The sequence below is a fragment of the Perissodus microlepis genome, chromosome 3, assembly GCF_051167445.1.
Source record: "Perissodus microlepis isolate ML-2025 ecotype Zambia chromosome 3, ASM5116744v1, whole genome shotgun sequence".
Classification (NCBI taxonomy): Eukaryota; Metazoa; Chordata; class Actinopteri; order Cichliformes; family Cichlidae; genus Perissodus; species Perissodus microlepis.
Genome location: NC_140463.1, coordinates 48,446,258 through 49,022,973, shown reverse-complemented (window position 1 = coordinate 49,022,973; position 576,716 = coordinate 48,446,258). Strand labels below are relative to the sequence as shown.

The window sequence follows — 576,716 nt, the reverse complement described above, 5'->3', positions numbered from 1 at the left end:
GTTACACGGGCAGGAGCAGCAAACAGGCGTTATCTTACACGGGCAGGCGCGACAAACAGACGTTATATTACACGGGCAGGCGCTGGAAACAGGCGTTATCTTACACGGGCAGGCGCGGCAAACAGGCGTTATCTTACACGGGCAGGCGCGACAAACAGGCGTTATCTTACACGGGCAGGCGCGACAAACAGGCGTTATCTTACACGGGCAGGCGCGGGAAACAGGCGTTATCTTACACAGGCAGGCGCGACAAACAGGCGTTATCTTACACGGGCAGGCGCTGGAAACAGGCGTTATCTTACACGGGCAGGCGCGGCAAACAGGCGTTATCTTACACGGGCAGGCGCGACAAACAGGCGTTATCTTACACGGGCAGGCGCGACAAACAGCCGTTATCTTACATGGGCAGGTGCGACAAACAGGCGTTATCTTACACGGGCAGGCGCGGGAAACAGGCTTTATGTTACACGGGCAGGAGCAGCAAACAGGCGTTATCTTACACGGGCAGGCGCGTGAAACAGCCGTTATCTTACACGGGCAGGTGCGACAAACAGGCGTTATCTTACACGGGCAGGCGCGGGAAACAGGCTTTATGTTACACGGGCAGGAGCAGCAAACAGGAGTTATCTTACACGGGCAGGCGCGACAAAAAGGCGTTATCTTACACGGGCAGGCGCGTGAAACAGGCGTTATCTTACACGGGCAGGCGCGACAAACTGGCCTTATCTTACACGGGCAGGCGTGGGAAACAGGCGTTGTCTTACACGGGCAGGCGCGGGAAACAGGCGTTATGTTCCACGGGCAAGAGCGGGAAACAGGCGTTGTCTTACACGGGCAGGCGCGGGAAACAGGCGTTATCTTAGACGGAAACAGGCGTTATCTTACACGGGCAGGCGCGGGAAACAGGCGTTGTCTTACACGGGCAGGCGCGGGAAACAGGCGTTATGTTACACGGGCAGGAGCTGGAAACAGGCGTTATCTTACACGGGCAGGTGCGGCAAACAGGCGTTATCTTACACGGGCAGGCGCGTGAAACAGCCGTTATCTTACACGGGCAGGCGCGACAAACAGGCGTTATCTTAGACGGAAACAGGCGTTGTCTTACACGGGCAGGCGCGGGAAACAGGCGTTATGTTACACGGGCAGGCGCGACAAACAGGCGTTATCTTACACGGGCAGGCGCGTGAAACAGGCGTTGTCTTACACGGGCAGGCGCGGGAAACAGGCGTTATCTTAGACGGAAACAGGCGTTATCTTACACTGGCAGGCGCGGGAAACAGGCGTTGTCTTACACGGGCAGGCGCGGGAAACAGGCGTTATGTTACACGGGCAGGAGCGGGAAACAGGCGTTATCTTACACGGGCAGGCGCGGCAAACAGGCGTTATCTTACACGGGCAGGTGCGGCGAACAAGCGTTATCTTACACGGGAAGGCGCGACAAACAGGCATTATCTTACACGGGCAGGCGCTGGAAACAGGCGTTATCTTAGACGGGCAGGCGCGACAAACAGGCGTTATCTTACACGGGCAGGCGCGGGAAACAGGCGTTATCTTACACGGGCAGGCGCGGGAAACAGGCTTTATGTTACACGGGCAGGAGCAGCAAACAAGCGTTATCTTACACGGGCAGGCGCGTGAAACAGGCGTTATCTTACACGGGCAGGCGTGGGAAACAGGCGTTATTTTACACGGGCAGGCGCGGGAAACAGGCGTTGTCTTACACGGGCTGGCGCGGGAAACAGTCGCTATCTTAGACGGGCAGGCGCGTGAAACAGCCGTTATCTTACACGGGCAGGTGCGACAAACAGGCGTTATCTTACACGGGCAGGCGCGACAAACAGGCGTTATCTTACGCGGGCAGGCGCGTGAAACAGGCGTTGTCTTACACGGGCAGGCGCGGGAAACAGGCGTTATGTTACACGGGCAGGCGCGACAAACAGGCGTTATCTTACACGGGCAGGCGCGTGAAACAGGCGTTGTCTTACACGGGCAGGCGCGGGAAACAGGCGTTATCTTAGACGGAAACAGGCGTTATCTTACACTGGCAGGCGCGGGAAACAGGCGTTGTCTTACACGGGCAGGCGCGGGAAACAGGCGTTATGTTACACGGGCAGGAGCGGGAAACAGGCGTTATCTTACACGGGCAGGCGCTGGGAACAGGCGTTATCTTAGACGGGCAGGCGCGACAAACAGGCGTTATCTTACACGGGAAGGCGCGGGAAACAGGCGTTATCTTACACGGGCAGGCGCTGGAAACAGGCGTTATCTTACACGGGCAGGAGCGGGAAACAGGCGTTATCTTACACGGGCAGGCGCTGGAAACAGGCGTTATCTTACACGGGCAGGAGCGGGAAACAGGCGTTATCTTACACGGGCAGGCGCGAGAAACAGGCGTTATCTTACACGGGCAGGCGCGGCGAACAGGCGTTATCTTACACGGGCAGGCGCGGCGAACAAGCGTTATCTTACACGGGCAGGCGCGACAAACAGGCCTTATCTTACACGGGCAGGCGCTGGAAACATGCGTTATCTTAGACGGGCAGGCGCGACAAACAGGCGTTATCTTACACGGGCAGGCGCAACAAACAGGCGTTGTCTTACACGGGCAGGCGTGGGAAACAGGCGTTGTCTTACATGGGCAGGCGCGGGAAACAGGCGTTGTCTTACACGGACAGGCGCTGGAAACAGGCGTTATCCTAGACGGGCCGGCGCGGGAAACAGGCGTTATGTTACACGGGCAGGAGCGGGAAACAGGCGTTGTCTTACACGGGCAGGCGCGGCGAACAGGCGTTATCTTACACGGGCAGGCGCGGCGAACAAGCGTTATCTTACACGGGCAGGCGCGACAAACAGGCGTTGTCTTACACGGGCAGGCGTGGGAAACAGGCGTTATTTTAAACGGGCAGGCGCGGGAAACAGGCGTTGTCTTACACGGGCAGGCGCGGGAAACAGGCGTTGTCTTACACGGGCAGGCGCTGGAAACAGGCGTTATCTTAGATGGGCCGGCGCGGGAAACAGGCGTTATCTTACACAGGCAGGCGCGACAAACAGGCGTTATCTTACACGGGCAGGCGCTGGAAACAGGCGTTATCTTACACGGGCAGGCGCGGCAAACAGGCGTTATCTTACACGGGCAGGCGCGACAAACAGGCGTTATCTTACACGGGCAGGCGCGGGAAACAGGCTTTATGTTACACGGGCAGGAGCAGCAAACAGGCGTTATCTTACACGGGCAGGCGCGACAAACAGACGTTATATTACACGGGCAGGCGCTGGAAACAGGCGTTATCTTACACGGGCAGGCGCGGCAAACAGGCGTTATCTTACACGGGCAGGCGCGACAAACAGGCGTTATCTTACACGGGCAGGCGCGACAAACAGGCGTTATCTTACACGGGCAGGCGCGGGAAACAGGCGTTATCTTACACAGGCAGGCGCGACAAACAGGCGTTATCTTACACGGGCAGGCGCTGGAAACAGGCGTTATCTTACACGGGCAGGCGCGGCAAACAGGCGTTATCTTACACGGGCAGGCGCGACAAACAGGCGTTATCTTACACGGGCAGGCGCGACAAACAGCCGTTATCTTACACGGGCAGGCGCGGGAAACAGGCGTTATCTTAGACGGAAACAGGCGTTATCTTACACTGGCAGGCGCGGGAAACAGGCGTTGTCTTACACGGGCAGGCGCGGGAAACAGGCGTTATGTTACACGGGCAGGCGTGGGAAACAGGCGTTATTTTACACGGGCAGGCGCGGGAAACAGGCATTATCTTACACGGGCAGGAGCGACAAACTGGCGTTATCTTACACGGGCAGGTGCGACAAACAGGCGTTATCTTACACGGGCAGGCGCGTGAAACAGGCGTTATCTTACACGGGCAGGCGCGACAAACAGGCGTTATCTTACACGGGCAGGCGCGACAAACAGCCGTTATCTTACACGGGCAGGCGCGTGAAACAGGCGTTATCTTACACGGGCAGGCGCGGCAAACAAGCGTTATCTTACACGGGTAGGCGCGGGAAACAGGCGTTATCTTAGACGGGCCGGCGCGGGAAACAGGCGTTATCTTACACGGGCAGGTGCGGGAAACAGGCGTTATGTTACACGGGCAGGAGCGGGAAACAGGCGTTGTCTTACACGGGCAGGCGCGGCGAACAGGCGTTATGTTACACGGGCAGGCGCGGCGAACAAGCGTTATCTTACACGGGCAGGCGCGACAAACAGGCGTTATCTTACACGGGCAGGCGCTGGAAACAGGCGTTATCTTAGACGGGCAGGCGCGACAAACAGGCGTTATTTTACACGGGCAGGCGCGGGAAACAGGCGTTGTCTTACACGGGCTGGCGCGGGAAACAGTCGTTATCTTAGACGGGCAGGCGCGTGAAACAGGCATTATCTTACACGGGCAGGCGCGACAAACAGGCGTTGTCTTACACGGGCAGGCGTGGGAAACAGGCGTTATTTTACACGGGCAGGCGCGGGAAAAGGCGTTGTCTTACACGGGCTGGCGCGGGAAACAGTCGTTATCTTAGACGGGCAGGCGCGGGAAACAGGCGTTGTCTTACACGGGCTGGCGCGGGAAACAGTCGTTATCTTAGACGGACAGGCGCGGGAAACAGGCGTTATCTTACACGGGCAGGCGCGGCAAACAGGCGTTATCTTACACGGGCAGGCGCTGGAAACAGGCGTTATGTTACACGGGCAGGCGCTGGAAACAGGCGTTATCTTACACGGGCATGCGTGACAAAGAGGCGTTATCTTACACGGGCAGACGCTGGAAACAGGCGTTATCTTACACGGGTACGCGCGGGAAACAGGCGTTATCTTACACGGGCAGGCGCGGGAAACAGGCGTTATCTTACACGGGCAGGCGCGACAAACAGGCGTTATCTTACACGGGCAGGCGCGTGAAAGAACCGTTATCTTACACGGGCAGGTGCGACAAACAGGCGTTATCTTACACGGGCAGGCGCAGGAAACAGGCTTTATGTTACACGGGCAGGAGCAGCAAACAGGCGTTATCTTACACGGGCAGGCGCGACAAACAGGCGTTGTCTTACACGGGCAGGCGTGGGAAACAGGCGTTATTTTACACGGGCAGGCGCGGGAAACAGGCGTTATCTTACACGGGCAGGAGCGACAAACTGGCGTTATCTTACACGGGCAGGCGCGTGAAACAGGCGTTATCTTACACGGGCAGGCGTGGGAAACAGGCGTTGTCTTACACGGGCAGGCGCGGGAAACAGGCGTTATCTTACACGGGCAGGAGCGGCGAACAGCCGTTATCTTACACTGGCAGGCGCGGCGAACAAGCGTTATCTTACACGGGCAGGCGCGACAAACAGGCGTTATCTTACACGGGCAGGCGCTGGAAACATGCGTTATCTTACACGGGCAGGAGCAGGAAACAAGCGTTATCTTACACGGGCAGGAGCGGCGAACAGCCGTTATCTTACACTGGCAGGCGCGGCGAACAAGCGTTATCTTACACGGGCAGGCGCGACAAACAGGCGTTATCTTACACGGGCAGGCGCGGGAAAAAGGCGTTATCTTACACGGGCAGGAGCGGGAAACAGGCGTTATCTTACACGGGCAGGCGCAGGAAACAGGCGTTATCTTACACAGAATCAGGCGTTATCTTACACGGGCAGGCGCGGGAAACAGGCGTTGTCTTACACGGGCAGGCGCGGGAAACAGGCGTTATGTTACACGGGCAGGAGCGGGAAACAGGCGTTATGTTACACGGGCAGGCGCGACAAACAGGCGTTATCTTACACGGGCAGGCGCGACAAACAGGCGTTATCTTACACGGGCAGGTGCGACAAAAAGGCGTTATTTTACACGGGCAGGCGCGGGAAACAGGCGTTGTCTTACACGGACAGGCGCTGGAAACAGGCGTTATCTTAGACGGGCCGGCGCGGGAAACAGGCGTTATGTTACACGCGCAGGAGCAGGAAACAGGCGTTGTCTTACACGGGCATGCGCGGCGAACAGGCGTTATCTTACACGGGCAGGCGCGGCGAACAAGCGTCATCTTACACGGGCAGGCGCGACAAACAGGCGTTATCTTACACGGGCAGGCGCTGGAAACATGCGTTATCTTAGACGGGCAGGCGCGACAAACAGGCGTTATCTTACACGGGCAGGCGCGACAAACAGGCGTTATCTTACACGGACAGGCGCTGGAAACAGGCGTTATCTTAGACGGGCCGGCGCGGGAAACAGGCGTTATGTTACACGGGCAGGAGCGGGAAACAGCCGTTGTCTTACACGGGCAGGCGCGGCGAACAGGCGTTATCTTACACGGGCAGGCGCGACAAACAGGCGTTGTCTTACACGGGCAGGCGTGGGAAAAGGGCGTTATTTTACACGGGCAGGCGCGGGAAACAGGCGTTGTCTTACACGGGCTGGCGCGGGAAACAGGCGTTGTCTTACACGGGCAGGCGCTGGAAACAGGCGTTATCTTAGATGGGCCGGCGCGGGAAACAGGCGTTATCTTACACGGGCAGGCGCGGGAAACAGGCGTTATGTTACACGGGCAGGAGCGGGAAACAGGCGTTGTCTTACACGGGCATGCGCGGCGAACAGGCGTTATCTTACACGGGCAGGCGCGGCGAACAAGCGTTATCTTACACGGGCAGGCGCGACAAACAGGCGTTATCTTACACGGGCAGGCGCTGGAAACATGCGTTATCTTAGACGGGCAGGCGCGACAAACAGGCGTTATCTTACACGGGCAGGCGCGGCAAACAGGCGTTATCTTACACGGGCAGGCGCGACAAACAGGCGTTGTCTTACACGGGCTGGCGCGGGAAACAGGCGTTATCTTAGACGGGCAGGCGCGGGAAACAGGCGTTATCTTACACGGGCAGGCGCGACAAACAGGCGTTGTCTTACACGGGCAGGCGTGGGAAACAAGCGTTATTTTACACGGGCAGGCGCGACAAACAGGCGTTGTCTTACACGGACAGGCGCTGGAAACAGGCGTTATCTTAGACAGGCCGGCGCGGGAAACAGGCGTTATCTTACACGGGCAGGCGCGGGAAACAGGCTTTATGTTACACGGGCAGGAGCAGCAAACAGGCGTTATCTTACACGGGCAGGCGCGACAAACAGGCGTTATATTACACGGGCAGGCGCTGGAAACAGGCGTTATCTTACACGGGCAGGCGCGTGAAACAGGCGTTATCTTACACGGGCAGGCGCGACAAACTGGCGTTATCTTTCACGGGCAGGCGTGGGAAACAGGCGTTGTCTTACACGGGCAGGCGCGGGAAACAGGCGTTATGTTCCACGGGTAGGAGCGGGAAACAGGCGTTGTCTTACACGGGCAGGCGCGGCAAACAGGCGTTATCTTAGACGGAAACAGGCGTTATCTTACACGGGCAGGCGCGGGAAACAGGCGTTGTCTTACACGGGCAGGCGCGGGAAACAGGCGTTATGTTACACGGGCAGGTGCGACAAACAGGCGTTATCTTACACGGGCAGGCGCGTGAAACAGCCGTTATCTTACACGGGCAGGCGCGACAAACAGGCGTTATCTTACACGGGCAGGCGCGACAAACAGGCGTTATCTTACACGGGCAGGCGCGGGAAACAGGCGTTATCTTACACAGGCAGGCGCGACAAACAGGCGTTATCTTACACGGGCAGGCGCTGGAAACAGGCGTTATCTTACACGGGCAGGCGCGGCAAACAGGCGTTATCTTACACGGACAGGCGCGACAAACAGGCGTTATCTTACACGGGCAGGCGCGACAAACAGCCGTTATCTTACATGGGCAGGTGCGACAAACAGGCGTTATCTTACACGGGCAGGCGCGTGAAACTGCCGTTATCTTACACGGGCAGGTGCGACAAACAGGCGTTATCTTACACGGGCAGGCGCAGGAAACAGGCTTTATGTTACACGGGCAGGAGCGGCAAACAGGCGTTGTCTTCCACGGGCAGGCGCAGGAAACAGGCGTTATCTTACACGGGCATGCGCGACAAACAGGCGTTATCTTACACGGGCAGGCGCGTGAAACAGGCGTTATCTTACACGGGCAGGCGTGGGAAACAGGCGTTGTCTTACACGGGCAGGGGCGGGAAACAGCCGTTTGGTTACACGGGCAGGAGCGGGAAACAGGCGTTGTCTTACACGGGCAGGCACGACAAACAGGCGTTATCTTACACGGGCAGGCGTGGGAAACAGGCGTTATTTTACACGGGCAGGCGCGGGAAACAGGCGTTGTCTTACACGGGCCGGCGCGGGAAACAGGCGTTGTCTTACACGGGCAGGCGCTGGAAACAGGCGTTATCTTAGACGGGCCGGCGCGACAAACAGGCGTTATCTTACACGGGCAGGCGCGACAAACAGGCGTTATCTCACACGGGCCGGCGCGACAAACAGGCGTTATCTTACACGGGCAGGTGCGACAAACAGGCGTTATCTTACACGGGCAGGCGCGGGAAACAGGCGTTATCTTACACGGGCAGGCGCGACAAACAGGCGTTATTTTACACGGGCAGGCGCGACAAACAGGCGTTATCTTACACGGGCAGGCGTGGGAAACAGGCGTTATTTTACACGGGCAGGCGCGGGAAACAGGCGTTGTCTTACACGGGGCGGCGCGGGAAACAGGCGTTGTCTTACACGGGCAGGCGCTGGAAACAGGCGTTATCTTAGACTGGCCGGCGCGGGAAACAGGCGTTATCTTACACGGGCAGGCGCGGGAAACAGGCGTTATGTTACACGGGCAGGAGCGGGAAACAGGCGTTGTCTTACACGGGCAGGCGCGGCGAACGGGCGTTATGTTACACGGGCAGGAGCGGGAAACAAGCGTTATCTTACACGGGTAGGCGCGACAAACAGGCGTTATCTTAGACGGGCAGGCACGACAAACAGGCGTTATCTTACACGGGAAGGCGCGGGAAACAGGCGTTATCTTACACGGGCAGGCGCGACAAACAGGCGTTATCTTACACGGGCAGGCGCGGGAAACAGGCGTTATCTTTCACAGGCAGGCGCGACAAACAGGCGTTATCTTACACGGGCAGGCGCGGGAAACAGGCGTTATCTTACACGGGCAGGCGCGGCAAACAGGCGTTATCTTACACGGGCAGGCGCGACAAACAGGCGTTATCTTACACGGGCAGGTGCGACAAACAGCCGTTATCTTACATGGGCAGGTGCGACAAACAGGCGTTATCTTACACGGGCAGGCGCGGGAAACAGGCTTTATGTTACACGGGCAGGAGCAGCAAACAGGCGTTATCTTACACGGGCAGGCGCGACAAACAGGCGTTATCTTACACGGGCAGGCGCGGGAAACAGGCGTTATCTTACACAGGCAGGCGCGACAAACAGGCGTTATCTTACACGGGCAGGCGCGACAAACAGGCGTTATCTTACACGGGCAGGCGCGGGAAACAGGCGTTATCTTACACAGGCAGGCGCGACAAACAGGCGTTATCTTACACGGGCAGGCGCTGGAAACAGGCGTTATCTTACACGGGCAGGCGCGGCAAACCGGCGTTATCTTACACGGGCAGGCGCGACAAACAGGCGTTATCTTACACGGGCAGGCGCGACAAACAGCCGTTATCTTACATGGGCAGGTGCGACAAACAGGCGTTATCTTACACGGGCAGGCGCGGGAAACAGGCTTTATGTTACACGGGCAGGAGCAGCAAACAGGCGTTATCTTACACGGGCAGGCGCGTGAAACAGCCGTTATCTTACACGGGCAGGTGCGACAAACAGGCGTTATCTTACACGGGCAGGCGCGGGAAACAGGCTTTATGTTACACGGGCAGGAGCAGCAAACAGGCGTTATCTTACACGGGCAGGCGCGACAAACAGGCGTTATCTTACACGGGCAGGCGCGTGAAACAGGCGTTATCTTACACGGGCAGGCGCGACAAACTGGCGTTATCTTACACGGGCAGGCGTGGGAAACAGGCGTTGTCTTACACGGGCAGGCGCGGGAAACAGGCGTTATGTTCCACGGGCAGGAGCGGGAAACAGGCGTTGTCTTACACGGGCAGGCGCGGGAAACAGGCGTTATCTTAGACGGAAACAGGCGTTATCTTACACGGGCAGGCGCGGGAAACGGGCGTTGTCTTACACGGGCAGGCGCGGGAAACAGGCATTATGTTACACGGGCAGGAGCTGGAAACAGGCGTTATCTTACACGGGCAGGTGCGGCAAACAGGCGTTATCTTACACGGGCAGGCGCGTGAAACAGCCGTTATCTTACACGGGCAGGCGCGACAAACAGGCGTTATCTTACACGGGCAGGCGCGTGAAACAGGCGTTGTCTTACACGGGCAGGCGCGGGAAACAGGCGTTATCTTAGACGGAAACAGGCGTTATCTTACACTGGCAGGCGCGGGAAACAGGCGTTGTCTTACACGGGCAGGCGCGGGAAACAGGCGTTATGTTACGCGGGCAGGAGCGGGAAACAGGCGTTATCTTACACGGGCAGGCGCTGGGAACAGGCGTTATCTTAGACGGGCAGGCGCAACAAACAGGCGTTATCTTACACGGGAAGGCGCGGGAAACAGGCGTTATCTTACACGGGCAGGCGCTGGAAACAGGCGTTATCTTACACGGGCAGGAGCGGGAAACAGGCGTTATCTTACACGGGCAGGCGCGAGAAACAGGCGTTATCTTACACGGGCAGGCGCGGCGAACAGGCGTTATCTTACACGGGCAGGCGCGGCGAACAAGCGTTATCTTACACGGGCAGGCGCGACAAACAGGCCTTATCTTACACGGGCAGGCGCTGGAAACATGCGTTATCTTAGACGGGCAGGCGCGACAAACAGGCGTTATCTTACACGGGCAGGCGCGGGAAACAGGCGTTGTCTTACACGGGCAGGCGTGGGAAAAAGGCGTTGTCTTACATGGGTAGGCGCGGGAAACAGGCGTTGTCTTACACGGACAGGCGCTGGAAACAGGCGTTATCCTAGACGGGCCGGCGCGGGAAACAGGCGTTATGTTACACGGGCAGTAGCGGGAAACAGGCGTTGTCTTACACGGGCAGGCGCGGCGAACAGGCGTTATCTTACACGGGCAGGCGCGGCGAACAAGCGTTATCTTACACGGGCAGGCGCGACAAACAGGCGTTGTCTTACACGGGCAGGCGTGGGAAACAGGCGTTATTTTAAACGGGCAGGCGCGGGAAACAGGCGTTGTCTTACACGGGCAGGCGCGGGAAACAGGCGTTGTCTTACACGGGCAGGCGCTGGAAACAGGCGTTATCTTAGATGGGCCGGCGCGGGAAACAGGCGTTATCTTACACAGGCAGGCGCGACAAACAGGCGTTATCTTACACGGGCAGGCGCTGGAAACAGGCGTTATCTTACACGGGCAGGCGCGGCAAACAGGCGTTATCTTACACGGGCAGGCGCGACAAACAGGCGTTATCTTACACGGGCAGGCGCGGGAAACAGGCTTTATGTTACACGGGCAGGAGCAGCAAACAGGCGTTATCTTACACGGGCAGGCGCGACAAACAGACGTTATATTACACGGGCAGGCGCTGGAAACAGGCGTTATCTTACACGGGCAGGCGCGGCAAACAGGCGTTATCTTACACGGTCAGGCGCGACAAACAGGCGTTATCTTACACGGGCAGGCGCGACAAACAGGCGTTATCTTACACGGGCAGGCGCGACAAACAGCCGTTATCTTACATGGGCAGGTGCGACAAACAGGCGTTATCTTACACGGGCAGGCGCGGGAAACAGGCTTTATGTTACACGGGCAGGAGCAGCAAACAGGCGTTATCTTACACGGGCAGGCGCGTGAAACAGCCGTTATCTTACACGGGCAGGTGCGACAAACAGGCGTTATCTTACACGGGCAGGCGCGGGAAACAGGCTTTATGTTACACGGGCAGGAGCAGCAAACAGGAGTTATCTTACACGGGCAGGCGCGACAAAAAGGCGTTATCTTACACGGGCAGGCGCGTGAAACAGGCGTTATCTTACACGGGCAGGCGCGACAAACTGGCCTTATCTTACACGGGCAGGCGTGGGAAACAGGCGTTGTCTTACACGGGCAGGCGCGGGAAACAGGCGTTATGTTCCACGGGCAGGAGCGGGAAACAGGCGTTGTCTTACACGGGCAGGCGCGGGAAACAGGCGTTATCTTAGACGGAAACAGGCGTTATCTTACACGGGCAGGCGCGGGAAACAGGCGTTGTCTTACACGGGCAGGCGCGGGAAACAGGCGTTATGTTACACGGGCAGGAGCTGGAAACAGGCGTTATCTTACACGGGCAGGTGCGGCAAACAGGCGTTATCTTACACGGGCAGGCGCGTGAAACAGCCGTTATCTTACACGGGCAGGCGCGACAAACAGGCGTTATCTTAGACGGAAACAGGCGTTGTCTTACACGGGCAGGCGCGGGAAACAGGCGTTATGTTACACGGGCAGGCGCGACAAACAGGCGTTATCTTACACGGGCAGGCGCGTGAAACAGGCGTTGTCTTACACGGGCAGGCGCGGGAAACAGGCGTTATCTTAGACGGAAACAGGCGTTATCTTACACTGGCAGGCGCGGGAAACAGGCGTTGTCTTACACGGGCAGGCGCGGGAAACAGGCGTTATGTTACACGGGCAGGAGCGGGAAACAGGCGTTATCTTACACGGGCAGGCGCGGCAAACAGGCGTTATCTTACACGGGCAGGTGCGGCGAACAAGCGTTATCTTACACGGGAAGGCGCGACAAACAGGCATTATCTTACACGGGCAGGCGCTGGAAACAGGCGTTATCTTAGACGGGCAGGCGCGACAAACAGGCGTTATCTTACACGGGCAGGCGCGGGAAACAGGCGTTATCTTACACGGGCAGGCGCGGGAAACAGGCTTTATGTTACACGGGCAGGAGCAGCAAACAAGCGTTATCTTACACGGGCAGGCGCGTGAAACAGGCGTTATCTTACACGGGCAGGCGTGGGAAACAGGCGTTATTTTACACGGGCAGGCGCGGGAAACAGGCGTTGTCTTACACGGACAGGCGCGACAAACAGGCGTTGTCTTACACGGGCAGGCGTGGGAAACAGGCGTTATTTTACACGGGCAGGCGCGGGAAACAGGCGTTGTCTTACACGGGCTGGCGCGGGAAACAGTCGCTATCTTAGACGGGCAGGCGCGTGAAACAGCCGTTATCTTACACGGGCAGGTGCGACAAACAGGCGTTATCTTACACGGGCAGGCGCGACAAACAGGCGTTATCTTACGCGGGCAGGCGCGTGAAACAGGCGTTGTCTTACACGGGCAGGCGCGGGAAACAGGCGTTATGTTACACGGGCAGGCGCGACAAACAGGCGTTATCTTACACGGGCAGGCGCGTGAAACAGGCGTTGTCTTACACGGGCAGGCGCGGGAAACAGGCGTTATCTTAGACGGAAACAGGCGTTATCTTACACTGGCAGGCGCGGGAAACAGGCGTTGTCTTACACGGGCAGGCGCGGGAAACAGGCGTTATGTTACACGGGCAGGAGCGGGAAACAGGCGTTATCTTACACGGGCAGGCGCTGGGAACAGGCGTTATCTTAGACGGGCAGGCGCGACAAACAGGCGTTATCTTACACGGGAAGGCGCGGGAAACAGGCGTTATCTTACACGGGCAGGCGCTGGAAACAGGCGTTATCTTACACGGGCAGGAGCGGGAAACAGGCGTTATCTTACACGGGCAGGCGCTGGAAACAGGCGTTATCTTACACGGGCAGGAGCGGGAAACAGGCGTTATCTTACACGGGCAGGCGCGAGAAACAGGCGTTATCTTACACGGGCAGGCGCGGCGAACAGGCGTTATCTTACACGGGCAGGCGCGGCGAACAAGCGTTATCTTACACGGGCAGGCGCGACAAACAGGCCTTATCTTACACGGGCAGGCGCTGGAAACATGCGTTATCTTAGACGGGCAGGCGCGACAAACAGGCGTTATCTTACACGGGCAGGCGCAACAAACAGGCGTTGTCTTACACGGGCAGGCGTGGGAAACAGGCGTTGTCTTACATGGGCAGGCGCGGGAAACAGGCGTTGTCTTACACGGACAGGCGCTGGAAACAGGCGTTATCCTAGACGGGCCGGCGCGGGAAACAGGCGTTATGTTACACGGGCAGGAGCGGGAAACAGGCGTTGTCTTACACGGGCAGGCGCGGCGAACAGGCGTTATCTTACACGGGCAGGCGCGGCGAACAAGCGTTATCTTACACGGGCAGGCGCGACAAACAGGCGTTGTCTTACACGGGCAGGCGTGGGAAACAGGCGTTATTTTAAACGGGCAGGCGCGGGAAACAGGCGTTGTCTTACACGGGCAGGCGCGGGAAACAGGCGTTGTCTTACACGGGCAGGCGCTGGAAACAGGCGTTATCTTAGATGGGCCGGCGCGGGAAACAGGCGTTATCTTACACAGGCAGGCGCGACAAACAGGCGTTATCTTACACGGGCAGGCGCTGGAAACAGGCGTTATCTTACACGGGCAGGCGCGGCAAACAGGCGTTATCTTACACGGGCAGGCGCGACAAACAGGCGTTATCTTACACGGGCAGGCGCGGGAAACAGGCTTTATGTTACACGGGCAGGAGCAGCAAACAGGCGTTATCTTACACGGGCAGGCGCGACAAACAGACGTTATATTACACGGGCAGGCGCTGGAAACAGGCGTTATCTTACACGGGCAGGCGCGGCAAACAGGCGTTATCTTACACGGGCAGGCGCGACAAACAGGCGTTATCTTACACGGGCAGGCGCGACAAACAGGCGTTATCTTACACGGGCAGGCGCGGGAAACAGGCGTTATCTTACACAGGCAGGCGCGACAAACAGGCGTTATCTTACACGGGCAGGCGCTGGAAACAGGCGTTATCTTACACGGGCAGGCGCGGCAAACAGGCGTTATCTTACACGGGCAGGCGCGACAAACAGGCGTTATCTTACACGGGCAGGCGCGACAAACAGCCGTTATCTTACACGGGCAGGCGCGGGAAACAGGCGTTATCTTAGACGGAAACAGGCGTTATCTTACACTGGCAGGCGCGGGAAACAGGCGTTGTCTTACACGGGCAGGCGCGGGAAACAGGCGTTATGTTACACGGGCAGGAGCGGGAAACAGGCGTTATCTTACACGGGCAGGCGCTGGGAACAGGCGTTATCTTAGACGGGCAGGCGCGACAAACAGGCGTTATCTTACACGGGAAGGCGCGGGAAACAGGCGTTATCTTACACGGGCAGGCGCTGGAAACAGGCGTTATCTTACACGGGCAGGAGCGGGAAACAGGCGTTATCTTACACGGGCAGGCGCTGGAAACAGGCGTTATCTTACACGGGCAGGAGCGGGAAACAGGCGTTATCTTACACGGGCAGGCGCGAGAAACAGGCGTTATCTTACACGGGCAGGCGCGGCGAACAGGCGTTATCTTACACGGGCAGGCGCGGCGAACAAGCGTTATCTTACACGGGCAGGCGCGACAAACAGGCGTTATCTTACACGGGCAGGCGCTGGAAACATGCGTTATCTTAGACGGGCAGGCGCGACAAACAGGCGTTATCTTACACGGGCAGGCGCAACAAACAGGCGTTGTCTTACACGGGCAGGCGTGGGAAACAGGCGTTGTCTTACATGGGCAGGCGCGGGAAACAGGCGTTGTCTTACACGGACAGGCGCTGGAAACAGGCGTTATCCTAGACGGGCCGGCGCGGGAAACAGGCGTTATGTTACACGGGCAGGAGCGGGAAACAGGCGTTGTCTTACACGGGCAGGCGCGGCGAACAGGCGTTATCTTACACGGGCAGGCGCGGCGAACAAGCGTTATCTTACACGGGCAGGCGCGACAAACAGGCGTTGTCTTACACGGGCAGGCGTGGGAAACAGGCGTTATTTTAAACGGGCAGGCGCGGGAAACAGGCGTTGTCTTACACGGGCAGGCGCGGGAAACAGGCGTTGTCTTACACGGGCAGGCGCTGGAAACAGGCGTTATCTTAGATGGGCCGGCGCGGGAAACAGGCGTTATCTTACACAGGCAGGCGCGACAAACAGGCGTTATCTTACACGGGCAGGCGCTGGAAACAGGCGTTATCTTACACGGGCAGGCGCGGCAAACAGGCGTTATCTTACACGGGCAGGCGCGACAAACAGGCGTTATCTTACACGGGCAGGCGCGGGAAACAGGCTTTATGTTACACGGGCAGGAGCAGCAAACAGGCGTTATCTTACACGGGCAGGCGCGACAAACAGACGTTATATTACACGGGCAGGCGCTGGAAACAGGCGTTATCTTACACGGGCAGGCGCGGCAAACAGGCGTTATCTTACACGGGCAGGCGCGACAAACAGGCGTTATCTTACACGGGCAGGCGCGACAAACAGGCGTTATCTTACACGGGCAGGCGCGGGAAACAGGCGTTATCTTACACAGGCAGGCGCGACAAACAGGCGTTATCTTACACGGGCAGGCGCTGGAAACAGGCGTTATCTTACACGGGCAGGCGCGGCAAACAGGCGTTATCTTACACGGGCAGGCGCGACAAACAGGCGTTATCTTACACGGGCAGGCGCGACAAACAGCCGTTATCTTACATGGGCAGGTGCGACAAACAGGCGTTATCTTACACGGGCAGGCGCGGGAAACAGGCTTTATCTTACACGGGCAGGAGCAGCAAACAGGCGTTATCTTACACGGGCAGGCGCGTGAAACAGCCGTTATCTTACACGGGCAGGTGCGACAAACAGGCGTTATCTTACACGGGCAGGCGCGGGAAACAGGCTTTATGTTACACGGGCAGGAGCAGCAAACAGGCGTTATCTTACACGGGCAGGCGCGACAAACAGGCGTTATCTTACACGGGCAGGCGCGTGAAACAGGCGTTATCTTACACGGGCAGGCGCGACAAACTGGCGTTATCTTACACGGGCAGGCGTGGGAAACAGGCGTTGTCTTACACGGGCAGGCGCGGGAAACAGGCGTTATGTTCCACGGGCAGGAGCGGGAAACAGGCGTTGTCTTACACGGGCAGGCGCGGGAAACAGGCGTTATCTTAGACGGAAACATGCGTTATCTTACACGGGCAGGCGCGGGAAACAGGCGTTGTCTTACACGGGCAGGCGCGGGAAACAGGCGTTATGTTACACGGGCAGGAGCTGGAAACAGGCGTTATCTTACACGGGCAGGTGCGGCAAACAGGCGTTATCTTACACGGGCAGGCGCGTGAAACAACCGTTATCTTACACGGGCAGGCGCGACAAACAGGCGTTATCTTAGACGGAAACAGGCGTTATCTTACACGGGCAGGCGCGGGAAACAGGCGTTGTCTTACACGGGCAGGCGCGGGAAACAGGCGTTATGTTACACGGGCAGGCGCGACAAACAGGCGTTATCTTACACGGGCAGGCGCGTGAAACAGGCATTGTCTTACACGGGCAGGCGCGGGAAACAGGCGTTATCTTAGACGGAAACAGGCGTTATCTTACACTGGCAGGCGCGGGAAACAGGCGTTGTCTTACACGGGCAGGCGCGGGAAACAGGCGTTATGTTACACGGGCAGGAGCGGGAAACAGGCGTTATCTTACACGGGCAGGCGCGGCAAACAGGCGTTATCTTACACGGGCAGGCGCGGCGAACAAGCGTTATCTTACACGGGAAGGCGCGACAAACAGGCATTATCTTACACGGGCAGGCGCTGGAAACAGGCGTTATCTTAGACGGGCAGGCGCGACAAACAGGCGTTATCTTACACGGGCAGGCGCGGGAAACAGGCGTTATCTTACACGGGCAGGCGCGGGAAACAGGCTTTATGTTACACGGGCAGGAGCAGCAAACAAGCGTTATCTTACACGGGCAGGCGCGTGAAACAGGCGTTATCTTACACGGGCAGGCGTGGGAAACAGGCGTTATTTTACACGGGCAGGCGCGGGAAACAGGCGTTGTCTTACACGGACAGGCGCGACAAACAGGCGTTGTCTTACACGGGCAGGCGTGGGAAACAGGCGTTATTTTACACGGGCAGGCGCGGGAAACAGGCGTTGTCTTACACGGGCTGGCGCGGGAAACAGTCGTTATCTTAGACGGGCAGGCGCGTGAAACAGCCGTTATCTTACACGGGCAGGTGCGACAAACAGGCGTTATCTTACACGGGCAGGCGCGGGAAACAGGCTTTATGTTACACGGGCAGGAGCAGCAAACAGGCGTTATCTTACACGGGCAGGCGCGACAAACAGGCGTTGTCTTACACGGGCAGGCGTGGGAAACAGGCGTTATTTTACACGGGCAGGCGCGGGAAACAGGCGTTATCTTACACGGGCAGGCGCGACAAACTGCCGTTATCTTACACGGGCAGGCGCGGGAAACAGGCGTTATCTTACACGGGCAGGCGCGGGAAACAGGCTTTATGTTACACGGGCAGGAGCAGCAAACAAGCGTTATCTTACACGGGCAGGCGCGTGAAACAGGCGTTATCTTACACGGGCAGGCGTGGGAAACAGGCGTTATTTTACACGGGCAGGCGCGGGAAACAGGCGTTGTCTTACACGGACAGGCGCGACAAACAGGCGTTGTCTTACACGGGCAGGCGTGGGAAACAGGCGTTATTTTACACGGGCAGGCGCGGGAAACAGGCGTTGTCTTACACGGGCTGGCGCGGGAAACAGTCGTTATCTTAGACGGGCAGGCGCGTGAAACAGCCGTTATCTTACACGGGCAGGTGCGACAAACAGGCGTTATCTTACACGGGCAGGCGCGGGAAACAGGCTTTATGTTACACGGGCAGGAGCAGCAAACAGGCGTTATCTTACACGGGCAGGCGCGACAAACAGGCGTTGTCTTACACGGGCAGGCGTGGGAAACAGGCGTTATTTTACACGGGCAGGCGCGGGAAACAGGCGTTATCTTACACGGGCAGGCGCGACAAACTGGCGTTATCTTACACGGGCAGGCGCGGGAAACAGGCGTTATCTTACACGGGCAGGCGCGACAAACTGGCGTTATCTTACACGGGCAGGCGCGTGAAACAGGCGTTATCTTACACGGGCAGGCGTGGGAAACAGGCGTTGTCTTACACGGGCAGGCGCGGGAAACAGGCGTTATCTTACACGGGCAGGAGCGGCGAACAGCCGTTATCTTACACTGGCAGGCGCGGCGAACAAGCGTTATCTTACACGGGCAGGCGCGACAAACAGGCGTTATCTTACACGGGCAGGCGCTGGAAACATGCGTTATCTTACACGGGCAGGAGCAGGAAACAAGCGTTATCTTACACGGGCAGGAGCGGCGAACAGCCGTTATCTTACACTGGCAGGCGCGGCGAACAAGCGTTATCTTACACGGGCAGGCGCGACAAACAGGCGTTATCTTACACGGGCAGGCGCGGGAAACAGGCGTTATCTTACACGGGCAGGAGCGGGAAACAGGCGTTATCTTACACGGGCAGGCGCAGGAAACAGGCGTTATCTTACACAGAATCAGGCGTTTTCTTACACGGGCAGGCGCGGGAAACAGGCGTTGTCTTACACGGGCAGGCGCGGGAAACAGGCGTTATGTTACACGGGCAGGAGCGGGAAACAGGCGTTATGTTACACGGGCAGGCGCGACAAACAGAAGTTATCTTACACGGGCAGGCGCGACAGAATCAGGCGTTATCTTACACGGGCAGGCGCGGGAAACAGGCGTTGTCTTACACGGGCAGGCGCGGGAAACAGGCGTTATGTTACACGGGCAGGAGCGGGAAACAGGCGTTATGTTACACGGGCAGGCGCGACAAACAGGCGTTATCTTACACGGGCAGGCGCGACAAACAGGCGTTATCTTACACGGGCAGGTGCGACAAACAGGCGTTGTCTTACACGGGCAGGCGCGGGAAACAGGCGTTATGTTACACGGGCAGGAGCGGGAAACAGGCGTTATGTTACACGGGCAGGCGCGACAAACAGGCGTTATCTTACACGGGCAGGCGCGACAAACAGGCGTTATCTTACACGGGCAGGTGCGACAAACAGGCGTTATCTTACACGGGCAGGCGCGTGAAACAGGCGTTATCTTACACGGGCAGGCGCGACAAACAGGCGTTATCTTACACGGGCAGGCGCGACAAACAGCCGTTATCTTACACGGGCAGGCGCGTGAAACAGGCGTTATCTTACACGGGCAGGCGCGGCAAACAAGCGTTATCTTACACGGGTAGGCGCGGGAAACAGGCGTTATCTTAGACGGGCCGGCGCGGGAAACAGGCGTTATCTTACACGGGCAGGTGCGGGAAACAGGCGTTATGTTACACGGGCAGGAGCGGGAAACAGGCGTTGTCTTACACGGGCAGGCGCGGCGAACAGGCGTTATGTTACACGGGCAGGCGCGGCGAACAAGCGTTATCTTACACGGGCAGGCGCGACAAACAGGCGTTATCTTACACGGGCAGGCGCTGGAAACAGGCGTTATCTTAGACGGGCAGGCGCGACAAACAGGCGTTATTTTACACGGGCAGGCGCGGGAAACAGGCGTTGTCTTACACGGGCTGGCGCGGGAAACAGTCGTTATCTTAGACGGGCAGGCGCGTGAAACAGGCATTATCTTACACGGGCAGGCGCGACAAACAGGCGTTGTCTTACACGGGCAGGAGCGGGAAACAGGCGTTATCTTACACGGGCAGGCGCTGGAAACAGGCGTTATCTTACACGGGCAGGAGCGGGAAACAGGCGTTATCTTACACGGGCAGGCGCGAGAAACAGGCGTTATCTTACACGGGCAGGCGCGGCGAACAGGCGTTATCTTACACGGGCAGGCGCGGCGAACAAGCGTTATCTTACACGGGCAGGCGCGACAAACAGGCGTTATCTTACACGGGCAGGCGCTGGAAACATGCGTTATCTTAGACGGGCAGGCGCGACAAACAGGCGTTATCTTACACGGGCAGGCGCAACAAACAGGCGTTGTCTTACACGGGCAGGCGTGGGAAACAGGCGTTGTCTTACATGGGCAGGCGCGGGAAACAGGCGTTGTCTTACACGGACAGGCGCTGGAAACAGGCGTTATCCTAGACGGGCCGGCGCGGGAAACAGGCGTTATGTTACACGGGCAGGAGCGGGAAACAGGCGTTGTCTTACACGGGCAGGCGCGGCGAACAGGCGTTATCTTACACGGGCAGGCGCGGCGAACAAGCGTTATCTTACACGGGCAGGCGCGACAAACAGGCGTTGTCTTACACGGGCAGGCGTGGGAAACAGGCGTTATTTTAAACGGGCAGGCGCGGGAAACAGGCGTTGTCTTACACGGGCAGGCGCGGGAAACAGGCGTTGTCTTACACGGGCAGGCGCTGGAAACAGGCGTTATCTTAGATGGGCCGGCGCGGGAAACAGGCGTTATCTTACACAGGCAGGCGCGACAAACAGGCGTTATCTTACACGGGCAGGCGCTGGAAACAGGCGTTATCTTACACGGGCAGGCGCGGCAAACAGGCGTTATCTTACACGGGCAGGCGCGACAAACAGGCGTTATCTTACACGGGCAGGCGCGGGAAACAGGCTTTATGTTACACGGGCAGGAGCAGCAAACAGGCGTTATCTTACACGGGCAGGCGCGACAAACAGACGTTATATTACACGGGCAGGCGCTGGAAACAGGCGTTATCTTACACGGGCAGGCGCGGCAAACAGGCGTTATCTTACACGGGCAGGCGCGACAAACAGGCGTTATCTTACACGGGCAGGCGCGACAAACAGGCGTTATCTTACACGGGCAGGCGCGGGAAACAGGCGTTATCTTACACAGGCAGGCGCGACAAACAGGCGTTATCTTACACGGGCAGGCGCTGGAAACAGGCGTTATCTTACACGGGCAGGCGCGGCAAACAGGCGTTATCTTACACGGGCAGGCGCGACAAACAGGCGTTATCTTACACGGGCAGGCGCGACAAACAGCCGTTATCTTACATGGGCAGGTGCGACAAACAGGCGTTATCTTACACGGGCAGGCGCGGGAAACAGGCTTTATGTTACACGGGCAGGAGCAGCAAACAGGCGTTATCTTACACGGGCAGGCGCGTGAAACAGCCGTTATCTTACACGGGCAGGTGCGACAAACAGGCGTTATCTTACACGGGCAGGCGCGGGAAACAGGCTTTATGTTACACGGGCAGGAGCAGCAAACAGGCGTTATCTTACACGGGCAGGCGCGACAAACAGGCGTTATCTTACACGGGCAGGCGCGTGAAACAGGCGTTATCTTACACGGGCAGGCGCGACAAACTGGCGTTATCTTACACGGGCAGGCGTGGGAAACAGGCGTTGTCTTACACGGGCAGGCGCGGGAAACAGGCGTTATGTTCCACGGGCAGGAGCGACAAACAGGCGTTGTCTTACACGGGCAGGCGCGGGAAACAGGCGTTATCTTAGACGGAAACAGGCGTTATCTTACACGGGCAGGCGCGGGAAACAGGCGTTGTCTTACACGGGCAGGCGCGGGAAACAGGCGTTATGTTACACGGGCAGGAGCTGGAAACAGGCGTTATCTTACACGGGCAGGTGCGGCAAACAGGCGTTATCTTACACGGGCAGGCGCGTGAAACAACCGTTATCTTACACGGGCAGGCGCGACAAACAGGCGTTATCTTAGACGGAAACAGGCGTTATCTTACACGGGCAGGCGCGGGAAACAGGCGTTGTCTTACACGGGCAGGCGCGGGAAACAGGCGTTATGTTACACGGGCAGGCGCGACAAACAGGCGTTATCTTACACGGGCAGGCGCGTGAAACAGGCATTGTCTTACACGGGCAGGCGCGGGAAACAGGCGTTATCTTAGACGGAAACAGGCGTTATCTTACACTGGCAGGCGCGGGAAACAGGCGTTGTCTTACACGGGCAGGCGCGGGAAACAGGCGTTATGTTACACGGGCAGGAGCGGGAAACAGGCGTTATCTTACACGGGCAGGCGCGGCAAACAGGCGTTATCTTACACGGGCAGGCGCGGCGAACAAGCGTTATCTTACACGGGAAGGCGCGACAAACAGGCATTATCTTACACGGGCAGGCGCTGGAAACAGGCGTTATCTTAGACGGGCAGGCGCGACAAACAGGCGTTATCTTACACGGGCAGGCGCGGGAAACAGGCGTTATCTTACACGGGCAGGCGCGGGAAACAGGCTTTATGTTACACGGGCAGGAGCAGCAAACAAGCGTTATCTTACACGGGCAGGCGCGTGAAACAGGCGTTATCTTACACGGGCAGGCGTGGGAAACAGGCGTTATTTTACACGGGCAGGCGCGGGAAACAGGCGTTGTCTTACACGGACAGGCGCGACAAACAGGCGTTGTCTTACACGGGCAGGCGTGGGAAACAGGCGTTATTTTACACGGGCAGGCGCGGGAAACAGGCGTTGTCTTACACGGGCTGGCGCGGGAAACAGTCGTTATCTTAGACGGGCAGGCGCGTGAAACAGCCGTTATCTTACACGGGCAGGTGCGACAAACAGGCGTTATCTTACACGGGCAGGCGCGGGAAACAGGCTTTATGTTACACGGGCAGGAGCAGCAAACAGGCGTTATCTTACACGGGCAGGCGCGACAAACAGGCGTTGTCTTACACGGGCAGGCGTGGGAAACAGGCGTTATTTTACACGGGCAGGCGCGGGAAACAGGCGTTATCTTACACGGGCAGGCGCGACAAACTGGCGTTATCTTACACGGGCAGGCGCGGGAAACAGGCGTTATCTTACACGGGCAGGCGCGGGAAACAGGCTTTATGTTACACGGGCAGGAGCAGCAAACAAGCGTTATCTTACACGGGCAGGCGCGTGAAACAGGCGTTATCTTACACGGGCAGGCGTGGGAAACAGGCGTTATTTTACACGGGCAGGCGCGGGAAACAGGCGTTGTCTTACACGGACAGGCGCGACAAACAGGCGTTGTCTTACACGGGCAGGCGTGGGAAACAGGCGTTATTTTACACGGGCAGGCGCGGGAAACAGGCGTTGTCTTACACGGGCTGGCGCGGGAAACAGTCGTTATCTTAGACGGGCAGGCGCGTGAAACAGCCGTTATCTTACACGGGCAGGTGCGACAAACAGGCGTTATCTTACACGGGCAGGCGCGGGAAACAGGCTTTATGTTACACGGGCAGGAGCAGCAAACAGGCGTTATCTTACACGGGCAGGCGCGACAAACAGGCGTTGTCTTACACGGGCAGGCGTGGGAAACAGGCGTTATTTTACACGGGCAGGCGCGGGAAACAGGCGTTATCTTACACGGGCAGGCGCGACAAACTGGCGTTATCTTACACGGGCAGGCGCGGGAAACAGGCGTTATCTTACACGGGCAGGCGCGACAAACTGGCGTTATCTTACACGGGCAGGCGCGTGAAACAGGCGTTATCTTACACGGGCAGGCGTGGGAAACAGGCGTTGTCTTACACGGGCAGGCGCGGGAAACAGGCGTTATCTTACACGGGCAGGAGCGGCGAACAGCCGTTATCTTACACTGGCAGGCGCGGCGAACAAGCGTTATCTTACACGGGCAGGCGCGACAAACAGGCGTTATCTTACACGGGCAGGCGCTGGAAACATGCGTTATCTTACACGGGCAGGAGCAGGAAACAAGCGTTATCTTACACGGGCAGGAGCGGCGAACAGCCGTTATCTTACACTGGCAGGCGCGGCGAACAAGCGTTATCTTACACGGGCAGGCGCGACAAACAGGCGTTATCTTACACGGGCAGGCGCGGGAAACAGGCGTTATCTTACACGGGCAGGAGCGGGAAACAGGCGTTATCTTACACGGGCAGGCGCAGGAAACAGGCGTTATCTTACACAGAATCAGGCGTTTTCTTACACGGGCAGGCGCGGGAAACAGGCGTTGTCTTACACGGGCAGGCGCGGGAAACAGGCGTTATGTTACACGGGCAGGAGCGGGAAACAGGCGTTATGTTACACGGGCAGGCGCGACAAACAGAAGTTATCTTACACGGGCAGGCGCGACAGAATCAGGCGTTATCTTACACGGGCAGGCGCGGGAAACAGGCGTTGTCTTACACGGGCAGGCGCGGGAAACAGGCGTTATGTTACACGGGCAGGAGCGGGAAACAGGCGTTATGTTACACGGGCAGGCGCGACAAACAGGCGTTATCTTACACGGGCAGGCGCGACAAACAGGCGTTATCTTACACGGGCAGGTGCGACAAACAGGCGTTGTCTTACACGGGCAGGCGCGGGAAACAGGCGTTATGTTACACGGGCAGGAGCGGGAAACAGGCGTTATGTTACACGGGCAGGCGCGACAAACAGGCGTTATCTTACACGGGCAGGCGCGACAAACAGGCGTTATCTTACACGGGCAGGTGCGACAAACAGGCGTTATCTTACACGGGCAGGCGCGTGAAACAGGCGTTATCTTACACGGGCAGGCGCGACAAACAGGCGTTATCTTACACGGGCAGGCGCGACAAACAGCCGTTATCTTACACGGGCAGGCGCGTGAAACAGGCGTTATCTTACACGGGCAGGCGCGGCAAACAAGCGTTATCTTACACGGGTAGGCGCGGGAAACAGGCGTTATCTTAGACGGGCCGGCGCGGGAAACAGGCGTTATCTTACACGGGCAGGTGCGGGAAACAGGCGTTATGTTACACGGGCAGGAGCGGGAAACAGGCGTTGTCTTACACGGGCAGGCGCGGCGAACAGGCGTTATGTTACACGGGCAGGCGCGGCGAACAAGCGTTATCTTACACGGGCAGGCGCGACAAACAGGCGTTATCTTACACGGGCAGGCGCTGGAAACAGGCGTTATCTTAGACGGGCAGGCGCGACAAACAGGCGTTATTTTACACGGGCAGGCGCGGGAAACAGGCGTTGTCTTACACGGGCTGGCGCGGGAAACAGTCGTTATCTTAGACGGGCAGGCGCGTGAAACAGGCATTATCTTACACGGGCAGGCGCGACAAACAGGCGTTGTCTTACACGGGCAGGCGTGGGAAACAGGCGTTATTTTACACGGGCAGGCGCGGGAAACAGGCGTTGTCTTACACGGGCTGGCGCGGGAAACAGTCGTTATCTTAGACGGGCAGGCGCGGGAAACAGGCGTTGTCTTACACGGGCTGGCGCGGGAAACAGTCGTTATCTTAGACGGGCAGGCGCGGGAAACAGGCGTTATCTTACACGGGCAGGCGCGGCAAACAGGCGTTATCTTACACGGGCAGGCGCTGGAAACAGGCGTTATGTTACACGGGCAGGCGCTGGAAACAGGCGTTATCTTACACGGGCATGCGTGACAAAGAGGCGTTATCTTACACGGGCAGACGCTGGAAACAGGCGTTATCTTACACGGGTACGCGCGGGAAACAGGCGTTATCTTACACGGGCAGGCGCGGGAAACAGGCGTTATCTTACACGGGCAGGCGCGACAAACAGGCGTTATCTTACACGGGCAGGCGCGTGAAAGAACCGTTATCTTACACGGGCAGGTGCGACAAACAGGCGTTATCTTACACGGGCAGGCGCAGGAAACAGGCTTTATGTTACACGGGCAGGAGCAGCAAACAGGCGTTATCTTACACGGGCAGGCGCGACAAACAGGCGTTGTCTTACACGGGCAGGCGTGGGAAACAGGCGTTATTTTACACGGGCAGGCGCGGGAAACAGGCATTATCTTACACGGGCAGGAGCGACAAACTGGCGTTATCTTACACGGGCAGGTGCGACAAACAGGCGTTATCTTACACGGGCAGGCGCGTGAAACAGGCGTTATCTTACACGGGCAGGCGCGACAAACAGGCGTTATCTTACACGGGCAGGCGCGACAAACAGCCGTTATCTTACACGGGCAGGCGCGTGAAACAGGCGTTATCTTACACGGGCAGGCGCGGCAAACAAGCGTTATCTTACACGGGTAGGCGCGGGAAACAGGCGTTATCTTAGACGGGCCGGCGCGGGAAACAGGCGTTATCTTACACGGGCAGGTGCGGGAAACAGGCGTTATGTTACACGGGCAGGAGCGGGAAACAGGCGTTGTCTTACACGGGCAGGCGCGGCGAACAGGCGTTATGTTACACGGGCAGGCGCGGCGAACAAGCGTTATCTTACACGGGCAGGCGCGACAAACAGGCGTTATCTTACACGGGCAGGCGCTGGAAACAGGCGTTATCTTAGACGGGCAGGCGCGACAAACAGGCGTTATTTTACACGGGCAGGCGCGGGAAACAGGCGTTGTCTTACACGGGCTGGCGCGGGAAACAGTCGTTATCTTAGACGGGCAGGCGCGTGAAACAGGCATTATCTTACACGGGCAGGCGCGACAAACAGGCGTTGTCTTACACGGGCAGGCGTGGGAAACAGGCGTTATTTTACACGGGCAGGCGCGGGAAAAGGCGTTGTCTTACACGGGCTGGCGCGGGAAACAGTCGTTATCTTAGACGGGCAGGCGCGGGAAACAGGCGTTGTCTTACACGGGCTGGCGCGGGAAACAGTCGTTATCTTAGACGGACAGGCGCGGGAAACAGGCGTTATCTTACACGGGCAGGCGCGGCAAACAGGCGTTATCTTACACGGGCAGGCGCTGGAAACAGGCGTTATGTTACACGGGCAGGCGCTGGAAACAGGCGTTATCTTACACGGGCATGCGTGACAAAGAGGCGTTATCTTACACGGGCAGACGCTGGAAACAGGCGTTATCTTACACGGGTACGCGCGGGAAACAGGCGTTATCTTACACGGGCAGGCGCGGGAAACAGGCGTTATCTTACACGGGCAGGCGCGACAAACAGGCGTTATCTTACACGGGCAGGCGCGTGAAAGAACCGTTATCTTACACGGGCAGGTGCGACAAACAGGCGTTATCTTACACGGGCAGGCGCAGGAAACAGGCTTTATGTTACACGGGCAGGAGCAGCAAACAGGCGTTATCTTACACGGGCAGGCGCGACAAACAGGCGTTGTCTTACACGGGCAGGCGTGGGAAACAGGCGTTATTTTACACGGGCAGGCGCGGGAAACAGGCGTTATCTTACACGGGCAGGAGCGACAAACTGGCGTTATCTTACACGGGCAGGCGCGTGAAACAGGCGTTATCTTACACGGGCAGGCGTGGGAAACAGGCGTTGTCTTACACGGGCAGGCGCGGGAAACAGGCGTTATCTTACACGGGCAGGAGCGGCGAACAGCCGTTATCTTACACTGGCAGGCGCGGCGAACAAGCGTTATCTTACACGGGCAGGCGCGACAAACAGGCGTTATCTTACACGGGCAGGCGCTGGAAACATGCGTTATCTTACACGGGCAGGAGCAGGAAACAAGCGTTATCTTACACGGGCAGGAGCGGCGAACAGCCGTTATCTTACACTGGCAGGCGCGGCGAACAAGCGTTATCTTACACGGGCAGGCGCGACAAACAGGCGTTATCTTACACGGGCAGGCGCGGGAAAAAGGCGTTATCTTACACGGGCAGGAGCGGGAAACAGGCGTTATCTTACACGGGCAGGCGCAGGAAACAGGCGTTATCTTACACAGAATCAGGCGTTATCTTACACGGGCAGGCGCGGGAAACAGGCGTTGTCTTACACGGGCAGGCGCGGGAAACAGGCGTTATGTTACACGGGCAGGAGCGGGAAACAGGCGTTATGTTACACGGGCAGGCGCGACAAACAGGCGTTATCTTACACGGGCAGGCGCGACAAACAGGCGTTATCTTACACGGGCAGGTGCGACAAAAAGGCGTTATTTTACACGGGCAGGCGCGGGAAACAGGCGTTGTCTTACACGGACAGGCGCTGGAAACAGGCGTTATCTTAGACGGGCCGGCGCGGGAAACAGGCGTTATGTTACACGCGCAGGAGCAGGAAACAGGCGTTGTCTTACACGGGCATGCGCGGCGAACAGGCGTTATCTTACACGGGCAGGCGCGGCGAACAAGCGTCATCTTACACGGGCAGGCGCGACAAACAGGCGTTATCTTACACGGGCAGGCGCTGGAAACATGCGTTATCTTAGACGGGCAGGCGCGACAAACAGGCGTTATCTTACACGGGCAGGCGCGGGAAAAAGGCGTTGTCTTACACGGACAGGCGCTGGAAACAGGCGTTATCTTAGACGGGCCGGCGCGGGAAACAGGCGTTATGTTACACGGGCAGGAGCGGGAAACAGCCGTTGTCTTACACGGGCAGGCGCGGCGAACAGGCGTTATCTTACACGGGCAGGCGCGACAAACAGGCGTTGTCTTACACGGGCAGGCGTGGGAAAAGGGCGTTATTTTACACGGGCAGGCGCGGGAAACAGGCGTTGTCTTACACGGGCTGGCGCGGGAAACAGGCGTTGTCTTACACGGGCAGGCGCTGGAAACAGGCGTTATCTTAGATGGGCCGGCGCGGGAAACAGGCGTTATCTTACACGGGCAGGCGCGGGAAACAGGCGTTATGTTACACGGGCAGGAGCGGGAAACAGGCGTTGTCTTACACGGGCATGCGCGGCGAACAGGCGTTATCTTACAAGGGCAGGCGCGGCGAACAAGCGTTATCTTACACGGGCAGGCGCGACAAACAGGCGTTATCTTACACGGGCAGGCGCTGGAAACATGCGTTATCTTAGACGGGCAGGCGCGACAAACAGGCGTTATCTTACACGGGCAGGCGCGGCAAACAGGCGTTATCTTACACGGGCAGGCGCGACAAACAGGCGTTGTCTTACACGGGCTGGCGCGGGAAACAGGCGTTATCTTAGACGGGCAGGCGCGGGAAACAGGCGTTATCTTACACGGGCAGGCGCGACAAACAGGCGTTGTCTTACACGGGCAGGCGTGGGAAACAAGCGTTATTTTACACGGGCAGGCGCGACAAACAGGCGTTGTCTTACACGGACAGGCGCTGGAAACAGGCGTTATCTTAGACAGGCCGGCGCGGGAAACAGGCGTTATCTTACACGGGCAGGCGCGGGAAACAGGCGTTATCTTACACGGGCAGGCGCGGGAAACAGGCGTTATCTTACACGGGCAGGCGCGGGAAACAGGCGTTATCTTACACGGGCTGGCGCGGGAAACAGGCGTTGTCTTACACGGGCAGGCGCTGGAAACAGGCGTTATCTTAGACGGGCCGGCGCGGGAAACAAGCGTTATCTTACACGGGCAGGCGCGGGAAACAGGCGTTATGTTACACGGGCAGGAGCGGGAAACAGGCGTTGTCTTACACGGGCAGGCGCGGCGAACAGGCGTTGTCTTACACGGGCAGGCGTGGGAAACAGGCGTTATTTTACACGGGCAGGCGCGGGAAACAGGCGTTGTCTTACACGGGCTGGCGCGGGAAAAAGGCGTTATCTTAGACGGGCAGGCGCGTGAAACAGCCGTTATCTTACACGGGCAGGCGCGACAAACAGGCGTTATCTTACACGGGCAGGCGCGTGAAACAGGCGTTATCTTACACGGGCAGGCGCGGCAAACAGGCGTTATCTTACACGGGCAGGCGCGGGAAACAGGCGTTATGTTACACGGGCAGGAGCGGGAAACAGGCGTTGTCTTACACGGGCATGCGCGGCGAACAGGCGTTATCTTACACGGGCAGGCGCGGCGAACAAGCGTTATCTTACACGGGCAGGCGCGACAAACAGGCGTTATCTTACACGGGCAGGCGCTGGAAACATGCGTTATCTTAGACGGGCAGGCGCGACAAACAGGCGTTATCTTACACGGGCAGGCGCGGCAAACAGGCGTTATCTTACACGGGCAGGCGCGACAAACAGGCGTTGTCTTACACGGGCTGGCGCGGGAAACAGGCGTTATCTTAGACGGGCAGGCGCGGGAAACAGGCGTTATCTTACACGGGCAGGCGCGACAAACAGGCGTTGTCTTACACGGGCAGGCGTGGGAAACAGGCGTTATTTTACACGGGCAGGCGCGACAAACAGGCGTTGTCTTACACGGACAGGCGCTGGAAACAGGCGTTATCTTAGACAGGCCGGCGCGGGAAACAGGCGTTATCTTACACGGGCAGGCGCGGGAAACAGGCGTTATCTTACACGGGCAGGCGCGGGAAACAGGCGTTATCTTACACGGGCAGGCGCGGGAAACAGGCGTTATCTTACACGGGCTGGCGCGGGAAACAGGCGTTGTCTTACACGGGCAGGCGCTGGAAACAGGCGTTATCTTAGACGGGCCGGCGCGGGAAACAAGCGTTATCTTACACGGGCAGGCGCGGGAAACAGGCGTTATGTTACACGGGCAGGAGCGGGAAACAGGCGTTGTCTTACACGGGCAGGCGCGGCGAACAGGCGTTGTCTTACACGGGCAGGCGTGGGAAACAGGCGTTATTTTACACGGGCAGGCGCGGGAAACAGGCGTTGTCTTACACGGGCTGGCGCGGGAAAAAGGCGTTATCTTAGACGGGCAGGCGCGTGAAACAGCCGTTATCTTACACGGGCAGGCGCGACAAACAGGCGTTATCTTACACGGGCAGGCGCGTGAAACAGGCGTTATCTTACACGGGCAGGCGCGGCAAACAGGCGTTATCTTACACGGGCAGGCGCGTGAAACAGGCGTTATCTTACACGGGCAGGCGCGACAAACAGGCGTTGTCTTACACGGGCAGGCGTGGGAAACAGGCGTTATTTTACACGGGCAGGCGCGGGAAACAGGCGTTATCTTACACGGGCAGGCGCAGCGAACAGGCGTTATCTTACACGGGCAGGCGCGTGAACCAGGCGTTATCTTACACGGGCTGGCGCGGGAAACAGGCGTCATCTTAGACGGGCAGGCGCGGCAAACAGGCGTTATCTTACACGGGCAGGCGCAACAAACAGGCGTTATCTTACACGGGCAGGCGCGGGAAATAGGCGTTATTTTACACGGGCAGGCGCGGGAAACAGGCGTTATCTTACACGGGCCGGCGCGGGAAACAGGCGTTATCTTACACGGACAGGCGCTGGAAACAGGCGTTATCTTAGACGGGCCGGCGCGGGAGACAGGCGTTATGTTACACGGGCAGGAGCGGGAAAAAGGCGTTGTCTTACACGGGCAGGCGCGGGAAACAGGCGTTATCTTACACGGGCAGGCGCGACAAACAGGCGTTGTCTTACACGGACAGGCGCTGGAAACAGGCGTTATCTTAGACAGGCCGGCGCGGGAAACAGGCGTTATCTTACACGGGCAGGCGCGGGAAACAGGCGTTATCTTACACGGGCAGGCGCGGGAAACAGGCGTTATCTTACACGGGCAGGCGCGGGAAACAGGCGTTATCTTACACGGGCTGGCGCGGGAAACAGGCGTTGTCTTACACGGGCAGGCGCTGGAAACAGGCGTTATCTTAGACGGGCCGGCGCGGGAAACAAGCGTTATCTTACACGGGCAGGCGCGGGAAACAGGCGTTATGTTACACGGGCAGGAGCGGGAAACAGGCGTTGTCTTACACGGGCAGGCGCGGCGAACAGGCGTTGTCTTACACGGGCAGGCGTGGGAAACAGGCGTTATTTTACACGGGCAGGCGCGGGAAACAGGCGTTGTCTTACACGGGCTGGCGCGGGAAAAAGGCGTTATCTTAGACGGGCAGGCGCGTGAAACAGCCGTTATCTTACACGGGCAGGCGCGACAAACAGGCGTTATCTTACACGGGCAGGCGCGTGAAACAGGCGTTATCTTACACGGGCAGGCGCGGCAAACAGGCGTCATCTTACACGGGCAGGCGCGGGAAACAGGCGTTATGTTACACGGGCAGGAGCGGGAAACAGGCTTTATGTTACACGGGCATGCGCGGCGAACAGGCGTTATCTTACACGGGCAGGCGCGGCGAACAAGCGTTATCTTACACGGGCAGGCGCGACAAACAGGCGTTATCTTACACGGGCAGGCGCTGGAAACATGCGTTATCTTAGACGGGCAGGCGCGACAAACAGGCGTTATCTTACACGGGCAGGCGCGGCAAACAGGCGTTATCTTACACGGGCAGGCGCGACAAACAGGCGTTGTCTTACACGGGCTGGCGCGGGAAACAGGCGTTATCTTAGACGGGCAGGCGCGGGAAACAGGCGTTATCTTACACGGGCAGGCGCGACAAACAGGCGTTGTCTTACACGGGCAGGCGTGGGAAACAGGCGTTATTTTACACGGGCAGGCGCGACAAACAGGCGTTGTCTTACACGGACAGGCGCTGGAAACAGGCGTTATCTTAGACAGGCCGGCGCGGGAAACAGGCGTTATCTTACACGGGCAGGCGCGGGAAACAGGCGTTATCTTACACGGGCAGGCGCGGGAAACAGGCGTTATCTTACACGGGCAGGCGCGGGAAACAGGCGTTATCTTACACGGGCTGGCGCGGGAAACAGGCGTTGTCTTACACGGGCAGGCGCTGGAAACAGGCGTTATCTTAGACGGGCCGGCGCGGGAAACAAGCGTTATCTTACACGGGCAGGCGCGGGAAACAGGCGTTATGTTACACGGGCAGGAGCGGGAAACAGGCGTTGTCTTACACGGGCAGGCGCGGCGAACAGGCGTTGTCTTACACGGGCAGGCGTGGGAAACAGGCGTTATTTTACACGGGCAGGCGCGGGAAACAGGCGTTGTCTTACACGGGCTGGCGCGGGAAAAAGGCGTTATCTTAGACGGGCAGGCGCGTGAAACAGCCGTTATCTTACACGGGCAGGCGCGACAAACAGGCGTTATCTTACACGGGCAGGCGCGTGAAACAGGCGTTATCTTACACGGGCAGGCGCGGCAAACAGGCGTTATCTTACACGGGCAGGCGCGACAAACAGGCGTTATCTTACACGGGCAGGCGCTGGAAACAGGCGTTATCTTACAGGGGCAGGCGCGGGAAAAAGGCGTTATCTTACACGGGCAGGCGCGACAAACAGGCGTTATCTTACACGGGCAGGCGCGTGAAACAGCCGTTATCTTACACGGGCAGGCGCGACAAACAGGCGTTATCTTACACGGGCAGGCGCGTGAAACAGGCGTTATCTTACACGGGCAGGCGCGACAAACAGGCGTTGTCTTACACGGGCAGGCGTGGGAAACAGGCGTTATTTTACACGGGCAGGCGCGGGAAACAGGCGTTATCTTACACGGGCAGGCGCAGCGAACAGGCGTTATCTTACACGGGCAGGCGCGTGAACCAGGCGTTATCTTACACGGGCTGGCGCGGGAAACAGGCGTCATCTTAGACGGGCAGGCGCGGCAAACAGGCGTTATCTTACACGGGCAGGCGCGTTAAACAGGCGTTATCTTACACGGGCAGGCGCAACAAACAGGCGTTATCTTACACGGGCAGGCGCGGGAAATAGGCGTTATTTTACACGGGCAGGCGCGGGAAACAGGCGTTATCTTACACGGGCCGGCGCGGGAAACAGGCGTTATCTTACACGGACAGGCGCTGGAAACAGGCGTTATCTTAGACGGGCCGGCGCGGGAGACAGGCGTTATGTTACACGGGCAGGATCGGGAAAAAGGCGTTGTCTTACACGGGCAGGCGCGGGAAACAGGCGTTATCTTACACGGGCAGGCGCGACAAACAGGCGTTGTCTTACACGGGCAGGCGTGGGAAACAGGCGTTATTTTACACGGGCAGGCGCGACAAACAGGCGTTGTCTTACACGGACAGGCGCTGGAAACAGGCGTTATCTTAGACGGGCCGGTGCGGGAAACAGGCGTTATCTTACATGGACAGGCGCTGGAAACAGGCGTTGTCTTACACGGGCAGGCGCGGGAAACAGGCGTTATCTTACACGGGCAGGCGCGACAAACACGCGTTGTCTTACACGGACAGGCGCTGGAAACAGGCGTTGTCTGACACGGGCAGGCGCGGGAAACAGGCGTTATCTTAAACGGGCAGGCGTGGGAAACAGGCGTTATGTTACACGGGCAGGAGCGGGAAACATGCGTTGTCTTACACGGGCAGGCGCTCGAAACAGGCGTTATCTTAGACGGGCCGGCGCGGGAAACAGGCGTTATCTTACACGGGCAGGTGCGGGAAACAGGCGTTATGTTACACGGGCAGGAGCGGGAAACAGGCGTTGTCTTACACGGGCAGGCGCGGCGAACAGGCGTTATCTTACACGGGCAGGCGCGGCGAACAAGTGTTATCTTACACGGGCAGGCGCGACAAACAGGCGTTATCTTACACGGGCAGGCGCTGGAAACAGGCGTTATCTTAGACGGGCAGGCACGACAAACAGGCGTTATCTTACACGGGCAGGCGCGTGAAACAGGCGTTATCTTACACGGGCAGGCGCAACAAACAGGCGTTATCTTACACGGGCAGGCGCGGGAAACAGGCGTTATTTTACACGGGCAGGCGCTGGAAACAGGCGTTATTTTACACGGGCAGGCGCGTGAAACAGGCGTTATCTTACACGGGCAGGCGCAACAAACAGGCGTTATCTTACACGGGCAGGCGCGGGAAACAGGCGTTATCTTACACGGGCAGGCGCGGGAAACAGACGTTATGTTACACGGGCAGGCGCGACAAACAGGCGTTATCTTACACGGGCAGGCGCGGGAAACAGGCTTTATGTTACACGGGCAGGAGCAGCAAACAGGCGTTATCTTACACGGGCAGGCGCGACAAACAGGCGTTGTCTTACACGGGCAGGCGTGGGAAACAGCCGTTATCTTACACGGGCAGGCGCGTGAAACAGGCGTTATCTTACACGGGCAGGCGCGGCAAACAGGCGTTATCTTACACGTGCAGGTGCGGGAAACAGGCGTTATCTTACACGGGCAGGCGCGACAAACAGGCGTTATCTTACACGGGCAGGCGCTGGAAACAGGCGTTATCTTACACGGGTAGGCGCGGGAAACAGGCGTTATCTTAGACGGGCCGGCGCGGGAAACAGGCGTTATCTTACACGGGCAGGTGCGGGAAACAGGCGTTATGTTACACGGGCAGGAGCGGGAAACAGGCGTTGTCTTACACGGGCAGGCGCGGCGAACAGGCGTTATCTTACACGGGCAGGCGCGGCGAACAAGCGTTATCTTACACGGGCAGGCGCGACAAACAGCCGTTATCTTACACGGGCAGGCGCGTGAAACAGCCGTTATCTTACACGGGCAGGCGCTGGAAACAGCCGTTATCTTACACGGGCAGGCGCTGGAAACAGCCGTTATCTTACACGGGCAGGCGCTGGAAACAGGCGTTATCTTAGACGGGCCGGCGCGGGAAACAGGCGTTATCTTACACGGGCAGGTGCGGGAAACAGGCGTTATGTTACACGGGCAGGAGCGGGAAACAGGCGTTGTCTTACATGGGCAGGCGCGGCGAACAGGCGTTATCTTACACGGGCAGGCGCGGGAAACAGGTGTTATCTTACACGGGTAGGCGCGGGAAACAGGCGTTATCTTAGACGGGCCGGCGCGGGAAACAGGCGTTATCTTACACGGGCAGGTGCGGGAAACAGGCGTTATGTTACACGGGCAGGCGCGACAAACAGGCGTTGTCTTACACGGGCTGGCGCGGGAAACAGGCGTTATCTTAGACGGGCAGGCGCGGGAAACAGGCGTTATCTTACACGGGCAGGCGCGACAAACAGGCGTTGTCTTACACGGGCAGGCGTGGGAAACAGGCGTTATTTTACACGGGCAGGCGCGACAAACAGGCGTTGTCTTACACGGACAGGCGCTGGAAACAGGCGTTATCTTAGACAGGCCGGCGCGGGAAACAGGCGTTATCTTACACGGGCAGGCGCGGGAAACAGGCGTTATCTTACACGGGCAGGCGCGGGAAACAGGCGTTATCTTACACGGGCAGGCGCGGGAAACAGGCGTTATCTTACACGGGCTGGCGCGGGAAACAGGCGTTGTCTTACACGGGCAGGCGCTGGAAACAGGCGTTATCTTAGACGGGCCGGCGCGGGAAACAAGCGTTATCTTACACGGGCAGGCGCGGGAAACAGGCGTTATGTTACACGGGCAGGAGCGGGAAACAGGCGTTGTCTTACACGGGCAGGCGCGGCGAACAGGCGTTGTCTTACACGGGCAGGCGTGGGAAACAGGCGTTATTTTACACGGGCAGGCGCGGGAAACAGGCGTTGTCTTACACGGGCTGGCGCGGGAAAAAGGCGTTATCTTAGACGGGCAGGCGCGTGAAACAGCCGTTATCTTACACGGGCAGGCGCGACAAACAGGCGTTATCTTACACGGGCAGGCGCGTGAAACAGGCGTTATCTTACACGGGCAGGCGCGGCAAACAGGCGTTATCTTACACGGGCAGGCGCGTGAAACAGGCGTTATCTTACACGGGCAGGCGCGACAAACAGGCGTTGTCTTACACGGGCAGGCGTGGGAAACAGGCGTTATTTTACACGGGCAGGCGCGGGAAACAGGCGTTATCTTACACGGGCAGGCGCAGCGAACAGGCGTTATCTTACACGGGCAGGCGCGTGAACCAGGCGTTATCTTACACGGGCTGGCGCGGGAAACAGGCGTCATCTTAGACGGGCAGGCGCGGCAAACAGGCGTTATCTTACACGGGCAGGCGCGTTAAACAGGCGTTATCTTACACGGGCAGGCGCAACAAACAGGCGTTATCTTACACGGGCAGGCGCTGGAAACATGCGTTATCTTAGACGGGCAGGCGCGACAAACAGGCGTTATCTTACACGGGCAGGCGCGGGAAACAGGCGTTATCTTACACGGGCTGGCGCGGGAAACAGGCGTTGTCTTACACGGGCAGGCGCTGGAAACAGGCGTTATCTTAGACGGGCCGGCGCGGGAAACAAGCGTTATCTTACACGGGCAGGCGCGGGAAACAGGCGTTATGTTACACGGGCAGGAGCGGGAAACAGGCGTTGTCTTACACGGGGAGGCGCGGCGAACAGGCGTTGTCTTACACGGGCAGGCGTGGGAAACAGGCGTTATTTTACACGGGCAGGCGCGGGAAACAGGCGTTGTCTTACACGGGCTGGCGCGGGAAAAAGGCGTTATCTTAGACGGGCAGGCGCGTGAAACAGCCGTTATCTTACACGGGCAGGCGCGACAAACAGGCGTTATCTTACACGGGCAGGCGCGTGAAACAGGCGTTATCTTACACGGGCAGGCGCGGCAAACAGGCGTTATCTTACACGGGCAGGCGCGACAAACAGGCGTTATCTTACACGGGCAGGCGCTGGAAACAGGCGTTATCTTACACGGGCAGGCGCAACAAACAGGCGTTATCTTACACGGGCAGGCGCGGGAAACAGGCGTTATTTTACACGGGCAGGCGCTGGAAACAGGCGTTATTTTACACGGGCAGGCGCGTGAAACAGGCGTTATCTTACACGGGCAGGCGCAACAAACAGGCGTTATCTTACACGGGCAGGCGCGGGAAACAGCCGTTATCTTACACGGGCAGGTGCGACAAACAGCCGTTATCTTACACGGGCAGGCGTGGGAAACAGGCGTTATTTTACACGGGCAGGCGCGGGAAACAGGCGTTATCTTACACGGGCAGGGGCGGGAAACAGGCGTTATGTTACACGGGCAGGCGCGGCGAACAGGCGTTATCTTACACGGGCAGGGGCGGGAAACAGGCGTTATGTTACACGGGCAGGAGCGGCAAACAGGCGTTAGTTTACACGGGCAGGGGCGGGAAACAGGCGTCATCTTAGACGGGCCGGCGCGGGAAACAGGCGTTATGTTACACGGGCAGGCGCGGCGAACAGGCGTTAGTTTACACGGGCAGGGGCGGGAAACAGGCGTTATCTTACACGGGCAGGAGCAGGAAACAGGCGTTGTCTTACACGGACAGGCGCGGCGAACAGGCGTTATCTTAGACGGGCCGGCGCGGGAAACAGGCGTTATCTTACACGGGCAGGTGCGGGAAACAGGCGTTATGTTACACGGGCAGGAGCGGGAAACAGGCGTTGTCTTACACGGGCAGGCGCGGCGAACAGGCGTTATCTTACACGGGCAGGCGCGGCGAACAAGCGTTATCTTACACGGGCAGGCGCGACGAACAGCCGTTATCTTACACGGGCAGGCGCGTGAAACAGCCGTTATCTTACACGGGCAGGCGCGTGAAACAGGCGTTAGTTTACACGGGCAGGCGCTGGAAACAGCCGTTATCTTACACGGGCAGGCGCGTGAAACAGCCGTTATCTTACACGGGCAGGCGCGACAAACAGGCGTTATCTTACACGGGCAGGCGCGACAAACAGCCGTTATCTTACACGGGCAGGCGCGTGAAACAGGCGTTATCTTACACGGGCAGGTGCGGGAAACAGGCGTTATGTTACACGGGCAGGTGCGGGAAACAGGCGTTATGTTACACGGGCAGGAGCGGGAAACAGGCGTTGTCTTACACGGGCAGGCGCGGCGAACAGGCGTTATCTTACACGGGCAGGCGCGGCGAACAAGCGTTATCTTACACGGGCAGGCGCGACGAACAGCCGTTATCTTACACGGGCAGGCGCGTGAAACAGCCGTTATCTTACACGGGCAGGCGCGTGAAACAGCCGTTATCTTACACGGGCAGGCGCTGGAAACAGCCGTTATCTTACACGGGCAGGCGCGTGAAACAGCCGTTATCTTACACGGGCAGGCGCGACAAACAGGCGTTATCTTACACGGGTAGGCGCGGGAAACAGGCTTTATGTTACACGGGCAGGCGCGGGAAACAGGCGTTATCTTACACGGGCAGGCGCAGCAAACAGGCGTTATCTTACACGGGCAGGCGCGTGAAACAGGCGTTATCTTACACGGGCAGGCGCAGCAAACAGGCGTTATCTTACACGGGCAGGCGCTGGAAACAGGCGTTATCTTACACGGGCATGCGTGACAAACAGGCGTAATCTTACACGGGCAGGCGCTGGAAACAGGCGTTATCTTACACGGGCATGCGTGACAAACAGGCGTTATCTTACACGGGTAGGCGCGGGAAACAGGCTTTATGTTACACGGGCAGGAGCAGCAAACAGGCGTTATCTTACACGGGCAGGCGCGTGAAACAGCCGTTATCTTACACGGGTAGGCGCGGGAAACAGGCGTTATCTTACACGGGCAGGCGCGTGAAACAGCCGTTATCTTACACGGGCAGGTGCGACAAACAGCCGTTATCTTACACGGGCAGGCGTGGGAAACAGGCGTTATTTTACACGGGCAGGCGCGGGAAACAGGCGTTATCTTACACGGGCAGGGGCGGGAAACAGGCGTTATGTTACACGGGCAGGCGCGGCAAACAGGCGTTATCTTACACGGGCAGGGGCGGGAAACAGGCGTTATGTTACACGGGCAGGAGCGGCAAACAGGCGTTAGTTTACACGGGCAGGGGCGGGAAACAGGCGTCATCTTAGACGGGCCGGCGCGGGAAACAGGCGTTATGTTACACGGGCAGGCGCGGCGAACAGGCGTTAGTTTACACGGGCAGGGGCGGGAAACAGGCGTTATCTTACACGGGCAGGAGCAGGAAACAGGCGTTGTCTTACACGGACAGGCGCGGCGAACAGGCGTTATCTTAGACGGGCCGGCGCGGGAAACAGGCGTTATCTTACACGGGCAGGTGCGGGAAACAGGCGTTATGTTACACGGGCAGGAGCGGGAAACAGGCGTTGTCTTACACGGGCAGGCGCGGCGAACAGGCGTTATCTTACACGGGCAGGCGCGGCGAACAAGCGTTATCTTACACGGGCAGGCGCGACGAACAGCCGTTATCTTACACGGGCAGGCGCGTGAAACAGCCGTTATCTTACACGGGCAGGCGCGTGAAACAGGCGTTAGTTTACACGGGCAGGCGCTGGAAACAGCCGTTATCTTACACGGGCAGGCGCGTGAAACAGCCGTTATCTTACACGGGCAGGCGCGACAAACAGGCGTTATCTTACACGGGCAGGCGCGACAAACAGCCGTTATCTTACATGGGCAGGCGCGTGAAACAGGCGTTATCTTACACGGGCAGGCGCAGCAAACAGGCGTTATCTTACACGGGCAGGCGCTGGAAACAGGCGTTATCTTACACGGGCATGCGTGACAAACAGGCGTTATCTTACACGGGTAGGCGCGGGAAACAGGCTTTATGTTACACGGGCAGGCGCGGGAAACAGGCGTTATCTTACACGGGCAGGCGCAGCAAACAGGCGTTATCTTACACGGGCAGGCGCGTGAAACAGGCGTTATCTTACACGGGCAGGCGCAGCAAACAGGCGTTATCTTACACGGGCAGGCGCTGGAAACAGGCGTTATCTTACACGGGCATGCGTGACAAACAGGCGTAATCTTACACGGGCAGGCGCTGGAAACAGGCGTTATCTTACACGGGCATGCGTGACAAACAGGCGTTATCTTACACGGGTAGGCGCGGGAAACAGGCTTTATGTTACACGGGCAGGAGCAGCAAACAGGCGTTATCTTACACGGGCAGGCGCGTGAAACAGCCGTTATCTTACACGGGTAGGCGCGGGAAACAGGCGTTATCTTACACGGGCAGGCGCGTGAAACAGCCGTTATCTTACACGGGCAGGTGCGACAAACAGCCGTTATCTTACACGGGCAGGCGTGGGAAACAGGCGTTATTTTACACGGGCAGGCGCGGGAAACAGGCGTTATCTTACACGGGCAGGGGCGGGAAACAGGCGTTATGTTACACGGGCAGGCGCGGCGAACAGGCGTTATCTTACACGGGCAGGGGCGGGAAACAGGCGTTATGTTACACGGGCAGGAGCGGCAAACAGGCGTTAGTTTACACGGGCAGGGGCGGGAAACAGGCGTCATCTTAGACGGGCCGGCGCGGGAAACAGGCGTTATGTTACACGGGCAGGCGCGGCGAACAGGCGTTAGTTTACACGGGCAGGGGCGGGAAACAGGCGTTATCTTACACGGGCAGGAGCAGGAAACAGGCGTTGTCTTACACGGACAGGCGCGGCGAACAGGCGTTATCTTACACGGGCAGGCGCAGCAAACAGGCGTTATCTTACACAAAGACGTGTTACAAAGTCTTTGTTCTGCCTGCGTGTCACAGAGTCTTTTTCCCGCGCTGTTGTGTAGTGATATTTGACATCACAACAGACATGGGAGAAGATACCGTCGCAGAAATTATACAATCTCAATACATGTAGGATGAACATCAAAACTGTGGTCCAATCAAGTTTTTTTTAGATAACATATGTTGTTGTTGTTTTGTGTGTGTTTGTTATCAATGTTGTGGAAAAAAGTTAAGCTTAGTAAGCCATCAAGCACTGATTACTCGTAGAAGAGCACCAATAGGAGACAGAACTAATTAGAAGGTGTTATTATTCAGTCTGTACATCGAATAGAAGGCACTAACCACAAGGTGATCTTCAATTCATCTCTGTGTGAATGTGAACGGGGTGAGAAGACCCCCACTAACTGCATGTCTTTAGACTGTGGGAGGAAGCTGGAGAGAACATGCAGACTCCACACAAAGACCCCGGCCTGATGAGGTTAGGGTCCTGAGTTCGATACCCTAAACTGAACGCAGGACAGAGGAAGGGATGGGTGATGTTCATGTGTGCCCAGGTGTATGATGTGGCTCTTTGTCTGTGACTGGTTGGCTGTTGACTCCAAATCTCACTGACTTTAACTAATAATAACTGTTTGCTGAGTGTTATGTCTAAAAAGTATTGCACAATCGCCCGGCATGTCCGGCTACAGCTCACGCCAGCTCACACTGCACTACAAGCCCTCAAATCACCTCTTTAGATGAAATGGATGGAGAACACACAGATTTTTCTGTGTGGTCAAAATCTTGGCCGACCTTTACCACACCACGTGCTGTGGGTGTGCGTAAATATCTAGGTGAGTAAAGTCCTTTACCTGTTAAATTCATCCTAATTTGGGGCTTTTACTTCAGGTGTTTTGATTCAGTAGTAACCAAGTGATCTTTGTACAAACTGCAGACCGCCACACCGATCCCTGGTTCCTCAGGATAGAGGACAGGACGTCAGATGGGCGAATCAAGAGCTCCAAACGGAAAGATTGTGCCACAGAAAGACTGGAAAAAGCTTCCCAAAGAAGCAAGGACAGCAAAAGTCCAGTTGGCCTCAGCCATCTTGTCTTGGAGAAGTGTAAGTGAGACATTCAGAGATTTTTTGTTTCATAGTTATTGATCATCTGTAGGCCTGTGTGGAGTTCAGAGGTCTAATTGGTTTTGGTTTTTGCAGCTGCTTTCAGAAAGAAGAGCAGCAAGGAAAGTCAAGCAGTGATGGAACAAAACAACCACGCAGTAAAAAGAGCAAGACATCAAGCTCACAAAAGGAGGCCAGCTGCTCCGTCTATGAGTCAGATACACACAGCACATACAAAAGTCACAAGGTCTCAGAGTTTAGCTCTCTGTAGAGGACTTTGAAGAAAAATACGAAGAGCAGGATAAGCTGGGTGAAGGAGGCTTTGGGACTGTCTTCTTTGGAAAATGTCTTTGGAAGGCCAAAAAAACATAGACTTGGAAGCCTACCTGGCAAACAGAAGAACCTTTGTGCACGAGAGGGAGGTTAAGGTCAGCGAGTGGCAAGATAACATATATGGCAAACTTTAATTGATAATGTAAATCTGATTATTTGAACGTATTTTTCATTTATCTGGCAACATTTTTGATGTAGAAACATATTCGGATAAAGGATCAGAAATTAGCCAATAATCAATACGAGACTGTAATGAGCCAGATGGCCTGTTTCAAACATGAAAGGCAAGAGAATCGGGCCATGATGTCAGAAATTCTGACAGACTGTTCTTTGTGGGCGTTACCTATTTTCAATCAGCCAATAGGCAGCGTTGCTGTGGGCGGGGTTATTTTCAAAGATGAAAGGCAAGAGAATCAGGCCGTGACATCACAGTCAACTCAAATCCTTAATAGCAGGTGAAACCGCACACTGGACAAGCACGTTTCTTACTTACAGTCGCGAGCGACTCACTGGATGAACTTTTGTTCTGCTTCCCTCAGTCTTATCTCAATATCTGTTTTTAGCTTTGTTAGCTTTGTTTCTAATGTTAGAAATGAGCAACCAAAAAGCAAAAGCAGAATTTGTGTGCACTCTGACAAAAAGTGCACTGGACAACCTTATTCAGGTTAGGAAAGCCTTCCAAAACACGCTCTCTGAAAATCAACTTTTAAGAGAGGATACAAAGACAGCCAGACAGCAAATCAAACAGCTGATGGCCAAAATTTTACTGATGCATGCCAAGCTGGACCAGTATGAGATCCAAGCCGGAGAACTCACTGATGAATCAGTGTCATGCAAAGTGAAAATGAGCAGCACCACCAACGAAAAAGGGGATCAGACTTGTTGTGTTTTCATCTCAGGTCAGGAAAATACCATCACCTTTGACCTTGAGATGAACCGTCTGAAACAGCAGCTTCAGCAGAGGGACAGCGAAATCCTGATCCTCAAACAGGAGAAGGACAGTCTGTCTGCCGAACTTGCAAAGCTTCAGACACACGACAAACCAACATTTGTGTGCACTCTGCCAAGGAGTACACTGGACGTGTCACGACCTGCGGGATCGGCAAGGCACTGATCAGCATCTCTTCACTCCTAGCCCCCCTTCTCTTCTCTTTTTCCTCTCTCTCTCCCTCTCCCCTGTTTTGCCGGGGCGGAACTCATGGCGGGTTCACGCCCTCGGTCCACGCCTTCCCGGATCGTGCACACCTGGGCCTCATCAGACCAGCTGGTATATTAGAAGGAGGAGATCAGCTGTTCAACGCTGGATTGTTGTGAAGGCTCTTGTCAGTACACACCTAGCTCAAGTTTCCCGTGCCTCTGTCTCAGAGACTTAACGTGTTCCTTTGTTCCTAGATTCCCCGGACCCGTCCCCGTGTTTCCCCGTGTGGAGTGTGGAAGGAGTGACAGGTCGCTAGCGGAGTGGAGAGAGGCTGTTCTGAGCGCGTGTGTGATTTCCCCGTTTTCCCTGGAGCCCTGGACCCCTACCCCTCACGTCTTGTATATAGCACTAACCTCGCACTGTCTGTACACACATTTGGTGAAGATCTGTAATAAACAATCTCTGTTTGAACGCTACCCAGGAGTCCTGCGAGTGGATCCTCTAAGCAACCCGTGACAGTACGACCTTATTCAGGTTAGAAAAGCCTTCCTAAAAGCTCTGTCTGAAAATCAACCTTTAAAAGAGGATTCAAAGACAGCCAGGGAACAAATCAAACACATGATGGCCCAAATTTCAATGATGTGTGCCAAGCTGGAACAATATAAGATCCAAGCTGGAGAAGAAAAAGAGGAACTGGCTTGTTCAGATCAGGAAGAGATCATCACCTTTGACCCTGAGATGAACTGTCTGAAACAGCAGCTTCAGCAGAGGGACAGCGAAATCCTGATCCTCAAACAGGAGAAGGAAAGTCTGTCTGCTGAACTCGCACAGCTTCAGAAACATGAGGCCTCTCTGGAAGAAACTCTGTGGCATGAGAAAACACACAGAGAGAATCTGGAGCAGGAGAAGAAAGTCCTGGAGGAAGAAAATAAGAAAGTCCTGGAAGAGCAGAAAGTGGTGACGGACACAAAAGAAATGCAGAAAAAAACGGACGAGCAGACAAAAGAGTTAGCGGAGGCAAAGACAGAGACAGTAGAAACGGTAACCCCAGAGAGATACATCCTCCAGATGTATCTGAGCGCAGATGAGCTCAACCAAATACAGGAGACAAAGGCTGAAATATCACCATGGGAGAAAGCACTGCAAATGGAGGATAAGTTGTGTGTGAACAGACTGATCCAGTTGGTGGTTTCACAGGCCATAGAAAAAGTCTCCTCTAAATACAAGCTCTTCACAGAGCGCCTCACTCCTGACTGCATCAGTGATCGCCTGATTCAGAAAATCTGGCCTGAAATTGAAACAATGAAACATTTGGATCTGTCCCCAAAACGGCTGAAAAATCTTGACAAGGCCATTCTCAAGGATCTTTGCATAGCACACAACTGCAAGGAAAAGTATTTGATTTTTAATCTGAGGGAACAGTTCGATAACTTTACTGTCCCAACCTTCACCAAACACCTGTTTGCATTACCAAGAAGAGTACTCAGTGTCTCTAAAAACAGGCAAGAGTACAAGGAAGTGGTGAAAAATGTCATTGAAGATGTGGTAATGCACACTATGAACCAAAGAAATAAGTCAGCAGATCCAGATATAGTTGAGTTTACTATACAGAGGCTTAACGGTAAGATGTGGAACAAAATTGTGTCCAAAAACTACAAAATGTCCTTGGAGAACATTGAACAACTCAGCCTGACAATATACACTGAACTCCAAGAAACGTGGCCTCCTTCAATACTGAGGTCAAGCAACTCATTGGTTGAAAAACTAATCATGGCAACCTTCAAAAAACATGCCAAACTGAGGAGACCAAACATCATCTTTAGGGTTTTCTCGTGTGCACGCTAAAATTGAACTGACACGTGCATGTAATTATGTGACAAAACTCTTAAATTGGCTTAAAATATTCATTTAGATTGGGCATCTAAATGAACTTTTCAAACCAGAGTGGTTAAAAAGAAACACTCTTCTCCCAACTTCCTTCCCTCATCACCAACTGGCCGAGGCAGATGGCCACCCCATCCCAGAGCCTTGGTCTGCCGGAGGTTTCTCTCTTTTAAAAGTGAGTTTTTCCTTCCCACTGTCGCCAAAGTGCTTGCTCTAGGGTGTTGGAGTTTTTCTGCATTATTGTAGGGTCTCGACCTTACAATTGTTACGACCCGTCTAGGGCCAGGCAATAACATGAGTGAGGCACTCGCTTCCCCCCCAAGACCCAAGCAGCCACAGGAAACAAATCCGTTCGTTACAATGTGATTTATTTACAATGTGATTTATTTACAATGTGGGGGAAAAAAGGAACAACAAAACGGGAGTGTCAACACTTCAGGGTGAGCCAAGGCCAAAATAATAAACAAAACTAATCTACACAAATCCCGCACCCCTGACCTTACCAAAACAAAGTCAAAAATAAAGACAGAGTCTGACATCCTTAACTAATTCAAAACAGGAGAAAACGGGTGATCAAAAGAAACGGCAGCTCACCCCTACCCACTCCACTTCCACAACTTTTAAAAAGCTTGAGAAACAGAACATCAAGGTCAGTGTTCAAACATTAGGCTGTTTGAGGTACACGTTGACTGACTAAAAACTGAGCAACATGCTTAATCACCACCTGCATTACAGAGAAAATGTGTTTTAGAAAAAGAGAACAGGGGGAACTAGGAGAATTGTAAAGTGCACACATAAGAAGCCATACTGGGAAATTGTCTTCTCTGCGTTTTCCAAAGAAGACAGTCCCAAAGCCTCCTTCACCCAGCTTATCCTGCTCTTCGTATTTTTCTTCAAAGTCCTCTACAGAGAGACAAAACAAATTGAATTTAACAGGTAAAGGACTTTACTCACCTAGATATTTACGCACACCCACCGCACGTGGTGTGGTAAAGGTCGGCCAAGATTTTGACCACATGTCAGAAACTGGATCAAAATTGGACTAAACTCCCTTGAACTCTGACTTTGTCTGCACTTAGAACTATCACAAGACATTAAAACAAAACATCGGGCATTGATGACATCATAGGAATCTAACATTCTAATCTATGCAAACTGTCTCCAAGGCTACATAATATCAAATTAAATCATAGCAAAGGAGTAAAAAGCAGGATCAGTCTTAGGGTGTATGTTAAATGTTTGCCAGTTTGGATGAGTGAGTGCAGTACTTCATCGGCCTGTGTTGTAGCAACCTGTTGAACCTGCTGAGAAACTGTTCTTTGTCCACTCTGCCCCAAACTTCACATGCTCCATAAAAGTCGAGGCCTAGAGACCTCTGCATAGTTATTAGCATTAGGTTATCAGTATCATCTGATATATATGACATTTACAGTACAGTACTCACACATGACATAGGAGAGAATAAATATGAACTTTTTGACATAAATTTGATCATATGAAATTGGATTTTTTTTTTAAATATGAAAAAACGTAACTTTTCCCTTCCATCATACTTCAGAAATATAATATATTAAGTTTTGAACATTTTAAAACATTTAAGTTTGCTCGTTGTATTTATAAGATCCTACATGGACGTGCTCCACAATCTTTGGTCAGTCATGTTAAAATCCATTATCAGTGGAAAACAAACCTGATCCTCTACTAGAGGCGATTGTGCAATACCTTTTAGACATAACACTCAGCAAACAGTTATTATCAGTTAAAGTCAGTGAGATTTGGAGTGATACATGACACATGACGGAATAAGACAGACTTAGCATGACGAACCGACGAGGAACACGTACACTGTGAATACATACAGAGGGAAAAGAGGACTAGAGATGAGACATGGACATAACTAAGCACAAACAGAACATGATTGCTGGGGGGGAAAACACACGTGACAGAAGGAATGGGTCACAAGGGCAAAACATGTAAACGAGAGGAGGAGACGGGAGAAAAAGACATTACTGAAATACATGAAGGGCCAGGGCTGGGGCAGCCAACCAGTCACAGACAAAGAGCCACATTTTTTACTGTGTCACCGCAAAGAGCCACATCATACACCTGGGCACACATGAACATCACCCATCCCTTCCTCTGTCCTGCGTTCAGTTTAGGGTATCGAACTCAGGACCCTAACCTCATCAGGCCGGGGTCTTTGTGTGGAGTCTGCATGTTCTCTCCAGCTTCCTCCCACAGTCTAAAGACATGCAGTTAGTGGGGATCGGTGTGAATGGTTGTGTTAGAAATAATCTTTTATCAAACACTCAGATATAATGAAATAACACTCAGACACTTCAGCAGTTTAACGTGCACGGGTGAGAACTCAACGGAGACTCACACCCTGCAGCAGCTCTCTGCCTTTATTTATACACAGCATGAAACAAAAAGAAAGGAAATACTATGCTTATCTAGTCAAGCATGCAGGTGTGACTTCTCAAAACGTTGTGTTCTCTACAAGGTCGTTTCTTACTCTTGGGTGGCGGTTTCCTGTTGCTGACAGATAATATGACGGCACACAGTTTCCGTTATAGAGCAGAGAGCCAGCGGTTAACTATGCAGCTGGTTGAGTACAAACAGAAATATAAACACTCTTAGCTGATTATTATATGAATAATAAAACCTTTAAAAGCAAAAATCCTTTGACAGGTTGTCTGTGTGTTAGCCCTGCCACGGGCTGGCGACCTGTCCAGGGTTGACCCCGCCTCTCGCCCTATCACAGCTGTGATAGGCTCCAGCCCCCCACGACCCTGATAAGTGGAAGAAGGTGGACGGACTTTGATGACCTCAGTGGACGCCAGGCAACTTCTGAATGGATTGTTAACACTGGGCCACTCTACATGCCTGTTTCCAGTTATCGTGTTTACAGACACAGTGACACCAACGCTACCAAACACAGAAGCTGCTTGGCAGAAGTTATGTCACATTATTGTAACTGAGAAATGTCACAGCATTGCTCACAATGTGAGGGCGGGGCTGCAATAACCCTGCTGTGCTTTCTAATGTTTCATATTAAGACTAATCTGTGTTGACCTTTCTCTGATTATTGTTTCATAATGAAGAAAGGTCAGATATTACCAAACACATATGAAAAACTCATCCAAACAACATGTAGTGTAAAAATAAATGTCTTGGAGACAGCAGCTAATCAGATATTTTAATTGTCGGGTTTGGATTCAGCACATTAAAATAATAAGAAACAGCACTCTATATGTGAAACAGACGACTTCTGAAAAGTCCAGCAGAGTAAGACAAGCAGGTGAACAGCAGCAGTATATCATGAAGCCTTTTATGGGCATGTTGGATGACAACAGCCATTTTTATGTTTCCTGTTCTTGTATAATTTACCAAGAAACAGTTGCACAAATGCTCACAGAGACTCGGAGATGTGATTGAAAGCAGCTGAAGGATGGTTTTGGTTTATTTTTTTACAAATGAGATGTTTTTCTTTTTTCTAATTCTCAATGTAACTTTGCACTGTCCACCGTTGTAACAAAACAAATTTCCCACGTGTGGGACTAATAAAGGTTATCTTATCTTATCTTATGTAATTTGACATATTTTGTTGTTTTGTGTGTGTGTTTGTCTGTGTGAAGTTTTGATGTGTATCTGAAAAACACAATTTTGAAAACACTGGAAAACCTCAGGACATTTTTTCCTTGACTTTCTATGCAAACAAAAATTCCCACCAAGGCTTTTCAGTGTGAAATTTAGTGTGTATAGAAAATACCTGTGCCAGGTTGTCACCATCTAGTGGTGAACATGGCCTTACCACTACATCAGGTGAGTTTTTCACTGTGCACAGTGACACAAAACTCATTTAACAACACAAACTATTTAAAAAATGCATTTTAAAATGATGTAGGCAGATCAAGGCAATGTTATAGATTCAGTAAGAACTGAAGTTTATCGTAATCCTTCAATTATGCAGGGCGTCACACTAACACAGTTGTTTATGTTCAGTATAGATAAGAGATAAGATAAGATAAGATAAAACTTTATTAATCCCTCGGGTGGGTTCCTCTGGGAAATTCGGTTTCCAAAAGCACAGCACCGACAGAAGTTACAGAGCGTGAGCAGAATATTATATATATACACACACATATATAAATACAGAGACATATATAAATAAAATATACGAAGGGGATAACCATAACCATAGCCTTAAGAAGTATTCCAGATGGGTGAGAGAAAAAGAAGTTAATGTGGGTTTGGTGTTGTGCGCATGCACTGCGTCTGCGCAGAAACATTGGAGAAGGGTCTGGCTGCAGCCACTGGGGAGCGCCATATTGGGACCTCCACAGTAACCGGAAACACGTGACCTCCACAGTAGGCGGAAATACGTGACCTCCACAGTAGGTGGAAACACGTGACCTCCACAGTAACCGGAAACACGTGACCTCCACAGTAGGCGGAAATACGTGACCTCCACAGTAGGCGGAAACACGTGACCTCCACAGTAGGCGGAAGCAGGTGACCTCCACAGTAGGCGGAAATACGTGACCTCCACAGTAGCCGGAAGCACGTGATCTCCACAGTAGCTGGAAACACGTGACCTCCACAGTAGGCGGAAACACGTGACCTCCACAGTAGGTGGAAATACGTGACCTCCACAGTAGCCGGAAGCACGTGACCTCCACAGTAGGTGGAAACACGTGACCTCCACAGTAGGCGGAATTACGTGACCTCCACAGTAGCCGGAAACACGTGACCTCCACAGTAGGTGGAAACACGTGACCTCCACAGTAGGTGGAAACACGTGACCTCCACAGTAGGCGGAATTACGTGACCTCCACTGTAGCCGGAAACACGTGACCTCCACAGTAGGTGGAAACACGTGACCTCCACAGTAGCCGGAATTACGTGACCTCCACAGTAGCCGGAAGCACGTGATCTCCACAGTAGCCGGAAATACGTGACCTCCACAGTAGGCGGAAATACGTGACCTCCACAGTAGGCGGAATTACGTGACCTCCACAGTAGGCGGAAATACGTGACCTCCACAGTAGGTGGAAACACGTGACCTCCACAGTAGCCGGAAATACGTGACCTCCACAGTAGGCGGAAATATGTGACCTCCACAGTAGCCGGAAATACATGACCTCCACAGTAGGCGGAAATACGTGACCTCCACAGTAGGCGGAAAAAGGTGACCTCCACAGTAGCCGGAAGCACGTGACCTCCACAGTAGCCGGAAATACATGACCTCCACAGTAGGCGGAAGCAGGTGACCTCCACAGTAGCCGGAAGCACGTGACCTCCACAGTAGCCGGAAATACATGACCTCCACAGTAGCCGGAAAGACATGACCTCCACAGTAGCCGGAAGCATGTGACCTCCACAGTAGGCAGAAACACGTGACCTCCACAGTAGCCGGAAATACATGACCTCCACAGTAGGCAGAAACACGTGACCTCCACAGTAACTGGAAACACATGACCTCCACAGTAGGCGGAAATACGTGACCTCCACAGTAGCCGGAAAGACATGACCTCCACAGTAGCCGGAAGCATGTGACCTCCACAGTAGCCGGAAGCACGTGACCTCCACAGTAGCCGGAAATACATGACCTCCACAGTAGGCAGAAACACGTGACCTCCACAGTAACTGGAAACACATGACCTCCACAGTAGGCGTAAATACGTGACCTCCACAGTAGCCGGAAGCAGGTGACCTCCACAGTAGCCGGAAATACGTGACCTACACAGTAGGCGGAAATACGTGACCTCCACAGTAGCCGGAAGCACGTGACCTCCACAGTAGCCGGAAATACATGACCTCCACAGTAGGCAGAAACACGTGACCTCCACTGTAGCCGGAAACACGTGACCTCCACAGTAACTGGAAACACATGACCTCCACAGTAGGCGGAAATACGTGACCTCCACAGTAGGCGGAAATACGTGACCTCCACAGTAGGTGGAAACACGTGACCTCCACAGTAACCGGAAACACGTGACCTCCACAGTAGGCGGAAATACGTGACCTCCACAGTAGGCGGAAACACGTGACCTCCACAGTAGGCGGAAGCAGGTGACCTCCACAGTAGGCGGAAATACGTGACCTCCACAGTAGCCGGAAGCACGTGATCTCCACAGTAGCTGGAAACACGTGACCTCCACAGTAGGCGGAAACACGTGACCTCCACAGTAGGTGGAAATACGTGACCTCCACAGTAGCCGGAAGCACGTGACCTCCACAGTAGGTGGAAACACGTGACCTCCACAGTAGGCGGAATTACGTGACCTCCACAGTAGCCGGAAACACGTGACCTCCACAGTAGGTGGAAACACGTGACCTCCACAGTAGGTGGAAACACGTGACCTCCACAGTAGGCGGAATTACGTGACCTCCACTGTAGCCGGAAACACGTGACCTCCACAGTAGGTGGAAACACGTGACCTCCACAGTAGCCGGAAACACGTGACCTCCACAGTAGGTGGAAACACGTGACCTCCACAGTAGGCAGAAACACGTGACCTCCACAGTAGCCGGAAATACGTGACCTCCACAGTAGGCGGAAATACGTGACCTCCACAGTAGCCGGAAAGACATGACCTCCACAGTAGGCAGAAACACGTGACCTCCACAGTAGCCGGAAACACGTGACCTCCACAGTAACTGGAAACACATGACCTCCACAGTAGGCGTAAATACGTGACCTCCACAGTAGCCGGAAGCAGGTGACCTCCACAGTAGCCGGAAATACGTGACCTCCACAGTAGGCGGAAATACGTGACCTCCACAGTAGCCGGAAGCACGTGACCTCCACAGTAGCCGGAAATACATGACCTCCACAGTAGGCAGAAACACGTGACCTCCACTGTAGCCGGAAACACGTGACCTCCACAGTAACTGGAAACACATGACCTCCACAGTAGGCGGAAATACGTGACCTCCACAGTAGGCGGAAATACGTGACCTCCACAGTAGGTGGAAACACGTGACCTCCACAGTAACCGGAAACACGTGACCTCCACAGTAAGCGGAAATACGTGACCTCCACAGTAGGCGGAAACACGTGACCTCCACAGTAGGCGGAAGCAGGTGACCTCCACAGTAGGCGGAAATACGTGACCTCCACAGTAGTCGGAAGCACGTGATCTCCACAGTAGCTGGAAACACGTGACCTCCACAGTAGGCGGAAACACGTGACCTCCACAGTAGGTGGAAATACGTGACCTCCACAGTAGCCGGAAGCACGTGACCTCCACAGTAGGTGGAAACACGTGACCTCCACAGTAGGCGGAATTACGTGACCTCCACAGTAGCCGGAAACACGTGACCTCCACAGTAGGTGGAAACACGTGACCTCCACAGTAGGCGGAATTACGTGACCTCCACTGTAGCCGGAAACACGTGACCTCCACAGTAGGTGGAAACACGTGACCTCCACAGTAGGCGGAATTACGTGACCTCCACAGTAGCCGGAAATACGTGACCTCCACAGTAGGCGGAAATACGTGACCTCCACAGTAGGCGGAATTACGTGACCTCCACAGTAGGCGGAAATACGTGACCTCCACAGTAGGTGGAAACACGTGACCTCCACAGTAGCCGGAAATACGTGACCTCCACAGTAGGCGGAAATATGTGACCTCCACAGTAGCCGGAAATACATGACCTCCACAGTAGGCGGAAATACGTGACCTCCACAGTAGGCGGAAAAAGGTGACCTCCACAGTAGCCGGAAGCACGTGACCTCCACAGTAGGCGGAAAAAGGTGACCTCCACAGTAGGCGGAAAAAGGTGACCTCCACAGTAGGCGGAAAAAGGTGACCTCCACAGTAGGCGGAAATACGTGACCTCCACAGTAGCCGGAAAGACATGACCTCCACAGTAGCCGGAAGCATGTGACCTCCACAGTAGGCAGAAACACGTGACCTCCACAGTAGCCGGAAATACATGACCTCCACAGTAGGCAGAAACACGTGACCTCCACAGTAACTGGAAACACATGACCTCCACAGTAGGCGTAAATACGTGACCTCCACAGTAGCCGGAAAGACATGACCTCCACAGTAGCCGGAAGCATGTGACCTCCACAGTAGCCGGAAGCACGTGACCTCCACAGTAGCCGGAAATACATGACCTCCACAGTAGGCAGAAACACGTGACCTCCACAGTAACTGGAAACACATGACCTCCACAGTAGGCGTAAATACGTGACCTCCACAGTAGCCGGAAGCAGGTGACCTCCACAGTAGCCGGAAATACGTGACCTCCACAGTAGGCGGAAATACGTGACCTCCACAGTAGCCGGAAAGACATGACCTCCACAGTAGGCAGAAACACGTGACCTCCACAGTAGCCGGAAACACGTGACCTCCACAGTAACTGGAAACACATGACCTCCACAGTAGGCGTAAATACGTGACCTCCACAGTAGCCGGAAGCAGGTGACCTCCACAGTAGCCGGAAATACGTGACCTCCACAGTAGGCGGAAATACGTGACCTCCACAGTAGCCGGAAGCACGTGACCTCCACAGTAGCCGGAAATACATGACCTCCACAGTAGGCAGAAACACGTGACCTCCACTGTAGCCGGAAACACGTGACCTCCACAGTAACTGGAAACACATGACCTCCACAGTAGGCGGAAATACGTGACCTCCACAGTAGCCGGAAGCAGGTGACCTCCACAGTAGCCGGAAATACGTGACCTCCACAGTAGGCGGAAACACGTGATCTCCACAGTAGGGGGAAATACGTGACTTCCACAGTAGGCGGAAACACATGACCTCCACAGTAGGCGGAAATACGTGACCTCCACAGTAGCCGGAAAGACATGACCTCCACAGTAGGCAGAAACACGTGACCTCCACAGTAGCCGGAAACACGTGACCTCCACAGTAACTGGAAACACATGACCTCCACAGTAGGCGTAAATACGTGACCTCCACAGTAGCCGGAAGCAGGTGACCTCCACAGTAGCCGGAAATACGTGACCTCCACAGTAGGCGGAAATACGTGACCTCCACAGTAGCCGGAAGCACGTGACCTCCACAGTAGCCGGAAATACGTGACCTCCACAGTAGGCAGAAACACGTGACCTCCACTGTAGCCGGAAACACGTGACCTCCACAGTAACTGGAAACACATGACCTCCACAGTAGGCGGAAATACGTGACCTCCACAGTAGCCGGAAGCAGGTGACCTCCACAGTAGCCGGAAATACGTGACCTCCACAGTAGGCGGAAACACGTGATCTCCACAGTAGGGGGAAATACGTGACTTCCACAGTAGGCGGAAACACGTGACCTCCACAGTAGCCGGAAATACGTTCCTGCATGGATCATCGACTGTGGAAACCTTGCAAGTGGATCATAAAGGTTGGCACAGAGTCTTTCATGTATAAATTTGCCGTTAATAATTATATAATTTTAGAAATCATCTAGTTTGCTTACACTGATTATGTTGGCACTTTGTTAGCGTTACAACAACAGTCAGACCCCCGAGGTATCTAAACTTTAGTAAGGAATGTGTGCACTTTTGACACCTCCGGTTAGCATTTAGTGGTCAGTTTCAAACGTATTTGATTTTTGCTTGTTATTGAACTACTTTTCACTATCTGTAACATCAATGCACATTGTTCCATTTACTGCATATTGCACTTTATTCGTGTCTTTCATTCTACCTGCAAAAACATAGTAAAGTTCGTCACAAAGAAGTTTATATATTTATAAATACTTATATTCTCTACTCCATTCTGTTCTGCTTTTTTATTGCCCAGATTTTAGTTAGCACTTGTTAAATTGTCTGTTATATGTCAATAGATACGTATGTCACAAATAAATTGTAAATTATGTTTTTGTAAAGAATTTTCTCCCCAAATTTCTTACATGCTAACTGTAACGTGTTATTTCTGCTAAAACCTGAACTTAAATTTGTATAGAATAGAATAGAATAGAATGCCTTTATTGTCACTATACAGTTGTACAATGAGATACAGAGCATCTCCTACTCAGTGTAAACATGCTGGGGGGGGGGGGGGGTACAGTTCTGCAGCGCTATGTACATATGGACAGTATTAACATAGGGAAAAACATATATATATATAAAATGTACAATATACAAGCCGTAAGTAATATGTAATAAATAGTGTTATGTATATACAGTTGAGTTATTGCACATGGAATTGGTATAAATAGTGTTATGTATATACAGTTGAGTTGTTGCACATAGAATTGGTATTGCACAGTGGTGGTCCATAGAGGAAGTGGGAAGTGGGGGGGCTGTGTTATCTGTGCATGTGTGAGTTCAGGGTGGTTATCGCTTTGGGGAAGAAACTGTTTTTTAGTCTGTGGGTTTTTGTGTTGATGCACCTGTAGCGCTTCCCTGAGGGAAGCAGGCTGAACATGTTGAAGCCAGGGTGGGAGCTGTCCTTGATAATGTTTGCTGCTCTGGTGAGGCAGCGGGAGGAATAAATGTCCATCAGGGAGGGGAGAGGGCAGCCGATGATCTTTTGTGCTGTCTTGACCACACTCTGAAGCCTCACTCTATCTGCTTTGGTGCAGCTGCCGTACCATACCGTGATGCAGTAGGTTAGCAGGCTCTCAATGGACGAGCGGTAGAAGGTCAGCAGCAGGTTGGAGTTCAGCTTGTATTTCCTGAGGACTCTCAGGAAGTGCAGCCGCTGTTGGGCCTTCTTGATGACCGCTGAGATGTTTCCTGTCCAGGAGATGTCAGCAGAGATGAGGACACCAAGGAACCGGAAAGTGTGGACCCTCTCCACACACTCCCCGTTGATGTAGAGGGGGGCCAAGTCGGTGCTGTGTCTCCTGAAGTCAACAATGAGCTCTTTGGTTTTCTTGGTGTTCAGTGCCAGGTTGTTTTCTGAACACCATGCTGCCAGCTTCAGGACTTCCTCTCTGTACTCTGCCTCGTCTCCCTTCGAGATGAGTCCGAGACTGTGTATATGGTGTTTATCTGTTTTTCTCTCTGTTTTAAATGCACATATCAATTTGGAATTCTGCCTCCAAGCCAGAATTGCAGGAATGCACCACGTGTTGGCTGTTTCACTGCCCTCTGTGCCCCACTCTCAGCCCTACTGTCAGATTGAAGAGCATATAAATGGACACATTAAAAATGCTTTGCCCTCAAAGGTATGTTGGTATTAAATATACCTCATAGTGAATGTTATGAGTTATGCACTTCTGCAGTCTCGTTGTTGACTTAAAAGTTTCTTTTCACACTGTACAGTTCAGTGCATTCATCAGCGAGAGAAAAAAGTGTGTTTTCATTAAATACTTTTTTTCTTGTTCACCACATTTCTTGACAGCTCTTGTGATCCACAGCATTTTGCTTTCATTATTGAGGATGGCTTGGATGTTTTTGTTAATATGTACAATCTGATTGTTAGATAAACTGATTGCATTCTATACATTTAAATTACAAGTTGTTTTTTCTTTTTTTTCTGAATCTTCAGTAGAACATTCATGTGCTCTACCCTCTGTGCTAAATGAAACTGTGGCTTGTGGAAAGTCCATGAAAATGAAATGGCCTCACTGTGGTCTTACTCTTCTTACAAAAAAAAACTTCAAGGCTCACATGATGAGGAGGCATTCAAACAGGTCAATAGATGTTTGCCTGGCCTGTCATCTGCAGTGTTTTTGTGTAGAGGGACATCTTCCTCTTTGTTTTTCAGTTTGCAGAGGACATGGAGCTCTTTTTAAAAGCATGTGGTGACGAGCAGGGACTACGGGTCAGTGCGATGTTTGACATTTAATGGACAGATGAAGGCACTGGCTGCTTGTTTGTGTTTTTTATGTTTGTTTTCTTTTTTCTTTTTTTTTTTGGGGGGGGGGGGGGGGGGGGGGGGTCAGTGTGCAGACTTCCGGACTTCCAGTTAAACTTATTATAAAATGTTGTTCACTTGTTTCCATGTCCATACTTATAGTAAAAAATTTAAGTGTAAATGTAACAGCATTGTCTATACTTGTAACTTCAAAGTAAAAAGCTTACAGTTGCTATTAACATTAATGTATTACCCAGTAATCAATAATATTTTACGCATTTTATGCATTAACCCTCTGGGCTCTATCCTGGCCATTTGTGGCCACTTCACTGCTTTTTTTCTTTTTCTTTTTTATGACTGCTACACTGCAGTGGACCAAAAGAATGACACAGGTTTGATCTTAAGGATCTAATAGTTGTGTGTGTTTGTGCATGACATTGCAACGCAAATATGTATTTGCAAGATAGACTGGGATAAATTATGATGCATCAAATATTACACAGGCTGCAGTGAAATTTTGGTGATACAGACTATTGAGCTTTGAGTTTCCCAGTCAAACTTATCTTTGAAGCACATGCTAAAAACACTTTTACTCTTGTAGATTTCATAACAAGACACTGTAGTGGTGTTGGGTGCCATCTCCAACAACGATGAGGCGGCCTACATGGATGAAGTGAAGAATCTGGCATCATGGTGCCAGGACAACCACCTCCAGCTGAACGTCGGCAAGACCAAGGAGCTGGTGGTGGACTTCAGAAGGGGTCAGCACAGAGACTACAAGCCCATTATAATCAATGGAGCTCCAGTGGAGAGGGTGCAGTCCTTCAAGTATCTTGGTGTCCACATCTCCTCAGACCTGACATGGTCTGCCCACATTCAGGTCCAGACCAAAAAGGCTAGGCAGCGCCTGTATCACCTACGACAACTGAGGAAGTTCAGGGTCTCTCCAAAGATCCTCAGGATTTTCTATACAGGTGCTGTGGAGAGCATCCTCACACAGAACATGACATCGTGGTTTGGGAACAGCTGTGTGAAGGACCAAAAAGCTCTCCAGAGAGTGATCCGTACAGCAGAACGCTGCTGCAGGATTGCTCTCCCCCCGCTTCAGGACACCTACACCAGGAGATGCCGGACTAGAGCAGCGCAGATACTGAAGGACCCGTCCCATCCTGGCAACAAACTGTTCCAACTTCTGCAATCTGGTAGAAGGTTCCGCATCATCCGGGCAAGGACAGAGAGACTCAAGAGGAGCTTCTATCCCCAAGCCATCCGGGCCCTAAACACACACACCCGCCCTCTCACATCATCTATAATTGACTGAGACAGGACTCTCTTCCAGACACTCTAAACCCAGGCACAATGTACATTCCAAATTCCTTTAATTTTAAATATGTTTATATTGTCTATCCTGTAAAATAGTCAGATGTCTATTCATATTAATGTACAGAATTCACCTGCTTGCTGCTACTACTGCACATTCACCCAATGTATATACTATATATATATATATATATATAATGTTCTTCCTCTACCCCCCCCCCCCCCCCCATTTTTGCACATGTCGAGGAGCGTGTCAGGCTACATTTCACTGTGTGTTATACTTGTATAACTATGCATGTGACAAATAAAGAACCTTGAACCATAGCCAAAATATTAACTCTCAAAAATGTTCAAAGCTGCAGCACATACAGCAACAAACACAGTTAGTAAATGTGTCCTAGAGTTTATGCAGGTGCAGAAAGTGCTGCTGCTGTAAGTAAGCCGAACAGCTTCCAGATGACTTATATTTCTGGAAAGATGGTAGGAAGGGTATCACTGCTCATTTCTACAATCTCCCAGATCTTGGAATATAATGCCTTTGTCCCATGAAAACCTGCATGCTTATATGAAAAAACATAGGAAGATTTATGAAACCATTAGGACTTTATCACCGTTTTATCTGGAAAGTTACTGGTAATATATAGCCTAACTGGCATTTAAAGTGTAAAAAAAAAGAATGTAGATAAAATGTTGGGTTTTTTGTTGAAAAGGACTGGTGCTAATTTAAAGAGTCAAGTCGGTAAAAGTATTTAAATGTTTTAATAAATATACATTTTACAGCATTTTGTGAACATACACAAAAGTGGCCATTTTTGGTAACGAACAAGCTGAGAGAGAGTTTTATATTTTTTGCTCTCCTTGAACAAAAATAATAGTGCATGATAATCAGTGTTGATGTTAATCAATTAAATGTCCCAGACTCTACTATTAATAATATTGTGGTCCCTCGTTTATCGCGGTAGGTGAAATCCGCGAAGTAGCCAACTTTATTTTTTACAATTATTATAGATGTTTTAAGACTGTAAAACCCCTCACTACATGCTTTATACACTTTTCTCAGACAGGCATGAACATTTTCTCACTTTTCTCTTTTGTTTATACACTCTTAAAGTTCAACCAATCATAGAAACATAAGTCCATTAAAAAATGAAACCGTGCAAAACGTTTAGTCGGCATTGTTGTGTTTGTTGAGGAGAAAACTTACAAACATACAGTACAGCACTTCAGAGTCACACAGCTAGCGATCGAAGATTTATATGAATTCGACAAGCTAAACGCATTGTGTACTGTACAGCAGCGGTCTCCAACATTTTTTGCACCACGGACCAGTTTAATGTCAGACAATATTTTCATGGACCGGCCTTTAAGGTGTTGTGGATAAATACAAGAAAATAAAATGATACAGACAAAGACAAAAACTGTGGTATTTTGTAAATATAATAATAAACGCAAATTCAGCTGTGTAATTGTGTAACTTTATTAGCAGCGTACTCCTGAAATGCGCCAACAACATTGAGAGTAACATCCTCCTCTCTGCTTCTTGATGCTCTCTGGTCGCTATGGTAACGCATAAATAGTTCTTTCAAAATAAAACACACGACTACAACACGGGAAAAGACCCAGGGAAACCGACTTAACAATTAAAAACCTTGAAAACCATACATTTCACACCCGAGCCTCAACTCTTGCGGCCCGGTACCAAACGACTCACGGACCAGTAACATGTGTCACATTAGTATATGTGAGGGGGCAAACTCCTCAAGATGGGTGGTGACCATGGTGGCCATTTAGAAGTCGGCCATCTTGGATACAACTTTTGTTTTTTTCAATAGGAAGAGGGCCATGTGACAGATCAAACTTATTGGTAATGTCACAAGAAAAACAATGGTGTGCTGGGTTTAAACGTAACTTTATTCTTTCATGAGTTATTTACAAGTTTCTCTTTGTTCACAGCCATTGACATGTCGAAGAGGTTAACACGTGAGGAGCGGATCGAAACTGTGTTGATATCTGGTGAATGCAGAAACCGGGTCATTGCAGCAGATTTCAATGCAAGACACCCTACGAGACCACCCATCTCCCATGCTACAGTTAGCAAACTGCTTGCTAAGTTTCGTGAAACTGGTTCAGCGTTGGATTTGCCAAAATGTGGACGCAATAAAACTGTCACTATTGGAAAAAACATCAGTGGCTGTCCTAGCTTCATTCAGCAAGAGCCCACAGCGTTGCACTCGCCGCATGTCACTGGAGAGTGGCATTAGTCGAATATCCCTTAACATAAGGGATGTTGGAATATGTTGGGATTCCGGAATGTTGGGATATATTGGGATATGTTGGGATTCCGGAATGTTGGGATATGTTGGGATACGTTGGGATATGTTGGCATTCTGGAATGTTGTGATATGTTTGCGGAATGTTGGGATATGTTGGGACATGTTGGGATTCCGGAATGTTGGGATACGTTGGGATATGTTGGGATTCCGGAATGTTGGGATATGTTGGGATTCCGGAATGTTGGGATATGTTGGGATACGTTGGAATCCCAACATATGTTGGGATATGTTGGGATTCCGGAATGTTGGGATATGTTGGGATATGTTGGGATACGTTGGGATTCCGGAATGTTGGGATATGTTGGGATACGTTGGGATTCCGGAATGTTGGGATATGTTGGGATACGTTGGGATTCCGGAATGTTGGGATATGTTGGGATATGTTGGGATTCCGGAATGTTGGGATATGTTGGGATACTTGGAATCCCAACATATGTTGGGATATGTTGGGATTCCGGAATGTTGGGATATGTTGGGATACGTTGGAATCCCAACATATGTTGGGATATATTGGGATTCTGGAATGTTGGGATATGTTGGGATATGTTGGGATTCCGGAATGTTGCGATATGTTGGGATTCCGGAATGTTGGGGTATGTTGGGATATGTTGGCATTCCGGAATGTTGGGATATGTTGGGATATGTTTGCGGAATGTTTGGATTCCGGAATGTTGGGACACGTTGGGATATGTTGGGATTCTGGAATGTTGGGATATGTTGGGATATGTTTGCGGAATGTTGGGATTCCGGAATGTTGGGATATGTTGTGATATGTTGGGATATATTTGCGGAATGTTGGGACATGTTGGGATTCCGGAATGTTGAACATGTTGGGATTCCGGAATGTTGGGATATGTTGGGATATGTTGGGACATGTTGGGTTTCCGGAATGTTGGGATATGTTGGGACATGTTGGGATTCCGGAATGTTGGGATATGTTGGGATATGTTGGGATATGTTTGCGGAATGTTGAGATATGTTGGGATATGTTGGGATTCTGGAATGTTGGGATATGTTGGGATATGTTGGTATATGTTTGCGGAATGTTGGGATATGTTGGGACATTTTGGGATTTCGGAATGTTGGGATATGTTGGGATATGTTGGGATTCTGGAATGTTGGGATATGTTGGGATATGTTGGGACATGTTGGGATTCCGGAATTTAGGGATATGTTGGGATTCCGGAATGTTGGGATATGTTGGGACATGTTGGGTTTGCGGAATGTTGGGATATTTTGGGATATGGTGGGATACCGGAATGTTGGGATATGTTGGGATATGTTTGCGGAATGTTGGGACATGTTGGGATATGTTGGGATTCCGGAATGTTGGGATATGTTTGGATATGTTGGGACATGTTGGGATTCCGGAATGTTGGGATATGTTGGGATATGTTTGCAGAATGTTGGGATTCCGGAATGTTACGGTTCCGGAATGTTCGGAATTCTGGAATGCGCCATAGTTCCGGAATGTTCGGACTTCCAGAATGCACCATGGTTCCGGAATGTTCGGAATGAGACTTCAATAAGGTTATAGCCCCTATGACTCAAATCAAGTTAAAACGAGAAATAAGAAATTCATAAGTTGAACTATCTCATATGGAAGAAAATGTTGAGTAATGAATGATGAATTTAAGCTATTTGAATTTGTACAGCTGTTTTTCAAATATGAAGTCTGTATGACTTGGGCGTGGCTGGTGCATTGCTTTCATGATTTATATTAATAAATAGCAGGGACTTTATACTTGGTTGAATTTAGAACTGTTAAAAATAATTAAATATAAGCAATTAACATTTAAACTTCTCACAAGAGCATTTTCAGCATCGTATCAAAGAAAAACAACACCTGGAGAACAAGCTAAAAGAAAGGCAAGATATTTATAAAGATTGTTTTTGTTTTGCCCATACTCATCGTTGATGATTTCAAATAGAACATATGAACCCTTCCGTGGTCTTAGCGTTTCTCTGCTGCACGCAGAAGTCGTTCTGACCCACTGCCACCCTGTGTTGTCTTGTGTGTGTGTGATTGTGTGTGTTTTCCACTCTTTCCATGTCAAACAGAATGGACTCAGGCGCAGACTCAGGCTCTTGAGGATAAGAGTGCACTTTTTGGTATTTTGTGCTTCTGGCGCACTGTAATTATGTTCTTATGCAATGGGGGAGTTGGATAAGCCAGGATAAGACAGTTTTTTGACAGTCTTGCCGTAACTTAAATTTTCATTACACATCTTTTTTGAAAGAAAAGTACCTGGTCTTGCTCGTGTTTACCTGTTGTTGGCTCCTAAAGGTGATACAGAAGAGTAAAACAGAGCCAGAATGCCGCCAATACAAAAGTAAAAAAAACTAGCTTCACTGGTGACGGAAAAGGTAAGTGACTCATGCTGCAGGTGAGATCAGACGCAGGAGATGTAGCAGAAAGAAAGCAAATGGTAGCTTAAAATTTAACAAAAGGTTTTTTTCAAGGTCCCATTGTTCCAAATATACCAATCAACTGTCAGATAATTAACCATATCTTATCATAATCAGTGTTGGGTAAGTTACTTTAAATTAGTAACTTAGTTACATTACTAGTTACTTCTATCAAAAGTAACTCAGTTACTTTAAGTTACTCGTTACTTTCAAAGTAACTAGTTACTAGGGAAAGTAACTTTGGTCTTACTCAGAATTCTCTTGTTAAGTAAGTAAGTAAGTAAACTTTATTTATTAAGCGCTTTTCACAGACAGACAATCACAAAGCGCTGTACACAAATATTAAAATATTAAAATAAACAATAAAATCAATAGACATTATATACAATGTAAAAGATCAAATGTAAATAATGTAAAAAATATAAAATATGTAGATCAACAAAAGGCTTGTTTGAACAGAAGAGTTTTTAACTGTTTTTTTAAAAGAATCCACAGAGTCAAGCAAACGTAAATGTAGTGGTAAACTGTTCCACAGCCTTGGTGCAACAGACTGAAAGGCTCTGTCCCCTTTTGTCTTCAGTCGTGTACGGGGAACAACTAAGAGACTCTGAGTCTGTGAGCGGAGATGACGAGCAGCAGTGTATTTTATAAGAAGCTTGGATAAGTAATCTGGAGCCTGCCCATTTAGTGCTCTGTATGTTAAAACAAGAATTTTAAAGCGAATTCTAAACTCTATTGGGAGCCAATGTAAAGAATATAAGATGGGAGTGATGTGAACACGCTTGGTAGAGCGAGTTAGTAGTCTGGCTGCTGCGTTTTGTATTGTCTGGAGGCGAGAGAGAGATGATTTATCCAAGCTAGTAAAAAGGGAATTACAGTAATCTAAGCGTGATGACACAAATGCACGAATGAGTTTTTCCAGTTCAGCTGAGGAAACCATATGTCGCAGTTTAGATATGTTTCTTAAATGATAGAAACAGGAACGAGACAAAGATTTTACATGAGAGTCAAGGCCCAGAGAAGAGTCAAATATTACTCCAAGATTTCGAATATTTGACTTGACAGATGGACAGAAAGAGGCAAGAACCTGACTGATTTTAGAATGTAGCTCAGGAGGAGCTATGATCATGGTCTCGGTCTTGTTAGTATTTAGAACAAGGTAGTTGCTTGAAAGCCAATCAGAAACCTGGGTTAAGCACTGGACTAGGGTGGACAGCCTATCCAGCTGATGAGGCTTAAAGGATATATGGAGCTGAATGTCATCAGCATAAAAATGATAAGACAGGTTGCTAAAAGATTGAATGATACCAGCTAAAGGAAGCATATAAAAAGAAAATAGTAATGGACCTAAAACTGAACCCTGTGGGACCCCACAGGTCAGGGCAGCAATGTCAGAGGTGAACCTGTCAGTCCTAACAGAAAAGGTCCTATCTGATAAGTAGGAAGAAAACCAGTCTAGGGCAGAGCCAGATATACCAGCCAAAACCTTGAGCCTGTTAAGTAGGATTTTGTGGTTGATGGTGTCAAAGGCTGCACTAAGATCAACCAAAATGATCACAGAACAGTTCCCTGCGTCAGATGCCATTAATAGATCATTATAGACTCTTAAGAGAGCGGTCTCTGTAGAGTGCTGCTTTTGAAAGCCAGACTGAAAAGGGTCAAGAATGTGTAATTTACATAATAGAGACCTGAACTGATTTTCAACAATTTTTTCAAGTAATTTACTTACAAATGGCAATTTTGAAATAGGTCGGTAATTACTAGCAGAGCTAGGATCAAGATTCTGTTTTTTTAACAGAGGAGTTACCTCAGCATGCTTGCCTAATACCCTAACCCAAATACTCAGTTTAGCATTTATCCAGCAGCACAGGCTCTGGATTTTTGAAGATGGCCTCAGGAACCAGCACAGGCCCTGGTGTGGTATAGTTAGCCTCAGCCAGCAGCACTGGCCCTGGTGTGTTGTAGGTGGCCTCAGCTAGCAGCACAGGGCCTGGTTTGGTGAAGATGGCCTCGGCCAGAAGCACAGACCCTGGTGTGGTGTAAGTGGCCTCAGCCAGAGCCACAGGCCCTGGTGTGGTGTAAGTGGCCTGAGCAAGAGCCACAGGCCCTGGTGTGGTGTAGATGGCCTCAGCCAGAGCCACAGGCCCTGGTGTGGTGTAGGTGGCCCCAGCCGGCAACTAAGGCCCTGGTGTGGTGTAAGTGGCCTCAGCTAGCAGCACAAGACATTGGTAAAGAGCCAAAAGCAATGTCATTAATGTGCCCTCATTAATGGGCAGCTGCTTTGGGTCTTTTAATACACCCCTTCTCTGGATCAAAAGCAGTTCAATGACATGAAAGTGAAAGGCTTACAGCACCAGGTATTCCCAGACGGTCTCCCATCCAAGTACTAACCATGCCCGGCCGTGCTTAGCTTCGGAGATCAGGCCTGCTCACAGTGGTATGGCTGTAAGCTGCTGGACCCAGCACAATGTGTCAATTTATGGAATCGAGTGATGAGGTGGCAAGTACCTGAAGTTATGAACACAATCCTATAACCCTGCCTGCATGCTTGCCTAATACCCTAACCCAAATACTCAGTTTAGCATTTATCCAGCAGCACAGGCCCTGGATTTTTGAAGATGGCCTCAGGAACCAGCACAGGGCCTGGTGTGGTGTAGTTAGCCTCGGCCAGCAGCACTGGCCCTGGTGTGGTGTAACTTGCCTCACCCAACAACTAAGGCCCTGGTGTGTTGTAGGTGGCCTCAGCTAGCAGCACAGGGCCTGGTTTGGTGAAGATGGCCTCGGCCAGAAGCACAGGCCCTGGTGTGGTGTAAGTGGCCTCAACCAGAGCCACAGGCCCTGGTGTGGTGTAAGTGGCCTGAGCAAGAGCCACAGGCCCTGGTGTGGTGTAAGTGGCCTCACCAGCAACTAAGGCCCTGGTGTGGTGTAAGTGGCCTCACCAGCAACAAAGGCCCTGGTGTGGTGTAAGTGGCCTCAACCAGAGCCACAGGCCCTGGTGTGGTGTAAGTGGCCTGAGCAAGAGCCACAGGCCCTGGTGTGGTGTAAGTGGCCTCACCAGCAACTAAGGCCCTGGTGTGGTGTAGATGGCCTAAGCCAGAGCCACAGGCCCTGGTGTGGTGTAGGTGGCCCCAGCCGGCAACTCAGGCCCTGGTGTGGTGTAGATTGCCTTAGCCAGAGTCACAGGCCCTGGTGTGGTGTAGGTGGCCTCAGCTAGCAGCACAAGACATTGGTAAAGAGCCAAAAGCAATGTCATTACTGTGCCCTCATTAATGGGCAGCTGCTTCGGGTCTTTTAATACACCCCTTCTCTGGATCAAAAGCAGTTCAATGACATGAAAATGAAAGGCTTACAGCACAAGGTATTCCCAGGGAGACTCCCATCCAAATACTAACCAAGCCCAGCCCTGCTTAGCTTCCGAGATCAGACGAGGTCGGGCGTGCTCAGGGTGGTATGGCCGTAAGCTCCTGGGCCCCGCACAATGTCTCAATTTATGGAATCAAGTGATGAGGTGGCAAGTACCTGAAGTTACGAACACAATCCTATAACCCTGCCTGCATGCTTGCCTAATACCCTAACCCAAAGACTCAGTTTAGCATTTATCCAGCAGCACAGGCTCTGGATTTTTGAAGATGGCCTCAGGAACCAGCACAGGGCCTGGTGTGGTGTAGTTAGCCTCGGCCAGCAGCACTGGCCCTGGTGTGTTGTAGGTGGCCTCAGCTAGCAGCACAGGGCATGGTTTGGTGAAGATGGCCTCGGCCAGAAGCACAGGCCCTGGTGTGGTGTAAGTGGCCTCAGCCAGAGCCACAGGCCCTGGTGTGGTGTAAGTGGCCTGAGCAAGAGCCACAGGCCGTGGTGTGGTGTAAGTGGCCTCACCAGCAACTAAGGCCCTGGTGTGGTGTAGATGGCCTAAGCCAGAGCCACAGGCCCTGGTGTGGTGTAGGTGGCCCCAGCCGGCAACTCAGGCCCTGGTGTGGTGTAGATTGCCTTAGCCAGAGTCACAGGCCCTGGTGTGCTGTAGGTGGCCTCAGCTAGCAGCACAAGACATTGGTAAAGAGCCAAAAGCAATGTCGTTAATGTATTATATAAATATATTCATATAAATATTATTGATATTGACATCTCCACCAACCCTAAAAAATGAGTCTCACTTTGCTCATATAATGCCAGGAGTGTCTCCATATTTCACAAAAGTCTATGCAAACATGTAACAGTATCCCATATTCACATAAATATTATTGATATTATAACAAAAGCTGTCACCAACACAATTGTCCCAAGTGCTTTTTTTATTAGTTATTGCAAATGCTTGATTGCAGTTCTTGCTAGATGACAAAACCACTTATTAGGTTTAGAAGGAAATTACTTTTTCTACATGAGGTAAAGTTGGAGAGCTGTTTCCCCAAACTAAACGAAATCATCATTTAAAAAACTACAATCTGTATTTACTCTGAACATCTGTGTTAACATTTGAAATTGGAAACATGTAAGTGTAAGAAACATGTTAAAACATAAGAAATCAGGAAGGGGCATGTATAGGAATTTCTTTTACTTATGTATTAATCACATTATTTTATTGTATGATACCTTGGTGCCACTGGATTTTAACATGTCTCACACTCATACAGTAAGACAAATGCTGGGGGTCTAGTAAGGAAGTTGGGGGAAGCAGACAACTCCACAGGAAGAGTCTTTTGTCTCTTTGAGGACTCTGGTAGGTAGCAAGGCAGTGTGAACCTTAAGGTGTGAAACAGCTGTGTACTGCCTTTTGTTCCTGGAGAAGGTATTTAACTGAGAGCCATGCTAGGCTCAGGGAGACTCTGCTGACCGTCTGTCCCGCGGTCATGCAGGGACTTCATCAAGCTTGCTCGTCTGTTCTTTGTGTGTTTTGATTAAAGAATGTTAGCTACCGCTCACCGCTCGTCTGCAGGCTTTATTTAAATGGAAAACTTCCACAACAGGCAAAAAAAAAATCTTTTTGCTAAAAAAAAAAAAGATTTAGAGCAGAAGTTTTTTGCACTGCATTTTAAAATGAAAACATATTGCATTTATTTACAATTAAAGACACAGAGCAGAAAGTGTGTTACTGTTTTACATCCACAGACACACAAGAAAAGAAGCAGGCAACATGAGGTCAAGTTATGGCAATTTTATTTGTGTATTTCAGTACATGTATTTAGATTAGAGTTTTTAAAAAAACAAACAAACGTCCCAAGAAGAAGGATGGGGTGAAAGAAAGGTGGAGAGAGGGGGAAGGAGGAAGAAACTATTGATCTCCTCAAACTTGATGCTGCTGGATCAGTTCTTTCTCAGCAGTCTGCTCCAGAATCCCCTCCTGTCCTCGGCTTTCTTTTCTTTTGCCTTCAGTTCTTTTAAGGTTTTGTTGAGCTGCTCCTCGGCATCTTTAAATTTTTCTTTCAGCTGCTGTTTGCCCAGTTTCACTTTCTGTTTGAGGAGCTCTTTAGCTTCCTTTTTGTGCTTTCGTATTTCTTTAAGTGCGTCTTTGCAGTCTTTCTTGGTCACCGCAGAGCCGCTCATTTCTTTCTTGAATGCCTTCACCTCAATTTTCTCTTCTGCAAGTTCTTCTTGCACTTTCATCAGTTCCTTCTTCATGTTTTGAGTGTAACTCTTTGTATCTTCCATTTCTTTCTTTGCTTCCTGTATTTTAATTTTCTCTTCCTCCAACACTTTTTGAGCTTCCAACAATTCTTTCTTCATATTTTCAATCTCATTTTCTGCCTCATGTTTACGTTTTTTCTCCTCTTGAAGTTGTTGCTTTACATGCAGTAATTCCTTCCTTAGTGTTTCAGCTTCAGCCATTACATTTGCAGCTTCTTGTGTTGCCAACTGCATTTTCCTTTTTTCCTCTTCAAAAGCTTCCTGCACCTCCTGTAATTCCTGCATCACATTTCCTGCCTCCTTCTTTGCAGTTTGATATTTATTTTTGGCTTCTTGTGCTGTGCTTTTCTCTTCCTCCAATGCTTTTTGAGCTTCCAACAGTTCTTTCTTCATGTTTTCATTCTCGTTTTCTGCGTGCTGTTTTCCCATTTTCTCTCCTTTAAGTTTGAGACCCACATGCAGTAATTCCTGCAATACTACTTCAGTTTCAAACTTTGAATTTTTAGCTTCTCCTCTTGATTTTTCTGCCTCTTCTTTTAATTTGACATTTTCAGCCTGTATCATTTGAAATTCTTCTTGCAGGTTAATCAGCTGTACTGTATTGTGAGGTGAAGCACTCGCCGATCCTCTTCTCGTTCTCCCTTCATTCATTTTGGCCTTTTAAACAAAGGAACCAACGTATTGTAGAGGAGTGAAGTTTTTGATGTTTTCTTCGTCAACTGTCGTTTGTCCTGCACAGAGATGCTGCTGTAGATGTGTCTCTAGCTGTGTCTGGATACAATGAAACATGCTGTAACTAAGTGCTTGTGTTGCACAGTTCTACTAAACATTCCATTTCATGCATGCTCCGCCCACATGGTCAGGAATGTCAGGTGCTGCATCTCCAAATGCTGCTCCCGTTGCCTAGCAATGACAGCTGTTTACTTTTTGGGGTCTGGTTCATTGTTTAATAAAGAAAACATGTCCAAGTATTGGGTGCTGAGGCTCAGCGCATATTCTAGCCTGCTGTGTGGGTGGGCAGCTAGAAATCACTGGTGGGCAACATGAGTGAGGAGAAAACTGGAGCAGCCAAGCAGGGAGCTGCAGGTTGCTGGTTTGAGTCTCTGTTCAGATGCTGGTGTCTCCTCTCTCTGAGATGTCTGCAAACAGTCCCAGATAAAACAATAAGGATAATAAACAAACACGTGACTAAAATAACAATTATGACTCTGATGTGTTTCATGTGTAGCAGGATGGCCTCTATACAGCAGTCGCTGCAAGCATCCACATCGCCACACTTACGTTTCTTTAAGCAGGCGTGCTGGGCTCCTCCTAAGGAAAGTTTGAAACTTCATTTCCTTCATGCTGGTGAACTTTTTACCAAATATTTTCATCAAAGCTTCTCCATCACTGACAGGGATTGTTTGGATCTTCACACTCATCTCCACCAACCCTAAAAAATGAGTCTCACTTTGCTCATATAATGCCAGGAGTGTCTCCATATTCCACAAAAGTCTATGCAAACATGTAACAGTATCCCATATTCATAGAAATATTATTGATATTATAACAAAAGCTGTCACCAACACAATTGTCCCAAGTGCTTTTTTAAACAGGATTTTCAACCAGAGGATTTCCCTATAGCTTAATTTTTTTTAATATTTTGTACACAACAACAGAATCATTTCAGAAAAACACAAAATGACTGGTGTCAATATTATTTGCCCCACAAAAAAGGTCAAATATAAAAGAATATTGCAAATATTGCACAGTTGAAAAAAAAAAGCACTACAGCTCAGTTGTTCCTGCCCTCCTTTGTCCTCCTGTCTCCCCTCCCTCTCCCCTCCAACGAGGAGTTAAACAGTTTGATGGTGTGTGAGACAAAGGAGTTTTTAAGCCTGTTGGTTCTTGTCTTTGGGAGAAGCAACCTGTCGCTGAATAGGCTCCTCTGATTATTTACCACCGTGTGCAGAGGATGCCCAGCATTGTCCATAATGTCCAGCAGTTTCTTTAATGTCCTTTTCTCTGCCACTGTCACCAAAGTGTCCAGCTTCATGCCGACCACAGAGCCAGCCTTCCTGATTCGTTTTTCCAGCCTGGATGAGTCCTTCTGTGCTGTGCTGCTCCTGAGGAAGTACAGTCTGCTTTGGCCTTTTTTATACAGGTGCTGCATGTTGCATGACCAAACAGACAGAGACAGTGGGATTACACAGGACAAAGCTGAAGACAAATGACTGCAATGGACTGCTGCAAGGGGGGGAGACGAGACTACAGTGGAAGGAGGGGGAGGAGACATGGAAGAACGCTGTTGTTTAGTGTGGGAGATCAAATTGGGCTAAGGAACCTGGGGAGGAAAAGCGACTGCCTTTGAGTGGAGAATTGAAAAGTGTCTGAAACACTGCAAGGAGGAGAGGCACACAAAAATCACACACACAAACAAAAAATGCATTAATCCTACTAACACATATACACATTGTTGTGGAAATGTTAACAATAACCTGCAACACACCCAGTGATCTTGATTTGAAGTGGGTTTAATAAACACATTGCAATGTGGAGAGAGCATCCCAGTGAAACACCAGGACCATCCCTGAATTGTGGCCACCGCCCTTACATCTTATGTACAGAGTTTGTCTGTGTCGATATGTCAGGTCGGGTCTTACACTCCACCTCTCTGGGAACTCCCAGGCCCTCCAAAGGCCTATCTCCCCTCACCACACTCCCTGCCGGGAACTGATGCCCTCAGGGGTCGGTGGGTTGGTGGTTCTTGGTGTCCGGGGCTGGGCGCTCAGGTATGTACCAGCTCACTCCCGGTGACTACTTGGCAGGGCCTGGTGCCTGTTGCCCGGTCAGGCCTCTTCCGGGGCAAAGGGGACCCTCGGGCCTCCGGCCTCTGGGCCTGCGGCTCAGTTCACTCTGGCACAACTGGCTGCCGGCAGAGCCGGCGAGCACGCCACTTCAGCCCCCTCTGGCTTCTGCTCCGTGGCTACTGGGTGACCCCTCATCTGGGGCTCTCCTCAGCTCTTCCCAGGAGGGTGGCACGGATGCCCCTCCGGTGGTCCTCCTTGGGCTCTCGCACTCTGGGGCCTCTGGATGTCTGGAGCCTGGATCTCCTCCATGCCTGCTTCATGCCCTGGGGGACGGGGCTATGGCTCTCTACATCCTCTAGCAGATCATTACATGGGGAAACCTTTTGAATACAAGCGCGCTGATCCACACAGGTGTGCACACAGGTGTTCACTGTTCATAGACATAAACTACACCTTTATTGGTGCTTGTCAATGGAAAATTGTACTTAGTAGTCAGTATAGTCTTTTAATGATATAAGTTTGCATATGGTAGAATACTGCATGTAATCATTTGTGTTTAGAAGTATATAGTTGGTGGCATATTGAAAGAATGTCTCATCCTAGGAGGTCTGTAACATTCCAGGGTGTTCTGGCGTTCACCCCCACATCCCAGGAGCATGGGAAAGGTTGTACCTTGTTTTATTGTTTTACGGTAGGATTAACGTAGCTATATCTGTCTTAGTCTAAGTGCCTTTTGGTTTGATGAACTGCTGGACTTCCGAGACCAGCAGGTGTAGGGAAGTCATTTATGGGGTCACACTCTGAGACACACACACACACACGTACACCTCCACATTTCAATGTATGGAACAAACGCTCACTGAAGCATATAAATAAAGACCAGGGCAGTACTCAGGGCTTAGTCTCTGAGCCTCACTCTTGGAGTGTGAGTTCTGGAGGCTGCCCTTGCTAGCAAGAAATTCTGTGTGTTTCTCCTCTCTGATCCTCTGCTGAAGAAGTGTTTTAGAATATATCTCTTAACAGACCACATGCCTTTAAAAGGCCAAATCTGTGCAGATATGTGGATTCATTGTCATTTTATGCTGACTGCAGCCCCATAACCATCAGACGGCGTCTGAGACAGAAGGGCTGCAAAAACAAAAAAAGTCTTCGTCTCCTTGAACGCCACAGAAAGGTGGAAGAAATTTAACCAAAATTACCCCAAGAGCACAGCAACAACTCATCCAAGCCAAAAACCTACTCCTGAGCAAAAGGAACATCTTGATGATCCAAGACTTTTGGGAAAATACTCTGTGGACTGACAGGACAAACGTTTTTGGAAGGCGTGTCTCCCATTACGTCTGACGTAAAATTAACAGTATTTTACATCAAACCAACAGTAAAATATGGGGGTGGATGTGTGATGGTCTGGGGCCGTTTTGCTGACTCAGGACCTTGAAGACTTGCTGTGGTCAATGGAACCATAAATTCAGCCGTCTACCAAAAACATCCTGAGAGAGAACGTCCAGCCATCTGTTCGTGACCTCAAACTGAAGCACACTTGGGTTCTGCAGCAGAACATTGATCTAAAACACACCAGCGGGTCCACTTCTGAATGGCATAAGAAAAACAAATGAAGACTTGTGAGTGGCCTGGTCTGACCTGAATCCGATTGAGATGCTGTGGCGTGACGTTAAAAAGGCGGCTCATGCTGAAACCCTCAAGATCCTCAAGGAGTCATACTCACTTCTGACATGCCATTTAAAAATAAAGAAACAATTCAGATGTCCAGTCTTTTCCTTGTTCTTTTGAAAAAGCTTTTAATGGTTAATAATTTTAACAATAGCTGTAACAAACTGCAAGAAAGCTACAGAAGAATAAGTGAGAAAGCAGTTTACTATTACACTTCAAGCTGTGTGCAACATTCAACTGTCAAAAGACAGCGCAACACTCGAAAGTCACAAGTAAAACACTGTGTAGAGAAAAGCATGCATCAAAGTTTGTATGTGTGTTAGTGTGGTAAGATGACGAAGTGCGTCCTGTATGTGGCAGTCAGGGTAAAAAACCCTCACGCAGCAGATCAGCTGTAGCTTTGCTGGCTTCTGTAACAGAAACCAGATATCTCGCCTTGTTCTCCTGAATAAAAATGTAAGGCTGCAGGATTTTGGTTGGCGTTGCGTGACACAATCATCAGCTGCAAGGACAGACGGCAGGTTGAGTGACAGCATCACAGGTGCTGGCTAAAGATGAAGCTCTTTTCTAGACAGTGCAGATCTTATACAGTGGAAACTCATCTACTACCAACCAACATCACTGATGTTCAACAGGCCACGAGGGCTGATCGCCACATCTTCTGCTTATTGATGACAAACATTCTACTGGTTTTATTCCATCTACGCTGGAATCGTTACACAGTCACATTTAATCAAACATTGTACTGTTTGCTGCTGGGCTGTAGCAGGTCTACTGGTACTGGTGGTCATCACATGGGGCCCATATCCAAACTGCAGCGTGCCATAAATTCCACACTAAAGCCCAAAGCAAAACAGTGCCAATAATAATGCACCGTGGCTGAATGCAAGCATTGCACAGGTTAGCACACATTATTTTAAAACAGATGTATCTTCTTCTTTTCATTGATATAAAACAGTCATGTTCTCATACACACTCAGACTAATTCAAATGCTTCACATTAGGCGAGGACATCTGTGTTACATTCAGATTCAAGCATATAATCAACAGTTTATTATTTTCTAATAACAGATTATCCAGTAACTCTGCACAGAGGCCATGGCAGGCTCAATCAGCACTTTGTCTTTGGTAAATACATATTTTTGCTACAGACCAAATATTTTTGCATTCAAACATGAATATTTAAATACATTCAGCCAACTGAAAGGTTTGTTATTTTGTTTGATTTGAGTGAAGCTTCCAGCAGCCCGAGCCTGATGAAACAGCCCCCACCTGTCGCCAACAGGGGGCGACTGTGGTGTCGCTCGGGTGCAGCTGTGCTGTGTTACATGAATGTTGCAGTGCGCTCCTGTGGGACTTTGCAGGATATAAGGCTAAAAGAGAAGTGTCATTTGGATTACAGCATACAGGTATGCACAGTCTTAAACAGCACCGCCAACTACACAGAGACCACACCTGCAAACACAACACACGGCCTAAAAAACACAACCCAGCACAGGAATCACTCGGATTAGAAAATAAGACAAAGCTAAGGATGCTAATGGCTACTGTGGCCACAAACTGGGTTATTTTTCTCTTTTTAGCATTAACCGTTCATCTCTCACACACGCACAAAGATTTATCTAGCCATAGAATATTGGTTATACACATACATCCTACTTTAATGACCAACCTCAAAGACATGTACACAAAGTGAAATCATCACGAAACTCTCAAATATACAAAAAAAGACCCTTTCCAGACATGAACCTGTTAATCTGATCCCACCTTCCAGTTGCAGCATTTTTCCTACCTGCCATTCCAGTCGAACCGTTTTCAAAGTGAAACACGCAGTGAACACAGTAAAGCTGTGAGAAGCAGCTGATAGATGTGTTGTCTCTTGTTACCAGAGTAACACCAGGGAACAGGCTGCTGTCTGTGCTGCATCCTGACTGTAACACTTCCTTTCTTTAGGCTGCTAGCACAGCTGGATGACTGTACTGTCACTCCATTACAGCTCACAGGACACACAGTGGTGGTTCTTACTGCATGTCCATGTCTGGTATGGTTACTTGTGCATCTTCTGTACTTGATTCTTCGCTCACACATTCTAACCTCCCAACAACAACAACAAAAGATGGCAATCACCAAAGTGACAAACTGAAGACAGCAAAACAATCATACGATATATACAATGTAACTAATTGACTTTCTTATTACAAGACTTTGTTCCACACATGAATGAACATGAGCTTATTTACTAGATCTATGCTGTGTGTGGAATAAATCAGATCCCCTCATTACAGGTTTGTGCTACAAAAAGGTTAATATATCAGACATTAAAGGAAACTGTTTCAGACACAGCGCAGGAACGTTAATGAGAGCTTTCTTGTTTTGGAACAGCCAAGACTCAACGGAAAGCTGGAAAAACTTTCACTCACCAGGAAGCATCAACTATCCTCAAAAGTTAAGTTATTAGGAAAAGTCCAGTCAAGTACAAAGTATAAAAAAGCAAGCTAACAGTGCAAACACACACAAGTCTAAAGTCTAAATGCAGCAGGAATATATGCTACCATACTAGTACAAACAGAACTGCTCAGTTTCAGAAAGCATTCCTCAGGGCACTATCTAAACCCTTCAACTAACTACGGCTGCTAACATCGTCGACACGGCTAAACCTTTTCAAACACAGACCAACCCAACCAAGGTTCTGTGCAGCGGTGCCAGCTCCAAACTCCTTCCACTCGGTCCCTAATTTTCCTATCGCACCCATTTTAGTCTAGCACAAACTGAAATGTCTTTTTTAATAGAGTAATGAGGGAGTCGGCCAGTGGTTTGTCTTCGTTATTCCTGGATCAACAGTTAAACTAGTTTGTAGTGAGATTTGGAATATCAGTAAAACCCCAAATCAGCCTAAATGGCAGCGGCCAGGTCTGAGACAGATGCTGTCAGAGACGATGTCCTCTGGACTGATTATGGCCTCGGGAATCTGTCTACTCCGATGCTGAAGGTTATTTATTTATACACAATCTTCTTGTCTTCACGTCTAAGTTCTGTTACTGATATAAAGTAAACATTTACTGGTTTCACTGGTTGCTTAGATGTGCAACAGATAATTAGTTATTCTTCAAAGAGGGACGCTGAATTTCATTTCCACATCCATCAGAATGATATGATCTTTGCTCAGTAACTCTGCAGAGAAATAGGTTTCATAGAGTTTTTCTGAATCGTTAAAACACTAAATCCCATTGTAAAAACTAAACTGTCAACTACCAACACCAAAACACATCAAATCAATCTCACAGTTGTCAAAATCTTAAACACTGTTCATCTGGTTAGGACATCATTTGCAAATCTGAATCTCCTATTTACCAAAACTCTAAACACTTTCTCAAACACAAAATTCATTTAGCAGTGTGGTGCACACAGGCTACAGAAGTTAAACACAGCTAACACAGTTGTCATCATTTACACCATGCCACTTAAAACTGAAAACACGTGTCCAATCAGTGAACCCGATTACTAAACAGTATATAAGCCTCATGAAATGCAAATGGTATGAGTGGATCCAACAGTGGAGCAATACAATAGAAGAGGAAGAGGAGTCCGTCTCAGAGGTGTTGGGCAAGGACGAAGACCAAGAAGAAGATCATGTTCTGGTGCATGACAATGAGGGAGGCAGGGCAACGTGTGCAACCAAACCTACGCAGGTCCTCAGTGGCTACTATAATCCGGACCTTCAGAGAAGCAAACAGGTAAAAAGTTTACTGTCTCAGTAAGAAGACAATGAAAAATAATTTCTCCATGTTACTGTGTGTGAAAACCTGAAAACACTTATATCCAAATGGTATTTTGTTTAGAATTGAAAGACGGCCACATGAGGGTGGAAGAACACGCATGTTCTCACAACGCCAGGAGACACTTATTGTGGATATGGTCCGTCAGAATAATGCAATTCGACTGCGAGAAATACAGCAGCAGATTATGGAAGACAACACACTTTTTGAGGGAATAAATCGTGTGAGTCTGTCAACGACTGACCGTGTCCTGCAACGCAACAGGATAAGAATGAAACAAGTTTATTGGGACCATTTGAGCGAAACTGTGAGAGAGTGAAAGAGCAACGATGTCAATATGTGCAAGTAAGTAAACTTTTACAGTAAACTCAATACTAGAACGTATAATGTGTTGTCTGGGATGCAGCACATGCAGACATCATACTGTGTCATTTACAAATCTAAATATAATTTGTTCTCACTGTGTAGAGAATCTTTGAGCTTGACTCAGTGGTCAGGCCTCATGGATACATCTTTGTGGATGAAGCTGGATTCAATCTAGCAAAAAGGAGAAGAGGTCGCATCACAGGTCAACATGCCATTATTGAACTGCCTGGTCAGCGTGGTGGAAACGTAACTATCTGCGCTGCCATCAGCAGCTATGGGGTTCTCCACCATCATGTTACTGTTGGGCCCTACAACAACAAACTTCTAGCAACATTCCTGGATGATCTACAGGATGCTTTGCTTGAGCAAAGAATATGCAACTGGTTTCACAATGAGCAGCATTTTATGAATGTGTTTCTTCCTCCATACTGTCCCTTTGTGCACCCTACTGAGGAGTTTTTCTCAGCATGGAGATGGAAAGTCTACAACCGAAACCCTTACACAGGAAAATCTACTTCTAATTTTTGTCTGTAGGGTGTAATCGTTGCTAAGGTGTGTTTGCACATTGGCTGGTTTTGAGTGGTTTTTGATAGTGGTGCTTGATTTTGAGTAAAGTTAAAATAGTTTTGGATCAAATGTTTGGTTTTGCAAGACAGGTTGAAGGTTTTGTGAGTGTAGCTAGAATTTTGCAGTTTTAGGAAATGTGTTTTAGCAATTCAGAAAAACTAATGTGTTTTATTAGGATACCATGAATGAAGGTTACACGTCTACTAAAAGTTCCACCGTCCTGTAGCTGAAAAATCTGGAAAGTAGGCAAACCCCTCGTGTAGCATACAGCTGGGCTGTGGAACTAAATGCAAATAAATATTACACTGAATCTTTGTGAGTACGAGAGCAGAGCTACACCACGAGACACAAGAAGGAACCGTAAGCTGGACCTGACATGGATTAGCCTCCAAGCTAATGGCTAAACAGCCCTGTTTAAATATTTATGTTTGTTATGGGATAACTGTTTGACAAATGTTAACAATCTTAACTAATATAACTACTCACTTTACAGTTGTTTTCAATGAATTCACCTTTTTCATGTGACGTTATTTCTTCTAGAAAAATTCACAAACTTAAAGTCAAAGTCACCTCAGAGCTCCACAAACCCAACACAAGAACTCAGTCACCAGTATTACCAACTACTCATGTTAGACTTGTTAACATTTCTGTGACAGTCAGCTTTTTTTTTCCTGGGAACAAAGTTTCATCCGTTTCCACTGAAGAAAGTCCCGTTAGGAGTCAGAGGGAAGCAGCAGCTCACGGGACGCAGTTTTAAGCTGAAACTGATGTGGAACAGACTTCATCATCCTCACTCACATCAAGTGCATTTACTGCTTATCTGACTTTTCATATTTGGCACAATACTCAGTCCTCTTACTCTCACAAGCTTTACACGTGGGAAACAACTTCCAGTCCTTCATATTGTGAGGTAAAGACCCTCCAATCAATAATCCCCTTTCCCCCTTAAAGAATACAATATGGCAGAGTGGGCGCAGAGTGGGCGCAGAGTGGGCGCAGAGTGGGCACTGTTTCCCATCTGAGGAGTTCCCATTCTAGGCTTGAACTTGTCATTGACCATAAGGTGTTTTATTAACCGCTCAGATGTTTCAGCATCATTTACATTAATGGTTGAAACAAACTAGAAATGAGTTTTTCTATAAGGCCATTTACACTCTAATACTTACAGGTGTTGGATGCCTTAGTCATTCACTAATGTACTTGGTTAAGAAAGATTAAAGCCAAAGCTGTGTTAATAGTAACATGGTTAGAGTAGTAATAGTGCAACGAGCTGAATGTCCTCCACAGGCGTGTGGAGAGCAGAGACCAAATAAATATTTCAGGACAGATTTGTGCATCAACAAAAACAATAGCTTTGATTTACAAGACATGATTAGTTAGGCTTCAACGAGGGACACTGAATGATCTGTTATCCCTAAATACAACTCACAGTAAAAAGAATAAAAACAAAATATAAACAATATAAAAGTCAGTTTGAGTTTCACAGCAATCTGGTTAACTTTGGAGTTCAGCTTCCTCAAATGCTCTTTTAGGCTGCTTTAAAAACATGCAGCAGGTTACTGACTCATCAGTTTGCCAAAATATCATCAATAAATTCAAATGTGCCCAAAACCAGCTCAGTGGATACTGACTGAGTCTGTGAGCTAGCTTCTCATCTCAGGTATTCTTCAATCTGTGCCAGCAAAGCACTACAGAGTACATGCTGGCAAATAAATAACAGTAAAAAACATTGTGAGTGGTTAGTGGGGTAAAACCCACACGGTGTGAGCTGTGTGGGTTACAGAGAATTAAAAACATGAGATTTGCCAAACCAGGATTACAGATCCAGGTTCTGCAGCAATAATGCTACACAGAGACAACCTGTGACCTCTGCCTGTTCAGAGTGTGTGAGTGTGTGTGTGTGTGTGTAGGGGGGGGGTTATGTGAAGGGTTTGTTGGGGAGTCCGGTGATTGGCTCTTTTTTACACAGCGTTCTCTTCAGTCTGAGGGTCAGCGTTGGGCGGCTCCAGCAGAGTCTGCTGCACTGCAGAGATACAACAACATTGCTGTCAGACATTATTCTAACAGATCTGTGACAACTTGTTCTGAAAACAATGAAACAACTTCAGTGGTCCCTCGTTTATCGCGGGAGTTATGTTCTAAAAATAACCCACGATAGGTGAAATCCGCGAAGTAGCCAACTTTATTTTTTAAAGTTATTATAGATGTTTTTAAGTAAAACTCGTCACTACACACTTTATACACTTTTCTCATACAGGCTCAAAGTTCTGTACTGGACAGGAGACGCGGCACGAGATTGATTGACAATGGTCTACAGCCAATCAGGACGCAGAACACAATGCGCTGTAAAAAAGCAAAATTGCCACAAAAAATCAGTGAAACAGCGAAGCTCTGAAAGGTGAACCGCGTTATAGCGAGGGACCACTGTACATTTATATGCATTTATATAACAGACGGAGGGGGGGGTACCTTGTGGTTCTGTGGCCACCACCGCTTCAGGGTTCTCGGCTTTAAGCATGTCAGTGTTCAGACTCTCTGCCAACACATAACAAACAGTTCACTATAAATACTTCGTTACTGTACTTCAGTACAATCTTCAGGTATTTGTATCTTTCTGACCACTTTTTGATTTTTACTTCCTACATTTTTAAACAAATATTTGTCCTTTCTACTCTTTACAGTTTCTAAACAGGCTTGTTATTAAAGCATCAGCTGTATCATCTACAGCGTTTATACTCAGGGGCTGAAGTGTCCGTCTGTTTAGTCAGCATGTAGCCAGCGCAACGAGCATTAAGGGAAAAATGTTTCTACAAGGCTTCGATCAGCTCAACAAACATCCGCAAACACACAAACTGTTTGTCACACAGTGTGTTGCTGGATTTCACAGGAAGAGACGACACAGAGCTAAAGAAATAGTATTTTTTAACACCAGTATTTGTACTTTTACTTAAGTACAGAAAGTCTGTACTGTTGCCACCTCTATTCATGACCAGCCAATTAGACTAGAAATGTAACTACAAGGAGGATGATCTGTTAGAGGTGATGTGTTAGAGGTGATCTGTTAGAGGTGATCTGTTAGAGGTGATCTGTTAGAGGTGATGTGTTAGAGGTGATCTGTTAGAGGTGATCTGTTAGAGGTGATGTGTTAGAGGTGATCTGTTAGAGGTGATCTGTTATCTCCTGGAGTTAATTCAGTCAACTCTGAGTGCGTTCACAACATGTGGTAGAAAAGCATCATCACTGGAGCTTCAACATTAGCATTTGCATTTCATACTTGGTGTGATGGAGCTGAATAATTGATTATTCCATCAAGAAAAATAAATAAATAAACAGTGACTGTTTTGATGATCAATTATTGATTTTTCAAAGGAAATGGAAATGACTCCATCGTATGTCCTGTTTTTGCTGAAAACTCTTGAAATATTGTAAAAGTAACGACAGCTCTATGAAGTTTAAATGGGAATTTTTAACATTTCCAACCAAGTCATCAGTGAATTAAAAATAGTGAGTATATTAATCCAGATGTGATGATAATAAAATATATTCATAGTTAGAGACATAAGGAGTGGCTGCTTATATCTCTTAAGTCCTGCAATAATCCAGAAAAAGCACATTTAAATAAATCTACCATAAGAATTACAAACTGTTTATTTCTGTATAAGTTAGCAAACCCACAAATTCAACAAGGATCAAATACTTGAAGCTAACAGCAGCTCGCTTTTCATTTTATAGCAGTGTAGCAGTGAAGGCCCGCCCCCTTTGAACCACCTGTGCAGTGTAGCTTACGCTGAATACTGAAGCACAGCTTCTTCTTCTGGTAGGAAATGTAGCTGCTGACCGCACCCACCAGCGCCATGGCAACTACACTTGCAAACCCTGCGATGGTGCCCACTTCTGCTGTGTTCTCTGGAAACACACACACACACACACACACACACACACACACACACACACACACACACAGCTCAGTTATAGGAGCACAGCAGACACAGAAACCTGCCACCACATTCCCTCATGTGGAAAGAGTGTTTACATCTTTGGTGTAATGAAATGTTAAATATGTACCATGAAGTCTAACCTTTGCTTTTGCTGTTGTCAGGCTTGTAGGTCTCATCTGTGCTCAAATTGAACAAATCGTCGTCAGAGAACATACCTGGGAGGAAACACAGTGAAGACGCAGCTGGATGTGAACTGAAACATGAAACATGAGTGCATTTGATCTGTCAAACTCTATTTTGGTGTTCAGCATTTAAACACTGAAGCAGAGAGCAGTGTGTCAGTGGAAGGAGGAGACGTGGGAGCAGAGGAGGACAACAATGAGCGCTCTGTGTCAGAGAGTGGCTATCAGTGGCTTGGAGGAGTCCATTAATTCAGTTCAAACACATAAGAACTGAATGAATCACAAACACAGGGTAATGAGATCGTCAGGTTTTAATGATGGCTTTGAAAGCTTCTATAGAAACTTTACAGACACTAACAAATTCTTGAAATGCATTTTCGACTCGTTTCCTCTGTTCTCTCATTCAAAAACAAAATAATTTCATTTGACCAATGATCCAGTGTCATTATGCAGCTGGGACATTAGTCAGGGTGTAACTAAATCCTGCAGCTTGTAAGAGTTTTCAATTCAGTGACAAAAACACCAAACAAGAGGCTGATTAGCATTAAATCATTACATGCAATAAATTCAAAGTTGCCCCTCTTTGTCTATGTTTGGAACTGATGCAATGGAGACACAGCTAAGCAGTAAAAATTAAGAAATGAGATGGCAGAAAGAAAAAGAAGTGAGATGGCGGATGATTTAGGAGTCATGTTGATCTTATGCAGGACACCATCACCCACCTCCCTTCCCCACGTTCTTATCCTTGCCATTAATGTCATTGCTGGGGTCTAAGGCATCAGCCAGGTTAAAGTCATCACTGGCTGCAGGGGTAAAAAGATCAAATGTCTGTGTTAGAGCAAAAAAAAGGAAGCAGAGATCAAATACACAATACTGTTAAAAGAAAGAAAAAACAACTAATTACACTCTAATTAAACCAAGTAACTACATTTCCCTTATGCTTTGGTTACTGTGTGTCGTTGGCTTGTCTACTGCACTGGACTGTGGATGCGTGTGTCCACATCATGGATCTTTATGTTGTATAAAGCGATCTGAATGCTCAAGTAGAGCAGTATAAGAACCAGCCCATTCACCATCACGGTGCATCAACAGCTGAGCACAAGTACGATGTTGAACAGGAAAGTGCTGCAACATTTTTACCTGTTGCAGCAGGTAAAAGGCGATTATGGAGACATTCTATATGTGAATGCTTCATGCTGTGTATCGTGCTTCTCTGAGGTTCATCACTCACTGCAAACCTCACACTCACCACTGTGAGTTATACTCCAAGGTAGAATGGGCTGCTTTGGCCAGTCGCAGGAACTCTCATTTATACAGTTTTAAGGCAATAGTTGGATTCCTGCATATGTTGCCTGGTTGCAGTGAAACATGCTGGTCATTATTCTCTTCGTCTGCAAGGTTACTTGTTGCTTTCTGTTCCATTTGCCCAAAATGAACCTTTCCAAAAGAGCTTTCGTCCATTTAGCCCCGTCGGCTTGGAACGAACTGCAGAACGACTGGAAAACGACTTCATTTCATTAAGTGCTTTGAAATCTAAACTATGAATCCTAAAAGGCCAAGTCCATAACATGTAACTGTGTCAATTCAGTGATTGTCATTTTAACTGAACTTTGAAATTTCTATTTGCATTTTATTGAATTTTATCTTTATTTTATTTTTATTTTATTTTTGCATGTGTGTTGTTGCTGCCTGTGTTTGAGGAATTTCTTTAACTGTGAGACACTTTCTGCTTCTTGGTCAGGTCTCTTTTGAAAAAGAGTTTTTTAATCTCAATTGGATCTTCCTGGTTAAATAAAGGGCAAATAAAATAAATAATAAGTGAAATATTCAGCATTAAACTGAGAGCTTCTCTTAGACAGGCAGCCTGGATTCTTTGCCCGCTGCCTCGGGGGGAGCTGTTGTAACCCCGGACAGGTCACCAGTGTCGCAGAGCTGATGCAGAGAGACAGGAGTCATTTTTGTGAATCTGGTGGAGACAGTCAGTGTAAAAAGGCTCTGATGTTTTTAAAAGACACTGACTGCCAAGATAAATTATTTCCATTACCATATAACCTCTTCAAAACCAATATTATTCACCATTTCCATATCACAGTTTCCAAACCTCAGTCCCGGGACACCTAACTTTTCCCTTGATTAATTTAAAAGCCTCTAAGCCCAGGTCCAACCTTGCTGGTCAATCAACCCGCTTCGGGATTGCCCTCACCGATAGCGGTCAAATTTCTAGGCCCTATGTTAATTTAAAAGTGGTCCCCGTGAGTTGACCGGAAACCCCACTCGTGGGCGCTTTCGAATCCCGTCTGCGCCATTAGCTTTACCTGTCAATCACGTTCAAACGGGACCACCCAGGTCCAACCCTGTCGGTCAAACGGTGCAAGAAAAGTGGTACTTGACCACTGATTATTAACGACTGTCCCTATCTGTCACGGGTATCACCCGGATGACCCTGTCGTCGCAGGAAATTGCAGCGCATCCGCCGCAAGATGGAGCCATCACAGTCAGAACATTTTGCACCCCTAGAAGTCCAACGTCCGTCCTAAAATTTATTTAAATACGTTTAAAAGCACCACTGTGGAGATTCCACAGCTGAATTATCTGGTGCCCGAGTCCAACTCTGCTAATCAATACAGGAATATATCCCTTAACCAAATATCCTAAACTCATATCTCTTTTCTTGGCTGACGTAACACACACACACACACACACACACAACACACCAACTTCAAACATACGTCACAACAATTAAAAATCCACCCCAGTATTAACAACAATGAGCTTTCATCAAATATCCCCAAACTTTACTTTTATTTATCCCAAATTATCATGGACATGTCACCTAAAATCTACTTAACAGATTTTATAATTTAGTTTAATTTCCACTAGTGAGCCACTTTAATGGTAACAATCATCAATTCAGTGGACAACTAATTTAGAATTCATCCAATGTGCACAATTTTCAACAGGCTTGCACTTACATATACTCTTTTAGACCGGTCTGTTGTCCAACTCATATCAGATCGTACCTTAAGGTCCAAATTAGTCCCCTCAGCCGCACAAGAATCCGGGTCACGGCACCAAGTGTTAGAAACTGTTCTTTTGATTCTTGGGGCCAAAAAGACACGGCTCAAAAGTGGTCTTTTACTTTAAAAAAAAAAAAAAAGATCTTTATTTACATATCCCGGGATATGGAGACTGAGCACACACAGAAACGCCTGCTCACAAGCAGAAAACAGGAAGCTAGGTTATTTATGTACCTCTCGACGTCACATACGTCACACACAGTTTCATTACACACAAAACTTCTTCTATTCAGTTCCTCTTTTCTGTGTCTGATTTATTAATATGCCTGTGCACTAAAACTTCCTGTGCAGCTTGCAATAACTTCCCCTTTCTAAGGTCTGTTGCCAGGGCAACCTGTCTAGACTTAGTCTCACTCTGTCGGTTCCTCATATTCTACAAAAAACATGCAGTTTCTGGTCAGCCTGTAACCTAGTTTTACACTGAAGTCTGGGCCTCTCTTATATAAACCAATAATAATCAGCATATAAGCATTTAAGATTAGATATTTATTACCTAACAAATGTAAAGCGCAGTGAGGGGAGCCTGAGAGCTACATAAACTGCATTGAGCTGAATTCACTCTGCCATCAGACACTGTTATGTTTTCTAGAATTAATACTTTTATTTCCTAAATGTTGCTCCTGGCACCCTCCCCATTATAATATCTACAGCAGCAATGAACTAATAGAAACTAAAAACTAAATGAACGTACTAACTGCAGTACGTTCTCTGGTAAATAAATCAGTCTGCATGTTACAACCAGCTACTACCAAGAGGAAACTGACAGTCAGCACACAGACTCCACCAGGCGTTCCTAACTAAGGAAGCCAGGTTTCATGGTCAGTCTAGGAATGTTTTCAAAGAAGTAACAGCCTCAGCTGCTGGATACATGTGCCGAGACAATCTAGATAAAAATATTCTTCTTTTACCTCCTAATATGTGTTGCAAATTCAAAATAAGTCAATATTTGAGCGTGAGAAAATTCTCATGTTTTCTCTACACCAAAACCTCGACGTGCCGAATGGTTTAAAAGCTCTGATTAATCAGAAGTGGGCGTGGCTGCTGTTCACTGATTTATTCAGAGATGTAAAAATTGAACTCTTGAGATTTCAGGTAACAAAGCCCGTTCGCTCTGCAGGTAACCCACAGGCCTCAGGAGGGGAGTTGGGCTGCTTTCTTTCACCTGGCTTGGGTTTGGGCTTCGCTGGGGCCTTGGTGGCTGCAGGGACCCTGGGGAAAACCTTGGGTGGGGCTTTGGCGGTGGTGGTGGTGGTGACATCGTTAAAGAAATCCTCCAGTTTAAAGTCTGAAGAGAAAAAAAACAACACACAGTTACAATCAGATTTGTTGTAGCGCACAGATTTTCTTGTCCCACATTTATTCAGACCTAAAATGACTCTGTGCAAAGATGCTGTAAAGTTCTCACCTCCGCCTGCTCCTCCTGATGGTGCTGTTTGCTTTTTTGTAGGTGCTGGTGTCACTGTTATACAAGTCAGAATAACATATAATGGTCAATATGTTTACTGCCATCACTCATGAGATGACAGCAGATAATCACAGTTTATTTATTCAGTCACACTAGATACCTTTCTGACTGGCTGCGTGTTTCAAATCATGAACAAATAAGTAAAATCTTACAGTTTTCATTTGTGAAAAATGCAAACATCTCTAAGTGATGGAGCTGAAATAGTCTGAAGCTGGGTTTCATCCAGCAGTACAGGACTGACACCGACTCTGCCCAGTATGGAGCCAGTCCAGGTTACTGGGCTGTAGGTGGATGGGACCAGTTCCTTTAGGGGATCAGGACTGTTCAGGCCTCACGGAGCCATTACCAGCAGGTTCACTGGTGCTGCTGGGTGCTCACAGAGTGCTCCTCTCTGTCTGGCATCCAAAATGGTGAAACAAGCTCCATATAGAGGAAAACAAAGGCACTGAATACGCTCTGCTGCTGGATAGACACAGCTTTGCAGACTACATCTCCACAGTCTCAATCAAAGCTGTAGACATTTAAAACATTTGTATGGTAAGATTTTAGTCATTTGTTTGTGAACCCAAGAGAAAAGAGCACACTCAAATGTAATGGTGGCATTTGTACACACAGGAAGTTTTCTGAAAGAGGAAATGATACGATCTGTGACGCTGAACTTTAAACTTGTGCATATATGATCGGTTTTTATTCAGATTCCCTTTCAGGTGTGTTGGCATCAGTTTGTGTTTGGATTGGAGCTCTTAAAGCTTACACACATATCTTACTTTATGCTTGTGGATCATATATGCAGTAATATCACTGACACTGAGAGGCAGCCTCAAATTTGCATCTATATAACTAAAAAAACAAACTGCAGGTTTGACACAAATCTTATGACAGATACAGCATATTTCATTCCAATGAAACTTTGTAAAATCCATTGCTAAGTTCATACAATAACCAGAAATGGAAATGTGCTTTTATTACATCATGTGATGGACTCTGTATCCTTGTGTACTCAGTTTCTCCATCACAGTAGCTGTTGGTTCAGGTGCAGCTCTGTCTGCTAATCTTGCATCCACTGATCCACTGATGTCTTTAAACTGGGGCCATGTTGGACGAGGGAAACGCCCACACACAGAAGAACAGCTGGTCACCCGGACTTGTGTCAAACGTGCACCTCGTTAGGTTATGGTGAGAGTTTTAAACCAGAAACAGCTGAGTGGTGTTTCACTGTGCTTACGTGGTTTATTGTCTTCAAAATCCAGAGCATCCTCCAGGTTTAAGTCCTGAGGCAGAACTGCAGGGCAGGTGAGAGAGAGGAATGCATCAGTGCATTTAGGAAAACACAATCACGTTGTTACTAAGTTTGTGCATAAACAAGGAATTTCTCTTGGTGTCATGGTGCAAGAACAAGGGATTCTGCAGCAGGACCCCAAACAGCCAAAGTTCAGCGTAAAGAAGAACAAGAAGTACTGAGGTGATGGTCCCTGATGTCAGCATCATCAAGTGTGTCTGGGATTACAGGCAGAAGCATGTGAAGAAGCCCACATCCACAGAAGATCTGTGCTTAGTTCTTAGCTCACCGGCGGTGTCTTTGAGGATCATAAAAACCTGCCACAACAAGCAGCACAGACTTGCACAGAGACCCTCTTTATGGACCCAACTGGCCATACAGTGACAGCTCCTCGACTAAAGTTTATTTTTAATAGAAGGAGGTGCATTTGAGATGGTAACCTCTTTAACAGGGCTAACCGACGGGAGAACGGGGGTGAAAATGACACCTCCCTCCACCAAATCATCAACTTTAGTTACCTTATGAAGAACGAACAATCACAACATATGAGAAGCAGATTTCAGGCTGTCATAACCCACCACCTCTCCTACAGCGAACGGCTCACTGTTGGCATGACAGCGTGTCAGCCTCTCAGCCTCTGCAGCCCCTCAACAGCAGGCACAGAGCCAAAGCAGCCGGCAACAAACAAACAAACAAACAAACAAACAAACAAACAAAAACCGTGTGGAAAAAACTATTACACTGAGAGTAAAGAGTGAAGAAGGGACTCGAAAACAGAAAACCACTCAGTCAGAGAGAGAGAGAGACTCAGAGCGAGAGAGACACTCACTCAGAGAGAGAGAGAGACACTCACTCATAGAGGGAGAGAGACACTCACTCAGAGAGAGAGACTCACTCATAGAGGGAGAGAGACACTCACTCAGAGAGAGAGAGAGAGACACTCACTCAGAGAGGGAGAGAGACACTCACTCAGAGAGGGAGAGAGACACTCACTCAGAGAGGGAGAGAGACACTCACTCAGAGAGAGAGAGAGACACTCACTCAGAGAGGGAGAGAGACACTCACTCAGAGAGAGAGAGAGACACTCACTCAGAGAGAGAGAGAGACACTCACTCAGAGAGGGAGAGAGACACTCACTCAGAGAGGGAGAGAGACACTCACTCAGAGAGAGAGAGAGACACTCACTCAGAGAGGGAGAGAGACACTCACTCAGAGAGGGAGAGAGACACTCACTCAGAGAGGGAGAGAGACACTCACTCAGAGAGGGAGAGAGACACTCACTCAGAGAGGGAGAGAGACACTCACTCAGAGAGGGAGAGAGACACTCACTCAGAGAGAGAGAGAGACACTCACTCAGAGAGGGAGAGAGACACTCACTCAGAGAGAGAGAGAGACACTCACTCAGAGAGGGAGAGAGACACTCACTCAGAGAGGGAGAGAGACACTCACTCAGAGAGGGAGAGAGACACTCACTCAGAGAGGGAGAGAGACACTCACTCAGAGAGGGAGAGAGACACTCACTCAGAGAGAGAGAGAGACACTCACTCAGAGAGGGAGAGAGACACTCACTCAGAGAGGGAGAGAGACACTCACTCAGAGAGGGAGAGAGACACTCACTCAGAGAGAGAGACTCACTCATAGAGGGAGAGAGACACTCACTCAGAGAGAGAGAGAGACACTCACTCAGAGAGGGAGAGAGACACTCACTCAGAGAGAGAGAGAGACACTCACTCAGAGAGAGAGAGAGACACTCACTCAGAGAGGGAGAGAGACACTCACTCAGAGAGAGAGACTCACTCATAGAGGGAGAGAGACACTCACTCAGAGAGGGAGAGAGACACTCACTCATAGAGGGAGAGAGACACTCACTCAGAGAGGGAGAGAGACACTCACTCAGAGAGAGAGACTCACTCATAGAGGGAGAGAGACACTCACTCAGAGAGAGAGAGAGACACTCACTCAGAGAGAGAGAGAGACACTCACTCAGAGAGGGAGAGAGACACTCACTCAGAGAGGGAGAGAGACACTCACTCAGAGAGGGAGAGAGACACTCACTCAGAGAGAGAGACTCACTCATAGAGGGAGAGAGACACTCACTCAGAGAGAGAGAGAGACACTCACTCAGAGAGGGAGAGAGACACTCACTCAGAGAGAGAGAGAGACACTCACTCAGAGAGGGAGAGAGACACTCACTCAGAGAGGGAGAGAGACACTCACTCAGAGAGGGAGAGAGACACTCACTCAGAGAGAGAGACTCACTCATAGAGGGAGAGAGACACTCACTCAGAGAGGGAGAGAGACACTCACTCAGAGAGAGAGACTCACTCATAGAGGGAGAGAGACACTCACTTAGAGAGAGAGAGAGACACTCACTCAGAGAGAGAGACTCACTCATAGAGGGAGAGAGACACTCACTTAGAGAGAGAGAGAGACACTCACTCAGAGAGAGAGACTCACTCATAGAGGGAGAGAGACACTCACTTAGAGAGAGAGAGAGAGACTCACTCATAGAGGGAGAGAGACACTCACTTAGAGAGAGAGAGAGACACTCACTCAGAGAGAGAGACTCACTCATAGAGGGAGAGAGACACTCACTTAGAGAGAGAGAGAGACACTCACTCAGAGAGAGAGACTCACTCATAGAGGGAGAGAGACACTCACTTAGAGAGAGAGAGAGAGACTCACTCATAGAGGGAGAGAGACACTCACTTAGAGAGAGAGAGAGACACTCACTCAGAGAGAGAGACTCACTCATAGAGGGAGAGAGACACTCACTTAGAGAGAGAGAGAGACACTCACTCAGAGAGAGAGACAGACACTCACTCAGAGAGAGAGAGAGAGACTCACTCATAGAGGGAGAGAGACACTCACTTAGAGAGAGAGAGAGACACTCACTCAGAGAGAGAGACTCACTCATAGAGGGAGAGAGACACTCACTTAGAGAGAGAGAGAGACACTCACTTAGAGAGAGAGAGAGACACTCACTCAGAGAGAGAGACTCACTCATAGAGGGAGAGAGACACTCACTTAGAGAGAGAGAGAGACACTCACTCAGAGAGAGAGAGAGAGACTCACTCATAGAGGGAGAGAGACACTCACTTAGAGAGAGAGAGAGACACTCACTCAGAGAGAGAGAGAGACACTCACTCAGAGAGAGAGACTCACTCATAGAGGGAGAGAGACACTCACTTAGAGAGAGAGAGAGACACTCACTTAGAGAGAGAGACACTCACTCAGAGAGAGAGACTCACTCATAGAGGGAGAGAGAGACTCACTCAGAGAGAGAGAGAGACACTCACTCAGAGAGAGAGAGAGACACTCACTCAGAGAGAGAGACTCACTCATAGAGGGAGAGAGACACTCACTCAGAGAGAGAGACTCACTCATAGAGGGAGAGAGACACTCACTCAGAGAGAGAGACTCACTCATAGAGGGAGAGAGACACTCACTTAGAGAGAGAGACAGACACTCACTCAGAGAGAGAGAGAGAGACTCACTCATAGAGGGAGAGAGACACTCACTCAGAGAGAGAGAGAGAGACTCACTCATAGAGGGAGAGAGACACTCACTCAGAGAGAGAGACTCACTCATAGAGGGAGAGAGACACTCACTCAGAGAGAGAGACAGACACTCACTCAGAGAGAGAGAGAGAGACTCACTCATAGAGGGAGAGAGACACTCACTTAGAGAGAGAGAGAGACACTCACTTAGAGAGAGAGAGAGACACTCACTCAGAGAGAGAGACAGACACTCACTCAGAGAGAGAGAGAGAGACTCACTCATAGAGAGAGAGAGACACTCACTTAGAGAGAGAGAGAGACACTCACTCAGAGAGAGAGAGAGACACTCACTCAGAGAGAGAGACTCACTCATAGAGGGAGAGAGACACTCACTTAGAGAGAGAGAGACACTCACTTAGAGAGAGAGAGAGACACTCACTCAGAGAGAGAGACAGACACTCACTCATAGAGGGAGAGAGACACTCACTCAGAGAGAGAGAGAGAGACTCACTCATAGAGGGAGAGAGACACTCACTTAGAGAGAGAGAGAGACACTCACTCAGAGAGAGAGAGACACTCATAGAGGGAGAGAGACACTCACTCAGAGAGAGAGAGACACTCATAGAGGGAGAGAGACACTCACTCATAGAGGGAGAGAGACACTCACTCAGAGAGAGAGAGACACTCATAGAGGGAGAGAGACACTCACTCAGAGAGAGAGACTCACTCATAGAGGGAGAGAGACACTCACTCAGAGAGAGAGACTCACTCATAGAGGGAGAGAGACACTCACTCAGAGAGAGAGACTCACTCATAGAGGGAGAGAGACACTCACTCAGAGAGAGAGACTCACTCATAGAGGGAGAGAGACACTCACTTAGAGAGAGAGAGAGACACTCACTCAGAGAGAGAGAGAGAGACTCACTCATAGAGGGAGAGAGACGCTCACTCAGAGAGAGAGAGAGACACTCACTTAGAGAGAGAGAGAGACACTCACTCAGAGAGAGAGACTCACTCAGAGAGAGAGAGAGAGAGACTCACTTAGAGAGAGAGAGAGACACTCACTCAGAGAGAGAGACTCACTCATAGAGGGAGAGAGACGCTCACTCAGAGAGAGAGAGAGAGAGAGAGACACTCACTCAGAGAGAGAGACTCACTCAGAGAGAGAGAGAGAGAGACTCACTTAGAGAGAGAGAGAGACACTCACTCAGAGAGAGAGACTCACTCATAGAGGGAGAGAGACGCTCACTCAGAGAGAGAGAGAGAGAGACGCTCACTCAGAGAGAGAGAGAGACACTCACTCAGAGAGAGAGAGAGACACTCACTCAGAGAGAGAGAGAGACTCACTCAGAGAGGGAGAGAGACACTCACTCAGAGAGAGAGACTCACTCATAGAGGGAGAGAGACGCTCACTCAGAGAGAGAGAGAGAGAGACGCTCACTCAGAGAGAGAGAGAGACACTCACTCAGAGAGAGAGAGAGACACTCACTCAGAGAGAGAGAGAGACACTCACTCAGAGAGAGAGAGAGACACTCACTCAGAGAGAGAGAGACGCTCACTCAGAGAGAGAGAGAGACACTCACTCAGAGAGAGAGAGAGACACTCACTCATAGAGGGAGAGAGACACTCACTCAGAGAGAGAGAGAGACACTCACTCAGAGAGAGAGAGAGACTCACTCAGAGAGGGAGAGAGACGCTCACTCAGAGAGAGAGAGAGACGCTCACTCAGAGAGAGAGAGAGACACTCACTCAGAGAGAGAGAGAGACACTCACTCAGAGAGAGAGAGAGACTCACTCAGAGAGGGAGAGAGACGCTCACTCAGAGAGAGAGAGAGACACTCACTCAGAGAGAGAGAGAGACACTCACTCAGAGAGAGAGAGAGACACTCACTCAGAGAGAGAGAGAGACACTCACTCAGAGAGAGAGAGAGACGCTCACTCAGAGAGAGAGAGAGACGCTCACTCAGAGAGAGAGAGAGACACTCACTCAGAGAGAGAGAGAGACACTCACTCAGAGAGAGAGAGACACTCACTCAGAGAGAGAGAGAGACGCTCACTCAGAGAGAGAGAGAGACACTCACTCAGAGAGAGAGAGAGACGCTCACTCAGAGAGAGAGAGAGACACTCACTCAGAGAGAGAGAGAGACACTCACTCAGAGAGAGAGAGACGCTCACTCAGAGAGAGAGACAGACACTCACTCAGAGAGAGAGAGAGACACTCACTCAGAGAGAGAGAGACACTCACTCAGAGAGAGAGAGAGACACTCACTCAGAGAGAGAGACTCACTCAGAGAGGGAGAGAGACACTCACTCAGAGAGAGAGAGACGCTCACTCAGAGAGAGAGAGAGACACTCACTCAGAGAGAGAGACTCACTCAGAGAGAGAGAGAGACACTCACTCAGAGAGAGAGACTCACTCATAGAGGGAGAGAGACACTCACTCAGAGAGAGAGACTCACTCATAGAGGGAGAGAGACACTCACTCAGAGAGAGAGAGAGACACTCACTCAGAGAGAGAGACTCACTCATAGAGGGAGAGAGACACTCACTTAGAGAGAGAGAGAGACTCACTCATAGAGGGAGAGAGACGCTCACTCAGAGAGAGAGAGAGACACTCACTCAGAGAGGGAGAGAGACACTCACTTAGAGAGAGAGAGAGACACTCACTCAGAGAGAGAGACTCACTCATAGAGGGAGAGAGACACTCACTCAGAGAGAGAGAGAGACACTCACTCAGAGAGGGAGAGAGACACTCACTTAGAGAGAGAGAGAGACACTCACTCATAGAGGGAGAGAGACACTCACTTAGAGAGAGAGAGAGACACTCACTCATAGAGGGAGAGAGACGCTCACTCAGAGAGAGAGAGAGACACTCACTCAGAGAGAGAGAGAGACACTCACTCATAGAGGGAGAGAGACACTCACTTAGAGAGAGAGAGAGACACTCACTCAGAGAGAGAGAGAGACACTCACTTAGAGAGAGAGAGAGACACTCACTCAGAGAGAGAGAGAGACACTCACTCAGAGAGGGAGAGAGACACTCACTCAGAGAGAGAGAGAGACACTCACTTAGAGAGAGAGAGAGAGACTCACTCATAGAGGGAGAGAGACACTCACTCAGAGAGAGAGAGAGAGACACTCACTCAGAGAGAGAGACTCACTCATAGAGGGAGAGAGACGCTCACTCAGAGAGAGAGAGAGACACTCACTCAGAGAGAGAGAGACACTCACTCAGAGAGAGAGAGAGACTCACTCAGAGAGGGAGACAGACGCTCACTCAGAGAGAGAGAGAGACACTCACTCAGAGAGAGAGAGACACTCACTCAGAGAGAGAGAGACACTCACTCAGAGAGAGAGAGAGACACTCACTCAGAGAGAGAGACTCACTCATAGAGGGAGAGAGACACTCACTTAGAGAGAGAGAGAGACACTCACTCAGAGAGAGAGACTCACTCATAGAGGGAGAGAGACGCTCACTCAGAGAGAGAGAGAGAGACTCACTCATAGAGGGAGAGAGACGCTCACTCAGAGAGAGAGAGAGACACTCACTTAGAGAGAGAGAGAGACACTCACTCAGAGAGAGAGAGAGACACTCACTCAGAGAGAGAGACTCACTCATAGAGGGAGAGAGACACTCACTCAGAGAGAGAGAGAGACTCACTCATAGAGGGAGAGAGACGCTCACTCAGAGAGAGAGAGAGAGAGACACTCACTCAGAGAGGGAGAGAGACACTCACTCATAGAGAGAGAGAGACACTCACTCAGAGAGGGAGAGAGACACTCACTCATAGAGGGAGAGAGACACTCACTCAGAGAGAGAGAGAGACACTCACTTAGAGAGAGAGAGAGACACTCACTCAGAGAGAGAGACTCACTCATAGAGGGAGAGAGACACTCACTCAGAGAGAGAGAGAGAGACTCACTCATAGAGGGAGAGAGACGCTCACTCAGAGAGAGAGAGAGACACTCACTTAGAGAGAGAGAGAGACACTCACTCAGAGAGAGAGACTCACTCATAGAGGGAGAGAGACACTCACTCAGAGAGAGAGAGAGACACTCACTCAGAGAGAGAGACTCACTCATAGAGGGAGAGAGAGACTCACTCAGAGAGAGAGAGAGACACTCACTCAGAGAGAGAGAGAGACACTCACTCAGAGAGAGAGACTCACTCATAGAGGGAGAGAGACACTCACTCAGAGAGAGAGAGAGAGACTCACTCATAGAGGGAGAGAGACGCTCACTCAGAGAGAGAGAGAGACACTCACTCAGAGAGAGAGACTCACTCATAGAGGGAGAGAGACACTCACTCAGAGAGAGAGAGAGACACTCACTCAGAGAGAGAGAGAGACACTCACTCAGAGAGAGAGACTCACTCATAGAGGGAGAGAGAGACTCACTCAGAGAGAGAGAGAGACACTCACTCAGAGAGAGAGAGAGACACTCACTCAGAGAGAGAGACTCACTCATAGAGGGAGAGAGACACTCACTCAGAGAGAGAGAGAGACACTCACTCAGAGAGAGAGACTCACTCATAGAGGGAGAGAGACACTCACTCAGAGAGAGAGACTCACTCATAGAGGGAGAGAGACACTCACTCAGAGAGAGAGACTCACTCATAGAGGGAGAGAGACACTCACTTAGAGAGAGAGAGAGACACTCACTCAGAGAGAGAGACTCACTCATAGAGGGAGAGAGAGACACTCACTCAGAGAGGGAGAGAGAGACTCACTCAGAGAGAGAGACTCACTCATAGAGGGAGAGAGACACTCACTTAGAGAGAGAGAGAGACACTCACTCAGAGAGAGAGACTCACTCATAGAGGGAGAGAGAGACACTCACTCAGAGAGGGAGAGAGAGAGGTAAATAAACACAGAGAGGGGACAGTGAGGGTGTCAGAGTTATACTGTTGGATTGTCATTTATGCTCATAGGTATATAATTGATTGTGTAATGATAGAATGTCTGATCCTTAGTACCTGCAAAGGCTCTGTGTGCGTTCACTCCTCTTTTCCTGAGTGTTCTGGCACACCACACATCCTAAGGTCACGAGAGAGGTCGTAGCTTCTCTTCCTGATAAACACATCTGTATCTGTTTAGGTAAAAGTGCCTTTTGTTTAGGGGAACTGCTGGACTCATAGGCACCAGCAGATCTAGGAGTCATTCACAGGGTCACATCTTCACACGCACGCACGGTACTCTTTGTTCACATACATGCCTGTTTGAGACGTCATATGTTAATGAACCTATGAATATTCATGTAACCTCAATAAAGAGCAGTGCTACGGGGGAGCTGGGGTTCGAGCGGCAGGAACGGCGTTCGTCTCATTCATGTCCCTCGTGCACGAGATCACAAAGAGTTCTGCCTGCTGTCCCATGTTTGCTAGCTGCAGTAGAACAGTCTCAGCTGTTCCAGCAACAGGTTTGTGCCTGGACAGAGCTATCAGAGGGGAATGCCTAAAGGAAACTACATGACCTAGAGTCCTCTACATCCCCCAGAGACATAAACAGGAAACTCAGAAGCACATCAAACTGAGACTAGGAACCATAGATCACCACAACAGCAAGTCAGCAGTCTAAAACACAGAGATTGGAGTCTCTGTGTAGAAACACAAAGACACCGGGGTCAAAGACCCAGAATCACAACACTGCTGTGTTCCTGAGGGAAGACACACACACACCCCTGCACGTTGGAGGATCTGCAGTCGAAGTAGTACCCAGCTAGAAGTACTTGGGTACGTACCTGGATGGCAACCTCACCTGGAAAAACAACACTTCCAGCCTGATCAGGAAGGCTCACCAGAGGCTCTACTTCCTGAGGAGGTTGAGGCGTGCAGGAATGAGAGCTCAGTCCTCATCTCCTTCTACAGATGTGCAGTGGAGAGTGTTCTGTGCTCTGGCATCAACGTGTGGCACAGAAACTGCACTGTGGCAGAGAGGAAAGCTCTACAGAGGGCGGTGAAGGCTGCTCAGAGAGTGGTCGGAGGCAGCCTCCCAACCGTCACAGACATATACAGCTCCAGATGCAGGAAGAGGCCCACCTGTACCATGAAGGACCCCACTCACCCAGCACACACACTCTTTGTCCCCTCAGGCAGGAGGCTGAGCATCAAATGCAAAACCAGCAGACTGAGAAACAGCTTCACTCCAGAAGCTCTGAGACTTCTCAGTGCATAAATGGACAAGAACTGTTATTGCAGCACCTTCATCACTGCTGACACTTACTGACAGGTCACTTTATCAAAGCTGGCCATCATGCCCTTTGCTGCTAAAGTATTTATTTATACCCACACTCCATACTGGTACTCAGGTTGTTGCACTCTACTTATAGTATTATTTATTGTATTGTCTTATTACTTGTCATTTCTGTTTGTTAAAAAACAAAAAAACCCCAACTATTTATTTATTACTTAAAAAAAAATCTGTTTCTTCATTATTTTTGTTTCTTTTCACTCTGGGACCGTGTGAACATAATTTCGTTCCACCTCATGCTAACATGTGATGTGAATGACACATAAAGCTCCTTGAATCCTTGAAGCTGATGTGTTGCTCCCACTCATCATAGAATTAGAATATCATCAAAAAGATGATTTATTTCACTAATTCCATTCAAAAAGTGAAAGATGTATAAAGACTGTTTATTTCTTTTAATTTTGGTGATTGTAACTGACAACTATGAAAAGCCCAAATTAGATATCTCAGAAAATTTGAATATTGTGAAAAAGTTCAATATTGAATCAGCTAATTAACTCACAGCACCTGCAAAGGCCTTTAAATGGTCTCTCAGTGTAGTTCTGGAGGCTACACAATCATGGGGAAGACTGCTGACCTGCAGCTGTCCGAAAGACGACCACTGACACCTGCACAAGGACGGCAAGACACAGAAGGTCTTTGCAAAAGAGGCTGAGCATGTTAATAGAGAGGCGAAGGGAAGGAAAAGATGTGGTCGAAAAAAGTGATAATAGGAATAACCACACGAGAGGATTGTGAAACAAAATCCATTCAAAAATGTGGGGAAATCCACAAAGACTGCAGCTGGAGTCAGTGCTTCAAGAACCACGACACACAGCTGTCGCACTGCTTGTGTCAGGCCACTCTCGGACAACAGACGGCATCAGAAGCGTCTCCCTGGGCTAAAGACAGAAAGGACTGGACGCTGCTGAGCGGTCCAAAGTGATGATCTGTGATCAAAGTAAATTCTGCATTTCCTTTGGAGATCAGGCTCCCAGAGTCAGGAGAAAGACAGGAGCAATGTTCCCTCTAATTTTTCACGTGTCTGAGCGAACACACAAACTCCCTGAGCGGTTCCTTGGACCACTGTGAGCGACATCAGACGTGTGCACTGTGGTCACGCCGGCATCGAATCCATCCAAGTTTCATGGTTTATTAAAATAATCAAATTACAGCGTTTACATTTATGTTAGACTACTTTTAATTAACTGCTTCAGCCCATTTACAATGAAAATTTAAAAACATCTTGTTCCTGACCTGTGTAGCATGTTAACACTATTGGAAGGAAAAATAACTTGAACTCCAATTTCGAAAACACAACTTTCTTTCTTTTTTTCTTTTTTTTTTTTATAAAGCTCTGACTTGTATTATGAGTCTGTGGTCTGGGAGAGAGTCTGTAACTCTGTCTGCAAAATACAGTAAATAATGACCAATGCTGGGCAGTTAATTATATAGTTACTTCTTCAAAAAAGTTACTCAGTTTGGCAAACAACAAAGTTTTTTGCAGCTTTTTTTTTAAATGCAGCCGAGGCATTTTTAAATCAACATTTCAAACTATTTACAGAACAATCAGCTGTTCTGCATCAAATCTGATGCCACACAAATTATTTGTGTCACTCCAAAAATTTATTTCTGTCCACTATGAGATGAAGGAGAACAACAGCCTGATACCTGCAGGCCTGACAACAGGAGATGTATCACTGCTGTAACACCTGTAGCATTCAGCAGTCGCCTCATTGTTCTGACACACACAACAAAACTATTGACTACACTACACACTAACTACACAAGATTTGCGCTAAACGTCGCAAATCTCTCACATCTCAAAGCACCGCCGTCACTCCTAAAACTTCCCCCGTTTCTTAACAACTAGATGCCACGTTGCCATATCATTTTTTGATTGGTCGACATGGTACTTTTTTGGACGAATAGGGAAGGCAGAGGGGGGAGGGGTTTGTTTTTGCTCACAGGTGGAGAGCGCTTTCGAGACTTTTTTCTTATAAAACGCCGATTTAACCGTTTCTTCCTGCAGTAAATATAAACAACGACAGTATTCAGCAAGGAAACCAAACAGTGCAGATATTTTTTATCATAACTCTGGTTTTACGTGGCCGATCAACACAATTTAAAAACTGGTATAAAGCCCACACATTTTCCGTCAGTTGTTCCGTCTGTCCTGCTCACATCTCCAATGGTTGTACACGTTGTCATTAACGTGGCTTCACTCCACATCAGCCGCTTTGCTGGCTAAAACACCGGTGTCGGCACATAAGGACGCTGTCATAGCCTGTCGACGACCTTGATTGGCTGCGTATATACGAATGTGAATCGCATCATTGGCTGGACTATGGGATAAGGTGGCATCGTTCTAATCCCACACTGGAGCAGCCAGTCACTTACTGACTAACACTGCAAAACAGAATTGTTACAGTTTTAATTTTAATTTAAATTCAGGTTCGATTTTCTGTGCGCAGAGACCGTGCCAGCAGTGCGCAATTGCGCACGTGCGCAGCTTAGAGGGGACATTGGACAGGAGTGTAAAGTTTCCACAGTCAGTGATGGTGCCAGGTCATCTGCTGATGTTGCTCCACTGTGTTTTCTGAGGTCCGAGGTCAACACAGCCATAAACCAGGAAGTCAGCAGCAGGAAGAACTTGCTTCCTGCTGCTGACTTACTTTATGAAACTGCAGATTTCACTTTCCAACAGGACTTGGCACCTACACACAGTGCCAAAGCTACCAGAACCTGGTTTAACCTCCTAAGACCCGAACTCTTCCACAGCATGCATTTTTAATTTCTCTTTGATATTTGGGCTGATTGGGGCCCGATGAATGTAAAAACAAAGAATTACCAGATTTATTTATTTTTTACTTTATTTTTGTTTTTAAGAAAAATAAGAGCCACATATGAGGACATTTGTTTAAAATTTTGATAGAACAGTAGCAGTTTAATGTCCTCGTCAGTGGACATCAGGCCCTTGTAGAGCACAATTGAGTATTTTGGTCTAAATAACCCAAAATGTGATGTTCACATATGTGGACGCCAGGTCCTAGGAGGTTAAGGACCTTGATCTTAATTGGCCACTAAACTCGCCTGACCTTAAGCCCATAGTGAAGAGGAAGATGTAATATGCCAGATCTAACAATGAAGAAGAGCTGAAGGCCACTATCAGAGCATCCTGGGCTCTCATCACACCGGAGCAGTGCCACAGACTGATCGAATCCATGCCACGCTGCAGTAATTCAGGCCAAAGGAGCCCAACTACGTATAGAGAGCTGCACATGTTTCCATGTGCCATCTTGAACAGGCATGTATGTGAACAAAGACTACCAGTCTGTGTGTAGTGCAGGTGTGTGTGTGTGTGTGTGTGTGTGTGTGTGTGTGTGAAAATATGACCCTGTGAACAACTCCCAAAGCTGGTGCCAAAGAGTTCACCTAAACAAAAGGCACTTATACTTAAACAGACACAGAGTAGGTGTCCTCCCGTACTATATATCAGAAACAGAAGGTACGACCTCTCTCATGACCTGAGGACATGTGTGGTGTGCCAGAAAACTCAGGAACGCACACAGAGTCTTTGCAGACTACTAAGGATCAGACATCCTATCATGATTATATACCTCTAAGCGTTATATGATTATATGTTTCTAAGCATAAATGACAATCCAAAGCTAGAACATCTAATTTGGGGTTTTCATTAGTTGTCAGTTACAATCATCAGAATCAAAAGAAATATACAGTCTGTATGGATTGAATGTAAACATTATACAACTTTCCCTTTTTGAATGGAATTGGTGACATACATCAACTTTCTGATGATATTCTAATTCTATGACCAGCACCTGTGTTTGGCAGCAATAAGCTGCACGTTGTTTTCACTGCACCAGGCCGTCTGCCTCCTATAAGCACCAGTTGATGTACTGGTTTAAAGTTTATTAGCGTAAATGCATTGATCAAAAACATTAAAGGAAACTGGGCTGCGGTTAAGGCTTCCTGTGCCCATCATCCATCCAAGCCCTGGTAGTTTTCAGGATAGTGTCATCCCTCCATTCTCTCCCATTGTCTGCCATTTTGCTTTGTGCCCCACTGTACACGCTGTGAAATTCCTGCCACAGAAAAGAGTCCGACAACAAATACTGAAGAATGACAAGAATTTTATCACAGGTATTGCCAGGTCATCTGTGAGCTCACTGTGGTGCGGTCATCTTTGTCTGATTGTCTGCCAATCCAAATAAATTAGCACGAGTCGAGAAACGTTTTATATTTCTCTACTGTGCAATATGTGTGTATATACACACACACACACGTAAAGGGTATATTAGTTGATGAGGATGATGGAAGCTGCAGCTGCAGATAAGAAGCTCCAAAAAATCTGCTGTAAAACTTCATCTTTCCTACATGTCCTATAAGAGAAGCTAACATGTGACATTAGTCTAAAGTTATTGACCTTGTTCAGCTTCATGCAACTAATCCGAAATACAGTAACTCAAATTTCAGCTGGTTCCAGTAAGCTCCACATACAAACACTGGTGTGCATGGATTTAAAATGTAGGTTTGGGGTATACAGCATTTCCATTATCCAGACCTCACTTACACTACAACGTTTACCAACCACAGCTAACTATTGACCTTAAGTTACCCGTTGTTAAACAACATCATGATTAAAGCGTGTGCCATACATACTTCACTCTACCATTCAGTCACATTTTGCTCATTTAAATCTTCCGGTTTTCATAAAACAAATCAACTCATGACTAAATTAAATCGTCGGGTTTTCAGTGATTTGCCTTCACCTGAAAACCGGTCACATCATCCTCCATCACCGAGCACGAGAACCATTTCCAGTAGTGCACGTGCAGCTGCGACGCACAGAGGTGATGGGGTGTTTCTCTTTGATCTTTTCCGTGGATCTGCACCCAGAACTACAGGGACCAAAGCAAGTCACTCCAGCTGCTGAACTATAAGCAGTAAAGGTTTGTAGTAGAGGCTGAAAACCGTACGACACGTTTCAGGCCGATGGACCGTTATTCGGCCTTAAACCGAAGTGTAGCACAAAGGGAGAGCCGACGGGGTGAGGTGTGCGGGACAAAGCTTACCTTGGAGCGGCAGCAGCAGCGGCAGCAGCACACACAGAGCGCACAGAGAGCGGTGAGCCATGGCTACGAGTCCACACGAGCCGAGACGAGGTGAAGAAACAACGAGCGATCAGCGGGCGTGTTGGCACTCAGCGTGTCCGAAAGCCGCATCCAGGGCGTTCCCCACGGCTAGCTGAGACACACCCACTCTGCGCCACTTCCGGTTCCTTTTAAAACAAAAGTCCTCTCGTCATTAGAGAGATGTTGCATTAGTGTATCTCGTCATTAGCGCAAGTACACTAAACAAGGGTTATGAATATGTTTTACTATTATTTTATCTAAAAACTCCACGATCACATACACGGTTCCAACAGAGCACATCAGGTCGTTTAGTCGGTGTGCTTACTATTCATGTTATTTTTTTATTTTGTGCTAAGTGAGGTAGGGTTTATTGCTGTCAAGTTCTGGCCCGTGTTGGTTACTTTGATAGGTCCAGATAGGGACAGACAACTCGCCCAGGAGACACCCAGGAGGTATCCTTGCGAAATGCCTGAACTAACTCCACTGGCTCTCCACTACTCCTCCACTCTACAGTCGAGTCTCTACTTCGAGCCCCTCCCGAATGGGTGAACTCCTCACCCTACTTCTAAGGGAGAGGCCAGCCACCCTTCGAAGAAGGCCCATTTCTGCCGATTGTACCTGCAGTGTTGTTCTTTTAGTCACAAACTCTGGGTAGTGATCGTAGGTGAGAGTAAGGACATAGAGTGACTGGTAAATCCAGAGCTTCGCTTTTACGTTCAGTTCTCTCTTCAATACGACAGCATCTACATCACTGCAGCCAATTCATCTATCAAACGCTTGCTCCCCTCTCCCTTCAATTGAAGCCCAGAGATACCTAAACTCCTCCACTTGGGGCAGTAACTCAACTCGTCTTTACCTTCTGATATAAAGCACCTTGAGGCAACTGTTGTTGTGGAGCTAAATTAAATTAAATTATGTAATCTCAAAAAACTCAAAATCACTGAGTTTGTTGGACAAAAAGGCAATGAAAGCAAAAGCTAAACAAAAACAGAGTAAAATAAGAACTATGCACAGAGCACATTACTGACCACACTCATGGGGACACTGTTTGGCATCTTTCTCAAAGACTGGAGGAGCCACAGATTAATGTATGAGGTTCTCTATCACAACCACAACAAAGGTTTTTCCCCCAAAGATGATTCGTTGTTTTATTAAAAGTATCGACAGTTTCTACATATGACCTGCTCCTTAAACTGATTACAAAATCAGAAACACAACATACACAGGCCCCAGTACAAAAACACTTTTTTCTTTCCTTGAGTTTTTGTTTACATTTGTTGAGACACGTCAGCATTTTAATAAAAGTGAGAAGGGCTGTGAAAACGCGAGTGGTGGTGACACACGTGGGGAATACAGAGAAGTGCCGTTGCATTAGGTATCTGAAAGTGCTGTGCCAGTCCAAGCACAATGATCTCAATCCCAGCAACCGGCTGACTCTCATGTCTGCTGCTGCTGCTGCTGCTCCAGCATGACTTCACAGGTGCGTCCCAGTTCTCCCAGTTTGACCTTGGCATACTCGGCTCGGTTCAGTGCCATCTGACAGTCCTTCCTGGCTGAATAGGTAGAACCTTCATGTGGCTGACCAGTCGCTACCTGGAGAAAGAAAAAGGAGAAACAAACTCGAATCTGTTGCTCACAATATTTCTATCATGGAGGTAAGTTCTTCATTTATAAAAATAAATATTAATAATTAAAAGAAAAACTGCATCAGTTTGTATTTGTGAACCTCATCTATCTATTAGATTTATGATTTTAAAAATTTCCTACATAACTCTTAATTAAAAACATTTTCTCTTCAGTTTTACAGTAGTACAGAGAAAACCCCCAACAATCAGACGTCCCCAAGCACTTTAACCTTAACATACTGTAGACTTTTTACCTTTAAACAGAAAGCACACGACTGTTGTTGTGATTTGGTGCTATATAAATAAATTGAACTGAATTCAGGGTCACATGATGCAGCCCCATCTATAAACTGAAACTTATTAAAAAGAAAAGTGTTAAGCCTGATCTTAAAAGTAGAGTGGGTCTCTGTCTTCTGAACCCAAACTGGGAGCTGGAGCAGACAGCTAAGGGCTCTGCCTCCCATTCTACTATCAGAGCTCCAGGAACCACAAGTAAGCCTGCAGTCTCAGGTTATTATCCTAATTCATATTATCCTAACTCTGTTAGGATAATATCAAATCTTGAAGATATGATGAAGCCTGATATTTTGAGACCTTGTAAATGAAGACTTTAAATTAAATTCTGGATTTAACAGGTGGGAGAAATTTGCCATGGAGAAAAGAATTAGCAAAATGTAAGCAGATGTTTCATAAGCTATAAACCTAAATAGATACTATAAAGCTAGTATACAATTTGGAGATTGAATCTCAACAGCATCATCGTCCTAAATGTAAACTGGTATCTGGTACCCTTGATGAAACCTTACGCTGACTGAGAACACCACAGCCTGCAGCAGTCAACCATACTGTGTAACTGTAAACTCTGTTTTCTAGTGGAGGTGAAACCGTTTCTGAAACAGGTCTGCAGCTGTGGATTTAACCTGTGTAAGGTAGCGGATCTGGCCACTCAGTTCGTTCTCCACTCGGCTGACTGAGTTCTGGAACTGGATGAGCTGTCTGTCCATGAAGCTGGCATTGTGTTTATCTTTGGAGAGTTCAAGAACAATGTTACCTGCAAGGTCAAGCATAAACATAGAAACGTGACTTAAAAAGACTTGATTAGACACAAAGGCAGAGAGTAAATTTAAAACGTGATTCTTTGTTTTAGTAAAGGACTGTGCTATGCTGACGATTGGTCGTTGTTGTAGAGTCAGCCAAACAAATGGAAACAAATTGTGTTGTTTGTTTTGTGTCTAAGGATACTGAAAATTGGTTCTTTGCTAGGTTTCCTGTTATGTGTATGGCTTATTAAGCCAAAACCATTTTAAATGTAACAGGTCTGAGGAGTAATTTGAAACTGAGTGAAAAATCCTCAAATGTCGAAGGAAAATCTTTCAGAAAGCCTGGAAACTGCGAGCGAAACGAGGTGCTGAGTCGAGACTTTTGCTGAGGAATACATTTTCCCCTCTGTGATAAAAACCAAATCTTTACAGCGGCTGATATGTACAGAGAATAATGATCAGCCAACGATCTGTTGGAAACAGCTAAGTGGAATTTACAGGATCTCTCAGGTACTTGTCCTACTGTCGGATGAAGAGCATCAGAAAATCAGTCAAAAGTAATCAACGATGCACGGTTTGATGTAACAGCCGCAAGAAGACACTCTCTCACCGGCACACTGCAGCACCATCGCTATCTCCTTCTCCACATCCTCCAGCGCTCTGAGCCTGTCATTAGCCATCAGCAGGCGGGAAGCAGCCGCTCTCCGAGGACCAGCTCAGCACAGTGATCCAAGGTGTGACCCAAAGCCACTTAATCGAGTTTAAACGGAAGAAAACTTACAACTACTGCAGTCCCTGCAACTTTACTAACGCGTTATGGTTGAGAGCAGGGTAACAACAAAGAGCTAAAAACTGACGTCACTGAAATATGACGGCATCAGAGTCGCACAGTAGTGACGTTCGCTTGGCGGAGAGGAAAGATGGCTACATCGGCTTGGCTGCATGGCCCATCTGCTATGCGACTAACTGAGGGTTTGGTGTCTGTTCTGAAAGAGCAGCGTCCGGAGCATCTACCCGCTCTGCTAGCAGGCTACAGGGAGCACGGCGTGTTCCAGACACAGGTAGGGCCCGGCCCGAGCCAGCTCCGCGGCTGGAAGCTGCTTCAGCGTTAGCCTGCTCTCGCTGTGCGGCAGCCGCGAGAGGCTTTGTTGTACAGTGGCTGACATCTGGAAGTATGGCAGGACCATGTGCAGCAGGAGCTGAGCTGGTTCCGTGTTTCTTAAACGTTTTGATCTCACTGTTCTTTAAAACCGTCTTGTCTTTGCAGAGCGCGTGCGCCGTTGGGGGTCTCGTGGGTTTTAGCAATGCCAAACTGGGCTCGAGCAAGACCAGGTGAGAAAGGAGTACCTCAATCAGCTGTTGTCATAGGCTGATCATACTACAGTTTTTAATGTTAAGTCTTTATTTTTAAGATGTATACCAGCACCTGAGCACTGTCCTGGACCAGGGGAGGTGTTTAGCCGCATCTTGTCCTTAAATTTGCTGACTGTCTGAGTGGTGTCCAAAAGTCATGTGGACTTTATGGATAAGGGGAAACGTTCAGGGGAAAACCTGGACTTGTTAGGAGAACACGGTGTCCATCCCACTTTGAATGGAGCAGCTCTCATTTCTAGAAATCTTCCAAATTTATTAAACCCCCCAAAATATAACTATCCAGAGTTGGGACCAGGAAGAAGGCTTGCAGTCTTACACGCCTCTCTGCAGCTCCTCTCCTCCTGTTATCCCCCAAACCCCATCCCCATCCTCTGTGTCTCCTAAAACAACAAACAATCAGCAAAAAATGATTTAAAGAAAAAAAAAAGAAAAGTATCCACAACTGTGCCGTAAAGTGAAACAGTGAAGTGTGGATTATTAAACATTTGCCCTCTGTCTTCTTAGTCCCTGTTATTACATGACAAACAAATCGATTTACTCTGCCTTACAGAAACCTGGTTACAGCAGGATGATTGTGTTAGTTTAAATGAATCAACATCCCTGAGTCATTCTAACTACCAGAATCCTCGAAGTACAGGCCGAGGAGGGGGTGTGGCAGCTCCTACTTCAGCTTATCAATCAACCAAAGACTCAGAAACACTAATCCTCGTCCACCCCAGCTGTGAAACTCAGAAACCAGTCTTACTTGTTATCATCTATCGTCCACCTGGGCCTTACACACAGTTTCTGATTTCTCAGACTTTGTATCTGATTTAGTGCTCAGCTCAGATAAAATAATTATTGTGGGTGATTTTAACATCCATGTAGATGCTAAAAATGACAGCCTCAACATGGCATTTAGTCTGTTATTAGACTCAATTGGCTTCTCTCAAAATGTAAAAGAACCCACCCACCACTTTAATCACACTCTAGATCTTGTTTTAACATTTGGCATAGAAACTGAACATTTAACAGTGTTTCCTGAAAACCCTCTGCTGTCTGATCATTTCCTGATAACATTTACATTTACAATAATTGATTACACAGCGGTGGAGAGTAGATTTTATCAAAGTAGATGTCTTTCTGAGAATATAATCCACCCACTGTTATCATCTTCAATGCCCTGTACCAACACATTTCTGTACTCCCATAGAGGTTGATTGTCTTTATAATATTTTTACTTCTTCACTGCGTATTCCTGACTCCCTGGTATAACGCTCAAATGCGCGCCTTAAAGCAGATAATTCATAAGCCAGAAAGGAAGTGCTGTCTCACTAATTTAGAAGATCTGCATTTAGCCTGAAAAGCCAGTTTGCTGCTCTCTTAAACAAAAACATCCATAAAGCTAGAACGTCTTACTGTTGATCACTTATTAACGGAGTAAGAACAACCCCAGGTTTTCATCACAGCACAGAAACAGCTTTAGTGAAGGTTACAAATGATCTTATGGCCTCTGACAGTGGACTCATCTCTGTGCTTGTCCTCCTCGATACTAGCGACCATCAGAGTCATGCTTAAAGACACTGCGCTGCAGGGATTTGAATCATGATTGTCTAATAGACTTCTGTTTTTTGTGAATGGAGAGTCCTCTTCACACACTGAGGTTAATTATGGAGTTCCCCAGGGTTCAGTGCTAGGACCAATTCTGTTTACGCTGCGTACGAAAAACTAGTTCATGCATTTATTACTTCCAGGCTGGACGACTGCAATTCATTATTATCAGTATGTCCAAAAAACTCGCTGAAAAGCCTTCAGCTAATCCAAAATGCTGCAGCAAGAGTCCTGACAGGGACTAGAAAGAGAGAGCAGATTTCTCCTGTATTGGCTTCATTGGCTCCCTGTTAAATCCAGAATTCAAAATCCTGCTCCTCACATACAAGGTCTTAAATAATCAGACCCCATCTTATCTTAATGAGCTATGATTGTTGGGTCTTTACCTCCCAATATAAAGAACCTTGAGGCAACTATTGTTGTAATTCACACTTTATAAATAACACTGAATTGAAGTGAGCATTAATGACGATGCTCTTTTGGTTTTTCCTATTTTTAACACGTGAAAACAACATCCACTTTGTGCTTTTACAAATGATCAGCTATACTACAGGATATGACGTGTGTTTTATTAACCTCGGTTCATTCTAACACATTGATGAGTCTCCATGCGAATGTCCAGTTTCAGTAGCATTTTGTTTTTAAACCCTCATCTACTCACCTTTAGATCAACATCTCCTGTTGATACAATGTTATGAATGTGAATGTAATCTCACACAGTCGAAACAGATTCACTCTGATACTGTGTGTTTCTAACATGATTCTGTGTGAGCAGGTTCGAGGGGCTCTGCCTGCTCTCCATGCTGGTTAAAGACAGTTCCAGCGATCTATTCCAGCAACACTGCCTGTCGTGGCTGCGCTCCCTGCAGCAGGTCATACAGGTAAGATAAAGTCACATGTCGGCTGTTATCATTACAATATTGCTATTTTTCTCCATTTTATCTTAAGGTCTAAAAATTAATGGTTAGCGTTTCATTTTTAAAATTAAAAATACTTTCTGTGTTTTTGTTCTTTACTAGTCTCAGGCTCCAGTTGAGACTGTGCAGCTAGCAGTGAACATTCTGAAGGACTTGCTGCAATACTCATCTCAGCTAGCAGAGCTGGCCAGAGAGGTTGGCCTCAACTCCATCCTGGGCATCCTCACATCCCTGCTGGGTCTCAAGTCAGAGGTGAGGTGACAAGGCGGTGAGTGGAAGGGCCCACCAGGAGGGCTCCGGAGCCCCTCTGGTGGAGTGTGTATCCAGGTACTTTGACACGCAGTTAGTGCCACAGAATGTGAGTGTTAGCCCTGCCACAGACTGGCGACCCTGCCTCTGACACCGCCCCACAACCCTGATGAGGATGGGTGAATTGAATGCCCTAAGTTCTGTTTAGTTACAATGTAACACTTTATGTATAATTGCATCTGTTCTGTTACATCTGTTATTATTCAGTTAGCTTCAGCTCAGATATCGATCCTCTAACTAGCCTTAAAACGGTTTATGTTCCCGTTTGATGTTAGTGTGAGCTGGCAGCCATGGAGGGAATGACGGCCTGCATGACCCACTATCCGAGAGCTTGTGGATCCTTGAGGGTGAGACACTCCTTCCTGAGACTGTTTGGACTGTTATCGTGGTGCTATTAAATATCTCTTCTTCTTCTTCCTCTTACTATATAACATCAATAATAATAATAATATCTATTATTTATTAGTCATTGCTGTCACACAATTCTGACAGATTGTCAGCAAAATAAATAAAAACATTCAATTTATACTTGGAATTTTTTAAACCAGTATATAGGTTAATGTTACTACAGTATTACTTTAGCAGTATTCTGTGCTGTACTCTGTATTCTACTTAAGTAAAGCTGTACTTTGTTACTTGCTGCCTCTGTTTAGAACCCAGCTGTGTCAAACCTGCACCTGTTTGTTGTTGTTTTTAAGGACAAGCTGGCAGCGTATTTCCTTTCCAAGATGGACAGCACAGACAGGAAAACACAAGAGGTTTGACAAAACAAGCACCAAGTCTTTTTTAAAAATTATTATCATTATTTGGAGATTTGTTTGAACGTTTGTTTTGCTGTTACTCTGTCAGATGGCCTGTCAGTGCTACGGTCGTCTGCCCTGCCTGGGCGGCGTGCTGGACAGAGGGGTCGGGGCTGGCAGAGCTGAGGGCTGGACCAATCAGATTCACTGCCTACTGGCCTCAGCCAATGGCCTGCTGGCTCAGCTCTACCAAGGTTCAGAAACAGGTGTGTTGTTTTCTTTGTGAGCAGTGGTGACATTTGGCTTCTGTGTGTGTTTGTCTCCGTCCATGTACGCTTGGAGTTTTTAAATTTTTTAGTGAAAAGAAGCAAAAACACGTCAGTTAACAAACAATGAAAACAAGAAATTCTTCAAATCTGTGTCCTTCCATCCAACTAATATGAAACATTGTGTTAATTAAAATGAATCACTATTTAAAACTGTAAAAATAAAAGCTTTTTCATAAGCCAGTAAAGTGTATGTGGGCCAGTGGAACTCTGGACCCTGAATTATGATTAATATTAATTATAACATGTTTTTTTATCGCCATCAAAGCACAGACACACTCAGTCGTTTCATGTAGAAACACAATCCGATGGTTCAGTTTTGGTTTTTTGACAGATTCAAACAATCAGCAGTTTATTCTGAAAGAACTTTGTTGTTTCTCTTTGAATTCTTTATCATTTCTTATTAATAAGACAAAAGTATTTCTTATTCGAGCTGCAGACCTACATGTGATATTAAAGCCTAAAACTAAAACGTAACAAAAACAGAAGTTTTGATTGAATCTTGGGTTAAAGTCCTGTTTTCGTCGTCCACAGTCCTCGACGTCGTTGTCGTGTCGATGCACCTTGATTAACTCGATAATGTCAAAGCAAACTTCTCCTGCTGGCCACACATTTTGTTTAAAATGGTGCAGTTACGTTCTTTTGTCTTACAGCGCGTCACTGTGGCCCCAAACACTGTGTATCACTCCTCACTTTTCTAGATAAAATGCATTTCTACCAAGTAAATCAGTCAGTGAACCGTGCAGTGAACAGCTGTCAGTGTTGGAGGTGCTGTGACGTGATGGTGTGACTGTATCCGTTTACTGTTACCGAGGTTACTCACACTCGATTGCTTCTTGCGGTCACAGATGGAGCGATGCAGTATCAAGGTCCCGGGATGGAGCTGGCCTTTCCTCACCTGGACCAAACAGACCCCCTGCTGCTCCTGCAGCTCCAGCACAGATACACTGCTGTGTGCCTCGCACTCAAACACACACTTAGGTACAACACATGCAGACAAGCACACACCTTTCAAGTTCACTTGAATTGCAAAAGCAAAGGTTTGTGTTCTGCATAGTTTGGCTCTCGAGCCATTTGGATCGTTTTCATTCACTGACTTCTCAGGAATTTGCATATTAGGACCAAAAGGATTCAGGACAGCCTGAGATGGTTTTCAGTACCAGTCATGTCACTGGTTGCCATGTTCTGTGTTCGTATTTGGAATGGTAGTACCATCGTGCGCTTTAGTTTGAATAAAAGCGCTACTTCTAGAGCGTTCCAGGTGAAGTCAGTCTGAATTTCTTGTTTCCCACTCAGAAGTTTCATCTGGAATGACTCTCAACTTGGATTTGACCCTCCTGCACAACCTTTAATCTGTGCTGCCACTGTCGTGTATCTGTGACCCTATTAAACCAATCTGCGGTCAGGCTGTCTGCATGAACATGCTGCAGCTGTGGGTGGAGTATTTTCTGTATCGATAGTGATGCACAGATTGCTTTGCATTACTAAGAAGCAAAGCAATCTTTAGACTTTACTACTGCGACGTGCTCAGTTTAGGAGTGAAGTCGTGTCAGAGCTCTGACATCAGACTTCTGAACTAACTGGAATGCAGCTTTATTGACCAAGCTAGATAAAAATAAAGTACTGGTATTAGGATAACTGGGATACAGAAAACATCTGGAAAACACCAAATTGAATCAGTTGTACCTCTTATTTCTTTACCTCAGCTTTTTAGCATAGTTGTAACATTTACACAAATACACTCAAAGGCCCCTTTGTTTAATAAAAACTGTGTTAAAAACCTGTACGAGCAGTAAAGGCTTTCATTGTTTCTGGTACTCGTTGCATTCCTTTGTCGTTTCCTTCCATCAGAGTAGATCCCGCCTCAGCTGTGCGTTTGCCCGTCAGGCCAATGCTCAACTTGGTGTGCCGAGCCCTTGCTGTCAGCTCCAAGAGCATAGTGAGCACACACACAATAACATTTATTGAACAGAGACTGTGTCAAAAGCAGTACTGATCTTAATGCACGTTTGACTTTGTGTGTCAGAATTTAACAGGAGATGGAAGTGTGAGGCTGCTGGTCCTCCCCATCATACACAGCAACACCCTGGAAGTCCTGTCAAGTGTGATCACTGTGTGAGTACTCGCACACACACACAGGAGGCCACATTTTGATTTCCTGCAAGCCTGACTCTTGGATTTGTGCTGTGTTACAGAGTACGGGTCGGCATGGTTCAGTACGCTGCAGTAATACAGAGGCTGTTTTCTCAAACACTCTCTGCTTGGACCCCCCTCCCTGAGACCAGTGTGGGACAGCAGAGGGCCTACAGGTGACTCACAGCCTCGCACAGCTCCTGTTTGGATTATTCCTGACTGAAGCCGCGAGTTCAGCCTGCAGTTGGAAACCTCGTACACACCTAATATCAGCTAGTGCATCATATTTCATTATGTGTGTGCAGCGTGTGTGTAGCTACAACCTACAGTTGCAATGAGAGCCTGTGGAGCAGAGTCAGTGGTTACCAAGACAACCACCAAGTACTGTAACAACTGGAAGTATAGTAACAAAATCTTTACAAAGGTTTCCTCAGAGAGGCTGATGTAAGATCACTGTTCTCATCGCTGCCCTGAAGTGTCCTTAGCACGCTGTGTGTGCTCGCAGACGTCTACAGGAGTGAATGATGACCATTTAGAGGTTTTTAGTCCCGAGAAAAGAAAGAAAGTCTTAACTGATCTGTTGCAACACAAAGAAGATGAAATGAAAACACTGTGTGGGGATCGAGGAGCTTATTTTAGTAACATTATGGGAAACTGGGGACAGTCTGAGCTGCTGCACTGGGGAAGATTTAATAATGTGTTATCAAGTGTATTCATCTCTTGTTTCTCCTCCTTCCCACAGTGCAGTGCGGGTGTCAGTGTACAGAACCTTGGAGCTGTGGGTCCAGGTTGCCGGAGCGTCTTCTAGCATCCTTCAGGGAAGCCCGGGGCACTCGGAGCTCCTCTTTAACCACCTACTCGGGGACATCACACCAGGAGCAGAGTCTATCAAGGTAGGGGAAAGATGCATTTGGACTAATCGTCGTTACTAGTCTGTATCATTGCACTGCCACCAGATGGCGCATCAGTGTTGAGAAACGCCATAAATCTGATCATCTAGGCCTCATATTTTGTTAACACTGTTAGAAAAACATCGCAGAGAGGCTTCACCTTTACTGATAAGGTGAGGAGTTGAGTCATTCAGCAGGGGCTCAGAGTAGAGCCGCTACTCCTCCACATCTAAAGGAGACTGCTAAGGCTGTCGACAGATCTATCAGCTGGCCTTGGAAATGTTCAGCCTTTCAACAGATGAGCTGGAGGAGGTGATAAGAGGGAGGCTGCTGCCCCAAAGCCTGACTCCAGATAAGCAGAAGAAAAACGCTGCATGATTCACTGTTTTGTTGTTTTAGTTTGAAGTCGTGGTCATGAAGTTTCAAACAGAGAACCTATTAGTTTTGGAGGTTTTCCACTAAAGGGTTATCAAATCTAACTTAATATCTGAGACTCGTCCATTTTTTCCCACGGTCAGTCGACTGCGAGATTAGTCATGAGCACTAAAATTTACTTTAAGCTCTGACCTTTATGAAACTAAAGGGAACCAGTGGTTTGTTGGGATGTGCTGAGCTCTCTTCTGTTCCTGCTCCTGTGCGTGGGGTGTCCTGTTTCCAGCTCCGGGCAGGACTATCGGCTGATGTTGTTCCTGGAGGAAAGCCCGGCCCTCGTAGGACGAAGCATTTGGTGATGGCAGATACAGTCGGGCCATCGCTGCAGAGGAAAGGAGACCATCTAGCCAATCAGGATACCTGCCTTGCAGCTGTCAGGGGTGAGATGCAAACCAAGTTTAATGTTACTGGGAGTTTACTGGTATACTACATATGATATTCTGATACCAGACTGATCTTTGTCATCCTTGTAGCACTGAGACAGATCATACAGACCAGTGGGACGCTACTGAAGGACGACATTCACAAGGTAAATGTGATTTAAAGTAACATAAGCGCTACAAAAGAGTAGCAGAGGGAGACACTTTCTACAGGCGTCTCCAACCATCCACAGATCAGCCTCTGCTGCAGCGAGTGGCACCGAGCCGCCCGCTTTGGAAGAAGATCCGTGTTTAAGCAGACGTGATGTTTGCAGTTCTGTAAGCAACGATTTCCTCCACCCACAGTGCATTTCTAATGATCCACATGAAATATCCCAACGTGTTCTAATATGTTCTTGTAGCCAGAAAAGAAATTATGTAACTTTATGCACAAATTACAGTGATGCATGTGTACTTTTTTTAAATAGAGAACACCCATATCTATGAAATTGTTGCTCAAAGTGCTGCCGAACATCATCTCTGTTTAAACCTTGTTCTTCTTTTAAAACTGAATTTTTCAGTGTACAGTCTGATGGAGTCATGTGTGTTATTGTTTTAAACTTAATTATTAACATTATGCATGAGTGTTTCCTGTTGCTCATTTTACTTGACTAGCAGATTGTTTTAAAAGATTAACATGGTTATTAATGTGTTATTAAATAGAAACAGGCCGTTTTCCTGCTTATTACACAGAACCTACCAAAGGTAATAGAGTAGTAATAACATAGAAATTAGCACATTATTGCATTCTTGTTCCTGGCTTGTTACCCTGCAGTTCCCACATCATTAGCTTCAGTTTTTGGACCATTATTATCCAATTGCATCAATTTCAGTGCAATATTACTCGACTGTAACTGTAAGTGGTGTGGTTAGCGTCGACGTGTAGTTACATGTCTCAGCAGGTCCACGTCAGGTTGTGGCGTAGGGTTAAAATGGGATACTGATTATAAGTTATGATGTAGTAAGACACGTTTCCCATCTTGTGATGATCTGCAGCTGTATTGTAAAGTAAAATACTTTCGCTTGTTTTTTCCATCATTTAGCATTTTTGGTGTATTGCAGGAGAGACTCTTCATTTTATTGTTTTTAATAACGAACGATTACACTGTTGTGTCCTGTCGATTCCTTCAAGCGGCTCCATGAGGTGGTTCTGCCACTGTGTGTGCGCCTGCAGCAGCAGCAGTCTTGCAGCAGCAATGCATGTGAATCTGCAGGGAGTGCGAGTGGGCAGTACAGCAGTGCTCTGACTCGACGAGAACTGTACAGGTACGATCTTCATGTTAACGATGAGCCACACATTAGTGTTTCAATAGTGTTACGGTGCTCCTCCTGCTTTTTGTTCAGGTTGAGTTAAAATTTTCCGACCACTGTTGACTGAAGGAATATCCACACAGTGCTTTATTCAGACTGGACCCAGTCTGACACCACCCTAGCACCAGCACCACTGTGGGCCCCGAACTGGTCTATGTTCTGTAGATGCAAAAGTCCACTTTAGCTTCGTGTTGGACTGAAGGAGCTGTTTCACTTGTATGAATTTGAAGGTTATTGCTGGCCCTGGTCCTGGTCCCCTCACCCTGTTGGCCCCCACCTCTGACCTGTGCTGTGTCAATCCTCAGTAACGGGCGCACCGACAGGAATGTTAAGGTAAGCCCTAAGGACCTGAAACGCTGCAAAAAGGTTTTTAAAAATGTAGGACCGTGTAGTGAGTGGAAGGATCAACATTTCTCTGTGAAGTTGAAATAAAATAATTATGGAGACAATGATGTACAATCTGCCTCAAGTCTTCTGTTAAAGGTCAGATTGACTTAACAGTTTCAGACTTGGCAAAAACATGAAGTGTTTGTCTGTTCACTGTTTCCAGCTTTTAATCAAACCCATCGTCCACTTTCTCAGGTGTCTTCGTTCTGCGCGGAGGCCTTGACCATCTGTAACTTGATCCTTCATCCCCGCTTTCCCTCCATCGCCCTTCCTTTGCCACCTCTCACCATGAAACCTTCCTCCACCACTCCGGTCCTCCCCTCTTCCCAGGGACCTGCCCCTGGATTAACCTTGCCAACCCTGCTTGGAGGTCCTGCCCCTGGCCCTCCTTTTCCTGCTCGTCACTCTCTCAACCTGGGCCCTGCTTCCCTTCTGAGCTCTTTTGAGAACCATCTGTCTCTAGTTCCGGGACTTCCAGGCCAGGGTCCGACTGCAGGAGACATGATTCTGTCCCCACATACGCACCACCAGCCTGATCCCGCAGGCCTGGGCCCTCCGGAGGGACAGAGACCTGTGTTTGTGCGTTTTGACAAAGAGGAAGCCGAAGACGTCGAGATCTCTCTGGCAAGTGACTCGGACGACAGCGTGGTCATTGTTCCTCCGGGTATGCTTAACATGGAGACTCAGCAGGACGACACAGCAGCAAACTCACAGAGCATGCCCTCCTCTGCACCGGGTGGCACTGGTGTGACACTCGCAGGTGCAGAATCTGTCACCATGGTCCCAACTACGGCAGCCACAATAGACGGGGTCTCTCTGCCCAATGACCTGGCTGCCTCTTCCCCCCTCCTCACTGCTTCCACCACCTCCATCAACTCCTTTCCTCCTTCCAGTGCCTCCGTGGTCTCCCTGGTTCCACCTTTGAACTCCAGCACCTTTACAGCTCCACCTGTTGGTCTGGGGGAGTCATTGCCTGGCAGACCGCAGCTCCAGCAGATGCTTATGCAGCCCTCCACGGCAAGCCAGGCTGGTCCCATGGGGTTACCGCTCCAGATGCACCTGCAGAATCAATTAAGTCAGCAGGGACGGCACCTCCACCAGCAACCAGCTGCTCCTGCCAGCAGCGAAGATTCTGCTGTCATCAATATTAACAGTACTGATGATGAAGAGGAAGATGATGAGGACATAGATGAAGATGAAGAGCTGGAGGAGGATGAGGAGGAGGAGGGGATAGATGAGGAGGACGAAGAGGAGGATGTAAGTGAGTTAGCTGATGAGTTTTTTGATGGGGAGGAATATGAGGAGCTGGATGAAGAAGACGGTGAAGATTTGGAGGAGGAAGAAGAGGAGGAAGAAGAGGAAGAGGATGGCGACATACCGCCTCTGGAGGGAGTCGAAGACAAAGACGGAGGGTCGGGGATACAGGAGGGGAAGCTGGATGAGGGACGGATTTCTGCATTTAATGTGGAGGAACGCACAGAAGGAGGGATAGAGGAGATCCAAACTAACAGGGCGCTCTTCGGAGAGGACAAGATGAAGGTGCAGGAGGTGGAGAGCATCGGAGTCCTCGAAGCGGCTCGGGAGGGCGAAGTAGAAGAGGAGGACAACGAAAGGATGGATGACCCCACCATGCCGCAGATCCTGTGTGTCACCGGAGGAGCGTTGGAGGAGCGGGAGGAGGTCGAGGAGGAGAGGGAGCAAGCCGGAGCAGAGCTGCAGAAAGAGGAGGAGTGTTCGTGGGAGCAGGGAGCCAAGGAGGACGAGCCGCAAGCAGCTGAGTCCGAACAACCGGCCAGTCAGAGTCAACAGGTAGATCCTGCAGCTTTGTGAATCATACTGTTGAATGACAGCGTTACACGGCTCAGCGTGCTGAATACATTAGACAATGTAATGAGGCTTTACAGTACAAGTAACTCAGAGTGCAAGTGGGCCTTTCACAGGACCAGCAGATTTAAGGAAAGAGGGGGAAATGGAGACAGGAAAGAACAACAGCAGGTGGTGCAGCATGAAGAATAAAAAGGTTTATCAGTGTAATCAAGGCCACTGATATCCATGACACGCTTCATGGAAACAAAGTTGTTGCTTTCAGCAGTGTGCTGTGGAGAAAGTAGTTCAGAGTAGAAAGACAGACGCCCTCTACTGGTAAGATCAGGCTTCAAACTTTCCCTTCATAAAGTAAACAGCTGGGGCTGGATCAGGTGACCCGATTATGCTGCAGTGGCCTTATATGCAAAATATACATGAATTTCTCACAAAAAGCCTGATTTTCTAATGTGATTGTCACAGTCTGAGCTCCAGATTATCTCAGCAGCTCAGTCATATATTTGTACAAATGCACATGAAGTATTACTACACAGTCTCTGTTAGAAATGTGTTTTTCTCCTATATATGATAAATAAAGAGAGTATTGCAAGGAAACTGAAGTTAACCACCTAAAGCTTTCTGTCTGTATCAGCAGGAATCAGCAGCTGAGCCTGCAGAGGACGCCAGCGTGAGCGATAACCAGCTGCCCAGCTGTGAGGACGAACAGCTCGAAGCTGTTCAAGCAGGAGACTCGACAGCAGTGGCAGAGTCTGAAAACACAACAGAACCAAATGTGACAGAGAAACAGGAAGAAGACACTGAGAAGAGCTCTGAAAAGGAAGCAGAGCAGCCGGAGACGGGAGCAGGAGGAGGGCAGGAGAGTAATGGAGAGGAGGGAAAAGGAGTGAAGAGGAAGAGGGAGGAAGGACATGGAAAAGAAGAGGTGGGGCAAAGCCCAGAGAAGAAAAAGGTATTGCTTTTAATCCCTCGTTAAGATGCAGATGGTAGCTGCTGTTTGTCCACTGACTGAAAGCTTCTTCAGTCAGGGTGATGACCTGACTGTATGAACTTGTGCTTTACACTGTGTGACGTCGCTCTCTTTCAGATGGACGATGAAGCCATGGCGTCAATGTTGGCTGATTTTGTGGCGTGTCCACCTGATGATGAAGACGGTGCTTCTGGATCAAAAGCCTCATAAATATTTGCCAACCTGAACTGAAATTAACACTGATCTCCGGCTTCTGTGAGCAGAATCTGGCAAAACATGTATCGTTAGTCACATTCCCAAGGTTTAGTTACCTCAAACATCATGCTTTACATCGCGTGTCACAGCAGTTTAATATGGCGTTCAGTCTTTTAACCATCGGGACCATTTCTGGCTGGTCCGACTTTCATCCCCGGGTTATAATTGGCTGTCAGGTGTAAGAGAACTCTTTTCTACGGCGCACCCAGTGTCCTCCCAGCAAGGAGGCAAAGCTCCGTGAAATGTGTTAACCTGATGACTTGTTGTTCTTTACAGCACAAGTATCTTCCAGCTAGTTTGCAGTTTTACTTTTGTTTGTATGCATCTTTTTTGCTGTCATGGTTTGGCATCAACGTCATGCTTTGTTAAAAAAATAAAATAATGTACTTCCATTACATGTTTTTCTTTTGTTTGGGTTCTTTTTGGGGTTTTTGTCTGACGTCTACTTGCATTAATCATTGTTATGGGACTGATTTGCTGTACATGTTAGAGGTGCTGCTCCTCCACGTTGAAAGGATTTGGGGTGAAGGAGAGGGAGGTGTGGGCATCTCTGCCAGCCGCTTTGTTAGCCTTGGAGGTGCGCAAGGCTAACGGATCCCCGTCTGACCCATCTGCTGTCATTTTAAGAACTGGCTGAGCCAATAAACTGCATTCAGCAACCCGCAGGACTCCAGCACATGCTGCAGGTTGATCTACAGCAGCGGCCCCCGGGCCAGAGCCGTTTGGTACCGGGCCGCCAGAGTTCAGGCTCGGATGTGAAATTTATGGTTTTCAGTGTTTTTATCGTTAACTCGGTTTCCCGGGGTCTTTTCCCGCGTTATAGTTTGGTGTCTTATTTTGAAAGAACTATTTACGCGTTGCCATAGCGACCAGAGAGCATTAGGATGCTAGTCTGTTGTTTGCGCTTTTCCGGAGGATGCTGCTAATAAAGTTAGCTACACAGTGAATTCGCGTATTTAATACTGTATTTACAAAATACCACAGTTGTTCTCTTGGTCGTATCATTTTATTTTGTTTTATTTATCCGCGACAACTCCGTGGAAATATTCCGTGGCGCAAAAAAGGTTGTAGAGCACTTCAACAATGAGCAAGCTTTTTAAATGAGGAAGACACGAGGCGCAGCTGCTGCAGGGTCAATGACTAAAGTGGGAGTGGGCTCGGCTGCAGTGTGAAGATAAAGCTCTCACTGATATTGCTGTCAGAGCTGCCAGTCATACTTCCCACGCTGTCTACATGCATGTTCTCACGCAACTGAAAAACAAATTTCAAACTGAACCTAAGCCAGTGCACAAGAGTGTCACACGGTCACAGGGGAACGCCCCCTCCTTTTTAAATAAAAACTCATGACTTTAAGTAAACAATCTCAGATGTACGTACCTCAGTGGAAACCTGGTAATATAACATACTACATATGTAGATGGTCCCAAACATAAAGAGCATTACTATAAATGAACGTTCACTGTTTCTGCTTCACTGTGGCTCAGTGCAATCTAGTGAACATTTAAGACACCACACACAACAGTTTGTGTCAAATAAATCAAATGCAGTAAAATGGCAGAAACAAGAATCAAAGGACAGTCGATGTAACATTTTTTTCCTCAAAGATATTTTTATTGAAGCAACAACAAAAAACAGATACACAGAATTGTTAAACAACAGACAAGTAAGTTTCACAATGATTGAACTGAAATAATAGAATGCAGATTAATGACACACTCACATATCTTGTAATTGCTTTTATCAGTTTACCCCCACTTAGCCCCATCCCTCAGTCCAGGTAGAAAAGACCCGTCGCAAATACAACAGGACAAAGCAGATATATAAGATGAAATAATTGAATCCAAGGAATTAGTCGACATTTAAAGGAAAAAATAAAGAACAAAACTAAAGAGGACGTGACAGATGTCCAATAGGAATAAAGAGAAAGCTTGATGTAAATATTAGCCTGTAGAAGGCAAACCAGTAGTGACCCTTGATGACTGCTTAGATATTGTTATTACAATAATAATTTGTTTCTTTTTTTAATGCAGTTTGATGAAAAGTTCAAATACAGTGTAAAAGTAGTGAGCCTCCCCTCGTTTCTTTCCATTTTCCAAGGAGTCAAACTTTTCTTTTTAAAATCTTTTTCCTTTGGCTGCTTTTTCTCTCACTCTTCAGTTTAGACCTTCTACCCGACAATTTCCTGAGGAATCTGGTTTGTTTACTTGGCCACATAACATTGACTAAGAATTCATTCAAGCCTCAAAAAGCTCCGTACTCCAGGGATGAACCAGTTATTGAAACCGTAGCCTCCTTTGACGCGGTCTCACTTGTGTACCTACAGCTGCAGCAGTGGAGACTGTCAGGAAACTGAACCAGCTCCAGTGATACTTGCACACTGATAGGCCGCTGCCTCAACGCCACATGTTTTAAATACAACGAGGGTTTCTACAGAGCCATGGAGGGAGTGGAAGTAGGGCTCTTGGCTCCTTCATAGTGAGAGCACTAAGCCACAGACACAGATATGTGGATAACACCTGGGTCAAAATCAACATGCAAGACGTAAAAGTTCACATCAACTTTGTTCTTCTGCCGTTTTAAAAAAAGTAACAAAGTCGAAAAACTCCAGTTTTTACTGATTTCTTTGTCTTTTTTCATTTTCAGTATGTTTCTTATTCTTATTATTCCAACACATCTGCCTTCAACCTTTAGGAAGCACACAGTGTCTGATGTTTTATTTTAATTTCACTAAAACATTCTAATAAATAATTTCTAAAAATTGCTGTAACTGAAAGTGTGAAAGACTTCAGGGCTGGGCTAATGCTTCAAGATCCTAACGACGTCCCTGATGTGTGATCAGGCTGCTGCTGTTACCTCAGTGACCTGTTGTCTTCTTAGGAAATTACAAACTGACACAACTACAACTTCACAATGCTGAACTTAGCAAAGTGTGAGGAAAAACCCCAGAACAAGACAGACGGATGTTTTCCTCGTAGCTGTTTGGAGATGATTAAAATATTCTGCAGCAGCTCCTTTTTCAGCGTCTGCCAACAGCTTCAAATATTTAGCAGCATGATATCAACTATTTAGATTGTCTGCAGTAGATACTACACCCTCAATACCCAAGAATCACCTTCAGCAACTGGAAACAGCTGTGAAAGCTTTGTCGACAGCTTACACTGTTACTAAAACTGGAAGATTTAATGGAAAGTTACCATATTGTGTTCATTTCAGCAAGTGTGTACAAGTGGTGAAAAAAATAGAAGACCCTGAAATCTGAGGTTGTCCAGTTACTTTGAAATCTGAGGTTGTCCAGTTACTTTGAAATCTGAGGTTGTCCAGTTACTTTGATTGCTTCATTGCACATTTTGCTGTCAGTGTTTGTGTCCAGTTGTTCCCTGAAGGATCAGTGCACATCAGGATCTTTTTGATTGGAGATTATGTATCGGAATTTCAGGACCAGACCACGCCTCCAAACACGCTCCTTCCGGCTGTCATCTATATAGGTTCCCCCCAGTTCTGCAAACTGTTCATTGTTGTTCACGTGCCCCACCCTCCCTCCTTGTTCTCAGTTCTTTAACGTCTTCACTCCTATTTAGTACATGGGGATCTGCCAGGCCCAGGAGCCGTCGCCAGTCCCCTTCGAGGTCTTCCCCAAACCGCAGCTCAATTCATGTCCAAGCATCACCTTTACCCACAAAAACGCTGTCAAACCTAAAATGAGGACGTGGGCCCAGCTAGTGAAATTACTGAACAAGAACGCTGATGATGGACTACTACACAGGAAACCACTAAGATCTCACAAAAAGAAAAAGAAGTACAACACATCTTCTGTTTGCAACAATAACCACAGAGGTTCCTCAACACTTCTTAGTCAATGTTCTGTGCATATGTAACACAAACATAAGTCTTAACTGCACATCACTGTGTCAAAGTCAGCGTTATTTTCAAAACCCATATGTACAGATCACATTTAACATTGCAGGAATCCCCAGCAGCCTACGTCTATTGCAGCATAACTAAGGCAGGATTCAGGGTCACCTGGTCCAGCCCTAACTATATGCTTTAGCAAAAAGGAAAGTTTGAAGCCTAATCTTGAAAGTAGAGATAGTTTCTGTCTCCTGAATCCAAACTGGAAGCTGGTTCCACAGAAGAGGGGCCTGAAAACTGAAGGCTCTGCCTCCCATTCTACTTTTAAATACTCGAGGAGGAACAAGTAGGCCTGCAGAGCGAGAGCGAAGTGCTCTAATAGGGTGATATGGTACTACAAGGTCATTAAGATAAGATGGGGCCTGATTATTTAAGACCTTGTATGTGAAGAGCAGGATTTTGAATTCTGGATTTAACAGGAAGCCAATGAAGGGAAGCCAATACAGGAGAAATCTGCTCTCTTTCTAGTCCCTGTCAGGACTCTTGCTGCAGCATTTTGGATTAACTGAAGGCTTTTCAGGGAGTTTTTTGGACATCCTGATAATAATGAATTACAGTCGTCCAGCCTGGAAATAATGAATGCATGAACTAGAATATTTCTAATTTTAGAGATGTTGCACAAATGGAAGAAAGCAGTCCTAGATATTAGTTTAATATGTGCGTTGAAGGACATATCTTGCAAAAATGACTCCTCACAGCTTTACTGGAGGCCAAGGTAATGCCATCCAGAGTAAGAATCTGGTTAGATACCATATTTCTATGATTTTTGCTTCTCTGTGTTGGTACAGGGCATTGAAGATGATAACAGTGGGTGGATTATATTCTCAGAAAGACATCTACTGTGATAAAGTCTACTCTCCACTGCTGTGTAATCAATTATTGTAAATGTAAATGTTATCAGGAAATGATCAGACAGCAGAGGGTTTTCAGGAAACACTGTTAAATGTTCAGTTTCTATGCCAAATGTTAAAACAAGATCTAGAGTGTGATTAAAGTGGTGGGTGGGTTCTTTTACATTTTGAGAGAAGCCAATTGAGTCTAATAACAGACTAAATGCCATGTTGAGGCTGTCATTTTTAGCATCTACATGGATGTTAAAATCACCCACAATAATTATTTTATCTGAGCTGAGCACTAAATCAGATACAAAGTCTGAGAAATCAGAAACTGTGTGTAAGGCCCAGGTGGACGATAGATGATAACAAGTAAGACTGGTTTCTGAGTTTCACAGCTGGGGTGGACGAGGATTAGTGTTTCTGAGTCTTTGGTTGATTGATAATTAAATATACTGACCACAGGAGCAGAGAAGTGCTCGTCTCATACAGAAAGGCTGAGAGAAAAAATGAGTGTAGCAAAAGTGTAGAGAGAGAGAGGGAGAGAGAGAGAGAGAGAGAGAGAGAGAGCAAATAAAAGGACGTGCCAGAACAGCCGACAGCCACCGGACACTCCACTCCACCAAAGCGACAGTCCACTGTGAACACGGCGCGCGACTAAGGTGGGTCTTTTTCTGTTGTCTTCTCCAAACTCCAGATTATCACCATCACAGCTGGCTGTCAGAGTCTCCGCTGCCCAGCCCGTGATAGCGGTGTCGTGCAGACACGCTGCCACTGACAAAAGCAACATTAGAAACAACAGAAGCTTGTTTTTCAGCTTTCATATAAACCACCGCAGTAAATGCTCAACATCACACGCGCCCGTTGTCTCGTTAAATATGTGAAAAATAATATTATTGCTGAAGTACCCGAATGTCGTGACTGAGTCACGGCGACGGCTCAGTAGGGAGACCGGGGATAGTTGTAACGTGGGTCAGTTGTAACACTTCCAATTTCTCCAATCAGGGCTAAGTTTCAAATGATGTGACTCATCCTGTGCATGTCCAACTCAGTTCTGCTATCACATGTGAAAAATCAGCACATTTTGTCAAACACAGACAATTTAACACGAAAAAAAGTAATTTGTATGCCAAAAAGTAAGTTTTTCTACTTTATTTCAATTTGTAATAGCATTATCTGCTTTGCAGTTAAACTCATCAAACTTAAATTATGTTATTTGTATGTCTATGGGGATGTATTCTGTGTAGGTCTTTAGTGCTAATGTTTTAGCCGTTGGCTGTAATGTTAGCTGGTTTATGGCTATAGGAGTCTGGGTCAGTTGTAACAGCAACAGTCTGGGTTAGTTGTAACAATAATGCAGATGTTACAACTTACCACACTATTACTTTAACTTATATTAAACAAGTTGGGGCAACGACATCAGCAGAGAAAGGTTCACTGGTCGCTTTTGTATATGCGGTTAATGCCATTGGCAACACAATTCCTCCACTGTTTGTGTTCCCACACATACATTATGCAGACCACTGTGTCAGAGATGGACCAGTAGGAAGTCCTGGTAGTGGAAATAAATCCGGATGGGTGCAAGAAACAGATTTCCTCATCTTTCTGAAGCACTTTGCAAACCACACCAAGGTAAGCCATGATAAAAAGTAATGGAATTGCGATGCTGGTGCACAACTACATTTTTTCAGCTTCATTGTTATGTTCAAAATTGGTGCAAGAGTTGTAGGTTATAATGCCCGCTGAGCCAATGAGGCCAAACTCAAGGAAGACCAACCAAAATTAATGAAATATTCAGTTGCAGAAAATTCCATAATTTGTCTTTTTTGGGGGGTTGGAATATGTTCAAAAGCTAGATTTCTGCATTCTGTCATACAAACACACACACACACACACAGCTACATAAATGGATGTAAGTGCATTCATGTGTTGAATAAAAAAGATTACATGTTAATGTTTTGTTAGTACCCTTATTTCATTGTGTTACATTTCACCCCAGGATATGTTACAACTAACCCAGACTATGGGGTTAATTGTAACATTTCACTCTTTGTGTTTGAGACCATACCATGCAATGGGTAATTGTGCTGCAGAGAAAATAGCTGCACTATTTAATAGCCGAGACATGTAAATACTTTGCATTACATTTTGAATCCACTACCTTAAAAGTGCTCCAATTTACAGACAGAAATGTGAAAAATGTTACAACTATCCCCGGTCTCCCCTACAGCTGAAATTGTTTCGGTCAAGACAACTAACGCAAGTGTTTTACGCAAGAGTGTGTGCGAGATTGTATCATTTTAACATGCAGCAGCAACGGTAGTTCATTCTGAATCACGCCATACGTAGTCTGGAAGGGTTATGTAATAGGAAAAGTTACAGAATACAAAGTGCGGCATTCAATACCGAGGACAAAGAAAGCTTTAATTTTTCTGCTTGCACTCTTAGAGAATCTATGAATGTTATCGCCTCACCTCAGCCTGGTCAGGTGGGAGGATGTCCTCGTTTTAAAATCAGACACTGGATCTGTGTGTCAAAACATGTAAGTTGTGTTTTTCATCCAAAACCAAGAGAGTTGTGTTTGTGTTTTTCAAATACAAGATAGCTCAATGCAAGATAAACAGGTCAGGATGCTACAGAGTGGTGAAGTATGGCTGTGGTGTTCATGGTCAGTCGGGTTTGTATTCAAGTTAATGATGCTAAGATTAATTTACAGAATTTAACCTTTATAGTGACTGTATACTGTTTAGTGTATGAACAGTATTCTGTCTGTACAGGGAATCAACCAAGATTTAATTGTGTATATGCACAGAAAGCAGTAAACCTACACTAATCATACTCGGTTTTCTGTGCAGATGTGGAGGCAAAGTAAAAAAGAAACAAACAAAGAGGTTCTCATTTAAAAAACGTTTATATTGACACAGCAAAGGTTTGGTTAGTTTGCACAAAGATAGCTGATACAAACACTTTGTATACTTTTACTGCTGATTTATCACAGTATACTGCTGTCAGTGTTAGGAGCTGATTATAATATTAGCAAATATTTCAAAAGCAGAGACGAGCGCAGCACCTCGGTGTCAGAGATTTGAGTAGCTGGAGCTGGGGGGCGTTGTTACCTGACAGTGACACAGAAAAGCTGCGGTGAGGAAATGCTTGTGTCTGGATTCTAAATGAAGCTGTAGCGTGTTGTTGAATGCATTATCTGTAGATGCATATTGATAGTCAGAGGTGTAACACACACAGTTTGTTTGAAGTTGAGATGTTCAAACTTTTCCTTAAGGAAAAATAAATCACTCATCTTACAGGAGGCTCTTTACCAGTAACGTCTTTTTATTATTGTAGGGTCTGTATGCAGCAACAGACTGAAGTGACTGTTGTTGGGATTTGATAAGATCTAAAAAAAATTTTAACTGAGTTGAAATATATACGACCAAAGGAAATGGTTACTTAATGCCTGTGTCTGTGTGCGCGTTCAGCTATCTTAATGAGGATCTTAGTGAGGGAATTTGTGAGGACCAGTTTGTGTCCTCACAAGTGCCAGTTGGTTCTCACAAGTATAGTAGAATGCAGATTTCGGTCCTCACAAAGATAGCTAGACAGGAACACACGCGTGCATGAGTGTGTGAAGATGAAATGTGCTACATTTGCATCATTGTGGTTTGAACATTTGGTTAGGGTTAATATTTAAATAATTAGAAAACATGTTCACTCAGTTTGAGCTGTAGAGTGCGTGATCTTTTTAAGAGTTTGGTTCCTCTTATGTATTAATGCACCTGATGACCAATACCTGATTTCCTGGAGAAACTTGTGGACTTTGTATAAGATGCAAATGTGATCATATATAACTTCAAATACATCCGAGAACACTGCTTATTAAAAAACCCACACAAATCTACTCCAGCTCTACGATTACATCCACAGCTTGGAGAATAAAAACATAGTCAGTCACCATGGTGACTCAATGCTTAGTATTGTTGCCTCTCAGCAAGTGTGAACCCAGGACACTCTTGCAAAAGAGTTTTGGTTTGGGTAATGCTACTTATTGCAAATGGTAAATGGACTGATTCTTACATAGCGCTTTTCTACTCTCCCGGAGTACTCGAAGCACTCTATACAACACGCCACATTCACCCAGTCCACAGGCACTACCTCTATACCGAGTGCTTTCTAACTACACTCACACACATTCACACTTCGATGGATGCATCGGAGAGCAACTTGGGGTGAGTATCTTGCCCAAGAATACTTGGCATGCAGACTGGAGGAGCCTGGGATCGAACCTCCAACCTTCCAGCTCTACCTCCTCCTGAGCTACAGCCACCCCACAAATGACACATGCTAATGTTGGGTGATGAGGTCCCAACAGGAGCTGTCACAGAAATGGCAGCTGGGCTAAAGGATAAACTAAAAATGACAAATACAAATAGCTGAAACATGCATGAAGCTTCTGTTTGTCTGCAGGCAGATTTAAAGCAAAGAATCAGAGACTCAGCTCTGCAGCTCCGACTTTCCAATTATGACAAGCAAGCCTAAAACTTGAAGAGTCGAAAAAAGGGCTAAAAAAACAAAAGCCTTGTGACTTTGAACTTAGACCTCTTCCTATTGCTACACCCTTTATTTTCCCTCTGAAGCACGGTGCTGTGACATCTTCCACTAACCATGGTGACGTCACTGAGCCAAGACAGCTGCAAGTTTATGTTTGTTTTTCCTGTGTATTCAGGTGCACACATGTTGCTAGCTGAACACTTATGTATGACTCGTGTCTTCTTAGATGGAAGTCTACACTGTTACAGTAGCAACTGGTACTTCAGAGTATTCAGGCACCAACAACTACATTTATCTGACGCTTGTGGGGGAGAAAGGGGAGAGCGAGCGCACTCAACTCGACAACCCTGGACTGGATTTCTGTCGAGGAGCAGTAAGTGTAGTTTGGGCTTTTCTTGTGTTGTCCAGATTTGGATAGCTTTATTTTGCACAATAAATACAGTATGTGAGACTTTAAATTCAATTCTGGGTTTAACAGGGAGCCAGTAAAGAGCTCACTTTCTAGTCTTGGTCTCTTGCTGCAGCATTTTAGATCAGCTCAGGACATTTTAAGTAGTTTTTAGGACAACTTGACAGAATAACACGAACTAGCTTTTCAGCGTCACTCTGAGATAGAAAGTACCTAATTTTTTTGTATTTCTCTTCCTCTATTCTTCCATCAGGTTGACCAGTACAAGGTGACGAGTCCTTCACCTTTAGGCTCGGTGCTACTGGTCCGACTAGAGAAACAAAGATACTGGGTGGAAGATAACTGGTTTTGTCAGTATGTCACTGTAGAGCCTCCAGATGGAGGTAAAGTGCTGACTTTCCCTTGTTACCGATGGTTTGTAGGCGATGTCAAGATGGAGATACGAGAAGGAACCGGTAGGAAAGAGTCTCATTCCTTCATTGCCCTACAATGTCTACATGTGTAAAAGTCCTGAGGTCATTTTGAGCAAAGATGCAAATTTCCCTTTAAAGCCATGCAGGTTCTATTTTAGTACAAGACTGATTCCTATGTGGCATTTTATAAACCATGCATCAATCGCCCATTGACACACATGCATACGCCGATGGATGCATCTGAGAGTAACTTGGTTCAGTATCTTGTCCAAGGATAGTTTGGGCTGGAGCAGACAGGAGGAGCTGCAGAACAAACCAGCAGCAGATTAGTAGATGATACCGAACCCCAAGTTGCACCTGATAAATCCATCAGTGTGTGAATGTTAGGTTAAAAGTCCCAGTCAGTTTACCACATTAAGCAGTTGGTGGTGAGATTGAAAGGCTATCTAAGGCTACTCGTCCACCCATGCATGAGCACACTGGGGATGTGTAGCTGTTGCTGTACTACCTTCGAGTCCAGGGGTGGGCAACTCCAGGCGTCGAGGGCCGGTGTCCTGCAGCTTTTAGATCTCACCCTGGGTCGACACACCTGAATCACATGATTGGTTCATTATCAGGCCTCTGGAGAACTTCAAGACATGTTGAGGAGGTCATTTAGCCATTTAAATCAGCTGTGTTGGATCAAGGACAGATCTAAAACCTGCAGGACACCGGCCCTCGAGGCCTGGAGTCCGACACCTGTGCTCTAAACCCAAGCTAGAACCTGCCCCTATGCTCAGCAAAAACTACAGAGCAGCAGCTGGCTGCTGTAATAATGATGATCAGTGATTTAGATTTTTAGCTGGAGCGCATCATCTTTGTTGACAAGTTGCCATCACCACCTAAGAAATGTGCAGCTGAGACATAAATATAGACACAGTATCAGATAATATAATCAAGATAAGACCACAAGGTGTAAATGAGGCCCGTGTCTTTCATGCAAAAACGGTGAAGCGCTGGGCTGCTGTGCCTGCTTTCCATTTGCATCATATTTGTTTACAGGTTCCTCTTAGACTTTCGTTATGTAAGCGTCAGACCATACAAGAAGATATATTTCCGGTGTTACATATAAGCAGAACTCCTTCAGTTATCTCATGTGTGACCCTTTCCAAGTGTCTGCTGTTATACTTCCCTGTCTCTCCTGTAGCAAAGACGCTGACAGGTGACTCCGCACTGCAGCTGCTGGAACACAGGAGAACAGAGCTGCAGGAGCGACAGAAGACTTACAGGTAGGGACTCACACTTATGGTATATGAAACCCTTCAAACTGTACAAAGTACAAGCCACATTTGACCAAATACATTCTGTAACAACACATAGATTTGAAGCATTGGATATTTTTGTGTTAGATGGGTAACGTGGGCTCCAGGGATTCCCAGATGTATTGATGCTGAAACAGAAGCAGACTTACCCCAAGACGCCCGCTTTGACAACGAGAAGAGGAGTGACTTTGAACATTCATTACATTACGCGTAGGTGGTACACACACACAGTTCATGATTCAACACATTTGTAACAAATTTGATTTTAAAACAACAAACGCCTCATTTCCTCTCCTCAGTTTGCTGGAGTTATCTCTGAAGAAGCTGACCATCTGGTTTGGGAAGTCCTGGGATGACCTTGAAGATTTCAAACGTATCTTCTGGAAGTTGAAAAGTCCCATAGCGGGTGAGTAAAAAAGCATACCATACAACAGCTTTAATAGTAGTTTCATGCAAATTCAAAATGCTACCTAAAAAAGGATCTTTGAAAATAACAATGATTGGATCTTTTAAAAGTGGTAATCACCATGGTGGCATCAGTAGGCAGCTGGATCAGATCTCCTGAGGGATCACGCTGATGTTCCTTGGCCGCAGATCCAAAAGAGTCTCTCAGTCCTTTAAACTGATTTAAACGTTCCCATCGTTGACATGGAGACTCCAGCGACACTTCAAGTATCAGGGAACGATTTGAATAAGTGACCGACGTGTTTGTGGCCTTCATCAGGGTCATTGCAAAATGTCAAACAGTTTGTGTTTAAATAAAAAACAGGAAAGAGAAAAAAATCCAAGTGGACCAATCACACCTTCACAGATAAACCAGCTGACCAATTTACTTTAACGAGGTGGTTTGTCTGATTGGTTAACTGGTTAAGCCTCATATTCTGACCTTTTAATCTGTAGTGGTTCAGTCCAGAATCTATTTGGACCAATTAGCCATTACCACCTTGTTAAATGTGAAATGGTCAGCTGGTTTATCTGTGAAGGTGTGATTGGTTTCCTGTTGCCCACTTTTATTTAAACACAAACTGTTTGCCGTTACCTTACCTGATGAAGGCCACAAGCCGTCACTTGATAAAGCTGTTCCCTGATACTTAAAGTGTTGCTGGAGTCTCCACGTCATCAGATCTTTGTCTTCTCCATGCACCTTGGGAGTGGGTGAAGTTGTGCCAGAGAAGTTTGTTGCTATCAGCTTTCCCATCGTTACCAGTTCTGACACTTTCACCTCCTTCTTTAGATTATTGCAGACAGTGAGGGCAGCCTATTTAAAAGCCTTTTCTCCTTGTTCTATTCTGACTTTCTAATTGTTGTAAAATTTGAAGATGATCCATAAAAGCATGTGGGTAATATTCACTTCAGTTCAAGCACATTATTTCTCTCTCTCCCTTCCACTGTAATCAGTGGCAGGGCTGAACTTGTTCTCTGCGGCAGTTTCTGTTCCAAAGGCCTTTGAACAATGACAGAAACCTGATGCTCTGTGTGTCTGTGTGTATACAACAGAGTATTGTATGAAGCACTGGAAGGAGGACTGGTTCTTTGGCTACCAGTGTCTAAATGGTTCGAACCCCAGGATGATCCAGAGGTGCAAAAAGCTGCCGGAGAACCTCCCTGTTACCGCAGATATGGTGCAGCGCTCTATGGCTGACAGGACCAACTTGGACAAAGAACTGAAGGTTGAGAAAAAGCACTACTTTGGTTTTTACAATAAAATAAAAGGAACGCCACAAATGTAGACGCTGTTATTGTCTCACTGCTGGTGTTTATTTCATGGTCTCTGTTGCATGCTTGCCATCATATCTTAAATTTCCTTTACACTCTTGTCCAGGCAGGAAACATATACTTGTTAGACTATGCCATCATGGATGGGATTCCCAGTAACACAATCAAGGGACACCCTCAGTACATCGCTGCTCCAATCTGTCTCCTGTACCAACACCCAGATGAAGGACTTATACCTATTGCTATACAGGTATGCTGTTTACATGCGTACACAGAAGCACAGGGACAGTGGGGTGATTAGCACTGCTGACCCACCACAAAAAGGTCCTGAGCTTGACTTTGTACTTGACTTCCTGTTATAACTCTCAAGCACCTTACAGCAGATAATGAGTAAGCTCACTAAATTAGCCTATCCCAGCTGTCTTAGGGCGAGAGGCGGGGTACACCCTGACAGGTCTGTGTGATATCAGGCTGTTGTGGTGCTTTGAACATGTATTTTTGGGGGTAAAATAATGTTGTGTCTGTTTGTTCTCCCCATGCTTGTGGCCTTGTGATAAAAATAATAAGACACACTATATATAATAATATACAGCAGAGTCTTATTATAAGCTGGGAGCATGCTTGTGCTCTAAGGTGTCTGGTTGTGTAGTGAACCAGTGGATATGTACTTTTATATATAATATACTATAACATATATATTTATAACGATATGTACAGTCTATTTGTTATGTGCGTTTGAGACCTGGGGGTAGAACTGGTTATGACCTGCTTATATTTAGGAGCAGGTAGAAAGTCCTCGCCGGCTCCATGTCTGTCATTACGTCACACACCGGTTTGCTCTGTCGCACAAAATCACCGCCAATGATTCAGTTCTTTCTAAACGACAGAATCAGGTGTTGAAGCAGCGACGGTGAAGCTTCGGTCATGTGACTCTGTTCAGACAAACCAAGCCTTGACACGGTGCTTCTGAAGCCATGTGTTGGCTATACAAGCTAAGTGACAGCCCGTTCTACCTCTTGGGCCACAGCTCAATAGTCGCTCTTTCACCTTCTCAGCTTGAACAGACTCAAGGCCGGGACACGCCCATATTCCTGCCCAGCGATCCCCCTCTGGCCTGGCTGCTGGCTAAGATGTGGGTGCGTCACTCTGAGTTCCAGGTATTCCAGCTCCTGTCTCACCTACTTAGGACTCACCTGGTGGTGGAAGTGTTTTGTGTGGCCACTTTGAGACAGCTGCCTGCTGTACACCCCATTTACAAGGTAAATATTAATATAAGTCGTATTATTCAGCACTTTCACTGTTGGTCATAGTTGTTATCTGATATGAATTGGTTTAAAAGCAAAGAGATGAAGCCTTCATTTGTAATTTCCTTTCTGCAACATAAATCCAGTAGAATCTAAATTTCCAACAATAATCAAAATGTTCTCTTTCTTCCTGCAGCTCCTGGCCCCTCATCTACGCTACACTCTAGAGATCAACTGTAGGGGGCGCACTCAGCTCATCTCTGCAAATGGCATCTTCAAACGAGTATGCCACAGCACGCTTGGCTTTAGTATTACTGAGCTCTTCAATATTCCGATCTAATATTCCTGAAATGTTGTGTAGGTTGTGTCTACAGGTGGTGATGGCCTGTTAATTTTGGCCCAGAGGGAGTACAAGGTGTTGACCTACCGCTCCATTCAGCCGCTGTATGATTTCTGTGACAGAGGAGTGTCTCAGCTCCCCAACTATTTCTACAAAGACCATAGTCTGATGCTGTGGGAGGCCATACACAGGTACAATAGCAAGCTTGGGGTGTGCTAGCTTGCTGCAACCACTGGGTGTGATTTATTCGGCGGTGCAGTGGGTAGAACTGGTGGCTTAAAGAGTACGCATGTTGTCCTTGTTCCTGTGTAGCTCTACAAGGTACCGATGATCTGTACAAGAAGTGTGGATCAACTCTGTGTTTAAAAAGTCCACTCTCTGATCCTATGAGGATTACCCAGGAGGCAGTGCAGAGCTCGGATAGAGCTGATGCCCAGTTCTAACTGCCTCTATTCTCCAGATGTCTACACTGCTTACTCTGATTCAAAACTGGCCCAGCCTTGCAGGCCTGCGGTGGCAGCTCTAGATCAATGCTCTTGGATTACGACTGGGTTTAATTCAGTGGTTTGGAAAACTCTGTTACTTTAAAAGGCTGACGTAACCTGTACGAGCTGTTTCTACTCTATTAGTACTCAGCTTTTTACCTTTACTGCTTCACTGGAAAACAGTGGAATTCCTTGGAAGTCCGAATTCTCTTAAATTTATAATCTAACATGGCAAAAATGAGCAGAGAAAAAACCAAATTGTAAGTCCATAGTTCAGGCAGCGGTTGATTCCTCTGGCACCTTTGCTGGAATATCCAACTGGGAATTCTTAGATCCAATCTTCTGAACTGCTTATCTCACAGAAGACAAAGGGAAGAGCCTATCATCTCTTCTGCATAAAACGTACATGACACCAGGTCCTCATCTCTCCCCTCTTTTTGTCTGGATGTCAAATTCAATCAAGTTCAATTCAGTTTTATTTATATAGAGTCAAATCACAACAACAGTTTTAACAATGGCTTTATATTGTAAGTATAAGAAAACAGAGAAAACACCAAACAATCATATGACCTCCTATGAGGACACAGTTTGGTGACAGTGGGGAAAACTCCCTTTCAACAGGAAGAAACCTCCATGATGACATTTGATCACCTGATGTCCAGCTACGCCTTCTCATCCTGTAAACTTCAACACGATTTAAAATAATAGTTTAAACCTTAAAATCACTTCATTACAATTTTGTCTTTTCTATGTTGTACTTTAACATGATTTACCAATAATTTCATCACACATGAGTAAACTTTCCTTCATGTTTCATTGAGCTAATGCTGTTTTATATTGACAGTCATTTTTGAACAAATAACTAATAATTTTTGAACTAATAACATTTTTGAACTAATAACTATATATATATATGTTTTGAGTATCATTCTGAATGTCCATACTATTTATTTTAAACAGTGTATTCTTAGAAATAATAAGTTTTTACCTTTGCTCCAGTTTTGTCTCCAGTATGGTAAACCTGTACTACCAGTCAGACCATGATGTACAAGAAGACCTGGAGCTTCAGGCCTGGATCAGAGACATCACGGAGGAAGGCTTCACAGAGCTCCCCAACTTTGGTCAGTTATTAATGTAATCACCTGTACTTGTATAGTAAGTTATTGATTGCTTAAAATGTTAATAGGTCTGAAGGTAAGTTTTTCTCGAGATACTAGGCTCTCACTGCTGGTTTAAAAGATTTGTGACATTTTTCATAAATTGTTAAAATGTTTAAAGCCAAAAGTAGATTTAAACAATAAAAACGTAATCTTAAGTTCTCCAAAGAGCATATTCAATTCAATTCAATTCAATTCAATTTTATTTATATAGCGCCAAATCGCAACAAAAGTCGCCTCAAGGCGCTTCATAGATACAGAGGAAAAACCCAACAATCATATGACCCCCTATGAGCAGTACTTTGGCGACAGCAGGAAGGAAAAACTCCCTTTTAACAGGAAGAAACCTCCGGCAGAACCAGGCTCAGGGAGGGGCGGGGCCATCTGCTGCGACCGGTTGGGGTGAGAGAAGGAAGACAGGATAAAGACATGCTGTGGAAGAGAGACAGAGGTTAATAACAGATATGATTCAATGCAGAGAGGTCTATTAATACATAGTGAGTGAGAAAGGTGACTGGAAAGGAAAAACTCAATGCATCATGGGAATCCCCCGGCAGCCTACGTCTATTGCAGCATAACTAAGGGAGGATTCAGGGTCACCTGGTCCAGCCCTAACTATATGCTTTAGCAAAAAGGAAAGTTTGAAGCCTAATCTTGAAAGTAGAGATAGTTTCTGTCTCCTGAATCCAAACTGGAAGCTGGTTCCACAGAAGAGGGGCCTGAAAACTGAAGGCTCTGCCTCCCATTCTACTTTTAAATACTCTAGGAACAACAAGTAGGCCTGCAGAGCGAGAGCGAAGTGCTCTAATAGGGTGATATGGTACTACAAGGTCATTAAGATAAGATGGGGCCTGATTATTTAAGACCTTGTATGTGAGGAGCAGGATTTTGAATTCAATTCTGGACTTAACAGGAAGCCAATGAAGGGAAGCCAAAACAGGAGAAATCTGCTCTCTCTTTCTAGTCCCTGTCAGGACTCTTGGGAGCAGGATGCAACCCATAACAGCAAAGCTCAGTGGTTAGAGGATCTGAGGGCAGACCACAGCAACCTCTCTGAACAGGATCCAGTAACCATCAGTGGAAGACATCCAAGAGTCTCCAGTATGAAGAGCTGGGCTGCACCCACCCCCACATAAGTTCACGCCTACTGGCTGAAGAAGCTGACTGCACTCCATGAGGGCCTGGCAGCACAAATGAACCAGCTGTTGATGAGAGACATCTGGAGTGTCTAACCGAAGGCCTGACAGCCCTGATATATCTACATAGATATCTATCTTGATATCTAATATATATCTATATCATATAGAAATATATTATATATAGATATTATCTTTATCTATATAATATATATAGAGAGAGATAAAGATAGTATCCATATATGTTATATATAGATAATATGACGACGTGACACAAGACCTGAGAGATGCATCTGGCCCTTCAGTTGATCCATCTACTGCTCTAAACTGGTCTCAGTGGAAGGGTGGCTGTCAAGACTCCATGCAATATATGTTTGCACATGACAGTAAACCATTGGACCTGTTAGGTGCACAGCTCTGCTAAACCAGACAGACTATCATGAGAAAATGTTGCCACTACTCAGTGACGAAAATACTTATGAGCCCCTGAAACGAGACCCAGGAAGTGGCTACAGGAAGAGGCTGATAGACTGTCAGAAGCAGTTAGAACAGGACAAGGCTATTGAGCGGACCTCGTACCACAGGTTATACCCAGGGGAGTCTACACCAAGTCTGTATGGTTTACTGACGATACATAAACAGGGTGCACCTTTAAGACCGATTGTCTGCATGATCAACTCGGTCAGCCCGAGTTTCTGGCTTCGATCTTCAACCCGCTGGTGGGCAGCTCTGAACACCACGTCCAGAACACCCTGGATTGTGTTGAGAAGGTGAGAGATGTCATTATGGAGGCAGATGAAACCATGGTCTCGTACGATGTTACATCTCTGTTCACTTGCATCCCAGTCATTGAAGTGTTGGAGGTAGTTCATAAGAGATTACAGGATGACCCCAACCTCAGCAACAGGACCACTCTCAGCATCGACCAAGTGTGTTTGAACTGCGTCTTCATTCCAGGTGTTTCACTGTGAGATTTCCATCAGTAATGGGGGACATCTAAAAACTGACGTGTACCGTAAACCTACACATATGGATCAGCATTTAAGGTTTGACTCTCATCATCCACTGAAGCATAAACTGGGTGTCATCAGGACGCTACAACACAGAGCGAACACCATCCCCACTGAAACAGCGGCCAGGGAGGCAGAAGAACATCAAGAAGGCCCTGAGTAAATGTGGTTATCCCAGCTGGACTTTTGTCAAAGCTGGAAAGGCGCCTAAAGAAAGCTCCAGCCGATCCAGGAGAGAAGGACAACCGCTGCCCAAGCGAAAACCTGTAGTGATCCCATATGTGTCAGGAGTATCGGAGCAGCTGAGATGCATTTTTTCTAAACACCGGGTCTCTGTGGCTTTTAAACCCCAAAACACGCTGCGCCAAAAACTGGTCCACCCCAAGGATCGGGTCCCCCGACACAAACAGAGTAACACTGTACGCTGCTAAGTGCAGGAGGATTGTCAGGATTTATACATCGGGGAAACCAAACAATCTCTGTCACAACACAGCAGAGCCACCTCGTCAGGCCAGGACTCTGCAGTCTATTTACACCTACAGGCCAGTGACACTCTTTCAATGATGAGGATGTAACATCCTGGACAGGGAGGAACGCTGGTTGGAGGGCGGAGTCAAGGAGGCCATTTACGTGAAAAGGGAAAGACCATCTCTGAATCGAGGAGGGGGCCTAAGGGTACATCTGTCACCATCTTACAATGCTGTGGTTGCAGCCATTCCCCAGCTCTCTGTGAATGGGACTCATGGTTGTTGATCAATGGTCATGAGAATTTGCATAATTATGATGAAGGAACTGACCTCACAGCCCTTTGTTCCTTCAGTGGGCTGGTTTCAGTCATTATGCAAATGTCCTGTTTATAAGACTGAAAGCTGCAGTCAGCTGAGACTGAAGGAGTCACCTGGTGATGACGAAACGTTTCTCCCTCTGAAAACGTCCAGATGAACAGAATCAACTTTTGGACATTGGACCTGTTCCCCATTCTCCTACCAAAATATAAGTAAATGAGGGGTGTTCAAGACTTTGCACAGCACCATCTGTATTAACTGTTGTTGCTGAGTGTTGATGGCTAACAATCAGTCTGGATCTGGTCTCAAACTCTCTTTTACTTGATCATTTATCTGTAACTATATGCAGTTAAGTTCAAAACACGAATGTACTGCAATGTAGAATTCACAAGTTGGTTTGTTAATTGAATTTAAAAACAAATGACCAGGTGAAATTTAACTCACATATATTTGTACAAGATTATAAAAACAAAGCGATTGCCAGCATGAGGCAACAATTGTGTCACATCCTTCCTTTCATAGTTTCAGACTACAGACACATCACCTCCAGTTAGCAGAAGTTCTCGGCAGGATATCCTGTGTATGTGTGTATCCTGTGTATCCACTTAATGTTTCATGTGTTCCAGGTTTGCCCAGTAACCTCAGCAGCAGAGAGGAACTCTGCACACTGCTGGCAGTGGCTATCTTCACAAGCACAGCCCAGCATGCTGCAACTAACAACGGACAGGTGCTGAACACACACACAAGACAGTGGACACTGTTACACAAGATGCACTGAGGTGCAGAAACTGACACTGTTGGTTTGTTGGGGCGACTTATTTAAGAAAAGATGATACCACGGAGGTACAGCAAACGTTTCTCTACTCCGATTCCTTTTAGTTTGACTGGTGTGCCTGGGTTCCCAACACCCCCTGCACCATGAGACAACCGCCACCAACAGACAAAGATGCTGTTACCATGGATATGATTATGGCCACGCTTCCTGATGTCAGCCAGTCCTGTGTACAGATGGCCATCACATGGCATCTGGGACGAGCACAGCCAGATGCAGTGAGTCCAAGTTCCTCACCATACTGTGTCCCATACAGTTTATAAGTGATATATACACGTATACACATGTAATGCAGCGATAGATCGGTTAAAAATATGAATATTCAAAAGTTCAACACAGAAATAAAAATGTCAGCAATATTTATGTTAAATAACTAATATAAACAGATGCAATAACACTAATGTCACTGTATCTACTGATACGTGTATATCATGGTTACTCAAGCCATCTGTTCTTTGCTAATGGTTTATGTTTATAAACATAATGCAAATATTTGACACTCATATACGTTTTCTTTAACTGCAGGAATTTCAAAGACAACATGTCACCTCAGTTCGTCTTAAATAAAGAAAATGGCATTTCTATAGCATGGGTCGATTTTATTTTTTTTACCTTGCAGCACGACAGAATATTTATTTTTACTTATTCTTTGGTGATTTTCTTGCCTTTTATTAAGATGGAGGAGACAGCAAGACATGCAGGGAAGCATTAAGTCTTGCAACACGTATAAATCATATTTTGTAATGAAAAATGGAATTGATCCTTTTTTCTCAGCTACTTGCGGTTCACATTGTTTCTGTCTTTTCTGCTCAGATTCCTTTGGGCCGATACACAGAGGACCACTTCACCGAGGCCAAAGCCCTGGAGGTGATCGACAGGTTCAGGATGGAGTTGAAGGAGATAGAGAAACACATTCTGACTGAGAATGAAGGACTGGAGCTGCAGTACCTTTTTCTCCTGCCCAGTCGCATAGAAAACAGCATCACCATATAGAAATACTCCCAGACTGCTGAGTGAATCTTTGCAGTGCAGGGACTCCAGCGACACTCAAAGAAGAGGAACAACTTTATTGACTGACCAGCGTGTTTCGGCGTGTGGCCTTCATCAGGGTCATAGTAACACATAGTAGAAGTGTGCTTAAATAAAAGGCAGGAAATTAACCAATCACATCTTCATAGATAAACCAGCTGACATATAACAGGTTGGTATTGGTTAATTGGTTAAGTCACGTACAAGTAAATACTGGACTAGATCATTATCTTAAATCTTAAACTTTGGAAATTTGTCTTTGTGTTATATGAGGTTGTTTTCTGTTCTTTAAATATGAATCAAAACAAACAAACAACAGATGATCAGGAGGGAAAAACGTTTCTTTACACAGACTATAAAAATATTTTGTAAATGGAGCAGTTCTATTGTAGCACTTTTCTACTCTCCCAGAGCAGCCAGTGCTTTATACAGCACACGCGTTCAAATAAGCACTTTTTTATGCTTAAGTGTTTTCTATCTAATATTGACTCACTCATACTCTGATGGATGCATCTTGGGTTCGTATCTTGCCCAAGCATATTTCAAACCACCGACCCTCCGATCAGCCGATGCCTCGCTCCACCTCCAGAGCTCCAGCCGCAGGATTTCCTGGAAGCTCTTTATTTGCATCTCAACCACGAACAGTTGGAATTGATGTGTCATGTCCAGAGTGGGCGAGCAAGTGAAATGAAGTGTCTGACATGTCAATTCCCAGCTGCTTGAGATCTGGCGACTGGTCAGATTAGAGATAAACCTGCATGTGCCATGTTTGGAGAGTTGAGTCATTGTTTGTGTTCGCATTAATTATATGAATTTATTACTGTGGCACAGATATTTCCTTCTGTAGTAGGGTAAGTTAAGTTTGCCCAGCCTGGATTAAATGGAGGTAATCAGTAAGTAGTACTTTTGACAGAATAACTTCAATGTTTTAACTTTTTTACTTAAAACATATAAATGTATTATGAAGCTTAAAGCAAGACATCCTGATATATCCATGTGCTTACAATGTTGAGAAATAAACAAATGAAGCTACAGCCGTTGGCTGTGTACTTTGTGGCTTCAGTACAACTGTAAGATTACTGCATGACTCATCAGGTAACAGTAAAGAGTGGGTTACTGTGACGCTCACCATAGGAAGAACACACTGGATACAGTAAGTCTGCTTACAGCAGACAGCTGGACGTCCTCCAGGGAACAGAAAAGGTAAACGTAGGATTTAAAAGGCGCTATTCAGACAAACTACGCTGAGAGAAATGATTTAATTTCATTATCAACATTCCCAACATAGTCACATGGTCACTGACAAGGATTACAAACATACTCTCTGATTTAAGAAGTACACCAAAGTATTTTACAGCTTTTATTTCAATCTGACTAGTGTAATCAAACAGTTATAACACAGTAATCAGAGGTAGAACTAGTTTAATCTTAGAAGTAACACGTCAAATTACTTTTTGTTCTCAAAGTGTCCGACCTCGTCCCCTTTGACAAGGTCCCTGAAATCCTGAGACAAATGAAAGAAGACAGAATCAACACAGCCGTCCCTGCTGTCAGTGGGCTGCTGGGAGGTTATCCTTCCACCAGGTGGCACTACTGCACGAGATACTCCTGAAGAACAACACAGAGGAGCAGAAATGAGAAACTGTAGCAAATACAATAAACCATCAGTTCATAAATTAAACAAGAAAACAAACTATAGTTAATCCTCCTCTTTGACCTTAAATAAAAGTCCTATTTGTTTAATTGACATAATGCATTCAATAACGTTTAAAACCAGAGAAAGACCATAAACTCATCATGACTCATGTCTCTGTGATCAAGGTTGTTTTACTTCTTCAAATGAATTTTGAACTAGTTGTCTTCCATCATCTCCATAAAATCAAAGGACGTACAGCTGGTTACAGATGGTTGAGCTGTTTGGACACAAAAGTAGAAAAGAAAGGTGCAGAAGAAGAATAACTGATAAAGTGAACCTCATGACTGTTGCAAAGAGGACATGCAGGGCTGCAGGAGAAAAAAAGACAAACTCGCCCTCCATACTCGTCTGCTTATCCAGAGCCAGGTCACGAACGTAGCATCCTAAGCAGAGAAGCTTTGACCTCCCTCTCCCCAGCCACCTCCTCCAGCTTACCCAGGGGAATAACGATGACTGTGATCCCCAATATTTGGAGCACACCCTCCGGACCCCTTTCTTAAAGATGGGAACCAACACCTCAGTCTCTTAATCGACAAGTACCACCCCTGATCTCCATGCAGCATTGCAAAGGTGCACCAACCAAGACAGGCCTACAACATTCAGAGGCTTCATGAACTCGGGCCGACCTCATCCTTTGAAGCCGTTTAACTTGCCTGAGTGATGTCACCCCCAGTGATGTCACACTCGTCCAAAGACTCTGCTTCCTCTATGGAAGGCGTGTCAGCGGGATAAAGAGGTTCTTTAAGTATTTCTCAACTGAAGTCAGCAATGCCCCCTCTGCAGTGTATACTGTGTGGGTAGATCAATGCTTCCCCGTCCTGAGTCAGCTGACAGTTTACCAGAATCACGTCAAGGATGCCCAAAAGTCCTTTTCCATGGCCTTTTTTTAAAGCTGATGTCTGGGACAGTTACATGGGAAGCATTTATGGATTTTTCATGGACTGACCCATCTCAATCTCCAGTACTACCTCAAAAGAAACTAACTGGATCAAATTGTTCAACTGAACAACACTGTTTGGCTAAGAGCAAACAGCTTGACAAGATGGAGTCTCTTGTAATCGAGATCCTGTGATTCTCCCAAAATAAATTCAAGTGCCTTGCAAGGTAAAAAGTCAGAAGCATTAACTCACCTTCTTCTTATTGAGCTTCATCTGGCAGCAGGAGAACAGTCCACACACTACATACATAGCAGCTGCGATGAAGCAGTTGTAGCCCACCTTCTGGTACACGTCATAGGCCCTGTGAGGCGGATTTAAACTGAGAAAATAGAAACATTGCAAAAGAAAAGTTACATATCTCATGAATGATTCATTCACTGCAGATACACAGCACAATGAACAAGTATTGAACACATCACGCATGTTCTAAGTAAATATATTTCTAAAGGTGCTATTGACATGAAACTCTGACCAGATCTGAACTACAACACATCCCATTCATACATGCAAAGAAATCAAACCACAGATGTCTTTAAATTATGTGTTATAATGAGAAATGACAAAGAGAAAAGCACTGAAATATATTTAATACTTTGTACAAGGACAGTTTCTAGATGCCTCTTGTATGGAGAAACTAGTCACGTGCATTACTCGGGTGTGATTTTGGTCCATTTTTTCACACAAACAGTCTTCAAATCCTGAAGGTTCCCCTTCTATGAACTCTGACCTTTAGTTATTTCCATACGTTTTCAGTAGGATTCAGGTCAGGTGACTGACTGAGCTAATCTAGCAGCTTTATTTTCTTTCTCTGAAATCGAATGAGACTTTCCTTGGCTGTTTGTTTGGGATTTAATGTCTGGCAGATGGCAACAAAGTTTCTGAGTGTTTCTTCTTCGTTGAGGGCAGGGATAGCTCAGTAGGTAGAGTGGTCGCCCCATGATCGGAAGGTCGGGGGTTTGAATCCACTGAACGGCTACCCTGAGGTACCCCTGAGCAAGGTACCGTCCCTACACACTCCCCCGGGCGCCTGGTTGGTGGCTGCCCACTGCTTCACTAAGTGAATGGGTCAAATGCAGAGAAAAACAAGTAATGTCCCCACGGGGATCAATAAAGTGTACATCATTATTCAATATTTTGTCTCTGTGCGTTGTTCGTTCCCTCAGTTTATGAAGGGCTCTAGTGTGTATGTGGGAGCACTTCGTGGCCGGTTTATGGTGGAATGATTTTCTTTCCACATTATTTACTCCAGTGCTCACTGGAATTTACAGTAGTTTAGAAATTCTGTAACTAAGGGCATCATCTGGAAGAAGCAACAAGAGACTGAAGAGGTACAACACAAACACTATGGCAAAGGGGAGCCAGGACATCAAGTTGGGGGAGGGGGGGAGATATCGTTGTCATTCCCACCTGCCAAGCCCCAAGAACAACTTGTGCAGTAAAGGCGTTGAGGGCAAGTACAGCTGAAAGAGAGGATCATGGCTCAGTGGGGAACCCGGACTCTCCAAGACTCTGTGAAGGTTCTCAGTCATCCAGTCCACTACAGGAAGACAACGCCTGCCTGTGAGGGTGACGCCTCTGTACCAGATGTGCTGAACAACTGAACAACTGCACGGTTTGACTCTCAGGACGTGATGATGAGGAAGACTACTCCCCTCACAACGACCAGGCTCTGTGTCTGACTCTGATGTGATGTGAAGTACTGATGTGCACCGTTGTGTCTGCATCGTTCTGTTCTGTCTGGTGTTGCACAATTTGGTGGTTTTTTGCCAGTTTTGCACACTTGCACTTTATGTAGTTCTGTGTTGATTGTTGTCAAAGTGAGTTGAGGCAACTGTTTTTGTGATTTAGCGCTATCGAATAAAAACTGAGCTCAACTGAGCTGTGCCTGTAAGGGCTTATTAAACACAGGACATGAAAACACAGGACAGTCGTTTAGCCCAAGATTTGCCACCCCTCCCCCAAAAGGTTGATTCTGTTCATCTGGATGTTTTCTCTTAAAACGAGCGTTTATAAGGTTGGAAACCTGCAGTCAGCTGATAATGAGGAAGTCACTCTGCTACTCTTTGAGTCCAAACTTCCTGTTTTTCATTCTGGACCAGATTGAACCATTTTACTCTTTATATTCCTTTTAAAATGTCCATGTTTAGCTCATTAGTAGCTAAGTGGAGGCCAAACGCTGCATCATGTTCAAAAACAGGATTCCTTTTCTGTCTGCTGGACAGATTTGGTGACCTGTGGTTTATTGCTGAGGCAGATTTCAACTTTCAAGGAAGAATCGTGTTTCTACAAAAGACACAGCAAAATCAAACAACATCATTAACCTTTTCTTCATTTACATCTTACGAGGGAAAGAGCGTTTTTCTGCTGTCTGTTTTCATTCCTTCTATTTAAGGCAGAAAATTGAAGCATAATTGTGACCGTCTCTGCAGGAGCAGGATACCTGCAGCTGACAGGATACCAACCCTAAACAGAATGACCAACATGCAGTGCATCAGTCCAGCTCAAACAGACCAGTATTGAGCCAGAGTGCAGCTGCATAGGCAGAGATCTGGAGTGATGTGTTATAGCACAAGACTTACTCTTTAAATGTGTCTTCCTCTGTCAAAGGCACATCTTCAATCAGTACTGCTGAATGTGTTGTAAAGAAGATGCCCAGCAAGGCCTGAGACAGAGAGGGGTATATTAGTCAAGCAGTGGCTCAGAGTAACTTGTAACGTGGTCCCAAATGTAATGAACATAACAGCATGGTACAGTTCTTTATGATCCAGATATGTTTTTGACACAAATGCAATGCTTCCTAAACATTCACACAAAACAGGACTATTTAATACGCTATTGGATTAAACTGATTTAAAGAAGTCTTTCTTTACTCTTTAACTGGAGCTTCCTAAGCTGCCCTCTACTAACACTGGGAGGGAGATTCAGAAAAGTCAAACAACAGATCTGCTGTTATAGTTGCTGGTATAACAGGGTGTTTGCCTGACACTGTCTCTGCACCTTCACAGAAACAGCATATATGTCATGCACATCACGTTTTAAAAGTTTAAAAGGGTCAGTCGGCCTTTTCATTCTGGACTCAAAATCTAACTTTATTTCAACCCACGTGGCTCATACACAAGTATATGTAAGAGTTAAGGCTCCGTTTTCAGATACATTTAAATATATAATGTTAAGAAACTGGAATCACGTGACTGAGTGAACAGTAAATTCCTAACAAGAATCTAAGTGGCGCATAACGACGCAGCAAAGCAAAATCTCCACACTTACCAACATGACAACTCCCCACATGCTCAACACGATCCCACATGCGGCGAGTTTAGGTCCACAGATGAGGCCACGCATGGTTCCACTCTGGTGCTCTTACTAGTCCACACAGAGAGCGTCAAACTAATCTCAGACTACTGTAGCTTCTTCAGACACGTGACTATGACCGAACAGGTTCCGGGATGTTGAAAGTTAGAAATAGTAAACAAGCCGATCGAGTGAAGTGTTTTATATTAGTGCGCGGTACGATACATTTGGTCCTAACTTACTGTAATAAAAGCCTGACACGTCCGTCACGTACAAACCAACACAAACCGTCTAATTACAAGTTTCCTGTAACAATCCGGTAAACGAAATCACGTGACCGCAATGTTCTCAGTCATGTGCTTTTCCCTCTCCGCGCGCAGATACCTTTGGAAATACAGTAATTTCCTGATTTCACAACAACATGAACGCACGCCTGTCTCTTTTATTCTCTTATTTTGTGTGATAGACTTTGAAACGCTCTGCTTTGCCGTAAACGCGTCATGTATCACTAGAAAGTAAGCACTCATTTAACGTGATGTCTTCTTGTGCACATGACAGGCAAGTGATTTGAATGATAATATATATTTAGAAAAAACCCACTGTAATGTATCTATGTGTGCCTTTGTAGTGGTACGGTATGATTATGTATAGGTTTCCACCAGCCTGCACTGTGCAGTGTGTGTGTGAGGTAGATACACCACAACAGTACCTGATGATAAACTGAATTTAGACCAAATTTATTATAGTACAATTAAAAGCTAAAACTATTAGCCCAACACAGCAAGTAAGTGGGAAATTGACATCCACGTTTAAATAAAAATGGAGTGACTTAGGAGTGACACCCTGGATGGTTAATCTGGTTTCTGGTAATACACTGGGGGGGGGGAGACACAACAAACTGATGATTAAAACAACCTACAGCATATAAATGGAGATGCAGTGTTTAAGGAAAAAGATTTGCAGTATGAAACATTAATCTGGATCAGAACTAAGTAAACTATGCAGCAACCCGACATTTCTTTACTCTTGTGGCTCTTTTTAAAAGAGTCATGCATAAATAAGCATGTTTCTGTTTTTCAATCTTCCCTTCATCGTGTGAACATATATTTTTGGTAAACAGACTTATGTACCGCTTTTCTAACTCCATCTGCTTTTTTCTATTTCTGTTTTACAAGGTTCATTCACCCATTCACAGACAAGCACTTTCTTCTATACACTGGCACACACACTCTCACGGATGTATCATGACAACCCGAAAGACACTTGGACATGCAGACTGAAGCAGCCAGAGATCAAATGATCAACCTTCCACCTGGTAGATCACCCACTCTACCTTCTGAGCCACAGCCATCCGTCATGCTGTACCTCATACTATCCCCTCTGGACTTGTACGTTGTTGTTTCTACACTAGCGTCACCAGTGCGTAGTCAGATCTCATTTCTGTAAACAATTAAGTTGTTTTATGGTAAAATACAACAATATAAAAGATAAATACAATATAAATTGTTAATAGACTGCCTAAATGTTAACAATGTAAATGTAAACCACCATGTCATGCACATCACATCACTGTTAAAAGAGCAGGGGATCTGGTTGTGGCGTGGGTGTGGTCTCTGGCCAGCTGGCGCAGGGGCGGGGTGAACAGGTGTGCTGGGATCTGACAGTGATTGTGTCTCTTTATATGTTGGCAGTGACAGTCGGAGGAGGAGGGCGGACGTGACAGCAGAGAGAGAGCTGGAGTGTCTGTGTCCCAGTAAACCACAGTGTTAAATAAAAGTTCTGCTGTCGTCAAATTCGCTCCGGCTTATGTTTCTTGGGTCCAACGTTACACTGGTCTTTTTGGGGCTTCTTTGAGTGACATACTCAAAGAAGCCCCAAAAAGACCAGATCCCCTGCTCTTTTAACAGTCTTTAACTACAGTAACTGATCATGATAAGCACGAATGCGATTATCGGTGTGCTTAGCTTTGGTCTGCACCCATCAAGAAGTTATTGTGAAAGATGTTCTGAGGACATTGTTATTCAGTATTTTTTCTTTCTTTAAAGCCAAGGTAAGAGTATCAGTTTCAACCAGGAACCGTCCTGCTGTGAGGTGACAGTTCTAACCACTGCACCACCACGAAGCACTTTCCTGAGTGTCAAACTGCTGAAGCGTTTTCCCCGGGACTATACAAAATAGATTCTCAGTGTAGACATCACAGTGTGTATGATTTTAGTTTAAGGATGGACAGACTTATATGGCCATATTTTAAAAGAACGTTGTGCCAGCACTTTAACATTATGAAAAGGTTTTTGAACATTCTGTTGAAACGTTTCTTCTTGGTAACCTTTTTTAGTTGTTTTTTTTTTCAGTTTTTATTCTCAATATCATCTACTAATCTGATTCCAATTATATATTTTTCTTGTAAGTATCAACGTCCTCAAGTTTACCCCGTTTCGAGATTGACCCGGTCACAGTGAGTTCTTAAAAACTGAGATTTACGAGTGCACCCTGAAGCCAGCGCGAGCCATCTGCTGAGCGAGCGCACATCCGTCTGTCGTCAGTGACATGATAGGAAAGAAGTTTGAAGGCAGATAAAACACCTTTTGCAGCAGTATGCAGCACGGTATGAAAAAGACTGCCTTTTCCAAGCAGCGATACTAAAGACGGCGGGAGAGCTGCTTTCTAGCTGTGGAGCTACATTAGCAAGCGCACCAAATGCTACCTGGCTATGCTGTTAGCATCGTAGTAGCTGTAATTCAACTGGAGGACATCATTGAGTGTGTGCTATCACAGAGACCAGCGAAATGACCTCAGCTTCTACTAAAGTAAGTCAGTCTGACACGTGAACATCTAGCATGTATTACATGGTGTGCATACAGTGTCGTTATCCTTACACAAACGTACCAACCCCAGTTTGCACTGAGCTTCCCGCTGCTTCTACACAATGGCCAAAACACGGACTGAACTTTTCCAGGGGAACATCAAACAATATTGCAAAATCGCTATTTAATTTTTAGGACAAATTATCTAAAAAGCAACAGTGGAAAATCATGGATCATCTATGCCCACGTGCTGCTTTTGGTCCTTCTTTTCCAGTGAGGGGGGATCTGTATACCTCCAGGTGTATGTCACCGAGGCTTTGACGTCACCGAGGCTTTGACGTCACCTTGCTTGTATCACCCAGCACCAGTGTAACCTTGCTAGTACTGTTGTATTACTCTGTGCTGTGACTGCGTGCAGCAGGACACTGCACATAAACAACCTGGATCAGAATGATAAACGTCTATCTGAGCACTCAGCGTGCTCTATATAACTTGCCTCATTCACCCACACGCATTCATAATGTGGGGTTAGTATCTTGCCCAAAGATATTTGGCAAGCAGATTGGAGCAGAGAGGGGTTGAACCACCAACCTTCTCTCAGCTGACCTGCTCTACCACCTAAATGTTAATCACACATCCCTTTATTACAACGTTCACCCTCTGTGGAATGATACGTAGTCATTTTCCATTGATGCTACTTGTCCACTTAACCACTCTGTGTTGGCCAGGTGGGAGAGATCTTCTCTGCAGCAGGAGCGGCCTTCACCAAACTAGGAGAACTCACCATGCAGCTTCACCCAGTGGCAGAGTCCAGTCCTGCCGGGTAACACTAGTCTCACACACCTTGTATAATTATAATAGTTTATCTATAATGATATAAAAAGTAATGCTGTTGCATTTTGTATGGACTTTAGCTGTTTTTGTTGTTGGAGCCAAAAACTAAGATGTATTTTATATAAGTTTAATTTAATTATAAACCATTGAATTACGTAAATTAATTTTCTGTCTATAACAGCGGTTAATCTCAGTGTGCTTTTATGTAGTAAGGCAGGGTGTCCAACTCAAGGCCTTGAGTGTCCTGCAGGTTTAGACGTGTCCAGCTGATTTAAATGGCTAAATGACCTCCTCAACACATCTTGAAGTTCTCCAGAGGCCTGGAAATGACCTAATCATTTGATTCAGGTGTGCTGACCCAGGGTGAGATCTGAAACCTGCAGGACACCGGCCCTCGAGGCCTGGAGTTACCCACCCCTGTAGTAAGGTAAACGTTTTCACGAGGGGTCTCTAAGGCTACGTTCACACTGCAGCTCTTAATGCTCAATTCAGATTTTTTTTTATCAAATCCAATTTTTTATTTATTTATTTTTTTGTCTGCTTGTTCACACTACGAATAAAATGTGACAGCAAACGCGCTCTAGTGTGAACCCTCAAAGCGGCCCGCATGCGCAGAAGAAGACATCACACACAACACGCTCTGTTTAGACCCAGACCAACAATATTGTTTGACTGATGGCCTTAATATAAAGACTTGTTTCGGACTTTACGTTTCCCAATTTAGCTTTAAGTTATAAAGTTATTTTGTTATTTACATATGGTCTAATAATGATCCTTATTGCTGTTTTAGAGGAGCGGTGCTTCAAAGGATAGCTGCAGATTTCTGTCAGAATCTGCAGATTATAGAGTACAAATAAAATGTTCACGTTTCTCCAACGTTGTCTTCCCAACAGTTTCACTGGATGGCCAGGAAGCGTTCGCGATGTCTTCTCCGGCGCTGATAGTTGGCGTCTATCTTGTGTCAGTGACGTAGAAGACTGATTTAATGCGACCTGACCATTCACACAGCAGTCGCTTTCTAAAACATCGGATATGTATCGGGTTCAGTACCACATACGAAAGTGACCCAGGTCTGATTTGAAAATATTGGATTTGATGCACTGTCGCCTGCAGTGTGAACGTAGTCTAAGTGGATGGATATTTGATTAAGTAGATTTATTAGATGTCCTTTCTGATGCAAACTCCAAAGCATTTGAGTAGTGTAAACCACTACACTATGGAGTCACTGCTTTATATAAGGTAAAGGCCCAAATATTGAAGGAAAGACTCCAACAATCAGACCAGGTTCCCCTTAAGGAGAGGAAACCATCTGCTAGAACAGGATGAGCATTTACATGAGTCTACACTCCAAAATCTATACATCTGCATAGCATGCATGACACAATTTCATGTACTGTAAATAATCTATAAACTATACTATAAATAACCTAATTTAAGTTAGGTTTGTGAATGCATTAACTTGTGGGTCACCATAGCTGCATCTACTAAAACAAGTTCAGTCTCTGTGACCTCCATCTCAAGGTCAGGGGTTTAAGTTTGCACATTCATAAGATTTTCAGAAAATTCGAGAATAATTCAACGTAGAACTTTTAAGTTGAGACCATAGGTGTATCTACTAAAAATCTTGGACATGTCTTATTCATGAGAACAACCTCTGGGGCGTAAAACGTGTAACTTTGTGAGCCGGTTTTAATAATAAACATGAATCAGACACGGAGTGTTACAGTCAGAGTCAGATGAGTTACCAAATAAATGGTCACAGAACGTGTGGAGCTGATTCATCTGTGTCATCACATGTGCAGAGACACCAGTGTGGGCTGGAATAGCTTAATCCTTAATTTAGCTCCCATCTTTCCTCCAGCAGTTTGACAAAGAGCACAGTGAAGAGGAAACCATATGAAGATGGAGCTACGCCTGCAACTTCTGACAGTCCAAAGAAGGTCATCAAGAAATCCACTCTTGCTGTTGCCAGAGCATCACAGGGCCCTCCAGCTGTTATCTCTGTGTCCACAGCTCAGGTTGTCATGGCAGCAGGTCTCCAGGGTCCACCCTCCAGCCAGCCTCCTCTGAAGAAACAGAAGACTGCAGGTCTCCTTCCTCGAGTCCACCAAGTTTTATTCATTTCATTAAAAAAAAAACAACTTTCTTGTAGCTTGTAAATAATAACTTTTTGTAACTTTTAAATACACAAAAATGAACAAATAATACAGAGAAGTGAAGTGAGTGCTGTGTGTGTGCAGATGTGACCCTCAGCGCTCTGAATGATTCGGATGTGAACAGCGATCTTGTGGACATCGAGGGACTCGGTGAGCGATCCAACTCCAAAAAACTCAACAATTTTGATCAAGGTAAAGTTCATGAACAGAAATAAAACACAGATGGATTGTTTTACGCTGAATTACACAAACAAACAGAAGCTGTCAAATATTGAAAAGTTGGGATCAAGTCAAAAGATTAGATAGCTTCTGCTTTAACATCATCGGGTCTGACTTCTGTTGTTCAGCAGAAGAAATTAGGTAGAAAACCCCGTCCAGTAAGTCCTGCACCTCACTGGCCTTACCATCAGCAGTTTGGGCAAGTGGCTATCAGCTAAAGTTGAGTTTAAGCAGGGAAACTTTGGGTTTTCACATTAAAAAAAGTGACGTTGGGAGCATCTGCACTATCCAAAACATGTAAATGTGTACTAGCACAAAAGGAGGTTATGTAGTAAAGGCAGACGATCTATATAGGATCAGGCCACTGTAAGGTAAAGACCGTACAGTAATTCAATAAACTGTGGCAAAAACCCACAAGCCTGTATATTTATGGGCCCCATGTAAAGATTTGGACCATTTGATGATCTACAGTAACTATATGAGACTTTCTTTTCTGTCTCCACAGATACTCTGAACCTGGACTCAAGCCTCATTATGAACCCCAGCGACCTGCCTCTGCTGTCCCGCTGATCCTCCTGTAAATGTCATAGAAATGATGAAGAAACACTTGAAATAATTTGTAAAAATCAGGACTCGTGTTTGTAAGCAGTGGATGCTGAGCACTAGGATGAAAGCAAACAGCAGTCAGAATGTGTTGGTGATGAAGTTAGTTCTAGGCAAGTTGGCATAATGTGTGACCTTGTGTAATTTTCGTTTCCTTAAACTCTGGTTGGAGAAACATTTAGAATATCCCACTTTATTTATTTTATTTTTTCAATGGACAATGGCAAAGTTACATTTCAGCAGAAAAACCTTGGCTACACTGACAAAAGATAACCTTTGCAAAAGTTCTCCCGCTGCGGACGCAGGACATGTTTTTTTTTAACAAAGTTAAAGCATTTACAGAAACTCATTAAAAAGCTCCTCTATAATTTCCACTTCAGTGTCTCCAAATGCCTTTGTAAGATTAGATTTGTCATGTTGACAGCATAATTGCTGGCATGTGTTACTATTGTCTTTGACGAGCCAGTGTCCTGAGAAATCCACATCTTACTTTTGGCAGATATGTGTGGTTAAAACTTTGACTGTACAGACATGACAGTAACAAAATGATAAAAGGACATCTCAACTAACTTTACCAGGATTTCTTTGTAGAGCTCTGAAACACAACTGGTTTTCCACTAAACAAAACGACACCAGTGAGCTGAGACAATGTGGATGAATTCCAATTGAATATCAGAACCAGAAAGACTTTATTCATCCCAAAGGGACAATTAAGATACAACAGAGCAACATGACGTTGAAGACAAGGACAGGGCATAAACAGGCAATAAGAGTGAGATAATAAATACACGGAATATACAGTTTTAAAATTAAAGTGACTGAATAGCTGAATAAGTGACTAAAAGTGAGTAAAGTGTTGGGAATATAAAAAGAGATATTGCACCTCTCCAGCATCCATATCAAGCTCCTATTATTCCAGATTGGACTCTGGAAGTTGAAACAATGTAACAAATGATGATTTTAATTATCGTTATTATTTTTTTCTGTATGTAGAAACTGTCAGTTTTTGTCTATTTTAGCATTTGACAGCATCATGTATGTTTCATGCTGTTTAATCTTTTCTTTATATTCATGTGAGTGGAACATAAAGTTAAGGTGATAGAAGATTTATTTTATCTCGACTTCATGCCTTTCATTTATTTTATTGCTTTGGCAGGAGCGTCGCAGACGGGGAATTTTCATCAGTATCATTTTGCATGATAGTGCTTTAGCTTTTAAGTGCAGCAAAGCATAGCTGCGTAAACACGTTGGCTTAAAAGAAACAGATGTTTTGGGGATGATGCAATAGCTGCGAACTTGAATGTGCTTGTGCATCTTTTCCATTCTCCCGTTTAGTTCCCAAAGAAATGTTTTTGTCTAAATAGAAGAAAACATTATTTTAGTTTTCATCTGTCAGCCTCCAAGTGCACCCTAACACATTAAGACACTAAGAAATGTGATGCTAATTCTCTCCTGAAGAGTGAAAAGTAAATTGCAAAAGGATGATTTAAAGAAATATCCCTTGAACTAAAAGCTGTGAAGGTGCTGAGGGTGGATGTGATTGACGGCATCAAGGACATATTTATAGGAACACAGTGACCAACAGTGTGATATCCTTCATACACCATCTCTGTGTGCTCACGTAAGTGGAAATCATGACACACTCATTTGCGTTTTGTAAAGATTCATCAGTGCTGTAGACACTCAAACCTGACTCAGATTTTATTATTGTGCTTGGAACAAAGCCATCGCGACCTTAAAGAACTTTAGCATGCATGTAGTTTAAGGTGAGACAAGATTTGAACCTTTTCTTTGAGTCTAAAATAAGTTTCAGTAGACATTTTAGTTTTCAAATGCTGACCTTTTATTAATCTTTTATTAATGTGTAACAGTCATAATCGACCCACAGACCATTATGTTCGTCCACTGGGAATTTTTAGACACATTTATAAATAAGCAGCACTGCAGTTTATTTATAACAAAATAAATGATAATCACAGCAGTGTAGTGATGTGTGTCTGACAGAAGCAGCACATAACATACTGGTAATGCAGTGAAAAGAAATACCAGTAATGATGTGCTGCTACGGCCAGATGCACTGAATGTGACCAACACTCACACGTACTCACAAACATGCATTTCTGGAAAAACAAGTAAAGAATAAATCCAAGCACTACAGGTAACGCAGCATATTTTCAGCATGCAGTGATCTGCCTCCCACCTACTGATCTGAAATATAAAGAACAGAGATTTAAATGCAAACACCTCTCAGGTTGTTTGTGACAGCAGCTTTGGCTGGATCAGTGATCTCTGGAGGGACGAGAATATATTTGAAATGAGTGATTCCACAGACTGGCAGGCTTTGACACGAGTACCTATCGAAAACAAGAAAAACAGCAACAAAATATAAACAAATGCAACATGCAGGCACTCCTGGTCAGCTGTGTGTTTGTTCCAAAGTTTCTTAAACAATTATTCATAAACAGAAATTAGTTTTATATGATGTGGATAAAACACATTGTTCCCTTATTTTAATAAAAACCTTTAGAAAGAGAACTGTGGCTGGAGTCTAATCGCTGATTGTTCCACACAAACACTAACATAAAATCAACATAGTTATGAGTGAAAAACCTAAAAAAGTTTTTTTTTTTTTTTTAAATAGAACGTGTCTAAGCTGTCGACCCTAAATAAGGAAATTATCTAAATCATTCGTCCTAATTTTCTAACCTCATTATAAGTAGGAAATGCTGTTTTCAGCTCACTGGTGCAATTAGTATGTTGTCAGGAGACAAAAGGACTTCAGCTTGACTGACACAGAATTAAATGTGAGTTTGTGCTCACTACTGCTGCTCACTATTCATGTCAGTGCAATTCTTTTCTTTTCACAGATCTTGACAGAAAAATAAACCACATATTTCAGTGATACTCAGATAATGAGATGCATCCAGCTGCTAACAGACAACAGGAAAGCGACTCATGCATTCATTCACCCACATGTGGTTCATAGCTTTAAGACAAGTAACAGAAATTATTGCAATCAAAGTCTAAGCTGGAGGAAAATGGACTAGGAGCAGTGTGATGCTGAGGATCCCAGAGCTCACAGTGGCAGCACATGATGATTTGAAGCAATTCAGCACATCTGCAAAACATGATGTGCTGCTAGAGCGCACTCTGGACACACCGAGTCCATGACTCAGGCTGGTGCATGTCCACGGGGGCGGGAGGGCAAAGACAAAACTGAAATGTATGTGACCTTTCTCTGAAGAAGACGGCCATGTACAATTATGTTGAATTTTTGATTCCGTTCATCTGTATGGTTTTGTTTTAAAAACAGAGAAAATATGGAGGAAGTGGAGAAAAAGAGGAAGCGGTTGGGGTGGGGGGGGGGGGGGGGGGGCATATAGCTCAGATATTTTTGAAGAAAAATAACATTAAAAAAATGTTTCACCACAAAGTATTTAATGATAAAATAATCCACAAATTTTATTTTCTGATGATTTCCACCTGAAACATACTACAAAAAATCAAATCAACTGAAATAAAATAAAAAGTATGACTGTACTTACCCCGACTATATCCTTAAAGGCAAACCACAAACAGCACACAGCAGTGGGGAACGCTGAGTTGTAACAAGCTACCTACTCTAATGTAAACAAAGACAAAACGACATTTACATGCAGCTTTTAGAAGAAGTCTTTCACCAAAATGAAACAAAATATAAACATCCGCCAGATGTCTGAGTTTTCAAGATACATCAAGTTCAAAAAGCTGAAAGTAAAAAAGAAAGTGATTTATTAAAATACTTCCATCCCAATTTTAATGAATCTCCACTGAACCAAATGTGTATTTTTATACCAAGAGTGTAAAACAGCATCTTACCTGCAGCCCTGCAGAGGGTCACGCTTTAAACACTGCAATCAGAGCAGATCAGTTAGTGCAATTGTCTAAGAAGTCATGTCTTGTTGATGCAGCCCCTAGGAACTAATCCAGACTCATGCCACACAGTATTATTGAAGGTACAGCAGCTCTGGTCCAGCCCAGAGGTTCTCTTACAATTTTCCTGTCATCTAATTCGTGAATGTTGGCTGCAGTTCAGTATTTCATGTGTCAGAGGAAAGAAGAAAACAAGGGAGGGTTGCTTTTTAAGGATAAGTGAGACTGAAGTAGTCATCTTAACCTGCTTGGATTTTATTTATTTAAATGCATTTCCAACTACAGATATATCGACAGAAGATCAGTGATGAAAAATCAGTTTTTGTTTATGGTTTGGTTTATAAAATACCTGCAAATATCCTTCACATGTGATCAACAGTTGAAACCTTGTGACAGTTTGTACTCTGTGACTTAAAGGATTTTCTGTTGATTGATATATTTTAATTTGCATGTGGATCCTTACATTGGAGCCAGTATTCTGTCATTTTAATGTGCAACTGAGAGTTAGTTGACTGATTCGTCAGTATAAAGAAAAAACAGATTTGAACTGGACAGGGCGGGGCCAGCACTGAACCTGATGCACCACACTTGACAGGATACACTTAAGATTTATACTTCCATAAAACTCGGCTGTAAACAGGAAACATACGCATGCATATCTGTCTGCAAAAAAATCCTCTTAAAGGGCCAAGAAGTTTTTATTTAAAACAAACAGTTTTAAATGTAAAATGTTTGGTGCTGATGCTTAACCTCCAAGGCTGCTCAAATGAAGCCTTATAAAGGCATGTGGTCACAAAGGGTCAGAAAAGGTAACTACAGATAACTACGTCCCAAACATCCACTCTCACTCAAAGAAGAATCAAAGAGTGGAATTCAAATTGTGATGGAGGGAATAAAAGGCAAAGTGTTGGAAAGCTCCTGTCTATGGCCTGCTGCTCCTGCAGTCACAGCACCACAGGCCATTTTACATTCTTCAGAGAAAAAAAAAAGATTCACTTACCATTTGCTGCTGAGATGTTAACCTGATGATGGAGGAGCTAACTAGCTTAACTACTGACTAAGAACACTGAAAGTAAACTCACACCTTCTTCTGCCTGTTTGTGTGGATACATTGTGACAATCCACAGACCAACAGTCAGAACTAGTCCTCAAAAATAATATAAAACAGGAACAACAGAGGCACACACAGACACACAGGATGACTAGATTTGTCAAATAAAAGTAAAAACCAAGGAGAGTCCCAACAGCAGCTCTACACAAACACCCATCAGAGGGATAGAGCTAGCCTACTACAGTGACAGGGAGAGCTGAAAAAAGGCCTGTTTGGGGTTTCTGGTTGCTCCTGCTTCTGTTCGTAGTAAAAAGGGGGTGTCCGGGGAGGAAGGGGGTTGGTCAGGTTTTGGTCCCAGTCCCAAAAATACCCCCTCCCCCCAAAAAAACAGACAAACAAACAAACAGACACAGACAAACAAACAAAAAAACCAACAACTTCGTGTCCCCTCATCCTTCCTTGCTGGCCTTTCACCTTCTAGCTATGTGTATGTGTATGTCCCAGTCCTTCTCAGTGCTGCCTCGCTGAGCCCTAGCTACGCACACTGAGACAGTGAGAAGACTCAGTAGGCATAAAAACCTACAGGGCTGCAGCCTTTTTCCCTAGCAATCACTTTCTACAATACAAATCGACATTTTCGGGGGCGGCAAAAAATCTAAAGAAAATATCTGGACGCTCCCCAGTGTGTGTGTGAGACAGGTGTAAAGCGAGGGGTCTGTCGGAGCTCCCGTTTGCACGTAAAAAATTTATTTGTGCGAGGCAAAGGGGCTGCTCCGCAGCGCGGAGCATTGAGCCTGTACGCCTGGCAAGCTGCTCCACTGTCAGACTGAAAGAAAGAGCCCGAGAAGACAGGGAGGGAGGAGAGGGAGGAATATAAAATGAAGAATAGTGTGGCTCTGAGAGGAAGCTCTTTATGCATTCACACACAGTTTGAGGAGCCTACTTTATAGGCTAATGTTGCGAAATAAAAAACAGAAACCACAGCAAACACACGAGTGGGGTAAGTACAGTGAGCCACCAGCTTCTCTGTGCTGCGACACACAAAGGAAGCCGAGTACAGAAACACACACATGGACTAGTATTAATGCACAAATGTAATCGCACTGAGAGCTACACTCAGTGTTTGCCTGACTCTATTTTCTCATGTTCTCATATGGCCGTGACATGGCAGTCGACAGGAAGGAGGAAGACTCACACTGCTGAAAGTGCTGCTCTCAAACTACACTGTTTTACAAGGAGGTGGCCCTGCCTACCTCTCTTTCTGTTCTACGCACTTTTACACACACACAGAAAAATAAAACATGGGCACATTAAGAAAAAGGCCCGGCGCTAACTTGAAATAAATCCTTGACCAGGCTCTAATGGAGCAACTCCTCCAGCATTACTCGGTGTAACAGTGGGTATCACAGTTAAGCTCCAGGGATGCCCCAAAATACAAAGTATGCTCGTTTTCCATTCACATGAAGCAGTCTTACTCTAATCACTTACAGGTGATGATAATGGCTAACACCACACCATCAGTCCAGGAGAAGAATTCAAATTGGCAAGAGCCACACGAGGTTTCTTCACGTCTATGTCAATCGAATTTTAATAGAATAATCCCGAAATGATCTTAATCCATTTCTTAACATTTCTGCAGGCTGAGGCCCTCGATGTGTTTGTGGTAAAGACAAAAAAGAAGAGTTTAAAGATTTGTTTACTCAGCTCTACTGTGTAAGTCTGGATATGACGCATTGGAAAATATTTCCATATCAATTCGCATCTTCAAGTTTAAAGTTCTGTTGTTCCTGGAATTATCTTTTTTTTCTTTTACAATTTTTATATTGCATGTGTGAATATTTGACCTGCTGCATAACAGAACAGCTGAAGATCTTTATGGATCAGATAAAATATCTGATGCTATAAGGAATGGTGAAAAATATCCACAGCTGCAGTATTAAACTTTATTTAAATTTACCTTATGGATTTAAATCTGTGTAAATATAAAATAATACAGTAAAGAAATTTTAGCTTTTCAATTTGGGCCACTTCACTTTGTGATGGGTTCGGACTGAACATATTCAGTGAACACAGCTCTAATGAATATAATAAAAGAATTATAATTATTTCCAGAATTTCCCTAAATGTTGCTGATACATTTTTGAATGTGATGCATTGAATTAATTGTTTCAGTCGACAGGAAACAAAATTCTGTCATTACAGTCTTCTTAAACAAAATAGATTCAACTTTGGTTTTTAAAGGTGTCACTTTAATTTAATACTTTGTATTTTTGATGTTTTATGGATTAAAAGTACTGAGTTGTTAAAACAAAGTATTATTTAGAACAAAGTGATGCCAACTATACTGCAAAAAATATTCTCCTTTTTGTGAGCAGCAGTTTCTGTCAGAATAAGCAAACACTATCTTCTTGGTGAGGCACAGTCATCGTGACCTTTTCTTTATAAGTCACCAAACAAGATTTAATCTAAAAAAAAAAAGGTGAAGACATTAGAAATGTTACTTCACTCTCAGATTATGGTGTGCAGCACATACACAACCAGAGTCTTACCTAAAAACGTTGAACAGTAAGAGGGAGACTTTTTAATGTCAGGGTCCGTTTCTCGGTCATTCTGGGGGAGAGTCCAGCTGTCTGTATGGGAGCTCCGCTTTTTACCTCGTTTTTCTATCAGTTTGTAAACGACACGCTTAAAAAGAAAAAAAATTCCCTATAGTTTGCCTAGAAATCATCTATTTGTCATGTTGCCTAAAGCTTTATATTAACACATTTATGAAAATTAGTTTCATTATTCTAAAAACCGACTAATACATAATCAGAGTTGACTGATCTCTGAGTAAACTAAACGTTAAAGGCAGCCCGCACATATTTCGATATCTGCCCGTAATAAAGTGCGCAGTCCTCGCTGTGATGAGAGGATGACAGGCTGCGCAGGTGAGAAACTGCTGAGTCACTGCGTTTTCCGAGCCTGGACTTTCTCCGGGCTCACTGTTTCCTCTATTTAACGGGGCGTTTTGACTTAAGTATAGTTTATTTATTTGTTTGTTTATTGTGCTTGAAGGCGAGATTAGCGTCGTATTTAGACACAGTGCGCAGCCGAGTGGGCTGGCGTGGTTGCTGGGGAGGAGGCTGTGACTAGGGGAGTGTCCCCTTCCTCAACTTTTCCACTTATCACTTAAACTCTTTTGTAAAGAAATATAAGTTCTGCACTGTTAACAATAAGCTATATTTGAACATTTGCTAAGATACTATATTATGATTACTTTGTCTCCGTGCAGAAATGGACGCGCAGCAGTGTCTGACACAGTGCAGTCACGCAGCCTTTTGTTTCAAGCGGCACTTTATTTTGTCTGCTAAGCATCCCTCGCACAAAGCCTTTACTATACAGCACATCCACGCTTACAAAGCAGCTACCGGCCATAACACGTAAACACTTTTAAGTTACTTACCTACAAATTAAAATAAAAAGATAAAGACTAAATACTTTATTAATCAAAATTGGGGGGGAAAAAGAAACTCTTACCTTCGGAAGAAAAAGAATATCCAAAGGAGAAATAATGTTAAGATAATCCTGGTTTTACAGTATTTATGAAAAAGCGAAATAGTGCGTAAATGTATTTGAAGACGGGCTCTCATTCTGTGTCAGTGGAGGATTTGAAAGTGGCGCCAACGGCAGTGGTTCCTCTGCTACCCACGCAGCCGTCACACACACAAAAAATAAATAGAAATTTAAACGTGCAAGTAGCAATATTTCATTCATACCAAAATGTGCCTGCCGACCACCGCAACCCACTCGTGTCCATAGTTTTGAATAATATACATTCTGCGATTTTTATTTATTTTTTATGTTAAATTAAAATAACCGTCAGAGGCTTTTTGAGCCGCGGTGCAAGACGGGAGATTTCTGAAAGGCGGTTGTGTTTTGAATTTCGAACTGACCGGAGCAGCTAACGTGCTGGCTCAGTGGCTCCCCCTACAGCCACTGTGCGTGCACTCATTCGTCACGACTTATATGAAATTTATTCAGTTGCTCCGAGATTTTGCGGTGTCTTTTCTGTTTTGTTTTGTGATCTTTAACGATCAAAATGACTTTGATTTTTTTGTGGTATTTTCTAAACATGTATGAATACTTGTGTGGAGCCCCCCCCCCCCCCCCCGCCTGTATCAATGAGGTAGATGGCTTAGAAATGAAGTTTATTATATATTTTTATATATTTATATTGATATGGACATAAACTCTACAGTATAACATTCTTCAAAATTCTTTTGAAATAGCACTTCAAAAAAAGAAAGAAAACCTTCATTAGGCACCATAAAAGTAAAGCCATTGACTTATGTTTTCATCAGTTTGGGATTCAGTTCAGCTCATATTCCTTCTGCACCTCTTTCCACAACACATTTCAAATAACAGTGGTCCTTCTTAATCGATCTCAGTAGAAAAATGAAAGAAATAACTGAAAGAAATCATCTGCATTTGTTTACAGTGCATCTGAACAGAAACTCAACATTTCACTGTGTAGTTAAAACAGCAAACATACCTTCAAATAATAAGGTTACTAAAAATCTATGTGCTTTCACATTTCAGTTTCGTCAAGTGCACTGAAGTGACAGTACTCTCAAGTCGGCGATTATGGTCCAGGAAAACCAGAGCCGTCAAGTTCCTGCTTGATGTGCTGCTCATAAAAGCTGCTCAGCATCAGCAGAATTAGGATCTGCCTCCTTGCAGCACAAAGCTAGTTTGCTCATCACAGCAACCCACTCCTGTACACCATGCCCAAAGGCATCAAGGTCCACAGTCCCACTCACAGATGCTTGGAGTGCTGCTGGTCCTAGGCTGCTGAAGTAGCTGCTCATCTCCTGAAGGTACTGAAGAGAAGCCAGGGGTGGTGTTGGTGAAGCTTTCGGCCATTTATTATGTATCTGGTCAGCTTGACTTTAGATTTCTGCTCCTACTCAACACACTTCTTCACAAAGCTGTTTGTTGGCAGCCAGGTTTATCTGCAAATCATCAAGGTAATCAAGGACATTTATTGCCACAGGATATCTGCTCTGGAAAACGTCCAACATTTGCAACATCACTTTGCATTTGTCTGCAACAATGCTCAGCTGGATCCTCGAATATTCCATGAAGCTATTCCACTGAGTGTGGAGCAATACAGGCCATAGTAAATGGCCTGTATAGCGCTTTACTTAGTCCCTAAGGACCCCAAAAGTGCTTCACACTACATTCAGTCATTCACCCATTGGTGATGGCAAGCTTCATTGGGGTGCACTGACAGAGGCGAGGCTGCCAGTATCTTGCCCAAGGATATTTGGCATGCAGCCAGGAGGCAGTCTGGGATCAAACCACCGACCTTCTGCTCCGATGGATGCAGCTTTGCCTCAGTATCTGGAGTGTCATCAAAGTTTAATGTGTATTTATTCTGTTGTTCCTGCTTTCCTCACATCAGTCAAAGGAGCTTGCAGACATATTTCCTCACATCACTTCCACCAAATTTTTCAGTGACCTTGGCAAGCCAACTGAGATTCTGGTTGGAGGTGCAGCAGCACTCTATGGGATTTCCCAGAGGCACAAACGAGGCAGCGGTGACTGCTCACCCTGCTACTGATCATTTAAAATGAATGAATTGCTGCTCCTGTACTCTAAAAACTCTCAATTTCACAGTTCTGCCGCCCCATGCTTCACTGTAACCTGGCTCAGTTAACACATCCGGGGCTGCACTCTGAGGATGCTGGACAGTATTTTTCAAGCGGAAAGTGTGGGGTGTGGGGTGCAATTTTTCATAAACTGCAAACCTTTTTATTCACCTAGGGAGTTTTTTCACTTTATGAGTCATTCCACGACAAAAATTGGACTTGGATATTTTTACATTTTTACCAAAATGTACTATTTATATGTATATCCCACATCATTAAGGATATATTTAACTATCAGAAAAATGCAGTTTCCCATCTCAGGCATTAGTTTTCTTTTATTATTGATCATATTTTCAAGATGTGGTGACTGTAATTCTTCAACCCCGTTATAGACACTTTGGAGGCTCTCTGAATATTATCATGAAATGTGTTTCTAAAGAAATCAATATGTTTACATTAATCAGATGTCCCCCATACTAATTCAATAATTTTAAATAGAAAAATGACATAAAATCACACATTTTTACTCTCTTAAATCCTGAAATGCAACTGAGTGAAAGCAATCTTGTCATTTTTCATCAAAAACAGAAATCAGCAAACATTAAATTATTTTCTCAACATTTTAAGAAAATAATATATGAAAATGTAGGTGTGACGGGGTTGAGACTAGCATAACAGGGTTGAAGATGGTTACAGGGTTGAAGAGACAAATACAGCTTTACACATAAACAGTTGTTTACTCTCAAATTCAATGTACAGGACTTTCCATTAGCATTATATCTCACTTTGTAACCACGGGAAGGACACCAGATACAAACTGCAGTAGAATTAAGCTTTATTACAGTTTTTTCTGAATGCTTAAACCCTAACTGTGATTCTTATAGCACAATTTCTAAAACTATTAATACTTATAGCAAAACCACTCACTGAGTTTGCAAAACTAAAAGCACAAACACTGCTTTGCACTCAGTTTGCCATTTTGTAACACACACTTTGCAAACCTGTAGCTACAATCCACTGCACAGCACTCTTTTTGCAGAACTGTAAACACAACTCACTGCTTTACACTCAATTCCCAAATGATCAACGCACTCCTAGCAAAACTATACACATTTACGGCCATTATTTACACTATTTTGCCAACTGTCTGGCACACTGCCACATGTGAAAACTTTTTTAGATAATTAGTTCACTTTGCAATCAGCCTAAGCACTATAATACAGGTAAGCTCTGTGTGTGGAGTACAATGGAGGGAGCAGGAAGAGTGAGAAGTAGAGGAGGCCGAGCAAAAGGACGTGGAGGTGAAGTAGTAGGATGAAGAGGACGACAAGGACAAGGAGGAATAAGAGGAGGATGAGGAGGGGGGAGAGGACGAGGAGGGGGGGAGAGGAAGGGTAAGAAGAGTAAGAAATAGAATTGCTGATGACATCAGAGCTACAATAGTGGACCATGTAATCAACCATGGAATGACCCTGAGGGAAGCTGGCCAACGGGTTCAGCCTAACTCAAGCCGCTACACTGTAGCAAGCATCATAAGGACATTTTGAAATGAGAGTCGGTTAGTACAGTCACTTTGCACTAAGATCTGTAGCACTGCCGTATGCCAATGAGAAACACAACAATACCATAGATGTAAAAATACTGAAATTGTTACTTTACAGAAATGCTAGACGACCAGATGCTGGGGCAGAGGAAGCATGTTCACTGCAGACCAAGAAACCCATATAGTCAATATGGCGATTGCAAATAATCCTATACTTGGAAATAAACACTTGTGTTTGTTATGATGTGTGTAAATAAACACCAGTACTTGAAGTTTGGATCCCTCTATGCTTACGGATCTATGACAAAAGTATGAGCTCAAACTGACATGGCCTACCTTGTATGGGCTCAAATTGCGGTCATAAATATTTTGTACTTGTAAATCAGTTTTGTACTTGTAAATCAGGATTTGTATGTGTAAAAAGAATTTGTGTGTGTGTAAAAAAGATTTGTGTGTGTAAAAAGAATTTGTGTGTGTGTAAAAAAGATTTGTGTGTGGACTTAGCCAAAAAATCTGTGTGAGAAAGTCTGCACTCAAGTTTCAAGTTACAATGGCCAATGTCATGTCAATCACAAATTTAACTATCCAATCAGAGAACAGATGGGTTTGGCTGTCGGAGGGGCGCTTTTTTGAACTGCAGGTCCTTGAAGGGTAATACAGTTTGAAGCTGGAGGATCTCTATATAAATATCCAATAGAAGCTAAGGTCCCCTAACTTTCAGCAGATGTTGAAAGGATAAAGTTGTGGTATACCAGTGGTTAGAAATACCATTATTACTTTAGGATTAGTTTAACACAACGTCAGGGCTGTGAGTCACAGTACGCAGCATAAAGGTCCTTTCACATCAGACGCAGCATGTGCTGCTAATGCTAACTGCTAACTAAAAGCCAAGGATCCAGAATTTGTTGCGCTGGCTGCTGGGCTCTGTGGATTTTTGCAGCAGCTCTACCTGTACTAGATGCACCTGCTCCTTGTCGTTTCTATCTCCGACTTTATGTCCTCTACAAGAGTTTCTGGGTTTTTTGCTGGTTCTTCAAATGTTCAATAAAAACATGTATGCTAATTCATAACGAAGGAAAGCTTTGTAAGTATCCCCACTAGTGAAGACTGTCATTTCCACAACACTGCCCCCCCGCCGGAGGTTCGCAGCGCTGTTGAAAAGGTTCAGGAGGTCCCTGTATTAAGGATGTAAACCTGTGACACAAAACTCAGACCACCACAGACTGTTTTCCTTCGTGGTGATGAAGGAAAACGCTGGGCTGGCATGTAAAAGGGCATTTATTCCCTTCAAGGACCTGAAGTTCAAAAAAGCACCCCTCCGACAGCCAAACCCATCTGTTCTCTGATTGGATAGTTAAATTTGTGATTGACATGACATTGGCCAATCAGATGAAAGGAAGAAAAATAGGGTCAAAATTCATACTTGTAACTTGAAACTTGAGTGCAGACTTTCTCACACAAATCTTTTTTACGCACACACAAATTCTTTTTACACATACAAATCTTTTTTACACACACACAAATTCTTTTTACACATACAAAAAACTGATTTACAAGTACAAAATATTTATGACCACAGCTTGAGCCCATAACCTTGTGCACAGAGAAAGCAAAAGCCAGATGTGTTTTTTATTCATACCATCAGTGTTTAGTTGGTGCATTGTGTGCTTATTAATATGATGGCTTGTGTTAACTGTTGGATACGAAAATACCATTTTTACAAAGGTGTGGAGAGTTAAGCAAGGGTTATTCGCTTTTACAAGGAAACTACAATGTTTTGCTGATTGGGTGAAGAGTTTTCTTATTTGTGTGTAGAGTTTTGCAAAAAATAGCCAATAGTTACAAAAAATGTGCTTAAGCCATCAGAAAAAACTATAATCTAAAGTAAAAACAACCACAACAGCATATTTACAACTAACAAACACTGCAAAGTGAATTGCTCAAATGTAACATAATGTGTGTGTGTGTGTGCGCGTGCGTGTGAGGGTGGGTGTGTGTGTCTAGGCACAAGTGCTGATGAAGTGCTAAAAGTCACCTCATCCTTGCTCCGGTAACAATTAAACTTGTTGAACTGGTTGAACTAATAACAATAATAATCAGTTAACGATTTCAGTGTGTCTGTCTGTATCAGCGCCTGTGTCTGTGTCAGAGTGTTTTTGCATGTGTGTGCCTGCATCAGTGTGTGTGTCTGTATATATGCATGAATGTGCCGTTTGTTTCATGAATTCATCTTGTGAGTCAGTTCCACACCTCTTTCAAGACTTCCACATGGCGCCTTGTCACAGCCTGTGTGGGTGGAATGAGTTCAAGGAAATCATCAAACAGGTACCAGAGGATATCATCCTGATGCGGCCAGAAGAATCGATTTGACCCAACACGATGCATGCATTTGACCTGGACTTGTGTTGTTTGTATGTTTAGAATGATGCCTGGATACAAATCATCGTCATATCTGAGAATACACCATTTACCAATCAGCTCTGGACTTTCCCACTGGATTTCTTTTCCTGGATCCCCCCACTGCCTGTCTGTGATACAGCTGTTTCTATCTTCTGGGCAAAAATGAAACACTGGGTGTTGAAGCACTTGCAGTTAAACTGCTTCTGTGTTGCACAATTAGCACAGCATCGGTCTGTTGTGGCCATACCATTCACACATTTCATGTCGTGTTCACCCAATATGCAGTCAAGTGAACACATTTCCACAATGCTTACATTTTCTTAACAGACAAGCTATACCTCCCAACAAAATTATGGACTGTTTTTGTAGTATCTACGAATGTTAACACACAACATCCCACAATAGCAAAAACAATATTCCAAACCTTAGATACAGTATAAAAACCTCTGCGTCTGCAATGATATCAGTACAAAAACAATATCAATATCAAAAATATATCTCAGCTGATAATAAACAAACAATTGAATAATTGACACACAGCTGATTTATGTTGGGTAAATTGGGCCAACCACAGCTTCTTCCATTCTGGCTTAGACTCAGTGGGGTTTATAAGGCAAGACCTTGAGGAGTGATGTTTTTGGAAACAAAAAAAAGACAAACACTGTAATGTCTGGTCGAGGAAGAGTAAGAGCAAGGGGCCCAGGGAGAAGAGCAGGCCCAAGGAGAGGGCAAGGTAGAGGTGTAAGAATGCGTGGTGGTGGCATTCCAAGGGCTGCAAGAACAGTAGTCAGTGATGAAATTCGTGCCACTATCATTGACCATGTAATCAACCATGGTCTTTCACTAAGAGAGGCTGGTGAAAGAGTGCAGCCCAATTTGAGGCGGTCAACGGTTGCCTCCATTATATGCATCTTTCAACAAACCAACAGGTAAGTATTGCATTTTACATGGATTGTTTCTATTCTCACTTGACATGTCAATATGGTCATAGAGCAATGCATATGTTGAATTTTTTGTCTTTCTAAAGAATGCAACGTCTTCCACCCTCTGGGGGAAGAGGAAAGCTCCTCAGTAATGATCAGGAGCTTGCCATTGTAGAAATGGTCACTGCAAATAATGCAATAAAACTGCGTGAAATTCAAACTAGAATTGTGGCGGACCCATGAGATATTTGACAATATCGATAGAATCAGCCTCACAACCATTACGCGGACATTGTCCAAACACAGAGTGCGGATGAAGCAGCTCTACACTGTTCCCTTTGAGAGGAACAGTGAGAGGGTCAAGGAGCTACGACGACAATATGTCCAGGTATAGTGTATATTCAATCCAATGTCCAGTTCTATAAGCTTTGCACTTTGCAAGTAGGTAACCTACACAATGCTAGGTTACAGTACAGTATGGTATACAGTAATAACATGACTTACATAAACTTTGTTTCAGAGAGTTATGGAATTGGAGGCCAACCAGGCCCCTCATGAATTCATATACATCGATGAGGCAGGATTCAATCTGGCCAAAAGGCGTCGACGTGGACGAAATGTAATTGGAAAAAGGGCCACAGTTGATGTGCCAGGACAGAGAGGGGCAAACATTACCATGTGTGCAGCAATTGCAAATGCAGGATTACTCCTTCACAGATGTCAGGTTGGACCCTATAATACAGAGCGCTTGCTTGCCTTTCTCAATGATCTCCACCAGCGCCTGGTTCCAGAGCAGGGTCAGGAGGGTGAAAACATGAGGACCTTTGTAATTACCTGGGACAATGTGGCTTTCCATCACTCGCAAGCAATAACAACATGGTTTGAAGTCCACCCAAGACTGGTAAGTCTCTTCCTTCCACCCTATTCACCTTTCCTCAACCCCATAGAGGAGTTCTTTTCTGCATGGAGGTGGAAGGTTTATGACCATCAGCCACATGACCAGATGTCCCTCCTTGAAGCCATGGATGCTGGCTCCAGGGACATCACAGTTGACGATTGCCAAGGGTGGATCCGACATACCAGGCGGTTTTATCCCAGGTGCATCGACTTGGATAACATCAGATGTGATGTTGATGAAAACATGTGGCCTAACCCTGAAGATCGCAGAGATTAGATGCAACTTTTTTGCCTTTTTTTAGCCCCCCTCCCCCCCTTTTTATCTTGGCTTTTTGCTGTTGTTTTTTTGTTCAGAATGCTCTTGTGTGTTTCATGGATATTTTGTTCACTGTAAGCAATACTGTAAAACTTTCTCTGTCCTATCATACCGTGTTTCTACTGTACCTCCTGTAGTAAACAGTAAAGAAACAAAAACTTGTTTGCTTTTTACTGGAATGCTTTTGAATGTGAACATTACTGTACATGTGGACATACAGTTACCAACCAAGACATTTCTGGTGTCAAAATGGTGGATTGCATGTTTCGCATGCAAATACCTGTAAAACTGAAACATAAAAGTCTATGCAGTTTTTGTAATGTCAATAATAGCCAGTATTTTGAAACCTGGTGTACTTTGATTGACTGCATGTACCTTGTGAAGTGAAAACAAGTGTTATTCTTTGACAGACTAATTTCATTTTGAGTCAGATTTATAGTGTTTTTGTACAGTTAGTGTGTGCAGAGAAAGATGTGTTCTATTTTGAAATGAAGAGTTAGTATATATTTACCAAAATGTATTTTTGAGAAGAAAATTATCCATTTGGCCAATTGTGTTTTGTAGGTGTGAGTCTGTGTTAAGAGTTTAGAAAAAGTATCTGAAGTATGGGTAGGCGCTTGTTAGCGATTGCAAAAAACTGTAAGCACATTTTTTTGTAACTATTGGCTATTTTTGCAAAACTCTACACACAAATAAGAAAACCTGTCACCCAATTATCAAAACATTGTAGTTCTCTTGCAAAAGCGAACACAGCTAGATTAACTCTTCACACCTTCGTAAAAATGGTGTTTTCGTATCAAACAGTACACACAAGCCATCATCTACTAAGCACACAATGCACCAACTGCACACTGATGGTATGAATACAAAACACATCTGGCTTTTGCTTTCTCTGTGTACAGATGTCAATTTGAGGTCACACTTTTTTCATAGTGTCATGTAAACATACAAGGATCCAAACTTCAAGTATTGGTGTTTATTCACACTCATCAAAAGCAAGACAAAGTCAGAACACAAGATAGGAATTTCACAAAAAAAAAGGGAAAAAAAAGACAATCAGCCTACATCATGTCGTCTCTCTGGATCTGGCCACAAAATTTTGTCTACATCACATGCAATGTCCTCTAGTCGAAGGCACTGGGGAAATATCTTCTGGAATTTTACATCTATGGTGTTGTGCTTCTCATTAGAATATGGCAGTGCTACAGATCTTAGTGCAAAGTGACTGCACTAACCGATTCTCATTTCAAAATGTCCTTATGATGCTTGCTACAGTGTAGCGGCTCGAGTTAGGCTGAACCCGTTGGCCAGCTTCCCTCAGGGTCATTCCATGGTTGATTACATGGTCCACTATTGTAGCTCTGATGTCATCAGCAATTCTATTTCTTACTCTTCTTACCCTTCCTCTCCCCCCTCCTCGTCCTCCTCTCCCCCCCTCCTCGTCCTCGTCTTGCTCGTCCTTGTCCTTGTCATCCTCTTCGTCCTACTTCTTCACCTCCACGTCCTCTTCCTCGGCCTCCTCTGATTCTCACTCTTCTCACTCTTCCTGCTCCCTCCATTGTACTCCACATAGACAGCTTACCTGTGGCCTGTTTATAGTGCTTAGGCTGATTGCAAAGTGGACTAATTATCTAAAACAGTTTTCACATGTGAAAGTGTGCCAGACAGTTGGCAAAATAGTGTTAATGATAGCCATACATGTGTATAATTTTGCTAGGAGTGTGTTGGAAATTTGGTAATTGAGTGTAAAGCAGTGAGTTGTGTTTAAAGTTCTGCAAAAAGAGTGCTGTGCAGTGAATTGTGCCTACAGTTTTGCAAAGTGTGTGTTACAAAATGGCAAACTGAGTGCAAAGCAGTGTTTGTGCTTTTAGTTTTGCAAACTCAGTGAGTGGTTTTGCTATAAGTATTAATAGTTTTAGGAATTGTGCTATAAGAATCACAGTTAGGGTTAAAGCCATCAGAAAAAACTGTAACTACCCATTGCTCTAACCTAAGCTGCTCTCCACATTTGTCTTTTCTTACGCTGTTCTCTTTTACTCAGTTCATTAATTGCTTTCTTCTTCCCTGCCTCTTCATTCTTTCTCCATCTCTCAGCTCACTCTGCAGGTTTCCCTCCCTTCTTTCAGGATCAGCTTTAAGGCGTTCCCGATACTTCCTTTGCCTTTCTGCTGCCCTTTGTTGGTGCCATCTTACTCGCATTCTTAACATGGAACATAAATCACATTCAGCATGCATGCAGTATAAGAATGTTGATTGAATATAATAATAATTAATTTAAATAATTGGATAACTTAACAACCAAAGTATTAAAATCTCAACCCCGTTACAATCAAAAACATAACAGGGTTGAGATTTTTGCACAAACTGGCCACTGCTCAATGTAGTGAATAGCAGACAGAGAGCACATGGCATGCATGAAATTCAAAATCACCATATATTCATGAACTAAAAAAAACTTTTTCATAAGTAACAGTTTTCTATCTTTTTTCATGTTACGGTGTTGAGTCACTGAGTTTGACGACCACAATATCACAAGATAAATGACTAAAAGAAAAGAAAAGATGGGAGCAACTTGCCTGTCTCTGTGGTCCTGTTGTCCAAAAGACTTCAGTGATGTCACTTCCTGATGTACATGGAATTCTGGATCACACCATTGTAAGTGTGGCTCAATTTTAAATACAATTTGGTGCCATTTGCAATTAAGAAATACAGACATTTTCTCTCTTTACTCTTAAATTTAACAAATATGTTTTTTATATTTATCAAACTAAAAAAATAAACATGCTGTCATGGTCCTGGGTCGTTAGACCCAGCGTTTTGTGTTTCATTTTGGTGTCACCTTGTGTTTTGTGTTAATTCTTATGTAACCTGGTGTAATTTCTGTGTCGCTCTGCCCAACAGCGTCTTTCTGCTCTTCATCCCGTGTTTGTATGGTTCCAGGTTTGTTCTTTAGTTGTTCACAGTTTATGTTTTAGTTTTGTTCACAGTGTTGGGAAGGTTACTTTTAAAATGTATTCCACTACAGAATACAGAATACATGTCCCAAAATGTATTTTGTAACGTATCCCATTACAAAATGTATTTTGTAAAGTATTCCGTTACGTTACTCAATGAGAGTAACGTAACGGAATACTTTGGATTACTTAATATATTATCATGCTGTTTACAACTACATGAATGTGATTTATTACTATTACTGAAGGTCCGTGGCTCGTAGCCGAAAACTAGCTTTACTTTGTTGTCTGGGTCAAGTTTGCCAGCGAGAGACAGAGAAAGGCTGCTCCAACGGAACTTATTGTTTCAGAGGAAAACACGCATACAGTCGAGTCTTGATAGCTTACTTACAGCTGGGCTCGTCAGGCACTCTTCTTGGCTGCAGTGGTTATTATTATATTTACATGCTTCCAGCTCCCGTTTCTGCTCCGTGACAGCTCGTACTTTTCCTTTTTCTCCCTCCTCGCGCTCACAGATACATAACGAGTATGGCAGTCCATTCTCCCTGCAGCACGGACTACACTGCCCATGAGGCTACATTCTTTAGGGCTATGCCTGTAGCATCCTGCCTGTTAGCTTAGCACAACAACAACAACAAAAAGGCCTCTCTCACCCAGGAAACACACAGTCGCAGAGAGAGCGCGACACCCTGTAACCATGGCAATCGTAACGCTGCCGCCTGGAACAACAGAACGTAGCTGTCAAACAAAACCCAAACAGTCCTGACCCGCGACAATATGAAACAGGAAAAGACCGCCGTGTAATCCATTTATTTCAACAAAGTAACTGTATTCTAAATACCACCATTTTAAACGGTAACTGTAACGGAATACAGTTACTCATATTTTGTATTTTAAATACGTAACGGCGGTACATGTATTCCGTTACTCCCCAACACAGTTTGTTCATTATCGTTCACTGTGAATAAACTCACTCGCATCACTGCCGCTGTCTGCAACTTGGGTCCTTCTTTCTTTTTTTTTTTGCCTGTCCCGTCTTTTGCCATCAGAATTGTTGTCTGAAGGCCAAGAAAGATTTACTTTACCAAGTGGATCATCATGGCGTTGCCATATTGGTCCATTTGATTGACCTTTATTATAATTATGTATTTATTTTATTTTCAGTTGTTACAGGCGGAACAGACAGAGGGGAGAAGAGATAGTGAGATAGGGGGGAAGAAAAAACAACAAAAAACAAAAAAAAAACCAAAGCCCTGCATCTGGCAAGTTGATCATATTATTGTTTTGTAATATGTCTGGATTGTTCCAGATAGGTGAACGTTTGCATGGGATTAATGAAGACTCTGTTAATTTTAGAAACTCCCACCATGCTGTCAGAGAAGAGCTGATGTTGACGCTTTTGAAGCATTCATATCATTTGATGTTTGAGCTGATAAGTGTATATATGAAATTTCTAGATTATTACATAGTGCTGTTCTACATGTATCCAGGGTTCATCTAAGAAGGTGTGTTTTAACCATCTAGAGATGACCTGAAGCCTGTTGGCTAAAAAGTAGTGATTAAAGTTTGCCTTGGTCCTTTGTAATGTTTTTAAGCTGATACACGGGGGTTTATCTTTCCAAAGGAATTTAGAAATATACCAGTCTAGAGATCTGCACCAATCTTGTGATGGCTTACTTGGGATCACTGAAAATAAATAGTTTATTTTTGGCAAGACCATCATTTTTATAGCAGCAACCCTTCCCATGAGTGATATGGGAGAGATTTATAGCCAGATCGACTTCTACTGTCTTTAAAAGTGGGATGTGGTTTCATTTAGTTGATCTGCAAGCAAACCATCTGGACCTGGAGTAAAACCATCTGGACCTGGAGTAAAACCATCTGGACCTGGAGTAAAACCATCTGGCCCCAGAGTCCTCCTTCACCACAGGACTGCTGCCCCAGCCGTGACACATGACACAGTCTGATTTAATGTTTTACAATTTTAAAAGTGTTTGTCTTTTTATCTGAAGAGTATGTAAACATCTGGTTTCAACTGTATTTGATGATGTTGGTGTTTGGCTTGATTGTTAGCACAAAGAGGGAGAGAGAGGAGCAGTAAGGGAGATGGAGGAGCACCATCCATTGGATTCGATGCTGGCGTGATCACAGTGTACACGTCTAGTGTTGCTCACAGTGGTCCAAGGACCGCTCGGGCTTGTGTTTGCTCAGTCACATAAACAAGTAGAGGGAACATTGCAGTTTAGATAACTGTGCCCGGAAATGCCAAGGATTTGGAGCTGTAGGAGCAAAACACATCTGGACTGTGTTACATTATTGTAGCACATTTCATCTTAACACACGCATACACACCTACACACACAGACAGGGGAACATTAAGGCCTTTGGAATGCAAAAAACAGCCATTTCCTTTGGCCGTTTATATTTCAACACAATTTAATTTAATTTATATCTCATATAATCCCAACAACAGTCACTTCACTCTGTTGCTGCATACAGACCCTACAATAATAAAAAGACGTTACTGGTAAAGAGCCTCCTGTGAGATGAGTGATTTATGTTGGCCTTTACATAGGAAGTAAGGAAAAGTATGAACATCTCATCTTATTATTTACTTTTGTATTCTTCCTACTTTATTATTATAGCAGTAGGAATAAATAATAATAAGGGAAGGATTCTGGATCAGCACCATGATGGAAACGTCTGCTCACAGTATATACAGTATTCTGAAGAAGGTCTAAAATGTCACTGTTGTGCGTGTGTGTGTTTTATGTATATAGATTTTTAAAAATTACTGCTCATGCTATAACACAGTCCAGACATGCCTCGTAAAGATGCTTCTATAACATTTTCTGTCATCACTTTATTGTGGATTAGGTGCAAGAGTTTTTAAGTGTGGACAATTAAATATTAGATTAATGCAACAGCAAATTGCGCCTTGTTCTCAGATGGACAGCAAGTGGAGAGCTGTAGCTCAGATGAGGAGATGGAAGGAGGAAGAGAAGCAAAGACTGATTCACAGGCAGAGCCGAGTTTATTTCTCACACTTTTTTGTTGCCTTATGCTGTCACCAACCTACCATCTCTCCGCCTTAATGTCTGCAGTCTCAGATCAACATAGCCTGGCCCTCCTGCACTATCTGCAGCCTGCAGAGCTCCTTTTATTGGCTCTCTCTCTCTACACTCATTTATTCTCTCAGCCTTTCTGTATGAGACGAGCACTTTTCTGCTTCTGTGGTCAGTATATTTAAAAATAGTGAGACTCACTCCCTCATACCACAGGAAGGATGTTCAACATTATCACACTCTAGATCTTGTTTTAACATATGACATAGAAACTGAACATTTAACAGTGTTTCCTGAAAACCCTCTGCTGTCCATTTCCTGATAACATTTACATTTACAATAATTGATTACACAGCAGTGGAGAGTAGACTTTTTCACAGTAGATGCCTTTCTGAGAATATAATCCACCCACTGTTATCATCGTCAATGCCCTGTACCAACACAGAGCAGCCAAAATCTTAGAAATATGGTATCTAAGCAGATTCTTACTCTGGATGGCATTACCTTGGCCTCCAGTAACGCTGTGAGGAACCTTGGAGTCATTTTTGACCAGGACATGTCCTTCAATGCACATATTAAACAAATATGTAAGACTGCTTTCTTCCATTTGTGCAACATCTCTAAAATTAGAAATATCCTGTCTCAGAGTGACGCTGAAAAACTAGTTCATGCATTTATTACTTCCAGGCTGGACGACTGTAATTCATTATTATCAGGATGTCCAAAAAACTCGCTGAAAAGCCTTCAGCTAATCCAAAATGCTGCAGCAATTCATTGAACACAAACACTGACAGCAAAATGTGCAATGAAGCAATCAAAGTAACTGATAACTATTTTTTTCACCACTTGTACACACTTGCTGAAATGAACACAATATGGTAACTTTCCATTAAATCTTCCAGTTTTAGTAACAGTGTAAGCTGTCGACAAAGCTTTCACAGCTGTTTCCAGTTGCTGAAGGTGATTCTTGGGTATTGAGGGTGTAGTATCTACTGCAGACAATCTAAATAGTTGATATCATGCTGCTAAATATTTGAAGCTGTTGGCAGACGCTGAAAAAGGAGCTGCTGCAGAATATTTTAATCATCTCCAAACAGCTGCGAGGAAAACATCCGTCTGTCTTGTTCTGGGGTTTTTCATCACACTTTACTAAGTTCGGCATTGTGAAGTTGCAGTTGTGTCAGTGTTACGTTCCCCTGAAAGGGGTCTAGGCGGTGAAGGGGAAGTAACAAAAAGTGTCCGGGTCAGAAAAAGGAGCCAAGAAGGCAAAAGGGTTAAATTAAATAGTTTCATTAAAGTAGCTCAACTAAAAGAGACGGACAAGCCGCTATCACCATTTAAGGAAAACAAACAAAACTCAAGCGTTGGTCATAAAGTAAAAAGTAAGTCAAAAAGAGAGAGCAGCTCACTAACTGCAACCACACAAACACACAACTCACTAGCTGCAACCACACTAATGGCACACTGGCCCAGAGCTCACCTTTCCCTGGGCTTAATTACTGACGAGAGTCAGCTGCACAAAAGGGAAAGGTGGCACCTCAGGCAGAAGAGGTAGTGGGACACACCCACACAGGCACCTTCAGGAGGAGGCCCTGCTAGGGTCGTAACACCCCCTCCCATAAATACAAACCTGTGGTTTGTCACATGATTATGATAACCAAAACAACTAATCAAGTCCGTAACCGTCGCATCAACAAATTGCAGGCTTTCCACCTACCAAACCCCATAGCAACGGTTAGGCATTGCCTGCGGAAGCTGCCAACCCCATCTCAATGGGTTCAAAACACTTACTGAGGGTGGCCGCAGACCCTCAAAACAATGTCTCATGTGATAGCCAGGGATTTTTTGAGCCATCACATGTGGAGAACACAGCAGGCAGTCAGAAGACCTTACCGCAACAGTTTTCAGACGATTGCTCAGGTCACGGGTACAGGCATGTTTGTTAGTCAGGGGTGCAGGTCTGAGTGGTGGTGTTATACATGATCTGTCCACCTGCAGGTCATTTTGAGGAACTGTAACATTGTCAACCAGCAGCAGCTCAGGGCTAGTTGACCTCTTACACTGACTACAGGGTGCTACTGAGCAATTGTGCTCCAAGTTTAGCCTTTTAGTAGGCCTGGCAACCTTGTCGGTTTGAGAGCCGCGACTGACTTTTCTCAAAGCAGGACCTTTTTGCTTTGAGTGGGCTTTCTGTTTGCGTTTCAACTTCAAACAGTTAGCAACGAGGTGTCCAGGTTTGTGGCAGAAGAAACAAAGCTTCGTTTTGGGTCTCGAAACCACAACTTTTTCAGCCTGGTTAGTTGGTTTGTAATTTCCAAAGAAGACAACAGGTCACTGAGGTAACAGCAGCAGCCTGATCACACATCAGGGACGTCGTTAGGATCTTGAAGCATTAGCCCAGCCCTGAAGTCTTTCACACTTTCAGTTACAGCAATTTTTAGAAATTATTTATTAGAATGTTTTAGTGAAATTAAAATAAAACATCAGACACTGTGTGCTTCCTAAAGGTTGAAGGCAGATGTGTTGGAATAATAAGAATAAGAAACATACTGAAAATGAAAAAAGACAAAGAAATCAGTAAAAACTGGAGTTTTTCAACTTTGTTACTTTTTTTAAAACAGCAGAAGAACAAAGTTGATGTGAACTTTTACGTCTTGCATGTTGATTTTGACCCAGGTGTTATCCACATATCTGTGTCTGTGGCTTAGTGCTCTCACTATGAAGGAGCCAAGAGCCCTACTTCCACTCCCTCCATGGCTCTGTAGAAACCCTCGTTGTATTTAAAACATGTGGCGTTGAGGCAGCGGCCTATCAGTGTGCAAGTATCACTGGAGCTGGTTCAGTTTCCTGACAGTCTCCACTGCTGCAGCTGTAGGTACACAAGTGAGACCGCGTCAAAGGAGTCTACGGTTTCAATAACTGGTTCATCCCTGGAGTACGGAGCTTTTTGAGGCTTGAATGAATTCTTAGTCAATGTTATGTGGCCAAGTAAACAAACCAGATTCCTCAGGAAATTGTCGGGTAGAAGGTCTAAACTGAAGAGTGAGAGAAAAAGCAGCCAAAGGAAAAAGATTTTAAAAAGAAAAGTTTGACTCCTTGGAAAATGGAAAGAAACGAGGGGAGGCTCACTACTTTTACACTGTATTTGAACTTTTCATCAAACTGCATTAAAAAAAGAAACAAATTATTATTGTAATAACAATATCTAAGCAGTCATCAAGGGTCACTACTGGTTTGCCTTCTACAGGCTAATATTTACATCAAGCTTTCTCTTTATTCCTATTGGACATCTGTCACGTAGTTTTTAGTTCTTTATTTTTTCTGTTGTGTTTTCAGACTCTGCCACTGCTGTCGAGTCTCCTGCTTGAACAGCTTCGAGCTGTTCGTCCTCACAGCTGGGCAGCTGGTTATCGCTCACGCTGGCGTCCTCTGCAGGCTCAGCTGCTGATTCCTGCTGATACAGACAGAAAGCTTTAGGTGGTTAACTTCAGTTTCCTTGCAATACTCTCTTTATTTATCATATATAGGAGAAAAACACATTTCTAACAGAGACTGTGTAGTAATACTTCATGTGCATTTGTACAAATATATGACTGAGCTGCTGAGATAATCTGGAGCTCAGACTGTGACAATCACATTAGAAAATCAGGCTTTTTGTGAGAAATTCATGTATATTTTGCATATAAGGCCACTGCAGCATAATCGGGTCACCTGATCCAGCCCCAGCTGTTTACTTTATGAAGGGAAAGTTTGAAGCCTGATCTTACCAGTAGAGGGCGTCTGTCTTTCTACTCTGAACTACTTTCTCAACAGGACACTGCTGAAAGCAACAACTTTGTTTCCATGAAGCGTGTCATGGATATCAGTGGCCTTGATTACACTGATAAACCTTTTTATTCTTCATGCTGCACCACCTGCTGTTGCTCTTCATGACATCATTTCCTGTCTCCATTTTTCCCTCTTTCCTGCTCAGCAGACCATTTAACACTTTATTTCTCTTTCACATTACTTCTAGAAGGGAGATGCGTCCTGCATGACACACTGCCGCGGATCTCAAAATGTTGGTGTACCACTTTTATTACAGAAGCTCTCTCATTCTAGTCTAAACAACAGTGTCTCAGTAACTTTCCACTAGAGATGGTCCCCTCTTATCTACTTTTTCCCAGGCAAGTGTGAGCGAAATTGTTAAACACACAAATAAAGTCAGAAAAATGATCCCAGGAAAAATTGTGTCATGTTAAACATGAAATTCCCCCGTTTTTTGACACACTTCCATGTGTCAATTCATCGGAACTAGTAAATTAAAAGAAAACATTAGTAACATCATCTTTCACAAAACATCAGAAATTCTCCTCTCAAGTGTCGTTGCTCCAGCTCTGCTACCCTGTGTTAAATCAATTTAGTTATCATCCTAAACCTGTTGAACTCCTGGCTCCGCCCAGAGCCTGCATCCGCAGAACTGCCTGCAAACAAACCTGTGTGTTAACATGAACTTCACATTTGCAACTCCGTTTTCCCCCACTGTCCTTCCCTCCCTGACCACAGGAGGGGAATTATGTCCTGATTCAGCCATGAGTCCAGCTCAGCTGATTCATCACTGAGCCCAACCGTCACTGGCATCTGATAGTGCAGCACTGCATCTTCTTCCCTTAGTGTCACTGTTTTTCAATCTGTTAAATAGAGTCCTTTAACATGAAATAGACGACACCGAGGCGACTCACATCCTCAAGATTAACGCCGAGAAGACCAAAGTCCTGACCACCGACAGCTCACCAGCGATCGTCCACCTCGACGTGTGCAGATCAAACAAGTCCAACAATTTAAATATCTGGGGTCCCTCCTCGAGGAGAAGAAAGTGGCATCATCAGTGGAGATACGCTCCAGAAGTGGGCAGGCGGCGGCAGCGTTCGCTTCCCTGCGCTGGTGCGTTTGGAAGAAGAACAACATCTCATTGGCGACAAAGATCCGCTTTTACCGAACCCTGATCCTGCCCATTCTACTTTACGGCGCGGAGACGTGGACAATGCTCAAACACGACCTGAGCAACCTCGAAGTTCCAAATGCGTTGCCTTAGATGCGTTCTCTGCGTTTCCCTTCGCGACCGTCATTCGAATGACACCATCCCCACCAGCTGCGGCAGCCAACCGACGATCGGCGACCTAATCCAGCGCCGCCGACTCCGTTGGTTTGGCCACATTTGTCGAATGGACCAGAGCCGCTACCCCATGGCCTACTCTGGTTGACCCGCCCCACCGATTGGAGGATGCATCGAAATGCACCAAAAAAGACATGGATGAAACAAATCCAGGATGATTTGAAGGCCCTTCGACTTGACCTCGAGCAGGCAAGAACCATCGCCTTAGATCGAAAAGCGTGGAAGATAATGGTTGGTCAAGCAAGAGAACCTGCGGCACCTACAGCAGCGTACTGGTTGCGCGGCCGACCACCGCCGCTGGTCGCACGCTAAAGGACAAGAAGAAGAAGAAGAGAAGTGGATGTCCAACGCCATCCTAGTCTGGACTGTCAAATGTGCCATTTCATGACTGGGTTTGCGTCTTTTCTCTGCAGGGTGTCACAGGTGTTGCATTCCCTCACAGTTTTCCGCATCTCTTCCATGTGTGGGTGCAACGTACAGGCCTTCCATGTTCTTCTGAGTCTGTTTCTGCTCTCATGTGAAGGACCATGTGGTTGTTTTAATGATAGTTGACCAGGTTTTGTTGGGGCAACTTGATCTCTCACCACATACTTTCCAGCGTCCACTATTCTGTGTTGTTTATTTCTCCATCTCACTGATCTTGTAGGCTCCTGCCTTTTGTTTTAATGTCATCTTCTGTCAAATGATGGTAATGACTCCTCTGTTAGAGCATTCATTTGTCAGGTCTGCTGAGTCTGTATAGATGTGTTACTCCTTCCTCCTCCTGAAAGTTGTATTGCCTTTGGTGAGAGCCAAAATTTCTGCCGCCTGAGCTAAGGCAGATTGTGTGCTCTAATTCACCATCTGGATGTTTGTAGGCTCAGTTTGTAGATCTGATGTCAATCTGATGTCCGTAACTGCCCGATCATCCGTGTTGGTCCGTCACTGCCCTGCACAGTGTTAATGCAGAGTTATCAAGGTCAGCATTCTTTTGCTCGGCCTCACTTCTCATCCGGGTTTAATGGGCGTCTCGTCACTGGGAATTACCCCGTGTAGTGAAACTGGCCTTGGGTTTAGCACCCTTCGTCTCCGTCTGTGTGAGATCGCTTTCCTGCAGCACCGTTGACATTTTCAGGTTATTGTTGTGGGTCCAGCTGCTGCAGCGTTTGGTCAAAGATGGTAGAGGGGAGAGCAGGAGTCCAGGTCAGCCTCGGCTTCCAGGCCCTGCAAAGCAGCCTGTAATGGGGCATAAAAAGAAAAGAAAAAGGAAAAAGAAAACAGACAGGAGTGGACGAACAGGAAGATGATGCTTGCTGTGTTGCAAGGAGAGAGGCCGTGCCATGCCGGGCCCTGTGTCAGCCTTCTCTCCTCCCTTGTTATTTTTTTTAAAAGAATATAATCAACTCATACCTCATCAAGTTCACAGGACAACGGAAATGCATAATTCAAATATTACCAAAATAGAATTTTCTTCATACAGTAATCACTTGTGTTGCTCAATCAGCAGAAAACATCTCATAATCTTAACCACTAAATTTATTGTTTCATCACTGGTTGGTCATTCCAGTCTCTTGCTTTGTGAAAGTTAAGCTGTTGTCCTGCAGCCCGGAGAGGTTGTTTGTCAGTAGTGGATAAACTCAACATTTAGTGTGTGTTAAGTTTCCCTGCTTTAATATTGCTGAAAAGAATTGACGTGTTCATAAGCGTAAGCTGATTTTATTGCATGTGTGGGTTAGTAGGCAGTTCAAAGGATGCGTATGCCGTGGAGCTGTGGATTCAAATTTCTCTACAAAAAGCATTTCATGTCTCTCTGTTTGAGTGTGTGTGTGTGTTCTCTCATTTTATTGCGATAGTCTGGACACTTTCTCAACCTCCACAAGTCCATCAGCCGTACCTTTCAACTCAATTTTAATGCCCTTTTGTCTTCAGGGAGAGATTGACTGTCCTCGAAGCTTCTACATGGAGGTGGAGATGTGAAATTTTCAGCCAAACGTGGCCTAGTTGTGGTTCCAATTATGTTAATCTATCATTTTACTCTGGCCGATGTGCTTGTGGAGGACCAGGTCCGTGGTCACCTGTATTAAAAGATTTATTTAATATCATTTCATCCCTAATTATTTGACACTCTACTTCTCTAATTTTAAACACATTTCCCCTTGTTGCTAATTTAAATAATCCTGTGCCTTCTTTCCCAATTCCTCCTGTTCTGCTGTAGTTTTTATGCATAATCCATAACAGTTTTACCCCTGTTTTTTTGCTCATGACTCTCTGTTTTAGACACTTTCCCCTGCAGTCACACAGGCTGCCTCTCCTAGCTCCTCCACCTCACACTCAGCTGCTCCCCTCTGAGTCGGGCTGCCTGCCCCTCCTTCTTCTGTCAGTCTGCTTCACTCCGCTCTGGGAGACACTTCTCCCTCACACTCAACACACCATACAGAGCACGTGTCTCGCTCTGCAAAACCCAAACACACGGTTTTAGATGCAAATTCAGCTTTGTCAACCCCAAATTTAAACCCAAACAGTCTAGAGGGACTATAGCCTGCGATCTAGATTATCGAACAAACGTGGCCCCATTGCCATAAAGACTATCGAACGAATTATACACACAAGCTAAAAACACTGTAGCGGGAATCCCACTTGGGCCCACACGCATATCTGTCGGTGCGCCCGTTACTGAGGATTGACACAGCACAGGTCAGAGGTGGGGGCCAACAGGGTGAGGGGACCAGGACCAGGGCCAGCAATAACCTTCAGATTCATACAAGTGAAACAGCTCCTTCAGTCCAACACGAAGCTAAAGTGAACTTTTGCATCTACAGAACATAGACCAGTTCAGGGCCCACAGTGGTGCTGGTGCTAGGGTGGTGTCAGACTGGGTCCAGTCTGAATAAAGCACTGTGTGGATATTCCTTCAGTCAACAGTGGTCGGAAAATTTTAACTCAACCTGAACAAAAAGCAGGAGGAGCACCGTAACACTATTGAAACACTAATGTGTGGCTCATCGTTAACATGAAGATCGTACCTGTACAGTTCTCGTCGAGTCAGAGCACTGCTGTACTGCCCACTCGCACTCCCTGCAGATTCACATGCATTGCTGCTGCAAGACTGCTGCTGCTGCAGGCGCACACACAGTGGCAGAACCACCTCATGGAGCCGCTTGAAGGAATCGACAGGACACAACAGTGTAATCGTTCGTTATTAAAAACAATAAAATGAAGAGTCTCTCCTGCAATACACCAAAAATGCTAAATGATGGAAAAAACAAGCGAAAGTATTTTACTTTACAATACAGCTGCAGATCATCACAAGATGGGAAACGTGTCTTACTACATCATAACTTATAATCAGTATCCCATTTTAACCCTACGCCACAACCTGACATGGACCTGCTGAGACATGTAACTACACGTCGACGCTAACCACACCACTTACAGTTACAGTCGAGTAATATTGCACTGAAATTGATGCAATTGGATAATAATGGTCCAAAAACTGAAGCTAATGATGTGGGAACTGCAGGGTAACAAGCCAGGAACAAGAATGCAATAACGTGCTAATTTCTATGTTATTACTACTCTATTACCTGCAGTAGGTTCTGTGTAATAAGCAGGAAAACGGCCTGTTTCTATTTAATAACACATTAATAACCATGTTAATCTTTTAAAACAATCTGCTAGTCAAGTAAAATGAGCAACAGGAAACACTCATGCATAATGTTAATAATTAAGTTTAAAACAATAACACACATGACTCCATCAGACTGTACACTGAAAAATTCAGCTTTAAAAGAAGAACAAGGTTTAAACAGATGATGTTCGGCAGCACTTTGAGCAACAATTTCATAGATATGGGTGTTCTCTATTTAAAAAAAGCAAACATGCATCACTATAATTTGTGCATAAAGTTACATAATTTCTTTTCTGGCTACAAGAACATATTAGAACACGTTGGGATATTTCATGTGGATCATTAGAAATGCACTGTGGGTGGAGGAAATCGTTGCTTAAAGAACTGCAAACATCACGTCTGCTTAAACACGGATCTTCTTCCAAAGCGGGCGGCTCGGTGCCACTCGCTGCAGCAGAGGCTGATCTGTGGATGGTTGGAGACGCCTGTAGAAAGTGTCTCCCTCTGCTACTCTTTTGTAGCGCTTATGTTACTTTAAATCGCATTTACCTTGTGAATGTCGTCCTTCAGTAGCGTCCCACTGGTCTGTATGATCTGTCTCAGTGCTACAAGGATGACAAAGATCAGTCTGGTATCAGAATATCATATGTAGTATACCAGTAAACTCCCAATAACATTAAACTTGGTTTGCATCTCACCCCTGACAGCTGCAAGGCAGGTATCTTGATTGGCTAGATGGTCTCCTTTCCTCTGCAGCGATGGCCCGACTGTATCTGCCATCACCAAATGCTTCGACCTACGAGGGCCGGGCTTTCCTCCAGGAACAACATCAGCCGATAGTCCTGCCCGGAGCTGGAAACAGGACACCCCACGCACAGGAGCAGGAACAGAAGAGAGCTCAGCACATCCCAACAAACCACTGGTTCCCTTTAGTTTCATAAAGGTCAGAGCTTAAAGTAAATTTTTAAGATTTAGTGCTCATGACTAATCTCTTAGTTGAAGAAAAAAATTGACTCACACACGAGTCTCAGATATCAAGTTAGATTTGATGTAATCCAGAAGTGAATTCAAAATCCTGCTCCTCACATACAAGGTTTTAAATAATCAGGCCCCATCTTATCTTAATGACCTTGTAGTACCATATCACCCTATTAGAGCACTGCGCTCTCACACTGCAGGCTTACTTGTTGTTCCTAGAGTATTTAAAAGTAGAATGGGAGGCAGAGCCTTCAGTTTTCAGGCCAAAATCAAGTGAAGAAAGCTCCTTCCCACATGGATCCAACCTTTTATTCGGTCATTACATAATATTTGTGAGTCCAAGTTACAGTTCAGTCTCAGAACTTCAGTGGTTTCATCCATTTCTGCAGAAAATATCAACATAATATCCTTATTTTATTGACATAAAAACCTTTGCGATTGTTGGAGATAGATTGAGGTTCATGTCTGACCCACTTAATCAAAATACTTTTCTTGCCAGCATTTGTGTGAATGACTTCTTTGTGTTGTATTAAAGAGTCAGGAACATTTCAAAGCAAACAAAGTAGTGGATCTGCTGGCACTGTTTACTCATTATGAGAATCAGAAAGACTTTATTTATACCCAAGGGGCAATTAAGATACAACAGAGCAGCAGGACATTGAAGATAAGAACAGGGCATAAACAGGCAATGAGAGTGATTGTTTTACTGATGTTTGCACAAACTGTTCTTCAGAAAGTCGGAATGATTCCCACAAACAATGGAGCCTTCTTCCAACTGTAGTCTAACATTTAGGACAGTTTGGGGACACTCTGGTTTTATCCTTACTATAAATATATGGTGAAATATAAATATTATGCAGTATATTATATTGTAACTCTTTATATCTATTACGTATTGAGATTCTGAAGGGCAGCAGCAACATTTTGTCCCAAACATCATTCTGATTTTTACAAGTTTATCCAAGTTCAAACTACATATGTCAGAATAAAACTTTGTCACAAAGTGTTTGTGCTTTCTGTGGTTCAGAGAAAAACTTTTCCAGCAGACTGTTTCTGGTGGAAATGTTCTCACGAGCCAGCTTTCAGAAGAACATAATGTCTAATTTGTAGGTATTTATAGAAATCATTACTTGAAAGGTGATGTTGAGACTTCAGGGTGTTTTAAAGCTTCCGTTATCAAAAAGATTATATATTCTTTTTATGCCTGCTCTTTGCCAACTTGTAAAGTTTGATCCTACACTTTGCAATGACAGTTCTGGGTCATCTAATGTTACAAGAATATTAACTGAGCTACTTTCAGATATTGTCCTTAGTTTGCCCCATGCTCATAACACATTTTTATTCAGGAAACTGCCTTTAACAGGAGGTGGTGTTTCCCTATGAAATTTATTGAGGGAAAGGGTTTTCACAGCACTGCATCCATCACCCAGGAGGAGAGAGTTCAGGCCTGAATAACCAACATGTCTAAATTTGGTAGGCCCCACCCACTCTTAACCTTTGGCAGTTGTAGAGTCACTAGACTAAAAGGTTCATTGAGTAAAAGGAAGAGCAGTGTTCTTATTTTCATGGCTATTAGTGTAATGTTTGCACTAGCAGTTTTAATTCTTCCATGACTTGCAAGTCATTACATTGTGCTTTGGAAGCAACTTGGAAGCAAGTTGAGGAAGTAAAGATTTCCCTGACTGAAGTGCTGAAACAACGTTGTCCACTTATATGGGAGATTCTAAAATAGTAACTTGATTCTCTGGTATCTGTGGAAAAGTTTTTTTATTTCTTAAATAAATTAACTTTTCCATAGATATCATAGTGGATGACTATTCTCATCCACTATGGCTGGAATAAAGGATTTTACCAGAGCATTTCTTGATAGCTGTGCCTATAGGCAGTTGGGTTTATTTGTCAGATATATACAAATATATAATCAGTCTGGAACAATGTAATGTGTACTGCTGTTCAAGGGGATTATGTTGCCTCCATATGCCAAGAGACTCCTTTGTTGTATTTAAAAGAGCATTAACATGTTTGGACTGAGCTACCTGTGATGGATACCTATCCAATATAGGGCATAATAAACAGTTGAAATCACCCCTGAGAATTGTATTGGTACAGTCCATATCAGCAAGTTGACAAAATAAGGATGCATAAAATTCTTTATCTTGTACACTACCGGTTTTAGAACAATTCAATTATTCCAGTTATTTATTACAATTCAAGTCGTTCAAGTCCAATGAACAGTTGAAATGGTACAAATGTAAGTGGTGAACTGACAGAGGCTAAAAAAAAAGGTAAGGTTATCCAAAACTGAAAAATAATGTACATTTCAGAATTATATAAAAAGGCCGTTTTCAAGGATGTTACAGCCCCCTCTGCTAGGGGACAGGGTGTCATGATCCTGGAGGGCCTGAGGAGTCTGTTCAGCCCACACCTGCTCCACCACCAGCGGCTTCCACGCCGTCGCCTGGTCCTGCCTCACCTGGTCCTGCAGTTGCCACCCCACCACCTCATCCACGCCTGGTTTGGCATCTGTGGCCACCTTTTTCACCGGCGCAGACAATAGACAATTCACCGCGGCCGGCCTCCTGAGCCGTTTGGTCTTGGACTGTTGAGCCGTCGGCCTCCTGGTCAGCCCCCTGGTCTGCTCCCTGAACTGTATAGTTTCCTGTGCAGCCGTCCTCCGGCTCGAGCTCCTGAGTGGGGCTTTTGGACTTGTTGGTGCTTTAGTTCAGCTGGAGTCATGGTCGCCCCCCTAAAATGTTTATAAACAGTATCCTGTGCTCCAGTGCCTTTGGACTATTTCATGAGCTCCAGGTTTTCTTGTGGACCTTTTTTTTTTGGACTTAGTTTGTTGTTGTTTTTCTTGTTTGTTTTTCAGTTCACCAGTTTTTCATGGTTCCAGCTTTTAGATGTCCCCCGTTACTGATGGAAATCTCACAGTCTAAGAAGGCTAACCTGCCACTTTTCATATCCTCCCTGGTGAATTTGATGTGTCGAGTTAATGTGATCCGTGAATTGTGGAACTTCCTGAGATTTGATTTTCACCCAGGTGCCATCCACATACCTGAACCAATGACTTCCTGGTGTTCCAGGGTAGGATAGCAAGTAAGTAAGTAAAATAGATTTATTTCGCACTTTTCATAGATAAAAATCACAAAGTCCTTCACAATAAAACCAGAAATATAACTAAAATAATATACAATAATATAAACCAATGGAAAAAGTTAATTAAAAGCTCATTTGTCTTCAGCTGCTTTTTAAAGGAGTCAATGGAGTCGACACAGCGTAAAGACAACAGAAGAGAATTCCACAGCCTTGGTGCCTGAAAAGTCCGATCCCCACCAACTGTAACTTCTGTCCTAAAGACCTAAGTGCTGGGGAAGCAGCATGAGGTTTCAACTGGTCAAAGATATACTGGGGAGTTTCACCATGTAGACATCTAAAAGTTTAAACTCACATTTTAAAATTAAACTTAAAGTTTACTGGCAACCAATGAAGAGAAGCCAAAACTACTTTTACGCCCTCTTTTCCACTTCTTTCATGTACAAATTGGCCACGATGGGTGAAACTGGGGAGCCCATGGCACACCCATGTTTCTGCCTGTAGTACTGACCCTTGTATGTGAAGTAGGTGGAATGAAGACACACTTCAGTTACACACTCCTGTCAGAGCACTTAGATCTGCTACCCAATTTCTTCTGGAGCAACCTCGTTCTCGGCTGACGCGACCGTGCGTTTGCTGTAGCTGCTCCAGTCTTATGGAACAATCTTCCTTTTGCTATCCGGGCATCTGACTCTGTGCCATTGTGTAAATCACGGTTAAAGACTTGTTTATTTGATCTTGCTTTTCCACCTAGCTAATATCTGCTGTGTGCTGATACATTTTTATCCTTTATGCTTTGTTAACTACTTTTATGTATTATGATTGTCATGTCCAGAAGAACTGAATCAGCTTTTGGGATTTACTTACTTCGATGAGTGAGCATGCATCAAGACAGACAATGATGGAAATTATATTAAAGTGTTTAAGTAAAATACTTTTGCTAAATGTACCAGACTGTCTTAATTTTGTGAATGAAAAAAATTTATAATAAAAAACATCAAGTAGTTACAAAGGCTTCTTTTTACACTTAAAACAAACAAACTGAACTGTCAGCCAATCACCTTACTTGAGACTGGCTGTCTTCAGAATTGGCTTCCCTTTACTGTGTGATTCTGTGCTGGCTAGCATGTGTTGTGCAGACAACAATAAACAAATGTTTACTGGGAAATAAACTTTGCCAAAGGCCACATTTGTTATGGAAGCCTTGAGAATGAAACATGCGACCTTAGACAGATATCAAAGGAGTAGCTCCTCAGGCATCACCCATTAATTCTATCCACAGGCCACCAAATTTAAGTCAAATTTAATTTTTCAATTTTCAGTGGGATCATTTCCTTTGTAGACTTACATATACAAACACGTTTACAGACTGGTACAAATAGTTCAACAGCTAATTTCCCCTTAGTGACAATTGTGCATGAGGAAACATTTTTAAAGAACTCACCTGTATATATCATATTAGTATTACACATACTGGATCATTTATTTCATTCTCCATAAATTTAAAACACGCAGCTTCTTATTTCAGCTTGTTGGAATCGTGGACTGAAGCCTTAAACTGTGACATCCTGTTGCAAAATCGTTACGTGTAGGGATGCAAGTGGTTTGCTGGCTTTGTAACTAAAGGTGTAGCTTCATTCCCTGTACAGAGCAGCAACCTTATGTAATACTGATGTGACACACCATGGTTTAACAAACATTTAATGCTTGATTGTATCATGTGTCTGCAGGAAGAAACCATGAGACTAAGAATATCGTACATAATTATTTTATTTTACATGAAGAGATTAAAATATTATAAATGCAATGGCTATACATTTACATTTTTAACCTGCAGAATTAAAGTTTATAACTATTGTGTAAATGTTACATCGACAGTAGCAATAAATAAGCATTCTGACAGGATTCAGCCAACAGTAGTTGATGAAGTATTCCCTTGGGGGGAAGTTACATCACATCCTCTGCTTGCTTTCACAAATCTTGCCGTTGGTACTTTGATCTTTTATGTACAGTCTGTGATATTGGCTTTCGATTTCACTGAGTCTAAAAATGGTGACATTTGTTTGTTTCCCTTGTATATATGCGTGGATATTTATAGTTGTTAATTTCAGTCTTCTGTGTTCTCTGATTCCAGTTGTCAGGATATGGTGGACATCTGGTGTTTACTGGTGTCTGGTAGGAGGATGTTGCCAGTAGGTCTTCTGGAGTTGAAGGTTTGGCCCAGGGAATCAAGACTTCTCCCGGTATGTACTGCAGATGTTGAATTTGATTGGGATCTTGGGAGCTTAGCAGCTGGTGACAGTGTCTTTACTGGTTAAGCATGTTCCTTGAGTAAATTTCGTGGTATTGCAATGCATATTGTCCAGCTAGCTAAAACCAATGTCAGTGAGTCCCTACACCAAGATGTGGGTAGTGGATCTCAAAATAAGATTTACATAAATGATTAACATGAAGCAGGATTGATTCACTTGTTACTAATGTGTTGCTTATTGGTGTCTATAAATAACATCCAGCAGTGCATCTGAAGTTCATTCAGCTATATATTTAACTTTTGCTCTGTTCATATATGATGGACTTTGACATGCTTTATTCTCTTTTTTGTCAGTACGGTCTTCTGTTTCTTTGTCCACTTCACCCTCTCCTTTTCCCATCACTCTTAGTGGCAACCGTAGCATAGCATGCTGCTGGGTAGGGGTGTTTACTGCTTGGCAGCAGTGAGCTCCTCCTTTATCTTTAGTCAGAAAGTAAAGAAGGGCATTGAGCCATGCATTGAACGATGCTAAAGGTCTGGTAATCTTATAGCACATAGAGACTGCCGTCATGGTGTGACAGGGAACTCCCTTGGTCACTTTCAGCAAAAGAAAGATGGTTCTGGTAACATGAAAGGGGAAGAAACACAGAGCAAATAGCAGGGTGATAGTGATAATAGTTTTGATAGATTTACGCCTTCGACTGGCATATGGGGAGTGCGCACCAAGTGAAATGGAAATCCCTTCATCTCGTCCCGCCATCTTCTGCAATCCATTGCTTCGTCTTCTTCCCGTTCTAACAACTGCTGAGGCTTTCCCATCTCTTCTCTCCATGCATTCATCCATTGGATTTCTGCACAGTGAGGGCTGAGAATGCAGTGTCCTAAATATGGTCAGAACTACGTGAGAGTAACAGTAAGCGATTATGGAAAATGGCACAAAAAACCCCAGCAAATGGAGTGTGATGCCATAGGGTACATAATCAGGAAACTCCTTATCGATGGCATCATCCCAGCAGTTCTGGTACTCTTCAATTACCCCTTCCAATTTACCATAGCCCGCATTACCATTTTCTGATGATATGCCATTACTCGGGTTGTCAATACTTACATTGCTTCCAAACCCTGTTAATCTTGTTACATGACCAGTCTGAGCAAAACGGAAGATGGGGCAAGTCAAAGCAAATACTATTATCCAAACAAGGACACAAGTGCACTTGACGGCCTTCTTGGTCTCCAGTGTTATCACTTTCATTGGATGGCAAATACCAAGGTATCTGTGCACAGAGATACAAGTGAGGAAGAAGATGGAGCAATAGAGGTTAAAGTAGAAGAGAAAACGAACCACACGGCACATGAAGTCCCCAAAAACCCAGCGGTCACGCATTATGTAACTTCCTACAAGAAATGGCAGCGACAGGCCGTACATGAAGTCTGTAGAGGCCAGGTTAACCATGTATATTAAAGAAGCATTCCAGCGTTTGGTCCGACGGAAAGAACGGTAGAGGATGACAGAGTTAAGAGAGATGCTAAAGATGAATGTGAAGGAATAACAAATGGGAAGGAAGATGTACTTGTACGACTCGTCTATGCTGCAAGACTGAGTTGGTGAGGATGGGGAGGAAGAGTTGAGGATATTGTGGAACGTATCCACATTGATATCTGAAGGAACCTCATGTCTTGATGACATCGTGAGAGCAAAAGTTATTTTGATATGAGAGAGAAGGATTCAGCATGTATGTTTGGACTTCTGGCAGGCTTCTCCTCTACCATCCTTGGTCCTGTCCATGTATGAGTGTTTACCTAGAAATAAACAAAGACAGCAGTCATTTATCGGAATTTTATTTCATCAGATTTTCTCTTATCTTAGTATTGAAAGTTTTGATTAAGTAGTGTTCCTGGTTCTGTGGGCATCTGCAATGGTTTCAAAGGTACATTAAAACTTTTTCACAGTATTTTATGGAGTTCTGTTAAAAAACAAAGGGCATTCCATTATTCAGTAGCTTGTAAACCATGCCTTTGTCAGTTCTTCAGATGGTTTCACACAGTCTTCTTAACATTTGTGCTTCAGTTCATTGAGATTCATGGACAGCTTCTTGTCATACTTACATGTTTCAGATCATCAAATTTTAATATTACCGTATTTTCTGCACTATAAGGCGCACTTAAAATCCTTTAATTTTCTCAAAAATCAACAGTGCCTCTTATAATCCGGTGCGCCTTAAGTATGAATTCTGGTTGTGCTTACTGACCTCGAACTGATTTTTATTTGGTAGGCTCAAAAATCTGTCAAAAAATGTTTTAGTATGACTTTGGTAAGCTACAAAGCCGCACCGCTTGATGGATTGTCGTAGCATTACAGCTACCGTAGTCAGGAGCCTCGCGGAGCAAAACTCCGTCCGGTTCAGGTCCCAAAGTCAAACGAACACTGCAGCATCACTGAGAGTTAAAAACTGTCTAAATTCTTTCATCTTTAATAAAATGATCAGTGTTGCTGCTTTACCAGGTGTAACTATTAAGTTTAACATCCAGGAATCCATGAAAACAGAATTTATTACATGTAACAGAGTTAGAAGCTAGCAGGAAGTTAGCTCGCTAGTTTCCACCTAAACATGATATAGCATGTTCTGACTGAGAGATTTCTGAGAAAATTCAAACGTACAGCTCTGCTATCACTTCCAACATAAATGAAGACAGAAAACTAAACAGCAGTGATGTTTGTAGGGTTACTGAAGTTGGGCTAGCTGGTATATAATGATGTGCTACGTGATCGCTGGCGACACAGCTATGCTACCATAAGATAAACACAGTGAAGCTGGAGGATGAACGCTAACTTTTTTCCACTCGATAAAAGTTAACGTGAGGGTTCCCGATGGTTAGGGACAAATGTAATCGCATGGCAGGATGCTGTAAACGGACCAAACTTCAGTCAGGAGAACAACTGAGATTATTCATCCACAATACAAGGTAAGTCATTAATATACTGCAACAACATGGGAATAGAGCAGCTGCCAGAGAATTCAACATTAATGAATCAATGTTACGGAAGCAAGAAGAATGAGTTGAGTAAAGTCTAACTGTTTTGTTTTGCTTAGTCCACCTTAAAATCCTGTGCGCCTTATGGTCTGAAAAATATAGTAAATGCAACCTGTCTGACGAAATTTGGACCGGTACCTGTGACACCGTAAAGGCAGGTCCATGAAAATATTGTCTGACATTAAACTGGTCTGTGGTGCAAAAAAGGTTGGGGACCGCTGTCTTACAAGGTGATCAGCAACACCAGAGCACCACAAGAGACCACTCTCTCCCCTTTCCTGTTCACCCTTAACACCGTAGACTCCGTCCACTGCAGGGATCTGCCACCTTCCAAGGCTTTTTCTCTGCGGTGGTTGGATGTATTGCTAGGGGTAATGCGATGGAGTACCAGGTTGTGGTGGACTCCTTTGTCGTGTGGTGCAAGAAGAATCATCCGTAGATCAATGTGACAAAGACCAAGGAAACAATTGCAGACTTTAAGAGGACCAGGAAAACAATGACCACTGTGTCAATTCAGGGAGTCAATGTGGACATAGAATATGAAGCTAGAGACACTAGCAACTACAGTCAATTGTTACTAATCAATGTTACTGTCAATTGTCTTTCAGGGGCCAGAGTTAGCAACATTAAGGGAAATTTAAAACTGCTGGCTAAGGGTAAACATAGAATTAATAATAAACTGGTGTGTAACTTTGCCAAAACACTGTCGTTTTTGCTGGTCTGCTCGCCAATTGGACCAGGAGTGACATGTTTAGCTGCATGTTCTCCTTAAATTTCTGGCTGTCAGAGTGGTGTCCAAAAAATGATGTGGGCTTCAAGATTCAATCCTCCTGTTATTCCCCCAGAACCACATCCCCTTAGAGACTGTGTCAGCTCCCAGACAAAAAACAAACCAAAAATCACAAAAAAACAAATTTAACAAGAAAAAACTACAAAGAAAGAACAATATAGCACCCACATCTCCACAAAGAGTAAAGCAGTGAAATTAACTGAACATTAATTAATAGTTGATCAACAAATCGATCTATTCTGCCTGACAGAAACCTGGTAACAGCAGGATGTTAGTTTAAATGAATGAACACCCCCGAGTTATACTAACTGTCAGAATCCATGAAGGGGGGGTTGGGGGGGGGCACCAATCTTTCACACCAGCTTATTAATCAACCAAAGACCCAGACAGAGTTTTGAATCTTTTGAAAGCCTGATGCTTAGCCTCGTCCACTCTAACTGGAAAACTCAAAAACCAGTTTTATTTCTTGTTATCAAAGGAGCTTGCAAAGAAACTGACTGACTGAGAACCTTCACAGACATATTTCTTGTTATCACTGGTTAGCACAGATTAGAGAAAAATTATACAAATCCACACAATTTTTAATCTATAACATAGATTTGTTTTTTTCTGCTAATTAAACTTTTAGTAACTTTCGTCCCCTAAGGATGGAGACACTGTGTTTGTAAAAGGATCTGCTCCCATCAGAAACAGAAACGTTTTCTCATACGCTGTTTGCTCAGAACAACTTTGCATCAGCTTACAATGAAACCATGCCTGCAATCTAAATCTGCCACCTATCTATAGCTAAAAGCATAAAAGTCCTTTAAAAAATGTTCTCTTATCTTATCTTATTATTATATTGAGGGCAATATAATAAAGAGCTACTGCTTTTCAACCCCACCCCTCCCATTAACTGTTCACTGGGGCCTTTGCACAATCTGTTTGTCCCCCTGTTGTATGCTGCTCATTCGCAGTGCTTGTTTGCCTTCCTGTGTACAAGGGTATGTTGCTGATTCAGAGCCTTCTCACTCCATTAACTCAGCAATAAGTAACCACACTTTCCCTACGTGTCTTTATGCATCCCTCTGTACATTGGTCTCTCTCACTCCACTGATTACATATTACCCATTCCTGTCATCACAATCCCTGAGTAATTTCATGTCATGCAGTCAGCAACAGCATCAGCAAAGTCAACAGTTTCTAACTAAACAGGGTTCACTCAGGCAACATTGTAGTTTCTTCACTGAAAGAGTCACATCAGGTGTACCTCTGCATATTAGTTTATTATAGAGTTCCAGGAAACTAAAGGAATATGTTTGTTTTGAGTTTTTTTGTTTTGAGTTAAAATGACCATCTACATCTAAACTAATGTTCAGTAAGAACATGTTTTTGTATCAAACACCAAAAAGGGGAATAAATATATCTTGAAAGTGTGACGATAGGTTCAATATTTGAAGCATTAGTTTCAAGGCCATAAATGTGTCGTGGTGTCTCTGGTGGCGCCTTTCTTTTAATGTGTCTCAGATCTGTAGCTTTCTCAAATATATGACATTTTCAAAAATATAAAAGTGCACAAAGCCAGCCTAACAAAAGAAAATGTGTATCCACTGACAAATGAAAAACATTTTCATGAGTCTTACACAATTATACAATACAAAGATATGTGCCAGAAATACATGTTTCCTGCAAATCACAAAGATTGTATATTGCAGCTATTCCTTTTGCAAAGCATGTTGCAATCCCCCATAAACTTTTGGTGCTTCTTTATTTACTTTTCTGTTAGCTCCCTTACGTTTTTCAGAACTATGAAAAACAGTTTGCGGACACCTGAACTGTTCTGTCTAATCATAATAGCATGATAGAACACGATATGCTAACACATTTTCATGCTGTATGGGTATTGATTGAATCCAATCTTTACATTAAGTATCAGGAAAAAATTAAATATAAAAAGTAGCTTCTGGAAAAGCCTAAAACTCTCAAACCGTTTGCCTCTGAACTCATATTGAGTGTAGTTCCAGAGTGAGGCATGCAGTTACATAAGGCTAAGTAAGAAAATGTGTTTTTGAATGGATGTTTAAAAGGATATTACTGCTTTGGAAAATGTTCTGGAACAAAAATAACAATTCTCCCGTGTCTGGAGGTTCATTAGTTGTTGTGTAAATGCAACAGCATCGAACTCATAAATACCTGCATCACTACAATCTGCTGTAAGACAAAGAGCTTACCCCTGCCAGCGATGACTCTTACTCCATATGGCTTCTATTCTGTTGCCCATCAGAATAGCTGAGAAATTGCAGAAACATCCAAAAGGCTATGACTGCAGTGCAGCTGTGATTGACACCACAACTGCAACCTTTCCCTGTATTTCAACAATAAGTGAACATTAGCTGCAATCAGTCATCAGCAGAGCGGCTTGGTTGATCTGTGACCCTGACGATTGGACCAATACAGCTTTCACCTTTTTGCCTGCTTCTCTGAGCAGTCAGAGCAGTTTCTATGGTAATCCAGTCCCTCCCTCTGTCCCTCATTGTGTGTCATCCAATTCTTCTCCCCACTTCACCTCCGTGTGTGTGTGTGTGCGTGTGTGTGCATGTGTGTGTGTGTGTTCCTCACTACTTTTTAAACAACTACCCTGAAAACAAATCAAGTTACGACACGTCCATTTAAGTTTAAAGCTTTTTATGAATAACCTCTGTACACTTAAAGATTCCTGGGTTTGATTCCCAAACTCCCTTTCGTTTTACAGAAAACTCACCAATCATCTTAAGTTCATGAGTTGTCTTTATAAAAAGACAACTCATGAACGCTCTACGCTCAACCCCAAAACAAAAATGCCTCATTGAAAGAAAGGCAACAGTAACTCAAATAACAAAGTTCTACAGTGTAAAGGTTTACACATTCTCCTGACAGGAATCCCTATTTGATCCCTGGAAAAGAGGCAAATCCCTTTGGGCCCAGAAAAGTATCTGAACTACTTGATGTGTGAATGCAAAACACGTTCTCACTCCCAAAGCGTAATATTTTACGCTAGGTGACAAATCGTCAACATATTATGCTTCCGGGCACCCGACACGTCCCTGACGAGATCGGAAAAATAAGGAAACGTGAGAACCGTTTAGAATCAATCCACACGCGTTCGTTCATTTTCCTCAAAGTTACTTTGGAAAACACTATTTAACGTCATTAAAGTGCTGGTTAAGGTGAGACAGTGATTCCTGAGATTAGGGACAAAACAGGTTTTAATTTTCTAAAATATATTTTTTGATTTTTCAAAAACATATTTACTTATAATTGTTACACAAAGCTTTGGCTGTCTCACCATGTTTTGGTACAATCTCCCAGGTGTAACATTTTTTAATAATTTATGTTTTTGCTGGAGCAGTGCAAGGTTTTTGTCAACACCGTCAGACACAAAGAAATGCAGAAATATATATTTTAAATTAAGTTGTTTCAGCTATTTTGACTATTAGCAGCTTCTCTATTCTTCTCTATTCCACATTTATGCACATTAATTAGTTATTTATTTATATATATATATATATATATATATATATATATGTGTGTGTGTGTGTGTGTGTGTGTGTGTGTGTGTTATACACTGGTTCACCAAAATCATCACCAAAGTAACCACCAATGAGTCGTCTCCTTATGTCACTGCTTCAGGACCTGATTATAAAACACTGAATCAGGTCCTGAAGCAGTGACATACAGAATGAAGCTTTGGACGTCGTTAATCACGTGACTCTGGCCAGCCGACCTCAGCCTCGACACAGTGTTTCTGAAGCACTGTCTTTATGACACTTTAGCTCCACAGACCATCACTACAGTTAACATCAGATGTCCCACCAGTGGGCTACATTGTTTTATTTTGTGTTACATTTTAGTGGCCGTCAATGTTGGTGAATAAGCACGCGGCTGGTCTGCACCTCATCTCTGCCTCAATTCTCCTATTTTCAACACAATTTTATTGTATAAAGTGTTGTCAGGAGTAGGACCTTCATTACACTACACCCCCAAATTATCATAACTGGCCAGTAAAACCAGTTTTGATCATCATATGATGAATAGAAATCAGTAACTGTTTTAAAACAAGGTTTTATAACAGTTTCAGTTTGTTTTACGTTGCTTTTCTTGAGTATTTGTAATTGACAAGCAAAGAAGAACATTGTCTTCCACACCTACACCTATGTGAGACTTGGTTGTTGGCTGGTTATCCTCTGTCAGTGCAGGCACAAGCATGGGTAAAGGTATAATCAACACTTACATTCTAGGTTGGTCAATAGAGAAAGAGAGAGAAATAAACATGCTCAAAATGGGTTTAACTGTATTTTGTAGTTGTAAAGTTAATTCTGACCTTCTGCATAAATGTTTAGATGGAGCACCTCTCCATCTAAACAGCCCGATTCATCTCTGCTACCACCAAGACACATATAGGAAATCTTTTGTCCCATAATGTTTAATGCAAAAACACACTTATTCATACACAAATCTAGACTGTTCTACCACGGTGTAGATAGGACTCTTCCTTACTACACCGTGGTAGAAGAATGGATTATGTGAAGAGTTGTGTTGGTGTTGCTGAACGTTTTTAGAGCATGTGCCCCACAAATTGGATGTGAGGAGAGCAACCTGGTTACAGGGAGATGAACGTATTAGTTTAAACGAATCAACACTGCCAGTCATTGACAGTTAGTCACAATAACTGTCAGAGGTCTGAAAGCACAAACTGAGGAACAGGAGCAGTAATCTTTCACTCTAGCTTATTAACCAACCATCCTTTGAGTCATTTTAGTCCATGACTCAACCAAAGACCTACACAGAGCTTTTTTGCAGTTCATTTCCTGAGGACAAAGCTGTCAGTGTGTACACACATAAAATATTTGCACCTCGAAAATGTTTTATCTACTTGGTGTGTAAAGGGCTTTACTCTTGTCTTGTCCGTTTGAAGCAAAGGTCCGGCACAGACGGGTTTTTGAAAGAGAAAATTACCAGATTTGTGAAGCTGAACGTAATAAGTAGTGCGCAATCATCAGTATTTATTTAGGTTTGGATATATGCATTTGTGAAGTAGTTATACATGTGGTCAGCACATTCTTGCAAGTCCTCAAAGGTTATACACAAATCATTGTGCACATTTGTAAGTCTTTGTTTATGCTTGTGGATCATATCATATGCATTTGCAACACTTTTGAGGCAGATTTATCTCCATATTCAACTCCCCCGGTTTTTCTGCTCAGTCAGTGAATTCAGCTCTAGTTTGTCAAAAACCCACTAACTGTGACAAACTCTAAACATTGATTATGAAAGATTCTACAGTCATTGGTCACATCAGTCAGGATTTGGCCCAGAAGTTGATTGACAGCACACAAGGGTGAATTGCAGAGGTCTTGAAAAAGACGGCCAACAGATGTCAATAAAAACCTTAGAAACTTATGAAGTGCTTGTAATTATACTTCAATATATCACAGAAACAACAAAGATGTAAAAACACTGAAGCAGCAAATTTTGACTCCAATATTGTTTTTCACATTCTCAAAACTTTTGGCGATTGTCGACGTTTAGCTGCAAACTTAACACGGCCCTTTGTCACGTGGTGTGAGCAGAATCATCTGCAGCTCAACGTGGCAAAGACCAAGGGATTGATCGTGGACTTCAGGAAGACCAGGAAACACTTGACCCCTGTTTCAATCCAGGGGGTCAGTGTTGACATTGTGGAGGACTATAAATACCTTGGAGTTCACATTGACAATAAACTGGACTGGGCTAAAAACACCACAGCACTTTACAGGAAGGGTCAGAGTCGTCTCTATTTTTTGAGGCGACTGAGGTCCTGCCAGAAAATTCTCAGGATTTTCTACGAGTCTGTTGTGTCCAGTGCGATCCTCTATGCTGTTGCATGCTGGGGGAGCAGGCTGAGGGTCGCAGATGCCAACAGACTCGATAAACTGATTCGCAAGGCATGTAATGTTGTGGGGATGGAGCTGGACTCCCTCAAGGTGGTGTCGGAGAGGCGGATGCTGTCCAAGATAAAGACCCAGACCCAGGGCGGCTGATGGTCCTTTCGTATTTCTTGCAGGCCTCATCAGAGGAAGAGAGACAGTTTCCTTGTGCTGCTTTTCCCACTTCAGAGAGAAGTTGATCTTTGGGAGCTTCGTTCCTGGGCTCCTTTCGGTCAGACTTGTTGGGGCTGGATTGATCTCCATGCCCACTTGTGTTTACCACCTAGGCTGTCATCTGAAAGCGTGGAAACCCATTGTTCATTGCAGCAGGAACCCTGATTTGCCGTACAGCTTACACCATCATCCGTACTCTGTTCCAGGCTCCTCTACACCTGTGCTGGTGGGACGCAACGTTTAAATGATGATAATGATAAAAAGCAGTGCTCCACTGAGACCGCTCTCTTGAAGGTCTAATGATCTGGGCTTAATTTTTTGGCTAGTGCATCTGGCTCTGCCTTGGTTTTCTTCCTGTTTATAGGACCTCTCCTAGAACAGACAGGTTTTCCTCCAACATTGCCTTCATAAGTTGGAACGGGGTTCCGCACGGTTCAGTTTTAGGTCCACCACTATTTTCTTTCTACATGGCTCCTTTACCTGGCATTATTCAATCTTTCAGTGACATTTCTTATCATCTCTATGCCAGTGACATTCAGCTGCATGTCGTTTAAGCCTCATCAGCTGGATAGGTTGTCCACCCTAGTCCACTGCTTAACTCGTGCTACTGATTGTCTCTCTAGCATTTACCTTGTTTTAAACACCAAAAAGACTGAGACCGTGATCATAGCTCCTCCTGAACTCGATTCTAAAATCAGTCAGGTTTCTGCTTCTTTCTGTCCTTCTGCCAAGTCAAACATTTGAAATCTTGGTGTAATATCTGATTCTTCTTTGGGCCTCGACTTGCGTGTAAAATCTTTGTCTTGTTCCTGTTTCTTTTATTTAAGGAACATTTTCCGAACTGCGACATATGGTCTCCTTAGCTGAACTGGAAAAAAAATGTTCATACATTTGTGTCATCGCGTTTAGGTTATTGTAATGCCCTGTTTACCAGCTTGGGCAAATAGTCTTTTTCTCGCCAAGCTATACAAAATGCTGTGGCCAGACTATTAACAAGGTCTAGCAATCGAGCTCACATTACTCCTATTTTATATTCATTATATTGGCTCCCAATAGAGTTTGAAAGTTCTTGTCTTAACATACAGAGCACTAAATGGCCAGGCCCCAGATTATTTATCCAAGCTTCTTACAAAATATTCTGTTCACAGAGTCAGTTTGTCGGTTGTTCCCTGTACACGACTAAATCCTAAAATCCACAGAGTCAGTCTTTCAATCCACTTTCAGTCTGTGGGACAGCCTACCACCACAACTACGTTTGGTTGGCTCTGTGGATTCTTTTAAAAAGCGGTTAAAAACTTTTCTATTCAAACAGGCTTTGTGTTAAGAATTTGTTCATTTTAAAACTAAAACTGTTAATTTTTGTGTTTTATTTAATCATTCATGTTGTCCATTTTGGCACCTAATGTTCTCGATTATTTTAGCCTTTTGTGTAGAGCTCTTTGTGACTGCCTGTGAAAAGTGCTTCATAAACAACCTACAGTTGTCACCATTCCAGTGCCTGCAGGTCTACATTCCAGTTGTTGATCCTTCGTCTTTGGTCTTGTCCACAGCGGAGAGGTTGGAATGGAAGAAACGGATTCTGTGCACAGGTTTGGAAACTAAGGAGACCAACTGCAATAAACTTTATTATATAATTACTAATTTTATTTCTTGGCCATTATAAATGCCCACACTGATAGTACATAGCTATATAAAAATAGCTAATATTGGTCGATAACATCAACCAGAAGATTGAAACCAGATTCTGTGACTTCAAAAAAAGCTTCCCAAGTGTTAATGTCTTAAACACTACACTATCTGTCCTGCTGAGGAAACGACAGGCTTTAATCCACAGCTCATAATTTGCAAAACTCAGTACAAATGAGCAGAATGGATACTGACTGTGAAAAGCATCAAAGTGGACTGGAGGGGCAGCGGGGAGTGGACCTCCTTTTCCACTTAAAGCAATCTCAAAAACTCAGAATGAAACAAACTCATGTTGCTGACCATGGTAACAATTATTCTAATTAGTTTTCATTTTTTCAGGTTTTGATGTGCTTTGTTTAAACTTTAAATAAATAAATGATTTTTTTTTTTTTAAAGATGGCATTGCACTCCAAGAGAACATTTCAATAACAGTGATCTCCATTTCAACACTTGGTATATTGTAAAACACTGATGGTTTACAAATAAATGTGTACTGTTCATATTTACATTCAACTTTTAAAAAGTTTGCTGTTTTTAAACTTGATATCAACAGCTCATCAGGAATGAGATGAAATACTTTCACTGTGACCAAAAACAAACAAAAAATAGTAAATTACAATTTACAGGTTAGTCAATTCAACAAGTTAAAAGTGTCAAAATTCAGATTAATACTAAAGATATCATTTTGTTGTACAAAAGAGCACATTTCATTTATTTACCAACATCAATTAAAAAGTGTACACAGAAAAGCATGGAGAAAAATAACACTTTATGCCAGGATCATAAGACTATATCGAAACAGAGCAAATAACAGATGTTAATGAGCTTTTCAATATTGGTCCCTTTTACACTGCAGAGTTAAGAGTTTTGACGTCTCACTCGCCAGATGGATATTTTAGACAGGACTGCTGGTAGGCTTCTTACTACTGTGTTAAGGACAGTCTCACTATTATGCAGAAATGACTGTCTCTACTGTATCTGTGGGAGAAATGATGTAAAGTACAAGTAGGATTCTCAAGTTAATAAATGAACATAATGGAAACTTAATGCAATAGAATCTGGTGCTAAAACTATTGTTTTTAATAAAAACAACCCCTTTTTTGAAATGTGCATGACCCTCCTCATCATTTAGCCTGTACAGACACTGATCTGGGTTCAGTGCTTGCAGCTTGAAGGCGGATGATCTAAGAGCACTTTCCAGAGAGACGGGAATTCCAGTAACACTCATGAAACCTTTCACCTTTCCACGTGGATCACAATCATTTCTGCGCCACCACAAAGAGACAAAACCAAACCTGGATGTCATATTTCCCCCTCATGCTTCTACCTTTGAGGTTTTGACATGACCTTACACCCATCCTGTGATGTAGTGGGTGTAAGGCACAGGTTTTTACTGACATGCAGTTTTCTGCTGGTTTTCGTTTCATATGTAAATCATCAGCTGATGGACGTCTTTAGCGGGTCAAAGTTTCCCTTACACACCTAACAACACAGAACATTAAAAAAAGTCCCAGTATTTATAGAGACTAACACTTCACAGTGATTGACCAGTCCGACCAACAGCAGCAGGGAATGTCTCAGATGTTGTGGAGAACTTTGTGGAGTTACCCTAATAATGTTTAAGTCTCATAACCACTCCTCCCAGCTGCTCACATGTGGACGTGATGTCACAGTGACGTTAGGTCCTGTACCTCCAGCAGCATGGCGTCCTGCTCCGTCCTCAGCTGGTCTCGGACCTGGAGGCGACCCACCAGCTCTGAGCTCAGATCTAACACGGATGAAAAATGAACCATTAAAATTCACTCTTACAATGCATCAGAGAAAACGGCGCTTTTATTTTTGAACGACGTGACTAAGGTTATATAGTACCTTGTATAGCCTGGCTGAGAGACGCACAGAGAGCATTCAGCTCCTTGATAGTGAAGCCCTGCAGATCGCTGTGCTCCAAATGTCTCCTCTGGATTACAGGATCACTCCGCGCTGTGGTCTGAGGAGAGTTTGACCTTTTACACATCTTTTAATGAAACAATTCATGATTAACAGCTAAACAAAGAAAAACAAAAATATTACTGCACATATTCACGACCCCATCCCCCCCACAGACAAACAACATTTCAAAATCTGACAACAAGCAAATCAGTGTTGACTTCCCTAAACAGAGATGAAATGCCACACATCTGCCACAGCGTTATAACAGGTGCAAGCGGACACGCGACCCTTGATCATAAGTTTAACATCTGTATTTAATTATATTTTATTTATACGGTGCCAAATCACAATAACAGTTGCCTTAATGCACATTATATTGTAAGGTGAAGACCCTAAATTAGCACAGAGAAAACAGAAGTCGTCCTGTGAGCAAGCGCTTTGGTGACAGTGGGAGGGAAAAACCTCCGTCACACCCAGGCTCAGGGAGGGCGCCATCTACTGGGAGGAGGAAGACAGGGTAGTTCCTTTCATTTTATTCCTCCTGATTAACCAGATTCCCATTTTTACCCAACATATGGGAAAATTGACCGGGCAAATCCGATTGAAGTGCTGCACTGTACTTGGGGCCATAAAATGAAAACTGTCGTCCAAAAACTGTTGCAGTAACATAGAGGAACTAGCCTACCACATCCAACCCACAAATGTTGGAAGGTTTCCTTAGCAAAACACAGAGTGACCCTCTACTCTTTAGTCCATATGTGACAGAATTATTTCTTCCTCCTCCTCCTGTGGAAAATCAGTGCAAACTACTGGAACTACTGGCTGAGACTCTCCTACAGCTGATGCTCACTAACAGAAGCCAGGAAGAGTAGCCCCCACGTGCTCCACCAGAATGACACCCATCGACCTGAGGGTGGCAGCAGATCTCTACTGCCCTCCCAGTCACAACCCGGTCAGCTTTGTCAGCCCAGACGTTGCTAATACTGCTCAAGCTAGTAGAACCAACCAGTTTTAGTCCATAATTGTGCTTTGTGGTATGTGGAGCTCAACATCATCAGAAAAAGTTGTAAAATTAAAAAGAGAAGCAAACTCCATCAGTCATCAATAAAGCTCCTGCTCCTGATACAGACTTGGGGAAAAGACGCTGAGCTGCAACATACATTCAAAGAGACCGACTTATGGTCAATGAAAACAACTTCGATTGTGTCCAAATGGTGAAGGGAAACTCCGTAAGTGACGGCCAATTTAATAGCAGAAGCTATGAAGTTAAGATCCGAGGTGCACAGAGAAATGAACAGTCTGTGGGACTGTGAGACTGACGCTGCCATGTCTCAGAGATGAACATAATATCAGGCTTCTCTGCACAGAACAAGTCATTTAAGATATAAGACTTGTTGGCAATTGAGCGGCCATTCATTTTGTTTTAGTGTTGAGGCCCACGGGGACAGGTGTAGAGGGGCCTGGAACAGAGTCCCGACTTTGGGGTAAGCTGCACAGCAAATCCTACCATGATGAGCCGTGGCTTTCCACGCTTTCACATGACTGCCCAAGGTGGCAAACACAAGTGGGCACGGAGATCAATCCAGCCCCACAAGTCTCAGGCGAATCTGACCGGCGGCACACCAGGAGTGAAGCTCCCAAAGATCCACTTCCTCTCTCCGAGGCTGACGAAGCAGCGCAAGAAACCCGGCTCTCTTCCCGCACTTCCACCGATGAGGCCTCCGAATCAAAAACGAGATGACCGGCAAGAGGGGAAGTAGCACCCGGAAGTATACCGGGAGCTGCGCTGCACTCCAGCGCCGGTGGAAAAACAACTTCAATACGTTGACTGAAAATTATCCGTAGCAGATTTAATCACCAATAATGCACGGCGGTCAAACATCCGAAGGGAGATGATGCCGGACAAAACTGGAGCAAAAACACTTGCACAACACGGAAACACACAAACACGGGCACCATCATGCAAAAATCTACAAGGTGAGAGATAAAAGCGTCCCAGCCACAACCTCCATGCACTCACTCCTTAAAGCAGCTGTTGCTGTAATCTGGCATCATATCAACGTTTACACTCCCAGCATGCAGTGCAGGGAGCAGAGGACAGATTCCTATAACTGGAACTCAGTTATATGATAACATAGTTTGTTCCACCTTTGAATATTTGTCTCACCACAGACTTGTGGTCTGTCCTTAGTCGGTCTCGGAGGTTCTTCAGAGTGTTCCTGAAGCCTCTTGACTTTTGTTTCTCTGGTTTGCTTGAAGGCTGAGGATCCTTGTGAATCTGAACACTTCCTCTCTTCAGCGGAAAACAGATGGGAAATCTGAGCACACTTATGAAATGAGGCGATGTGACAGCGCTGCATCACATTTTGCAACTACATATTAACTCTGTAAGTAATTTGGAACAATCTGCTGTTGTACATGAAGTGGTTACCCATGAGCTGCTTTCTTTCTTTCTAACATCTCCTTTCTTCTTCTCCTCTTCCTCCTCCTCCTCTTCACTTTCACTGTTGTTGATGAAGCAGAGCTGGAGATTCATCCGTGTCTGCAGGCTGAGGGTTAGACAACAGTCAGTGGACCATCATGAACACATATCCAATCTGACATCACAGCTGAGGCGGTGCAGTGTCACCCGGCAGGTTTCCATCAAAGCAAAGTCAGAACATTATAAAATCAGGACATGCAAAGAAACGTTTCAATCCACCCTTGTTAGTTTCAGTTACTAAACTGAATCCTATTCATTTATTAATGACCAGAGGATGTCGCATAAAGACAGCTTAAAGAAGCACAATCGTGTGCTACAGTCAGGTTAACGTAAATGTGTTTTCTTTATTTTCCTGGCACAGCACCAAAGAATGGTTGCAGTACTTAGCATCTAGCTAGCACCACAAAAGAGGCGCGAACATAAAAGGAGTAAGATTTTTTTAAGTGTGGGCTGATTCCAAACGCAACATTTCTATCAGCTCAACAAAAATCATCAACACACAACCTGTGTGTGCAGTTTGTGTGTTGATGAGACAGAAAAGAAAAAGCTGACTTCACTCAGAGATGGAGAAAGATAAAGACAGGACAGGAACAGCTGACTGCTCAGTGGGATTTGATAAACTGGACATTTAAGGCTTGTCCTCATGTTTTCAAATAATAATTTCCATAATTTCATTGTACATGTACAGTGACAATAGAAGCTATTCTATTCCATTTTATTCTAAACCACATGTTGTGTTTGTGACATTATTTTTTTCATGCTGCAAATCAAACTGAGGCAGACTAACTGTGTCATTTAAAGACTGCATGAAATCCTCTGCAGGTTAGTTTGATGTAAAGTGATGGACGTGTGTGTGATTGGTGCACAGTGGCCATCTAGTACAAAGGCAGCATGAACAGTGCGCTGTCAGTGTGGAGGATGGAAGAGCAATTCATGAAACATCTGCTCACATCTGGCTGAATTCAGATGCATAAATCTGCAAAGAGCAGCAGGTCAGCTGATCAGAACCTGTACATTAAGAAAATCTGTTGGAGCTCACGTTAGAAATTACTGTGAGCGGTGCTTCGTTTCCCCACATGAGCCATCAAAGCTCATTTTAGGGAGTTCCCCACTTGCTGAATCCCACTTTAACCTGTCCTGTACTCACTTTCCTGTTTAGAGGTAAAGTCTCCCTCTCCAACGTGACCAAACGAAAACAAAGCTTAACTTTTGTTGTTAATAAATTCCTTCATGTTTGTCAGATCGGTCATGCCGTATAAAGCATGGTTGCAGCTCATACTGCATCAGAATCTCCACCCAAAAGATTTTGACTGTGTGTAAACTGGAACTTGCAACAGACGTGAGCAGACTGCAGCGACCACACACTGAGAGGAAGTTCTAGTGTTTGGCGAGTTGGGTTAAACACATGATCAACACAAATGACATAATGATGGACAAACACGGTGTGTTAACAGACATCCAGTAAGAAATAAGAGGCGCGCCTGTACCGAGAGGTCAGTGCCAGCACGTGACTATTGCAGGCGTCGTCTCCGTCCTCCCAGCTCTCCGTTCTCTTCCCTCGCTCCTCTTTCCAGCTGACTGGGGCTCCTCCTTGCTCCAGAGAAATGCCAGTCTGACAAGCACAGCAACCACATGTTAAAACCATTTAACAAACCGCGTTACATCGGTAAATATTACTCAACAGTTCTGATCAGCCTACGAGTGAAACTCTTGAGAGAAGTGCTTTCTATCTTACATTCACACTAACGTGGATTCATCAGAGATGGGCGTCCCATAAATAGATGGCGTCTCTATGTATCCCATCATCGCTCACACCTCTGCAATCGTCAAAGTCAATGTGTACACAAACACCATCTTTCAGCAAGACAGAACAACATCTCTGACCTTTAACCTCTTCTCCTTCTTCTCTTCTTCCTGCTTCTCGAGCTCGGCAATACGCAGGCTCAGGGCCTCCCAGTGCATGATGGGAAGGCCTAGATTGTCCTCGCCGTAGCGTTCCTGCCAGACCAGCGCTGCCCCCACCAAGTCTTCATCATCTTCCTCGACCTTGTCTTTGTCGTCGTCACACTTGCTGTAATCATCTGCTTCGTTGCTCTCCTTCTCATCCCGATGTTGTCTCAGTCGTTCCTTCTCTCCCTCCATCTGGACAGCAGGGAAGCACTGGGTTAAAATGCTCGCAGCTTTACATCAGACAGTCTGCCTCAATCACATCCTGATGAATGAAATATTCATCTTCACTGGGATAAAGATTGTTTTATCCCAGTGAAGAGTGCATGTAGTCACAATTATAAAACTCGGCCTCTACCATAGTTTGCCTTTTGTGGTGTCTCTTTCTGACCCAACCAGCCAATCACATGGCCAACCACAACCAGACGGCCCCTCCCCTTCCTGAGCCTCGTCCTGCCAGAGGTTTCTTCCTGTTAAAAGGCAGTTTTTCCTTCTTACTGTCACCAAGTGCTTGTTCATAGATCATCATCTGATTGTTAGATCATAGGCTGTACAATGAGGCACTTAGGAAGGCCTGTCATTAACACAGTCTGCAATCAACAGACAACTTCATGAAAGGAAGTACAGAAGCTTTATAACAAGGTGGAGCCCACTGGTTACACTGAAGGATGGGAAGCCTAGGGAACGCCAGAACGTGCCCAGTTCTGGAAAAAATTATTGTAACTGGACAGAGGAGGCGAAAATGACCATGCATCAGAATGTTGGGAAGAGCACACTGGTTTAGCTCACAGACTGAGCAGGCAAACACACGCTACAAGGCTCAATGCAGCAGCCTGAGGCCCTTTGCTGGGCGTCTTCTTCCAGTCGCTCTCTGCTTCCTGTCACCTCTTCACTGTATTAGCTAATAAACAGCAGGAAAATGCAGTGTGTGGTTCTATCTACGAGCTCTTTTCCTTAAGCAGTATTTGACTGCAGAGGACTAAAGAAAAACTAATATTAAAACCATGTTCATTTGTCCATTTACTTTGGCTCCTCTGCCGGGATTACAAAACAGTTATGATCCCTACATTATTAGTGAAATACTTTTTAAACCCTTTGAATTCAATCACACATTGATTGTTTGATTTCAGATCTACGGTGTTGTGAACAGAAACAAGTTTAAAATAAACATGAATCGAGCTAATTGTATAACAGGTATGAGCAGTTAAATATTCAAAAATCGGGACTTTTTAAAAAAGGAAAACGTAAGCAAACGAAACAGGACGTTTTCTGATGAGCACCGAAACACTCAGGGTGCAGCCGTGGTTTGTTCCGAAAAACAAGACTGGATTTAGTTTGGACAACATGTCACATGTGGGAAGAAGCTTGTTTAAATAAATAAATGAAATAGATTAAATAAATAGCAGTATTGTGAGGTAATGTACTGCTGAATTACAGAAACCTCCCGAAGCAGGGCCTGACTCTGAATGTCCTCAGGTTTAACTTACTGGAGGAACTTCCAGAGCCTAGCTTGAAGCTTCGGCCCTTCCTCTGAAACTTTTCCCCCGCGTGGATTCAAAGTTTGGAGGAAACATCAGACCAGTTCACCGTGTCAGGCCCACTGCGATTCTAACTCACCACTTTTTCGAAATAAAGGCGGCTCTGCTGCTTTCACGGACGCAGAAGTTCTTCGGAGATTTGCCACATAGCTCAGCTCCGTCCTCGGCTCCTCCTAGTCATCTTTCCCCTTCCCTCTCTTTCCATTAGGAACTTCGTCCCTCTGCCTTTTCACCGAGAACTCCTCGTTGTGTCCACAGAAGCTTCCGCCTCCTCGCTCTGCTCTCACTCAGCTGATGTTATTAACTTCTGGTTTATTTCATGCCATATATCCACTTTCTCCCGGTCCAAACCCACGAACAAAGGAATCCCTTGAGAAACTTTCCTGCAGAGGTCCACTTTGGAATTAGGGGTTTACTTCCTGTCGATGCCTTCAAAATAAGTGTGCGCACAGCCAAAGGTGGGAGAGGAGACAAGCTAAGGATTCCAACAAAGCTACAGCTGGCGCTGTGAGCGGGCGTTAAAACCACTCTGTTTCTTATTTCTCCTTCTAAAATATCTTTGTAGAATCAAAGGAGCTTGCAAAGAAAAGCGTCTGGACTTCTTTAAGTTGCTTGAAGACGTTTCACCTCTCATCCGAGAAGCTTCTTCAGTTCTAAGGTCAAATGGTGGAGAGTCCCAGATTTAAACCTAGTGGGAGTTTCCCCCCCAAAGAGGGACAAAGGACCCCCTGATGATCCTCTAATCGCCTGAGCCAAGGTGTGAAACTGGGTGTGGGTCCCAATCAGCCAGGGTTTCGGGTGAGCTCATTGTGAAACCTGGCCCCACCTTATCATGTGATTTCTGCGATTTTTAACTGCTTTAAACCCTGGCCGCCACCTTCTGTCTGGCAACTCCCAGGGCTCATCACAGGTAAAGGAGACGGAGATTAGACAAAACCAAGAATAAGAAATGAATTGGTATCAATACATAGATAAACTAAATGTGCGTGCTTACAAATAGAACAAATGTATCCAAACCAATCAATAAACTTACTGCAAACTAAAGTGTGTTATTTAAATCAAGAAATAACGAATACATAAGAGTTACTGACTTTTAGAGTGTGGCCATGGCTTTGGCCATCACAGTAACACAGAGACACACAAGTATTCACATCCACACCTAGGACCAATTTAGAACTGCCAGGTAACCTAATCTCCATTCATGTCTTTGGACTGTAGGAGGAAGCCAGAGTGCTCAAGAGGAAACCCTCGCAAGATGGGGGAGAACATGCAAACTCCATAGAAGGCCCCAGTCAGCTAATGGATTTGTACTCGGGACCCTCTTGATGCATGTTCAATCATCCAGGTAAGCAAATCCACAAAAGCTGATTCTGTTCATCTGGATGTTTTCAGTGGGAGAAACATCTCAGGACCTTCTTGCTGTGATGGGACAGTGCTAAGCACCACAATCAGTTACTGCTAACATTTCGGTAAGCCTTGATTAATTCCATTGAATCGTAAGAATAGCTTCTTCTGTGTGAAAACTAAACGTGGATCCTGTGTTTTGCAGGAAGGTAAATAATAGGCCATTTTATTATGGGCTCTGACAGTGGACTCATCTCTGTGCTAGTCCTCAGCACTGTTGACTTAGTATTTTATTACAGAGATTAGGCCATACCTACGAATTAAAGGTTGGTTGCTGCAGTGGTTTAAATCATATCTACCTGATGGAGACCAATTTGTTAATGGAAACACACTCAGGTTAATTATGGTGTTCCACAGCATAATTAACCTGTTTACAGTATACACATTTCCCTCAGGCAATATGAAGGCATAGCATACATGTTCATTAATGTGAAAGCTCCATACCACATAGCAGTTATTTAAACTGCATTAAGGTCTTAAAGACATGAAAACCTGGATGAGCTCTAATTTTGTGCTTCTAAATTCAGATCAAACTGAGGTTATTGTACTGGGCCCTAAAAATCTTGCAAATATATTATCTAACCAGATGTCTGTTTTCAGCTGTCATGGTGGTCTAAGGAGCTTGGAAATAAAAGCATCTGGACTTCTTTAAGGTCTTTGAAGACATTTCACCTCTCATCCAAGAAGCTTCTTCAGTTCTACGAGCAATTGGTGGAGAGTCCCAGATTTAAGCCCTATGGGAGTGTCCCTAAGAGGGTCATGGACCCCCTGTTGATCCTCTGTTTGTTTTTTGTCTTTTTCATTTGTTCCCCTCCCTCAGCCTGGTTCTGCCAGATGATTCTTCATGTTACAATCGAGTTTTGCTTTTCTCCAAGTGCTTGCTCAAAAGGGGTTGTTAGGTTGTTGGTGTTGTCTCTGGATCATTGTAATGGCCTCACAATATGAAGCACATTCGATGGACTGCTGTTGTTATTTGGTGCTGTAAAAATTAAATTGAATTGAATCTGAGGATTAGGACAGTAAGTGATTATCGTATCTCAATGGCTAATAAGCCCCTGTGTTTTCAGTGTGTGGCAGCACACAGTGGCACACTGACCAATCACGGTTGACGTTGTCACAGCTGAATGTTTTTAAGACGCTCTATGACATTACAGTAGAACTTTGGGATAAACTCACAGTGCATAGCCTCACCTGATGTGCTGCCTCGCGCCTTGGAAATGGTAAAATTGTTGTGAGAGGTACTCTTTGCTAATAATAGTAGATCATCTTTATTCTTAATCAAAGTATAAGTCTGATGAATATGTTAAACTGAGTAGTGTAAATGACTGTTCGAATGCATTTGTGTGTGTAGACATGATCCAGCTTTGACGTTGGCAGATTAGTGTCTGCAGGAATGTGGAAAATATAGTCACCAACTCATCACTATACATGATTTTGAATGAGAGTAACCATATTAAATGTTTTCATTGTTGAACACAGAGTCGTAATTTATATGTGATTTTGCTAATTTTCTAATTATGTTTAATCATCCATCCATCTTCTTTGGCTTATCCGGGGCCGGGTCACAGGGGCAGCAGCCCCAGCCTCCTCCTCCAGCTTGTCCAAGGGAACACCAAGGCGTTCCCTGGCCAGCCGAGATATAATCTCTCCAGCGTGTCCTGACAATGGGTGAGAGTAGGGATATACATCGACTGGTAAATATAGAGTTTCGCTTTTACGCTCAGCTCTTTGTTCACCACGATAGACTGGTAGAGCATCCATACTGCATCCGCATCACCAATCCGTCTGTCAATCTCCTGGTCCCTCCTCCCATTCCTCATGAATATGACCCTGAGATACTTGAACTGGGTTTTTGAGTTCTCGGAACAGTTTGATCACCCCTCTCAGAGTCTTTGTCTCTAAGGTGTAGCTCATTGTTCCTCACTTGTTGCCTCAATAAGTTACAGGAAACATCCATAAAATGGTTACTGATACTTAATTCTTACGGAGCAGTGTGAGCAATGCATCACCTGCTGCCTCTGTGCCAGAACTTGTATGGAGCACACTTTATGATATCAGCAGCGAACAGATGAGGAGCAATAACAACATATTTTTTTCCTCCTTTTGCTCCTCCTCCAGATGGTGGCTATCTGGCAGCTATTAATCAGATAGATTAACAGTAGTTTTAGTGTCTTATTGACAACTAAAACTGCTGTTAATCTATCTGAATATGACCTAAATTTACCATTTAGGTCATATTTGTAAATATTGTTTTTCTTATTCAGTCTTTTTTTTTTCCCTCCGTTACATATGAGCTGCTATTATACTGTCCTGCTATACTACAGCGTAGTATTTTATCACATGGAACCTTTAAAAATGGCAGAAGGTAAGTTTCCTCATATTTGAGGCTGATTTATGTGAATTATTTTGGTTTAAGAAAGTAAGACACCGGGTTTGCTGCCCTCTGCTGGTGCTGCCGACATCAAAGAACCGAAAGAAAATTACTGGATTATTTTCAGTGCTCTCTAAGATTTTGGCATCAGATTTCCCTGAACATTCCTGTTCGCTTTAAATCCGTGAGTGAATGAATAATTCAGGATGCATAGAAACATTCTGCTGTTCGTCACAAACTCAATCAAACAACACATTTGTTATTTTGGTCTTATTTGGATGAATGTACTTTATTATTTAGAAAAGTCGACTCCAGTGTTTTTGTCACAATTTCACAGCATCTCATGTTTACAAACTGTCATCATTAATATTAATCTACCAGACCCACCAAGGCAGTTAATCCACGTCCTGATTGTACACAGTGGAACTCCATCTTCCATATTTCCACTCCAGAAAGCTTTGACGTTTTTGTTAGTGTCATTATTTTGTGTGTGCCAGTTTTAAACTTTATTAGTTCTCATTTGGTTCAGTCCCACACGGTTTAAAGTGATAATTCAAAACTAATTTCTTGTTCAAAGGATTATTGTTTGAAAACAGCATCACAGAAATGTTTACCTTATCCTGTGCTGCTCTATGATAAACCTGGTGGCTCAACTACTCACAAGGTTCAGAGTGAGGCTGGTTTTCGTTAGGGAGACGCTGAGCGGTCAGTATTAAACTATATGTTCATATATTTCAGCAGATGACAGAGTAGCTGTGAAACGTTTGCACACACATCGTCAATCATTTGAAACAATGTATTTGCATTCACACATTCATTACTAACTTTGTGTGAATGACTTCAAGACTGTGATGTCTTTATTGTCACAATAACTGATGGATTTTATTCTCATTTCTAGGCGACAGTACTATTCAAATACTGTTGGAGCAGCAAGGCTGGCTCAGTGTTTTGCATCACCTAAACTATTAAAAGTTGAGAGATAATCAAACGACTGAAATGTTTGGTAGTTGTGTTCTGCACGGTCTTATTCTGAAGTGTGTCTGTTTCAGTGCTGCAGACTAAAAATCTTCACACGGGACACTTTTTATAGTCCAGACCGAGACTAAAACTTGTGCGTCTGTCGGTACGTGCTGAGATTCAATAAAAAACTTGAGATCGACAGCAGGCTCCCTTTATTTCTGTTGCTATAGCTTAATAAAGTCAGCGTTCGTCATACACAGAGACATACTGGGAAGCTACAGAAGCCTTCAACACTTACAGTACTAGTGACTGAAACAAACAACGATGAGGCAGAGGACTGAAAAGGAGTCAAACAAACAGTTTATACAAGAAAATAGTCATCGGCACTCATATTAAGTTCATACTTTGAATAAATATTGCTTTTAAAATGACTCTGTCCCTCATCGTTGCTGTTTTATCACGTTTTATTTTCACTGCGTTAAATATCAAATATATTCCTTTACTGATGCATTTCTGTTATTGCTAACATCAAACGTACCTTACATGAGATACTGGATAATAGGCTTGTTGAAAGTACAAATTTCACAGAATATAACAGTCAGAGTTTGGTAGGATATACTGCAGATGATGGGCTTCTGGACATGCACAAGGACTCGATAGAAGTGGCTTAAGCAGGATCTCTCTGTCCGAGAGGAGCTGGAGGGAGGAGGTGTCAGTCACATGGCCTTTCAAACATGCACTCTTTACTGGTATTTTACACATGTACAATACTTTTTTTTGTCATATTTAGTTCTTTTTAAAGCTAGACTACACGACTGAGCCACAAATAGGAGCTTTACATGCCAACGGGGACACTGTGCTGGGGCAGCCAGCAGCTAATCAGAGCGTCGCTTCAGCTCCCTCACAATACTCAAATGGAAATGTAAGAAAGGCTGACAGAAGTACAGTGATAACACACACATACATACACAGTGATATGGGTGGTAGTGGTAGTGACTCATAACTCAGGCAGAGTTGCCCCAAAGTCTTGTACGATTATACTTTTAATGTAGAATATAATAGATTTGAATGCAAATATTACTTTAATAGATATTCACAAGTTATTTAGTGTGCAGAAAATATGGATGAATAACAACCTGCCAGGTGAACGAGCTCGTATCACAGGTCTTGTGTAAACAAGACAACTGGATGTAAAGTGAATCATTTACTGCTAAACTAATGAGGCAACATATCTTAACAAAGATAAGGGGAACAAACGGTATCTGGATCCTACGCAAACAAGGTTGTAATCTGACTAAACTGTCTTGATTCTTCAGTATAACATGCTCACAACACAGGGAACAATGCAGGCTCCGACTTCTTTGTGCATAAGATATGCAAATATAAGATTATCGTCATTAAGTAAGAGTAAGAGGCGGCTTGGGTCACCTAAGCATCCAGAAACGGGAAAATTGTGAGCATCAAGTTAAAGGTTAAAAGTCTTTTTCTTGATTTTTTTCAAATGCAGGTGAATGCTGCTACACATGAGTGTTTGCAACCAAATCACAGGATCGAACATGCAAACGTCTTTTTATGGCCCTGGATGTAACCAAATGCACATCTGAGTTTTCAAATGATCAGTGCATATCTGGAGTGCATGTCTCTGTCTTGTCATTTTCCCATCACTTCTCCACCTCTGCATTCAGCAGGTCCTGTTGGCTAGCAGGCCAGAGGCTGAGCCAGTACTCTGTCACATTATCCTGCAGCTGAGTGAATTACTCTACCTCCATTAGACTAACAACAAAGCAGGAGCACCAAGAAAGGGGGATGGGAGAGGGAGCAGGGACAGAACACACGGGAGGATGGGGAGAGTGATGTAACAGAGCCGACAAGGAAGGAGGGACAGATACGGCAGATGATGAATAAGGAATAACTAAAAGGAGGGAGCAAAAGGAAACAAACGAGGAATGGAAAAGTGAAAAACAGAGGCCTAACATAAAAATGAGAAACAGGAAGGGAGAGGCGGGAATAATGGATAAAGGAAAAGAGTAAGAAAGAAATGAGGGTGGGTGGAGGTTTATTAGAGATGAAGATGACAACTAGAGTGGAGAGGACAATAAAAGGGAAGGAAGATGGAGAGGCAGAAAGCAGAGAGAGGGACTGGATGAAGGGTTGTTGTGCTGATAGAAAAAAGGAGGGGAAATGAAAGATGGAAGGAGGGAAAGAAAGATTGAGCTTACTGTCTCACATGAGAGTGGCACACGGGACCCCTGTGAAGGACACTGGGTGGCCACGCACACATGCACAATTCAGTACAGTTGTGCAGAAGAATTGACCCTCACAGGAAGGCTGAACATTTAGAAGAATTGAGCACCGACGAGCTTCAACAGACAGGCGATGCTCAAGAGGACCCATAAACATCAACGGGACTCGTTTCTGTTTCCATTCAACTGTGAAACTGAGTGAACTTGTAATATAATGCGCGTTAGGCACCAGTCAGTTGGTCTGGATGTAATATACGATCTACATCTCACATCAAACTAGAATACAGCAGTTTTAACATTGAGTAAAATGTGAGGAATCTGATATTTTCACACACAGCAACAGTTAGATAAATGCAAAATAGTATATGGCTTACCACAGGAGAAACACACAAACAAAGCAAGACCAGTACAGGTAATGGGAGTAGTGGTTGTAACAGTATTAATAAAAATAACTAAATAAATAAAAGAGAAACAAAACAGTGATGAGACCAAAAATACAACTGATATGTTGGAAAGAAGAAATCCCCAGAAAGCAAAAAAAGTGACGAGATGACCACAAAGACGAGTGAGGTTACAGTAAATCCGTAGTGGAGCAGTGTGACGGGTCAGTTAAGTTATCTGAGTCAAACTGGGCGGTTTCTGAGACGCACACATAGTTACGCACACACATTCGAGGTAATGACGCATCTTTACTCCTCCAATGACAAGTTTTACTCCACAGCCCTTAAGTTCCACAGACACACATACACAAATAAAAAAACAAAACAATAAATATTATAAATAATATAAATAAATGACAACAGTGCCTCTGCTTGTGTATGCTGTGAACCAAAAGAACCACAAAAAGATGTCAGCCTTCACTCAGGAACTATGGAGGAAAACAGCCACGGCTTGCTCGCCGCTCTTCTCTCCGTCGTCTCCTCGCTGAGACGCTCAGAGGTCAGTGCAGCGCTCCTGCTTGCTGTAGTGGTCAAACTGACTCTTCCAGTGCATCATGTAGGAAGACCAGCGGTGAAACTCCACCTTCCACTGACGTTCTGCCTCATCTATGTTGTCTGAGAGAAGAAACAGAGACAGAACAGCAAAAATGGTTAGCAGTTGAGCTTGAAGTAGGGCTGCCACGATTTGTCGACTAGTCACGATTCGTTGATAGTTTTAATAGTCGATCCGTGGTTTGAAGCTTTGTAAGATCCCAAAAGACGCAGGAATAAGTAGTAGGATTTAAGAGTGTAATAACGGACTGAAACAGAAGATGGCAGCACTGCATGTACAAGGATGCCAGCTGCCGTTAAACCCCGAAGAAGAAGAAGCAGCAGTGTCCGGTATCGGAGCTGTGTCCAAATTCAGGAACCGCATTTGTAGGCCAATTACGTTACAGTGACGCGAGGAAGGCTGTCCAAATTCAAAAACTCCTCCAAATGGGTCTGACAAATGTGTCCTTCATTTCCCCAGATTTGAAGGATGGGTTGGGTGAATCCTTCGTGGCCAACCTATCCCAGAATTCATAGCGCAGCCCAGCCAATTGCAGTTTCCAACAATGGTGGCAGCTACTTAGTTTTAATATTACTCTTATTATTCTTTCTGGGTCACAAAATAAACTTTTAAGATATTTTCAGGCGAGAATGTAGCTGTGTAAAGTTCAAATATCTGCTCGGTTTATCAAGACACCACATATTTGGAAAAGTTCTCCGATGTTTTCGGAGACGTTACCCACTAGCTCGATAACTAGAGGGTTCAAGGCTCACTAGAGCCGGTGAGAACACCGGACTCCCGGCACATCGTTTTCAGACCCCCGCGGTCTTTCGCCACTCAGGTTAAACATGATATACAAGTCACTTAGATAACTTATGTTATTGTTTGGCTTTTTTCAGTATTTTATTTGTTCCTGAGTAAATTGGTTTGGCTGAGATTAAAGTTATAGGGCCTGTCTCAATATCCGTACTTGTGCGTTCTCGTGTACTCGTGATACGTCATCAGTCGGAGACCAAGTGCTGTTCCAGTTCAAAGTACGCATCAAGCTGAGAATGCGAAAAATTCCCAGATGTGTTCTCGCTCCGCCCGTGCGTTCTCTGCACTCTCTCACTCTCCGTCTGTTTCAGTGCTTTTCCAGCAGAGATTCCCGCTATGTTTCAGTGTTCCACTATCTTGAATTCCTGTGCACTCAAAAGCTTGTAAAGACTTATCCCTGTCTCAATTATGTCTGCATTTGGGTCCAATTCCACGTACTGAATACAGATGGTCAGTTAGCTGTTTTACAGCTACTCTTGGATAATTAAGTCACCCAAACTCGATAACAACACTGTTTCATTTTAGATGTAAATCAAATACAATACAATACTATATTCCAAAAATTTGGGACACTGTGTAAAATCTAAATAAAAACAGAATGTAATGATTTCCAAATTTCATAAACCCATATTTTATTCACAACAGAATGCAGAAAACATATCAAATGCTTAAAATGAGAACATGAGTAACATTTTAGAAAGAAAAAATACGGTCATTTTAAATTTGATGACAGCAATGCATCTTGAAGTTGGGACAGGACCAAGTTTAAAGAGTTTATTTGCTCTAAAAGCTGTACATACCTTTTAGCATTGATAAAAGGTCTGTGTAACATACCAAATCCATGCTAAACAAACCAGATACCTCCTTGCCTCCTTAGGTCAAGAGATGCAGGGTCCATGTTTTCCTAAACAAATTTGAAATTTTGATTCATCTGACCACAGTTCTCCATGTTCTCCCAGACCATATTGGATTAGTTTTAGCACAGACAGCAGGTTTTCTTGATCGTGGTCACATATGGCTTGGTTTTTCTATGGCAGAGATTTAACCTGCATTTGTGGATGGTATGGTAAACTCTTTTTACATACTGTGATTTCTGGATAAATATCAGAATCATGTCTGTTTTTTTAATGCAGTGCCGCCTGATCAGTATCCAAGATTAATTTTCACGTTGTCCCTCGTGCACAGAGATTTCTCCCATGATTTTTTAAGGACATTATATACTAGAGATGGACCGATCCGATATTACGTATCGGTATCGGTCCGATACTGACCCAAATTACTGGATCGGATATCGGCGAGAAATAAAAAATGTAATCCGATCCATTAAATATCAAAAAAGCACCTCACAAAACTTGCTACACGGCGTAACTCGGCTCATAACCGTAGCACGCTGCAGCAGTATGCATCACGTGATAGAGCAGCTGTGTGTATTTGTAGCTTCGCTACCAAACCAGCATTTCATCTCCGAGGAAGTTTTCCCAGAGAGAAGTAAAGCAAGTGTGTAAGTTCATCTCTGAATGTTTGTAAAGCATTTTAGCGTTAAGCTTAACAACAGATATATGGAGGGACTGCCCCTCTCTCTCTCTCTCTCTCCTGCTGCTACTTCAATCGTGAAACTGCTTAATGATCAGCTGATCGGCTTTTCTGTCGCGAGTCCGTCTCTCTTCTTTGTTTTCGGCCCACTTCTCACCAGAAAGAGGAAACCAGCGGCTGAACAACAGCAGCACTAATAAGCTTGATAAGCTGTTGTTAGAATTTATTTAATATTACTTTCTACACCAGGATCTTTTTCTACGCAGCTGACGGCTGGTAACTGTGCAGGGGCGGATCTAGCAAAGTTTAGCCAGGGGGGCCGATAGGGCATGAACAGGGAAAAGGGGGCACAAAGACATACTTTTCTTTCTTATTCTCATTTAAAATGTCGAGCTTTTAATAAATAATTATCTGACTCTTACACCCAAAGTTTTAATCTGATGTAAAATATATAGTAGTCCATTACTGTATATAGTAACTGTTAAGTCTAATATACCCTAGTAAGCTATAGTACTTTTTCCTTTGGGAAGATACCATCTGTGCAGTCTGCAATTCTGTTGAAGAAAGATGTTGAATCTATTTAATTATTCTTGAAAAATAATTTATTTCTGTGCATTTTTCCCCCTGCATCAAATTAAATTTGATTACATCGATTAAGCATCATGAGGTGGAGGGTGGTTCCCTATTTTTTTTTTATTTTTTGCTGGGAGTTTGCAACCCTATTAGTTAGGTTGCTTAATATTTCTGCTAAGTACTCTTTAAAATACCAGAATAGGGAGGATGGAGCAGGTTTAAGTTTATTAGATTGATTGGTTTTGCTGAACTATGAAATATTTTGGGCGCAGTGTATTTTTTACATACAGGTATAACAGAATAGCTTTAGTGTTGTTATTTACTTAAACTTGAGTGTAAACTTATACAAAATGCAGCAAGATATTAAAAAAACATTTTATTGATTAAAAAACACACTATATCGGATTCATATCGGTATCGGCAGATATCCAAATTTATGATATCGGTATCGGACATAAAAAAGTGGTATCGTGCCATCTCTATTATATACTGTAAGTAATAAGACACCAAGTCTTTGCAATTTTACGTTGAGGACTATTAAGTCGACACTCTTCCACAATCTGTAGATGCAGCTTTCTGCAGACTGGCGAAGCTCCATTTCACTGTCACGTGACAGAAAAAGCTTGGAGAACACTGCCCGTCTTTACTTCTGAGAAATTCCGTCTGCCTTTTAATATCCAGCCATGTTACTGTCCTGGTGCCAGTTAACCTAATTAGTTGCAAAATGATCTTCAAGCTGTTCTATTTTTAGAAGCTCTTGCTTTCTAAGCCTTTAGAGTTAGTGTTTCCAACTTTTGATATGTATTGCTGCAATCAAATTCAAACAGAGCTAATGTTTTTCACAAAATAGTAAAATGTCTCTTTTTACTGTTTAGCAGCTAGAACCTGTACCAGACATCAATGGGAGAGCTTTCCCCTCCCAAAAGTCCAGCAACTGCTCTCCTCAGAGTGTCGTTCAATACAGAGGGAATGGTCTGGTCCATAAATAGCACTTTTTACTCTACTTGAGCCGTCAAAGTGCTTTAAACCACCAACTTTACTACCTTCTCAGCCACAGCCACCCCAATAGTTGATGCTACACAATGGTAAATGTGGTCGTCTCCCACTTTGTTATGATGTGTTGCTATCATGAATTTGAAAACTGCTTTATTGTCTTCTCTTCAGTTTGATAGAGTTTATGTTTTCTATTGTGAATGACTAGGGGTTAAGATATTTTCATGTCGCTCCATTCTTCTCTTAAATTTACATTTTACACAATGTCCCAAATTTTCAAAAATTGGGGTTACATATAAAGATATGATGAAATAATTTCATGGTCTGAAATCAACACCACAAACAGTTTCCACGGGCGGAGTCAACCATCTGATACCAATCAGGAGGAGCTGCATTTATTTAAGAAAAACAAAACAACGAACTGACACAAGCTGCTACATCCCACATAGCAAAACTGGTATTTCCCGGATCTCGCCCACATACTGCAAAGAATGATACAGGTACACATTAGGCTGACCACCAGTGTGTCTGCAACTGGCCCATGGCTGCACACAACTTACACATGACCCACATACTGCAAAGAATGACGGCCCTTTGGTGGCCGGGATCTGGTTTGCCAGAGGTGGCCCACACATGGGCCAGCACAAGGCCAGTTGCAGACACACTGGTCCTGTGCTGGCCCAGAACAGTTTCAGCTCTGGCCCCAGATGTCAGCCTAATGTGTACCTTAATCAAGACATGTAATAACAACATGTGCCGGAACATAATAGTGCAAAAGTAACATGATGAAACGAAATATAGCGCTTTTTTACTCTCCCAGATTACTCAAAGTTCTCTATACAACATGCCACATTCACCCAATCACACACTTTCTCTGAACCGAGCGCTTCCTAACTACATTCATTCACATTCACACTCTTGACTCCTGAGCTACAGCCACCAAGTAGTAACCATGAGTAAACCATCACTAGGTTTTGGATAAAGTGTAAACTAACAAACCTGTCAAACCTGCATTTGAAACGTTGGCTACTATAGCAGTATAGTATTGCAACATGGCATCTGGATCCTCTAACTAAAATAGGAAAATAGGAACATGAATAGTGCATCATTGCCAGACCTGGCCCACATCTGTTGACATACACCCTGCCATGACACCAGTCAGTCAGAAGTCCCAGCTTGATGCCGGATCCGGGCCAGACCTGTTTTCTGTTTTCTATGAGCCTGGGCCACATAAACCAAATCACAATCGGGCCAAACGTGGCATGCCATCACATAAACAGTGCCATCTATGCCAGGCCTGGCCCATATCTGGATGACATACAACTTACCAAGCCAGAAGTCAGCCAGCAGTGCTGGCTTGACACTAGATCCGGGCCAGACCTGCCTGCTATGTGGGAAAGCTCCACTTTAGTTTAAAATAATTCTTGTATCATGCATCCAGTGAGAAGTGTCATAATTTTAAGTGGAACATAAGTGAAGACCTGCATTCAATACAGATTTCAAGTGTAGAGATGAAGTAATATTTAATAGTATTTACCAGTAATATTGAGAAGGCGTGGCAGGAAGCGATTCCAGAATGCGCACATCTGGTTTCGCAAACCTTTGTGAATCTTGAGTGATTCGGTGTTGAGGCCAACGTGCTTTTGCTCGCTGACGGTAAACACAGGCCAGCGTTTCCCTCTATCTCCCTGCACGTCATTGGGATTTCTGATACAGACAGAACAAGAAAGGATATTACAATTACAACTAAATCAAATGAAAAAGCAGTAAAATGATCTCCAAACTAACTGTTAGATTCACAACAATTCTTCTTGCAGTCGATGTCGGTACTCGTAGTACATCACTACTTCATGTTCCATTCTTGCAGCATGGCGCAGAACAAAGCCATTTTGCTCAATGAGAAACAACTCAGATAATCATATCTGAGTTGTTTCAAGCTCAAACATGTACGTGCTCACTAAGGATCACTAAATGAAAATGGACAGCACCACACAGAATAGTTGTTAGATAATTACAGTTGATTGTTGGGTTTTTTTATGTATTATTGTAGGGTCTACCTTACAATATAAAGCGCCTTGAGGCGACTGTTGTTGTGATTTGGCGCTGTATAAATAAAACTGAATTGAATTGAATACAAGAAATGTCTGACAGTGTTTCTTGCTGCAGTCATTCCACCAAGTACTGAATTGTCTTCCAAGCTGATTAAATACTGATCACTCACTAAAATGCACATGAATTTGTAACTGTTACAGAATGTTTTGTTTTTGCTGACAGTTTATGCTACTATTAAAACAAATTGTAGCTTTTTCAATTCTTTGTAACTGGATACAATTTCAAAAGGAGATCAAATAATTTAATTTCCCCCACTGTGTACCTCACAGCATTAACATTTACTTATTAAAGCCTTTCCTTTAAGCCAAGTAGCATGAGGTTTAACTGTCAGGAGAAGCGCTCTGTGCCTCCAAATTCATGTCAAGACTCATTAACCTGCAGTCTCACAGGAATTAAAGGGCTGCTTACTCATACAGCTTTTCCTGCATTATTTATTTTGACTGAAAAACATGGCTGCTGAGGTGCATTTGCATAAAAAAGACTGGACATGGACATAGACCCTAATTCCATAGGTAGTTTTTTTTTGTGGCCTCACCCAGTCCGAGCAAAGTTGGCCCAATATTTCATCATACGTCGGCTTAGCTTCTCCTCATCTCGGGTGTAGTTGAGTCTCTTCACCAGTGGCAGCCCGAAAACAAATTCAATCTCATAGCCATGGATCACCCCCATCCATTCTGGCCAGGCCAGATTGGATGCCCGGTGATCGAAAAGGTAAAGATACATCCCTCCTTAAGAAATAAATGGTGGAAGAAAATGCATGAAAATTACAATTATAAATAATTAATCATCATTATTATTTCATTTTTACTCTTAAACTACAGATATGTTTTTATCTTTTACAAGGACAGTTAAAAATTAAATCATTTTTCCAACTAGAATATTTTACTGATCTATCATCAGAGTATCAACAGTTTCGCTTACATGACAAATGCAGATTAAATAGTTGTAAAGTTGTCCAGCACACTATAGCATATTTTAAATAGCTATCATCTGCATTAAAAAGTGAAAACATGAAATTTAACGCACAATTTAATTTAAGTATCGTACCAAATTGTTCTATCAACAGAAAGCAGGTCATTCAAACAGTAGCGTGTCTGGGTATGGGATATATATACTTCTAGATCTGTCAGACCACACTGGTACTCGGGTATCCTACCTTGTGAGTTTCCACTGTTCACCCCACCAAAGTTGATGCCACCCACGTTAGCCTTGAGGGCATTGTGTTGTGCATAGGAGCGAGCGAAGTGGGCCAGCGGGCAGATGACGTTGTGGTCACCGACAATGTCATCCATGGCATCACGGTTTTTTATCTCATTATTCTCATCCATCCAGTCGGTGTACTGCAGCACCACTGCTTCCAGGCCGATATCATTAGCATGAGGTACGCTCAACCTAACACCTGGAAGAGTGACACTGAAGTTTTTAACAAGATAGAAGTAAAACTGTGCCGTAATAACCTGAAGTAGAATTAACTTGAATGTTTTGGATGGATTTATACAATTCTCTCTGCTCAGTTACATATATCCATACAAAAAATAAACATGATTTTGGAGAACTTACTTTCCAGGAAGTCCTCTCTGGAGATCAGACTGTCGTTGTCCTTGCTGAAGCCTGGTGCTCCATACAGCAGGAAGTAGGAGCCTTCATTCTGATTAACGCCGAGGAGAATCTGCGTGTCTTTAAAGTTCCCTGAGTTGAGCATGGCTTCAGGAGTGTCGGGCAGAAACTCACCATCCACAACAGGCACAAATGAAAATCGGAACAGAGCGGACCATGGCAGAACCTGCATGGATGACAAACCCACATGGGACTGTGAAATAATGCAACATTGAACACCAAGAAGTGCTACTTCCTACTCCAGAACCAAGCTACTCCTTTTGTGTGACTTTTACATACTGGTACTGGGGCTGCAACGATTCGTCAACATGACGTCGATTATAAAGATTTGGCGACGGGGAGATTTAAAAAAATCTCCCCGTTTTTGTATCGCATTTGATACATTGGGCATTTTTGGCAACAATGTTAATTTTAGACAAAAAAGAGTTTTGTCCATAACATTTTGAAATTATGGGAAGTATTGATCATGTTGATGAGACAGAGGTCTCAGAAACTTATAGCATTATAGGGTTAACTTGTTATTTTGGACTAGAAAGAAAATTAGTTTCCTATTTGCACATTATTTTGTATTTAAATACTAATAGCACTTTAATTTGTACAACTAATATTTTTATTTATATGATTTTTATTCTGACAGTCCTATTGAGTCCTTTTAAAAATACATTTGATTATTTTCAAATTCATGTGTTTCATTATTTTAATTTTCTGTGGAACGAGACAGCAGAGTGGGCAGATTTGAGCAGGTGAGGACTGAAGACTAGAACAGGTTTGCCCACAGCACTGTGAGAGTTGTTGAAATACTTGCTGGCTAACCGACCAATGGAAGGAAAATTGGCAGATTGTTCAACTACCAACATAATCTTTAGTTGCAGCCCTGACTGATACAGGTACATACTGGCATGGTCCCTCTGTCCTCGTTAGTCTGACCTCCCATTTCGGTCTTCAGTTACTGAAACACGGCTCCTTATATCCGTGTTTGTGCAACTTGGCTTTGAATGAGAAAAACTTGCTAACTACATCCCTTTGGTTGGAGAAGCCCGTGCTGGAGAGCAGTGAGCTGTTTTGTGTTCTTGGGAGCACTCTCCTGAACTGTTTGAGAGAGTCTTACGTTTGAGTCCGGTCTGATTTTGATCCTTAACAACATATTGTGCACTTAGTAGGAACCACAGGTAATAAACCGTGTCATTGCATCAAAGAGCCAGTGGTTTGAAATTAAAAAACATCAAACTGAAAATAAGTCTCTCGTCCACGTTGCAAACAACACGATGAGTCAAGCAGAATTTGTGTAAATTACCTGCCACTCATGATCGATAAGTTGCTGTGGACTTTTACTGCGCAGACAGTCTATTATCTCGGTGTCATTGCCTCCGTTGCAACCGACGAACTTTGCTAGCTGTGTGGCACGTCTGCGGGCTTCAGCGGGACTCACTGAGGCCCAGGGGCAGTTGGGGACCCCACTCTGGAGGATGGCTCTAGTGAAAGTGGGTCGGCTGTCTGGAGACAACAGGTGGAATCCTACTGAAGCTCCACCAGCACTCTCGCCAAAGATCGTAACCTGTTTCACAGAGAGAACAAATAGAAAACTAAATCAAAACAGGCTCATAATAATTCTAGCATAAAAGAGGCTAGACACATAAAGCAATGAGAAACACACCTGTTTAGGGTTTCCCCCGAAGAAATGGATGTTGTCTTGTACCCACTGCAGCGCCATCCTCTGGTCAAGGAGGCCGACATTGCCAGGAGCCTCGGAGGAGCCATGCAGAGCCAGGAAGCCGAAAGCACCGATCCGGTAGTTCATCGAAACCACAATGACTGTCTCGCTGTGAGCTAGGTAACGACCATCATACACATCCAGAGAAGAAGATCCACTGTAGAAGCCTGGAAACGTGGAATATCACAACACAGCATTAACCTACAACATTAGCGCGTACTACAACAATTCATCACTGTTATTCAAGAAGTTTAATGATCAGAATTCCCAGCGTAATATCCTCAATCCTTCTACATAAAAAATAATCTGACAGACGATGAATTTTCTAATGTAATATATCAGGAACGGCTAACCCAGTGCTCCAATGACAATTGGAGTGATATTCCCAGTGTGGTTTGTGAATTCTTAAGTACCTCCACCATAGATCCACACCATGACAGTGAGGTTGTGAGGTCTGGGCGAGGAGGGCACCCAGACATTGAGGTAGAGGCAGTCCTCATTCATGTCTCTGTTAGGATTCCACATCTCACTGCCCTGGAAGCCTGGGAATGCTGTGTCCACATACTGATAGCACGCGTTGGGGTATTCCTTGGCCTCGATCACTCCAGTCCACGGACGTTTGGGCTCCGGAGGACGGAAACGGCGGTTCCCCAGTGGGGGCTCAGCAAAGGGGATGCCCAGAAAAGCAGTTATGTAGCTCTGATCCGGCACCAGCTGGCGGATGCCTCGAACTCGACCGGTACGTGTCTGAACAACCAGGTCTCCCTCGTTCTGGGAGAGGCAGAATGGGATGATGAAAGCCAGGAGGAAGATCGAGGAGAAGAGAAGAACCACAGTGGGCTGCATCTTTGTATGCGAATATGGTCTGTGTATCTGAAGCAGATGTCGTGACTCTTTCATCAGACAAGGATGGCAGGGTATGCTCTGTGTCCGCTCAGATCTACAGAGAAGACAGAGAGAGAGTAATGTGATTACAGTACAGGAGAGGACGGAGAACAGGCAGAATCAGGGAGGGAGGAATGAGACGAGAAAAGACAGAAGTATGAAAGTTTCACCAGTGTGGATTTAAGATTGGATAGGACAGACAGACAACCCCGAACAGCCAATAGAATCATATGCAATAAAATAAATAATCATCTCAAGGGTGGATTGAATGCTCTATCTTTAGCAACTAGTTAATCTATGTGAGACTTTCTCAGTGCGTGTGCACGTCCTGGTGTAGTTTATCAGTGTGCAGCATGGCCAGCGTCGATGTGTCCTGCTGCGGCTTCTGAGAAAAGACTTATTAAATATTCAACACAACACCGAGACAACAGCAGTCTGACAGAGTCCGAGCTTCACCAGCATAAACAGCTTTTTGTTCTGTTACTGCAGATTAAAAAGCTAATAATTCAAATCTGCTTATGTTTAATAGAGACTAACATTTGCAGGATAAATATGTCTAGGTGGTGAATATCAATTTACTAAGAAGAGTATATCATGTTTTTGGTGAAGGACTGAATGTAATTACACTTAGTTGGTAGCAAACATTAAAATATTTCACAGCTCTAGGATAAGAAGACCTGTAACTGTAATGATGCTGGTTGGGTTTGGTGGGTTTCTGTGCTAATAGGTCGACTAACAGACACAGTTTATTTCAATAAAGAGTAGTCCACATTAGTATGTGAAAAACAAGATACAGTCATTCAAATCAGGTGTCAGCTAAGTGAGGAGTGACTCGTGTTTGACATGAGGGGGAACTCTTTCACCTCCCCGGATACAACTGACACACAACAGAATCATAATAAGAATGCAATAAAATACAATATTTAGGCTACGTCCACACGTACACGGGTAGTTTTGAAAACTGCGATTTTCCGTTTTTGTTTGTTTTTTAAATCCCGTCCACACGTGCATTTCAAATGTTAATAACTAAAGACAGAAGCTTGGCTGTTGTGTAGACTCACAACTTAATAATGAACAAAATGCATACAGCATACATACAATTAATTTTTTACAAATTACATTTATTCAAAATCGACATTGGGATTTGGGTTGTGAGAGCGTCTGTGTTGAATGTAGAAGCCACGTCCGCCTTTGCCTTTCTAAATGGAGGGACAGTAACTCTGTGTGTATGTCAGTGTTTAAAAACTGCAGACAGATTAACAGCAACAGTATTTTGTCTCCGTCCACCATTGTAGAAATTAATCTCATGTAAACAATAACGTGAGCACAGCGTGAGGTCAAAAACGGCGCACGCCTTTGACATCGCGTGACTAAATCTCCGTTTTCCTCGTCCACACGTAAACGCAAAAACTGGGTTTTCAAAAATCTCCACCCTGGCAGAGTTTTAAAAACGCCGTTTACGTGTGGACGAAAAGCTCAAACATATAAAAATCTGTGTTTTCAAAAATACCCGTGTACGTGTGGACGTAGCCTTAGAAACAGCTGTTTTATTACAAACTATTCCACCACCTCTCACTATATGATCTCAGCGTATATGTGAATATAAGGCGATGTTGGAACAAAACTTCATTTTCATGTGTCACATTCAACATGTGTCACTTGTACGTGACTTAATGGTCACCAAAATCTGGATTACCAGTAAACGTTGAATGAAAATTTTGAAAAAGCACTACAGGTCTGGCAGAATCCAGAGATTTCAACCATATGAACTTATTTTGGATTTTTCTTTTTAACAAGTTTTTATTTATATAGCACTAAATCACAACAAAGGTTTACTCAAGGTGCTAAATGGAACAAAATAAAATATTTAATAATGATAAGTTTATTTGTATACTTAATAAAACATATTGGACCTGCAAGGAGTGTCATAATAAAGTTAAACATTCACACTCCAATGGGTGTGTCAGAGAGCAACATGAGGTTACTATCATCTCCCAGGATATTTGGCATGCAGACTGGATTGAAACACCAACCTTTCGGGTAGTCGGTGGCCTGCTCTACCACCTGAGGTACAGCCACTTAATAGCTGGGTTAAGCACAGGCATATAAGTGAGTCTATCCTGAAAGGAGGCTCATGCACCTCAAATTGCTCAAGTCATGACAGAGAGAATCTTTAGCACTGTTATCAGGAACTGGGAACATCATCTCAAAGATAAGAGCAAGCCTCACTCCAGAGCATGTCCAGTGCAATCGTGAGTTCATGACCTGCGAACTCCAGGAAGTCTGCCCAATACTAAGGTCCAGATGGATTTCCAACATAATTCTACAAAGAATTCTGGACAATTGTGGCACCAGTACTCCACAGACCGTTGCAGGAAATCAAGGAAAACAGCAGACTACCATCAAATATGAATTCTGCCAACATTAGTCTCCTGCTAAAACCAGCAAACACCCTGTGTTTCCCACGAATGTTGACCATAAAATAATCTGCAAAGCTCTCTCAGAGAGATTAGAGAAGATAACCCCCTTCTTAATTCATCCTGACCAACTGGTTTCATTAAAGGCAGGCACTCATCAACAAATACACGTAGATTAATTTAATAGACTACTCATCCAGTAAAAACCACAATATTGTCTCTAAATGCAGAAAAAACATTTGACAGAGTTAACTGGAAATTTTTATTTGCAACTTTACACAAACTTGGTTTCGGAAACTCTTTGATAAACTGGTTAAAAATATTAAATAATTCCCCAACAGCTTGTGTCAGAACAAATGACCAAACATCCTCCAGCTTCAGTCTCCAGAGGGCACCAGGCAGGGATGCCCGCTCTCCCCTTCACTGTTCGCAGCTTTCATCAAACCAGTAGCAGATGGTCTTGCCAAGAATCAATTATTTATTTTCAATGATGTAAACCATCACCAGACTGGTTAGATCTCTGGAAAGATCTAAACATTCCAGGGTCCACTCGTCTTGTATGTTCAAGACACTCCTAAATACAATTCAAAGTGTTACACAGGTTACATTTCTCAAAAGCTAAACTAGCAACAATATTTCCAAACATAGACCCATCGTGTGATAGACGTAAACAGACTCCAGCTACGTCCCTTCATATGTTTTGGTCCTGTCTGAAAATTGCTTCTTTCTGGTCATCATGTTTTGAAGTCATCTCTAAAGCCTGTGCCTATAACATCTCGCCTTCCCCCTTGGTGGCAATTTTTGGTTGTTTCTCTGGTATAGCGACTTCTGTTCCCCCTGCCCGTTTACAGAAGGTCATTGCCTTTTTGTCATTATTAGCAAGACGACTGATTTTATTTAAAAGGAAGTCTACTACTGCTCCATCACATCACCACTGGATAAGGGATGTTATGCAACATGTCAAGCTGAAAAAATCAGATGTACTCTCAACGGATCCATCAGCAAATTCCACACAACATGGGAGCCTCTGTTAACATACGTCAACAATCCACCTGGTCTGGAACGGGAACCTTGAATGTTTTTGTCTGTCCTAGAACAGGCCTGTAAAAACTGAGTGGTGCACCCCTGTTTTCTTTTTTCTCTCTTCTTGTCTTGGTGTTATCTGTCTTTATGATTTGTGGGGATTGTTGTTTTGTGGCTATCTGTAAAATAATACGAATGTTCTGTATGATAATTGGAAAACTACAAGTGTTTAAAAGATGTTAAAATTTATTGTTATATGCTGTATTAATAAATCACAGGAAAAACTGAAGAGATTATTTGCTGTGAAACCCAAAGATACATTTAACCAATCAGTTTCATCATTTGAAATGCAAATATAAATTGGAAATTTCAAGCATTTAAATACAAATTTAGCAAACAATGACTACATGACACAATAACTATGCACTCTAAACACAATAATCTAAAGACTCACTATTAAAATCACCGTTATTGATTTTGAAGCCACTCCCACAACGGCCCCTTTTTTTCCAGAGCCACCAAATGCCACATGTTCCCATATAATCTTGTGATTGGCTATTGAGGTGCTTTTTTCCACTGATACGAGAGGAGAAGTCATAGTTTCTTCTACTCTGTCCTTAAAAAATATTTTTATTTTTGCTGCTGTAGGACAGTAAGTCCTCCTGCAGGATCACGGCTAGGGTCTGTGTTTTCAAACTTACACGTGTTCCTCGTGTCTTTCCAGCTCAGTCACACCAAGTTTCCACTGTGATGGAGGGAAAGTTATTTTCTATCTCCACACAGACATTTGAAGACCCTCATAGCTAAGCCACAAAGGCTGAGACAGGTGTTTGGTCACACGGCCACTATAAAAAGGCATCAAAGTAAAACCCTAGTAAATGCCACACCGTCTCATGGATTAATGGGGCTCTGGGTTTATACTAGAAATGCACGTCCTCACAGCTAGAAACTTTAACCATTTGTGAAAATAACATACAGGAAATTGTGGAATTAGAATGGAAAGAGGATTTGGGTTTCTAAAGGTCAGAGAACATTAAGTTTAATAAACTCAAAGACTTTTTATTTTGCTTCATATTGCAAAAATGGAAACCTGGCAACCCGCCCTGGTTGTACTCTACCGCTCACCCAGGTCAGTTCACCTGGTGCCAAATGACTTGAGCTAACCTAGAGCTTGACATTTAGCTAGTTTGTCATATTAATGTTTAATTATTATATAATTGTGTCAACACATCATGTACTGTAACAGTTTCAACAAATGCTTTCATTTAAAGTGCTAACAGTGATACAATGGTAGCATTTTGAGCCCAGGCCTCATTTTTTGATGGTTTCTGTGTAACTGATGCAGTCCTGCACCTTTTACTGCAGGTGACAAGTGAAAGGTGACAATGCAAAAATACATTCTTTATACTGAGGAAGAGTGCTCAGAAATAGTATTTGTGCACTTAAGTATCGCCCCACTACTCCTCCTGTGTGACAGTTATCCTCTATTCCTTACAGTCTAAGTTTCTGTCTCCAGCCTGACTGGTGTGTGTCAACTGTGTCCAGCCACTGAAGCACAATTATTCATTTCAATTTTATACATAAAACACCAAAATCACAACAACAGTCACCTCAGGGCACTTTATACTGCAAGGTAAAGGCCCAATAATAATGCAGAGAGAACCCCAACAATCAGTCGATCCCCTCTGAGCAAGAACTTAGTGAGGAGGAAGAAAAGCTCTGAGAAAACCAGACTCGGGGAGGGGCGGCCATCTGCCGTGACCGGTCTGGGGTGAAGGGAGGAAGACAGAACAAAAGACGCAGCGTGGAAGACAGAAAGAGATTAATAATAACTAATGAATAAATGCAGAATGGTGTATAAACACATAGTGAGTGAATAAGAAACACTCAGTGCACAGTCCTCTGCAGCCTGGACCTATTGCAGCATCGCTAAGGGAGGATTCAGGGTCACCTGATCCAACCCAACTATATGCTTTAGCAAAAAGGGAAGTGTTAAGTATGAAAGTAGAGAGGATGGATGTCTCTCGAATCCCGACTGGCAGCTGGTTTCTGCAGAAGAGACTCTGAAAGCTCTGCCTCCCGTTTTACTTTTTAAAACCCAGGAGCCACAAGTAAGACAAGTCTGACAGCGAAGTGCTCTAATGGGGTTATGCGATACTGTGAGTTTTACTAAAGTAAACATAAAACCTGTCAGGGTCACAAGGTTGCGTGTGTTAAGTTAAATTTATTCATATAGCACATTGACCAAGGTGCTGTACATTTAAGATAATCAAAAGAGACAAAAACATAGGAAGACATGGCAAAAGTTAGGAAACAAGAATCATAAAATTAGAAGATTTGAGTGAGAAATAAGACCAATAAAAGCAGTACCAACTGATTCTGATTTAAAAGCCAAAGAATAAAAGTGGGTTTGCAGACAGGTTTGAAAGTGTTGGGGAGGTCCTGATGTGAAGGAGCAGTCACAGCAAAGGCTCGGTCTCCTCGGTGCTGTAATCTGGACCTCGGGACAGCTTTGGTCCGCAGACCTCAGTGATCTTGCAGGAGCGTACCAATTTAACAGATCAGAAAGGTATGAGGGTGCTAACCCGTGCAACGCCTCAAAAACAAATAATAAAATCTTAAAATTAATTCAAAAACTAACTGGCAGCCGGTGTAAGGATGCCAGTATGGGAGATCCCGTGCTGCAGCGTTTTGGACCAGCTACAGTTGGCTAACTGATGACAGGCTAACACCAGAATAAAGACTATTACAGAGAGTCGAGGAGAGATGAAATGAAGGCATGAACAGCTCTGTCAAAATCTCTGAAACAGAGAAATGGCTTCACTTTAGCAAGAAGATGAAAGAAACTGGACTTGATTACAGCATTGATCTGTTTATCAAACATTAGATTAGAGTCAAAAATCACTCCTGGGTTCCTCTTAACATCCTCCAAACAATCTAGCAAACCCTTCAGACGACTCACAGATCTACAAATATTTCAGGTGTAAAAAAATCACCTAACATGAGAGGCTGAATGTTGTGTTTAAAGATAGCAGAAAACTGCAAAAAATCACATTTAAACAGTGTTGGGCAAGTTACTTTGGAAAACGAATTAATTATAGTTACTAGTTACTTCTCAAAAAAAAGTAACTGAGTTAGTAACTGAGTTACAAGATTCTAAGAGTAATTAATTACTTAAAAAGTAACTATTGCGTTACTTTTAAAAAATGTTTAACCCTCTGGGGTCCAGAGTATAATTGGCCATTTTTAACTACTTTTGATGTTTCCTCCACATTTCACCTTTAAAAACTATTTATTTGCCTTGTTTGGTATCTTCCTTTTCAGCACAACCTCACGCGTCTGAATTTACAGTCATGTTTTCAATTTGACATACTGTATTAACACAATTGATCTAAAATCAGACAAAGTTTAAAAGTTTAAAACCACATGCACAAGTTTTGCAAACAACAAAGTTACCTGCAGCCATTTACCTTTTACCTTTTTTTAAATAACCATTTCAAACTATTTACAGAACAATCAGCTGTTCTTCAATAATATGCAACACAAATTATTTGTGCCACTCCAAAAAAGTAATTTCTGTCCACTATAAAGGAAACATCACAGCCTGATACCTGCAGGTCTGACAGCAGCAGGTGTGTCACTCCTGTTTCTACCTGGAGACAGCAGTCGCCTCATTGTTCTGACACACAACACAAAACTATCCACAACTCTACACACTAACTACACAAGACAACACATTAACTACACACTCCAAACACGCTAAACGTCACAAATCTCTCACGTCTCAAAACTCGCTCGCGCTCTCTCTCTCTCTCTCTCGCGTCACTCCTAAAACTTCCCCCTCTTCCTAAACAAACAAATATCATGTTGCCATATCATTTTTGATTGGTCAACATGGTGCATTTCTCCACCAACACGAAAGGGCTGGGGGGTTTTTGTTGTTGTTTTTTTGCTCATAAGCAGAGAGTGCTCGCTGCGCTGTCCTTAGACAGTAAACGTGACGAAACGATTGAGGAAAAACGCCGCGTATATATTGATTATCATGACTCTGGTTTCACGTGGCCTATCAACACAATTTATAAACTGGTATATATCACCTTGTTGCTTTGTCTTTAAGTGGTCATGTGATCGGCTTACCACGACTACTTTATTCTTCCTCAGTCAAACAGCAGCACTCTTGCGATTGTTTTGCCCCCTGAGCTCCAGGCGTTGTGCCAAAAAGTGATCGTCGGCACGCAGAGCTGCTTAAAGCTGTAGCGTCCAGATTACTTACAGCTACTTAGGTGCAACTGATATAAGATGCGGTAACCTGAACACAGCTTCAACCGTCTGTTTGTTGAAAATCTGTAACGCGACCGGACCGCATTTTATTGTTAGTAACTGTAACGGCGTTGTAACGATAGAAATAGTAATTAGTTAGATTACTCGTTACTGAAAAAAGTAACGCCGTTAGTAACACCGTTACCTGTAACGCCGTTATTCCCATCACTGCGTTTAAATTGTATTTTAGGCACCCCGCTACAAGCAGACGGTTACAAAAAGAATGTCATTTGTTTCCATTTCTTTAATTGTATCTATGAAAATGATTGATGATAACAGTTCAACAGGCATACAATATTAAAATTAACACAAAATTTGTGGTTTTCAGAGAACTATTAGCTGGAAACATCTCAGCATGCTGTGCAGTATAGAAATTCATGTCCTGACTCCAGCTCTATACCCAGTATGTCGGCTTCAGTGTTCATTACTTCCTGTAGTTTAACACAGATACAATTTAACTAGTAATCGCTGTTTTGTGTCGTTCATATCAGGTACAGAACTCTGGAGTTGTAAGAATCGCTCTCTTTTCTTCATCCATTTTCTTAATTATTCGTTCTACTCAGGTTTGTGCAGCTGTCACTGGACAAAACATGGGGCACACCTTGGACTGGTTGCCAGTCCACCACAGGGTAACACATACAGAATGACCAGTTTAGAATCAGAAGATCAAATTAATGTCTTTGAATTGTGGTGGGACGATGGAGTACTAACCCAATCAAGTAACAACTGCGACACAGTACACACCGTGGACCATCTACCTCCACAACCACATCTGGTTTGTCTACAAATCACAAGGTCTGTAGTACAATTCCTAGCTCCTCCATTCTACATCCTGAAGCCCAAGTTTTGTCCTACACACCCATCCCACTGTGAGTGTGCATGTGTCAATATTAGATACAAAAAATGAATATGTGCGTGGTCATGTGACTATGATGTGTAGTGCAAAGTGCTTTGAGCGCAGCTCAGTTACTTCCTTTTGTTCCACTGTGGAATTTCAGGAGGACTGAACAATATAGTGAGCTGGGATGATTTTACACTGAAACAGATCAAATATCAATTCTGCAATTATACTCTCTGAAATATCGCTCCACCACATCAGCACTACTTCACCTTGAAATTATTTGTGAAGACCAGAGACGGAAAAAACAAAGATAAAAATGTGATAGTGGAAAGACTGGTTCCAGTGGGGTGAAGAAGGGTAGAGAAACACACTGAGAGTGGGGCCAGGCCATGGGCGGGGAGAACGTGTGTCACCTCTCAAATTAGACCGAGGAATTTGTGCATAAGGTTGACAGAAGGATTGGTTTCACTGGGGGTGGGTTCAAGTTATGGCTCATGACTCTCAGGATAAAACACTGGAGAAGGAGGAACCTAATATCAATTAAAATCAATAAATAAATCAGTCCTGATATGATTGAGGAATGCTGAGAATAATTCAATCAATTTATGAAAAAACTATAATCAGACTGAAGAGACTCCAGTGCACAGATGGAGGACAATGAGAAAAGATGATAAAAATTAGAAAACAAGCGATTACTCAACCAATACACTTAGTTATGCAGCTCGTGGTGATTGTGCATTTTCATCCTTAGTGTGGTCAGACCAGCGACCTGTCCAGGGTGCAACATCTGTGCTCGACTTATTTTATTTAAAAAGTGACACAAGTATGTCACCAGTGCATCGAGCCAACTACACCAAGTCAGCTGAGAGGAGTTGCAGGGCACTGATTTTTAATGAGTATTTCAACAGTAAATATCAAATGCCTGTTCCTAGTGTGTACGTCCATCATTTGGTGTTATTTAAGCCACACTTACATGATTGTTGTTCCCACATCTCGACCACCACAGAAACAGGTGCACTGACTTTCCACTTACAATAGTGCATGTATAGAAATGCTCCTATGTGCAACTGTTAGTCATGGCTGTGGCTATTCATAGTGAGTGCACCACTATTTAAACGCGTAAACACAATCTCATAAGTGTCTTTGCTGTATGAAATCTGACACTTTACTAGTTAGTCAAAGATAATATTCATTTTGCTCTATCGAAGCATATTTAGCAACTGTAAACAGGACCTAGATGTTCTGTGGTACATGTGTGGCACTGTAGGGGTGTCACAATACCAGAAATCCACACTCAGTACAAATACCCAGTGGCGGTCCTAGCCTGTTTGGCGCCCCGGGCGAACACTCCCTCTGCCCCCCCCCCCCCCACACACACACACACACACACACACACACACACACACACACACAAAACATATCAAGGATTATACATTAACATAAAACTGTTGTCGGAACCATACTGAATTTTGCCAGAGACACACACACACACACACATGAAGAGAGAGAGAGTATGCATTGTATGCAGACGGCTACCAAGCAGCCATCATAATTCGTCACACAATGAGAACAGGACAAATCAACAATTGACAATGACTAATTAATATTAAAATCTGTAACATAATGTATTGTTTGGAGTTTAGTCTGTTACTGTTGCTATTTTTACCATTTCTTCTTGGAGCATCTGTAATTCACATTATTTCCTTAGGGATTAATAAAGTATTCTGACTCTGATTGTTTCAGGATGACCTGCCATTATCCAATCACACATCTGCTTACCTGCATCTTTTGCTCGTTTCTCCTCCTCTTCTTTTCTCTTTTTTCTAAACTGAGCACCTGATGGCTTTGAACTTTTCTTGTCCATCTTGGTTTTAAGTTTGCACTCCAGTATGAGCACCCATTCCCCAACTCGAGGATCACCACAACACCTTAGTTCACAGATTCACTTTGTCTTTATTTCTGAGATTTCACACAACCCAGGATTCAAATCATGAATACATAATGGGCTTGGATTTACATCATTATAAATGAAATGTGCTCTATCTGGAAGCAGCCGGCCCCCTCCCCTTTCGACGGGTTGTGTGTGAGACTTTACATCATCAAACTGTAAATTATAAAATTTAAATTGTTATTGATCCTTTACCCTGAGTCCTAAAGTGTATATTTATTTTCTTACTCTTCTTATATTTATTGTTTGTTTACTTGCACTGCTGTAACTGGAGCCTCGTCGTCTCGTCTCTCTATATACTGGGCTGTAGCGGAGATGACAATAAAGTTTACTTTGACTTCAGCAGCGAGCACTGAGGGCTCTCGCGCTCACTTTTCTCGTATAGAATTATAAGTCTGTATTATAATGTCTGGTGTTTTCGTGTTTGTTGTTTTGTTTTTATTTTGTTTTATTTTGCGAGTTGGTTATTAGATGCCACTCCAGCCGGTCAGAGAATCCCCCGCCGCCCCGCCCTCTCCTCCCAGTGCCGCAAGCAGCAGGCGCACCTCGCAAACGGAGGGCGCCCTTACTCCCAGCAAATGGGCGATAGAAAACCGATCGGTGCCTGTGCCAATCCCACTATGCGCTGGCTGATGTCGGGGCAGCATGAGTATGAGCAAATTTTTTTTTTTGTGCCAATGCCCGTGATGCCGCCCCGCACCACGATGCCGCCCCGGGCAACCGCCCGTGTCACCCGTATCAAAAACCGCTACTGCAAATACCCAGGAAAACACTCAATGGTTGATACCATTTTCAGCAGCACAGGGGGAAAATTTGACCCCCATCCCACAACAACAGAAGTAACGGCAAAGAAGTGACACCTCGGAAAATATATCAATACGTTATTGTAAAAACAGAAAAGTTCAAGTTGCCTCAACCTGCCCCCCCCTCCAGTTCACTCTGCTCCACCTCAAACTGCAGCTCTTCAGCCTACAACTGTCGCCTGCTCCAGATTTCACTCTGTATTTGCTCTGATTAGCTCTCCACACTCTGTTCAGCTCAGCTACAGCCTCCCCTCTGCTCTGCACAGCCAGCAACCCGCCTGCTAATCCACGTGTCCATAATTATTCGTCTGTTATCTAATTGCAGTTCGCTGGCCACGATGTTAATGATAACAGATGGCTAATGTGGCTATTCCTCATGCTAAACAGCTAATGTTCATATGCATGGCAGCTAGGTTAACATTTTTGATAATTGTTTAATATTTCAGTTGAAATGAGAGTTTTACTGAGCTCTGAGTTTAAGTGTTAAGCATGTTAACTACATCAGCTGTCGGGGGGAGGAGCTGTGGGCCTCTCTGTCTGCGGCAGTTGTGTGTGAAGTTGTGTGTCAGCTGCAGGAGGCAATGATGAGGCTGTTGGTACTGACACTGTCGCAGGGCTGAACTGAGAGAAGCATCCAAAAATGAAATGACTGTGCAACATCTGTAAGGTCCATGTGTCACATGATGCTACCAGTAGTGACACCAACCCTAGCCAACCCCCTCTGCTACTTAACTGACCAGATCAATAACCCAGCAGTCTGATTGACCCGATGCTACAGTATGATAACAAATAGTTGTTTTTTTTACACATACAGCAGTTATTAAGATTTATATTACAAATCTTTATACTTTTGCATATATCATAACCATTTAATCATTTGTGTTTCTCTTCCGTGTCATCTTAAACGTTCACTGCCTGCATGTAACGTAAGGGTCGCCAAAATCTGTATCGTGACACAATTTTGTTCACATGACCACAAAATACAGAGAGAAGGTTCTGAAAAAGCCCTGCAGGCCTGGCAGAAATCACCTGCTAGTTACATACAAAAATATGACTCTTTATGTCCTAATGTTGTGGTTTTTATGATTAAAAGACATCCCTGCTCCCCATAATGGCTGCACAGTATCTATCACAGCGTCGTCCCCTCCCACAGGAAACTGCATCTTTCTGTCTCCACACTCGGCACACACACGCAGGCTGTACAGGTTACTGGCAAACCCGGTTTTTAATATGTTAACAATAAACAGTAGAGCTTCAAGATAAATGCTACAATGAGAATATAACCCTTCTGCTTAAAAAATAAATATGATATCAAAATACTTCACCAGATGAATATTTATTAAGTGACAGCTTTAGGCCTTTTTTGTTCCACAGATAAATGACTTCAAAGAGATTTAAGAAAACAAAGCAAGTCACAATGTGCAAAAAATACACAGTCCAAACAAGCTCTGATAATAAGTCTAATAAGGGGTAAAATCATAGAAGTATTATTTTTATTAAATTAAATTACACAAAAGACAAGAATTAGTATTTAACATAGTGCACAAGCATCGTCTGTGTTGAATACAAAAACTGGAACAACTAGAAATAACGTACTAATAATTATATATTAATAGTTTTATAATAATTCATACATTCAAAATTTAATGATGAGCAAACAAAAGAAAACTAGCAACACGGCTGCACAGCCTGATGCTCCACGAACAAAAGCATTGTTTCTATCCCAAAAGTCCCCCACAGCGGGGATAGTGACACTCCACTCAAGTCACCCACTCAAATGAAATATAAATCCACTTGCATTAAATAACTGTCTTTCACAGCAGTGTTTATCTTTCTCACAGGTACCAGAGATAAAGAAATCTTCAGTTTGGTTTAAGCAAGAGTGCAGCCTGAGTACAGTGTAGGTGCTGGGACACAAGCTGAAAACTCACCTGTAAAGATTTCTAACTTGAGTGCAAAATAACACGTTGGAATAATAGGAACAAATTAAAGTGAAAATAATCGTCTTGAATCCTCTATGCTCGCCAAAGGAGCAAAGCAGCAGAGCAACCAAGCCAGAGTTTGGATCCAGAAATGTGCAGAGCCAGAATCACTTACAGATATTAACTTGTGTGATAAAACTGCACGCACATGCAAGTTTTATTAAATGAACACATTCAGTAAAACCTGCAGCGCTGATTAAACTTTGGCAATCACCCCACTGACATTGTATAAGGACTGAGTGCTGTCTGCTGCCAAAATAGCTTTTACTGTTATGACTTGGAAAAGAAATACATTCAAGCTACAGAGACCTGCAGATACAGAGAGGCAGGAGAAAATGGTTGCTTTGTTTTTAACTGCAGATATCATTCATTAAGGCAGGACTGGCTTGGTTTCAGGCTTTAGTGCTCTCGCTTCTCTTCCACTTTGAATGTGGTGCCGGCACATGTTACCAATCTGAATTATGGATCTATAGATTTTTGCTTAAAGCTGAAAGAAATTCAACTTGTGGAAGCTTCAGTGCATTAGTGCAGGATCAGCCTATCACATCATGTTTATCCAAATCCTCCAGCACGGCCGTTAGCCAAGCAAATCACATTATGCAGATATCCTGAAAAAGTCATGTAGCCTCTTATAATTTAGCATCAAATTGTAAGGAGAAAATGATAACAGGGGGTGTAAATAATCAGCTTGTTATATGAACACAATTTCTAGCAGGCAGCTAGCTTGACTAATTTTACCTCCTAATCAAAACTCGGCTAACTCGCCTTCTCATGACTGACTATGGCAATAATATGACAGTCTGTCTGGGCCTCTGTTGGTCACAAGATCAACATCTGTCCCTGCCATCATACCACAACCAGTTTTGAATGGGGAGAAACAGCCTTGAAATCTGATGAAAAACACGAATTTGTTACTGTCAGCATGACTTAGTAGGAGGAATATAACATTTCTGCAACAGATACATTGTATAAACTCTTTGGATGTGCATGAAACACTCTCGAAAGAAACTTTAAAGCAGTGTATGATTTTTAAACTTAGCCAAGTATTTGAATGCTTAAACCTAAATGAGAATTTACTGTACTTAAATCTAAACAAGTTATTTTTAGTGTGTATTAATAATAATTCATTTAAAAACTTACTAATAGTGTATTACAGAATAATATATGTGAAATGTAAACATCTGTCACATGTATGACCGGAACTGTGGTCTCTGTAGTTGTTCATCAGATAACCGATTAATCTGTGCCCATAAATGCAAATCAACAGATCAGAAGTCGTGACTATTTTATGAAGCGCACTGAGCCTGTGTTTGACCAGTGCTGCTGTTTCACCCACTGCTTTGACCACATACGAATCTACATGCTGTCAAATACATTTGGTAAAAGGGAAATAATATCATCAAGCAACAACACTGCCACTGGTTACAATGTTGTACTGTTAGAGTGGTGTACATTTAATGCAAAGAAAAAGAAGCATTTTGTATCAGCAATGTTCTAAAAACACCATCATACCTGAACAGACGCACCTTTACAGAAACGGTTCTGCAAACCAAACAAAGTTACAGTAGAATTTTACTAAAATCTCTTACATATCTGCCACAATATGAGCCCGGATGATATCCTGCCATGTTTCCCGAGCTCTGTAGTTCTGCTTACAGACAAGGGAGCCTTAAATTGCCAGTATGTAACACTGAGTTTGGCCTGGCGCTCTACCCGTGCTGGAGAACCGCATATACAGCACACAGTCTCACCGGTGCTGTGGAGCAAAAAAGAAAAAAGAAAAGGCCTGTAACCATGACCACCTTTGATGTAGCAACGATTAAACGGAATAACGTCAGTCGTGCAACACAAATACTGGTGACTTATTGCTCGAGTTTGAGAGCAGCTTCCTCGGTGTCAGAAATCAAAGACGCACACAGACCGCAGAAATGCTTCATTGTTATGGTTTTAATATAGCGCTGCCTCTTCGTGTCAGCTGTCAAGTGGCTCACTGAATAATAATAGCTTCAGTTTTTCGGTCTTACCCGCCTATTCCTTCGAAGAAAAGCCGAGGCGACGACTTGGTGCCTTCTTTCTTTCTTTCCTTGCTCTGCCCGGACAGCGATAATTACCCCGAAGAAAAGCAGAGGCTGTGAAAATGTCGATAGTAACGCATTAAAGCAGCGGCCAGTTTACGGACACACTCGGTCGGTTAGACCGTAAAGCACTGACAGTAGGGGGAGACTGCTCCTAATAAATACCGCTTGTAAACATGGAGCTGACACTTACTCTCGCGAGAGCACCTGTGGTGCTTTAAACTACTCCCCGATGGAAAAAAAAAAAACCACATATGGTGCCAAATTAGACACGTCTAAAATAAAGTGTCTGTGCAGAGACCAAAGAACTCATGGCTACATATTGTACACTATGCATCAAGCTGGAAGTGTAGCTGCAGATTAATGTAAATATTATTTCCTTTTATTTTCATTAGGTTTTGTTACTCTTTCTGCTTTCACACCACTAAAAACTCAGCAAGGTCCTCAGTTGGCTGCTTGTTTTAGGAAGGACCACCCAGCTTCTGTTTCCATGGCAAATGATAAAAGCAGAAAATTATATATACCGTGAATTGAATTTTGTAAATATACACTCAGTTATGCATACCTGTGAAATGAAATCCAGTATGAGAGCTCTACCACATATTCTACTGTCACCAACCACATGTTTTTGCCACGTTATAGAAGAAAGATTGAGACGCCTACTGTAGCAGACACGAGGCTACTGAAAAAGCCAGTCTGAGTCATAGTTTGTGTTTTCTTTGTCTCTCTATCTACATTCCTGCTTACTGTCCCCAAATACTTCCTGATATTGATGATCCTTGGCAGTCTGATTGTCTAACATCCGTCAACTATCGATCGATTGCATTGATCCCTTTTCTGCCACTGATCCATATTGTGAGGGCAGCAGCCTACGTCGAGACCTAGAGGCCTTCCTTTCTGGGGACGCCACCCTAAAGCTGATTCTATGGTCGAGCACAGAGAGCACGTTCGTCTGCCTGCAGTGAGCGCTGTTCTCAGAGGGAGGCAGTGTACAAAGTATGTGTTACAACCGGTCTGTGGCCACTCTTGCTTGTGCTGTTGTCGCTCTGTCAGCCGGCCACAAAGGAGAGCAAAACTATAGCACTTGAATTTGAATTTAACCTTATTGTGATCATAAATACATGAAATGTAACGAGAGTAGGTGCCTTCCTTATGGTGATAGTCATTCACACAATACACCATTGCATGTGGCATATAACACTATTGCATGAAAACACACATGTGTGGCATTATTGTACATCATAACAACTATTATATATGGTGCTAGGTGGTGAGTAATGCCCTGATGGCTATCAGATGGAAACTGTTCTCCAGCCTGGAAAAAACTATGATGGGATATGAGGAATCTTTTAAAATGTGGAGTTCACCAGCTGATGGTCTCCTGGGTAGTCTTTATTGTAGATGCTCCTCAGTCCTCTTCTTGTAGTCCCTCTTAGCCTTTTAATGCCTCTCTTTAGGTTGGTCCATGCCATGCTGTAGAAGGCCTTGTCACCAGACTTGAAGGCGATGTTCCTCTCTTGAAGCAGCTGCTGGACCTTCCTAGTCTTGGTTGGGAAAGACCCGGATGTGTTTCATCACAGTAACAGTCAGTGCAGGTCTTGAAAGCGTTCAAGTGAAACCAGTGGTAAAAAGTGAAAAAGTGACCGTGCAACCACTCTTTGTCAAAGGAGCTTGCAAAGAAAAGCGTCTGGACTTCTTTAAGTTGCTTGAAGACGTTTCACCTCTCATCCGAGAAGCTTCTTCAGTTCTAAGGTCAAATGGTGGAGAGTCCCAGATATAAACCTAGTGGGAGTATCCCCCCACAGAGGGACAAAAGGACCCCCTGATGATCCTCTAATCGCCTGAGCCAAGGTGTGAAACTGGGTGTGGGTCCCAATCAGCCAGAGTTTCGGGTGTGTTCATTGTGAAACCTGGCCCCACCTTATCATGCGAATTCCTGAGGTCAGATGGCCCAGGATGTGAGTGGGCGTTAAGGCGTCTGGGAAGGGATCTCAAAACTGGATTATAGATGGCAGAGAGTTGGTGTCGTAAACCACCGCCTCTGTTCAAAGATGGTCGCTCACAGTGGACATAGATGCTTCTTTCACTCCTCTTTCAAACCATCTGTCCTCTCTGTCCAAAATGTGAACATTGGCATCCTCGAAAGAGTGTCCTTTGACCTTAAGATGCAGATGGACTGCTGAGTCTTGTCCTGTGGAGGTGGCTCTTCTGTGTTGTGCCATGCGCTTGTGAAGTGGCTGTTTGGTCTCTCCAATGTAGAGGTCTGGGCATTCCTCGCTGCACTGTACAGCATACACCACATTGTTAAGTCTGTGTTTTGGCGTTTTGTCTTTCGGGTGAACCAGTTTTTGTCTGAGCGTGTTGCTGGGTCTGAAATGCACCGGGATGTCATGCTTGAAGAAAACTCTCCTAAGTTTTTCTGATACACCGGCTACATAGGGGATGACAATGTTGTTGCGTCTGTCCTTCTTATCCTCCCTCGCTGGTGTCTGGTCTTCTTTTCTGTGCCTCTTTGCTGACTTTAAGAACGCCCATTTAGGATAGCCGCACGTTTTGAGTGCTTCCTTTACATGCGTGTGTTCCTTCTTTTTTCCTTCAGGCTTAGAGGGAACATGTTCTGCCCGGTGGTGTAGGGTCCTAATTACTCCAAGTTTGTGTTCCAGAGGGTGATGGGAGTCAAAGAGGAGGTACTGGTCCGTGTGTGTGGGCTTCCGGTAAACTTCGATGTTGAGTTTGCCGTTCTCTTCAATGTGCACAGCGCAGTCCAGGAAAGGCAAACAGTTGTCCTTTGTGTCTTCCTGGTGAACTTGATGTTTTTATCCACAGCGTTAATGTGCGCAGTGAAGGATTCCACTTCTTGTGTCTTGATTTTGACCCAGGTGTCGTCCACATATCTGTACCAGTGGCTGGGTAGACTACGATGACCTGGATGACTGAGAACCTTCACAGACATACAACCACTCTTTGTGATTTTCATACTGTAATTTTTTTATCATTGAAGTTTTTTTTCACGGTTCTCCTGTTCCCAGTGAACATTATATTGGAGGACTGCATGGAAGAACATTTTGGATGGGTGAAAACCTCTCTCCGCCTCGGTCCAACCAAAAAGTCTACACAGACGGACACATTTGTGGGACCATAAAATTAACCTCATTCCCGATAGGCAGTCTTGGCAGGATGGGACTGGATTGTTTGCCAGTCTACACAACACTACACTCTCTCTACCCTGGAGATGGTAGAGATACACTACATGAGGGCCTATATCTTACAATAGCAGCTTGAAGCAACCGTTGTTGTGAAGTGGTGCGCTATAATTAACATGTGAGGAGTTTATACTGTCAGACTATGTCTGTCCCCAAAACTTAAAAGCATGTAGTAGAGTTTAAAATGTAACAAAAGTGGTATAAATAGTATATAATAGTAATGTCATTTTAAATTCTATGTTTATTAATGAGGTCAGAGTAGGTGGTTCACATTTCACAAACCGAGAGGCCGTCTGTCTCGTTGTAAGTTCATGTTTACATTTAAGCCTATAATACTTGGATATTGGATATATGTTTTACAACCAGACACTCGTCCCAGACGGCATTAACTCTGACTTTAGCTCTCCTGTCACAGATGTTCTGTAACTTGCACACAAAGTTGAGGAATATATTGTCTGGTATGTGTTTCCGTGTGTATTTGTTCAACTCAGCATCAGACACATTTCCACTTTTCCACAAATTTGCAAAAAAATTAACAAACACATAACAATTAATTGAGCATTAGGATACTTGTAGGTTTTCCTTTAATTTACATAGGAAATATTTAAAGACAGTAGTAATTACATCTGAATGGTCTTTGTACATTAAACATTAGTTGCATTGTTTATGATAAAATGAAAAAAAACCTTTTCTCCTCCTGATTTCAGACCTCCAGCCAACATACAAAGAAGCCCAGTGTGTGCTTTGCCTCCCACAGTCCCCAGACATGCATCTTAGCTTTAATTATTCTGGTAGGTTGTGGTCTGAAGCACTTTGAGTGAGACTAGAAAAAAGTTATATAAATACAAGTAAAAATGCATGAATGCAAGTACATTGTATTGTTCACAACTTGCCAGTTTAAATTAGTTCTAATGACGTGGTTGGATAGTTTTTTAAAATCTTGTTCAGTGCTTGTAATAAAACACAACCAGCTGTTCTATTTTTACATTAAGTACATATTCACATCACAGTGAAGATCCTTTGCAAAGCCAGCCATCCAGTGCATGCACACTGTTATAATAATAACATTGTTAACGCCATAAAACTACCTTGTCTTCTAAATATGTATCAATACTTCAAAAGGTAGCTCACAGAACCATAATGTCAGTCAATGTTCATTGTTTGCACACAGTCAATGGCAGACCAACATTCCTCTAATTCTAAGCGTGACTTCTGCTGCCGCTGTGGGATGTTTGCCAGGAAAGTTGTCTTCTATAAAAGTCAGCTGTTGCCTCATTACAGCTTGTCTATTCGTGCAACAAACCCCCAGATAATATCAGGAGGTTGAAAGTTTCTGTGGACGTATATTTACCATGAAAAAAGTGGTTGTTTGCTCTGTCAAACAGATCTAAGCAGCCCTGTGGCTTTGCATTAACATCAAGGAGTATAATACTAATATCTATGCAGCTGTATTAACGTAATTCAATACTAAACAGTTTACGGATGCAGTGGCTTGTTCGCAGGCAGAGTATACAACTAATAACAGTTGGCTGTTAGAGGCCCTGCTGCTCTGGGTTGGATCTTATTTATGGTTTTGTTGCTATACTGTCAACAAACACCTTCACATGAGCCCCTCAGCTGCCATCTTTCAAACCTTAACTATGTAATGTTTAAAATAATTCGACACTTGAACAAAGCTGTGCGGCTGCATGGCAGGGTTGGAATGAGTGACCTATAATGAAGATTAAAAAAAGCCTAATCTAAATTAAGCAAATTTATTATTTTATAAATGCTAAATGGAGGTTCTTATATCGCACGTTACAAAACTTGCCTGATTCACACAAGCACCTTCTATCTAACTTAGACGAGGAGCAGACGAGGACTGAACCATCAACCTTCTAATTACTAAGTGACCTGCTCTACCTCCTGAGCTTTAGCCAAACCGTGTCAGGTGTGTTCATTTATTTCTTACAATAAATTACCTACATGCGGCGGGTGTGGTTTGTGGCTCAGTTGCAGGGGAGGGGAGGGGTGGAGCAATCATCTCACCATGGCTCCCCTATAAAAGATGTGCTGGGACCTGAGGTGGACAAGTGTGTGTGTGCTACAAAGAGGGCAGCTGTGTGCAACTGTAAACGCTGTTGGTGTCTGTCATTTCCACACTACACTTTTTAATGTTGGGTTTAATTTATGAATAATTTAAAACAAATAGAAGTTACATAGCTGAAAATCCATCCATGCAATTTCTTCCATTTACCTGGGGCCTGACCTGGGGCCTGACCTGGGGCCTGACCTGGGGCCTGGTCACAGCGGCAGCAGCCTAAGCAGAGAATCCCAGACCTCCCTCTCCCCAGCCACCTCCATCAGGCTGTTCCATGAGTTCATGTGAGCGGGTCAGTACCCTTGCTGCAGAGTTTTGGACAACCTGGAGATGAGCCAGCCCTTTCTTGTTTTAAACAAGTAAACAGACCATTACAGTAGTCCAGTCTTATAGAGACAAAAGCATGAATGATCATCTCAAGTTCACTTGTTAACACGAGTGATCTAAGTTTTGAGATGTCCTCAAATGGAAAAAGAAGGTTCTTACTCTGTTTTAAGTCATGAAGCTTCGTCAAAAATAACATCTAAATTTCTGAGGCTATGCTTCTGCAAGAGACCCGAATCACCCAGGTGGTGTTTCATGTCAGACATTGCTCTGCCCGGTGCAATAATCAAAGTTTCAGTTTTGTCTGGGTTTAGCTGTAAGTAGCTGTTGTTCAACCATTGCCTAATATTTGTTAAGCAGTCAAAGTGCAGAGTTTGTGAACTTCAGAAGCCTTAAATGAGCAGTATAGCTAAATATATTTAGCAAAAAGAAGAAATATCAATAAACTGCTGTATTATCTGGCCTAAAGGAAGAATGTATATTAAAAACAGAATAGGTCCCAGCACAGAGCCTCGAGGAACTCCATGTAGCAGCTCTGTACATTCAGACATGATCTGGTTTGCATACACACTAAAACTCCTGACATTATGTAGGATGGAAACCACAGAAGGACAGAGCCGGACGTGCCAACCAGATCGCTCAGTTTGTTTATCAGGACGATGAGTAACTGTGTCAAAGGCTGAGGAGAGGTCTAACCTAAGACCAGGATGTATTCTCCAGAATCTGCTGACTTCATAATATCACTGGTGACTTTAAGTAGTGATGTTTCAGTGGAATGCATTTTTAAGAAAACCAGATTGGAAATAGTCATAGATGTTATGTTTATCCAAGTTGGCTGTAACGTGGGCAGCAACTGGCTTCTCGAAGTCTTTTCATAAAAGGGAGTTTGGAAATAAGTATATAATTTGGAAGTAATGTTGGATCCAAGCAGTGTTGGGCAAGTTACTTTGAAAAAGTAATTAATTATAGTTACTAGTTACTTCTTCAAAAAAGTAACTGAGTTAGTAACTGAGTTACAAGATTCTAAAAGTAATTAATTACTTGAAAAGTAACTATTGCGTTACTTTTAAAAAACGTTTAACCCTCTGGGGTCCAGAGTATAATTGGCCATTTTTTACTACTTTTGATGTTCCCTCCACATTTCACCATTAAAAACTATTTATTTGCCTTGTTTGGTATCATTGTTTTCAGCACAACCTCACGTGTCTGAATTTACAGTCATGTTTTAATTTTGACATACTGTATTAACACAATTGATCTAAAATCAGACAAAAAACGTAAAATCCGAGTAGAAAAGGTTATATTTTTTATTGTAACAACCACAAACATGTTTAATGATCATATTTCATAACTTTAAATGCAAATATAAATTGTCAATTTTAAAATCCTATGCACAAGTTTTGCAAACAACAAAGTTATTTGCAGCCATTTACCTTTTACCTTTTTAAAAAATAACCATTTCAAACTATTTACAGAACAATCAGCTGTTCTTCAATAAGATGCCACACAAATTATTTGTGCCACTGCAAAAAAATAATTTCTGTCCACTATAAAGGAAACATCACAGCCTGATACCTGCAGGTCTGACAGCAGCAGGTGTATCACTCATGTTTTTACCCGTTAATTAAAACGTCTCACATCTCAAAATTCACTCTCTTTCTTTTTCTGCTGTCTCTCTCTCTCGCCCAGATTACTTACAGCTACTTTCGTGCAACTTATATATAAGATGTTTGTTGAAAAATAGTAACGGACCGCATTTTCTTGTTAGTAACGGTAATGACGTTGCAACAATATAAACAGTAATTAGTTAGATTACTCGTTACTGAAAAAAGTAACCCCGTTATTCCCATCACTGCATCCAAGTTGGGTTTTTTGAGCCTTGGTTTCACAATGGCATGTTTTAAAAAGCTGGGGAACACCCCAGTCTGAAGAGAAACATTAAAAAGGTCCACAACCCAAGGACCAACAGTATCAAACACGCTGGTAAAGGGCTTGGTGGGGAGGATATATGAGGGGCATGAAGACGACTTCATTTTATCTATGAGGGTTGTCATATTATCAAATTTCACAGGTGTAAAAGTAGACCAGGAGTGCTACACTGGCAGAACATGAAAGCTTTGGGGGAGATCGACAAAATTGATCGACCTGTTCCCAAATCAATCTTGGGTGTCGTGGCACCACAGGCACTTATGGATACCCATTCAGGTTCAGATCCGGCAGGCGGTTCCTCCCGATCATGCGCTTCCAGGTCTCGCTGTTGTTGCCCACATGAGCATTAAAGTCTCGCAGTAGGCCAACAGAGTCTCCAGTTGAAGCACCCTCGAGCGCTCCATCCAAGGAATCTAGGAAGGCCAGGTACTCTGAACTGGTGTTTGGCACATAAGCGCAGATTGCACTGAGGACCCATTCTCCAAACCTAAGGCGCAAGGAACAAAAATCTCTAGTCCACAAGGAAAAACTACGAGGTACAGGCCACAAGCCAAGGGGATACCAAGATATCCAGCCCAGTCCACTACCTCTCACTGATAAGGTTCTTCTAAATCACTCTTTGTGCCGTTCAACAACATAGCTTCTGGGATCCCTGGCACACACAAACCCCTTCACCATGATAAGGTAGCGACTTTGAATCTTGCCCAACATACAAAGGGGCTTCAATTCACAGAGAGGCCTGTATTTTCATAACTGAAAATAATCAACTTACCGTATTTTGCACACTATAAGGCACACTTAAAATCCTTTAATTTTCTCGAAAATCAACAGAGTGCCTTATGTATGAATTCTGGTTGTGCTTACTGACCTCGAACTGATTTTATGTGGTACACGGCGCTCAAAAATTTGTCAAAAAATGTTTTAGTACGACTTTGGTAAGCTATGAAGCTGCACCGCCTGATGGATTGTTGGAGCATTACGGCCACCGTAGGCAGGAGCCTTGCAGAGTCATCTGGGTCCTAAACTCCGTCTGCTTCAGGTCCCAAAAATAAACTAACACTGCAGCATCACTGAGTTAAAAACTGTCTAAAGTCTTTCATCTTTAATAAAATGATCAGCGTTGCTGCTTTACCAGGTGTAACTATGAAGTTTAACATCCAGGCATCCATGAAAACACAATTTATTACATTTAACAGAGTTAGCAGTTAGCAGGAAGTTAGCTCGCTAGCTTCCACCTTGTGGTAAGACTTGACTTAAGCGGCTAAAGAAGTGCAGGAGACAGATGCTGTCTAGTGTAGCGAGTGGTTTATTCACTATTTTGTGACCAAACAATATTTACAAAAACTCAAGGTCAAACTAAGGTCAAACTAAGGTCAAACTAAGGTCAAACTAAGGTCAAACTAAGGTCAAACTAAGGTCAAACTAAGGTCAAACTAAGGTCAAACTAAGGTCAAACTAAGGTCAAACTGTACCCAGCCACACCAACCTGATCCTTTCTTCCCTGAACACCTGCATTCATCTGTTTAAATAGTCCAGTCACCCCTGGACTACTCCATTCAGTAGGTAAGATGAACATTATCATACTCAAACCTATACTGCTACTCTTTACTAGCAATAAAATCTCTACAGTGTAATCAATACATATTTCACCAATAAATCCATTTCTGTATAAACACAGTCTAAAATCAGCTTTATTAAATTACAAAGATTCTCCCCGTTCTTCACCTGGTCTCTTCCTGTGACCTCAGATTAACCAGGAAGCTATAAATACAGGAAGTGAAAATATATTTCCTCCTTTTGTTCCTGGAACACAGGTAAGTAAGGTGAGTTCAAACTAAACCAGTTAACAGTTGAAATAAATAACATGTTAACTTAACAAACTTGTCAGAATTGATTTAAACAAAGATGTTATGTTACATAATCTGTAAAAGTGCAAAACATAAACAAACACGGGATAGTAGATGTTTGCCTATTGCAGACTACATATGAGATGTGGCTAAATCAAAACAAGAATGTTAACTAAGTGTTACATCCCCACGACGTATGTGTTCTCACCCATTTTGCCACACGCCTAACCATGATAGCATGTTCTGACTGAGAGATTTCTGAAAAATTCAAACGTACAGCTCTGCTATCACTTCCAACATAAATGAAGAAGGAAAACTAAACAGCAGTGACTTCTGTAGGGTTACTGAAGTTGGACTAGCTGGTATATAATGATGTGCTACATGATCACTAGCTACACAGCTATGTTAGCATAGCATAAACACAGTGAAGCTGGAGGATGAACGCTAACTTTTTTCCACTCGATAAAAGTTAGCGGCTCTCTCACAATACAGGCTTTAAACCTCACTAAATCCAAGCCACTGATGAAATATTGCAATATTTTCACATGTTTATAATAATGTAAAAAAAAAAAAAAAAAACCATTTTGTTCTTTCTTCTTCCATTTATCTTTATATTTATAAAACAAAAATATTCTGGGGGTATTAATGATGGGTTCTTTATTGAGTTTGAGGTTCAGCAAGCAGAAAACAGTTATTTGGATAATTCTGAAGGCGACTGACTGCAAAGAGCACTAGAATGTCTGTCTTTAGCTTAAACTACATGAAAAACAATACATTATTTACATCGGGCCTTCTATCTGAGCTTCAACAGTCATAATTCTGATGCTTTTGGTCAGAAATGTTTGTGTATAGCTGCAGTCTCTTGCAGAAAGGAGAGCAGCGAGAAGGAAATGAGAAGAGTGAGAAAGCAATAGGAGAGAAGGCACTGTGGCAAAGACATTTTAATCAACTTGAGTGCCTCGAATTTGACCTGCCTCACCTTTTTCCTCTCCACATGATGCATCTCTCTCTCACACACACACACACACACGTACACACATGCACACAGACATTAACAAATATCTTCTCATATACACACAAACATACCCCTCATGTGGTGATGTAAGGCATCGGGTATGTCCTTGAAAGTCTCTGTTCTGGATGTAACTGCTTCTCTGAACACAAGGCAGCTCAAAAATTATTGACCTCCACCTTCTAATTTCTCGTTATTACGTTACAAATAATCGTGTCCCTGAGTTGAGCCGTCACTGTCAAATCTTTGGACGCATTTGCATCATCGCCTTGTTTTTTCTCCTTTTGTCTACAGATGATGTCATCTGCAGCCAGAGACTCATAAATATCTGCACCCTGTCTGATCGCCCATTGCTGCTTTTTTAAATATCAATATGTCTGACTCCAAATAAAATTACTCATCAGATTTGTGCCATATGTGTTTTTCATGTGTGAGTATAATTGATTTGCTGAAAAAAATACAATACAACGTATAGATATGCACCATCGACCACACAGATGGATCAGCGACTCACACGCAACACGCTAGAATTTGATGGATTGATCTAATTCTGTGCTTCTGTTCCTCTTCATCTCCATCCTCTCCCTCACTCTCTCAATTATAGTGTCTGCCTCAGCACAGTGGCTCTCAGAGAATTAAGGAGACACTGCAGCACAACTGGTTGTAAATTACATAATCAATATGGTTTGATCTAAAGTGCAGACAGTGTTCACTACCATCCTACTGCTGCATACAAGAGTTTGCCTCTAACCTAACAGACTGACTGGTTATGAAAAACATGAAGAGTCAGAGCTACAGTTTCTGTGTAGCAGGTGTTATGCTGTGCTGTTTACCTTGAAAAAACTGTATTGACAAAGATGCTGTAGCAGCCACTTCCCAGCTGCTGACTGCTGAAGTTCATAAATCAAATCCTTATAATCCTTTTCATCTTTACGGACCTTATGCCCAAAGATTTGTAGTTTTGGTCTTGTCTTCACAGAGGATATTGTTCCAGACATCTTGTGTTTGCACAGATAAAATTTTGCAAACCTAAGCCTTTTATAGAGAATTTGTTTTCTCCTGAAAACCTTTTCAAACCTGGCATACTGGTTCATGGACTTTAACACGCTAACCAAGGCCTGTTCAAATTGTTTAGAAATAACAAAATATCCTCCACAGATTGATGGACAACAATAGTTTACTCTCTAAGATCACTGCTGATCTCCATTGTGTGGCATTGTGTCACCACACAAAAACTTGGACTGACATTTAAATAGTTGCTCACACCAGTACTGTATTTCATTATCAGCAGATGAATGCCACTTTTGCTTTTAATTTACTATGGAAGGAGTAAGGGTGTAGTTGGTTCTTCTACTTTTGTGATTATTCTGTTGACATGTAGTATTGTATGGGGAAGAAACAGACATGGGAACATAGCCAACTGGGGAGACAGACCGGAAACACACAAAACAGACATATAAATAATAAACGAAGATGAAGACGAGGGAGACTAGAAGTGAAATGTGGAATGTAAGAGAGAAACAGTAACAAACCTAAATACAAGAACATAGAAGATAAGAAAGGAAATAACTAAAACTATTAAACTAGAAACCTAAACAATGCCAGAAAAAGCCTAAGAAACTGAAACGCTGGGTCATAGACCCAGTACCAACGTCCCCTCTAAGCTGCACACGTGCGCAATTGCGCACTGCTGGCACGGCTCCCACAGTACCAGAGATGCTGCTGCCTGTTCCTACATGCTGCGGAAACTGGCCACATGAAATCAGACCCGCAAAAAACAATCAATCAGCACCATCTGTACCATCATTCTAGTTTCTTTAGGCCTGGACTCTGCTGTTTTCAATCCACTTTTTCAAATAAAGAAACTAGAGACATCACTGACGGATCATAAAACTGGCACTAAACAATATTTGGGACTTTGACTTTGTCACAGCACTGAGACTGAAAGACAGACGACGAGAGTGAACAATGTTCAACTGGGAGAATGGAAGATAGATGGGTGTTCATATTCTGGGGAAGCTTGTGGCTATATTAGGCAAAAGATGCTGAAAATGGAGCTGCCATGCAGGACAACAAAGATTCATTAATGTAGGAGCACATACAGAAGGTTGGCGTGAGAAAAGACGATGCAAAGGATAGAGATGGACAGTGGAAGTTTTAATGATAGAGTCACCCTCAAAATAGCCACTGAAACGTGGAAACAATTGGTCCGGTCTGTAACTAGTAAATGGTTGTCAGCGAGGCATTTTTTTTCTGGTCCAAAGTCCATAACAGAGTCAATCTGCTGGATTGCCAAGAGTTGCAGATGCTGTTTAACAGATAGAACCATAACTTCACACTTTGGGGCTAGAAACAGGAGTGGCTGATATCCTGAAGTAGAGTGAAAATATTAAAAAAAAGTGTCAAAGGGGGGCTGAAGGCCAGCACCAAAACTGAACCCAAGTGCAGAAATCCAGTGCGGAGCTTTTAACAAACTTTATTTGACTTGAGCCGAGACACAGAGGAATCATTAATCGTAACAACTTGGCAATACAACGTGTTAACAACTTGGCAAGGGAATGCGGCGAACATGGACTGGTTACGGGATGAGGGGGCCTGGTCTAATCTTGTTAATACTTACCCTGTTTTTCCTTGTGCTCTAGTTGTACCTCGTCCTCGCAGCTCCCATGGGAAGAGTGCAAACACAATTCACTCACCTCATCTGCTACTAGTCCAATCAATAATGGGGAGTATGGTGGGCTTAGCTCAGCACGTTGAGTGGGCGACCACATCCCATATGGCTGAAAACGGCCAGCCCGGGTTCGAACCCTTTGCCGTATGTCTTCCCTTCTCTCTCTCTGCTCCCGCTTTCTGCCCTCTCCACACTGTGTCTATCTAATGAAGTTGAAAAAAAGGCCAAAAAATTTTTAACAAATAATGGAGAGTATGGTGGTGTTACCTTGGGAGTGTGGAGGTGACACGGTCCAAGGAAATGTGGATGGTTGGTAGGGGTTGGCCTGCAGGTGTGTCAAGAACGCTAACCACAGCCAGAAGACACCGCCATCTTTGGAATACACAAATATGTGCACAGAGAGAGACTCTCATGATACACTGAATGTTTCTTCTTCACATTCAGTATAATGAGGATGAAGACCGGGACAGCCCTACAACATTCAGAGTCTTAATAAACTTATGGTGGATCTCATCTATATCCTCAGCTGAAGTCATCAACTGCAACTGCATCACATGAGTAGAGCACCAGTTTCCCCTTCCTGAGTCACCTGAAGCTTTGCCAGAATCCCTTCAAGGCAGACCGCAGTCTCTTTCCATGTCAGCCTTCCTTACCTTGGCCATGTCTCTAAGCACTGAACACCTTGTACTTCTGGACACTCCGGATAGGTTGCAGTTCTGAAATATGGCAGCAGTGTAGGATAATGGGTTCCTGGCAGCTTCATGTTTGATTCTTCACAAATCTTTGGCAGTGAATTTGCATCTTTTTCTCTCAATGTGTTTTTCGCGACTCTGTTTGCTATTTCCAAGAAAAGGTTTGATGGTTCTGTGGTCACGCCCTAATATCTTAGCAATTTCAAGAGTGCTGCATCCCTCTGAAAGACCTTTTACAATTTTCAGAGTCCTTTAAATCTCCTTTTTGGCCCATTTTGCTCAAGAAAGAGAAGCTGTCTAAAAATTATGCACACCATTACGCAAATACACTTCATCTGACATGCTTAAATCCAAAAGGCACCCAAAGTTTATACAGCTTGAAGTTGCAAAATAAACATAATTTTGTAATTTTGGTATGGCCAAAATACTCACTTGCCTAATAATTGTGCACACAGTGTATATCTAGCCTCAGGGTCCGTCTCTACCGGAGAGGTGACAGACCACCTGAATCACTGTACGTTAGCCCGCCCCCACCCAGCATCGATTTGCCTTGAGACCCTACCAAGGGCCCAAAGACCCCTGACAACATAGCTCTTGGGATAACTGGCACACACAAACCCTCTATCACAACAAAGTGATGATTCTATGCTTTTGTGTCTCGTTCAGTGTAAAACCATTATAAGCATACAGTGTAAAGCAGCGGTCCCCAACCCCCGGGCCTCGGACCGGTACCGGTCCGTGAGTCGTTTGGTACCGGGCCGCGAGAGTTGAGGCTCAGGTGTGAAATGTATGATTTTCAGGGTTTTTATTGGTTTTCAGCGTTATTTTGTTATCGTTTTTATCGTTAACTCTGTTTTCCTGGGTCTTTTCACGTGTGTTATGAATAAATCTTCTTTTTTTCAGTACCGGTACTAGTTTTATTTTGTTGTATTTATCCGCGACACCTTAAAGGCCGGTCCGTGAAAATATTGTCAGGCATAAACCGGTCCGTGGAGCAAAAAAGGTTGGGGACCGCTGGTGTAAAGAATAATTTGTTTTGTTTTGGTGGCATGATCCATAATACACTGGATTTAAGGGGAAGTTCCAGCATCCTGCAGAGCGATGCAAAACCCTCTGGTATGCACCTGGTTGGTCAGGGCTTCATCCTACAGCAAGATGATGACCCAAAACATCAGTCCAAGCTGTGCCGAACTACCTCAGGAAACAAGGACAAGACATGGAGTGTCCAGCACAGTCTCCAGACTTAAACCGCATCGAGCTGGTTTGGGATGAACTGATGAAAGCAAAGCAACCTACAAGGTCCACATTTATGGGAACATCGGCAGCAGATATGGGAGAATATTTGATTTCTATTGTAGAAAGAAGCCACGACTGTGTTCAGTTTCTTGCACTTGTGTCAGTGTTGATGGTATATTTGCACATAAACCACTACACTGGACACTGATGTGTCACTCCATACCTGCCACCCACTGGTCAGCCAGTGTTGTCCACCTAAGTGGACAACACTGGCTTCAAAAGTACGTTTAAACACTTCAAAAGTACGTTTAAAAAATGAAGTTTAAAAATCTTTCTTTCATGACTAAAGATGAATAAAAATACTTAAGAAAAAATCCTGTTTGAGGTTGTCATAATTCATGCATGAAAAGGTTAATGTATACAAGGTAACAGGTTTACAGATGAGATACAGAAAGCCAAGTAGCCATGGAAAGGTCTGCAATAAGCAGGCAGTGAAACAGCTTTCTCAGGCTAATCTTTAATGGTGTTGAGCCGGCCATGTGCTGCTGATCCAGACCTATTATCTAATTGCAACTGCAGCAACACTGACTAGGCATAACGCATCAATCTTCCTGTTCCCGTTCTCCCCTCTCTCCTTTCCTCTCATATCTGCTGTGTAAGAACAAAACTGTGCACATAACCTTTGTGCACATCACATTTGTTATTTCCTTCTTTCTCTGTTCTGTTCTCTTTATTTTTCTACAAAATCTTTTTATCTGTGCCTGTCACAGTTTATTACATCTGAAAATAAGCCTCGGCAGGCACAAGGATATGTATGCATGCATGATCTAAAATGGCATTTCTGCTTTTTAATCACAAGATATTTGATCTATCTATATTAACTGCTATTTTTAAGTTAAATAATAAGTCCTTTAACTGACATTGCTGTGTGAAGTGCTGCATATTTACATGAAAGGTACGATACCGCTAGAGCAAAATATGATGTAATGTCTTATTTAGCCATGGTTTAAGCAGTAAAACTGAAATCATCATTCTGGAGGTCAAAGTATAGTCCAGAATTTTTTAGTCTTTAGTCTATAACAAGACAACAGTGACCCCCAGAGACTCCACACAGTATACACTGTAGATTTGTTCAACTAAGTGCATTCACACAAGGGTGTGGACACGTGCACCCATGTTAGAAAACTGTCCGTAGGATTCTTATGGTCAGATTGTTTAACATGTTGCACCAGCACAAACAGGGTTGTGCCATAAAAATGTTAAAAATAAAAACATAAAATAAAATAGTATGTGTATTTACAAAGTGCTGATTAAACGTAAGGTATGACCGGGAATAAACGGACATGGAGACATGACTGACTGTGGAGACAAAAAGGAGGAAACACAGAGAGATGAACATGGAAAAAGGTAGCAAGAAAACAGAGCGACGGGACTACAAACACATTAACTCGACAAGACAGAGAAAGCACACGGACTGGGAAGATCGGAGCTAAACAACCATGGGGACACTGAGACACAGAGGTGGGACTAGCAACATACCGGACATGAAAGGGAATTATGTAATCAAGAACCAAGAACTGGAAATAACTGGACTATAAATGATGAAAACGCAAAGACATTAAGAAGTACTAACTAATACAGTTAGTATTAGTTTAGGGAGGCCTTACATTCCTTAATTCCAAAAGAAAGAATCACAAAAGCAAAACAAAACTCAAAATACTGGAACAAAGATGAGTGTTTCCAAAGATGACACATAATCAGACATTCATTCCAACATACACACACATACATGCCAATAGTTGCAAACTATGTCCAAAAGTGAAGGAAAAGGATTAAATTAAGGAAACACTAATGTTTAAAAATAACTACAATCTTGTTGTTAACATCCTTTGACTGTCGTGGCGTTTATGTTTTGGACTGTTCTGTGTGCTAAGCTGAGTTATACTCTTTGATTGATGCATGTTTGGTTTTCTTGTACTTTAGTGTTTTCTTTTCATCATTTAGTTTCTGTTTCGGTTCTTAGTTTTTCTTTCGGCATGTTTAGAGAGTGTTTCTGTTGCCTTCAGTTCTTTGTGATTATATTGTCCCTCCCTCATTGTCTAGTCTTGTCTCTGTGTTCCCCCCAGTCATCGTATCAAATCACGTGTCCTATCACGTCTCTTGTTTCCTGTTTTACTTTGATAGTCCTGTGTTAGTGTATTAAGTTTTGCTTAATGACCGCTAAAGCAAAGTGGATGACTAATAAGTTTGGTTTGATGAACTTGACTTGCATTCAATACAACCTGTCAATCTCAACACGAATAATCACTTACATACACAATAAAAACAATAGCATTACATGAAAGGAAAAATGGGTCCAAATAATGGAAAATAATAAACAAAACACCCCCACGGGGGATTCGACTCTCTGGTGTCATCTCACACCTGTAAGTGTGAGTCCAGCAATAAAGTCTCTCCTTGTGGAACGTGCAAAGGAGCAATGAAGTGCAATTCTGTCCTACCACTTAAGCAGATTTTGTAAAGACCTAAGCTCAAAACTAATCATCTCAACAAATCCAGAATTCCAGTGGAACAAGTATTCAGATTGCATGGTGTCCGAGTGGAAATAGTGTTTGTGCCCGATTTACTTCTCAGGTGTGGAAGGCTTTCTGCACCACTCTTGCAGCTAAGCCCTGCCTCAGCTCAGGTTATCATCCACAAACCAACGGTCAGACAGAACACCTTAATCAGGAACTGGACGCCACCCTCCGTTGCATCACCGCGCACAACCCGGCAACTTGGTCCACCTATCCTATGAGTATGCTTATAACTCACTCACCTCCTCTGCTACAGACCTGTAGCCTCCTCACGGTATCAACTCTCATTGTTTTCAGAACATGAGGTTGAGCTCACAGTACCATCTGTCAAGCACCACCTGCAACGCTGCCGCCAAGTCTGGATGTGGATGCTGGAGACGCTGCTTCAATCCGTCACATCTCTACACCAATCATCAAAGGGCTCCGGCGCCCACCTACTCTCCTAGACACAAGGCTGGGCTCGCTGCTGAGGACATTCCACTCAGGGCAACTTCGCGCAAGCTGTCACCACACTACATTGGACATTTCGAAGTGGACAGAATCATCAGCCCTTCAGCGGTTAAGCCAGTGCTTCTGTTTTTCCACAGGGTCGGGGACTCGACCTCTGGGTGGAGTCCAAATCATCACACCTGTCATCCTCACCTGTTTGTGATCCAGTCGGCAGTTTTAAGACCAGCGTACACAACTATTCTTCGCCAGTTCGTCTGCTATCCCACATCTGTGATAGGCCATTCATGCTTTTATGATTCATCCTAATCTTGTTAATACTTACCCTGTTTTTCCTTGTGCTCTAGTTGTACCTCGTCCTCGCAGCTCCCATGGGAAGAGTACAAACACAATTCACTCATCTCATCTGCTACTAGTCTCTCGCCTTTCAAAGTATCCCTAGGATATCAGCCGCCTCTTTTCCCTGAGGTAGAAGCTGACGTCACAGTTCCATCTGTCCAACATCACCTGCGATGTAGTTGATGCATTTGGGCCCAGACTCAGGAAGCTCTACTCAGAACCGTTCATTGGCAGCGCCACTATTTGGATCGCCTCCAAATGGCCGCTCCCAGATATGAACCTGGACAAAATGAATGGCTAACAGCTAAGGACATCCCTCTGAAGGCCCTCTCCTTTAAGTTCACTCCCCATTTTATTGACCCTTCAGTAGTCAGACTCAATTTTCCAGCATCCATGCACATTCACCCCATGTTCCATGTCTCCCAGGTCAAGTTAGTCCACAACAATCCATTCCTCGAGGGCAAGCTTGATTGGCAGCTTAATGTCTGACATCATGCTTGTGCTCGTCTGGGGAGAGACAACAAGAAAAACCACACAGAAATGGTTCCAAACATCCAACATGTACAGTCCTCACTCTCTCACAGTCAGGCTCAGGCTCACCACACCAGGGATAGAAGTAGAGGAACCTGTTCACAGGGCACAGAGGGCCAAGAATCCACAGCAGCATGGCAAAAACACCCAGCATAACAGGAGCCAAGATTACAACCATTTAGTTCCAGCAAACACTGATCCTTCAGCCACTACCTTAAGTAGTGACCTCCACTAACCCGCGATGAGCACTGCCCATGAACACACACACAAAGGAGGAGAGAGAAAAACTAGCATGCGACAGAATAAAAAAACTAGAGCAGAAGCCAGAGATGACTGAGGGACCATTACAGGGCTGAACTTAAACATGCTTATTTAACTCTACACTATAATTATCTAGATCTTTATAATGTATTATTTTTCCTCATGTTTTGTGCATTTAATTGCAGTCATATACATTGTGCTACAGTGCTGTGTAGGTGTTCGGGGATCCTTTTAAATAGAGAATTTCTACTCCAGAAATCAAGACAAACTGTGGGATTAAAACAATGAGGCAGCTTATTTACATTTTGACATTTTAAAGTAGCCCAATAATGAACTAAATGCACTGTTTCATCATCTACATTGATCAGAATGTTTTATTCATTCCAGAGGAAATTATTCAAATTTCAAAGTTATATAAGTGAATGTAAAAGTCACCCAGTGGAATTGAACTGGACACTAAATCTGATGAAAAATCTGAGTAATAACATGAAGCTCTTAGTAAGATATTTGAAGTTTACACATCTACATTCTCACTTGAAAATATCTCAAAAGTTTATATTGTGTCACAGAAAGATTATTAAATAAATGCATTTGACCATATTTTAGAAATAATCGCTTCACTTTTGGAAGTGGGACATTTTCATTGTCTCTGACAATTCTGTTTGAAACAGGTTGGTTCACATTCTGATGGCTTCAGTTTCAGGCTGCACTTCCTCTTCACAGTCATCTAGTTAGCCAGGGTTCCCAACTGCCTTGGAGGACCTGCTGAGTGACAGCGTACTGGGTTAAGCTGTTGTCCCTGCAGCAGTTACAGGGTCCTGGCTACTGGCCATACTGGTTTATTTTCAAGAGTTCACAGTCTAACTCCAGTTCACTGAGCCTGGCCTCCAAAGCTACAAAAAGGCTACATTTATTACAAATAGCATTAGATTTAAAGAGCATTGTTTTTATCGTTTTGTGTTTTATAATCAGTGAGTTTACAGAGCGGGATTCTTTGTTTTGAGGTTTTAGTGTTTGAAAATGTTTCATTTTAGTTGAGTTTTTATTAGTTTCGGGGGGGTTGGGGCATCCTAACATGTATCGTTTGCCTCTTCAAAGTGTGAAATGCATACACATGCAGAAGTTGCAGTAACAGCAGAGGGAGATGTTGTTTAAGTCAACATGAAAATAATCAGAGGAAAGAGTTTAAACACACATTATTTACGCTTTTAGAAAAATAATAAATAAATCTTTAAATGAATCCTTAAACAAACAGAAAGCCAGTGAAGGGAGCCGGGGACGGGACAAATGTACTCGTGTTTGCGAGTTAAAAGACAAGCTGCAGCATCTTGGACAAACAGTAAGGGGATCTTTTCATAGGTCAAAACAGAGCAGATTACAGTAGTCCAGAGGTACCGTGTAGAAGCATAAATGAAATGTTCAAAATGTGAAGGTGGATTTGAGCTTGGATAAAAGTCTCAAGTGATAAAAAGTAGCTTTGATAATGGATTTTATCTACATATCAAGAATAAATCACAGTTTGACACCAAGATTAGTCAGTGTTGGTTTAGCATATGGCTGCAGGGGATCCAGGTCGCAGCACACACACCACTGAACACAATGACTTCAGTATAACTTTCACTGAAATTTTAAAAATATAAAATGCCATTCAGGCTTTGATATCAAATAATTATAAAAGGTTAATGGTGAACTGGACTTAATGCCGAAGCAGAGCGTAAAGTGATTTACGGGCCAGCTGTCCCATCAGGTGATATGTCCAGTGATCAAGTAATAAGTTTATTTAGCCATTACTTGTCTCTTGCATTTACTTATTACATTCTTTGAGTTTCACATGTGGGTCATATCACACATAAGTGTAACAAACTACATAGTAATGAGGGCTGGAGCATATCCCAGTTGCCATAGGGCAAGAGATGGAGTTCACCCTGGACAGGTCACCAATCTATCGCAGGGCTAACACATCGAAACAGACAACCATTCACATTCACACCTAAATCAGAATCCCCAGTTAACTTAACCCCGCTAACTGCAGGCCTTTCGACTGTGGAGCAAACCCACACAGACAGAGCGAACAAACTCCACACAGACTGGAGCCCAGGACATCGTTGCTGTGCGGCAGCAGTGAGAACCACTGCGTTTCCCCTGTGTTGTATTTATGTCTCCTTATTCATTGCAGTTTTATTCAAATCACAACAGCAGTCACCTCGAGGTGGGGTTGGACGATATGAGGAAAATCTAATATAACAATATTTTTTGACTATATCACAATACATGATATATATCGTGATATGTTTAAATAACCTCCTAAAACTAATGTTGTTTTCAGTCATATAGTGCTTAACTGGTACACTCATTCAAATCGACCACTCAGTGTTTATTTTCTACTTTAAATACCAAAAATCTGAATTGACAGTTGCAGACAGAGGTTTTTTGCAAATGCCTGTACTGTCACACCAAGTCTCTTTCTGTAGTCAACACTGGACCTTTACCAAACAAAAATGGACATTAAGCAATAATTCACAACACAAAAGAAAACCATTTTAAATAAAAAAGGTGCTCTTTTGTGCTAATAACATATCAAATTTGTAAAATAAAAAATGTGATGACCTCAAATTTCAGAAACAAAGCAGGGCTCTGGCATTTGTAGTTGGTGAGGGCCACTTCTGGACAAATGGTAAAAGGCTCCCATAAATACACTTGTGGAAAGAAGATTGGAGGATGTTATAGAAGTAAAGGGCGAGCTGACATTATATTAATCCCTATGGATTAAGAATGGGATGCCACTATGTGCCAAGGTTTCAGAGTGTGTGTCGAGAAATCCAGAAAGTCATTTGAAGTCGTGCTGGTTCAGGGAGTGGTTCCAGTGCTGTTGGATTTAACTTCCTCTCACATTTCTGTCACATCTGACCGATTTACAACTTAAAACACTCATAAATATTGTGTTTTACATCTGATTATCTCAAGGCCTTATAACATCCTCCACACTATGCACTTGAACATATAAAAGTGATGAGCACCACCTTTGAATTGAATTTTGAGTGTTTTAATCAACCTGGTTACATCTGTGTTGTTCCCAGTCAAAAGTGACCGCCATAGGAAATGAATGAGTGACGTCCTTCTTGATTTATTATGTTCACAAGATTATCAAGTTATCAGATTCCCAAACTTTGGGGTCCACACCACTTTCCCAGTGGGGTGACCCTTCAGCCTTCAGCTCCTGAAGCAGCTGAGGGGTAAAAAGGGAAAGTCACCATCATCATCATCATCATCATCTTTATTTATAAAGCACTTTAAAACAACCACAGCTGAGGTAAAGTCCTGTACATTGGAGCTAAATAATAAGTCGTTTAAGTCTCCCTCGCCCTTCATGTTTCATGTCTGCATGCCTTATGTTTCCTGTTTTATTTTGAAGAGGTCTGGTATCATGTTCAGTGTGTTTAGGTTCACTTCCCCTGTGGCGTTATTATGTGCATTCTAATCATGTGTTTCCACTTCCCCTGATCACTTCCTGTGTGTTTCCATTCATTCCTTGCCCGTCTGTTTTCCTGCCTTGTGTCCATGTCATGTTTCCAGGGTTTTGAATCATGCCAGGTCTTCATGTCAGGTTTCTATGTTCTTGTTTCTTTTCCATGATTTTTTTTATGTTTAGCCTCAGTTCACCCGGTTTAGGTTTAGTTTTGCCAGCCTTATTAAACGGCTCGTTTTTTGTTATGTCAAGTTTTGTCTCTCTGCACTTGGGTCCACCTCCTCACTCCACACAGTCAGCATCTCAGCCAAACTGTGACAGGAGAGTGTCTGATGAAATTAAAAATAACTATCATAAACACTTTAATAATGACATGTACACAAGGGTATGTCATTTAGGACTGATATATCTCATTATTACATATTAATTTCTATTATTATCATATTAAAACTTGGGTTGTCTTTGTAGTCAGTGCAAACAGTGTATTTACAGCTTTGGGTTCCTCAGATTATCTGTAAAATGGCCCCAAAACAACAGTCCTAATGTTTGTATGTGAAACAGCAGGTCACTCTATGGTGATGAAGATGACACATGCTGCATGTTATTGTTCAGTGAGGTTTTACACTGTAATCATACAACTATCCACGTACAATTATTTGATATTCTGAAAACCACCTTGTCAATACCCTTTTTGTTTTGAACAAAAGGGTCTTTATAAAATCCTCAGCAGTGTTTTACAGAAGAAGAAAGTGACAACAAAGTAACAAAAGCAGTTTTGTGTCAGGAAGGTTTATTGACTTTGAATTTCTATGGAAGAATGGCAAATATAATCCCACAGTTTAAAACACATTCAAAATTGCATAAAATGTGTATGTATTTAAGTTTTTAGTATTTTCCCGTCTTTACAAATATTTTAAATGTAACAGGTGTTAATAAAACTTTAAAAAAGGCACTGCTTTTGGCGAGATGTAAGCTGTAGTACACACGAATGATGAACAGAGAACAGCAAACACACAAGATAAAACCTCTGAGACACTTAAATACAAACTTTGATTTGACACGCTGAGCAGAGGGCGAGTGACATCATTCACATTTCAACAGGGCGACTCACTGTTTCAGTTACATTTCTGTGAAGGCTACTCAGCTCCAATCAGTAGCACCTACATTTGTGAAATTCTCACCTTGACTTTTCTTGTGTTTTTTTTGTTCAAAGCTGTTGAAAATCACACGTTACACCGAATTCAGCTTGAAACCATTAACTTTAAACAAAACGGACCCACACAGGAGAACAGACACGGATGCTTTTTGTAATGTTGTAAGGCTGTTGGCTTTGTGCTGCTGGAGCTTTCTAGGCTCTATAGATCATCCCTAGTCTAAGCCAGCTATTCTAGGCTTTCCAACCATTTCCACACTCAAACCCACTTTGCATCATTACAAACAGTTCATGAGGTTTAACTAGTGCATATATCAGGTAATGTTGAGACATTAAAAATGGAAAGCAGACCAAAACTTCCACTCAAGCCAAACTTTAATGTAAATTCAGAATCTTCTCAGATTCAGTGTGAATGTGCACTTACTGCTGACCTAAAACCACATCATTCATTCTGATAGCAGGTGACAGAGGAGAGAAAACTGCCTTGGCCCAACATTTGGAAGTTTGCGGTGGTCACTGCATCACACACTTCTCTTTCTGTTGTTTAGCATACTTCCTCCTGCGCTGCTCCAGGCCACGCTCCAGACGCTCATCCTCCTCCACAGCTCTGAGGACCAGAGGAGAGATGGTTACAAGCTGCCTGCACATGTTTTTGTGTTGGGAAAATTGTGGATGTCCATTTTTCTTTAAAAGTGTCTTTCAGTTATTTAGGGTAGTGACTGTGAAGTGAAGGTTGCTGCTGGACAGACCGACAGAGAGGGGGATGAGTGAGGTGACGGCAGCTCAAGAGGAAGAGCAGGTCATCTTCTAACTGGAAGGTTGTGCTTGTATGAATGTATATGAATGGCTGAGACCTTATAAGGCACTCTGACCCCAGGTCATTTACCATTTACAAACAGAAGGTGAGGTCAGTTAAACAGGAGTAAATTCCTCATCAAAAACTAGTAAATCTGTTCAAAAACTACTGATGTTATCACCGACTTACTGCTGAGTCAAGAGGTTCAATAAAAAATGCAAAAAAGATGGAAGTAGTGTTTGAAAGCTGAATATGAAACCATGATTTGCTTCCAGGCTCGTTGTGATGTTTCATACAGGCTGCTAATGAAATTCCCTTTTTAGTTGAATCTGAAAGTGTAGGAATAGTTTATCATGTGTGTATCGTGTGTCTCACCCTCTCTCCTTGGCATCTATACTGTGGACCAGTTCATCCCTCTGGTTCACCAGTGACACCAGCTCCTGAAGCAGCAGCTGCTCTCTGTGTTTATGGGCCTGAGTCTTCTGCCACTCTGCAGCACACAGACACAGAGGTGGGACAGAGAACAGTTTAGGGAGGAAACGAGCTGTAACGAGCTGCTTTTTACTTTTTTTCTGTATACACGAAGTCTGCAACAGAGACCTGGTATGTGGAACTTACTGTTACACAGTAAGTTCCACATACCAGGATATCAAGTGGCAACGTTCATAAAAAGTCAAGTCAAAAAGGAAATCTGACGTCTAGTTTCACGGTGAATTTAGTGGCTGTCAACTGTGCTTGATAAGACGAGTCCTGCCAAATTAAAGGCCGACGCTCTGTGCAGGGACGTCACTCCACAGGTAATATTTCTAGTGACACAGACACTGAGTGACCCCTGGCTTGGTGTGGAGTGAGAGGTTGAGTGATTAGAGGGTTGTGGCCATTCTGCTGTTGTCGACTCTGCAGCTCTGTTTTGAAAACATGTGCAGTGGAAAACACGTGACGAGTACTAAACTCACTGAATGCTTCTTCTTTTTTACCAGCTGAATTTTCTTGTTGTGCAAATTCTATTTAATTTGTCTCTATTTGTCGAAAAAGTGAGGGAGGTCAAAGGTCACAAGAAGCTGTTTGAAGTGAAACATCTTTTGTTTGTACAGCCAAAGTTACTGAGGAAATTCATGTGAATGAGTTTGATGTGATTTAAAATGAAAACTATGCTTTTGTGTCACGGTTTTGTTGAGGTGGGCTGTGAAAACATTTCCTCCTGCCAAGTGAGGATTGAAAGAAAAAGTTTACTGACAGGCTAAGTCGGTGGTTAAGCCTGTATGTAGTTATACTGTATGTATTTTGTATTTCGGCTGCCACTACATGTACGCAGCGCACCAAATAGCAGCTGATCTCTCAGTAGGGTGTTGCTTTTAAACAGAGGGTGTCAGTTCCCATTTCTTAGCTCTGCTGACACATTTCAGGAGCTAAACTAAACCTAATCAAGGTTTTAACTCCACTATGGGAACATGAAACAGTTTAATACCGACTGTTAGAAAGTCATACCGTCAATTGCCATCATGTCCCTCAGCTCCTTGTTTAACAGCTCAAATCTTCGTTCCAAGTCTTGTTCTTCAAGCCTGTTAATCAGAACAGATGGAAATGATTTATGACACGTCAACATTTGTGTTTCATTTAACTTTTTCTTAGGTGGGAACCCCCAGCCAACATTTGAACCAAGATCCTTGCTATGAAGTGTTATGACAGAGTTGACCACTCCACCATCTGCTAATAGAGGTAAAATACTAAAATCCAAGTGTGTGTGTGTGTGTGTGTGTGTGTGTGTGCATGTGAATGGGTGAAGGTAGCATGTAGTAAAAAGCACTTTGAGTACTCAGAGCAGAAACGTGCTATAAGAGTATCACTCAATTTACCAAATACACCAATACGACCACCTGCCTAATAGACGTGGACTCCGCTGCAGCCCTGCAGATGTCCTGTGGTCTCTGCCACCAAGATGTTAGCAACAGATCCTTAAAGTCCTGCTGGGCCTCTGTGGATCTGACTTATTTACTTTCTAATATTTTACACACCAACAGGAGTCATGGTGAAGAGGTAATCACCTCACCTATCAGTGGTCATAATGTTATGTCTGATTGGTGAACATGAAGCAAGTCAGCAACATTTTTACAAGTAGAGAATGTAAAGAATCACTTAAAGTAGTGAGAAAAAAAGTAAAATACTAAAATAAAATAACCACATCATTTCAATTTTCATCTACTTTTATAATATGAGGGGTTTGCTTGGGGACCGCTGTCCCCAAGCAGTCCAGCTTGAGATATACAGTGCTGTGCAAAAGTCTTGAACCACCCCTTACTCCTTTAAGACTGTCCTGTCATGTCAAAGTGGTTCTTTGGACACTGGCTGCTTTTTCACTTATGTTCAGTTCTGTGCTTGGACCTGACCATTTTCACAGGACTCTTCACTGTAAGGTAAAAACAGACCTACAAAAATATATTCCTAATATACAATATATCTTAAAGTCACGTCCTTGAGAAAAAGGAAAGATCCCCTTCTGATGACCCATCAACTGGTTACCAAAGCCTCGTGATAAATGGTGTCAGTGGAAGGATGGCCATGGAGAAACCATTCTTAAGGAAGGAAAACAGGAAGAAAAGGCTGGCATGTGCCAACATTACACAAGAACTCTCTGACATAGTTTAGGGCTGCATTCAGTAAGTGCTGCCTTAGAGCTAGTCAGAGTGAATGGAATTATTAACACAGATCCACCCTCTGGTAAATGGACTGATTCTTATATAGCACTCTTCTACTTTGTCAGAGTACTCAAAGCACTTCATATAACACGCCACATTCATTTTGTTCTATGACTTTAAGAGCTCACTAACTAACATTCACACACATTCATCAGAGAGCAACTTAGGGTTAATATCTTGCCCAATGACATTTGGCCTGCAGACTGGGATTGATCCACCATCTACCTCGTGAGCTACAGCCCGCCTATCTGGAGCGGCAATCTGGAAAGCATCTGGCTGACAGCAGCTTCATTAAACAGTAATCCCAAACACACTGCGAGTGCATTAAAAGCATGCCTGATAGGAAAACCACACTATCAGTTATGGTTTGGCCTACGCAGAGCTTGGACCTTACTATTATAGAAGCAGTGTGGGATAAGAGAAGAGAACAGATACAACTGAAGGAGAATGTCCTACGTACTAATCCTGAAGATTACATGAAACATTGTGTAGGAGAGTTCAAGCTGTGTTGTAGAATGAAGGTGGTTATACTAAATATTGACTTTCAAGCTTGTTAAATTTGTACAAACTGATGAAAACTCATCCCAAACGAGATGTTTGGTCGTTTTTTTAGTGTTTGAACATGAGCAGAAACCTTGTTGATAAATTAGTAATTGTTCATCCAAAATCGATGAAAAAAAGGACAAAATGTCAGCGTGTTGACTTAATGTGTCAGTCGCATCTCACAGCACCCTGCAACCAAAAACTTTAACTGCCGACAGAGAAAAGCTAAAATCTTTGGCATAAGCAAGCAAAACATACATTTGGCAGAACATGCACCACAGTGACAACCACAAATGAAACTGATGTTTTTATAGTGTTGCAAGTAGGAATGGAACATGTAATAATAACAATGAATTGCATTTATGTAGCGCTTTTTGAGACCCTCAAAGCGCTTTACAGTTCCACTATTCATTCACTCTCACATTCACACACTGGTGGAGGCTACGGTTGTAGCCACAGCTGGGGCAGACTGACAGAAGCGAGGCTGCCATATCGCACCATCGGCCCCTCTGGCCAACACCAGTAGGTGAAGTGTCTTGCCCAAGGACACAACGACCGAGACTGTCCGAGCCGGGCTCGAACCGGCAACCTTCTGATTACAAGACGAACTGCCAACTCTTGAGCCACGATCGCCCCTGTATTTAGATATAAACTCTGCAGAGTATTTGGGGATCTATTTGTAGAAAAAGCAACTGGAAAACACTAACATCATGTGGTCTGTTTAGTAGCTATTCTGGAGTTTTCTCAACAACATGGCTACGGTGTGGTGAATGATTATGAATGAACTTTAAAGTTCTCACAAATTAGTACTATGGCCTCCTGGTTGTCTGCACCGTCCTGTTATTTTAGGGGAAGTTACAGAGCAGGTCACCTACTAATCAGATAAGTTGGTCGTTTGAACCCTGGCTGCTTCAGCCAGGCACGTCAAATATCCTTGGGCAATATACTAACCCCAATTCACACTCTGATGCATCAGAGTGGCACATCAAGTATATATACTGGTATTCTACAGTTTCCTCTGCACAATGTGTGCAGTGTGTGTGTGTGTGTGTGCAGTGTGTGTGTGTGTGTGTGCAGTGTGTGTGTGTGTGTGTGTGTGTGTGTGTCTTACAGTAGCTGTAGATGGTCCTGCCTCCGGATTAAAGCGTTTTTCTTGTTAACCAATGTGAACCATTCCTGAATCAACCTCTCCTCCTCCTCCTTGTCACTGCCTGTGGGGTAAAATCATCATTAATGTCCCGTCTTGGTTATCGTCTTCTTTGTTCTCTTTCTTAGATTAGAACATGGTGGGCAGGTAGAGCGGGTATGTTACCTGTTTCCAGCAACTGTCTGAGTTTCCTCTCCACCACACCTGCTCTGTTATCAACGTGATTTTGTTCTGCTTCCAAGGCTTCCATTTGATTCAACACGTACTCGCTCGGGTCCTAGATACAACAATAATTACTCACTCTGCAGACGATGAGAGGAGAACAAAAGATTCTCCACAGACTTCCTGACGCACTTTACCAATTACAGTTAAACAGCTGCTTGCTCACCTGGCCCTCTGGTCTTCTGTCCTTTAACGCAGCATCCATTCTCTCTGCATGAAAAAAATGTAAAAATGAGCAACCAATCATTCATCATTATATCCAAGTTCTGTTGTTGTGTTTTTGCTTTTAGTTTAAGTCAAAGAGAACTAACCAGTTTCTGACTTCCTTTGGGCTTCAGCCTGCAGAGACAAACAACATCCACACACAATGTAGATAAGACAAAGAATGACATTTCAAAGGAATAAACAACTCAGGGGAGGCAACATAAGGTAACATACCACTGATATGTCTCCTTCTTCGACTGACCCGCTCCTGCGCTGTGACCTACGCTTCTTAACCAGGTCAGCATCTCTGACATGAGAGAAGCTAGACTTGAACAGAAAATGAGTCCGTGGTGGCGCCACTGGAGACTGAGCTGCACTCACCCCAGCAACCTGCGAGCGTTTGGTTCTGGGAGGCGGCACCACGTCCCTGCTGGCTTTACTGTCCTTCTCTGCAGTGCTTACACTCCCATTAGTCTCAAGACTTATACCCTCCTCCTGGAGCCTCTGGGCGCAGTAGCGAACAGTTGCCTCGGGGTCGTCTTGGGCCTCCCGGTCCCCTGCTACAGCATAACTGGACTCACTGGTGTCTTTGTCTATGTGAAGCACACTGAGCTCCTGGCCAGTGAAATATGTGCGGATCTGGTTAAGGTAGGTCATGACAATGAGGCGGTCAGGCACTGCAAGCATGACCATGTCTGAAGGCTCCATCAACCTTGAAATTCCAAGTTCAGCAAAGCCATTAAAAGCCTGCAACATGTTCAAATACAAGGACATTATAAGGACTTCCCAAATATTAAGTAATCAGTACTTGTAATTTCATGAGAATATAGGAAATTGTTAACCACCTTTTTGTTGTTTTGCTTGATGTCATATGGATCCAACATTTCAAAATTACTAGAAAAAGACAAAACAGGGCAACATACCACATTTATCTGTTACGTTTTCATTGAACCTTTAATTAACCAGTATATGCATTGACAAAGGAAACCTCGCCAAGAAAACAAACCAAAAACTATAAAATCCTGTGCAATGTGTAAAACAAATTTAAAATCAAGCATAAAACTACACGTTAAGACTGCTTCTGAGAAGACAGAGCAAGCAGTAAGGCTTAAGTACAACTAAACAGATAATAAAAAGCTACTCTGTATTGTGTTGGCACATGGGATCCTTAAATTTAGTTAAATCTGTTTCATATAGACTACTAGAATTTGTTTTTCCACAGTGTTGTGGAAATAGAAGGCGTGAGTGGACAAGGGATGTGGAATGCTAACATGCAAATAATCCCAGAGGAAGAGGTTGCATGAACGTCACAACGGACCTATGGAATCTTGGACACCCAACATCTAGACCAACATCAAAACAACTATTAGTTCAATGTACCAACATTCGAAAGAAGATCACGGGGAGATATCATCATCCCCGCCATCTGAGATTGGGTACCAAGCTCAACAGGTGCGTGAGTGCGAGAGCAGCTGACCTGAGAGATAAGATCGTGGCTAAACTGGAAACCCTCCGTGCCAGATTACCAAGGCTATGTAAAGTACCCTCTGATGGACTAGCAGAAGGTGTGAATGCAGCTTTACGGACAATCGCTACTGCGACCATCACTGAAACCAGCCAGCTGATCTACACCACGGCAGCAGTGATAATTGAGATGTTGGGTATAAGACACACAGCAACAAGGAGCAGTACCCTCCATGGAGAAGGAAACTAGAGGTCAAGATCAAGGCAGCATGGAGGGAAGTTGGGCAACTATCGGAGATGGGGTGTCTAAGAAGTACAGCAAGCTATTCACACCTGAGGCCTTAAAAACTACCAAGCAAAAACTAATAGCCTTGACCAGCTGTTTGAAGAGATACACCAGAGAGACAGAATCCAGGAGAATAAACCAGATGTTCTCAGTGAAACCATCCAAGGTTTTCTCTCAGTGGCAGGAGAACAATTTGAGAACAGCCCCACCAAGCCTGGAGACAAATACTCGAAGAGCATATGGGAGAAGGATGCAACCCATAACAACAATGCTCAGTGACTAGATGAGCTAAGAGCAGACCATAGCAACCTCCACAAAAAGACTCCAGTAACTATCACAGTGGCAGGCATTCAAGAAAGAGTATCAAGGGGCAAAGATGCCCCTGAGACAATCCAGCACATAACAGCAGGGAGCAAGATGCTAGCAGGCAGGGAATACACGGAACGCCATAACCAAGTGGTCGGAATAGGATACAGGAACATCAGAGCCTGAGGTCGTGAGGTCAAAATGGGACATGCCCATCAGGGCGGTTGAGAATGACCAAGCTTAGATCCAGTAGGACTTCAACATACAGACGGACAAACTGGTGATGGCTAACCAACCAATATAGAATTGGCTGACTACATAACAATCAAAGCACTACATTTTTACATATACAATTAGCATTAAAAGACACAGAGAAGTAGCTAAACATTTGGCCAGTGAACACCTGGAAAGCTGCACACAATAGCTGTCATTGCTTTTAGTCAAGCTAAAAATTAAACTAGCAGTCCACAGTCTATCCAGTAAGGGTGATAGGGCAACTGTTTCTTACATCTTTTCTGGGTGGAAGTGGTGTAAGATGGCACAAAACGCGAGGCCGTTCCTCCAGGAAGTGCTGAAATTGGTAATCTTCACTCCCTTGTGATTCTTTGTGATCTCCTGACACCATTCCAGTAAGGACTGACTTGACGTAACTAAGGTCGGACTTCCCGGTGGATTCTAGAAAACACAATAAGATTATTTTGAAATTATAGTGACACAACCTTTGACATAAAGTGCAGAATTACACATTTTTAGTTGAATAGGTTTAATGTGCATTAAACGTTAAGGAGTTTAAAGCTTTTTCAGACACAGCCCCCGTTTTTAGGGGTCACATTTATTTAACAACAGTCAGAACCTGTTTTATAGACATGCCGAGGCTACTGTGTCATTAATTAATTAAAGAATTATTTATTTGGGATTTTCTCCAGTATACAAATTGCCAAAAGTATTTGCTCATCTGTCTCCACATGCATATCACCATAACACCCCATTCTTAATTCATAGGTTTTAATAAGATGTCAGCCCACCCCTTGCAAACAAACCCAGAGTCGTCCATCAGATTGTCAGACAGAGAAATGTGACTTCAAAGAACACATCTCCACTTCACTCTAGAGTCCAGTGGTGCCATGTTTTACACCACAGCATCAAATGGTTTGCATTGCACTTGGTGATGTAAGGCAAGGATGCAGCGCTCACCCATTGAAACCTATTTCATGACGCTCTCTACGCACTGTTCTTAAGCTAATCTGGAGGCCGCATGAAGTTTGGACGTCTGCTGTGATTGACCTCTGTGCAGTATGCACGTCATTCTCAATCACTTTCACTATGTTATAATATCAACAACAGTCGACTGTGGAATGTTTAGTTGTGAGGAAATGTCATGACTGGACTTGCTGCATGGGTGGCATCCTGTCACACAGCCATGCTGTGATTCACTGAGCTCCTGAGAGTGGCCCATTCTTTCACATATGTCGGTCGAAGCTGTCTGCATGCCTAGGTGCTTGATTACCTGTGGCCAAGGAACACCTGAATTCAATGATTTTAATAGATGAGTCAATATTTTTAGCAATATAAATCACTCTTTTGTTTCTTTAATAGTCTATATCAGGGCAATTGGATTACAAAGATCGTTAGGCCAGATTTTCAAAACAAGGAATTTGTACCAGCCAGTAAGCAGCAGGTTATTATAAATTTCAAACAAAAAAATGTATTGACAAACAAGTAATGTTCTTTCAGTGTTTCTCTTTAAATCTGGTCATAACTCACACAGAAATAAGCATTTTGATCATACCTGACTCAAGTGGATAAAAGTAATACAAACTATTAGTGATATTTTCCTTTCAAAATAAAATAAATATTTTGATGACATCAGACCCAGCACATCTTAAATAGTACTTAACAGAAGTAAAAAAGAGCTATCAATTCTATCAAAGCTATCAGTGCACAAACCCATAGCAGTAACACATAAATACAACATCTACAGCTACACACTGAGGGAACAGGGTTTTTTCTAAATCTACACCTGTGATTGGGCGTGGCTTGTTAGACATGCCACATTATGTTGATATATAGGATACAGTTACTTTGACATTCCCAATGGGAGAAGTGACAGATTTTTTTCTGAACCAGGAAAGCGAATTTTGACTCATACGATGAGTCAGTGCAAACCAAAGGCAATGATGAAGAGCACCGTCAGTCAGAGAGCAACAAGAGCTGATTTTTACAGAGTTCACGTGTGAAAAACTCGATTCACAGCTGCTACTTTCTTAACATCAGGGAACTGGTTTGTGTCAACATCAATCCAAAACTTTATTGGTCCGTTAGCGTGACGCTCTTGTGGAATGGCTCGTCTAGGTAGGGTTAAACTGACGGTTCTCATTCTCAATCTTCTGCTTTTGGGTTGACAAACAAATGTTGCATCACAGACTACTTGTGTCACTTGTAGAAATACGTTTAAAACAACACACTGCATTTTGGGTAGAATATCACACTAAGCTGCAGGAAGTTCTGTTGGAATTACTGAAGGCTTTGAAAACATGTTTTTCTCTGTTTTGGTTTATAACCATCAACAAGCTTCTGGCATAATTCTAACTGAATATTTGGCCACTCTTCTTGTCAGTTAATTTGGTCAGCTTCCTGGCACAGACAGCGCTTTTAAGTGTAGTCAACAACTTTTCAGTAGGGTTGAAGTCAGGGGCCAGGGATAACTCAGTAGGGAGCGTGTTCACCCCCATGATCAGAAGGTCAGGGGTTCAAATCCTTTGAATGGCTATCCTGAGGTACTCTTGAGCAAGGCAGCGTCCCTACACACTGCTCCCTGATTGGTAGATTCACCCTGTCCACTGCTTCACTGAGTGAATGGGTTAAATGCAGATGACTAAGCAATTTCCTACGGGACAACATCTTAAAATTAGTTTGCTTTTTCTATCCCAAAACTGGTTTTGACACATGATTGAGATCACTATTGGAACACCCAGTTGTGTCCAAGTGCTACCTATGTACATGCTGAATTGAGGTAAAGTTGAAGAATTTGAAGGTAGTCCTCCTCCTTAATGTTTACATCCATTTTGTGTAGTGTACCAGTCCCACTGGCAGCAAAACAGTGCTCTTTGGTTAAAAAGCCTCACCTTTAGGCCTCCAAATATATTTCTTATCATTTTGGCCAAGAAGCTCATTCTTAACCTCGTCTGACTGTTAAAAGGGCCTGAAGTTTAGTGGTTCCTTGGTTATTACTGAGCATCTTAACAAGTTTCCTCTCATCTAAGGGTGACAGTTTAGGTCTTCTTCCAGACCTTGACAAAGTGGTATAACTTGTACTAATGTACAGTTATTTGAACTAATAATCTTGGAATCTGCTGTAATTTGGAAATGGCTCCAAGAGACTCTCCCACCTTGAATCTGCAGTTCCTCCTCCTTAGATTCACTAAGTTCCTTCGACTAGTGGGGTTAGGTTAATTGATGATCAACCACAGGTGTGAGCGGTTCTTTGTCTCTATGTGATACCCCTGTGACAGACTGGCAGCCTGTCGCATCGGGACCCCGGGACAATATATTGGATAAGCAGAAGAGAATAGGCCTCTGTATTACCTGAGCGAATGCCAGTGGCACAATGTGCATTGACCACTGCAGAGCCAGAGTACCAAAGGTATCCTCAGTTATCAACCTTGCCCTTGATAGCCTGTGGTAGACCCCTTTATTTTATCCATAACGAGCTGCTTAATCCGCTGGTAAATCTAGTCGTTCAACCTTTAGAGGTTAGAGTCATAATATTTTCACCTCCATGCTTAACTGTGGGATGATGTTCTTTGGGTTATACACATCATTTCTCTTCTGTCAAACACAGCTAGTCAAGTTGATCCCATGGAGCTCCAGACCAAGACAAATTGATGGTCATTTTATATTTCTTCCATTTTTGAATAACCACACAAACAGTTGTCACCTCATCGCTAAGCTGCAGAACAACAATGTTGTCCTTGACATTTTTTGGCAGCTCTTTGGACTTGTCTATCATTGTGGCGAGGTTGGAGTGGAAGAAAGTGATTCTGTGGACAGGTGTCCTTTATACACATGATAAGCTGGGATGTGTCTGTAATAGATGTATTGATTGATTGCAATCTTGATTGTGACCTCCCAGCCAACTGTGGGAGTCACAATTCTAGCTGAGGGTCAAATACTTATTTATTTCAATGGCATACAGATTAACTTCTAATAATTTTGGTTGGTGTTCTGTCTCTCTCCATTAGAAACAAACCATAAAAATTTGAGAATGATTATTTCAAATGAGCAACATTTAAAATTCAGCACAGGACCAAATAATTATTTCCACTACCTCATGACTGGCTCGACTACTGGTTGTAGTTTAGTCAAAGGTGCAGACCTTCAAACCCAGCAAGAGGCCTTTTGTAAATTTCAAAAGAATTCAGCTAACATTTCTTTACTCCAAGAAATATGTTACACATAGTTATTTGATCAACTGTTCATATACAAATATACAGGTAAGTAAGCTTAAACGTACCTCCTGAGATGGAGATGTTGTTGGTTTCCTGTCCTGCTTAAGGGCAACAACTTGTGACTTGCTGTCATCTAAGGAAGAACAACTCAAACGCTTCTTATTACGAGGCATCGGTACAGGCTGACCTGATAATTCTTCTCTTGTTTCCCTTTGCCTGGAAATAAACACAAATACAAAGCAAATTATAAAAATGTAAGCATCTTTATTCTAAAAGAAATGATTTATTAGTTGCTGACAAGTTTCCGGACCATGTTGCTAATTTAAAATCATTTTTGAGTTTAGTTTCATTTTTTTAAGGGATGCAAACTTTAATGTAAAAAGAGAAAGAAAAATATATACACATCCAAGTTAAAATGTTCCCCCTCACACATCGTAATGCGTATTGACTAATCTTACCTGAACTCTGAACAACCTGCAGTGACAGATACAAAGCCAAAGTCCAACTCTTCATCTCTTTTTTCCTTTTTTAGTTCAATTTCCATTTGTTCACTATCTTTATTATCGTCTAGATGCAGCCAGTCATCCTGAGAAGCAACAGTACTTGCAAGGTGCCTATCGGTCTTTGCTTCCTGGACTTTCTCCATTACATACTGTTCAGTTACTGCCTCTACAGTCTTCTCACGGGGATCTGTAAAAACGTGTTCGTCTGTAAAAGTCCAGCCTTCAGTGGTCTCACCAAAAGCGTGCTCTGTATCATCTCCACCTGACTGACTAAACTCTTCTTGCATTGCTGCTAGAACTTCCTTTTCCAATTGTAATGTATTGTCATATTCTTGATGAATTGTGACAAAACCTAATTCAGATATCGTACTTGAATCCAGTGATGGTGGGCCTTCCTTTGAGTCCTTGTTAGTGACAGCTGAACTATCTGAGATTTCAGTGTCGTCTGGGAAAAAATCACTAAGACGTTTCTTTACTCTTGGTTTCGGCACTGGCAAATGTGAGACTGGAGACTCTGAAGAATTATTATCCTCTGCTTGAACATTTTCCTCACTGGTTAATCTGCTTTTCCTTAAGTGTACACCAGCCACTACTTCTGGTTGGTAAACTGGGGAAAGAAGAGGAAGGTCTTTATTATGTTCCACCTCTGACAGTTCTTTAGCTGTTGAAGAAATTTGTGAAGGGCTACCATGCCTTGCCGACTGTGCCTGTTCTCCATTATCAGCTTTAGAGGCTCTTTCTGTAGCTGAAAGGTCACCAGAGAAGGTGCCACTGGAATGGATATTCATACAAGGCTTTGGGATAGAATAAGCTGTTTCTGTTAGGCTTTCAGTTTCTGCAGTGACTGGTGCATCCTCTGACTTTTGAGGAGTTTTAATTTTAAGTGCATCAATAGATGCGTCACAAGTTATTGCTGGTTGACTTAGTTCTTGCCTATCACCAACTGCTGCTTTATCAAAGTGGACTGGTTTATCAGAATTCGTAACTGTGACATTTAAATTCTGTGGTGTAATTCCCTTGTCACTCTCAATTGAAGGAAGATGTATATCCTTAATGATTGAAATAGTGCCAGTTTTCTCACAAAGCTCTGGTTTTGGGATGATATCGTCAGTTCTTTTGAGTGGGCTTGGGTAGGTAGCAGGTTGTGTAGATAATACTTCCGCATTAGCATCCTTGTTTAATGACTCCACTGGGACAACTTCAGGAAGGCACTTGACAGATACACCATTAAATTTGGGTTTGTGGTCTCGGGTTAAACTATCTTTCTTTCTAAGAGGACGTTTAGGAACTGTGTTTTCACTGTCACACTCGTTCTGTGGCGGGCCTTGAACTTTTCTTCTTTTTGGCTTCTTCCCTCGCTGCGGTACTGAACTGTCACCTTGTGATCCATCTGAACTAACGTTATGATCACGTGCGGCTTCTTCCAAGGCAACATCCAACATTACTTCTCTATCTTTAGTGGCATCTGTTAGTGTCTCATTTGATGTGGGCTTCTGGGAGGTAGCATTATTTTCTTCCATGCTTATTTGTTCAGGGCTTAAGAAAAACAAAGGAAAAACTTCAGAATCATCTGTTCTTAATTTTGTCACATATTTCTACTGTGCATGCAACCGCCTATTAAGACAAAACCAAATCCTGATACACAACAAGTCATTAGAACAAAGCTGCACATCCAGGAAACAAAGGTTAACCTTAATATACAAAGCGACCAATATTGCAGTTCCATACTCCAGTGTCAGTACTGGCTGACTTTACCATCACAAGCATCCTGAGCAGTAAGCACTCATAAGCCAAATAATAGAGATGTTATCATCAAAAATGTACACACCATGCAACCAGCACTCACCCTTTTTCCAGCTGACAAGAAGACAACACCACTCTAACCTCATCCTGTTCTACCTCAGTCTGCTGCCTTGGAAGTAAACCTTCAGTGCACATTGGTGTTTGAACAGCGACCTTCCCTGTGAGTAATCTTTCCTGTGTATCCTCCGTGGTATGGCCGATAGAAGCCTCACACCTGTCCTCGATGGGAGTGGTGCAATTTGTAAAGACTTGAAAAAACTCATCCGAAGGCCTCATTGTTGCATCCAAAGAAGAGAGAGGCTTGGGTTGGTGATCAGCTTCAGCTAACCCAGAGTTCGATGGCCCCAAGATTGATGCTACGGTTTCGTAACTGAGAAATGAATTCATATATGAGTGAATGAAAACTGGAACTATGTATAATTTGTCTCCTCTATCAGCATGTAGCTCATTACAGAAGCCAGTAAATATTGGCGATGTATTCCCATGCAAATGCAGCCTAGTAAAGTTTTCACTTCACTTAAAACTACACATTTGAAAATTAAGGGAGTTTAATATTGTGGTGGGATGTTTTCTGTGGCTTGAGTTCAGGAGAGGGGTGGTGGAGTGGGTTCAGGGGTCAGTGCCAGGGGAGGCTGATTAACCTGGACCTGGAGTGGAAGTGGAGTCAGAGTGACAACGTCACCTGTGCATGTTGGCACAGTGTCAAATAAAGTGAAAAATGCATCAGAAGCACAAGCAGTGTGCGGCATGTCGGGACTACGACTAAACGGAGTATGTTACGGTGGCGCCCAAGTTCCCGACATGCTGTGTACCCATGACCCGTGCAGCCATGGAGACGCTGGCTCAAATGGTAGCTGAGCGAGCAGGACAGGTGCTCTACACCATCGGCCCTCCGACACCCTCCCCCAGTCCAAGAGCGACGTACAGGGCTGCAGTAAGGTGCTAACGGAGTGCACAATGGGCTATGGTGGATTCGAGCTGCAAGCAGACCCTGGTTCACCAAACCTTGTGTTGACCGGGGGCATTGTTGGAAGCAGAGTGGGTGGAAATTAAGAGTGTGGATATCCCTTAATATCCCATAGTGCTGGTGAATTAAATGCACAGACTTAAGGCTGTGGTTAGCTCCAGACTTTCACACCCCTTAATGCTGGGACCAGATTTGACTGAATTTAGAAAGCTAATGGGTGTCTGTAGGGGGGACATGTCAGTTTAATTCAATGGAATTGTATTTATATAGTGCCAAATCACAACAACAGTTGCCTCAAGGCACAGAATGCGGACTCTAGGAAGATGGAAACAACGGGGCCTTCACAGGAGAAGCCGCCGGTTCCAGTGATTCGCTCCATGGAATATTTTCCACTAGAGCATTCTTGTAAAGATACTACACTCAGCTTTGACCGAGTGATGAATGATTTTCTCTGGGTGTCACTTTAGCTCACTGGGATAAGCATGCGGCCATATGCCGTACAGCTGAAAGCAGCTGGCCCTGATTCTGACCCGTGGCCTTTTGCTACATATCTTCCCCTCTCTCTGCTTTCAATAGATACATTAACTGTATCTATTGAATAAAGCCAAAAAAAGTGGTCTGCGTAGTGCATCCTCCACAGAATGTCTTCTGGTGAACCAGCCTGATAAATCTGTTAAGACCAGCGTCTACCACCCTGAGACTGACAAGCTGGTGGAGTCGCTGAACAAGACAAGTCAACGAAGTCAAGACAAGGATGAGAGTAACTGGTATCACTGGCTAGACCCTCTTTTTTGCAGTGCAGCAGGTGGCCCAGGCCTCCACCGAGTTTTCTCCCTTTTAGTTGCTGTTTGGCAGAAACCCACAGGGAGTGTTGGACCTAATTAAAGAAATGAAGGTCTCACCCAGGGAAAAATAAAATTCAATACATCCTGGACCTGAGAGCAAGGCTTTAGTCCACTTTCCACAGAAACTTTCTACAGAAAGAAACTCCCTTCTTCTCTTCATACAGATTGTACCAATTTATTACAAGGGCTGGGGGCTTTTATTCTCAGCAGGTGAGCGGGGTTGACCAACGTGGACGAGGCTGACTAAAAGAGCCAGCCTGTGGATGTTGGCACATAAAGATAAAGTGAAAACTGCACCATGAGCACAAACAGTGTCACAAGTATAGAATGAACTGGACACTGAAATATCAGACTCTGTCTAGGATTATTAATAAGCAACCCATGCTTTATGCAGTTGGTTTCAGTTTGAACACTTACCCTTTGTGGAAAACACCCACAATAGCACCCACTAATCCAGAGATATCTTTTTCCTTTTCTGATAGAGAGGATTCTCCTTTTTTTTCTGTTATTGTTCCTTCAGCTTCCAATAGTTCCCAACCTAAGATTCCCACCAGCTCAGATCTTTCCAATGGTTTCTTCACTCTTAGGTCTTCCTCTGCTGTCCTCTCTATTTCAGATTTTCTGAGGACCCGAATATAAAGAATTTTAAAGCTTGGCTGTTAAAACTTAATTAGCACTAAAATTATAATATCATGAAATTCAACGTCATATTTGTTGTCAGTTTACCATGCAATCTAAATTTGCTGGCCGAAGCAGTACATGTTAGGCAAACACTAAATGCAAAAAACGCAAGAGCATCGGGCACGTCCACTTACCTATTATCTACATTAAGTTCTATGTTTTGCTTGGCACCAATTTTAAGTTTCTCTTCTGTTTAAAAGAAAAATCAAATGGATTAAAATGTATGGCAAAGAAAGATAACTCCGAGCTTTATATTAACATTACAAATGTCTCACCATATGAAAGTTCTGTGCTTGGACTGCTACCAGGTGCAAAAGAAACACCAGGATTCCCTGTGTCTTTGAGATATGACTCTGCATGAGGTAATTCTTGCAAGGTTTGCTTCTTAGTTGCAGGTGGCACAGGCATTGTTTTTGCAGTTGGATTCAATTGCAAAATACTGGGGAACCCAGGAATTTGAGTGAGTTTTGGACACGATGGAGCCATTGCTACCATGTTCTTAACTTCATCTTGCTTATGGTCTTGTTTTGCAGGAAACTCTACAATGCTATTTCTTTTATTGCGTAGGTTTTTAAACAAGATCTTGTTGAATGTTGCCACGGTTTGTATGTTCATAGATTCAGCACTATGCCTTCTGGCTGATGGAAAACCTGGGATGCATGAAACACATGGAGCAGAAGAGTTTAGGCTGACCATATTTGGTGATTTGTTTGTAATTTGAGCAGACGGAAAACCGGATGCTCTGGCTTTTTTGGGGCAAGATCCCACTTGTGCTATCATGTTTATGTTGAAGCAATCCGACTTGACCTGTTGAGTAAGTACCACAAACATTTCTGCCATTTTCTTCTGAGGTCTTGACAAAATTGATTTTGTTTCACTTAGCCAGCCTGTGCTTGGTACTGGAGTGATGGATGCAAATCCCTTGATACATGAAGCACTGGCACAGTAAGGTACAAAACTTATTCTGGATTTAATCTTGGAATTGTAATGGGGTGCAGACTGGAATCCAGGGATTCTGGAGTTTTCTGGGCAAGCTGGCGCCATTAAATGCATAATCTCTGCATTTTGATTTGGAACATCTTTAAGAAAAACTGTCTCCTTTGGATTTTTATGCATAGATCCATAAGTATATGGATCTAAAAGCCACTGGGATTTTAAGCCCACTTTGAGTGAGGCAAACCCTGGCAAACTTGATACTTGCGGGCAAGCGGGTAGGAGAGTTAGGATATTGTATTTAGTGACAGTAGGAAAGCCTGGAATCAATGATAATCTTGTACAAGATGGAACTAAAGGAAGCATGTGGCTTGGTTTGTCTATGATCACTGGTGAGCAGATTATGCTAAGATGAGTATTCCTTTGTGGTCTGTGCATCAGTAAATCCGTTTCAGATGGCCATCCCACGTTCAGATGTGATTCAATTGATGAAAATCCAGGTACAGCAGAAATTACTGGACACAAAGGAAGGAGGTTGACCATATTCAGGCCATGAATTTTGGGACATGGAACAGATGGGAAACCAGGAATACTTGAAACTTTGGGACAAGTTGGTACAAGGAAAACCATCAATTTCATTACTCTCTCATTACTTGTCATTTTGCTCTCTCTGTCCATCTGCTTTTCTTTCATTCTTGGTTCAAACAGTGGTTCCTTGCTTATTATCCAGTCTTTTGAATCATGATTCAATGATGGAAATCCAGCTATTTGTGACAGTTTGGGGCATGAGTAAGAAAGACTGACCATATCTGTCATATCTGCAACATTATACAATCTGGGATTTGGCACAGAGGGAAACCCAAAGATGCACGAATTCCTTGAGCAACTTTGTGCAAGAGAAACGATTCCATTCATGTTTTTAGGTATTTCATCGAGCTCCATTACTAACACGAGCTCCTTTTCAGACGGTTTCTCCCACAATGGTTGATGAATGGTGTTCCAGTTTTTGCTGTCAGCTTGTAATGATGGAAAACCAGCTATACTGGAGACAGTGGGGGAAGCTGGAAGGAGACTGAGCATTCTAGACTTATTACAGATTACTGTTGGTGCAAAAACAGATGGAAATCCTGGGACAGAAGCTTCTTTTGGACAAATCGAGGCAAAAGTTGACATTACCTTCATTTCACCATGGTCAAGGCTATATTCAGTCATTATGATGTTGAGTTTCGCTTGTTTTACTGCTAAAGGTTTAAAATCTGTTATCCAGTTTTTGCTGAAAGGATTCTCCAATAATGAGGGAATGCCTTCAATTAGAGAGATTTTTGGACAAGAACCTAAAATGCTGTTTTTAGCCAATCCACAATTTACTATAGTAGATTGTGGAATCACGGTCATGTCTGTTATTGAGGAATGCTCTGGACATGTTGGCGTCAAAACTCCCGGTTTTTGAATTCCATCCTTCTCTCTTCGTAACACTTCTCTTTCAGTCGTGGCACTAAATTCTTCTTGTGACATCTTTGATCTGCTATCAATAACAGATTCTGAGCCAGGTATGCTGCATACATCTGGACCAAAGTGATTTATATCCACTGGACTTTTTCGAAGAAAAGCATAACTGTATTGAGACACAGATGGGAATCCTGGATTTCTAGCCTTCCTGGGGCAAGAGCGTGCCAGCGAAACCATTTCCTTCTTTTCACTTTCATTCTTCTCTAATGAAGATGGTGGTAATATTCGCTGTATTTGAGATTGTTTCTTGCAGATTAGCTTTCGATCAACATGCCACTGTTTTTCATAATCTGGTGGCATTTTGGATGGCATGCCAGCAATGTTTGTCAACCTGGAACAGGTTCCCAAAAAATTAACCTGTTTATAGCCAGTTTCAGGCGCCACACAACTTTGCACACATTGTGCACTAGGCTGGCAAACATTTTTATCTATTTCTAGATATACGTCTCCTTCTGGGTGAAGAGCAAGTTCTGTGGTTGCAACTTCAAAATCTTTTGATGACTTTTTCGAAGTAGATTCATTGTGCACAAGGGATTCAGTTGTTTGTTTAGAGGTAGTAGGAAATCCAAATGTGCTGCTGATGGTTGGGCCAGGCAACAGTATCCCAGCTTTTCTATTTGTCTCCATTTGCGTGTCAGCCATTTCTTTCATCATCTCACTGTCTTTCTGTGGTGCTTTTCTAATTTCCTCTGTAGTCACCTTTGGTAGCTCTTCCCACAGAATGATCCTGTCTGCAGGATAACTTTCTGTAGTCATTTTTGGTAGCTCTTCCCATTGAATGGTGCTACTATTTGGAGGTTTTTGTAGTTGCTGTTCAGTGTTATTTACTTGGGTTTGGGATAGTGGTTTTGCAGCACCAATCGAACATGTTGACTGCAGTAAAACCACGTTTTCATCACTAAAGAAAAGGTAAATACAAAGTCACAGTCAATACTCTACAGTCAAGGAGGAGGATGCCACAATAATATAATAAATATATTAAATCATTTTATTAAAGATCAATGCAATTCAAGTTCATAATCTTCATAATAATACAGTGAAACTCTGGTACAGGGTTAGGGTCACTGTGAAGTAGATATAAATCTTTTAAAATCATTTTAAAATTATTTTTTTAAAATAGCACGCTTGAATAAAACACTGTTACTACTCTTTGTTTCTTTAATAACTTCATAATGTCATGCATGGTATTCGACAAATGCATTTCACAACAAACAGTCCTTTCAGTACTAAGACACCACACTCAAGAACTGCACCCCACAAACAAAGCACCAAGTCACAACATTTTGCTGATGATGATTCCACAGCGACTGTGCAACATTTTTTTTTTCATTTGTTCTGACTTTGTTGCAATGCATAGTCTTTGATTACTTTTTTATTTGCTTTATATTCAGTGCTTTTAGCTGCAACCAGTGTTGCTCAGTAACATCACTATTGCTGGAATAGTGACAATAACAACAACTGAAGCTCATCTCATAAAAAGAGCATAATTAATGGCATCCAGAGCAGAGGTCAGGTATCACGCTCACATATACTTACCTGCTCTCAGTGTTTCACTGTTCCTAGCATACCAGTAATACCATAATCTGACATAATGGCAACCAGTGACTCTGAAAGTGACTTCAGTGATCTCAGCTCCTTTGGCAACACTCTCTCTCCTTTGTAACTTTAACTTACTTTATAACTTTAACAACCATGAAAAAGTTCAAAACTACACAACTGATGCAAACTACAAATAAGAATTCTGCCAGCTGGTGTTTAGATGTAACAATGTATCACATCACTGCATCACAATGCAAAGCAAGGGACTAGCAATCACACATAGTGGCCTGTCAGGAATTGAGTGCCACATTTTACAAATCACATTTCTAAAAGCAGAATCAAAAAGCAGAAGTTTCAAAAACTCACCCAGAAACATCAAACAGGGAACTCAAACACTGTTTTTAAAGCAACAGCTTCATCTTCTTAACATGGAGTCTAAAATCAGATCTAAAATCTGATTGGTCTGGCCTTTTCTCATAACTTTCCAACCCTGTTCAGTTGAGATGATGGTTGATTGACTTGAATTTCAGAATTGATCTCAGCAGCCTTGATGGGAAAGGTTCATGACTTCTTATGCAGCTTGATTAGAGACAATATATCGGCCGTAACTCGACTTGACAGAAGCCTTACTAAAGAAATGTTCTTTCAGTGGATGTTGTTGACCGTTTCCTTGAGGTGGATGTAGCTGCTCTGAGGTAGAGCAGGTCATCTACTAAGGTTAAGGAAGGTTAGTGGTTTGATCCCAGGCTGCTCCAGTCTGCACGCCAAATATCTTTGGGCAAGATACAAACTCCAAGTTGCTCTCCGATGCGTCCATCTTTCCAAAGCATGCCACGCATTCTGTGAATTTTTTCGGGACTGAAATAGCATGGGGTGGTTTTTATATATTGTAATAAAAAATTGCATCAAGCTGCACAAATTCCTGCTTGAGCTCACCATTTGTACAGCTTTGAAGTATTTTTGTATTTATTGCATTAACTTATTTTCTTGATCTCGAGGCTGTTTTGTTCATTCTTTCTTGTAGACCGCGTTGTTGCTCAGTAAATACATGTTCTTCTTACAATTATGACATTATTATCATTTATTAAAAGCAACACTTCCTGAGTCACATTAAACATTATGTAATAATAAATAAATAAATACTTTTTTTCTATTCCCCACCAAAATCATCTTCTTGTGTAACTCTTTACAGTTCAGGTGCTATTTTTAAATCACTTAAAGTAAGCCCTGTTTTACCTCCACTTGTAAAGTTGAATACTTGCAGAAAATAAACTAAATGTGTGTTTTTTCGGTGCAAGATTTCCCGTTGACGATCGCTGCTCATGTGAGCCGAGTCTCTGAGCTTTCAGCAGGTTATTTGATGAATACATCGTTTCCAGGCCAAAAAGGAAAATCTCAGTTACGCGGTGAGACCACGAGCATGATCGTTGTTTATTTCAAAATTCACTGGTTTGTGTTTCCTAAATTTGTCTCACGTGGACAACAGTGAAACTGTTGCATAGCATGCTAGCATGTCATTTTGTTACACTGAAAAATTGGGGATTTGTTGGTCACACAAACACAATCTTTGCACACCTCACTACTCAGATTTGTTTCACTGTGACTTTGTTAAAAAAATGAAAATCCAATTAACAGTTCTGACAAAGCACAAACGGAGAGAACATAAATTCCAGACAATGTTGTTACACAGCAGCTTCAAATAAGGTGGCTCAGAATTACATGAGAATATAACCTTAAAGAGGAAAAAAAGTGTTGTTCATTTTTATAGGCCAATTAAACAAAGATAACTACACCTCATGAAGTACTCTCGAAACTACAGTTTGATAGAACCATAAGCAAAAATGTTGTGATATGGGAACGTGGATCATTGTTAGACGATCGTGAAAACACAGCAAATGTTCAGAAGTGCCAAACTCAAGCAGCCTGCAGGGCCAACTTACCCTGCTGATGCTTTGGCAGCGTCGAGTCCAAACGCTGTATCTCTTTTCTTCTCTGAAGCTCTGACCTGCTCTGACCTTTGGCTGGCTGGGCCTCCAGGGTTAGAGGCTAATAACATACAGTTCAGAGAGTTAGCCATGCAGTCCGTACTGTAGGCCTTACCCCACTGAATGCTGACTTGATGCTTACCTGTGGGTGCTGTGCACTGGTTATCCTCTTCATTCAGAGTGCTCAGCTGTCTTTTGAACTCTAATAAGAAGGAAAAGCAGAGATACGATTTTACAAATCAAGCTAAAAAACGAGGTTCGTGTGCCATCACGCTAGCATAGCAGCTACACTCTTTTCTGTGCTGAACCTAACCATGCGCATGTACCTGCATCATGTTCACAGACTGAAAGAGAAGGAAACACATGAGCAGAGGAAAGATGTAGAGAAGGGGAGGCGGTCTCTAATGCAGATGTGACCTGAGGTTTCCAAAAAGAAACATATCCAGACCCTCCGCTGGGTTTCTCATCTAAAGGCTGAGCAGTGGGCAGAGAAGATGAAGCTGACAGGAAAGAAAACAAGAAGGGAAAAACAGAGACGAATGAAAGAGAAGTACAGCAAGCAGCCTCTGATCAACATGGCAGAGTGCTGGTCTGGAGCTGGGTTTAAAGTAGAGCAGAATTACATGGCATCTCTAGTCTCTGCTTTTTCTGCAGAAGTGCAGCTTGTCCAGGATCACTGACAAAGGGATGCAGAGACGTAGGAGAGTGGGCAAGCTGTGCTAGAGGGACCTGAGATTTAGGAGGCCTCCATTCAGTCTGCCAGGAAGCTGGAAAACAAAGGGGAAAACATGGGAGGACACAGTAAGGAAAAACCAAAGGTAAAGGTCAAGTAAAGGGTGTGGAAAATATCTGCTTGGTCTACACTTTAATCTCTGTCCCTTTACCTGACTCTGGGGAAAACGGTAGACTTGTAGGTTTGATATGGGCAGACCCCATATCAGACTCTAGCAGAGGTGGGGCAAGCTTTTCAGAGGTGGAGCAGGCTTTGAGAGCAGGACGTGGCGGAGGTATAGGGAAAGAGCTGAGTAGAGCTGAGGATGATGATGAGGAAACAGAGGAAAAAGAAGGACCACTCTGCTCTCTACGTGCACTAGGACAGGCTGAGAAAAGAAAAGAAAAGAAAAGAAAAGAAAAGAAAAGAAAAGAAAAGAAAAGAAAAGACAAAGTTATCGCTGCATTATTGTGATAATCAAGACAGCAAACTTTTCACATGTGAAAATATACAAAGGAAGTCAGGTAAGCTTACCTGTGCATGCAGAGTACTACATATAACATCGGCTGCATGACACACTACTTTGTGTAAAACACTACATTTGGCAGCAGTTTGACAACTTTCCAAGGATACATTTAGTTTTAGTATTTAACATATGAAAGTATTTATTCTGCAGTTATTTTCAAAGCTATGACATCAGAGCTCTGTCAGTGCTTAATGTAATGGTCTGTTCTCAAAATAGATTCAGATCAGTAAGTCTTGTACCCAAATGCTAAATGGGAGTCAAAATAATAATTTAGTTTATTCTCAATATGAAAACTATACTTCTAATGATGGGTCCACACAGGAAGTGACCAGCAGTGACGTGGGGCCAGAGGCCACTGAGACAGGAACAGCCTGTGAAGCAGGGCCAACTTTAACACTTTAACCACCTACCAACATGCTCGGCTTCCCTCTATCACATCCCAAGGCCAAACTGGTTTCATCATAGGAAGACGTGGATTCTTTGTTTGGAATATTGTGCACGCTTCCCTCTCTCGGGCAGAGATCATCCTGTGTCTCGATGCACAGAAAGCCTTCCACCAGGTAGAATGGGATTATTTACATTACAGCCTTTCTAAATGCAGGTTTGGTGAATGCTTTCTATCATCTATAAAAGTATTATACTCATCTCCTTTGGCATCTCTGCAAACCAACAAAGATAAAGCCCCCTGTTTTGTTCTCTTCAGTCTTTGCTTCATTTACCCAGCTGGAACAACAGTATGATCTCACAGGTAACCAGATCTATCCTGATTTAAATCCCATGTGTAGGCTGGACGGAGATATTTAAAACGCTTTTCAGGTTTTTGGGACTCCTGCCCGGCCCGTCTGCCCAACAGATTTATTTTCCCAAGTGGACCACTACAGCTTTTGCTATAACGGTCCACTTGACTGTCATAGTTTGTTCAATTTTTATTATTTAGATTTTTTATTACAAACAGAACGTACAGAACCAGGGGGCCAGGAAAGAGAAAGACGAGGGGGAAAGAAAAGAAACTGAAAATCTGCTCGATCACCTGCTGAGAAAAAGAAACAGCACAGCAGGGAAACCACAGCACCAACCAACATGAGCGTCAGTTACAGTGAGTAATAAATATCCAATGTTACTGAGCAGCATTCAGAGCTAATAATGCATGATATGTTTAGACCACGATAGTGTGTGTGTGTGTGTGTGTGTGTGTGTGTGTGTGTGTGTGTGTGTGTGTGTGTGTGTGTGTGAGCTTGTATTCAGCTTGTATTCTCCGTGTAAGTTTCTGTGACAGAGTGGTTAGGCACGAACTCATTTACCACTTGTCCCTTAACCAAACTGATAACTTATTTCCTTGTTAATTTACAGTTAGCCATAATGCTTTAATTTAGACATTGCTGGTGTAACTTTGTTTGACACACTATCCTGGGTTTGTTTGTGGTAGCAGTAGTTACATCCATTACACCCATGCATATGTTTTTTAAAGCAAACACTACTAACCATCAGGTCATTTGAATTTTCTTCCGTTCACAGGCAAATGTCCAGTAAATTATGTTTCTTCATGTTGCTTTGGTTATAATTACCATGTTTGTCCATGAATTCAGGTCCTATATTTAAGACAGGTATATGGGAAGGGCCGCCGAGTACTTCCTGTTTATACCCACATAGCAAAGTTGGTATGGCCCTGATCTGGCCCACACAATGTGCTTACACATGGCCCACATGCCGCAAAGAATGACGGCCCTTTGGTGGCCCAGATCTGGTTTGCCAGAGGTGGCCCACACATGGGCCAGCACAAGGCCAGTTGCAGACACACTGCTGGCCCAGATGTCAGCCTAACGTGTACCTTAATCAAGCCATGTAATAACAACATGTGCCGGAACATAATAGTGCAAAAGTAACATGACAAAACTCTGTGCTTTTATAGCACTTTTCTGCTCTCCCAAATTACTCAAAGTGCTCTATGCAACATTCACACACTTTCTCTAAACTGAGTGCTTCCTAACTGCATTCATTCACACTCTTGACATGCCGACTGGAGGAGCCAGGGATTGAACCACTAACCTTCCGATCAGTAGGTGACCTGCTCTACCTCCTGAGCTACAGCCACCCGGTGGTGACCATGAGTAAATCGTCACTAGGTTTTGGATAAAGTGTACACTCACAAACCTGTCAAACCTGCATTTGAAACATTGGCTACCATAGCAGTATAGTATTGCAACATGGCATTTGGGTCCTCTAACTAAAATAGGAAAATAGGAACATAAATAGTGCCATCACTGCCAGTCCCGGCCCACATCTGGTTGACATACACCCTCCCATGACACCAGTCAGTCAGAAGTGCCAGCTTGATGCCGAATCCGGGCCAGACCTGTTTTCTATGAGCCTGGTTCACATAAACCAAACCACACTCGAGCCAGATGTGGCATGCCATCACATAGACAGTGCCATCTATGCCAGGCCTGGCCCACATCTGGATGACATACGTCTTATCATGCCAGAAGTCAGCCAGCAGTGCTGGCTTGATACCAGCTCCGGGCCAGACCTGCCTGCTATGTGGGTATAGGGTCATGAGGTCATTAATTGCATCACTGGGCTTAACCAAATGAAGGTTTTTTTCATTTTGTATTGATTATTTTCTTTAAAGTAGCCTTTTGAGTTGTATTTCATGCAGTGTTTTACTTTTCAAACCATTTAGCTGAGTAAATGAGTTTGTCATTTCATGCATAATCTTATTCCTGTTCTTTGTTTAGAATTGTATTGTTTGGTCCGACCTATTTGTTTCGATGGTAGAGACTAACGAGGTTCAGGTGTGGGTAAAGTCCTGTATAAAGCAAGTGGGATTTTTGCCTACCAGGTTGATTGTTTTATGGAGATGCCAGAAATAAAGTATACTTAAAAGAAGCTTAAATAGTCTGCTGATGCTGTTTACTTATCACCTTCCTTGCTGCTTACGTTATGCTACCTCACAGTGTCTAATAATGGGCGTGGGGAGCTAGAGGGCAAGGGACCTTGGTCCTGAGTTAAACCTTTCTCAATTCCAAGACAAGAAGCAACTGCCAAGATAGCCAGGATAGCATTGGCTGGATAGGACAGCACATCCATGAAATGGTTACCCAGGCAACCTAAGACAGGAACATCAGCTGCTAGCCACCAACTAAAGCAACAAAGCAAAGTATCACTTCCTGTGTGGACCCACCTTTAGTTTACCTGTTGCTATCAGATTTTATTTCCTTTATACATTTTATGGTATGTTTGCTTAAATGGATGTTTTTCCCTGAAGTGCAGCATTAGCCTAAATACATAAATACCATTTTACATGATGCATCTACTCTAATGTCAATATGAACAGAGCAGAACGGGATTCCTTGCAAACAGCTTTGTTTTGGAAAAAACAAACATGTTTCCAAGGAATTTGAGGATTGAGGGAGATAGAAAGATGGATCAGAGGGTAAAGTGGAATTTTGAAGAAATGAAAGAGAGGAAACCTTGGGCCTTCAAGCCTTCAGTTGAAGAGGAGCCAAAATGGAAGCTTTGGGGCCTTTGAGGAGCTGAAATGTCCACGAGACGCCAGCAGAACATGTCCAGGAAGTGCCAGAATCAGAAGAGAAAAGGGAGCAGTGTGAAGATAAAAGACAAATAATGAGAGCAAGTGAAAATATGCAGACTATTAACTACACTACAACCAGAAGACAGGATTCACAGCGTTTATGAAAATGCACATGAGAGGTGAAGGAGAGAGTACAGGCAGTGGAGATGAGTTTGATGGCAGGAGTAACCTACAGCTTCACCTCAGTTGTTGCAGCATTAGCTATAACAATGGCTTCTAGCATTATAACAGGATATAATGAGAAAGAAATATCAACTTGATAGGGTGAGTTGTAGTTTTATCCTAACTTTACTAAGAATAGGTGTAAATCCATGAACATACACTCCTTTAACAGAAAGTGCTTCAGCTCTGCAACCAGTGCAACAGATGCATTGATGCATTAAATCAAATGCAGATAATCTCTTTAAAAATGGGCTCTCAGGGTCAAAGAGAAGAAAGGGAAGCACACAAAACTAGTAACATCTGTTGACGAGTACCTGATCCAACAGTGTGCTGGAAGATTTTGGGGAGTACAGGAAGGTGAGAGTGTGTAAAGGCTGGCAATGAGTAGGCATCGGGAGAGGGCCGAGCTTGCTGGGTAGTGCTCGGTGGTTGTGCGTGGGTTTGCAATGAGAAAGATGGAACAGATGGATCAGGGACTGGCAGTGACAGTAGAGGATAAGATGGTGCTGAAAAGGTGGAAGAAATGCCAGAAGACCTTTTCCTATCAGTCTCTGAGGTCACTGAGTGAAAGATATGACATGCACAGGGATAAGGGAGAAGATGGAAAATAAAGAAATGAAATAAAGGTCAGCAGGAAACAGGAAACAAGCAGAAATGTAAAAACATAATGACATGTGTACTCCCAAACTCCCAAACTGGCTCTAATAAATAAAAAGGTCAGGTTGGACACTGATTTTAACCTATTAAATCAGTTTTAGGCCAAACCTTTAGGTCAAATTAATGTAACTCTTGTTCCAGTGGCACAATCGAAAAATTGCAATGGTTTCTAAAAGCACCAACTCTGTGCTTTTCAGTGATATTAGGGTCAGTATGGTCCTCCCAGGCAAGGCGCCACATCCAGATCTTGTCAAATAACACAGAAAACAACAAAAACAAAACAAATAAAAAAATAAAAAAATAAAAAGAACCAAAATGCCATTAAAATGTCTGTTTTCTGCAGAGCTCCATCACACTGACTCTCTCTTCTTTCAACCAAACTTTAATGCAGCACCATGCCTGGCATTACCGTAATGACTCTAATAAAACTGAAAAGCACAAAATCGCTGCTTTTAGGAAGCTTTAGAATTTTTTCATTTGAGCAAATGTTTCAGGAGTTACAGATGTTTAAAAAAACATTGGAAAATGCACGGCGACAGGTTAGGCTTTAGATCAGGGCTGTCAAACTCAAGTCCTCGAGGGATGTTGCAGCAGTGACACATGAAAAGGTTTCAGGACAACGGCCCTCGAAGCCTGAAGTTTGACACCGTGGTTTAGAGGGTTAAAGGAAAGTCACAGATGCATATATGAAAGTGGGTTTTTGTGTTATTTTTAAGAAAACATATGTGAGTGTGGAAAGTGGAAGAGAGGAACTGAAAGGAGGAAGAGAAATGATAATAAATTCACAGAAGTGAGAATTACCTGTGGGGCCTAATTCAACTACAGGCCTCCAGGCCAGATCATGAACTCTTTCAGTGGAGGAAGCAGAGGCTTTTGTATGAAGAAAGAAAACAGCAGGCAGAGTGATTAAAAGAATGGAAAGCACATTTTATATAGGAAACCAAAAAGGAAGCGGCAACAGTTAAGGAATATAAGTTCAAAGAGAAATAGAATAGAGAGAAGGGGCATAATTTCCTCCCTCCAACATGAGTCTAAGCTAAAAACAGTTTCTAAAATGCTTCGTTCATGTGGCATTGATTCCATATCTACCAGAAACAGAACAAATCTGTTCGGAAGTGCCATGAAAAACATATGTGCCCTTTTCAAGATTTCTTAGTTTTTTCATATTTGTTGTTACAAATCAAGCAAATTTTAATATCAGACGAAGATAAGGAGAATAAATACAAAATACAGTGCAACACAATAAAGTTACGGTTTCATTATTGGAACAAAGCCATCCAAACCTACCTGGCCTTCTGTTAAAAAGTAATTGCTGCCTTTATTAAATCATGAATTAACTGTGACTAACTGCCTCCAAACCTAATAACTGCTTGTGCCACCCTTGGCAGCAAGAACTACAATCAAGCGTTTGCAATAACTAACCCGCTTCATTTATGTTGGAGGTGATAGCAGAGCTGTACGTTTGAATTTTGTCAAAAATCTCTCAGTCAGAACATGCTATATCATGTTTAGGTGGAAGCTAGCGAGCTAACTTCCTGCTAACTTCTAACTCTGTTAAATGTAACTAATCCTGTTTTCATGGATGCCTGGATGTTAAAATTAATTGTTACACCTGGTAAAGCAGCAACGCTGATCATTTTATTAAAGATGAAAGATTTTAGACAGTTTTCAACTCTCAGTGATGCCGCAGTGTTCGTTTGACTTTGGGACCTGAAGAGCCGGAGTTTAGGACCCAGATTACTCCACGAGGCTCCTGCCTACGGTGGCTGTAATGCTCCAACAATCCATCAAGCGGTGCGGCCTCATAGCTTAGCAAAGTCGTACTAAAACATTTTTTGACAGATTTTTGAGCACCGTGTACCACATAAAAGCGATTCGAGGTCAGTAAGCGCAACCAGAATTCATACATAAGGCGCACTGTCGATTTTTGAGAAAATTAAAGGATTTTAAGTGTGCATTATAGTGCGGAAAATATGGTATACAGAAGAAAAGAATATATCGCGATATATATCGTTACCGCACGTGCTTCAAATTATACCACGATATGGATTTTAGGCCATATCGCCCAGCCCTAAATGGGAGTAACTACTTGTTCACACAGGGCAGGTAGATCTCCTTAGTTTTTAATAAATGATTCATCATTTAAAAGCTGAATTTTATATTTATTCGGGTCATCTTTGTCTAATCCCAAAAAGTTGATTCTGTTTATGTGGACGTCGCGTTTTCAGTGGGAGAAACATTTCGTCACTCAAACATGCAAAGAAACCCAGAAGAAATCAGGAAGGGGACAAGTACTTGCTCATGGCACTGTGTGTATTAATTCTGGTATTGTCTTTTTAGGTCGATATTTGCACTTTAAATCCATTCTTTCTAGCTGCAAATTTTAAAACCTAAAAAGCGCAGGCATGCATTGACTCTTGTAGCTGAAAATATTACAAAAACAAAAATCACTTGTAGAACTATCTAAGATTACCTCAGGTATTTATCCTGATTCATCAGACCAGACCACCCTATTTCATTGACTCATCATCTAGTTCTGATGCTGTCAGGCCTTTTGTAGGTACTTCTGCTGGTGAACATGTACCAGCACTCTGACCAGCACATATCCATGCAGTCCCATATGCAGCAAACACAGAACCTGAACTTTTGGAGATGATATAACTGTTATCTAGCCATCATATCTGGGCCTCATCATTACATTTACTATCTGTAGGCACCTACTAAATGTGTGACACAGATAAACCACAAGACATCGTTTATCTTCCAGGCTTTGCTTTTACCTAAAAGTTGAGTATTTTGTCTTCTGTCATTTTTAGCCTGGTTGAATCAGTGCACAGGTATCCTCACAAGTCTTACCTGTAACATAAGTAACTTGTCCTGTTCCAAAGTTTGACCTTCTCTCTTCGCTGACTTCATCGTCGCTGTCATTAAAGTCATCCAGATTACCAATATCATTCTGTTTTATGCTCATAAGACTGGCCAAACTCTGCATGTCCTCATCTCTGTGATAAAACAAAAAAATCAGCAGACATCACCACCTTTATCCAGCTCCACTAATATTTTCACATACCTAACAGAAAGTTTTAGATTCAATGCAAAGTTGCTGATGTCACAACCTCAACAACTTAGACATTACGTTGGAAATCTGCAGAGAAAAGTAATCCTCACTGCTCCTGGAACATCATAAAAAATAATAAATAAAAATGCTTCTTGACTTACGTGGCCTTGCCTTCCCTGAGAAAGATGCACGACAGGTTGAGTTTCAGTGTGGCTTCCACCACTTTCACAGAGAGTGGCTTGAGCGTCAGTGTTAAATCGTACTGAGCTGGTGTGGCGCTTGCATACTTCTTCATATTGACATCAGCTGATGCCAGCACTTTTTTACATCCTTTTGTCTCCTGATTAAAAAAATAGAGTTCAAGTTTGAATGCACACACATTAATTAATCCCAAAGATAATTAGTCACCACTCAACAACAACACAACTCAAGGTCTAACCACAGTATGACATAACATAACATTGCCCCCGCCATCTTTTTACTCAAAATATTTTTATTGAGTGATCAATACTAACAAACCCTTTCCTTACAAACCCCACAGAAGTTAGCTGCAACACCACTGAGCTTCACGTTCCCATTAACACAGACACACATCAGACCTCGATGGAATAAGCAAATCAGTTAGTCAGCAGGAACATCCTGAAGGTTAGGTTAAGTTTAGAGAAGTTTGTCAGAGAAAGACCCCAGATTTGATCAAATGTGCCCTTTTGGTTCTGGATGGAGCAGTGGATCTTTTCAAGACTGAGACACGACATGAGATCAGCCAATGAACATGGGAGGGTGGGGCAGCAGCCTTCCACCTCAACAACATGGCACGCCTAGCCAGGAGGGAACCAAAAGACAGCAGCCGACGTTTTGCCCCAGTAATATACTGATCATCCTCTCCCGCTGTACCAAAGAGAGCAAGTAGGGGGCTGAGAGCCAGTTTCAGGCCGGTGGTCTTGTTCAGAGTGAAGAAAACCTCACAAAAATTTGCCAAGGCAGGGCAAGTCCAAAACATGTGGGTTAGTTTGGCATCATCAGACCTGCACCTGTTACAGCGAGGGTCTAAGATAGGATAGAAATCCCTGTGGACTTCTTTGAATTGCAGTAGGGAGTAGCACAGAGCGACGTGGAGTTTAAGGACTGAATCCCAGACGTCATCGGACATAGATATGTCCAACTCCCTCTGCCCCACCATCTTTGATAGGGGATTCGGTGTGCTTTGGATCCTAAGCTGTTCTGGTTCTACTTCGTACTTTTCTCGTCCCATCATTTCGGTACTAGTTAGTCACATAATCATCTTGCTATTGCTACTCAGTATGGGTAGATATGGTGAGAGCATCTTCTAATTTAGCGTAGTTTGTTGTTCTTCCATTTTGGTCCCGTGTCATTACCACAGAACACCTCTATGTCCTATTAGCCGGGTAGCCAAGTTTCAGGCCCCAAGTGTTTATGATCATACCACAATATGAAAGCTAGCACAAAAAGATCAGACTTACATTCTCAATAACAAAAGTCCATTCTTTGTCTTCAAACTCCTCTGCAGTTGGTTCCTGTCAATGCATAAATAATTAGCTGAATGACTAAATGACATATTATATTCCCCCATCTATAATCCATCTAATTAATCAGCTCCATACCTTGAAGAGTGTGACCGTGATATCTAAACTCTCTGGAACCTGCCAAACCACCAAGCCTCTGTAGGGGTTCTGGATTCCTGGCTGCCAGCTGTGCAGCTGACAGAACAGAAACAGGAAGCATCAAGAAAAGGCTGCAAATCACTAAAGAGGATTATATCAGTCCAAAATGGAAAATGTGGTACGTTTTAATTGCTAGGCAAATTGGATGTGCAGCCTTCATGAATTAGGTCAAAATATTTAGTAATGACTAATCCCAATGTAAAAACTACACCATCTGTCAGATGCTCACGTAGAAACACTGGTTTTATATTATGACAAGTCAAATTTTGTTCTTAAGTAGCGCTGGCACAACTAGCTCCTTTCAGCGCTTTGTAAAGATGCTCGTTTGTTTCTCCTTTTATTACCTTTGTGCTGTGACGTCTGCTCCTTCTGATCCACACCACTCTCAGTTTGTCCGGTTGCCTGAATAACAGCAGAGCGTATATTGTATTTTACTGTATTGTACTGTGTCTGGCAGCATACAATGAGTATATTACAGTAACAACTAAAATCCTTTTTCAACACAGACACTGTCATACACACAGATAAACAAGTTAACCAGTTTCTGAATGAAAGTTTGACTTTCACTTCAGCCAGGCTGTAGATTTTTTTCTGCAGCTTCATGTTGTTAACTAGTCCCAGGCTGTATGTGAAATCTATTTTTTACAATAGACACTGACTCTGTTGTGAGCAGAAACACTGACATGTTTTGCCTGTTTCATTGCAATCTGTGTGGCAATGATGATGGCATCTACGATTTGGTCAGACCTTGTGTAAAACACACAAGGACACACACACACACACATACATGCCAAACACACAGAGGACAAAGACAAAAGGGGAACCTAAATGGACAAGAAACTGAAACATACAAGCGCAATCCCAAAAGTAAGGACTCCCGCATCGACCGAAATGGGGATACTGTAGAAAGATAAACAGGTCGTGCCCATGTCATAGCTGCTCACCGCCGCCGCCGCAGAATCTTTCAAATGTTCTTTCAACTTTGGGAACAGGTGAAGTCCAGACTGTAGGGTGGATGGGTGATGAAGTTTCAACCAAAGTTTTGCTTCAGAGCGACAGTTTGACGGGCGACGTGTGGATGCGCGGTGTCGTGGAGAATGCTTACGCTCTTGCTCAGCATTCGTCTTCTCCAGTTCAGAAATGCCCTTCTGAGTTGTTCCAGTGTTTCACAGTACCAGCCATCAAAGTCAACCACCAAAACCCCCTTTCAGTCCCAAAACACAGCTGAGCACTGTGCGTAAGCATTCTCCACGACACCACGCGTCCACACGTCGCCCGTCAAACTGTCGCTCTGTTGCAAAACTTTGGTTGAAACTTCATCACCCACCCTACAAAAAACTGCCAGGCTGATGCTCAGTGGACTGAGGCATAGTTGCATTATCACAAACAGGCATGGTGCAGGAGAGAGTGTCTCCTTTGAGTGGACTGGTTCTTATACAGCACTTTACACAACCTGTAGACTCACTCATTCGCATAAGCACTTTTTTCTACGCTGTTTCCAATCTAACATTCAGTGGATGCATCAGAGAGTAACATGGAGTTAGTATCTTTCCCAAGGATTTGGCATGCAGACTGAAGCACCATCCAACCACCAACCTAGTTAGTAAGTGACCTGCTCTACCACCTGAGCTACACCCCTCAACCCTCAGTGAGCGACTAAGCCCATAAACTCATCAGAAAAGAGTTTACAAGGTCAAGGTTCAGGGCAGTTTTCCCATAGACATCTATGGGTTACGGTCAGGTAGGTTTGGTATACTTAAACAGGATGTTTTCAGGTTTAAGGCACCTTCATGTTCCTTTCAGTTTTCAGGCTGAAGCTGAGCCCATCGTTTCTACAGCCTGGGGTAACACACATGCATGGGTGTGGGCGAATCATTGAAGCTTGTCATAAATGACATTTCTGTGGCATCGCAATCATTGTACAAGTCTATCAGAAGAATGTCTTAAATATGGATCAGCTAGGCTGTGTGCTCCTCAAACTGTGAAGCATCCTCTAATATGGTTACACTGTAACACTGTGCATTTTAAAATGAGGCAGACTACATATGAGTTATACATCATTCCTGGTACCTGTAAATGTTTTCTTTCAGGCGTTTTTGTCTCTACAAACCACTGAGTTACTCACCACCACAGGCCTGTACATTTATAGGTCAGCACAGAAACATGTCTGTTATAAATAGTGCAGCAGGTGTTGCTCTAAGCTCTGTGAAGCGTGTTGTCCATTTCTGTTCTCTGTCCGTTGCTTTCATTCTCACTCATCGCTCACAGTCTCTTACCAAAAGCAGCTGGTTAGTTGATAATTTGGGCAAGAGTTCAACAGTTTTCTGCTTTAGTCATTGTATTTGTTTTTGATTTAGAGCAATTTGGTTATGCTTTATGACAACTTGACAACTTGTAGTTCTGGGAATCTTTTCTATTAGTTATGATCAAAATAGTTTTCATCAAAGCCAAATCAGTCCAGTTTTGGGTGTTTACATGATTTCACATTTATTGAGATCATTTTAGTCGGAGGTCAAACTGAGGCATGTTGTTAACTCTTGTTGCAAATTAGACAGTGTGACTGGGTGGTAGACGACCTCGGGGTCACATCTGGCCCTTTAGTTGTCTGCGTGCATATCTGCATGTTCCATGTCCTACTGTCGTTGTCTGGTTCTCACTGTACATGTCACTTCCTGTCTTACTTTGAAGGTACCTCGTCTCATGCGTCTGATTGGCCCCAGCTGTGTTTCCCCCGTTTCTCGTTCCCTTGTTATCTTTGTATACTTCAGCCCTTCGTTTCACTCTGTCCGTTGTCGCGATCTCCTTCATTTCCCTGCTGTGTGTTCTGCCTGCCTGATTAGTTCAGGCGTCGTCCCAGTTTACTTAGTTTTATATTTCACAGCTGTGTCTTCTAAAATAAAGTCCTGTCTGTGAGTCTCGATCTGAGCTGCTAATCTGCATTACTCCTGGTATTAAAACTTCATTGAAATGAACCGGCTGCATCTTTGTCCTATATCCTACAGACATGACCAAACATTTTAGTAGTGACACAAAGTTTGTTTTTATGCACTTTGCTGCTTCAGTTTTTAATTCAAATAAGAAGAAGAAGAAAAAGAAGAAGAAGAAGAAGAAGAAGAAGAAGAAGAAGAAGAAGAAGAAGAAGAAGAAGAAATGTATAATTATAGATCATAAGTTTCAAAAACTTTTTGCTGGGAAAGAAATAAAAGTTTAGTTTTAGTCGTGGTATCAAAATCTTTGTCCTGTGTGTTTGTAGAACGTGGAAATTATGATGCAAACAAACATTGTAACATTTCAAATCAATGTTATGGTTCATTACTTTAAAATACACAAGATAACTAGTCACACTGGTTTTACTGTAGCCGGGATTGTAGTTATGACTTCTAATTTGAGTTGGTGTGTCACCGTTTTAGCTTTAACATTTAACTTATTTCAGTGTTAAACTTTTGTGTGTGGTTTTATTTCTCCGGTGAATATCGGCTTTGATCTAATTCTCTTGGCATGAAATCCAGAAAAGAAAATCCTATGGGACAAAATAAGGGATGCTTAAAACCACCTCAGGCACTCTGACCTCAGAGATTCCTTCAGAGCCCAAAAAGAAAGGACGTGATTACATGATAATTACCTTTTACAGTGTACTGTCATTAGATTTCCAGTAACACTGCCTTAACAGACACCACTGACCCCAGTACAGAGCATGCAAAATGTGGCAAATCTCTCTAAACTACCACAAAGCACAAACAGTGTGAAAGGAAGGCCGGCCAAAATACAAGCCGGGGCCAGAGGACTGAAAACACATGTTGACGCTGACTGAACAATGACTAACGCCAGTGGAATTAAAGGAACTCCTACATGCTGAACCTAAAACAGCAGCTCTAAAGCTAAGCACAATATCCTCTGTATACATAAACTGGAAATGGCCAAGAGGAACATGTTTCAAGCTTGTCCTGAACACTGAAAACCAGACTAATCATCCAATCGGTTCACGAGAAGAGAAATGCCGAGCAAATACCAAGATTTTAGATGTTTTCTGGAAGAGGCCAATGGGGACTGATGGTTCATCCACGAAGACGTCTCTGGCTCGTAGAGTCAGTTATAGATCTACCTCCTAAAGAATTTTCTTCACTTGGCAAAATATTGTAGTTTTTCTTAAAGAATTTGGCAATCATCATCCTAATCATGGACTCCTTTATATTCCTTTATTCTCATACTCAAGTTCAACATCTGGGATCAGGTCCAAATATCTGATCTGATTAATCTGTCGTGGAATAATGAGAGAAAGAAAGATCCTTATCTTGCCAAAACAAAACTTTTAGTGACTGGGCCAGTTGGATTTCTGGGTTCATTTAAGGCCCCATCTCTCACTGGTAGACTCATTTAATAATTCTGTTATTTAGATTTGTGCACCACTACATGCTGATGTTTCACAATCACAACAACAGTGGTCAGTTATATTGTAAGGTAAAGACCCTCCAACACCCTATAATAATAGTCAGATGACACTAAATAGTAACAGTGGGAAGGAAACAAACTCCCTTTTAACAGGAAGAACCCTTCAGCAGCATCAGGCTCAGGGAGGGACAGCTACCAGCTAACAGCCAGGACTCGCTGGAGGTGAAAGGAGGGAGACAGGACAAAAGCAAGCCAGCCCTTGCAGCCTAGGCCTATTGCAGCATAACTAAGGGAGGATTCAGGGTCACCTGGTCCAGCCCTAACTATATGCTTTAGCAAAAAGGAAAGTTTGAAGCCTAATCTTGAAAGTAGAGATAGTGTCTGTCTCCTGAATCCAAACTGGAAGCTGGTTCCACAGAAGAGGGGCCTGAAAACTGAAGGCTCTGCCTCCCATTCTACTTTTAAATACTCGAGGAGGAACAAGTAGGCCTGCAGAGCGAGAGCGAAGTGCTCTAATAGGGTGATATGGTACTACAAGGTCATTAAGATAAGATGGGGCCTGATTATTTAAGACCTTGTATGTGAGGAGCAGGATTTTGAATTCTGGATTTAACAGGAAGCCAATGAAGGGAAGCCAAAACAGGAGAAATCTGCTCTCTTTCTAGTCCCTGTCAGGACTCTTGCTGCAGCATTTTGGATTAGCTGAAGGCTTTGAGGGGAGTTTTAAGCCTTTAAAAAAAGATTTAAGGATACACAACCATAATTCATATTTGTTTTTGCTTAATTCTTAATTGCCAATATATATAATCAGTGTGTGGGTGTGTGTGACACCAAGGAGCCACTAATCTGAGAGAATGTCTGACTTTATAAATGTATGATTAAATAAAAGAAAATGTATTGAGTATACTGTGATCAGTTTTAAAGAAAAACAGTAAAAGAAAGTATTCCCGTAACTGGATTAAAAGGGATTATGCTAAAAGATGTTCATGTAAGAATAAGATCATGATAGAGAGGTTGTATAAACGAATGGAACATAAGGAGAAATATGCGACTGAATGTTCATATACAATGAAACTTTCTATGGTAAGAATAACATGGAAAAAAAGAAACTGTAATGAAGTGATTTTAACATTTAAAGTTAGTTTTAAATCATGTATGATGAAAACTCAACACAGACAGAGAGAGGATGATGAGGTATGGGTGGACAGTGGGTGATTCCAGCGGTGAGACCAGACGCTATCTTAGACGATGTGACGTAAAAAGGGGGAAGAAAGGATGAGCAGGTATAAAAGCTTTGTGCAGAGTCGATAAGAAGAGCAGTTCAGAAGATTGGACCTAAGATGTTCACAGCTGGAAGCTCCTCCTCATGCCTGGGTGTGCCCATCTCTCCAACCTCCTTCTTCACAAGGATCCGAACAAGCTCAGCATTAGCTTACAATGGGTTCATTAGACACATGTAACTGAGGTGATTTGATTAATATTTTCTGATTAGTATTATTTGGTTCTGCTTTTGTTTTGCTCCTATTATATTGGTTTAATAAAAATATCCTTCGCTAAATGGTTTTAATTGTGGGCCTTTATAAAGGGACTGGTAAAGTATTAATCTACATCACCATGAATAACTCTTACAGGTTAATCCAGCCCTTGGGGCTCAGTCTTCCAGGACGCTAAATTTAACCCAGTTAGTTACCAAGTGCACCAATCTAGAGGGGCACTGCGGTAACACACGGGCTGCTGACAGCTGGGCCTGTACCGGCTCTGTCACAGGAAGAAGGGTAGGCATTCGGGGGCTTTTCAGGCAGTTAGTACTGGGCTAATCCCCACACCCAGTAGCTCCATCTAAGCTCTGCACTGCTTACTGGGTAAGACTCACAGCACCAGAGATTGGGGTTGGTTTTTTCCCTCTACAAATAAAACAAGCTTTTTTACACTGACTCTTTGGAGATGTTTTGAGCTAAAGGATGATTGGAGATCGACCTGCAATTAGCTAAGACAGCTGAGGCTAGTGATGGCTGTTTAAGTAACGCTGCCATTATAGGCCTGTGGTTCGTAGGTGATTGATTGAGATAGATTAATCATATTTTAAAATTGAAGCACTGATTTATGGTAGGACATATTATAGCAGTCTTGAAGAAATTGGTTTTAATAAACATGATGATTTGGAGGAAGTGATTACTGAGGTTAATGCAGTAGGATCAAGACTAAATAAATATAAATAGTATTGAAAGTAGCTGAACATATTATATATCTGGTGATCAGTTATTTTTTCTCTAATCGTTAAAACGTTATTAGTAAAGAAATTAGTGAATTCAATACTAGTTAAGGTAAAAGGAATACTCTGTTCAACAAAGCACTGACTCTTTTGTCCACCAGTGCTGAAGAGTAACCCTGGCGTCATTCTTATTTTCTTCAAATAATGATGAGGAGAGAGATGTCACAGCTTTACTGAGGGCTTTTAAATAGAGCAACAAACTATATTTCCTGGGAAAATGAAGGTATTCTAAATTAGTGAGATGCCACTTCATCTCAAGGTGCACGTTTGAGAGTTATACCATGGAGTCTACGTCTGATTTGAGGCTTTCTTTCACAGAGGGGCCACAGTACCCAGCAATCACATGACCCCCTATGAGTAAGCACAACAGTGGGAAGGAAAAACTCCCTTTAACAGGAAGAAACCTCCAGCAGAACCAGGCTCAGGGAGGGGCGGATTGCAGAGAGTAGCGATGAGGAATTATGTTACAGCACCTTCCAAAAGATACTGTAATGAAATCTATCCCCCAGCTGTCTTTATTGTAAATGTAAATTTTGTTAAGTAATAAATAGACAAAATACTCTTAAATGTGCACTTTCTGTGCCACATGTCAGAGATCCAGAGTGTGATTAAAGTGGTGGCTGATTTATTATACAGCCCAGCCTCACAAAATGTGACCAGTTAGTGTAAAGTCAGCTGGTGGTGGCCCAGCACTCACCCAGAATCACATTATGAGCGTGCCACAAAAACACAAGTGTTTGAATCTGGTTAAAGCGCGACTTTACTGGAACAACTAACTGTTTGCCTTCATAAAAAGGTTTCCTCGTGTTTTTAACTCCTCCCAACAATTATTGCAGACCTGGGCCTGGCCACAGATTTCTTATAAGAGGGGAAGTTTTTATCCATGACCTCAGTGTCCAAAAGTCTACTTTCAGCCAATGATGATGGCGTAGATGCTTCATCCTTCCACCGGCACACGTCACACCAGCAGTGACACTAAACTGCACCACCACTCACTCCCACAGCCACGACAGTTTTTTGGCTTGACCCGTTGCCATGGTTATTAGGATGCCGCATGGTAACAATTACAGTTCTCTTATCAAGAAAACAAACACGGAAGTAATGGGGCGGGCTCTCTCTGCAGCAAACAAAGCTTTTAGCATTAATTTTTCTGAACATTAAAACTTGAGGTATTGTACCGACGACCTGTAATTACATGGAGTAACTGTATTAAGTCTGTCAATAAGACGTTAATGCGCAGTGATAAATACACCGGCTCGTGTAAACTGAGTGTGAATGATACACTTAGTTTCACAGGCTTTACTCGCCGAAATGAGAAGTTCACACGTCTGACCGGAGTTTGGCATCACTCTCTCTGTCAGTCTCTTTAACGCTCAGAGAGCACACCACGGAGGAGTGCCGGGGTGCACAACAAATCGACAGTTATCAAATATTGACAAATATAAGTATTATACCACTCACCATTTATTTGTACATTCTATGATCAGCTCTTGAAACGAAGCCGCAAACTGGAATTTAGACGCCTTCTTTCCTACCCGCTGGAGCCGTTTCCAAACCGAAGTCATGCTCGATCCTGTCACACACGCTAAAGTTAAATTACACGGAGGGCAGGCGTGTCCCCTCTTCCGTGTTCCTTCACCGGGGAGTGGATGGGAGACTCCACCTGCCTCGGTGACAGATCCTCACCAGTGCTCGCTCCGTAGACACGGTACAAAACAAATACTCCGGTCACATATCGTGAAGTTAACTCGGACAAACCGGAACCCTCGTTACTGGGACTTTCAAAATAAAATCAGATGTCTCTGCCAACTTCCACCCATCCAAAAAGGAGGAAGTTTACAGTTTAAATCTCATCGTGAGCATTTAAAACAAAGGTTTTAACAAAAATAATGATACATTTCCATTAGAATGCTTATATTTTGGCACAAATACATAAATAAATAAGAGGAAGTCAAAGGAGAGCGTCACAGGGCGAGCAGGCAAAGCACACAGAAAAGCCCCACCCAGTAATTACACTGTGGTTTCACTGTTAATCACACTGCCAGTAAAAGTTTGGACACACCTTTTTATTGAATGTTTTTTCTTTATTTTTATGAATGTTTACACTGTAGATTCTCACTGAAGGCATCAAAACTATGAATAAACACATGAAATTCTGTAGTAAACAAGAAAAGTGTGAAATAACTCAAAACATGTTTGATATTTCAGATTCTTCCAAACAGCCTTTGCTTTGATTCCTGCTTTGCTCACTCTTGGCGTTCTCTCCATGAGCTTCATGAGGTCGTCTCCTGAAATGGTTTCCAACAGTCTTGAAGGAGTTCCCAGAGATGCTGAGCACTTGTTGGTCCTTTGCCTTCACTCTGAGCTCCATCTCATCCCAAACCATCCACACTGGGTTTAGGTCAGGTGACTGTGGAGGCCAGGCCATCTGGTCAGCACTCCATCACTCTCCTTCTTGGTCAAACAGCCCTGACACAGCCTGGAGGTGTGTTTGTGGTCATTGTGCTGTTGGAAAATAAATGATGGTCCAACTAAACACAAACTGGATGGGATGCATGTGGCTGCAGGATGCTGTGGTAGCCATGCTGGTTCCGATGAATGCGTCCTCAGCAGCAGAGGTGACTCTTGTGACCATGTCAGGTGACGACATCATGAAGCTCACTGAGAGAAGGCCGAGGGTTTGCAGCGCTGCCAACAAAGCAAAGGGTGCTGCTTTCAGGAATCTAAAATACAAGACATATTCAGAGATATTTATTAATGTGTTTTGCTACATAATATCTTGCTTCATATATTTGAGTTCTTCAGTTTCTATCTACTATCTATCTTAAGTATCTTAAGTAGTAAAAATAAAGAAAAACCATTGAATGAGAAGGTGTGTCCAAACTTTTAACTGGTAGTGTAACTTATGTAATTTGGAGATGTGTTATTTAATGAAAGCTGTTCTCTAACCCTATTAAACTTCCTGTTTCACTACAGTTATAACTATGGGTGCCTTGACATAGCTCAGATTAATTTAAGACGTCACACATGCAGTGGCTTCATATCCTGGAGGATAATCTGATAATAATAATAACATTGTTGCTGTTGTTCAGATGTTTTAGCAAGGAGTAAATGTGAAACACAAACTAACTGGCAGGAAACCTTTCCCTCTGTCATGAGTCCCCCTCAGCTGGGGGGACTTTTCCACTTTAGGTGTCAGTCTATTTATAATCTGTTGCTAGCACATGAAGGATGTAATGCAGCTTCTGAGGCACACACACAGGCATTAGCCTTTTATATTTGTTACATGCAGCATCTAAAGAATGATGACACTGGTAAATTATTTAAAAAAACAAAAACATTTGAGAGCTAAAAGTAACATATTTTATCATTTGTAAAAACATTTAAAGAAGAACTTTGACTAGGGGATTTTCACCTTATTACGTTTATACCAATGTATGTATCATGACTTCCTTTTTTCCAAATCCAGCAGACCCAAATCACTATACTGGGAGAGTAATGCCCAACTTTAGTGGCAATCAGGGATTGGACCAGTAAGGCCTCCAGCGACCTCAGATAGGGTGAGGAGCTTGGTCATTTAGGAGAGTCTCAGACTAGAGCCACTGCTCTTCCATCCATCCATCCATCCATCCATCCATCCATCCATCCATCCATCCATTCATCCATCCATCCATCCATCCATCCATCCATCCATCCATCCTTTTCCACTTATCCTTATGTTCCACAACAAAAAAAAATACCTGATCAGGTTAGATGTTTTGGGTATGTGCAACTGGGAGGAGACACTAGACCCAGGACCCGTTGGGCAGATATTTTGCCCACCTTAAAAATGTCTCAGGGTCCCACCAGAAGAGCTGGAAAACATGGCTGCAGAGAGGGATGTCTGAGAATCTCTGCTTAGACCACTGTTCCCACAATCTGGACAAGGGTAAGCGAAAGAAAATAGATTGCTGTGTGGATATCAAATGCTCCAGTGGTCTGTACAGTGGCTTTTTACTGCTTTTTACTGTAAACAGAACAATAATAACACCAAAGCTTTAAGATCAGGCAAAAGCTGACTGCACAGTTTGAGTTGACACAGTTGACCGTGGTATCCATTTAACCCATCTTGATAATAGGTTGGTTTCTAAATGTGCTCTTATCTAGATCCAAACATGTAACACGTTACAGAGAGGAATGTGTTACATGTGAATAGTCTTAGTTTGGACTTTTGTTTTGGAGTTGCATGAGGAAACTGGCTGGGAGCCCTGCTTTTCTCACTACATGTAGATACTATCAGACAGTACAATGATCATTCTTTTCCACACCCACAGTACACAGCTGTACCACAGGAGTTTTAAAACACGTCACCCTCCATGTCCCAGGTCAAACAGAGCAGTATGTTTTCTTAATCTGATGAACTGAACACAAACGTCTACACCATAAAGCTTTGTAGAGGTAAATTATAGAAACACTATCCAAATATATGCGGATAATATTTAAAAATGCTCTTCTGCCTAAAGTGTGTTACAGTAATGAATACGAAATGAACAGTGAGTCACTATAATCCGTCTGCATGTGTTGTTTTACAGAGGCTTGGTGCTCTGCTGCTCACCAGCAGGAAAGCAGGAGAATAATAAGTCTGTCATTGCTGTTTACAGTGAATTTATATTTGCATTTACAGTTTTGAGGAATGTATCTTTGACATTTCTGCAACTAGAAAAATGAGTAAAAAAACAAAAAAAAACAAAAACGATTTTCAATTTCTTTGTCTTTTTTTGCACATTATATGTAGTTACTATGGACTTAATACATACATATTATTAAAATGTGGGATATAATGGTTGTATTTTATTGCATAGCAACTTGAAATGCTCCCAAAATATGGCACTACAGCATGTAAAAATGTAAAGAGGGTTGTTTTTGTATTTCGTGTAAGGTACCAATCAATGTTAAAAAAGAATAATAATGATAATAATAATTTTTAAAAAATCCAAAATTCTATAAGAAATAGATTGATTCATTTTTTTAAGAATATTATATTTTTAGGGTTGGCAAGATTAGTAAAATTAAAGTAGTGGCCACTGCGGGCGGTCTTTCTCCTCAAGCTCAGGTCCCCTACCAGAGACAGGGAGCTTGAGGGTGCTGCGCAGTATCTTTGCTGTTCCTAGGACTGCGCTCTTCTGGACAGAGGTGTTGCTCCTGGGATCTCCTGGAGCCCTGTGCCCAGCTTGGAGGTCACTGCACCAACTGTTCTGATTGCCACTAGTACCACTGTTGCCTTCACCATCCACATCTGCCCGTGGCACTTCTCTAGCTTTTCGTGTTCCTTTTTCCCGATGTTGCTTTCGGTATAGGTATAGCTACAGCTATTGCTACGGCCGTACTCCACACAGATGTTCTCATATTGCTCCACTGAAAGTAACCATCTTGGATGGTTCAGTGGAGTACAGCTGGTTTATTCTCTTGCCTTGTATCTCTCTGGTGAACCTCTTCAAGCAGTTGGCCAATGCTGTTTGCTTGGCAGTTTCCAACACCTCAGCTGTACTACTTTGATACCAAATCTTCATCACATCTTTCTGCAGCTCTAATTTTTAGCTAACGTCCCTCTATGCTACCTTGATCTTGGCCTCTAGTCTCCTCCATGGAGGGTACTGCTCCTTATGGCTGTTCATCTCATAGCCAAGCGTCTCCATAGAGTAGATCATGTGGTTGGATTGAGTGATGGTCACAGTAGGGATTGTCCATAATGCTGCCTTCACTTCTTCTAGCAGACCTTCAGAGGGTACTTCACGTAGTCTTGGTAATCGGCCACCGATGGTCCAGGTTTCCTGCTTCTCCATGATCCTGTTTTTCAGGTCAGCTGTTCTCGTACTCAGCGCACCTTCAGTTCTACTTGGGGCTTGGTACCCCATCTGAACCCAGTTGTGATAGCTGTTGTCTCTTTTGAATATTGAAACACTGAGCTACCAGTTGTTTTGAGTCTAGATGTTGGGTATCAAAGATTTCATAGGTCCCACACCCATGGCAGCACCCCTGACTGCAGGGTACCATAGTGCGACAAAGACGTCTTTAACAAAGCTGTGTTCATTCTTAAAAAGAATTGTAGCGCTGCCTAGCTCAGCCACACCAAACAGCCTGAAAAATCATAACAGGCAACTAACTATATGAGTGCTGAATTCTGTCTCTGGTTAAGAATAACCCTTCACAACATTTCTAAAAGAGGTAGACCTATGAGTACAATCAAGAGACATCTTCACAAATGGAAATGCAGAGAGTTTGCAACAAGGTTTAAGCTACTGGTTCCACTTGAGAACAAAAAGCCCAGATCAGACTTTTAAAAACATCTAGAAAAGTTTGCCCGGGCCTGCAAAGAACTTCTTAAGACAGTTGAAGCCAAAATGAACTTGCACCAAAGTAAAATATTAAATATCAAAAAGGAAAGGAGAAGCTCAAAATTGAGGCAATGTTATGGCATGACTGCCAATCGAAGCTAAAAGTAGTATGCTAATGACCCAACGTATACTGCAAATGCAACCACAGAGGTTCCCAGAGGAAAGAAAATAATTTTTTTCTCTTTTTTTTAATGGAAATGTCACTCACCTGATCTCAGAGCATGTTTTTCATTTTCTGAAAACATAACTGAACGCAGGGAGACCCACAAGCAAGCACCAACTGATGAAGGCTGAAGCAAACATCTGGCAGAACATCAGAAGGGAGGAATTATAGCATTTGCTGATGTCCATGACATTTACAGTCTTTGACGGCGAGGAATTTTCATGCATGTATTAAAAGGAATAGTTTGCCTATTTACCTTTGATCCCCTGAAGTGACCTGCTTCAGAAGAACATTGCTGTAATTCCTGAACACTTAATGTAACAATGATGTAACAATTTAAATCTTTGTCATCAGAGCTAAACATTCTCTTCAAACACATCTTGATTGTTTCATTCAAAATAAAGGAAGTGTGTCATTGTGAACCTAACTGTAGCTGCTATTTTTCCAATGCTTTGGTGAACCTACAGAAACTGTCAGTACTCTGGTACAACCACATACAGAATCATTCCATACCACAGCCTGGTGTATAGAGCTGATTGTAATGGTTTCCTTAAACCATTTCAGTATTATTTGTATTATTTTGAAATTCTACTGTTCAATAAGAGCTCACTAAAAAACATCCAAGAATTCAAGCTCAAAATGATCATAACATATACTTGGAAACTTGTAGTAGAGGTCAAAGCAATCAGATCCCTGCTGCACTCCTGCCTGTGACCTTTGTAAATGTAGCCTGGCTAAGCCAGACACCTGTGAGCTGTCTGTCAGAAGCACGCACTGAAATATTACCGTTACAAAACATCGAACTGTCCTCGCTGCCATGATGCAGCAGTTTACATTTCAGTCTCAGTTACATAGACTCTAGACAGCACAATATGTTACAGAAAGATAAAACTGAAAATCCTGCTCTTTAGCTCCTAAATTCTCTACTGTGTACATCCTAGAAATGTGGGACAAGCAGAGGAAGGAATCCAAGCATTAAAGTTGGAAGCAGGAAACCAAAAAATATTAAAGATTTTAAAAACTATTAAGACTCTAAAGTCAATGGGAGCTGCAGGATTGTCTGTACTTGACATGCTGTCTCTGAGGATCCTAAATCGGGAACAACAGTTGGCTGTGGTATTTAATCCTGTGCTTGACCCAGCTCCGAATGCCCATCAGAAGGCTGGCATGACCATCAGTCATCTGTGCGTCTCACAGCCGCAGCACAGCTCAACACTGATCTCATGACTGCAGTGAAATGACGAAGGAGGCTCTCAGCATTGAGTCAGCTGAACTCAGTTTCACCTTCAAATGTTTCCATGAGTCTTTTTGTCTACAAGTAAAAACAACAACAAAAACATTTATCTTGCTCTAAGTGTATCATGTTAACATATTTATTCTACACTGTCTCATTCTCACAGATCCAGATTTTATATTTAGTTTTCGAGTGACTGAGTGAGTGGCCTCTTCTTTATGTGGGCAGCAAAAAACACCTATTATGTTTCAATGTGAGGGTAAAGACATGTGTTGAGGTTCAGGATGTGTTAGGTATGGAAAAGGTAAGCTGTAGTGCTGTTTAAGATGACAGTCTCCAGCAAATTAATGTAGATCTGAGTCATGGATGCACAGCTGGGTATGAGCGTGTGTTCCTGAGGAGAGGTGAGAGCTGACCAGCTTGGCACCAGCTCAATTTCAAGTCTACAAATACGGCCATAGCAGGAGGACACAACAGCCCTCTGTTCCAACTCCAAGAAAACCAGCCTGCACCTTTCAGCTGCTTCATTAAAGGGACATTCATCCAAAATGTAAATAAGTCTTCAAAATAAACAGTTATTTGTTCTTTCAATAACAAAATGTATACACAACCAAACACTGGGGTTTGTGTCCTCTGTTTATGTTGAAGTTACCAATATGTTAACCTCCTCCTGAGCAAACGGGGACAACGCCAGCATTCCCCTTACTGGTTATAGAAACTACCAGTGGGGTTATCAACATTCTGTTAGTGTGTTCTTAAATGATAATTCCACTTGATCACCATGTTGTTCCTCATTACAGTCATTTATGATAACATACTTGTCATACAGATGTGGTAACACTACAAATTCTCATGTATGAAAAGAATTTAGATGGAAATGTCTATTTTAGAATAAAACACAAAACCCATGTGTCAGAGTGTGGTTTGTGGCGCGAGTGCAGAGGAGGGATGGGGCAGCGGGTTGAGGGGCAGGGCAAGGCTGGTAACCCTCATCCAATCATGTCTGTGAAGATTCTCAGTCATCCAGGTCATGGTAATCTAAGCAGCTTGGAAAGAAAAGTGTCTGCACTTCTATAAGTTTCTTGAAGACGTTTCACCTGAGAACCTTGTTCAGTTCTCAGAGCAACTGGTGGACAGTCCCAGATTTTTAAGCCCTACTGGGAGGTCGTTGACCCACTATTGATCATCTGCCTAATCACATGAGCCAAGGTGTGAAAACAGGTGTGGGTCACTATTAGCTGAGGTAAACCGTTGTAAGAACTTGCCCCAACGTGACTTACTGAGATCAAATGACCCAGGATGTGAGTGGGCGTTAAGGCGTCTGAGGATGGATCTCAAAACTGGGTTATAGCTGGCAGACAGTTGGTATTGTAGGACACCCCCTCTGTGGCTTACAACCATATTAGAACCGGGGGCTGATAGTGACACACACTATCAGCAAAGGTTCACACCTTGGATCATGAATTTAGGACCCATGTCAATAGTGGGTCAGGGTTTAAAAGTCTGCCTAAGGGGTACAGGCGTGATTATGGGGACGGTGGAAATGAAATACATGGATAAAGCATTTACACTGAAGGCTGCGTTAGCTCCGGCGCATCCCTGAGTCTGGGAGCTGATTGGCCCGGGTTCAGTAGGTTAATGGGGCTGTGTGTGCGGGTGTGTTCACAACTGGCAGGGACATGCAATGTTTGTGTTGCGCTCAGCTTGACACCCACATACAGGAAGACCACACCCAGCTGTTCATGCCAGAAGCTGCAAAAAAAAAAAAAAGCTGAGATGATTACTAGGGATGGGTATCGAAAACCGGTTCTTGTTGAGAACCGGTTCCCACTGTTTCAATTCCTTGGAATTGTTTGCCATTTTTGCAAACGATTCCCTTATCGATTCCAGTCGCCCCGAACCTACCTGGCAGGAAACACGACGCGTAAGCGGCTCAAACGCTCAAAAGTTTGGTTATACTTTACGAGAACGGATGACAACAGGGCAGCTTGCAATACTTGCAAAGTAGATATTTCATTTAAGGGAGGAAACACTACGAATATGCAAAAGCATTTGCTCACAAAACACGCGATGACCTGAAATGAATGTCGTGATTTTAATTCTGCTCCGGACTCGTGAATCTCAACCCAGCAGCAGCGGTAACGTTTGCACGTCCTCTCCCGTTAATGCAGCAGGTAAATAATCAACTAACAGTGCATATTATGTTAGCGCGATCTGCCTTATTACAAAACCTGCCATTACTGTGCATTTAGGTGACCGTGATGAGACAGACAGAGTCTGGCTCAGATGCTGGCAGTTGTCGCTGCAGTCTACCGGTAGCGTCTCCTTTCAGGCCAGGATAGACGAATGTCACCGAGCAGTGACTAAGTTTGTGGTCAAAGGCTTGCACCCATTTGCCACAGCAGATGATTTTCAGTAAGTGAATGTGTTTAATTGTAGGCAGGGACATTACTGGATATTCTTGTGTAATTGCTACAGAATAATTTATGTTATACTTTGTTATTGCTACAGAAGAATATTTATTTTATTGTTTTACATTTACAATTTTTTTTCCTGGGGACCCTGTGACACCCCATTGAAGAGCCGTAGGCTGGATCTCTTAAGATCTCACTGCTGGGTTTGTAAGTCCATGTTACTCCTAAATTTCTATCTTGTTCAAAGAGAAGATATAAAACAAAGTTCTAAGCTAATCGACCTTAGTGTTCTCCTTTTTTAAAAAGAATCGATAAAGAATCAATAAAGAATTGAATCGTTACACAGAATCGAAAATGGAATCGGAATCGTGAAAATCTTATCAATACCCATCCCTAATGATTATCCAGGTGGCTCATTTGAACCCCGTGCCAGATCATATAGGATATGACAAAACTCTGGAGTGAAGGGGGGAAGGGTGCAGTCCACGAGGGCTGTGGGGTCAACGGCTGCCAGACCGCCCCACCATATCAATGTACTGGAGCTGCAGGCCGTCTTCCTGGCGCTTTGGCACTTTCTGCCTCGACTGCAGGGGTTCCACGTGATTCGTCTCCTCGGTCAGATTATCAGGAAGGACAGCATGGTTGCGGCGGTCTATGTGGTCGAACAAATCTGCCACGGCTTCAGGTGGGCAGAGGTCAACCTCTTTGCCTCCATGGAGTCAACACACTGCCTCCTGTTTTTCTCCTTAAAGGACACGACCCTCCCCTAGGGTGGGATGCCCCAGGCTCTCCTGTATGCCTTCCCTCCTTTCTCCCTCCTCCCCTCGGTCGTCCACCAGGTCCAGACCGAGGAGGCAAGGCTGGTCCTGGTGGCCCCTCATGCCCTCAGTGATCCCGCACCCCCTGGATGGATTGCCCAGTTTGAGGGATCTTCTGTCCCAGGGGGGCAGGTCACTGCTCCATCCCTTCCCTGGGGAGGTGCGGCTGACGGCCTGGCCCCTGAGAAGAAGAGGCTCCATGCCTTAGGGCTGCCTGGCATGGGACCCAGCCCCTCATCTGGGGAGTGGGTGCTGGGTACTCCTAGGCAGTAACTTAAAACAGTTTCCTCGGTCAGTTGGCTTGCGTGCTGACTACGAGCGGCTTCTCAGTTGCAGTCCTTCCAGGACTCGCTCGGGCCAGTCTTGCGTCTGTTAGATTACAGCTGACAACACAAAGTAAAAATGAAAACCAGCTGAAAGAGACTTCAAAACAGTCTCCACGGTGATTCTACTGCAAAAACACGACCAGATAGAAACAGAGGTTACACCCTGACTGCTCATCAGTTTGTTATCTGTTGAGGTTCAACACCACAAATGACGGCTCACTTTATCGAGGTGCTGGGCCGGGGTCAGCATTCACTCAGTTTTAACATTACTCTGAATTCTTGGCTAGCTTAGCATTAGCATACTGTCTGTGCAGGTGTTTGCGAAGAGCCGAAGTTGTGCTAACAATGCAGTTGTTTCTGTCCTGGAGCAGTCTCTATTTTACTATCACACTTTCCTTCCTCCCTTTTGTCCTCCAACACACAAACTGAAATCAGCTGATTGTAGCGAGAGTGCAAGATCCAATAAGCGGGATCAAATAGCAGGCAGATTAATGATTCCAAGGAACTGGAATACTTGAAACCGGTTCTCTACCAGATCCAGTTCTCGATTTCCATGCATATTCTTTACTTTTTCTCCTATCTTCATGGTATGGTGCATCATTCTTATCTCTCTGCAGCTAATACAAGCTATGCACATCACCCTTGTTCTTGAAAACTGGTAGCAGTACACTTCTTCTCCATTCCTCGGCCAGACTCTCCAGACAGGTTATGTTGATTCAATGATCCTCCCTCTTCTTAAGAGCTTGAAAAGAAGGCAACTGGACTTGTTTTTAAGTTTTTTGAAGACATTTCACCATCCAAGCTTTTTCAGTTCCAAAACCAAATAATGAAGAGTCCTAAGCATCTCTGTAGGTTGTCTCTTATGAGGTGGTTGTCACATAGTGCTTCAAATATGCTCCCCAATCATGTTGATAGAAATTAGCCAGGATTATTACACTAGCCACTTGATTCCTCATGGCCTGTTGACTTTTGCAAATTCCCATCTCATGGCCCATACTCACTAACTTTCAAATATTAATTGATTATGAATTACATCATAATCAAAGTGGTGAGGTGATATAATGTGTGTCACCTCACCAAAATGTGTGTATGGTGCATTTCATTACTGGGTGCAAGAAATTACAGTCTTCACCTTCCACCCATCTATCCGTCCATCATCTTCCACTTGTCCACTTCACTATCACGGGGGAGCCTATCCTAGCTGCTATGGGTCGACCACTGACAGCTGTCCATTGTCACCAGTCTATGACGGGGCTATCACAGAGAGACAGACAACCATTGATGCTATAGCCATTAGTAGTAGTACAAGACGTGGTTTACACATTTGCCTAAGAAGTGAAAGATCACTGCCTTGTTCTGAAGAGGAGCCAAATCCCTTTGGGGTTGTGTCGGGAAGAGCCTCTGATGTAAACAACAGTCAAATCAAACATGTATAACTAAGTGAGAAGCTAAAAGTAGCTTCTTTGTACTATCGTTACTCATCATGTTGTTAGAAAGGAATTTCCCAAATAAGTGTATTTCTATTCTTTCCTGACCTTGTAGTACTACAGTTAATTAATGCTTCAATCTTAAATATGACAAGGTTGATAATAGGGTGGTAGTAATTAAACCATTACTTAAAAAGCCATCCTTGAAAGAGTTAAACAGCTAACAGATCATCTGCAGAGGAATGGTTTATTTGAAGAGTTTCAGTCAGGTTTCAGAGCTCATCACAGCACAGAAACAGCTTTAGTGAAGGTTACAAATGATCTTCTTATGGCCTCTGACAGTGGACTCATCTCTGTGCTTGTCCTGCTAGACCTCAGTGCAGCGTTCGATACTGTCGACCGTAATAGGTGTTAAAGTAAGTGGACTACTTTTCTACTCTATTTGAGCACTGTCAGAAGGTGGGAAACTCAGAAAAGTCCCACGTCTGTACCAAAACCAGACTACTCCCACACACACTCAAGAGAGGAGAGATGGAGCGACAAGAGGAGAGAGAGAAAGCGGCAAATCAACCTGAGAGGATCGAGGCACCGTGACAAACTCGGGGTTTGTATCTTGCCCGAGGATATTTTGGCATGCAGACTGCACAGCAGAGATAAAACCACCAACCGCCCAGTTAACAGACAAGTTTAACAATTGTGCTGCAGTGATTTGAAAAGACTCATTTCAATGGACTCCAGTTTGTTCATGTAAATGGGAGTTTTCTAATTATGGCGTTACAAATCTGTAGTTTTATTAAACAATACTGCTTCAACAAAGTATTCAGCAAACTCTGTAAATACATGTGCACATGTTATATTTTTGTTTTGTTTTGGGGTTTTTTATTTGTTCATCAAGAGATTATACAAACTTATATACATTGTATTGTATGCATCTTATATGACATACTTTCTCAAACATTTCTTTCCCGATCATTTTAACCTTTTTTTGTTAATCAAAAGACAAATTAAAATACAAAAAAACATCAACATCAACACAAGAACAGGAAATTGAGAAAAGAAAGAAAAAAAAGAAGAAAAAGTGAGTAAATTAGAAAAAAAAAATAAAGTAAAACTCAAATAATAATAATCAAAATAATAATCAAATAATAATAGTAATAAATTAAAAATTAAACACTATAAAAGAAATAAATAAAAGAAAAAAAGAATAGAAGGGGAGGGGGGTGCTTAAATCCTATGCCTACCTTAAAAAAAGTAAATTTCAAATTCTTTTCAGTCTAGTCGGTGGGTAAATTGCATTGTTCTAAGGAAAAGATTTGAGATATTCCACTTGCAGATAATTTTTACAGAACTACTTTCACTGTGAGTGAGATCTTCTCCACCCTCAGAAATGTCCGGACAGTATTAAGCCATTGCGATGCAGATGGAGGCGTGGGAGATTTCCACAGAAGTAAAATACAGCGTCTAGCAAGAAGGGAACAAAAAGCCAAGATCTCAGTTTGCTGTGGCGTCATATTAAGAGGAGTCTTTGGAACTCCAAATATGGCAATTAGAGGATCTTCAAGGATCTGGATTCCAAAAAACCCTGAAAGTACAGAAAAGAAATCACAAAACTTGGACAGAAGAAAAACACATGGCTTAGATTGCAAGGGGAGGTCACGTTGGTTTATAATTGAAGGAAAAAGTTTAGCTAAACGGGATTTTGAGAAATGCACTCTGTTTATTACTTTAAAGTACAAGCTGTAGCCTAGCACATGGTGTACTTGAACGCATGATGACATTCACCTTATCCCAGCATGATGATTTTACCTGAAGAGTCCGATTCGGTCACCATAAGCGTTTGATGTATATTTGATAGAGGTGATTTTTGATTAGGCCTAACAAGCAGAAGGTCAACCCATGGAGGATCAGTAGGAGTATTGGGAAATTTGGAAACAGTGATGAGACACAGTGTCTAATTTGCAAATAGAGAAACAAGTGAGAGGGAGGTAGGTCACATTTTGAGCTCTGAGAAACTAAGAAGGACATCATCTTTGTAAAGGGCTCTCATGGTCTTTGTGCCTCTTTCGTGCCAAATCAAATAGGCAGCGTTAGTAGTGGCAGGGGAAAATAGAGGATTCCTTAACAATGGTAATCTGGTAGACGGGGATATGAATTTAAAATGCGACCTGAACTGAAACCAGATCTAAAGTGTAGAGAGCACCACAGGATTTGAAGCAACAGAAGATGTTTTAATGATGAAGAGAAAAGGGAGGCAGGAGAAAAATATGGAGAAATTGATTGAATTTCAAGTTTACACCAAATCAGGTTATCAGTAGGTCAGCTTATGAATATGTGAAGACCAGTAGTACATTAAAACATTTGGTAGGGAAAGACCCCCATTAGAGGTAAACTGTTTTTATTTATTTATTAACCTTTATTTAACCAGGAAGATCCCATTGAGATTAAAAACCTCTTTTTCAAGGGAGACCTGGCCAAGATAGGCAGCAGCAGATGTCTCACAGTTACAGAAATTACTCAAACACAGGCAGCAACAACACACATGCAACAATAAGTGAAAGAATACAAATAAAATAAAAAATAAAATTCAAATAAAAATAAAAAAGTCAGTTAAAATGACAATCAATCTAATTGTTACAGTTACATGTTATGGACTTGGCCTCAAGGATCCGTAATAAAGAGAGCCTCAGTCTAGGGGCCCTTCCAGTCCACAAAAAATTGTTTTTTTTTATTTTTAATCACTCTACAAGAGCTTTAAACTGTCTTCACTTTGTCACTATGGGATATTGTTTGTGGAATTTTGAGGTGAAAAATTAATTTATTCCATTTTGGAACAAGGATGTAACATGTGGAACAAGTGACACGAACAAGTTCACTGTAATAATTATTTGATCCCTGCTGAATTTGCAATTTTCCTCAAACAGGAGCTCTAAAAAAGAAATAAATAGTATTTAGTTATTGTGGTAGTTTCATTTTAATGGTAAGAAAATGAATATTAACCAAAAATCTGTAAAATAAAAAACACATTGTATAAAGGTTGATTTGTATGTGTGGCGGGGTGTAGGGGAGTGGAGCAGGGAGCTCGGGGGCAATGCTAAGGGAGGTCAGCTGACACAGCTGATACTGAATGCAGGGTGAAGATGATGATGGTGCTGGATCAGCCCAAAACTACACAGCAGGGGTTTGTTAGTAATTCTGTTAAAGGCAGTCAGAACCATAGTCACCACCACTAACACACTATGTCCTGTACGTGCAGGCGCTACTTCAGTTTGCCGGGAAACATCTTGAGAGAAAGTCAGGGTCAGATGAAAGCAACGTTTAGCGCTTTGGCATCGACTCAACTCGCCACGTTTGGGGAACAGAAATGCTGCACGTGACCCAAAGAACAGCATCCCAACAGTCAAGCATTCAGGGGGGAAGCATTGGTGCTGTTTTCAAGGATACAAGATAAGTTCACCGAGAGACCAGTGGGTGGAGCTATTTATCGTGAAACCTTGGATGAGAATCAGAAACTTTATTATTCCCTAAGGAAATTATGTGGTTGCAGTTGCTCCAAGGCAACAAGAACAGTAACAGACTGAAATAAATGAAATAGTCAAATATATTACAAAAGTTAAAATATAACTGAAACTCAAATATAAGCTAATAGCTCAATGATAAATGTCCAGAATATTACAGAGATTAAATGTGTATGATTGACATTTTCCTCTGAATGTGCAAAGCGTGTAACTCTTCCACTGCGTACTGTTGATTAGATGGAGGATTGATGTGAACTCCAACCTCCTTGCCTCAGCCACAACACTGAAGATGCGTCTCTCTTTTTTTGCACAGTCGAGGAGCGTTTCAGGTCACATTTCACTGCATGTTATATCTGTATAACCATGCACGTGACAAATGAAGAATCTTGAATCTCCTGAGATGTGTGCAGGCCTGCTGACCAACTAAGGAGAAGTTTGTATTCATTTATGTTTATTTGAAGATCAAAACCAAATTTAACACTATGACATGAAAATCAATACTTTCTTGTAATGTGTTTTTCTGGATGTGTGGTTCATATTCTGTCACTCAGAGGCTGTTCATTCACAAGTGAGCAGACTCACAAATTCAGCAGGGGGGTCATTTATATACTTTCTATATAAACAGTAGAGTTAGATCAGTTCTGGTGCATCACAGCTATAAAAACATTTATTTGTAGAGAGCGGTGCTTGGTTATCCTTGGTTGGAATAATGACACAATGTTCAGCACTGTTGCTTCGTAGCTTAAGCCTTGCATGTTCTTCCTGCGTCTGCACAGCTTCTCTCCGGGTACTTCGGCTTCTCCAACAGTACAAAGCAAAATAAAAAATAACCTAAATAATAATAAACAAACATTTAAAGTTAAATTCGAACAGATTGCAATTAATTAATGATTAAATAACAAGATGCCTTCTATATCGTTCCGATGTTGTGCCAAAGTCTGCCAAACGAGTCTGTTTTGAAAACGTGAGTAGAAAGTACAGATATTACAGATTTTTAAACAAGTACAGAGATTTGCTTAAAAATCTGGGGAGTAAAAATAAAAAGATTTAAGAAATATAAAACTACCCAAGTAAAGTACAGGTACCTGAAAACAGACATGCGTGCTGCTAATTGGGGGTAACTGACTCATTCAGTGAAGGGGAAATGGGTGTCAATTACGGCAGGAAGGAAGGAAGGCAGCAGATGTTGTACCTGCTGGTTTTAGCCCTGCTGACTGAGTAAAATGGGTCGTTCCAGACACTGCTCAGAGGGAGAAAGAACTTTGATCAAAAAGTTGATTGGAGAGGGGAAAACATACGAAGAAGTGCAGAAGATAATTGGCTGCTCAGCTAAAAAGATCTCAAACGCTTTGAAATGGGGGGACGCCGAAAAACGTGGTAGAAAAAGGAACGATGCCATCCACCTGGATCATAGAATAACAGGAACGGCAAAGAAGAATCCAGTGATCAGCTCCAGAGCCATCAAAGGTCTATTTCAACAAGCAGAAAACGCCTATGTGAAGCCAGAAACGCTCATAAAGTACCACTGCTGAAAAAAAGACAAGTATTGAAAAGTTTGCCAAAGAACACATTGACCCGACTAAAGGGAAGTGGTGAAATATTCTGTGGACAGACAAGCAAGAGTGTTCTCATTGGGTGTAAAGGCCGCAGGCAGTTCGTGAGACGACCCCCAACCACAAGCCTGAACATAAGCCACAGTACACTGTGAAGGTTGTAAAACATGGAGGTGCAAGCACAATGGTTTGGGGATGTTTCTCATACTTTGGAGTGGGGCCCATTTATCGCATAACGGGCACCAGGGACCAGTTTCAGTGCCTAAAAATACTGGAAGAGGTCATATTGCCTTACACTGAGGGAAAAAATGCCCGCAAAATGGGTGTTTCAGCACAACAAGGACCCCAAACACATCAGCAAGCGCACAACATCCTGGTTGCAGACCAAAAAGATTGATGTCATGAAGTGGCCTGCGCAATGCCCGGACATCAATCCGATAGAGAATTTGTGGATTGACCTCAAAAATTCTGTTTTTGATGCAAAACCAAAGACTGCAGAAGATCTGTGGAGCGTAGTCCAGTCAGCCTGCAGTTTCTGTTCGCAGGTGTCAAATGTCAGTGGACTGCATGCTACACAGATGTAAAGCAGTGATCAGAAACAATGGTTATACAACTAAATATTAGTTCAGAGTTTAAAGGAAAAGCTAAATCCTCATTTCATTTTCAGTTCATACTGGAAATATTCCAGTTTGTACATGAAAATGTAGACACTGCTATTATTTTGAACAACCTAATATTCTTAATTGACAGTTAAAAAAAAGAAAGACAAACTTGTTCATGTTTTCATTTGAGATTGAATGTGCACGGCTCCCAGTGCCTTTTTGCACATGGAAATAAATAATTTATAATCCTCTGTTGTAAACACACAGCTTTTGTGCACATAACTGTATTTGCACTTTACTTCTCACCTCTGCAAGGAAGATAATGACGTTTACATTTTCTCTCATCTTCAGTTGAATTGATCTTTTATTACTACATGACCAGGAGCTGCTGGATGTCTGTCATGTTTGTTTTTGTCTTCATTACATTAAAGTCAGTTTGGCTCAACTGCACTGACAGACCAGAAACTATCACACTGGAAGGTAAACACTCACCTTCTTCAGAAGCAAGAGGAACCAATGCAAACGATGGTGTTTCTGACTAAATCAGGTCACGCTGGTGCTCAGTGCCAGCACAGAACAGTCGTTTAACTCCTCCTACCCCGAGCAGGAGCCCACGGGAAAAACAACATATCAGACACACCTGCTCTCCTTTATTCTACTTGATGCAGTTTCTTCATAGAAAAGTAAAAAGAAGTATCTGTTCAGAGGGTAGCATGTAGCATCATAACTAATATATCAGTAGCGATCTACTGTGGGAGGCAGCACAGATGTGACCTCTGACCCGTCTCCTAACATCAGCAACAAGTAAATATTTATTCAGTCTATGAAAAACATTCATTAACAACATATCCCATCTTGCGCCAACATTGTCCTCAGCAGGTATTCACTCTGATATTATGAGTTTAATCGACACTAGCACAAGCTAAACAAGAGTTTCAGGAAAAGATCAAACAGTGGAAAAAACAAAATGATGGAAAAACGTGTCAACTTGAAAGATTTATTTAGGGAAGATCACAGTTCCCTCTCTGCTCCACACACATCTCAGGATTTTGTCCATTCTCCAATGAAAGTGCAGCAGACACGTCGGTACTGTGATCCAAACGTGCTGGTCCTGTCATGCATGCAGCACGTCCAGCTGTTGCTTTTTAAAGGGACCAAAAGTGGCTTTGAGTAAACAAATAGATTTGTTACAAGAATAACAGATTAATTAAAAAATGAAGCAGTAAGGAAATATTGGCAGAATGATCATTTGGTGACTGCAGTAAAGATTTCCCACCAGCATGAGTGTGCTGAGGCTAAACAGACCCAGCAGTAACTGTGGAGACATGCAAGGCAGCCAGAGGCCCACCAGGCTGTCACGTGTTACATTTCATGGTCTTATTCCCAGATGCTGACATTGAGATATTGACTAGCTGTTTAATTAGCATGTTTAGAATCTCTTTGGGCCTCATCTGTATGTTCATACATGTGAGTGTCAGCTTAGCCCTGTGTTGCCTCTTTACTGACAACATCCCCTAAAAACTCCAGCAGCTTAATCAGAGCAACGTGTGCCTGGAAGAGTCTGCAGCAGTCAGACTAATGTTAGCTCATATAGTCTGTGACACTCTCACACACACACACACACTATAGAGGCAGGTGAAGGGAGTAATGTGAACATGTCCAGCGACGTACAGGTTTGCCCACCCTGCCGATGACGGGCAGTTTGTGTGCATAGGTACGTGGTGGAACAGCAGAAACAGGCGGAGTTGTTGCAAACATTGTCTGGAAAGGGCGGCGGCCTTGACAACGCTGACCCATTTGCCGCCCACCAATAAGAAAGGAAAATGCAGGAGGTGTGGTCTGAGGTGAGGTGAAGCGAGCTTTGGGAAACACTTCACGAGACAGACCAGCTGAACGTTGGCGTGAACATGATGAGGAGGATTTGGAGCGCTGCATAGACGAGGCACGAGGCACAGCCCTGGGTAGACACACAAAAATAAATCAACACAAACACACACACAGACACACAAAGATAGACAGGTGCTCCTCTGGTTGCTTTACCTAACTGACCCTGTGCCTGAAAGACTCGGCGGAGGTGGATCAGTGCGCGGACTCCCGTCCTGTCTGGGGCTGATGTTGAGGTTGGCGGTGAGCTGTGGCATCTTCCGGGTGGTGTCGAGGTTGGAGGCGGGGCCAGGAGGTTCCTTCCTGGAGTCACTAAGCTGGGATGGAGTGCAGGGCGAGTGGGTGCCAAATCCTGGTCCTGTGCTAAAGCGGACAGCCAGGCTGTCGCCGAAGAAGGAGTAAAGCTCACAGTACATGGCGGGGAGAGGGACGGGGGTCCACTCCTCCCAGTGACAGCCGGCCCCACCCACCTGGAGGTGGCTGGCAATTCCAAGGGCAGCTTCTGACAGAGGCTCTGGAGGTGGGCTGAGTCCCGGAGAGTTCACCCTGTAGCTCACAGCTCCCACCACAGAACCCGGATGAGCACCGGAGTGTCCCTCTGCTGACTGCGACAGAGACAGCGCCTTCATCTTTAGCAGGCGCTCCACTGCCACCTGCAGGACAATGGGAGGAAGTGGCGACTTAGGTGGGACAAGATGAACTCAAATTATGATTTAATTCGTTTTTGATCACAAGCATCATTAGGCATAATGTCAAGATTGAGCTCATCCTTTTAGTTATCCTCAGCACAAATTTGGGGTTCAACATTTTCATTAAATCAACATTAACCACACACTGCTTTGAAGTTCTTGAAGCATATAGAACAATCCCTGATCCAGGGTCAGTTAACCTGACCTGCATGTGTGTGGACTGTGGGAGGAAGCTGCAGAGAAAACTCAGTTACAGAGGAAACTGTACGCAGAACGAGCCAAGCTGAGGTTTAAACCAGGAAGCTTCCTGCTGTGAGGCAACATTGCTAACCACTCAATTTATATTTGACAATAATTCGTTATTTTATGGCTCCCAGAATTAAGTTTGTATATTGTCACAAGCCGTTTTATTAGGTACACCTTGCTAGTACCAGGTTGGCCCCACTTTTGCCTTAATTCTCCATAACAGAGATTCAAAAAGGTGCTGGAGTTGCAGTACATGTGGCAACTCCAGCTCACAGCAACATCAGAACGAGCACAAAGAGGAACAGCTGGAGCAGATGTGGAAGTTGACTCCAGTGGACCTTCAGACCAACCAATCAAGTTTAACCTCATTCTGTTTTTAAAGTAATGTTCTACAGTTAAATACTTCATTAAGTTGACTAATGACAGTCTATCAGTGTCTGAAATCACCCAAAGCAGCAGCAGTACTGACCAGGATGGCTCCGTAGACCTTGTGTCCGTCAGCTTTCACCTGGGCGTTGGACACAGAGTAATCATCTAACACAGCCTGGAGGTTGGCCCAGTACGCAGGAAGGTGTGGAAAGAGGACGCGCTCAACAGCCTGCCAGCAGAAACAGGTGAACACAGAGAGAGGAGCATTCAGGACACAGGAGGGTAGCAGTGGAGCACTCAACAGCAATAAAAACAGTAATGACATGCAGGTTTGCAAATATTAATAATAATCAAGATGTGAGATTTTTCATTTAGAGAATGATTTGTTTGAAAATATTGACTGAATATGGGCCAAATCTAATCTATAACTGTCAAATATTTACTAATGTAGAAGCTGTGACCATACCTTCCATCCCAAAGCATGGAGGCCCACAACAGCTCCATAGTGGGAGCACAGTGGTCTCACTGGGTCAGACAGAACCTTCTGGAGAGACAGCAAGATCTGGTGGTAGAGACCACTTACCAGATCACCATGAGTCCTGGAGAAGAAACACCAGAAAAGAAGAGCGACTGTTGGATTTCCATTTTTAAGGCAAACGCCGAGTGAATGTTAATGTTGCCCTTAGCAACAGCCTGCTAACATTAGTCAGACTGGTAACATTGTAGCAACACAGGTTCTTTGTGAAATGATGCTCCATATTTACTGTAAAACAGGCTAACACTACACTAGTTTTGTATTCTCAACACTGATGTTAAATCCTGATTGGCTAACAATTTTAGAACAAGTTTGCCTAAGCATCCACGGAAAATCTGCTCACCAAAAGATGTGGCTGAGGAGCAGGGCAGCGTAGTCCCTGAGAGTCCAGTGGTCGTTGAGTGGGTTGATGGAGGCTGCCAGTGGCTCTAGGATGCAGTACATGACACTGGAGACCAGGCTGCGTACATATGAGCCCAGGTACAGGTAGGGATTCTGGACCAGGCTCTTCACCATGTGCATTAGTCTGTTAAGCTGCTCCAGGTCGTGGCTTACCGACTTTACCTGGAAGACAAACCGAATCCATGATCAGCTGAAACACTGGTCAACAGGTTCAGGAAATCTACATCCTAACTGACGACATAATCAGAACCTTCGACGCCACTCAAGCCGAGGTCACGCAGGTTACCGTGTAGAGTTAAAAGCGCTTCCAGTTATGAGATAGGTCTGATTCATGTGTCATGCTACAATATTTTCTCTTACTAAACACACCAAGCATTCCTAACAAAACTGGTGATGAGAATCATAAATGCTGATTTGTGTAACCCTAAAACTTACTCCACTGATGACATAAACAAAGTACGGAAGCAGGGCTGCAATCTTGGAGTTAGACTGGAGGTCCAGCAGAGCCACCTGAAACACACACACAAACGTCGTTTAGCCTGTTCCCAACAAAAAGTCTGCTCTGTCTGTAGCAGCTTACCTTCATGAGATGCGGGTCCTCTCCTAAGATGGCCCTTGTGATCTGCTGGTAGTACTTCAGTAAGTCATCTGACAGAGACTGTACTGCAGTAGGAACTGGGACAGTTTAACACAGACAAACACTGAGATTTTCTAACAGGATAACAATGATGCTCTCAGTGAAAGGTGGAGCTCAGTTTTTGAGTATTAGCTACTTTATTCTATCTACAGGTCCAAGTACAACAACTGTGGGTTAGGTTATGCCTGCTGTGTGTGTCTCACCTGTACCCTGAGGTTCCAGGTTACCTTTACCATCCAGGTATGACACATTGACTGCAGGCAAACATGAAACATTAGTAAACTCATCACGTGAATATGGATATGACAGAGCATAGAGAACACTACAGGATGAGCCTGCGTGTGGAACGTAGCCGCGTAGCGTACCTCGCACCATGGTCTCAGCACAGCCTTTGGGGATGTTGGTAGCCAGCGCCAGCTCGACCAGATTGACGTCCCGATCCTCAACAAAGAAGAGCTCGCCTTCTTTCACTGAACGGAAAGGCAGCGCATCCTGGGCTCCATAGCCGCAGATGGCCTGGTAAAGAACAGAGACAGAAACATGAAGGAGTTCACATCAGACATGCTATCACCTGAGGGAGATCGGATATGGAAATTACAAGCTACCTCCACGTTGCTCCAGCGCAGAGCTCTGTTGAAGTCCTCCACCGTCAGCTTCCTCCTCTTGGCGTGTCTCATAAACTGAGAGCTGCTCTGTTGGGGACACAGCAAAACATTACCACGTACACCTAACACAAACTTCTCCCATTTTTCTATAAAGTCAGAACATTATCTATGCATCACTGACCTGCGTTGCTTCCCTGAGTCGGTAACACACGTCCTCGGCCAGCAGAGCCGCCACATCATCACCGAGCTCCACACCTGCGCCCTCCGCCATCAGTCTGACAGACTCCCGGGAAACCTCGGCGAACCGGCGCTCCTCCCGGTCCGCCATGTTCACCGAAATCACTCAAACTAGCAAGAAAGATCACGTTACATTCATGCCTTCTCTGCATCTCACAGCAAAACATCGCGTTTGGCGGTAAAGCTTTACGGAACTTCATGTGTCCTCGGGTACACACTACAGGGTTAGCTAAAACGTTTTCTCGTCTATAAACGTCTTCACTGTGGAACGTCACGTATTTGGGACCTTTTGCAGCTGTGGCCCGTGGTTTCTCCGAACCACCGCACTCATTCAGCATGCTAACAAAGTGAACTCTGGTTTTATTCAGTTAGCTGGAAGAAACCACCGCACTTTAAAAGAAACCACAATAACGAACCTATTACACTACAGTAACGAATAAAATGACCGTTGTGTCTTTATAAAACTGTCACATCAAATACATGTCAACTAACCGAACGGTTACTCCGCGTTAGCTAAAATACCATGATGCTAAAAGCTAGCATCAGAAGGAGGACAGAAAATACAACACCAGGCCTTCCCAGTATCATGTAACGTTAGACTTTACCTTCTAAACTGGAACAAAGGGGGACTGGAGGTCTTTAGCGCCTGAAATAAAGTTCACACCGGGGTAGCTGTCCGATACACTAGCCGCGCCATAACGTCAAGCTAGCAATCATGACCAAGACATCCGCTGTACCCTTCAAAATAAGGCAGCGAGGTCCAGTTTACTGTCTCACGATATCCTCCTGACGAAACACCTCAGAGGTGCAATTTAACTAAAGCCTAAAAAGATTTAGCTCTATGCTTACAGTATCGAGCTACCTTTACCCTCCCAGTCTACCTGTTGACGCTCTGTACCAGGAGGTTAAGGCCAGTGATTGGTTGCCGAGTATCAGTAGACGGGATTGGCTGGTTGAAGGTCGTGTCTCTTTAAAATACTTTTTAGACGTCCTATACGGAGGTCTAGTATAAACATTTCACCATCGCCTCCACATTAAACTAACCCGGACGTACAGCAGCCAGAGCTGATCATAGGCCAACTTTCAGTTTCAGCCCAAGACTCTTGTCTTTGGTCACATGAGCATGGTCCCAGCTAACCATCCCATTCTTTATTGGAAGGAAGCTTCAGAGTTTTAAGACAGTTTCAGGAGCCTCTTGTTTCAGCAGCAGCTGATTAAGACTGACAAACGTCAGCCTCGCTTGTGCTTGAAAAGGCAGCTACTGGACTTCCGTCAGTCACCCTACAACTTTAATCCAGCCCAGCCAAACACACAAACACAGCAGTTAGTAAAAAAAGAAACATGGTTTATTTACAGTGCTTTGGGCAGACATATAGCCATGTACAATTAAAAATATTACACATATAGCTGCACCTGTAAGATTCTCTTTCCAGAGCTACTCCAGACTGATCCATGACTGAATAGTCATGTTTGCCAAGGCCTGCTTGGGCCTTCTGAAACAAGCTCAAGTCAATTAGAACATATATACAAAAAAAACCCTTGGGGTAAAGTGGGGGTAATTACATATTAAAAAAAGAAAAAAGAAAGTAGTGTTCAGCAGCAGTTTAGAGCATCCTGTTGGCCCAGATATCCTGGGCCTTTGTGCTCTCCAGCTTCTGCAGGTGGAGGGCCAGTGGCAGGAGCAGATCATTTAAGTGCTGACTGGAGAAGGTGAAAGCATTGTGTGCTGGTGCTTCTGGGGTGGTGGGTGGAGGAGATGATGAGGCAGAAGAGTCTGATGCAGAAGGCAAACGTGAAGCGCATGTGGACAGCAACCCTTTGTGTTGACTGGAGGTTTTTATCCTGTTAGGGAGGCCGTGCTGGAAGTGACAGCGGGTTCCGTACAGGCAGAAACCAAAGGTGCTGAAGGTGCGGCACAGAGCCCCTCGAGGTTTCCACCCATTGGGCTTTTGCACAAATGCGGTCTTTTCACCAACACTGGCCAAATTGTGACGGCCATCTTCATCTTTACCCTCCACATGCAGGAAGTTACAGCGGGTTCCAAAGGGACAAATCCCAAAGGCACGGAAGGTGCGGCACGGGACGTTCCTGCGACGACGGAGGGTGGGGCGTTGCTCTGTGGGACTGTGGACAAACAGGCAACGGTTGCCATAGTAGCAGTAGCCATCTGCGTGGTAGCTGCGACACAACTCGGTCTTGTACTTTGGATGGTGTGAGGGAACGTGGAGCTCGTGGAGGCCGTGGGCAAACTGGCAGCGCTCGGCATACTTGCAGAAACCATCATCTGAGTAAGTGGTGCAGAGCTCCGTCTTGTAGCGGGTTGAGCAGACCCAGGGGATTAGAGGTGGTGAGGACTCTGTCACAGGGAGCAGGGCTTCGGCCAACGATACGGTGCTTCCACAACAGTCACCGTCAGATTCCTCCACAGACTGCATGCTGTCCAGTAGCTCAGGTGAAGGCAGAAACAAGTCTTTGCTACTGGTCTGTAAAGAAAGAAGTCGCGTTTTAAACATGTATCGAGTTCTGCCTGGTCTTTCTGATATTTTTCAGTGTATAGCACCAAATCACAAGAGTCACCTCAAGGTGCTTGATATTGGAAAGCAATTTCAACGTCTGCTTAAAATGATGGGATTTCATGTCTAAAAACAGATAGTCTATACAATCATATACAATGTACCGGGTTCTACACTGAAATGACAGCAGTTTAAGTGAAAGTGACAAATCTCATCAGAACATGGTCAGCATACATGAAGTCTTTCAAAAGTGACCGCAGGACACAGACCAGATGAACTGAATAACCAGCTTTGATAGGGAGCCAGTCAGCTCTTCAACTTTGCTATTCCACTTTAAAAAAGAAAAACACACTTCCACTCACATAATTACAACCAGATGGACAGTAAACTCAAACGTAGCAGATACAAACCAGAAGTTCTCTGGTTTGTAGGACCGCCAACTGAGCGCAACTCACATTTGTTTTGCAAGCTAAGCAGAGTCATGCTTTAAAACTGGCTGCACACGCGGAACCCCATGTGTCAAAGAGACCCGAGGGGCACTTCCTAAAGTCTGACCTGCATAGACTGACCCTCACCGTCCTCAGCCAGGCTGGTTACCGCGATTGCTGCAAAAGTACACTGAACTAAATAAGCTCACAGTAACTTTGTGGCAGTATGAAATTGTCTGAATTCAGGTAACTTACAGTTTAAGTCTATCAGCAGGATTCAGCTAAGGAGGCACAATTATTGTTACTTTTATATATTAAAAAAACAAAAACAAACTTAGATCTGTGGCTAAGTTAGTCCTACCAGCAGGACCCCCAAACTGCGTCTGACGAACAGAAACCAATGAAACCTGCACCGTCAACAAGGCCACGAGCCTCCACGCGCCTGCTGTGTCCCTGGGTCACCAGCACCGAAGCACGCGCTGTGCGGCTGTCATTTAAACCTCCGCTCACCGTCCCGCCTCTCAGCACAAACGCTGCTCAGGTGCGCTCGGCTCTACGTCACAATGACGTCTGCAGGGAGCGCTTTGCTGTGGGCCAGTCCGGTTGGTAACCGTGGATTAAGTAGGGGTGACGTGGGCCACAAGTGGGGCCGCGAGTTTGACACCCCTGATTTACATCATACAACATTTTGCGTTCATGCAGCAAAAACGAAACAGGAAGTAGTTTTTATTCCGTCTCTCAGTTAGGAACCTTTCTACAGGTTATTGGAACACAGCCCGTGCTCCTAAAGATGAGAGCCTGATCTCTGTTACAGGTCTGAACAGTCCTTTTCCATTAAAGCCATCTGAAGGTCAGTGTACAAAGTCTTTCCACTCAGAGTCTAACTAAGCACCTTTGGACATTTCCTTGGACACTGGATACTATTTGTAGTTTAATGTCGAAATTTCGACTTTAATCTCAAAATTGACACAATTCTTTTTCTTAATTTGGCCCTAAGTGCTCTCCCAAAAGCCACCAGTTTTTTGGGAAAAGCTGGAACGTGTGGAAAGTAAATAATGAGAGTGATTTAGTGGTCATTAAAATGTTCAGAATATGCAAATTGATGATGATTCATCTCATAAATCATGACATACTGCTTCATATCACCACTGTTTCCCGCCCTCTCAGATCCTCATCTGCTATTCATCTTACTGTTCCTGATGTCTTCTCTCTGTGGGGAACAGAGCCTTCAGTCCCTCTGCTCCTTGGCTCTGGAAGTCTCTTCCTCCAGCCATAAGAAAGCTGATTTTATCTGTTGTCAAGTTCTGTTTTGCAATTTTAACTTATTTTATGACTATTGCTCATTTTATTAATTTTGTTCTTTGTAAGGTGACCTTGGGTTCTTGAAAGGCGCCCTCAAAAATGTATTATTATTATTATTTATAGGTTAAATGAATGTGTTTTGGTATCAGCAAACCAGTATTGCATTGTTTAGCAGAAATAACCCATCTCTGCTATCAGAGTGCTGAATCTTTGCTTCAGCTCACATGTACAGAACTCTGTGTCTTCTGCTCTGCATTGGCCTGTTTAAAGGTCCCACTGAAGTTCAGCTTTTGCACTTTCTTATATCAACTTCAGGCTTTTTTGCAACAATGGTGCGGAAATCATAGCAGAACAGAAGAGACTGCAACCTTCCCAGCCCCGGAGGCAGTGAGAACACCTGAGTCACATCGTTTCTACCATGAGGTTCAGTCAGATCGAGGTTCCTGGCAATCTGCTTTTTCCTTAACCAAAGAAAGAATTCTGTGATCACCACTTCAGTTTTCTTTCAGGGTGTTTGGGATGTTGCTAAGCTGGCCCGTGGCTTCGTTCTCTGTAAGAGCAAAAAGACTGTTTAACTACCAAAGCTGTCGGCATCTCTCGGAGAGGTTGGCGCTGGCTATCGCATTAACATCTCTTTAATCTGTTGCATTTATTACTAAAGAGCAAAGGAACATGCCTCACCTGGCCATGAAACTGCTTGTCAGTGAGCCAATTACTTTTGAGCCAGCGCTGCCGATCAAGGTGTCACTGTGGAAACCCTCGTTCTCAACTGATCACATTCACAAGGTTTCGAGAAAACCGACTGAGCGACCTCAGAACCCCATCAGCGATTAAAGCTGAAAGTCTGCACTTCAGTCACAAGCTGTTTAATTTAAAACCGTCTGTGGTGATATACAGAAGGGAAATTACAAACATCCAAAGATCTATGTTCCTGATGAAGAAAGAGTGACTCAAGTCATTGCTAAAATTGACACTTTATATCCAAATGGCACCTTTGAGGTTTTTATTTACAGTGGTGTGAGAATGTGTTTGCCCCGTCCTGATTTCCTATTTTTCGTATGTTTGTCACATTTTTGCTTAGACCAGTTTGCAGTCAGTCATGACCTCGATGATGTCACAGAGAAGCAGAAGCAAGAACACACAGCGGGGTCCTGTCAGACTAAACTGGATAAAAAAAAGAAACGTGACAACAGTGTGAAAAGCTTCAGCTGTTTGATGTGAGGCAGCAGATGTGAAAGATGTCTGACCACGAAGAAAAAAAAAATCTTTATTATTTTTTCCTTATCAAGATACATTAAAGGATACAGAGACATCGGAATAAAAAACACTTGAGAAAAAGTTTCACTTGTGGCATGTTTGTCTCTCCATCATTAAAAAAAATCCACACCCTGTCCCTTTTGAAGGTCAGTCCTGGTTAAAAGAAGCAGTCCACCCACCCGATGAAGGAGAGATGCTTCACACGTACAGTAGCCTGTTAGCGCAGTCTCCTCATTAACAGAGTTACACACCTCAGATGTACAAAATTAAAAACAAACAAACCAAAACTAAAAGTTTTCAATATTCCACTTCTGCAGTTTTCTTTACACACATTAGCATTTGCTACAAACTTGACAATTCAATTTCTTTTTTGAGAGGAAATATTACAAAGCTCACATCGGGACCAAATCTGCTTAAAAAAGTCATCACTGCAGAGGACTCAAAGGAATCGTAAGGATCCAACAGCTCGGTTTCAGCACTCTCCCTCTGATAAAGGTACAAAGAGAGGGAGGAAAATAAAGAAAAAGCACAAACAGCAGAAGATTCCTCCGCACAGTCCTCACATCCCGTCAGAACCAAAACATCAGCACATGTACAGAACAGGATGAAGGCTGCATGAAGACAAAAGGGTCAAAGGTCTGCAAGGTTTCCCCCCCATTTGACTCCAATCCTAGAGCGCCGTGTTTTTGCATACATTTTCTGCTTGATTCAACCCACATTTATGAACTGACCCCTAACATCAGGAACACTGTTCCTTCAGACTGTCTCGCTGCCTGTTCTCCTGCACATTATGGCTTCATTTTGGACTTCTGCAGAAATCCCACACATGATCTCAAAGCCAAATTCATGATAACTGAGCTGTGAGTAAGCAGCCTCTGTTGTCGGCTGTCAGCACACACGTTTCATGCACCTCTCCTACTGTATGTACTAACAATTTACAGTAAGCAAAGCACAGAGTGGCTGTTGGAATAAAACCCTATTTCAAAGAAACCTGATTGGCTGCTGCCCAGAGTAGTGATTTACCATTTCCTCTGTGCAGAGACGGACTGAGTGAGGGGAACAAACTAAACCAAAAACAACTGCAGACAAAGCCTTCAGTATTTTCAGTTAGTACTTTCAATCAGCTCAAACTCAGCGCCAGAAGAATGAAACAGGTTTGTATGAGGCTCCGATTCTGCGTCTTTGTAAAGTCTAGGTCAGACCCTGTGACATTTACACACTGTTTCAGTGGGTGGACAGGTGTGCACACCTGCATCTCTGAGGTTTGTTCCTAAAATGAGAGAACTGAACGTAAAGTCAAGTGTGTTGAACGTTTCCAGGCCTGAATGACAGACTGCAGCCACGGAAAGAGTTACAACACGCAGCAGACTAACACCACATTTCCCTCCATCACCACAGCCCACCCGATGATTCTGCTCTGCTAGGATGGAGGAAAGGAGGCTCGAGAGGAATCCTGAAACCGAGGCAAACCCTGGGCCTGCTCAAGCTGTCCTACAGTCCTGTAAGGGTGTCGCCCCTTCAGTGATGCATATATTTACACAAAGATAAGAGACGGGAAAGTCAAACAATGTCTGCTTTATCACCATTGCTTCAGGAAGAAAAATATATGAATTTAAATGACACATTTAAAAGCAGGGCAAGTGTGAGTGTGAGGGCTCCATCACGCTGGCTGCTGCTCTACAACAAACTGATGTGACATCTGCTGGTACGAGATGCTGCTCTGCTGTCACTTCAGCCAGTTGTGCCTCTCAGCATTTGTGCCATTGCTGCTGTGTGTTGGATTTTAACACTATTTTAATGACCAGAGCACAGCAGCTCAGAGCCTCCGAGTGCACAGAACAGACTGGAAACACTTTAAAAAATGATCTGCTTCTGGTTTTGAGTTCTCCTCCTCCGATAGTGGCGACCCCTACCACTCAGGACAATACTGCACTCTAAGTTCTGGTATAAATGGTACGGAGCCGAGGCAGGGTTACCATTGGCGACCAATTCAGCATGTATACTGGAGCCCTGAGGGTTTAATGTGTGCTTACTGAATAGGTGTGTGTGTGTGTGTGTGTGTGTGTGTGTGTGTGTGTGTGTGTGTGTGTGTGTGAGACAGAGAGAAACATTAACTTATGGGAAGTAAAAGAGGACTAAAGGAACATGACACTGAAAATGGGGGAGGAAAAAAAAAAAAAAAGACTACTGTATGCTGTACTGTGCTGCCTATAAGTGATGGCTTAAACACAGCCCCTCCCACTGCCCACCCCACCCCCATGTCCTGTTAAAAGACCACCCCCAGCCCTCATTTTCAGTCCTCCAGGACGATGGGCTCGCTGGTGTTGGAGGGGACGAGGGGCATGGCTAGGGAGCGTGGCGGCGGTGGCAGTTTGATCCGGACCAGGAGGTGAGGTTTCCTTGCTGCCCGGCGCATCTCAGACTGGGTGAGATGTTTCCTCAGAGCCCTGGTTCACAGAGACCAGTGATAAGAACACACATCCACTCTGACACAATAATGCTTCAATTAGCAAAAAGGTTGCTAACACTGTGTGTAGCAAGGTGTGGTGTGTACCCAAGTCACTCTGATGACACCCATCTGTGTGTGATCCTGCTGACTGTGCATGTCTGTGTGCTAAAGACTGCTGACTTTAGTTAAGCTGGGGCATTGATGATCTACTGTGGTAAATCAGGAAGTGCTGTTCTGCCATGTACCTGGTGTCCTTTGTGGCAACAAACACCACAGGGTTGGGAGCTTCTCCCTGGCTCACTTTCTGCCGCTTGATGACAGACTGAGAGGTGGTTCTCATACCTGAAGTATATGGCCTCCCATTGGCTGGGTATGGCACTCCTGCAGCCTGTGAACCAATGAAGAAAACAACAATTGATCAGACTGCAGTGCAAAAAGGAAACACGTGAGTAAAACATGCTGGCTTTCCACCACTTTTTGGATTTAATGATGCACTAGTATACTACAAGCTGCCCAGCAGGCCCCAACATAAAATGCAAGAAATTAGCAGCCATTAGTTCTGTGAGGAGTGAAATTACATGCACACTCTGAGGAAAAGAATGAAAACAGGCAGCAGATGAGTGTGTGTTGTAGTAGTTACAAAAGGAGCATATTTTCTTAAATAATAAGCCATGTGAGAAGAACACTGACGCTTTCAAAGCTTCTCTTCCCCAGCAGGCTCTGGCCCACTCGAGGCTGGTTGGCCTGGTTCCTGTTGATGGGTGTTGGGGGTCCTCTGGTTGCCTTCAGTTTCAGAGGAGCAGAGATGGCTGCGAAGACAATTCAGAGAAGACAAAAGCAGCAGGGCAAGTTTATCTGTTTAGCATCTTTCAAAAACAAGGCCAACAAACAGTGTTTCTAAGACACTCAAGGCTTGACGAGAGAAAAAAGGCTGATAAGATTTAGTGATTTACTCTGTAAATAAATATCCTGAAACCCATCGTCTCATAATCACCATTTAACAATATAAACCTCAGGCTACAGTCCCACACAGCAACACAAATCCATATCCTTATGAAGACACACGTGATCCTTGTCTTAGCAGTAAGGTATGGACACAACGCCGACAGCATGAAGCACAAATGAAGACACTTTAAAGCGATCGTCACGGTGATTCTACTGCTGCAGCCAGACTGCTCATCAGTTTGGTACCTGCTGAAGTTCAGGGTCTGACTGCTGATCTGGGGTCTGCATTCACTCAGCTTTAGCGTTACTCTGGGTTCTTGGCTAGCCTAGTGTTAGCATGGTGTTGGTGCAGGTGCTTGCAAAGAGCTGAAGGTGTTAGCAGCATAATGGAGCTGTTTCTACTTTACTACTGTGCTCTCGTCCTTTTGTGCTATAAAAATTAAAGTAGTCCAAATCACACAAACTGAACTCAGCTGATTGGCTGAAGGCACACTAACCTACATGTGGCATCACAGGCAGTAGAGGACTTTAATAAATACATGTGGTATAATCTAAAGGAAGCATTAACTTGGAACAGCTTCATATTCAGTGTGCTGGTCACATTCTGCGTTCTTACCCAAATCCTTCACTATGGTGGCCAGTGACTGTCGAGGCACCAGCTTGCTCTTCACTGGAGTTTTTGTGGCTTTGGGCAGCCTGATCATACCTGAGGAAATAAAAAAATAAACTCTGTTGAACTCATTTAAGGAGGTTTGAAAACATCACTGAATGACAAAGCTGTCAAACTTGCTGCTTGTTAGTAGGTTCAAATGAGCTTAGAGGAAAGAGGGGGTGAGTGTGTACATACACTCAGCCTTGACAGCGTTGGCGTTGATGGAGGCGTAGGGGCGTCGAGCAGCACGTCGAGGCTGCAGAATGTCTTCGCACACCCGCCGAGCAATGCGGGTGAGCTTGGTGGTCTGCAGGATGAATGTCTGGCGGTTCTTGGCCAGCAGTTTGGCTCGACCCTCGTTGCGGGTGAACGGTGACATTCCTTGTACCTCCTGGCGTGTCATGTGACCACGAGGGCCTGACTCCTGGACGGACAGAAAGAACAGATTTAATCTTAAGGAGGTGCAAGACAACCCAAAACATTCAAAGTCTGCTGATTAGCTCATGTGGATTTCTTTACTGCTTCTCATTCAAACACATTTCTAAAGAAAGAGCCGACTGGGGAGACTTACAGAGCCAGCTCTAGCAGCACCCTCAAGCTGTGTGGGAGTCTTCAGACCTCCGTACTTCTTCCAGTAAATCCAACAGGAGGCGCAGAGTCTGCACTGCATGTTTGGGGGACCCCAGGCGTACCACTGAGGAGACTGAGCCGCTGGGTTGGAGACAAACGATTTAGTGAGTTAGCACCTGTAACTGTCAGGTCCAGGTGCCTCGATGAACACCTGCCAGTAATACATGGGTCTTCTGTGATCGCCGGTAATCAGAACAAGTTGGTGGCATAAGAAAGAAAGACTGTATTTACATCTATTTTAATGTGTCCATGTGGACAGTCAACACTCCCACTGCAAACGAGTGTGGTTCAGACTTTATTTAAACCCAGCCTGTGTGCACACTTACTGTGGCAGCTCTCACAGCTGAGTCCTTTCTGAAAGCCCGCCGCTCCATTCATCCCAGGCTTGCTGCTGGGCACCATGATCTGGTTGGGGTTGGGTTTGGTACTGGTGAAGGAGGACAGAGTTAGTGAAGCCTGTTCCATCATGTGGTTCAGTTCTCCTACCATACAGAAAGGTGCTGGAAATGTTTGCTGCCTCACATCATAATACCTCATGGCTTATTTGTTAGAATGCTTCTGCGTTAAACACAGTTTTTAGTTATTTGGCTTTTGTTACATTTATTATACTTCTTTTGTTACATTTGTAACTTGTATTTATTTTAAGCTGTGCTACTATAATATCTTTATTCATTAATCCAAAAGTGACATTTTAATCTAATTAAATCTATGGTAAGACTTTAATGACTGTGGCTAAAATAGCTAATGACAATCACAAATCCAGCATCATATTTCCCAACATCTACCAGAAAGGACAATATGAAAGTCTTTACTGTTTGAACAGTGTTTTCATTCCTTTATTCAATCAACACTTTGCTGAGGCTCCTTAAACATCTGCCCAACTGATTGTAGCATAAATGGGCCGATTAGCGGGATCTGTGGCCCGCAGACTGACGGACCACTGTTCTCTACATGAGCTCTCTATTCCCACGCCTAGCTGCAGCCACTTTGCTGAGCATGTCTGTGGTAGCTCTTGATACTCTGACAACAGTCCCAGTCCTCCCCTTGTGAAGCTTACAGACTCAGCCGGGGTTCAAAGCGATCCAAGGCGGTCTGAACGTGTAACGCCAACAGACTGCATGCCATTGGCTGCTGAGTGGCATCAATGACTCCTGAGAGCATCTTTTTCACAAAAATAAAACAACGCCATGTTTGAAACCCGGCGACGCAAAAACAGAACGCTGTGGTCACAGAGTCTGACAACAATCACCTCGACGTCCTCCTTTGTTGTGACGCTGGTGTTGTATACAAATGGTGTCATGTGACCTCTGGCTGCGTTGCGATAACAACCCAAAGCACATTAGGTGGTCCCCAATAGTAATGGTAAACTTGTAAACTAGTAAACTTGACAGCTGTCATCAATACTCACTAGGTAGGGATGTACACCTGCTTCAGCTTGCTGTCTGCTTCTGCTGCTTTCAGTCGTTTCTGAGAGAAGACGTGGAGAGAGCGGGAGATTTTAGTTGAAAACAAAACATCTAAAAGTGTTTGTTGATGCCGTTAAACACAACATGCTGTCGACAAACCTGCTGGATGTAACGGTCAGTAGTCTTCCACATGTAGTAGAACTGGACCACACTAGCTAGGGATTTCCAGGGCAGCTGAGGGAGAGAAGGGAAACATCTGCTGATCCCAGGACTCAGAGTGCAGCTTAAACTTCCTCTTCAGCACTGAATATCTGTGTTACTACTGTTCAAATGCCCACGTGAATAACGTGAGAGAAAAAACACTGAGGAGAGCTTACAAAGTCCTGGCGGATGTCATTGAAGTCTTTGCCGTATTTCTCCAGCGCCTCCTCAAACAGCATGGCCTCAGAGGCGCTCCACTCCTCCATCTCATCGCGGCAGAGCACCGGACCTCCCTGAGGAACCAAGGTGGACATGGCTTTGGCCAGGTCATAGTTGTTCTTCTGCAGTGTGTCCATAGCATGGAACTAAAGGCAGAGACAGGGAGTAAGACAACTGACCAAAGTTTTCCATCGCACACAAACAATACAGAACCCTGCAAGTCAGCTGTCGTGCACAAGTCCCCTTTGTGACACACACAGTAGGGCTGTGCGTCATAAAACCATTATCACCCAAAGTATTACCCAATGCAGACTAAAAAGCTTGTTACACGAGTCTCAGCAGATAATCGTGGAAACAACACGTACACAGTGTCATATTTAAACGTCTCAAATCAAGAAAATGGATTTTTAAAAAGCGATATTTTTAGAAAATCCAACTCTTCCAGTGATTTCAAATTTGAAGAAGTACTACTCACTACTGAAATTCTCCCTCTTCGTATGTAGAAAATAAGTAACTATGAACTAGGGCTGTTCGATATAACGATATTTATCGTTATCAGTTATTTTATATAAAAACGTCTATCGTTTGTTTCTTGGTGTCGCAAAATAAACTGTTTACGGCAATATTTTTTCATGGTTCTGATGGTCACTGTAGTGGCTATATTAATTTCTTAAAGTTCTCTCTTTCTCTTATATTTAATATAACAACACTACGGACAGACAAGCGCCTGTTTTAGGCGTTGTCGTGAGCAACAATGATGGTAAAACCATCGGGTGGCTCCGCTGTCCGCTTGTCAGTTTTTCCACGCAACACTTCACAATAAAGCTCAAGATCCTGTTGAGACTTTTCAAAATAAACTGAATCACATGAAAGAGTTTATGGAGGAGAAGCAAAACAAGAGACGTCAGGTGCTAAAAAACAAACCTTAGACTCAAACTTTGAAAGAAAATGGTGTCCGTTACAACTTATGTCTAAAACGTATAGTTTCATGCATCGGTTAAAACACTCGACTCCAGGTAAAGGACGCCCAGACGGAAACACTTCACGCAAGTTGAGCTGCCTGAGATTCACAGAATTTACAGAAAATGTTACATTTTCGTGATTTATATCGTTGTCAGGACGATAGATGTCTTATATATGAGATTTTGGTCATATCGCACAGCCCTACTATGAACTAAAAATTCACCCATAGCACTGCCCCGTCATTGCTCATTATTTCCTGTGTTAGTGCAGGTGGAGTATGATAGCAACCTTTGGTTAGTGTTCATGTCTCACCAGTGTGATGTCTCTGGATGCTGCAGCTGCACTCATGTGGAGGCTGGGCTGGCGGATGGAGCTGCTGCAGTCCAGGGCCCGAGCAAACGTACCCACAGCCCTGAAACAAACAAACCACTGACTGCTCAGTAAAAACCAGGAAACATTCAGTGTTAACCATTTGAGGCCCTGTGTGACCTGACTTCAGTTAGATTTGCCTTTAAAGGCAAGCTTTACATACTCCACTGTAGCATGACACTATGTACCATGACAACACGCATCATATTTACACTGTTTGATCAAAACTAATGTGATGTTAAAGTGGGCATGAAATACTGCATGTATAAAGGCTAATTTACAGCACTGAGCCATGCTCTTAAGAAATCTGACAGACGTAACTGTCTGTGTAGCTGGATTTAAGAAATCAGTGCTTAAATGTAATGTTTTAGTACAGTTTAGAGCGTGACATCACCAGGTTGGTTATTTGTTGCTCACAGACTTGGACTGTGTTAGCTAACTAATAACAGAACCACTAACTCAGTGAAATGTAAGGAAACATAACTGTGTTTCTTACCCAAGCACGATTGGAAATCCTAGCATCCTAATATAAAAGAGATTATTTTATTATATAAAATCCCGCTGATCGTATCAGCTGATCGCACCACTCGGTACATCCAGCCACACGAGGAAAAATCACTTTCTGGCTCCACCTGTCACCTGATTCACAGCCTCTCCTCCACACTGTTCTCATTTACAACGTGCAGCTAGCCAAACAACAAAGAATCACTCAGACAGTGAAAGTGGACAGTATCTGCTCTGTTTCTTAACAAAACTCACTGCTACATCCAGCGACAGCACAAACGTGAAGTCCCCTCGTTTCCCTGAGTTTGGCGGTCGGTTCTGTCACTGGCGAGCTAATATGAACTAATTTAGTCTAATAATAATGATAAAGTCTATTGACCACAACCAGCCAACCAACCCGAAGATGTCACGTTCTGTACTGACACAAGATGGTGCTAAACATGATCTAAAAACTGGTGAATTTAGAAGTTGCCATGGAAACAAGCTCTAGCAATGACGATGTAGTCGGGTGGCAGATGGCAGGCGAGCGTTACCTCGCTACCACCAGGAACTGGTCGATCTGAGGATCTTTGAGCTGGTTGCTGGGATCCCACACCTTGGTCTCCAGCTTCTCTTGGACCCGGGTGTCTGATTCACCTGAGACGGGGACAAATGGCTTGAACTACTAATACACCAACACCTCCTCAAAATAAATAATGTAAATGTATTAAAACAACTTGAATACGCTTGCTGCTCACCCTCAGCTAGCTTATCAGGAATCTCCGCCTGGTATTTGGAGCCCACCCGAATCTCGCCTTGATCTGCTAGCAGGGTCTTCTGGACAGGGTCGAATACGAGTGAGTAGAAGAAACAGTCCTGGACAGAACAGAGCCAAGGTTAGAGCCACTTCACAGTGCCACTCTCTTTGCAATATGAAATATCTAAGCGAACAATTAAGTATCAAAGTAATGTGACAAATAAACAGATGGCATGTTTACCTCTTTCTCCAGGTACCCGGCTAAGACATCTGTTTCGTTGAGAAGGGTCACGTTACATTTTCCCCTGAGGAGAGCAGCAGAGAGGATGTCAAAGACAAAAGTGTGAAATGCATCTTCTCAGTGAGTAAAGAAAGAAGGAAAAATCTGGTTTGATGACATCCCTGCCACATTCAGTCCCCAAAAAAGGGGATTAAAAAAAAAGTAGTGTCAAGCCTTTTTTGTGGTCATTATAATTTGTGCATCTCATAAACAAAAACTTTCTTGCTCATTTTAGTAATTTTCGAATAACACGCATCCATTCATCGCCTGTCTGGATCAAGGTTTCAGGGCAGAAGTCTAAGCAGAGACACAGAGGCGTTCCCAAACCAGCCAAGAGGTGTGATCTTGGTGTCCTGGGCCCAGTCCAGGGCCTCCTCTCAGGAGCACATGGCTGAAACACCTCAGGGGTCACAGTAAGCTGATAGCTCAACTGTCTGTTTTGACGTAAGAGAGTACAGCATTGCTCTGGAGTCCTTGACACCAATGACCACGCTCAAACTGTCTTTCTCTACGATCACTGTAATCTTTAGCAAACTAGGTAACAATACAAACTAGAACTGATGGGCAAATGTTTAAAAGCAAATTCAGTCGTCATATTTGGCAGAATTTTACAGTCAGTTAAATTAGCTTTCATTCTATGACGTTTATGACTTCATTGACTACAGAGGAAAGAATAAGTGATGGCAGGAGCGGTGATGTATGGTGCTGTGCAGGGACAGATTTTATCACCCCTTCAATGGGTGAGAATGGTTACAGCCAGGACCGTTTCTCAGCAGATCAGTCCCAAATGCACATGGCTGTTGTCAGAGCTGTAACTAAACTGCAGGTCTGTGATAAGGCTCTGCTGGTAGTCACTTACCGTATGTGAGTGGCAGGTAGAGATTCAAACTGTCGAGACAGGAAGAGTTCTCTGTGTTTGAGCTGGTGTTTCTGCTGTTCAGACAGTTGTGGCTGCTTCGACTCCTCCTCAAACTCTCCTAGACACAGAAAGAACTCAGAATTAGCAAGAGTCACTGTTAGGAACTGAAGACGCGAACCAGAATCTAAACACTCCCTCTAACTTTACAGGTATAACATAACTAACTTGTAACGTTTGAATGTGGACACAGCAGGCAGAGAAAAATGGGTGAAACTTCATGCAGTGACTGAGATCACAAGACAAATCAAGTAAACCCTCCAGCAGAGACTGGTTTTACTGCAGCAAACACTGGAGATGCTTTGCTACACAATCCTGTGACTGAAGACACCTTTGGTACGTCCAAAAATGACCTCCCATCTCCTTTGCTACTCACTCTTCCTGACCTTGATGGAAAACATCATGAGGTCAAGGAAAGCTGTGTAGGAGGATTGATGATGACGCAGGGAAAGCGAAGCACTAAGCCTGAGAATCTGACCACAGTCACACTTGCAGATTAACTCCTCTCAGAGCTCCTCCACAAAGCTGCCATTTTCTCATCTATCCCCATGTGGCTTTAAGTGTATGTGTGTCATGTATTCATGCTGAAAATAAGTTGATTATATAGCTTAGAGTTGATAACTCAGATGAGTTTCTGTGAGATTTGTACTCATGTTCAAACCTTAAGGTTCGTTAAAACCTGGCAAATAACATCTCCAAACTCCAAAAACTGTATTGTTGTGTATTGTAAGTTAGCGTTTAAAAAAAGAAAAAGAAACACTTTTAGTGTTTTGAAATCAGTGAAGGTGGGTAATAGCCAGGGATTTATTCCTGCACCCAAGAAAGAAGAAAAAAGAAAGAAATGGAACTAAGCCTTGTAGGAAAAAATCTAATAGTTTTGAAAAGTGAATCCTCAAGTTAACTTTAATGGTCCAAATGGCAGAAAAATGTTACTACTATTAACATGTGAGTAACTGCAGTACCATTAAGAGCACTGGTCTCTCCTCCAGCCCCTCAACCAGGTGTACAGTTAGCAGAGCCACGGCTGTTAGAAAATAGGTTGCAGTGACAAAAGCAAACAGATAACAGCAGCTATTTATTTCAGTCTGTGTACATTAAACTGCTACACAGAGGGAGAGAAACTGTATATGCAGCAACTGTAAATGGACTGGTTCTTGTGTTTTTACTACATGCCTCATTCACTCATTCATACGAACACTCCCGAGGTATCGAGGCCTGTAGTGTGAGCGAACCCAAGTCTGAATGAAGTGCAGAGCAACAGTCCAACCACGGTAACTGAATAACAAAGACGCTTTAGATGCTGCTTTAGATATTCAAAGAAAAAAAATTGCACACTAATTTTTTAATGACAAAAAAATCAAGAATTAAAAAAGTAGATTTTCCAGTGATTAAAACTAAAGCAGCAGTCAGCACAGAGCAGTGCAGGTTGACACTGGTTAGTATTGTTGTAAATATTATTAGTGGACTTGCTGTAAAGCAATCTGATTATCTGACACTAGCAGAGCCATGAGACACTTTTCAGACACTAAGAGATGTGAAAAAACAAAGCCACATGTGTGAGTGCGTTTCTCGCCACTAGATTGCGCATTCTGAATTTCAGGCGGTCAAGTGATTTGCTGTAAGATGGAGGGGAGGGACTACTTCACTCCCATCTCTGTGGACCCCGCCCCTGCACTGAACCACAGGAAACCCTGTCAGTGAGGGCACAGGAGAGAAAGAGAGGGATGGTACCTTAAGCCACACCCCTTTTCTGTTAACCTCTCAACCCCCCCCCCCCCTTCACCGGTCCGGCTAGTCCCTGCCAGACAAAGTAGGAAACCCTGTGTGCCAAACCGAAAGCGCCCATCCCCCTCCACAACATGTATCCCCAACTCCACATACACACACAAAAGAAGACACAGCACACACAGAAGGAGCGACGGGCACATTTCTAGAGAAAAACACATACTTTGTTAGAAACGCACTGTCCCCGATCTGACAAAGACTCCAGATGCATCACAATTAACTCACTGGTTGCTGTGGCCCTGTGGACAGATCAAGGGCCTTTTGTTCTGCATAAAGAACTTGTGTATAAAGAAGGAGGAAGAGGAGGGAGCAGCAATGAAACAAGCGAGTCCAATAAACAAGGTTTGGTCCTAACGAGCAGTAGTACAGAACGTGCACTTCTTCAGCACTAAGAGGCCTAGAAGCGATCAACCCAGACCTAAACAGAGTAGAACAGGACTACTTACACCCACAAAGGTCAATGATGGATCACTGTGTGCCTCTGTCATACTTCAGTGCACCACACATTAGTGTGTCGAGCAGGTTTTTAAAGTTGTCTATAAAACAATCTTGATAAGTCAGTTAAGCAGTGACATTAGGAACACTGTAACTACCATGTAACGAGAAGTATTAGAACTCCAAATGCTAGTTGCAGTTTCACCTGCTGAGCAAAACTGGATACATTTGGAAATTAAGCTATTTTAAGAAATGAGTAAAAAACAAAACAAAACAAAAAACAAACAAACAAAGACTGGCCTGAAAACATTTTTCCTATTAGACACACTGTTTCATGTTCAATGACAAAACAACAACGTGTTTGTTAGAATCCTGCAGTAGCCATTTTAGCCTGTTGCATGAGGCAGTCAAATCAAGTAAGAATACAGCGCTTTATATTTTTATACGATCCACAGCTGGTGTGGAGCACCCACAATATGGTTGCATACGTACAGTCACAATAAAAGGCTATTATATTCTATCTAAAGACTGTGCAGCTTATCATGGCCCAGGCTGAGAGTTCGAGGGCTGGGGACATACTGATCCATGTAGCTATTTGCATTGAAGCATTACAAATACACACGATATGATCCACAAGTGTGATACACCACAGTGAATTCATGTTCTATTTTTTTTCCAACTAAAAGCATTCGCTTTTTTGTGGCACACTGGGAAAAATTCCCTTCTCACAACAAACCTGCTCAGTCACACTTATTCATTATCACTGAAGAAGTCCGGCTGTTGTTACAGTGTGAAGCTCTGAGTGTTCCAGAATTCATTCTTAATTTTATTATTATTGTCTTCTCTTGCAAATATTTTTCCCCCTTCTGCCAATTATACACGAGCAATGACCTGATCCATCCAGTATCAGCTCATTGCTTCTTTACTACCTCACACATCATGGCTGCAGTGCACTGGTGGCTAGCTAGAGAGCTAACATAGCACAGTGGAAGCTAACAGCCAGTAAAAAGCTCTCAACAATGACTCATTTTCTCTGTAATAGTGTTCAGTGCAAGACTTGTTGGGAAGTCTTTATTATATTACAGTAACATAACATGTTGTGGTCAAATCTATGTGTGTGTGTGTGACACTTACATGCTTTGCTGACGAAGACTAATGCAATTAGGTGAATACATCGTTGTTCTTATCATGTACTACTTACTAATGAACAAAGTTTAACATTAGCAGTGACTTGGAATCTATAGAATCTGCAAATTATCCTATAAAATGCTCTCTCTTAATTCATGCAAAAATCAGTCTGGATTTAAACCGCATTCTCTGAACGTCATGAATGTAAATTCATCACATTTAAGATGCCAAACATGACCTTTTAGTACTACATAATTCAAATCAAAAGAGCATGCCTCGGGAGCCGTTTTAGCTCAGTGGTTCCCAACCTTTTTTGCGCCACGGATCGGTTTGTGTCCGACAGTATTTTCACGGACTGAACTTTAAGTTGTCACGGATAAATACAACAAAATAAAACCAGTACCGGTACCAAGATTTATTTATAACACATGGGAAAAGACCCAGGAAAACAGAGTTAGCGATAAAAACTATAAAAATAAATAAATAAATAAATAAATAACGCTAAAAACCGATAAAAACCCTACACACACATGTAGTTTTGGCATCTAGCACAATAATAAATAAATACAAATATTAAATATTATAGATAGATGAAGACCGGCATAGCTATTTAATAATGATCAGCTGGGGTTCAGCTCGTGTGCTACATCTCCTAAATCCACCATGTATGGGAAACAGACTGCTCAGCCTCCTTTAAAGAGCAGCCATACCTTTAAAGAGGACACATGAATGCTGCCAGCAGATACACTGATGGCACAAATTATGGACAAATGTTACAAGTGCCAACATATGACCATTAAAAAGAAAAACCAAACAAACAAAAACCAAAAACAACAAAACAGCGTGTGTGTGTGTGTGTGTGTGTGTGCTGATGGACAGAGAGGGGGAGAACTATCAATGCATCCGTGTGGGCGTGTCTTTGTCTGCAGAACTGCAGCCTGAGGAGTAAGGAGGTAGAGCTGGTGTTGGGGAGGGGCTAATGACTGACTGATCAGTCTCCAGCAGTGTGCATGCCATTACCAACAACTCACTGCTTCAACCCTCTACCCTCTACTAACACACAGAACAGACACTGGGCTCATAGGGTGGAACAGGCTGGTTATGGCGCTCCATGTATGCCCTGCCTGCTAGCATCTTACACCGTGCTGTTATGTGCTGGATTGTTTCAGACCGTCTTTGCACAGCCTGCACCCGGCTTCTTGCCTGGTGTGATAGACCCCAGCCTCTATGGATCGAGTGCTCAGAGCTTGTTCCTGTGCTGCCATGATTAGCGCCTCTGTGCTGTCTTTCAGTCCAGCCACTGGTAGGATTTCTCAATGTCAGCCACTAATAGCTTATCAGGTGTTATAGTGAAATTTCTATGGATGATTGCAGTAACTGAATCAGTGACAGTGTCTGCAGTCGCAGGCTCCTAGCTTGTGGAGTTAGAAGCATGTGATGGTGTGGAGCGGCATCTCCCTCACTGGAAAAAAACAAGGCTCGTTATCATTGGAGGCAATCAAGATATCAAGACTGTGGTAATCCCATTACACCACAGTCTGGGACTGAACTCCAAGATGATAACTTGCCATCAACGAAAGGAGTTTATCAGAGACCACATTCAGAATTTGGGAATAGAGTGGATGGAATTGGCAGCCTGCAGTTCTGACCCTCAATCCCACTGAACACTGCGGGAGCTGCTTGGGCCAAACTGACTCAAGAGAACGTGCACAGTGTGTTTGTGTGAGTGAAGTCCCACCAGTTAGTTAAGTCCAGCGTGTAGCTGCCAGCAGTTTTTGGACTAATTTCAGTACAAATGTAAGTGCATTTCACACATTTATTTTATAATAATAATTATTTTATATATATATATATATATATATATATATATATATATATATATATATATATATATATATAGCACGCTTTGAGACCCTCAAAGCACTTTACAATTCCACTATTCATTCACTCTCACATTCACACACTGGTGGAGGCAGCTACAGTTGTAGCCACAGCTGGGACAGACTGACAGAAGCGAGGCTGCCATATCACACCATCGGCCCCTCTGGCCATCACCAGCAGGCGATAGGTGAAGTGTCTTGCCCAAGGACACAACGACCAAGACAGACAGAGCTGGGGGTTGAACCGGCGACCTTATGGCAACCATGGCCGACCGTGGTTCAGGGGGTTGGGAATCAAAGCCTTTACTGGTTCTTTTTAAACTGTGTAAACATTTAATAAATAAATAATTAGAGTAAAAATTCCGAAACACCATTTTTTCATTCATGAAAACTTGCCCCCTTTCATTTTTCAATGTCAGAGCTGAAGTGGGGCTTTGGGGTTGTAGTGTGAAGTTTATTAAAAGAGTGGAGCCACATCATAGCTGCTCTCAGACTGGAGAAGATGAGCACTGGGAGGAGCTCTGGCTCACTGGTTGCTACTCACTTGCGTTGCTGTCAGCTAGAGTGTTGAGGTTGCCCGAGATGTCTCGCCTCCTGAACAGACACACCACTTTTGCCTCCACATTTCCATTGGCTGTCTGCAAGTGAAGAATCAGTAATTACAAATTAGACCCACAATGACGCACTAGAGTAATTCCCTCCTACTCATCTAAAAACTGAAAATTTGTACCTTCCTCCTCCTTTGATTAAAGCCACTGGTGGCTTATTTAGACTTGATAATGACCAGATTCTAAGTTATTATCTATAAATCATGACAAGTCTGTCGTGATTACACTGTACTCAAAGTGAAAAAAGAAAACAACAACAACAACAAAAGCTGGTTCTGAAAGTCAGGAGATGAGTTGGAAACAAGCATACAGTTTATCAACAGTAGACAAATCACTGGCTTGTTTTCTTTGGACTTACAAACCAAAGTGTGTGTGGCCTCTGTTGTGTCATGTAGCTGTGTGCGCTTTTCCTCTGGTGGGTATGCTGGATTTCGTTATTGGTGCTACATATAAGGAAAGGACACCTATGGAACATCTCATTGCTAACTGCTGTGCAGCATGGTGGTGCTCCGTTCTCAAACACTGTTTGGTGTTCTCAAACATCTTTCACACAACTCAGGTTTTTACTTTTTGGAACATTTTTGCAAAGCCAGTACTGGAGCTACATTGGTTTTCACAGATCCTTCTGATGCAAGAACATAATAAGTCTACAGATTACTGATTAGTGATTACTGTGTACTCAAGTTTTTTGTGGTTTTGTGCGTCAAAGCAATGAGGTGACTACTGAATGTCAGATAAGCAGACTGCAAATGTAAAGCCGTCTCTAGGTAGAAAACAGGAGAAGGTATACAGCTCCTGTGTGATTCGCTCCTCTGGCTTGTGTGAGACAGGAAGCATTTTTGGAAGTGGCACAAATACGGCGTGTTGCATCTTGTTGTTACTGCTGATTTTTAAATAGTTTGCATTGTTTATGTAAGTAGTTATAAAAAGTTGTATATAAAACTTTGCTTTCAAAATTTGTACACAAGTTGTTGAAATTCACAGTTTGTTTGCATTTGAAGTTATGAAATGGATTCGTTAAATATGACTGTGGTCTTCACAGTAAAAAAATGAAGGTTTCCAATCAGATTTTATGTTTTTTAAGACAAAATTAAAAAATTTCAGTCATTTAATAGGAGTCAGAATAGAGTCGCTACTCCTCCACATCAAAAGGTGCCAGTTGAGGTGTTCGGGCATCTAATTAGGATCCATCCTGGCCACCTCGTGGGCTTGGGATCATTGTCATGCTGAAAAATGTGTCCGTTGCCAATCAGATGCTTTACAGATGGTAATGTATGATGGCTCAAAATCCGATGTCACTTTTCTACATTCATTAGTCAGTTTTGACAAGATCTCCAACACTACTGGTTGAAATGTAGCCTCAAACCATGACAGAGCCCTTATTAGATCTTACAGATGTTTGTAGCTATCTCTATTGAACATCCTAGGAAAATGGTGAAGTGTGAAATTTAGACTGCAAAGAAAAGACCTTCAGAAAGTCGGGCAAACAAATACACAAAACCACTTTTACAATGTAGAAGAAAATTTTACTTTTAAGCAAAAAAAGAATAAAGAAATGAATGGTGGCTCAAGACATTTGCACAATCTGAAGCTTGGTATGGTTTGGGGACCAGGCCGGGGTCATTTTGCTTATAAACCTTGTGTTGCGTTCCAGTACCCCAAGACGGGGCCGTAACAGACGTCTAGCAACATTAATCAACTTGAGATATTCTCCATGGATTAATCGATCACAGTGCTTCCCTCCACTTTGCAGCCTGTGCGTGGGCAACCTGCCAGTGTTGCGAGCAGATTTTGACGTGACATCACATGTCACACGTTTGTAGCCTGTCAACCAGCCGTGCGCTGCTCAGTTGGGATGAAAACACGAGTGAACCATCGTGTCAGTTTTTACCACCATTGTAATGATACTGCAGTAAGTTTGTGGGGGAAAAACACAAACAAACACTAAAGTCTCGGTTTCCAGTTTTAACTTTTTCTACTCCCACAGTTAGGTCCATAAATATATGGACAGAGACAACTTTGTCTAATTTTGCTTCTGTACATCACCACAATGAATTTTGAATGAAACGACTCAGATGCAGTTGAAGTGCAAACTGTCAGCTTTAATTCGATGGGTTGAACAAAAGCACTAAAAACCTTTCTAATCCCTTCATTTCAGTGGCTCAAAACTAACTGGACACATTAAATAAGTGAAAATAAAATGTTCATTTAAACACTTGGTTGAAAACCGTTTGCTGGCACCGACAGCCTGCAGTCTTGATCTCATGGACATCACCACATGCTGGGTTCTCCTCCTTTTTAATGCTCTGCCAGGCCTTTACAGCTGCTGTTTGTTTGTGGGCCTTTCTGTCTGCATTTTAGTCTTCAATAACAATACTCCAGCAGCTTCCTGTGCCTTAATGGCGGCTATAAATAAAGTACGAGACGAGGTTGTGGCACTGAGCAAAGCGACCATTGTGGTGGGTATACTGGGGGCTTAACCTGTCAGTCACTGTGTTCAACAATCAGCACTTGGGCTGATGCAGTCCTCCTGGTGCTCAGCACAACACTAACAATGCAATCAACTAGTCTAATTTTTTCCCTCTCATTTAAATGAAATTAGTCACCAGAACATCCTTAGTCCTTGTAATCACTTTGAATAGGAAGAGTATTCTATAGTTTTGGTGCATTACGGAGGGTAAACAGGTTACAGTACACACAGCTGGTTGAGAGAAATATAAAACTGAAAAAAAAAAACAAAAAACCAACCTACCTTATTGAGCTCTTCTATTCTCCGGATCAGGTAAGGATTGCTGGAGGAGTTCTCAAAGTACACATAATCTGAAACAAAGAGTAGAGAATCAGCTTACAATGGAATTACATGTCAGCCCACGTCCCTGTACTCATCAAGTAAAGAACTATAACAATATACTTTACAGCAGCGTAAACTTTTAAAAGTAAGTACTGACTGATTTTTATGTCACATATTTATGCAGCAATACAAATGTTTTAATATTGAAGAACATTAAATCATTACTGTTGGCCACATGTCGGCAAAGTTATCTGACATTAGTGATGTTTGTACTTCATGCGCTTCAGGTTCTACTTGATGGCAAAGCCTTTACTTTAAAATATACGCCGTTCAACAGTTGACTTTAATCTTACAGATAATGTGACAATATTATGGATAATTAAAGTCAGTCATATACCCACAAACACAACAAACTGTGAAGGCAGCCTGCTTTGCAGTCCTGAATATCACGGCACAAGCAGGATTCACTGCACTGTTAATGTTAGCTATGTTATATTGCTGCCTCTGTTCGGTGGTGTCGAGCCAAACGGACTTCAACGATGGTTTGAACGAGCTGACGGTTCACTCGTCAAGCTGAAAGAAAGATGCTTTAATCACAGGAGTCACACGTGTGTCCACTGTACCATCTGGGAACTCTTCTTGTTTAGCACTCGTAATAACACAAACACTAAATCCTCCTGTTTGTAGCAGTGTGTACACCTGAGACTGTCACCTGTCTGTCTGTCCTGCACTCTCTCTCTGTTTCTTTCTCTCTGATTGTGGAATAAAAGTATGAACATGTATTTATAAGTTACACTTGTGTTTGAATCCTGCAGCTTATCACACATTTGATTTCCATGTGTGAGAACGGCAAGTGTCCAGAGTGAGGACAGACTGAGGGACCCACTGCTGCACATCATCTGTGAGGCTTTGCACCCCTGATGATCCACCAGGACAAACTCAGCAGTGTGTGAGGAAGAGGAGGAGGAAGAGCCAGCAGCAGCTGGCTGGCATTGCTATATTAATACTGCAAATGTCACTTTTATATCACATAAAAATACCGATATCACTGTGGGCCAAAGGGCATGGCGCAACTCTAGTGTAATTCCAAAAGCTTCGACTTCACCTCACCCAAACTGTCCACCTATGATTTCTAGCTGCCCACCCCTAACACAGCAGGGCAACTCCTGCCAGTAAGTCACAACTGAATAAACCTGTGAGTGCCACAGGTGCCTTCTGAGTTCATGCAACTAACAGTTGTGTGGATGTATTGAAATAGATTTAGTGGTAATGAATGGTGTCATTGGTAGACGTACGCAGGCCTTTAAGTACATATAACACTTCATGTAAAGATATGTAGCTTGTGAAATAGAATACAGAACTTCTAAGAATACATGTTGGTTATGACTTGCCCCACTGAAGCGAGTACACACAGGACATGGTGGTAGTTTCCTAAAGGGGCGAAGCAGCGGTAAAAACAGGTGTGACTCAAGCTTCAGGAAATATGTGCAGCTTTGTTTGTGAACCATCTCATGAACAATCGACTTTCTCTATTCAATGCAAAATTGTTGGGTTCCAGTATTGTTCTGCCATTAAAGATAAAATAATGACCTTTTTCCATTATAAATGCTCTCAGTGCTAATCTTGATTATTAGCTTGAGTGAATTTTAGGAGTGACTATATAACTCACTTGGATGAGCAGGGGGCCGTTATACTGAGCAGCAAATGCTCACAGCTTTCTGAGAAACAAGAAGCTACAAACTGACATTTTACCCAACAACGTTTCGTAATTGAGAAGCAATTTTACGTCCTGATAGTATAATGTTGTTTCCAGTTAGAAGCAAATAATATTAATAATCCTCAAAATCTTAAGTTTCATTGGAGGGACCAAAACTACTTTGGTCTGACACAGCTCAAATATGCATGCTGCACACAGAAATGTGTGACAGTGTCAAGCCTGTGTTTCTAGTTCAGTCATAAGCTCTTCATAGTCTATTATGCAAACCACAAGTAACCCTTCTTACAGTGAGCGCTTCATTTTAGACTTCAGCTGGGTGGCTACAGCACTGAAATCAATGAGGCACTGGCAGGAACAGATCAACTGAAATACAGCTGAAGTTTTACAAAGCAGGATTGTAGCTGCTGGTTTTATAATACTAGATCAGACTCTGGCTCTGATGTTTGTCATGTCTATGTTTAAGAGGCATCTGGAAACCCCATCTAAAAAGGTCAAGTGGTCAGCCAGGAGTAGCCAGCAGTGTAACCAACATTCAAACCATATATCCTATTAACATTGCTTAAATCACTGACACCAATTCAGACAAGAAGGAAACCGAACAAAGTCAGGAGAAAGCAGCTCTGTCAGTAGCTCTTCAGTCCCTGCAGTTCAAACCAGCAGAGTCACAGACGAGTCTTCACTATATGACCAGGCTGATAACAACTACATTAACTTCTGCAGCAGAAAATAAAACCAGTATCAACACTTAAAACACCAAGTGAAGCCTGTGCCAGTGAAGTGGCACGACTGCACTACAGATAACGTATTACACAACTTGTTCCACAAGTCGACTGAGGAGTAACTGAAAGCAGGATGTCACCATAACAGATACAATACAATACAATACAGTTTAATGTCAAAATTCTCAGAATGTGAGATAACAATCCTGGCTTTTTTTTTTTTTTTTTTTAACCATAGTGACTATAGGCAGTGGATGTACTGAGCACGCAATTGTTCTGGAACTGACAGTGGCAGCATACATGTTCTACTCTATCCTTAAATGCTAAAGAAGAAGGGGCTGCTGCAGTAGGTCTGCACTGACTTAAATAAAGACAGTAATCCTGAAATACACGCTACATTTTCATGAGACAGCCGTCTTTGCTGCTGTTGTGACTACAGCCTATGGTCCACAGGCTAAAGTGTTTGGTGAAAGGTAGATGAATGCTTACGTTAACATCATGTAATTAACATTATGGTATGGTAGTTAGTAGGGTACCTGGCAACCAGGCTGTCCTGTCAACAAAACATCCACATTTTAAATACTGCCATACCTCAGGGATTTAAAATGACTTTTTGATTAAAATGTCTTACGTTAGGGATGTTGCTACCAACTGATTCCCTAATTGACTAAACAAGTGGGGGAAAGTATTATAGCACTCAGAAACACTCAGATATCAAGTTAAATTTGAGAACTGTTTAATAATCACATCCTTCAGTAATGAATCACGCCACTTAAATGTGCATCACCTCGCATCGTGCATTATGAACATTACACATTATTCTCCGAACAACGAAACAGAAAAACAAACCCAAAAAAAACAAACATGTTATATATGATATGAAAACATGTTACTAAAAAAAAGATCTTAACGTACTAATAAAATATCATAAACAACATCTGAAAAACGAATAAACTGTTACTGAAAAGTGTGTGACCACCACAGCTCACTCCTTTCGATGTGGAGAAGCAGCAACTGAACTCCTAGCCCCTACTGAATGACTGAACTCCTCACCCTAGCGCTAAGAAGCCCAGTGAGATGATGTTCCCAGCTGCTGAGAACAATGCTAAATATTCTCTCTGTCATGACTTGTCATGACCTCTTTTCAGGACAGACTCATCTGCCATCATAGAAAGAACTTACAACAATAATGGACAGAGAAATGTATTTATGCCATCTCTGTCATAAATTTTCATATTAATTTACTAACTGAGGTCAGAAGAGTCCCAGATGGAGCTCTTTGATTTTTGCAGGGTTTCTCTGAACACTGGCGGTCTGACCCTGGGGTCATTGTATGAGTTTATTCACTAAATGTATGAGTCCCACAGTGTTAGATCCACTTCAGAGACAGTTTCAAGAGTTGTTTTACGGCCTTGACCAGAGTAAATGGACGTGGACAAATATTGACAATATTGCGTAAACAGCAGACTGACAGTCTACACTCACTACAGATGAAAGGTGGTGAGAGTTGTTTGTCCTACAGCGGCCACCGTTTCTAGGATTTTGCACTGGAGTTGAGAAGGCTAAGAAAACAGAATTTACAGACGTTGAGCGGTGACATTTTGTTTAATATAACACTGTTGCAAGGTTGAGTTTATGCACCAATTTACAAAAACGGGAATAAACTGACTACATATTAAGCAATATTGACTATGGGCTCAGAATAGCAGCACAACCTGAGCAACACAAGCTTTACAAATAACAGATTTTTAATCATTTAGCATTCATCATACCACTAACGACAGGCACAGTGTTTCACTGTATCTTTTGATGTGATTATTAACAGCAGTGTTGCTTTTCATCAAATTCCATCTGGTCCTCCCACAAGCAGGGACAGAGACCCCCGGGACGATATCAGTGGGTTTCTGATGAAACGTCAAAAGCAGAGATGGGGAAGAAAGGACTACGACAGGGAGAGGATTTCTTGCTCTACTTAGCTCAATGGTGGGAAGCTCGAAAAGAGAGACATCATCTCCTTGTTCACAGCGAGAAAAAAAATACCACCAAATTACATAACACTGGGTCAGACAGCAAAAGGGGATAAGCGCTCATGTGCTCAACATGACGAATTCTAGATCTAGAGACAAAATGTCAGCAGGGGTTATTTTTTCATACTAAAGCCGTCCATCACTTCCTACTGCCCAGTTTGAGGGGAGACGATGCTCTTACATTGAGGCAGTGATCACCCAGGTAAGATATGCTCAAATTTAAAGTTCATTTCGGTCTCAGCTCAATGTACCATTTTACCTCAAAAGCACTGCAGTCAAAGGAGAGCTGGTTCTGTGTTCGGGTAATATGTAAACCTGTGGGCAGAAAATGGATCTAAAGCAAAGTGATGGGTGTTGAGGCAGCCATGAGCGTATGCTGTGGACATTTGCAGCTGGAGTGGTGCTGTCTGTCAGGTGCTTGAGGGTGAATAAGGAGGAGGAAGCCCTTTGACTAATCTCTGGGGAAGATAATGATCTTATGCAGGCTGAACACTGTGTGCTTCAGGAGGACTGGTGATATAGGAAGCAGCACCGGCTTGCTCTTACCAAAAAGTGGTTTCAAAAATATGAACTTGATGGAAACAAAATTGTAACTGATGTACATATCATAAAATGCATTTGTTTCTGCGTTACATACCAAAGAGTTTAAAGTATGTCACAGTGCAGGATACTTGAAAAGGCCCCAGAATGAGTTTAAGCCAACTGTGAAGTCAGCATTACCCTGTTGCCTCAGCAAAATTTCTACTGATTACTGCAGAAAATAAGCTTCGTGCAAAACGACCTTTCTTTTAGCAAGAAAAAAAGAGATAATGCAACTTTTAGTGATATGCTTCATTAAGCATTAAAGTAAATGCTGAAAGAGGCATACACGAAACACTTTAAAATTTACATAAAGAGGTTGATGTTTGCTGCACAGCAGCAGTGGCGCTAATGTTTGGGCTACTGCAGCTACACCAGTACGTTAGCAGTGTGAACGAGCTCAAAGACCAAATGACAACAGAAACTGTTGATGAAAACTTCTGCTGAAGAAACTGTGTGGATAGAGTTTGTCTGTTTCCAGTCTGACAGAGCAGCAGAAGAGCATATGCTGCAAACTGCAGCCCACCCCCTGGCTACAAGGGTTTTCTCTGAGCAAGCTCTTTCCCAGCTACATAGAGTGTGCCGACACAGAACAGGTGTTTAACACTTCACTACCACATCAGCTCCATATATGAACCTCACTGCCCTGTGTGCGTGTGCGGTACAGCTTTTAAGAATGTACTATTTGTATTAATATCTACATTATTCATTTAAAACTGACCAAATTATTTAATTTTCCATTTGGTTTGTTTTCTATTCTAACACTTGAACACACTTTATAATAACCTTAGTAAGATACTTCCATATTTACTACCCTTTCCTGGTTTCCTGGTATGCCTAATAATTCCCTGACAACCTCCCTCTGTAGAAGCCACCGTTCTAATACCGCTGAACTACTTTCCATTTAAGATAAACAATTTGGACTTCTTCTTTTTTTTAAATAAAAATTGCTGAATTTTAGCATTTACGTTCAAATAAGGGGAAGAGACGCACGATGAGGCTTCACCTTGGATTTCCCAATCCCTCACAACCTGTTCCCTGTAATGCAATGAGAGCGAATCAGTGTCTCTGTCGCCAATCAGATGCTTCAAACACTTTCAATATATGCAGGTTAAAATTAAAGAGAAGCTGCCCGAGGCCATGTTTACCCACAGGTACGCACGCAAGCTGAACCTGGTGCTGTTGCAGAGTGCCTGCCCGTGTCACATGCACTTTATTAAACCAGCAGAGGGACGTTTCAGTAGTGGATGGTGGATGATCAAGTGCCGTTTACCCAGACCATAAATCTGCACCAAAACTGACCTGCACGCATCATTGCATTTTATTATGGAAAATCCTGACCGCTGGAATAATGACACGCTGATGATGGCAGCAGGATACGATCAGTTTCTCCTCGCGGGATGTGAGTGCGTTTTCAATGGAACTGACGCGTTTTTCAGAGTGATGCAAAACAAGGTGCTCTCACGCACGTGCACAACACCGCTGCTGCTCTCGAGCGCAGGAGGCTGGCGTCTGATAGTTTCTATGACTGATTTGAGTAGAAATGTGGTGCACTTGGCCTGACAGGAAGTGGAAACAGAGTCAGACAGGTGATCAGAGATGAACAGAGACAAGCGCTCTGTTTAATTTTGGACAACAGTGATCAAATGAAGGCCAGGTTTGATCATTTCCTTGGTTTGGTCGAATGCACAAAATTGGGTGAAATATCATATCTTGATAAGGTGAACCTACAGAGCCTGTCAAAATGCGCCAAGCTGTTTGACTTTGTGAGACTTGAGGCGGATCTCATCGGACTGTATAGCTCACAAACAATGAGAAATGAATGTAAATCTCCTAGACGGCTTCTCAACTTTTTAGCCCACAAAGATCTCATTCAGCCTGTTCCTGAGGCAACACAGTTGCTTCAGCTGGTCATTCTCAGCACTGAAAAGAAATAAGACGTACAGTTGGACCAGGACTGTTCCTCCCTGGCAGTGATCTCCACTGAGGTGGACTTTTAAAGTTGGAACAAGACAAGGAGGACTTCTACAAAAGGAATGAACATTTTTGTCCAGAAGGATCAGCACAGGGACTCCATTTATAAAGAAAAATATGACCACAATAACTTTGTTTTTTAATGTTTGTCACATGGGGTACAGTTAGTATGTGTAAAGAATGCTGATATGAGATATGAAACATAACCCATTAACTGCTGCCGATGAAATGGGAGAGAGGACTGGCTCAATTCGTGGCAGCAGCAGCAGCAGCTGCTAGTGGTGGAAGAAAACTAAATGAATGTTAAAAAAAAGAAATTCATGTTACAAAATGCTACTGCCAGCGAGTCTGAAGCAACACTGACAACTGTTTCATAAAATAAAAATAACATCAAATGGCCATAACGTTGCGTGGCAGGACAGTGGTAACTGCCTCAGACAACTGGAGTGGAAGGCAGGAAGCAGGAAGTTGCCCATACTAGCTGCCGGTGCCACAAATTGAGCCAGCCCTTGCTGTCAAATGATGAATAATCTATTCTGTTGGGTTCATATATTTCTAAATCTGATTCTGATAAAGGCAGTGCCTCGCCAGCCCTGAACCTCACTGCACATCATCTCTCCTTCAAGCTCGGGTCCTCTTACAGAGCCCTGGGAGTTTGAGGGTCCTGCACAGTGTCTTAGCTGTTCCTAGGACTGCACTCTTCTGGACAGAGATCTCAGATGTTGTTCCTGGGATCTGCTGGAGCCACTCGCCTAGCTGGGGGGTCACTGCACTGAGTGCTACAATTACCACTGGGACCACTGTTTTCTTGTCTCATCCTGGACTGTGGTACTGACACTCATTAGTCCCCGGCCTCCTTCCTTTCGCTTGGCATACAGTCTCAGAGTGCTGGACTTGGGGTGAAACCCTCCATGCATGGTCAGGAGCTTCCCCATCTTGATGTCAGTGGCTTCTATCTCCTCCTTTCGCCAGCTTATTATCCCAGCAGGGAACCTGATCACAGGCAGGGTGTAGGAGTTGATAGCACAGATCTTGTTTTTACCGTTTAGCTGACTCCTCGGGACTTTCCTGACCCTCTGCGGGTATTTGGTGGTTACAGCTTTCCTAGCGACCTCTTCATGGTTCCAATTTGCCAGTGGGATCCCCAGATACTTGTAGCTGTCCTCTATGTCTGCAATGTTGCCTTCTTATAGTTTGATTCCCCCAGGTCTGACTACCTTCCCTCTCTTTGTTATCATCCCACCTCACTTCTCCAGTCTGAATGACTGGAGACGCAATGACCTTATTCACTGTTCATGAATCCATGTCCTTCAGCCACATGCTGAGGAAAGAAAAGTTCTGACATACAAAAAGCTGAAGTGAAACAAAAACAATGAAAAGTGTCACTGCAACCACCGTTAGTGCTTTTTTTCCTCCATTCTCCCGTTTCCTGTAAACTTTGCTCCCTTCTCTATTCCACTTGTCAACATTCAGTAATTCCAATCTAGATTGTGTATGTGAACAGATACATGTGGGACCATAAAACCAGCTTAATACAGAGACAGACAACCATTCACAGCTACGGCCAGTTTAGAATCACCGAGTGGGTAACTCGGTACCTGGAGAGAACCCACACACAAAGGCCCCAGCTGGCTCGATCAATTCACCAGATGCAAAATATTATAAAGCCTCAGTGACATGAAAAACTGAACTTTGTAGTTTTTAAATACAACTGTACAGGTGTTTATTTTTACCCTATAATTGATTTAAAATACACATAATGATGCATTTAGTAGTCTTTGCTAATGAAAAATGCTGTTCCTGGGTTTATGGCTCATTGATGCAGCACTCTATGTGGCTTCACACCATGGCCTTTATTTCCCTGCACAAACTTGATCTAGCAAGGTGGCTGGGACAGGTCCAGCAGCTCTTCCAACCCCTCTACAGTCCAACCACAAAGTGATGGAAGCACATTTCTCAATGTGTAAGATATAAAATGTATGACACAGTATTGTAAAAGAAAAAAAATTCTTATCCTGAGGAAAGAAAACTTAATCTTTGTTCACAATATTTACCACTGAATTTTCTGACAATTTTCCATATAACCCTTTATCAATAATTCTCTTTAGCTAATGCATGACTAGTGCCAAGCTTTGTCTTCTGATGCTTTATCTCTTCTATAAATTCCAATAATTAGCTCCAAACAATAGGTTTCTCTAGGAACCCACCTTACAAAATTACTACAATTTTCTAGCTGATATTTCTAAATTGACTCTCCTTCCACATAGCGCTGTTGCTCTCAACAAAAATGAAACCCTGCACACCTCTGCACAAATAGTAGCTACAATAGCAGGGATCCTAAAGCCGAAACGTCAAGTGTTTTAGCAGCAACATACGTGGATCCATGAAACTGCACTGCTGAGGTCAGACATACACACAGAGCACACACATACAAAAAACACACACGTGTGTGTGTTTTTTGCGGGTTAGTGATAAGAAGTTAATGGGAAAAAAACAAAAAACACTTTAACTGTTCAAACATTAAGCGCAGAAATATGCAGCATGTTTTGCAGAGCATAGTTTAATCGCTATGACCTAAATACCCCACACACTCGTGAGACTGCGATTAGCCTTCCCCCCACTCAAGATTTTCAGGGCACCCGTAGCTAGCACCGTCTCCGAGGCTTAGCACTGAAAAGGTTTCACAATCAATACTGAAGCCCAGAATCAACTGTCCAGATGATCCGACTGGAAAACTAACAGTAGAGAACAGCAGCTTGCTTTGTATGAACCATAGTTTAGTTTCTTTTCTGACGCCTGCAAAGCAACCTCCAATGAACTGCATCTTATAAATGCCTGCCACTGGTGTCGCGGGGGGCTGCGAAAGATGATATTAATGACTAATTACCTGATTAATACCACCGACATACCAGTTTCCTTTGCAGCCATGTAGCACTGATGAAACATTTTTAACAAACGGTAACTTAACGAGTTATTACCACTTAACTTGGTACAAATTCAGTCGTTCACTTGCAGGTGTTCCGATATAACTGGTCACAGTCTGTAAACTCAATTCTTAACACAATTTTAACTAAGCTCGGATAGCACCGCTACTACGCCAAGCTAACAGGACTTAGCAGCCAGAATTAGCACATCTAGTGATATGGCGGAGGCGATAATGAAATTAACCTACCAGCCTGACACAGCTAGCAGAGCGGTGTTAGCAAGCCATCACAGACGTCACCAAATTTAGCTAGATGCTTACTTCTCAACCGCCAGCAGCTAATGCTAGCTAGCATTGTGTTCATTTTGAGGACGTTATCAAATCTATAGACTACACGTCAGAGAATTGGACAATTTACTGTTATTTCGCTTATCTATAACCAACGCATATGTTTGGATCTCCTGGATCCAGCTGGCTGGATGGATTTGTATAAATACAAACTTTCAGAACCGGTTCATGCTGTGCGACGGCCGCCCTGTGGTACGGTACTATGATGGCGTGAACTAACTGGGATATAACACAGATCTGTTCTAAAAGTTGAACTTTAAAACAAATATGCACTGCTCAATGTATTGTATTATTACAGTCCGAACACAGAAGCAGCTATACTTGGCTACAGCTGTGTGGAAACCAAATCAATGTGAAGTTATTTACGTCTGTCTGTAAGCTAAGTCATACTACATTGTTTCGGCAGATCTGACGGTCTTGATGAAAGCCCGGAGTCGCGCAGCGTACGCTAGCGTTAGCTAGCTGCTAACAGCAGAGACAGCTAGCGGCTAGTTAGCCAGCTCCCAGTAGAAGCGAACAATCACGTTGAAGGGGTGTCTTAAAAATGTAAACCATTCCTTACCTCCCACTCGGTACATGTTGGCCGCCATTCTCTCGTAACCTTTATCAGAAGCAGTCCCAGGGTATTCCCCGCTTGGGTAGAAACAGGTCGATGGGAGTCTATTTTATTCCTTCATTTATCGTCAACACCCCCGCCGCGAAACAAAGCCGGCTCTGGGTACAACAAGAGAGCAGTGGCGGGTAAAAAGTTGAAAGTTTCCGTTGGCGACGCTCCGGCAATTATCTCCAAAAATAGAAGTTTTTATTTTCTCTCTCTGGCGACCTTCCTCTCCTCTTCTTCACTCACTTATTCACATACAGCTAGCCTGTCTCTTACTCCACTCTTCCTCCCATCCTCCGCTCCCAGCTTCATCCTCCTCTTCTTCACCTCCGCTCAGTTCAGCGCGCGCGCACACACACAGACACACACACACAGACACACACACACACACACAGCCCCCCCTCCCTCGTGTACAAATCGTCAACTTCGGATTTTGTCGACAATCACCGACGTCTCACAGTCAACTTGTTCACCGGCGCTGGTTTAGTGACGCGGACGGGCTGTTTTATGAAATGTACGACATGCTAAACTTACTTTACTGCTTGTAGTTTATAAAGTGTCTCAAGATGCTTACCGGAAACAAACGCTTATTTACAAGAGTTACACACAAACACAGGCTTTAATATTGCAAATTCAGAGAATATACAGACCAGTCAGTGTAATGATGGCAGCAAATATGCCCCAAATAGGTCAAATTCTGAACGGACGGAAGCTGTTAAAAATGAGATACAAGTATAAAAAACAGTTTAAAAATAGTGTGAAAAAGCACTAATGTATGTGTTTTTCTTGTACAGGCTGCTGGTAGTGCAATAGATGGCAGTGTTGGAGAGCAAATCAGTTTACTGAAGTATCACACCTAAAGGCAGTTAATGATTTAATTCATTTTATTCAATTAATTTTTTATTTTCCACCTTAAACCATGTACCTTTAGCTGTCTCCCAACCGGAGGGCACCACAGACTTTACTGCTGTCTTCAGTGAAAACACATTTGTTGAGTCCTAGGTGTTCTCACCTGAGACCTGTTATTTAGGAAATCACTCACAGGTTCTGGAGTGGCACTGCCCACTAGTGACACTTCACACACAACACACCTCGGAGTCTTCTCTCATTTATTTGGAGCTGAGCTGATACGACATCACAGTATTGCCGACGTACATTTAAATACATAAAAAACGGCACTAAAGTAATCGTTTTCAAGTGTACTGATCTACTGTTAGAGAAACGAATTAATACGAGATGCTGAGTTGATTTTAATGGGACAGGCCTGTCACAGTCTAAGCATATAAAAAGTTGAGATTTTAACCAAACCTTGTTTAAAACATGTATAAAATCACGTGCACGGGCAGTGCAGCACTGTTCTGCACCAGCAATCAAACAAGAACAGTTCTCACCACATACACAACAGAATGACAAGGATTCTGTCTTATGGGAAACATCACACACACTGTCCAGTTTCACAAGGATTTGAAGCATAACATTAACATGGATGTTCCTCCCGAAGTGGATGTTCTGCATGAAACTAGCAGCAGTGTCAGTCCAGAGGATAGAATGAGCCCATAACTCTCTTCGATGCCTCTGCGGCTGTAAGAAAACAGCCCGCTTTCCCTCACTCTTACAAGCAGCCGTCTCCTTAGCTGGTTGCAGGTTCTGGAGAGCTGGTAGAGGTGGATGAGGCCGAGGCCAGTCTTTCATGGCTGTTACCCACCCCACCTCCAATCACCTTCCACTGAAGGATGCAAGTGTCCTTCCCGCCAATGGAGAGCAGGTGAGAGTCACTGTGAGTGAAGCAGACGTTGGTGACGTGGCTGCCGTGGCCCTCGTACTTGTGGCTTGGTGCCTGAAGAGAAAAGAAGCAGGTCCACTTTGGATCAGAGCAGAGGAAGGCCCATCATATCCCAGTTCCTCCTCCCCCCTCATTGTCTTTCCAGAGTAGGATAAACACCTTTCTACAAGGTTCCTACTGTTAATGCTGAATCTGAATGTCCCACAACTCTAGTGACAGCACTACAAACACAGCGGGCTCTTAGAAGATGAGGCCTGCTCTTGAAAACTGAGCAGCTTATTAAATCAATCCGTGTGTCATCTGCTTTAATGAACGAATGCAACTCTGTTCAAAACCGTTAACGTGGGTTATCTGATCTGCTTGAGCTGGACTGACTTTGGCAAACTGGTCAGCTGTTTCTAACTAATAAAACTGGCTGACTTTTATCATTTGATTCTTATTTAAATAAGAAAATAGTTACCTTGAGTTTAGGACAGGGGTACTGGAACAGATGAACCTTACAGAAATCATCAGCCACAGCCACCATCTTCTCGTTGTGAGAGCGACACAGCGCGTTGATGTCTGTGCCGTCAGAGCCTTCCAGCCACACACCTGAACACCACAGTACCACACTCATCAGTCTGATTGGATAAAACAACCCCATGAAGTTAATGCAATACTAAAGGAGGATAACAGCATTTTGGAGTTTCTCACCCATCACATGGAAGCCTAGCACACAGGTATAAGAGGCCCATTCTCTGTCTTTGCTCTCAAAGCGGTTCCTAAGCAGCTTACATCCTGCTGCTATGTCCCCTGTTAAAACACAGAGTCACTAAGCTAAAGAACGTACTGCATGGCATTCCTATAACAGCACTAAAAGCACAGTGCTGGATGTTCACTTACAGTAAAGGATCTCATAGTCGCCTGAATTTGACATGATGTACTTCCCATCTTTGGACCAGTCCAGGTGAGTGATGAAGCTGGAGTGGCCCTGATCCAACAGATAAGCAGACAGAGTGTCACTCACATTAGCTAAAGAAAGCAAGCTTTTATTGTGGATTTTCTTCACCATCAGAAAACTCCACAATAATTAATCTCCGTGTTTGCAAGCTCCATACCACACATTGCATATGAAAGATTTCCAGGTCATTAAAAGTGAAGTTAATGTTCAAGTGCATTTAAACGGCATTCTTTCTAATGGCTAGCATGAGTATAATAATAACAATAACAAATTACAATAGTCCAGCCTAAAAGTAACAAATACATGAACTATTTTTAACAGATGTCAGATAGCATACTGCTAAGATTTTCAGGGCCGAGTACAATAACCTCAGTTTGATCTGAATTTACAAGCAGAAAGTTAAAGACAAAGACCTGCATGGCCTCTAAGACATTCCTGCAGTTTAACTCATTGGTGTGTGTTATCTGGCTTCATGGACAGATAGAGCTGGGTGTCATCTGCATAGCAGTGTAAATGTATGCTATGTCTTCCAATGCTGCTGCCTAAGGGAAGCATGTATAATGTAAACAGAAGTGGTCCTAGCACTGAACCCTGTGGAACTCCATAATTAACCTCAGTGTGTGAAGAGGACTCTCCATTTACATGCACAAACTGGAGTCTATTAGATAGATATGATACAAACAATTACAAGAGGCGTGTAAGACTGCGACTCTGCTTCCTGGTCCCATCTCTGGATAGTCACATTTTGGGGGGGTTTAATAAATTTGTCCAGATTTCTAGAAATGAGAGCTGCTCCATCCAAAATGGGATGGACGCCGTCTCTCCTAACAAGACCAGGTTTTCCTAGAAAGTTTCCCAATTATCTATAAAGTCCACGTCGTTTTTTGGACAGCCACTAATTTAAGCATGGGGCTAAACATGTCACTCCTGGTCTGATTGGGGAGGGGACCAGAGAAAACTACAGAGTCCGACATTGCTTTGGCAAAGTTACACACCCATTTAATAGTAATGTTAGTGACCTCTGACTGATGTAACCGGGGAGCTTTACTGCCGACATGAACTATAATTTTATGGGATTTGCCCTTTCAGCCAGCAGTTTCACTACAGAGGCTGGTGCCTTTAGCTTCACGTGTCTTATAAATGAATCGCTGATAACCAGACTGTTTCTCGGTGGGTGTATGGCCGAGTGGGGAAAAACCGTTAGAGACACGGACAGGTTTGTAGTGTCCTGGATGCTTCTTAGGGCTACGCTTCCTGCTCACCATCGCCCAAACTTTCTGTGTAGCTGTGTAGCAGACAGAGAATGACCAGCTTCATCTTAGACATCACACTTTATACTCCTCTGAATGAAGGATTACAGTCTCAGTAGCTATTTGTTATCACTTCTTCAGATGACTAAGTCTGCACATATCTGTTCCATTTATTTATTTGTAATGTGAATCTGAGTATTTATTAGAGCGTTTTTGGCTTTTTTGTCCGTGGAGTATTTTTAATCTGAGGGCTTGAACTTGTAGTTTTAGTGAGCACTCGCTCTTCTCTCTGGGAATATTTTCCAGTGTCTGTTGAAATGGTTTCCTGCTCATTTAACTGCACAACAAAACTAGCCAAAGGCATCAATAAAAGAACCTGAACAGGATCACATTCATGTGTAGGTTAGCTAACAGGAAGTTAGCTGTTCTGGCTGGAGAAGTACATCACTGCACCAACCCTCAGCAGCAGATTAATGCTTGAGAGTTCAAACAAACTACATGTGTTAACAAAGGTAACGGTCATTCTACGGACCAGTGTGATGTGTAATAATATGTGGACGACAATGGAACTCTGTACACAAGATTTATTGACAAGAAGGAAAATACAGCACCAGAGCAGGCTCATATTGGATGGAGATGTGCTGCGCTGTTAACCAAGAAGAAAAAAACCCCAAGTGAAATAAAATAAAGTTTAACTCACATTACATTTTCCAAAGCGGGTGTAACGCCTGCCACTCTCTGTCACACTGTAGATGTAGATGAAGTTGTCATGTGACCCTACAGCTAGGAAGCTGCCATCTGAAAAACAGACTCACAGAGTCAAAGAGGATCCCCACTGTGAAACTTTGGTACATCCCACCCTCTCTTTATTCGTTTCCTGTCTCTGTGTCTACTTTGGCAAATAACAAAATCAATGCCCAAATAACTCATAAACTATGATTGGGAATTTTTTATGATTTATTTGGCTTCGAAGAATGAAAATTTAAAACAAAACAAAAGAAAAAAAATCTTTTATCTGCGAACAATAGTTTTAAGCTTTAACTCAAAGTTTGCTGCATGTTTTTCGGGTGAAGAAGGTCATTAATGCCAAATCCCATGACCACATGGTTAATATAGGAGGAGGAGTTACTGACTGACCTGGTGAATATCTCATGACAGACAGCTGCTCATTCCCGTCAGTGGATTCAGAAACGACCTCCCTGGTCAGCAGGTCAAGGACCATCCACCTGTCAGTGTTACAGGGGGTGGAGGAGGAGACAGGTGGAGAGTCAGAGAAAAGAACAGACTGGAATGCTCACGGCTAAATTCTCCATCTTTTCTTCTTCTTTTGCTGTACAGGAAGCCACAGATCAATTCTTTCTTTTAGTGTGTAGCAAAAGTTTCGTTATGTGTTGTTTGTCCCGTTATATTTCTGCGGGTTTGTCATATGATTAATAAAGAAGTGTATCCATACTGATGCAGTCCCGATCAAAGGTTTAAGATCACTTGAAAAATGGTTAAAAACAAACAAACATATTTTGCACGGTTGGATCTTAACAAGTTCCCAAGTCGAGCTTCAACATGCAACAAGAAGAAATGGGAGTGACACAAAACATTTTGGTGAGCATGTAGTTTATTAAAAACAACATTAAACTGAAACAGGCTGTTTTACAGTTTAGTTTAAGACCACACCTCCAAAAATACCTGTAAACCCCCCAAAACACAAATCAGAGTTCCAAACGTGAACTCAGGAACGTTTCTCCGAGTGGTGAAGACGGCCGCACGAAGCGACCTACTGTGTGGGACTGTCGTCCATTTTTGTAAACTTCCCTTACTATCCATCCCCAAAGGTTCTCAACTGGACTTAGATCAGAGTACATGCAGGACGGTCCAAAAGAGTGATGTTATTCTCCTGGAAGAGGTCCTTTGTCCTTCATGGCGTTGTGTACTGTAGCGCTGTCCTGTTCAAACACCCAGTCGTTACCACCCGGGCGAGGGCCAGAGCCAGCAGCTGTTTGACGCCCCTGCACCTCCTGAAGCTCCGTTGTTCCACTGAAGGAAAAAGCACCCCAGACCATTATGGCGCCCCCTCCACTGTGGCGCGTAGATAACATCTCAGTCGGGATCTGCTTGTCATGCTGGTAACGTTGGAAACCATCAGGACCATCGAGGTTACATTTTTGTTCTCATCAGAGAATTCGTCCACCTTTCAATGTCCCATGTTTGGTGCTCTCTTGCAAAGTCCAAACAGTCGCTGTGGCGTCTGATGGTTACGGGCTGCAGTCGGCACCAGTAACGCCCTTAATTTGGGTGGAGGATCGTCCAGTGTTTTGATGGACAGCCAACTGGATCCTCCGGCTCAGTGCTGGTGACATTTCTTGGAGTCTTCCATTTGACTTTTTTCTTCCATAACCCTCAGGATCATTTAAGAAATTCCAAATATCTGTGTCCGACCTCAGCAGTGATGGCGCTCTGCTTATGCAGTTCAACAACCCGACTACGTTCAAAACACAAAAGTTTTTTTGCCTTTGCCATCAGAACATCCTGACAGTGTGACAGAAAATGAGAATGAATCCACATTTCTGCACAGATTTGGCCTTTTAAAGGCACGTGGTCCTAAACCTTTGCTCAGCTGTAAAACAGCCTGTCTCACTTTAAGCGTTGTTTTCAGTAAACTGCACGCTCAGCAAAATGTTTTGTCTCACTCTCATTTCTTCTTGTTGCATGTTGAAGCTCTACGTGGAACCTTGTTAAGATCCAAACATGCAAAATATGATTTTTTGCCATTTTTCAAGTGGTCTCAAACTTTTGATCGGGACTGTATTCTAATAAATATTTGTAATGAAGAATTAGGGAAACGGATAAATGATTACCTATTAATCCATATCCTCATTAACTTACTAACCATTTTCAACATTGCTGTACAATCACTCCACACACTGGGCACCACAACATTAAAGAGCCACAGGCTGTTGATGGGTCACAGTCCAGCTGTCCTGCTGTAGAGCCAATGAAGGCCGGGCTTCTTTGACGGTGCTTTGAGGGGAGTCGTTGGATTGTCATGAAGCATAACGAGGAAATCAAGTTTATGGTTTATGAAATATAAAACACTGATCTCTCCGCTGTTGTTTCAAACTGCTTTTCTCTGTCAAAGATGTGTTTTAGATCGACTGCAGTATTGGTGATAAACAAATGCTTTCAAGTCCAGTTTGGTATCCAGAATTGGAAAAATGTATTCCATTTCTTTTTTTAAATGTTTTTCTTGATAACAAAGACAGATCCAGTCAACTAAAATGATCAGATGCTGATTTGTTTTCAGCAACTGGGTTCAGCCATGTGCAGCCTCCCCTCACTGCCATGTGTCATGATCAATGCAAAACAGCTATGACCCAGTTTTATACCAGCTGCTTTGGTGGTGACAATCAACAACTGTGCAGCTTCACGAAACTTTTAGCATGCTTTATGGTCATCATTCGCCAGTATACGCCTTGCTTTCACAGTCATAATCAATACAGGTGGAGGAACTCTTTATGTTAACAGAGGCTACCAACGACTTCTGCCCTGTACCAAACACAAAGACACCAAGCTTCTCTCCTTACTTTTGTTTTTTGGTCATTTTGCCTCTGTAGACCAATCATTGGATGTTACATGAAACAATCAAGATGTGACTGAATTGCAAACTGCCAGGTGAGCTTGTTCCCCATTATTTCAAATTAAATGGATAAAGATGTGGAGTTGGATCCAAGACTTAAACTGTGGTAGAGGCACTCTCAGTGCACAAGTTGATTAAAGAAAACCCCTTTATAACACCGAGATAATTCAAGAACACGACTGAAGAATGCAGGTGTATTACTGTCAAAATCTACAATCAAGAGACGCTTTTATGATCTGAAATACAGAGTTTACAACAAGGTGCAACCCACTGGTTGAACCTAAGAACACCAAGACCAGAGTAGATTTTCCCAGACAACATCTAAAAGAGTCGACGCAGCTCTGGAACAAAACTGTTTGGACAGATGAATCCAAAATAAAGTTGTGACAGAATAAAAAAAGAAGAGTATCATCCAGGTGAGTAAATCCCAAACGGTTGATTCTGTTCATCTGGACGTTTTCAGTGGGAGAAACGTTTCGTCACTCGTCCTTCTTCAGTCTCAGCTGACTGCAGGTTTCCAATCTTATAAACAGCACATTTGCACAATGACTGAAACCAGCCCACTGAAGGAACAATGGGCTGGGAGGTCATTTGTCATGACCGTTGATCAGTGGCCATGAGTCCCATTCACAGAGAGTTGGGGAATGGCTGCAATCACAGCATTGTAAGATGGTGACAGATGTACCCTTAGAGTTAAAGACAAAGAAACTGGATTCTTCAACAGTCAATCACCTGATGTAACCCAACAAAACAGGCTTTTTATTTAATGAAGAGCAACAAACGGCAGTATTACTTTTGTTAAACCCCCTAAATTAAAGCTGGAAGTCTGCATTTCAATCACATCTTCACGGTTTTGATTTTAAATCCATTGTGGTGAAAATTCTCCAAAAAGTTTCAATATCTAAAGCTTGTGGGTGTAAGAGTATACTGAAATGTTTGCTGAGTTTATTTGATTTTTCAGCGTTTAGCTCAGATATACAACTGCTGCTGCTTTGATTTACCGTCCTGTACTGAGGCCGACTGAAACCACCGATCCACTGGGGCAAAAACCAGCACACAGGCCGTACTCCTGCCAGAGACACAGGAAAGAATTCAATTCAGAATTATGGAGTCTACTTCCCTGTAAAAGAATAGAAATGAACAAAGCACTCAAAGAATGAAGGTTGGAATTCAGGAATCTCACCTCGAGGGTGATACACCAGTCCAGCTTGTGTTCCTCGGTGTTCCACAAACACACCTGCCTGTCATGGCCACAGGTGAGGAAGATGTTCTGGGAGGGGTGAGTAGCCAGTCCCCACATCTCATCTACATGGCCCTGTGAAACACACACACAGACACACAAAGGAATACAAATGAAAGCAATAAGTGTACAGGTGTTGCAGTTTAACAGCATATTTGAGAGTAATTTTAAAATTCCATTATTTATCTAATAATGAATTTTAATCCATTATTAGAGGCCAGAAGAGGACTCTAATAATGGATTAGAGGCTACTAGGTACAATACTACTAACACAGTAAAACTGTTTCTCAGCATTATTGAAGGGTCTACCTTACAATATAAAGTGCCTTGAGGTAACTGTTGTTGTGATTTGGCGCACTATATTAAAAAATAAATAAATAGAAATGCCCTAAAACATTTAAATGTCTGACCTCTGAGAGCAGTTTTAGGTACAGACCTGATATCTGATGCACAGCTTCTCATATACACGACACAGCTTTGAAAAGCTCAGAATAGCTGAACGTGCACACACATTAATGCTTGAACATGGTTTCACATATACACACATATATCTTCTGAAAGGACACAGACATGTCTTTAATTTTTTCAGTGTGTTTAAAATTGTGAAACTTCCGTCATCTGAATGCTCGACACGTGAGGTGAAGCAGAAGCAGTAACAGATGTTGGGTTAGCTTCAACATTGATCAGCTGTCATACATGCCCTGGCTATGGGGAGAGGTGAGGGCTGGATAAATGCAGGTAGAAGTAGATGAACCACGATGTCCCAGGAGCCTGACATCAAGAGCCAGAGAGGTAGAAGAGCACCAGCTGCTAGCGTTATGGGCAATTGTGGCCAATGCCCCAAAATAAGCCAATTCAATAACCCAGAAGGCGCTCGTCTCTGCACTTCACCCTTCACATGGAAAGCAGCACCAAAGGCCTGGGCCAACAGCCACTTCAGCTCAGGGACTGTCATAAAACTGCATTTGCTGCAGTGAAGTGGTGTCTGTGACATCATTACAGAGCTGCAGCAGTTTTCAGTTAACCAGCTTTTCACAACAATTCAGCCCAGTCAGTCAGTAACTGATGCTCATCAGCACTGCTGAGAATACAAACAAAGAAGAAGAAGAGTTATCTGTGCTTTCATCCAAGCAAAGCTGAAGTAAAAAGACATCAAACAATATCAGTTTGATATTAGACACCGCAGCTCCTTGGTTAAAACTAACCAACTAGTAACCAAGAGGTCGCTTTTCAGAATAAAATGATACTAAAGGCACCAAGTGAGATTACATGTGACCCAACACCTGACCAATCTATGTGTGGTATGTCTGCTGCTGTGTTACACGTGCTGCAGACAGGCTGCTCTGCAGGACAAACCTCTAATGACGTCATTTTCCTAACTATTCCGATCACCTGTGCATCAGGTGATAGTAGCAAATACATCCAGTCTGTGAAAGAATTGGAAGATGCTTATATTAAATGTTTAAGCTGTCTATAAATCATATATCAGACAAAAATATAAAATGCACATGTTGTTTTATCTTTTGGTACTAAAGTTCTCAGCAAGCATCTACAGACCTGACAACACTGATGCCTGTGAGGTCGTTAGCTTACCTGCACTATGGCCACAAAGCCGTCTGAGAAGGTTCCTCTGAGGATGGCATTTCGAGTCGTACCAACTAACAGTTCCTCTTCGTCCATGGCTGCGATAGTGCGGACAGCCCCGAACTTTTCTGGAATCTGGACAAATGCCATTAATGAGTCTCTCCACCAGCTGTGACACACGCACACACACACACACACACACACACAGCTGTAGTTCACCTCACACTCTCTTTCAGGTGCCAAATCAGCGCTCCAGCGGATTATTTTACGGTCCTTCCCTCCTCCACTGAGCAGACCTCCGCCCTGTAGAGTGCACAGGGTGAACACGCTGCCTTCGTGTGCTTTGGTCTGTCGCATGATCTGGTAGGTTTCTGTGGGAAGTCACGACACCAAAAATTCATTTAACCTGCAAAATCTGGTGTGAAGCAGTCTTTGCCCCCTTCCTGATCTCCTATTTTTTGTATGTTTGTCACACTTCAAAGTTTCAGATCATCAAACACACTTAAATATTAGACAAAGATAACAGAAGTTTCATTGTCGTGATGTTTGGGAGCCATCGTAAGAAAAAAATGGGGTTCTTCATAGAGCATGGCAGAAGGAGGAGGTGTTTTATGAAGAGTTTTGGGTAAGAGTGGCTATATTCTTCTCATGGTTATGGAGAGTAATTAACGTGGTTTCTTCCTTTTCTCTTCATAATAATCATTTTTTATAATTCTGAGTTGAGACGTCAGACAGAAACATGTCAGTGTGTGGACATTTATTGAGGCACTCCCTCAGCAAGGAGGGGGGATGTACCCCAGTTGGGACCTGGTCAACACAAGGTCATGCTTCAGAGGGATCGCCACAGATTAACCTGTGACCTGTCCGATCACACTCCTGTTTTTGTACAATACATATAAGAGACGATCCACGAAACTGTCTCCACTCTGGAGACTTAATACGGTGCCTTAAACAACCCTCAGTTTATGGTTCTGATGAGGGAGGAATGATTTTTGGAGATTAAGGATACGGGAGAGGCTGAGCCATCGATTGTGTGTCTTTAAGCAGTAATTCAAGGAAAGACATCATATCATGGCGCACACATACCAAGAAAGAAAAACAACTAAGTAGAATGCATCTTGACAAAAAATCGGCAGGGTTAGAAATACAACATGAAAAGAAACAATGCCCTAAGATCTTGAATGAGACTAAGAAAACACTAAATGAAATAAATTTGTTGCATACAGGAAATCGAGAAGACATTTGTCTTTGCAAAACAAAAACATCATGAAGCTAGCCCAAAGCAGAGAAAGCAGAAGAGCAGATAGAGTATACGAAATTAAGAAGGACCCAGATGTGGAACTGTTGTGTATAAAGAAGGAATTACAAAAATCATTCGAGATGTTTTATAAAAAACTTGTACACACATGATTAGCTGAAGGCTTTTCAGTGAGTTTTTTGGACTTTCTGATAATAATGAATTACAGTAGTCCAGCCTGGAAGTAATAAATGCATGAACTAGTTTTTCAGCGTCACTCTGAGACAGGATATTTCTAATTTTAGAGATGTTGCGCAAATGGAAGAAAGCAGTCTTACATATTTGTCTAATATGTGCGTTGAAGGACATGTCCTGGTCAAAAATGACTCCAAGGTTCCTCACAGCGTTACTGGAGGCCAAGGTAATGCCATCCAGAGTATGAATCTGCTTAGATACCATATTTCTAAGATTTTCAGGGCCGAGTACAATAACCTCAGTTTTAACTGAATTAAGAAGCAGAAAGTTAGCGGCCATCCAGGTCTTTATGTCTTTAAGACATTCCTGCAGTTTAACTCATTGGTGTGTGTTATCTGGCTTCATGGACAGATAGAGCTGGGTGTCATCTGCATAGCAGTGTAAATGTATGCTATGTCTTCTAATGATGCTGCCTAAGGGAAGCATGTATAATGTAAACAGAATTGGTCCTAGCACTGAACCCTGTGGAACTCCATAATTAACCTCAGTGTGTGAAGAGGACTCTCCATTTACATGCACAAACTGGAGTCTATTAGATAGATATGATACAAACCACTGCAGTGCAGTACCTGTAATACCTGCAGCATGTTCTAATCGCTCTAATAGGATATTATGGTCGACAGTATTTATAACTTTTTCCAGACAGAGATCTCAATTCCTTTGTTTTCATTTGTTCCTGAATGAGGATCGCAGCGTGATGTCTGGATTTTGAGGATCCACTTTGTTTGGCAGGTCCTATTTAACTGATTTCTTGGTTGTGAACAGCTGGAATCAGGCCGAGCTGTGGCTAGAGAAACTGAACTTTGCTTTCCAAACATTATACTCTTAAGTTATAAAAGGAGGGGAGGGGTGCAATCACTGTTCACACAGGGTCAATTAGGTTTGGTTTTTTCTACTTGATAAAAACAGCTTCATTTATAAACTGCATTTTGTGTTGACTTGTGTTATCTTTGCCTAATATTTACATTTGTTTGATTATCTGAAACATTTAAGTGACACAATCATAGAAAAATATAGGAAATCAGGAAGGAGGCACTTTTCACACCACTATACTTTATAATTTAAATTTCTTTCTTCTTTCTTAAGTTCTTAAAGCTTCTGATTAGCTAACAAATCATTTCAGTCACACACGATTCCAGATGTAAGCCAACATTTCAACTTGTCACCCCTTACTCGACAAAACTAGGAACAATTTCCAAACACCACATTTACATGTTCAAACAAAACTCCAACTATCGCCTAATCTTTAAACCCTTTTTATTTCAGAGATTTAGTATAAGGGGTTTTTCTTCAGCACGAAGTGTTCCAGTCTGGTTTCAAAGCATTTCACAGAACAGAATCTTTAAGGAGTTTTAAATAATATTTTATTATCTACTGTGTGGCGATGAGAGGCGCGCTGCTTCAGATCACACGTGTCTGAGGATATTTTCAGTTTTCAGGCCCCTCTTCTGTGGAACCAGCTTCCAGTTTGGATTCAGGAGACAGACACTATCTCTACTTTCAAGATTAGGCTTCAAACTTTCCTTTTTGCTGAAGCATATAGTTAGGGCTGGACCAGGTGACCCTGAATCCTCCCTTAGTTATGCTGCAGTAGGTGTAGGCTGCTGGGGGATTCCCATGATGCACTGGGTGTTTCTTCTTCAGTCACCTTTTTAAAAATCCTTTAATTATCCAGGTAAAAATCTCATTTCCAATAGAGTCCTGCCATTTCTCACGCACTACAATCATTAGTTATTATTAATGTCACATTTGTTTAATATGTGCATTGTAGGACATATCCTGGTCAAATAGGACTCTCAGTGATACTGGAGGCCAGAATCTGGTTAGAGACCATATTTCCAGGACTCTCTGGCTCTCTGCGTGTCTTTGTCTCGTCTTCCTCCCGTCACTCCAACTGGTCGCAGCAGATGGCCCCGCCCTCCCCTGAGCCTGGTTCTGCTGGAGGTTTCTTAGATATGTTTAAATAGCGCCTACATAGCTATCTGTTATTTAGACATGTTTGTTTGACCCTACGTTTGACGTGCAGCACTTTGGTGAACTTTGTAGTTTTAAATGTGCAGTATAAATAAAATATGAGCCTCACCTGTGACTGATTTGGCTTGGGAGACCAAAACAATTATCCCTGACAACACAGCTCCTGGAGTCACTCAGGCGTGTAAAACCGCCCACTGGATCAGCATTTCCTCATCTTTCTGTCAAGTTTCTATTTATTTTATTTGAAATCTTGTTTGTTGCCAGCACATGTGAGAGCGACGTGTCTCCACAGAGATGATATTTATACTGACATTTTATTCTCTAGACTTTGAACTGACACACAGCACCAACCTTTGGCTCCTTTCCCGAGAGTTTTGATATCTGCAGCAGATTTTCCCCAAGTCATGATGTTCCCTTCAGAGTCTCCGGTGAGAACATCTCCAGTCAGGCTGAACACAAAGCACTGGATGAACTTGGGCTTCTTGTATTTCTGAAAATAATAAACAATTATTTGATCTTTTATATTAACTGTGCTAATAACTGATCGTTTACATGTTTCCATCCATTTTTTGGACATGTTGAATTTTCAGTTCTGTTTGCTGAGCTTCTTCCTCTTTTGGCCTCTACAGAAAGATGCTGCCAACTCCATTTTCCACTGCTTCCTTGCACTAGCACACGTTAACTGAGTTTAAAAAGACAGAAATGTCAGCCAGGACGAACACGACTGAAGTTAATCTTACTCCAAAGATGCCTTGCTTTTTCGTGAGCTGTCCTCCACTCAGCGTCCAAAAGTAGACGTGGGATTTTCCACAGGTGATGATGTTGGTGCTGTCCCGAGGGTTAAACTCTACAGCAAACACAGCCTCGTTGGTAGTCTGAACACACAACAGCATCAGAAGGGTTAGTGCTGTTACATCAGTCGTACTTCAGCTCCACTCACAAAGTAATGTAAGGCTCTTCAATCAGATACATAAACAACAACTTTGGGCTGTAAAAGAAAAGAAAGATTTCTTTTGTTTGAATCTTTTTTTTTTTCTTAATCTTGAAAGTGAGCAGGTGACCAGCGCGACACACTTGAAGTCCCATTAACAAATGTTCATAAGTTGCTGCATGCAGACTCTAGCTACTGGAGCCCTGCTGTCAGACTGATGGACGTGGAACAACAAGCTGGCAGTCCTCTACTTTCCCAAGACGCTTTGTTGCCCAGTCCATGAACAGCAGATAAGTGAGAAGTTCTGAATCAACTCAGGAAGTCACATTTTTGCTGATTAGAAAGATGGGATCCAGCTCAGAGCTATACTGTAGCACACTATAGAAAACACTGGTAATGTCGCCAGTAAAATGTTGCACGTTGTTGTGAAATTGTGGTATTGCCTTCACTTGTGTTTCATGCATAGAGCAAACTACCACATTAAGTATTTTAAAGAATGTTAAACAGAGTTTTGCATTTTGGGCCACATAAACTGACATTCTGACCACTTGTGAATCCTATGTTGACACAGTGTTTTCAGCCCTTAAACAAGCCCATTCAATTCTTCTCCTGAGGTGTAAACAAGTTCAAACACCATCCTATGCAGTATTTGCACTGAGCCCACGTATCTACAGACAGACAAACGCACTGTATGAAATATTTACACTGCTGCCATGACAGACGTGCTGAAACTGGTCCCAGGGAAGTTGAGGCATTTTGGGATTAAAGCCCATAACAGCAGAGGGGAGACATGGCTGCCAACGCCCCGCCCCCCACAATCTCCAGAGAAAGCCCGTGTTAGAAAAAGGACCTACAGTACCCGAGTACCTGTCACTGCGTTACAGGATGAAGCACTGATGATTTCATAAGAGACACTTTCATGCCATCAAACACATATTTATAAATATTACACAAAGATAACTGTAAGAGAACAAAATCTGTCTACACCTACATAAATAATTGCCCCCTTCACTTAATAACTACAATCAAGTGTTTGCAGCAACTGCCAGTGAGTCTTTTCATTACTCCTCTTTTCCAAACTGTTTGACTTCAGCCACACTTGAGGGCTGGTGAGCTATGATAACATAGGCTGCAGGCTCAATTTGTCTTTAATGTATCACACTCAAACGAAATAACCTGCTGTTATTCTAACATCTGAGTGCCGTCAAAGATTAACATCAGTATGTATACTGAATAGATTCAGTGGTTAAAGCAATAACAAACTCATTAAGACCTGACGTTGACGTCTTCCCTTTACCTTGATCTCTGCATGCTTGGTGCCCTTCGTGCAATCCCACAGTGACAGCATGTGGTCATTAGAGTCATCAATGACACACAGAAATGATCCAGCGTCCTAAAACACACCACAAGAAAAAAGAGAGCAGAATTAGATAATGTCTTTACGTCAGTTCAATTCAGTTTTATTTACACGGCAACAAATGACAACAACAGTCGCCTCAAGGTGCTTTATACTGTAAAGTAGACCCTACAAAAATGCATACAGAGAAAAACCCAACAATCATATGACCCCCTATGAGCAAGCACTTTGGCGACAGTGGGAAGGAAAAACTCCCTTTTAACAGGAAGAAACCTCCGACAGACCCAGGCTCAGGGAGGGGCGGGGCCAAAATCATGCTGAATCTAAGGCAAATAAATCTACTTGCTCTTGTTAAAGTGAATAGAAACACATGAACTTCCAGGATGTTACACTGCAATCAACTCACAGCAAATGAAAATGCCACTGATCCCACTCCCCTCTGGAAGGTCCCCGGTCCGATCTGCTGCAGGGTGACCAGCGTGGTGGAGTCCCAAATATAAACACACAGCTGCAGAGGCTGACGCAGATACAGAAACATCACTTACTCTTTTGTTGCCACTCGCTGCAAAATTAACCAAGCTGTACTGAATGTTTCCACACATCTCAATTCCTGATATCATTTAAAAGTTCGATCATCTTTTAACTTGTGATGCTCAAACTATGGACGCAAACTGTGTTATTTTAAGGGCAGCAATAGTCACCTTGCCATCTTTATCCACCCCTGCTGTCTGGCCAGATGCCACTCGCACTTTGTCAGGATGGAGTGTGAGACTGCAGAGAAAGACATTTTCTGTGTAAAGCTTTTGTAAGTTTGCTGCACAGAAACGTGAGGGTGGTGGGTTGCATCCATCATGGCAAAATGACAAACATGTGCTTACGGTCAAATAAACAGTGCCGTCTGTGTTTGGTCACAGAGGTTTATTTGGCTGCAGCACGATGAGAATGACTCAAAGGTTAAATGCTGTCTTTTTGGCACAAATAGCATCCAGTGAACAACTTTAGTCTTTCTATACTCTGTTGTGCTGTTTTTGAAAAGAAGACTAAAAGATTAGCTCTCCTGATATTTAGACTGTAGTATTGATATTTTAACCTTGTCAAGAAACAGACATTTGCAGCTGTGTACAGTTTTAATGGTAAATAGCTGATACAATCTTCAAATATGATGCATGGATGCACAATTTGAACATGGACTTTGTGGCAAAAGACAAATGAAACATTTTTGTCACATGGACCTACATGATACTTGCAGACCCTTCAGCTACTGTTTCTGCCAGCTGGTCTCTACTTCACATGCTACCATACTTGTTTCCCATTTTAACTTGGCTCTTAAAAGAAATCTCAAAATCACATATTTTGGTGCAGAGTGTTGCGGCTGGATAGGTCAGCTACCATGCAGTAACACGCCAGCACGCTTATCCCCTCCAAAATCTGCAGTGCAAATACTTTGACTCAAGTGATAATCCAAGGAATGGAGTTGCGTTCAGAAGCAGGTTAAAGCAGACAGTAGCACAAGCTTCCCTCTTGTTCCCGATACAGAAAAGTGTTTTTCTGTTACCAGGTCACACAGACCTCTGTCCACAAATATCTGCAATCAGTCTAGTCTCACACTAATCAAAACAGTCACCTCTAGGTGTTTTATATTGCAAAGTAGAAACCCAATAATAAAGGAGAGAAAACCCCAACAATCAAACGGCCCATACGAGTAAGCATTCGGCGACAGTGAGAAGAAAAAACTCCCTTTTAACAGGAAGAAACTTCCAGCAAAACCAGGCTTCCTCTGGTTGGGGGGGAGGGGTTGGAGTGGTGTGTAAACACACAGTGAGTGATAAACACTGTGCATCATGGGAAGCCCCCAGCAGCCTTTTGCCCTAACTATATACATTCTCAAAACAGAAAGTTTTAAGGCCGCAGCCATCAGGGAATACCGAACCATGCCTTGGTAGGTGGTACGTGTCAAAGTAACATCCACATGGATGCCAGGACTCATGGTCAAGTTCTGATGCTCATGTGCCCATTAGCACTTTCAGCAATAGACAGGGGTCAGCATTGGGACCCTTAATTGTATGCAGTTGTACACAACTAGCATTAACCTTTTCGGCAATTTGAAGTTACAGTAGTTCGTCTGTTGGGTCGGACCACGCGGGCCGGCCTTCGCGCCCCACGTGCATCAGTGAGCCTGTCGCTGTTTCACTATTGTTCCTTCCTTGCACCGCTTTTGATAGATACTGACCACCGTAGACCAGGAGTACGTCATAAAAGCTGAGTTCAGTTTCACTAGTTACACCCAGGCTGATAACAACAGACCTGCTGAATTAAGAAACCATCTGTCTAACAGAGTGAAACAGGCCTTAAAAAGCAAGTCTTCGTGCCACAATCTTTACACACTGCTACTACAGCTGCTTATATTTTAATGGCCAAGCTGTTGTGTCCTAAATGTTTTGCAGCCATCTGCCACCAGATTGAGCATCGTTGTTGAACAATACCATAAATAGGTTAATCTATTTTTGTTAACACTGTTAATTTTAGTTCTTTTAAAGGTGAAAGAAGGAGATCACGGATGCAAACAGCTGAATTTAGCTTTCTCCGGGCCTCTCTGTTACCACAGGGCAAAGAATTCAGTCATTAGAGAGAAGCTCAGAGTTTTTAATTAGTTAAATACTCATTTAAAAACTACATTTTGGACTTACTTTGACTAATAGTAAAATTTCTTTCACATTTTAAGATATTTAAGTGTGACAAATATACAAAACACAGAAATCAGGAAGGGGGCAAATACTTTTTTATGTAGCTAATCAGTCAGCTGAACTGCCAAGTTTGATTTCAACATATGATTTATTCATTAACTCCATTCCACTAACCAGCGGACGCAGTCTGTGTGTTTACGATAGTGCCGTTGTGTGCGGTTGTTGATGTGATAAAGCACAATCACACAGGCAATGAAGTACACTGCCTCGCCCGTCGGAAGGAAATACAGATTAGCTCGACCGTCCCGTCCACGGTAACCATAGCTAGCAGAACAGCGTTAAGGTAACAACAAGATACAAGAAAGAAACAAATCACACACAAAACTGTGTTACTGAACCTTGCTTTAGTTCGAGCCAGCCAGCTATAACCATGGCACCCACACCTTCACAGCTAAAAACTGCTCATTCTTCTGTTAGAAATACTAGACCAATATAGACCATACGAGGCATTAGTCCCGGTAAAACCAGCAGCGTCTGAATGTAACAACCCTCGCAAATACGTGGCATTATGGAAGGATACACCCAGTCCAGCTCCAGTCTCTCAGAGGGAGGTTCCATCTTCAGCTCGTCGTAGTTCTGGATGTTGGAGGGGATGTACATGGTAATGGGTCGGCCTCGGATAAACATTTTGATTGACTGTCCTGAAAAACAAACAATGGGTTTGTCTCACAGATTCATCACCAAACTGTTCTTAATCACAGAAAATCCATGGGATCCATAGTGGGCTGGCCCATAAAAAAAATTCACCCAAAAGTCGTCAACGGTCTGCTTCCTCAAGTGAGCGAGAGTGAGTCACAGTTCCAAACTTCTTGGGTTACTTTTTTATAATAATTTGTTTTTAAAAATCTAGCTCTCAGTTGCCAACTAGCAGCAGCAGAACAAGAATGGGAGTGAGACACTCCTGGAAAAGCAGACTGTCCACCTCCCCATGAAAGATGATGAAGACATAAAGCAGCATAAGAGCAGGTTTACCTTGGCTGTAGGTTCCTCTTCTGGAGCCAGGGGATCCTGTGTGTAAATGAGAAAAAATAAAGGTTAGCCAGACGAACAAATAGATCCCCTGTGCATTAAATCACAGCTGACCTATAGCTTTATGGCCTACTATAGCTTTAGACATTTCAGAGGGTTAAATCTTCCATTAACATCAGTTACACCCACAAACTTTAGAATCCATGCCGAATCATGTTTTCTTGGCGCCTGCCGGTTTCTATGGGACTCAAAGTAAAGTTAAACATTAAGGATGAGCTTAACGACATATGAATGTTGAGACCGACTCTAACTTTCTGTCTGACTGACCAGAAAACGCTAGAACAGTTTGGAGTGCCAGCAGCTATACAACAGTTCCTGTGTAAGTAAATGACGGTGGAGCCACCGTTTTGTTTGGTAATATCACACTGTAGCAAGGTTTTTATTGAAAATATCTACAGCTTTCATCTTCTCTAAAATAAATCCAGTTTCCTTGGCTGTGTGTGGCTTGGTTGCGGTCATTGTCTTGCTGAAATGACCACCCTTGTTTCATCTTCATCATCGTGGTAGATGGCAGCAGATTGGTTTTCTTTTTTAAGAATGTCTCTGTACATTTTTCCATTGATCCTTCCTTCAGTTATATGAAGCGTGCCAGTGTTGTATGCTGAAAAACAGACCCACACCATAATGTTCCCACCTCCAAACTTTACTGTTGGTATGGTGATTCTGGAGTCATCTCACTACTAAAACTACTATGTCCAGTTCCACATAATCTTAGCTCAGTCATTCTCAAACACCCCAGGGGCCGGATCCCATTTTGACCTCAGGAATTCCAGGCCATACTCGGCATAAAATACATTCCCGTATTCTTGTATAATACTATGGCGTTCCATGTATGCCCTGCCTGCTAGCATTTTACACCCTGCTGTTATGTGCTGGATTGTCTCATCTTTGCACAGCCTGCACCTGGGGTCTTACCTGCTGTGATAGACCCCAGCCTCTATGGATCTTGTGCTCGGAGCTTGTTCCTGCGCTGCCATGATTAGTGCCTCTGTGCTGTCTTTCAGTCCAGCTTTGTCCAGCCACTGGCAGGGTTTCTCAGTAACAGACACTTTTTCTATCTGCAATGTAATTTCTGATTTTCTTTCTCAGATTTCTGCTGCCAGATGTATTCACCAAACACACCATCCGTTGTGTTCCCGATGTATGGATCCTTCCATCACTTTCATCCTGGATAAGGGTTTTCACATTCAGTAGTCCTCGACCTCCAACCTTGTGCTTAGTGCACAGTCTCATGATGCTGGACTGAAACTCTACATGCACGGTAAGGAATTTCCTCATCTTTATTATCCAATCAGAGTATCCGATGACAGGCAGGGCGTAGGCATTTATTGCCGAAATCTTGTTCTTCCAATTCAGTTGAGGACTTGGGTTACTCTGTATGTATTTGGTGGATGAAGCTTTCCTAGCAGCCTCTTCATGGTTCCCATTTGCCCGTGAGATTCACAGGTACTTGAGGCTGTCCTTGATGTTTACACCGTTTCCTTCTGGTAGTGTAATCGCCTCAGTTCTGACTACCTTCCCTCTCTTTCTTACCATCCAACTACACTTCTCCAGTTTGCATGAGATTCCACTGCTGTAGAATAAAGTGGTGTGGATCAGTGAGCCGATGTCTTGCTCACTCATGGCATTCATGTAGAGGAAGTGGATAATGTCATAGTCGGTATCTGAAACCAGTCTTGTTAATGACCTCACTGAGGCGGTTCAGACCTGTGCAGAACAACAGTGGGACAGAGCATCTCCTTGACGATTCCTTCACTTGATGGGGACTCATGCTATTGGCTTAAAGTTGGCCTCTAGTATTTTTCGCCATATTCCCATCAAATTTCAGATGAAAGCACGTATTGATCTTGTGGAGTTCTAGTTATTCCAGGATCCATGTGTAAGGTATAGTATGCACAACTAGCCGACTAGCCGTCGCTGTTGTCAGTAGTGAGTAGCATAAGTTCTACTCGTTTAACCTAATTGTTAAAATTTTAATTGTTGCCCAATGCCGGTAAATTATCGTGTCATAGATGTTATGCACCCATCTGCCACCAGATGGAGCACTGTTGGTGAGAAATGGCATGAATTTGTTAATGTAAATCTTTTTGTTAAAAATGGGTCGATGTGAGCGATAGAAAAAACTCAAATAAAAAACGCCAATGAGGCAGAGGCTCCGTGGAAGCGATGCTGGATTTTATGTTGGACGGCACAAAAGTGACCCGCTTTGAATTTTAGTTTAGGTCCCCTTGTTTACTCCTGAGTTATTGGTTCTAGTTAGCTAACGTAACCTTGACTGCAACCAACCAACCAACCAAACAAGCCGATGATATCATATCCTGTACTGGCACAAGAAGACACCTGGCATGTATTGAAAACTTTACATCTACGTCAGTTTTTGAGAGCAGCTCCATGGTGTAAATGAGCCTTTATACATGAAGTATTTCATGTCAACTTTAAAGAAAACTGGCCAAGACAGACCAGCCTGTATCAACTGTAAGTCTTCGTCACAGTCTGACAAACACAGTCCACATTAAATACCATCACTGGTTGCTTTGATATTTATATCTGTAATATAAAAGCCATAAAGGGTAATAGAACTATAAAATGATAAACCCAAAAACAAACAAACTCTGACGGATATAGTGCTGTGGAAACGATCCTAAGAGTTGGGGAAAGCCCTACTCGAGACAGAACAAAGCACAACGTTTTTCGTATCATCTAAAGCAGGAGTGTCCAACTCCAGGCCTCGAGGGCCGGTGTCCTGCAGGTTTTAGATGTGTCCTTGATCCAACACAGCTGATTTAAACGGTAAATGACCTCCTCAACATGTCTTGAAGTTCTCCAGAGGCCTGGTAATGAACTAATCATTTGATTCAGATGTGCTGACTCAGGGTGAGGTCTAAAACCTGCAGGACACCGGCCCTCACGGCCTGGAGTTGGATGCCCCTGATCTAAAGTCTCAAATTTATGAAATGCATTCTTGCATTTGACTACGTCAAGAACTGTCAGAGTTTTATATTAACAAGTATGTGATGTGGTCCAAGTAAATTACACAGGTTTAAAAGTGGTCCATCCTTCAAAAGCCCCCCCCCCCAACGCAGCTATTCACGTAAGGGGCTATAATAGATATAAACTATTGGCTGAGCCTGATTGGTGAAGGGAATGAAGCCTTAACCACCAGAACCAGACTGAAGGCCAATGCTCATAAAAGCTATGCAAACCACAAGCGTGGTTGGTTGGGAAATCCACTCATTTTTACACAAATGACTACATGTGTGAACCAACGGGGTTTCTGTGTCACAAGTACAGAAGTACAGCACAGCTCAGGCCTGCCAACACTGGAGCCAGGCCAGGCCATCATGTTGGAAAAGTACCTAAATTAAACACAACAACATGTAAGGATGATCAAAGAAGCTGTTTCTGAATTCAGCAAAGTGCGTTTGAGTGAAACGGTGGTGGGCTGATTCCTGATTGAACCCTGGGGCCTGTATGGAGTTTGCCTCAGAGGCCTCTGTTGATGAAGATGCTGTCAATGACCTCACCTGCACTGGCGATAAGCTCTTTAGCTCGGCTGCGGAGAGAAAATCAAGACATTAGAAGCCATTTCACAGACCGTTGCTTCACATTACGTGTATTTATGAGTGTTTCACAGGGTGACTTCCAACAAGTGTCCCTTTAATGCGAGGCTGCTGCAGCCGTGAGAAAAAGTGAGCGGTGTGGTGACATCTGTGAGTGATGGCAGGATGGCTCACTTCTCCAGGCTTGGGGAGCGGGTGAGGAGGTTTGCTGAAGATGCTGCCTTCTTGTCTAGACGTTTCCTCTGCCTTTCAGGGTTCCCTAGTTTCTCGCTGTTTCTACGAACCCTAAAGCGTCACAGAAACACAGAGTCAGCTTTAACAGACTCAAGACAGTTTAACGCACCTATCCCTCTGCATGCGAAGCACCCACAAATCCCCGGTGCGCCTACATTTACAGATTGAATTCTCCATCAAAGGATAAATAACTTTTGCCAAGCCCCGCCTACTACACCTGTCACTGTGCCAATTGTGTGAAAGACCTCCTTATAGGTGTAAAAACAGTGCTACTGAAAATTTATGCTAACTTCAGAGACAAACATGTTTTTTGCCAGTGATCTGCAAACTATTTGAACTCTGATTCTGGACATTCTGGAAACAATCAGTCAGAACTAGTAGAAGCTCTGTAGCTTCACAAAAACAATATTTGTGTGTGGATTTTAAACTTTTTAAACCTACAAGGAACAATTTGTTGCCTAAACAGACACTTTGATAACAGGTCGGCTTGTGTTTGCTTTGACCTCTACAACACAAATACATCATAAAATACAAACTGAAAGTATCCAGTGTTACATTTAAATAGTTTTGCAAGCACAATAGTAACATTTAATATTGAGATTAACACTCACACACACACACACACACACTGTTAAGGCCATGCAAACAATCTCACAAGAGGAAGAAGCTGACCTGATGAAACAGTTTGGCTAATTTATTAGATTAGATGAAATCTATTTGTAGTAATGCCATCTGAGTTTGAAATCTCAGCAACATACAAAATTTCTCAAAATGTAACCAGAAACAAAATCATTTAAAATACCCAATTTGAAAATGGCAAAAGTCAAACTGATGTTCTGGGAAACCCTTTCAAAGGAATAACAAGGAGGTAGGGCAAAACAAAGAGCACATGCACAAGTAAACAAAGTAAACAAAAGCAGTAAACAAAAGCAGAGCCCTGCCCTGTGGTCCCCACCTATTAGTAAGGTAGTCCTTTATAGAAGACATGCTTTGCTGTAAGACAATATGTTTTAATCACAAAGATATTAGGAGCGATTACAAGCTTAGAGTAGAATTATAGTGAAACATTGTTGAAACAGTTTGTGCAAATCTACAAAACCCAGTTGAAAAAACAGATCCTTACTGGCGCTGTGTCACATTACAGAATCATGACACTGAGTCATTTTGAGGAGCTCTGCAGCTACGCAGCAGGAGTATACACTGTGCAGCCTTGTGTGCAGCTTGCAGACATGCCTTTTGTTTACTTCTCATTCTATTTTCCAATGGATTCAAATCTCTGGGTGCTTTGAAGCTTAATATGGATATATGAGTCAAACATCCAGTTAGACTTTAGCTTTTTGTTTCTCCAGTTCAAACACACTGAAAAGAAAGCACATGTGGACTTTAGTGACCAAGACAACAGAACAGGACACCTGGGGTGGTGACATATTCTAACGCAGCATGACACACCCTGCAAACCTGAGGATGTCTGGTTCATAAAGCGGGCTGCAGCACAACTGGGGTTTGCAGAGCCAGAATCTGGAAAATCAGTGTTAGTGTTGATTCGTTCTTAAAAGTCATGCAATCAATCAACGATTACGGAAAGATGATTGAGGTTGTAAAGAACGCGGCAACGAGGCAGGATCACGCACAGAGCCTTCTCTCTTTCGTGGATGGGAGACAGAGGTCCAGAGCGGGAGCTGAGGTTCTGGTCTGAAGATTTGAATGAGGCCGAGGCTGAGCCTGGATCCTCCGGAGAGCAGCTTCCATCCAGGAGGTCGTCCCTCTGGAGGCCTCTGATGGTGGTGGGCTGAATGGGCTCTTCAACTGATGATGCCCATGTTAGTTCCTTTTCCTGCTCCCCTCTTCCTCCCCCTTCATCTTCTTCTGGCTCCTCATCCTCCTCTTCCATACCAGGGACACGGTGGAGTTTGGCCCGGTTTCCCTCAGATACAGAAGGACCTTCCACGAGTGCATCTTCCAATTGCAGGCTCTGGACTTGTCCGTGGAGAGGGACCCTGCCCTGGCCCGAGTCCTGGCCTGACAGGGTCGACTCTGTCTGGGTCGACTTGTCCACTGTTGCTGGAATGGTTTGGATGTCCGTGGATGCCGAGCTTCCTCTTTGGCTGTTTGCATTGGTCACAGTGGTGTCTGACAGTTGGCTGGAGAGTTCAAAGGTTGAGAACAACACAAAGCAGTCTTACAGGCAGTTCACACAGACATATGAACACAACGACAGTTTGAATAGACAAGCGTGTTGTCTAATACAACACAGCGGCCCCTCGTCATTCTTCCTGAGCTTTTAAGCCCTTGGCTGGAAGGCGTAGTACCTCGTAGCAGGGTGCCGGATCCCATCGCTGGCTGAGCTGGAGGACAACTTTCTGCTGCTGGTGGAACAATCTGAGCAGCATGCTTGGCTTAGCAGCCGTGCAGCACTCGGGTTCACTGAGTAGATCAAAGTGGATTATTAGTTTCTTCTGAGTGTGCAGCTGCACTCTGCAAGTCTAATCATTTTTATATGAACGAAGACGGATGAGCCACACTAGTTTCAGTTTTCAGTTAACATCACCCACCTGCTATGACCTGCTGCTTCAGTAACTGTAGGACCTGATCATGGATGCGGAGCCTGCGCAGGGCATCAGCCAGAGAGGATTTTAGGAGTGTGATCTCGTCCTCCTGTGCCTGCAGACGCACCTCCATCATGGATGCCCGGTCTGGAAATTCAGCACTGCTGTCAGCAGACACATCATCTACAAAGGAAGCAGCAGGATGAGGGTTAGAGAAGAGCTGCACTACCAAATAATCTCAGCCTGTCGCTTGTTCTTTCATGGCTTCAACTTCAGGTAACAATTAGCGCTACAATGTAGTTATTTTCTTTACAACAGGTTTATGTCATTTCATCAGAGGTGGGGCTAAGCACCAATCTGGACCCACGTCTGAATCCAGGAATCTTTAGAAAGATTCGTTATGATTGTGAGACAGAGCAAAATGTAACATTTAGTATCATATGTTCCTGAATGTCAAAAGAAATAAAAGCTCTTTTCCTGCAGAGCCTGTTGCTGCGATGCTGAGATTAAGCCCATGTGACACTCAAGTTCAGCATATTCTTCAGAAATGCTTTTCTCAGTTTATGTTCTCAGCCAATAGTCTGCCTTTTCTTTCGTTTAGGTGAGAGACTCGGTGAGCTTTAGCTCAGTCTGGTAACAGGCTTTCTACATACTTTCTACCCATCGTTAACTTTCACTCTCAGATGAACACTCTGGGAGTAATTCAGGGTTCAGGATATTGCTCAAGGATACTCTGGCATACAAACTGGAGCTGTCAGGGATCCAACCACCTGCCTTCCTTTGAGCAACTTATCTTTGTGAAGATTACAACATCACTGTGAGGACATTTTTCTGGTACTACTGTCTGAAGGGAAAGATGTGGTTTTAAGGTTTCGATGGTTGGGTTTAAAGGCCTGTGAATGTGCAATGGCAAGCATAGCTATCATAAAACATCTCTCATCACAGAAAGCATCCTGTCATAAAGCTCATTTCCTTTTTGGATCCATCCTTTAAATTACTGCTAGTTGGCAATCGTCTCTGGAAGCAGGATTAACTCGACTCTGAGAAGATCAACCTGCTGTCCGTCTGACTGAATGAGGTTGCTGTCTACATGAACCAAAGGGAATGTATCCAGGGACAACCAGTCGCCAGCAGGCTGAGTGAGTCCCTTCAAGTTGCGCTCACTGACAAAGGTCATTCAGAGTGATGGCAACATGCTGGCGATCTAAATTTGTATATTTGATAGAAATTATTTGCAAACCTTAAACAATCTCTCTGAAAGTGATTGGATTCAGTCCAAGTCAACGTTGCTTCCCAGCAAGGCTGAGAGTGTAACAGCCTCTAACTCCAGGCAGTCATCGAGTCACCACAAGTTGCAACTGGTCACAGAAAGGGAAAAATACTGCTGGCCACTGGTGCTGCTACTCACCCTCCTATTGCACCTCCATGCACTGGACAGTCGGAGGTGATTTTCGCAAACACTGGGATTGGAACTCTTTTGAGACTTTTAGTAAGTGCACCCATGCAGCCAGGAATCGAACCACCAACCTTCAGAATGACCTGCTCTGATTCCTAAACCACTCTTTCAATTCTAGCATCACATTCACTAAACAACTCAAAGCAAAGATCAGGAGGGTATTTTTCCTGCTACAGCTCTACTCTAATATTTTTTCACAGCATTAATTGGTTAAGAAATTCTAAGAAAAGTGTTCACCCACTCGGTAATAAGAGGTACTCAAGCAAACTCTTTCTGGACAATGTTTTTAAAGTATTGTGAAGCGATTTTAGCAGAGGGTAGCAGTCAAGCTCTAAATCATGAACGTGGCTACGAAGAGTAGAAGAGTTACAGCTGACACAGAAAAATGCTCGCTCTCATTACGCTGCACTACACTGAGGCGTTTTCTCTTTTTACTTTATGAGAAAGCCGAGATGTAAACATATAGCCTGAACGCTCCAGAGGTTTCAGTAAGTAACATGTAAAATGTATTTATACAGCACTTTTCACAGACATATGAAACAAGAAAGACAACAAATCACAATGAATCATAAAAACTCCTGGTCTAGTTACAAGCTTTTTGAAATAAAAATGTCTTTAGCTTGTTCTGTGATTGTTTATATAATGACAATTATGTTTCATGTATGTTTGGTGTTAATAAGAAAACTAATAAAAAGATTTTGAAAAAATAAAAATAAATAAAAACGTCTTTAGCTGCTTTTTGAAGAGTCCAGACACTGTAAAATGGTAAATGGACTGGTTCTTATATAACGCTTTTCTACTCTTCTGACCACTCAAAGCGCTTTACACAACTTGTGCATTCACCCATTCACACATGTTCTAACTAACATTCACACACATTCACCCGGATGGACGCATCGGAGAGCAATTTTGGGGTTAGTATCTTGCCCAAGGATATTTGGCATGCAGACTGGGGGAAGCCAGGAATCGAACCACCATCAGATCAGCAATATAGGGAGGGGCCTGTCCCTGGAGTGGTCTAAAGCAGCGGTCTCCAACCTTTTTTGCGCCACGGACCAGTTTATGCCCAACAATATTTTCACGGACCGGCCTTTAAGGTGTCGCAGATAAATACAACAAAAATAAAACTAGTACCGGTACCGAAAAAAAGAAGATTTATTCATAACACACGTGAAAAGACTCAGGAAAACCGAGTTAACGATAAAAACGATAACAAAATAACGCTAAAACCGATAAAAACCCTGAAAACCATACATTTCACACCTGAGCCTCAACTCTCGCGGCCCGGTACCAAACGACTCACGGACCGGTACCGGTCCGAGGCCCGGGGGTTGGGGACCGCTGGTCTAAAGGTTAAAACTAGAATTTTAAACTGGAGCCTAAATCTGATTGGTAGCCAGTGTAGTGACTTTAAAACAGGAGTCATATGAGCTCCCTTTTTTTGAGCGGGTCAGTAGCCTCGCTGCAGAGTTGTGAACAACCTGCAGACGAGCTAGCCCTTTCTTGTTTGGACTATTACAGTAGAGAGTCTACAGTCTTGAGACAAAAGCATGGATTATCATCTCGAGTTCACTTGTTGACACATCTAAGTTTTGAAATGTTCCTCGAGTGAAAAAAGCAGGTTCTTACGATCTGATGTAAACGTCCCTCCAAAGAAAAAGCTTCATCAAAAATAACAACCAGGTTTCTAAGGTTATGTTTCTGTGAGGAACCTAAGTCACCCAGCTGCTGTTTAATATCAGACATTGCACTGTCAGCTCCAATAATCAAAGTTTTAGTTTTGTCTGTGTTTAGCTGTAAGCAATTGTTGTTCAACCACGGTTTAGTGTTTGTTAAACAGTCAGAGTGGAGAGCTTATGAACTTCAGAGGGCTTAAATGAGCAGTATAGCTGAATATCGTCAGCAAAAAGTTGGTAAGAAGCATCAGGAAACTGCTGGATTATCTGGCCTAAAGGAAAAATGTATATTAAAAACATTCTCATGACCTCTCCTTCCTCCGTTTGCTGTCAGTCGCTCTTAGCTCTGTCAGTCTCGACCGCCCCCGGGGGCGTCTCCCATTTTGACCTCAGGACTTCCAGGCCATACTCGGCACAGATGTTTCTGTACACTATGCCGGCCACTTGGTTATAGCGGTCCATGCATGCCCTGCCTGCTAGCATCTTGCACCCTGCAGGTCTAGATTAAAAACTAGATTAGTTAGTTTAGATTCAGCTGATGTCACAGCAGAGCGCCGGTGCCACTCAGAATGATGAAGTTCAGCTCTGTGCGACCGCCGGTCTGATGAAAGGTTCTATTTCAAAACAAGAAGGTGCTGGGTTCAAATCAATAAGCCCGATGGGTTCAAATCAATAAGCCCGATGGGTTCAAATCAATAAGCCCGATGGGTTCTTCCTTTTCTTTCTGTGTGGCTCCCACAGTCCAAAGACAAGCATGAAACCAACCTTAAACCAGTCTGTACAAACAAATTCTTCACCGTTGAAAACATCTAAAGCACACACGGTGTTTTTATACCAGTGCTTCCTTAAAGCGATTGCAAATGAGACACTAGTATTGCCTATAATGCTATACATGTCGATTCTATCTAGGGGGAAATTGCTAGTTGGATTTCTGGTGAGACCATGACTTGCAGTTTGGTGGTGCCACACCCACTGTGGCTTCTTCCCAGGATCTGTTTTTGGCAGTGGGATCCTGTACTCAGTAGGCTGGTTTTATAGATGGGGTGTTTTATTGACTGGTTTTACTGGTTGCGGAAGTAAAGTGTGGAGGTTAAAAGAATTTCTGAAAAGCTAAAATGACAAAACTAAAAGTGAAAACATTCTAAACTCTTTAAACTTTGTGCTATTTCTGTGCATGTTTGGACGGCCACAGAGTGTGACAGCCATTAATATACAGTCTCTATATATGACTCACCATCCTTCCACAGTTGTTTGACTGTCTGCCATTTTTTTGCTATAAATGTAAGAAATTATAGCCACATTTTTGATGTCATTACTACAGATTTAAATTATTAGTGAGAGCACATGAGACCACACGTCCTTGTGAGAGGCATTTTAATTTGGAGTATAAACATCAGCGCTGCTTTACTCAAAGCAAAGCAAAACAAAACACGACATTTGAAGGGACAGTCGTGATCTGAACCAGTCAGGAGGCTGGACTGACAGGATAAAACAGAATCACTGTTCCTATTGGTCACAGAAAATCTCACACAACGTACAATTGCATCAGAAAACAGATACAACCTTTGCTACTGTAGAGGTCTCACCACAACATAATTACACATCTGCATAAATGATCTTACTCCACTTCCACTCTGGTTTTCTTCTTTTCATTTTTCCCATGGAAGCCAAGACGGGATGACTCATAGCTGTTTGGCAACAGCTCCGGGGAAGCTGGGATTTGATCCACATTAAATTCGTGTAGCTACACTGGAATTCTGGTTACTATTCACAGTTCGTCTGTCGTAACATGGAAGTGCAAAAGCAGGTTATGTCACCACTTTTGGAATTTCTTTTATCTCTGCGTGGAATTGCTTCTCAGTTCCTGAGTTATGGCTAAAGATGTCATAACTGAGTAATCTGAATATGCGTTATGTGAACAAACAAACTTTTTTCCACATTCCACAAATTTCAGGGCTGAATATCATTATTATATCAAGGTGAGGATATTTGCTGACATCTCGTTACTGCTCAACATGTGCCAGCAGACACAGAATGACTGACAGGAAATGACACGGCAATGCTGGACAAAAGCCTTTTTCACGTGTCTCTTCATACACGTCACAGGGTTTTCTCAACATGGGAACGTTTAGGAACAGAGCTCAAGTGTCTGTGGTGCACGTGAAGCCCAGTGACACAGTAGTTACTGGACGTGATAGCAGCTCTAGTCCAGCAGCAGCGTTCAGTAGGAGAAAAAAAGGAGGATGCAAACCCCGCTTGGCAGGTTATAATTAACCTATGATTCAGGTTTTGAGAGAAAAAGAAGGGAATCAATTTAAGAAAAGAAACATTAGTTGGTGAAACACACCACGAGCCTCGTGTTGTTGGCATTCAGCCGTATTGTTAAAAAAGAGAGAATTTGCTCCACTGATGACGTCTTTCGTAAAAGGCTCAGGGTCATTTAAGGACCCAGCAACTATAATTAGCCACTTTACTTTTATCTACATGAAACATGTTACTATAAATCTAGATTACTGCTCTTCTCCAAATGTTGCTTTAGTTCTTAATAAGCCCATAAACGTCTTAGCTGCTTATTTGCATGCAGTGTGCTTAAAAGTTAAAAAGAGTACGTGCGTCCTGCATCCGTTTGACTAACACATATTCTCACAGCGTCCGCCCACTCTTTCTACCTGTCACCCAAGGATGCTGCATCATGACCTCAGCCACCTACAGACACACAGCGCTCAGTCTGTAGTTCTCTACTTTGATTTAGATGCTTTGCCGCTGCTCAACATCCTGTACGCCCCTGCACAAGAGCCGAGGTCCCATCTGAGAAGTGAAACAGAGAGCTGCACCATCTGTGAGAAATACTCCCCCCACCCCACCACCACGCCGCCGCACACATGTGACTGACTGCACAGCTCGTATGGCTGCAAACGGCTCCTAGCTCACCAGGACTGCACATTAGATGAGCTGACCTCCTTTACAGTCCTTCACTTTAACTCTCATTCCTGTGTTTATCTTCAGGGAGCATCTCAAAAACACACCCGATGACGCCGTGATGCAGTGGTTAGCGCCTTCACATCACAGAAACAAGGTTGTGGGTTTGATTCTGTAGGCTGGCTGGTGCCTTTGTGTGGCATTTGCATGTTCTCCCTGCACCTGAATGAGTACTCTCTACTCTGCTGCGGTTGTAGTAAGAGAATTTATGAAAGGACTAGAATTAAAACTAACCGATTGTAGTCTGCACACAAAACTGTGCCTCGTGCACACAATGCGCCGAAACGACAGGCACTTCTACACTGCAGCTGGGAGCCAACAAGCTGGTGAAAAAAAAGGTGGCATACAGGGAAAGTTGATGCTGCAGGCAGATACGTTCACAGGTGGGGGTGTGAGAACACGTTTTCAAGGAATAGTTTCCAGCACTGAGTGCACAGAAGACAAAGGAGGGCAAAAATATTTATATTTTAACTAAATATTTCTCCGAGCCACGCGACACTGAGACGGCGACACTCTGTTTGGTTCAGGGACATGAAACAAGTGGTTGAGACGGCATTTAGATGATCCTGGAGCATGTCGGCGGGACCGACGTGTAGACGACTCTCAGTTCCCCATGTGGTCCTTAGTGAAACTGAGTCTGACACCCCCGTTTCATTTCATTTTTACTTTTTATTTGTCATGACCCACAAACAAGAGCGCGGATCTCAGCAGATACGAGACACCTCGTACCAAATTTAGCTCCTAGCCTGTCTCTGGGCAGGTGAGCCCAACATTAAATAAACTAATACAAACAATATCCAAGTTAAAAGTACAAAGTTCATATAAAATCGGGAAAGTCACCCAGCCCCACCCCACTAACAACACATACACATCTTTATGCACGCCTGCACATCCAGTTCAGTAACACTATGCCACCATTAAACTGTATAAGCACAGCATAAAAATCCAAAGGACAATGATTTAACAGAAGACAACTCATGCTGGTTTGATTACTGTTGCATGGGTGGATTCATTGGTTTACACTGTGCTCGCAAACTGCAGCAGGGGCCCCAAAACCAGTTAAGCCAGCCTTGCTATCTTAAAGGATAAAACCATGGAAAAAGTAATTGTCAAAAAGCCAGAGGAGATGATGCAGCTTACTTAATTTTAACCGTCAGGCCTCACTGACGCAGACACAAATACAGTGCAAGTCCGTGCTCGCTCTACACACAGATAACAACACTGTAAGCCACTGACGGGCCATGGAGCATAAATCTCTGCCACATGATGATCTCACTGAGTGAGACTGACTGATTTATTATCAGAACTGCTTTAACTGCACAGACTGAAGTTTAAGCTGCTTTGGTTTCGTTCATTCCTTCTGATTTACAGGTGAGGAACTGAGGCGATCAAAACAAGGCACCAGTGAAAATACTGGTGATACTCTGATTCACCCGACTTCAATCTTTAAACTGACCAGTCAGAATTCAGCATTCACTCAATGCTACAGACACATTTCAGTGTCTATTAGAAAGTAGTGAGCTTTAACTTCCAGCCCTGAGACAGACAGAAAGAGCGTTTACCTCCAGGCTCCAGCAAAACAGCACGTGTGTTCTTCTGAAAAGAAGCACTATTACAACATTCTGGGAAAAACACTGAAAAAGCTGCCATTTGCTGATGCAACTTCCTGCTGATCTCTGCACAACTGCAACACGTCCCAAATCCTCACAGTACTCCTAGACAGCTGTTGGAGCCAAAACCACAACACGCTGAAATGATAAATCCACTTTGGTTCCACTAATTTAATCCTTACCGTACATACACCAAATATAACTCCTGTTCTCAGTGTGTTTACAGCAGCGAGCTGACAAAGATAATGAGCTCCGCTGACTAAGTGCTAAGTGCTGTATGAATAGACTCGATTCTGCTGCTCTAATTCTAAAGCTCTCTATTAAAGCACGTCTAAGGGCTACAGTATAAACAGTATTTGGGTTTAACAGTAACTGCCGTTAGTCCTCTGATGGCTTTTATGATGCTTGTTTGAGTGTAAAGGTGTGTATTTCTTGTCTTATGTACTACAGCAATGTGACCACGTTCACATTTGCCAGCTGTTAAGCTTCCAGCTGTGTAAGTGGGGTATGCACACATGTTTACAGTAATCCATAAGCAGTAATTCAATTTCTCTTCTCTTTTCAAGTTATACAAATGAAACTCATGACAGAAGAAGGCATGCCTCTTCAGACGCTTGAAACACTGAGTAAGTGATGTCACTTCCTGTAGGAAAAGTTGCTATTCCAGCATTAGCAGCAGCTGCCTATACACCAAAGCAAACCATGACAAAGAAACATAGCTCATCAAAGATGGAGTCTATAAAAGAGAGGCTGACGATTACCACAACAAAGCACAAGTCGGTGTCAGCGAAGCGTTTCACTGATACCCTCCACTGTTCTCATCTATAGTGAAGAGCTTAGTACTTATATTGTGCGTATGCACTTTAGCTCCTTTACGTGTGCGACTGTACATGGTCTGTGTGGGTCAGAAAGAAGTGTTAGTCGGGGTTAATGGTACGACCCCCCACCTTTACTAGGATAACTGCAAATGTAAGCAAGGTAACGCTGAGTTACGTCCAGACATAAATCCCACATTCACTGGAATTTCTATACAGTTCTTCTAATCTGGTCTATTTGACCCTGTTAGCATAAGCTGTGGCCTTTTATGGGAGTTCAGACTAGTCAGGAGGAATGTGAAAACTAGTAAACTTTACCTCCTGAGCCGTAAACTACAGACTTCAGCACATCTGTCATTTGAAACAAAGGTCTTCCACTCCTTACTCTGAGCCGGGGAGTTTCTTGTAACGTCTAAAGTTACGCAGTTACTTAAGAGAGTGTGATACTTCACTGGGTTGCATTGTGCTCACACACACAGCATGCATGTGTCTAAGTTCATTCAGTGACTCAGTAAATGCAGTTTGAAAATCTGAGGAGTTTTTCATGCTTTTCCACATTTCTGCACAGATTGAACTTGTGCAGTTATCATTACTGATACAAGTCATGGACACAACAATTACAAAACACAAGACTCCTGTTATGAAACAACAGAAAGGCAGTAAGATAACGGGCTTATTTTGTATTTTCAATACGGATATATTATCTTACTTTATTTTTAACATCTAACAAATGGTATCAGTATTAAAACTGAAGGCAGTATCTTTAAAGTCTTGTTTTGTTAAGTCTCAAATAGCCATTAACAGAAGTAAACTGTTGGAAAAGCAGTAAAGTCCCTTTGTGTGGAATCTGCACACACTGCACATTTGCTCGCTCTTCCCTAAAAAATTACTATGACTAGTTTGCAAAGATATCAGCCAGTCCTTTAACCCAGCTTTAAGGCTGGCATTTGATTCCTGCAAATCTGTCCACCATACTGGGCTGTATTCAGTGGAGGAAATATTGTGTATCGGTATCTGCATGTTACTGCTAAACACAGCAGTTATTTGATCCCTACAAACTCATATTACGTAAGCCGGCCAGCTGACACCGAGGCAAACCTCCAAAGCTCCAGCACACCTCATGCAGCTTTCCGAGGCAGGTAACGTGTCACCATCTTCGTTTATGAAACAACGTAACACAGGTCTTCATTAAGAGAAATGGCTGTGTCTTAAAGCTTCCTCCAGCACTGAGTCACAGCTGCCTTGCTCAAGCTTCCCCATGTGATATTAATATATTTGCTGCTCCCCAGTGCTTTGGCGGCCCACCAGCTTTCAAGAAGCCAGAGTATGTAAGATGGGCTTGGGTGTGGATGTTTGTATACACATGTGAATCAAAAGCAGTACTGGGCCGCTATCAAAGCTCCAGTCCCAGCATAATAGTAAGTATTGTGGGGACAGACAGGGTGGAGCTTTTTCACCCAACCCACAGTGACTTGGAGAGAAGGATGTTCAGCTGGTGCTTCGTCTAATATATGGACGAACTGTTTGTGCATGGACACAGGCTGCTGCGGTCTTCCGTGCACTTTATTCCATTATTTCAGGCTCCTGAACGCTCTGCCGGTGGTCTCAATGTTGATGCTCAAACTACCCACGCGTGACAACATGGAATCAGCAGCACACAACTCAGTTTGCGACACAAAGTGAGGCGGTTGCAGGCACGCCTCCAGGGTGTCCTGATCACTCGGGCCAGACTTGAGGCAACTATTTGAATGCCACAGAAATAATGTAAACGACGTGCAGCCCGTCCCACACACCTACACAGTCACAGCGCTGCTGTAACGTCCTGTTTCTCCATCGACGTTTACGACTACCGTCTGTCTTCGCTAACGTGTGGACGAGTGACTGAACAAAACACGGAGAAATGTTGAAAAGCCCAAAATTAAGCAGCAAAATTCCTTTGAAAGTCAGAGCGGATGTTCCGCCGACTATCCGCTTGCAATAAAAGACAGCAAAGAATGCGGCGACGAGCGCTGCCAAACTGCTGAAAAGCTGCATTTAAGTGTTCAGTTACAAAGTTTTGGTGTGACTGAAAGCCTCCGAACAAAGTTCGAGGTTTAACGCGCTTGTTAAACTGTGTAAAGCGTGTGTGGTGCGGTGTATGCTAGTTTTCTCCAAAGATTGCCATCTTTGAAGCTGTTTGACAGCGTTCCTTTGAGAGCGATGTGATTATCTGATCCGAGCGCGGACAGTGAAGTTTCCACAATGCTAATGCTGTCAGTAAAAACACAAAGGACCACTGTCGCTGCTGCACTCACCCAAACTGTTGGTAGAGGAATCCATAATCCCAGGTTTAGACGGCGTCTCCTGTTTTTAGAGGAGCAGCGTGCACTAAGGTGTGTTTTCCATGCTGACAGAGGAGAATCACAGCCCACACTCTGGAGACTCGAGTCGACTGACAGGTCTAAGAATACCGGAAACGCGGAATTTTCCGCAACATAAAGCGCAATACTTTATTAAACGCACGGGTGTGTGGTGAGTGTGTGTGTGAGGGGGGAGTACTTAGAAGTAAATCAAGCTTAAATATAAAATATAGTTCGAAATTACTTTATATAAAATGAAAAACTAAAAACAATCACACCACAGACTGAAAACCGCTTCCGGAAGTGTAGCCCCTCGTTATAGCTAACTTGACACTATTGGCGGGAAGGCGCCAGGTACGGCTAAAAGTGCTGCCAGATATTCGCCTCAGTCTGACTGAGTCAGGAAACAGGATTTCTGTGTCCGTATACCAGAACATTTCACGGAACTCTTAAAGCAGCTTCTTATGGCTGCACCTCTGCAGCCTGGCAGCTACAAGACGAGCATTTGTTTCCATCTCGTGGTGGCGGTGCGCACTACAAGCCCTGAAACCTGTGCCAGAAAGTGACTGCCTGCATTCAAACTGCTATAAATAACTTGTTGGCCTATAAGAAATGAAACGTATATCAAATGCATCCCTCACGAATGATATCCAGTCATCCTGACCACACACAATATTCCTGTCACAAGGTAGAAGCTGCAATTAGTTTTTGGTAAAGTGACTTTTATATATCCTTTATTGACCCAGTAAGAAAGTCTAATTGACGTTAAAAATGTCTTTTTTAGAGTGATCTGACGTCATAAAGATACCTGCAAGACAGATTATTTATTTATTTATTTTATATAGAACACCTTAAAGGTAAAGACATCACACATTAAAAAACACACACACACACACGGAAACACTGGAAATGGCAACAGAAAGGATGGTGCCAGAAACATCACCGGGGACCTTTTTAAATCTTATTTTAAGGGTAAGATCTTTTAGTTTTTAGTTTTGATTTTGTTTATTTGTTGTAGTTGTTTTGCTTATATTGCATTTGACCAGCGATTCTATAAATGCAACGTTATGTCACTGTGACTGTATTTGAATTTTAGTGTTGCAGTAATTGTCAGCCAACATAAGCTCGACGATGGCTGCGAAGTGGCGACTCTTGCCTTAAGAAGTATCTCTTAGGGTGACCAACCGTCCTCTTTTTTTTGTTGACTTGTAAACGCCTATACAACGTTTTTTTTCACCATTCATTAACCGCACAGAGAAGGCATCGTTTAAATATGTTAAAGTTTACTGTTAAGTGAACAGTATTATTAAAGTTCTTCATGACTGGCACAAGTGTCCTCTTTGTTGGAAATCAAAATATGGTCACCCTAAATTATACTGCACGACAAAGGATAAAAAATAGTTAGCTTTCTCTTTTCTCAACTTTTGTTTAATAGTTTGAAGAATCATAGCTACAGCGCGAAGAATGGCATTGATTTAGAAATCATTTCCTGCATTTTAATGGAGAACATTTACTGCGCTTATTTGCGGTTTTACGGAACTATCATTTCTGTCACTGTTTCTATTGTTTGGGGGAAGAAAACGCGTGTCGGACCGGAATGCTGTACTGGCCTTTCAACATGGTAGCGTCCATTGGCAGCGCCTTCTGAAGGAGACTATATTCTTGTCCGATTGTCGGCATTAATGGTCAGTATTAACATGGTTATACATGTTGGGGTGATAATAATAACTATCCTTACTACAACATTTGAGCAGTTGACGAACTAAACTTCACAAAAATGTGAAATGTAAAGTTTTATCGTTCTGTACAAATATTTACAGCTGGATGAGGTACACCGAAGAGTGAATGTGTGAGCTTCACGTCCGTGTGCACTTCTGTTCTCTGACACTCGCTGTGATGGCTCGACTATGAAGGGCAGCCGCTGCCTGCATCAGCTCAAGTCTCTGCGGCTGCTCAGCCACGCAGGGAGGCTGCTGCCTCCTGCTGCTGCTGGAGACAACGGCGCTCTATTCCGGTTACACTCCTCGAGTCAGCTCGGCGGCTCGCAGTGCCCACAGCGCGAGGTGAGCTTTAGCAGCGACCAGACTTAAGCTCATATACAGCACTGATATAATCGCAGAGAAAGGCAGCTGGCAGTCGACTCTTTGTTTGGTGTTAATCAATAAATAATCTAATCAGATCATATGAATGAATCTTTTATATGCGTTCATAACAAAAACGTGTTGCTTTTAGGTGTTGAGGCATTTCCACAGCAGCCCAGCGTGCACCAAGAGTCAGCCTGCACGGTTCGTTCAGGAAGAGGACAAGACGAGGGACAAATCTCTGGTCGCCCACGATGATCTGTTTGAGCAGGTCGCCAAAGAAACCAAAACCAAGGCCACGTTTAACAAAGTGATAGACGTCTACACCAAGAGAGACATAAGGCGTCGAGGTCATGTGGAGTTTATCTATGCTGCTCTGAAGAAGATGCCAGAATTTGGGGTGGAGAAAGACCTCACTGTCTACAACAAGCTGCTGGATGTTTTTCCTAAAGAGGTATTCGTGCCGCAAAACTTTATCCAGAGAATGTTCAACCACTATCCCCGTCAGCAGGAGTGTGGAGTGCAGCTCCTGGAGCAGATGGAGAATTATGGTGGGTGTCTATAGTATTGTGGTAGTTGGTGAGAATCTTGAGGTATTCTGTACACTGTTTTTGTGTCTAAGTGTCAGTGTCTGTGCTTCAGGTATCATGCCCAACATTGAGACCAAAGTGCTGCTGGTCCAGATCTTTGGAGAAAAGACCCACCCTATGAGAAAGTACCAGCGTATCATGTACTGGTTCCCCAAGTTCATGCACGCAAACCCCTTTCCTATTCCCAAGCAACTCCCTGAAGACCCAGTAGACCTGGCACGCTTCAGCCTCACACGCATGGCAAACGACTGGGATGCAAAAGTGACCGTCTACCAGGTATATGCATGGATTAGCCTAGCTTAGCATGAAGACTGGAAACAGGGGGGAACAGCTAGCCTGGCTTTGTTCTTTAAAAGAATAACAAAAGTAACTCTAAAATCTTTAAAGCTAATACGCTGAATGTTTCAGACCCGAGTCTGGAAACCCCTTTTCCAGAGCTGTCAACCACAGACTCGTGTTCCACATTTCTTAAGCTTTTAAATTGAGCTTATAGAAAGTGGAGTCGATGTGAATTCTCAGAAAAAACTCCACATGATTGCGAGTACAAGTTTTTGTGTTACAGTCATTTAGTTTCTCAGGTCTAACTAAGACAAACTTGTGTGTAAAAATCGTTTGATTGACTTTGTCTTTTGTCATCAGATGTAAATCTTGTATTTACCAAACTGTGTGTGTGCTCTCCTCACAAGCTGCCCTGCACAGACATCACAGAGAGCGGTGCTGAAGTCACACTTCCACATATAGTAGGTATGGATGACTTGAAACTACACTCTGTGTCTTAGTCAGAAATATATTGTTAAAAATACTAATAATGGCATCATTTCCATATTTGTTGTTTGTTTTCTTTCTTTCCTGTGTTTGCACCAGGCATCCAGAGCCCCAGCCAGATGGAAGCGCTCGCTAAGCACAACCCGTGCAGGCCCGTGTTCGTGGAGGGGCCGTTCCCTCTGTGGATGAGGAAGACGTGTGTTTACTACTACGTCCTCAGAGCTGACCCTGCCCCACCTGAAGAGAAGGTGGGCAAACATTACTGTTATCCATTACAAATAATAAGTGCTGTGTGATGATCATATAACAGAGTGTTTGAATTCTAATGATTGTGGCTTATAGCTCAGGAAAGTCACAAAACCAGAATCTCAGATTATAGAATATTTCCTAAGATCAATTAAAAAGAGGATTTCTAGTACAGAAATGTCCAGCTTGGTGTGTTCATTAATACACTCAGATATTAGGAATGCAACCGTTGCAGCTGCTTTCCTGTAGACATCTGTGCATGCTGGTGTTGGGGGAACTGACACCACCCTCACTCCACTCCCTGTGAAGCTCTCCCAGCTTCTTCAGCTGGCTGTCATCTGCAAACAGCCAGCCTTTTCTGCAGTGACCGTCTGTGTGTTCCCCTCGTTGTAGACTCTGTATAATGAATATAGAATATGTGAAACTTTGTGAATTAAATTACAAAAAAATCCTCCTCCCTCCCCCCAGGTAGAAGAGCCGTATGACCCAGAGAGGTGTTTCATCTATCCTCTGCAGCTAGACCTGGATTTGGACCGCGACCTGGGGGACGATGAGAGCTTCGATGTGGAAGACTGTAAGATATGGCATCACTGCTGTTGACCACAACCCCTCAATTCCAGGGTGTAACATAGATGATGTGTGTCTGTGTGTCTATCCAGTGGATGAAGGTCCAGTCTTTGCCATGTGCATGACCAGTCAGGGGGACCAGGCTACCCTCAATCAGTGGATCTCTGGCCTCCAACAGAGTAACCCCATCCTAGGTCAGATCCCCACGCTGTTCCGACTGGGCGCTGGACCCCGTGAGCTGCAAGGGGTGGGCGACACCGACTCGGCCAGTGGAACCTGGTTTTCTTCACACGTCCATAAAGAAGAAGCACACCCTGGGGAAGAAGCCGAGGCTGTAGTGGAAGAAGAGCCCAGGAGAAGTCAGGGTGTGAAGCAGTGAACAGGAAAAAAGTTTCCTCCTGACTCCCTCCGAACCAGCCGGGAGGTTTTTGTAAATTCTTTTTAGCATATTTAATAAGGCCATACAAAATAATTACAAACGTATTTATTCAGTCACAAATGTCTCACACCCTTAAAATACAGCAGACTATCTAGGGAAGTCCTAACTCTGTATGTGTTCAAATGAAGTCATTATAGCTGTGGAAATAAACAATGATGAAGTCAAGTTGTTCAAGTAACACAATAAATGTTGACTTCCATTTACATTTGGACTCTGTTTAACCATTCACTGTTTTTCACTACCATTGAAGCTCTACTTGATTTTGGTGAACTTGGTTTTTGCTCTAATGACAACAGCTCGCCACGCAGACGTCAGTGAGCTCACACTGTCAGGAGTGTTTGGCTTTTTCAGTTGTTGTGAAGTTGGAGTTGAGGTCAGACTGTGGAGAAAACAGACTCGTCTCATCGTCTGTGGTCTTTCAGCTGTGGAGTATCTGGTAGAGTTTCACTAAAACAGTTTTTGATTGCAGTTTTGTTAATTAGCAAAATGTGTGTTTGTGAAACTGTTATTCCATCTCTTAGTAAAACAAGCTCCTGATGAGGTGCATCATCATGCTCTACATCCAACTGACACTGTTTCTAGTTTGTTTTAGAGCTCCATTGCCTTACTGCAGTGCATTGGCAAGTTTGAGTTTGCACTGCACACACAATTCACCCACAGCTGCCCATCACAGACCCAGGCTGGAGCCACAGTGCACACTTCGGGTGTAAGCGGCCCTACTGGTGCAAGTGCAGCTTCAGTGGATTCAATAAAAATGATTCGGTCAATGTACAAAGCAGGAATTTCTGTGCTCATTAATGTGAAATTCTTAATATTTCTGATCATAATACCACACAAGTGACACAACTGCACTGGAGAAAACAGAGTTTAACAAAAAAGACAAAGGATTCGAATGAACAGTAGAAAAAGTTTATTACTGAAAAGGCATTTAAACATTCCCTTTTTAAACTGGCAGACAATCACGTCTGATTTTCATGAGTGATCTGATCACCACAAGCTCTTTCCACTGCGTTGTGGCTCCACAGACAGTATTCGCCTCCTCAGCTTTGTGCTCAAATACAAGAATATTTCAGTGTTGTAATCTTCATGAAAATCATAGAAAAAGCATTGAAAAGCATTCCAGAGCACTTCATCCATTTACTACTTAAGTAGGAAAGCCTTGGATTGATAACATTCACAAATGAAATACTTTTCTAACATGGCGCTTTCTACAGATATGAATAATGCATCATCAACGATCACTTGCGTAAGAGGAGATTCAATAAATAACAAGGCTGCTCCAAATATTGTGGAACGGCACAGAAAAAGTCACATTTGGCATGTCATAACCAGCTTTATATTAGTCTATTTACAGTGCTGCAGGAGATTTTTGCAGAGGTGACAAACTGTCCCTAAGAAAGTTGTCTCGGTACAAAAAGTTGCCCCTGGAGGAACACGTAAGGATGTGATGCAGTAGCAAATTGCAGCTCAGTTCCAGATGCCCCATTCAGTGCTTGAGAAACTATCAAGGCTCTAGAGCAGACTAACCTGAATACAAGCCTGCAGGAAAATCTGCACACTAGCAGATTCTGTCAGCTTCCAAATAGTAGAAAATGTTGTGCTGATGCTGTTTTTCTACAGCTGACTAATCCCAGGGTTAAATATTAACTTATTGTATTAACTTGTGTATAAATGTCACATTGATAAAAGCCATGGATTGTATCCCACGGCTGCTATCAGTGAACAGGTAGTGTGTCTCTGCACAACTGCAGTGACCCAGTCCTCCAATACAAACGTATTCAGCAAGTGTTCCTCAGTCCGGTGCATTCAGCCCCAGTTTGTGCTCTCAGCAGCTCGGCCAGCAGGTTGCGCCTTTTACTTTCCAGGAGTTTTCAGGAACTTTAAACAATCAATATTATTCTTTAGATTTGGTGCTAAAACACTTCCCACTGTGGAATTCACAGCCTGGACACTGGTGCTAATTTTATGACTGAGCTGAGCTTCTTCTGAGCTACTCATTCAGCAAGTCTTTTACCCCCATACCACCTATTATCCCGTTTTTCCTTGGAATACCTATAGTGTTTTCCCAGAATGCTGAAATGTTTACCCCTGCAGAAAATCCAACAAGGCAGAACAGAGCAGTGAGGAATGTACAAACTGGCTATGAGTATGCTCCAGCTGGAAAACACAGGTTATATTTTATTATGGCGCCCACAGAGGTCATGTGATCAAAGAAGATATTTGTGCAAGTCTGTGATTGGATCAATAAATTAAGACCAAAAAGCTCAGTGGCCTAAAAAACTGATATGTCCAGCATGCCATTAGCTTAGCCTTCCCAGAGTGAAGATTTCCCAAATGTAGTTTTCTTTAAGTAGTAATGTTTCACTCCAACACTCATCTCAAGGTGCTGTATTGTAAGAAGCAACAATATTATAGAGAAGTGAAATGATCCCCTATGAGCAGCAAGAGTGGGGAGGAAGAGCTCCTTTTGAACAGGAGGAAACTTCTGGGAGAAGCAGGAGCAACCGTTTGCTGCAGCTGATTGGGGGGTGAGAGGAAAAAAGGAGCACAAAAAACAAACACAACAGGAGAAGGACTGACAGCAAATCTCGGATGAAGCAGCTTCAGTATAAAAATGTCCTCACTGCCTTTGATAAACATACACAACCCTGGTAGGAAATGAGGTAAAGCTGCTTTAGGGCATTCTTTTCCAAGGTGTCTTCCTGCAGAGGTAAACACACTGATAAGAAATAAAATACACGAGAGAAAGGAGGTGGGGTTTGTTTCTCCTGGTCCATGGTCTTCAGTTGCCTCCTGCAGCCGTCTCTTCAGCTCTTCAGTTCTTGTGTGGTTCTGCAAAAGAAGTCACACAGCGTTGTTAACAGATCATCTGCAGAGAAATGGCTTAGCCTTTTTGCTAAAGCATATAGTTAGAGCTGGACCAGGTGACCCTGAATCCTCCCTTAGTTATGCTGCAATAGACGTAGGCTGCCGGGGGATTCCCATGATGCATTGAGTTTTTCCTTTCCAGTCACCTTTCTCACTCACTATGTGTTAATAGACCTCTCTGCATTGAATCATACTTGTTATTAATCTCTGTCTCTCTTCCACAGCATGTCTTTATCCTGTTTTCCTTCTCTCACCCCAGCCAATCACAGCAGATGGCCCCGCCCCTCCCTGAGCCTGGTTCTGCTGGAGGTTTCTTCCTGTTAAAAGGGAGTTTTTCCTTCCCACTGTCGCCAAAGTGCTTGCTCATAGGGGGTCATATGATTGTTGGGGTTCTCTCTGTATATATTATTGTACGATCTACTGTACAATAAAGCTCCTTGAGGCGACTGCTGTTGTGATTTGGCGCTATATAAATAAAATTGAATTGTTTCACACTGATCGGTGCAGTCAGGCGAGTTTGCACCGTCATTGTATATAACTGCTGAGCCAGTGTTGCTACCATTGCATTATATGAATATATGAGCCGATTAAAGGATAAACCTCAGTGGGGATCAGTCGTACAGATGAGGCTAACAGATGCTCTTCTGCAGCTACTTTTAACTCTGCTGTGTTGCAAAGTCAGGTGACTTAACTACGTGATCCGAGCTCATACTGTACCTGCCACAGGTCTGCTGTGCTGCTGCAGCTGGCTGCTGAAGAAGCGTTCCCGCCGGGACACCTGCTCATCCCAGGCCTCCCGTATTTGCTCTTTCTCGCCGGGCTCCAAGGTTAGGGTGTGCGGGTGGGCCTCGTCAATGTGGGCCTTCACTCCCTCTAGGCTGTGGGAATATTGCAGTTCCCCACACACCATGCACACCAGCAGCTGGTTGAGTGGGTCATAGTCCATGAGGTAGCGGCTCCTCCACACAGCATCGGAAACAGAATCCTCCTCACTTTCAGCAAACAGCAGCTCTGACTCATCTGAGAAGGCAGAGTTTGTTTTTGGCTACTTTCACCATTTTATGTGCATTCGTTCAAGTTCAAAGTGACATACTTTACCTTCGATTGGGGCTGTGTAATCCGAGTATGTGAAGGATGCCGAGTCCACTGAAGAGCTGTGAAGGGAGATTTTTGTGTGTTATCCTGAATGCTCATGATGCTGATATCAAAAGAAAGCGAGCAAAAAAAATCTCTGACCTCATTAGATGTTCTGACTCCTCAGAGGAGTTCACCCACTGACCAGGTGCCTAAAGATATTAGACAAAGAGTGAAAAACTAAAGCAAAGGCCACGTGCAGTGTTTTTACGTGCTTTCATGAGCTCCCTGAAACAAGGTGAACCCAGACACAAGTCAGACTGGAGAGATGCTTAAGCAGAGTTCCTGTAGTTTTGTCACTTTGACATTATTTTGTGTATTTTTGTAGTTTCTTTCTGGTGCTTTTGTGTCTTTTAGGTCATCTGATTTACTTACAAACAAAGGCTTTGGCAAAGAACGGGGCACGAGTGCACCATTTAGTAATCTGTTCCTTTTCTACTGGAGTACTAAAGTAATCCTCTGTTTCTGTATCACTGAGAGATCAGTCGTAGGAATGATGGTCTCAGCCTTGTGATAGAAAACCTGCGTGAGTGTCTGATTTTTTTAACCCTTATTTATGTGGGGAACATACTTGTTGTTGCTGAAAGGACCCTCTTCAATTTTTAAATTAATTAATTATAAGTGTGAGAATTTTAAAATCTACTGGGAACCAATGTAAAGAGAAAGATACTGGTGGTGGACAGTGGTACCCCTCACTCTCCTGGTAGATACAACTATGATATGAATTTCAAAATCCAATGTGACTTCAGAAGATTTTCAGAAAACTTGACCTCTGATGTCTGACGGTGAGGTTGAGGTCATGAGATTTGAACTCATTGAAGGTTTCTAGCAGACACACCTATCATATCAATTTGAAAGTTCTATATCGTTTTGTTCTTGAGGCTGTGAGCTTGCTTGCTAGAGCCTGTTACGAGTCTGACTGCAGCATTTTGTAATTGTTTGGAGGCATGACAAAGATGTGCAATGACAGAAACGCAAGAACAATTTGCTCTAGTTCAAAGAACGAGGCTCGCATTTTAGAAATGTTCCTTAAATGAAAGTAAAAGGAACGCGAGGTACATTTTATATGTGAGTCAAAGTTCAGCGAGGAATCAAATACAAGTTCAAGTGGAGCTGTAATCATGGCCTCAGTCACTAATCCCGGATAAACAGCCAACCAGGGTGGGCAGCCTATTTGGCTGGTGAGGCTTAAAAGATGGCATAAAAAGGATAAGAAATGCCAAAAAAAAAGACAGAATGATAAAAGGAAAACATCAGTGGACCCAGGATTGAACCTTGTGGAACCCCTCGGGTTAATCAAGCGGTGTAAGAGGAGAACTAGCACACCCTAACCAAGAAAGTCCTTCCAGATAAATAAGAAGAAAACCAGAAATGCCAGCTAAACCTTGAGCCTATTAAGTATAATATAAATGTCAGTAGTATGTAATATGAATACAATAATCATTACATGCCAGTAAGCTAAAAAAAACAAGCTGTTTATGTAACTGTGCAACTCTCACCTCTGTCTGTAGACTCAGGGGAGGCAGCCTAGTCTTCCAGCTGTTGAAGCTCTGGGTGATTCCCTTCTCCCGAACTGCCTTCCTGGCTCTCTGCTCCTTCTTTTTTATCCTCCAGTACTCCCGCTTCCTCCTCAGAAAGTCCTGCTCACTTTCCCCTGGGATGGGCTTTGGAGGAACCATGGTGCTCACTGGTGCCAGCTGGATGGAGGATTGTTTCTTGTGTGGGGGACTCTGAAGGTGAGCAGAGGGGATTTTTAACGGACTTTGACCAAGGGGTTCAATGAGGTGCATGTCAGTACTGGACAGTGGTTTGTCTGGTGGCTTCACAGCGGGGAGGGCGGGAGCTGAGTCTACATCAGTGCTTCTAGATGCTTGTGAAAGCTGCAGAGATTCAGAAACTCCTGCACAGCTGGATACAGCATGTGAAGGCCCAAGATTGACGTTGCTGTACTCATTGCTGGTGATAGGCAGTCTGACCTGGAGCGTGCACGCTGACTGTTGAGCATTAGATGTTGTTTGGCTAACAACCAGAACGGTAGGGATGCTGGTCACTGAGTCCAGAGGAGAGACAGGTGGTTTGGGCTGGAGGGCTCGTTTTGCTGGAGGACTCGCCCCTTTAAGACTGTTGATAATAACGAGCCCCGGGGTCTGAAAGAAGGAAATATGACATGAACAAACGGCTTTTCAGAAACTGAGGCAGAGTTTGCTCCTAGCTTTAATGGGCCCCCTTCAGATGAACTCCACTTTGTTTTTCCTGTTCAAATACCATCTGCCTGAGAATTTTCTGTCGCAGCGATTCAAGCTTCAGCTGGACTGAGTCAAAGTCTGAACTGAGTCGACTGCAGAAACCACTTTTATATACATAGAGAAATTTAGGTATGTCAAAAAATGCACTCTTTGCATGGAGGGCCCCTCTTTTACATAGACACTATGTGCACATGCTGCTAAATACTCAATAGCTTTCATTCATTTAAGTGATGCTTGGGTTTTCTGCCCATTGCACGAGCTAAATACAAAGTTAGGCTGCACTAGTCGGAAATGGTTCATCTGGTAGCACGCGGCAGATTTCAGTGGCCTTAGTCAAGCTTGTCACCTTTGCAGTCATCAAACTGAACTCTATATGCAGATAAAAGGCGTGAGGAAGAAAATCAAACGCAGTCTTCTTTACTTTGAGTGTTGAATTTCTGCCACGCTCAGATCCTGAACACAACACGAAAATTTAGGCTTCAAAAGGTTGAAATGCTACATGGGTCAGAGCTAGCACTCATTTTTCAAAAACAGTCACATGTGAAGATGAATCTGATGATGATGATGATGCGCAGCTGACATCAGGGGCAACCAGCGGGACACAACGTACTATCAAATATGATCAATATTAGCTATTAGCTACACACCAAAGCGCTGAAACTTGCAGAAAAAGAGCTCGAGTGCTACTCGTGTTACCTGAATGCTTCTGGGGAAGAGCCCGCTGCTGCACTCCCCCTCGCCGTCTTTCTGCCTGGCCTTTAACTTGGCCCTCTGCTGCCTCTTCATCAGCTTCCAGTACTCCCTCTTCCTCTGCAAGCTGGTCAAGCCGCTCTGCTCCGTCACCACGCTGTTGTACCTCCGCTTTGATTCGGGGCAGATGTTCTGTTCTTGTGCCTGATGCTGTTCCTGCTGTTGCTGCTGTGGTTGCAGGTTATCCAGCGTCACGGCTGTGATGTGATGCAGCTTTGGTGGCTCTGGAGAGCAGCAGGTTTTATAGCCGGCTTTTTTAGCGCAAAGCCTCTGGGTTCTGCGTGGTGCTTCCATGGAGGTGTTTACTATGTAGTTCAAAGGGGTCTGGGATGAGTGCTCACTGGTATGATGCACACCTAGCTCATTGGAAGCAGGAAGAGGTGGAACTGTCTCACTCACCTGCGATGGGTTCTTGAGTTGAGGGCTTTGTAAACTGGCCTTTGCAGAGACCTTGCTGTCTAGCTCCCAGCTTTTTATCTGCAAAGTGAGGTCAGCAGCAATAGGAGCCGTGTCATCCCTTTCAAAGGACAGCTGAGATAAATTTGGCTTCATGTCTTGCTGTGAAACCTCTTCTATTGTCTCCATTTTAATAGAGTTCTGCTCACTTTTACATTCTGTCACTGTGCTAAGAGATTCTTCCAGGAGCTTCTTCATGGAGGCCACAGCTAGCAGAGTGGCAGTTTGGCTGTCTGCGCTCAGACATGGGTCAGACTCCAGCTGGGGTGCTGGAGGTGGGGAAGTAGGGGGTTTGATATCTGGACAGATGGCTTGTTCTGGTGGAGAATTTAGGTCAGCTGCTGGCATGGAGTCACTCTCCTGTTTCATTTCATTTTCACGAGGCAGAAAAAGCACGCTGTTGTTGGAAAGAGGAGGTGCATTTGCTGTAGTGTCGGTGAGATTTCTACTCTGAGGCACAGTGATCAGCGTCCCCTGCTTCTGAGGCTTCCTCCTTTGTAAGGCTGCACCGGCCCTAGCATGTAAAACACCCTGTCTCAATCGGACAGCACGAGCTGCTCTCTGCTCACGCTTCTTTATCCTCCAGTACTCCCTCTTCTTTGCCATCCTCTCCTCCTCCGTCAGCCCCGCATCCAGAGACAGGGCTGACAGCGACGGCGCTCTGCTCGAGATGGTCATTTTCATAACACAACTGCTAACGTTTGAACCTGCTGAATTTTGAGGGCTCTGTGGATGAGTAAGTGTGAGCTGACCCACAGTTTGGATAGCTGATGAGTGCAAATTAGGAACGGTTGTGCTTTTGAGGTGAGTCTGTGGTCTAACTGCGAGCAGTCGCGGCAGTTTGTTGGCTAGCTGTCCAGGAGCAGAGACTTTCACCTGAGCTAAGCAAAGAGGAGGGGGAGCCGGGTTTATCCTGATGGGAGCAACACTTCTCAGTTTAGCGTCAGGCTGACACTGTTGTTGTGCCAAAGGAGTGTTTGTAGAAACTACACAAAGCTCTACTTGGCTTTTGTCTTCTGCTATGCTGTGATCTACAGAACTGTGAGGGATGTTAGCAGTCAGCGTCCCGTCCTCTTTGATGAATCCTCCGATGGTCTCTGGGCTGTGAGTGAGGGCACTTCCGGTTGACTGCGCCAGCACTCTAGTCTTCCTCATCTCCTCGAGGATTTTCTGGTAACGTTTCACCCTCCTCATCAAAGAATCTCTCTCTTTCAACCGAACCTTTACCTCCATGGACAGCTTAGCTCGCTGTTCGCGCTTTTTGATCCGCCAGTACTCTCTCCGTTTAGCTATTATCTGCTCGGGCGTGTCGTCAGGGTTGATTTTGGGCAGACTTCTTGTACCAAAAGCTGAGGGCAGCATTGGGGATTTACACCTTAGACTTCTATGGTTCATTAAGTTTCTCTGTGCTTCGATGAACCTTTGTCTAGGCGTTTTATATCTCGCGATACCCCGGGTAACACCGCCAAGATGACCGTAACTTGGAACCTTTCCCTGAGAGTCTACTGGTTTTTTCACAGATGGAACATCAGATGTTTGCAGAGCAGTTACAACTACAGTTGCTGTCCCACTTTGCAGTTTATTGTTTTCACTTTTGGCTGATGTAAATGATGTTTTGACCCGTGTATGACACTGCTTCTGGCTTGCTCCTCTCAAAAGTGACTCTGATGGAAGAACTATGCTTCCCACGTGTCTGGTTTTTGGTGCCGTTAGCCTCTGAAACGTCATCTCTGCACCCTGTGTCCTCTCTCTGGCTTTAGCTAACCTAGCTGCAAGCTTTGCTCGCTGCTCTCGCTTTTTGATCCGCCACTGTTCCCGACGCTTGGCTGCTCTTTCCTCGTCGGACTCCAGAGAAGCTTGTGCATTGCCAACACCTTTAGCCCTCTGTGTGGTGACCAAGGCACGCTTTGTTCCACTCTGAGGTGTTGAGATGGCTGTTTTGCTCTCTGCTTTAGTGGAAGTGGGGCCGCATGGAGAGGACACGAGAACGAGACCTGTGGGTAAGACTTTGGGCTGAGTGGGTAATACAACCTGTGCCTTATGTTGGTTTCTGGGGACTGATGCACCCTGCATAGACACACATGGCTGAGGTGCTGTTTTACTGGAGCTGCCATTGGTTATTCTGGTCACTCTGACTGGAGGCACTGAGGATACGGTGTTCAGCTGAGTTCCACTGGACACGGGTGAGGAAACGGTTGCGTCCCTTGCTGTCTGACGTTTACCTGCGGCTGCGTTGCCGCTGGCTGATTTGGCAGAGATAGAACACGACGCTGGCAACTGAGGCAGACGCTTGTTGAGCTTTACTGTCTGGAGCCACTTCTCCTTTTGGCTGTCAGTGGTTTCACGTGACCCCTCCCCCAGAGCATTTCCGTGCTTTGACACAGAATTGTATGAATTATCATTACTCTGCAGAGGAGGTGACAAAGCACCTGATGACTGGGCCAGAGTGGAAGCCTCTTCCGCAGGGGCATTTAGCTGCTTTCCTCCCTGGCTGCTGCTGTTGTGTTTGTGCCTTTCCCTCTCCTCTGACAGACGGGCCCGCTGCTCTCGCTTCTTGTTTCTCCAGTACTCTCGCTTTAGGGCGAGCGTGGCATCATCGTACTCCGAGGCCGGCCGGTAACGGTGGGACGTTGAGCCACCTTTACCTTTTGCAGTTGGCATGCTGTTGCCAGGTTAGACAGCCCATCGGTTCTCATCCAACAGCAGTGATTGGCCTTGGTAGCCCCTCAGTCCAGGATCCTAACTGTCATTATCAGCATCATCATGTTTCTGAGCACCTCTTATGCTCTCCGACATCACATTGGTGTGCAGATATCCTGAGGAACAGAAAACAATCTTTGCATTAAAATGTGATGAAAATAACCTAAAGCCTAGGTAATACTTTGTAATAAACATTAAGCAACAGCAAAACTAACACAAGTTGAAGTCACTTGGATGAGTGACGAAACGTTTCCGATGAACAGAATGAAGACCTTTTTGGGATTTCCTTACCTGGATGATCGAGCATGCATCAAGACAATATTTTTCCACATTTTTCCACTTTTTAAAACACAATGTGTAGCACCTACTGAGGTTTGCAATTGCCGTTTTAAAGAGTATATAAGCAGGCAGGTGCGGTGGCCATAGTTAGGTTTGGAAATAACTGCCGGAAACAGCAGTGCTGCACACTGAGATCCTGCGCTTCAGGATCTCTGCTCTTAGCAGTGATTGGAGCCATGGGAATTACAACATGCTCACTGATCAGTAATGCAACAACAAGCACAACAACATTAACAAATGCTGTGTATAAAACACTGCGCACAATAATTCCCTTCAATTGCACAAAGTAATGATAATATTAGCGAGGATTGAAGAGTCAAATAGCTATTTACAAAAATGTAACAATTTATACGTTTTTTTATTTCCACCAAACAAGTTCAACCAAAGTCATTTTATCTGTTTAACTCACATGTGTGTGCCTCATGATGAAATGAAAGTACACAGAGTACACGGAGTAAGGTGGTCTCAGTGGAGCACTGACGTACTCTAAGATCTGTAGCACTCACTCCAGCAGGATTTCGTGCACCAGTCAGGAGACAATAAATACGTGCACGACGCCCACCTCATCTGTCCAACATCTGTGCAGATTCCCGCGTGAAACGCGAGTTTCGGTGTAAGATTTCAGGAGATAACTATGAAATAAATGAAATTGTCGTCGTGTGTGGGAGTGCTTCGGCTCCAGAAAGCAGGAAGAAAACAGCGTGTCGCTGTCCCTTTAAAGCTGTCTCTCTCTATCACAAAGTCTATCTGCCATTTTTCTTTATTCTCAGTGTGTTTCAGTCAAACGCCACCAGGCCACTCAGCCGAACAACCTACAGCAAAACACGCAGAGCGGCCGTGGAAAAGCGGTCGCACTAGAGCGGAAATGGTGCCTGGATCGTTGTGTCTCTCAGCGGCACAATGGACAACATTTTCCTGCTCTGGTCCTCGCGGACTGGCGCCTGTCTGCGTGAAAGCCGCGAGGACAGGCGCAGATTCGAGCCGCAAAGCCGCGCGCCCGGAAGCACGAGCGACAGAAAACATGCACGTCCGTTACCTTTTAGCGGCACTTAACTTTCCGGGACACTTTGGGGGCGGTTTTGCACAGATATTCTGCCAGGACACTGCAGCTACTTTCCGCCAGTCGTGCTCAGGCTGCCTTGACAACGCTGAAAAGTACCAGGATGTGGGATGCTCGCTGTGTGTGTGTGTGTCTGTGTACATAGAGACAGTAGTGTGCAACGCCCCCTCCTTTCCACGCCACATCCATTCACTGGGTCGCATTAAAAGGATTTTACAAACCTGTCACGAGTCCCCCTGTCTGTCTGTCTGTCTGTCTGTCTGTCTGCAGGAGGCTCTTCCAAAGCGAGCCAAAGATAATGTGGTGCCGGGACACGGAGGCCCGCACAGCTGTTCCCTACTGGAATAGCTGCACAAAGGTCCATTGATTTATTGTCTTTTTCTACACATGACCTGAATTCATGTGCACACGCTTCAAGCAGGGATCCACTTTTCTACACAACGACCAAATGAGCATGAGGGAGGGGCTGACGGACAAACAACGTTAGGGCGCTGGGGGCCACGGCCCGGTTCCTTTAACGTGGATCCGGTTTGAAAAAACTACATTGACGTCACAGCAAGACTATAGCTAGGGACTGAATACATGAATTAAACGTGTGTAAATCTTTGCGATCCAAAGGTGTGAGTTAAGTAGCTGAAACATTTTTCATTTTAATAGCATTAACATGAGTTTAAGACTTTTACAACTGAGGCCATCAAAGTTAGTGTATCAGAGGTTTCAGTCCGACTATGTCAACTCAGACAAGTTTACTAATCGAGAAGGAAGTCATGAACACGTGCGAGTCAGTCTCTGCGCCGCTGAACATCTGCACAGATGTGTATGACACATGAAAACAGCGCGTGCTGCCCCGGTACAAAGCAGGAGCTGCTGAGGGGCCCCGACTCACCGCCTCGTGGTTAACCGGCGCTCTGCCTTCATGTCGCGGCTGTGGGACAGCAGCAGCAGCAGCTTACCGGTATTAGCGCCTGCTGCTCCCTCTGCCCCCCCGGGGTGGGTGTGCATCGTCGTAGCTGCTACTGTCTCTTTAAATTTACCCAGGAGCCCCTTAAGGAGCCCCAGGGGCCCCTAGTCCGGCTCCCCACCCTGAAGACAAGCAAGAGCCTAAAAATTCATGAGTAGAGGCCTGAGCCGAGGCGCCTCCACCGAGCACCGCGGAGCAGCGGCCCTTTTCGCCGGTGGATTTATGATTGTGTGCTTGCATGAAAAGTTAACTTGGCTCCCGTGCGGGGCGCGTGGGGGGACCGCGGAGAGCACGGGCTCCTCGGCGGTGGGCTCGTTATAGAGCGCCTGGCAGATGCGTGTCGAACGCTGCGGAGCGGCGAGAACGTGTTGTTGTTGTGAGGGTGACATGCCCCACGACGGCGACACGACCCACTGAACGAAGCACCGCCAACCACGACTAAAGCGAGAGCAGCGATCCAGTGATGGAAGAGAAAGGAGCGGGGCAGGGGGAGCCCGTGAAGCTCCGCTGTGCCTATCAGCCGGAGCTGCTCTCATTAATGACAAGCGGGCAGGAGGAAACCACGCAGGAGGAGCGCGAGTTAGTAGGTAAAGAGCAAAAAACACATCTAGTGTTAATTTTCTTGTTTTTGTTCCAACGCTAAGTGGGTCTGCGTGGCTGTCAGATATACAGCCATTATCAGGCAGCCAGTTAATCCGTGTCAGGGACAAAGCCATGGAGCAGCATGGCCCCTCCGTCTCTGTGGCTCCTATAAACAAAGGCTCAACTGCACGCAGGCAGCCAGGCGAAGCGCACACTGCTGACACCTAGTGGACAGCGGAGGTACAGGCCGTCTCAGACCTGTCATCGAGCGGAATAAACGCTGATCAGATAAAAAGACAGGGTTATCCTTTCACGTGAGGTGCGAGCTGACCGCAGAAATGTCCCTAAGCAAGTTGTGCTTGATTACCAAATGACAGCAGCGTGACTTTCTCTGGAAGTTTAAAGCTCAAGCTGTGAGGAACTGAAAGGCTAGCGTTTCTAGCCTGAAAGACATGCCTACCAATGTTAGACCTAACAGTTCACTTACATGATATCTCTGCTGCTTTCTCTCATGTAATCGTTTGGGTTTTTGTAAAAATTGGATCATTTAAACACACTATTTAAATGTTACCAATCCGCAGTGAGATAGAAATAGACCTGTGTGGACAGCCTTTACCTTAATAACTTCATATAACTGGGAACTAGAGTGTTTTGCTCCAAGCCTGCTGATGTATATTGTTTTTATTGGTCTCTGTTTTTGAGTGAGCCAGTGCAATGCATGGAGTCAGACTACTGATTATTTGTTGGACGTGTGATTATTATTGAGTGTGCAGTCTGAAAGAGATAGGAGACTGCAAAGTCGTGCTATGGGAGAACGTAACTAGACAGCATCATATGCTAGTCTATAGGATGACTTTAAGGTTTATTTATTTATATAGCACATTTTAAAACAACAGGGTTGATCAAAGGCACATTAAAAGGCAATGCAATGGAAAAAATGAAGAAAAGGAAGCCAGTGAACGTAGAGCCAAAGATTGAATGGTGGGAGGTGAAGAAGTCTAAAAGAAGATTTTTGACCAGATGATTTAACACAATCTCGGAGAATGAGAGGATGATGCCTGAGGACTGAGACGGCTGGTGTTGTGAGTTGGTGCTACATAAATTGACTTGAGGAATAGAGAAGTGTGCTCCTCAATTTAATTTTGAATATAAATCAAAATTGAAATTAAATTTAGCAGCAGCTTCAACAATTTGATGGTTTGTTCACTCTGACGGGTAGGCGGGCCATGTAGACACCCAAGTTTGTGCGTGCAGTAACTCAAGAACAAAGTGGTGTGGGGGCTTCAAATTGATACCATGGGTATCAGATAGGCCTCACGATGCTTTGGTACACAGGAGCTGTACACACTGTAAGATGCTCAGGTAGCTGCAGAACAAGCACAAGTGATCAGCCACACCCCCGCACTGACAGCTGGTGTGAAGTGTTTTTGCTGCTGTGCTGTGTTTGGTTTGTTCTTCACATTATGGGGAAACATCTCCACTTTGATCTTATCTGACTAATCAACATTATTTCAGAAGTCTTGGTTTGTTCAGATGCAGCTTTACAAACCCAATGGCACCATGTTCTTTACGCAAGAAGAGCCTCTCTCCTGCTAACTGAGGCCCGAAGGGCTGCATGATCTGAACCTGAGCTGAATTTACTGGGACATCCTGGAAAGATTGTAGCATTGTGTTAACACACACCTGAATCAGCAGCCTGCCAAACACTTCTGCTTTTACAGATGATGCTCATCTGTAAACTGAACTGTATTTTTCATGCGTTAGCCACTTGCGGCCCACACCACCCCTACTTATACATTGACGTGAAGAAATTTAATGCAATTTGGCCCTTGAAGTGACTTTTTTGTTAGGGAGGATTTGTTTGTTGTTGAGTGCAATGTTAAAATACGTTCCTTAAAAAGCAAAAACTGATTTAATATGAAGGCGACATGAGCAGAGAGCATGTCGGATTGGCTGATGTGTCACTTTGATTTTGTTAAATACGAACAAAATTGCGTTTATGTCAAGTTTTGTCTTGTTATACAATATTTTAAATTTTAAAAAACAAACAAAACACGACATTTTTTGAAATATTTGTGGGTGTTTTCTTGTTTTGTGCTTGTTTTGTGGCCTCACATGAGATGACAGTGGCAGCAGTGGCCCACAGCTTAAGTCTGAGATCTCTGCTTTAGCAACATGAAGACACTGCTTCAGTTTGAAACCTGCTGCTCTGATCTGTACTCTGTCTTGTTCTTGTCTGAAGAAGACGGTCTTGCCAATGGCCATGGAGAGGTGGAATCAGAGAGCGGTGTGGTCACGCCTGTCAGGTCACCAAGCACCAGCTACTGGAGCATCACAGAGAGCCCAGATCACCCCCTCCTCCTCTCCCTGGCCCCGGGGCCCTCTGGAGCCAAACCCAGGGTGCAGAGAGCCTCGCGTCCAGGCCTGAGCCGGATTCCAGGCCGTGACCACCGCCGGTACTACCACGAGTACTGGCGCAGCGAGTACCTGATGGACTTTGACCCCCAGAGGCACGGCATGATCTGCATGGTGTGCGGTAGTTCATTGGCCACTCTGAAGCTCAGCACTATCAAGAGGCACATCAGACAGAAGCACCCAGACTCCCTGCTGTGGAGCGCTGCTGACAAAGAGGTGATCCGCTCGGGGTGGGAGAGCCACCTGAGTTTGGGGGGAGGGCAGAAGTTATACAGCCCTGCTTCGGGACCCTCACTTCAGGGAGAAGAGGACACTAGGCACTCAGGTCAACAGACTGGAGGTGGGTTGGTTTAAGTAGACGATTTTCTCACACTCAGTATGAACTCATATCATGGTGTGAGGAGGAACTGATGATGTAATGTTTGATTGGATTGGACTGTTTGAAGGTAGTCCATGTTGCTTATTTAATATTACAGAGAGATATAGCACTCTTTCTTGCCTGACAAAAATAACATGAATAATCACTCACACACACCAGTGAAAATGGAGCTGCTATCCCATAATGCTTGGAAAAGCAAACAGGAGAAGCTGAACCACTGACCCTGTGACGTGCATGGTGGACAAAGTGAAAGCTGGGATCAAGCACTTCATACAGCATGCAGTTTTCACCCACTCACACAAGCACTTTTTCTACATTAGTGCCTTTTATCTAACACTCACACGCATTCACACACAACTCTGGGTTAGTGCCAAAGCATATTTGGCATGCAGACCAGGGATGGAACGACCGACCTTCTGATTAGCTGATGACCTCCTCCACCTCCTGAGCTGCAGCCGCCCACTGTCACAGTAGGTGGCAGAAAAGTGCAGATTGTGGCAGATATTACTTTATGTAAAAACAATGGATTTAACATTGTGATGCTAGGGAAGTTTCCCAAATGTAAAACTCTCCCAGATTCAGAAAAAGAGTTTAAAAAAACAAGTTTCTTTTAGTTAGCGGTGTCTTTGTTGCTATCTTGCACATTTTCATTGTTATTAGGACAAAAAGGCAATTTGTCCTGGCTGATTGAAGACATCTATAATAACCATGGTGTAATCATATAAATTGGAATGAAGATATAAACACCTGACGTTACCTGTCTGCTGGAAACAAAGCTAGTACAGTGCCATGAAGCTAAAAAGTTGATTTGTTCTCATGCTGTTTTGTCTCTACTATAAGCAGAAACTGCAGACCCTGTGACAGCCCAGGAGCAAACCCAGCAGCCCATCAGCCTGACTCCCTGCTCTGTGGAGGGTGAAGCCCCGCAGCCTACAGAAGAGGAGCAGTACCTGCCCGAGCCGTCAGCGCAGATCTTGGAACGCTATCTGAACGACTCGCTGCATGCCTGGTTCCGTCAGGAGTTCTTGATGGAATACGAGTCTCATGCCGGTCGGCTGCTGTGCATGGTGTGTGGAGCGGTGCTGCCCTCGCTTCACCTGGACCACATAAAGAGCCACCTGCTGGACACCCACCCTAACTCACTGGTGTACAGCTCTGAGGAGAAACACTGCATCCTTCAGGCCTGGACTCAGACTCACGGTAAGAAGTGCGACACCTCACACGCCCACGAGCAAAACGCAGAGTTGGTATTAAAGAAATGGTTCTGTAGTCACGTGGATCAGCGAGGTCAAATGATGAGCAACTAAATCTGATAGGCTGATAATGATAACAACATGATAATAAGTGAGATCATTTGTTTTTTCGATCATTGCTCCCAGGTGATCACATGCTGGCAGTCATAAGAACGTAATGTCACCCTGTGGTCCTTTTACACTTTCACCATCTTCTCTTTTCCTCTCTGTGCTGTGATGTGTTCATGGTTCACATCCATAAAGCTGTGGTCACAGTTTGGATCCCAGTGTGTCTGTTAGCTAAGTGGACAGTGTTTACTGTATTTAGCAGTGGATAAACCCTGTAATGTGTTTGGCTCTCAGAGCGTGTGAATCAGCAATACCCCAGTTCAGTTCATCTTCAGACTCCAAAGCACTGACATTAGAAAGAGAGGCCGGGAGGGTAAGATGACTCATTCTTTAGTGTTGGTGGAGAGAGATGGACACAAACTGGAAATTAAAATTTTATATGTAATTTTCAGATTCATGCCAAACTTGTTTGAGTCAGATGGTTGCACTGGTGCAGAGCAGGCTGGGATCGTCATGGTCAGTAAAAGGTTACCAGAGATTAATTTAAGCTTATCATGCTGGTTGGATTCAAACACCAGGTTCCACCTTTCATAAGGTCCTATACTGTCTAAGACAGGGGTGTCCAACTGCAGGCCTCGAGGGCCGGTGTCCTGCAGGTTTTATGTGTGTCCTTGATTAAACACAGATGATTTAAATGGCTAAATGACCTCCTCAACATGTCTTGAAGTTCTCCAGAGGCCTGATAATGAACTCATCATGTGATTCAGGTGTGTTTGACCCAGGGTGAGATCTAAAAGCTGCAGGACATCAGCCCTCGAGGCCTGCAGTTGGACACCCCTGATCTAGGAGCTCAAAATCAGTCATGATAGCTTTGGTGACATCCACAGAGACCATGAATGTCCGAGTCAGCCTGAACACAGCTGGGATTAGCAACAGAAACGATTGTTTGATGAATATTCTCAAACCAGATCTTCCTTCCAAATTCACCTTTGACCCCTGTCAGTAGTCTGCGGTGATCATTGAACAGAAGTTCGATGAGACAGTGACAAAGACAAAAGGCCAACATCTTAGACATGATTTAGTCTGGCACCATCTACACTTTTATGTAGACATTTATGTATAACTTAACCTGACACACCTGTTACCTGCTGAACTCTTTACTGTGATGGAGACTGTGACAGGTCACATTAACAACAGCTGCTGTCAGAGTTTTGATGAGAGGTTAACAGGAACTGGAGTCTGTTTGTTGCTTCAGTCTTTCTCACAGAGCAGCTGGATCTGTGAGAGTGAATGGATGTTTCTCTACAGTGAGAGAGATGGATGCATTTAAATGTGCAGGAGGAAGAGCAGCAGTGACTTCATCAGTTACTTCTCACAGTAGCATCAGTACGGACACTTTAAACTGTCACATGTCACACTACTCTCAAGAAACGAAACAATTTAAACTGAAACAGGAATCCAATAACTCCCATCAAAACTAATGATAAAAGTGCAGCGATGGTGCTGATGGAGGCCAGAGCTTGAACTGTGAAGAGAAGACTTCGAGCTGCAGGTAGAACGCCAGACGTCAGAATAAGACAAAGAGGTATTATGGACTAAATAATCAAAGCTTGAAATATTTCCAGGGTCGGTGACGTGCACTGAGTGAGAGGCTCCCTGAACCAAAACAGCTACCACAGCACTGTGCAGCACCATGCAGCACCCTCTGCTCGGTCAGGGCTTCATCCTACAGCAGGAAAATGACCCCAAACATAAGACCAAGCTGTGCCAGAACTACCTCAGGAACAAAGAACAAGATGGTGAGCTTGAAAACACAGCACAGCCTCCAGACTGAAACCCCATCGAGCTGGTTTGGGATGAACTGGACAGAAGAGTGAAAGCAAAGCAGCCTACATGGTCCACATTTATGGGAACTTCTGCTACAGATATGGGAGAAGATTTGATTTCTGTTGAAGACAGAAGCCACGACTGTGTTCAGCTGTTATATCTGCCAAAGGAGGCAACTTTGATGAGTCAAAAATTTAGAAAACATTTTGGTCTGTAAGATGATTCTATGATTTCTTTTTTAACTCCAATTACTTATTTGTGCTATGCTTTGATTTCAGTGCAATGAGACATTAAACTGCACAATTTGCTGTTAAAAAACTGGAAAATTGGGGTGTTCTGAATGTCTGAATGACTCACAGCTGTCATTTGAACAGACTGATGTAGCCACAGTGGGACTGAAACAAACGGATTATTTAATATTAGAAATGTTGTATGTTTCTGTGCCCTGTAGCAGAAGAAGCGGAGCACTCAAACAAATCAGAGACCAACACCAAAGATGGCGCTGTGGGGCTCTTCTCTGAGGACGTGGAAACCATCCAGATCAACACTGACGTGTACACGGAGGGCGACGGCACTTTCACTCAGGACACTTGTCTTATTGGTGAGGACGGCGGTGTCGGAGTTCCCCAGCAGGGTCTGCAGCCCTTCCGGCAGCCTAAGAAGAGGAGGCTACACGGGGGCGACCCGTGGCGGCTGCGTCTGGACTATCTGGTGGCCTACGGGCCTCAAGGCCAGGGCATGTTCTGTATGGTGTGTTCTCAGGTCCTGCATGAAACCAAGGTTAGCAGCTTCCGCCGCCACATCCAGGAATGTCACCCGGAGACCACAACCCTGAGCCGCCAGGAAAGGGAAGCCATGGCTGCAGCCTGGACCAAAGATTACCCCAGTGAAGGCATGCAGATCCAAGATGGTGAGAAGCTTTCAACACTGGTACACGTCTCTGTAAAGCTGTAAACTTGTTAGTAGTATTTTTCAACAATATTTGGCCTTTTTAGAAAGTTTGGTGGTTTTGTACTTTTCATGTTTTATAAGTCAGCTTTGTCAGCTGCTGCTGACATCCACAGTCAGTGGAACACAACACATTCCCACTCACAGAGGCTCAAAAGCACCTTACTGCTGTGTTAAGAGTTGTTTGTGTTTGGCTGGCCTTTTTAGCATCCTCACTTACTGTTTAGCCTGAGAAAACAGACATTTGTACATATACCGTATTTTCCGCACTTTAAGCGCACTCCTTTAATTTTCTCAAATATCGACAGTGCGCCTTACGTATGAATTCTGGTTGTGCTTACTGACCTCGAACCGATTTTATGTGGTACACGGCGCTCAAAAATCTGTCAAAAATGTTTTAGTACGACTTTGCTAAGCTACGAAGCCGCACCGCCTGATGGATTGTTGGAGCATCACGGCTGCTGTAGTCAGGAGCCTCGTGGAGTAATCTGGGTCCTAAACTCCGTCTGCTTCAGGTCCAAAAGTCAAACGAACACTGCGGCATCACTGAGAGTTAAAAACTGTCTAAATTCTTTCATCTTTAATAAAATGATCAGCGTTGCTGCTTTACCAGGTGTAACTATGAAGTTTAACATCCATGAAAACACATTTTATTAAATGTAATGGAGTTAATTTAATAAATTCAGAAATCTCTCAGTTCTGACTGAGAGATTTCTGAAAGAATTCAAACGTACAGCTCTGCTATCACCTCCAACATAAATGAAGACAGAAAACTAAACAGCAGTGACATTTGTAGGGTTACTGAAGTTGGACTAGCTGGTATATAATGATGTGCTACGTGATCACTAGCGACACAGCTATGCTACCATAAGATAAACACAGTGAAGCTGGAGGATGAACGCTAACTTTTTTCCACTTGATAAAAGTTAAAGTGAGGGTTCCCGATGGTTAGGGACAAATGCAATCGCATGGCAGGATGCTGTAAACGGACCAAACTTCAGTCAGGAGAACAACTGAGATAATCCATCCACAATACGAGGTTAGTCATTAATATACTGCAACAACATGGGAATAGAGCAGCTGCCAGAGAATTCAGCATTAATGAATCAATGGTACGGAAGTGGAGGAAGCAAGAACAATGAGTTGAGTAAAGTTTGACTTATCTAACTGTTTTGTTTCGCTTAGTGTGCCTTATAATCTGGTGCGCTTTATAATCCGAAAAATGCGTAAATCTCAGCATTTTCAATTATCTATAGAGTCCAGCCGAAACGGACATTTCATAGCTGATACAGTCAGTAAAGGATTCCACATGAATTGCAGTGTAGCGAGTAAGTTAGCTAATGTAGCAGATAAATCTGTTAAACAACGCGCGCTTTGTCAGGAACATTGTTCTGTTTGGGTTTTATTGAAAAATGAAGATGATAGTTTGCTTGCTTATTAACTATTTCTAACCTTACTGACCACTCAAAGCACTTTAGACTACAAGTCACAGTTTAACCATACATTCATTCAGTTTAAAGTGTATAAATTAATCTGATTCACATGCAGGCACAGGGAGAACTTATGGGGTCCTAGCTCGGTCAAACGAGGCGGGAGTGCTAATCACATAGCGTGTATTAACATAGCTTTTTTACAACTTACCGTGAAGACGCCACTTGAGTCAGCACTGTGGGTGGTTAGTAAAGGCTGGAAAAGTGCTATCAGGTACAACAAGCAAAGACACTAGCGTGTGACTTGATTTTGTGGTGGAACTAGGCAAGAATCTGGCATCCCCTCCCCCTTATTTTTTCCCACAGAAATCAACCCCAGTGAAGTTGATGTCCTCAGTACCGCAGGAGAGACAAATGAAGACGCCTCCCCTGATGTCAAAATACCCAGCAAACTGGTGATAAAGGAGGAAGCTGTGGGCGAAGCCAAGGGCAAATCAAAGGATAGCAGCGCTGCAAACACACCTTCTCGTCATGGTCATTACCCCGGCAAGGACCAGAGGAGGAACTACCAGGTGCGCTGGCGGACGGATTACTTGATGGATTACGACTGTAGGAGGCACGGGCTGATCTGCATGGTGTGTGGAGCCACTCTGGCCACACTGAAGGTCAGCACTATTAAAAGGCATATTCAGCAGGTCCACCCTCACTCGCTGTATTTCAGTGCAGTGGAAAAGCAGCAGGCCCTGCAGAGCTACAACCAGACTGCCCTGCATTTCATCCATTCTGATGACTGCTTTTCACCCCGGGACCATGGACATACTGAGCTGGCCCCCACTTCAGCACACTTGGACACTTAAGAAGGGCTTCTGTCTGTTGCTCCTTACATGACTTCAGAAACAGCCCTCCTTGTTCTCTTGAAGGGAAATTCAGGTATTTGTAATTTGTAAAAGACTGCAATTTCCCTTTAAGCCGGCATCTGGGAGCACTGCTGTGGCTAAAGGACAATAACGCGTGCCACATGGGAATCGACAACAATACAAATATCACGCAGCCTAAAACAAAATCAAAGTGCAGCCACTCATTTGAAACTAAAGCTTTTTTGCACATCGCCTGTTTTACCTGAGGACCTCACAAGATTTGGGGAAATTATTGCTTTAGATGTACAAAATGTATGTTTTCCTTATGTATTTATTTCCTAGCTTTGTATCTGTTGGTACTTTAAATATAAATCAACATGAACTCTAGTGGGTAGTCCTCTGGAGCAATCGGATAATATCTCTGAATCTGTGGACACAAACTGTAGAGTAACGCTAAGATACTTTTTAAAAGTAATGTATAGAAAGATGACATGGGGCTCATGCTATCGGTCCAGTCACATTCACTGCTAATGTGGCTAACATTGAACATAGATGGATCTTCTTTTTGTTGGGGGGACATTTGCTTTTCACATCCCAAGAATTGATGCAGTGTTCTCTTTGGCAGCCAACAACAAAACATTTCTGCTTTGCGTCTAGCTAGCTGCTAGCAGCTAGCTGCATGTGAATTTATTCTGCTCCTTAGCCTTTGTGGGCGTACCAAACTAGCTGCTAATGTGCTAATATGCCAGTTTTGTTCAAAGTAGATGGGGTCCCCAGGTACAGGCGCATACAGAGCAGCATTTATGATGGCGACATTTAACAGCCAAGCCTACTAGTTATGTTTATGTCAGAATCATAGCAATGCATGGACTTAATATTTTGTGAAGTTTGACATGTCACCAAGGCAAGATATTAGCTGTGTTGCACCTTCAGCTTTCAGCTGCACCTGCTCCTCTGGAGAATAAAGTGCCCCACAAAAGAACTGAAAGTAATGGGACAGTTATGTCTTTAATAACCGTTTGCCTAATTAGCTAGCTTGCTAACTGGCAGGTAGCAGTTGCCTCACAGCTAGCGTAGCGGCACTGTTACATTTGATGTTCTGATTCCTGTCCTCCAAAAAGGAAAGCTTTACTGAATGCTGAATGCTTTGATCTTAGTGTAAACACAACAAAGATTTCCAGTGTAAACATCCCAACGTGGCAACAAACTCGCAAATTCCACTTTGAGGTCACCAGGGCCACCCTCTTCCTGGGCTAGCTAGCACGCAGACAGAATTAGCAGTTCATGTTGTGCGTCTCATGCGGGCTGGTTCAGGAAAAACAGAAGTAACTTTCTGGTCTGAATCAATGTAAATGTGGAATATTTAAACACGGATACTCGTTCACAGCAGACATGTTTGGTTTGTCAGAGGAGGAAAAGGTCAGGCAAGCTTGGAGAGGACTTCTAATACCGATGCCCTATTTTGCATTTCTAAAGAAAGGCGTTCAGTTATGCAATAAAATATAACAACTTATCGATCCTACGCTTGATCTCGCCACAAAGTTTCATGATGCTCAGCAGTGCTCGCTAACAGACAAAAGGGGTGAGCAAGTTGCTGACTGAGTGAGTGGAAATGAGCCATTGGTTTCCCTGCTGCAAGTCAAAATGTTTGTTCCTTTGATACCCAACGAGTATCTGGACTTTAGCACTTATGGCACGGTGAACTCCTGGAAATGTGGCATTGTGGGGGCCTGAGTCTTCTCTCAGGAAGTAAGAAACAGAGTGCTCAGTGAGGCGAACAAGAAAACTGAGTCAAATTTAAGACAACTCAGCACTTTGTCCCCTAAAATGTACTAAACCCCAAATGTCCTTGTGTGCATCTAATAGAATTAAACTATGTTTGGTGTTATTGCTGAAGACAATGAATGGCAGCGTGCAGTCACTGGGTTCACATCACTCCAGTCTATTTAATCTCTTGTTTACAGAGGAGGAAGAGGAGGCCCTCTTCTCACTTATCCTCAGCATTTGGCATCAACATCAGCCTGAATCATTTTGTTAGCTAAAAGCTGTACAAAAATATGTAAATATGAATGATTATTTCTTTATATGAGCACTTTGATGCAGCCTGGTTTCTACAGTCTCTGTTTGTAATTATATCCAGTTTTTCTACTTTATTCCAAACAGCGTCATTTTTCAACACTTGGAGCGAAGCTCGTTGAACTTCTGCCTTCACTTTGAATCCCTCGCTTCAGCTCTGGTACCGCTTCATATTTTTCGTTCACTGTACAAAGTTTATGCAACGAAGAAAACTGAAGATTAATTATTTGGAAAAGAAAAGTCTGCCATAACCAGTTCTTCACCTGGAAATTGTACCTCAGGGATTTTGTTTTCATCGACAGCCCTTTCACATAATCGTTCTCACCTTGTAGGCTGTCGATGTACTGATGGAAGAGTCAGGATTGGTTGTACAGGTGGGAGAAATATGAGAACCTGGGCCACTGTTTAAAGAAAACAGAAGTCTAAAAATGTTACTTTTTTATTGTATTTTTAAGAAGTTGTGCTTTCACAAAAAGTTGGATTTTAAGGGGAAAAAGTCATGTTTTAAGAAAAAGTCACATTAGAATGTCATAGAATTTTACAATTGTAAGCAAAAGAATATATATACACATGATCAGTTTATTAGGTACACTCTGCTAGTGCTGGGTTGCACTCTTACATCATCCAGCCGCTGCAAACAGTCTTCAGAGATTTGTACGGTTTGCAGATTCGACTGCTGCCCCACAGTGGACGCTGTGGAGTGAACTCAAGAAAGCAGTCTGAGGTGATTTGAGCTTTGTGGCACGGTGTGATAACCTGCACCATCAGAAGATGATTAAACCAGGTCAGCAGCAGTACCCAGGAGGGCTGTGGTGTTTAAACGAAGAGAACGCCCACACTTTAATACCGGCACACAGAGCCTGGACCACTGCTGCAGGCCATGGCGGGTCCATGCTTTCACTGTGTTGAAATTCGGACACTATCATCTGAATATTATAGTAGAAATGAAGACTCATCAGGGTGTTTTTGCAAACTTCTGTCGTCCGGTTTTGGTGAGTCCGAGTGAACTGTAGCCTCCTGTACTTGCTGAGCAGCCCCTGGTCTAGTCTGCTGCTGCTAACGTGTCGTGTGTTTTCTCCTTTTTCAGACCGTTCTCTGTAAACTTAGACACGGTCGTGGAGGAAAAGGTCTTGTGATTGGCTGTAAATAAGCAGTCAAACAGGTGTACCAAATGAAATGGTCAGCGAGTGTATGTTTATTCTGACATATTCTACACCTAAAGCAGAGAATATGACTTCATTCTCAAAAACAACTTGTGAAACCATGATGATATTCTGCGTTTCCCCCTTTACATGCTACAGCGTCTGTGGTCAGCGGCTCCATTCCTGACTCACTTTCTACAAATGATTTCATTTGTTTGCATTAGAGCAGGTCTAACCATGGCTCTAATAAAGTTTTGACACAGCACTTATATTTTAAAATGAGGTGAGTTGCAGTGAAACTCATTTAAGTGAGACATGATGCACTTGATTGGATGTGTGTTTACTGTGTTTGTGGGGGGAGGAGCTCCTCCTCCTTTATGTTCTCATCACCTTTCATCTGTAAATGATCAACATATGCATTCTCTCCTCTGTGGTCTTTGAATAAATACTCATTACCACGAGTCTGTCTGTGGGGTGTCTGTACTACACTATATCTGTGCACAGTTAAGCTCGAATAACTGACACTTGAAATGTGGTTTGAAACACCAGAAGCATCAAAAATGAGCTAAAAGAGTCCAGCTTTGGACCAGCACACAAGTTCCCTCACAATCAGCTCATTGTTTGTATAATAGTTTTAGATTTAATGAAGGCGTGAAGCATTTCACCATCATATTATTATTAATACTGTCCAACGTACAAGCATGCACTACATCTGGTGTTTTTTAATCAGATTACATTTCCCCCTGGGATGAATAAAGTATTCTGATTCTCAAATCATTGTTTCCAGTTTTTATCTTCTTATACAATATTTGGAAACAAAACAAAACATTTTTGGAAATATTTGTGGGTGTTTTCTTGTTTTGTACTACTTGAACACTAAAGTGGCCGTCACATGAGTAGACCGGGCCAGCAGTGGCCCACAGCTCATTTAATGTGAGACCCCCGGTCTAATGATTGGAAGAAACTGCTTTCGTCTGTCATAGTGATATGTGAAATACGGCTCTAAAGGCATCACTGCTCACGCTCAGTCAGTTGATGACGACGGCTAATCGTAAGGGGGACAGTGGGGGAGTCAACACGGTTTGTGACACATGTGACGACACCACCGACCTCGTCAAACACAAACAAAAGTAAATCATTACACAGATTATGACGATGAAGTGAACTGAGGAGGAGAGGAGAGCTGCTGCTGGGGTGGAGTCCTTTGGTGCCACAGACAGGCGCTATCCAGGTGCAGATGCCGAAACGTGGAGCTGTTGGTGACGAGCAGCACTGCTGCTGTAGGTTTAGGTTTTCATGTCTGTGGTTAAACAAAGGTTCGGCCATACAGGAGGGGCTCAGAGTAGAGCCGCTGCTCCTCCACATTGAAAGGAGCCAGCTGAGGTGGTTCGGGCATCTGACAAGGATGCCTCCTGGGGTTGGTGTTCCGGGCATGTCCCACCGGGAGGAGGCCCCGGGGCAGACCCAGGACACGCTGGAGAGATTATATCTCTCGGCTGGCCTGGGAACGCCTTGCTGTTCCCCCGGATAAGCTGGAGGAGGTGGCTGGGCTTCTCTGCTTAGGCTGCTGCCCCCGCGACCCGGGGATGAAGATGGATGGATGGATGATTAAACAAAGGGAATTCACTGCATCCTTAAAACCATTGCTGATGTCTTGGATTCATTATGAAGGTGTAGTTGAAATACAACTACTTTTGACTTTGATTTTCCAATAGATGGTTCTTAAGCTGGTCTTTGACCCGGAGTGAGCACTCCGCCCTTCTCTGGTGTTTAAAAAAACAAAACAAAACAAAACAAATATCTTCACGTATCCTGATAAATAATCTGCTCTGTGTTATTATATATACTGTGTATGCTACATTGTAACCACAACAGTCCTTTTGGATACTTTAAATCTCTTTACAGAATTATTGTGGTATTTGTTGCCTTCTCTGCTGCCCTCTGGACACCATCGTTTTTAATGTCATTGACAGTTTTGCCACAAACTGATTGCAGCTTCTACCTCGTAAAAAAATGTTCTCTGTGGTTTAAAATTGCCGGATATTATTCATAAGAGATGGTTGACAATGTGTGTTGCACATTATAGCCCAACAGTTCATTTCTAGCTGTTTAAATACCAACAATCATTTTTTGGCAAATACTGGAAATCGTTTCTTGGCCTCAGACTTTCAGGTGCTGATTCTCATTCTGCAAACCACTCCAGTGACCTGTTGTTGTGATTTGACTCTATGTAAATGCAAATCAGTCAAACGTGTCTGTGAACTCTGACAAAGCATTTCTGTCCTACAGGGGGAATCTTTTTTTCTGGATGCTGATCTGGATCATAAGCTGTAGATTCAGATTGAACCCACCTGTACACCCGTGCTATTCACTGAGTTTAAGGCACTGAAGCATGACACTAGAGCCAGACTGATGCCAGGATTGAATTTTACAGTAGTGGGTCTCGGACAAGTTCAAATCTCAGGTTGAGGTCAGAGTTCAAATTTTCTAAAAATCTTGTGAACACGATAACTTCAGAAGGAAATCACAGAGTATTTTCAAATTCATCCCACAGGTGCATCTACCAGCAGCCAGTATTGTATTATATATGCAAACGCAGCACATCGTTCCCTTTACGAAAAGCTGCTGACTTGCATTTCTTTGGATCGTACGGTTACATTGTAACCTTGGTTCTCTGAGTGAGAACCATATGACAGAGAACGTCACTTTCCTTCGGAGAATATTTATCTTCAATAAACTCCACTTTTTCCAACTGTTTGCCTCCACACAGGAGCTGATTTTCAAACGTTTCATTCAAGTTTTACAACTATGTGGCTGTTATTTGGTTATGTAATAGCTGGAAGGGGGATGTTCAATATGTGTGTAACTATCAACACTTCATGGTTGTAGCGTGGGGGCCCGGTCTAAAATTAGAAACTATAATCCTCTCCTCACCCAAACACCATAACAGATAGCAGGCTCTCATGTCCAGTCTTATTACTTTAGGGCCTCACATTAAATGAGCTGTGGGCCACTTTAGCGTTCAAGTCGTACAAAACAAACTCAAAATGCGATGTAAGTGTTGACATTAGTTTGTGACTCTGTCACTGAACTAACACAGCCGATCCCTCAGCATGTTTGTGCTCTCTGCTCATGTTGCCTTCATATTAAATCGGTTTTTGTTTTTTAAAGAACTTATTTGAACATTGCATTCAACAAACTAATCCTCCGTAACAAAAAGGTCACTTCGAGGGTCAAACTGCATTAGATTTCTTCACGTCAGTGTACAATGATGCAAGTGGGGTGACGTGGGCCGCGAGTTTGAGACCCCTGATTTAGACATTTTATCAGGTTACATTTGAGTCCTCCTCACTCCCACAGTGGGGGCTGCTGGGAAAATGGTTAGTTTCTTTAAAGCCAGACAAAAGTGAAGAGACCTCCAAAAAGCCACAGACCTTTCAGGTGTTTTTATTCATTTCACTTTGACATCAGTACAGAGACACATATGCTTTTTGTCCTTCCCTCCACACCAGCCTTCCCAAAGCTTCACAAACTGGAACCAAAGTCAGCCAATACAGAACAACTGATGTTAGTGAACAACACCTAGATATCAGTAAAGCAGAAAGCCATTGACAAAAAAACCCAAAAAAATCAAAGTCAGACACACTCTGGTCAGATCGTGAGTCGTACGTAACACTCAAAAGGTGTTGTGCATCTGGAAGCTAGTTCTCTTTGTTTCATAGCAATACTGGTGGGATGACTGACAGCCTGAGGTCAGCTGGGTGAATATTAAAGGGTCAGGATGAGCTATCCAGAAAAGTTAAATAAAAATGGGGGAATCAAAGATACTGACAAAATAAAAGTTACAAATGTTTCCTTAAAAAGTAGCAACGGCTTCATTTTCATTAATAAGCAGATGTGAAATAGAACTAAAACATTTCGTTTTAATGCAGAAATCTAACATCTAATAAATCTAATCTGAATGACAAGACAACTTTAAAATAAGTTTCAATATGCAACTTCTTCACATTCAAATGTATAAGGAGGGTGCATAACAACAGTATCTATGTGAGATCTAAAGTGTGATTAGCTCAAACACATGCCGTGCCCTCTGCACCCGGAGCAGCTGGACGCAGGCCGGTTGGCCCGGGTCAGCAGCACGAGGGCAGCTGACCCGGGCCGACCGACAGGCTTACAGGGAGTTACACGTGTGGATGTCTCGCTCGCCCACAGTGCGAACAAGACACCGGCGCATGCACAAAGAGTCAACACACAGAGGACATGCATGGGGAGCGGTGAGCACACGAGGCAGGGGCGGCCTCTCGCCGCCGGCCGTTGGGTACGTTCAGGAGATGAGCAGACTTGCACGACGAAGCAACACTAACACACACTATGTCTCATTTCCATCCACATATTCATCCCTTAAATTAATACGGAGATTAAGCAGTAGTGCCGACACAGGAGATCAAAAACACCATAATAACAATCACGAGTATTCATATTAAACCAAAGTCAGGATCAAGAATATGATACAGCCTATAGAAAGACTCCAGCTTACACCTGCGCTTCACGGCAGTCAAAGAAAAACAAGATGACACACAGAGCTCTGTAATAACCCGCCCCATCTCCTCCAGCAACACTACATTCAAAACGCACTCGCCTGTTGATACAAACCCACACCTACGCTCTAAACTCGCAGCCGATGCATCGCACGAGTGAGATTTTCCAAACAATATTAATAAGACGTTTTTAAAATGCACCAAAGCTAAAGCAACTCTGTTTAATAGACATTACATTTAATAAAGTCGAGTTACAAACTAAAAGACATGACAATGCTGGAAGATTCAAACATTTGACACTTTGTTATTTTGAAACTCAACAAAACAATCGTCTGCAAAGTTAGCCGGGACGTTAGATTTAAGGGTTGTGGCACAGCTCCGAGTGTATGCTGCTTAACCTAGTTCATAATCAGGAATTCATGTCTCGAGAGGCTTCTGACAGACCTCCACGTTAAACTTATGAAGCTCAAAAACACTTAACATAACTCTTACATTGCTACTGTCAAGCTAGTAGGGAGATCAAGCAGCTAATGTATAATTAATACCAATAGCAGTAATAAGTGAGAAGAAGAATCAAAATTTACAAGTGAATGTGAGAACTCAACACTCTGTGGCTGGAAAGGGAGTACGGGAACTTTCCTTTAGAACGCGAGGCTAACGTGCTCGAACACAGAAACCTACATCTGATCAGAAGAAGGTGAACTAGACCAAATTATCACAGCTGGCTCAGAGTTCCCATCCTTTTTATTTCAACCTGCTCATGAAAAAATAAAGTTCAGTGCATTTCAGAAACTACTTACATAGACAAGTGTCTGTACGGTGAATGGAAACTTGTTACCACCCAAAAGGATGCTGACTTTTTACTTGGAGACAACGTTGCCATCTACCTTCAGGCAAACATGCGGCTCAAGTACAGACATTTGCTATTTTGTGACATCAGCTGCCATCGTACACCCTCTGCTTGCTGCACGAGACAAAACCAGGTCATAGATTCAGTCTAGTTCACTCGATCCCGTCTCCGTTCCCCCGCGGCACGTCCACAGCCAGGCGGGGTACGTCGTGCCGTTACGCCACTTCCTCGCTTGCTATGTGCTTCCTGTCTGCACAGGCACAGTTCTCTTCTAATGCTTGCAAGTTAAGCTGCACAGTAGTTGATTATTGAGTAGCTCAGAGATTTTCTATCTAGGAAGTTTCAGTGTAGTAGGGTGCTGATGGTGGACGGTGTGGGGAGGAGGAGTTAGACCGGGGAGTCGGAATAACCGGAGACTGGGATAAGGGAGGGAAGATATGGTGATGAACATGACGATGATGGGGACGTGGTGCTTGGTTTGGGGCTGGGGGATCATTCAGTTTTGCTGCGCTTCACAGCTCCTGGGAGTTTCTCTTGTAGCCTGCGGGAGAGAAAACACCACAGGAGTGAAATCCAACAACCTGGACACTGAACGAAGACGAAAGACACGTTTCTGCAACACTTACTTGGCAATAGTAGTGTTGACTTGAGTACGTGCCAGGTCGATATACTGATCAATCTGAGTCTGGAACAACAAATGAGAGCAGATGTTACCACCTCAGAGGAAGACAAAGAAAGGAAAACCCTTTGGAACGCATCGAGCTTCTCTCTGTGGAGTCGTCGTCCACGTTTTCAAAAACTCTTTACTAAAAACAAAACGGAATCAAATTCATTCCATCAAATAACCTGCTGCAGTCACCCAGTGTAGCTGCAGCAAGCTAAAGCGCAGTCAGTCTCCTGTTAGTGGGGTAACTGGTCATTCTAAATTGGTCTGTCTCTGTGTGTTAGCCCTGCGACAGACTGGCGACCTGTCCAGGGTGTGCCCTGCGTCTCGTGGGACAGGCTCCAGCCCCCCTGCAACCCTCAAAAAACGGATAGAGAATGGATGGAGTCTGGGGTCGGGCGACTGGACGAATGTATCGACTATCGACGACAGGCTGAGCCCATCGCCGATCGTTTTTACAAGGGTGGTTTATTTATTTCCTTATTTGCTCATGAGTAAGTTTGCTAATAATGATGGAGCTAATAGAAGCAGTCAGCAGAAAAAATAAAAAAATCTCTCATCTGCGAGCACATGCCCCTCCTCAGAGAGCGCCCAAATGCTCGTCGATGGAGCTGCAGAAGCTGCTGATAGCCTAGCATGCTCAGCCGGATGGTGGACACGTGCATGCTCAGGTTTACCTCTATCATCTGGTTTAAAGCCAAAGAAATCCCAAATTGGTGACTTTATTTCTTTTAGTGCCGTCAGCGTAAACGCGCCGTCATCACGACTAACACGATTAACGATTAACCATCTGGAGCGCAGACCGAGTCTAAATTCCTGAAATGTCTCTGCCAACGCTTTTCAGCAGTTTGTTCGTTCTGCGCTCCAGATGTGTCGAACGCGTTAACATTTTAATGGCGTTAATCGTTATGAACGCGTTAACGCTGACAGCCCTGTTTCGGGAAATTAGTTCGTCTGTGTTTGGACTTCTTCTGTGTTGTAAACGCCCAAATCAGTCCATGCACGATTACATGGCTCCGCCCATCAAAAAGTCTGCGCATGCGTGAATATATCACCTGTTGGACTGACGAGTGTCGGTTGGAAAATTGTTACCTATCGCCCGACCCTAATGGGCTCTCCTTTTACACATAATAGTCATTTCAGGAAAGAACAGTGGATGACAAAGACATTCAGGGACCGTGTCACTGACAGCAACCACACTGGTTCATTTTAAACTATTGTGAGCCATAAACTGGGACCAGTACAGATGATGGTGCCTGCCATTCCTGGCAGTCCGTGACTACAATCCCCTCAGTGAGCCAATGACTTCATGTTGTCAGGGCCTCAAAGCCTTCAGTGTGTGATGGAGACTGCACTCACTGCTGACGGCCACGTTTACACTGCTGAGCTGATCAGGAAGCCTGAGACTCACCTTGTTCTTCTCGTAGATGGGAGGCACCGTGAAGAGCAGGACGTCGGCTGGAGAACAGAGAGAAACACGTTAGCCGACAGCAAATCCTGCAGAGCAAGTTCAAAGCTTGGAGTCGCTCTTTGACCCCAGAGCAACACAACCACCTGACCGACATGAGAACGCAGCACGGCGTGCATGAACACCCACAGAGCCCTCTAAGGTTGTTCCCTGTGATTGTGAGCGGTTCAAAGCTTACCCAGGATGAGGATGGTGATTCCATTAAAGACGGCGCCTACGTAGGTCAGCAGCCACATGACCACAGCCAGCTGCGAGAAAAACAAAGAGCAACTCAGAGAGCTCAAGATCAACAATAAGCAGCGCTTACACACGAATGACATCTGCTCAGTGTGACGGCACTTATCCTCCTTAAATCCTTAGTCGTGTAGGGAGCGCTTGATTTGCGTTCTCCTGGCTAAGCGTTCGTTTTCAAACTGTTTAATTGTGTTTATTTAACAGTGGAAAAACCAAAATCATGGCCGAGATTAAAAGCTGATTAATTGTGCAGTCCTGACACAAACGAGCAGATGCTGTTTCCTGCCTAAAGAACAGCGTCGGCTGTCGTTGGGGATGGGTTTTGATTAGCGATTTTAGCTTGAATAATGTGATATCGATTCATTAAAATCCTGAACCGATTTTTTAATTTACATTTATTTTGCCCCAAATCTCAGATTAAAGCTCACGAAATTTCAACAACCACCAAACAGCTGAAACAGTAAATGAGAGCAGCTACACGGATTCTGACGTAAACACAAAGAGCGGACCTGCCGTCAGACACAATATGTACTGATAGTGATCAGAATTATAATATTTCTGACTGTCTGAGGCAAAATGTCCCCGATTCAAATCGAAATCGATTCTAGAAATCAGTGACGATACGCAGCCCAAGTCCAAACAAGCACTCTTACTCTGACAGCTGCTCTCCGTGGAGGCATTCTAGCTTGATATAATATTGAATTTCAAACATTTAAAGAGCTCGGAAAAAAGGCGACTGGACTTCTTTGAGCTTCTTGAAGACGTCTCACGTCTCATCCTGGAGTTCAGGATCGCCACCACGTTATCTCCAAGTCAGAGTCTCCTCCAAACTAATCAACGTGCCTTTGTGCAGATTTAAAATGCGATCTGCCCTACAAATAATTCAGGTTCATCTGGTGACCGTGCTCTGATCAATAAAACAATCAAATCACAGCCGTTAGCAAATCATTTTTAGGAATTCCCAGTCAGGAAATCAGAGGACCGGATGGATCTAGAGGCAGATCTGTCTGCGCTTCCCTGCAGCTGGATAAGGAGTACTGATGTGGGTCACAGTCATAACACGGTCATAAATCCTGGGGTTATTCTGAGGATGGAGATGCGATCCAACCGTGACCTGGTTTGAAGTTAACATTGCACCAACAAAGCAAAGGCTGCAGCAGGCGAGCAGGGAGAGATCGGGGCTGGTGCTGCGCGACAGGAAGAGGAAACCGCCACCGACTGACACAAGCTCAGAGCTGCTCACCTTTAGGGAGTCCACAAGGTCTTCAACCAAGAAAAGGTGGCTCATCTGCTTCAGAGCTCGGTTGATGTAGGTCAGACTTGCATCCACGTGTTTGCGGAAAGTCTCTGGAGCGATGCTGACATCCTTATCTATCAGTGCTCTGTGGAGGGACGGAGGAAAAGAGGCTGAGCACAAACAAAGGATAAAACCAGTCGCATTAAAACACTCACATAAAATAAAACAAAGACAAATAAAAAAAACAAAAACACGCCTTTCTAATATTTAAATGCAACATATTCCAAAGTTTGGGAGCCACAACTGAAAAAGCTTGTTCTCCTCTAAGTTTCAGTCTAGTTTGTGGGACAACCAAAAGCAGCTGGTCGGCTGATCCAGGGACCTGCGAGGAACGTAAGGCCGATTTGCCTTAACTGGAAAAACACTTTGTGCAACACGGAACAGATTTGGTTATTAAATTTAAAATCAGTCCATAATGACTCGCAGATTTGTGAACATGTATACAGCTGCCCGAGCTCCATTACAGCTTCATTTAAGGCCTAAATGTAGATGTTTCCCACTGACTGCTGTTGCTCTAAAAAAACAACTTCTAATATGAACAAAATATAAATCAGCACAATTGATTTGATTTCACCAAACGAAACATTTTCAGCAGCCTGCACTAACACCAGCCAATCAGAAAGCACCTACAGCTGCACCGACTTTCTATCCAAGATGGAGGTGGGAATCAGAGTCCACATGACAGCAGATCGTCACAATAATCACCTTTGATAGGACTGGGTTAGGTAGGGGAGTATTACATCATCATATATTGAAATGTATCTTTTTTTTTTTTTTTTAAACTGTGATTTATGTCTTCAAGGTTCAACTTTATTCAGTAAAACAGATAAAAACAAAGTTTTTGCTGTCCAGCACACCAACACTGCCTGACTGGGTCATGGTGGCAGCAATTAACTGTGACAGACAGAAAAATCTCCCATCTGCGGCCGTCTTACTTGAACGGGTGTCCCTCATTGGACTTCTGCACAGCCTGGACCACAGACTTGTAGATGCGGAAGGTGATGGTGACGCAGAGCAGAGCCAGCAGCAGGTAGGAGACCACGCTGATGATGCTGAAGGCTGCGAGCGACAGCAGCATCAGCAAGGACAGGCCGAACGCCACGCCCGACTTCTTGGGGTCTCGCCAGTGAATCAGATCCTTAGCTGCAGAGAGAAGACGGGACTAATGTGAACATTTCCAAACATACATTTGACTCCAGACCTAAACTCCTGCAAACTACTGCAGCTTTAATCCACCTTTAACCCTTCTAAGCCTACAAGAGTCTCCGCAGTCCCATTCGCATATCTATTTTTAAATCCCGGTAGATTTGCAACCAAATAAGCGAGAGCAATATTTTTGTTCTTTGCATGTGAAAACGGATGAGTTACAGCTGGCGATGCGATGGCGTTTATTCCAACATGGGAAGCACTATGAACAGCTGACAGATCAGCAAAGCGTGTTTCTGGATTATGTTTTTGTTGTTGCGCATTTTACGCGAGTTTTGCAAAGGCATTAGTTGAAGGAAGCCTATCGCATGTCCGCCATTATCTGCGAAAACCGTTTTTCCCTCCTGCAGGGCCTTTCACTGGTGCTACTGGTGCTATTGGTGCTACTGGAAGTCGTTCCTGGGACACTTGGATCTTAAATGGTTGATTTTCATGCATAAGCTGTTTTTTTGCAAATTGTGCTCAATAAGATCCATTTTCATTTTTGCTGGAGTTTATAAAAATGAGTCTGATACCCAAAAATCTGCAGAGGTTTCAGCCTGAAACAGTTTCACACTGTAAAACAGATTTTTGCTGAAGGCGCAATAACAAATAAAAGTACTGATAAGGGACCCATAGGATCAATTTGAAACTCCCACGCGGCCTCATTTTCGAGTTATCGCATTCACAAACGTGGGTGTCAACACCGCCCGACCGCTGCACTTTTCACAGCTGAGGGGTAAAAAGTATTGGTCCATTTATAGCAGCAGGAGTGTTGTTTCAGGGACCAAAGGTAACACGGCCTCTCTGTTACAGGACAAAAACATAAAAACATCCCAGCTCCCACAGAGAGACAACAGGACGGTGGTCTGGTAAACACAGGTCAGATGATTCAGACATTAAGTCAGACCTGCTCTGGTTCTCTTTGTAGACGAGTCAGTTATCTACAAAGAGACGGTCGTTTTCAGGCACTCGCAGCACATTAGCTGTGACTGGCTGATTTCAGGGGAAATGAAGCCATTTTCCTTCAAGAACACATTCTGTAAGTGGGATCTGATAAAAACTGACTGTTCACCATCAATCTCCTCAGGCATCTGCAGCCCACAGTAACTGAATAACTTCGGACACACGTTTCATGTTTGTATGCACGTGCAGACGTAACAGCCATAGTTACATAACGGCGGGATGGGTTGGCACACTGGAAACTGACTTCCTTACAGTGTATTGGGAAAAAAAGGGGGCAGTTAAAAAAGCCTTCTGCGGTGGAGAAACCACATGGGCTTATGCCACGGGGACAGTTCAAGCCTCAGTGCTCCAGCAGCTTTAATTGGAGCAACTGTTATATAGGCCTCTCTCACTCGCTCACACAAGCAATGAAAAGCAGCTACACATCATTTTGTTTTAAACAGGGCACCAACCAGACACTTGCAACAGCAGCGTTACCCTCAGCCAACTAGCAGACTCGCCCAGGGTATCACGTTCAAAATCCTACGTCACCTTGCTCTTGAGTTCATGAGATTTTCAGAAAGCTTGACCTCTGACGTTCAAGTCGAGGACAATGAGACCCAAAGATGTCAGACTTTTAGTAGATGCACCTATCTGAAGCCCTGCATCGCCTTGTTATCGCGTTCACAAACTTGGGTGTCCGTGCCGCCTGCCTGCCGGGGTGACGATAAAACCCCATCAGCCTCTCATGTGATTCATTTAAAAAATATTTTGCCTGAGTTGAAAATTCTCCAACTCTGGCCAAGTGAGACTTTATTAGTCGAGACCAAATACCTCGATACAGAGTTTTATTACTGATATCAGGGCTCTAGACTAACTTTTTGCCATGGGCGTACCGGTACGCCTAACTTTAAAAAGTTAGGCGTACCGGCACAAAAGTTAGGCGCACACAAATTTTATAATAATTTATATAATATAATGTGTTTTTCTGGATACACTGTGCTTTTTCAGCATTCAAAGATTGATGACACCGTGTCAGAGCACTGGCTATGAATTTCAGAACGATCAGGCCTTAACTTAACAGAAAAGTTAGCAATAGTTCTTTTCCTATTACAGCTACATCCACTTCTGTCGTGCCTAGGCTGCTCACTAGGGCTGGGTATCATCACTGATTTCTATAATCCATTCGATTCCGGTTTTCAAAGTCCCGATTCGATTCAACTTAGCCTCAGACAGTCAGAAATATTATAATTCTGATCATTTATCAGTACTGACTTCATCAGAATTGTGAACATCACAGCAGATGCCTTTGTGTGAAAGTAACTGAGAATAAAACACAGAAAAACATGAAGGAGATTTTCCTGGTCTGGCTTTTTATAGCAGATAACCTTAAAAATATTCTACAATGTTCTGCATATAAAGTTTAAATTTCTTCAGTATTGAACAACAGAAAAAATAGGCTTTCTTGTCCGAGGTCATTTAAGTGAAAAAAAGACAAGAAAAAGACAGCAGCCGACAGCGCTGTAAACAACGGTAGACTGGTGGGTAATACGCGAATGAATAATACAGAAAACAGAGATTGGAGACGGGAAACTGTTCTTGAAGTACAGAGAGAGAGAGAGAGAGAGCTAGCTGTGCATGGAGTGTGATTTTAATAGTCGTGGAAGCAAAACAGCAAAATTCATGACGACATTGATCAAATGTGAAGCGCAGTTTGCTGCTTCTTTTGCTGCTGGCTCGGTGAATTTTGGTTGGAGAGACAAAACCTGCAGCTCAGAATCAGCGCAAAAAGACGTAATCACAGCGCATCAGAATCGCTGAGCTCCGACAGCGTGTCCGTCTGCGGGCCGTCGGGTGAGAAAGCCGAGAAAGACAAAGTTGATTCTGATGCGTCGGTTCCGCTCCGTGTTTACGTCTCTGTGTGGAATCCGTGTACCTGCTCTCATCTGCTGTTTGGTTGTTGTTGAAATGGTTTTGTGAGCTTTAATCTGAGAATCTGGCGTTTCTGGCAAAACACAGTTATATTTAAAAGTCGATTCAGGATTTAATGAATTGATATCGCTTTATTCAAGCTACTCACCTCCCACTTCCACCTGCACTTTCAACTGGACCACGGCCAATCAGAGAGGTCCGCCCCTTACTATCTCTGATTGGTTTAGTCCACGATAGGGGCATAACGTGTGTCTGTTGTTGACCACAGGGAAGGTTGCAGATTTTTTTTTTTTTTGCTACCCGAACAGTTGGTCGCACAGGTGCAACCAAATATTTTTTTTAGTCGCACCACTGAAAAATTTGGTCGCATTTGCGACCAAATTGGTCGCACTCTAGAGCCCTGGATATGATGTGATTAGTCCGTCCACAGTGGACAAACAGTATCTAAAACTCATGCAGAAGGGAAACAACATCACAGCCTCACTGAAGTCAGCAGAGCGAGTCACTTTAACCTGTGGCAGCTGACATGCAGAGCTGCAGCCATCACCTCACATTATATGGACAATAGACTGGAGTGGGGATGGAGCAGCACGCTGGAGATGCTGGGACACTTGTTGGAGCAACAAGCAGCGATCTCTGCAACTCTGCTCTCACCTGAAGTGAGGAGAAGTGATCTCATTACTCTTACAGAGGCTGATGGAGAACATACAGCAAAAGCCACTGCAGGCAGCTGCTTTGCACTACAGCATTTGAATATGAATGCCAAACATTTCCTTCCAGTAGCAATAGAAATATGTTAACTTCTCTGGGGAGTTTGATATTATTTTGTAAATAAATGCATTCTTAAATAGGATTTTTCATCTTTCAACAGCAAGAGACTGATGGTGACAGAGCTGAGGAAACTGTCTGTCCCTTGGTCCCGATGAAATGCATGATGCTTCTCCAATTAAGAGGTCAAATGACTCTGCATTAATGGTTCTCCTTGGGCCAGCCTTCTCACCACAACCCACAGCATCACAGGAAACGCCAACTCAGCAGGCAAAGGAAGAAGTGAACAGTTACAACCGAGTTAAGGCTGTTTCATTGATCTGGAGGAGCGACCGTGCAGGGAGTATCCTCCTTTGGCTCGCCGAGCAAAGCAGCATCTTTGCACCCCTGGTGGGGCTGTTCGATATTACGATATATATATTGGATATGAAAACATCTATCGTTTCATTTTACGCTATCATTTGTTTCATGGTGTCGCAAAATAAACTGTTTACTGCAATATTTTTTCATGGTTCTGATGGTCACTGTAGTGTACGATATCCGGACAGACAAGCGCCTGTTTATTTTCCACATAAACCTTTCACAATAGAGCTGAAGATCCTGTTGAGATTTTTCAAAATAAGAGATTCACAGGATTTACAGAAAATGTAAATGTTTGTGATATATCATTGTCGTGATGATAAATGTCTTCTATCGGGATATGAGATTTTGGTCATATCGCAAAGCCCTGATCTCTGGGACCAGTTTAATTCTGAACCATTTTTTTTTTTTCACAGCTACTGGTGACATTGTTACTGGGAACTGCCTGAATCCACAACATGTAGACCAGCTTCTCTTCTCGCAGAGAAATCCCCCGTCTCTTCACCCCTGCCCTCACTCACAGGAGGTTTTTGCACCAACAAAGAGATACAACGGGGAAAAAAAGACACGTAGATATATATAAATAGATAATGTGACTGCATTTGAAGAAACTTATCTTCCATTAGCCCATGAACTGCCCACCTGTCTGTGTTGCAGTTAGGTTGTATATGCAGAGGTGTGACATGACACTATAGATTCAATATGAATCTTGTAATATTCATTCAATACTTCAATGGAAACATGAGCAGAAAAACCTGCCTCAGCTAACAAACAATCACCAGTCTCATCGCCCATCGGCGCAACTTTATTGTCGTGCACGACAGAACACACCAGCACAATTATGAACAACTGCTCAGAGTGTCGAACGCAGTAAACCAACGCTCATACAAGGTGTCCCATCATAACAAAGACACTGTATAATTCATGGAGCGCCTTCACCTTCAGTAAGACTAAACAGCACGTCAGGACAATGAGGATGCTGGGCGTCAGCGATTATATTACTCTTACTGATTTAAGCACCTCTACCTCAAATGCATCTTTAATAACACCCACATGAGTTCAAACACACACGTTGCTTTTGGCATTTAACACTTAATTTTCATTCTAAATAAGTTGAGTTAGCAAAAAGCGAGGAACACCTTTGCTCTACTTCTCAGCAACATTCAGACACAAGCTTCAAATTTCGTTGGAAAGTTTGCTGGAACAGATGAATCCATTTAAAGTGGTTCGTCACTCAGCATTCACTCAATTCTGCTAAACAAAGTGAAATGGGTTCATTTCCATCTGCTTGTAACTAAACGGTTTATGCTCATCTTTTTTATGTACATTAGGCACATTAAAAAGGATCTATATCCATGTATAGAAGATATTTTGGGTTTGTATGAGGATCAGGGCAGCAGCTATCGATTATTTTAGTGATGGATTAATCGATTAATTATTCCATTGATTGAAGTAATCTGATAAACACTCTTGTCTTATTAATGAGCAATAATAAATATTTAAAAGAGAAAAAATAAAGGTCTGCGAATTGGTTTCCAAAATTCCCATCAGCATGACATCAGATACACACACTGACACAAACCCAGCCAAGAATATCCCACTTAATAACCTTGCAGAGCAGCACTAAAATAGCACAAGCTCGTGGGGGGAGGGGGCGGCAAAACAGAGCTTCATTTCAAAGCTCATTAATAATACAGTTAGCAAACATTTACAAAAATGTCCACTGAGAGCAGAGAGCGAGGCTCATAGCAGCTTTAAAGTCACACTAAAGTTTCTTTACGTGTCTGGCTGCACACTCTACTGGGTTTCTAATTTCAAGAACACCAGCACAGACACAGCAGTGTGTGTGTGTGTGTGTGTAGACATATAATATCTTCCCATCTGGTATCTGGTGACCACCTCATGAACAGTACAGACTGACTATCAGAATCAGGCCGTTTTAAAACAGCTCTGTGTTTTGAGTGCAGACAGTTACCCAGATTCCTCCAATGGCACGCTGTAGAACCTGATCAGGAATCACCAAAACCGAAAGGTAACCTTTACACTGACTACGTACACCATGCCTCACCATCACACCATAGTCTTTATCAATGTGACACTAGGGACTGACTGTACTGCAAGACTTTGAAGCCAAAGCTTATTTTAAGTAGCTCAAACTCCAGTGACTCTGTAAACAAACTGAATTCTACAACAGAGCTCGAGCCTGTAAGTGGTTTGGAACAACAACAACAACACAACCCCCCCAAAAACAAAAAAATCCAGTTAAAAACGTAAAAATAAAAAAATGATTTTTCCCCTTCAAAGTTTGTTAGGACAAAAAGAAGATAATAGACGAACATGCTTGTACTCAGTATGGATTGATGAGTGTCGAGTATTAACGAGTGCCTGGACAATCTGTGCTAACAATCAGATATGTAGCTAGCCATTTTAAGTTGAGGCAGTTTTTAGCAGCGTTGAGTGTTGATATGATTGTTGGGTTTTTCTCTGTATGTATTATTGTAGGGTCTACCTTACGATATAAAGCACCTTGAGACGACTGTTGCTGCGATTTGCTGCTGTATAAATAAAACTGACTTGATTACACTTCTCAGTAATTCTTAGAAGCCACTGATCTCTGACAACCAACTCAGCTCAAGTAAAGGATGGCTTGGTTCTAAACACCAACTACAATCATATAGACAGAAATTTCATTCAGCTGCAAAATCCACTGTTATGTTGAACATGATATCAGTGGCTTGCTAAGTTTAAACCCCCCAACACTGTCTGTATTGCTTTTGAGGTTTTTCACTTACAAAAAAGAAAGAAAACAAAATCTCAGCCTTTTTATCTTAGACTGTGCAGTGTCACGTCCTGTGACATGTAGCTGACACTTATCACCCAGAATCAAGCATAAATAACTTAGATCATACTTACTCTTTCTCTCCTCGCTGTAAGTGAGAAGTAAGAAGCTAAGCATGATCTGTTTTTTTTTTGTTATTTATGTTCTCTTAATATAAATCTTTGCTTCTGGGTGATAAGTTTCAGCTACGTGTCACAGGACATGACACACTGCACAGTCCAAGATAACAAGGCTGAGAGGGCCAAAAAGCTGACGATAAACAGCAACAGGAATCCTTTTGCTACACAGGCAGTTATAAGTTGCTCCAGCTAAGGAGCGTGCGTGAGGTTAGCAGGCTTGCTGCCCAGAAGAAAGAGATGTTACCTGATAAGTGGGTTAGTATTGCTGTCAAGACATGCTCAGCAAGATGATAGGCCTCGGCCACCAATTCATCGATAGCTTCTACCTCTTTGGAATATTTGCTGTCATAAGCACGGACGTGCTGGGAACATGGAGGATTAGTTACTGATGCTAAGGAAGACTGCTGTACAGATGCAGCGCTGAGGTCAGTTTGGTCTCGGGCTGAAGCCTTGGTATGGGTTTTCACCGCCTCCTCCTCCTGACTGCTGCAAAGCTCTTTGAGAGCACTGATAGTTAGTTGTTCTTGTTCAAGATCCATCACCACGGTTGGCGGTAACTGGGAAGGATGCAAACTGGTTTTGTTGAGCTCGCTCTTTCCGTGAACACCTTGATGCACGCTGTCGGGATATTCTTCATCTTGCCTCGATTTGAGACATTCCCGCATGAATTCCACAAAACTGTCTGTGGGTTCGGAAATGGAGCTCTCATTCTGTGCACCATCTGCAACAACGTCATTGCTCATTTTCTGATCGGACTCTTGCTCACTGAAGCTCCTTTGTGCCTCGCTTTGGAAAGAGGAGTAAGGATTTGGGGGATATTCTTGTAGAGATGGCTGATCAGCTTGCTCTGGGGAAGCTTCATCTTTCAGTGAAGCGATATCACCCAAACTTCGCCTGTCCTCGGTAACATCAGTTTGCGCAGAGCATGCATTCGGCGTATCAGGGTCAGTTGGGGAAGGATCGGAAAGAAACCGCTCCTTAGCATTGCTCAGCTCTTTGTGGTCAATGTCGTCCAAGGGAGAAGATGCATCATAATCATAATCAAATGATTGTCTGTCATATATATCATCCTGCATAAAGGTGGTTTTAGAAAGAGGAACAGTCTCTATAAAAGTCTCTTTTGTGGGCATATTACCCTTTTCATACAATTTGGGCAGTGTGTGCTCCTGAGCTTCGTCTGACCACTCATCATCATTGTCTGGAAAGTCCACTTCTGCATTTGTGAGTGTGAACTGGGAAGGTTCTTCATTCATTTTACTTGGAGGAATCTGTGATTCATCAGCTTGTGCTTGGGAGATGCCTGATGCAGTGTCCCTTGGAGCAGGGGGTTTGGGTAGCGTCTCCGACTTGGCTGCAGATTCCCGATTGTCTATTTCTGGAGAAGTTGCAACGATGTTGCGTTTGGGAGAGTACTCGGCATCAGAATCCACAGGTGAGGATGGAGGCGAGTAGCCTTCCATGAACTCAGTTTCCAGGGGACGCGTTTTGGGTAGTTCAGTTTTAGTGTCTTCAGGTTGTGAATGTGAGGTTTCTGGGCTCTCGCTGGCTGGGGGATTTTCAATTTCATAATCCACATCTTCCGCTTCAGGTTCCATTTCCATCTCCTCCTCACTGTAATTTGGTTCATCCGTCTCAATAACATTGATTGTTGGAACCTGCATTAATTTCCTCTCCGACTTTGGTGGAGGAGTCTCCTTTTCTGCAGGAGGAACATTTGAAGATGCAGGTGTAGCGGTGGGATCTTTCGAAAGTTGTGGCTCAAAAGATGGATGGGGGGCAGAAGCAGGAGCACCCGCCCCGTCTTCAATAACAGTGTCATCCGACTCTCCTGAGCTGTCTGCTTCACTTGGCTCTGGGGGCTCTGGATCGCGGGTCAGGGAGGCCTTCTCTTCATCTGAAGCATTCTGCTTTGCCTCTGGACATGGAGTGCCAAAGCCTGCAGGAGGTGATGCAATCACCGAGTCAAGATTTGAAGGAGGCTGGTCATCCGATTTGTCCTGCTGATCCCACATGTATGCTGTTGGCAAAAAGTTAAAATCAAACTCTTCCTCAACGTTTGGTGGCTTCCTTGCATTATCAAAGTCATCTTTCACTGAGGGAGCTTCCACGGGAGAATCCATAAAAGCATCAGGGACACTCGTAAAGGAAGTAGGTATAACAACCCGAGTCCCCTTGTCCTTTGATTCAACACTGTTGGTGCCTTCAGTTAAATCTACAGAAGTTAAGTCTGGTACAGGTGGCAAATGAGCCTTCATCCACTCTTCTGTTTCTTCAAGCTCGTTTACTTGTCTCAAATCTCCAAGAACTTCAAAGGGGGATCCTGGTGATTCCTGCTCAGAAGAACCTCCCATTTTCTGAATAGTTGGTGTAATTTTTTCATTTGGAGACATCCGATTCTCAATAGGGGATTTTGAGCTGTCAGTAGGAGACTTCTCATGGTGGCGGTCCCTGAAAAGAGAGAAACCTCCATCGCTTCTAAAATCAGATTGCTGCTTCTTGGCAGCGAGAGCCTCCAGGGCCTTTATTCGCTCAGAAACAGGGGATGTCTTTATTGGTGAATCTGGCGGTGCGTCCGGTGGTCCTGCTTCACTTCCATAATTACCAAGGGAAAATGAACCAGGTTTGGAAGGAAAGCGAAGAGATGTCGCTACACCTTCGCAGGACTTGTCAGATCCCAAAACCACTCTTTTGTCTGGAATGTCGTGTATGGGGAATGACAGCCAAGAGGGAAAAAGGAGGTGAGGTCATAAACGTCACACACGTGCAGTTTAATATCGTTCAGCAAGGCCTTAATGCGACAGCCCAAGCATTCATGCACTGCATCATGGAAATGAATGGCATATTGATACTATGGATGATATCCAAGCTTTTCCATGCTGCTCATAAGTTTAACGAGCACTTAGTATGGAAATGGAATTATCAGCATGATCAAAAAAGGCAACAGAAGAAAATAAAAATGTTACCAGTACATCATATAAATCACCATGTGTGGACATGGTGATGATGCATGTTCACTGCAGTGTGTATAACAAATGTGACTTGTTTCACACTTGCAGACTTTAGCACAATTTCTTTTTGAACAATATACATTTGCTTGTGTACCTTGAAAACGCTGATTTGGTAGCAGTTCCACTGAGATATAATCTGCTTCATTGTTGCCATTTCCAAACTCGACCCCTGATTTCATCTCAATTAATCTGTGGTTGTGTCCAAGGGTATACAAGAGGTTTCTCCCGCCATTTACAACTGAAACTCCACTCTGATTTCTCTCACACACACACACACACACACACACACACACACAAAATAGAATTTTTTTTTTGCTAATACTAGCCACTCCATACGACGCAACAGTGACTAACGTTACCTTTACTTAGAGCGCAGAATTAAAAAGCTAAAGTAAGGGGATGAGCACAACCTGACGACGCAGTCTTTGACTTCAACAGATCACCTTTGTTTTCACTTCCAAAACCAGACATAACAATACGCCTAGCTAACAAGCTATATAGCACTTACCTTTCAAAAAAACAAAACAAAACAAAACTGCATTCTTTCAAAAACAACAAGTGAGTTCACCTCAAACAGTCAAGCACTGGAAGTAAGAAGAAGCAATCAAACCACTACTCAAAAGCTGTTTGTCCCTACTATGGAAACTCAGGAAACTAGGAACATGGCAGCATTAATATTTGTATAGGAATTGGGAGCAAAAAACCAAAAAAACTTAAATGAGGCAAAGCTGGTTTAAAATTCAGATTTGTTCAGCTTATTTACCTCTTATGTGGATGAACACTGTTAAACAATGGGCTAAATATTAATTGTTTGACAGAGGTACAGGTGGCTCAAGTCAATAGAAGAAGAAGAACCCCAAACAAACTAGGGCTGTTCGATATAACGATATATATCGGATGACGATATGAAAACATTTATCGTTTATTTCGTGGTGTCGCAAAATAAACTGTTTACGGCAATTTCATCGTTTTGATGGTCACTCTAGGATTTCTTAAAGTTCTCACTTTCTCTTATATTTAATATAACCACACTGCGGACAGACAAGCGCCTGTTTTTACGTGTTGTCGTTAGCAACAATGACGGTAAAACCATCGCGTGACTCCGCTGTCCGCTTGTTTATTTTCCACATAAACCTTTCACAATAAAGCTGAAGATCCTGTTGAGATTTTTCAAAATAAACCGAATCACGTGAAATAGTATGCAGAGTGTTTACGGAGAAGCTAAAAAGAGCCGCCAGGTGCAAAAAAAATAAACCTTAGAGTCAAACGTTAGAACAGGCTTTTCCTCGCAGCACGCCGTGTATAAATACTCAAAGAAAATTGCGGCCATTTCAACTTGTGTAACACTCGACTCCAGGCACACGACGCTCAGCTGGAAACACTTTACCCAAGTTAAGTTGCCCAAGATTTGCAGAATTTACAGAAAATGTAAATTTTTTGTGATATATATCGTTGTCGGGACGATTAATGTCTTATATCGGGATTTTGGTCATATCGCACAGCCCTAAAACAAACAAAACACTACCAGTAAACACTGGTTACATCCCTTAACCCAGGCTCTGAGTACAGAACCAACTCTGAACCATGAAAGACGTCCTGTGTGTGACTCCTATGGCTGGGACATATCCAAGAAGTGCAGGCCAGCAACAGAAACACTTTACACTGGCAGCCCAATTACTAATACTCATCACTAAAGGTGATTAAAGTTAAACAGTGAACTTATAGGAAAAGTTCAGAACAGACTTTTATAATGAATTCAAGCCTTCATTACAACTTTTAACATAAATTTCATTAAAAAAAGCAAGAAGAAAAAAACAGTCATAATTGCCTTTTAGTTGTCGAGTTATTTTCTACATAATTAACACTGGCTCGTCGTTAGCTCGCGATTATGTAACGTGCTTATACAAATATGTGAAGAGTTAGATAATACTGTTGCCCTTGAGCAGTAAATTGGGCCACTGAAGCACTTTCTATTCTCTTGGAGTGTTGAAGGCTTTCTCACTGTGGCTGCAGTAACCCTGTGCCCTCGGCAATCCTCCAGGCTACAAAGATGAGTCATTTTCAGTCCCCATGGTGACAAGTACCTGGCACATATTTTAAGAAATGAACATCAGCCCAGTATAACCAGTGCACAGCAACATCCAAATTCTCATGACCAAGGCTTTACTTTGTAATTTGACATTGATCAGTCTTTTCAATTTACTCCAAACTTACATTTTCTTCTACTTTTTGGGGGGCTGTCAGCACCTACCCCTCCCTGCTCTCTGGATAAGAGTTTTCCAGCCATACTCAGCTGACTGCTCCACTGTGTCTTTGGTAGAGCTGCCACCTCCCCTGCACCACAATACAATGCTTTGTTCAAACCAGGCCACATGAATGCACTTTCCATCTTTCCAACAACGTTATGGAAGCTTTGGACTTGTAAACAAATTCCAAAACACATATTAGTGCTCGGGTTCCCTTGTTAGGACCTTCGTGCTTCGATTCAAAGGTAGCTTTAAGAACTTGTTTAGTTACAACTGTCACCATATTTGCATATTAACAATCCCCATGTGCCATCGTGTGGCATCTTACAAATGGGGAATGAGTAGCCTTCCGTGACCGATTAGTGCAAGCTGCTGTTACACTAATGGAGAGTTGAGTGGAGCTGTTGTGTAGCCACAGAATGGAAAATCATGGAGACCATAAACTGGCCCAGAGTGACTCCATATTTTCATTTGGTTGCAGCGCTGTGTCTGAATATCTGTGAGCTCCAGCGGGTGACCCCACACCTGTCTGCTGGTGGACCTTGCCACTGTGCTAGTGCACCTGTGCTTTCACTCACAGGTGTTTCTTTTAGGTTGGCAGTCTGATGGTCTATATTAGCATCATTATATTCTGTGTATGAGCTCACTACAGTATAAATTATTTACATTTTCACTCATTTTGCATTACATTTGCCTTATTAGAGACGATATGAAAAACCTGGTTTTCTAAATGTCTTTCATCTACTTAACACGCTCTTATTCAACTATATTCTCACTGATCCCTCAAATACTTGTTGCCATTTACAACAACAGAGGTGCCACATAAATAGTCTTCCAGGACTCAGCTGTTATTTGTGGCAGCTGATAAAACAGCAAAAAGATTAAAATTCTGCAAAAACAGCTAAAAAGTGTAAAGTTTGTATCTTTGCTGAGAAGCCAGTGAGTCCGAGTGCAAATTCCACAGGGTGTGGTCATAGTCGGTCAAACCTCAGGGCGGCTGCTTGTGTGTTGTATTGGTGCAGCTCATGTTATCACTCACGCTACCCCTTATCTAGGCTTGTCTAACAAACAAGTAAAGAATGCTAGCGGTGATAGAAACAACAGTTCAAAAAGAATCAGAAAGCGAAGAAGCTAAATTGGGGGGTTAAGGAAAAATGTACCTACTTTTTTTGCATAAGCAATGATGTGAGACATGCACAAAGCCTATAGAGCCGTAAGTAGGTAGTGGGATGGAGGGTGAATGAGCTACAGGCAATGGCAGACCCAGGCCACTGGGCGGTCGATGATATCTCCAGTGCCACTCATCCTCCAGTACACAATAGCTTCTAGGACTGAAACTGGGAAGGGGAATTCAGATACTAGGGCAGCAGGAAGGTAGAATCATTCCCCTGAGACACCAACCTCATCCATTTTTAGATTTCTGGTCCTTTATGCATAATGTGAACTTGAACTTCTCTGCCTTCCTAAAATAAGGTGGCAATCTCGGGATTATCTTGAACCTACAGTGAGCGATGCTGACCTAAATAATGCCTGCTAGCAGGCAGCAAAGACTGAAATGGATCACACTGCTAGCAGCTGCAGACAGAGGCTTTTATGAGCAACACTCTTAGTGTACAATTCTGGGCAAGAAGAAGCAGCAGTGAGTTCTCACATGGCCCAAGGAGGCTTTGAGAGTGCCAGTGACTCGTGGCAAGAGACGTTATTTTAACTCTACAGTATGACTATGTGAACAAGAGCTGTTGCGGCTCAGATTATGGCAATGGATAGGTGTGTCTAAGGAGCCTGAAAAGAACAGCAATCAATCAGTCAATAGTCCTTAAAAAAAAAGGGGAGCTTTGCTGACTGGTCAGCTTAGAATAACTGCAGCAGCCTAAAGAAATGCTGAAAACAGACTGAGGTCTGCAGGAGGAGGGGCGGGGTAAGAGCAGGTTAGGGCCACAGTCACCTATGCTGTTTCTTTGCAGGCGAGCCGTTTTTACTGGGCTCTTATTTGGCAGGAGAGGGGCACTAGAAAGAGGCATGAGGCAGAACTGCACAGCAGCAGGGCAGCAAGAAAGTACAGGGCAGAGGGAGAGAGAGCAGGCGAGCAATCGAAGAGAACCATACACTTGCCTTGAGGAGACTGAATGAGAGATACAGGCGAAGAGGAAAGAAAGGAATCTGAAAAAATAAAGAGGACAGAAGAATAATCATCGTAGAAGAAGACAAACATCTCCATCCACTGTCCTCACTCAAAAGAAAAGTTAACTTATCCAGCCTTAACAACTCTACACATGTACTACTTCACATAAGGACCAGAACAAACCAGTGCTTACAGGTGTCCATCGTTTCATTCAAACTTACAAAAACTTTAACACATGCACTTATATTTGCTACACAGGCAAAAATCAAGACAATGTACTTAACAAGCAGACAAAAGCACTTGAAGAGACAGAAGCTTCACACACAAACATTTAATTTACACAGTCATTGCTCCACAGCTCTGTCCAGTACCCATCTCCACATACTTTGGACTGCAGCTTGGTTTGGGCTAAAACCTAAACAGCACACGTTCCATTTCTATATCACCGATACAAACAAAGGTAACAAAACCAACGCTGTGGGAGTGTTAGCCATTCATCTGAACTGTAGATGGTCCATCGGTCAGAAACTGGTCTTTATGGTGTGAATTCAGTTTTTGTTGCATTTACGCCACAACATTTACTTTGTGGTTGGACGATTCCATCAGTCATTGGTACGATAGAACAATTGGATTATTCGTACCCCTGGTACACAAAGGGAGCTCCACATAAGTTACAAAGATTTCCAATCAAGTGTGTAAAAACTAGACTGGCTTGGACAGCGCTCCGTCTGCAACAACCTCCAACAAGACCAGAATGTAAAGCGGGCCTGCACTAAGCTTTGCATGTGACTAAATGCCACCAACCAGCTTACAGAATCTACCTAAAGTAAAAATGCTGTGGTCCACTCGCTCTTAGTCAACCCCAACTTCATATCTTCCACTGTGAACGCTGCCTTTCAGGGTAAAGTGGAAGCCAATAGGAGCTCATGCTTCACTCTTCCTTGTCATCAGACGACTACTTGAACTGTGGGAAAGGAACTTTCGCTGCGTAAAGATGAGGTGTGGCGTTTGCTTTTGTTTCTGCTCAACTGAAGGTGGTACAGGTGGGGCAGGTTAGGGTTGGTGTAGTGCAACATTCCTTCTCTCAGATTCATATTACGGTTACCCTTTCAAAACACCACACCTTTGGTCTTTAACCAGACTGAATGGTAAGTGGACTGGTTCTTACATAGTGCTTTTCTACTCTACCTGAGCACTCAAAGCAACGGGCCTTTTCTAATACTCAAACATTCATACCAATGGCCGCATTGACAGGAGAGGAGCCTGGGGTTAGTATGTTGCCCAAGAATATTTGGCATGCAGACTGGGAACAGCCAGGGATCGAACCACCAACCTTAAAAGTGCTGCAGGCACTCCAAGCCAAGCTAAATCCATATGAACCACATATCTGCGTGCGTACAACAAATCAACACCTACAAATCTGCACATACATCAGGTCACAAATTGTGAGATGCGTAAAAATGAGTATTTTTTTTGAAAAAGTGTGGAAATACAACAAGAACAACACTTTACATATGAACGAGGATGGCAAAGACACAGTGTTGCCTTTTAGCTAAAACAGCTGCTTGTTTACTGTTTTTGTCCCCCTGCATAAACGTTAGCTGAGAAATCCAGTTATAAGGTGAAAAACAAACTACGAGCTAAAGGAGGCCATACAGCTCAACAGAGCTAAGGTGAACTCCAGAGTTAGAGGTAATTCTCTGTGGATCTGTAGCCACAAATGACTCCTTAAAATAGAAAGTAGTCATTAGTGCAGCTTTAACCAATGTCTTATTGCAGAAATCATGGATCTGGAACAGAGTGCCTATACGACGAGGCTCCATGCAATCACAATAAGCATCCAGATACCACAGACCGGCATGGGAAAAAATGGACTCAAGCTTCTTAGTTTAGGGCCTGAATGGAAGTGAAGGGAGGCTCTACTGCCATGCCTGCAATTCCTGCTCGAGCTATCTTGTACTGTCCACCCCTGAGGGCTATCTGATTGCCTCTGTGACCCTCAGCAGGGACTGGAGAGAGGAGGGTCAGCTTGGCAAAGCAAGAAGAGAGCCAGCGAGGGGGATGGGGGCTGAAAGAACTCACTGTTCTTTCAAGCTTCGATTGTGTGCTTCACTTTTAACTGCTCAGTGGTGAACCGTTCTCACAAGAAATCATAAAGAAAGTCATATAGAAGGTTCTGGCTGTAGGTAGTGCATCACTAACTTCTGGATACTGTCAACTGCAGTAGCTGCAGTCTGCATTAGAGCAAAGCAGAGAAGGGAAAACAGACTGATGGGGGTTAAACATTCACTACTAAAGAATGTTTGTTTGCGCACATGATGCAATATGAAGAATGCACACAGTAGAGGATTTTAACCATCAAATGAGCTGATGATTACGATGAGCGCTGCATAAATTCACCACAAACTGCAGCGATACTCTGATGGATTCCAAAGCCAACTCGTCCTGTAAATATGATGCAATATAGTTTGAGAAATGAGGTCCCCATTTCAAAGTGTGCCACTTCCTTTGTGACTACAGCCAATCACCGCTGTGGAACTCAAGTGTAATGGGCTGAGCAACAGATAGAAGCTGGGCAGGCCAGGACATCTGCTCGCGCTGACATCCACAGACTCAAAATCCTGAGACAATTACCAGGAAAAATGCTGCCAAGTTAGGCCCAACAATTCTCTAAAAAGCAAAAAAAATGAGATCCTGAAAAGAAAAAAATCCCCAAACTACAATAATAATTTTCTCTTGTCAATACAACTCTAGCATAACGCATGTAATAACTGGGCCTTAAGCACAGGGAAAGATGCTGTGTGCTGATGCTGTTTTGAAGTAGTGCAGAATCATGGGAGAATTTTCCAACATTATTCAGGAATAAGTCATGTTCATGGACTCGTCTCAAAATCTAATCTTTGACACCAAAAGCACCACATCATCTGCAAAAAGCAGGCACGCGATGCTGACGCCACTAAAGTAGAGGCCTCAGACACGTGCCTACACTTACAAATTCTGTGAATTATGAACAATAACGACTTTGACTTATTGCTGACAACGTGGACCGAGCTCTTGCTGTGGTTGTACAGGGACCGAATGGCTCATAGCAACAGGCCAGATACTCGAGTAGCACCTCCCACAGGATCCCCCAAAAGGATGCTGTCAAATCTCTCCTCCAAGTTTTAAAACACATTTGGCTGGGCGAAATCCCCCACGCAGCGATGGGAACTGATAAGAAATTAGCAATTCAGATTCCATTATCGACTCTCATTGGCTCCACTTTGAACGTCACCACCATCTCTAAGCAATATATCAAAGACATTACATTCATGCAAATTAATTACATGCTGAGTGGACTTTTTTGCATGCTGTGGGTATTTCCCATCTTTGTTGTGATCATTGCTGAGGTCATTACTCAAAAAATTGATTGCACGTATTACACAGAGCACTTGTCCGTTACTTAATTACTCCCAGGAGAAAGACATTCGTTACACTACTTGTTAAGTTACGTTCATGTTACTCTGTAAAATGATCTGAAACGCGCCGTCTCATAATTACCAATTAACAGCATAAACTTGAGGCTACAGTCCCACACACCAACATAAATCCCAATCCTAATGAGGACACACATATCTTACTCTTAGTATTTAGCTATGAACACAAAGCCAAGATGAAAATCAGCACAGAGAGACTTTAAAGCGATCGTAGAAACATGAGCAGGTAGAAGCGGAGGCTGCAGCCTGGCTGCTCGTCGGTTTGTTACCTGTTGAAGTTCAGGTGCATGCAAAGAGCCAACGTTGTGTTAACAAGTATACTGCAGTTGTTTGCAGTCTTCACTTTACCGTTGCGCTCTCATCCTTTTGTGCAATAAAAATAAAAGTAATGTCCATGCTGTAGACTGCCCCACTATTATTCTCCTCCGACACGCGACCTGAAATCAGCTGATTGTAGCGGGAGTGCAAGTATAGATAAGCGGGATCATCGAAGGAATCGGACTACTGGGATTCCCATCCCTAGTTAACATTAAGGTAGTGGCTAAGGTCAATAATAAAAAAAACCATTAATGTAGGAACTAGGCAGCAAACATCAGTTCTGCCTGCCTGTAATGTCAACGTGGTGTTAATTTAAGACAAAGACACAATTATGTTATTGTTAGGTTTCGAGATTAAAGCTAAGAAAAGTCTACGAGCAACTAGACAAACAGTGGTAGCCTTCCTCACCAGCTCTATTTGACAGCAAAAGCACTGCACAGTCTCTGACAGCCTAAAAATACTGGCCTCATTTACTAATGTGGAAATGAGGCCAGTATTGGTAAAGGTCTTAAGTTCTGTGCACACAAATTTAACCTCTTCTTACCACCTTGCATATTGGACATACAATAAAAAAAATAATTTAAAAAAAGATTCTGCGGGATTCGTGGGATAGTGCCCAGAAATTAATCCGTTAGTGATGACAAACGACACACGTAGTTTAATTAGATAAGACACAAGGAGCAGTCAAATATGTTTAAATTAAGAGATTAAAACCTTTATATTTTCAATAACATCTACTCGGCTCGATCCAGCTCAACTCGATTCTACTCAGTTTCAGTCGTCTTCCATTAGAGTACCACCTCAGTGTGGGTGTGGTCATCATAGCTTATCCCTGACACAAACACAACAAACTGTTGAGGTGATGGTATACCTGCTGCTCCGTCTTTTTTTTCCTCCATAGACTCAAACAAGAGAGAGTTAAACCTCGCTGTCGGGTTAAATTCTTGTGCAGGAGTCACTCTAATGACTCATCTAGTGAAGTCATTTCCCGGCCAATCAGTGGCAAGAAGTCTGTTGTCTGTCACATTTTTGGCTCGACTCTGCTTGGTTGGAACCCGAGTAGGTACTAAAAGAAAAGGGCCTACCAGCTAATGGAAAACCATAAAAACTGAGTCGAGTCAGGCCGAGTAGGTACTAGTGCTTTTTTATTCTGCTAGTGTTGATACTGTTGCAAACTTATTGACATGAATATCAATTAAGAAATTATAGTACTGTGATAACCCTAAACACATATTACACACTAACAACATGCATTTGAAAAAAAGTTGTAAAGGATGACAAAGTTATTTCCTTGTAGAGGAGCATCTCTGCAGACAGGCTGCTGATGGGATCAGAGTCTAAACACCAGACAAGTTAGTTCAGTGCTTCATTCATAAAAACCAAACCAGTTACACCTCACACTAACTTGACAATGTTTTTCCAGGATTCATATAAGCACAGACAACTCGACTTACTTGCACCATCAGTAACTGTTGAATAATCCGATTATACAAATACTGAATTTTAACATTTATTGTTAAATATATTGTCCTTAATTATTTAAAATGTGATGCATTACATGGAAATTTCTGCAAACTTGCCAAACCACAGTTATCTACTTCAGCAGGAAGAATGTGCCACGCCCTGTAGGATCCAGCTGCTGGCATCACCACACCTGCTGCATTTCTTGAAAGTCTACAATCTTGTGATTCACGGCTTCAGCTTTGTAGGATTCAGGTGGCGCAACCATGGAGTTTAAATCATGTCAGCCTCATACGCGGATATAGGGAGGGCGTGATGGTGAAACTGTAGATCCAGGTTGTGAGTTTTTGTTTGAGAACGGGCTCCATGTGGAAGTGGAGCTGACGACAGCTATAAACTAAGTAGTAAATGAGCGTGCCGCAGCTCGTCGGGCATGCTGATGTTCTTCTGGCTCCCATAATCCAGGCAGTGCCAGCAAAAGGCCAGTGTGCCTTTAAGAGGTGCCTCTCTGTGGTAACTGCACAGTGACAACGCCTCTGCAGTGCAGGCAAACGCAGCATTTCGACAACGTTCAGCAGAAAAACCCGTCATGTAATGTTTCTGCACTTATGAATAAGAATGTAGAAGTAGCTCTAATCGGACAGCAGGATTCACATTTAAATCTAGCTGACATCAAACGTCCCACGCACACGTACTATAATCAGATGTGTTCCCTTTGTTTTAAACGAGGCCTTTTCAACAGTATTACGCCGTTCAGTAGCAGGCTGGTTACCGTCTGTCAAATATATAATCCCTGATTCTGCAGGGCCGCCTACTTGCTGTGCTCCTGTTTGTCAGTAAGGCCAAATAAAAAGAGGGATTCAAACACCGTGTTAGCTTGTTGTTTCGCCTAAAACGAGCCCAGACAGCAGGCAGGCCACAGCTGCACGGAGCGTGACTGGCAACCGTGTGTCAGGAAATATCCACGACCACAGGTGTCTCCCATCACAGCTGAAATCAGCTCCTCATCCAGGCAGCGGGAGACACAGTGAGGGCGTTCTGCATTACAATGGCTGTAGTCATAACGTTACTGCGTTATAAACTGGACGTTAACCGATATTCATGCGTGTAAATAAAAGCCCAACACATACAGCTTAACGTAAGGTACGAATAAAACACCGCATCAAGCTCTACATTTAGCTAGCTCCCGTATCCTTTGGTTACTTCTTACCAGACAGCTTTGATTCTTTGGTAGCAGAATTTTGTCCATCGGCAAAGCCTTGCGACGACGATATCTGGGCGGACTGAGTCACTGGATCCATTTTATATAAGTTACAACACAACTGCACAGAAGCGGCGAAACGTCTGTCGTCTCGGATGGGTTTCTCTTGTAATGGTCTATCAGGGTGTCTGTGACGTCTGACTTTCCTCGAATTTCCCTCAAAAGCGGGACTCGGCTCTGCACCTTCAGCCTATGTCCGAGCACTGAGAGCGGAGCGGAGACGGAGGGAAACAAGGCAGAATGTGGAGGAGGGGCAAAAAAATGTGTCTGCGTGTGAGACGTTCAAGGCTTACGCTTCCAGTAGGACGTGTCAGCGTTCAACAACACCAGCAAAAAAAAGCCTTTATCATTTATCACCACTGGCTGATCTGTCCGTCTCGCTTCTACCATTTAAAAAAATGATATCAACAGTGCAGTGTCACTGAATTCCCGAGCAGCACATAAAAAACAGACCACAGCATCACAACAACTACTCCTTAGCACAGGACACCATGGACAATACCTTGTGTACTCCGGAAATTAGCTATTAATTTACTGGGAGACTGAATTTGAAATACGTTTAATCGAAATATTAGATCATGAGTGCAAATCCACAATTTCGATCAACGTGTACAATGACAATAACAGGTTATTCTGTTCTATTCTGTAGACACAAATATGTCTGAGCTTGTGTCATAGCCAACGACATACTGTTTTAATTAAAGATAAATATGCCGTGAGTTCAACTCTGCGGTACATTCTTATGTTATCCTAAATGTTTTATGCTCCATGCGTGCCCCGTTTTCCGTTATGTAACATTTACTGTTGTTCCATTTTAAAGCACGTATCTCTTAAAGGCGTCGTGGTGACCTCTACTGGGGGTGTAGGGGAATACCCTAAAATGAACTGCATTTCCCAGCATACACGAGGAAAACCCCACTGCGCAGGACTTACGATCTCGAAGCATAGGGATGGGCCTAAAGGCGCACATTTGCGCTCGAGAGAAGCGTGCTTGTTGCTGTGAGATCTGCTTCGAGACGCAAACGTCGACATATGCCAACTGACTTTCGGGCAGATTGAGCTGCGCGGCAAAAGAAAGGGGACACAAACAAAAACATGTGGCGCGAGCTGTGAGAAAACGGGTATGCGATCACTTAAACATTGGTCAGATTGTTGGCTGATTTAGAGCTGAGGGTGAGTTGGTGTTGTTGTATAGCTGGTGCGATATATTTTCCAAAATCCCCAATAGTGGTGACTTTAGCTGATAGCCGCTTGTTAGCTTGTTAGCTTAATAGCTGCTCATTCAGGCAGATAACGTATTCCCCTCAGCGTGTGACTCATTTTCGGGTTTGGTTTGTGTCTGCATGTCGTCCGACTTATTTAAACAAAGCAGGACTAATTCAGCAAATTAGCGCGGCTTGAAAGGCGAAATGAGTAGCTAACTTAATTTAGTAAAGTTAGCTAGTTAGCTACGTCACACATTATTCTACCATATAAATGGACCTAACGGAGTATTTCGTTTTAGAATGAGAGAGTGTTCGCCCCAGTGGTGTTCCGGATGCGTTTCGGCACAGTGATCGTTGTCATGAAACTCTAAAAGAGCGGCTGTTTGCAGCTCTGCATTGAATGTACGCAGGTAGCAGTGAATCTGCCCCGCCCACCGAAGCGCCATATAACCGGCGTTAGCGGCATATATGTAACCGGCATTACGCAACAAGTCCAGCCACTCAGCCCCGGTCCAGTGTTATGTCAGTGTTTATGTCTTAGTCTGTTCAGCACTTAATAGTTACTGCTGGCATTATTAGCCTTCATTAATAACCAATAAATGTTATGTATACCCCTTCATACCCGAGACTGTAAACCAAACGTGACACGTTATGCTGTGTTGTGTGCGGTGTAACATCTGTTAGCTTTCTGTGTAGAAATCAGTGTTACAGTATTGCTATCTTACGTTCGTATATGAAATATTAAAAATAAACCAGTTTTAATTAGTGTCGTATTCGTCTGTGCTGAAGTGGTTTGTCACACGCATTCACCAGACCACAGAACAGCGGCCACAACAAATGTTTCCTTGTGAATGAATTAAGTAATTTAAAACTTACAGTAACTATAATGTATGAACTTACTGACTTTTATTTAAAGATTAATGAAATAAGTCTGCTTTTATAGTTGTGAACTGTTTTGTTTTTAATGTTTTCATCTTCATTTAGAAACCAGAGTTCTTGGCGATGAGCCAGTAAGACGTTGTTTTCTATAAGGAATTATTTTTAATGGGTCAGCTTTTGAATTTGCCTGTTTTCCACAGTTTAGTGTGTGATTTGGAGTTACAGATGAACTGACTGCTCTCCCCATTCAGTACTGCAGGTGAGGAGGCACGCATACATCAAAGTTGTGACTGACAGCAGGCATCATGGGTTTGCACTCAGCCCAGAAGAAGCACTTTCCTCTGCGGGGGATCGATGGAGTTGTTCAGTTGTTTGATGCAGAGCTCCGGAAACCAGAGCCGGACTTGGCTCTTCTCTCACTGGTCTTGGGTTTTGTTGAGCACTTCCTGGCTGTGAACCGAGTCATCCCCATAAATGTTCCAGGGGTCCATTTTGAGCCGCTGGAGCCGGATTGTCCCATGTCTTGCTTCCCCACAGTGGAGCTGGGCATGATTTCTGCTCTGTATGAGCGGTTCACAGCACAGATCCGTGGGGCTGTGGATCTGTCCCAGTATCGGAGAACTGCTGCGGGATCCAGCCGAGAGCTGGTGAAGAAGGTATCGGATGTGATCTGGAACAGTCTCAGTCGTTCTTACTTCAAGGATCGAGCCCACATCCAGTCCCTATTCAGCCTCATCACAGGTAACATGGTTTTTCTCATGATGCTTGTTAGGTGAGTCCAACATTTATTGATTAATTGTTGAATTGAACCAGGTACCAAACTGGATAGTTCTGGAGTGGCCTTTGCAGTAGTGGCTGCCTGTCAGGTCTTGGGTCTAAATGATGTACACCTGGCACTATCTGAGGACCACGCCTGGGTGATATTTGGTAAAAATGGTGAGGAGACAGCAGAAGTCACCTGGCACGGGAAGGGTAACGAGGACCGGCGAGGACAAACAGTCACAGCAGGAGTCAATGAGAAGGTGAGGCCCGTCTGTCAACAGAATGAACCAGCTGCCTCTAGCTCTCAGTATGCTCAGTGTAGCCAGTGAATGTCTGACACGTTTTAGACACCACAGTCAAGCCTATTTCTTTCATGTATTTAACTTCTAGAGATCATTAAGCTCTTTAAAATGTCGCGATTAAAAAAAGAAAATCATCATGAAAAGTCTTCCCTGCATAGAAATGTGAGAGATGGTCAATATACAGTCGTTGGCACTAATTCCACGAGAAGAGTGTGGTGCTAAACCACTCATGTGGTTGGAATTAGAGTTAGAGCGACATCACGTTGGGTTGATATTCTGACACTATAGTGAGCAATGTAAGTAAAAGAAGGACATTTTCCACCAGCGACAGCAGCAGCGTGCTCTAGTAGGAGTGAGACTGCATGGCTCATATGTTAGCACCAAAGAAGCCTACATGGTGTTTTCCCTTGAAAACAACATGACTGCTTCTCTCTCCAGTTTCACAGTAACTAAAGTAACTGTGCAGGAGCTGGACAGCATCGCCTCATCATAAACCCGACAAACATTTTCTACCTGGCGTGTTGTGTTTTTTTTAAGCAGCCCTGTTTTCCATTATGTACATCATTAATTTCCATCCTCTGTTTGCTCTTCCTGTCCTATAGCGTTCAGCCAGTGACACTTGGTGGAATCATTTATTTACATTTGGGTTACACATCAGCAGCTGATAGTATCTCCTCCTTTTAGCCTAGTTGTACTCCATGTGTGTTGTTCATGCAGACAGAAAGAAATTTCTATACACACATGAATAGAATAATCCTTTAATTGTCCTACAAGGGGAAATTTGGGTGTAACAGCAGCAAGGAAGACACATACAAACAAACGGTACACAAGACACAGAACAGAAACATACACAATTTTTACATATTTCCATCAAGGACAAGATCATGACCCCGATGTAAAGGTGTTTTGTACAAAGAGGGTACGAATGTACGATATTTTTGCTGAGAAAATGATCAATAAATGTTGGATTGGTTACATTTGCAGGGATTTAGAAGATGAAGTCAAGCTGTATGTAGTGCTTAAAAAATAATCTTAAGCTGTGTACACACTGGGAGTGATTTGGTCGTCACACGTCGCTTTGAGGCTGCCAGCTGGTTACTTTTGCACATTTCAGGACTCAAATATATCTGATACGCATCAAAGCTGTTGAGGAAGTCAGTCACGTCATCTGTTCATTCAACTGCAGTTAAATGAATTCTGTTTTCTTACTTCTCACAATCCAAGTGTGCAATCCGATCCGCCGTAGGACAAACAGCGCCACTCTTCATCTGCAGCGAGGCATCGAGGAGGCTGTAAAACTTTGTAAGGAGTCAAATAAGAGTTTACAGGTCAGCAAAGCTCACTTCTGAGTGATGAGAGCGATACTGAGGCGAGTTGTTGTGGATATTCCAACCTTTCCTGTTGGTAAGCACTGCTGGTGTCGTCGCTGTTAGCAGCCGGTAGCCAGCGTTAGTGAAGTGGATCCTAACATTGTTTGACACTGATAATAAACTCTCGTAAGATTTGAGAATGTAATCAAACTGTTTATCAGAAGGAAAGTGTGATTTTTAGGGCAGACCAACATTAGCTGGTACAATATTAGCTTTCTGAAAATGCATTAGTTTGTTGGAAAATGCACTTACACACTAATCAGTGTATATTTATGAGGTTTTTTTCTATTAAACCTCAAAAGTTACTTTCTGTACTTCAGATTTATTGCATCACTAGCTGTTATTTGACTCATAATCACTTGAAATATCCAAAAAGCATTTACTTTGTATAATCCCTGATCACCATGTTGCTGTGAAGTGCTTCCAGTGTGTACACAGCTTTAGGCAAATCTTGGAACTCGGGGTGGCTGTAGCTCAGGAGCTCGAGCAGATTGATCTCTGCTGGCTGGTCCAGTCAAATCAAAGTATCCATGGGCAATCCCATAAAGTTGATTCTGTCACCACTCAGCTGACTGCAGGTTTCCGCAGCCTTACAAACATTATCTTTGCACAATGACTGAAACTAGCCCACTGAGTGAACAATGGGCTGTGACGCTGAGACTAATCCCGCTAGTGGAACTGATCACAGCCACAGAAACAGCAATTCGAAACAACAACATTGCAGCTGTGGAAGCAGAGCAGCTGGTTTCAGCCTGTCTCAGCAATGCAAAGCCCCAGCATCCAACATCAGCATGGAGGAGAGGAAGGCACTCACATCACTTAGTAATGACAACAACATTATCATCCTTGCAGCAGACAAGGGTAGGTGGATGGTTTTGCTAAACCAGAAAGGCTATCATGAAATGAGATCCAGGAAGTGGTTACTGTAGGTAACAGTGCTATTGGCCGGACGTCATACCACAGGCATTACGGAGGGGAATTTACACCAAGTCTGTATAGTTTACCGAAGATGCATAAACAGGATGCACCTTTACGACAAACTGTCCTTATGATCGACGCGGTCACCTTTAACATTTCAAAGTTTTTGGCTTCAATCCTCAACCCGTTGGTAGGCAGCTTTGAATCGGGTCCCCCGACACAGACAGGATTGTCAGGATTTATGCATCGGGGAAACCAAACAACCTCTGGCTACAACACAGCAGAGCCACCTCGTCAGGCCAGGACTCTGCAGTCTGTTTACACCTATAGGCCAGTGACACTCTTTCAAGGATGAGGATGTAACATCCTGGACAGGGAGGAACGCTGGTTTGAGGGCGGAGTCAAGGAGGCCATTTACGTGAAAAGGGAAAGACCATCTCTGAATCGAGGAGGGGGCCTCAGGGTACATCTGTCACCATCTTACAATGCTGTGATTGTAGCCATTCCCCAACTCTCTGTGAATGGGACTCATGGACACTGATCAGTAGTCATGATAATTTGCATATTAATGATCAAGGAACTGACCTCCCAGCATTCAGTGGGCTGGTTTCAGTCATTATGCAAATGTGCTGTTTATAAGATTGGGGAAACCTGCAGTGAGCTGAGACTGAAGAAGATGACGAAACGTTTCTCCCACTGAAAACATCCAGATGAACAGAATCAACTCTTTGGGATTTCCTTACCTGGATGAGTGAGCATGCATCAAGATATCTTTGGGCAAGATACTGACTCCAAGTTTCTCTCTGATGCATCCATCGCAGTGTGAATGTTGGATAGAAAGCACTCAGGCATAGATAAGTGCTTGCATGAATGGGTGAATTAGGCATGTTGTATAAAGCACTTTGAGTGCTCCAGTAGAATAGAAAAGCACTATATAAGAGCAAGTCCATTTACCATTTATTCATAAAGTGTAGCTGCGATCCTTCGTCTGTCCCTCAGAGCTGGCTGTATCTGAAGGGTTCCTACATGAAGTGTGACAGAAACATGGAGGTGGCCTTCATGGTTTGTGCCATCAACCCATCACTGGACCTGCACACAGACAGCTCCGAGCTTCTGCTGCTGCAACAGGTGAGGCCTGCACCTACAGGGTAATGATGAATGTTTGTTTTACACAGCAAAAAACTGCATTAAGCCTCCAGAGGTTGTTTTAAAATATGCAGATGAACTGTTGACTTAGTCCGCTGCCACGCTTAATATATACAGCTCACTGAAGGCTGACGGCAGCCGTCCTATTTCACATGGAAGCAAACAGGGGTGAGTCTAAAGGGGGGCGCGGTGTGTACTAGACTATCTTCATTTAAAGGTTTTCATAACATTTTTCTGATTAAAAGTGAAATAATAGAAAATACTGGCTCAATTAATTTGTGTTAATATTTAAAAATATAGAAGTAAAAGCTTTTCTGGACATGGACAGTAAAACTCTGACCTGAGTGATTTTAGGTTGGGCAGTGAATTATTGTTGATATTGATTAACGTCCACACCATCACCAGGTCTCGTTTTCAGCAGCACAGAAACCTTCAGTTGTACAGTTTGTGATTACATTGTAATTTTATAATCTACACCTTTTTTGGAAACTGGAAAAACATTGTACTGCTTGTGAAAGTCCATCCACGCACACATGAAGGAAATACGCTACAGTCTTGCACTTGGTTTCCTCACCTTTCTTTTTCCCGTTGCTTTACCAGAAACTCCTCTGGCTATTGTATGAACGAGGCGACCTGGACAGGTGAGTGTGTACCAGTGCACTGCTGAGGATTGATGAAAGACTCTTTCAGATTTGCCCTGACACCAGCTGAGCAGCAAGCTTGCTCACTTTACCATAACATTTAATGGTACATCGATGTACGTCTGTCAGCATGACACAACTCAGGCTGACCCAAGATTAGGACAGTGTGCCATAATGTTGCTTCTCTTCCTTCCATCTTTGGTTTCCACCCAGTGCTTTTAGAGAGTGACTGAACCCACAGTAATAGGAGGGGGCAGAGACCAAAGCGTTGAAGTCTGAACATATTTCATAAACCCACAATACAGAGTTAAAAAGACAGTTTATGTAGTTTTAGTTGGCTAAGGTGAACACTAGAATACCATGTGAGTGCTCCCTCATTCACTTTGCTGTATTATTTACATATCTTATTACACAGTTTATAAAATACGGTTCTACAGTGAACTCTTTACTGTGATGAAGCCTGGGTCGGCGACAGGTCAGATTTCATCCCATAGCTGTGAGCTGTCATTTAGAAGGTCCAGCTTTGATGAATAATGTGTGTCACGGTGTTCTATATTATGCAGGGTCAGGGTCATTAAGGCATCCATAACTGGAGAAAACAGAAATGTTACATGTGCTGTATTTAAAAAAGGCTTACGTAACTCCTTGAAGTTGACATTGTGCTTCTGTCTCGGGTTACACACCAGATATCCCATGGCCATGGGCACTCTGGCAGACCTTGAAGACCAGGAACCAATTCCAGGAAAAGAGAACCCCCTGAAAATCCACCTGAAGGTAAGACATCAACCAGTTTCCCAGGTCACATAGCGGCGAGCAGGGAAGACTTTTACAGGCTTCATATTTACAGAACATGTCAAACTTTTCGTGTAGATCTTCTGCATTAGTGGGGCTGAAGATCAGACAGCAGTTTTTCATCTTTGTCTATACAATACAAGCTACTGGAAATCAGCTGCTGGTCACTATCAAAACATAGTGTGGAAAGAGACCTGGAGTAAGCATTACTGCTCAGTTGAGTCCAAAACCAAGGAGGGGGTGCTAACAACACTGAAAGTGACTGGCTGTTTGTTTACAAGTGTCCAACTGACTGTTGCATAGATAAATAACAGCCTCACTCTGCCATTGGCTGTGTGAGAGGACTGTCAAACTTAGATGCTGAGTGCTCTGCTGGCCCAGGGTGGCTAAGCTATGAGGCCTTTTATGACGTCATGTGTAGTTAGAATACACCGTAATGATCCAGCACCCTCTAGTGGACAGACTGTGCAGAGCACATGCACTGGTGGTAACAGCTCAGGACTTTAGTATTTAAATGCAGAGTGGTGTATAAAACAATAATAATAACTTTACTTTACTTCACTCTTCACAGGAAAAGAACCACAGAGTCCTTCACAATAACATAAAACAACACAATGGATCATACAGCACAATTAGAGCAGTCTAAATAAATATGTCATAAATACATAAATACAATCAAGGCAACATTACGATGGAGGTAAAGCTTTCCATAACCTGGGGGCCTCCGCTCTAACAGATCCACCTCCTCTGGTCTTAAAACGTGTTCGTGGGGCTGATCTCAGGCTGTGAGAGGGAGCGTGGGGTTGTAAAAGATCAGAGATGTAGGCAGGAGCGTCACCACTCAGAGCTTTAAAGTCAGTACTAAGAATTTGAAATGAATTCTAAAACGTACTGGGAGCCAGTGTAATGAGAGTAAAACCAGTGCTGTCTTTGTGCCTTTGTTAAGAGGCTCGCAGCAGCCTTCTGGACCGACTGGAGACGGTTACGATTCTTTTTGCTCAAACAAAGAAAAAGACTTTAACAATAATCTAAGAGAGATGAAATAAAAGCATTTCTAACTCAGATTTAGACAACAAGATTCACAGTTTGGAGAGATTTCTTAGCTGAAGAAGGCTGTTCCTAATTAACTGTCCAGAGTGTTGCTCTGGGGACATGGCAGAATCCAAAATAACACCGATGTACCCGAGGCTCGGCTGGAGCCAAGAGGACCAAGATATAAACACAAAGAGAGTGAAAAAGGTGACGGAAGAAGAAACACTGAGTGCATCATGGGAATCCCCCAGCAGCCTAGAGTCAGTCTCCCGAATCCAAACTGGAAGCCGGTTCCACAGAAAAGCAGTACTGTGATGGTACTGGTGGAGAAAGCATGCAGGAAGTTGCACACCTGCTGGATCTCTCTGGTTAACACCCTTCTTCCTGTTTGATGCTCAGGTCCAAGTGCTTGTTGAGATCACTGGAGTTCTGGTTTGCTGCTCATTGTCAAACTGAATAAACGTCTCCACCATGACCTGTTGCTGAATGCTGATACTGAACCCTCTTAATTCTGAGTTCAGCATCATTTTTTAAACTTTCTAAGTCTTTGATCTGTCTGTGTCTCTCAGGCTGTCGGTTCTGCTCAGAAGCACTATAACAACGAGCACATCTACCCCTACATGTACCTGGCTGGTTTCCACTACAGGCACAGGAGTGTGCGGGAGGCCCTGAGGTCCTGGGCTGAGGCCGCCCAGGTCATGCAAGAGTAAGTTCACACTAATAAGACTCCTGATCCAGGAAGCGTCCAGTATCTCTGCATCCTCACAGCTCCTCCCCCGGCGTGCTGATGATTCTGAATAAAGTGTTTGGATAAAGTGACAAATAGAAGAAAACAAAATTATATTGATCTCACTTTTAAGTAGTGTTATTCAGACACTAGACACCTTTTTCTTCTTTTAGCTGGTCCCAGATGACGTTTGTACGTGAATGCTATTTCAGCAGATGAACACAAGATGGCACTAAACCAGCAGCTGTGTTTCCTGCCCTTGTGGTTCTTTGTGGGTGCTTTGTTGCTTCGTTATGAACCCAGCCACCACTAAGGGCTCAGTCACACTTGGCCTGGAAAGGTGTGGTGCTCAGTCCAGGAAGTATCCAGCTCTGCATCCTCATGTGCTCTCCTCCCTCTAAACACTGTTCATGATCTGCAGTTATAAATAGCAGCTCTGACCCACCACACACATTCTCTCCACATCCATCAGCTTCCGTTTCCTGCTCCCCATTGTTCTTCAGGTTCAGCCCACGCTCTGCTGCCTCACAGAGAAATATGTGCCCGTGCTTTGTTTTGTTTGTTTGAACCTGTCCACTTGTTCCTCACTTGTTGTCATGTCTGCCACATGTCACAGCATCCTGTTTTTACTCTTATACTTTTTTGGACTTCATGCTGTGACAGGAGAAAAGCACATGTGTCTGTATTAAAGCTCCTTCTCTACCTTCCTGCAGCTATAACTATTTCCGCGAGGACGAGGAGATCTACAAGGAGTTCTTTGACATTGCAAATGATGTCATCCCTACCTTGCTGAAGGAAACAGCTACAGCAGCAGAGAGTCCTGGGGAGGGAGGAGAGGAGACAGAAGGAGGGGACAAGGTGAATGTTTCTCCAGAGCACATACACCCACAGACAGGCCGTATGTGGAGAAGGGCTCCACTAGCAGCTGTTCTGTAATAATGCAAAGCTCTAAGTCTCACCTCTCTTCAGTAACAATCACTCTACCACCTCAACCCAACAGAAGATGTTCTTTCTTTTGCTCCTTATCAGAGGACTTCCAAATTCAGCTTCTCTCTGATAAAGCATGTGGAACATGTAGAAACTCATGAACATTAACAGACACCAACAGAGCGCACCTCCACCTGAATTTAGATCATGTTTTTAGATGCACATCATGAATATTACTCACTGACAGATGTGGCCTCAGTCTTGCACCTCTGCTCTCTTGCAGGATCAGCCCAAGCAGGCAGCGGCTGTCTCTGCACTGCAGGACCCCGAGTGCTTTGCCCATCTGCTGCGTTTTTATGACGGCATCTGCAAGTGGGAGGAGGGGAGTCCCACGCCGGTCCTTCATGTGGGCTGGGCCACATACCTTGTCCAGTCTCTGAGTCGCTTTGATGCCCAGGTGAGTTGCCCGTGACTGCAGGAGAGCCACAGACATGTTAGCGCTTTCTAGCTAAACACACATTTGTGCTCCGATTCCAAAGGTGCGTCAGAAAGTAACAATCATCACCAAAGAGCCAGATCCCCAGGACGACGACGACCAGTCGAGCGAGGACTTCAGGGAAGGGCGCAGGCGTGGCCCCAGGAGGGAGTCCAAGCTGGAGGACCAGAGCTCTCCTCTTTCTGCCGCTCCTACCTCCCCGTGCAGCCAGCCGGCTGCAGTGGCAGCTCAGCCCAAGAAGGTGGGAGAAGGAGGGCTCCGCCGGCGCTCCTCCCAGGGACTACGTGCTGGAGACATTGAAGGAAAACCCAAGTCCCCCAGTCTCCCAGACTCCGCATCTTCTCCTTTCTCCCCGGAGCAGGCCCCCCTCTCGCCAGCTGGCACTGTAATCGCCTTTCAGAGTGAGAAGATGAAGGGGATGAAGGAGCTCCTGTGCGCTGCCAAGGTGAACTCCAGCGCCATCAAGCTGCAGCTCACCGCACAGTCACAGGTCCAGATGAAGAGGCAGAAGAGCACTCCGGCGGGAGATTACTCCATGTCATTCCTGAAGCGCCAGCGTAAGTCACTGTAGACATCCTGATTGTTGCAGGAAGAGACTGTAGGACATACTGTGAACAGAGACGGGGACACCGATTAACCTCGATCATGCTTGTCAACGTTTTTACCAGTGTTTTCACCCAGAGGGCCCTCTCAGTCAATATCCTAGTTCGAGCAATATGTCTGACATGCACAGATGATCTTGAGTTAAGCATCACTTATCAGGTTGGAACATTTAATTGAGTTTTTATTTAAGAAATGGTTTCTGGAGACGTGCCTGGTTTGATCGTCAGTTTGCGTTTTGATTGGCAGCCTGTTGGGTATCCGTTACATGCTGTCTGGATGTTTAAAGCCAAAGTGATGAGGACCAGAACAGGATTTTCAGATGTGTAAAATACCAACATGAACTAACCTGTTCATGACTGAAGCCTCAGAAGTGTTTAAATTTAGGATAGTTACTGTGTAACATTGTCCACTCTGCTCTACTGACAGCTTCTTTCTTATCAGCTCTATGTTGCCTTACTTTGCCTTTCTTCTTTTTTAAAGTAGGTGGCCTTTAGTTTTGAGAATAGCTGAGTTAGCCGGATTTCTAACAATGAGAAGAGAGCAGTAAGACCATGCACTGTTGAGACAGAGCCACATTAGATGGCACTGCTCCATCCAATTTGATTGACTTGTGGTTTGTGTTCTTGTTTTTCTATCTGCAATAATAAAGCTCTGATGAAAATGGAATGACATGTGGTCCAATGATGTGTATTACATATATATGAAGGCGCCTTCACATGCTGTGAGTGGCCGTCAGTAATATCAACTTTAAACAGGCTCTGTCATCTTCTGGTACATCATGCAGGACGTTAGTGGCTCGCCTTCCTCACGATGATCTTCCAGAGACGACACGAGCTCTGCTTGAGCAAAAGGAGATCAGGCAGAGTGACGGCAGTGATGTCAGCTGACAAGTGTGCGCTAAAGTTCCACGTCATATCCACTCAAAGCAGAAAAGGCACAGACTGCATGGCCTCACTACTATGAAGTAGTAGTGTCACTAAATATTTTTCAAAAAGTTCATAACATGCTAAGCTAATATCTGCAAAAGGCCAAAGTCAGACCTTGTAAAATGCTGAGCTAAGTGATGATTTACAGTTATGTGTTTTCATAGTTCAGAAGGAATAAAAATATTCTTCACGTTTGAAAGTCTGCTGAAAGCCTCCTGCTTCACCATGTGATGGAGGATGTTCATGTAAGAAAGCCACACATGCATGAAGTCAGTGTTACAGTTAAACAGTAAACCCTGAGACAGGAGCCAGAAATGTTCACCTCATCAGTGAGCATGCGCTACTGAACAGTTAAGTCGTCAGTATTTTCAGGTCCAAATTGCGATGAGAGAAAGTCACACGTATGAAGAACTCTTTTTTTTTTTTTTTTTTTTTTTTTTTTTCTCCCTAAGCTTTATTTTCATTTTTAAATTGGAAGACGAACAAAAACAAACAGACACACAAAGCAAAAAAACAAACAAACAAACAAACAAAAAAACAAAACTCTGGGAGAGAGCAAGTATCATCAAATAACCACAGCATGGCAGGCCATTGTGACCACAGAAGCACTCCCAGGTGCACACTCTTGTATCTATGCCTTTCAAGGATAACCTCAAACATCTGAAAACCAAACACAGAAAATACAGGCATAATATTAATATTAATAATAATAATAATAATAACAATATTGATAATTACAGAAATTTAAAACAAACACACAAAAAAAAACAAAGAATTCAAAAAAAAAAAAAAAAAAAGTGAGCAAAACAGAAAACACATCATGTGAACCCCTCCCACCATCCCCCCACCCCTTTACCCCTGTATGGCTCTCAACCTCATCACATTCGTGTATCCAGACAGCCCATATTTACACCTATCTATAGAAACTCTCATGCACAGGAATCAACATCCCACAAGATAAAACTGCAGCATTCAGGAAATCGAGTCAGGAGGGCCTAACCGGGGATCAACTCAAGGCAGACCCAGGGGGATTTGCGTCATCTCTATGATCTGTTAGGTCCAAAGATGGTAGTACTGACAGGAAGGGGCCCCAAATTTTTTCGAAGGTTCCATATTTCCCTTTTACACTATGCAATATCTTCTCAGGTGTGCAGTAGGACGCTAGCTCATTAATCCAGTGTCTCAGTGTTGGAGAGTTTTCAGATTTCCAATGTAGCAGAATACATTTTTTCACTGCAGTACTCGCAAGTAAAATAAAATATTTCTCCTGATAATTCACATTTATAGAACCTGTGTCACCTAGAATCCATAGTTTTGGGTCCAGTTCAATTTGGATCCCCATTACCCTTGAGATTATTTCAATGGCCCGTCTCCAGAACTCTTCTATCACTGGGCAATTCCACAGCATGTGCAGGAGATCACCATCTGTCACCTTACATCTCAAACATTTGGGGGAATAATTAATATCAATTTTATGTAACCTATTAGGGGTGGAATATATCCTATGAAGTATATTAAATTGCATTTGCCTGTGATTTGTAGAAATTAACATGGTCTGTGCCTGTTCCAATAAATGGTGCCATTCTACCTCTTCACAGACATGGCCCAGGTCTGTCTCCCATTTTCTTTTTATAAACGCTTTATTATGGTCAGGTAACTTTTCATTGATAATAGTATATATAGAAGATGCTATTCCTTTTATTGACTTCCATGGTTTGGTGCAAAGATGCGTTTCAAGAGGAGTTTCTTTAGGTATCTCGGGGAATAATCCTTTGGATTTCTCTGTGACCCAGTCTCTTATTTGTAGGAATTTGAAGAAACTTTGTCCTGGGAGTTTGAATTTTTCCTTTAGTTGTTGAAAGTCAATAAATGTATCATTATTGTATAAGTCGGCAACAGTTCGAATATTTCTGTCCTTCCATCCCCGTAATATTGGGTCAGCAATATGATGAGAGAGATCAGGGTTGCCCCATAAGGGTGTCCTTCTAAGAAAAGAGATATTTATTTTCAGAAGTGAGTGGGATTCCTGCCAGGCACAGAAGGTGTTTAATATTATCAAATTGTTTGTGAGCTTGGATAGACATTTTTTTGTACCTAAAAATAGAACATCTTTTAATGGTATGGGGTTCACCTCATGTTGTTCTATTGGAACCCATCGAACCTCACTCCTCTCTGCATGTAGCCAGATCCAAATTGATCGGTACTGGGAGGCAAGATAATAGTTCCAAAAGTTTGGTAAATTAAGTCCTCCCCTTGAATATGGGGCCTGTAGTGAGGAGAGTTTGACTCTTTTCTTTTGCCATATGAAAGAAGTTATGAGTTTGTTAAGCTCTTTGAAGAAACTTTTAGGAACATTTGTAGGGAGACATTGAAATAAGTAGATAAACTTAGGCAAAGTGTTCATTTTAATAACATTAATTCTCCCTATGAGAAATAATGGAAAATCCATCCATCTCTGAATATTAAGTTTGGTTTGCTCCAACAGTTTGATATAATTTAGTTTGAATATTTGATCCTCGGATTTACCAATTTGTATACCCAAATACGTAAATCCATTATTACACCACTGTAATGGGTCAGTAAGAGCTCTAATACGGCTGTCTTGTATATTTAATGACATAATCTCACTTTTGGTATAGTTTAACTTGTATCCTGAGGCTGCACTGTATTCTTTAAGACACTTCATTAAAGAGGGAATTGATTTAAGAGGGTCCGTTATATACAGTAGGAGGTCATCTGCGTATAGAGAAAGTTTATGTTCACTTGTGCCAAATTTGATTCCAGATATGGAGGCACTAGTACGGATGGCAACTGCTAGTGGTTCGATCGCAATCGCGAAGAGCAAGGGGGAGCTTGGACAACCTTGTCTGCAACCTCTAGTTAAAGAGAAAGTGCCTGAGAGCACATTATTTGTTATGATATTGGCTCTGGGGGCATTAAAAAGTGTCCTAACATAGCGGGTGAACTTTTCTCCGAAGCCCATGGCTTCCATTGCCTGAAATAGAAAGTTTGGCTCAATCCTGTCAAATGCTTTATTAGCGTCCATGGAGATTATTAGCAGTGGGTCTTGGTTTTTTTGAGCAGTGTTCAGTATATGGAGCAAACGTCGCACATTATCTGCTCCATGTCTGTTTTTAATGAAGCCTGTTTGGTTGGCATTTATTATCTTAGGCATGATGTCTTCCAATCTGAGTGCAATTATTTTAGATAATATTTTATAATCTGCATTTAAGAGGCTGAGGGGTCTGTAAGTCACATCTCTGTTTGTCCTTGCCCGGTTTTGGCAGTAATGTGATTGTTGCAATTTCCAATGATTCTGGTAATTTATTATTTTCTAAAGCTTCTTTAATCATATTTGTAAGTGGTGTCAATCATTTATTAGAAAAAGCCTTATAATAATCAACTGGGAATCCATCTGGTCCAGGGGTCTTATTATTTTGTAAACACTTGAGGGCTCGAAGAACCTCCATCTCAGATATATCTGCATCAAGCAGTTCTTTGTCCTCATTATGTAATTTAGGAAGGGTTATTCCATCTATAAATCTTTTTGCAGCAGTACTGTCGACCCCTTGCTCAGATTTATACAGATCTTCATAGAACCGTTTAAACTCTGCATTTATGGGCGCTGATTCATCAAGAAGTTTATCATCTTCCGTTAATATTGTCCGTATAAATTTATCAGATGTTTCTTTCTTAATTTGCCAGGCCAGTAGTTTACTTGTTTTGTTTCCAAATTCGTAGTAGTGATATCTAGTTCTGGCCATGGCTGCTTCTGCTCTGCTGGTGCATAAATTATCATATTGCAACCTTGTTTTTGTTAATATATTGAGGTATTCTTCCTTTTTGGTAGCAATATATTCCTGCTCCAAGTTTTTAATGTCAATCTCCAATTTAGTTATCTTCTCTCTAACCTTTTTAACCTTATTGGCACCGTATGACATAACCAAACCTCTCATATAGGCTTTGAGAGCTTCCCAAATATTGGCATGTGAAGAGGTGTTTGAATTGGCATCTAGGAATATTTCAATGTTAGTGTTCATATATGAAATAACATCAGAGTCTCCTAGCATATAATTTTTAAACCTCCACCTGTGGGTTGCACTTTGCGACATATTGGTAGCCCAGGAAAGTTTAATGGGATTATGGTCTGAAAAAGTAGTTGCTAAGTAGGAGCAATCTATCACTGTTGCCGTCATATTTTGTGGTACAAGAAACATATCAATTCTACAGTGTGTGTTATGTACTGGTGAAAAAAAGGAGAAGTCTCTCTGGCCTGGATGGAGGTTTCGCCACACATCAATTATGCCTATATCCTTCATACCCTGGTTCAGTGCTGTTGCTGCCTTGGATAGTGAAGCTGTTTTGGGTGAGGACCGATCCAAAGAGGGATTTAGGACCAAATTAAAGTCTCCACCCACAATATACTGGCCCTCAATTGTAGCCACTTTCATTATTAAGTTGTTAAAGAATAAAGGGTCGTCGTGGTAGTTGGGCTAATATATATTTACCAAAGTTATCTTATTTCTATTTATTTCACAATCTACAAGTAAGAATCTGCCATTTTTGTCCTTTTCAACTGAATTTAGTTGAAAGTTCAGGTGTTTATTAATAAGCAGGGTGACGCCTCTTGCTTTGGAAGTATATGACGAGTAAAAAACATTGCCTACCCAATCTCTTCGTAATTTTAAATGTTCAGCGTCTGTGAGGTGACTCTCCTGGATAAAAGCGACATCTACACTCTGCCTCTTTAAGTATGTCAGCATTTTTTTCCTCTTAATAGGTGAATTAATCCCTCTAATATTCCAAGATATACAAGTTAGATGACCCTTAACTTAAGTTTTTTTTTTATATGAATGTCTTGGACAGATAAGTGTCATGGTATTCAACTCTGGGGATTTCTGAACACATTCCTGCTTTTCTGAGTTTCGATGTGGTGAAACTCTGTACATGGGTATAATAGTAAGATACAGCCTAGACCAGGGAGCTGTCTGAACAGTTGCGTAAGTATGAGTAAAATTTTTGGTAAGAGACCATACATAACCCCAAAACGTTAAAATAAAAACCTGCCTCATAAAACCCCTATAACAAAACCACATTAGGTAGGTAATTCAGCTAAACAATAGTGGTGGCCCAGGCAGCTATTAAGGTTGAAACTTTAGCCACTCTTGGTGAAATATGAAGAACTCTAAGCGGAAACTAACTGAGGTCAAACTTTAAAACAAGCCTGTCAGGCTTTTCTCGTAGAGCTGGCAAATCACGCCTTTAAGCGTGTTCGTGCCAAGGGTTTATTTCAGACGTGATTTTGCCACGTTTGAAAAGGATGTTCATCTGAGGGCACAGGAGCGCGCAGAGGTGGGAGGCTTACTGAGGGGACCGTGCTCGCTCACGCGTGCTCTGACTCGAGCGGCTCTCGGTTGTGTCACCGCGCTGCCTCTGCCTGCCTAAACTGTATAATTAGCCGGTTCCGATCAGTCGTCCCTGGGCCATTTCACAGAGTTCGTCTTCCCGTGCTTCCGTTCTCTCCGCCGATATCAGCAGCGGCTATGTGTGAGTAAAAAGCCAGCCAGGCTCCCCGCAGCAGCAAGAGGTGTCTCCAGACATGGACCGGATAGGAGTGTCATTCCTGGACCCGCTGGATGACTACGAGCTCATCCACAGGATTGGGTGCGGCACCTACGGAGATGTTTTCAAGGTGAGTGAGAACCTGTCCCCGTGTTTGCACCGCGCTGACAGAGAAAGCCTCCATCAGGACGCGGCGGTTCGAAGGGCGCTGGGGATGTCACTTCCTGTCATCAAGGTGAAACTTCGTCTTTTTGGACACGTACAGAGCCTGATGTGACACAGCAGTCCCTACCGAGCCACAGTATCAGAAAAAGTCCGAGTTGCATTTTGTTTACTGACACATGATCAGTGTGTCAGACTGTGCGCCTCCAACAAAGCTGTAGTGCAGGTTTCCTGCTGCGGTACTAGCGTGCTGCGTGCGCGGGGCCACAGGTTCGTAATGTTTTCATGGAGGTGTGCGGAGAAATCTCCTGTTTTCACTGCTGTCACTGAAGAAGTGGCAGAATCAACACCTTATCGACGAAACAAGCGAGTAAGAAAGACTGATGTTGTCAGATGTGCAACAAATGCATTCCTCGTAGTGTCATATCTGTCGTTTCACATAGGTGGCAGGATTCTGAAGTGAACCGTGTCATCTAATCGAAATATTAACCCCTGACTGGAACCGTGCAGTTAACACACCGTGGTGGCTTGTGCATCCTCGTAGTTTGTATTTGACAGCATGGACAGCAACCCTGTTGCCTTTATGGAAAAACAAACACGTTTCTTTTAGCAGCTTGCGGCCGTGAGTCTAATGTTCAACGCATAAAAAGACTAAAGTGTGTCTTAAACTGCCAGGCATCCACCCTCAGCTCTAAGTCAGGTTATCTTAAATATAGCAGTGGTGTGTCATACTGCATATGTAGCACTTTCTTGTTCTTCCATGTTAAACTTTTAAGGATCACAGCAACCAAATAAGTAATAATTAACCTTTTACTTCTATGACAATGTTGTGGGGAACTGTATGAAACAAAAACGTTTCAAAGAAATATCTCGGTTTTTAGGTTAGATTTAAATTGTAGATAGAAAAATTGGGATTGATACATAGTATCCAATAGTGTTTTTATATAATTTATATATATTGTTTTAATAACTTTCAGCAATACCTTTCACAAACTAGCTAGTCTGCTTGGTCAGAATGCATGAGCAGCACAAAGAGGACTAAACAGCAATGACAGAGCAGAGTTTCAGTACTAGCGCTGATGTCCTAGTAAAACTTCACTGTTGTTTAACACAAAACACAATCAAGAGAGATGCACCCCCGCCCCCCCCCCTCCAAAAAAATCAATAGAAAAGGCCATTAACTGACAGAAACAGGATGTTGACTCTTTTTGTTCTTTAAAAATGGGTCACAGTGAACAACTTTCCACAGTGAAACTTCAGAAATCTCTGTAACTAAATCACTGTAACTCTTTATGAAACCGTCCTCAAATAAGAGAAAATGCAGTTTGCTGAAGACTCTCTCAATCCACAATTTATCGTTTACAGCTGTCTTTCCCACGACATCTGAAATATGGCAACAGGCGTGCTGTGTTTTTGCTTTGCTTTCAGTGGTTTACACACAGCAGGCCTGACAGTCTGTGTACACGACACTGTGGGCTGAATGTTGAACGAGTACAGCAGCAGTGTTGTGTCCTGCCTGTCTGAGTGTAAGTGCCAACAGCCCCAGCATGGCTGAGATGTTCACACTGGGAGTGTTTTGTTATCTTCAGGTACAGCTGAGGAAGTTCTGAAGTTTAATTGTGTATAACGTCTTTGTTTTTCCCCAAGGAGCATTTATAAAAACTGTTTTACAGCAGTTTCATTGTTCTGTAAGCATTAAGACTGAGGGAATGGGTTTTATATGTGCAGCTTGTTCAGCTGTACCTTTACTAACACCACTGAAGGAAGAACAAACTGTGCGTCACCTTGTCACAGGAATGTCCGTGTATTAACTTGATGATTTAAAACATTGACAAATGTTTTACACTCCTGGAAACACAGACCAGGGATACCTGTTCAATCACTATTATTTTCCCTTTGATCTGCATCAAGTTGAAGCAGTTTCCATGCCTCCCTCAGCAGGCTGTGGGACAGTGGATCCAGTTTAAAGTTTCAGAGCTCTAATGTGCAGCCATCACCTCAGAAGCAATCAGCAGCAGAGAGAGTGCATACAGTGATGAATTAAATGTTTGTGTGCAAACCAGCAAATTAACAGAAGGATTTCTCTCATCCTTTTTTACCCCTCAGATTTAAAAGGCTGATGGTTAGGTAGGCGGACAGCTTAGACACCCAAGTTTGTGAATGTGATAACTCAAGACGTTAGATTTTGAAATTGATGCCATAGATGTGTCTACTTGGAGGCTGAGGGGAACCACTTGTGGTTAATGACAATTTAATACGTTGTTTGGAGTAGGTGGCTCTCAAAGGGACAGTTTTCCATTGAAGAAGAGACAGGATCTGTGAATCCCCCCCCCTCTGTGACTGTCAGACGCTGACTTCAATGTGAACGCGTAGAGGAAATCCTGGGTTAACTGGAGTTGATGACCAGCTTCGTGTTTGCTAATGCTAGGATAAGTGAATCCAGATGATGAAACGATACTCTGCATATATTAAACAAGCTTTGTAGTAAAGGGCCCTGGTTACTGAAGAGGCTGCCTTTCTGTTTGCCATTTATTTTAGAGAATCATAATTAACTTTAAAGAGAAACGATTCAACTCGGGATGTTAAGTAAAACAACCAAAGCCTAATTTCTACAGATACTAAAAGCAGAGATGAATCAGCTTGTAGTAGTAGTGAAGAACTTTTCTTCCTACTCTTGTAACAACCGTGTAGACCCAAAAGCAGAGCCAACAGAGACACGTATCAAAGTATTACAGTCTTTATTTACTGTACATATGAAAACATTGAGGTAAGTACTGAGGGGCCATGGGAATAGCACAGGGGCTTCCTCCGGGTCTGGGGGAAGAAGGAGGCTTTCCAAAAAGGAAGGGACAGTGTGCTGGTTGAGTTCAGGTAAGCGTTGCCGTAGGTGGATGAGCAGGCAGATGGAAGAGTAGTGCAGAGTGATCCAGGTGGGTACTGTGAATGAACCAACTTGCTCATCTGATGGAAGATAACGGAGACGGAAAGCTATTCAGCTGATGGGAGGAACACTGGGAACAGACAGAGGCACGAGAGAATAGGAATGCTAGGAAACTGCTAAGGAACAAGGTGTTTGCTGCTTGTTGGAGGGAGACTATCCGGCAGAGTATGGATGGCAAAGCTGGTCCTTTTATACTGAAGTTGAGGAAACGGATGACAGGCAGGTGTGTGCAGCTGAAGAGCGGGAAACCCAAACTCCACCCAAAGAAAAGGAGCGTGCCTTCGGGATGATTGCTTGGAGGAATAAGAGGAAGTCCAAACAACCAGAGCCCAACTATGACACTACAGCAGCATTAATCTCCCAGATGTTTCTGTTTGTTATGAAGAATGGTCGAATAGTTCCCCATTCATATTTAGAAGTATTGTTTGCTTGAAATTGCCATCCCCAAGTGTGTGTGTGTCTTCCTTATTGGGATAGGCATAGGTGCCGATTGTGAGGTAGCACAGCCTCAGTGTTAGTGATACAGCGATGTTCACTAGTGTGCACAACAAGCTCACAAGTGTCTGAGAGCATGGCATTTTGTCAGCCACCTATGGCAATACCGGCTAATTAAATGCAGAGGTGTGTATAAACACATTGTGAGTGAAAAGTGATGAATATAATAGCAACACTATGCAGTGCATCATGGGAAGCCCCCTGCAGGCTAGCCCCATGGCAGTGTAACTAAGACCAGGCCCCCCTGCTATGAGCAAGCAGCTGTGGGAAGTGCTTGCTCATAGAGGGGACATCTGATTGTTGGAGTTTCTTAAGTGCCTTGAAGCAACTGTTGTTGTGTTTTGCTGCTATTATTACTATACAAAGGAAAAATGGGTGATTGGGTATTTTTGGATTAACTGAAGGCTTTTCAGGGAGTTTTTAGGAGAGCCTGACAATAACAGTAGTCCAGCCTGGAAGTAACGGATGCATCAACTAGTTTTTCAGCATCAATCTGAGACAGGATATTTCTAATTTTAGAGATACTGTGCAAATGGCAGGAAGCAGTCCTACATATTTGTTTTATATGCACATTGAAAGACGTGTTGTGTTCAAAAATGACTCCAAGAATATCCCGAGGTAGTGCCATCCACACTAAGCATCTGAATTACCATATTTCTAAGACTTTTAGGGCCAAGTCCAATAACTTCAGCTTTATCTGAATTTAGAAGCAGGAAGTTAGAGCTGATCCAGGTCTTTGTGTCTATAAGATATTTATGCTAATTGGTGTTTGTTGATAGATTGATAGAAGGTAGGTATCCTCTGCATAGCAGTGAAAATGTATGCTATGTCTTCTGATGATGCTGCCTAAGAGAAGCATGTATAATGTAAACAGAATTGGTCCTAGCACTGAACCCTGTGGAACTCCATAATTAACCTCGAATTGTTTATGGACTCTCCATTTATATAAACAATTAGATAGATATGATACAAACCAGCTACGGCATGCAGTAAGTTAAATATTATGGTCGCATGCACTGAGGTGTAGCAGGACAAGCACAGAGATGAGTCCACTGTCAGAGGCCATAAGAAGATCAGTTGTAACTTTCACTATTCTGAATCCTGACTGAAACTGAAATTTAAATAAACCTCTGCAAATGATCAGTTAACCTTTTGGCAGCTACTCTTTCAAGAATTTTTGGTGTAATGTCTTTCAGCAGTCTTGTAGGAATAGGGTCTAAAGGACCCGTTGATGGTTTAGGGGAATAAATAATTGAAGTAAACAGAAGATTGATAGGAAATGTCACCAGGTGTTAAAGCTGTTATACTGAATGTTACATCTATGGGATGGCTTTGAATAATTTTTTCTCTAATGATTAAAATTTTATTTGTGAAGACGTTCATGAAGTCATTACAGAGCTCTGACTGTCAGCCTGGCTACAGAGCTGAAGAGAAACCTGGGGTTGTTCTTATTGTCTTTAATCAGCGATGAGCAGTAAGACGTAGGGCTTTTTCTTAAAGCAGCAACCTATTCTTCCATGCTCACTGATAATGATGTCAGCTTATGAGTTACCTGCTTTAAGGTGCACGTGTGAGAGTTATAACAGGGTGTCAAGTACTTCTGATTTGGATTTGTGGGAGCAGACTTCAGGTAGCTCCTCTGGCATTAAAAAAAGATAACAGTGGAGGAATTATGTGCTTAAATTGAGTTACAGCACTTTCAGATCACTGCAGAATTAAAGGGCAGAACAAGATATTTTATTCTCAGTACCTCTTTAGTGGAGCAGAAGTTTACGTGGATGCAATACTTTCATATTTCTTATATCTGCTAGTCCCACTTTCTTTTAATGCAGCAGTACAAACAAAAGGGAGCTAACAGTGTCAGTGACAGCTGATCTCATCTGAAAGCAAAGCTACATGCTGACATTCTGCAGCATATTTGTAGGACAGTAACATTTGGACATTTTGCAGCCTGTGTGAGCAACACACCAGACAATAGCCCGTTTTCATCTCCCACAACGATTACAGGATTGGTGGAGCTGTGAGTCAAGGGCGAGGGCTCTGCACATGTGACTGTCAGAACATTACTGTTATTCAAAGTGTACATCTCTAACAGAGCACAGCCAATCAGATGCAGACTGCTTCTGACTTTGTAGCATAAATGCTTTTTTTATACATTTTGAATGTTTCAACTTTTGAGTTGATTCATAAAAAAGGATTTGTCGTGATAAAGTGAAGCTTAACAAATATTATTTTTATAAAAAGGTTTGATTTTTTTTTAAATATCAGTGTTCTTCATTGTGTGTTAGTTCAAAAATAAAATCGTTCAAATTAAAATGCGCAACTGTAACAACATTGGTTGGAGTTAGAGTGCACAGACACAAAATGGTGATTTTGTTACAATTTGGCATTTTTCTGTCAGACTGCTGAAAAGCCTTGTGTGGTTTATATGAACCAGAATGATCTCATTTTTATTAAAGTGGTCGTCTTACAGTTTGGTGTTGAGCTGTCAGTTAGCTTTTAGCATTTCTCTCTCCAGTTCTGTACGTGACAAATACAAGGTTCAAGTTGAATGTCTTAAACCCGATTGGCTGTCTCGCTGTTAGCATGTGATCAGATCAGTGCGGGTTTTCACTGCTGCTTTTTTCCACTTTTTGCTCGTTCGTGCTAGACCAGGACCAGAAATGCAAAAATGCAAAGCTGAGATGGCGCATGTCAACCTGAAAATTGTAAGCTGAAACTGTAAGAAACTATTTCCACAGTTTCGGAGCCTTTTGCAGCTTTTTAAGTCCCAGTTGAAACGTGTTAGAATGTGATGCCAACAATCTGACTTTAATATCTCACTTTTTAGTAAATGTAACTATATAAGCTCAAATTCACCTGGTTTCTTGACTCAAAGGTTTCCAGTTTCATTGTTTGGTGAAACCTGTTGTTAGTGTGAGAGGCCACGCACGCTCCACTTTAACATTTGCATTCAGTGGGAAATGGCACACTACATACTAGAGTTTAGCAAAACACAGCATCGTCACAGGTCATGTGGGAGCCTGATCAAAGTGCCGTGACGCTTCCTCTTCCACCACCGTTTGTACGTAACCCAGGCTGGGTGTTATTTCATGCCTGGCTGCATGAAAAGCCTGCCAGAGATGTTACTATCAGTGCAGTCACAGGAAGCTCTGCGGTGGAACAGGAAAGAAAACAGGAAGTGAATAGAGGCGGGCCACAGGTTGTGTTAAGCCAAAGTGCTTATCCCATTTATCGCTGCCTTGTTTGTTGTGGACGGCCAGAATGAAATTGTGTCCATGTGACATGTGGCTAGTGATGGCTGATGTACTCAGGCAGACATGAGGAAGCTGAAAATATATACACCCCTTAAAACATCTACTTTAGCTCTAATTGACTTTAACTAGCAGCTGTCTGTGAGACTGTTTGTCTAACCTGTGGACAGTGAGACGGCAGGGTAAGCTCAGTGTCGAGTGTAGTTTACAATCATTAGAAACCATTCAACTTCAAGATAGCTTATTGAGCTGTTGGATATTTGCCCAGGTATGTATGTCAGTCAGTGGAGCAGGCAGGAGGCAGAGCTCCAACCAGGAGGGCAAATCAGTGAAAATGGACTGAATGAGCATTTATGTAACAGTTTTCTAGTCTTACTGACCAGTCAACACACTTTAGACTACAATTTAAATACATTTATTTATTTATACACATTTAATGTACTTTTATACAGTGCAGAATTCTGTACCCTTTAAGTAATTTATCTCCTTCTCAACCATGAGTGAGTTAGAATAACCTAAAATGTGTGGATGTCTTTGGACTGTGAGAGACGGCCAACGCACTTGAATATTTCGAGAGCTGATGTTTATTTAACCCTATCAGTCGCCTGCGAGTTTGATTGTCCATATACAATATTTTAAAGAACTGCTCCATTCTTACAATGAGGCAGTGAACGAGCCCAGATCCCTGTTTAGCAGTTGCAGTCTGCATTGGATCTGTTGGGTCCATTTTCTGGCCAGTTCATACTAAAACGGACCCAGGGCCAGTACGTGTTTGTGGGTCCAACTGGTTCTTAAAACAGTTTGCTATGTATACCTGCAAACACAATATTCGCATGCGTGACCAGCGTCCAGTAGATTTGAAAAAGTGGCGGCGAACTAGAGGCATGAGGAACATGAAGGCCTAGTTAACACCAGAAGGTAGCTGAAAAACTGGAGGAGAGCAGTTTGAAGATTCCCTCTGCTGATTAGCCGCCAACAGATTTCAGGTGAGATCTTGAGGGCGGATACAGGAAAATGCAGGCTCCAGATGGAAAATTCCCAGACACTCAGTCGGACCATGACAGACAGAGCTGGGCACCAAGGGTCTGGAACAGTTTACCACTCCGGCTAAGTTTACCCGACTCTGTGGAGCCTTTTAAAAGACACTTTTCTGTTTAATCAGATCTGCTGACATTCATGTGTTATTGATGAGCTTGGAAAGAAAAGCATCTGGACTTCTTTAAGTTTCCTGAAGAGTTCACCTCTCATCCAAGAAGCGTCTTCAGTTCTAAGAGCGACTGGTGGAGAGTCCCAGATTTAGGCCCTTTGGGAGTGTCCCCAAGAGGGTCGTGGACCCCCTATTGATCCTCTACCTAATCACATGAGCCAAGGTGTGTAAGCGGGTGTGGCTCGTGTGACCTACGAACTATGATGACCTGGATGACTGAGAACCTTCACAGACGTTTTGTTATTGATGTTTTTAAATTTTATTTTCATGTATTTTAGTTTATTCTGCTTTAACATGGTTCTCTGTTGATATTGTATGTCAGACAGACACAGGCTGACCAGCTGGCATTAAATCCCGTCATAAATGCTACATGCACCTGACAGACCGAACTTTTTCACTCCCATCTAACTGAAAACAAACGTATGTTGACTACTTTGGCATTTTGGGTGTGAGATAGCCATCACCAGTCCTCTGTGAGATAATGAGCTCTTACTGTGATATATGAATCCACAGCCTGTGTTGTCCATACGTTGCAGTTTAATGTAACCCTTTCTGATGTAATCAAACTATCCTGAGCTTTAGACGTCTCCTCTCTGTAGAGTGTGGGTGCAGTTTTGGTCATAAATAAAGGTCACGTCTCTGGGTTCTAGTGTATATTTGTGGATAGTCCGTGTTTCCTTCTAGATCGTAGCTCTGACGCTCACCAATCCTCACCTGTTGCTTGAACAGCGTCAGGACTGTGGGTGGACTGTGAGGAGTTTTCATGTCTTGACATCAGTGGCATCTTTCCATCCTGTGGCCAGCTTGTTATTGAGTAGCTCATTACTGGTAATGATAGCCTGGATTCTATTCCTACAGTTGAGATGGGTTTTCAGCACCTTGTGGAGGTTTTGGCTTCACCTTCTTGAATCCTCATGGTTTCCATTAGTCTGTGGAATACTCAGGTACTTGTAGCTGTCCTGGATGTATGCTATCATGCCTTCTAGCCGCTCCACCTCACTTTCCCACCATTTGGCCACACTTATACAGTCTGAATATGTCAGATCCAGTGGGGGCAGTGCATCATCTTGGTATACTCTGCACTTGATGGTGACATGTGGAATTGCCTTGCAGTTCACGCCTCCAGTGTTTCCTTCCACAGTCTCACTGAGTTCCTAATGTATGTTATTAGTGTTGTACAGTGCCAAGCACATCCATGTGTGGGGCATTGATCTGCATTAACTGACAACTGTTGTTGTGATTTGTCGATGTATAAATAAATTGAAACTTGAGGCTTTGTTGTAGTCCAGGTGCTGCTCAGGTTAGTCAGTCTGCTCTTGGTGTACTGCTCTCTCAACCCAGAGTGGATGCTTTGGTGCTCTGGTGTTATTTTTAATGCCTTTCTGAGCTGTGCTCATGTGTTGACTCATGTGCTAACTCAGCTTGGTTGCACCAAAACCTGAGGAGCTTGTGGGGACCATTTATAATCAGGATTTAACCAGTCAGGATGAGTTTGCATAGTCACGGAGCAGAAGAAGAACAGTATTGAAAGTTTTGCACCAAGTAATCCAAAATACAGAGTAATGCATCACATAAATAATAACATTGACATATTTTTTTGCAATAGATGTGTAAAAATAAAAAAGTTAATATATATCATTGTGATAAAGCTGTGACTACCACCACCTGGGACCTCAGAAGTTTCCTAACCATGACCGCTTTTGATAGTTTGGCTTCTGTTGGTCCCGTGTTAAATAACGCGGGACCATTTATCTTTGTTGTGCACAACACAATATGTCTGGTCTGGTGTACAGAGCAGCTTTATGCCAGCTGAATGCATCTCACCCAGGCTGTCAAAACCACAAAACTGCTTTCTGCCACAGCGCATATGACGCATACGACGCATACGACGCATACGACGCTACTGTATTTCTGGTGCTCTGTGGGTTGACACTAGATGTACAGCTCCTTCTCAAGTTAATCTCTCATTGACACTTTTTTCATTTGAGAACGAGATGTATCTGTTGAAGAGTGCCCATGGTCTGGCACATCATGTGGGACAGTAAGGGTCACAAGAGCAGAGGTGTGAGTCTTTTGTGAAATACTGCCCGACTTTGACAAATGGGCAGAGAGAGGAGAAAAGTGGACTTGTGGTCCTGCAGAGATATTTGTAGTCTGCAGGCAGACGAGGGACTGCCCGTCTGGTGCAGAGAGCTATGTGGTCAAATGGAGGCAGTGCAAAATATATGTGCTACAGCTTGTCTGTGGGCCACTCATGCTTGTGCTGTTGTTGGTTTTAGAAAAACAAAGTTCTAACATAAAAGTTCCCTTCCTTATTCTCACCTATTCTAGTTCATGTATTTATTACTTCCAGGCTGGACGACTGTAATTCATTATTATCAGGAAGTCCTAAAAACTCCCTGAAAAGCCTTCAGCTAATCCAAAATGCTGCAGCAAGAGTCCTGACAGGGACTAGAAAGAGAGAGCAGATTTCTCCTGTTTTGGCTTCCCTTCATTGACTCCCTGTTAAATCCAGAATTCAAAATCCTGCTCCTCACATACAAGGTCTTAAATAATCAGGCCCCATCTTATCTTAATGACCTTGTAGCACCATAGCCATAGCTGTTTTTCCTTCCTGCTGTCGCCAAAGTGCTGCTCATAGGGGGTCATATGATTGTTGGGTGTTTCTCTGTATGTATTATTGTACGATCTACCTTACAATATATATCTTGTAGTACCATGTCACTCCAATAGACTTCTTATTTAAAAGTAGAATGGGAGGCAGAGAGTTGCTCTTCTGTGGAACCAGCTTCCAGTTTGGATTTCCCAAACACCTCGTCTGGTGTTCGGAGCAGCTTGACACCGGCTGTGAGAATCCACCTCAGACTTTCAAAACCACAAAACGTTCAATATTGGGCTTAAAATGTTTGTTTTTTTATAAAGCATATAGTGAGAGCTGGATCAGGTAACCCTGAATCCTCCCTTAAATTCACTGTAATAGATGTAGGCTCCTGTGTTTTGTCCTCACCCACCTTTTTACTAATTATGTGTTTATACCCCACGGTGCATTTAATCATTAGTTATTATTAATCTCTTGCTTGGTTGTGCTGAAGGTTTCTTTCTGTTAAAATCTGTTAAATTGTTATGTTGGTTAAGTGTAATTATAACATAGTAGGAGTATCAGCGTTGGCTGCACTTCCTCTACTAGAGGACCGAGGGCTTGAGGGACCTGTGCAGTATCTTTGCCGTTCTGAGGACTGTGTGGACAGAGATCTGGGATGATGTTTCTGGGATCGGCTGGAGGCACTCGCTCAGCTTGGGGGTCTTTGCCCCGAGTGCTCTGATTACCACAGGGACCATTATTGTCTTCACTCTCCACATCTTCTTGAATTTCTCTCTCAGCCCTTGATATTTCTTGAGGTTCTCGTGTTCTTTCTTCATCACTCAGTAAAGCTACATCTATCACTACAGCCATCCTCTTTCAGTCAGCTTATTCCAGCTATTGGGAGGATTTCTTGATATCTGCTGGATGGTGGACAGATGGCGCCGGTGTGTGTGGCTTACCTGCTCTGTTTGTGATTGCTTTATTGACATCTGTTTTCTTAAAAAATGTCTCCACTGTCCTGGTTTATGACTTCATCAGCATCAGAGCCACTGTTGAAGAGCAGTGCCGACTGGTCCCAGGATGTCAGGAGTATTGTATCCCACCTGTCTGTAGAGCGCACCAATCCTCCTTCACCAAGGCCCACTTTGTCTTCCTCCCAGGAAGAAATGCCACAGGAGACGGGGGAAACGGAGCAGTGTGTTTAAAAACTGCATGGCTGCGTCTCCGATAACCGATCCCCACGTTCTTCTGAACAAACTTTCCCTGGACCTTGGGTTGTCTCTTGGCGATCCCTGGAACTGACTCACCAATGGACCACACCTGTGCTTCTGCATCTTACTGTCCAGCTCTCATGGCATCTTTAGTGCACATATCTCAACTGCCATGCAGCATGTTCAGTTGCTTCAGCTTTTTTCTCCTTATTTATGGAGTCTTCGTTTGTTTGAATAGTTTTCTCTCAAACGTGGGTTGAGAGAAGTTTTGTTCTCCAATGAACAAAAAGTGAAACTTTTCCTGAGGAGCAGCAACTACACACCACACGCTTTGTTTAATAAAGCATTCTGATTCTGATCACCAGATTCTTTATCCCATCAATCGTGCATCCCAGCCAGACATCAACCCTGTTTTTGACAGGCTGGGTCTGGTTAATGCTAGGTCACTAGCAAATAAAACCTTTATTCTAAACGACTTCTTCACCTCTCCACACCTGGATTTTCTTCTGGTGACTGAAACTTGGGCCTGTTCTCTGAACTTGTCCCTCCAGACTGTAACTAGCTCAACTCTCCCCAGACAGGCGGCCGGGGTGGTGGTTTAGCCACAGTTTATAAAAACTGCTTCACACAAATGTGGACATCCTCTGGATCTTGTGCTGTCTGCTGTCCTGACGCTCTGTGACACTGAAATCTGTTAATCTCTCTGACACGTGTCTGTAATATTTGAGATTCCTCTTTCATGTCTGTCTGTCAACCCTGATGCTCCTCTCACAGCCACCAGAGAACTCAGACAGGTGTGTTTTTTAAGCTTGGATGGACTCTGGGAGTTGATGTACTTAGAGAATCTTTGTTAAATTGTCAAAAGGCTGTAAGAGCAGCAAAAACAAAGTATTTCTCTAAGAGAGTCTGACAGCTGTTACAGACTCGTATTTTGAACACTTTGAGCTTGTCTTCTTTTTTTTCCTTACAAAAAAGCCCTTATTGAAGAAAATGATGACAGTTTACATCAAAACACATAAAGAACATTTATTAAAATCCGTCCAAAAACATTAATATATTTAAAACATTTATATTTATACTGTGTTAAACCTTCGTTATTCCCAAAGGTTGATTCTGTTCATCTCAGTGGGAGAAACGTTTCGTCACTCATCCAGGTGACTTCAGTCTCAGCTGACTGCAGGTTTCCCCAAATCTTATAAACAGTACATTTGCATAATGATTGAAACTGGAGAACAATGGCTGGCTGTGATGTCAGTTCCTTCCTTGTCATGGCTATTGATCAACAACCACTGATCAATAACCATGAGTCCCATTCACAGAGAGTTGGGGAATGGCTGCAATCACAGCATTGTAAGATGGTGACAGATGTACCCTGAGGCCCCCTCCTCGATTCAGAGATGGTCTTTCCCTTTTCACGTAAATGGCCTCCTTGACTCCGCCCTCAAACCAGCGTTCCTCCCTGTCCAGGATGTGAACATCCTCATCATTGAAAGAGTGTCACTGGCCTGTAGGTGTAAATAGACTGCAGAGTCCTGGCCTGACGAGGTGGCTCTTCTGTGTGTGGATGGATGAGTGATGAAATGTTTCTCCCACTGAAAACTTTCAGATGACCAGAATCAACCTTTTGGGATTTCCTTACCTGGATGAGTGAGCATGACATTACAACCCCCATTATTGTTTTCATTAATTATACTATAAATTTGCTTGGTGAATACATGATTCCTGTTTATGTTAGGTGTTTCCAGTAGCTCAGTAGCATCTCTAAAATGGAGTGTATAATAGGGGACACCAGACCGACCTCTCCTTTCAACTTGGACCAAACGGCCTCATTACCTAACCCAAAGGGTTTCCCAACACATTTAATAAAAAGGATTTTAAGTGATACTAAGATCAGCCACATCCAAGCTGCCATTCACTTTGCTTTTGGACACCTTTTTGTTACGTCACGGTTTGTCCCCCAAATCAGTTCAACACATAATTCATTAAGAATCATCATGACTTTCTGCTGTAGTGGAAACAAAGTAGCAAGAAATAATCATCTTGATATAATATGGGTACTGACAATTGTTACTCACGGTTTGTCATTTGGATTTAAAATGTTCCCATTTCAGAACTACTGCTTTGTTTTCACATTCCTTCTTGAACCAGTTTAAAAGGAACAGCTTTCCCACTAAACTGAACCATTCTAATAACACTATTCCCATATAATCCCATATTCCTTCATCACTGCCCACATTTAGGAATGTGAAACAGTCTTCTTGCTGCTGAATGAAGCAGTTAACCACAAGATGTACTCTGGATATTTTTCCATCTGTGCCGAAGCTGAAACTGAAGGATGTGTTTGACTCTGTGTGTATGAGTGTGCTGTCTGTTATTGCAGCGTCCAGATTGCTCCAAGTTTGTGTTGCAGACATACACACTCACTCTGTAAATCGTATAAAGTGTTGTCATACTTCAGTTTTCTGTAAGCTACTTTCTGCTTTTTGGCCAAATAGGCCGGGCGGGCGATCGTGGCTCAAGAGTTGGGAGTTCGCCTTGTAATCGGAAGGTTGCCGGTTCGAGCCCCGTCTCTGTCTTGGTCGTTGTGTCCTTGGGCAAGACACTTCACCCGTTCCTTACTGGTGGTGGTCAGAGGGCCCGGTGGCGTTAGTGTCCGGCAGCCTCGCCTCTGTCAGTGCGCCCCAGCTACACTGTAGCTTACCGTCACCAGTGTGTGAATGTGTGTGTGACTGGATGTGTAAAGTGCTTTGGGGTCCTTAGGGACTAGTAAAGCGCTATACAAATACAGGCCACTGTGCTTCTTTTGGGTACAGTTACCTGTGTATCCTTTTATCTTATATGTTATTTATTATAAAGACTATTTTGCTTTCCTTTCAGGCTCGCAACATCAGGACGGCTGAACTGGCAGCTATCAAGATTGTCAAGCTCGACTCAGGTGTGTTAAAAGCCCAAACACAGCACAGGAAGTGCACAGTAAGATGTCCATTCGCTGTCCATAGTTCCCATTATTGGTCAGTTTCAGTGAAACTTGCAAATAATATTACTCAAGGTCACATCAGCTGTTTTACAGTTTACAGCACAGCAACAACAGGATTAAGCAATCAAGCAATGGCTTATTATATTGCTTTGTCACACATGTTGCTAACTTGTTGCTAACTGTGATGTTATTGCTCTGATCACAGAGGCGTGGCTGGGCCCTCCTGTCACCGCTATGCTATTATCAGTAATAGTCATTTCTTTATTATAGATGAAGTGTGAGTGAGAGTGGGGTCATGTTTACAATCCATTCAAATTCTTTTACATCCACCAGAGTCAAAGGTCAACTTATGGGTGAAAAATTGACGAAAGGCCCGATAACTACGATTATTAGAAGTCTGCTGTGTTCAGAAAGTACTGGCTAAAGAGTCAAAGTGATAATGCTATATGGAGCTTTGTGTAAGTGTTTGTTACTGCCATTGTTCATATTGACGACCAGCTGTTTTCTGAATCTGTGTCCTCTCTTTGCTTTCATGGACTTCTTTTTAAAGGAAGGTGTTTTGCACTACAAAGATTTTCTTTTGGATTTGTCCCGTATATATTGTCCAGTATATGGGTTATACTGGAATGATATAAGGAATGGATTGAGTCCTCTTCTAGCTTAGAAATGAACAAAAGTGAACCTATCCTTGAATAAGTAACTAATAGTGCCATTTGAGTAGTTGTAAAAACAGACCTGATTTCACTGTATCCAACACAGCTGATAACACTGAGCACCACGTGGGTGTGCAGTATTTTTTTCCACTAAAAGAATTTCCCAGATTCACTATATCCCTTGCTCCATGGAGAAGCTACCAGTTCTCCCAGTTGTCTAGCTATGCTTTGCTGTTCTGTAACTGTGTGAAGTTAGCTGTCATGAGTCAGTAAACCCTCGCTGTGCTGTCTGTGTGCTCAGGTGATGACATCACCCCCATCCAGCAGGAGATTACCATGATGAAGGAGTGCAAGCACAAAAACATCGTGGCCTACTTTGGGAGCTACCACAGGTGCTGGGTGTTTTCTGATTCCTCGGATTGTTGGTGGACTGAAATATGTGGAATTTGACTTTTATCTTGCACGCGCTGCTGCTGAATTCCTCTCCCACTCCTTAGTTACATTGTTGGCCCACCAGCTCATGCATGATACTGTGTGCTTGTGGGAGTAAATGCATTGACTTCATTATATTAAGGCCTGTCTGCTTCCTTCTTAAATGCAGTACTTGTTTTTAACCAATGCCTGCACAGCTGTTCAGCCACAGAAGAGCAGCACGCATGTCAGACATGTCAAATAAAAGCTGAGTGTCTCTCTTTAGAAACACCAAGCTGTGGATCTGCATGGAGTACTGCGGTGGAGGCTCCCTGCAGGATATCTACCATGGTAAAAACACACACATCTAAAATTCATGTCAGAACACGACGCATCTACTGTCCTCGATCAGCTGAATTCACAGCTATGACATTGGTAATGACAATAAGCATGTGATTAAATTAGTGTCGTCCAGTCTTAGTAATGAGGGCCTGTGATTGACTGGGTGAATCTCCAGAATATACCTCACGTGGGTTGGATACGAGAAAGGATTGTCAGTAAGGGAAATGTAATTAAATAATTAGCAGTCATAGATTTTAGTTTCTCCTTCTGTGAACCAACTAATATGTATTAAAATAAAAACAAAGACTGCTAGCCTAACATATAAGTGGGAAAGGGGAAATGTTTCCTTCCCAGGACCAGGAATTATTTTTAGGCACTGCAAAGCAAGAAACAACTAAAAATCTAAAATCAAAAACTAAAGCTATATGTTCCATTTCTTTCTGTCGTTACACTTTCCAAATGAGCCAATAAGGATGAATAAGACCATAGTGGAGCTGTTTAAACATAACTATATGAGTACTGTTTCCACCCGATGAGTCTGAGTGAGGCAGCTGAAGTATTTCCCAGCATGTCCAACTGTAACTACCACTTTAACGCTCAGTCATTTGAATAGTTGGTATAAAGCAGATGTGGAAGTAGGCACAATGATCCCTGACAGCCAGTTCCACTCTTACTCTCATGTCTCACAGCTGTTAATCAGACTCTTTTCCACAGTGACGGGTCCACTGAAGGAGAAGCAGATAGCATTTGTGTGCAGGGAAACTCTCCAGGTAAGGCTTTTCAGTCCAGGAAGCTTGTTACTGTTGCACTGCAAAGTCTTTACAGACACCCTGCTGACACAATGACTCATGTGTTTTTTCCCAACTTCAGAGCAGCTCCAGTCGTGCCAGACCACTAAGTGCATTGTAGATGTTCTGAAACTGCCTCTGCAGTAGAACATGATAAATGGTCTGGTCCTGATATAGCTCTTTTCTTTCTAACGAAGTGCTTTTTGCTACAAGCCACTTTCACCTATATACAGTTGTACTCACACTGCAGTTCATTTTATTCCTTTAATTCATTTTAAACAATCACACACACATGCTCACCGCAATAAATGCGTAGGATGCGGTTCAGTGTCCTTACCAGGGACGGGTGGATACGCAGGTGGGAGGAGCTGCCAACATTCTGGTGGTGCTGGAAAACCCACCTGACCTCTTGAGCCACAGCAGCCATACGGCACACTGTGTTTTCATAGACCGTGACCTTCTGCCCACTCAAAGCTTTGTTGGATGATCAGCTTTGCAGACTGACAGCAAAAAACACCAGAAAAAGTGCTACCAAAACTTTCACCAGTGTTGTACACGATCAGTGAGTCTGCATTCAAAGCACGTAAAGGTTACAAAAATCAAACTAAGGAAACATAGAGATATTGTTCCTGATTCATGCAAGACTAGATGAAGATGGGGATCGCTCCTCAGTGGAGAGCATGCTCTCCTACTGCCTGGGTGGAGTGCTGTGCAGTGGGTCATTAACACCGCCCAAATCATTGGCTGCCCTCTGCCACCCCTGGAGACTGTCAGTCAGTTCAGCTGTATGTTTTCTCTCTCTTTCTGGCTACACCTCTTCCCAGTTCAGTGTTGTAAACCATGACTTAAGCAGTAATTAAATACATTCTCACAGTAATCGGCTGATTTCCATCTTTTCCAGGGCCTGTATCACTTGCACGAAACTGGCAAAATGCACAGGGACATAAAGGTACAGCTGTTTAGTTGTTACTGTTTAATAGTGACGCTCAGACTGTGGATCATCCTGTGAACAAGCTTGGATCTTTGTTGTCTTTGCAGGGAGCCAATATCCTTTTGACCGAGCGTGGAGATGTGAAACTGGGTCAGTGTGATTTGCAGTACTTATGCAGGCTTAGGTAAGCACGATGCTGGATTTTAGCTGCACTGTGACCCTGCGTCTCTCCTCTGTGTCCAGCTGATTTTGGAATCGCAGCAGAGATCAGTGCCTCTGTGGCCAAGAGGAAGTCATTTATTGGAACTCCTTACTGGTAAGATGAATACATCACCACTAACCCTAACCTTACCAAACCCTGAGCAAACAGTGTCTGTCTGTCGATGGTGACACAGACCTCTCTGTTTTTCTACAGTGCTGCTATCACTGTGAGCTTGCTATGCTGCCAGCGCTCTTTGTCTTTATGCTCAGCTGTAGGTTCATCTGTTGTGCTTTTGTGTAACAATATCAGTTAAGTGTTCTGCTTTCACTTTAGCTTAATTCATGTCTGTTTTATAGCCTCAGTTCAATATATCAGCCTGTTTAAGGTTAGGGTTTTTAACCTCATACGTTATCAGAATTAACCAGACAAATCGATCCGCCTCATAAGAGCGGGCTTGCATCAGCAGCCACAGAATGGAGGAGGAGTATCAGTCCCGTGTGTGTCTGCTGGGATGAGCTTTCCTGTGCTCGTACTTTCATGGCGTGTCTATGTCTGTCAGTCTATGAGTTGCCTACTAACCCTCAGAAAGCATCTACTAAACCAAAGTCTATGAAAAAAAATGTGCAAAGGGCAGATTTGTTCTAGTTCGATTTACAATAAAGTGATAAAAAACACACGACCTGTCTTTCTCCATATAGGTAAACATATTTATCTTTAGGTGAAGCACTGCACTGCTACAGTTATTGCAACGATACCCGATCACTTCAAAGATCAAGTTTCTAACAAAGCCACAGACCGCTCGCAGTCAGCTGCCATCTTCAAATACTGATGTTTCACAGATTTGTCATTGAACGTTAATATGAGTGGTTGACTCCTGGACACACCTGTTTGCGAATCAGGCCCACTAACTCTTCCTCTCTGAGCAGGATGGCTCCAGAGGTGGCCGCGGTGGAGAAGAAGGGTGGCTATAACCACCTGTGTGATATCTGGGCCGTCGGCATCACTGCCATCGAGCTGGCAGAGCTGCAGCCGCCCATGTTTGACCTGCACCCAATGAGGTGAGTCAGCACAAACAATGGGGACTGGACAAACAGTTGGAGACAGACAGACTTGGCAGACTCTGGGTGATTGCTGCTTGGACATTTTCCAGTCCAGTGACGTCTCTCACACTGTTTTTCAGAGCGCTGATGCTGATGTCCAAGAGCAGCTTCCAGCCTCCAAAACTTAAGGATAAAGCCAAGTGGTAAATGTGCTGCTGATGGTCTGAAATTCAAGTGCATAAGCACCTGTGATCTGATCAGTATCTTCGTCACTGCTGATACATGTATCTTTGTCTTCCTCTGTCTGCAGGTCTGCTGGCTTCCATAGCTTTGTGAAGATGTCTCTCATCAAAAGCACTCGTAAGCGGCCCTCAGCTGAGACACTGCTGCAGGTTAGTTTGTCACTAAACAAGGAAAAACGAACCAACCGTCCGTCTTCACACTGGCACTGTTGTGTGTACAGTAGCTGTAAGCACATCTTTCTCTTCTGTTTTTAACATTAGCACAAAGGGAGGTGGTTTTCTCCGAGGCTGGCTGTTAGGAGAGCGACTGGAAATGATTGCATTGCATTTGTACAGTTTATACTGGGAGCTATTCAGTAAAATTTCACATGCTGATGAACATGTGATATTACACAAAATCTAAATGTCACATTTTGCTACAAATATTACAGAGCTGTCAAATCAGCGTAAACATATATCAAATGATGTACGATCAAAAACATCCGAGCGCTCAGTGCGTGGGTCGCTTGCTCTGCTGGTGGAGATATAGTTCTGTCCATCTCCATCCAGTTAAGGGCTGTGGGGAATGGGAGGTGGGGTGCACCCAGGACAGGAAGGAAGCTAGAGTACCCAGACACAGAAAGGGCACCAGCTGATCTGAGCCCAGGACCTTCTTGCTGTATGGCCACAGTACCCCAAAATTACATTTATAGCTAATTGGGTTTTTTTTTCTTCTATGTAGCATGTTTTGCAATGAGACTGGCTGCTATCAGCTGTTATCAAAGTACTTTTTACAACATTCACCTGCAAACATGCTCATACCGTTTGTGTTATGCCTTTAATTTCTTTCATACACAGTCGCATACGTCCTGCTTTTTGATTGGACCTCATAGTCAGTTTAGAAATAATACAGAAGTGGACAGATTTATGAAAATGTCATTTTTTAAATGTATCTCCCAAGTGCTGTTAAACAGAAAAAGGGCTTTAATACAGCATTTCCAAAAATCTAGTTACATTGTTACATTATTTGCATGTTTGCATTTGTTACATTGTTACATTATTTGCATGTTTGCATTTGTTACATTGTTACATTATTTGCACACAGAAACATAATGTCTTAGGCTTTTATCTTAGTCTTTGATTTTCCATGTCTTCCATGTGTTTCTCAGCGAGTTGAGCAATCTTAAGTATTTGTAACAATTAACAGTGTCAATGTCACAGTCATGAAGGGTTCGAATATGGACTCTAGAGCTTCAGGCTTCTTCAGGCAAGAGATTTCTGAAATGTATCGAAAGTCGACCGCAGGTTTGCAGTGGTCAAAGAGCAGAGCCAGTGTTATGTAAAATGTTGCTCTCTTTCACTTGTTGCTGCACATCAGACATAAGAAACTTTATTTTCTTTGTACTGTAAGACAAAAACAAAGCGAAAGAGAGACCTGAGATTAGCGCCATCATCTCCCGTTTAAGGTGTGTGCCTTCTTTCTTTAGCATCCGTTTGTGACACAGCTGTTGACCCGTAACTTGATCATTGAGCTGCTGGACATGGCCAACAACCCCGAGCTCCACGCTCCCCACACAAACACCATGGATGACATTGAGCTGGAGGTCAGTTCTCACAGCGTAGCTAAACTCACTGGATAAGGACATTTGATTTTGTACACTGTGGATTTGAAACCAAACAATCAAGATGTTATCAACGTGCAGCTTCATTCGAGTAGTATGTTACCTGTTTAGGGTTAGTGTCTTTTCTAAACATGGTGTTCCATTTCAGACGCTTAAAAGTGATTGAACACTCGTGTTTCCACTATTTCACAAGGAGTTAAACGGATTAAATATCTGGAGCTTTCAACATGGATCATTTGGGTTCTTTTTCTCTGGAAATCAACAATCTGGTACTTTGGTAAAAGGAAACCTACACTCTGCAAGAACACTATCGATGAGGTCGTCTTAATATTGTTTTCAAGAGAAGCCTTCACAAATGGAAATACAGAGTTTACAACAAGGTGCAATCCACTGGTTACACTCAGGAACATGAAGGCCATATTAGACTTTGACTGAAAACACCTTTGGAGCATGTCCAGTCTGGAAAGATGAACTTGTACCAGAACAATGAGAAGATAAAAGTATAGAGAAGGAGATCGGTTGCATGCATGGCTGCCAGTGAAGCCAGGTCAGTAGAGTTTATTGATGATGTGACTGCTGGATGAATTCAGAAGTGCACAGGGCGATAATCTCACGCTGCAAAACTAACCAGACAGCGCTTCACTGTGCACATAACAGCGAGCAAACTGCTAAACCCAAGAATTCTCAAGGTAAAAAAAAAAGAAAAGAAAAAGATTTCCAATGGTCAAGTCAGTCACCTGATATCAGCCCCACAGAGCGTGCTTGTCAGTGACTGAAAACAAAACTACACGTAGAGAGTGACCAGCAAACCAGCACTGAAGGGAGGAAACCTGCATTTAGTCTAAAGTTCATCCAAGAATTCCAAACAGTCACTGTGAGCCTCTGAAGATGGGGACTGAAAATCTGCACTTTAATCACATCTTGATTGTTTGATTCCAAGTCCACTGTGATGATGTACAGAGGTGAACTTACAGAAATGCTCTTCCTTCGGAAAAGCTGGGATTGACTTGTTTCCGCAGTGATTTGTGTTTGTTGTCTTGACAGGTTGGGGTAATGGCTCCTGACAAGATTCAGTCAGCAGGGAAACACCTGCCTGTGGAAAGGACACCGTCTGAACAACAATGTGAGTCCCGCCCCTTCCACACACACAGCACACAGTGGGTGGTTCCTTAAACATAGCAGGATGAGATTCCTGGCGTCTCGTCGTCACAGTGAGGTCACCGGCTTTGTGCTAGAATTGAACAAAGGGAATAAAAACTCTGCAGCTTGTCTCTGATGCACTACACCGTGCAGTGCACTTGATGGCTGAATGTGTGCCTGTGTGTACATATGTGTACATATAATATATGTCGGTTGTACTGGGAGAGTGGTTTCATTGTCCCATTGTATTCAGCGAAGCAGCTTGTAGAATATGAATAGGAACAAAAGCCCCTCAGTGAGCGTGCTGACGGCTGCTCTCGCTCTGTAACCATCCACACGTGTGGGACGGAGGCCTCGTCAGAGGATGGCGCTGGGAACATGCCTGCTGTCTGACTTCATGCTGCTCAGATGCCAATGGGCTGCTTGTGTTCCTGGTGTGACAGACTGTATTCACACACCAAATCATAAATCAGTCTGGTGTTGACCTCAACTTCCCTTACTAGTGTAGTCTAGTGTGCTAGACGCAGCCCCGTAAGCCGCAAACACCTGCACTGCCCTTTGACCAGTATGGTTTTAGAGGCTTACACAGGTGCTACAATGTATCATATACTGTATATGTCATTGTCAACACTGATACAATGTATATTGTTAGTGCCATGGTCTGTGTGTTACACCTCTATGCTTTTAGTATTGATTAAATAGTATCAGAAACAAGATTACTGTTTTATTTAGCACAGCCAGTTCATGTACATGAGTCTGGGGAAGTATAGGAAGGTCATTCAGCCTTACTGCTACACTGTGTCCCTCCAGCTTTTGCATATTTGAATGGAAGTTGTCTCGATAAATGTGCAGTTTCTAATGTTTTTACAACTGACGAGCCTGAAAACCAGTTTTCTCACCTTTGTCCATCATCTTCTTGTTGCTGTCGTCCTTTGCTGAGCTTCTGCTACATTACTCAATATAAATAATTACTTGAAAATACAGTAATGCAGTAATTAGCCTTCACCAAGCCCTGCTCTGCAACAGTAAGGTGTTGGTGTTCTGCTGCATGTTTCTGCACGATGATCTTCATGCAGTAACATGACGAACCATAACTGTGACATGAGCAACCAATGACTGCTGGGCAAAATAGTTTCCAAAGTATTCACTTTGTTGAGGTGATTGAATCAGAAGATTAACTTTTGAAATGTTGAGAGCATCTTTGTAGACCGCTCCTTTGATCCCATTTCAAACAGAAAAACTTTGGACTTCTTATTCAAATTCACTTGCAGGCGTTCAGCAACACCTTGCAAAGTAACTGAGCCGAAACGCATCAGCAGCTTCTGCTTTCTGGTTTAGTCATTTCCTCATCTCCTGCTTCAAAGCGAAATGATCATGTGATCGCTGTGCTTCCTCCTTTCACATCACAGTGAAGTCATTAGAGAAACTGAGGCAAGATGCTAATAAAAGCTGTTCTGCAGATCTTAGTCGAAGACCTTGCATGCTGCCAAATGTGTGCAATTTCTGATTTCTTTACAAACAAACTAATGACTAGCTTAAACGATGTTAAAAGAAAGCGCTGCTAACTAACTATCTGATTACTATGGAAACCAGTGTTTTCACCTTGTTTCATCCTGTACAGTAATGACATCACAGTACTGTGTACTACATGTACAGCAGTAGTAGCTGAGATTCTCCACTTGAATTGGGAGATGTAAAAAGACAGAATCCAGTTAACTGCAGTCTAATGACATCTAGTGGTGAGATTTGATGCATATTGTGCCATTACTTGATGTTTTGACCTGTTGGCTCAAGAAAGCAGTGCATGGAATTGCCTAAACTGATGTTATAAATACTCCTTGGTCGCATTTTGTGCCCTGTTCTTATTTCTCTTATTCCCTGGCTGTTGGTATTCCTATCATCTTGGACTTTTAGTTTAAATTGCTAACACCCTAAAACTGACTGAATACCAACAGTGAAAGCATTCTGTCTTCAGTCCACTGCCCCTTTCTTTTTACCTCACATTTCTATTTCTTATCATAATTTCAGTGTGATTGTTTTTTTTTTTTGTTTTTTTTTTAATTTTTAAATTTTATGTTTAATTTTTGAATTTCTTTGGCTGGTGATGCTGTTTTTTGCACCCAGCTCCATCCCTGTTTGGGCCCTGACTCAATATCAGTGTACATTTGATACATTCCAATTCATACTCTGTAGTCACAGAACAAGCATATGTTCATTCGATTTGTTACTTTGCCTGACCTGCAATCAAAAGTGTCACTTTGACTGAGCATTAAGACACACACACACACACACACACACACACATGCTTAGGAATACAAATACTTCTATTGAATTGAAGGAGGCGTTGTCTGATGCATGTCAGCTTTCACTCCCCACACACAGGCGTGTTCGAGGCTTTAACATTAATGACAAATGTCATACTCTGATATACTACAGGTAGAATAAGCCATCTAATGTCATTTTTAAAAGCTTTACTGTGGGAGCTTCTAAACTAGCTGTCATCTTGTCTCTCATTTAAAACCAGTAGCTATGATTTATCAGCCCCTAAATGCTTATAAACCTTTTGATTCTTCCAGATGATTTTGATGGTACCTTGTTTATTGTGTTCAGACGTCTCTTCTCAATGACACTTTCTCATCGAGTAAAAATGTAGTTATTCTCTGATATCTGGGCTCACCTGATGTGTGGGGTCAGGGCTGCAGACTTCACTCGGCCCTTGTTCACTGCTGATGTCACAGGTTATCTCTAGAGTGCACACCGATGGGAATCGGTGCACCGTAAACACTGTGAAAGTACCGGGATTGTGTGTGAATGTGTTGGTCTGCCATTGTTAGCGTGCTAAGCCCAGTGTTGTGTTCTTTTTGCAGTTGACCAGGTGAAGTTTGGGCCTCCACTGAGGAAAGTGACAGAGCCTTATCCTGACTTGGTAATGCATGTTTCCTGCAGGTATACTGATGGCATTCAGTCCATGACAACACGCGGATTTGACCAAAGGTTGTGTTTGGGTTTTCCTTTCTGCAGGCCTGTTATGATGACTGGAGTCTGTCTGGAGATGAAGGAGGCTCACCGTAAGACCTTTGTTTCATCTTTCTTCAGTTGCTTATTAAATATCGTTGTTTTTGGCTGTTGAGATGTCACATTGGCACACTGCACACTATAATATAACAAGGTGCATTTAAAAAGTTGCTAGATTGGATCAGCTGGAGGGAAGTTGTGTTCTGCTGTGGTTGATTGTTACTCTGTCAGGTAGCAGGGAAAAGGTCGCGTGCGCGTGGTAGCCACATCAGTCATTTGTAGACTGGGCTAGGCTAACTTATCTGGATTTTTATATTTTTGTTTGTTTTGTTTTTATTTACAAAATCCAGCTGATGGGTAGCATATATAACTTTCAAAACTTCAGAATTGCAACTTTGAAAAAACTTTTCATGAATTATTTTAGCAGGTGTTTGCTTTGTTCAGCCAACATGGAGTGATTTCGGTATTTTTTCCAGGATGTAGCACCATAAATCGTAACTCATAAAAGTATACATGTGGTTCCTATGTGGCCAGAATGCCAGCTTATCCATACAGTATGAAAACAGTATTACTGCAGGTACCAAGAGAACAGAGTGTCCTCCCAGAGCAATGAGGAGTAACCTGTAGTAAAAACAAATAAACAAAAATAAATTTAGAACGATTTATTCTAACTGCATAACTTTGAAAAAGTTAACTGTTTGCAGTAAGAGTGGATGAATCGATTTACACCAATAAACAAACAAAACACGAATCAACTGCAGACTCTGTTTAGTTAGTTTGTGCCTCTGCCCTCCAGCTGATCCAATCTAACTGCGTTCATTCACAGATTGTGATAATGAAGTAATGCTCCGTATGTCTGGATACTTCCAGGTGCCAGTTAAAATAATGGAGACTATACTATTGGCCCCTTTATCACGTACACGTTGGTAGTGCTGTGTTGGACCCTTTTGCCTTCATGCCAAATTCAACAAGGTGCTGAAAACATTCCTTAGAGACTTCGGTTCAAACTGACATGATAGCATTGCATGCACTGCTGCTGCACATCCAGGATTGCACTGAGACCTTTGACCGCGGAGCACAGTGAACTCGCTGTCATTTTTAAGACAGTTATCCTGCTGAAGCAGCTGTCAGAAAATGGGTACACTCGTTTCACACGTCACTTCTCTTCCTGATGCTCAGTTTGAACTTCAAGTCCAACAGATGTTTGCATTAATGAGCAACGACCGGTGAAAATCGAGTGTACCCACAAGTGTACCTAATAAAGTGGCCAATAAATGTATATTTATGAAAAAAAGATGGTTGTATATTCTATTTAATTTCTTTTATTTTGTTTTTAAAATGATGACATGTGCACAAAGGAATCGTTTACAGTTGTGATCAGACGTTTACGTCCACTCTGGGCTTTAATCAACACAACAACATCTTTAAATTAATTTTTGATTTTCACTAATCCACATAGAGTCAAAGTATATATGCTGGCTGCATATGCAGTTTTGTTTAAATATTTCTTAACAAGTTGTGACTGGACACTTTTGGTAGTCATCAACAAGCTTCTGGTGTAATTCTATCGAACCACTGTTCTTGGAAAACTTGGTAAATTGGTTGGTTTCCTGGTACGGACCCGACCTCAGTTGAGGTCAGAGCTTTGGAAAGGTGATTTCATAAGCTTCATGTTTGTTTTATCCATTCTAGAACCAGTGATGTATGTTGATGTGTGTTTGGGATCATTGTCCTGCAGTGTTCCACTTTGTGTAGCCTACCATTACCACCGGCAGCAAAACAGCCTCAAAGCATGATGCTATCAACACTACGCTTGACAGTATTCTCAGGTTTGAAAGGCTCACCTTTACTCCTCCAAACATACCAAACTACCTTTCTCTAGAAGGCGTTTGGCTTGTTCATGTGGGCAGCTGCAAATTTCCCTCAAGCTTGTGTCGATTTTGGAGCAGGAGCTTCTTGCTTGGAGATTCTTTCTTGGTTAGCACCCTCTCAGGCTATGGCGACGTAAAACTGTCTTCATTGTTGACAGTGATGCTGGTGTTGAGCAGTTTCTGGTCCATGCCAGTCTTGAGTCTTGAGTCTTGAACCTTGGTGATTTGTGGGTTGTTCTTTAACGCCCCGGCTCATTTCCTGTCACCCAAGGGTGTTTGTCAAAGTCTGGAAGAAAACCCAAAGTGGTATAACTTGTACTAATGTACAAGTTTGAACTGATGACCTTTGAATCTGCAGAGACCCTGACAATTTGCATAAACCTACAATTCTCCTTCTTAGATCTTGACTGAGTTCCTTGGACTTCCACATTGTTCTGAGTATCGGTCAGTCCAGTGAGTGCCACACTGAGGATGTGGAGAAGTGGGTGAAGAATTTGTCTGACAAACAGTTCACCCAAGCGGAGAAAAAAATCCATCCCGCTAGTCGAACTGATCACGAGCCCCTGAAACGAGACCCAGGAAGTGTTTACAGTAAGAGGGGGACAGACTGTCTGAAGCAGTTAGAACAAGACAAAGCTACTGACCGGACCTCATACCACAGGTCACAGGCTCTCTGTGAATGGTACTCGTGGCCACTGATCGGTGGTTGTTGTTCCTTCAGTGGGCTGGTTTCAGTCATTATGCAAATGTACTGTTTATAAGATTGGAAACCTGCAGTCAGCTGAGACTGAAGAAGTCACCTGGATGAGTGACGAAACGTTTCTCCCACTGAAAACGTCCAGATGAACAGAATCAACCTTTGTGGATTTCCTTAGCTGGATGATTGAGCATGCATCAACATGATGTTTCAGGCATCTACATCATGAAGCTCATTGAGAGAAGGCCAAGGGTTTGCAGCATTGTCAACAAAGCAAAGTCTACTTATAATATAAGATGTATTTAGAATTATTTATCATTTTTTTTCTTCCAATTCCATATATCTTGCTTCGTATATTTGTAGTTACAAACTGAAAACATCAGTGTAGAAAGTCGTAAAAATAAAGGAAAAACATCAAATGAGAAGATGTGTCCAAACTTTTGCCTGGTAGTGCATAAACTCTGACTCTGTGTGGATCTGCAAAAATTCAAATTAAATTCGAACTTGTACACCCAGATCTTGTTTTTTTTTTTTTTAAGTCATTAAAGAAAAGAAATCATTAAAAGTCCATTAAAAGGCTTTATAAACGTTTGACCACAACTGTATATAATCCCTGCTGCAACTCTTCAAGCATATAACTGGGTGAGTTGTGTTTGATGGTAGGTAAACTGGAAATAACCCTTGGCACAAAAACGAGTGCTCTAAGCCTGAGTTTGAAATGATAGACAGTGATCAAACCTTGGGTTAATTCCTTCTTGGGCCGTTCAGGCCTGTAGTCAGATAAACATCAGGTCTTCGTGTTGCAGGAGCCTGTTGGAATGTGTGGAGCAAGCTCTCGAGCTGAGGTAGGCCATGTCCATTAACTCTAGCCTTTCCTAACACCAATGTCTCCCCATCCCACCTGAATTCACCTGAAATAAGCTGCTTGTCATGGAATTATTCTTGATGTGAAAATCAGCCATTGTCTGTATGTTGGGTATAATCAGCAGGTTTGTGTTCAATCTGATCTAATCCCAACCTCCATGAACTGGAGTTTGGGAGCACTTTTGATTTAGCACAAATGTACGTGTTTTGTTTTGTTAACTTCTTTGGGTTTGTGTTACTTGTCACTGATGTGGTGCTTGTGCTGATTCCCTCACATTATGTGGAAAACTGACTAGTGCTAGATTTCGGACAGTGCGTTTTTTTTTTTTTCTATTTCTTCTTTTTATCCAGAACCATGATGTCATTGGATATAGGAGGGGAACTGTTACCTCCTTCATAGTGTTTCATTCTAAAAGGTTTCCACACCAGCACCGCGTCAGTGAACGTCTGGTGTTTGCTTGCTTTGTTGTAATGTTTCCTTCAGATTTTTGTTCATGTCCTGCTCTTAGCCAACCCTCAGCATCTCCAGCACCTGCCTTTATGTCCGGCTTGTTTCTATTATGCTTGATGTGGATTTCATTATAAGACGTCTTCGCCTTTTAGAGCATGACCATTGTTGCTCCTTTGTCTTTCAGGAGTTTAACCATCAAGAGAGTGCCATGTGCTGATGTGAGTGTGAATCATTCTACCATAAACAAAATCTCTGTCGCAATTCGGTCACTCTAGAGTAGTTCATATATACTGTGTCTGTGTGTATCTTCAACTTTTATATACTAGTTTATATGTTGCTAAAGGTATTCACTCACCTGTCCAGGTCATCAAATTCAGCTGTTCCAACTTGTATAGAATCAATTGGCTTCAAGTTGATATGCGTGTGAAGGCAGATGAGCAAATACTTTTGTAGTATGTGCAGTTTCTACTCTTCCATACTAGTTTAATATGTGTACACCTAAATATTACAAAAAATGCTTAAAAATGCAAAGTAGCATAATTGTTTTAATGGAAAGTGAAAATTGTGCGGAAAGCTTTAATTATGACTTTCCATCAGTTTCCTGCTTGTGCGTTCTACTAACTTTAAAATTAAATTAGCCTTCCTCAAATTCTACGTTTGCCTCAGTACAGTACAGGTTATTTGTTCCAACCAGCCTCTAGGTGGCGTGGTTTTACAGTGGGTAATGCTTGTTCAGACCCCACCTGGGGCCTTTCTGTGTGGCACTGGTGCGCTCTCCTCCTGCCTCTTGGGGTTTCGCTGGGTAACTGGCTTTGTCCCAGTGTAAATACATGCACGTTAGATTAACTGGCCAGCTACTTAACCCCCTCAGCCAGCTAAACCTACTCCCATGTACTGACTCCGTAAATGCTTGGAAATGTCTCTGAGCGATCAAACCATGTGTGAGTCCAAATTTATTGTTGCTTGTCTAGCAACAGTTCAGTTCCAGTCCAGCAGGATGTAGTGTGTCAAAGACAAAGTGGCTTCTTCATTACTTTCATTCCAATCTGATAATTATCAACACTATAATAGGACACTTCAAGGGAGGCCTTGAATGCCCAATTTAAGTCCAAAAACACGTGTTGAGTTTTTGGGGAAACTTGAATGTCCCCAGGAGAATAAGGATTTGCTGCAGCCTTCCATGACCAGGGTAAAAATTGCTTTATTCTTTCTGGATCCAAGATTGCATTAACTGCTGGACTCTTCTTTCCTGTACCCTAGCACAGACCTTCACAGGGAGGCTGGGGGCCCAGAGGCTCCTGAATTTTGAACATACCCTAGGGTGCCCTAATCTCCCTAATCTCCCAATCCAGAGGCACCTTCTCAGTTGTATCAACTAGGATGGCTCCTTAAGCCATCCTAAACCTTAAGAAACTTTCCCCCAAGGAGTTGACCACTGCCCAATCCATTTGCCACTGAATCCCTCTGGCCGCCTCCTGCAGGTGGTGGATCCAAAGGAGTGCAGGCTTCTTTTGGGCTGCTGCTGGCCAGGCACCATTGGCTGGGGCCCAGCCACCAGGCGCTCACCCTTGACTACCCCCCTCCTCCCTAGCATTGGCTGCACCTCTCATGGGGTTTTTAATCGCTTATCGTCTGGTCCAGTTGTAGCAGGGGTAAAATGCCCTCGACAGCTAAGGTCCTGGGAACACCCTCTAATGCCAGTGGAGAAGGGGGGAAACACCATGACTCACCACAGAGGCATTATTCCATCTGATGAACATGCAGAAATGTGTTCAGTATAAAACCATGGGAGCAACATTCCCATGCACATCAGCCTTGTCACATATAGTAATGTGTATTTGTATTTAGTAACATGTTTGATGGTGTTTCTCAGGGAGGCAGAAAGAGCAGTGTGTTCAGTCCGTCTACGGCCTCACTGCCAGCCTTCAGCTCTTTGACTCCCAGCACAGAGGACAAAGATCTTACACCGAGACCGACCTGTACACTGGGCCCTGACAGCGCTGTCACAGCCGACTCCACCACAGGTACTCATCACAACATTAGACCTCAGCTTTGTCTGCCTTTAAACAGACACTTTTTCTTTTAACTTCTGTCCTGTCCCATATAACGTTGCAGTTTCAGATGTTTGTATTAGACTATTTCAGACAGTGAGGTAAACATATGTGATCCCAGCGATGTCTTTATATACTTGATGAAATCAGAGTAGCATCCGTTAACTGTGACCTTTGACCCCCCCTACGATCTTTATATAGAGAGTGTTGATCCATGTAGCAAATGTTTCTCCAAATCCCATTGTTATCAGTGTTTGTTCCGGGAATACCCAACCCACTCAGTCGAATGTTTCTCAGCATCCAAGCTAAGAAACATTAAAGGCGATTTGTAAATTTAGAGCTTTCCTTGTATTGTTGGCAACTTGACGGCTTGTGTGGAGGGTTATATGTGGGCAGGCAAAAAGCCATCCTTCAATCGGTTCAACATATATGCTATCAGAGATAGAAAATGGATACTATGCCACTATCTCTCAGTTAGTTAAGATGTCTGTGAAGGTTCTCAGTCATCCAGGTCATCGTAGTCTAAGGAGCTTGCAAAGAAAAGCATCTGGACTTCTTTAAGTTGCTTGAAGACGTTTCACCTCTCATCCGAGAAGCTTCTTCAGTTCTATGGTCAAATGGTCAAATGGTGACCATTGGTGGGGAGTCCTTTAACGCCCACTCACATCCTGGGGCATCTGACCTCAGGAATTCGCATGATAAGGTGGGGTCAGGTTTCACAATGAGCTCACCCGAAACCCTGGCTGATTGGGACCCACACCCAGTTTCACACCTTGGCTCAGGCGATTAGAGGATCATCAGGGGGTCCTTTTGTCCCTCTGTGGGGGGGAAACTCCCACTAGGTTTAAATTTGGGACTCTCCACCATTTGACCTTAGAACTGAAGAAGCTTCTCGGATGAGAGGTGAAACGTCTTCAAGCAACTTAAAGAAGTCCAGACGCTTTTCTTTGCAAGCTCCTCAGTTAGTTAAGACGAATAACTCTCCTGCCATCATAGGTGGCGACTGATGAAAGCTTAGTGGCTCCTACACCTTTAGAGGCCTTAAAGGTCCAGTTTTTGGCTTTTGTACAAGAGACTTAGTTTAGAGCTCACCAGTTCATCAACACTAATCCCTCTCTCACCTCTCGAGCCTCTGTCTGGTATAACAAGAAAGTATTAATTGGTAAGAACGCAAGTGGGATACGTGTGCTAGGGCAGGAATTCATCAGCTGGGGGATCTGTTTGGTCAAACTGGCATGAATTCATTTTCTGAAATCAGACAAGATTCTAACCTTGATCTAATCTGAAGACTAACCCAGACCCTCATTCTAGTATCCAGGCGTTATTCCAGAACCTGCTGGAAATGTCAGAAAGAAGCCAGGACGTCAGTTCATATGCTGTATGCATGTGGAAAATACATGTTAACCTTATGAATGATCTTTTTCATCTTAATCTCTCTAAGTCTCCAGCTTTGTGTGTCCTGGGTCTGTTACCTGACAGCATGAATCTTTCTGGAAGACAGAGGCTCTGGGTGCATCTGGCTGTTATGACAGGTTGCAGGATAATACTGCATCATCTAACTCTTGTTGCATATGAACAGGTCATGTACAGAGTTAAGGGGAGAGATATCTTTAATCAGGTCTGGGGTCCCTTTTTGCGTTACATGATGTTCTGTCTCAGGTCGGTTTCTAGAATCAAAGCTGCAGAGCACTGCAGTCTCTGTGACTGTCCCAGGATTTGTTTCTCTTAATCGGGTTATTAATTCCTTTTATGTTATAACTAACAAAGTGCATATGTGTCATTTTCTCTATATGATTGCATATTCCCCTTTGCTTTGTAAGAGGTGTGTAATATATACATGCTTACTCTGTATGCGAGAATGTTTTTTTTTTTGCAAAAAATCAGGGTGTTTTGTCTTGATCCCAAAGTTTCATCTTGAAGTAAGCAAAATAAACTTTATTCGCAAAATCCCTTATGTTCCTTTGTTGACTTTTAACAGTGTATTCAGCACAAATCAAACAAAAGTTGTCTGGAGAAATGACACAACCTCTCGGAGCCATAAAAAAGAACTAAAACACGAGTGTGGCTGATACAGCAAACAAAATCCTGAATGTTGAAGCATGAACAAAATCTGATAGCAGAGTGTTTATACTCATTCCTACTGCCACAGAAAACACGTCAAAACATGCTTATAGCAGCCAGTGAGAGTCCTTACCTTTCACTATGAACAAAATAAACCTGTTGGGACGTGACCGTCTGAGCTCCTCCCACCGCCAAACCCCCTACTGACACCCCTCAATTCCTCGCATTTTCTATTTGTATTTTTCTCGAGTCTCACGCTTAGAAATATTAAATAAATGTACAAAATCATTATTGGATATGGTTTTTTTTAATCAAGTATAAAATCCAACATGATGGAATTTTAAAATATTCTTCCTGGTTTCAGGGAGTAAAAATTGATAGAAACAGTCAATAAATCCTAGGTGAGTGTAATCCACTCATGTTAAACCTAAACGCGTCCTCCGTCTGAACTTTATAAATATATCGTTTGTTAATATGGGATATTTTACTATCTGAAACGTATCTACATCGATATTTTGGCAGAAACAAAACATCCACTGTATGTTGTGTGCATCTACTTCTTTGTCTCGAGTTCTTCTTTCTTCTGTCCCTTTCAACGTATCAATCAACACATATTCAAGTCGCTCTAGAATTGAGTTAATTTAGAGTTCTTCCTGCATAAGGGCCCTGAGGTCTGATGCTGACACCGCTGCCTCCCTGTTGCTTCTCCAGCCTTCCTTCAGCTCCTCTTCGATGCACTCTCTTTCTCCACGCCCTGTTCAGACTCTCAGAGCTCTTTCAGCCGCCGTGTGGCCTCTGTTAGTTCTTCTCTCCGGTGTCCAGTTTTCTTCTCAGCTTTGCTGGATATAAACAATTTGCCTGCACATTTATCCTTATAAGTTGCTTGATGTGTCTTTATCCTGTCTTCCTTCTCTCCCCCCAACCGGTCGCAGCACATGTTCCCGCCCCTCCCTGAGCCTGAGCCGAAGGTTTCTTCCTGTTAAAAGGGAGTTTTTCCTTCCCGCTGTGGCCAAAGTGCTTGCTCATAGGGGGTCATATGATTGTTGGGTTTTCTGTTTTATCTGTATTATTGTAGGGTTTTTTACCTTACACTATTCAGCACCTTGAAGCAAATGTTGTGATGATTTGTTGATATATAAATTAAATTGAATTGTTACAATGCGCCTGCATCAGCAGAGTTAGAGTGCAGAGCAGTTACACAGAATTAGACAAATGTAAGGACGAAAGTATCGTAGAAAGCTCAAAACATAACATATAACACTTTAACAGAAAAGTAAATCACCTTCTAACTCCACAATATCATCACATAAAATAAAAAGTTATCTTCTACCTGGGATGTTGTATCTTGGCTCAGGCTTTTTGAACAACTGCTTAATGTTGTTAGTGTCTCCTCCTTGTGTGCCATCGTAATCTGGTTGTACTCGATGGAGTGTTTTTGCCTCAAGTGGTGAAACACGTTTGTGGGGCGACCGTGGCTCAGGGGGTTGGGAAGCGTATCTGTAACCGGAAGGTCGCCGGTTTGATCCCCGGGCTCTCTGTCCTGGTCGTTATGTCCTTGGGCAAGACACTTTACCCTACTGGTGTTGGCCAGAGGGGCCGATGGCGCGATTTGGCAGCCTCGCTTCTGTCAGTCTGCCCTGTCAGCTCCTCAGTGTGTGAATGAATAGTGGAATTGTAAAGCGCTTTGGGTGCCTTGAAACGCGCTATATAAATCCGAGCCATTATTATTATTGTTGTTTATTGTTTCCACCTTCAGCAGGAGCAGTTTTCTTGCATATTATAGTCATCTTTGTACTTTCTTAGAGGTTGTCAAAGTATCTGCTTTTTCAGGCTGACACACTGCGCTTGCTTGTTGTTTTGTACGCTAATGAATGTAAATGGTTTTGCTATATCACTGATGTCGTGATGTGGAACTTTAATACCATGTAATAATGTATATTGCAGTTACTGCAGACATGACTTAATGCATACATTAACTTCAGCTATGACCGTAATAGTTCCACTTAAAGCTGACCAAGCTCACAATGAGTCCCACAAAAATCTCTTTCTCTTTTTAGCCTTGGCTAGGTGTTCGGCCACTCAGGACATCACAAAGGGCTGCAGTGAAATGTGTCGGCCAGCGGAGGGCGCTGTGCCAGCAGAGTTGGTTACTACTGCTTCCTCACCCAAGCGAGAGACCCCACTATCACCAGAATGGAGCACACTGAGGAGGAAGACGAAGGATGATGTAAGTGGAAGCCACACGTCTGCCTCAGCATATCAGCCTGTGTGATTTGCTAACCTTATAACTTCCTAATGATTGGATCCTTTAAAGGTGTCGGACTACACACCGTGTAACAGTCAAAATGCTGATTTGTGACATTTACAAAAAATAATAACATTTGTTATGTGTAACCTTTGACATTTTTAGAGCGCTGATTGTCATGGCCTTCCTCCCACCCCTCAAGTCCATGTAAGTGTGAAGTTTAACATTTTACGCCCAAAGCTCTCATGACTAACATGATATGCTTCCTCACGTACAACCGTGTGTTTTAATGGCTGCGTCCTGCCAACGGATTCCACAAACCTCTGCACCTTCTCACTACTTCCTCACTTTTAGAGTAACTCTTGTGAAAACTGGTTTGTGATCTAAGGAGCTTTGAAAGACAAAGAGTCGGGACGTTTCATCTCTTATCTGAGAAGCTCCTTCAGTTCTAAGAGCAGTAGGTGGAGAGTCCCAGATTTTAAGCCCTATTGGGAGACAAAGCTCCTCAGATTACCGTGACCTGGATGACTGAACAGAAAAATTACTTGTGCAACTTTGAATAAAAGTATAACAGCCAGTTTGGTTTTGCTGGAAAGATAACATACCTAAACTGAAGAGTCAATCTAAACATGCCAGACCATACGTGATTCATTTGCTCTGCTGCTTCTGTAGATGGGAGCCTGCTTCTCTAAAGTCTTCAATGGCTGCCCTCTAAAAATCAACTGCGCCGTCACCTGGATTTTTCCCAAAACAAGAGGTCAGTGGTTTGGTCTATGGTTCTATTTTTACTTCATAGTGGAGTAATGAGAGCGTTTTCTCAGAAATCTCACAGCAGCAGGTTTATAACAGGTTTATATTAATGTGAGGAGACAGTTCATTTATGCAAGGTACGATGAAAAGGAGACTTCTTGTTTGAAAGGAAAGCTGTAACTGATTTAAATGTGGCTGTGTTCTCTTTAAGATGGTCTTGTTGTGCAGAGATGCTCTTTGTTACATGTGCACGTCCTTCAATGTGTCACAATGAATGTGATGTGGCACTGTAGTGGCCAGGTGCCTGCACACAGCATGGGTCATGTGCGTGCTGTTGCCTGACATTGTAGCACAAAGAGGCACTCTTAATGGGGATAGCAGCCAAAGTGAAAGCAGGTCTGGTGTCTGAACCTTGTGATGCGATGGTAATGGTGTCTGTGTTTGGTGCTGATGGAAACTTCTTTATATAAACACTTTTCCTACTTAGATCAGTATCTTATTCTTGGGGCAGAAGAAGGCATCTACACACTGAACCTTAATGAACTTCATGAAGATACATTAGAGAAGGTAAGATCGTAATTCTCTCACATCTGTATAATGCTTTAACAGCCATGCTGTCCACTCCACTTAACTGGCCTGAATCCTTTATTACATGTCCTTACATGACCATTCTGGTGAAGTTATTGGAAAGACGACTTATTTGCAAAGCACCAAGGGAAAGTCAGCAAAGCAAAACCAAGGCTTTAACTTTAGCTGTCCACAAAATTAGCCAACAACAAAACAGAATCCCAAAATGAGCACAGAGGCAGGAGCTATGTGTGGAAGACATGCTACATGCTACAAAACAGGGATTAGAACAAAGATGAACAGATGGGGATCAAGGTACGGGCTAAAATGATTGGACACAGATGACGGCGATGAGAGGAAAAGGAGGGAATGCGGACAAAAACACGACACACCAGAAAACTGAGCAACACATAGACGAGACAGAGGTCAGACAGGGGAAACATCAGGGCTACTAGTAACACAAGAACATTAGAAACACGAAGGAAAGTCAGCTAAGACTAATACTTTCACAATATCTTATACTGAAATGGGTCAAAGGTCAAGTGGCTATATTCATAAGATGCTCGACTATCCGTGCACAGACGTGCAGGAGGAATAACTCGGTCCAGCGCAGGTTAGGTCTGCAGCATAAGATACTATGACAATATAAACCCAGTAAGGAGCGACCTCCTTAAAACCAGTCTATGCTTAACACTGCAATAACACTGCAAACCCTAAATCTGGCAAACCTCTCCCGATGTTTCCACTGAAGGGGTTGGAAGTTAAAAAGTGCTGAAGGTTAGGTTTGGAGTAAATCATGGATGTGTGCACGTGTTTGTGTGCAGCTTGTAGTGCAAACGTGCGTGCAGAATTCATGCAGACATGTGTAACTGGTCGTTTTGAGGTAGGAAAGAGTGATGCGCGGTTAAGCTGGTAGTTGAAAGTGTCAGTCAGAGTAGAAGAGCATTGTGTAAAAATGCAAGTAATAACAGAAAAGTGCAAGTCATTAATCGCATCACCCTGAAAAACCTGAGTAAGGAGTGCAGCTCCTGATGAAAGGAGGAGCACTGAAAACCAGGAAATGGTGTTTCTGGAACAGTCTGATGACTGAAGCTGGATGTTTGAAGTCTCAGTGAACTGCTTGTCTTTTCCCCACAGCTCCTCCCTCAGCGATGTATATGGCTATATGTTATGAACAATGTGCTGATGTCCGTATCAGGTAACAAACAGCGTGACACAAACGGAGAACATTGTGTCCACTCGATAATATGCTGCTCTAAAAAGGCTCCATCCTGCAGGGAAGTCGTCCCAGCTTTACTCGCACAGCCTGCCAGCTCTGTTTGAACAGAAAGGACATCTGCACAAGAAACACAGCAGCCTGTCACTCAGCACCAACCGCCTCACTGAGCGGATCAGTCTCAGGTACGACACGCCATCACAGATGCAGGGAAACAGGAGCTGTAGGTGCAGCAGCATTAATAATGTCATGTATGATGCTACCACCTGATTTTGAGGAAGGAGGATACTGTAAACCCAATTTTGTCTGCTTGTTCTGACCTGGATATTCTCTGTTGGCCACAGAAAGTTTGCCATATCTGTAAAGATTCCTGACACTAAAGGTTGTAGGAGGTGCAGTGTAGGTAAGCAATGCCGAGTTACTCTGGTCAGTCTGTTTGTTCACGGAGAACAACTGCAGACACTTAGTCCTGCTCTCTCTGTTTCAGCAAGAAACCCATACACAGATAGCACATTTCTGTGCGGGGCTGTCCCATCTGGCCTGGTTTTACTCTTGTGGTATGAGCCTCTTCAGAAGTTCATGCATCTAAAGGTTTGTACAGATATGTCGAACTTGCCACCTGAATAAATGTCTTCCTTTCTAACTCTAACCCGATTTCCACAATGCAAACCAGCCATTAGACCTGAATTACATAAAAGTAGACAGACAGCACATCAGAATCTGAAGCTGAAGAATGTAATTGATTTTTTAATAACATATGCATACTTTTTATTCAAACCCAACAAGATTTTAGAGACTAAATAAAAGAAACGTTGTATAAACGCCGTCCAAAAACACCAACAGCACCTTCTCTGGGTCCAAGCTCGTGTAACTGAATGGTTACCATGTGTTTTCTGTGCTACAGGAACAGTGTTATCAGCACACAGTTCAACGCCAGCATGCACCATTAGATCACATAGCAGACTAATTGACAGGTTTTTTGTGAATGTCTCGCACATTCCATGAAGATAATGTATGTACTGTGAGAACAGAGCTCTGTGTTAAGCCTGTCTGCAGTCCTAACACAGTGCTGCTTGGAGAAACACGCCTGTGTCACAACATTATGGAAAAGTGGCATCAGTCCAAAGATGTGCAGTTAGGGGACAGGTTCATTGGAAACGCTAAATTGCCCATAGGTGTGAATGTGTGCGAATGGTTGTCTGTGTCTATGTGTTAGCCCTGCCACAGACTGGGATGGATGGATGGATGGATGGATTGATGGACGGCTGGATGGACGGGTGGATGAATGGACGGCTGGATGGATGGACGGCTGGATGGGTGGATGGATGGACGGCTGGATGGGTGGATGGATGGACGGCTGGATGGATGGATGGATGGATGGGTGGATGGATGGATGGGTGGATGGATGGATGGACGGCTGGATGGATGGATGGATGGATGGATGGGTGGATGGCAGGATGGACGGACGGACGGGTGGATGGATGGATGGGTGGATGGCATCGGTTTATCTTTAATCTCAAATTTACTAATCATACAAGAATCCTGTTGTGCTGTTTTGGACGGTTGTATGAACAGGTTCAGCTCCGGTTTAACAAGCATCACTTAACCATCATGAGAATTTATTTAGTTTTTCTTGTTTCCTTGGTGACTGTTTCACAGCAACTCGCCATCAGGCTCCCAGATTCTCTTCCGATATTTGAACTGCTGGTGTTGGCAACAGATGAGTTTCCTCAGCTGTGTGTTGGAGTGAGAGACTGTAGTAATGATAAACCACCAACCGGCCAACAGCTCAGGTTTGATATTATAGAGCTGAACGGCGCTCCTGTTCCAGTGCCAGGTAGGACCGTTTCTGAATTTCTCTGCTGACTTCCTGAAGCTTCAAGCTTCAACTTGTTTCAACAAGCTTCCCTCTTTCCGTGCGTCAGGAGATAGTGGAGCACTCAGAGCCGTGCAGGTAACCCAGCTGGACCGAGACACTGTTCTCATCACCTTGGAAAGTAAGTCCCCTCGCATATTGTGAATCCTTCAAATGTCTTTCGTGCTCATTCTCAATCTGTGTACCGTTTGGACAGGAACTGTAAAGATCGTGAACCTGCAAGGACTTCCATCCAGACAGCTGGCTGCAGAAATAGTCTTTGACTTCCCCATTGAAACACTAGGTAGAAATAATGATGTGACAAACAGAGTGAATGAGAGCTGATGTGTGTCCTGAAAGCTGAGTGACACCTCCTGTTCTGTCAGTCTGCTTGCAGGATAGTGTGCTGGCGTTCTGGAAGCATGGCCTCAAAGGGAGGAGTTTCCATTCAGATGAGGTGATGAACTAGTAAATTCATCCAGTGTTGGCTGAGCTCGTATCATGTGCTTATCATATTTGTTCTAAGTCATTACACATGTGAATTTTCACTTTATGTGCAGGTAACACAAGAAATTACTGATGACAGTCGTGTGTTCAGAGTTCTGGGAACAAACAGGTATGTTAACAGTATGCTGACAAGAGCTATCAATCACTGTGAGAAACTAGTAATCCTAGTACATCAGAAGTAATCAGGATATTATTTTTCTTGATACTATTGTTAATAGACCTGGAAGTGATTTTCAGAGTAGCATGTGGAAGTAGCAAAGATAATGGACGTTACCCGGAGTTTTCCACTGTGAAACCAGGAATAACAGCTTAAAAATGTTGTTGGATTTCTGTGATCTAAATCATTGTCAGCCTGGCAGGCAAATAGCGTGGACACCAAAGTTTGTGAACGTGATAACCTGAGAACAAAGACATGTAGGATTTTAAATCGGTACCATAGGTGTGTCTACTGGGAGGCTGAGGCTTAGCGCTGGTGGCTGCCAGTACTAAGTATTATTATACAACTGTGCCAACCCTTATTTAGTTGATCTTATCTTCTTTCCTTGTGTTTCAGTTAGTTTTTACTCAAACTGGGTGTAGAAGGAATCCTCGCAAAGGTTTCTTTTTCTTCTGTGTTATGTTTTATGTATTTCTCAGCTCTTTGCTTCCTTTTTTCTACTTTAAACTTGTTTGTATGCTGTTGTGTAAATGTTCACACTTATCATAAAGTTTAAAAAAGTAGTAGGCGTGGTGATGAGCAGGAACAGGAGTAAAACTCCAGTAAGTGTACCAGTACTGTACCAGTGTGTAGCATTAAAGTCAAACTACAGTGGCTGTAGTATCAGTAGAGTAGTGTTAGTACTAGAGGTGGGAGGAGTAGAAGCAGGTGGAGGCACTGGCTTTAGGTTAGTACTGCCTTTCTCTGGTTCTCCTTTACAACTCATCTCCTTCTCATTTGCTGACAATGTGCAGAGACATCATCCTTCAGAGCACACCGACTGATGACCCGTCAGCACTGAGCAGCCTGTACATCCTGACAGGACACGAAAGCAGCTACTGAGAGAGGACACGGGGCTTCTCTTTCGACGGTGTTACCAAAGAAAAGCACAGCCTGTCTGTAACTGTGGGGTGGAAACGATGCTCTGTTTCACTGAGGCTGTGCCAGGAAACGGTTCAATGCTGGGAATGACAAATGTTAGGAAGGTATCCTGCTGACTGTCCAGCCTTCACCTGTACACAAGACACCTGTCAAGGTCCTCGCTGGGGTTATAGTTGATAAAGCTTTCTAGCTTTTCTTGTCTATTCAGCTTACCTGCTTAAATCAGACCTTTCTGTTAAAGCTAATGCAGACTCCACTGATCCGCCCGCTCAGTGTGGACGGGAGAATAACCTGAACATGGCCTCTGGGACATCATCGTACTGATGTTATGAAGCGCTCAGCCAGGTTTTCTTCTTGATCAGACTGAGGGGCAGACTGAGTGTGTTTTGGTGCCTCAACATTCAGTCATATTCTGTAAAGCCATTTTCTGTCTGCATGCTGCACATAAACTCTTTGGACCAGAGTGCTGTGACACCTACACCTTACACCTGCAGGAGCTGCTCGGCCATAGAAAGCTGTTCTGTGAAGTGCACGGCTTTTTTGCCAGTGTTGATTTTATGGGTTTAATGTAATAACTAATTTTTCACATCATCGTCTGAGTCGTAATCCCAACGAGGAAACCTGGAATGTAAAACTTGATGGACGCTCCAGCTGAAGAGTGAAGTGTCAGACTTTTAATGGATCTTTCAAGCATTAGCGTACTTACAATGGCAGAAACAGTGCCACGTCTAAAGCATAGGAGCCATCTTCATCTCATGCTTCCCATTTCATGCAAGTTTTTTCTCATCCTCAGATGGACAGAATTTGGTTTGCTGACTTCATTCAGTCACACCATACTAGAGCATAAAAAGTGGAAATAAACTGGTCAGTAAGAAAGTGTGATGCTTGAAAGTATAGCGTAAGGACAGCAGCAGCACTGCATTTACAGCTGATATGATGACTTCAGCATCTTTAAAGAACTGTGAAGGAATTATCAGTGCTAACACAACCTTAAGCACGTGATGTGACCGTATACACTGCTTACACTTTCAGTATCCTTACTTAAAGAGAACATCTCAGAAAAAAGTACAGTTAGCAAGAAGCTTTGAGAACAAGGCAGTGTTATTGTATGCTAACCACCGTGGTGGTGTAGCTTGTCCTGATAAAAAGTGAATGTGGTCACATTATACTTGTTAACTAAAATGAAAAAATGAAATAATTCCACTACATGGGTAAAGATATTTATGATATTTATGGAAAGGATACTATAAAAGTAACACTGGCCTTTCCATGAGAGAAACTTGAAGTACAGTATGCATGTTGAGATTAATGTTTTTTTAATATGTTTTTGCTACTATGTGAAGATGTGATGTTATTAACAACACAGAATAGACAGAAATAAAGATTTTCATATCTCTTGGAGTTTTATGAAGAGTTTGTTGGGTTGTTCTTCTTTGAATGTGTGGATCGATGCTTCTACGATTTATATCTTAATCCTTCAATTTGTAAAAAACATTTTGAATTCCGTTTGAGAAGATAAATGAAGGTTCTTGCGTTCAAGTGGAGGCTCTAGCAGACTGAGAAAGTAACTGCATAACTGTGTTATTCCTGCACCCATAGCAGCAAGTAAGTGAAGGCAGTGATGAGCGCTGATGAGTTCTCAGATCACTCACTCAGTCTCTGAACGTCACCTTTATTGTGATCGCGCACTTTAAGCTTTCATGCCTGTATTTTTGCACTTCAAATTCAATTTCAAGACTTTTTAAACTTTCCAAGCCCCTCAAAAGCATCTTCATTTTTCATGGTGAACCGCGTTGCCACCAGGGTGCGCCGTTCAGTTTAAAGTCACAATTTTCTCACTGAAGCATCATGAAGGACTGATGGTGATATTCACCGCTTTTGAGGTGACCACGATGAACCTGTGAAAATCAGTACAACAAAGTGTAAGACATGACATTTCCTGTTGCCACTAGGTGGCGCTGTGCGTATTCCTGACAATGGGCACATCAATCTGTTCAGGGCGGGTCTGACATCATACCTGTAAAGTCTGGTTCTGATCAGCTTGGATTTCATTGAGTTATACTAATTTGTTTCTCCATGGCGAGACATCAAAGTTCGCCATGCTGCTGGGGTCACACCCTTTCGCGAAAAGTCACAGTTTTCACTGTAACCCAAGACCAACTCCTTAAGGCTTTCCTGGAGAAATTTGAGGCTGCAGATGTCACCCATCACAATACTGTACCCCAAAGTGTAAAACATGACATTTCCTGTTCCCACTAGGTGGCGCTGTCCCTGATGTCAAATATGGCAGTTGAAATATGTTCAGGGGTGGAGCCTTATCATATGTGTACTCTTTGGTCCAGCTCGGACAATGTATGACAGAATGAGAGGCAATAAGATTTTCATGGCGAGTCATTGAAATTCGCCGCGGCGCCACGGCGTCACCGTATTGTGAAAACTCAAAAGCTCCGCAATTTAACATGGCCCAGGTGTGTAGTTGGCACTGTCCAAATTTGAAGTTTATAGGACCAAATCCCAAGGAGGAGTTCGTTAAAGTACAAGGCATGGAAACGGTAAAATCAGAGCCAAAATGTCACCTTCAATCCAAAATGGCGGACTTCCTGTTGGGTTTAGGACATGGCCATAATAGATTTTTTTGTTCGACTCTGAACGTTATATATGTGTACCGACTTTCAAACATGTAGGTCATACCCATACCGGGGGCTCGCGTTTTTCATTTTCCTAGGTGGCGCTACTGAGCTAATTTTCCCTGGCCATGTCTGAGAACATTAAAATACATAAATTTTCACCAGACCTGACGCGTGTGCAAAATTTCATGAGTTTTTGAGCATGTTTAGGCCCTCAAAAGGCCGATTCATTTGCCGAAATAATAATAATAATAATAATAATAATAATAATAATAATAATAATAATAATTAAAGCTGCAAGCAGCGTTATGAGGGCCCTCGCACCCCCGGCGCGTCGAGCCACGCCCAACACCTAAAACCAGCACGTCCGATCTGATGTCACATTGATGGAATTCATGCCTTTAACCACCAGCTAACATTTCATCTCGTTCAATCATGATTAGTTAGTCGTCCCAGTAGGTGGCGCTCTAACCATTAATGACAAATGGCATAACAAACATTTCCGAGCTCGAGTCTCATCACGCCTATGACCTTTGGGAGAGATTGAACATTGTGTTTTTGAGTGACAGCAGATTACTGCTTTTTGGCGAGTGATTGAAACTCCACGTGCCGCCATGACCACGCCGTTTCCCTGAACGTAAAAAGCTTCGCAATTTAACATCACAAAGGTCTTTAGATGCCACATACAGGAGATCGCATCAATCTGATGAAATCCCTTGGAGGAGTTCGTCAAAGTACGGTGCCTGAAAAGAGGGGAAAATGTCGCCAAAATTACACATTAATTTTAAAATGGCTGACTTCCTGTTGGATTTGGGATATTGCTCCAAGAGACTTTTTTGTACATCTTGATATCTCCTATAAGCTTACCAGGTTTCAGACTCATAGATAAAACACAGAGCAGGGGCTGTGGTTTTGAAATTTTGTAGGGGGCGCTGTGGAGCCATTTTGCGCTATTCAAGGAAAATGGTTACATAACAACAAAGCGTTCATCACATTGGAGGTGTGGGCCAAATTTAAAGCCTATATAAACTTTCCAAGCCCCTCAAAAGCCACTTCATTTTTCATGGTCAACCGCCTTCCCACCAGGGTGCGCCGTTCAGTTTAAAGTCACAATTTTCGCACTGAAGCATCATGAGGCACTGATGGTGATATTCACCGCTTTTGAGGTGGCCACGATGAACCTGTGAAAATCAGTACAACAAAGTGAAAGCCATGACATTTCCTGTTGCCACTAGGTGGCGCTCTGCGTATTCCCGACAATGGGCACATCAATCTGTTCAGGGCGGGTCTGACATCATACCTGTAAAGTCTGGTTCTGATCAGCTTGGATTTCATTGAGTTATACTAATTTGTTTCTCCATGGCGATACATCAGAGTTCGCCATTCTGCTGGAGTCACACCCTTTTGCAAAAAGTCACAGTTTTCACTGTAACCCAAGACCAACTCCTTAAGGCTTTCCTGGAGAAATTTGAGACTGCAGATGTCACCCATCACAATACTGTACCCCAAAGTGTAAAACATGACATTTCCTGTTCCCACTAGGTGGCGCTGTCCCTGATGTCAAATATGGCAGTTGAAATGTGTTCAGGGGTGGAGCCTTATCATATGTGTACTCTTTGGTCCAGCTCGGACAATGTATGAGGGAATGAGAGGCAATAAGATTTTCATGGCGAGTCATTGAAATTCGCCGCGGCGCCACGGCGTCACCGTATTGTGAAAACTCAAAAGCTCCGCAATTTAACATGGCCCAGGTGTGTAGTTGGCACTGTCCAAATTTGAAGTTTATAGGACCAAATCCCAAGGGGGAGTTCGTTAAAGTACAAGGCATGGAAACGGTAAAATCAGAGCCAAAATGTCACCTTCAATCCAAAATGGCGGACTTCCTGTTGTGTTTAGGACATGGCCATAATAGACTTTTTTGTGCGTCTACTAACAATAGATATGTGTTCCAATTTTCATACATGTAGGTCATACCCACACCGGGGGCTCGCGTTTTAGATTTTCCTAGGTGGCGCTACTGAGCCAATTTTCCCTGGCCATGTCTGAGGACATTAAAATACGTAATTTTTCACCAGACCTGACGCGTGTGCAAAATTTCATGAGTTTTTGAGCATGTTTAGACCCTCAAAAAGGCCCTTGTTTTACCTGAATAATAATAATAATAATAATAATAATAATAATAATAATTAAAGCTGCAAGCAGCGTTATGAGGGCCCTCGCACCCCCGGCGCGTCGAGCCACGCCCAACACCTGAAACCAGCACGTCCGATCTGATGTCACATTGATGGAATTCATGCCTTTAACCACCAGCTAACATTTCATCTCATTCAATCATGATTATAGTCGCCCCACTAGGTGGCGCTCTAACCATTACTGACAAATGGCATAACAAACATTTCCGAGCTTGAGTCTCATCACGCCTATGACCTTTGGGAGAGATTGAACATTGTGTTTTTGAGTGACAGCAGATTACTGCTTTTTGGCGAGTGATTGAAACTCCACATGCCGCCATGACCACCCCGTTTCCCTGAACGTAAAAAGCTTCGCAATTTAACATCACAAAGGTCTTTAGATGCCACATACAGGAGATCGCATCAATCTGATGAAATCCCTTGGAGGAGTTCGTCAAAGTACGGTGCCTGAAAAGAGGGGAAAATGTCGCCAAAATTACACATTCATTTTAAAATGGCTGACTTCCTGTTGGATTTGGGATATTGCTCCAAGAGACTTTTTTGTACATCTTGATATCTCCTATAAGCTTACCAGGTTTCAGACTCATAGATAAAACACAGAGCAGGGGCTGTGGTTTTGAAATTTTGTAGGGGGCGCTGTGGAGCCATTTTGCGCTATTCAAGGAAAATGGTTACATAACAACAAAGCGTTCATCACATTGGAGGTGTGGGCCAAATTTAAAGCCTCTATAAACTTTCCAAGCCCCTCAAAAGCCACTTCATTTTTCATGGTCAATCGCCTTCCCACCAGGGTGCGCCGTTCAGTTTAAAGTCACAATTTTCGCACTGAAGCATCATGAGGCACTAATGGTGATATTCACCGCTTTTGAGGTGGCCACGATGAACCTGTGAAAATCAGTGCAACAAAGTGAAAGACATGACATTTCCTGTTGCCACTAAGTGGCGCTCTGCTTACTCCTGACAATGGGCACATCAATCTGTTCAGGGCGGGTCTGACATCATACCTGTAAAGTCTGGTTCTGATCAGCTTGGATTTCATTGAGTTATACTAATTTGTTTCTTCATGGCGAGACATGAAAGTTCGCCATGCTGCTGGGGTCACACCCTTTCGCGAAAAGTCACAGTTTTCACTGTAACCCAAGACCAACTCCTTAAGGCTTTCCTGGAGAAATTTGAGGCTGCAGATGTCACCCATCACAATACTGTACCCCAAAGTGTAAAACATGACATTTCCTGTTCCCACTAGGTGGCGCTGTCCCTGATGTCAAATATGGCAGTTGAAATATGTTCAGGGGTGGAGCCTTATCATATGTGTACTCTTTGGTCCAGCTCGGACAATGTATGACAGAATGAGAGGCAATAAGATTTTCATGGCGAGTCATTGAAATTCGCCGTGGCGCCACGGCGTCACCGTATTGTGAAAACTCAAAAGCTCCGCAATTTAACATGGCCCAGGTGTGTAGTTGGCACTGTCCAAATTTGAAGTTTATAGGACCAAATCCCAAGGAGGAGTTCGTTAAAGTACAAGGCATGGAAATGGTAAAATCAGAGCCAAAATGTCACCTTCAATCCAAAATGGCGGACTTCCTGTTGTGTTTAGGACATGGCCATAATAGACTTTTTTGTGCGTCTACTAACAATAGATATGTGTTCCAATTTTCATACATGTAGGTCATACCCACACCGGGGGCTCGCGTTTTAGATTTTCCTAGGTGGCGCTACTGAGCCAATTTTCCCTGGCCATGTCTGAGGACATTAAAATACGTAATTTTTCACCAGACCTGACGCGTGTGCAAAATTTCATGAGTTTTTGAGCATGTTTAGGCCCTCAAAAAGGCCCTTGTTTTACCTGAATAATAATAATAATAATAAGAAGAAGAAGAAGAAACGGAGCAGATACAATAGGGCCTTCGCACTCTCGGTGCTCGGGCCCTAATAATAATAATAATAAGAAACGGAGCAGATACAATAGGGCCTTCGCACTCTCGGTGCTCGGGCCCTAATAATAATAATAATAATAAACAGAGCAGATACAATAGGGCCTTCGCACTGTCAGTGCTCGGGCCCTAATTAAAGCTGCAAGCAGCGTTATGAGGGCCCTCGCACCCCCGGCGCGTCGAGCCACGCCCAACACCTGAAACCAGCACGTCCGATCTGATGTCACATTGATGGAATTCATGCCTTTAACCACCAGCTAACATTTCATCTCATTCAATCATGATTATAGTCGCCCCACTAGGTGGCGCTCTAACCATTAATGACAAATGGCATAACAAACATTTCCGAGCTCGAGTCTCATCACGCCTACGACCTTTGGGAGAGATTGAACATTGTGTTTTTGAATGACAGCAGATTACTGCTTTTTGGCGAGTGATTGAAACTCTACGTGCCGCCATGACCACCCCGTTTCCCTGAATGTAAAAAGCTTCGCAATTTAACATCACAAAGGTCTTTAGATTCCACACACTGGAGATCACATCAATCTGATGAAATCCCTTGGAGGAGTTCGTCAAAGTACGGTGCCTGAAAAGAGGGGAAAATGTCGCCAAAATTGCACATTAATTTTAAAATGGCTGACTTCCTGTTGGATTTGGGATATTGCTCCAAGAGACTTTTTTGTACATCTTGATATCTCCTATAAGCTTACCAGGTTTCAGACTCATACATAAAACACAGAGCAGGGGCTGATATTTTGAAATTTTGTAGGGGGCGCTGTGGAGCCATTTTGGGCTATTCAAGGAAAATGATCACATAACAAAAAAGCCCTCATCACATTGGAGCTGTGGGCCAAATTTCAAGACTTTTTAAACTTTCCAAGCCCCTCAAAAGCATCTTCATTTTTCATGGTGAACCGCGTTGCCACCAGGGTGCGCCGTTCAGTTTAAAGTCACAATTTTCTCACTGAAGCATCATGAAGGACTGATGGTGATATTCACCGCTTTTGAGGTGACCACGATGAACCTGTGAAAATCAGTACAACAAAGTGTAAGACATGACATTTCCTGTTGCCACTAGGTGGCGCTGTGCGTATTCCTGACAATGGGCACATCAATCTGTTCAGGGCGGGTCTGACATCATACCTGTAAAGTCTGGTTCTGATCAGCTTGGATTTCATTGAGTTATACTAATTTGTTTCTCCATGGCGAGACATCAAAGTTCGCCATGCTGCTGGGGTCACACCCTTTCGCGAAAAGTCACAGTTTTCACTGTAACCCAAGACCAACTCCTTAAGGCTTTCCTGGAGAAATTTGAGGCTGCAGATGTCACCCATCACAATACTGTACCCCAAAGTGTAAAACATGACATTTCCTGTTCCCACTAGGTGGCGCTGTCCCTGATGTCAAATATGGCAGTTGAAATGTGTTCAGGGGTGGAGCCTTATCATATGTGTACTCTTTGGTCCAGCTCGGACAATGTATGACAGAATGAGAGGCAATAAGATTTTCATGGCGAGTCATTGAAATTCGCCGCGGCGCCACGGCGTCACCGTATTGTGAAAACTCAAAAGCTCCGCAATTTAACATGGCCCAGGTGTGTAGTTGGCACTGTCCAAATTTGAAGTTTATAGGACCAAATCCCAAGGAGGAGTTCGTTAAAGTACAAGGCATGGAAACGGTAAAATCAGAGCCAAAATGTCACCTTCAATCCAAAATGGCGGACTTCCTGTTGGGTTTAGGACATGGCCATAATAGATTTTTTTGTTCGACTCTGAACGTTATATATGTGTACCGACTTTCAAACATGTAGATCATACCCATACCGGGGGCTCGCGTTTTTCATTTTCCTAGGTGGCGCTACTGAGCTAATTTTCCCTGGCCATGTCTGAGAACATTAAAATACATAAATTTTCACCAGACCTGACGCGTGTGCAAAATTTCATGAGTTTTTGAGCATGTTTAGGCCCTCAAAAGGCCGATTCATTTGCCGAAATAATAATAATAATAATAATAATAATAATAATAATAAACAGAGCAGATACAATAGGGCCTTCGCACTGTCAGTGCTCGGGCCCTAATAATAATAATAATAATAATAAACAGAGCAGATACAATAGGGCCTTCGCACTGTCAGTGCTCGGGCCCTAATAATAATTAAAGCTGCAAGCAGCGTTATGAGGGCCCTCGCACCCCGGCGCGTCGAGCCACGCCCAACACCTGAAACCAGCACGTCCGATCTGATGTCACATTGATGGAATTCATGCATTTAACCACCAGCTAACATTTCATCTCGTTCAATCATGAGTAGTTAGTCATCCCACTAGGTGGCGCTCTAACCATTAATGACAAATGGCATAACAAACATTTCCGAGCTCGAGTCTCATCACGCCTATGACCTTTGGGAGAGATTGAACATTGTGTTTTTGAGTGACAGCAGATTACTGCTTTTTGGCGAGTGATTGAAACTCCACGTGCCGCCATGACCACCCCGTTTCCCTGAACGTAAAAAGCTTCGCAATTTAACATCACAAAGGTCTTTAGATGCCACATACAGGAGATCGCATCAATCTGATGAAATCCCTTGGAGGAGTTCGTCAAAGTACGGTGCCTGAAAAGAGGGGAAAATGTCGCCAAAATTACACATTCATTTTAAAATGGCTGACTTCCTGTTGGATTTGGGATATTACTCCAAGAGACTTTTTTGTACATCTTGATATCTCCTATAAGCTTACCAGGTTTCAGACTCATAGATAAAACACAGAGCAGGGGCTGTGGTTTTGAAATTTTGTAGGGGGCGCTGTGGAGCCATTTTGCGCTATTCAAGGAAAATGGTTACATAACAACAAAGCGTTCATCACATTGGAGGTGTGGGCCAAATTTAAAGCCTATATAAACTTTCCAAGCCCCTCAAAAGCCACTTCATCTTTCATGGTGAACTGCGCTGCCACCAGGGTGCGCCGTTCAGTTTAAAGTCACAATTTTCGCACTGAAGCATCATGAGGGACCCATGTTAATATTCACCGCTTTTGAGGTGGCCACGATGAACCTGTGTAAATCAGTACAACAAAATGTAAGACATGACATTTCCTGTTGCCACTAGGTGGCGCTCTGCATATTACTGACAATGGGCACATCAATTCAATTCAATTCAATTCAATTTTATTTATATAGCGCCAAATCACAACAAAAGTCGCCTCAAGGCGCTTCATAGATACAGAGAAAAACCCAACAATCATATGACCCCCTATGAGCAAGCACTTTGGCGACAGTGGGAAGGAAAAACTCCCTTTTAACAGGAAGAAACCTCCGGCAGAACCAGGCTCAGGGAGGGGCGGCCATCTGCTGCGACCGGTTGGGGTGAGAGAAGGAAGACAGGATAAAAGACATGCTGTGGAAGAGAGACAGAGGTTAATAACAGATATGATTCAATGCAGAGAGGTCTATTAATACATAGGGAGTGAGAAAGGTGACTGGAAAGGAAAAACTCAATGCATCTTGGGAATCCCCCGGCAGCCTACGTCTATTGCAGCATAACTAAGGGAGGATTCAGGGTCACCTGGTCCAGCCCTAACTATATGCTTTAGCAAAAAGGAAAGTTTTAAGCCTAATCTTAAAAGTAGAGATAGTTTCTGTCTCCCGAATCCAAACTGGAAGCTGGTTCCACAGAAGAGGGGCCTGAAAACTGAAGGCTCTGCCTCCCATTCTACTTTTAAATACTCTAGGAACAACAAGTAGGCCTGCAGAGCGAGAGCGAAGTGCTCTAATAGGGTGATATGGTACTACAAGGTCATTAAGATAAGATGGGGCCTGATTATTTAAGACCTTGTATGTGAGGAGCAGGATTTTGAATTCAATTCTGGATTTAACAGGAAGCCAATGAAGGGAAGCCAAAACAGGAGAAATATGCTCTCTCCTTCTAGTCCCTGTCAGTACTCTTGCTGCAGCATTTTGGATTAGCTGAAGGCTTTTCAGTGAGTTTTTTGGACATCCTAATAATAATGAATTACAGTAGTCCAGCCTGGAAGTAATAAATGCATGAACTAGTTTTTCAGCGTCACTCTGAGACAGGATATTTCTAATTTTAGAGATGTTGCGCAAATGGAAGAAAGCAGTCTTACATATTTGTTTAATATGTGCGTTGAAGGACATATCCTGGTCAAAAATGACTCCAAGGTTCCTCACAGCGTTACTGGAGGCCAAGGTAATGCCATCCAGAGTATGAATCTGGTTAGATACCATATTTCTAAGATTTTCAGGGCCGAGTACAATAACCTCAGTTTTATCTGAATTAAGAAGCAGAAAGTTAGCGGCCATCCAGGTCTTTATGTCTTTAAGACATTCCTGCAGTTTAACTAATTGGTGTGTGTTATCTGGCTTCATGGACAGATAGAGCTGGGTGTCATCTGCATAGCAGTGAAAATGTATGCTATGTCTTCTAATGATGCTGCCTAAGGGAAGCATGTATAATGTAAACAGAATTGGTCCTAGCACTGAACCCTGTGGAACTCCATAATTAACCTCAGTGTGTGAAGAGGACTCTCCATTTACATGCACAAATTGGAGTCTATTAGATAGATATGATACAAACCACTGCAGTGCAGTACCTGTAATACCTACAGCATGTTCTAATTGCTCTAATAGGATATTATGGTCGACAGTATCGAACGCTGCACTGAGGTCTAGCAGGACAAGCACAGAGATGAGTCCACTGTCAGAGGCCATAAGAAGATCATTTGTAACCTTCACTAAAGCTGTTTCTGTGCTGTGATGAGCTCTGAAACCTGACTGAAACTCTTCAAATAAACCATTCCTCTGCAGATGATCTGTTAGCTGTTTGACAACTACTCTTTCAAGGATTTTTGATATGAAAGGAAGGTTGGAGATTGGCCTATAATTAGCTAAGACTGCTGGGTCTAGAGATGGCTTTTTGAGTAAAGGTTTAACCACAGCCAGCTTGAAGGCCTGTGGTACATAGCCGACCATTAGAGATAGGTTGATCATATTTAAGATCGAAGAATTAATCAATGGCAGGACTTCTTTGAGCAGTTTTGTAGGAATGGGGTAAATCTGTTCAGGGCGGGTCTGACATCACGCCTGTAAAGTCTGGTACTAATCAGACTGGATTTCATGGAGTTATACTAATTTGTTTCTTCATGGCGAGACATCAAAGTTCGCCATGCTGCTGGGGTCACACCCTTTCGCGAAAAGTCACAGTTTTCACTGTAACCCAAGACCAACTCCTTAAGGCTTTCCTGGAGAAATTTGAGGCTGCAGATGTCACCCATCACAATACTGTACCCCAAAGTGTAAAACATGACATTTCCTGTTCCCACTAGGTGGCGCTGTCCCTGATGTCAAATATGGCAGGTGAAATATGTTCAGGGGTGGAGCCTTATCATATGTGTGCTCTTTGGTCCAGGTCAGACAATGTATGACAGAATGAGAGGCAATAAGATTTTCATGGCGAGTCATCGAAATTCGCCGTGGCGCCACGGCCTCACGGTATTGTGAAAACTCAAGAGCTCCGCAATTTAACATGGCCCAGGTGTGTAGTTGACACTGACCAAAGATGAAGCTTGTATGATCAAATCCCAAGGAGGAGTTTGAAAAAGTTCGAGGCATGGAAATGGCAAAATTAGAGCCAAAATGTCACCTTCACGTCCAAATGGCGGACTTCCTGTTGGGTTTGCGTCAATGGACCCACTGACTTTTTTGTTCGTCTTGGCATGATACACATGTGTGCAAAATTTCATACATGTAGCTCAAACGATGAGGTCGTAGGGCTGCATTTAACAAGGCATAGGTGGCGCTCTAGAGCCATTTCCCAGTGCTCATATGTAAAACCATTAAAATACAAAATTTTTCACCAGACCTGGCATGTGTGCAAAATTTCATGAGTTTTTGAGCATGTTTAGGCCCTCAAAAAGGCCCTTGTTTTGCCTGAATAATAATAATAATTAAAGCTGCAAGCAGCGTTATGAGGGCCCTCGCACCCCGGCACGTCGAGCCACGCCCAACATCTACAACCAGCACGTCCGATCTGATGTCACATTGATGGAATTCATGCATTTTACCACCAGCTAACATTTCATCTCATTCAATCATGATCATAGTTGTCCTACTAGGTGGCGCTATAACCATTACTGACAAATGGCATAACAAACATTTCCGAACTCGAGTCTCATCACGCCTATGACCTTTGGGAGAGATTGAACATTGTGTTTTTGAGTGACAGCAGATTACTGCTTTTTGGCGAGTGACTGAAACCACGTGCCGCCATGACCACCCCGTTTCCCTGAATGTAAAAAGCTTCGCAATTTAACATCACAAAGGTCTTTAGATTCCACACACTGGAGATCGCATCAATCTGATGAAATCCCTTGGAGGAGTTCGTCAAAGTACGGTGCCTGAAAAGAGGGGAAAATGTCGCCAAAATTACACATTCATTTTAAAATGGCTGACTTCCTGATGGATTTGGGATATTGCTCCAAGAGACTTTTTTGTACATCTTGATATCTCCTATAAGCTTACCAGGTTTCAGACTCATACATAAAACACAGAGCAGGGGCTGTGGTTTTGAAATTTTGTAGGGGGCGCTGTGGAGCCATTTTGCGCTATTCAAGGAAAATGGTTACATAACAACAAAGCGATCATCACATTGGAGGTGTGGGCCAAATTTAAAGCCTCTATAAACTTTCCAAGCCCCTCAAAAGCCACTTCATCTTTCATGGTGAACTGTGCTGCCACCAGGGTGCGCCGTTTAGTTTAAAGTCACAATTTTCGCACTGAAGCATCACGAGGGACCCATGTTAATATTCACCGCTTTTGAGGTGTCCACGATGAACCTGTGAAAATCAGTACAACAAAGTGAAAGACATGACATTTCCTATTGCCACTAGGTGGCGCTCTGCTTACTCCTGACAATGGGCACATCAATCTGTTCAGGGCGGGTCTGACATCATACCTGTAAAGTCTGGTTCTGATCAGCTTGGATTTCATTGAGTTATACTAATTTGTTTCTCCATGGCGAGACATCAGAGTTCGCCATTCTGCTGGAGTCACACCCTTTCGCGAAAAGTCACAGTTTTCACTGTAACCCAAGACCAACTCCTTAAGGCTTTCCTGGAGAAATTTGAGGCTGCAGATGTCACCCATCACAATACTGTACCCCAAAGTGTAAAACATGACATTTCCTGTTCCCACTAGGTGGCGCTGTCCCTGATGTCAAATATGGCAGTTGAAATATGTTCAGGGGTGGATTCTTATCATATGTGTGCTCTTTGGTCCAGATCGGACAATGTATGACAGAATGAGATGCAATAAGATTTTCATGGCGAGTCATCAAAATTCGCCGTGGCGCCACGGCCTCACCGTATTGTGAAAACTCAAGAGCTCCGCAATTTAACATGGCCCAGGTGTGTAGTTGACACTGACCAAAGATGAAGCTTGTATGATCAAATCCCAAGGAGGAGTTCGAAAAAGTTCGAGGCATGGAAATGGCAAAATTAGAGCCAAAATGTCACCTTCACGTCCAAATGGCGGACTTCCTGTTGGGTTTGCGTCAATGGGCCCACAGACGTTTTTGTTCATCTTGGCATGATACACATGTGTGCCAAATTTCATACATGTAGCTCAACTGATGTGGTCGTAGGGCTGCATTTAACAAGGCATAGGTGGCGCTCTAGAGCCATTTCCCAGTGCTCATATGTAAAACCATTAAAATACAAAATTTTTCACCAGACCTGACGCGTGTGCAAAATTTCATGAGTTTTTGAGCATGTTTAGGCCCTCAAAAGGCCAATTCATTTGCCGAAATAATAATAATAATAATAATTAAAGCTGCAAGCAGCGTTATGAGGGCCCTCGCACCCCCGGCGCGTCGAGCCACGCCCAACACCTAAAACCAGCACGTCCGATCTGATGTCACATTGATGGAATTCATGCCTTTAACCACCAGCTAACATTTCATCTCATTCAATCATGATTATAGTCGCCCCACTAGGTGGCGCTCTAACCATTAATGACAAATGGCATAACAAACATTTCCGAGCTCGAGTCTCATCACGCCTACGACCTTTGCGAGAGATTGAACATTGTGTTTTTGAGTGACAGCAGATTACTGCTTTTTGGCGAGTGATTGAAACTCCACGTGCCGCCATGACCACGCCATTTCCCTGAACGTAAAAAGCTTCGCAATTTAACATAACAAAGGTCTTTAGATGCCACATACAGGAGATCGCGTCAATGTGATGTAATCTCTTGGAGGAGTTCGTCAAAGTACGGTGCCTGAAAAGAGGGGAAAATGTCGCCAAAATTACACATTAATTTTAAAATGGCTGACTTCCTGTTGGATTTGGGATATTGCTCCAAGAGACTTTTTTGTAGATCTTGATATCTTGTATAAGTTTACCAGGTTTCAGACTCATAAATAAAACACAGAGCTGGGGCTGATGTTTTGAAATTTTGTAGGGGGCGCTGTGGAGCTATTTTGCGCTATTCAATGAAAATGATCACATAACAACAAAGCCTTTAGCACATTGGAGGTGTGCGCCAAATTTCAAGGCTTTTTAAACTTTCCAAGCCCCTCAAAAGCCACTTCATTGTTCATGGTGAACAGCGCTGCCACCAGGGTGCGCCGTTCAGTTTAAAGTCAAAATTTTCTCACTGAAGCATCATGAGGGACAGACGGTGATATTCACCGCTTTTGAGGTGTCCACGATGAACCTGTGAAAATCAGTACAACAAAGTGTAAGACATGACATTTCCTGTTCCCACTAGGTGGCGCTCTGCGTATTCCTGACAATGGGCACATCAATCTGTTCAGGGCGGGTCTGACATCATGCCTGTAAAGTCTGGTACTGATCAGACTGGATTTCATTGAGTTATACTAATTTGTTTCTCCATGGCGAGACATGAAAGTTCACCATGCTGCTGGGGTCACATCCTTTCGCGAAAACTCACAGTTTTCACTGTAACCCAAGACCAACTCCTTAAGGCTTTCCTGGAGAAATTTGAGGCTGCAGATGTCACCCATCACAATACTGTATCCCAAAGTGTAAAACATGACATTTCCTGTTCCCACTAGGTGGCGCTGTCCCTTATGTCAAATATGGCAGTTGAAATATGTTCAGGGGTGGAGCCTTATCATATGTGTGCTCTTTGGTCCAGATCGGACAATGTATGACAGAATGAGAGGCAATAAGATTTTCATGGCGAGTCATCAAAATTCGCCGTGGCGCCACGGCCTCACGGTATTGTGAAAACTCAAAAGCTCCGCAATTTAACATGGCCCAGGTGTGTAGTTGACACTGACCAAAGATGAAGCTTGTATGATCAAATCCCAAGGAGGAGTTCGAAAAAGTTCGAGGCATGGAAATGGCAAAATTAGAGCCAAAATGTCACCTTCACGTCCAAATGGCGGACTTCCTGTTGGGTTTGCGTCAATGGGCCCACAGACTTTTTTGTTCGTCTTGGCATGATACACATGTGTGCAAAATTTCATACATGTAGCTCAAACGATGTGGTCGTAGGGCTGCATTTAACAAGGCATAGGTGGCGCTCTAGAGCCATTTCCCAGTGCTCATATGTAAAACCATTAAAATACAAAATTTTTCACCAGACCTGGCATGTGTGCAAAATTTCATGAGTTTTTGAGCATGTTTAGGCCCTCAAAAAGGCCCTTGTTTTACCTGAATAATAATAATAATAATAATAATAATAATAAGAAACGGAGCAGATACAATAGGGCCTTCGCACTCTCGGTGCTCGGGCCCTAATTAAAGCTGCAAGCAGCGTTATAAGGGCCCTCGCACCCCCGGCCCGTCGAGCTACGCCCAACACCTAAAACCAGCACGTCCGATCTGATGTCACATTGATGGAATTCATGCCTTTAACCACCAGCTAACATTTCATCTCATTCAATCATGATTATAGTCGCCCCACTAGGTGATTGAAACTCCACGTGCCGCCATGACCACGCCATTTCCCTGAACGTAAAAAGCTTCGCAATTTAACATAACAAAGGTCTTTAGATGCCACATACAGGAGATCGCGTCAATGTGATGAAATCTCTTGGAGGAGTTCGTCAAAGTACGGTGCCTGAAAAGAGGGGAAAATGTCGCCAAAATTACACATTAATTTTAAAATGGCTGACTTCCTGTTGGATTTGGGATATTGCTCCAAGAGACTTTTTTGTAGATCTTGATATCTTGTATAAGTTTACCAGGTTTCAGACTCATAAATAAAACACAGAGCAGGGGCTGTGGTTTTGAAATTTTGTAGGGGGCGCTGTGGAGCCATTTTGCGCTATTCAATGAAAATGGTTACATAACAACAAAGCGTTCATCACATTGGAGGTGTGGGCCAAATTTAAAGCCTATATAAACTTTCCAAGCCCCTCAAAAGCCACTTCATTTTTCATGGTCAACCGCCTTCCCACCAGGGTGCGCCGTTCAGTTTAAAGTCACAATTTTCACACTGAAGCATCATGAGGCACTGATGGTGATATTCACCGCTTTTGAGGTGGCCACGATGAACCTGTGTAAATCAGTACAACAAAATGTAAGACATGACATTTCCTGTTGCCAATAGGTGGCGCTCTGCATATTACTGACAATGGGCACATCAATCTGTTCAGGGCGGGTCTGACATCACGCCTGTAAAGTCTGGTACTAATCAGACTGGATTTCATGGAGTTATACTAATTTGTTTCTTCATGGCGAGACATCAATGTTCGCCATGCTGCTGGGGTCACACCCTTTCGCGAAAAGTCACAGTTTTCACTGTAACCCAAGACCAACTCCTTAAGGCTTTCCTGGAGAAATTTGAGGCTGCAGATGTCACCCATCACAATACTGTACCCCAAAGTGTAAAACATGACATTTCCTGTTCCCACTAGGTGGCGCTGTCCCTGATGTCAAATATGGCAGGTGAAATATGTTCAGGGGTGGAGCCTTATCATATGTGTGCTCTTTGGTCCAGGTCAGACAATGTATGACAGAATGAGAGGCAATAAGATTTTCATGGCGAGTCATCGAAATTCGCCGTGGCGCCACGGCCTCACCGTATTGTGAAAACTCAAAAGCTCCGCAATTTAACATGGCCCAGGTGTGTAGTTGACACTGACCAAAGATGAAGCTTGTAAGACCAAATCCCAAGGAGGAGTTCGAAAAAGTTCGAGGCATGGAAATGGCAAAATTAGAGCCAAAATGTCACCTTCACGTCCAAATGGCGGACTTCCTGTTGGGTTTGCGTCAATGGGCCCACAGACTTTTTTGTTCATCTTGGCATGGTACAGATGTGTGCCAAATTTCATACATGTAGCTCAAACGATGTGGTCGTAGGGCTGCATTTAACAAGGCATAGGTGGCGCTCTAGAGCCATTTCCCAGTGCTCATATGTAAAACCATTAAAATACAAAATTTTTCACCAGACCTGGCATGTGTACAAAATTTCATGAGTTTTTGAGCATGTTTAGGCCCTCAAAAAGGCCCTTGTTTTGCCTGAATAATAATAATAATAATAATAAGAAGAAGAAGAAACGGAGCAGATACAATAGGGCCTTCGCACTCTCGGTGCTCGGGCCCTAATTAAAGCTGCAAGCAGCGTTATAAGGGCCCTCGCACCCCCGGCGCGTCGAGCCACGCCCAACACCTAAAACCAGCACGTCCGATCTGATGTCACATTGATGGAATTCATGTCTTTAACCACCAGCTAACATTTCATCTCATTCAATCATGATTATAGTCGCCCCACTAGGTGGCGCTCTAACCATTACTGACAAATGGCATAACAAACATTTCCGAGCTTGAGTCTCATCACGCCTATGACCTTTGGGAGAGATTGAACATTGTGTTTTTGAGTGACAGCAGATTACTGCTTTTTGGCGAGTGATTGAAACTCCACGTGCCGCCATGACCACGCCGTTTCCCTGAACGTAAAAAGCTTCGCAATTTAACATCACAAAGGTCTTTAGATGCCACATACAGGAGATCGCATCAATCTGATGAAATCCCTTGGAGGAGTTCGTCAAAGTACAGTGCCTGAAAAGAGGGGAAAATGTCGCCAAAATTACACATTAATTTTAAAATGGCTGACTTCCTGTTGGATTTGGGATATTGCTCCAAGAGACTTTTTTGTACATCTTGATATCTCCTATAAGCTTACCAGGTTTCAGACTCATAGATAAAACACAGAGCAGGGGCTGTGGTTTTGAAATTTTGTAGGGGGCGCTGTGGAGCCATTTTGCGCTATTCAAGGAAAATGGTTACATAACAACAAAGCGTTCATCACATTGGAGGTGTGGGCCAAATTTAAAGCCTATATAAACTTTCCAAGCCCCTCAAAAGCCACTTCATTTTTCATGGTCAACCGCCTTCCCACCAGGGTGCGCCGTTCAGTTTAAAGTCACAATTTTCGCACTGAAGCATCATGAGGGACTGATCGTGATATTCACCGCTTTTGAGATGGCCACGATGAACCTGTGAAAATCAGTACAACAAAGTGAAAGCCATGACATTTCCTGTTGCCACTAGGTGGCGCTCTGCGTATTCCCGACAATGGGCACATCAATCTGTTCAGGGCGGGTCTGACATCATACCTTTAAAGTCTGGTTCTGATCAGCTTGGATTTCATTGAGTTATACTAATTTGTTTCTCCATGGCGAGACATCAAAGTTCGCCATGCTGCTGGGGTCACACCCTTTCGCGAAAAGTCACAGTTTTCACTGTAACCCAAGACCAACTCCTTAAGGCTTTCCTGGAGAAATTTGAGGCTGCAGATGTCACCCATCACAATACTGTACCCCAAAGTGTAAAACATGACATTTCCTGTTCCCACTAGGTGGCGCTGTCCCTGATGTCAAATATGGCAGTTGAAATATGTTCAGGGGTGGAGCCTTATCATAAGTGTACTCTTTGGTCCAGCTCGGACAATGTATGACAGAATGAGAGGCAATAAGATTTTCATGGCGAGTCATTGAAATTCGCCGCGGCGCCACGGCGTCACGGTATTGTGAAAACTCAAAAGCTCCGCAATTTAACATGGCCCAGGTGTGTAGTTGGCACTGTCCAAATTTGAAGTTTATAGGACCAAATCCCAAGGAGGAGTTCGTTAAAGTACAAGGCATGGAAACGGTAAAATCAGAGCCAAAATGTCACCTTCAATCCAAAATGGCGGACTTCCTGTCGGGTTTAGGACATGGCCATAATAGACTTTTTTGTTCGACTCTGAACGTTATATATGTGTACCGACTTTCAAACATGTAGGTCATACCCATACCGGGGGCTCGCGTTTTTCATTTTTCTAGGTGGCGCTACTCAGCCAATTTTCCCTGGCCATATCTGAGAACATTAAAATACGTAAATTTTCACCAGACCTGATGCGTGTGCAAAATTTCATGAGTTTTTGAGCATGTTTAGGCCCTCAAAACGCCGATTCATTTGCCGAAATAATAATAATAATAATAATAATAATAATAATAATAATAATAATAATAATAATAATAAACAGAGCAGATACAATAGGGCCTTCGCACTGTCAGTGCTCGGGCCCTAATTAAAGCTGCAAGCAGCGTTATAAGGGCCCTCGCACCCCCGGCGCGTCGAGCCACGCCCAACACCTAAAACCAGCACGTCCGATCTGATGTCACATTGATGGAATTCATGCCTTTAACCACCAGCTAACATTTCATCTCATTCACTCATGATTATAGTCGCCCCACTAGGTGGCGCTCTAACCATTAATGAAAAATGGCATAACAAACATTTCCGAGCTTGAGTCTCATCACGCCTATGACCTTTGGGAGAGATTGAACATTGTGTTTTTGAGTGACAGCAGATTACTGCTTTTTGGCGAGTGATTGAAACTCCACGTGCCGCCATGACCACGCCGTTTCCCTGAATGTAAAAAGCTTTGCAATTTAACATCACAAAGGTCTTTAGATGCCACATACAGGAGATCGCATCAATCTGATGAAATCCCTTGGAGGAGTTTGTCAAAGTACGGTGCCTGAAAAGAGGGGAAAATGTCACCAAAATTACACATTCATTTTAAAATGGCTGACTTCCTGTTGGATTTGGGATATTACTCCAAGAGACTTTTTTGTACATCTTGATATCTCCTATAAGCTTACCAGGTTTCAGACTCATAGATAAAACACAGAGCAGGGGCTGTGGTTTTGAAATTTTGTAGGGGGCGCTGTGGAGCCATTTTGCGCTATTCAAGGAAAATGGTTACATAACAACAAAGCGTTCATCACATTGGAGGTGTGGGCCAAATTTAAAGCCTATATAAACTTTCCAAGCCCCTCAAAAGCCACTTCATCTTTCATGGTGAACTGCGCTGCCACCAGGGTGCGCCGTTCAGTTTAAAGTCACAATTTTCGCACTGAAGCATCACGAGGGACCCATGTTAATATTCACCGCTTTTGAGGTGTCCACGATGAACCTGTGAAAATCAGTACAACAAAGTGAAAGACATGACATTTCCTGTTGCCACTAGGTGGCGCTCTGCTTACTCATGACAATGGGCACGTCAATCTGTTCAGGGCGGGTCTGACATCACGCCTGTAAAGTCTGGTACTGATCAGACTGGATTTCATTGAGTTATACTAATTTGTTTCTTCATGGCGAGACATGAAAGTTCGCCATGCTGCTGGGGTCACACCCTTTCGCGAAAAGTCACAGTTTTCACTGTAACCCAAGACCAACTCCTTAAGGCTTTCCTGGAGAAATTTGAGGCTGCAGATGTCACCCATCACAATACTGTATCCCAAAGTGTAAAACGTGACATTTCCTGTTCCCACTAGGTGGCGCTGTCCCTTATGTCAAATATGGCAGTTGAAATATGTTCAGGGGTGGAGCCTTATCATATGTGTGCTCTTTGGTCCAGATCGGACAATGTATGACAGAATGAGAGGCAATAAGATTTTCATGGCGAGTCATCAAAATTCGCCGTGGCGCCACGGCCTCACCGTATTGTGAAAACTCAAAAGCTCTGCAATTTAACATGGCCCAGGTGTGTAGTTGACACTGACCAAAGATGAAGCTTGTATGATCAAATCCCAAGGAGGAGTTCGAAAAAGTTCGAGGCATGGAAATGGCAAAATTAGAGCCAAAATGTCACCTTCACGTCCAAATGGCGGACTTCCTGTTGGGTTTGCGTCAATGGGCCCACAGACTTTTTTGTTCATCTTGGCATGGTACAGATGTGTGCCAAATTTCATACATGTAGCTCAAACGATGTGGTCGTAGGGCTGCATTTAACAAGGCATAGGTGGCGCTCTAGAGCCATTTCCCAGTGCTCATATGTAAAACCATTAAAATACAAAATTTTTCACCAGACCTGGCATGTGTACAAAATTTCATGAGTTTTTGAGCATGTTTAGGCCCTCAAAAGGCCAATTCATTTGCCGAAATAATAATAATAATAATAATAAACAGAGCAGATACAATAGGGCCTTCGCACTTTTAGTGCTCGGGCCCTAATTAAAGCTGCAAGCAGCGTTATAAGGGCCCTCGCACCCCCGGCGCGTCGAGCCACGCCCAACACCTAAAACCAGCACGTCCGATCTGATGTCACATTGATGGAATTCATGCCTTTAACCACCAGCTAACATTTCATCTCATTCACTCATGATTATAGTCGCCCCACTAGGTGGCGCTCTAACCATTACTGACAAATGGCATAACAAACATTTCCGAGCTTGAGTCTCATCACGCCTATGACCTTTGGGAGAGATTGAACATTGTGTTTTTGAGTGACAGCAGATTACTGCTTTTTGGCGAGTGATTGAAACTCCACGTGCCGCCATGACCACGCCGTTTCCCTGAATGTAAAAAGCTTTGCAATTTAACATCACAAAGGTCTTTAGATGCCACATACAGGAGATCGCATCAATCTGATGAAATCCCTTGGAGGAGTTCGTCAAAGTACGGTGCCTGAAAAGAGGGGAAAATGTCACCAAAATTACACATTCATTTTAAAATGGCTGACTTCCTGTTGGATTTGGGATATTGCTCCAAGAGACTTTTTTGTACATCTTGATATCTCCTATAAGCTTACCAGGTTTCAGACTCATAAATAAAACACAGAGCTGGGGCTGTGGTTTTGAAATTTTGTAGGGGGCGCTGTGGAGCCATTTTGCGCTATTCAAGGAAAATGGTTACATAACAACAAAGCGTTCATCACATTGGAGGTGTGGGCCAAATTTAAAGCCTATATAAACTTTCCAAGCCCCTCAAAAGCCACTTCATTTTTCATGGTCAACCGCCTTCCCACCAGGGTGCGCTGTTCAGTTTAAAGTCACAATTTTCGCACTGAAGCATCATGAGGGACTGATCGTGATATTCACCGCTTTTGAGATGGCCACGATGAACCTGTGAAAATCAGTACAACAAAGTGAAAGCCATGACATTTCCTGTTGCCACTAGGTGGCGCTCTGCGTATTCCCGACAATGGGCACATCAATCTGTTCAGGGCGGGTCTGACATCATACCTGTAAAGTCTGGTTCTGATCAGCTTGGATTTCATTGAGTTATACTAATTTGTTTCTCCATGGCGAGACATGAAAGTTCGCCATGCTGCTGGGGTCACACCCTTTCGCGAAAAGTCACAGTTTTCACTGTAACCCAAGACCAACTCCTTAAGGCTTTCCTGGAGAAATTTGAGGCTGCAGATGTCACCCATCACAATACTGTACCCCAAAGTGTTAAACATGACATTTCCTGTTCCCACTAGGTGGCGCTGTCCCTGATGTCAAATATGGCAGTTGAAATGTGTTCAGGGGTGGAGCCTTATCATAAGTGTACTCTTTGGTCCAGCTCGGACAATGTATGACAGAATGAGAGGCAATAAGATTTTCATGGCGAGTCATTGAAATTCGCCGCGGCGCCACGGCGTCACCGTATTGTGAAAACTCAAAAGCTCCGCAATTTAACATGGCCCAGGTGTGTAGTTGGCACTGTCCAAATTTGAAGTTTATAGGACCAAATCCCAAGGAGGAGTTCGTTAAAGTACAAGGCATGGAAACGGTAAAATCAGAGCCAAAATGTCACCTTCAATCCAAAATGGCGGACTTCCTGTTGGGTTTAGGACATGGCCATAATAGACTTTTTTGTTCGACTCTGAAAGTTATATATGCGTACCGACTTTCAAACATGTAGGTCATACCCATACCGGGGGCTCGCGTTTTTCATTTTTCTAGGTGGCGCTACTGAGCTAATTTTCCCTGGCCATGTCTGAGAACATTAAAATACGTAAATTTTCACCAGACCTGATGCGTGTGCAAAATTTCATGAGTTTTTGAGCATGTTTAGGCCCTCAAAAGGCCGATTCATTTGCCGAAATAATAATAATAATAATAATAATAATAATAATAATAATAATAATAAACAGAGCAGATACAATAGGGCCTTCGCACTGTCAGTGCTCGGGCCCTAATAATAATAAACAGAGCAGATACAATAGGGCCTTCGAACTGTCAGTGCTCGGGCCCTAATAATAAGAAACGGAGCAGATACAATAGGGCCTTCGCACTCTCGGTGCTCGGGCCCTAATAATAAGAAACAGAGCAGATACAATAGGGCCTTCGCACTGTCAGTGCTCGGGCCCTAATAATAATAATAATTAAAGCTGCAAGCAGCGTTATGAGGGCCCTCGCACCCCGGCGCGTCAAGCCACGCCCAACACCTGAAACCAGCACGTCCGATCTGATGTCACATTGATGGAATTCATGCATTTAACCACCAGCTAACATTTCATCTCGTTCAATCATGATTAGTTAGTCGTCCCACTAGGTGGCGCTCTAACCATTAATGACAAATGGCATAACAAACATTTCCGAGCTCGAGTCTCATCACGCCTATGACCTTTGGGAGAGATTGAACATTGTGTTTTTGAGTGACAGCAGATTACTGCTTTTTGGCGAGTGACTGAAACCACGTGCCGCCATGACCACCTCGTTGCCCTGAACGTAAAAAGCTTCGCAATTTAACATCACAAAGGTCTTCAGATTCCACACAGAGGAAATCGCGTCAATCTGATGAAATCCCTTGGAGGAGTTCGTCAAAGTATGGTGCCTGAAAAGAGGGGAAAATGTCGCCAAAATTACACATTAATTTTAAAATGGCTGACTTCTTGTTGGATTTGGGATATTGCTCCAAGAGACTTTTTTGTAGATCTTGGTATCTCCTATAAGCTTACCAGGTTTCAGACTCATAGATAAAACACAGAGCAGGGGCTGATGTTTTGAAATATTGTAGGGGGCGCTGTGGAGCCATTTTGCGCTATTCAAGGAAAATGGTTACACAACAACAAAGCCTTCATCACATTGGAGGTGTGGGCCAAATTTAAAGCCTATATAAACTTTCCAAGCCCCTCAAAAGCCACTTCATCTTTCATGGTGAACTGCGTGCCGTCTGCAGGTTATAAAAGAGAGTTATGTTCATACTTTATTTTGAGATTCTTTTTACAATTTGACTTTCAGAACTCCCTGGGATGTGTGCAATCTGTGATGGGCTTGTTTGGAATAAATCCTCCTTTATTCAAATAACACTTTCTCAGGCTCTTCACAGAAGAAGAATCCTCACATAAGCATGTGCTACCATTTTGAACCAATGTACACATTTACCATCACTAACCCAACTAGGACCTACATTGGATGCCCACCCATATGGATTTGATGTTAGAAACCCAAGTGGGTCCCATATATACTAAACAATCTTGAGCCCATTTAAAATATATGCCCATATTAATTTAACATAACCCATTTGGGGCCCACATAGACATGTTTTCAGGGTCTGACTTGCATTTGCCCATGTGTGACACATACAGGGAGTGCAGAATTATTAGGCAAATGAGTATTTTGTCCACATCATCCTCTTCATGCATGTTGTCTTACTCCAAGCTGTATAGGCTCGAAAGCCTACTACCAATTAAGCATATTAGGTGATGTGCATCTCTGTAATGAGAAGGGGTGTGGTGTAATGACATCAACACCCTATATCAGGTGTGCATAATTATTAGGCAACGTTCTTTCCTTTGGCAAAATGGGTCAAAAGAAGGACTTGACAGGCTCAGAAAAGTCAAAAATAGTGAGATATCTTGCAGAGGGATGCAGCAGTCTCAAAATTGCAAAGCTTCTGAAGCATGATCATCGAACAATCAAGCGTTTCATTTAAAATAGTCAACAGGGTCGCAAGAAGCGTGTGGAAAAACCAAGGTGCAAAATAACGGCCCATGAACTGAGAAAAGTCAAGCGTGCAGCTGCCAAGATTCCACTTGCCACCAGTTTGGCCATATTTCAGAGCTGCAACATCACTGGAGTGCCCAAAAGCACAAGGTGTGCAATACTCAGAGACATGGCCAAGGTAAGAAAGGCTGAAAGACGACCACCACTGAACAAGACACACACGCTGAAACGTCAAGACTGGGCCAAGAAATATCTCAAGACTGATTTTTCTAAGGTTTTATGGACTGATGAAATGAGAGTGAGTCTTGATGGGCCAGATGGATGGGCCCGTGGCTGGATTGGTAAAGGGCAGAGAGCTCCAGTCCGACTCAGACGCCAGCAAGGTGGAGGTGGAGTACTGGTTTGGGCTGGTATCATCAAAGATGAGCTTGTGGGGCCTTTTCGGGTTGAGGATGGAGTCAAGCTCAACTCCCAGTCCTACTGCCAGTTTCTGGAAGACACCTTCTTCAAGCAGTGGTACAGGAAGAAGTCTGCATCCTTCAAGAAAAACATGATTTTCATGCAGGACAATGCTCCATCACACGCGTCCAAGTACTCCACAGCGTGGCTGGCAAGAAAGGGTATAAAAGAAGAAAAACTAATGACATGGCCACCTTGTTCACCTGATCTGTAATGCCCAGATTTGCATCACCCTAATGTTATCTGAGTGTAAATTAGAAGGCTTCTTCTTGGTGGCGCTGTCACTTGGTGTTCGCTCGCTCTGCGGTAGAGTATCACTTCCTGTTCCTGCTCAAACACAGTGGTGTTTCTGAGTAGCTTATTTGCTTAGCAATTTAATTAACAACTTTTAAATACATTCTTCTTTCATGGTATAATCTTCACGTGCTTCATCCGAAGCACACTTTCTGTGTACTCACTACCTAATTTATAGCCAAAGTATTCACTCACTGTCTCTGTACTGTTTCGCTAGCTTAGCTTAGCTCGTAGCCGACTCGTTAGCACCATGGCTACTTCACCTGTCCCTCCTGCACTTTCTTGCTCATTGTGTCAGATGTTTAGTTACTCCTCGGCCTCCTTTAGCAGTAATGATATCTGTAACAAATGTAGCATATTTGCAGCTCTGGAGGCCAGGATTACTGAATTGGAGACTCGGCTTCGCACCCTTCATTCACCCGTAGCTAGCCAGGCCCCTGTAGCTGGTGCAGCCGAAGATAGCGTAGGCCCCGCTAGCTGTTCCCCGGCAGACCCCAAGCAGCTGGGGAAAGAGGGCGGCTGGGTCACGGTGAGGAGGAAGCATAGTCCTAAACAGAAGCCCCAGGTACACCACCAACCCGTTCATGTGTCTAACCGTTTTTCCCCACTCGGTGACACACCCGCCGGGGGTCAAACTCTGGTAATTGGTGATTCTGTTCTCAGACATGTGAAGCTAGAGACACCGGCAACCATAGTCAATTGTCTTCCAGGGGCCAGAGCAGGCGACATTGAAGGAAATTTAAAACTGCTGGCTAAGGGTAAACGTAAATTCAGTAAAATCATAATTCACGTCGGCAGTAATGACACCCGGTTACGCCAATCGGAGGTCACTAAAATCAATATTGAATCGATGTGCAACTTTGCTAAAACAATGTCGGACTCTGTAGTTTTCTCTGGTCCCCTCCCCAATCAGACCAGGAGTGACATGTTTAGCCGCATGTTCTCCTTAAATTGCTGGCTGTCTGAGTGGTGTCCCAGAAACGATGTGGGCTTCATAGATAATTGGCAAACCTTCTGGAGGAAACCTGGTCTTGTTAGGAGAGACGGCATCCATCCCACTTTGGATGGAGCAGCTCTCATTTCTAGAAATATGGACAAATTTATTAAACCCCCCCAAAATATGACTATCCAGAGTTGGGACCAGGAAGCAGAGTTGCAGTCTTACACGCCTCTCTGCAGCTTCTCTCCTCCTGCTACCCCCCCAAAAACCCATCTCCATAGAGACTGTGTCAGCTTCCAAAAAGACAGAAAACAAACTAAAAACCAGCAACAAACAACTTAAACATAAACAATCAAAAAGAAAGAACAATACAGTATCCACATCTGAACCAAAGAGTAAAACAGTGAAATGTGGATTATTAAATATTAGGTCTCTCTCCTCCAAGTCTCTGTTAGTACATGACTTAATAATTGATCAACAAATTGATTTACTCTGCCTTACAGAAACCTGGTTGCAGCAGGAGGATTATGTTAGTTTAAATGAATCAACACCCCTGAGTCATTCTAACTACCAGAAACCTCGAAGCACAGGCCGAGGGGGCGGTGTGGCAGCAATTTTTCACACCAGCCTATTAATTAATGAAAGACCAAGACAGACTTTTAATTCATTTGAAAGCCTGATGCTTAACATTGTCCACCCCAGCTGTGAAACTCAGAAACCAGTCTTACTTGTTATCATCTATCGTCCACCTGGGCCTTACACAGAGTTTCTGTCTGATTTCTCAGACTTTATATCTAATTTAGTTCTGAGCTCAAATAAAATAATTATTGTGGGTGATTTTAACATCCATGTAGATGCTAAAAATGACAGCCTCAACATGGCATTTAGTCTGTTATTAGACTCAATTGGCTTCTCTCAAAATGTAAAAGAACCCACCCACCACTTTAATCACACTCTAGATCTTGTTTTAACATATGGCATAGAAACTGAACATTTAACAGTGTTTCCTGAAAACCCTCTCCTGTCTGATCATTTCCTGATAACATTTACATTTACAATAATTGATTACACAGCGGTGGAGAGTAGATTTTATCAAAGTAGATGTCTTTCTGAAAGCGCTGTAACTAAGTTTAAGAATATAATCCACCCACTGTTATCATCTTCAATGCCCTGTACCAACACAGAGCAGAGCAGCTATCTGAACGCTACCCCAACAGAGGTTGATTATCTTGTTAATAATTTCACCTCCTCACTATGTACGACTCTGGATACTGTAGCTCCAGTGAAAACTAAGGTCTCTAATCAGAAGTACCTGACTCCGTGGTATAATTCTCAAACACGTACCCTAAAGCAGATGACTCGTAATCTGGAGAGGAAATGGCGTGTCACAAATTTAGAGGATCATCATTTAGCCTGGAGAAATAGTTTGCTGCTTTATAAGAAAGCCCTCCGCAAAGCCAGAACATCTTACTATTCATCACTGATTGAAGAAAATAAGAACAACCCCAGGTTTCTCTTCAGCACTGTAGCCAGGCTGACAAAGAGTCAGAGCTCTGTTGAGCCAACCATCCCTTTAACGTTAACTAGTAATGACTTCATGAACTTCTTCACAAATAAAATTTTTATCATTAGAGAAAAAATTACCAGTAATCATCCCACAGATGTAATATTATCTACAGCTACTCTTAGTACCATTGATGTTAAGTTAGACTCTTTTTCTCCAATTGATCTTTCTGAGTTAACTTCAATAATTACTTCCTCCAAACCATCAACGTGTCTTTTAGACCCCATTCCTACAAAACTGCTCAAAGAAGTCCTGCCATTGATTAATTCTTCGATCTTAAATATGATCAACCTATCTCTAATGGTCGGCTATGTACCACAGGCCTTCAAGCTGGCTGTGGTTAAACCTTTACTCAAAAAGCCATCTCTAGACCCAGCAGTCTTAGCTAATTATAGGCCAATCTCCAACCTTCCTTTCATATCAAAAATCCTTGAAAGAGTAGTTGTCAAACAGCTAACAGATCATCTGCAGAGGAATGGTTTATTTGAAGAGTTTCAGTCAGGTTTCAGAGCTCATCACAGCACAGAAACAGCTTTAGTGAAGGTTACAAATGATCTTCTTATGGCCTCTGACAGTGGACTCATCTCTGTGCTTGTCCTGCTAGACCTCAGTGCAGCGTTCGATACTGTCGACCATAATATCCTATTAGAGCGATCAGAACATGCTGTAGGTATTACAGGTACTGCACTGCAGTGGTTTGTATCATATCTATCTAATAGACTCCAATTTGTGCATGTAAATGGAGAGTCCTCTTCACACACTGAGGTTAATTATGGAGTTCCACAGGGTTCAGTGCTAGGACCAATTCTGTTTACATTATACATGCTTCCCTTAGGCAGCATCATTAGAAGACATAGCATACATTTTCACTGCTATGCAGATGACACCCAGCTCTATCTGTCCATGAAGCCAGATAACACACACCAATTAGTTAAACTGCAGGAATGTCTTAAAGACATAAAGACCTGGATGGCCGCTAACTTTCTGCTTCTTAATTCAGATAAAACTGAGGTTATTGTACTCGGCCCTGAAAATCTTAGAAATATGGTATCTAACCAGATTCATACTCTGGATGGCATTACCTTGGCCTCCAGTAACGCTGTGAGGAACCTTGGAGTCATTTTTGACCAGGACATGTCCTTCAACGCACATATTAAACAAATATGTAAGACTGCTTTCTTCCATTTGCGCAACATCTCTAAAATTAGAAATATCCTGTCTCAGAGTGACGCTGAAAAACTAGTTCATGCATTTATTACTTCCAGGCTGGACTACTGTAATTCATTATTATTAGGATGTCCAAAAAACTCACTGAAAAGCCTTCAGCTAATCCAAAATGCTGCAGCAAGAGTACTGACAGGGACTAGAAGGAGAGAGCATATTTCTCCTGTTTTGGCTTCCCTTCATTGGCTTCCTGTTAAATCCAGAATTGAATTCAAAATCCTGCTCCTCACATACAAGGTCTTAAATAATCAGGCCCCATCTTATCTTAATGACCTTGTAGTACCATATCACCCTATTAGAGCACTTCGCTCTCGCTCTGCAGGCCTACTTGTTGTTCCTAGAGTATTTAAAAGTAGAATGGGAGGCAGAGCCTTCAGTTTTCAGGCCCCTCTTCTGTGGAACCAGCTTCCAGTTTGGATTCGGGAGACAGAAACTATCTCTACTTTTAAGATTAGGCTTAAAACTTTCCTTTTTGCTAAAGCATATAGTTAGGGCTGGACCAGGTGACCCTGAATCCTCCCTTAGTTATGCTGCAATAGACGTAGGCTGCCGGGGGATTCCCAAGATGCATTGAGTTTTTCCTTTCCAGTCACCTTTCTCACTCACTATGTATTAATAGACCTCTCTGCATTGAATGATATCTGTTATTAACCTCTGTCTCTCTTCCACAGCATGTCTTTTATCCTGTCTTCCTTCTCTCACCCCAACCGGTCGCAGCAGATGGCCGCCCCTCCCTGAGCCTGGTTCTGCCGGAGGTTTCTTCCTGTTAAAAGGGAGTTTTTCCTTCCCACTGTCGCCAAAGTGCTTGCTCATAGGGGGTCATATGATTGTTGGGTTTTTCTCTGTATCTATGAAGCGCCTTGAGGCGACTTTTGTTGTGATTTGGCGCTATATAAATAAAATTGAATTGAATTGAATCTGAACCCCATTGAGAACCTGTGGTCCATCATCAAATGTGAGATTTACAAGGAGGGAAAACAGTACACCTCTCTGAACAGTGTCTGGGAGGCTGTGGTTACTGCTGCACGCAATGTTGATGGTGAACAGATCAAAACACTGACAGAATCCATGGATGGCAGGCTTTTGAGTGTCCTTGCAAAGAAAGGTGGCTATATTGGTCGCTGATTTGTTTTTGAATGTCAGAAATGTATATTTGTGAATGTGGAGATGTTATATTGGTTTCACAGGTAAAAATAAATAATTGAAATGGGTATATATGTTTTTTGTTAAGTTGCCTAATAATTATGCACAGTAATAGTCACCTGCACACACAGATATCCCCCTAAAATAGCTAAAACTAAAAACAAACTAAAAACTACTTCCAAAAACATTCAGCTTTGATATTAATGAGTTTTTTGGGTTCATTGAGAACATGGTTGTTGTTCAATAATAAAATTATTCCTCAAAAATACAACTTCCTAATAATTCTGCACTCCCTGTATAGTTTGACCAGGTGGGCCCCACCTATGTCATCAGTACCAAAAAATATATACTGATTACCTCACTTTGCCCCACCTGGGGCACACAGCAAATGTTTTTCTTTAAATGACTGTGTTTGCCCATGTCTAACCTAGGTGAAAAACCCAAGTGGGTCCTACGTGTTTCCCATGTTTGACCCAGCCAGGACCTACTATATGTTTCCACTTGGTTTTGCCCATATGGCTTTCATGTGAGAAACCCAAGTGGGTCCCGGATATACTAAATAATCTTGAGCCCACGTAAAATATATGCCCATATTAACTTAACATAACCCATATGGGGCCCACATAGACATATTTTCAGGGTCTGACTTGCATTTGCCCATGTGCGACCCATATAGTTTGAACATGTGGGCCCCATGTGTGTCATCAGTGCTAAAAAATATATTGACTACCACACCTTTGCCCCACCTGGGGCCCACATAGATATGTTTTCAGGGTCTGACTTGCATTTGCCCATGTGCGACCCATATAGTTTGACCAGGTGGGCCCCACCTGTGTTATCAGTGATAAAAACATATATTGATTACCTCACTTTGCCCCACCTGGGGCACACAACAACACCTTTTCTTTAAATGACCATGTTAGCACATATCTAACCCATGTGAAAAACCCAAGTGGGTCCTACATGTGTTTCCCATTTTGGACCAATTGAAGTGTTTCCCATGTTTGACCCAGCCAGGACCTACTATATGTTTCCACTTGGTTTTGCCCATATGGCTTTAATGAGAGAAACCTAAGTGGGTCCCTTATATACTAAACAATCTTGAGCCCACATAAAATATATGCCCATATTAACTTAACATAACCCATATGGGGCCCACATAGACATATTTTCAGGGTCTGACTTGCATTTGCCCATTTGCAACCCATATAGTTTGACCAGGTGGGCCCCACGTGTGTCATCAGTGCTAAAAAATATATTGACTACCTCACCTTTGCCCCACCTGGGGCCCACATAGACATGTTTCAGGGTCTGACTTGCATTTGCCCATGTGTGACCCATATAGTTTGGCCAGGTAGGCCCCACCTGTGTCATCAGTACTAAAAAATATATACTGATTACCTAACTTTGCCCTACCTGGGGCACAAAACAACAGCCTATCCTTAAATGACTGTGTTTGCCCATGTCTATCCCAGGTGGAAAACCCAAGTGGGTCCTACATGTGTTTCCAATTTTGGACCAAGTTAAGTGTTTCCCATGTTTGACCAAGCTAGGACCTACTAAAAGTGCTCACTTGGGATGGCCCATATGGGTTTAATGTGAAGAACCCAAGAAGGCCCCATACAAAAAGCCAAGTTTGAGCCCATGCCCACATGGTACCCATCCAGCACGAGCAAAAACCAGGTGGGGCCCATATATACATGTTGGCTGGGAAAAAACATGAACTGTGAAACTATGAACTATGGCGCATCCCGGAATTCCAAACATTCCGGAACGCATTCCGGAATGCCGAACATTCCGGAACTATGGCGCATCCCGGAATTCCGAACATTCCGGAACGCATTCCGGAATTCCGAACATTCCGGAACGCATTCCGGAATTCCGAACATTCCGGAACGCATTCCGGAATTCCGAACATTCCGGAACGCATTCCGGAATTCCTAACATTCCGGAACTATGGCGCAACCCGGAATTCCGAACATTCCGGAACCTTAATGCATCCCGGAATTCCGAAAATTCCGGAACGCATTCCGTAATTCCGAACATTCCGGAACCTTGGCGCATCCCAGAATTCCGAACATTCCGGAACGCATTCCGGAATTCCGAACATTCCGGAACGCATTCCGGAATTCCGAACATTCCGGAACGCATTCCGGAATTCCGAACATTCCGGAACCTTGGCGCATCCCGGAATTCCTAACATTCCGGAAAGGTCAAGGTGGTGGTACCAAATGAGAAGGAGGGGAAGAGGGACTGTAGGAGACTTAATATCAATAAAAGCTGAGCAGGAGCTAAGAGCATGAACTATGAGAGGCTGAAAACAGAGCAGGAACTATGAACTAGGGGACTCACAGCTAAGAAGGAAGTGGCAAAAAACATGAACTGTGACACTATGAACTATGGCGCATCCCGGAATTCCGGACATTCCGGAACCTTGGCGCATTCCGGAATTCCGAACATTCCAGAACCTTGGCGCATCCCGGAATTCCGAACATTCCGGAACGCATTCCGGAATTCCGAACTTTCCGGAACGCATTCCGGAATTCCGAACATTCCGGAACTTTGGCGCATCCTGGAATTCCGAACATTCCGAAACCTTGACGCATCCCGGAATTCCGAAAATTCCGGAACCTTGGCGCATCCCGGAATTCCGAACATTCCGGAATGCATTCCGGAATTCCGAACATTCCGGAACGCATTCTGGAATTCCGAACATTCCGGAACGCATTCCGGAATTCCGAACATTCCGGAACGCATTCCGGAATTCCGAACATTCCGGAACCTTGGCGCATCCCGGAATTCCGAACATTCCGGAAAGGTCAAGGTGGTGGTACCAAATGAGAAGGAGGGGACGAGGGACTGTAGGAGAGTTAATATCAATAAAAGCTGAGCAGGAGCTAAGAGCATGAACTATGAGAGGCTGAAAACAGAGCAGGAACTATGAACTAGGGGACTCACAGCTAAGAGGGAAGTGGCAAAAAACATGAACTGTGACACTATGAACTATGGCGCATCCCGGAATTCCGAACATTCCGGAACGCATTCCGGAATTCCGAACATTCCGGAACGCATTCCGGAATTCCGAACATTCCGGAACCTTGGCGCATCCCGGAATTCTGAACATTCCGGAAAGGTCAAGGTGGTGGTACCAAATGAGAAGGAGGGGAAGAGGGATTGTAGGAGAGTTAATATCAATAAAAGCTGAGCAGGAGCTAAGAGCATGAACTATGAGAGGCTGAAAACAGAACAGGAACTATGAACTAGGGGACTCACAGCTAAGAGGGAAGTGGCAAAAAACATGAACTGTGACACTATGAACTGTGACACTATGAACTATGGCGCATCCCGGAATTCCAAACATTCCGGAACGCATTCCGGAATTCCGAACATTCCGGAACCTTGGCGCATCCTGGAATTCCGAACATTCCGGAACCTTGGCGCATCCCGGAATTCCGAACATTCCGGAAAGGTCAAGGTATTGGTACCAAATGAGAAGGAGGGGAAGAGGGACTGTAGGAGAGTTAATATCAATAAAAGCTGAGCAGGAGCTAAGAGCATGAACTATGAGAGGCTGAAAACAGAGCAGGAACTATGAACTAGGGGACTCACAGCTAAGAGGGAAGTGGCAAAAAACATGAACTGTGACACTATGAACTATGGCGCATCCCGGAATTCCGAACATTCCGGAACGCATTCCGGAATTCCGAACATTCCGGAACGCATTCCGGAATTCCGAACATTCCGGAACGCATTCCGGAATTCCGAAAATTCCGGAACGCATTCCGGAATTCCGAACATTCCGGAAAGGTCAAGGTGGTGGTACCAAATGAGAAGGAGGGGAAGAGGGACTGTAGGAGAGTTAATATCAATAAAAGCTGAGCAGGAGCTAAGAGCATGAACTATGAGAGGCTGAAAACAGAGCAGGAACTATGAACTACGGGAATCACAGCTAAGAGGGAAGTGGCAAAAAACATGAACTGTGACACTATGAACTATGGCGCATCCCGGAATTCCGAACATTCCGGAACGCATTCCGTAATTCCGAACATTCCGGAACGCGTTCCGGAATTCCGAACATTCCGGAAAGGTCAAGGTGGTGGTACCAAATGAGAAGGAGGGGACGAGGGACTGTAGGAGAGTTAATATCAATAAAAGCTGAGCAGGAGCTAAGAGCATGAACTATGAGAGGCTGAAAACAGAGCAGGAACTATGAACTAGGGGACTCACAGCTAAGAGGGAAGTGGCAAAAAACATGAACTGTGACACTATGAACTATGGCGCATCCCGGAATTCCGAACATTCCGGAACGCATTCCGGAATTCCGAACATTCCGGAACGCATTCCGGAATTCCGAACATTCCGGAACGCATTCCGGAATTCCGAACATTCCGGAAAGGTCAAGGTGGTGGTACCAAATGAGAAGGAGGGGAAGAGGGACTGTAGGAGAGTTAATATCAATAAAAGCTGAGCAGGAGCTAAGAGCATGAACTATGAGAGGCTGAAAACCGAGCAGGAACTATGAACTAGGGGACTCACAGCTAAGAGGGAAGTGGCAAAAAACATGAACTGTGACACTATGAACTATGGCGCATCCCGGAATTCCGAACATTCCGGAACCTTGGCGCATCCCGGAATTCCGAACATTCCGGAACGCATTCCGGAATTCCGAACATTCCGGAACGCATTCCGGAATTCCGAACATTCCGGAACACAATCCGGAATTCCGAACATTCCGGAACCTTGGCGCATCCCGGAATTCCGAACATTCCGGAAAGGTCAAGGTATTGGTACCAAATGAGAAGGAGGGGAAGAGGGACTGTAGGAGAGTTAATATCAATAAAAGCTGAGCAGGAGCTAAGAGCATGAACTATGAGAGGCTGAAAACAGAGCAGGAACTATGAACTAGGGGACTCACAGCTAAGAGGGAAGTGGCAAAAAACATGAACTGTGACACTATGAACTATGGCGCATCCCGGAATTCCGAACATTCCGGAACGCATTCCGGAATTCCGAACATTCCGGAACGCATTCCGGAATTCCGAACATTCCGGAACCTTGGCGCATCCCGGAATTCCGAACATTCCGGAAAGGTCAAGGTGGTGGTACCAAATGAGAAGGAGGGGAAGAGGGACTGTAGGAGAGTTAATATCAATAAAAGCTGAGCAGGAGCTAAGAGCATGAACTATGAGAGGCTGAAAACAGAGCAGGAACTATGAACTAGAGGACTCACAGCTAAGAGGGAAGTGGCAAAAAACATGAACTGTGACACTATGAACTGTGACACTATGAACTATGGCGCATCCCGGAATTCCGAACATTCCGGAACGCATTCCGGAATTCCGAACATTCCGGAACCTTGGCGCATCCCGGAATTCCGAACATTCCGGAAAGGTCAAGGTATTGGTACCAAATGAGAAGGAGGGGAAGAGGGACTGTAGGAGAGTTAATATCAATAAAAGCTGAGCAGGAGCTAAGAGCATGAACTATGAGAGGCTGAAAACAGAGCAGGAACTATGAACTAGGGGACTCACAGCTAAGAGGGAAGTGGCAAAAAACATGAACTGTGACACTATGAACTATGGCGCATCCCGGAATTCCGAACATTCCGGAACGCATTCCGGAATTCCGAACATTCCGGAACGCATTCCGGAATTCCGAACATTCCGGAACGCATTCCGGAATTCCGAACATTCCGGAAAGGTCAAGGTGGTGGTACCAAATGAGAAGGAGGGGAAGAGGGACTGTAGGAGAGTTAATATCAATAAAAGCTGAGCAGGAGCTAAGAGCATGAACTATGAGAGGCTGAAAGCAGAGCAGGAACTATGAACTAGGGGACTCACAACTAAGAGGGAAGTGGCAAAAAACATGAACTGTGACACTATGAACTATGGCGCATCCCGGAATTCCGAACATTCCGGAACGCATTCCGGAATTCCAAACATTCCGGAACCTTGGCGCATCCCGGAATTCCGAACATTCCGGAACGCATTCCGGAATTCCGAACATTCCGGAAAGGTCAAGGTGGTGGTACCAAATGAGAAGGAGGGGAAGAGGGACTGTAGGAGAGTTAATATCAATAAAAGCTGAGCAGGAGCTAAGAGCATGAACTATGAGAGGCTGAAAACAGAGCAGGAACTATGAACTAGGGGACTCACAGCTAAGAGGGAAGTGGCAAAAAACATGAACTGTGACACTATGAACTATGGCGCATCCCGGAATTCCGAACATTCCGAAACGCATTCCGGAATTCCGGAATTCCGGAACCTTGGCGCATCCCGGAATTCTGAACATTCCGGAAAGGTCAAGGTGGTGGTACCAAATGAGAAGGAGGGGAAGAGGGACTGTAGGAGAGTTAATATCAATAAAAGCTGAGCAGGAGCTAAGAGCATGAACTATGAGAGGCTGAAAACAGAGCAGGAACTATGAACTAGGGGACTCACAGCTAAGAGGGAAGTGGCAAAAAACATGAACTGTGACACTATGAACTATGGCGCATCCCGGAATTCCGAACATTCCGGAAAGGTCAAGGTGGTGCTACCAAATGAGAAGGAGGGGAAGAGGGACTGTAGGAGAGTTAATATCAATAAAAGCTGAGCAGGAGCTAAGAGCATGAACTATGAGAGGCTGAAAACAGAGCAGGAACTATGAACTAGGGGACTCACAGCTAAGAGGGAAGCGGCAAAAAACATGAACTGTGACACTATGAACTATGGCGCATCCCGGAATTCCGAACATTCCGGAACGCATTCCGGAATTCCGAACATTCCGGAAAGGTCAAGGTGGTGGTACCAAATGAGAAGGAGGGGAAGAGGGACTGTAGGAGAGTTAATATCAATAAAAGCTGAGCAGGAGCTAAGAGCATGAACTATGAGAGGCTGAAAACAGAGCAGGAACTATGAACTAGGGGACTCACAGCTAAGAGGGAAGTGGCAAAAAACATGAACTGTGACACTATGAACTATGGCGCATCCCGGAATTCCGAACATTCCGGAACGCATTCCGGAATTCCGAACATTCCGGAACGCATTCCGGAATTCCGAACATTCCGGAACCTTGGCGCATCCCGGAATTCCGAACATTCCGGAAAGGTCAAGGTGGTGGTACCAAATGAGAAGGAGGGGAAGAGGGACTGTAGGAGAGTTAATATCAATAAAAGCTGAGCAGGAGCTAAGAGCATGAACTATGAGAGGCTGAAAACAGAGCAGGAACTATGAACTAGGGGACTCACAGCTAAGAGGGAAGTGGCAAAAAACATGAACTGTGACACTATGAACTATGGCGCATCCCGGAATTCCGAACATTCCGGAACGCATTCCAGAATTCCGAACATTCCGGAACGCATTCCGGAATTCCGAACATTCCGGAACCTTGGCGCATCCCGGAATTCAGAACATTACGGAAAGGTCAAGGTGGTGGTACCAAATGAGAAGGAGGGGAAGAGGGACTGTAGGAGAGTTAATATCAATAAAAGCTGAGCAGGAGCTAAGAGCATGAACTATGAGAGGCTGAAAGCAGAGCAGGAACTATGAACTAGGGGACTCACAACTAAGAGGGAAGTGGCAAAAAACATGAACTGTGACACTATGAACTATGGCGCATCCCGGAATTCCGAACATTCCGGAACGCATTCCGGAATTCCAAACATTCCGGAACCTTGGCGCATCCCGGAATTCCGAACATTCCGGAACGCATTCCGGAATTCCGAACATTCCGGAAAGGTCAAGGTGGTGGTACCAAATGAGAAGGAGGGGAAGAGGGACTGTAGGAGAGTTAATATCAATAAAAGCTGAGCAGGAGCTAAGAGCATGAACTATGAGAGGCTGAAAACAGAGCAGGAACTATGAACTAGGGGACTCACAGCTAAGAGGGAAGTGGCAAAAAACATGAACTGTGACACTATGAACTATGGCGCATCCCGGAATTCCGAACATTCCGAAACGCATTCCGGAATTCCGAACATTCCGGAACCTTGGCGCATCCCGGAATTCTGAACATTCCGGAAAGGTCAAGGTGGTGGTACCAAATGAGAAGGAGGGGAAGAGGGACTGTAGGAGAGTTAATATCAATAAAAGCTGAGCAGGAGCTAAGAGCATGAACTATGAGAGGCTGAAAACAGAGCAGGAACTATGAACTAGGGGACTCACAGCTAAGAGGGAAGTGGCAAAAAACATGAACTGTGACACTATGAACTATGGCGCATCCCGGAATTCCGAACATTCCGGAAAGGTCAAGGTGGTGCTACCAAATGAGAAGGAGGGGAAGAGGGACTGTAGGAGAGTTAATATCAATAAAAGCTGAGCAGGAGCTAAGAGCATGAACTATGAGAGGCTGAAAACAGAGCAGGAACTATGAACTAGGGGACTCACAGCTAAGAGGGAAGTGGCAAAAAACATGAACTGTGACACTATGAACTATGGCGCATCCCGGAATTCCGAACATTCCGGAACGCATTCCAGAATTCTGAACATTCCGGAACGCATTCCGGAATTCCGAACATTCCGGAACCTTGGCGCATCCCGGAATTCCGAACATTCCGGAAAGGTCAAGGTGGTGGTACCAAATGAGAAGGAGGGGAAGAGGGACTGTAGGAGAGTTAATATCAATAAAAGCTGAGCAGGAGCTAAGAGCATGAACTATGAGAGGCTGAAAGCAGAGCAGGAACTATGAACTAGGGGACTCACAACTAAGAGGGAAGTGGCAAAAAACATGAACTGTGACACTATGAACTATGGCGCATCCCGGAATTCCGAACATTCCGGAACGCATTCCGGAATTCCAAACATTCCGGAACCTTGGCGCATCCCGGAATTCCGAACATTCCGGAACGCATTCCGGAATTCCGAACATTCCGGAAAGGTCAAGGTGGTGGTACCAAATGAGAAGGAGGGGAAGAGGGACTGTAGGAGAGTTAATATCAATAAAAGCTGAGCAGGAGCTAAGAGCATGAACTATGAGAGGCTGAAAACAGAGCAGGAACTATGAACTAGGGGACTCACAGCTAAGAGGGAAGTGGCAAAAAACATGAACTGTGACACTATGAACTATGGCGCATCCCGGAATTCCGAACATTCCGAAACGCATTCCGGAATTCCGAACATTCCGGAACCTTGGCGCATCCCGGAATTCTGAACATTCCGGAAAGGTCAAGGTGGTGGTACCAAATGAGAAGGAGGGGAAGAGGGACTGTAGGAGAGTTAATATCAATAAAAGCTGAGCAGGAGCTAAGAGCATGAACTATGAGAGGCTGAAAACAGAGCAGGAACTATGAACTAGGGGACTCACAGCTAAGAGGGAAGTGGCAAAAAACATGAACTGTGACACTATGAACTATGGCGCATCCCGGAATTCCGAACATTCCGGAAAGGTCAAGGTGGTGCTACCAAATGAGAAGGAGGGGAAGAGGGACTGTAGGAGAGTTAATATCAATAAAAGCTGAGCAGGAGCTAAGAGCATGAACTATGAGAGGCTGAAAACAGAGCAGGAACTATGAACTAGGGGACTCACAGCTAAGAGGGAAGCGGCAAAAAACATGAACTGTGACACTATGAACTATGGCGCATCCCGGAATTCCGAACATTCCGGAACGCATTCCGGAATTCCGAACATTCCGGAAAGGTCAAGGTGGTGGTACCAAATGAGAAGGAGGGGAAGAGGGACTGTAGGAGAGTTAATATCAATAAAAGCTGAGCAGGAGCTAAGAGCATGAACTATGAGAGGCTGAAAACAGAGCAGGAACTATGAACTAGGGGACTCACAGCTAAGAGGGAAGTGGCAAAAAACATGAACTGTGACACTATGAACTATGGCGCATCCCGGAATTCCGAACATTCCGGAACGCATTCCGGAATTCCGAACATTCCGGAACGCATTCCGGAATTCCGAACATTCCGGAACGCATTCCGGAATTCCGAACATTCCGGAACCTTGGCGCATCCCGGAATTCCGAACATTCCGGAAAGGTCAAGGTGGTGGTACCAAATGAGAAGGAGGGGAAGAGGGACTGTAGGAGAGTTAATATCAATAAAAGCTGAGCAGGAGCTAAGAGCATGAACTATGAGAGGCTGAAAACAGAGCAGGAACTATGAACTAGGGGACTCACAGCTAAGAGGGAAGTGGCAAAAAACATGAACTGTGACACTATGAACTATGGCGCATCCCGGAATTCCGAACATTCCGGAAAGGTCAAGGTATTGGTACCAAATGAGAAGGAGGGGAAGAGGGACTGTAGGAGAGTTAATATCAATAAAAGCTGAGCAGGAGCTAAGAGCATGAACTATGAGAGGCTGAAAACAGAGCAGGAACTATGAACTAGGGGACTCACAGCGAAGAGGGAAGTGGCAAAAAACATGAACTGTGACACTATGAACTATGGCGCATCCCGGAATTCCGAACATTCCGGAACGCATTCCGGAATTCCGAACATTCCGGAACGCATTCCGGAATTCCGAACATTCCGGAAAGGTCAAGGTGGTGGTACCAAATGAGAAGGAGGGGAAGAGGGACTGTAGGAGAGTTAATATCAATAAAAGCTGAGCAGGAGCTAAGAGCATGAACTATGAGAGGCTGAAAACAGAGCAGGAACTATGAACTAGGGGACTCACAGCTAAGAGGGAAGTGGCAAAAAACATTAACTGTGACACTATGAACTATGGCGCATCCCGGAATTCCGAACATTCCGGAACGCATTCCGGAATTCCGAACATTCCGGAACGCATTCCGGAATTCCGAACATTCCGGAACGCGTTCCGGAATTCCGAACATTCCGGAAAGGTCAAGGTGGTGGTACCAAATGAGAAGGAGGGGAAGAGGGACTGTAGGAGAGTTAATATCAATAAAAGCTGAGCAGGAGCTAAGAGCATGAACTATGAGAGGCTGAAAACAGAGCAGGAACTATGAACTAGGGGACTCACAGCTAAGAGGGAAGTGGCAAAAAACATGAACTGTGACACTATGAACTATGGCGCATCCCGGAATTCCGAACATTCCGGAACGCATTCCGGAATTCCAAACATTCCGGAACGCATTCCGGAATTCCGAACATTCCGGAACCTTGGCGCATCCCGGAATTCCGAACATTCCGGAAAGGTCAAGGTGGTGGTACCAAATGAGAAGGAGGGGAAGAGGGACTGTAGGAGAGTTAATATCAATAAAAGCTGAGCAGGAGCTAAGAGCATGAACTATGAGAGGCTGAAAACAGAGCAGGAACTATGAACTAGGGGACTCACAGCTAAGAGGGAAGTGGCAAAAAACATGAACTGTGACACTATAAACTATGGCGCATCCCGGAATTCCGAACATTCCGGAACGCATTCCGGAATTCCGAACATTCCGGAACGCGTTCCGGAATTCCGAACATTCCGGAAAGGTCAAGGTGGTGGTACCAAATGAGAAGGAGGGGAAGAGGGACTGTAGGAGAGTTAATATCAATAAAAGCTGAGCAGGAGCTAAGAGCATGAACTATGAGAGGCTGAAAACAGAGCAGGAACTATGAACTAGGGGACTCACAGCTAAGAGGGAAGTGGCAAAAAACATGAACTGTGACACTATGAACTATGGCGCATCCCGGAATTCCGAACATTCCGGAACGCATTCCGGAATTCCGAACATTCCGGAAAGCATTCCGGAATTCCGAACATTCCGGAACGCATTCCGGAATTCCGAACATTCCGGAACCTTGGCGCATCCCGGAATTCCGAACATTCCGGAAAGGTCAAGGTGGTGGTACCAAATGAGAAGGAGGGGAAGAGGGACTGTAGGAGAGTTAATATCAATAAAAGCTGAGCAGGATCTAAGAGCATGAACTATGAGAGGCTGAAAACAGAGCAGGAACTATGAACTAGGGGACTCACAGCTAAGAGGGAAGTGGCAAAAAACATGAACTGTGACACTATGAACTGTGACACTATGAACTATGGCGCATCCCGGAATTCCGAACATTCCGGAACGCATTCCGGAATTCCGAACATTCCGGAACCTTGGCGCATCCCGGAATTCCGAACATTCCGGAAAGGTCAAGGTGGTGGTACCAAATGAGAAGGAGGGGAAGAGGGACTGTAGGAGAGTTAATATCAATAAAAGCTGAGCAGGAGCTAAGAGCATGAACTATGAGAGGCTGAAAACAGAGCAGGGACTATGAACTAGGTGACTCACAGCTAAGAGGGAAGTGGCAAAAAACATGAACTGTGACACTATGAACTATGGCGCATCCCGGAATTCCGAACATTCCGGAACGCATTCCGGAATTCCGAACATTCCGGAACCTTGGCGCATCCCGGAATTCTGAACATTCCGGAAAGGTCAAGGTGGTGGTACCAAATGAGAAGGAGGGGAAGAGGGACTGTAGGAGAGTTAATATCAATAAAAGCTGAGCAGGAGCTAAGAGCATGAACTATGAGAGGCTGAAAACAGAGCAGGAACTATGAACTAGGGGACTCACAGCTAAGAGGGAAGTGGCAAAAAACATGAACTGTGACACTATGAACTATGGCGCATCCCGGAATTCCGAACATTCCGGAAAGGTCAAGGTGGTGCTACCAAATGAGAAGGAGGGGAAGAGGGACTGTAGGAGAGTTAATATCAATAAAAGCTGAGCAGGAGCTAAGAGCATGAACTATGAGAGGCTGAAAACAGAGCAGGAACTATGAACTAGGGGACTCACAGCTAAGAGGGAAGTGGCAAAAAACATGAACTGTGACACTATGAACTATGGCGCATCCCGGAATTCCGAACATTCCGGAACGCATTCCAGAATTCTGAACATTCCGGAACGCATTCCGGAATTCCGAACATTCCGGAACCTTGGCGCATCCCGGAATTCCGAACATTCCGGAAAGGTCAAGGTGGTGGTACCAAATGAGAAGGAGGGGAAGAGGGACTGTAGGAGAGTTAATATCAATAAAAGCTGAGCAGGAGCTAAGAGCATGAACTATGAGAGGCTGAAAGCAGAGCAGGAACTATGAACTAGGGGACTCACAACTAAGAGGGAAGTGGCAAAAAACATGAACTGTGACACTATGAACTATGGCGCATCCCGGAATTCCGAACATTCCGGAACGCATTCCGGAATTCCAAACATTCCGGAACCTTGGCGCATCCCGGAATTCCGAACATTCCGGAACGCATTCCGGAATTCCGAACATTCCGGAAAGGTCAAGGTGGTGGTACCAAATGAGAAGGAGGGGAAGAGGGACTGTAGGAGAGTTAATATCAATAAAAGCTGAGCAGGAGCTAAGAGCATGAACTATGAGAGGCTGAAAACAGAGCAGGAACTATGAACTAGGGGACTCACAGCTAAGAGGGAAGTGGCAAAAAACATGAACTGTGACACTATGAACTATGGCGCATCCCGGAATTCCGAACATTCCGAAACGCATTCCGGAATTCCGAACATTCCGGAACCTTGGCGCATCCCGGAATTCTGAACATTCCGGAAAGGTCAAGGTGGTGGTACCAAATGAGAAGGAGGGGAAGAGGGACTGTAGGAGAGTTAATATCAATAAAAGCTGAGCAGGAGCTAAGAGCATGAACTATGAGAGGCTGAAAACAGAGCAGGAACTATGAACTAGGGGACTCACAGCTAAGAGGGAAGTGGCAAAAAACATGAACTGTGACACTATGAACTATGGCGCATCCCGGAATTCCGAACATTCCGGAAAGGTCAAGGTGGTGCTACCAAATGAGAAGGAGGGGAAGAGGGACTGTAGGAGAGTTAATATCAATAAAAGCTGAGCAGGAGCTAAGAGCATGAACTATGAGAGGCTGAAAACAGAGCAGGAACTATGAACTAGGGGACTCACAGCTAAGAGGGAAGTGGCAAAAAACATGAACTGTGACACTATGAACTATGGCGCATCCCGGAATTCCGAACATTCCGAAACGCATTCCGGAATTCCGAACATTCCGGAACCTTGGCGCATCCCGGAATTCTGAACATTCCGGAAAGGTCAAGGTGGTGGTACCAAATGAGAAGGAGGGGAAGAGGGACTGTAGGAGAGTTAATATCAATAAAAGCTGAGCAGGAGCTAAGAGCATGAACTATGAGAGGCTGAAAACAGAGCAGGAACTATGAACTAGGGGACTCACAGCTAAGAGGGAAGTGGCAAAAAACATGAACTGTGACACTATGAACTATGGCGCATCCCGGAATTCCGAACATTCCGGAAAGGTCAAGGTGGTGCTACCAAATGAGAAGGAGGGGAAGAGGGACTGTAGGAGAGTTAATATCAATAAAAGCTGAGCAGGAGCTAAGAGCATGAACTATGAGAGGCTGAAAACAGAGCAGGAACTATGAACTAGGGGACTCACAGCTAAGAGGGAAGCGGCAAAAAACATGAACTGTGACACTATGAACTATGGCGCATCCCGGAATTCCGAACATTCCGGAACGCATTCCGGAATTCCGAACATTCCGGAAAGGTCAAGGTGGTGGTACCAAATGAGAAGGAGGGGAAGAGGGACTGTAGGAGAGTTAATATCAATAAAAGCTGAGCAGGAGCTAAGAGCATGAACTATGAGAGGCTGAAAACAGAGCAGGAACTATGAACTAGGGGACTCACAGCTAAGAGGGAAGTGGCAAAAAACATGAACTGTGACACTATGAACTATGGCGCATCCCGGAATTCCGAACATTCCGGAACGCATTCCGGAATTCCGAACATTCCGGAACGCATTCCGGAATTCCGAACATTCCGGAACGCATTCCGGAATTCCGAACATTCCGGAACCTTGGCGCATCCCGGAATTCCGAACATTCCGGAAAGGTCAAGGTGGTGGTACCAAATGAGAAGGAGGGGAAGAGGGACTGTAGGAGAGTTAATATCAATAAAAGCTGAGCAGGAGCTAAGAGCATGAACTATGAGAGGCTGAAAACAGAGCAGGAACTATGAACTAGGGGACTCACAGCTAAGAGGGAAGTGGCAAAAAACATGAACTGTGACACTATGAACTATGGCGCATCCCGGAATTCCGAACATTCCGGAAAGGTCAAGGTATTGGTACCAAATGAGAAGGAGGGGAAGAGGGACTGTAGGAGAGTTAATATCAATAAAAGCTGAGCAGGAGCTAAGAGCATGAACTATGAGAGGCTGAAAACAGAGCAGGAACTATGAACTAGGGGACTCACAGCGAAGAGGGAAGTGGCAAAAAACATGAACTGTGACACTATGAACTATGGCGCATCCCGGAATTCCGAACATTCCGGAAAGGTCAAGGTATTGGTACCAAATGAGAAGGAGGGGAAGAGGGACTGTAGGAGAGTTAATATCAATAAAAGCTGAGCAGGAGCTAAGAGCATGAACTATGAGAGGCTGAAAACAGAGCAGGAACTATGAACTAGGGGACTCACAGCGAAGAGGGAAGTGGCAAAAAACATGAACTGTGACACTATGAACTATGGCGCATCCCGGAATTCCGAACATTCCGGAACGCATTCCGGAATTCCGAACATTCCGGAACGCATTCCGGAATTCCGAACATTCCGGAAAGGTCAAGGTGGTGGTACCAAATGAGAAGGAGGGGAAGAGGGACTGTAGGAGAGTTAATATCAATAAAAGCTGAGCAGGAGCTAAGAGCATGAACTATGAGAGGCTGAAAACAGAGCAGGAACTATGAACTAGGGGACTCACAGCTAAGAGGGAAGTGGCAAAAAACATTAACTGTGACACTATGAACTATGGCGCATCCCGGAATTCCGAACATTCCGGAACGCATTCCGGAATTCCGAACATTCCGGAACGCATTCCGGAATTCCGAACATTCCGGAACGCGTTCCGGAATTCCGAACATTCCGGAAAGGTCAAGGTGGTGGTACCAAATGAGAAGGAGGGGAAGAGGGACTGTAGGAGAGTTAATATCAATAAAAGCTGAGCAGGAGCTAAGAGCATGAACTATGAGAGGCTGAAAACAGAGCAGGAACTATGAACTAGGGGACTCACAGCTAAGAGGGAAGTGGCAAAAAACATGAACTGTGACACTATGAACTATGGCGCATCCCGGAATTCCGAACATTCCGGAACGCATTCCGGAATTCCAAACATTCCGGAACGCATTCCGGAATTCCGAACATTCCGGAACCTTGGCGCATCCCGGAATTCCGAACATTCCGGAAAGGTCAAGGTGGTGGTACCAAATGAGAAGGAGGGGAAGAGGGACTGTAGGAGAGTTAATATCAATAAAAGCTGAGCAGGAGCTAAGAGCATGAACTATGAGAGGCTGAAAACAGAGCAGGAACTATGAACTAGGGGACTCACAGCTAAGAGGGAAGTGGCAAAAAACATGAACTGTGACACTATAAACTATGGCGCATCCCGGAATTCCGAACATTCCGGAACGCATTCCGGAATTCCGAACATTCCGGAACGCGTTCCGGAATTCCGAACATTCCGGAAAGGTCAAGGTGGTGGTACCAAATGAGAAGGAGGGGAAGAGGGACTGTAGGAGAGTTAATATCAATAAAAGCTGAGCAGGAGCTAAGAGCATGAACTATGAGAGGCTGAAAACAGAGCAGGAACTATGAACTAGGGGACTCACAGCTAAGAGGGAAGTGGCAAAAAACATGAACTGTGACACTATGAACTATGGCGCATCCCGGAATTCCGAACATTCCGGAACGCATTCCGGAATTCCGAACATTCCGGAAAGCATTCCGGAATTCCGAACATTCCGGAACGCATTCCGGAATTCCGAACATTCCGGAACCTTGGCGCATCCCGGAATTCCGAACATTCCGGAAAGGTCAAGGTGGTGGTACCAAATGAGAAGGAGGGGAAGAGGGACTGTAGGAGAGTTAATATCAATAAAAGCTGAGCAGGATCTAAGAGCATGAACTATGAGAGGCTGAAAACAGAGCAGGAACTATGAACTAGGGGACTCACAGCTAAGAGGGAAGTGGCAAAAAACATGAACTGTGACACTATGAACTGTGACACTATGAACTATGGCGCATCCCGGAATTCCGAACATTCCGGAACGCATTCCGGAATTCCGAACATTCCGGAACCTTGGCGCATCCCGGAATTCCGAACATTCCGGAAAGGTCAAGGTGGTGGTACCAAATGAGAAGGAGGGGAAGAGGGACTGTAGGAGAGTTAATATCAATAAAAGCTGAGCAGGAGCTAAGAGCATGAACTATGAGAGGCTGAAAACAGAGCAGGGACTATGAACTAGGTGACTCACAGCTAAGAGGGAAGTGGCAAAAAACATGAACTGTGACACTATGAACTATGGCGCATCCCGGAATTCCGAACATTCCGGAACGCATTCCGGAATTCCGAACATTCCGGAACGCATTCCGGAATTCCGAACATTCCGGAAAGGTCAAGGTGGTGGTACCAAATGAGAAGGAGGGGAAGAGGGACTGTAGGAGAGTTAATATCAATAAAAGCTGAGCAGGAGCTAAGAGCATGAACTATGAGAGGCTGAAAACAGAGCAGGAACTATGAACTAGGGGACTCACAGCTAAGAGGGAAGTGGCAAAAAACATGAACTGTGACACTATGAACTATGGCGCATCCCGGAATTCCGAACATTCCGGAACGCATTCCGGAATTCCGAACATTCCGGAACGCATTCCGGAATTCCGAACATTCCGGAACGCGTTCCGGAATTCCGAACATTCCGGAAAGGTCAAGGTGGTGGTACCAAATGAGAAGGAGGGGAAGAGGGACTGTAGGAGAGTTAATATCAATAAAAGCTGAGCAGGAGCTAAGAGCATGAACTATGAGAGGCTGAAAACAGAGCAGGAACTATGAACTAGGGGACTCACAGCTAAGAGGGAAGTGGCAAAAAACATGAACTGTGACACTATGAACTATGGCGCATCCCGGAATTCCGAACATTCCGGAACGCATTCCGGAATTCCGAACATTCCGGAACGCATTCCGGAATTCCGAACATTCCGGAACGCATTCCGGAATTCCGAACATTCCGGAACGTTGGCGCATCCCGGAATTCCGAACATTCCGGAAAGGTCAAGGTGGTGGTACCAAATGAGAAGGAGGGGAAGAGGGACTGTAGGAGAGTTAATATCAATAAAAGCTGAGCAGGAGCTAAGAGCATGAACTATGAGAGGCTGAAAACAGAGCAGGAACTATGAACTAGGGGACTCACAGCTAAGAGGGAAGTGGCAAAAAACATGAACTGTGACACTATGAACTATGGCGCATCCCGGAATTCCGAACATTCCGGAACGCATTCCGGAATTCGGAACATTCCGGAACGCATTCCGGAATTCCGAAAATTCCGGAACCTTGGCGCATCCCGGAATTCTGAACATTCCGGAAAGGTCAAGGTGGTGGTACCAAATGAGAAGGAGGGGAAGAGGGACTGTAGGAGAGTTAATATCAATAAAAGCTGAGCAGGAGCTAAGAGCATGAACTATGAGAGGCTGAAAACAGAGCAGGAACTATGAACTAGGGGACTCACAGCTAAGAGGGAAGTGGCAAAAAACATGAACTGTGACACTATGAACTATGGCGCATCCCGGAATTCCGAACATTCCGGAACCTTGGCGCATCCCGGAATTCCGAACATTCCGGAACGCATTCCGGAATTCCGAACATTCCGGAACGCATTCCGGAATTCCGAACATTCCGGAACACATTCCGGAATTCCGAACATTCCGGAACCTTGGCGCATCCCGGAATTCCGAACATTCCGGAAAGGTCAAGGTGGTGGTACCAAATGAGAAGGAGGGGAAGAGGGACTGTAGGAGAGTTAATATCAATAAAAGCTGAGCAGGAGCTAAGAGCATGAACTATGAGAGGCTGAAAACAGAGCAGGAACTATGAACTAGGGGACTCACAGCTAAGAGGGAAGTGGCAAAAAACATGAACTGTGACACTATGAACTATGGCGCATCCCGGAATTCCGAACATTCCGGAACCTTGGCGCATCCCGGAATTCCGAACATTCCGGAACGCATTCCGGAATTCCGAACATTCCGGAACGCATTCCGGAATTCCGAACATTCCGGAACACATTCCGGAATTCCGAACATTCCGGAACCTTGGCGCATCCCGGAATTCCGAACATTCCGGAAAGGTCAAGGTGGTGGTACCAAATGAGAAGGAGGGGAAGAGGGACTGTAGGAGAGTTAATATCAATAAAAGCTGAGCAGGAGCTAAGAGCATGAACTATGAGAGGCTGAAAACAGAGCAGGAACTATGAACTAG

The 576,716-nt window shown here is 44.0% G+C and overlaps 21 protein-coding genes and 2 pseudogenes across 43 annotated transcripts; 7 read left to right on the top strand and 16 right to left on the bottom strand.

The window, feature by feature from the left end:
* Window positions 1-66,478: 66,478 nt before the first annotated feature.
* LOC146391741 (5S ribosomal RNA) lies at window positions 66,479-66,587 on the bottom strand (annotated as a pseudogene).
* An 892-nt stretch (window positions 66,588-67,479) lies between these two features.
* LOC146391740 (5S ribosomal RNA) lies at window positions 67,480-67,598 on the bottom strand (annotated as a pseudogene).
* Window positions 67,599-79,967: 12,369 nt separating this feature from the next.
* Window positions 79,968-104,761, bottom strand: cd99l2 (CD99 molecule-like 2). The gene is made up of 9 exons (XM_084924685.1): window positions 103,686-104,761; window positions 88,809-88,865; window positions 87,524-87,577; window positions 87,281-87,403; window positions 83,764-83,844; window positions 83,000-83,074; window positions 82,708-82,827; window positions 81,391-81,456; window positions 79,968-80,944 (listed from the first exon to the last, which is right to left on the bottom strand). The coding sequence occupies exons 1-9, from the start codon at window positions 103,744-103,746 to the stop codon at window positions 80,883-80,885; spliced, it is 699 nt and encodes a 232-aa protein (XP_084780811.1). The 5' UTR covers window positions 103,747-104,761; the 3' UTR covers window positions 79,968-80,882.
* A 104-nt stretch (window positions 104,762-104,865) lies between these two features.
* On the bottom strand, window positions 104,866-107,125 carry med11 (mediator complex subunit 11). Its single transcript, XM_084924686.1, has 3 exons — window positions 107,021-107,125; window positions 106,291-106,421; window positions 104,866-105,338 (listed from the first exon to the last, which is right to left on the bottom strand). Exons 1-3 carry the CDS (start codon window positions 107,088-107,090, stop codon window positions 105,183-105,185), a joined length of 357 nt encoding a protein of 118 aa, XP_084780812.1. The 5' UTR covers window positions 107,091-107,125; the 3' UTR covers window positions 104,866-105,182.
* A 205-nt stretch (window positions 107,126-107,330) lies between these two features.
* Window positions 107,331-120,681, top strand: pelp1 (proline, glutamate and leucine rich protein 1). Of its 2 annotated transcripts, none has more exons than XM_084924684.1 (19): window positions 107,331-107,471; window positions 107,678-107,742; window positions 110,150-110,255; window positions 110,394-110,543; window positions 110,876-110,947; window positions 111,299-111,358; window positions 111,450-111,606; window positions 112,515-112,647; window positions 113,518-113,605; window positions 113,693-113,781; window positions 113,862-113,975; window positions 114,542-114,692; window positions 115,348-115,501; window positions 115,595-115,650; window positions 116,673-116,806; window positions 117,082-117,184; window positions 117,434-119,047; window positions 119,697-120,011; window positions 120,147-120,681. In XM_084924684.1, exons 1-19 carry the CDS (start codon window positions 107,331-107,333, stop codon window positions 120,237-120,239), a joined length of 3,795 nt encoding a protein of 1,264 aa, XP_084780810.1. In that variant the 3' UTR covers window positions 120,240-120,681. The 2 variants fall into 2 exon arrangements, with proteins under 2 accessions (XP_084780810.1, XP_084780809.1); XM_084924683.1 differs by having other exon boundaries at window positions 119,694-120,011.
* A 4,915-nt stretch (window positions 120,682-125,596) lies between these two features.
* Window positions 125,597-142,460, top strand: alox12 (arachidonate 12-lipoxygenase). 3 transcript variants are annotated; one of them, XM_084924678.1, is made up of 16 exons: window positions 125,630-125,688; window positions 126,546-126,658; window positions 129,798-129,944; window positions 130,234-130,435; window positions 131,580-131,661; window positions 131,782-131,904; window positions 131,994-132,100; window positions 133,192-133,364; window positions 133,517-133,660; window positions 134,466-134,669; window positions 134,851-134,937; window positions 135,016-135,185; window positions 136,479-136,600; window positions 140,194-140,294; window positions 140,447-140,617; window positions 141,213-142,460. In XM_084924678.1, exons 3-16 carry the CDS (start codon window positions 129,798-129,800, stop codon window positions 141,390-141,392), a joined length of 2,013 nt encoding a protein of 670 aa, XP_084780804.1. In that variant the 5' UTR covers window positions 125,630-125,688; window positions 126,546-126,658; the 3' UTR covers window positions 141,393-142,460. The 3 variants fall into 3 exon arrangements, with proteins under 3 accessions (XP_084780803.1, XP_084780804.1, XP_084780805.1); XM_084924677.1 differs by lacking the exon at window positions 126,546-126,658 and having other exon boundaries at window positions 125,597-125,688; XM_084924679.1 differs by lacking the exons at window positions 125,630-125,688; window positions 126,546-126,658 and adding an exon at window positions 126,950-127,568.
* Window positions 142,461-142,668: 208 nt separating this feature from the next.
* On the bottom strand, window positions 142,669-147,682 carry LOC146391735 (ribonuclease kappa-A-like). Its single transcript, XM_084924682.1, has 4 exons — window positions 147,330-147,682; window positions 146,642-146,724; window positions 144,255-144,381; window positions 142,669-143,036 (listed from the first exon to the last, which is right to left on the bottom strand). The coding sequence occupies exons 1-4, from the start codon at window positions 147,402-147,404 to the stop codon at window positions 143,019-143,021; spliced, it is 303 nt and encodes a 100-aa protein (XP_084780808.1). The 5' UTR covers window positions 147,405-147,682; the 3' UTR covers window positions 142,669-143,018.
* A 2,142-nt stretch (window positions 147,683-149,824) lies between these two features.
* LOC146391734 (BPTF-associated chromatin complex component 1) lies at window positions 149,825-155,084 on the top strand. 2 transcript variants are annotated; one of them, XM_084924680.1, is made up of 5 exons: window positions 149,825-150,160; window positions 150,886-150,980; window positions 152,853-153,079; window positions 153,232-153,339; window positions 153,872-155,084. In XM_084924680.1, the coding sequence occupies exons 1-5, from the start codon at window positions 150,140-150,142 to the stop codon at window positions 153,934-153,936; spliced, it is 516 nt and encodes a 171-aa protein (XP_084780806.1). In that variant the 5' UTR covers window positions 149,825-150,139; the 3' UTR covers window positions 153,937-155,084. The 2 variants fall into 2 exon arrangements, with proteins under 2 accessions (XP_084780806.1, XP_084780807.1); XM_084924681.1 differs by having other exon boundaries at window positions 149,826-150,160; window positions 152,856-153,079.
* A 24,418-nt stretch (window positions 155,085-179,502) lies between these two features.
* Window positions 179,503-186,381, bottom strand: LOC146391733 (uncharacterized). The gene is made up of 7 exons (XM_084922890.1): window positions 186,124-186,381; window positions 185,975-186,030; window positions 184,821-184,954; window positions 184,416-184,545; window positions 182,082-182,126; window positions 180,002-180,114; window positions 179,503-179,698 (listed from the first exon to the last, which is right to left on the bottom strand). Exons 1-7 carry the CDS (start codon window positions 186,362-186,364, stop codon window positions 179,503-179,505), a joined length of 915 nt encoding a protein of 304 aa, XP_084779016.1. The 5' UTR covers window positions 186,365-186,381.
* Window positions 186,382-191,316: 4,935 nt separating this feature from the next.
* LOC146391732 (P2Y purinoceptor 3-like) lies at window positions 191,317-198,035 on the bottom strand. Its single transcript, XM_084919081.1, has 2 exons — window positions 197,784-198,035; window positions 191,317-193,550 (listed from the first exon to the last, which is right to left on the bottom strand). Exon 2 carries the CDS (start codon window positions 193,435-193,437, stop codon window positions 192,028-192,030), a length of 1,410 nt encoding a protein of 469 aa, XP_084775207.1. The 5' UTR covers window positions 193,438-193,550; window positions 197,784-198,035; the 3' UTR covers window positions 191,317-192,027.
* Window positions 198,036-203,293: 5,258 nt separating this feature from the next.
* Window positions 203,294-211,679, bottom strand: LOC146391731 (schwannomin-interacting protein 1). Its single transcript, XM_084924676.1, has 7 exons — window positions 211,333-211,679; window positions 209,653-209,910; window positions 209,256-209,380; window positions 207,718-207,835; window positions 207,454-207,579; window positions 205,227-205,344; window positions 203,294-205,125 (listed from the first exon to the last, which is right to left on the bottom strand). Exons 2-7 carry the CDS (start codon window positions 209,908-209,910, stop codon window positions 205,025-205,027), a joined length of 846 nt encoding a protein of 281 aa, XP_084780802.1. The 5' UTR covers window positions 211,333-211,679; the 3' UTR covers window positions 203,294-205,024.
* A 4,504-nt stretch (window positions 211,680-216,183) lies between these two features.
* On the bottom strand, window positions 216,184-245,018 carry ache (acetylcholinesterase (Yt blood group)). 2 transcript variants are annotated; one of them, XM_084924675.1, is made up of 10 exons: window positions 244,802-245,018; window positions 244,367-244,533; window positions 228,972-229,498; window positions 228,502-228,725; window positions 228,142-228,402; window positions 226,791-227,013; window positions 226,387-226,629; window positions 225,766-225,958; window positions 224,656-224,825; window positions 216,184-219,286 (listed from the first exon to the last, which is right to left on the bottom strand). In XM_084924675.1, the coding sequence occupies exons 3-10, from the start codon at window positions 229,456-229,458 to the stop codon at window positions 219,165-219,167; spliced, it is 1,923 nt and encodes a 640-aa protein (XP_084780801.1). In that variant the 5' UTR covers window positions 229,459-229,498; window positions 244,367-244,533; window positions 244,802-245,018; the 3' UTR covers window positions 216,184-219,164. The 2 variants fall into 2 exon arrangements, with proteins under 2 accessions (XP_084780801.1, XP_084780800.1); XM_084924674.1 differs by lacking the exon at window positions 244,367-244,533.
* A 22,328-nt stretch (window positions 245,019-267,346) lies between these two features.
* ehbp1l1a (EH domain binding protein 1-like 1a) lies at window positions 267,347-310,308 on the bottom strand. 6 transcript variants are annotated; one of them, XM_084924667.1, is made up of 30 exons: window positions 310,008-310,308; window positions 302,230-302,287; window positions 301,826-301,921; window positions 301,685-301,738; window positions 300,365-300,543; window positions 300,002-300,147; window positions 297,947-298,015; window positions 296,803-297,048; window positions 296,205-296,267; window positions 292,381-292,596; window positions 292,120-292,263; window positions 291,823-291,996; window positions 291,639-291,698; window positions 291,452-291,557; window positions 285,806-288,870; window positions 285,665-285,719; window positions 285,267-285,470; window positions 283,081-283,407; window positions 281,190-282,770; window positions 280,797-280,947; window positions 276,792-276,958; window positions 275,073-275,121; window positions 274,462-274,974; window positions 274,335-274,362; window positions 274,190-274,233; window positions 273,967-274,078; window positions 273,766-273,865; window positions 270,904-270,977; window positions 269,791-269,905; window positions 267,347-269,226 (listed from the first exon to the last, which is right to left on the bottom strand). In XM_084924667.1, the coding sequence occupies exons 1-30, from the start codon at window positions 310,109-310,111 to the stop codon at window positions 269,133-269,135; spliced, it is 8,394 nt and encodes a 2,797-aa protein (XP_084780793.1). In that variant the 5' UTR covers window positions 310,112-310,308; the 3' UTR covers window positions 267,347-269,132. The 6 variants fall into 6 exon arrangements, with proteins under 6 accessions (XP_084780793.1, XP_084780796.1, XP_084780795.1 ...); XM_084924669.1 differs by lacking the exon at window positions 296,803-297,048 and having other exon boundaries at window positions 267,348-269,226; window positions 310,008-310,307; XM_084924670.1 differs by lacking the exons at window positions 291,823-291,996; window positions 292,120-292,263.
* A 17,453-nt stretch (window positions 310,309-327,761) lies between these two features.
* On the bottom strand, window positions 327,762-333,494 carry taf6l (TAF6-like RNA polymerase II, p300/CBP-associated factor (PCAF)-associated factor). 2 transcript variants are annotated; one of them, XM_084924666.1, is made up of 12 exons: window positions 333,182-333,494; window positions 332,521-332,687; window positions 332,340-332,426; window positions 332,100-332,250; window positions 331,938-331,988; window positions 331,678-331,772; window positions 331,533-331,607; window positions 331,039-331,259; window positions 330,627-330,759; window positions 330,261-330,389; window positions 329,022-329,509; window positions 327,762-328,929 (listed from the first exon to the last, which is right to left on the bottom strand). In XM_084924666.1, the coding sequence occupies exons 2-12, from the start codon at window positions 332,665-332,667 to the stop codon at window positions 328,596-328,598; spliced, it is 1,911 nt and encodes a 636-aa protein (XP_084780792.1). In that variant the 5' UTR covers window positions 332,668-332,687; window positions 333,182-333,494; the 3' UTR covers window positions 327,762-328,595. The 2 variants fall into 2 exon arrangements, with proteins under 2 accessions (XP_084780792.1, XP_084780791.1); XM_084924665.1 differs by having other exon boundaries at window positions 329,013-329,509; window positions 333,182-333,493.
* A 400-nt stretch (window positions 333,495-333,894) lies between these two features.
* Window positions 333,895-336,031, bottom strand: cth1 (cysteine three histidine 1). Of its 2 annotated transcripts, XM_084924664.1 has the most exons (3): window positions 335,879-336,031; window positions 335,773-335,798; window positions 333,895-335,059 (listed from the first exon to the last, which is right to left on the bottom strand). In XM_084924664.1, the coding sequence occupies exon 3, from the start codon at window positions 335,009-335,011 to the stop codon at window positions 334,181-334,183; it is 831 nt and encodes a 276-aa protein (XP_084780790.1). In that variant the 5' UTR covers window positions 335,012-335,059; window positions 335,773-335,798; window positions 335,879-336,031; the 3' UTR covers window positions 333,895-334,180. The 2 variants fall into 2 exon arrangements, with proteins under 2 accessions (XP_084780790.1, XP_084780789.1); XM_084924663.1 differs by lacking the exon at window positions 335,773-335,798 and having other exon boundaries at window positions 333,896-335,059; window positions 335,879-336,026.
* Window positions 336,032-338,072: 2,041 nt separating this feature from the next.
* Window positions 338,073-368,235, bottom strand: mta2 (metastasis associated 1 family, member 2). The gene is made up of 18 exons (XM_084924662.1): window positions 367,823-368,235; window positions 356,935-357,002; window positions 354,119-354,212; window positions 348,290-348,407; window positions 347,392-347,455; window positions 347,152-347,269; window positions 346,948-347,050; window positions 345,854-345,953; window positions 344,536-344,724; window positions 344,318-344,392; window positions 344,161-344,219; window positions 343,079-343,179; window positions 342,694-342,833; window positions 342,318-342,546; window positions 342,087-342,176; window positions 341,216-341,334; window positions 340,771-340,913; window positions 338,073-340,523 (listed from the first exon to the last, which is right to left on the bottom strand). The coding sequence occupies exons 1-18, from the start codon at window positions 367,848-367,850 to the stop codon at window positions 340,370-340,372; spliced, it is 1,992 nt and encodes a 663-aa protein (XP_084780788.1). The 5' UTR covers window positions 367,851-368,235; the 3' UTR covers window positions 338,073-340,369.
* A 721-nt stretch (window positions 368,236-368,956) lies between these two features.
* Window positions 368,957-405,131, bottom strand: eml3 (EMAP like 3). 2 transcript variants are annotated; one of them, XM_084924660.1, is made up of 24 exons: window positions 404,987-405,131; window positions 394,163-394,339; window positions 393,920-394,034; window positions 393,242-393,751; window positions 391,551-391,661; window positions 391,341-391,369; window positions 387,760-387,795; window positions 387,308-387,428; window positions 386,902-387,051; window positions 384,745-384,814; window positions 384,450-384,560; window positions 383,984-384,079; window positions 382,496-382,630; window positions 382,107-382,245; window positions 378,509-378,660; window positions 378,299-378,424; window positions 376,649-376,780; window positions 376,467-376,534; window positions 372,972-373,060; window positions 372,535-372,632; window positions 370,527-370,614; window positions 370,338-370,436; window positions 370,105-370,235; window positions 368,957-369,698 (listed from the first exon to the last, which is right to left on the bottom strand). In XM_084924660.1, the coding sequence occupies exons 1-24, from the start codon at window positions 405,009-405,011 to the stop codon at window positions 369,492-369,494; spliced, it is 3,015 nt and encodes a 1,004-aa protein (XP_084780786.1). In that variant the 5' UTR covers window positions 405,012-405,131; the 3' UTR covers window positions 368,957-369,491. The 2 variants fall into 2 exon arrangements, with proteins under 2 accessions (XP_084780786.1, XP_084780787.1); XM_084924661.1 differs by lacking the exon at window positions 393,242-393,751.
* A 1,456-nt stretch (window positions 405,132-406,587) lies between these two features.
* Window positions 406,588-409,922, top strand: ecsit (ECSIT signaling integrator). The gene is made up of 8 exons (XM_084924659.1): window positions 406,588-406,716; window positions 406,852-407,094; window positions 407,264-407,663; window positions 407,755-407,978; window positions 408,389-408,446; window positions 408,567-408,715; window positions 409,182-409,287; window positions 409,373-409,922. The coding sequence occupies exons 2-8, from the start codon at window positions 406,939-406,941 to the stop codon at window positions 409,657-409,659; spliced, it is 1,380 nt and encodes a 459-aa protein (XP_084780785.1). The 5' UTR covers window positions 406,588-406,716; window positions 406,852-406,938; the 3' UTR covers window positions 409,660-409,922.
* Window positions 409,923-410,614: 692 nt separating this feature from the next.
* LOC146391723 (uncharacterized) lies at window positions 410,615-421,587 on the bottom strand. 4 transcript variants are annotated; one of them, XM_084924649.1, is made up of 8 exons: window positions 421,249-421,384; window positions 416,664-419,989; window positions 415,698-415,868; window positions 415,221-415,451; window positions 413,824-413,873; window positions 413,686-413,741; window positions 413,305-413,607; window positions 410,615-412,551 (listed from the first exon to the last, which is right to left on the bottom strand). In XM_084924649.1, the coding sequence occupies exons 2-8, from the start codon at window positions 419,832-419,834 to the stop codon at window positions 412,535-412,537; spliced, it is 3,999 nt and encodes a 1,332-aa protein (XP_084780775.1). In that variant the 5' UTR covers window positions 419,835-419,989; window positions 421,249-421,384; the 3' UTR covers window positions 410,615-412,534. The 4 variants fall into 4 exon arrangements, with proteins under 4 accessions (XP_084780775.1, XP_084780774.1, XP_084780772.1 ...); XM_084924648.1 differs by lacking the exon at window positions 421,249-421,384 and adding an exon at window positions 421,494-421,587 and having other exon boundaries at window positions 415,221-415,868; XM_084924646.1 differs by having other exon boundaries at window positions 415,221-415,868; window positions 421,249-421,383.
* Window positions 421,588-422,696: 1,109 nt separating this feature from the next.
* On the top strand, window positions 422,697-435,802 carry zfta (zinc finger translocation associated). Of its 3 annotated transcripts, none has more exons than XM_084924655.1 (5): window positions 422,697-422,820; window positions 425,061-425,570; window positions 426,450-426,809; window positions 429,189-429,647; window positions 431,482-435,802. In XM_084924655.1, the coding sequence occupies exons 1-5, from the start codon at window positions 422,697-422,699 to the stop codon at window positions 431,970-431,972; spliced, it is 1,944 nt and encodes a 647-aa protein (XP_084780781.1). In that variant the 3' UTR covers window positions 431,973-435,802. The 3 variants fall into 3 exon arrangements, with proteins under 3 accessions (XP_084780781.1, XP_084780779.1, XP_084780780.1); XM_084924653.1 differs by having other exon boundaries at window positions 425,058-425,570; XM_084924654.1 differs by having other exon boundaries at window positions 425,058-425,570; window positions 426,453-426,809; window positions 431,482-435,801.
* Window positions 435,803-438,621: 2,819 nt separating this feature from the next.
* Window positions 438,622-466,557, bottom strand: rtn3 (reticulon 3). 3 transcript variants are annotated; one of them, XM_084924650.1, is made up of 9 exons: window positions 466,231-466,557; window positions 459,756-459,803; window positions 452,634-455,081; window positions 445,177-445,384; window positions 444,188-444,326; window positions 442,889-442,958; window positions 442,654-442,700; window positions 441,205-441,263; window positions 438,622-441,119 (listed from the first exon to the last, which is right to left on the bottom strand). In XM_084924650.1, exons 1-9 carry the CDS (start codon window positions 466,319-466,321, stop codon window positions 441,071-441,073), a joined length of 3,159 nt encoding a protein of 1,052 aa, XP_084780776.1. In that variant the 5' UTR covers window positions 466,322-466,557; the 3' UTR covers window positions 438,622-441,070. The 3 variants fall into 3 exon arrangements, with proteins under 3 accessions (XP_084780776.1, XP_084780777.1, XP_084780778.1); XM_084924651.1 differs by lacking the exon at window positions 452,634-455,081 and having other exon boundaries at window positions 466,231-466,540; XM_084924652.1 differs by lacking the exons at window positions 452,634-455,081; window positions 459,756-459,803 and having other exon boundaries at window positions 466,231-466,536.
* Window positions 466,558-467,266: 709 nt separating this feature from the next.
* Window positions 467,267-478,747, top strand: men1 (multiple endocrine neoplasia I). 2 transcript variants are annotated; one of them, XM_084924658.1, is made up of 10 exons: window positions 467,267-467,454; window positions 468,617-469,106; window positions 469,179-469,387; window positions 472,717-472,845; window positions 473,464-473,504; window positions 474,191-474,278; window positions 475,898-476,034; window positions 476,769-476,913; window positions 477,266-477,439; window positions 477,522-478,747. In XM_084924658.1, exons 2-10 carry the CDS (start codon window positions 468,671-468,673, stop codon window positions 478,047-478,049), a joined length of 1,887 nt encoding a protein of 628 aa, XP_084780784.1. In that variant the 5' UTR covers window positions 467,267-467,454; window positions 468,617-468,670; the 3' UTR covers window positions 478,050-478,747. The 2 variants fall into 2 exon arrangements, with proteins under 2 accessions (XP_084780784.1, XP_084780783.1); XM_084924657.1 differs by having other exon boundaries at window positions 467,268-467,402.
* A 5,588-nt stretch (window positions 478,748-484,335) lies between these two features.
* Window positions 484,336-527,385, top strand: map4k2 (mitogen-activated protein kinase kinase kinase kinase 2). 2 transcript variants are annotated; one of them, XM_084924644.1, is made up of 32 exons: window positions 484,337-484,699; window positions 499,301-499,358; window positions 500,355-500,445; window positions 500,751-500,815; window positions 501,521-501,576; window positions 502,496-502,543; window positions 502,633-502,675; window positions 502,769-502,841; window positions 503,654-503,785; window positions 503,908-503,970; window positions 504,078-504,159; window positions 505,476-505,592; window positions 506,655-506,733; window positions 509,618-509,676; window positions 509,772-509,818; window positions 513,140-513,178; window positions 513,833-513,866; window positions 515,522-515,672; window positions 519,818-519,987; window positions 520,171-520,212; window positions 520,678-520,762; window positions 521,243-521,322; window positions 522,460-522,520; window positions 522,600-522,723; window positions 522,883-522,941; window positions 523,026-523,129; window positions 524,198-524,375; window positions 524,464-524,535; window positions 524,611-524,697; window positions 524,780-524,850; window positions 524,954-525,009; window positions 525,852-527,385. In XM_084924644.1, the coding sequence occupies exons 1-32, from the start codon at window positions 484,607-484,609 to the stop codon at window positions 525,937-525,939; spliced, it is 2,607 nt and encodes an 868-aa protein (XP_084780770.1). In that variant the 5' UTR covers window positions 484,337-484,606; the 3' UTR covers window positions 525,940-527,385. The 2 variants fall into 2 exon arrangements, with proteins under 2 accessions (XP_084780771.1, XP_084780770.1); XM_084924645.1 differs by lacking the exon at window positions 513,140-513,178 and having other exon boundaries at window positions 484,336-484,699.
* Window positions 527,386-576,716: the final 49,331 nt, after the last annotated feature.

What these genes read in the sequence shown, in the direction of transcription:
- LOC146391732 (XM_084919081.1), bottom strand. Translation starts at nt 193,437, where the DNA reads ATGTCATCAAGACATGAGGTTCCTTCAGATATCAATGTGGATACGTTC.
- LOC146391723 (XM_084924648.1), bottom strand. Translation starts at nt 419,834, where the DNA reads ATGCCAACTGCAAAAGGTAAAGGTGGCTCAACGTCCCACCGTTACCGG. An exon ending in TCTTCCCCAGAAGCATTCAG is followed by an intron (nt 415,869 to 416,663) that starts GTAACACGAGTA and finishes TCCTTCTTTCAG; the next exon opens with ACCCCGGGGCTCGTTATTAT. An exon ending in GAGTCAGAACATCTAATGAG is followed by an intron (nt 413,742 to 413,823) that starts GTCAGAGATTTT and finishes CTCCCTTCACAG; the next exon opens with CTCTTCAGTGGACTCGGCAT.
- rtn3 (XM_084924650.1), bottom strand. Translation starts at nt 466,321, where the DNA reads ATGGATCCAGTGACTCAGTCCGCCCAGATATCGTCGTCGCAAGGCTTT. An exon ending in TCTCATTCAGTCTCCTCAAG is followed by an intron (nt 455,082 to 459,755) that starts GCAAGTGTATGG and finishes ACGACATTCCAG; the next exon opens with ACAAAAGAGTGGTTTTGGGA. An exon ending in GTCAACACTACTATTGCCAA is followed by an intron (nt 441,120 to 441,204) that starts GTAAGTGTTGCA and finishes TCTCTCCCGCAG; the next exon opens with GCTACAAGAGAAACTCCCAG.
- LOC146391734 (XM_084924680.1), top strand. Translation starts at nt 150,140, where the DNA reads ATGACCTCAGCTTCTACTAAA. An exon ending in GCAGAGTCCAGTCCTGCCGG is followed by an intron (nt 150,981 to 152,852) that starts GTAACACTAGTC and finishes TCTTTCCTCCAG; the next exon opens with CAGTTTGACAAAGAGCACAG. An exon ending in GAAGAAACAGAAGACTGCAG is followed by an intron (nt 153,080 to 153,231) that starts GTCTCCTTCCTC and finishes GTGTGTGTGCAG; the next exon opens with ATGTGACCCTCAGCGCTCTG.
- men1 (XM_084924658.1), top strand. Translation starts at nt 468,671, where the DNA reads ATGGGTTTGCACTCAGCCCAGAAGAAGCACTTTCCTCTGCGGGGGATC. An exon ending in GAACGAGGCGACCTGGACAG is followed by an intron (nt 473,505 to 474,190) that starts GTGAGTGTGTAC and finishes GTTACACACCAG; the next exon opens with ATATCCCATGGCCATGGGCA. An exon ending in CCCTGAAAATCCACCTGAAG is followed by an intron (nt 474,279 to 475,897) that starts GTAAGACATCAA and finishes TGTGTCTCTCAG; the next exon opens with GCTGTCGGTTCTGCTCAGAA.
- LOC146391731 (XM_084924676.1), bottom strand. Translation starts at nt 209,910, where the DNA reads ATGGAGGGAGAGAAGGAACGACTGAGACAACATCGGGATGAGAAGGAG. An exon ending in AGAAGGAGAAGAGGTTAAAG is followed by an intron (nt 209,381 to 209,652) that starts GTCAGAGATGTT and finishes TGTGCTTGTCAG; the next exon opens with ACTGGCATTTCTCTGGAGCA. An exon ending in GGACAGACCACAAGTCTGTG is followed by an intron (nt 205,345 to 207,453) that starts GTGAGACAAATA and finishes AACTCTCCTCAG; the next exon opens with ACCACAGCGCGGAGTGATCC.
- ache (XM_084924675.1), bottom strand. Translation starts at nt 229,458, where the DNA reads ATGAAAGAGTCACGACATCTGCTTCAGATACACAGACCATATTCGCAT. An exon ending in GCCAACTTTGCTCGGACTGG is followed by an intron (nt 224,826 to 225,765) that starts GTGAGGCCACAA and finishes TGTCTGTATCAG; the next exon opens with AAATCCCAATGACGTGCAGG. An exon ending in ACGCCTTCTCAATATTACTG is followed by an intron (nt 219,287 to 224,655) that starts GTAAATACTATT and finishes TTCTTCTCTCAG; the next exon opens with ACAACATAGATGAGGCAGAA.
- ecsit (XM_084924659.1), top strand. Translation starts at nt 406,939, where the DNA reads ATGAAGGGCAGCCGCTGCCTGCATCAGCTCAAGTCTCTGCGGCTGCTC. An exon ending in GGAGCAGATGGAGAATTATG is followed by an intron (nt 407,664 to 407,754) that starts GTGGGTGTCTAT and finishes TCTGTGCTTCAG; the next exon opens with GTATCATGCCCAACATTGAG. An exon ending in CAAAAGTGACCGTCTACCAG is followed by an intron (nt 407,979 to 408,388) that starts GTATATGCATGG and finishes TCTCCTCACAAG; the next exon opens with CTGCCCTGCACAGACATCAC.
- alox12 (XM_084924679.1), top strand. Translation starts at nt 127,482, where the DNA reads ATGAATGTTATCGCCTCACCTCAGCCTGGTCAGGTGGGAGGATGTCCT. An exon ending in TTATACCTATTGCTATACAG is followed by an intron (nt 133,661 to 134,465) that starts GTATGCTGTTTA and finishes TCACCTTCTCAG; the next exon opens with CTTGAACAGACTCAAGGCCG. An exon ending in CACAGAGCTCCCCAACTTTG is followed by an intron (nt 136,601 to 140,193) that starts GTCAGTTATTAA and finishes CATGTGTTCCAG; the next exon opens with GTTTGCCCAGTAACCTCAGC.
- cd99l2 (XM_084924685.1), bottom strand. Translation starts at nt 103,746, where the DNA reads ATGGCTCACCGCTCTCTGTGCGCTCTGTGTGTGCTGCTGCCGCTGCTG. An exon ending in GCTGCTGCTGCCGCTCCAAG is followed by an intron (nt 88,866 to 103,685) that starts GTAAGCTTTGTC and finishes CCTGCCCTGCAG; the next exon opens with TTCTGCCTCAGGACTTAAAC. An exon ending in GGTGGCCACAGAACCACAAG is followed by an intron (nt 80,945 to 81,390) that starts GTACCCCCCCCT and finishes GTATCTCTGCAG; the next exon opens with TGCAGCAGACTCTGCTGGAG.
- cth1 (XM_084924664.1), bottom strand. Translation starts at nt 335,011, where the DNA reads ATGCAGTCTGTGGAGGAATCTGACGGTGACTGTTGTGGAAGCACCGTA.
- ehbp1l1a (XM_084924667.1), bottom strand. Translation starts at nt 310,111, where the DNA reads ATGACTTCGGTTTGGAAACGGCTCCAGCGGGTAGGAAAGAAGGCGTCT. An exon ending in ATAGAATGTACAAATAAATG is followed by an intron (nt 302,288 to 310,007) that starts GTGAGTGGTATA and finishes GCTGTTATTCAG; the next exon opens with GCAACCGGACAAACTGAGAG. An exon ending in TCACGGTCACACTCTTCAAG is followed by an intron (nt 301,739 to 301,825) that starts GTATGGAGCTGA and finishes ATGCATTGACAG; the next exon opens with GAACCAACTGCAGAGGAGTT.
- eml3 (XM_084924660.1), bottom strand. Translation starts at nt 405,011, where the DNA reads ATGGATTCCTCTACCAACAGTTTGG. An exon ending in TTCCTCTACCAACAGTTTGG is followed by an intron (nt 394,340 to 404,986) that starts GTGAGTGCAGCA and finishes CTTCCTTTGTAG; the next exon opens with ATGATGTGTCTGCTGACAGC. An exon ending in CACGAAAGAGAGAAGGCTCT is followed by an intron (nt 391,662 to 393,241) that starts GTGCGTGATCCT and finishes GTGACGCTTTAG; the next exon opens with GGTTCGTAGAAACAGCGAGA.
- mta2 (XM_084924662.1), bottom strand. Translation starts at nt 367,850, where the DNA reads ATGGCGGCCAACATGTACCGAGTGGGAG. An exon ending in CTGACCGTTACATCCAGCAG is followed by an intron (nt 344,220 to 344,317) that starts GTTTGTCGACAG and finishes GTCTTCTCTCAG; the next exon opens with AAACGACTGAAAGCAGCAGA. An exon ending in CAACGCTGTCAAGGCTGAGT is followed by an intron (nt 342,177 to 342,317) that starts GTATGTACACAC and finishes TTATTTCCTCAG; the next exon opens with GTATGATCAGGCTGCCCAAA.
- pelp1 (XM_084924683.1), top strand. Translation starts at nt 107,331, where the DNA reads ATGGCTACATCGGCTTGGCTGCATGGCCCATCTGCTATGCGACTAACT. An exon ending in CTGTCAGCTCCAAGAGCATA is followed by an intron (nt 113,606 to 113,692) that starts GTGAGCACACAC and finishes TTTGTGTGTCAG; the next exon opens with AATTTAACAGGAGATGGAAG. An exon ending in AAAGCCCAGAGAAGAAAAAG is followed by an intron (nt 120,012 to 120,146) that starts GTATTGCTTTTA and finishes GCTCTCTTTCAG; the next exon opens with ATGGACGATGAAGCCATGGC.
- LOC146391735 (XM_084924682.1), bottom strand. Translation starts at nt 147,404, where the DNA reads ATGCGTGGCCTCATCTGTGGACCTAAACTCGCCGCATGTGGGATCGTG. An exon ending in TGTGGGGAGTTGTCATGTTG is followed by an intron (nt 146,725 to 147,329) that starts GTAAGTGTGGAG and finishes TCTCTGTCTCAG; the next exon opens with GCCTTGCTGGGCATCTTCTT. An exon ending in GAGGAAGACACATTTAAAGA is followed by an intron (nt 144,382 to 146,641) that starts GTAAGTCTTGTG and finishes CTATTTTCTCAG; the next exon opens with TTTAAATCCGCCTCACAGGG.
- LOC146391733 (XM_084922890.1), bottom strand. Translation starts at nt 186,364, where the DNA reads ATGAAACTAAAGGGAACCAGTGGTTTGTTGGGATGTGCTGAGCTCTCT. An exon ending in ACTCGACGAGAACTGTACAG is followed by an intron (nt 184,546 to 184,820) that starts GTACGATCTTCA and finishes ATGAATCTGAAG; the next exon opens with GTTATTGCTGGCCCTGGTCC. An exon ending in AGTGGGATTCCCGCTACAGT is followed by an intron (nt 182,127 to 184,415) that starts GTTTTTAGCTTG and finishes CTTGTCCTTTAG; the next exon opens with CGTGCGACCAGCGGCGGTGG.
- map4k2 (XM_084924644.1), top strand. Translation starts at nt 484,607, where the DNA reads ATGGACCGGATAGGAGTGTCATTCCTGGACCCGCTGGATGACTACGAG. An exon ending in GCGTGGAGATGTGAAACTGG is followed by an intron (nt 502,676 to 502,768) that starts GTCAGTGTGATT and finishes CTCTGTGTCCAG; the next exon opens with CTGATTTTGGAATCGCAGCA. An exon ending in TGTTCTCATCACCTTGGAAA is followed by an intron (nt 524,536 to 524,610) that starts GTAAGTCCCCTC and finishes CCGTTTGGACAG; the next exon opens with GAACTGTAAAGATCGTGAAC.
- zfta (XM_084924653.1), top strand. Translation starts at nt 422,697, where the DNA reads ATGGAAGAGAAAGGAGCGGGGCAGGGGGAGCCCGTGAAGCTCCGCTGT. An exon ending in GGAGGAGCGCGAGTTAGTAG is followed by an intron (nt 422,821 to 425,057) that starts GTAAAGAGCAAA and finishes TCTTGTCTGAAG; the next exon opens with AAGACGGTCTTGCCAATGGC. An exon ending in CTCAGGTCAACAGACTGGAG is followed by an intron (nt 425,571 to 426,449) that starts GTGGGTTGGTTT and finishes CTCTACTATAAG; the next exon opens with CAGAAACTGCAGACCCTGTG.
- med11 (XM_084924686.1), bottom strand. Translation starts at nt 107,090, where the DNA reads ATGGCTAATGACAGGCTCAGAGCGCTGGAGGATGTGGAGAAGGAGATA. An exon ending in GATGGTGCTGCAGTGTGCCG is followed by an intron (nt 106,422 to 107,020) that starts GTGAGAGAGTGT and finishes TTGACCTTGCAG; the next exon opens with GTAACATTGTTCTTGAACTC. An exon ending in AGATCCGCTACCTTACACAG is followed by an intron (nt 105,339 to 106,290) that starts GTTAAATCCACA and finishes TTCTTTCTCCAG; the next exon opens with GTAGCGACTGGTCAGCCACA.
- taf6l (XM_084924665.1), bottom strand. Translation starts at nt 332,667, where the DNA reads ATGGCGGACCGGGAGGAGCGCCGGTTCGCCGAGGTTTCCCGGGAGTCT. An exon ending in TGCGCTGGAGCAACGTGGAG is followed by an intron (nt 332,251 to 332,339) that starts GTAGCTTGTAAT and finishes GTTCTTTACCAG; the next exon opens with GCCATCTGCGGCTATGGAGC. An exon ending in TCAGGCACAGGGTCAGTTAG is followed by an intron (nt 328,930 to 329,012) that starts GTAAAGCAACCA and finishes GTGTCTACCCAG; the next exon opens with GGCTGTGCCTCGTGCCTCGT.